General features: G+C 42.8%; 2 protein-coding genes and 2 non-coding genes across 12 annotated transcripts; all 4 read left to right on the forward strand.

Moving 5' to 3' along the window:
- Nucleotides 1–7,805: 7,805 nt before the first annotated feature.
- Nucleotides 7,806–7,877, forward strand: TRNAC-GCA (transfer RNA cysteine (anticodon GCA)). Its single transcript has one exon. It is a non-coding gene; the product is annotated as a tRNA-Cys (tRNA).
- Nucleotides 7,878–79,462: 71,585 nt separating this feature from the next.
- Nucleotides 79,463–347,204, forward strand: TEAD1 (TEA domain transcription factor 1). 9 transcript variants are annotated; one of them, XM_065945229.1, is made up of 15 exons: nt 79,789–79,869; nt 80,479–80,625; nt 165,871–166,126; nt 268,916–268,980; nt 271,367–271,429; nt 271,519–271,581; nt 284,488–284,499; nt 285,267–285,401; nt 286,503–286,549; nt 287,367–287,428; nt 288,448–288,572; nt 304,568–304,741; nt 324,686–324,826; nt 332,937–333,089; nt 339,206–347,204. In XM_065945229.1, the coding sequence occupies exons 3-15, from the start codon at nt 165,970–165,972 to the stop codon at nt 339,317–339,319; spliced, it is 1,311 nt and encodes a 436-aa protein (XP_065801301.1). In that variant the 5' UTR covers nt 79,789–79,869; nt 80,479–80,625; nt 165,871–165,969; the 3' UTR covers nt 339,320–347,204. The 9 variants fall into 9 exon arrangements, with proteins under 9 accessions (XP_065801304.1, XP_065801301.1, XP_065801297.1 ...); XM_065945232.1 differs by lacking the exon at nt 80,479–80,625 and having other exon boundaries at nt 79,463–79,869; XM_065945225.1 differs by lacking the exons at nt 79,789–79,869; nt 80,479–80,625 and adding an exon at nt 105,375–105,525.
- TRNAG-CCC (transfer RNA glycine (anticodon CCC)) lies at nt 318,214–318,286 on the forward strand. The gene has a single exon. It is a non-coding gene; the product is annotated as a tRNA-Gly (tRNA).
- A 58,921-nt stretch (nt 347,205–406,125) lies between the features above and the next one.
- On the forward strand, nt 406,126–411,163 carry RASSF10 (Ras association domain family member 10). The gene has a single exon (XM_065944338.1). The coding sequence runs from the start codon at nt 406,340–406,342 to the stop codon at nt 407,867–407,869; it is 1,530 nt and encodes a 509-aa protein (XP_065800410.1). The 5' UTR covers nt 406,126–406,339; the 3' UTR covers nt 407,870–411,163.
- The last annotated feature ends 165,553 nt before the right edge of the window (nt 411,164–576,716 follow it).

A 576,716-nucleotide genomic window follows, 5' to 3' on the forward strand; every position in this document is an offset into this window, starting at 1 on the left:
GGAGAAGACTCCTGAGAGTCCCTTGGACTGCAAAGAGATCCAACCAGTCCATCCTAAAGGAGATCAGTCCTGGGTGTTCATTGGTAGGACCGATGTCGAAGCTGAAACTCCAATACTTTGGCCACCTGATGTGAAGAGCTGACTCATTTGAAAAGACCCTGATGCTGGAAAAGACTGAGGACAGGAGGAGAAGGGGACAAACAAGATGAGATGGTGGGATGATATCACCGACTTGAGTTTGGGTAAACTCCAGGAGTTGGTGATGGACAGGGAGGCCTGGCGTGCTGTTGTTCATGGGGTCACAAAGAGTCGGACACGACTGAGAGACTGAACTGATTGAACTAAAACACCATGATGCACAGTTTACACATATTAACTCTAACCACCACAAGTAAGTATTGTTATTCCCACTTCACAAATGAGAAAACTGAGGCTCAGCGAGACAAGATTTGCCTGCTGCCACCCACCAGTAAGTGGCAGAGCATAAATGAAATCGGTGCTGTCTGGCTCCAGAACTGGATCTCTTTTCCTTTCTTCAGTGTCCTCTGGAACATATAGCAGCTCTTGTGATGATTAGAAAAGATAATGGGTGGGAAAGTGCTTGGAAAACTCCACAGAGAACTAAGCATGTGAGAGATTATGAAGACTTGTTGAGAGCTTTGGCAAGGGCACTGTGATAATAGCCCCGGGGAGGGGAACAAATTGATCTGGCTGGAGTTTAGGGACATTTCCTATTAGGTAATTGCTCTGAAGGCAGTGTTTCTGAAGCAGTGGAGATGCAGACCCTCTTTTCTTTGTGAAACAGTCGTCATCTCCAGGAACAAAGACAGGAGAGGTTAGTTTGGTTTAAACCAGTTATTTTCTTCAAGATAAATAAAAAGGTCAAGCAGGAGTGGTGGTGTTGTCCACTTGCTATTGGGTCTTAGACATTGATTGGTTCTGGACTCTCCTTTGAGTGAGAGCAGTAACTTACAACACATGCAGAACGTTTTTCCATTAAAAATGCATTTCAAAAACACAATAGGCCCACATGTTTATTCTCTGAAGTATAGAAAACAGAACGCACAGATTATTACATACGTTCTGAATGTTTCACCAGACTTCAAAGGCAGAAAGGCATTTTCTGTTCTCTTCTTCACCCAACAAATATTTATTGAAAGACTTCTGTATGTTAGGCATTGTGCTAGGCACTAAGGAACATGACAGGACCCTGTTGTAAAAAAAAAAAAACAACACAAAAAACTAAAACTGCAGGGTGTTAAATCACTTCAGTCGTATCCGACTCATTGCAGTCCCATGGATTATAGTCCACCAGGCTACTCTGTTCATGGAATTCTCCAGGCAAGAACAATGGAGTGGGCTGTCATGCCCTCCTCCAGGGGATCTCCCCAACCCAGGGAGTGAACCCACATTACTTATATCTCCTGCCTTAGCAGGCAGATTCTTTAAAACTAGCACCACCTGGGAAGCCTCAAAACTACAGTAGGGGAGATATAAACTAATTTTTAAAATATTATGATACAACATAAGTGCTAGGCTTCCCCAGTGACTCAGAGGTAAAAGAACCTGCCTTCAATGCAGGAGACACAGGAAGCACGGGTTTGATCCCTGGGCCGGGAAGATCCCCTGGAGAAGGAAATGGCAACTCACTCCAGTATTCTTGCTTGGGAAATCCAATGGACAGAGGAGCCTGGCAGACTACAGTCCATGGGGTCCCAAAGAGTCACACACGACTGCAGTGATTGAGTACGCATACGTAAGTGCAACAAGAGTACACACATGATAAAGAAAATTGAATGAGAACGTGGTGCTCTCCACCAAGGAGACTCTTTTCAAGAATAAATGATATCTGAGCTGATTTTTTATGACAAACTGGAATTTTAAGCTGCCCAATCCCTATAATGTGCACTTTGCCCCACTTTGCATATATATCTGGTGCTTAGAAACACACCAAAATGCTATTTGTTATTTTAGTAATTATTTATTAAGCACCAGTACATGCAAAACACTGTGTTAATATTTGTGAAAAATGCAAAGAATAAAGTGCCACTCTATCTACCTACTCTAATAAACGGATCATATTAGAATAGAGAAACAAGACATGTTCCAAAATAATAAAAGGACGCACAATAATGGGGAAAATATTTGCATAACACTGTCTATGAAAGATCAAAGAGACAAAATATAAACTCTGAATCAACAGAGAGGCAGAGAATGGGGTCAATGACTTAAGCATCCACCTTAAGAAGCTAGAAGAAGAGTAAATTAAATTCAAAATATCAATTCATAGGAGGGACATAGTTTCTGGAATGATCAATAGAATTGAAAAAAACTCTAGCTAGATTTCTCAAGAATAAAAGAGACACAAAGTGCCACTTTAGAAATGAAAGAAGGTACATAACTATAGATACTGAAGACTCTAAAAGGACAATATTATGAACAACAAAGATGACAACTTTGATGAAATGGACAAATTCCTTAAAAGTATACAACTTACTAAAATTGACTCAAGAAGAAATAGAAAATATGTATAGACCCATATTTTATTAAAGAAATGGAATTTATACCTGAATACTGTTATGGCCTGAATATTTGTGTCTTCTTAAAATTCATATATTAAAGCCTAATCCCAAGATGATACTAGTGGAGATGGGGTCTTTAGAGGATGATTAGCTCGTAAGGATGAAGACTTCATGAATGGGGTGCCCTTATAAGGGGCTAAAGAGATCAGAGTTTTCTGCCATGTGAGGACAAAATGTTGGTGAGGATATAAAACAACTGAAACTCAAACACTGCTGGTGGGAGTGTAAACTGGTGCCACTTTGAAAAATATTTTCTTAAGAAGTTAAACACCTTGCACGCAATCCAGAAATTCCATTCATAGGAATTTACTCAAGAAGACTAAAAGCTTATGTCAAACAAAAAAAGTGTACACAAATTGTTCACAGCAGCACTGTTTATGATATTAATAGTTCAAAACTGGAAACCACACAAATGTCAATTAGGAAAAATAGTGAATAAGTGAACAAATTGTACATGGACCCAATGGAGAACTAGTCAGCAATAAAAAGAAATAAGCAACTGATAATGTGCAATAACATGGATAAAAGTTAAGCAAGAGAGCACAAACCCCAAAGTGCTCATATTACGTGAATCTATTTGTATGAAGTTCTAGAGAAGCCAAAACAAATCTACAGTGACAGAAAGCAGATTAGCGGTTACCTGGGTTGGGTTATTCCGTGATGGAACTGACCCCAAAGGGGCACAAGGGCATTTCTGAGCACAGTGGAAACATTTTTTCTTTTAATTGTGGTGGTAGTTAACAAGTGTATATACATTTGTCAAAATTCATCAAACTATTCAAAATGAAGGCAGTTTGTTGTAAGTTAATTATATCTAACTAAAGTTGACTTAAAAAGAAAAAACAACTGGGGACTTGCCTGGTGGCACAGTGGTTAAGACTCTGCGTTCCCAATACAGGGGGCCTGAGTTCACTCCCTGGTCAGGGAACTAGATCTCAATTGCTTCAACTGAGAGCTGGGACAGGGCAATGAAGAGCCTGAGTACTGCAACAATGACCTGCAATAGCCAAATAAATAAATAAATAAATTTTAAAAAAAGAAAAAAGACTAAAGAACAAGGAAGTGTGATGCAGGAAATAGATTTCAGACTGGTATTCAGACCAGTTGGGTTCAAATCCTAGCCATGTATCCCAGAGATGATGTGACTTTGGACAGATTGTTTTCCCTCTCAGATTTTCAGTTTCCTCATCTATATGGTGAGAGTACTGATACCTATATCAAACAGTTGTAGTAAGGAATAAAAAATATATACACAGAGGAGTAAGTATACATATATGTATATACATGTACATATATTTGTGTTCATAAACATTTATATATATAAATTCAATAGACAATACTGATGGTGTTCTAATAATAATTCTCTTGTATTTAACTTCCACCAAGGAGATAAAAGAACCGGAAAGCTGTGGTATTTCTTAGAAATGTTTAGCCAGCCCTTTGGACCCAAACAGTCCAGAAGTAATTATGGCCCCGAGTCACAGATCAGGCTGGCAGACGCTGCTTTCTACCCTGGATAATGGGACAAAACACAGGAAATTGTGGCTTGGCAATGGTTCTTAGATAAAAGGAAGGCTTGTAGGACAGACCATCCGGAGGGAGGAAGATGGGTAGGAAGCAGGGAAAGGAGATACAAGCTCTGCTGTGGAAAACAAGGCTTTTCCTCTCTGCTGAGATTCCAAGTTTTTCTTCAGTTCTATGATTGATGGTGTCTGCAGGTAACAAATAATTACCATGTCCAGTGCAGGGTAGCCTGGTGGAAAGAAAACAGCCTTTGAAGTTCTCAGCCTTGAGCTTGAGTGCCAACTTTTCCATTCCATGGGTGTGTGATCTTGGCAGGTAAGGTCGGATCTCTGAATCACAGTCTCCTCATCTCTAAGACAAGGATAATAAAAGAACCTAGCCCCAAGGGTGTCCTGGGTATTAAATAGTGCAGACTTCCACTGAAATCTATTAGAGATAGAGTTCTCAAAGACAAGCATTACTGTGAACGCAGGACAAAGGATTAGGCACTGAAGTCCAGATTGGATGAGAATGTTCCTTCAGCCAGTTGGCCAAGCAACCCAGCCCCGGGGTTAAGAGTGAGCTACTCAAGACCTTAGTGGGTCATGAAAGGGTCTGTCCTCCTTACCCTGGCCCTCACCCACATTTCTCCAGGAGGACCTCAACTCTGCTCCCTACTGCTGTTGATCCTCTTGGCCCTAGAACTTGCAGAGCAGAATGTGTGTCCTTCCCGTGGGGAAGCGTTGCATCACAACTGGGTACGTTCTGTGAAGTGTTTGCCCTGCTTGCTCTTGGTAAGTGACCCCTCTCCTCCGAGGGCCCGAGGCCTCCGGTCCCAGTTGGCATAAGCGTGTCCCAGTGCTGCCGCTAGGGGGCGCCTGGGCCGGGAACGCTGGGAAGTTGGACCACTCTATTGAGGTCTTCCTTGCAGCAGAAAATCTTGGGGTTGCCCTAGGTCTGTGCCTGCAAGGACCTCACTCTAAATACACCAGTAAAAGCAACTATACTTCAATAATAAATAAATAAATAAACAAACCAGTATTCGCAGAATATTTTAGAAAGGAAACCTGTCTAACACTGAACAAAAAATCTCCCTTCACCAGTTATGAGGCTAATCTTTTTCCTATGCATCCTTTTCAAAAGTCACTTCAGAAGCTGTGTAGTGTATCAGCAAGAACAAGTGTCAGAACTCAAGACTGAAGACTGTTTTGGACTCTCCCTGGTGATGAGAATTTGGACCTGTCTCTACTTTCCTGAACTGTTTCTTATTAATAATGTCTGAAAGTGTTAGTTGCTCAGTTGTGTCCAATTCTTTGTGACCCCAAGGACTATATCCTCTGTCCATGGGATTCTCCAGACAAGAATACTGGAGTGGGTTGCCATTCCCTTCTCCAGGGACGCTTCCCAACCCAGGGATTGAACCCAGGTCTTCTGCATTGCAGGTAGATTGTTTACCATCTGAGCCATTCGTTGGCTCTGTTCCCTGGGTCATGCTGCTAAAAATTACCTCATTCTCTCCTCACAACAATTATATGAAGGAAGTGCTTTTTATCCCCATTTTATAGACTAATAAATGGAGGCCTAAGAAATCACTTGGGGCTTCCCCTGTGGCTCGTGGTAAACAATTCACCTGTCACTGCAAAAGACACTTCCAATGCAGGAGACATAAGAGACTTAGGTTCGATCCCTGGGTCAGGAAAATCTCCTGGAGGCATGGCAACCCACTCCAGTATTCTTGCCTGGACAATTGCATGGACAGAGGAGCCTGGTGGCCTACAGTCCGTGGGTTGCAAAGAGTCGGACACGACTTAGAGACTAACAGCAACAACAAAGAAGTCACTTGCCCAGAGGTTTAGGCCAGTAAAAGTTGCTGAGATCTTTCTGACTCCGAAGTTTATGCTGAAGCACTTTTATCTCCAGTATGTTCTCTCACTTTCCAAATGCACCTTAGTAATAATAATAATGATGAGGCTGATGATATTGTCTTTATCACATATTTTGTCTTGCAAACTTTAAAATTACTCAAATGATTGTATCCAAGATTATGGCCAAGGTCACAGAAAGACCCTGGGTTTCAGGATGAGTCACCTCCACAGAGATGAGTAGGAAGAGATCTGTGCACAGGGCTGAAGCCAAGACCATGATCGTGAGCATGGCAAGCCCCTTCTCAGAGCCCACTTCAGGAGCACACTTAATGTCAGCCTGCTTCTCCCGCCTTTTCCCTTTTCCTGGCACAGGTGCTGAGGCATGTGGGACATGCATGCTTCCTGGCCACTCCTTTGCCCTTGGGTAGGGCTCTCCAGTCCTCTCATGGAGAGTCTGATGATACAGTCCCCTTTCCTTGGCACAGTTATGCAGGCTGGCTTTATTCTTCTTTTGAAATCTACAGCATCTCCCTCAAAACACAGCCCTGCCATTTATCTAAAATCTTCCTGGGACTTCTCTGGCAGTCCAGTGGCTAAGACTCCACGCTCCCAAAGCAGGGGGTCTGGGTTCTCTCCCTGGTCAGGGAACTAGATCCCACATGCCACAACTAAGAGTTCAAATGCTGCAACTAAAGATTCTGCAAGCCACCACTAAAGATCCCGCCTTCTGCAACGAAAAAGATCCAGAATGTTGCAACAAAGATAGAAGACCTTGTGTACGGAACTGGCGCAGCCAGATAGATAGATAAACTTTGGCAAAGTCTTCCTCCACTCTACTCCTCTGTTCAGCCGTCAGGGCAACATGGCTCATGATAGTTAAAACCTGGAGCAACTTAAATGTCCGTCCATAGAGAACGAATTAAATACATTATGCTACATCCTTGCGTGTGTGCGTGTCCGACTCTTTGAGATCCCATGAACTGTAACCCATCAGGCTCCTCTGTTCATGGGATTCTCCAGGCAAGAATACTGGAGTGGGTTGCCATGCCCTCCTCCAGGGGATTTTCCTGACCCAGGGATCGAACCTAATTGTCTTATATCTCCTGCATTGGCAGGCAGGTTCTTTACCACTAGTGCTACCTGGAAAGCCTGTGTGCTACATCCTTACATTGTTCGTGAGTCAGCTAAATTTTAAGTGTAGTTGAAATAACCACAACTCAAACTCCCAGAGGACAAAGTAGGGACTTGAATGGCTTGAAGATATATGGCTTCAGGTCCAGTGGGAACCAGGTATCCAAACAATGCTTTCAGGAAGCTGCTTCTTTACATCTCTCATCTCTGCTTTCTTCTTCTCTATATACTTCATGCTCAGGAAGCAAAGAGAGCCAACAGCAGCCCAGACTTCTCTGCCACAAAACTCACTGCCCCAAAGGTAAAGAGTATCTCATGCACTAGTTGGAGCTGTGGCTGACCATTTCTGGATCAATTTTGTGATTCAGACCAGGTCAAGTCTTTAATCAAGGGATAGATACTACATAAAGGGATAGATATAACATGAAATTTCTAGAAGGAAACATGATGATAGCCTTGGAATAGGCAAATATTTTCTTAAACATCAAAAAAGAACTAGTCATGAAAATGGAAAAAAAATCATAAATTGGACTTAAGCAAAGTGAAAAGCTGTTGTTTAAAAGACACCATTGGAAATGAAAAGGAAAATTCAGACTAAGAGAAAACAATAGATGCCCTCTAAGCTGTAAAATAATTTTGTCACTATAAAAAATAAGTGGCCTGAATCTATATGGAAAGATCTTTAGGGATTTCTGCTTTGCTTACCACTACATTTCTATTGGCTTCCCTGGTGGCTCAGAGGTTAAAGCATCTGCCTGCAATGCAGGAGACCCAGGTTCAATCCCTGGGTCGGGAAGATCCCCTGGAGGATTAAATGGCAACCCACTACAGTATTCTTGCCTGGAGAATCCCATGGACGGAGGAGCCTGATAGGCTACAGTCCACAGGGTCGCAAAGAGTCGGACACGACTGAGCGACTTCACTTTCACATTTCTATCACCTAAAATGGTGGACAATCAAAATTTTTGTTGAGTGACTGAATTGCCGAAATGTATTTTTAAATTTAAAATAATGCTATGTACAAATTGATCTCATTTACGTTAAAAAATATTTTTATATATGTGTAAATGCACCAAAAAAGGATTTAAAGGGGGAGGAGAGAGGTGAGCTTTTACTTTTCAATACTTATGTAGATGCTGGAATTTTTACTAAAATCAATAGGAAACATAAAAATCATAAGGCTAGTGTATTTCAGGGCCTGATCTTTGAGCCCTCAGGCCACGCCCTGCCTGGAGCGTAGTTTAGGGGATTACATCAGACTCTGTTTCCCAAGCCTACTTCAAAGTTTCACTCATGATTGATTTTTCGAGTTTTAGTCCAATTTGAGCCTCTCACTTTTGACTCAGCTCCTCTGAATTGACAAATAGACTAGCTTTTAATTTGTCTTTTCTACAAGATGCTCTCTCTCTAGTCATTCCCTCAGACCATCCATTTCAGCTCTAGTGTGAATGATGCCCCAACCTGCCTCGGACTCAGGTTCCCTGGAAACAGGAAAGTCCTCTTTAGAACAGGATGGGGAATCAAACTGACCCTCTCTCTCTGGGGTGAAAACTTTGCAAGATGCCTTCAAGTCACTGGAATTATGAAAGATACAAGAGTGTAAGGAAAAACTGCCTTATGCTTAACATGTTTACTCTTTTCACAGACTAAGAGCAGAACAGGCATTCATTGTTATTCCCATTTTAAAGAAAAAGGAAGCTCCAAGTCTGAATGACATGTGGGAGGTCACACAGCTAGAGTGGCTCTGACTCCAGTGAACGTCCCTTTACTGAAGTTTATTCTCTCTTATTCAACTACATCAAGGGAATATGAGTAGTTCACCAAGTCGCTTCATCTAAATTTGAAACTAACAGAACTCACCTAAACAATGAAAGAAGTTTCTACTCTAATTGTCTCTGCAGGTCCCATAACTGACACTGCTATGAAAGGGCCCAGGGCCATCGTGAGTAGACGGATATCCCACCATCCGAAATGTATCCCAGGCTGGTCTTATGAAAACTTTTAAGTCTGTAAAGATAAGAAGATAATTCCTCAAGAGAGCTTGATTATTTCCCACTCACCCAAACCAAAAGGAGTAGTTTCTCTGGAAACAGACTCCAGAACTTTCAAAAGTGCTCCAAGAAAGTGAGTCAAGATATGCACATGTGCCTTATAAAGAGTTGGCTCATAATGTCCTTCCATTTGATATCCTCTTGGAAAAATACCCTAGCCTCAGTACAAAAGTGGTAGCTCTATACTTTATGTGACCAGGTCCCTGATGGCCGTTGACTGGGCCAGAAATGAAACTGGTCAGACCCATGGCAGAGGCGCCCTAAACTTAGGGAACAAATCAAGGAAGTGGGGAAGCACTGGCTTGAATACTGAAGAAAGAAGTGAAAAATCATCAAAGTGATTAGTGAGGCTTCCCAGGACTTTCAAAGCTAGGAGTGTACCCCTGGGTAAGAGAAAGGACTTACATATACCAACGTTTTAATGTCCTCTCAAGGAAATGGCCAGGTTAGCCCTGATCAGTGAAGTCTGCTAACAACCTCCCCCCACCTCCTTCTTCTCTCTCTCTCTCCCTCTCTCTCTCTCTCTCTCACAGACACACATGCATCTCCAAACAACATTTAGTGTCTTCTTTTCTCAAATGTATGTTTTTAAAAAATAAGACCCCCTAGACATCTAGAGAAAGTTTATGTTTTAACATAACAGATTAACATGAAATGAAGAGACAGGAGAAAGAAAAGAAGAAAGAGAGAAAGAGAGTAGGTAGAGAAATCAGAAACAATACAAGAAATTAGTAAACTTTTAAAAAATTATACTCAGGAAAAATCAGATGTGGTTATTGAGTAATGTGAAATTAGATAACCACTCTTTTGCTGAACTTTAAAAAAATTTTTAAATCTGTTCAGAATCACTGAGGAACCCAAACAACAGTTAAAAATTGCTGGGCCAAGATGCAGGAGAAAGCAGAAGTATGGTGGTATCAGGAATTTGGAGTCCCTTTAACTAGAGACATTTACCAACTCCAGAAGTGAAGTGAAAGTCGCTTAGTAGTGTCTGACTCTTTGCGACCCCACGGACTATACAGTCCGTGGACTTCTCCGGACAAGAGTACGGGAGTGGGTATCCTTTCCCTTCCCCAGGGGCTCTTCCCAACCCAGGGATCGTACCCAGGTCTCCCCCGTTGCAGGCGATTCTTTACCAGCTGAACCACGAGGGAAGTCTACCAAAGGTTTATTTTATTTCAAGGTCTTGAGACATTTATTCTCTTATTCTTCTGGAGGCCAGAAGTTCAAAGTCAGTTTCACTGGGAGAAAATGAAGATGTCAGCAGGGCCACAATCTTCTGGAGGCTCTAGAAGAGAATCTATTCCTGCCTCTTCTGCCTTCTGGAGGCTGTTGGCATTCTGGGACGAGAGGTAACATCACTTGATCTTCAAAACCAGCATCTTCAAATCTCTTTCTGCTCCATTTTCACACGCCATTCTCCCCTGTGTCCCTCTGTCAAACCTCCCCCTGTTTCTTTTTCAAAGATGACCTGTGGTGGCATTTTGGGCTTATCCAGATAATCCAGGACAATCTCCTCACTTCAAAACCCTTAACCTAATCACATTTGCATAACCTCATTTCCAAATAAGGTCACATTTACAGGTTTCAGGGATTAGGACTCTTGGTAGGGTCCATTTTTCAGCATTCTAAAAGTAACATCAAAAACCATCAAGTTCCTATAGTAATGAGTTTCCCCAGTAGCTCAGGGGTAAAGAATCTGCCTGCAATGCAGGTTCAAGACGTTCGATCCGTGGGTCAGGAAGATCCCCTGGGGGAGGGCATGACAACCCATTCCAGTATTCTTGGCTGGAGAATCCCGTGGACAGGGCAGCCTGGTGGGAAACAATCCACAGGGTCACAAAGAGTTGGACATGACTGAAGCTATTTGGCACACATGCACCTATAGTAATAAATATAATAAAAGATATGCAAGACCTCTACACTGAAAACCACATAATGTAATTGATCAAAATAAAGATAAATCTGAATAACTGGAAGAATATACCATTTTCACAAACTGATGACGGTATTTTAAAGATACCAACTCCACAAATCGATTCTATAAATTGTGTGTACTCCTGATCAAAAAGTCAGCAATGTTTTATTGGGAGAAATTGATAAGCTGTTTCTAAAATTTATATGAAAATGCAAAAGCTGGGAAGAGCCAAAACCAACTTGAAAAAAGAGCAACACTGAAGGACTTGAACTACTAGATATCAATAAAAAGTTAAAATATAAAGAAGATACATGACAATTGAACTCTAAAGCAGCATTTTGAAAACTCTAATGTGTACAGGGCAACCACATAGGCATATCACTTAAATTATATCTTCCACTCACTGCCCCCGCTTTCCAGAGTAAGAACATTCATTGCAATGAGGGCTTTTGTTTAGAATAAGTAGGAGAAGTAGGTGCTCAGTAAATATTTGCTGAATTGACTTTCATAACCCAGTTCTCCTGGCATTTTTTAAAATAATAAATATCATGTCAACAAAAGGACTAATATCTTCCCATACATGTCCATTAGTGGTTTGGGGAAATGATAAGTGATCTTATACTAAACTTGAATATTGGATATTGGATGAGGCAGTTTCCTAGGAAGGCTTTTTCCCAATACAATGAGCTACAGACCAAGATGATGGGAACAGTTCTATACTTGGCTGATATCTAGGAAGCACAGGACTTACTCAATAATTTCCTCAGATTAGGTGTGTATTTTACATCAGTACCTTTATCTACACAAGTGGCCCTGGGATCTCAGTCTATTGTGATTCAGCAAACAATACTAGCTAGGACCTGAAATCAGTTGCCTATACCAATAATGGCTCCAATGGACTTTATCTTTCTATTGTGGCTCCTAAAATTAGTGTTTCTTTCTGTTATAATGAAAAAAAAACAATCTCTATTGATTGCAAAGAGCAATGCCTGATATTACAGCATGATTATATTCAGAATAAATTGAATCCTGTATTGTTCAGTAATAATTATCATGTTAAAGAGATTTCAGTTCACAAGATAAGAAAAAATCCTGTCATTAAGATAATAGCCAATAAGCCAAAACCCAAGCTGCATCAGTACATTAAACATAATTAGCCTTAGGTTTTTAAAAACTATTCCGAGGCAAAGTCAAGCCATTCCCTAGGAAGCTGTTATGATTGCCAAGTGCAGTTACAAGTCACTCCCCATCTGAGGCTGACAGAGGCTTAGAAGAGAGCATGATGTTCAAGAACACAGTGTGAATAATGCTTTTACTTTATTATTTTGTTTAATGCGTTGTTGTCCTTTGTTCCCACTATAATAAGCTAGTTTAGGCCCTTGTCACAGTGGTAAAGAATCTGCCAGCCAATGCAGGAGACACAGGTTTGATTCCTGATCCGGGAAGATCCCACAGGCTGCAAAGCAACTAAGTCCATGTGTCACTCCAGTATTCTTGCCTAGAGAATCCCATGGGCACAGAGGCCTAGCGGACTACAGTCCACAGGGTCACAGAGTCGGACGCGACTGAACAACAGCACATACACACACTTAACACACTTGTCCTAGTTCATTCAGGATACTACAACAAAATACCACAGACTGAATGGCTTATAAAGAACAGAATCCATTTCTCACAGTTCTGGAGGCTGGATATTTAGATCAAGGTGTCCACTTGGTATGTAATCACTAAAAAAAGAAAAAAACTACAAAATGAACATGGTTACATTCCAATACAACTTTATTTCCAAAAACTTTTGATGTTTAGCTTTTGCAAAGATGGTTAGCTCTCTACAAAAAATTCAAAAATTCCTTTCTAAGATTCACTGGGAAATAACTGCCTAGCTCTCCTTACAACCAGACATAGCTAGTGGAATGCAAGCAAGAATCATGAGTATCATGATTATTACTATTATTTATAAAACACTTATAAAGTGCATGGGCTTCCCTGGTGGCTCAGATGGTAAAGAATCAGCTTGTAATGTAACGAGACCTGGGTTCAGTCCCTGGGTTGGGAAGATCCCCTGGAAAAGGGAATGGCTACCCACTCTAGTATTCTTGCCTGGAGAAATCCATGGACAGAGGAGCCTGGCAGGCTACAGTCCGTGGGGTCGCAAAGAGTCAGACACAATTGAGTGACTAACACTTTCCCTTTATAAAGTGCATAATATGTGTCAGATATAGATAAATGTTAGACAAACATTAACTCATTTAATGCACATAACAATCCTATAAGGTAAGTTCTATTATTGTCTCCATTTCACAGACAAAGAAACTGAGGGTCACAGTAGTTGAATAATTACTGAATTTTTACTGAATAATTAGTTGAACACAGCTAATAAGTCTCAGATATGAAATTCCAGCCTAAGACATCTAACTCCGGAGTCCATACTCTTAACCATAGCATTATGCTTTTTCTTGGGCCAGGGACTTTAGAAAGCAAAGTTAGAAAGCTAGTTCCCTAGCTACTCTGTGGCCTCAGGGGATGGCAGTCACACAATTGCAGGGTCCTGGTTGTCTGATTAGCAACAGGGAAGCAAGGTGCCTGCTAACCATGAACTCCCATACTAGACTACCGCATGAATTAAAAATAAACTTCTGTTGAGTCAAGGCACTGAAATTTTGACTTTGATTGCTAGAGCACTTAGTGTTTCCCCTAACTGACACACATGACAACCAAGACCCAACACAATTTGTCAGGGGCCAGAGTCAGAGACCTGGATTCTAGCCCTAGCACAGGCCCTGGCTTAATGTGTAACCTTAGAGAAGCACTTTCCTCAAGGCTACATTTGAAAGGTCAGAGGTTGGATTGGATCAACATTAAAATCCATATTTAATTTTCTATCTTGAATATGTTGCTTGCGTCTTCTTCTAAACAGGACATGATGGCCAAATAAAGTAGGAAATTTTTGGATACTATACTGCCCCATTAGAGATACGTAAGTCTTCACTGATTGAAGGCTTTGAGACAACTTTCTGTAAGGACTTTAACAATAATCATTACATGGAGTTGACCACGGAACCTCTTAATATTTTTTCCATTGGGAGAAATTCGTTAATAGTTAGAGGATGTTGGGCTTCCCTCATAGCTCAGTTGGTAAAGAATCTGCCTGCAATGCAGGAGACCCAGGTTCAATTCCTGGGTTGGGAAGATCCCCTGGAGAAGAAAATGGCAACCCACTCCAGTTCTTGCCTGGAGAATCCCATGGACAGAGGAGCCTGGCAGGCTATAGTCCATGGGGTCGCAAAGAGTCGGACACGACTTAGCGACTAAACCACCACCACCACCACCATAGTTAATGATACTGTATTGTATATTTGAAAGTTGCTAAGAGAGTAGATCTTAAAAGTTCTCATCACAAGAAAATAATTTTGTAACTATGTGTGGTGATAGATATTAACAACTTATTGTGGTGATCATTATTCAAATTATACAAATACTAAATCTCTACATTGTATGCTTGAAGCTAATGTAATGTTATATGTCAATTATATCTCAGTTAAAACAATACTTAAAAGGGATACTAGTGTACTAAGAAGTGTATATTGGAGAATGGTGGAAATAGAATTCTAATGCTATTCGGAGTTCTAAAAATGCTCTCAATGGTTCGCTACCTTACCAAGTTTTCCCATACACAGATCCAATCAGGTTACCTCTTTATTGCTACACATCTAGGTAGCAATATCACCACTGAGAGCTGGGAACATCTCACAATGTTTTCTGAAGCTGGAATGACCCTTCTCATCTCTACGTCACTCCAAGTCTTTCCTATACTTCAAGTCTCAGCTCAACTCTGTGCCTGGTTCATGAAGACCTCACAAGGTGATCTAGCCCACACAATACTTCTCTCTTTACTCAATACACATTAAACTGTGTGATCCTTCCATTAACATTTTAGGCTTGGACTTTCCTGAAAAGTTTCTTGAGAGAGGATGTTTGTAGGGAAAGAGATAACTAGAAGATGAGTTCCTTGAGCTATTTTGATATGCATTGCTTGGACAAAGACAAAATTAGACTGGAAACAGTCACAAACAAGAAATATATGTATTTGTTCCTTGGGGAGAAATGGGAAAACAAACTTTGCAGTCCTTTGTCAAGAGAATCCATGAGGATCAAATGAGAAGAGAGATGCAGCTCTAGTTGGAAATTTCAAAGTTAGTCTACAAATAAGAAGAGGTTGCATATTGAGATTCGCTTATAACATAGGTTTTTACGTTTAACCAGGCTGAACATGTATTGACTACATACTTGGCTATGTATTCAGCTTGTCTACTCATGATGGTATCGTCTTTGGCACTTTGGGATATATGATCTACCAGCATAAGCACCTGGGTGCCAATTACATTTCATGCATTGCCCTCCCCACCCCCGCCACATAGCCCAGAATAAAGTTGTTTTTAATGAAGTAGGATGTCCAAAATACTAACAAATTTGAAGAAAAATTAAATAATTCAAACATAATACAAGAGAAAAGAATACTTCCTAACTCACACTTTGAGGCCAGAATTACCTTGATACCAAATCCCCAAAGAATTCACAAGAAAGAAACTATAGAAAACTATATTCCTATGACCATAGATGTAAAAATCCTGAGCAAAATGCTGGCAAAACAAATCTAAAAGCATCTTAAAAGGATTATACATCATGACAGAGTGAAATTTACCCCAGGAACTCAAAGGTGATTCAACGTATGATAACTCATTACAATTAATCAATGTAATATATCATATTGGTAAAATAAAGGATAAAACCACATTATCATCTCAAAAGATGCAGCAAAAGTATGGACAAAACCCAGCACTCTCTCATAATAAAAATATTTAACAAAGTATAAATAGATGGGAATTTCTTCAACTGATTAAAAGCATCTATGAAAAACTCACAGTTAACATCATAACTGAGGGGGAAAGACTGATGCTTTGTCTCTACAGTCAGGACCGAGATTGGAATACTTGTCCCACCACTTCTAATCAGCATTGTACTGAAGGAGCTAATCAGGGCACAAGGCAAGAAAAAGAAATAAAAGTCATCAGGTTGTTGAAGCAAAATAGAGAGCTCAGAAATAAACCCACACTTAAATAGCCAATTAATTTATGACAACAATATACAACAGAGAAAGGATAATCTCGTCAATAAATGGTGCTGGGAAAACAGAACAGCCACAAGCTGTAGAATGAAACTGGACCACAATCTTACACAATGGACAAAAATAAACTCACAGTGGATTGAAGAATTGAATGCAAGACCTAAAACCATAAAGCTCCTAGAAGAAAACATAGGCAGAAAGTTCCGTGACATAGGTCTTGGCAAAGATTTTTTGAGTCTGATACCAAAAGCAAAGGCCACGGAAGCAAATATAAACAAATGAGACTAGATCAAACCAAAGAGCTTCTGTACAGCACAGGAAACCAGCAACAAAATGAGAAGGCAACCTACAGAGTGGGAAAATATATTTGCAAAACATATGCATGATAAGGGATTACTATCTAAAATATAGAAGAAACTCACAAAACTCAATAGCAAAACCACAACCAATTCAGTTGAAAATGAGCAGAAGATCTGAACAGATATTTTCCCAAAGAAGACATATAGCTAACAGGTACAAGAAAAGATGACCACCATCACTAATCATCAGGGAAATGCAAATCTAAACCACATGTGTCAGAATGGCTACTATCAAAAAGACAAGAAATATGGACTTCCTTAGTGGCCCAGTGGTTAGGAATCCACCTGCCAATTGTGAAGGATCCCTAAGCCTGGCATGCTGCAGTCCTTGGGGTCACAAAGAGTCAGACATGACTTACGACTGAACAACATGCCAATGCAGGGGACATGGGTTTGATCCCTGGTCTAGGAAGATCCCACATGCCGTGACACAGCTAAGCCCATGTCCCACAACTTCAGAGCCCACGTGCTGCAGCCACTGAGCCTGTGCAACCAGAGCCCATGCTCTTGCAGCAAGAGAAGCCCCCACAGGGAGAAGCCCGTGCACTGCAATGAAGTGTAGCCCCTGCTCGCTGCAACTAGAGAAAGCCTGCACGTGGCAACAAAGACCCAGTGTAGCCAAAAGGAAAGAAAGATAAGACAAGAAATAATAATAAGAGTTGGCAGGGATGTGGAGAAAAGGGAATATTTGTGCACTGTTGGTGAGAATGTAAATTGGTACAGTCACTATGGAAAATAATATAATGGTGCTTCAAAAGATTAAAAATAGAACTACTATATGATCCAAAACATTCACTGCTGAGCATTTATCTGAAGAAAAGGAAAACACAGGCAAGGAGAAGGGATTATATGTATGCTTATATCTGATTCGCTTGTACAGCAGAAACTGAAACAATAGTGTAAAGCAATTATACTCCGATTGAAAAATAGATGTTAAAAAAGAAAAGGAAAACACTAACTTGAAAAGGTAATGTACTCCATGTTCATTGAAGCACTATTTACAATAGTCAACATGAAAACAATCCAAGTATCCATTGATGGATGAATGGATAAAGAAAATGTGATACACACACACACACACACACACACACACACACACACACTGGAATATTATACTACCATAAAAAAGAATGAAATCTTGCCGCTTGGTACAACATGGATAGACCTTAAGGGCATTATGCTAAGTGAGATAAATCAGACAAAGACAAATACTGTATGATCATACTTATAGGTGGAATCTAAAACAACAACAAGAAAAAAAGCTCAAAGATACAGAAATCAGACTGGTGGTTGCCAAAGGTGAGGGGTAGGAAATGAGATAAATGGATGAAGGGAGGCAAAAGGTACAACCTTCCAGTTAAGAAATAAATGAATTATGGGGATACAATGTGCATTGGAATGATTATAGTTAATAATACTATATTACAAATTTGAAATTTGCTTAGAGAGTAAATCTTAAAATCTTTCATGACAAGAAAAAATTTATTTCTAACTATTATGAGGATGGATATTAACTAGACCTTGTGGTGATCATTTTACAATGCATACAAATATTGAATCATGTTCTATACATGAAACTAATATGTCAATTATACTCCAACTATAACAAAAATAAGTAAAAAAAAAAGTTTATTTAATAGTATTAAATGACAATGAAAAGAAAGTGAAAATTAGTTATTCAGTCATGTCCAATTCTACAGCTCCATGGAATGTAGCCCACCAGGCTACTCTGTCCATGGAATGCTCCAGGCAAAAATACTGGAGCGGGTAGCCATTTCCATCTCTAGGAGATCTTCCCAAGCCAGGGATCGAATCCATCTCTCCTGCATTGCAGGCAGATTCTTTACCATCTGAGCCACCAAGAAAGCCATGGTGGCAATACCTCCCTAAATTGATCTACATATTCAGTATAATCTCTTCCAAAATTCCAGTTGATATAGTTTCAGAAGCTTATCCTAAAATGCTTATGAAAATGCAAAGAACCTTTAAAAAGTAGAATACAGTAAGAAAAATATTACTTCTTTCAAAATTCACTAAAACGTTACAATAATCAAAGCAGTGTGGTACTGACACCAGAATAGACATTCAGACCAATAGAATAGAATTTAAAGCCCAGGAATACATCTATGATCAATTGATTTCTGACAAGGATGCCAAAACCATTTAATGGGGAATGAATAATTTCTTCAACAAATAGTGCAGGACAATTTAACATGCAAAGCAATGAAGTTAGGTCCTTATTAACTCAAAATGGATTAAAGATCAAATATCAGGGCTAAAACTGTGACACTCTTTGAAGAAAACATAAGGATAAAGCTTCATTATCTTTAACTTAATCAGTGGAAGTTTAGATATGACACCAAAAACACAAGTAACAAAAGAAAACTCGATATATTCTACTTTATTAAAATTAAAAGCTTTTAAGCATAAGAGAACACTATCAAGAAAGTGAAAAGACAAACCACAGAATGAGAGAAAATATTTGTGAATCATATATCTGATAAGTATTTAGTGTTTATAATATATAAAGAACTCTTATATCTCACAAAAACACACATAAAAAAAATTAAAAAATAAAACAAAAACCAAAAAACCACACATAATCCAATTAAAAAGCAGCTGAAGACACTTGCCAAAAACACATATATACACAGAAGACCCAGAATTGCAAAGCAATCCTGAGGAAAATAATGAAGCTGGAGATACAACCCTTTCCTCCAGACTTCAGATAATACTACAGAACTACAATAGTCAAAAACAGCAAGGTACTGGTGCAAAAAACAGACATATAGAGCAATAAAACAGGGAGCCCAGAAATAAACCCACAGACCTATGGTCAATTAATACAATAAATGAGGCAAAAATATACAACGAAGCAAAGGCAATCTCCTTAGTAAGTGTGTTTGGAAAGCAGGATGAAAGTGAAAGTCGCTCAGTCATGTCCGACTCTTTGCAACCCCAGGGACTATAGCCTGCCAGGCTCCTCTGTCCATGGAATTCTCCAGGCCAGAATACTGGAGTGGGTAGCCATTCCCTTGTCCAGGGGATCTTCCCAACCCAGGGATCGAACCCAGGTCTCCCGCATTGCAGGCAGTCTTTACCAGCTGAGCCACCAGGGAAGCCTGGGAAAGCTGGATAGCTACATGTAAATCAGTGAAATCAGAACATTCTCTAATACAATATACAAAAATAAAATGAAAGTGGTTTAGAGACCTAGATAAAATACATGACACCATAAAACTCCTAAAAGAGAACATAGGTAAAATATTCTTGGATATAAATTATAGCACTATTTTCTTAGGTCAGTCTCCTAAAAGAAATAAAAGCAAAAAATAAACAAATGGGACTTAATCAAACTTGAAATCTTTCACACAGTGAAGAAAACCACAAATAAAAAAAAATTTATGAAACAGGAAAAAATACTTGCAAATGATACAACTGATAGGAGATTAGTATTCAAAATTTACAAACAACTCATATAACTCAATATCAAAAACCAAAACAACCCAATCACAAAACCAAACAACCCAATCAAAAAATGGGCAGAAGAACTCAATAGACATTTCTCTAAGAAAAACATACAGATGACCAAAAGGCACACGAAGAGATGTTCAACACTGCTAATTATTAGAGAAATGCAAATCAAAACTACAATAGGTGTCACCTCAAACCAGTCAGAATAGTTACCATCAAAAAGTCTGCAAATATCAATAATAAATGCTGGGTAGGATGTGGATAAAAGGGAATCTTTCAAAACTATTGGTGGGAATGTAAGCTGGTGCAGCCACAATGGAAAACTGAAAGAGTTTCCTTATAAAACTAAAAATAGGCTATCATATGATCCAACAATTCCACTCCTGACATTTATCTGGAAAAGATGAAACTCTAATATGAAAAGATACATGCACTCCAATGTTCATAGCAGTACTATTTACAATAGCCAAGATACAGAAGCAACCCAAATGCTCATCAACAGATTGGTTTAATAAGATGTGATATACACATAAAGAGAGAGAGATAGAGATATAAATACAGAAAATGGAACATAACTTGGCCATGAAAATGAATAAAAGATTGCCATTTGAAGCAATATGGATGGACCTAGAGAATATCAAAATAAGTGAAGTCAGATAGAGAAAGACAAATATCATATGATATCACTTATTGTGGAATCAAAAAGTAATACAAATGAATCTATATACAAAACAAAAACAGATTCACAGACATAGGAAACAAGTTTATGGTTTCCAAAGGGAGAAGGATAAATAAGAAGTATGGGTCTAACAGATACAAACTAATATACACAAAATATGTAAGAAATAAGAATTTACTGTATAGCACAAAGAACTGTATTCAACATCTTGTAATAAACTATAACAGAAAACAATCTGAAATCTAAATATGTATATGCATATATGTGAATAACTGAATCACTTAACTGCACACTTGAAACTGACATAATGTACTAATGGTAAATCAACAATAGTTCAATATAAAAAACATGAAAAGTTAGAAAATAATTTGAACTCTATAAAAATAAAAACCTAACATCAAAATTTGGGGGATGTAGCTAAAGCAGGGATTAAAGGGATAGTTTTAAGTACCTATATCAGGAAAAAATTAAGGTCTTAAAGCCATTTGAGTTGTAAACTTAAAATTGGTGGATTTCATGGTATGCAAATTCTACCTTAATAGAGCTTTAAAATGTGACTATATATATGCATATATATATGTGTTTATATATATCTCAATAATCACATGAACAAATGTTTGACATCATTTGTCCTTGGGAAAATGCAAATCAAATCCACAGTGAGATATCGCTTCACATCCACTAGGATGACTACAATCCAAAGACAAATAATAACAAGTGTTGACAAGTATGTAGAGAAAATGGAGTTCTCATACATTGCTGTTGGGGATGTAAAATGATGCAACCACTTTGGAAAAACAGTTTGACAATTCCTCAAAAAGTTAACCGTAAATTTATCACATGACTCAGCAATTTTATTCCTAGGTATATATACCCAAGAGAATTGAAAGCATATATCTACATATATCTACAAAAATTCGTACATAGATGTTCACCACAATTTTACTCAAAAAGTGAAAACCATCAAAACTTCCATCAACCAATGAATGAATAAACAAAATGTCACCTATCCATACAATGGGGTATTACTCAGTCAAACAAAGAAATGAAATACTGATTTATGCTACAACATGAATGAACTTTGACACATTATGCTACATGAAAGAAGCCAGACACAGAGGTCACATCCTGTTTGATTTTACTTATATAAAATGTTCAGAAAAGGCAAATCCATAGAAATATAAAGCAAAACACTGGTAGCCAGGGCCCAAGGGAGGGAGGAATGGGGAGTGACTGTTAATGAGTACAGAGATTCTCTTTAGGGCAATGAAAATACTCTGGGATTAGACAGTTATATAGTTGCCCTTTTTTTGTGAATAGTAAGAACCACTATCTAGAGGTGAATTTCGCAGTATGAACATTCTTTTTAAAAAAAAAAAAAAGCATAGAAGACGTTCACTCCTTGAAGAGAGCTCCAGCAACAAGGCTTGGGGCAAGGTGCTTAGTCTTCCAGGACATCATTTCTTCATTTGCCAACTAGATAAAGACCATCATCTTCACACATTTGTGGCTAATGCAGTGTGATTGTATATCTACCCCATGACCTTCCTTGGGGGATCAGTGGTAAAGAATGTGCCTGCCAATGCAGGAGACATATATACAATCCCTGGGTGGGGAAGATCCCCTGGAGAAGGAAATGGCAGCCCATTCCAGTACTCTTTCCTGAGAAATCCCACGGACCGAGGAGCCTGGTGGGCTACAGTTCATAGGATCTCAAAAGAGTCGGACACAACTTAGCAACTGAACAACAGCAGAAGTCAGTATACGTGCAGTTCTGAGCCCAGTGCTCCTCAACCTGTTAGTACTCTTGGTTGGATCTGAATCCTATTTTGATAGTATTGCCTTCTGTCCAACCTAGCCTCATCTAACCCACTAGATGTTTTTCGGTTTCTTTGGTTTGGTTTGGTTTTTTTAATGCCCTCTCGCTTCCTGAAAGTTCTGGAAGTCCTCTCCTTAGAGAAAGTAACAATCACTGAGGACCTACTGTGTGCCAGACTCTGGTGTTCAGTTCAGTCAGGTCCGACTCTTTGCGACCCCATGGACTGCAGCATGCCAGGCTTCACTGTCCATCACCGACTTCCGGAGCTTACTCAAACTCACATCCATCGAGTTAGTGATACCATCCGACCATCTCATCCTCTGTCATCCCCTTCTCCTCTCACCTTCAATCTTTCCCAGCATCAGGGTCTTTCCCGATAAGTCAGTTCTTCACATCAGTTGGCCAAAATATTGGAATATCAACTTCAACATCAGTCCTTCCAATGAATATTTGGGACTGATTTCCTTTAGGGTTGACTGGTTGTATCTCCTTGCAATCCAAAGGACTCTCAAAAGTCATCTCCAACACCACAGTTCAAAATCATCAGTTCTGTAGCATTCAGCTTTTTTATAGTCCAACTCTAATATCCATATGTAACTACTGGAAAAACCATAGCTTTGACTAGATAGACCATTGTTAGCAAAGTAATGTCTCTGCTTTTTAATATGCTGTCTAGTTTGCTGGTAGCTCTTCTGCCAAGGAGCAAGCACCTTTTAATTTCATGGCTGCAGTCACCATCTGCAGTGATTTTGGAGCCCAGAAAAATAAAGTCAGCCACTGTTTCCACTGATTCCCCATCTATTTGCCATGAAGTGATGGGACCAGATGCCGTGATCTTAGTTTTCTGAATGTTGAGCTTTAAGCCAACTTTTTCACTCTCCTCTTTCAATTTCATCAAATGGCTTTTTAATTCTTCTTTGCTTTCTACCATAAGGGTGGTGTCATCTGCATATCTGAGGTTATTGATATTTCTCCCAGCAATCTTGATTCCAGCTTATGTTTCATCCCACCTGACATTTCTCATGATATATTCTGCATATAAGTTAAATAAGCAGGGTGACAACATATAGCCTTGACATACTCCTTTCCCAATTTGGAACCAGTCTGTTGTTCTATGTCCAGTTCTAACTGTTGCTTCTTGACCTGCATACAGATTACTCAGGAGGCAGATAAGGTCATCTGGCATTCCATCTCTTTCAGAATTTTCCACAGTTTGTTGTGATCCACACAGTCAAAGGCTTTGGTGTAGTCGATAAAGCAAATATAGATATTTTTCTGGAACTCTCTTACTTTTTTGATGATCCAACAGATGTTGGCAATTTGATCTCTGGTTCCTCTGCCTTTTCTAAATCCAGCTTGAACATCTGGAACTGCACGGTTCATGTACTGTTGAAGCCTGGCTTGGAAAATTTTGAGCTTTACTTTGCTAGCGTGTGAGACGAGTGCAATTGTGTGGTAGTTTGAGCATTCTTTGGAATTGCCTTTCTTTGGGTTTTGGAATGAAAACTGATCTTTTCCAGTCCTGTGGCCACTGCTGAGTTTTCCTAATTTGCTGGCATATTGAGTGCAGCACTTTCACAGCATCATCTTTTAGGATTTGAAATAACTCAACTCGAATTTCATCACCTCTACTAGCTTTGTTTGTAGTGATGCTTCCTAAGGTCCACTTGACTTTGCAGTCCAGGACGTCTGGCTCTAGGTGAGTGATCACACCATTGTGATTATCTGGGTCATGAAGATCTTTTTTGTATAGTTCTTCTGTGTATTCTTGCCACTTTCTTCTTAATATCTTCTCTTTCTATTAGGTCCATACCATTTCTCTCCTTTATTGTGCCTATCTTTGTATGAAATGCTCCCTTGGTATCTCTAATTTTCTTGAAGAGATCTCTAGTCTTTCCCATTCTATTGTTTTCCTCTATTTCTTTGCATTGATCACTGATCAATACCATAAATACAATAAATACCATTTACTTATAAACATATTTATAAATAAAAAAACAACAAAATACCATAATTCAGGCCTCCACACAATGACCTAGGTCAGCTTTATTTACATCTACTTTAAAGAACAGAAGCTCAAGCCTCGATTTCAAAATCCTCTTTAAGTCACACCATTAAGAAGAGTAGCATGTTGGATTTAGACAAGCTTCAGTTCAAATGTGCCTCTCAACAAATCTTATGCCTCCCATAAACATTCTAAGCCTCCTGATCTTCAGTTTCCTCATCTATAAAACAAGGACGATGGAAGAACCTTTGTTGTGGACTGGCTTTGAAAATTAAATGTCGCAGAAGTAGCACACAGCACAGATCCTGAAATACAAGTTAGCTATTATTCTCTTACACGGACCTGTCTGGTGGTTAAATTTGGAATAGAAGCTCTATGTGTGGCATTCCAAAGCTTTCTCTCCCACTTCCCCATATTGCCTCTTCTCTTCTCTGTACGTTCCAAGCTACTCACCCGATTAGTTGACAAGCAGAGTGGGTGTTGAAATGTGAGTCAGCAGGGAGAAAGACTAAGAACAAATTATCAATAGGCATACACATCCAGTTTCCCACAAACTTGTCATTTGTCAGTCACAGTGCTTCTTTCATAGGTGCTCTAATGCTTGCCCTCTCTCCCTCTCCCTCTCCTTCCCTCTTTCTCTCTTTCTCACACACAGTGTTTTCTTACTTTTTCTGAGTAGCCAACCTTAATAGCTTCCTGGAAAAATGAATGTAACTTGAATCAGAGTTTCACTGTAATATCTCCAGAAAGTCTCACTTCTTTAGCCTTTGACAAAAATTCTAAGACACAACCTAAAAGCTTGCACAAGCCTCTCCACTTACCATGTGTCTTCTAGTAAACTGGCTTCTGGCCTCCCACAGCTACATCTGGTCTCTGTGGAATGTGCTTATCAATTTTACTCCAGGCGAATGAGGCCAACAGCCTGGTGCCCTGGTGGCTGAGGAGGCTTGAACAAGTTTATGACATGTCACCAACAAGTGAGTTGGCACGGATTTCAATTTTTTACCTTCTGGTAACTTCCATATAACTCAGAATTCCTCCCCGCATTCATCACCCTTTCAGGTTTATTCTCTTGTACTGTCTCAATCCCATTTGCTTTCCCAATCAGCCTATTAGTATCAATTGAGCATTAGCTCTCACTATGATCATTATTAAGTGTTATTATTGTATTTTACAGTAATCACTGGTCCAGTTGGACTTCAACTGGAGTCCCTGGTAGCTCAACAAAAAGACTTGCCATTCCCTGAAAGACACCATGGAGTGACAGAGGGATTTGTTTAGGGTTGGACAGGTCTGACATTGAATCCAGCTTTCAATTCTAAGAGAATTTGAATATGGTCCTTCTCTTGAACCTGTATCCTCATTTGTAAAATGCAGCTGTTAGTCCCCACCTAGCCAGATTTTTGGTAGGAAGTAAATGAAGTGATATAATAGGCACCATGGTGGTTATAGACATTATCATTCCTGTCACTGTTGTCGCTCTCAGGATTCCAAGAATCATTTGATAGGAACACTTCAAAGCATGCTCTCAGTGCAAACTGTTACCCTGCTGTTAAAAAAATTAACTAGGAGATGTCTAAACCTCAAGATTATAAAACCCATTATATACAGATACCCAGCTTCTAGAACTTGAGTCTAAAGAAATGATCATGGATTCAGGGCAAAGATTTAGCTGTGAGAATGATCATCACATTTCTTTTTTCGGTCATGCCTCATGGCATGTGGGATCTTAAGTTTCCTGACCAGGGATGGAAACTGCACTCCCTGAAGTGGAAGCATGGAGTCCCAACCACTGGACTGCCTGGGAAGTCCTGATCATCACATATTATAGTTTATGATGCTAAAAAATTAGAAACAACCTAAACATGAAAAAATGACTTCTTGCATAGAATATGGAACTCCAATTCAGTGAATAACTAGCAACTTTTTAAATGTGGTAAAAGCATTCTAATGACATGGAAAGGGGTTGACTGTATATATTCTGGAAGTTGCAAAATGCAGTTACAAAACAGAATCGAGAACATGGTCCTGATTTTATCTGAAGGAAGGACTGAAAAGGACATATGAGTGTAAAGAGAAAAGGCCAAAAGAATAATGAGTAAAATTCCTAAAGTGGGTATTCCCTTGCAATATTTTTGAATTTTCTAGGTTTTTTACAATGAAAATATTGAGGAAAAAAATTCACTTTAGTGGTAAGTTTTACAAAACACAGACATCGAAAAGCTCCCAAATTCTAGTACAGCTTGATGAATGTTGATAAAGTAACATGTCTTTATAATTAGCACCAGTTAGGAAATACAACTTTTGCCAGCACCCCAGTCAGTACTCATCCCACGTGGATAACCACTATTTTGATTTCTAACAGTCTAGACTGATTTAGTTTGATTTTAAGCACTTTACAAATGGGAATCATCCCATATGCTTTGTAAAGTCTGTCTTCTTTCATTGACATTGTCGGTGAGTGTCCATGTTGTTGTATGTAACAGTCATTCATTCATCCTCAAGCCTGTATTCTATTATATGAACATATAAACCCAATTTATCTACCTACTCTTCTCTAAGGGTACATTTATACTATTACTTTCTTTTGGTACCATAAATATGCTGCTGGGAACATTCTTGTCCCATCTTTTGGTGAATTCATGTTTGTATGAAATTGCTGATCTGAGGAAATGTGTATGTACAGTTCAGTAGATACTGTCAAACAGTTTTCCCAGACAATTGTTCCAAAACACACTTCCACTAGCAGAGTGTGAAAGTTCTAGGCACTTGATTCCAGTTACATGTCAACACCTGATACTGTCTGGTGTTTTCATTTTGACCATTTCTAGTGGCACCACCTTGAGACTTTAACTGACATTTCCCAAATAACTAGTGGAATTTAATATATTTTCAGATGTTTATTACCATTTAGATACTCTCTTTTGTGAAGTATTGTTCAAGTCCTTTGCCCATTTTTCTATTAGGTTACCTGTTTTTTTTCTTACTGAGTTGTAAGAATTCATATAATCTGTACACAAGTTATAACAGACACATATACTGCAAACATCTTTTCCCATTGTGAAGGATTGACTTTTTTCAATCTCTAATTGTGTCTCCTAATGAAAGAGAGTTTTAGTATTAATGCCCTGTAGTTCAATAGGATTTTTGCTTTGTGCCCTGGCAAATATGAGCTTCTGATCATCACTCAGAGGCACAAAAGGCAAACCCATACTCAGAATGGGTATCTACCCCTGTGAGGATGAAATACAAACCCTCCTAGAATGAAAAAAAGTGAAAGTGTTAGTCACTCAGTCATGTCCCATCCTTTGCAACCCCATGGACTGTAGTCCCCCAGACTCCTCTGTCCATGGAATTCTCCAGGCAAGAATACTGGAGAAGGTTGCCATTCCCTTCTCCAGGGGACCTTCCTGACCCAGGGATCAAACCTCAGTCTCCTGCACTGCAGGCAGATTCATTACTGTCTGAGCCACCAAAGAAGCCCCCTGGAATGGAAAGAAGCCAATAATAATATTACCCCACCCTCAGTACTACTTTTCTTATCCAAGTCCTTGAAAAAGACATGCCATGATGAAATTAAGTGTGCAAAGATTTTCATTTAAGAAAATGGAGATGGAGCTGCAAAAACCTCAGAGAACCATTAGACCACAAATACAGGAGACCCAAGTGTTGGAGTAAGAAAAGAAAGTTAGGGTACAAGCATCCTAGACTTTCATGGATGATTTTTTAAGGTTGTTGGGGAATCCTTGAGCTGACGTCCACTGTTAGACTTCAGAGTTATCCCATGCGGATCTGCCTCAGCACCTCTTCCATACTTAATCACTACTGGCAGCAGCCCATGGGAAACATGGTCTCCGCACAAACACAGTGATGGATTTCAGAGCATAAGGGGCCCATGGTCAGTTACACTCCCTGCAGTTCAAGTTCTGGTGGGTGCCTTCTCAGAGCCTCTGCATCAAGGTAGGGAATACAGGAGAAGAAGTAGTAGTAAGTACGGAAAGTGACTAATATGCTCATTTTTAAAATACTGAGTTTGATATATCTTTTTTTCTTAGCTGTCTGGGAACCAGCAAAATATACAGAATTTACCAAGTGGGTCTAGATTGCTCAGATAGGACATCAGGGAGTGGCCCCTGGAAAAGCTTTGCAAGAAAAGGACTCTCAGGTAACTCCTTACAGGAGACATAATAGTACAAAGGGATCCCTGGGATTTCAGTGACTTCCTGCTTTTTCTACCCAAAGCTCCTTCTACGCAGTTGAGGAGGTGAAGAGCAGACAGGAAAGAACAAGAGAGAGGCCTTGTGTAGTAGACCACAGGGCCATGCCTAGACTCAGGGCTCCTCATTACCAAAACACCTCCCCAAACATGACAGCCCAAAACTGCTGACATGTTTCTGCTCTATTTGTTTCAGTAGAGTAAATTGGTTTTTCTCATCTTAAAATTGAATGTGGCCCAGAATGATTTGTATCACTTTCAACAAGAATTTTGAAGGGAAGCCAGTGTGCATTCATTATACATATGAGTGAACTTACATGCATGCTTACACACACACACACACATGCAAGGTACAGTGTGAGCACTCAAATGTGGTCAATCACAGAATCTATGCTCTGCAATCTGGGAGACAGCGTGTGGGTCCAGGAGTTAGGATTAAACACCATAGCGACCAAGTCACTGAAGCTTGCCGAGTCAGACAGCAATTTCTGCTTAATAGAGCCCTTAGGTCTCAATAATTGCTTTGAAATCTACACATCAACATGCAATTCTCATACTGGGGAAGCCAGAAATCCAAGTGGGAGGGCAGAACAATCTCTCCTATGCACATTCAGGATGCTGAAAAGGCCCACAGTTCTGACTCCTTCTCGCATCTGTAAATGAGCTTCTGAGACTATCCTTTTAGTACTGTCCAGTCACTCACACTCACCTTTGGGAGTTTCATGGCAGATTGGACTGGTTTGTGAACAAGAGCAAGAAGTGGCTCCTAAATTAAAATTTGGCATTTGCCAGCAGATCTGGCACTGATCCATGCAACCAACAAGGGCACCTTTTTCTCAAGACACTTTTCTTCTTACGTCTGAAAATTGTCATAATGTACTTTGTTAAACAATTTACAGTCACCTTTCAGGAAAAAAAAATTGTTGTAATAAACATGAAAATTAATAATATCTACTTTTAGAATGGAAAATGTGGGAGTATTCAATGCAGACAACAGTACATGGCAGCCGTCTCATCTCAGCACCCAGGAATTGTCCTTCTTCCGCTCTTTGTTTCACACTATTGAATTTAACATACTACGTTTATATGACTGCTATTAGTTAGGAAAACAGCTATTCCAGCAGGCTGGGTTCTGTGCCAGGAATTTCATGGCTGTAGATACTCATGGTTTATTTGGAACGACAAGCAGAGCCTGGGGAAATGGAGGAGGCAAAGACTTCCAGTTTAAGAGATACTCCAGAAACCTCAACAAACCTGGAGAACAAGGGAGCCTAGGACTCTGTTCCCCAGCTGTTTGCAGCCTAGAAGCTTTCTGTATCTGGCTTTATTCTTTGGCTTCTGACTTTCTGGCTCTTTCCGACTCTCCTCATTCCCCTTTTCCTCACTCCCAGGGTCCCTCTACAGCACCAGTTGTGGCTGCTTGAACAGAGAAATGGGAATTCCCTGGTGGTCCAGTGGCTAAGACCCCACCCTCCCAATGCAGGGGGCCTGGGTTCAATCCCTGGAACTAGATCCTATGCTGCAACTAAGAGTTGTCATATCACAACTAAAGATTTCACATGCCAAAGATCCTGCATGCTGCAAGGAAGATTGAAGATCTTATATGCCACAGTTAAGACCCAGCATAGCCAAATATATAAAATAAATAAAAATAAATATTTTAAAAAAACAAAACAGAGAGGTCATTGGTTGGGAAGCACTGAGAAAGGGAGTGCTCTCTCGCCCCCTCTCTCCTGGACAAGCAGTGGTCACTGAGGGTGGAGCCTAGCCTGGTCAGAGAGTGTCCTGGAACAGAAGCCTCACTCTGTATGGCACTGTTCAGGAGCCCCAAGCACAATTATGGAAATTCGGATCGAGAATTCAGATTAGAGCTTTAAAATCTTTTTATTCCCCCATATTTGAAATAATACAAAACAGGGGAGTTCCCTGGTGGCCAAGTGGTTAGGATTCTGAGCTTTCACTGCCATGGCCCAGGTTCAATCCCTGGTCAGGGAACTGAGATCCTACAAGCCATGTGGCATGGCCAAACAAACAAAAAACTATTTTGGAAAAATAACAAAAAGAATAAAGAAGAAGGTAAGCTTCCCTTACTCTCATTAACCAGAAATAAGTTGTCTATTTTTATTCTAATCACAGAAATAAAACATATAGTCAATATAGAAAAATCTGGAAAATAAATGTTAAGGAAAAAACTTTATTTGTGTATCATTCAGTGCCATTTTAATCTGTTCTTTGTCTTAAAGAACAATGTGCACTTTAAAGTGCACATCACTTTAAAAACAAATGAGATTATACCACATATATAGTTTACTGTGGGTTTTTTCCATTTATATTCACTCTATGAGCATTTTTTTCCTAGTAATTTTTAAATTTGCTTCTATTTCTTTTATTCTTAAATTTTACTCTTATTTTTTTATGAACTGATTTTGGAATGGGTTATATATATCTACATTGTACAAAATTTGAAAAATAAGAAAGAACATAGAGTAAATGGTATGTTTTCCCTTCATCTTACTCCCCAAAGGAGCCATTAACGGCTTTTTATATCCTTCTTGAGATAGTCTATAAATTTACACACACACACTGATACATACATTAGTGGTATATTAGCTTTTGTGCCACACTGCTTTCATTTCATACGGAGTTTTATTTAATATATAGTCTACAGAAGTCATCAGCTAAACAAAAGATCTCACTCTTTTTTTCTTCTAACTTTTGTTTTGTATAGGAGTATAGCCAATTTAGAAAAGGCAGAGGAACCAGAGATCAAATTGGCAACATCCATTGGATCATAGAAAAAGCAAGGTAATTCCAGAAAATATATACTTCTGCTTCATTGACTATGCTAAAGCCTTTGACTGTGTGGTTTACAATAAACTGTGGAAAACTCTTCAAGAGTTGGGAATACCTGACTACCTTACCTGCCTCCTGAGAAACCTGTATGCAGGTCAAGAAGCAAGAGTTAGAACCAGACATGGAATGATGGACTGGTTCAAAATTCAGAAAGGAGTACATCAAGGCTATATATTGTCATCATGCTTATTTAACTTCTATGCAGAGTATATCATGTGAAATGCCAGGTTGGATGAATCACAAGCTGGAATCAAGATTGCCAGTAGAAATACCAACAAGTTCCAATATGCAGATGATACCACTCTAAAGACAGAAAATAAAGAGGAACTAAAGAGCCTCTTGATGAAAGTGAAAAAAGGTGGCTTAAAACTCAACATTCAAAAAACTAAGGTCATGGCACCTGGTCCCATCACTTCATGGCAAATTAGATGGAGAAAAAATGGAAACAGTGGTAGATTATATTTTCCTGGGCTCCAAAACTGCAGATGGTGACTGCAGACATGAAATTAAAAGATGCTTTCTCCTTAGAAAGAAAGCTATGACAAACCTAGACAGCATATTAAAAAGCAGAGACATCACTTTGCCAACAAAGGTCTATACAGTCAAAGCTATGATTTTTCCAGTAGTCATGTACAGATGTGAGAACTGGACCACAAAGACAGCCGAGTGCCAAGGAATTGATGCTTTTGAATTGTGGTGCTAGAGAAGGCTCTTGAGAGCCCCTTGGACAGCAAGGAGACCAAGCAGTCAATCCTAAAGAAAATTAACTCTGAATATTCATTAGTAGGACTGATGCTATACGCTTTGGCCACCTGATGTGATGTGCTCACTCATTGTAAAAGACCCTGATGCTGGGAAAGATTGAAGGCAGGAGAAGTGGGGGGTGACAGAGGATGAGATAGTTGGATGGACATAAATTTGGGCAAACTTCAGGAGATAGTGAAGGACAGAGAAGCCTGGTATGCTGCGGTCCATGGGGTGACAAAGAGTCAGACACAACTTAGCGACTGAACAACATAGCTGATTAACAATGTTGTGATAGTTTCAGGTGGACAACAAAGGGACTCACCCATACATACACATATGTTATTCTCCCCCAAACTCCTCTTCCATCCAGGCTGCCACATAACATTGAGTAGGATGTCCTGTGCTATACAGCAGGTCTTTGTTGGTTATCCATCTTGAATACAGCAGTGTGTACATGTCCATCCCAAACTCCCTAGCTATCCCTTCCCCCTGGCAACCATAAGTTCCTTCTCTAAGTCTGTGAGTCTCTGTTTTGTAAGTAATGAACTACCTGACAACAAACTGGAAGATTCTTAAAACAGATGGGACTACCAGACCACCTTACCTGCCTCCTGAGAAATCTGTATGCAGGTCAAGAAGCAATAGTTAGAACTAGACATGAACAACAAGGAAAGGAGTACATCAAGTTGGGAAAGAAGTACGTCAAGGCTGTATATTGTTACCCTGCTTATTTAACTTCTATGCAGAGCACATCACGCAAAATGCCAAGCTGGATGAAGCACAAGCTGGAATCAAGGTTGCTGGGAGAAATATCAATAACCTCAGATATGCAGATGACACCACCTTTAAGACAGAAAGCGAAGAACTAAAGAGCCTCTTGATGAAAGTGAAAGAGGAGAACGAAAAAGCTGGCTTAAAACTCAACATTCAAAAACTAAAATCATGGCATCTGGTCCCATCACTTCATGGCAAATAGATGGGGAAACAATGGAAAGGGTGAGACTTTATTTGGGGGGGTCTTCATAATCACTGCAGATGGTGATTGAAGCCATGAAATTAAAAAATGCTTGCTCCTTGGAAGAAGAGCTATGTCAAACCTAGACAGTATATTTAAAAAGCAGAGACATTACTTTGCCAACAAAGTCAGACATGACTTTGCCGTCTAGTCAGAGCTATGGTTTTTCCAGTACTCATGTATGGATGGGAGATTTGGACCATTAAAGAAAGCTGAGTGCCAAAGAACTATGCTTTTGAACTATGGTGTTGGAGAAGACTCTTGAGAGCCCCTTGGACTGCAAGGAGATCCAACCAGTCCATCCTAAACAAAATCAGTCCTGAAGGACTGATTCATTGGAAGGACTGATGCTAAAGCTGAAACTCCAATACTTTGGCCACCTGATGTGAAGAACTGACTCATTGGAAAATACCCTGATGCTGGGAAAGATTGAAGGCAGGAGGAGAAGGGGATGATAGAGGATGAGATAGTTGGATGGCATCACTGACTCTATGGACATGAGTTGGAACAAGCTCCGGGAGTTGGTGATGGACAGGGAAGCCTGGCATGCTGCAGTCCATGGGGTCACAAAGAGTTGGACAGGACTGAGCAATTGAACTGAACTACCTCATTCTTTTTAACAGCTAATAGTATGCTACTTTTGCGGGGTTTTTTGGCCATGCCATGGGGCATTGGGATCTTACTTCCCCAAATGAACTCATGCTCCCTGCATTGGAAGCATGGAGCCTTAACCATTGGACAACCAGGGAGCTCTCTAGTGTTCTACTTTTAAAGTTGTGCCATCTTACATTTACCCAATGCTGTATTGGTAGACAGTCGTTTTCAGCTTTTGCCACTAAAACAATACTGTAATAACTCTCCTTGTATATATATCATGAGACATAAATGCAAATAAATCTGTAGGATAAATTCTAAAAGTAGAAGTCCTAAGTCCAAAAGTTTATGCATTTTAAAATTTGATATAAATTGTTGTTCATTGCAGCACTATTTACAATAGTCAAGACATGGAAGCAAACTAAATGTCCATCAACAGATGAATGGAGAAAGAATATGTGTTATGTGCTATATACATACAATGAAATATTACTCAGTCATAAAAAACAATGAAATAATGCCATTTACAGCAAAGTGGATGAACCGAGAGACAGAGAAAGACAAATACCATATATCGCTTATATGTAGAATCTAAAAAAACAAAAGATACAAATGAACTTATTTACAAAACAGAAATAGACCCACAGCACAGAAAACAAATTTATAGTTACTAAAGGGGAAAGGGCAGTGCAGAGGGAAAAATTAGGAGTCTGTGATTAGCATATACACACTGCTATATATCAAACAGATTACTGGGACTTCCTCAGTGGTCCAGTGGCTAGGTCTCTGTGTTCCCAGTGCAGGGGCCCAGGTCCAACCCCTAGTCAGGAAACTAGGCATCACATGCTGCAACTAAGACCCGGTGCAGCCAAATAAATAAATAAATAAAGAGAACCAACAAGGACTTACTTTATGGCACAGGGAACTACACTCAATATTTTATAATAACCTATAAGGGAAAAGAATTTGAAAAAGAATATATATATATATAACTGAATACACATATATAGCATGTATATATATACACACACACACACATAATATATATACTATATTATAGTGTGCATGTAGGTATATATGTATTATATATATTATATATTTATAACTGGATCACTGTGCTGTATTCCTGAGATTAACACAACATTGTAAATCAGTTGTATTTCAATTAAAAAAAGAAATTGCCAATAATCTTTCAATATGGAATTTATGTTCCCACTTGCAGAGTATATGAGCCTCCTAGATGGCCCTTATAATCCTTATCTGGTATTTATGTTCTTAAGGGTTCTCCTCCCACATTAAATCATAGATTTTCCTGTATTTAAGAGAATTTATATCTCCTTTCCTGTGAGTTATGTATTTTCTATAAATACAGCAGACCGTCTATATCCACAGAGGATTGGTTGCTGCATCACCACAGATACCAAAATCTGCAGATGCTCCAGTCTTTTATATAAAATGGTACAGTACTTTCATATAACCTACACACATCCTCCTGTATACTTTAAATCATCTCTAAATAATTTATAATACCTAATACAACATAGGGGTTCCCAGGTGATTCAGAGGGAAAGAATCCACCTGCCAATGCAGGTAGAATTAAGAGATGCGGGTTCAATCCCTGGGTCAGGAAGATTCCCTGGAGGACGGCATGGCAACCCACTCCCAGGTATTCTTACCTGGGAAATCCCCATGGACAGAGGAGCCTGGAGGGCTACAGTCCATAGGGTTGCACAGAGTTGGACATGACTGAAGTGACTTAGCACACACTCAATACAAAGTAAATGCTATGTAAATAGTTATAAATACAACATAAATGCTATATAAATAGTTATTGGTTCAGAGCAAAGTCAAGTTTCATTTTTTAGAATTTCCTGGAATTATTTTTTCAAATATTTTCCATCTGTGGTTGGTTCTTTATACAGGTACAGAAATCTACAACATGGAGGACTGACTGTGTAATATTTTTGTGGTGACATAATATTCCACTCTATAAGTTTAATGTGTCTAATTTAATCATTCATTTATTATTAGACACTGAAGTAAATTTCCATTATTTTGGTATTAACAATACTGGAATAAACATCACAAATCTGTGTTTGTATAGCTGATTATTTCCTGAAAGGAGGTTGTTATAAAGCAATTAGTGCAGTATGAGACAGATATGCATATAAAGAGCTGTCTCAAAATCAGTCTAATTTGTTAAGGGTCCTTATACAAACCGGCAAACTCCTTTTCATAAATTTTGTTAATGTATACTCCTACCCATCTCACCCACATCTTTCACTATAGCTAGTATTATCATTTAAAAAAACATGTTGTTAATCTAAATGACAAAAATGACCTGTGCTACCAACACTGCTTTTGAAAAGCATCCTCATCAAGGACTTCAACTGAAACTGGGGTTGCATCAAGATATGATTACTCAGGTAGGGGTGTCTCAGGGCCTCTGGCATCATCCCAGATTCCCATTGTGACCCGAATGTCACCTGCTATGACCCTACATTGGACAATACAATAGCATAAGCAAAGGCAGCTGTTAGGGTTTTCAGGACCACAGAAGCTGGGATCCTACTGCTCAAAGCTTTGGTCACAGCAGATATGCCAGATTTCTGGGGGCACCTCTGATTACACATATTCTGGTCATAACCCCACAAGCACACACATGCTTGTCAGACTTTGTGTGCTCAGATGGGGTGTGGAAAATGTGGACACAAATCTCATTACACATGCATCTTCTTGGCTCCCACTCCCCAGGCATTTGAACAGCAGGACAAGCCATTTAGGACAATCAGAACACCCCCATGAATGGAGGGTGTTTAGAGTCCAGGGCCTCATAAGCTAGGTAAGGGGCAAAAAGTTCCTGAAAGGAGATCCCCAGGCCCCCAGGGCAGTGAATTTCCTCTTTATGGAGGTTTAGAATCCTCCAGGGCAGAGGAGGCTCTTTGAGGAAGCCTCACACCAAGAGAGTCCAGGTGGTATTACTTAGGCTGCAGGCGTCCCTTCCTGGCCAATGCCAGTCTGTCCCACTGAGTACTCTGGATCCTGCTTTCTTCTCTGACGTGTCCTCCCAATCCTGCCCTGAACATTCTCCCAGGCTTACCGCCAGCCCCTGGCTTGCTGGCCCTGCTTCCAGCCTGTGACAGCATCCAGTTTCCCCGCCTGCTTTTCTCATTTGGAACCAGTGGATTGCAGGCCTTCCCCAGGACCTTGTGATATTAACAGAAGTAGGAAACTATCTGCCTGCTTCCCATACCTCAGGTTAATTTGGACACTTTGGGCCAAGGCACACCAGAGCAAACCTTAGCAAAGGCTCTGCTTTCCTGAAAAAATGGCTGTACGTCAGTCCCTTTTAATTCCCATACATGTAGTGACTTCATGGTCCAAACAAACCCAATCAAGACATCTAACGAAGCAGAGCTATCTTTCATTGTACTACTTCAGAAATTCTCTTAAAGGTAGGAAATTATTAAACAAGTGATTTTTACATAGGGGAAGATCACTTACAAATATGATATCCGGTAGAAATTCTCAAAATATTCATCTCCATCTTTTTTACTTTCTGGGAACTTCCTGACCTCTTTCATCATAAGTAAAATCATCTATGTGGCCCTAAGAAGCAAACATTTTGAGGGGATGGGTTTGTGTTGTTGTTCAGTCACTTAGTGTTCAATTCTTTGTGACCCCATGGACTGTAGCATACCAGGCTTCTCTGTCCTTCACTGTCTCCCAGAGTTTGCTCAAACTTATGTCCATTGAATCAATGATACCATTCAACAATCTCATCCTCTTTCACACCCCTCTCCTCCTGTCTCCAGTCTTTCCCAGCATCAGGGTCTTTTCCAGTGAGTCGGCTCTTCGCATAAGGTGGACAAAGCTTCAGCATCAGTCCTTCCAGTGAATATTCAGGACTGATTTCCTTTAGGATGGACTGGTTGGATCTCTTTGCAGTCCAAGGGACTCTCAAGAGTCTTCTCCAACACCACAGTTTGAAAGCATCAGTTCCTTTAGCACTCAGCTCTCTTTGTGGTCCAACTGTCACATCTGTTTCCCAGCACATATAAAAGTTAGGCTTACACTATTACTGTAATCTATTGTGTGCAACATTATGTCTAAAAAACAATGTACACATCTTAATTGAAAAACACTTTTTTGTTAGAAAATGTTAACCATTGTCTGACAACACAGGGTTGCCACAAACTTTCAATTTGTTTTAAAAAAAATGCAATATTTGCAAAGTGCAATAAAACAGAGGTCTGCCTATACTCATATGACCAAACACTAAGTGAACAATAAGCTACTCTGTCCCAGAGACAATGCCTAAGAAGCCAATCTTAAAAAATGAAATCATACTCATCACTGGCAATCTGGAAGACTGCGTGACGCACAAGATTGCACCACCTCAGGAGTGATTAGAGAAGGAACCTCCAAGTTACCAGTCGCTGGCTGAATGTGGTGCAAAAATGTAAATATCTTGAGTTGTGATAGCATGTGGCAAAATACAACAGTAAAAGGTAAAAGATCTAACTGGCTAAGGGAGCTTAAGCACAACCTTTGACCAATAAGTGACTTATGCTGACCATGGAGTGACTCTTAGGTATCCAGGTTGAAGGACAAAAACAAAGGGAGGAAACCTGAACAGGTAAATTAGAGACTCCATACCACAGGAGAAATAGACTTTGGACAATTAGTTCATCCAAGTTGCTAAAGGGATAAGCAAACAATCAAGCAAAGAAAAAAAACAACAAAAACTTCGGGGGACCGAGGTAAGAAGTATTCAAGTTGCCACAATATAATGTCTAAAATGTCAAATTTTCAGCAACAACAACAAAAACTATTTCGGAATTCTCAAACCTGACTGGATACTTATAATAACCAGAAGAGTGCTTGTTTCAGTAGATATTTCCTTTAAAACATAAGAGAAAAAAAAAAATTAAAAAAAATAAAATAAAATAAAACATAAGAGAGTATAATAAAATTCATGATAATAAAATTTAAGTGAAATTTTAAAATATAGCAAACTATATTCCCAAGATTAACTCCAAAAGAAATAGAAAATCTAAATAGGCTGAAGGTTATTTAAGAAATTGAATTAATAGTCAAATATCTCTTTCAAAGCACCATGTGTTATGAGTGAAGTTAAACAAACTTTTAAAAAGGAAGATAATCTTCTTTTATATAAACTTTCAAAAGAAGAGAAAAAGATGATGAGACATTCAATTTGTTTTATTATTCTAATAAGGCACTGAAATTAGACAAGGATAATATAGGAAAAGAAAATTATGGACATATCTCAAGAAATCTAGAATCGAGAGTCCTAAAAATCATTGGCAAATTGAATATAGATGTTTATAAAAAAATAAGTTTCTTAATTTGGATTTATTCAAGAATGCATGATTTCACATTAAAATCCCAATCAATTAAATTACAGCATTAATAGATTTTATAAGTCATGCTATTAGCTTCCAGTTTAACGTGTGCTAAAAACCTCTACTAAGAAAATCTCAACTTCGTTGCAACAAATGTATTAAACAATACTTTTTTAATATTTATAAATTTTTATTATTTTAATTATACACTCAACATAAAATTTACCATCTTAACCACTTTTAAAGTGTACAGTCCTATAGTGTAAAACACATTTATATTCTTGTGCAATCTATTTCCAGAATCCATTTCATCTCACAAAACTGAAAATCGGGCCTCCCCTGGAGGCTCAGTGGTAAAGGAATCTGCCTTTATCTGCCAACTCAGGAGACATGGTTTAAGCCCTGGTCCAGGAAGATCCCATATACTGCAGACAATTAAGCCCGTGCTCTAGAGCTGGTGAGCAGAAATTACTAGCCCATATGCTGCAACTACTGAATCCACATGACCTAGAATTTTTGCTCCACAACAAGGAGACAACAGCAATGAGAAACCTTTGCACCACAACTAGAAAGTAACCACCACTCTCCACAACTAGAGAAAAAGCCCACGCAGCAACCAAGACCCAGCACAGCCATAAATAAATTAACCATATATTTTTTTAAAAAACAGAAAATCTATATCCATTAAACAACATCTCCACTCCACACTTCTCCTTCCCCCAGCCCCTGCAACCACCATTCTACCTTCTGACTCTATGAATTTGACTACTCTAAGGACTTCATACAAGTGAAATCATAAGAATTTGTCTTTTTGTGGTTGGTTTATTTCACTTAGCATAATAACATCATTGAGGCTTATCTATGTTGTACACATGCCAGAATTTCCTTCCTTTTTAATGCTGAGTAATATTCCTTTTTTTACTTTTTATTTTTTTGCATTTCTGTTTCTTGGGGATGGTCTTGATTCCTGTCTCCTGTACAATGTCATGAACCTCCATCCATAGTTCATCAGGCACTCTGTCTATTAGATCTAGTCCATTACATCTATTTCTCACTTCCACTGTATAGTCATAAGGGATTTAATTTAGGTCATACCTGAATGCTCTAGTGGTTTTCTCCACTTTCTTAAATTTCAGTCGGAATTTGGCAATAAGGAGTTCATGATCAGAGCCACGGTCAGCTTCCTGTCTGAAAAGAAGGGAAGCAAAAAGTAAAGGAGAAAAGGAAAGATATACTCATTTGAGTGCAGAGTTCCAAAGAATAGCAAGGAGAGATAAGAAAGCCTTCCTCCGTGATCAGTGCAAAGAAATAGAGGAAAACAATAGAATGGGAAAGACTAGAGATCTCTTCAAGAAAATTAGAGATATCAGGGGAACATTTTATGCAAAGATGGGCTCAATAAAGGACAGAAATGGTAGGGACCTAACAGAAGCAGAAGATATTAAGAAGAGGTGTCAAGAATACACAGAACTGTACAAAAAAGATCTTCATGACCCAGATAATCATGATGGTGTGATCACTCACCTAGAGCCAGACATCCTGGAATGTGAAGTCAAATGGGCCTTAGGAAGCATCACTATGAACAAAGCTAATGGAGGTGATGGAATTCCAGTTGAGCTATTTCAAATCCTGAAAGATGACGCTGTGAAAGTGCTGCACTCCACATGCCAGCAAATTTGGAAAACTCAGCGGTAGCCACAGGACTGGAAAAGGTCAGTTTTCATTCCAATCCCAAAGAAAGGCAATGCCAAAGAATGCTCAAACTACCGCACAATTGCACTCATCTCACATGCTAGTAAAGTAATGCTCAAAATTCTCCAAGCCAGGCTTCAGCAATATATGAACCATGAACTTCCAGATGTTCAAGCTGGTTTTAGAAAAGGCATAGGAACCAGAGATTAAATTGCCAACATTCACTGGATCATCAAAAAAGCAAGAGAGTTCCAGAAAAACATCTATTTCTGTTTTATTGACTACACCAAAGCCTTTGACTGTGTGGATCACAAAAAACTGTGGAAAATTCTGAAAGAGATGGGAATACCAGACCACCTGACCTGCCTCTTGAGAAACCTGTATGCAGGTCAGGAAGCAACAGTTAGAACTGGACATGGAACAACAGACTGGTTCCAAATAGGAAAAGGAGTACATCAAGGCTGTATATTGTCACCCTGCTTATTTAACTTATATGCAGAGTACATCATGAGAAACGCTGGGCTGGAAGAAGCACAAGCTGGAATTAAGACTGCCGGGAGAAATATCAATAACCTCAGATAACACAGATGATACCACCCTTATGGCAGAAAGTGAAGAAGAACTAAAGAGCCTCTTGATGAAAGTAAAAGAGGAGAGTAAAAAAGATCGCTTAAGCTCAACATTCAGAAAACTAAGATCACGGCATCTGGTCCCATCACTTCATGGCAAATAGATGGGGAGACAGTGGAAACAGTGGCTGACTTTATTTTTCCTGGGCTCCAAAAATTACTGCAGATGGTGAATGCAGGCATGAAATTAAAAGATGCTTGCTCCTTGGAAGGAAAGTTATGACCAACCTAGACAGCATATTAAAAAGCAGAGATATTACTTTGTCCACAAAGGTCTGTCTAGTCAAGGCTATGGTTTTCCCAGTACTCATGTATGGATGTGAAAGTTGGGCTATAAAGAAAGCTGACAGCCGAAGAATTGATGCTTTTGAATTGCAGTGTTGGAGAAGACTCTTGAGAGTCCCTTGGACTGCAAGGAGATCCAACCAGTCCATCCTAAAGGAGATCAGTCCTGGGTGTTCATTGAAAGAACTGATGCTGAGGCTGAAACTCCAATACTTTGGCCACCTGATGCGAGGAGTTGACTCATTTGAAAAGACCCTGATGCTGAGAAAGATTGAGGGCAGGATGAGAAGGGGACGACAGAGGATGAGATGGTTGGATGGCATCACTGACTCAATGGACTGGGGTTTGGGTGGACTCCAGTAGTTAGTGATGGACAGGGAGGCCTGGTATGCTGTGGTTCATGGTGTCACAAAGAGTTGGACATGACTGAGTGACTAAACTGAACTGAACAGAATGTGTAAAATAATAAAACATTTCAACAGATAATCTAACTATTTTTAAAAAGAGCCCCTAGAGCCCGTTCTCCACACCAAGAGAAGCCACCACAGTGAGAAGCCCAGACTGCAGAAAAGAGTAGCCCCTGCTCACCGAAACTAGAGAAAAACTGCACAGCAGCAGAGAACCAGATAAATAAGTAAATCTTAAAAAAAAAAGAAAGTCAAATGGAACTTCTAGAAATGAAAAATAAATTGTAACCAAAATTAAAATTCAAGAGACAGCCTTAGGGGCAGTTTACAACCCTAAGAGCAAAAAAGGGGATTAATAAACTGGAGGTGAAAAATACAGGTTGAAAATCAAAGTGGTAAAAAATAAAACAGTGTAAGAGAAATATAGGATACCGTGTGAAAATTTAACACATATAGAATCAGAATTCCAGAAGGAAATGAGACGAAATATCAACAGACGAATATTTGATGATACACTAAACTCCAAATTTCCAAACTTAAAGAAACATATCAAACCACAAATTCAAGGGAATTTCCCAATTCATTTTATGAATCAGAATAATTATAGCAAAACCTGAATAGAACATTACAAGGTAGGAACATTAAAGATCATTGTCTTTCATGAAACTAAACAATAATTCTATGTAAAATAATAGCAAACTGAATATGTGCATGAATGCTAAGTCGTTTCAGTCATGTCTGACTCTTTGCAAACCCATGGACTATAACTCCCCAGGCTCCTCTGTCCATGGAATTCTCTAGGCAAGAATACTGGAGTGGGTTGAATACAGGGATACTTAAAAAGGATAATGTGGCCAACTGGGCTTGTTTCAGGAATGCAAGTGTATTAGTTATCTATTGCTGTGTAATTACCTCAGTATTTAAGGGCTGAGACAAAAAAATACCTACTGTCTCAAGTTAGTATGGATCAGGAGTTTGAGAGTTGCTGAACTGGCTCTCAGGATCTCTCATGAAATTGAAGTCAAGATATTAGCAGAAGTTATAGTCATCTAAGAGTTTGATGGAGACCAGATAATCTTCTCTGAAGATGGCTTACTTTCATGGTTGTTGGCAGGAGGCCTCTGTTCCTTGCCATGTGGGAAAGGACACAAAAAGCAGCATATCTTATGATTTCACTTATATAGAATTTCTAGAAATAACAAAATTACCCAGACAGAAAGCATTTCAGAGGTTGCTCAGTCTGGAATAAGAACTCAAATGAACTGCAAGGGGAGAAGGAAACATTGTGGGCAATAGTTTGTTACAGTGGTGGCACAAGAGTGTATATTTCCTAAAACTCATCAAACTATGCATTTAAAATTTATGATTTTAAGATATGTAAATCACACTTCAGTACATTTGTTAAAACATCAACCAATATAATTCACCACATTAATAAAACTGTTGTTAGTTGTAGTTCAGTCCCTAAGAATGTATGACTTTTTGTAACTCCATGGATTGCATCATGCCAGCCTTCCCTGACTTCACCATCTCCTGGAGTTTTCTCAACTCATGTCCATTGAGCCAGTGATGCTATCCAACCATCTCATCCTCTGTTGCCCAATTCTTCTCCTGACCTCAATCTTTCCCAGCATCAGGGTCTTTTCAAATGAGTCAGCTCTTCACATCAGGTGGCCAAAGAATTGGAGCTTCAGCTTCAGCATCAGTCCTTTCAATGAATATTCAAGGTTGACTTCATTTAGGATTAATTGGTTTGATCTCCTTGCAGTCCAAGGGAATCTCGAGTCTTCTCCAACATCACAGTTCAAAAGCATCAATTCTTTGGCAGTCTGTCTTCTTTATGGTCCATCTCTCACATCCATATATGACTACTGAAAAAACCATAGCCTTGACTATACAGACCTTTGTTGGCAAAGTGAGGCCTCTGCTTTTTAATATGCTGTTTAGGTTTGTCATAGCTTTTCTTCCAAGGAGCCAAGTGTCTTTTAATTTTGTGGCTGCAGTCACCATCACAGTGATTTTGGAACCCGGGAAAATAAAATCTGTACTGCTTCTACTTTTTCCTCCACCCATTTCCCATGATGTGATGGGAATGGATGCCATGATCTTAGTTTTTTGAATGTTGAGTTTTAAGCCAGTTTATTCACTCTCCTCTTTCACCCTCATCAAGAGGTTCTTTAGTTATTATTCACTTTCTGCCATTAGAGTGGTATCATCTGTATATTTGAGGTTGCTGGGATTTCTCCTGGTAATCTTGAGTCCAGCCTGTGAGTCATCCAGGCCAGTATTTTGCATGATATACTCTGCATATAAGTTGAATAAGCAGGGTGACAATAGACAATATTGATGTATTCTTTTCCCAATTTTGAATCAATGTGTTGTCCATGTCTGGTTCTAACTATTGCTTCCTCACCAGCATATAGGTTTTTCAGGAGACAGGTAAGGTAACCTGCGATTCCCATCTTTATGAATTTTCCACAGTTTGTTGTGATCCACACACTAGGCATGAAGCAGAAGTAGATGCTTTGGAATTCCCTTGCTTTTTCCGTTATCCAACAGATGTTGGCAATTCGATCTCTGGTTCCTCTCCCTTTTCTAAATCCAGCTCATACATCTGGAAGTTCTCAGCTCATGTACCATTGAAGCCTAGCTTGAAGGATTTTGAGCATTACCTTGCTAGCATGTGAAATGAGCGCATTTGTGCAGTAGTTTGAACATTTTTTGGCATTGCCTTTCTTTGGGATTGGAATGAAAACTGACCTTTTCAGTCCTGTGGCCACTGCTGAGTTTTCCATATTTGTTGACATATTGAGTGCAGCATTTTCACAGCATCATATTTTAGGATTTGAAATGGCTCAGCTGGAATTCTATCACCTCCACTAGCTTTGTTCATAGTAATGTTTCCTAAGGCTCACTTGACTTCACACTCCAGGATGTCTGGCTCTAGGTGAGTGACCAAACCATCATGGTTATCTGGGTCATTGAGATATAAAAGAACTATTTTAAAAGGTATAGTTTTTCTGTATAGTTGTTTGATTTCTTGCCACCTCTTCTTAATATCTTCTGCTCTGTTAGGTCCTTGCCATTTCTGTCCTTTATTGTGCTCATTTTTGCATGAAATGTTCCCTTGGTATCTCCAATTTTCTTAAAGAGACCTCCAGTCTTTCCCATTCTATTGTTCTCCTCTATTTATTTTCATTGATCACTTTAGAAGGCTTCCTTATCTCTTCTTGCTATTCTCTGGAGCTCTGCATTCAGTTAGGTATATCTTTCCCTTTCTCCTTTGCCCTTCATGTCTCGTCTTTTCTCATCAAGTTTTAAGGCCTCCTCAGACAACCACTTTGCCTTTTTGGATTTCCTTTTCTTAGGAATGCTTTTGGTCATCACCTCCTAAACAATGTTACAAACCTCTTCCATAGTTCTTCAGGCACTCTGTCTATCAGATCTAATCCCTTGAATCTATTTATCACCTCCACTGTATAATCATAAGGGATTTGATTTAGGTCATTAGTTTTCTGTACTTTCTTCAATTTAAGCCTGAATTTTGCAATAAGGAACTGATGATCTGAGCCACAGTTAGCTCCAGGTCTTGGTATTTGATGACTGTATAGAGCTTCTCCACATCTTCAGCTTCAATCTGATTTCATTGTTGACCATCTGATGATGTCCATGTGTAGTACAGTCACCTCTTTTGTTGGAAGAGGGTGTTTTCTATGACCAGTGTGTTCTCTTGGCAAAACTCTGTTAGCCTTCACCCTGTTTCATTTTGTATTCCAAGGCCAAACTTGCCTGTTACTCCAGGTATCTCTTGACTTTTTACTTTTGCATTCCAATCCCCTTGATGAAAAGGACAGTTTTTTTTTTAGTATTAGTTCTAGAAGCTCTTGTAGGTCTTCATAAAACTCTTCCATAAAACTCTTCCAACTTCAGCTTCTCCAGCAGAATTATTTAAGTTTCTCAATACATACTAAAAAAAGTATTTGATAAAATTTAATACCTATAAATAATAGAATCCCAGAGCAGGTTAGGAAAAGAAAAGAACCTCTGTAATTTGATAACAAGGGTATTACAAAAAAAAAGAAGGAGAAAGAAAAACTAAATTTAAAAAAGACTAACACCAAATGTTGTTGAGGATATAGAACATTTGGAACTCATACATTACTAGTGGTAATGGAAAACAGCACTACCAGTATCATAAATTGTTTTGAAGTTTCTTTTAAAGTTAAACATAGACTAAATTCATAACCCAACAGTTCCTGTCCTAGGTATTATCCCACCAGAAACTAAAGTTTGGGTTCACAAAGGGACTTGTATGGAAATGTTTATAGTAGCTTTATTTATAATACTCTCAAATAGAAACAGCTTAAATGTTCATCAAATAGATGAATAAATTAAAATTTATGGTATTTATCGTACAGTGAAAATATTTTGCTGAGCAAATATGCCAAACACAAAAGAATACATGCTCTATAATTCCATATAAGTGAAATTTTAGAACAGAAAAAATAAAACCATGACAGAAATCAGAACAATGGTTGCCAATATGCTGTATGTAGTGACTGAAGGAAGGCAAGACAAAATTTGGGGTATGAATATAAAAATATTTAAGGTTTGATTATGGTACTAAATATATGAGTATATTAAAATTCATCTAATTATATACATGTGCATTTTTCTCTTCGTAAATTTTACTTTGAATTAAAACACAAGAAATCTTTAAATATTTACTGCATTCTCAATCATAATAAAAGTAAATTATTTTATTTATTCTTTATTGGTCATTTCTAAAAATTGGCTTCTGCATTTATGTAGCATGTCATAATAATTCATATGGGACTAAAGGATATTTTTAAAAAATGATTCTGAAGTTCGAACATGGGAGGGAGAAAACCCTAGAAAATATCATTGAAATCCTACTGAAGGTGAAATATTAAATGTTTTCCCACTGACCTCAGAACTAAATCAAGTATGTCCATTATCACTTTTATTCAATTTTATACTGGAGAGCCTAACTACTATAATAAATCAAGTAAAACAAATAAAAGTAAACATTAAAAATCAAAAAGAAAAAGCTAAAATTGGCCTTATTCATGGAAATATGATTAAGTACATAGGAAATAAAAAAGAATCTATAGGAAAAACTATTGGAATCATTAAGCAAATTTAGAAAGTTGCTGGATATGAAATCAAAAATGCAAAAATATTTTTTACATACCAATAATAAACATTTAAAAATTAAAGAACACCAGTTTCAAACAAAAATACAAAATACAAAGAAATAAATCAAAGATATTTAAGATCTCTACATTGACAATGATAACACTGCTGAAAAGAATTTAAAACATATGTAAATTGATTCAATATTCAAAAACCTATCAATATAGCCACCATATCAACAGGCCAAAGAAGAAAAAACACATGATGATATCAACTGATGCAAACAAGCATTTGACAAAATCTATTTCCTATTTGTGATAAAAACACCAAACAAACTAGAATAAAGGGGACATTTCTCATCTCGAATAAAGAGCATCTATATAAAAAACTATCCAGTAATACATTTAATGTTGAAAGACTGAATACTTCCTCCCTAAACCGAAGAACAAGACAAGGATACTCACTCTTTGCTTTGCCCCCCAGCATGCAGGATCTTAGTTCTGTGACCAGGGATCAAATCTGTACCTCCTATGGCACAAGCAGAGTTTTAACCACTCCCAGGGATGCTCATTCCTACCACTCTTGCCCAACACAGTACTAAAAGGCCTAGCCAGCACAATATGGCAATAAAAGAAAATAAAAGGTACACAATTTGGAAAGGAGGAAATAACACGGTCCCTATCTCCAGATGACAATTACCTACATAGAAAGTCCCTAGGAATCTAAAACAAGTAACATAAAAACAACCTCCTAAACTAATAAGTGAACCCAGCATCAAGGACACAGGGAACAAGAACAATACACAGAAATCAATTGTATTTCTAGACTAGAAATGAAGAAGTAGAAAATGAAATTTAAAACACAGTATCAATTACAATCACTCAGAAGGAAAATATAATAAATTGAAGCTTAAATACTCCCTATTGAGACACAATACTGAGTAAGCAAAAATGGGCATGGGAAAGATATTTGCAGTGTACATCTCTATCAAAGGAATCCTATACAGAATATATAATATGTTTCAGCAATCCACTAAATAAAAGGTGATTTTCACAAAAAATGAGCTAAAATTTAAACAAGCACATCACAAAAGAAGATGGGCAAATCACTAATAAATGGATGAAAATCTGTACAGTATTATCAACAATCTGGGAGACACAAATTAAAACCATCATCAACACTACTACACTCTTATCCTAAAAGAGAATATCAAGTGTTGATGCTAATGTGAAGCAACTGGAATGCTCATCCTCATCCAATTTTTAGGAAGTTTAAATTGGTATAGCCACTATGTTTCAAAGTATCTCTTAAATCTGAATAAACTTATACTCTATGACCGAGAAATTCAATCCTTGAGTATGTTCCAAATGTAAATAATTGCTTATATCAATCAAAAACACATGCAAAAATACTCAAAATAAGATTATTCACAATATACCCAAACCGGAAAGCATACTAATATATACCATCAGTAAAACAGATCAATAAATTTTGTTTTTTCATAAAACAACAATGTAGATATGTAGATAGCAATGAGAAAGTGCTAAATACAATGAAATGGATAAATCTTTTACTGAGCAGAGACACAAAAGAGAAAATTCTGTATGTGATATCTATATAAGTGAAACTCAAGAACAGGCAAAAATAATGACTGGCATCAGTATAATGGTTAGATTTCAAAGGTATTGACAGTGAAGGAGCGTAAGATACTCTCTTGTTCAGTCTCGTAGTCATATCCGACTCTGTGGACCCATGGGCTGCAGCGTGCCGGGCTTCCCTGGCCAACACCAACACCTGGAGCTTGCTCAAACTCATGTCCATCGAGTCGGCGATGCCATCCAACCATCTCATCCTCTATCATCCCCTTCTCCTCCTGCTTCAGTCTTTCCCAGCATCATGGTCTTTTCCAATGAGTCAGTTTTCCCCATCAGGTGGCAAAAGTATGGGAGTTTTAGCTTCAGCATCAGTCCTTCCAATGAATATTCAGGACTGATTTCCTTTAGGATGGACTGATTGGATTTCCTTGCAGTCCAAGGACTCTCCAGAGTCTTCTCCAACACCACAGTTCAAAATTTAGACAGATTTTATACAGGTCAAACTTCACTTTAGCTGTAAAACTAAGACTTGTGTATTTTATGGTATGTAAGTTATAATTTGATTTAAAAAAACCTCTCACACACAAACCTACAGAAATTTTTAGAAATTTGTTGCTACATAAATGCACCAGTGTTCTATCATAAAGAACTCAGAAACAGAACCACATGTAAAAGAATTCACATTACAAAGTCACAGGTACATATCAGTAGGTATGTGTAATCGGGACAACAAAGTGGTCATCTATGCAAAGGATTCGAATAATTTAAAAGAAATAAGTACAATTGACTATAAAACATATCCTTTCCCTACTGTTCTATCAGGTTGTTGGGTTTATATTCTAGTTAATTTGTAGGAGCTTATTATATTTTGGGTCAATTAATCCTTTGTAACAGGAGTTGCAAATATTTAATACTTTTAAAGAATTTTAATTATAATTCCAGTTGATACTGTGTTAGATGAAAGAAGTTGCCTGAACTGAAATTAACAAAAAAAATTATCTAAGAACCTCAATGACTGAAGAAAAGTTGTTAAATCTGGTATTATGATCAACAGAAGACAAAGTACATGAAAATCTTGATTGTAACAATATTATTAGTGACTTGCTGAAATGAAGATAAGAAAAAAGGTTTTGTGGAAAATATATAATTAATCATAGATTATATATATCTTAATTTAGTAATCATCTTAATATCAAGAGCCCATCAGCAAACTCCCACACCTGCACAGTAATAATTAAAATTAAATCATATTTATTACTTACTAACTTTTAAGTCTTAAGTGAAAGTCTCTCAGTAGTGTCCGACTCTTTATGACCCTATGGGGTATACAGTCCATGGAATTCTCCAGGCCAGAATTCTGGAGTGAGTTGCCTTTCCCTTCTCCAGGGGATCTTCCCAACCCAGGGATAGAATCCATTGCTCAGATTCTTTACCAGCTGAGCCTCAAGGGAAGCCCAGTCTAAAAGTATAGCTTTATAAATTTTTTGTCATGAAAACTGCCAGTGTAAGAGGGTAAGCTATACTTTAACAGTCTGTTTTCTTGATTTGGATCTTAAGAATTTAGACATAAAAAGTGTGGGTCTCCATTTGTATTCTACCCCACACTTTAAAAGTGTAAGGAATTGTCTACAAGTAATACAACAAAAGGTTAGCAATTTTCAATTCTGAATGGTAGAAACACTAACATTAACCTATTTGTTGTACTTTACAGTATAAAATTCAAAAATTTTTTAGTTTTATGATATGGTACAAGTGATACTATTTTCCTTATTTATATTTTTCTCAATTTTCTAAATTTTATAATTGTTCTTCTTGTTCAGTCACTAAGTATAACTCTATGTGACCCCATGGACTGCAGTACCCCAGGCTTCCCTGTCCTTCACTATGACCTGGAGTTTGCTCAAACTCATGTCCATTAAGTCGGTGATGTTATCCAACCATCTCATCCTCTGTCACCCCCTTCTCCTCCTGCCCTCACTCTTACCTGGCATCAGGGTCTTTTCCAATGAGCTGACTCTTCGAATCAAATGGCCAAAGTATTGGAGCTTCAGCATCAGTCCTTCCAATGAATATTCCGGGTCCCTCTCCTTTAAGATTGACTGTTTTGATCTCTTTGCTGTCCAAGGGACTCTCAGCCCCACAGTTTGAAAGCATCAGTTCTTCAGTGCTCTCCCTTCTTTATGGTTCAACTCTCACATCTATACATGACTTCTGGAAGAACAACAGCTTTGACTATATGGACCTTTGTTGGAAAGGGATGTCTCTGCTTTTGTCTAGGTTTGTCAGAGCTTTTCTTCAAGGAGCAAGTGTCTTTCAATTTCATGGCTGCAGTTCCCATCTGCAGTGATTTTGGAGCCCAACAAAATAAAGCCTGTCACTGTTTCCACTTTTCCCCCTTCTATTTGCCATGAAGTGATGGGACTGGATGCCCATGTTAACAAAATTAACATGTCTAATTTTTGAGTTAAAAAAGGCATTGTAAAATTTAAAAGAATAGTTTCAAATGAAGACAATTTTTAGAACCAGTCTTTGCATGGACCTGTTTTAGCTTTTTAATATTTAAAGAAAAGACTGCTCCAACAGGCCTAGTCAGTCATTCAGAGGCACACACAGTAGCAACTAGGACAGGGGTCAAAATGTAAGAGTTAAAGGGAGAAAGTTAGAATGGATCAAAGGATTTAATGCAGCACAATCTAATAGGAGTGCGCAGTGGAAGCGATCAGTCACCTGTTGGAAGATCAATCAAGAATCTTAAGACACAGGAACTTATCCCCTACTTTATATGATACCGTTGTCTATTATTTTAATTATAACTTTTACTCCTCTACAAACAGGACATTAAAAAAAATTTTTATAAAATATTTGTTTAGAGTTTGTGCTCATGCTCAGTCGCTCAGTCATATCTGACTCTTTGAGACCGCATGCACCATAGCCCACCAAGCTCCTCTGTCCTTGGGATTCTCCAGGCAAGAATACTGGAATAGGTTGCCATTTCTTCCTCCAGGAGATCTTCCCTACCAAAGGATTGAACCTACATCTCCTGCATCTCTTGCATTGGCAGGCAGATTCTTTATCACTAAGACTCCTGGAAGGCCTGTTGCTTAGAGTTACTGACATGTTTATAAATATATCATCTTTCCTTCATGCTCCTCAGATTTCCATATGCATTCATTTTCTTTTTGGCTTAAGTACAGCCTTTAAAATTTCTTTCGGTAAAGATCTGTGGGTGACATAATCTCTCACATTTCTATCTGTCTGAAGTTCTTTTCATTTCTAACTCATCTTGACATACAAAATATGTATGCTATATATAGTTTGTGTACAGTTTAGAATTGTAGTTTATTATCTCTCAGAACAATGAAGATACTATTCTATGGTCTGCCAACTTCGATCAGATCTTCTGCTGTTGACAGCAATCAATACTGCTCCTCTGTAGGTAATGCGTCTTTTGTCTCTGGATGCTTTTAAAATATCCGCCCCCCCCCCCTTTGCTGTTCTTTATTTATCTGATGTCTCTAGATACATGTTTTGTTTTTATTCATCCTGCTTGGGATTCATTGGATTTCCTACATCTAAAGATGTGTGATTTTCAACTCTTCTGGAAAATTATCAGTTATTACGAATTTGAGTTAGGCAAGTGATCACATGGTCAGTTTGGTTAGTTTTCTGTGATTGTGGTTTTCATTCTATGAGCCATGTTGTCTAGGGCCACCCAAGACAGACAGGTCATAGTGGAGAGTTCTGACAAAACATGGCCCACTAGAGAAAAGAATGATGAAAAACTTCAGCATTTTTGCCTTGAGAATCCCATGAACAGTATGAAAAGGCAAAATGATATGATGCTGAAAGATGAAGCCGTAAAGTCAGTAGTTGTCCAATATGCTACTGGACAAGAGTGGAGCAATAGCTCCAAAAGGAATGAAGAGGCTGAGCCAAAGTGGAAACAATACACACTTGTGCATATGCTGGTGGTGAAAGTCCAATGCTGTAAAGAACAGTATTGCATAGGAACCTGGAATGTTAGGTCCATGAATCAAGGCAACTTGGAAGTGGTCAAACAGGAGATGGCAAGAGTGAACATCGACATCTTAGGGATCAGCAAACTAAAATGGGCTGGAATGGGTGAATTTAACAGGTGACCATTATATCTACTACTGTGGGCAAGAATCCTTTAGAAGAAATGGAGTAGCCCTCATAGTCAACAAAAGAGTCCAAAATCAGTACTTGGGTGCACTGTCAAAAATGACAGGATGATCTCTGTTCGTTTCCAAGGCAAACCATTCAATATCACAGTAATCCAAGTCTATGCTCCAACCACTAATGGCAAAGAAGCTGAAATTGAATGGTTCTATGAAGACCTACAAGACCTTCTAGAAATAACACTCCCCCCCCAAAAAAAAAGATGTTCTTTTCATCGTAGGGGACTGGAATGCAAAACTAGGAAGTCGAAAGATAACTGGAGTAACAGGCAAGTTTGGCCTTGGAGCACAAAATGAAGCAGGACAGAGGTTAACAAGCTTTGCCAAGAGAACACACTGGTCATGGCAAACACCCTCGTCCAAAAGTATAAGTGATCATTCTGCACATGGACATCAGCAGATGGCCAACACTGAAATCAGATTTATTATATTCTTTGTAGCTGAAGATGGATAAGCTCTATACAGTCAGCAAAAACAAGACCAGGAGCTGACTGTGGCTCAGATCATGACCTCCTTATTGTAAAATTCACACTTAAATTGACCAAAGTAGGGAAAACCACTAGGACACTGAGGTATGACCTAAATCAAATCCCTTACAATTATACAGTAGAAGTAACAAGTAGATTCAAGGGATTAGACCTGATAGACAGAGTGCCTGAAGAACTATGGATGGAGGTTCATCACATTGTAGAGGAGAACATGACCAAAATCATCCCTAAGAAAAAGAAATGCAAAAAGGCAAAATGGTTGTCTGAGGAGGCTGTACAAATAGCTGACAAAAGAAGAGAAGTGAAAGGCAAAGGAGAAAAGGAAAGATATACCATCAGAATGCAGAGTTCCAAAAAATAGCAAAGAGAGATAAGAAAGCCTTCCTAAGTGATCAATGCAAAGAAACAGAGGAAAACGATAGAATGGGAAAGACTAGAGGTCTCTTCAAGAAAATTAGAGATGGCAAGGGAACATTTCGTGCGAAGACAGGCACAATAAAGGACAGAAACAGTATGGGCCTAACAGCAGCAGAAGATATTAAGAAGAGGTGGCAAAAATACACAGAAGAACTGTACAAAAAAGATCTTAATGACCCAGATAACCACAATGGTGTGATCACTCACCTAGAGCCAGACATCCTGGAGTGTGAAGTCAAGTGGGCCTTAGGAAGCATCACTATAAACAAAGCTAGTGGAGGGTAAGGAATTCCAGCTGAGCTATTTTAAATACTAAAAGATGATGCTGTTAAAATGTTGCACTCAATATGCCAGCAAATATGGAGAACTCAGCAGTGGTCACAGGACCGGAAAAGGTCAGTTTTCATTCCAATCCCAAAGAAAGGCAATGCCAAAGAACATTCAAACTACCACACAATTCCACTCATTTCACACACTAGCAAATTAATAATCAAAATCCTTCAAGCTAGGCTTAAACAGTATGTGAACTGAGAACTTCCAGATGCACAAGCTAGATTTAGAAAAGGCAGAGGAACCAGAGATCAAATTGCCAACAATCATTTGGATTAGAAAAAGCAAGAGAATTCCAGAAAAACTACTTCTGCTTCATTGAATAGGCTAAAGCCTTTGACTGTGTGGATCACAACAAACTGTGGAAAATTCTTAAAGAGATGGGAATACCAGACCATCTTACCTGCCTCCTATTAAACCTGCATGAAGGTCAAAAAGCAACAGTTAGAACCAGACATGGAACAATGGACTGGTTCAAAACTGGGAAAGAAATATATCAAGGTTGTAGATTGCCATCAACTTCTGTGCAGAGTACATCATGCAAAATTCCAGGCTGGATGAAGCACAAGCTGGAATCAAGATTGCCAGGAGAAATATCAATAACCTCAGATATGCAGATGACACCACTCTAATGGCAGAAAGCAAAGAAGAACAAAAGAGCTTCTTGATGAAGATGAAAGAGAGTGAAAAAGGATGGCTTAAAATTCAACATACAAAAAATGAAAATTGTGGCATCTGGTCCATCACTTCATGACAAATAGATGGGAAAACAATGGAAACAGTGACAGACTTTATTTTCTTGAGCTCCAAAATCACTGTGGATAGCAACTGCAGTCATGAAGTTAAAAGACGCTTGCTCCTTGGAAGAAAAGCAATGACAAACTTAGACAGCATATTAAAAAACAGAGACATTACTTTGCTGACAAAGGTCCGTCTGGTCAAAATTGTGTTTTTTCCAGTAGTCATGTATGGATGTGAAGAGCTGGACAATAAAAAGGCTGAGCCCTGAAGAACTGATGCTTTCTAACTGTGGTGCTGGAGAAGACTCTTGAGAGTCCATTGGACAGCAAAGAGATCAGACCAGTCAATTCTAAAGGAAATCAACCCTGAATATTCACTGAAAGAACCGATGCTGAAGCTGAAGCTCCAATATTTTGACCACCTGATGTGAAGATCGACTCTTTGGCAAAGACTCTGATGCTGGGAAAGACTGAGGGCAGGAGAAGGGGGTAACAGAGGATGAGATAGTTGAATGGCATTACCGACTCAATGGACATGAATTTGTGCAAAATCTGGGAGAGAGTGAAAGACAGGGAATCCTGGTATGCTGCAGTCCATGGGGTCGCAAATAGTCAACATAACTGAGCAACTGAGCAACAACAAATGAATTTGAATATTGGCTCTTTCCTATTTATTACCACTTCTAAAACAGCTTGTGTTTGTTGTCTAGTCACTCAGTTGTGTCCGGCTCTTTGTGACCCTATGGACTAAAGCCCACCAGGCTCCTCCGTCCATGAGATTCTCTGGGCAAGAATACTGGAGTGGGTTGCCATTTCCTTCTCTAGAAATATCTTTATTGATATACAATTTACATACCATAAAGTTCACCTGTTAAAAGTGTACAGTTTTGTTTTTTTTTTTTGTTTGTTTTTTTTGGTATATTTAGAGTTGTGCACTATGACCATAATTTAATCTTAGAATACTTTATAACCCAAAAGAATTTACACCTGTTTAGTAATCACTGCCCATGTGTACCTCACCAGCTCCTGCCTAGGCCTGGGAAACCACTAATCTGCTTTCTTTATCTATTCGTGCTCAGTTGCTTCAGTCATGTTCAGCCCTTTGTGACCCCCATTTAATGTAGCCCACTAGGCTCATCTGTCCATGGGATTCTCCAAGGAAGAAAACTTGAGTGAGTTGCCATGCCCTCCTCCAGGGGACCTTCCCCACCCAGGGATTGAACCTGCATCTCCTGCATTGCAGGCGGATTCTTTATCCACTGAGCCACCTGGGAAGGCTTCTTTTGCTACAGATCTACCTATTTTGAAATGTAATATAAATAGAATTCTACAATATGTGACCATTTGTTAGTGGCTTGTTTCACTTTCCATAATGTTTTTGAAATGATTTCATGTTGGAGCACTTATTTGTACTTTTGACAAATGATATTGTTGTATGGATATATCACATTTGTTTATCCATTCATCATTTGGATTGTTTCTACTTTTGGCTATTTTGAATATGCTGCTATGAATATCTGTGAGTTAGTTTTTATGTGGATGTATGTTTCCATTTCTCTTGTAAAATAGTAGTGGAATTTTCAAATAATACACTGTTTATATTTAAGATTTTGAAGAATTATGAAACCATATTCTAAAGTGGCTATACCATTTTACATTTCCACCAGCAGTGTTTGAAGGTTCCAATCTTCCCATTCCATTTATCTCCTTTAGGAAATATGACTAGACATATGCCAGACCTTCTCAATAGATCCACCATATCTTGTGCCTGTCACATTTTCCTTTTTATTTATTTATGTATTTGGCTGTGCTGGGTCTTTGTTATAGCACTCGGGATATTCCATCTTCATTGTGGCATGCAGGGTCTTTAGATGCAGTATGCAGATGACTTTAGTTGCAGTATGTGGACTCTTTAGGCATGCAGGAGTTTTGGTTGAGGCAGGTGCACTCTTAATTGCAGCATGTGGGATCTACTTCCCTAACCAGGATCAAACTCAGGTCCCCCTGCATTAAGAGTGCAGAATGTTACCCACTGGATCACCAGGTAAGTCCTGTAGTGTATCATATTTTCAAACTCTTTATATTACATACAAATTCATCCAATTTTATTCAGTGGTAGAAACAAGGTTCAGTGGTGGAACCCACAGTTCAAACAGGTGTTTTATTTTCAATTATTAAAATTTTAATTTTGAGAACTGGTATGGACTTTTCTCAATTCTGTCAAGTTATTCCATGCTCTGTTTCAGCCCTGTCTTATACTTATGTAAATATATTGTATGTACTGGTGGCTCAGATGGTAAAGAAGCTGCCTGCAATGCAGGACACCTGAGTTCGATTCCTGGATCGGGAAGATCTCTGGAGAAGGGAAATGCAACCCACTTCAGTATTCTTGCCTGGAGAATCCCATGGATAGAGGAGCTTGGAGAGCTACAGTCCATGGGGTCAAAAAGAGTTGGACCTGACTGAGTGACTAACACATACATCATATTAGTCAGCTTGGGCTGCCATAACAAAATGCCATAGGATAGGTAGCTTAAACAACAGAATTTTATCTTTTCACAGGCTGGAGGCTGGACAACCAGAACCAGGATTCCAGCACAGTTGGGTTTCTGGTGAAAACTCTCTTCCTGGCCTACAGATGGAACTTTCTGGCCGCATCCTCAGATAGAGAAAGAGAGCAAGTTTTCTGATGTCATTTCTTATAAAGACACTAATCCTATGAGGGGTTCACTCTCAGGACCTCATTTGACCTTAACTATTTCCTTAGTCCAGATACTTTCACACTGGGGGTTAGGACCACTACTGTATATATTCTAAGGGGATATGATTCAGTCCATAACACATATTAAAGTTAGTTTTACTTCAAGTCCATGTCCTTTAGTCTTGTATCTGAATACATGAAGGCTCTATTCCTGCCTTCTATTTTTTTTCTTCTTGTTCTCACAGATGATGCCTTGTTTCTAAGTATGTGATTTTGTTTTACAATGCATTTCTCATTTGTATTGGAACTTCATCTGTAGGAATTCTTAGAGGCCTGGATTGAGTTTGAATTTTTCCAGGGATGATTCACATCTCTCAGTCAATGAAGGGCCTTAAAACAGGTGACCACTTTGAATACTACCATCATCTTACTCTGTAAACCCATGTGCTGGTCAGTTTTGGGTTACAGATTTTCAGATCATTCTTTTCCCCAACATTCAATACCAAGGACAAGACATGTATGCAAGTTTTCCTGTTTCCTTTTTTTCAGTAAGATTGTTTTTCTCATTCATCTTAGACTGAGGAGGGGGTCCAACTTTATGTAAGGGTCTCATATTTGATTCTCTTCCTCTGGAACCCTTTGCTTTGCCTTTTAATACCCATGCATCATGTAGCTATTAAGATAGGAGCTTAAGTTCTCCAGCGATGGCAGAAAACCTCAAGGAAAGAGAAAAATCTTGGAGTTGCTTATCTCCCAAGTTCCCTGCTTTTACTTTGTTTTGGGTTCTATGGATTTTTTTAATATTCTTTCCAGTTCAGATAAACATTTAAAATAATGGTTTGAAACAAATTTGTTAACTGACATTGTAATCATTTAACTAGGAAAGTATGTTACATTCTTATGTTACATGTTACATTCATGGCCACCAATGAATTATGTCTTTCTGTGCTTCTCTGCAGTGTATTAATAACTTGCTGCTTTAGCTCCAACCATCAGTAAGTGAGGGTCTGTTTCCCCAGCCCTTGAGTCTGGGCTGTCCTGTGACTTGGTTTGACTAATATAATGTAGTGTAAGAGATGCTATATAACTTAAAAGACCTTTCAGCTTTGGCTTTCCTGAAACACTTCCAGAATCATGTAATGAAATCTTACATGAAAGACTGCATGAGAAGAGAGGCTGAGTCATCCTAGCCATCTTAGCTGATACCTCAGAAATGTGAATGAGGACATCTGTGAAAGGACATTCTCCATCCAAACCACTACCTGAATGCAGTCACATGAGTGAGCTTAGGTGAGATAAGCAAACCACCCAGTCAACCCAGAGAATAATTAAAAATAATAAGTTATTTTGTTTCAAGTGACTCAGTTTTGGGATGGTTTGTTACACATCCATAGGAAACTGATTGGTGTTGTTCAGTTGCTAAATCACATCTAACTCTTTGCAACCTCATGAACTGTAGCATGTCAGACTCCTCTGTCCTCCACTATTTCCTGGAGTTTGCTCAAATTCATGTCCATTTAGTTGGTAATGCTATCTAACTGTCTCATTCTCTGTCGCCCTCTTCTCCTCCTGCCCTCAATCTTTCCCAGCATCAGGATCTTTTAAATGAGTCGGCTCTTAGCATCAGGTGGTCAAAGTATTGAAGCTTTAGCTTTAGCAGTAGACCTTCCAATGAATATTCAGAGTTGATTTCCTTTAGGATTGATTGGTTTGATCTCCCTGTTGTTCAAGGGACTCTCAAGAGTCTACCCCAGCACCACAATTTGAAAGCATCCATTCTTCAGTGCTCAGCTTCCTTTATTATCCAATTCTCATATCTATACATGACTACTAGATAAACCATAGCTTTGACTAGAGGGACCTTTGTTGGAAAAATAATGCCTCTGCTTTTTAATAGGCTGTCTAGGTTTGGCATAGCTTTTCTTCTAAGGAGCAAGTGTCTTTTAATTTCGTGGCTGCAGTCACAATCTGCAGTAATTTTGGAGCCCAAGAAATTAACATCTGTCATTGCTTCCAATTTTCCCCTTTCTATTTGCCATGAAGTGATGGAACCAGTTGCCATGACCTTAGTTTTTTCTAACATTGAGTTTCAAGCTAGTTTTTTCACTCTCCTCTTTCACCCTCATCAAGATGCTCTTTAGTTTCTCTTCACTTTCTGCCATTAGAGTGGTATCATCTGTATATCTGAGGTTGTTGGTATTTCTCCTGGAAAACTTGATTCCAGTTTGTGAGTTATCCAGCTCGGCATTTCACATGATGTACTCTGCATGTAAGTCAAATAAGCAGGGTGACAATATACAGCCTTGTAGTACTCTTTTACCAATTTTGAACCAGTCAGTTGTTCCTTGTAAGGTTTTATCCATTGCTTCTTGACTTGCATACAGGTCACTCAGGAAACAGTTAAGATGGTCTGGTATTCCCATCTCTTTACTAGTTTTCTACAATTTGTTGTGATCCACACAGTCAAAGGTTTTAGTATAGTCAATGAAGCAGATGTTTTTCTGGAACTCCTGTGCTTTCTCCATAATCCAGTGAATGTTGGCAATTTGATCTCTGATTCCACTGGCTTTTCTAAACCCAGCTTGTACATCTGGAATTTCTCAATTCACATAGTGCTGAAGCCTAGCTTGAAGGATTTTGATCATTACCTTGCTAGAATGTGAAATGAGAGCTATTGTGCAGTAGTTTGAACATTCTTTGGCATTGTCCTTTTTGGGACTGAAATGAAAACTGAACTTTTCTAGTATTGTGGCTACTGCTGAGTTTTCCAGATTTGAGAACTGATACAGAGAGTCATATGGGATATCTAATTCACCATATTCCTGGACTATGATAGTCCCAGTGTGAAGTGCAGGAACCTGAGGAGGGTGAAGGGAGCATCCATGTCAGGAAAAGGAAGGCAGGAAGTGGTGAAGAGAAATGGGTTATAATAGGAAATTAATAAAATCATATATTAAGAAAAATAGGAGCCAGTATTCTCACTGTTGGAGAAGGGAGTTACAAATATGAAAATGTTCTTTTTTCGGCTGATTGGTTCTTTTAACTGATCTCCATGTGGGCTTCTCCACACGACTGTTGGAGTGTCATCATGATGCAATGACTGTCTTCCCCCAGAATAAGCAATCCAAGAGGCAATTCAAGCAATCTGAGGCAAAGGTTGCAACATCTTTTACCACGTGGCCTCTAGGTACCTGCTCTCACTTCTGTAGTATTCTTCTGGTCACACAGGTCACCCCAGGTACAATGAGGGAAGGTACTCCACGAGCCATGAATACAAGGAGATAAGAATCTTTGGAGCCATTTTGAAGTCTGACTACCACAAACCCACATTAATGGACAAAACAGCTGACCTATAGTCCTCAAAACCATTGCAATCATGAAAGTTAAGAAAATGCTGGGGAAGTAACTCATGTTAAAGGAGCCTAAAGAGACATGACAATCAAACACATACGGGACATTTTCGTTTACTATAAAGCACACTGTTAGATAATTGAGAAAACTTGAATGCGACTTGAGGCTTATGTATGGGTCAGTGTTTATTTCCTAATTTTGATGGCTGTATAAGGTTATGTATAGGAATGCTCTTGCTTGGAAGAAAGATACACTGAAGATTTGGGGATGATGGGGCATCATGTTGGTAACTTTCACTCATCTTTTCTGAATATTTGAGACTGTTGAGAGAAAAACATATACACCCTTCAATGAAGAGAAATGATTCAAACTACTTAAAATACACATAAGCAAGAAATGTTATGCTGCAATTCTTTAATTCAGATACTTTTTTTGGCAGACCTTCTTTATAAGAGTCACAGTGCGTTAAACTTGAAGAACACAGAAATACCAAAAAAGAAAACAATCACCTATAATCTATTTTTTTATACCTATAATCTATAGTATTAATATTTTGGCATGTAGCTTCCTGGTCCTTTTCTCTGCAAACATACATATTTGCATATACTGTTCTTTAATCTGAAATTTTACTTTGGTTCTCTTATGCCTAACTTTTTAATGGATTAACTTTTGTTTTTTATACAATTTTAAAGTTTATACTCCATTTATAGTTATTACAAAATATTGGCTGTAGTTCCTGTGTTGTACAATATATCCTTGTAGCTTATTTTATACGTAATAATATGTACCTCTTATCCCCTTCCCCATTCTTGCTCCGCTCCTCTTCACTCTCCCCACTGGTAACCACTAGTTTGTTCTCTATACCTATCAGCTTCTTTCTTTTTTTGTTTTATTCCCTAGTTTGTTGTATTTTTTAGATTCCATCTGTAAGTGATATCATACAGTACTTGTCTTCCTCTGTCTGACATATTTCACTTAGCACAATAGAGGTATACTATTTTTAATGCACCACCTTTATCCTCAGGGCATTTACACAGCTAATAGTTGTCAGTCTCCACTTCATAATATTCTTTTCAGGAGGTTTATTTAAAATAGTACTTCGTGGTTTACCACTGGCCCCTTTTGAAGTGATGATAGAATATGTTAGTATTATGAGTCAACCAATATTTGAATATCCACTATGCACAAGGCTCTGCATCTCAAAACTCTTGGGAGTGCAAAGATGTGAATGCAAATTTCTTGCCAGAATGCACACTGAAATTCCACTAGGGAGAGAAGATAAATATATATGTGACAATACACAGTAGCACCAGGCAGTTCTGTGCTCAGTGGTGGGAGTTGCTGAGCACTTGGCCTTTTATTATCAGAAAGACTTCATTGAGAAGGAGGGACTTGGGCTCAGCTTCCGATGATGAACAGATAAACACAGAGCAAGTATTTCTGGCGAGAGATATAACTTTAATAAAGCTGGAGGACAAGAATGTTTTAGACACTTATGGATGGTGAAGAAATGAGTATGCCTAAAAGGTGACAAAGAGAAAAATGCACCAGGGATTGACTGGGGGGAACCTTGCATGTCATATCCTGAACAAATTTTATTAAATAGGAAGCAACTGAGTTTGATGAAAGCTAGGTTCTAGGTAGGAAATGAAGGTGTAGACAGCTCCCCAGAGCCAACTGGTAAGTAAAAAAAGGGGAAGATGGGACAGTGGCATAAGGGTCCATTAAGGTTAACAACACTGGGTAAGCTCCATACTTGGTGGAGAGGGAAAGATGAAGATGATGAAGAGAAAGAGAATAATTAGTAAAGCAAGTTCCCCAGTAAGGTGAAGGGCAGAGAATCCATAACACAGCTCTTGATGGGGAAATGGATGGAGGAGCTCCATCTAAGAAGAGAGAAACTACATACTCTGAGATAGAAGGAGCAGAGACTGACCTAAGTACAGAGATGGAATGGTCCGAAGCAGAAGGAAGGGTAGAGACATGTTGTTTTGGCAGAGTATCTGCCTAGGATAGGCCTAGGCTCAGTGGGTTCAGGGCAGCAGGTGAGGAGCTATCTGGTCTGGAGAGTGCTGGGGATTATCTACAGAGAGATGGTTTGGAGGATAGATGGAGAAGAGACAGAAAGCCTGGCAAGAGAGCACAGACCTGCAGAGGCAAACCCATACCCAGAGACCCATGACTTGGGACTATTTTCCTCAGGTGAGCTAGAGCTCTCCTTGGGATGGTAATTTAGTCCTTGGTTTCTTATTCTTTCATGGCCTCGGAATTCTCTGGGTAGGATTATCTGGGTTCTCTGGCAGCACCGTTCAGTAGAACTCTTTGTGATAATACAAATGTCCTATAATTTGCACTTTTCAATATGGTTGTCAATAACTATGTGTGACTTTTGAGTACTTGCAATGTGGCTATTGCAAGTGAGGAACTGAATTTAAAATTTTATTTAATTTCAATTAATTTAAAGCACCACAAATAACTGATGGCCACCTTATTAGACAGAGCAGCTAATGAGTATCTCCTTTCTCCGTTGTAAAGAAGGAGATAAGACTTTGCACAGGAATGGAGGAATGCATGGCATCAGATAGAATTTAGTATTGAGAGCCACTAGTTCTTCCAGTGACTACTCTGGGTGATGCCCAATAATAGGTCTGTAGTTTCAGAAACTCCACATTTTCTTTTTTTCATGATAAGCAAACTCAAAAGGATCAATTACTTTGGAGAATCATTTTTTAATACATGACTAGATTCTGTGCACTTTAAGGGCAGTCTGTCCTTAAATCCTTACACCTGGGAAACTGAATTAGTTATCCCAAGTCTTCTTGAAGAGAAAATGTAGACAATTCCACTCAGACCAGGGTAACTTCTGAACCTCCTTTGTGGTAAAAAGGAGAAATTCTGGAGTCCTAAAAATAACTCTGGCTTAGCATCAAAGGGATCTGGATTCAAACCTTGGTACTCAAACAAATTATCCAACCACTTTTATTCCATATCTATAAAATGGAAAGAATGATACCTACTTAAAAGGGGCTTTGCAGGTATTACATATAATCAACAACATATTCATATTTATTCCACACTAATTGCCAGGTAGTGCGCTAGGTACTAGAAATCAGAAGGAAAGCAAAGTAGATATGATTCTTGTCCCACTAGCTTATTCCATTGGTTTATTTTAGTGTGAGAAGATAGGCATTAATCTAATAGTCACAGAGTATATACACAGACTGTGGCAAGGCCAGGAAGGGATGGTGTAGGTGAAGTGATTTTTAAAATATGCCTGCAGATTTATTGACATTCCCCCACTAAACAATAGAATCTAATCCTGCCCCCCTCCCCCACTGGATGTGGGCCAATCATAGTGACCCACTTCTAACAAATAGAGCACAGTAGAAGTGATACTCTGTGACTTCCAAGGTCACTCATAAAAGAATACAGCTTTTTGTCTGCAATAGCTCTCTCTCTCTCCCCCTCTAACCCTCCCTCTCTCTCCACCTCTTTCTCAGTGCTTACATTTGAACTCAAAAGTCACCATCTTGTGAGGAAGTTCAAGAAACTTGGAGAAGTACATGTACAGAGAAAGTGAGTTCTCTTGCCATGAGCCAACACCAGCTTGGCACTTATATGAGCAAAGAGTCTTAAAATGAAAAGTCCAATCCCAGTCAAACCTTCAGATAACTGCATCCCCAGCTGACCTCTGACTATAATCTTATGACAGACTGTAAGACAGAACCACCAAGCCAAGCCATTCCCAAATACTTGACCCATAGAAACTTTGAAAGATATTATTATTGTTTTAAGACATTAACTTTTAGAAAGATTTGTTACCTAGCATCAGATAACAATACAATAGGAAACCATGTGATAAAGTCTGGAGGATCTTGAAAGACCCACTTTATGAAATAACATTTAAGCTAACAACAAGGGGAGAAGAATGAATTAGACAAAGAGAAAGGAAAAGTACTCCAAAGAGCTGTACTTACACAAAAAAGAACACTTTGGACAAGTGATAAATCTGAGGAACTACTAATAAAAGTTTTCCAGTGTGCTAAGACTAAGATTATGGCATCTGGTCCCAACATCCCATGGGAAACAGATGGGGAGACAGTGGAAACAATGTCAGACTTTATTTTTGGGGTTCCAAAATCACTGCAGATGGTGACTGCAGTCATGGAATTAAAAGACGCTTACTCCTTGGAAGGAAAGTTATGACCAACCTAGATAGCATATTAAAAAGCAGAGACATTACTTTGCCAACAAAGGTCTGTCTGGTCAAGGTTATGGTTTTTCCAGTGGTCATGTATGGATCTGAGAGCTGGACTGTGAAGAAAGCTGAGCACCGAAAAATTGATGCTTTTGAAATATGGTATTGGAGAAGACTGTTGAGAGTCCCTTGGACTGCAAGGAGATCCAACCAGTCCATCCTAAAGGAGATCAGTCCTGGGTGTTCATTGGAAGGACTGATGCTGAAGCTGAAACTCCACTACTTTGGCCACCTCATGCGAAGAGTTAATTCATTGGAAAAGATCCTGATGCTGGAGGGGATTTGGGGCAGGAGGAGAAGGAGACGACAGAGGATGAGATGGCTGGATGGCATTACTGACTCGATGGACATGTGTTTGAGTAAACTCCGGGAGTTGGTGATGGACAGGAAGGCCTGGCGTGCTGCAATTCATGGGGTCGCAAAGAGTCGGACACTACTGAGCAACTAAACTGAATTAAGGGACACACAGTTGGAAGGGAACAGTACAAGATGCCTGAAAAAGTAGGGAGATGTTGGATCACACGAGATCTTAGAGTGATTTTTCCTAAAGGTAGCAGAACACTACTGAAAAATATTTAGCAGATAGGGATGTATTAAGCCCATCATCGAGATTTCTGGTGCTTTTCTCAGAGATGAGAAACATCTGACAAAGGCCATATTCATAGTGGAAAACCATAATTTTGGACAGATTGTCTGACATACTTTTGAGATACCTGGATGATGTTGTCACTCAGAGAATTTTATAGGTATAAAATTGAATCATTGTTGTTCAGTCGGTCAGTCACGTCTGACTGTTTGTGACCCCATGGACTGTTAGCATGCCAGGCTTCCCTGTTCTTAACCATCTCCTGGAGCTTGCTCAAACTCATGTCCATTGAGTCACTGATGCTATCCAACCATCTCGTCCTCTGCCGTCGCCTTCTCCCGCTGCCTTCAATCTTTCCCATCATCAGGGTCTTTTCTAATGAGTCGGCTCTTCTCATCAGATGTCCAAATTGTTGGAGTTTCAGCATCAGTCCTTCCAGTGAATATTCAGGATTGACTTCCTTTAGGATTGACTGGTTTGATCTGTCTGCAGTACAAAGGATTCTCAAGAGTCATCTCCAACACCAGAGCTCAAAAGCATCAATTCTTTGTCGTTCAGCCTTCTTTAATGGTCCAACTCTCACATCCATACATGACTACTGGGAAAACCATAGCTTTGACTAGACAGACCTTTGTTGGCAAAGTAATGTCTCTGCTTTTTAATATGCTGTCTAGCTTTTCTTTCAAAATGCAAGCGTCTTTTAATTTCATGGCTGCAGTCACCATCTGCAGTGATTTTGGAGCCCAAGAAAATAAAACTTGTCAGTGTTTCCATTGCTTCCCCATCTATTTGCCATGAAGTGATGGGACCAGATGTCATGATCTTAGTTTTCTGAATGTTGGCTTTTAAGCCAGCTTCTTCACTCTCCTCTTTCACCTTCATCAAGAGACTCTTTAGTTCTTCTTCACTTTCTGCCGTTAGGGTGGTGTCATCTGCACATCTGAGGTTATTGATATTTCTCCTGGCAATCTTGATTCCAGCTGGTGCTTCATTCAGCCCAGCATTTCACATGACATACTCTGCATATAGGTTAAATAAGCAGAGTGACAATATACAGCATTGACATATTCCTTTCCCAGTTTTGAACCAGTCTGTTGTTCCATGTCTGGTTCTAACTGTTGCTTCTTGACCTGCATACAGGTTTTGCAGGAGGCAGGTAAGGTGGTCTGGCATTCCCATATCTTTAAAATTTTTCCACAGTTTGCTGTGATCCACAAAGTCAAAGGCTTCAGTGTAGTCAATGAAGCAGAAGTAGTTTTTCTGGAATTCTCTTGCTTTTTCTATGACCCAAGGGATGTTGGCAATTTGATCTCTGGTTTCTCTGCCTTTTCTAAATCCAGTTTGAATATCTGGAAATTCTCAGTTCAAGTACTCCTGAAGCATGGCTTGGAGAATTTTGAGCATTACTTTGCTATATGTGAAATGAGTGCAATTGTGTGGTAGTTTGAACATTCTTTGGCATTGCCCTTTGAAATTGGAATGAAAACCAACTTTTCCCAGTCCTGTGGCCACTGCTGAGTTGTCCATATTTGCTGGCATAATGAGTATGGCACTTTGACAGCATCATCTTTTAGGATTTGAAATAGCTCAGCTGGAATTCCATTACCTCCACTACTGCTGTTCATAGTGATGCTTCCTAAGGCCCACTTGACTTAGTATGCCAAGATGTCTGGCTCTAGGTAAATGGTCACACCATCCTGGTAGCTCCAGAAGGAATGAAGAGGCTGAGCCAAAGCAGAAACAACACCCAGCTGTGGATATGTCTGGTGGTGAAAGTAAAGTCCGATGCTGTAAAGAACAATATTGCACAGGAACCTGGAATGTTAGGTCCACGAATCAAAATAAATTGGAAGTGGTCACACAGGAGATGAAAAGAGTGAACATTGACATTTTAGGAATGAGTGAACTAAAATGGACTGGTATTGGTGAATTTAATTCAGATGACCATAATATCTACTACTGTATATAAAGGGCTTCCCTGGTGGCTCAGCTGGTAAAGAATCCACCTGCAATGAAGGAGACGTGGGTTTAATCCCTGGGTTGGGAAGATCCCCTGGAGAAGGGCATGGCAACCCTCTCTAGTATTCTTGCCTGAAGAATCCCCATGGACAGAGGAGCCTGGTAGGCTACAGTCCATGGGGTCACAAAGAGTTGGACATGACTGAGCAACTAAGCACACACATATATAAAACCTAAGACCCTGTTTGGGAAACTGAGAGTTACGTAGCGCGGGTCCCCTCCCTCCTGTACAGGAAAGGAGGTTGTTACACAGCCCTGCCCACTACAGAGAGTACCTCCCAGCTTCACTTGACCACAAGGGGTGGTCAAAATTCCTAGGAGATGTGTAGCTCAGCAGCACTTGAATTGAGAGGCTGGTTGACAGAGTTGACAGTTTGCAGAACACAGCCAGTGACCCTATTCAGTCAGGGAACTTGGGGTATGGATTGGCTTGAGTTAAGACAACAAACATAGAACTTCACCAGCTTTAGGGCTTCTCCCATTACCCTTGGGCAAGAAATCTAATTCATAGCCCTTCTCGTTGCAGAACACAGACTTCAACCTGTCTGACCAGGGAATCTAACCAGAGTACATGGGAAACATGTACCCTTCAACAGTACTACACAGAGTGGCACTTGAACAGAGAACAGGGAAGCCTATGGCTTCCCCCATTTGCAGCTTAAAATTGTAGCCCTACCCAACCAGAGAATTTAGTGCACATTCTGACTTGATGTGACTCCCCAAACAGCAAACTGTACAGGTTACGGTCCTGGTTCTGCTGCCCTCCTAGGGCACAGAAGCTAATTCATAGTCCCCCCGCTATTGAATATAGCACCCAGTCCTGACCACCTAGTAAACCTGAGCAGAGAATCCAGGCAACTGCAGACCCCATCCTAGAGCCTCACTTGAGTAGGAAACTATGCCAGCATTTCTATCCACCTGTTCTCAGCCAGTGGCACACGCCTTTCATCCATGTCCTCAGAGCTTGAACAGTTGCCTTGCCCCCAAATAGACCATAATAGCTGAACTCACCTGCCCCAGTATATTACCTGCAGACATACGCAGAAACCTAAGTTGACTGATGAACTGCTTCTGCCAAGTCAAATATGTAAACTCTGGAAGAGGAACCCCATTATGCAAATGCACAGATAGCAACATAAAGAATCAAGGATCATGAAAACTGGGTAAATATGATACCACCAATGGAAACTTTATTAAGCTCTAAAAATTAACCCTAAAGAAATACATATCTATGAACTGTCACACAAAAAATTCAGTATAATTCTTTAAAGGAAGTTTAGTGAACTATAAGAGAACACAAAAAGACAACTAAATGAAATCAGGAAACTAATGCATGAACAAAATAAGAAGTTCCCCCCCCAAAAAATGCAACCATCAAATAACAAAAACAAAAATTAAACCACCAAACAGAAATCCTTGCACTGAAAAATACAATAACTAAACTGAAGAATTCAAAAGAGTTTCAAAATAGATTCAGTCACATAGAAGAAAGAATCTGTGACTTACAAGATAAGACATTAGAAATCATCCAGTTAAAGGGGCAAAAAAGACAAAAAGATTGAAAAAAGAGAGAAGAAATTCTATGGGAATTATGAGGCACAAGGAGAAGAAACAGTATTTACATTGTGAGAATTCCAGAATAAAAAGGGAGAGAAAGGACATTTAAAGATATAATGACTGAAAACTTCCTGAATCCAGGGAGAGAAATGGACATCCAGATCCATGAGGCCCAAAGGACTCCAAATGGGTTGAATTCAAATAAGGCTATAATAAGACACGTTATAATTAACCTGTTAAAAGCTAAAGAAAGAATTTTAAGAGCAGAAAGAGAAGAAGGAAAAGTGATATGCAAGTAACCCCTATTAGACTGTTAGTAGAGTTCTCAAAAAACTTTTCAGGCCAAGAGAAAATGGGATGACATATTTAATATGCTGAAGAAAAACAACTGTCAAACAAGGATTTTATACTCAGTGAAGATTTCCTTCAGAAACAAAGGAGGGATACAGACTTGCCCAAACAAACAAAAGTAGAAGAAGTTCATTACCATCAGAGCTGCCTCACGAGAAATGTTATAGAGTTCTTTGAGTGGAAGTAAAAGAATACTAATTAATATCATAAAAACATAAAAAGGTAGTGTAAAATTCACTGGTAATGGTAAATATATAATCATAGGTAGATTCTGCAATTTGGCAATAGTGGTGCATAATTCAGTTACAATTCTAGTTAAAATTTTTTTTAGTAAAAATAGCTATAACTACAATAATCTGTTATTAGTTATACAATATTTAAAAACATGCAAACTATAATAGCAATAACCTAAAATGTATAAAAGTTTACAAATTCTATTGAAGCTAAGTTGTTATCAATTTAAACTAGAGTGTCAGACATTTAAGATATTTCAGGGATTTCCCTGGTGGTCCAGTGGTTAAGAATCTGCCTTACAATGCAGGGGACTTGGGTTCAGTCCCTGGTGGGGGAACTAAGATCCCACAGCCACAGGACAACTAAGACCACACACTGCCACAAATATCCCAGTGCAATGAAGACCCAATGTAGCCAAATCAATCAATCAATTTTTTTTAAAAAAAGATATTTTATATATATCTCATGGTAACCACAAGGGGAAGTCCTGGGGTAATGACACAAGAGAACACAGAAAAGAAACCAAAGAAAACTGATACATACAGACATCTACCACCACCCCCCCAACCCCCCTGAAAGCAGGATAAGAAATAAGGAATAACAGATCTACAAAACAGCCAGAAAACAATGAACAAAATGGTAATAATAAGCCTTTATCAATAATTACTTTAAATATAAACAGATTAAATTCTTCAACTAAAAGATATAGAATGGATAAATGTATAAAAAGAAATAAGATTCAGCAATATGCTGCCTGTAAGAGACTCTTTATTGCTTTAAAGATAAACATAGACCAAAAGATATTATCCTGATATCAAAACCAGAAAAGGATATTGTAAAAAAAAAGAAAAAAAGAAAACTACAGGCCAATATCCCTGGTGAACACTGATACAAAAATTTTTAATAAAATACCAGCAAACTGAATTCAGCTGCACATTAAAAGGAACGTACACCACAATCAAATGGGATTCAACCCTGGGATGCAAGAATGGTTCAACATAGGCGAATCAATCAATGTGATCCATCACGTTAATAGAACAAAAGAAGTATATGATCATCTGAACAGTTTCAGAAAAAGAATTTGACAAAGATCAACATCCATTTGCGATAAACACTCTTAACAAGGTAGGCACAGAAAAAACACATCTCAACATAACAAAGGGCATATATGACAAGCTGACAGCTAACATCACTTTCAAAGGTTAAAGACTGAAAATTTTTCCTCTAAAATCAAGAAAAAGACAAGGGTTCCCACTCTCACCACTGCTATTCCAAATACAAATAGAAGTCTTAGCTAGAACAATTAGGTAAGGAAAAAATCTGCAAGAGAATTGGAAAAGAAGAAGGAAAATTGTCTCTATTTGCAAATGACATGATTTTATATACAGAATATCATAAAGATTCAACCAAAAAGCTGTGAGATATAATCAATAAATTTAGTAAAGTTGCAGAATACAAAATTAATATATAGTAGTAAGTGTGTTATATATACTAACAGAAAATTTTCTGAAAAACAAATTGATTCCATTTATAATAGCATTAAAAATAATTAAATATTTATGAATAAATTTAACCAAAGAAGTAAAAGATCTTTACTCTGAAAACTACAAAGAAAGCAAAGACACTAGTAAATGTAATGGTATATTGTGTTGTGGTGGTGGTGGTTTGGAAGAACAAATTTTGTTAAAATGTTAATAATAATACCAAAAGCCATCTATAAATTCAGATCTTAAAATGTCAATAATACTACCAAAAGCCATCTATAATGCAATTCCTACCAATATGCCAATGTCAGTTTTGTTTTAACAGAAGTAAAATGATCACTCCTAAAATTCACATGAAACCACAGTTCAGTTCAGTTCAGTCACTCAGTTGTGTCTGACTCTTTGCGACCCCATGGACTGCAGCACACCAGGCCTCCCTGTCCATCACCAACTCCCAGAATTTACTCAAATTCATGTCCATTGAGTCAGTGATGCCATCCAAACATCTCATCCTCTGTCGTCCCCTTCTCTTCTCGCCTTCAGTCTCTCCCAGCATCAGGGTCTTTTCAAATGAGTCAGCTCTTCGCATCAGGTGGCCAAAGAATTGGAGTTTCAGCTTCAGCATCAGTCCTTCCAATGAACAGTCAGGACTGATTTCCTTTAGGATGGACTGGTTGGATCTCTTTGTAGTCCAAGGGACTCTCAAGAGTCTTCTCCAACACCACAATTCAAAAGCATCAATTCTTCGGTGCTCAGCTTTCTTTATAGTCCAACTCTCACATCCATCCATGTCTACTGGAAAAGTCATGGACTTGACTAGATGGACCTTTGTTGGCAAAGCAATGTCTCTGCTTTTTAATATGCTGTCTAGGTCGGTCATAACTTTTCTTCCAGGGAGTAGGCGTCTTTTTATTTCATGGCTGCAGTCACCATCTGCAGTGATTTTGTAGCCCCCAAAAATAAAGTTTGCCACTGTTTTCACTGTTTCTCCATCTATTTGCCATGAAGTGATGGGACTGGATGCCATGATCTTAGTTTACTGAATGTTGAGTTTTAAGCCAACCTTTTCACTCTCCTCTTTCACTTTCATCAAGAGGCTCTTTAGTTCATCTTCACTTTCTGCCATAAGGGTGGTGTCATCTGCATATCTGAGGTTATTGATATTTCTCCCGGCAATCTTGATTCCAGCTGGTGCTTCTTCCAGCCCAGGGTTTCTCAAGATGTACTCTGCATATAAGTTAAATAAGCAGGGTGACAATATACAGCCTTGACATACTCCTTTTCCTATTTGGAACCAGTCTGTTGTTCCATGTCCAGTTCTAACTGTTGCTTCCTGACCTGGATACAGGTTTCTCAAGAGGCAGGTCAGGTGGTCTGGTATTCCCATCTCTTGAAGAATTTTCCACAGTTCATTGTAATCCACACAGTCAAAGGCTTTGGCATAGTCAATAAGGCAGAAATCACAAGAGACCCCAAATAGACAAAGAAATCCTAAGAAAGAAGAACTAAGCAGGAAGGAATACATTTTCTGATTCCAAGGTATACTACCGTAAAGGCTTCAAAACAATATGGGACTGCCATAAAAACAGACACATAGACCAATGGAACAGAACCAAGAGCCCAGAAATAAACTCAAGAATAATATTTGATAAGGGTGCCAAGAATACTCAATAGAGAAAAGACAGTCTTTTCAATAATGGTGTTGGGATACTCAGATATTCACATGTAAAGTAATAAAACTGAACCCATAACTTATGCCACCCAGAAAAATTAATTAAAAATGGATTAAAATCTTAAGTGTAAGCTCTGAAGCCATGAAACTCCTAGAATAAAACATAGGAAGAGAGGTCCTTCACATAGGAAGAGAAGTCCTAATTGACTTTTTAGATGTGACACCTAAAGCACAAGGAACAAAATTAAAAACAAAAAAGTGGGAGTACATCAAATACAATTTTCTACACAACAAAAGAAACCATTGAAAAAGAAGACAACACAGGGATTGGGAAAAAATATTTGCAAATTATATATCTGATAACGGGTTAATATTTAAAATTATGAGAATTCACACAACTCAATAGCAAAAAAATAAAAAATAAAAAAGACAAACAACCCAATTAAGAAATTGGCAAAGGACCTGAACAGACATTTCTCCAAGGAAGATAAATGAAAGGCCAACAGGTAAGTCCTCAATGTCACTAGAGAAATTAGAGAAATGCAAATTAAAACCACAGTGAGATATCATTTGTGTCTACCAGAATGGGCACTATAAAAAGACAAGAGAAAACACTGACATGGACGTGGAGAATAGGGAACCTTTGTGCACTGTTGGTGGGATTGTAAACTAGTACAAACACTAGAGACAACAGTACAAAAGACCCTCAAAAAATTATAGAACTACAATATGATCCAGCAATTTCACTTCTGAGAGTATATCCCAAGGAAATGAAAACACCAGCTCAAAAATAAATGTGCACTCCCACGTTCCTAACTGCATTATTTATAATAGCCCAGACATGGAAACCACGTAAGAATTCATCAGTGGATGAACAGATAAAGAAGTTGTGATACACACACATATAGAAACACATAGGAATATTATTCAGCCATAAAAATGTGGAAATTCTATCATTTGTGACAGCATGGATGAATCTTGAAGGATGCTAAGTGAATTAAGTCAGAGAAAGAGAAATACTATGTGACTTCACTTACATGGAGAATCTTAAACAAAACAAATGAACTCAATAGCAAAAAGCCATAGAAAAAGATCAGACCTGTGGTTAGCAGAGGTAGAGAAAACTGGAGGAAGACAGTCAAATGGTACAAACTTTCAGTTATAAGAGAAATAAGTACTAGGCATGCAATATATAACAAGATGACTATAGCTAACACTACCATATGATTTAAAGGAAAGTTGTTAAGAGAGCAAATTCTGAGTTCTCATCAAAAGGAGAAAAACATTTCCTTTCTTTCTATTGTACCTATATGAGAAGATGGATGTTAGTTGAAACTGTTGTGGTAATCATTTCACAGTATATATAAATATCATGCTGTATGCTTTATACAGTGATGTATGCCAATTATTTCTTAATAAAACTTGAAGCAAATTGTGAAATACACCAGGTATGTAGAAAAGAATGCTTAAAACAAATATATAACTTAATTAATTGTTATTATAAACATCCATGTAACCTACAAAACCTCTCCCATGTTGCCCCTCTTTGCCAGAACATCCTATCATTCATGATAATCAGTAACGATGGTTATCATGATTACCAATAAATCATGAAACCAGATTTACTGGTAATTACTTCATGTTCTTCTATCTAGTTTTCCTCCCCTTCTTCCTAGTTTTGCATGTAATTATATACACTGAAACAATGCTGCTAAATTTTGCTTAGTTTTAAACTTGATATAAACACAGTAAGGATTTTAAAAATTTTATGCTTGTTTTACTCAATATGGTATTTCTAGCCTTTATCCATATTATTGTATGTAACTGTACTTTACTCATTTTCAGCCCTGTACAGTATTCCACTGTATGATTATAGCAAAATTCATTTCTTCTTTCTACTATTAGTGGACATTTGGGTTGTTTCTTGCTTGGGGTTACTACAAAAATTCCCCAACAACATTCTTGTCCATGTGTCCTGGTACACACATACCTGAGTCTTTCTTGGCTGTATTTCTAAGCGGAACTTCTGGCTCACAAAGTATGCATAGCTTCAATTCCACTAGCTAATATCAAACTTTTCCAACCTGGTTGTACCAATTTTTTTCACTCCTATAAGAAAAAGGGATCAACTTCTTAGAAATAAGATAAACTGTATCATTATTATTAATTAGACATCTTTGTCTTTCAAAGCAATATCCTTCTGAGCCAAGGGCTTCCTTATGGTAAACTGTAACCACTGGTTCTCCTTTTTACTTTCAGGTAGACTCAGTTTCTATCTCAGCATGACTTGTTACCACTAAGTGGATCAATGTTTCTCTTATATGTTACAAATTAGGTTCTTTCTTGTTAAAACCTGAAGGTACAAACTCTCTTTTATCATAGGTGTTACATATAATTGTTACATTTCAGAGTAGTTTCCCTCTTCAGATTGTCAATCTTTTGTGTTTGGTATATTACTGAGTTTGGGACCTTTGGTGGAAGGTTAAGAGCATGAAAAAGCAGAGACATTACTTTGCCAACAAAGGTCCATCTAGTCAAGGCTGTGGTTTTTCCAGTGGTCATGTATGGATGTGAGAGTTGGGCTGTGAAGAAAGCTGAGCGTCGAAAAATTGATGCTTTTGAACTGTGGTGTTAGAGAAGACTCTTGAGAGTCCCTTGAACTGCAAGGAGATCCAACCAATCCATCCTAAAGGAGCTCAGTCCTGGGTGTTCATTGGAAGGACTGATGCTGAAGCTGAAACTCCAATACTTTGGCCACCTCATGCGAAGAGTTGACTCATTGGAAAAGACCCTGATGCTGGGAGGGAATGGGGGCAGAAGGAGAAGGGGACAACAGAGGATGAGATGGCTGGATGGCATCACTGACTCAATGGGCATGAGTTTGAGTAAACTCCGGGAGTTGGTGATGGACAGGGAGGCCTGGCGTGCTGCGATTCATGGGGTCGCAAAGAGACAACTGAGTGAGTTGAACTGAACTGAAGAGCATGAAATCTGGAACTGAACTCTCTATGCTTGAATTCTCACTCTGTACTTTCTAGCAGTATGATCTTGACCAAATTGTTTCACCACTCTGATTCTCAGTTTGCTAATTGATGAAATGAGAATAAATTAAAGCATCTACCTCATAGAGTGACTGTGGGGATTAAAGGAAGTAATATATAGGAAGTACTTAGATCAGTGTCAAGAATTCTACAGCGCACTGCATATAACCATTTCAGTTTTGTGGGCAGTAGAGTGGTTATGAACATAGGCTGAAGTCAGAAGAAATTCAGGACTTGGCTCTACTCTTTTCTGACTATGGGACCATAGGCAAGTCATATTATCTCCCTAGAGTTCACTTTCTCACCTGTATAAACTGAGTTAATGTTTGGTACCTTGTACAGGTGCCATAAGGATGAACGGAAATGGTAAATGCAACATGCCACAGGCTAACTAGTAATACAGCTCCTGTCATTTCAGCAGGTGGCAGCTACTTTTCCTGTCCTCAGATGCTGGGGGTGAACAGCTCCTGGACCTTAGATTGTTAGCTCCTCTTCACTGACCAATGGGTGAGTGAGAAGAGTAAGAATGTGTGGAGGTTATGGTGAAGAGACTACAAAAGTTATTCCCATTTATGTGGAAGTCCCGTGCAGTGTACAGTTAGCTGAATGAGACTCAGTCCACTTTCTATTGGCTCAGAAATGGGGCACCCCAGTATGTAGGTAAGTAACATAATACAGATTCCCTGGTAGCTCAGCTGGAAAAGAATCTGCAATGCAGAAGACCCTGGTTTGATCCCTGAATAGGGAAGATCTCCTGAAGGGAAAGGCTACCCACTCCAATATTCTGGCCTGGAGAATTCCATGGACTATTCCATATGGTCTCAAAGAGTCAGACATGAATGAGTGACTTTCACTTTCACTTTCACCAGAAAACAAGTAGTGTGTCTGAGCAAGGAGTTTTGAGGGTGCTAGGGAGGACATATTTATGTGAGTAGTCTACTTGGAAGAAAAGGTTTATGAGAAGAATCTCAAAAAATATGCATGTAGATGGGAGAAGTTGGAGAAAATACCGGTCATGAAGAGCTGTGAATCACAGGCAAAGGATTTTTTTCCTGAATTCAGTAAGGGCTGGGAGACCTCGTAATGCCAGGTGACTGTGACAGGGCAGCTAGTGTCGGAAAGGCACCCAGGTGTACTGGGCCAACAAATAGTGATCTAGAAACCCTACAATCTGGAACTGCTGTTAGACTCTCTCTGGCATATTTAAAAGATGGTATTTGGAGACAGATATGCACTGTACAGCTGTAACGCCAAATTAATTTTACGTTTTCCTAACAAATGTCCAAAAACCAGTGTGTTATGGTGGTTAGTCATTACTGAGAGCCTGATTGTATCACTGCGTTATTGCATGCAAACTAGATAGAGTTAAAATAAATCAGTACCTGACTGTGGTGGATACCTAGCCACCACGGAAAATTGTATAGAACTAAATACAGGCACACAAAAATGAGTACAAGTAAAATGGGAAATGTGTATAAGATGCGGTGCAATGTATCAATCTCAACATCCCGACTGTGGCACACACAAATGAGCATAAGAAGGGAAATATATATAAGATGCGGTGGATTGTATCAACGTCAATATCCCCATTGTGATATTACAGTTAAGACATCACCATTGGTGAGAGAAATGGGCAAAGTGAACAAAGGTTTTCTCTGTATTGTTATTTTTTACAACTGCATTCAATTCTCTGAACAAAAATTTCAATTAAAAATACGCTAGTAGCAGCTATGCTTTGTAGAAAATGTGCTGTCTCCAATCACATTCCGCTTCTCTGTTACCCATATTTAGGGGGACTCCTGGGGGCACAAAATAGGCGGCATTATGTATCCTGGTGGTCCCAACTAAAAAGGACAGCAAAGTGCCCCAAGGAAAGAAGTCAACAGGACCGTATTGCTTTGCTACTTTGATCTAAGCGAAACTGTCGGTTACAATTACCCCCAAACTTGAGACAGTTCTGCCACAGTGGGTCAGCTTTATCCAGGTGTTTTCTGATTTACCCATGGCGTCTGCTATGTCACTTTAGCGTCAGTACTTCGAAAGGTAGGGTTAAAGTTATTCTATGTGTAAATGAAATTTACCCCTCCCCGCCCCCGCAAAAAAAAAAAAGAGTGACGGGAACCTGCCGGAGGTAGCCTTTAAAAATTTAGGGAGTTTTTACCTGACCCATCGCTTTCGAAAAGTACAACTCGCAGGGATGAGTAAACTCGATTTCTTGAGCGACTCGGAGGAGACCGTGTTAGCAGGGCAGGATTATTACGAACTCCGTAATTCTCTTTTCTTTGCTATGCTAAAGGTTTCCCTTCCCAACAGTAGGTCTGACTTCGACTTGAATGAGAGCCCTGAACTTTTGTAAAGTGGAAAAGAGGGGAAGTCATGGCAGGCTGGGAATCCGGCCCCGGGAAGGCGTTCACCGCGGTTGAGAACAACGACGAAAATTTTCAGAACAGAAACTTCTCGTCCCCGCACTTGCAGACTTCCGCGAGTCCAGGAGCGCTCCAGGCGGCCGCGCGAGCTTCTGCGCCCGGGAACAGGGAAACTGAGGCAGGCCGGCGCGGCCCGCGCAGCTCCGGCCTCGGCGCCCGCCCGGAGGAGGAAACCCAGGATTCCACAGCTCTCCGCTCGGCGCAGCCACCTCTGAAGCGCCTTCCCCGCCCTGGTCCGCCCCGCCCAGCTCGGGACAAAGCCCGGAGCCCGCGCCGGGAAGGGGCAGGGCGGCTCCCGCGCGCGCCCCGCTCCCCCGTGGGCGCAAGACTCCGCCCCGCCGCCCCTCGGGAAGGAGCCCGCCCCGCGCCCCAACGGCTAGGTTGCCCAGCCGGGCCCGCCCCGAATCCCCATGACGTCACCGGCGGCGGCAGGCCCCGCCCCCGGCCCCGGGCGGCAGGCCGCATGACGTCACCGAGGCCCCACCCCTCCGGAGCGAGTTCGGTCCTGGCGTTCATTTCATTCCTGTCCTCATTCCGAACATTCTTAGCATCGCTCGCGCCGTGCCGCGCCGCCCGAGCCGAGCCGAGCCTCTGCAGCCGCCGCCGCGGCCCCGCCGCCCGCCGCGGGCGCCCATCAAGCACTTTGCAGACTCGCTTCCACCCTGCGGGCCAGTCCGCGCGGCGGGGCCCGGGCTCGGGGCGGCCGCGTCCGGGGACAGGCCATGCAGTGAATCCCCCCCACCCCGTCCACCTTTGCCCGGAGCCGTGGGCAGCAGCCCAGTTCGTCTAGCCGGTCCCGGGGCAGGAGCGGTGCTAGGCAGGGGTGGGGTGGCCCAGCCCGGGGATCGGGAATCGGGGAGGGAGCCGGGCTCCGAGCTGAAGGCGGGGGAAGCGGCGCCGAAGTTTGCCTCGGACTCGCCAGGCGCTGCGGCGGCTCCCTTCGCCGAGGTAAGTTGGTGCGCGGGGCTGATGCTGGGTGCGGGGGGCGCGCGGGGCGCCGGGGGCGGGGGCCGGCCCCGTCCGGCCCCGGCCGCTCTTTCTCTCCGGACTCTGCTTTGTGTGCGGCGGGCGGGCAGAGGAGCGGGCACGCGGAGGGCCGGGGCCGGGCCCCCGCGCCCGCCTCCCCGCGCTCCTTCAAGGTGAGCGGCCGGGCGCCGCCGCGGGAGTTGCCGGGACGCCAAGTTGGGCCGCGCGCAGCGGAGCCCGCGCGGCAACAGGCGGCCTTGCAGGCGCCGGGCCGGCCGCGCCGCGCCCCCCGCGCCCCCCTCTTGCGCCCGTCCGCCTGCCGGCGCGCACACGCACACACCCTCGGGCAGTTTCCACGTTTTTCTGGGAGAAGTCAGAAGTTCGGAGCGAGCGCGGGCGGGGAGAGCCGCCGGCGCCGCCTGGGAGCCCGAAGCCGGCCCGATCCCCCCCGCCGCGCCTCCCCTGCCGCCCCAGGCGCCGGGGTCCCCCGAGGCCGGCCCGGGGGCTGCGCCGACTTGTGCTGCTGGCGGGGGTTTCGCTCCTTCTTCTCAAAGATGAGAGGAGGCACGGTCGTCTTTGCCGCTTCTCCAGGACTGTTGCTGCCGCCGCCGCCGCCGCTTCATTGCACATTCAAGTGGAAAATTTTCAGGAGTCAGCAGAAACATTGTGTCCAAAAAAGACTGAGTCGCAGTTACCACCAAATCCTGGAGGAGACTCTCCCTGGAAAACTTCCCTTCGGTAGGAAATACTGGGGGATTTGTTTGTTTATTGGAAGAGAAATGATCCCCAGAGGGGAGAAAATCAGTGCATTTCTTCTCTTTGTTCGTAGCAGCAACATTTGTTTTGTTCTAAAGTCCAGAGGCCCGCTTTAAAGAAAGTTCAACTTCTATGAGTTTCCTTTTTTTTTTTTTTTCTTTTAATGTGTTTGTATTTTTTTCTTTTAAACCGGAGCAACGTTTTAAATGAGTTGAAGACAATGGAGGGCTTCACACCTCCCTTCTTTTTCTCCCACGAAAATAAAGTCCAGATCCTAATTTTCTTTGCTTTTTAATTGTGTTTTTAAAGATTTATTTAAAATTGAATGCTGTCACTGTATAAAAATATTTATGAAACAATGAAATACCAGCCATTAGCATTTCTCAGGAGGCTTGTTAACTTCTCAGAAGCAAGTGGCTGCCTGTGATTTGCAGAAATGAAAATTGACCTCACTAAGCCCTGAAAAGTTAGAGACAGATGATGTTCCAGGAGCAGGTCATGTAAAAAGGCCGAGTTTTAATAACAGTGCCTTGGAGGAAGCCCAGATCTTGGGACAGAAAGGTCTGTAAGACCTATCAGCTTTCAAAAGAGTTTTAAATATATATGTATTTTAAAAATGTTACAGATAGTACAATGAGTAGAACACTGTCTAGTTCTTCAGGACAACCAACCCACATGCTTCTTCCTCCCCACCCTTTCCCTTGATTGTTTCTGGAAGTTTAGGTGGTCTCATGGCTTGTGACGTGCTGGGTGCCTGCAGGTGGTTACCTGAATAGACAGATCCCTTCAGGAAGTGATCCCACTGCCAACTCAGATCAGGGAGTGGGCTCCGTGTTCTCTGCAGCTTGCAGTGAATCTTGACTGGTGTCTTATGCACGGGGGTTTCTCTGCCAGGGTGCTGTGAGGTGGTTAGGAGCAGACGTCAGGCTTTGCCCAGTGCTTCGTCCTTTCACTGTTGGGCTTGTGCCCTTCTGTAAATAGCAAACTATGAGCACCAAGCATATCTGAATGCTTGTAAGGGCCAGACTTAGATCCAACTTTGGTAAGAATCTTTCCTTTTTAGAAGGAAATAGTAGAACTAATTACAAAGTCGCTCTGAAAAGACACATGTATTAGTTGAACCTTTGTCAACGGGTGAGGTTTTGAATTGTTGACTGTTTTTTAGGGGAAAGGCTGATTTTTTTTCCAATTTCACTATTTCCATAAATGGTCACAGATATTTTTGTTTAGTGTTTCTTTGTATGTGCAACTCTGTGTTGGACTCTCAGGTTTCAGGTTTTGGACCAAGTTTATAATTCTTTTGTTGTTGGTGTAAAATAATGAGCTGATAAGCTGTATCCATTACTGGGTCTTGCCGATGGTATAAAAGTGCCAGTGTAGACCATTTTATTTTTGCTTTAATGATTAAGTACTGTTTGGTTCACAGTTTTAGGAGAATATCAGACTACTTTTCCTTCCTTTCTCCCTTTCTTCCTCTTTACAAGTTTGAAATAAAACCAGTGTGACACATTGCTTGACACTTAAGAGTAAAAAACTATTAAAGGAAAGAATTTTTGTGTCGATTCCTCCTCTGTGTGTTCTTTTATAAAGTAACAAATAGGACTTCATTCAGGGAACATGCCTGAGAGATTATTGGAGAATTTTTTTTTTTCTTCTTTTCCCAAAACATAAACCAGGACTCACCATGGCATATACTTAATGAAATTTAATTTAAAGAAAGAGGACATGCTATCTTAATTTGAGTGACTGAACTGAATTTCTCATGGAGAGGTGCATCCTTGCTTTATGGTACAGTGTGTGCCTAGATCCCAGCAGCATACTAATACATAAGAACTGCTGGTGGTGGGGTTGAGGGGGCAGCCTGGGGAAAGTCAGCTTCCTCCTTTCTTCTCCTCTGCCCCTCCCCCTCTTTTGCTTTATATAGAAAGAATATGTTCACATACACACTTTGGGCACTGGTACCCGCAGGTTTTTGTTTTTTTTTTTTAAGAAAAGGGACAAGCAAGTCATAAGGAAAAAAAATGTTTGGGTATTTTGCTGCCTTAGTTTCAGTCATTAACAAACAATTCTGAATTGTGCTGGTTATGACAATACAGGACAGCAGGTTTAAGAGGGCATTTCTTAACGGGAAAATTTGGTGGAATATACTTGTAGTCTATCATGGCGATCTAGATCATATTTGTTGTCACATTTTCAGTGGGAAAATGTGTAATGGGGACAGTTAGAGAATGTAGATCCCAGATGTTAGATAGGCCTTTGAAGGAATGAGCTGTGCCATTAGCAATATTTTAAGTTTCTTGCTTCTGAAATGGATCGATCTGTTATACTTGGTGGTGGGACAGGAGTTTGTGCGTCTTTGGGATTACTCTTCTCTCCAGTCTCTTGTGTTATGTGTTAATCATGAGCATAATTAAACTGCCTGCAAATGATAATTGTGATATCTTATCATTCAAAAGGTTGATGCAAATAACTGTCTATATGATCCCATGTATGGAAAATGATTGTGCTCACATACAAACAATGTGTAGATAACACTTTTAAGCTTGTATTTTAGGCATTTTATCTTGTTTCCAATAAAGAGATTGCGAAAGGAGAGGAAAAATACTGCGGAGTGAAAGTTGTGCTTAGAAGTTGGATCTGTTCAGTGATAAAAACTTTTGGTTTTTTTTCCCCCAAAGACTGAAGAATACTGGCCAGAGGGAATGTCCAGCTTTCTTCGTAAAATTGCAACGAAATCAGAGCCCACCTTTCTCTTGATAAATGCGGGCATCGCAGCTTCCTCTTTCGAGTTCAGTGACTGGAACTGCAGAGTGCGAATGTCCTACTTCTGAACTCGGCAAGAAAAGTGTATTGTAAGCTTGCTGCCCTTTGACAGACTCCGGCTGTGCTGCTGGTCTATTGGAGACTGACCGGTGACTGCTGTAATCTCTTACAGCTGCGTGGCGCTTTTTCTTATTTTATCTGTAAAAGCAACAGATTACCCTGTGGTGTTTAACTTAGATCCCAAGTCATGTTTGAACAGTATCTGTGATGTATTTTAGTTTCTTGTTCACAAAGGTGATAAAATCAAGTAATTCAGATCCATAGTAAGCACCTTAATGTTTCAAAGTGACAGATACCAATGCCAATTTTGACCTCGTATTGCAATTATTGAATATTTCTGAAACCAAGGATGTTTGGGGGCTTCCCTATTCTGGGATAGTTTGTGGAATGCTAGAATATTTGGATCTGAATATCTGGAGTGTTTTTGTGTAGGTTTTTACATAGTTTTGTTTCAGAGCTGTGGATAGTTGAGAGTTTTCAGTCTGTAAGATTGTCATCATAAGCTTCCCGTGTTTGAACTCCGTGGAAATCCAACCATTTCTTAAGATACATTAGGGCTTTGTAGTGGCGCAGCTTAAGAGAATTTTGAAGTGTGTATTTTTATTTTAGTCAAAGCAAATGGGATGCCCTGAAGAGTGGGCTTTCAGGACAGTGTTTCTTACTGGGTGGGTCGCTTTCAGCTCTTAAGTTCTCCTTTTGTCCACTGGCTTTTTGCATGGTTGGGAGGATTCACAGAAAATACTTTCCATAGTCTGGGAGTCCTGCCTGGCTAACTGTGAAACCACTAGTCTCTCTTCTGATTGGATAAGGGGTGGGGGGAGTTCCTAAGAGGCCTCGTTTCTAGTTTTGTGGCAGGCCCGGAGAGGAAGGCTCTGTCCTGGCGGTATTTCTGGCCCCCACTCCCCAAGTATTTACCATCGTGATGCAATGCTTCCTGCCCTTTTCACATTAGTTTTGAAGGCTCTGTCATTGGATTTCACTAGTAGTTTTAGTTTGAGGAGCTGGGCCCAGAATTGGGAAAGGGGTTTAAAAAGAAAAAGTCGGTATTGAACAAGTTAAGCACCACCATTGTCTCCATTGGGAAATACTGGTTGCTTTGCGGCATCTGACAGGTTTAGATGTATATGTAAAGTGACTGAAACACTGTTGGTGGGGCAGATACAACAATGGCGGGTGCTGTTGTTTTTACTGATATATAAACTGAAAAACTGCTGCTAATGGTGGGAAATGTTAATTATGTGAGAACATATTGAACTTATATTCTCTGGCATGAACTTTTTAAAAAAATGCATGAACTGTGCTGCTTTTTTATAGGCACAGCTTTCTAATTATCATAATTCAGTTCAGCTCCGCACTTGGATGGAGTTCAAGTGCAATCTCAATTTAACTTGAAAGGAGATTTTTTTTTTTTTAAACTGAGAATGTTTAAGAAATTTTGAAAAGTTCATCCAAGAATGTTGTCTGCTTAGGTGTGGTTAATTGGGGGGATGAAATGAGTGGCTTTTATAATAGTTAATTAGATCTGCATATTAGGAAAGAGACCTTTTTTTTTTGGCTTTGTACTGTATCCAAACCTGCATCTTGGGCATTTTTGCATAACCAGATGCTATATGCTGTTGAGTTGTCTTTGGAAACCAATGTCTTTTTCTGATAGAAAATTAGCTAAATAGATATTTTATTACATCAATGATATGATCTCTGCAAAGACAAACTTTCTTTTGAGAAAATAGAAAGGCAGAAATCTTAAAATTCATTTGACAAAAATCACTGTTAATCTTTTATACCAGCCAAACCTTGAGAAGGTCCTTATGTGGTCATACTTGATGACATTTTGTAAAAGGGGTCATCTTTGACAATATTCATTCCAGTGTCCAATGTCCTTTATATTTTCCATGACCTTAGTGTCTTAAAAAAAAAAGTTAATGAAGCCCAGGTGCCAAATCCTCTGTGGAATCAATTTTAATTGGAAGTAAGAACAACTTCAGCTGGACCTTCCGACTTGCATCCAGTCTGATTTCTGCTGCTAAAATGCAAAGGGAGCCCACGGAAACCAAATGACTTCATTTGCTCTGGCACTTAAGAGCCGGATTCACTTCCCTGGTGGTGAAATAAAAGGAGCCAAGTGTTTTAAATAGCCACTCCCTGAGGCCTGCCCGCCCGAGTGTTTGGAGAAAAGCGCATTGTCTGCTTGCCGCTCTAGCTGGGAGCTGGCCTGGCTCGCCCTCCCCCATCAGGCAGCTCCGTTTCTGAAGTTGACATCTGGTTTTCTCTCTCTGCTCACCTGATATATACCCACACACGCGCACACATGCAGTGTGCACACATGTGTCCTGCAGGTAACTCGGATCTCTGACATTGAATGTGTGTGTGTGTTTCAGGTCACTCCTGGGATAGGGAGAGGCACATAGCTAATAGCACAAAATAAAATGTAAACACAGTAGCTGCCCCACATGCCGCTGCTGCTGGGTTTCTGTCCAACGGTGCTTTCTGGGTAGCTGTGCCTATTGTTATGGCAGCAACAGGCGGCAGAAGTTGGGGCACCATATGGCGGATGTGGGCCTCAGATAAGCTGTCTGGTAATTTAGCTCATCAATAGCATTTTGATATGCTTCATTTTCAGATCACCCATCACCATGGCTGGGGGTGTCTTGGGGGCTAACTGATTCCAAAACCATTGAAACGTCTGTGAGCCGATGCTTCCTTTGGTGGAATTTCTTTCAACCCTTTCTCCTTCACTGCCTTTTCATTTCAAAGCCTTTGGGAGACAATAGTGGTTAAGAGTGTAGAAAGGGCTCCATCATCTGAGGGAATCCTCAACCCCATCTTGAAATCTGGAATACTTAGAAGACCTCAGCAGGTATGTTCATAAAGGAAAACAGAAAACAAACTATTTAATAGCGTTTCATACTGGCAGAGTCAAGAAATTCGCGTAATTCAAAATTTGCTTTGGTTGTAAATAGTCGGGAAGATAAAACCAGCATGGTTCTTATTTTGACAAAATGTTTCTAGTTTTTTTGTTCACTAAAAATACCTCCTTAATTTTCTTCCACCTTTGCATTTTACCTTATCATCAAGTGCATGGGAAGGAAATCTATAGAAGAGGAGATATATGTATATGTGCAGCTGATTCACTTTACTGTACAGCAGAGACTATCACAACATTATAAAGCAACTATATGCCAATAAAAAAAATCAAGAGCAAAAGTGATTTCAGAGGAAGAGTTATCTGTGATTTGGAGGCAAAAAGCAGCTTCCTTTATGACTAAGAATTCTTAAAGAGGGAGATGCTTCTAGAACATCTCTACTCAGATGTCCATTGAATCTGAGCCAAAAGCAGAATCTCTGCCGCTGGTGAATCCACAGGGGGACTCCTGCCTTGAGTTGCTGGGGCCATTTCAGCAATTGTGCACACAGTAGGTATATTAGTGGAAATTACATAATGTGCATGACTATGTGTTTATCAACCGTGTGAATCTCATTCAGCAATTATTTATATCCCTGATGTGTGCCAGGCACTGACTGTGTGCCAGGGTAAGACTGACTGTCTTTTTCCCTACCCAGCCTTCCTGAACACTCTCCTTCTCCCTTCCAAGCCTCCCACCTTTTGACTTTGGGGTTTCTAGTTCTCAGTACACAGATCTGTTTACCTGGCTAATTCAGGATGGTTCTGAATTAAACCCAGGGCAGCCTCTTTCCATTCCTGTCCCTTGGAGCCTCTGCCTCACCAGCAGCTCCCCCCTGAACACGTGCATCACAGCCTACGTGGAGCTTTCCACAGACTGGGTTATCAGCCCTGGGGCCTCAGGAGGGCTGGGAGAGGTACAGTGTTTTTGTATTTCTAAGAGACCTCAGATATTGAGAATTATTGGGAATTATCTGATTGGGAATTATTACTCTAGGTATTCTAACTTTTACCTTCAGATGGAATCAGGCTAAATTTGGCCATGCCTCCTAACTGTAAATGGGCTTTTTCCTGTATTTGTGAGGTGATGTACCTAGGAGCGTATATTAACTCTTCATGGAATTCACTTAAGATCTTGTTAGTTTTAAAGATATTACTACACAGAAATGTGCAGGAGAGGTGATGAGCAGAACTACCTTTTTTGTGCTCAACACGCATATGTTACCCCCTGGGAAGGTAGCAGTTGTTTCCAGATGTGATTATAGAGGTGAGCGTCAGGCTCCTAGGCAAGGGGTTTAAGGACTAATTCTTGCCTGACTGTTTGCAGAGGTAGTTTTCATGTTTGAGTAGTGGGGATGTTCATAGAGGGTCTCACATGGTCCCCCTTGATACTGCAGAATAAGGGCATAGGAAGGCTGATGGTGACAACATCCCGGAGATGAGTATGGGTTTGCTGCTGGTGAACCACCCTCAGCTTTTTATTCTTCTTTCTTCTCTCCACTTTAGGCACTTAGAAATCCAGATGTTCCCAGCTTTACATAGAACTGTTACATTGAAACCTTTGCAGGTACTACTGTGTGCCTGGGATTTGGTGATCCAGCCAAGGGTCGTCAATGAATGACCATCAGTAAAACACCCCTGCAGAACTTCCAGTTTAGCAACAAAAACAGGCATGTGAAGAGATTAAAGAGGTCACAGTCCAGTGGGGAAGCTGTGTATTTCATATTTCATGAATCCCAAGGTGCAATTTTTTCCCCCTTATTTGAATGTTGCCAAAATTGGGATGTGTCCTACAATTGTGGCTGGCCAAGTGGTGGTCATGACCCATGACGTGGTTGCGTACACTCATCACAGCCTGCAGAACAAGTGCAGTGGAGAGGAAGAAAATTCCCAAATCAGTAGCCAAGCATTCCTAAGAATGCTCTTGAGGTCGCCAGTTCTCTTGTTGGCACAGAGGGCAACAGTGTGTGGAAAGGCATGGGTGTTGATCTCTCTGAGAAGTTTAGTATATCTGTCCCACTTTTGTTTGCTTATAGTTTCCTTTTTATGCCTGCATAAGATTGACATATAAAAAAAAGTATAAAATACAATTTCTAAGTCATAAGGTGGTGCTCTGCCTTTAACAGTTACTGGTATCTTTGAGTTGATGAAATTTTCATGAAACATGTTTGCATCTCTATCCAATATATTATTGATGGGTTGGTTTAAGGGCATAGATTGGGATGGGAAGATGCTTTCATTTGTACACATTTGTAGTTTTTAGGAACATGTGTTTATGTAACATCAAAATAAAGGGAAAAAATATCCAATGGGGAAACTTGATTGTAATCAAGTTTTAGATCTGTACCAGCTCATGACTGGCAGTGAACCTCCTGTATTAGTGTTTGAAGGTTGTGTTCATTACTCATGATATAGCCAGAAAGCTGTGTTGCTCAGTGGTGGGGAATGAGGAAACCTTTGCAGAGGAAGTGATGTTGGAACTAGGCCTTGAAGGGAAGGTTTTTTAAAATTAAATTGTTTTTTTTTTTTTTTTTGCCAGATACCATTTTGGGATTAGAGTGGGACCCAGTTGTTAAATAAACACCACCCCCCCCCCCCCCCCCCCCGGCCAAATACCCTCCAGAGTAATGAACATGACTCTCGAATAGTAATACAGACAGTTCATTGCCAGTTGTGAGCTGGTATAGGATCTGAAACTTCATTATGTTCAATTAATGAAAGAAGCGAAAGGGAGGGAGGGGACTGTTATGGGGAGCTGGAAGCTTCCTGATTCTGGTTTGGAAAAAGGCAAGATAATAACGTACGTTTGAAAACACAGGTTTGGAGTTGGACACACCTCAGTTGGAGTCTTGGCTCAGCCACACTTGTCCTATGTCCTTGGACAAATTACTTCCTCTCTGAGCCTTGGTGTTGCCATAGGTAAAATTTTAATAGAATGCCTCCTGTGTGCCTGACACTTAATAAATGCTCAGTAAACAGCAGCTTCACATGCTATCTTGTATACCAGGTCCTGCCAGGTCAGCCTGGGCACTGACTCTTGAAGAACACCCGAGGCTGAAGCAGTTGCTACGAAGAGCCAGGCTGACGGTCTCAGGCGAATGATTGAGATCCAGGAGAGGTTGAGGCATCCCGTCAAGTCTGAGACTATTAATCTCTTTGAACCACACTTCCCCTATTCATAAAAGTAGAGGAAATCCATCAGTAAGTACGTAGTATTTGAGGCTATCCCTTGCCAAGTGATAGCACAAACTTCTAAAGGTGGGTGGCAGGGTACACCTTCATGCACTCAAAAGGAAATGTCTTCCTTAGGTTCTGGCATGGAGGCCACACTCCTGACTTTGGGACTGGGTTCTCAAAGTTCTTCACCAAGATGGTTTTATGGAACTTGTCTTTTGGTAGAGTAGCTATTTTCAGGGCCCTGGACCTGCTGGTGGAGCCTTTGAGGAATCCCTGCTGGAGTTCTGAAGGCCTTGGCTCTGGGCATGAGATGAGAGAACGAGAGGCAGGCAGGTGCCTCCCCTGCCTTTGTTTCCCTCTTTGCCCTCAGTTTCCTCATCTGGAAAGTGGGCTGGTGTTACTTATTTTGAAGGGCTGTGATAGGTGTACATAAGAGTTATCTCCGTAGGCTGGAGCTGCATGTGTTTTTGTTGTTAAGTCACTAAATTATGTTCAACTCTTTGCAACCCATGGACTGTAGCATGCCAGGCTTCCCTGTCCTTCACTATCTCCTGGAACTTGTTCAAACTCATGTCCATTGAGTCGGTGATGCCATCCAACCATCTCATCTTCTGTTGCCCCGTTATCCTCCTGCCCTCAATCTTTCCCAGCATCAGGGTCTTTCCCAGTGAGTCAGCTCTTCACATCAGGTGGCCAAAGTATTGGAGCTTCAACTTTAGCAGTCCTTCTAATGAGTATTCAGGGTTGATTTCCATTAGGAAAGCAGAAACAGGTATCACTCCTATCAAATGTATCTTGTTCCTGAAAGTATTCCAGACTCTGGAGTTAAATCTTTGCCCCTCTCATCAGATTCCTTTGTCTAGGCCTTAAATATAATTCAGATAATAATTGACACTCGTGTGTGAATGGCAAACTGACCCTTTGCCAGTATATTTGCATATTTAAGAGAAAGTTTATTAATCCAAGATGACTGTCTACTTGAGTTAGTACCCAGGTACTTCCTTGTACATGAACTGAATCCTTTCTGAAAACTGGTGGATTTGAAAACTCAAAACCTGTGTTTTCAAAGCCAGAGGCCCTAAGCTGGTCTTGCTCCACTTGACAGCCAACTGTATTTCAGGGTGTGTCTCTGTCCCCATGTTTTCAGATTGGGGCCACTCTCAGTGACAGGTTTGAGCTATTAAGACTGCCTTGTGTGAACCTGGGCTGAAGACCATCTGCAGTTTTGTCTTCTTCTGTTGTCAACCAGGGTACATAGAACTGTGTTAATCTGGTTTCCTACTTTAAATTAAAAATTAAAATTAAAAATTGTTAGGAGAGATAAGTAGACTAGTTGGGAATAAAGTCTTTTAGAGGCAGGGGAGAAAGATTTAAAACCAATGGTTTACAACCTGTGAATCTATTAAAGGTCACTGAATTAAACTTTTAAAAGGATGTGTGAATTATATGTCATAGAAGAAGGTAAAGCACAGTGCTACCAGAATTTCTCATGTGGCGAGTCCATTTGTTTTACTGGTCAAGTGATTAAGATTGATATTCAGAGCAATGAGGTAATAAGAGTTTATATCTCTTTTACTTTACTGGTGTTAGTGTGGAGCCTAAAGGTATCCGTTAAAAGTATCTACAGTGGAAAATTTTTTTACTTATGAAAATATAACTTCAGTGTTGAGGGATGACTCGCTCCTTAATGATAAACGTTGACCATTTTAACCACCCATATGGCTTACAGTTTAAACAGCCTGCAAACTAAATGCTAGAGGATAAATAAACTAGGAAATCACAAGGGAAAGAGACCTGAAGGCATGTGAGGCCACAAGTCAAGTCTGAATCTGATTTGCTAGTTGATTTAAGATAGGGAAAAATTGAACCCATCATAGATTAATTTATACTTCAAGTTTCAGGCTGTGCCCTGCCCCCCCTTTTTTTTTTTTTAAAATAATTTTACCTTGGACTTTTTTGTTGTTGTGTCCTCTGACCAGATGCACAGTGTCTTCCTTATATTAACTGTTTGTGGTGGTTTCATTCATTTGTATTGCTAAAGGATTGTTCTCTACTGTTCTTCATGGCTGTGTAACTTCTTGTGTGGTATGGTCCTGGTTTGTGCTGCTTGTCATGGCACAATCTTTAATAGTACCCTCGTTTACTCTCAAGATGTTCCAGTTTGGAGGATAAATCATATGATCATGCTACTAACAGAAGCTGATGAGGAAACTGGCTGACTCCCTTTAATTAAGCAGAATAGAGAGAAAAATCTCAAGCAGGAGACTTCTGTGGTACCCTGTATTGAGCTTATAACAGTGTTATTCTTGGAGTGTTCCAGGCTGTTTCTGAGCTTCAACAGAGGGGAATTTCAGAGAACAACTTTGCTTATAAACCTGTGCTAGTTTCAACAAATTGTTTCAAACCCTCTGCTATTCTGTGGATCAATTCATGATGAATTAAAAAAAAAAAAAAAAGCATCTCATCATTCATAAGAATGATTCAGCTCTGTTTCATTTCCTTTTGGAATTGTAGAGTTCAGAAGTTTTTCCCAGTGGAATTCTGACAGGTTTGTACTGTGTGAAATTTGGGGATTTCAGATTACAGATTTTCGAACCTGTAGTCTTGGAGCTCTTGACACTCTTCGGTTTCAGACTTGCTCATCTTTGTTCCTTGGGAGACTGTGTAATGACATCCTGGGATGTGCCCAAACACACTGGAGCCGGGATCCACAGGGAACTGGTTCCAGGACCTCTGCAGATACCAAAACCCTGTGGGGAAGTGGCAGAGTTTTTGCACATAACCTACACACATCTTCCAGTATACTTTAAATCGTTTCTTTAGATTGCTAGAGACTTTCTAGGTGGCACAGTGGTAAAGAGACCACCTGCTAATGTAGGAGGCACAGAGGCTTGGGTTTGATCCCTGGGTCGGGAAGATCCCCTGGAGGAGGAAATGGCAACCCCCTCCAGTATTCTTGCCTGAGAAATTCCATGGACAAAGAAGCCTGGTGTGCCCACCAGGTCTCAAAGAGTCAGACAGGACTGAGCACACACAGCACAGCGTAATACCTGATACAATGTAAATACTACCTAAGTAGCTGTCAATATGGTGTAAATGTTATACTGAATGTAAATAGTTACCACCTTGTGGCAAATTCAAGTGTTTTTTTGGTAAACTTTCTGGAATTTTTTTTCAAATTTTTTCGATTTGAGGTTAGTTGAATCTTCGGATTTGGAACCTGTGGATACAGAGGGAAGACAGAGTGGAATCTTAGAAATTTAAGAAATTTTAGAACTTTGCCCAAAACCAAAAATAATTGTAAGGACACTGCTCAATTCCAGATGGTTCTTTTGACAACATTGTTCGCTTAGTTATTTTATCATGTGCTTTAGGCAGTAACTTGGGCAGGTGTTGAGTTTGAAAGAATGGCTTCTGGCCTTCACCGTTGAGAATTGGGAGAACTGTTTCCTCGTTGGAGCAGTTCACTGGGAGAAGGCATTTGAGGGTCCCTCCAGGGCTAGGAGATTTCTTGGTGGCTCAGATGGTAAAGCGTCTGCCTGCAATGCGGGAGACCCGGGTTCAATCCCTGGGTCGAGAAGATCCCCTGGAGAAGGAAATGGCAACCCATTCCAGTACTCATGCCTGGAAAATTCCATGGATGGAGAAGCCTGGTAGGCTACAGCCCATGGAGTCGCAAAGAGTTGGACACGACTGAGCGACTTAACTTTCACTTTCTTTCCAGGGCTAGGATCTTGGTCCCTCCACTTCCAGTTATAAGGGTTGGATAGCCCCTCACTTGGCTCTTCCTGTGACCTTGGAGAAATCGCTTGAAAATCTTTGCTTTCCCTTTCTGGGAAGATACTGCAGCCTACTTTTGAGCTGAGCTGTAGATTAAAGAGATAAAGTGTTAGAGCCTTAGGCCAAAAGGTCCTGGAGTGGTTGTTATCTGAGTCATCCCTTCCACTACCCCAAACTCCCCACCTTTTGTGGAGGAGGAGCACTACCACTGAGTTCACTCCATAACTTTCAGTTGTGCTCATTCCCAGGCCACCCTGGGTGAATTTGGATAAGAAAGGAAGCCTGACAGGCCAGCTTCTGTCTTGAGCCCATTCAGCATTACCTTATTTAAACCTGAGAGCTTTATTTGTGGTTGAAAAAAGTGAATCTCAGAGAGAGTTAGTCACTTGCCCAAGGTCACACAGCCAGGTTAACAGGGCCAAAGTTTGATGTCAGTTCCTAGATCCCACCAACTCCACAGCTTTCAGGCTGACAAGACTGCATATTAAGTCACTTGTGGCATTCGTTAAGATAGACCGTGACACTGAAACAAAAGTAGACTTGCACTCTTTTGGTGTATTTGTGCAGAGTACTTAATGCTTTATTTTGTTTTGTGTTCTTGGTGGCCCATTTAACCCATGGTTTTCAAAATAAACATGTTGGGTGTGGCCCACTCCAACCTTTACTAGGGGGTCTGTTCCTCATATTGAGAGCAGGCAAGATTCTCTTCTTCCCTTCAGTGTCAGTCTTCAAAGACTGGGGATGGGATAAGGGGAGAAGGGCAGAACATCTCACCTGGCTCCTTGGGCTTTGTTGTTGTTCAGTCTGTCAGTCGTGTCCGACTCTTTGTGGTCCCACGGACTGCAGCAAACCAGGCTGTCCTTCACCATCTCCCTGAGCTTGCTCAAACTCTCATCCATTGAGTCGGTGATGCCACCCAACCATTTCATCCTCTGTCGACCCCTTCTCCTCCTGCCTTCGATCTTTTCCAACATCAGGGTCTTTTCCAATGAGTTGGCTCTTCCCTTCAGGTGGCCAAAGTATTGGCCCTTCAGCTTCAGTATCAGGCCTTCCAGTGAATATTCTGGGTTGATTTCCTTGTCAGGGATGTGGGGGGAGAAGCAGATCTGGTTTGGAGCTCTGGACCTGGACCTGCCAGTTTATCTGGTTTTTCTTTGGAATGTGCTCTGCAGTTGAGCTGCAGAAGCTGGCCTGCAGGCAGAGATAGTTAGCCCCCTCTACACCCTGGAAGCCTGGATGTGGAAATACCCTCATGCCGGGGGTAGAGTTGTTAGGTAGATGGTCTTGACTTGACTCCTTGATAGTGGGATTGCTTGGGAACATGGGAGATACAGATGAATCTCTCCCCTCCCCACCCTGGTGACCAGCTGGAAACTATGTCTTAGCCTGTGGAATGTGATGGACAGGGGCAGGGGCAGAAGGGAAAAGGGAGTTAACTGCTCTGTTCAGTTGTTGTTGTTGTTGAGTTGCTAAGTCGGGCCTGGCTCATTGCAACCCCATGGACTGCAGCACGCCAGGCTTCCCTGTCCTTCACTGCTTCCCAGAGTTTGCTCAAACTCATGTCTGTTGAGTCAATGACGCCATCCAGCTGTCTCATTGTCTGTTGTCCCCTTCTCCTCTTGCCTTCAATCTTTCCCAGCATCAGGGTCTTTTTCTAATGAGTCGGCTCTTCGTATCAGGTGGCCATAGTATTGGAGCTTCAGTTTTAGCATCAGTCCTTGCAGTTAATATTCTGGGTCGATTTCCTTTAGGATTGACTAGTTTGGATCTCCTTGCAGTCCACGGAGTCCAAGCATTCCAAGCCCTTAATAAATCAGGTCTCTGAAATAGATAATATGGACTTTGAAATGGAATTACTAGTGGGGTTGCTACCCATCTTTGATATCTTGGTTGGCTTTTAGTCCAAGGTTATGGGATGGTTATGGGATGGCTGATAATGTCTTACTTTTGTTCACCTGATTCTGGTAACTCTGAATTAGACTGAATTCTGGGCTAAAAGGGGTCGGGGCCACTGATGGCCAGTACTTGTGCTCCTGTCTTCCCCCCCCTTCCCTGTACTGGTTTGCCCACTTCTTAGAGCCGTCATATACCCAGTGTCTTTTGGGTACTTCTGCTGTTGGCTATTTTGGTGTTTTCCTGACTTGGTGTAGATCTCACTAGCACTTTATATATTTTGCAACATAGCCTAAAAGCATGGCTTTGAAGTCAGACCCAGTCCTAGTTATGCTTATTGGCCATAAGCTCTTGGGGAAGATGATTTAATCTCTCTGGGCCCCTGTCTCTTTATCTGAAAAATGAAAATATTAAGATAAAGTGAAATATGACAGAGTATGACGAACGGCCCACAGTGGGCTTCTCCATGGGTTGCCCCAACCCATACTGGCATTTCCTGCTTCCTCTGCCCTCCAGTTCCTGGTCCAAGATCTGAGGGTTTTGTCCCATCCAGAACACCAGTCTGACAGGCGCTCATTTATTTGCTTTTCCATCTTCCTCCTCTGGGTTTAGTTTTAAGCTTTTTTCCAGCTTCTCTTCTTGCTGGATTTCCTGCTCTGTTTTTCTCTCTTCAGACAGTTTCTCTTTTGCTTTCATATTTTCACACACGCACACAGAGACACAAAACATGCTGTCCAATTTTTTCACCCTTTCTCTTCTGCTGTTATCATTTTGAAATCTTAAAGAGATTGCCCCTTCAGTTTCCTTGGTTTCACCAAAAATGGTCAGCAGCAGAGCACCACTTCTTGATTTTGCTGTCTTTCACACTGGAGAGCGTTGGATCTCTTGGCTCAGAGAGTTACTGGCCCTCTTAAGAGTTACTATTTTGAAAAGGCTTAACTCATTCTGATTCTCATTACTTTATGAATGTGTGGAATTACACACATTTCTTCCACTTACCTGTTTGCTCTTGGGCAACCTCTTTATTCTTTTTGAACCCCAGTTTCTCGCTTGTAAAATGGACATGCTAGTGCCTTTCTCGTGGGTTATAGTGAGAGTTAGCTGAGGGTTTGCATGTTGCTTGGCAGAATGTACCATTAAAGTTATCTGCTGATTATAGTTATGGCTGTGATTACCGTCACCTGGTGGCTAAGAATTAAGAGTGCCAAGTATCTCTTCCTTTGGCACCTTTCTATTATTTTGAAGGAGAAAGACAGGAACCGTATCTTAGTATTTTTATTATTTTAGATTTTCAAAATTTTTATTGTGAAAACCTGAGTATAGTAGAGGGCAGTGAACCACCCTGGACCATCATCACTTAGCAATAGTTACCAACCCATGGCCATTCTTGTTTCTTTCAAATCCCAGCATCCTCTCCCACATATTATTTTGAAACAGTCTCAAAATGTCATACCATGTTATTTGTGAAGTTTTCAGTATATATTTTAAAAATTATGACTTTTTAAGAAAGACCAACTGTTGGTGTTTAAGGAACACTACCTCCCTGGTGGTCCAGTAGCGATATTCCACAGTCCCGGTGCAGTGGGCCTGGGTTCGATCCCTGTTCAGGGAACTTGATCCCACATGCCACAGTGAAGACCCAGGGTGGTCAAATAAAAAAAAACAAAAAAACAAAAAAAACAAAAAAAACTTGTAATATCATCACACTAACATTTTAATCATGATTACTTAATATAAAATATCTAGTGAGGCTTTAGATTTCCTTGTTCATCTCATTAGTGTTTTCCCACAGTTGGTTTGTTTAAATCAGGATCCAGACAAAATTGAAGGTTATCGTTGGTTGTTGTGTTTCTTAAAACTCTTTAAAGTTTGTGTCCCTCTTTTTTCACCCTTTACAGGTGATTTGTTAGAAAAGCCTTGTTTCTCTTATAGAGTTTCTCTCATTCTGGATATGCAGTTGCATTCTCTTGGTGGTGTTTATCCTGTTCCCCTGTCCTCATTCTCTCCTATAAATGGGAATTTAGACCTAGAAGCTTGATCTGTTTCAGGTTCAAGGTTTTGGGGATGTTTTGTTTTTTTTATGACAGGAATATTTCATAACTAGTAATCCACCAGGAGGCACATGATGTCCAGTTGTCTCTTTCTTTGCAATGTTAGACATTGATTTATGACCTGTGTCTGTATCTGTTGTTTCACACGGGCTTTATAAACTGATCATATTCCAGTCCTCTTGTTCCTACTTCGTTTATTAGCCAAAATTCTCTCATGGAAACGTTCTGTCATCAGTTGTTTGGTTAATCTGGCATATGGTTGTACAGAAAAAGCAGGTGTGTGGTTTTCTTTATTTTTGTTTCTTTTAGTATCATTATGCGGTTGTAGATTTAAAATTATTGGATGCTTTTGACTCCGTTGTAGTTTCCTCTTGCATGCGTGATGATATTGTTGGGGTCAATTTATAGCCCCCTTGGACTATAGCCCACCAGGCTCCTCTGTCCATGAGATTCTCCAGGCAAGAGTACTGGGGTGGGTTGCCGTGCCCTGCAGGGAATCTTCCTGATGCAGGGATTGAACGCATGTCTCCTGCATTGCAGACAGATTCTTTTGCTGAGCTGCTGGGGAAGCCCATTTTCCTCTTCTGATGCTTGCCTTATACAGTCTTTGGGCCAGGGGAGTATCTTTAGTTGGCTCCTTTGTCCTTTTGATGTGACCCTTACAGTTTTTGAAAGCAGCTTCCTTGCTGTCCTGTGTCTTCCTGTGTTGGATTTAGAGTGAACCAAATTCTGCAGAACTTTGATTCCTTTTAGTAGGAAATGCTATTTCAGAGCTACAACTTGGGTAGGGTCTCTATTACCCTCTATCCCCCTTCAGAAATGGATCCCACCTACTGTGTCAACTTTTTGATCCATGATAAAAACTTCCTTTGCTCATTAATCTCATGCTTGGCTCCTTTGGCTCTCATTCTGCATTTCCGTGCTTGGGCTTGTCATCTTGTCCTGTTGTCCCTTAAGAAAAAGACCAAACTGAAAAATGCTCCCAGGACAGTTCATGGTTTGACTCTCATGCTGAAGGCCAGAGCTCACATTAATTTAGGCTTCACAGAAGACTTTAATCATTGCCTTCAGTCCTGTCTCCCTGATGGTTTGTTCTGCACCTTGTTTAAATAACCAGAAGGTGAGAGATTCCTTGTCTCATTACCACTCTGAGCCATTCAGACTGCAAGCTATATTTTGAGGATATTGTTGGGGTCAATTTTGCATGCCTGTGTTTGAATAAATACTTGTTGAGTTGAGTCTTGTACTTTTCTTTTCTGAAATGATTAAAATAGAATATATTTACTCTCTCTTTAAAGAATTTATCACTAATACATTATTTTTATGAGCTAAAAAATTTTAAAGCCCTGTAGTTTTAGGCAGATTTGTTTGTTGGAGTCCTAGATGGAACACAGCTATTGTTGGAATTAGCTGCCATTGTTGGAATACAGAAGTAAGCCTTTAAGTCTAAAATGAGTGTTTTTTTGTTTCATGAGTCTCCTATAGACTTATTTTTAGTAATTTCTATCTTTCTATCTGGCATTTCTATCTTTTAGTAGTTCTATCTGTAATTCTATTACTAATTTAGGCATTTTGGAAATTGTTTGATGTCCAAGGTTGGTGCAGCACAGAACATGCACTTTGGCTGGAAAAAAAGAAATCTCATTTAAAAATACATCTACAGGGCTCTCTTCAGAGGTTCCATTTAGGCCTGGAGTTTCAGCTTCAGTAATATTTCTTTTGTTGGTGGTGAAACAAAGCTGTATGCGTTCACAGTCCAGCCAACACAACCTCACAGCAAAGTGACTAGCACTGAAATTATCGTCATTCATGACATCCTAGGAAATTAACCAGCATCCTGTCCTGTGAAATTTTGGATACTCATTTAACATCTCACCCCACCACAACCCCTTCCCGCCTTCCCCCTCCTTCACCCCCCACCCAATCCCTGCCCCCCCACACCTTTTTTTTTTTTTTTAAAGCACCGAGCTTCATTTAATGGTTCGTCTGTATTAAGTACAGTAAAGGAGGGGCTTATTCCCTTCCTCCTCCTCCAGGGGAACACAGAGAGGGCAAGGGGTCCTGTAATTCACAGGCAGGCCTCCGTGCCCTGAGGTTAAACTGGTTTCACAAAGGGAATTTTCTTTATGGTCCTGTGGCTTCCTAACACAGTGGAGGCTTCAGGAGGCAAGTGGTAAAAGCTACCAAAGAAAAAGCTGGACTGGAGCCACTGACGTCATGTCAGTAAATCTGCTGGAGGAGCCCGGCTGGGCAGTGCCTGCCAGGCAGCCTTTGCACTTTGGCCTCGCCTGGTCAACTGGTCTTACTGCTCCCTCCATCCCCGCGCCCTCGCCTTCCCCCACAGCACTCCATCCCCTCACCCCCTCATCCCTTTCTCCCACTTTTGTTTTTTTTCCCCCTCTTCCCTCTGTGTGACTGGGCAGCTGCACTTGTGTTGAAACCTGTAAATGGTTTGAAAGCCACCCCTGAAACTCGTCCTGATCTTAATGCCCTTAGGGGAAGGACCGGGGCAGGGAAAACCCAAGGGCTGATGGGCCAGGGAGGCTTGAAAGCTTTTCCTTAAGTGGGACTTTTTTTTTTCCCCCAGTTATTTATTTGACTGCACCAGATCTTAGTTGCAGCCTGTGGAATCTTTCGTTGCATCATGTGGGATCTAGTTTCCTGACCAGGGCTCAAACCCGGGCCCCCTGCTTTAAGAGTGTGGAATCTTAGCTACTGGACCACCAGGGAAGTCTCTGTAGGGGAACTTCTTGATGATGAATGAATCTATAGGGACTTCATGGGGAGCACTCGGAGGTACCAGCTCCCAGCTCCCAGCTCCCGACAACTTTGAGATTGGTTTGCTTTTCAGGACGTGTGTGTGTGTGTGTGTGTGTGTGTGTGTGTTTGTGTGTGTCTAGTGGGGAAAAGAGAAGACTGGTCAGAGGATAGGTGGAAATACTGAGTTGCAGTCTTCCTGTAATGGATGATTTAAGAGAATGAGTTCCACCATGAGCCCTTTATTACCTATTACTCATTGGTCAGCTAACCCTGAACTCTCCCTGGCTTGCAATTGTAACAGTTAAATCTAGAACTACACGCTGCTTTCCGACTTTGGTTTTTTTCGAGTCACCACTCCAGATGCGCCTAAATTAAAATATTGCTGTGCTAAATCTATTTTTACATCTAGGAGAATGACATCTAAAAATAAACCTTATCCCACCTGTTTTTCACTTTTGGGAAGTTTGGCTTCCCAAGACTTGTGCTACCAAGTCACAGCCCACAGATCAGGCTTTTGATCCAATGTGAAGTCCGCATTCTGCTTTTCCTGCTGTGGGTGTGATATTTTCATGGTTTCATTAGCCATTGTCCTCCTGTTTATTTTGTTGTGAATATTCATTTGCAAATAAGAGTGAAGCATGGGTTCAGAGTGGTTTTGAAGTTCCTGAGTGTTAGGGTCAGAAACATATTAAAAGTAGTATCTTATCCATGAATCATTAGATGAGTCAGTTCCTGAAACCACTACAAGCCTCATAGTTCTTGGCTACAAGCAAAAGCAGGAAATCCAGGCTTCAATAACTTCCTTTCCCAGTCCTGGCTGTAGTTGCGTTGGTGGTTAGGTTCTGCTGCCTGCCTTTGTAAAGCGGTAGGAAGATGTATGTCTGAGGAACAAAGACGCGCGAGTCAATTTACTGAAAGTGTTTATTATTTGTGGTCTTGCTGTGAATGTCAGGCTGCATTGGCATACCCTGTCCTGCACCGCTCAGGCCAGGCAAGGCGGCTGGCTGGTCCAACAAGATGCCCCCACAAATGCACGGGGAACGTTTCAGGGAGCTTTAGCTCGGGTCCAGTGAGTCCTCAGACTCGAGGGCATGCAAGCAGACACTAGGGGCAGAAAGCTCTGGAGCCCATATGTGTAGCTGAAGTATCCACTTCTTTTGTTTTGTTTGCCTTGTTGGGAGACAGAAGAGAGAGGAAGGGAGGAAGGGAGGGGAGAACACACGAGTGCCAGCCCGCCCAGCTCTAGCCCGGCTCTTGATCTTGCTTGCAGTTTACTTCCTTATGTACAGGGTCTTTTTTTTTTTTTTTTTTAAATTCCTTTTACAGTGTTTCAGGCCAGTCTTACTGACTTCAAAATCAATTTGATAACTCTCTTATTAAGTATTGTATAAAGTAAGGGAGAAATGTGAAATGCTGCCTCCCAAAGTCATGGGTCTCCATGCTCTATGTTCTGTATTTATTTATTCTCTTATGAGCAGCTTCCCCTCCTCTCCCTTGTCAAGTGGGGACAGACTCTGGTGTCTCTCTGGTGTTTTTATGCTTTGCTTGTGAGTTTATGGACTTTTCCCGTCTTAAAAAAAAAATCAAAGTGAGTGTGATGCATTTTCATTTATCAACGCTAATGTTCTTCCCCGATGTTAATTGGTGTTGCCTAGCTGGAGGGATTTGAGAAAGTGGGACTGAAACGACTTTTTTCCACCAGGTTTACATGGAATCATTGGAAGCTCTGCTAGGAGTCTAAAAATAGAGCGGGTAGACAAATCTTGTGAAAAAGATGAGGAAAGAGAAAAAATGAAACAGTGAGCAGTCACCTGTTGGTGCCATCTTTTAACTTGAGCTTGTTTCCAATTCATAGCTGGCAGTAGCTCAGAAAGGTCAAATTCTATTTCAGCCTTTATAAAGGATAAAGTAAAAGGAAATGCAAAAGTTTGCCTGCCTTCTTAATGAAGCCTGGCTGATTCAGAGCACAGCCAGCCTGGTAGGTGCCACTTTGTTCTTACTTGTCATTTGTATTTTGTGTTTGGGTAATTCTCTCTTCCACTTCGGTCTGAGTTAAGAGGTTCTGATGAGCTTTTGAGCAAGTTGGACTTGTTTTGATTTCAGAGGTTAGACTGAAAGTCATAACATCTGACTTTGGTTTTCCAAATTTCAGGCTTGTCCAAAAACCCCCCTTAGTCCTAGGTGAGTTTGTTAGGGAACTACTGGAAATATATTCCTCTTATTAATGTGTGAAGAGTAACTGTCTAAACTTGGAAGAGATTTTTCCTTACGTTGTGAGAAATACAAATCCAATTATTTTTATTTGTCCTACATTGATCTGAGAGTTAACTTCTTTTTAATGTAGCTTTCAGGCTGGGAGTGCAGACTGAAGCTTGAATTGCTTACCGTCTCTGGACCAGGTTGTTCAGGGCCAGGGATTGATTCATTAATTAAAATCAATGTAAATGGATTTGTAAGCCTCCTGTAACAGATTATCTTATTAGCAACCACACAGAGCAGCCCATGATCTGGGAGGAATGTGTTTGTTGCCCTAGGTGCAATAGACCCCCCACTGATGGACTCTTTGGGTCTACTTTATGAGAAACCCAGAGGCTTTTGTAAGGAAGGAGCCTTGCTTAACCTTTACACTGAACAAATTCTTCCTGTGAAAAATGATTTTTAGGATGCCTACCCCAGAAGGCTTTAGTTCCATGTGTGTTTCTCTACCATGACTGCTGCTCTCCCCCACCTTTACAGTCATGATTCAAGGACACGTCCGTGTATTGGCCATGTTTGGCCCATTTCCAGGCAAGATTCCCGCCAAAAACCCTCCTCTAAAGGGAAAAGGAGAAACCAGAAATAAATTCCTTTTTGACAACAACAAAGTGCTTTTTTCCCTCCGACTCAAGCAACCAACAGGCAAACTACAAAGAAGACATTTATCTGTTATTTGAGGATCTGGCTGTACAGCTGTGCTTCCTTGGAGTGATGACAAGACAAGATGGTACCTTTGGAAAACCTTGTGGTTGTAACAGAAGTCAAAGTTCATGAAGCCGTTGTCATTTCTATTGTCATTTTTTGTAATTGCGCTGGACAGGTAGATATCCTCTATCGTTAGACCAACTCTCCCACCTTTTTTCTGCTGTCTGGATCAAAGGGGGATGTCTTATCCAAACTGAGTTGAATTCTCTCTCCTGAATATTTTGGGATTGAGACAGCAATCCTTGTTGGTCTTTGACGTGCACCCTACAATTCTGGGATAACTTAACTGGGGAGTTGCTGTGTGACCCTTGGGTATACAGAAACATAGGATGAAAACTGCTCTGCAGAGAGGAAAGGACAAAGTGGTTGTGCAGAGGAGGAGAGGAGAGATCTTGGGAATAGTCTCATTTCCGCATGGTTTTCCATTTCCTGGTTTCCATTTCCCATGAGGGCTGGCTGCAGTTCCTGATTCAGGGTCATTTGATAGACCCCTTGTCCTTATAATGAACCCACGTTCCCCTACTCTTATGTTTTGATTTTTTTTTTCCTTAGGTTAGTGGGAGTGGGTTTCTGTTAATTGAAACCAAATGGTCTCTGGCTGACTAGTTTGCTGGGAAATCAGCCCTGTGTGATGTTCTGGAGAGGCCTCCTTAAGAGTGATAGCACGTGGCTTCTGCTTGGTCTGCAAGGCAGGGCTGCTGCCCTGGACCCAGTTTTCCAGTTTGGATTCTGTTTTGAGGGAACTAACTAGGTCAAAACAAGAAGGATTACCCTCCGAACCTGTGTTTTAGACTGGAACATTTCAAGACCTTATGTAGGCCTTTCTGCTGGCTGGTTTGCCATGTGGATTTAGGTAGTGCAGCAGCTTGATTGAAATGTGGCAGGTAAGGAATTTTCCCAGTCATGCCCCGGGGCGCTGAGGAGTTCTGGTTGGTTGAGCACCTGGAAAGAGGCAGGCCAGGTGTGTCATTAGGCCTGGGTGCTCTGCCTGGTGGTGCCAGCCCTGCCTTCCTCCCCTCCCATCGCTGATCAATGTGGAAAGCACGCGCTCGGTGGCCTTTGGCAGATCTTGGCGATGATACATCCAGCGTGTATGTCGTGCACGTGTGTCCAGCTCCCTCTGTCAGAGAACCTTCCAGGTTCAACGGATTTTATTAGCAAATGGATCAAATAGCAAATTCCTCTCTTGAGGAGACCAATAAGATGCGTGTGTGCCCCTGGGGATGGTGTCAGAAACAAAAGGCCTGCTTCATCCGTTCTTCCCCAGGTTGGGGGGCCGTGGGGGGTGGCAGTGTAAATGGACAGGAAGAAGACTTAGGTGAAACTTCACTTTTAGAAATAACAAAGGAGAAGTTGTTGAAGGGGAGAGGATTTGTTTTGGGAAACCCTTACCAGGTGTATTAGGAGATGTGTAGTATTGGCATCTTTTACAAATTTGAAGCCATTATTTCGTTCAGGCTTGATATGACATGTTCTACCTGTGGGTCTTTTTTTTTTTCCTTTTTTTTTAACTGAGAAAGTTTGGAGGCTTGTTTTTTTTTTTTGATTGAAGTATAGTTGATGTATAATATATAAGTTACAGGTATATAAGAGTGATTCACAATTTTTAAAGGTTATGCTTCATTTATAGTTATGATAAAATATTGGCTATATTCTCTGTGTTGTACTATATATCCTTGTAGCTTACTTTATACATAATATTGATAGTTTGTTCCTCTTAATCCACTGCTCCTATATTGCCCCACCCCTTGCCTCTTTCTGTGCGTAACCACTAATTTGTTCTCTGTATCAGTGAGTCTGTTTCTTTTCTGTTATATTTACTAGCTTGCTGTATTTTTTAGATTCCACATATAAATGAGATCATACAGTATTTGTCTCTGTCTGACTTACTTCACTCCAAGTCCATTCATGTTGTTGCAAATGGCAAAGTTTTATTCTTTTTATGGTTGTGTAGTATTCCATTGTGGGCTTCCCTGGTAGCTCAGCGGTAAAGAACCCACTTGCCAATGCAGGAGAAGCAGGTTTGATCCCTGGGTCAGGAAGATCCCCTGGAAAAGGAATTGGCTACCCACTCCAGTATTCTTGCCTGGGAAATCCCATGGACAGAGGGGTGTGACGGGCTACAGTCCATGGAGTTGCAGAGTTGGACATGACTTAGCGAGCGAGTAAATAACAACTACCATAGCAGAATTCCATCGTATGTGTACACACACACACACACACACACACACCATCTTCTTTAACCATTCATCTTTTGGACACTTAGGTTGCTTCCATATCTTGCCAATTATAAATAATGCTGCTATGAACATTGGGGTAAATGTGTCTTTTTCAATTAGTTTTTTTCAGATGTATGCCCAGGAGTGGAATTGCTGGGGCGACAGAGGATGAGATGGTTGGATGGCATTACTAATTCAGTAGACATGAGTTTGAGCAAACTCTGGGAGACAGTGAAGAACAGGGAAGCCTGGCGTGCTGCAGTTCATGGGGGTCGCAAAGAGTCAGACACAACTTAGCGACTGAACAACAACAATGGTAGTTCTGTTGTTCTGTTTTTAGTTTTTATGTTCTACAAGTCTTGTTCATAGTGTTTAGTTTGTATATTTAGAAAGTTGAAACCTGGAGAATGTTTTTTCTTTTTCCTATAAATTGAGAAGAGATTGGAAAGGGGGACAACTTAGACATTTATTGGGACATGGACATGAGGGGTTCAGACTGAGCCATGTATGTTCCCTATGTCACATACCTAATAAAAAGCATCTAAAATTTACATGACATTTTACAGTTTACACAATTCTTTCAATAACTTACTTAAACCCTCATAACCACTTGGTTTGTGTAAGTGAGGAAATACAGCCTGAGAGATCAAGAGGCTAACCTAGAATCGCACAGCCAGTAAGTGGTTAAACGGCGACTGGGGAAGCCGCCACCAGGATGCCGCTTAAATGCTTGTGGGTCTCCTTGCTGTGTTCCCACCTTTGTCAGCCTCTGTTCTAGCAGGAGAATATGTGAGGGCAAGGCTGCAGCGAGGCGACGTGGGCATGGGGGCGGCGGGTTGAGAGTGGGAAGCAGTGGTTTTAAACTACAAGTTCAGACAGGTCTCTGCAGTGTTCAGAGCTCAGAAAAAGCAGGCAAGGAAAGGACTCAGACAGTCTTGTCCACTGGATTTCAAACTAGGCTGAATACCTTTGTTACCTCAGGAGCTAGAAAAATAAATGACTCCTTTTTTTTTTTTTAATGTGTAAGACTTTTCCCAGTAATTCCAGAGTAAGACAGCCTTTTGCATGCAAATGGAAAACCTAGAAACCATAAAGGAAAAGTTGATAAATCTAATGTAAAATTAATTTCTGCATGGAAAGTTATATAACAGGGAAAATCCAAAGGGAAATGACAAACTGGGAACGGAGGCTGATGCCTTATCCATTAGGCTACTGGGTCAAACTGGGAACGAATATATGCAATTCCCCCCATATAATGTTCTGGTCACATTCCACCACTTTGCGTATAGCAGTGTCTCCCTTTTAGATCATTTTGGTTAGTTTTTTTTTTTTTTTTTTTTTTTAAACAAGGGAAAATAAAATATTGTTGCTGAGAACTTTGGAGTTATATTCTGAAGTCCCTTACTGAAATTCACATCACCTGTTTATTAAACCCTTTCATTTTGGATACAAATACCCAACTTGTGGGCTTACCAATGATAAAGAATCCACCTGCCAAAGCAGGAGACACAAGAGACATGGGTTTTCTCGCTGGGCCAGGAAGATCTCCTGGAGCAGGCAATGGCAACCCACTTCAGTATTCTTGCCTGGAAAATTCCATGGACAGAGAAGCCTGGAGGGCTACGACTGAGTGAGCGCGCATGAACACAACCTGTGAGCACCTTATGGACAAGAACAGAATCCTCCTTTGTTTTTGTAACTCTTAACCTCTAGTTGCTTGACAAAACTTAAGTAGTGAGTGAAAAACCAAACCCTACCACGTATTTTAAAATTGTTAGAAAGGTGACATTTTATGTGTAGAGTGCAGTGGAAATCAGTGTTGCATATGTTTTAGTTTCTACTGGCTTTCTTAAAAGCCACACTGATCTTAAAAAACTTTCCCTTCTGTGATGGAAGAATTTCTAGAAATTGTATTTCTTGACTCACATTTATTTCCCCCTCACTCTGAAATGAGAAGTGTGGGATATTTGGATGGCGTTGGTCAGTCATTTTAAACACTGCTGCTTTGGCTCTCTAGTTTGTGATTTCAGGTCTATATTTGGAATAAATTGAAACTCCAGTGCTGTTGGAGGCCTTTAACACATTTGCTGCCAAGGGGCTTGGTTTTGTAGATTTTATTTAGTTCAGTTGATTGTTTTCAAAATAATTTTTCTTGAAGAAATAATCACAGTACCTTCACTGGTTGATTCTGTGGTCCTCTCCTTGAGTTCCATTAGAGATGACTTGAGAAAAAGCAAGTCTGTCTTTTAACGCATCTTTGCTTTATAGTCCAGCTTTTGAGCAAAAAACCATGGCGCTTCCCCATGATGACCCTGTTGTCTACCCCTTTTGAATTTGTGTTTGCTTCTTCATGTGGACAGTGTACACTGTTCGAGGAGTGTGGGTAAGCCCGTTGTGTTTTCTTTAATAAAACTGCGTTTACCCTTGTGTAGACAGATTGTGTTTTCTGAGTCTAAATTCTTAGAGAACACTGGGAGCTGTTTACTTAGATCTTTTTTCTTTCTTTAAATAAAGCGCTTCCTCTAGTTTATCAACTTTAAAACTGTTAAAAGTCAGCCGGACAAGTTGGTTGTAGGGAAAAGGCACTATTCTGGAGTGGTTTGAATTCAGTAACTATATTTTGGAGGGAAGGGCTTTTATGTCCCCATAAGCTATATCAAACAAAACAAAACTATAAAATAAAACACAAGCTAAGGTCACAAACCTAAATTAGGCCTTCTTTTTTTTTTTGACCTGGTAAGTCAGGTTTTGGGGAAAGAGGGAGGCTTGAATGCATGTGGTGTTGCTCTGATAAAAGACTTCACTGAGTTAGGGGCACAGTTGAGTAATTGGAGCAGATTGTAGGTTCTCATTGTCTTTGGGCTTCAAAAAATGGGGAGAAATTTCAATTCACTTTATGCCAGGGTCTGTGTTGGGTGGTGGGTATCCAGAGAAGGATGAGGACCATAGGCTAGTTCAGAGAACTTGGAGGAACTCCAGAGAAGTGGGAGGGAGAGAGTTGTGTTAAGGGGGACTATTCCAGTCTTCTATGATGAATGGTGTGATGGGGAGGCGTGGGGTCTGCTGGAGAAGAAACATGGGGCTGGGGCTCCTGAGTTCCTCCCAAAGCTACAATAAAGAGAACTTACATAGGGAATGTGAGCTGCTGATCTTTATGGCTTCCTGGACTATGTGGACTACCCTCAACATGAAAAAGATGAGTTTCTGTAAGAAATCCTATCCAACAAGTGACAAGATAATGCAGGAAATGTAACCAAACACTTGGCTATAATGGAAGACAAACTTGCTGGAGGGCTGCCTGCTGCAACCTTGGGGGCTGGTCTTCTTGTTCCCCTCTCTGGCTGACTCCAGAGCCCTTCTTTTGATCTGCTTACAGGCTTTATAGTCAGAGACCTGGAGGAGATAGAGACACCTGGTTTTTGCACGGGCTTCTTTTATCCCCAGGGCACCCTGGAATGGTGAATTCTGCTGTCAGCGCTGGGGCCTGTCCCATGAACCAAATCCTGGGCGGGGTGTCTGGGAGGCAGGCAGTCCCAGATGTCACTGGTACCAGCTTGCAGCTGTACAGGGCGAGGATGTTGGAACTGACCCTCAGTCTTACTCTCTGGTAACGTCATGGACGAGGTTTAGCAGAGTATCTCTTTTTCTTTGGGCTCCTTCCCTAGGCTGGTCCCTCGTCACAACTCCCATCTGTACAGTGTGGTGGCCAAGTCCCCTGTCGTTTTTACTCCTCATAATGATGCTGAGCATAGAAAGGGTGAGGAATGTTGACTCCGTCTTAGAGATGGAAGATTTGAGGCTCAGAGAAGTGCTCGGGTGTGTAAGGATCAGAGTCCAGCACAGTGTCGTCCTCTGAGTCTTTGCCAAGTGCTTTTATGGCTGAGCAGCCCCGCCAGCAGCACGGCTTTTCTCCCAGGCTGTAAGCCTTCTCTCCCCCTCCGCGTTCTCTGCTGTCTCAGATCGATTACTTCCTTTCCATCCCCCTTGAAGCTGCTCCCATCCTCTTGTCTGGATTACTCTAGTCGTCTCTGAGATAATTTCCCAGCTTCAGGGTGTCTCATCTGGTCACCGTCATTATCCAGTGATACTTCTGTGGCAGTTTGTATGGGGGACATTATTCTTACTGCTTTGTAAATTCATTTAGGGTCACAATTCTCTGAATGAGATAGTATTGTCATCCCCATCTAATAGATGAGGAAGTAAGTAGAGGCACAGAAATTAAAAACCTTGTCCAGAGTTATATACCTAGCAGGTGTCAGGGCTGGCTGGCCCCAGTGGCTCTTAGCCGCTATACCTGATCCTGGATTCTTGTTGCTCAGAGGCTTCCTCTTCCCTATGTCAGTCATCACTCAGTCCACAAGCTCGTTCTCCTAGACCTGGTAGTTGAGGCCCCCGCTGTGTGATTTCAGTGTATCTTTCTAGCCCGTATCCTACAGTGTGTCCTTCCAACAAATTGGATTTTCCTCATATCCAGTAGGGGCTTCCCTGGTGACTCAGGCGGTGGAGAATCTGCCTGCAATGCAGGAGGCCCAGGTTTGAGCCCTGGGTCAGGAAGATCCTTCCAACAAATTGGATTTTCCTCATATCCAATATGGGCTGTCTGGTGACTCAGGCGGTGGAGAATCTGCCTGCAATGCGGGAGGCCCAGGTTCGAGCCCTGGGTCAGGAAGATGCCCTGGAGAAGGGAGTGGCAGCTCACTCCAGTCTTCTTGCCTAGAGAATTCCATGGTCAGAGGAGCCTGGCGGGCTACAGTTCATGGGTTTGCAAAGGGATGGACATGACTGAGCAACTAACACTTTCGCTTTCATATCCCATACAGGCTTTACTCATGCCGTCCCTTTACCGGAAAAGCTTCCCTTGGCAGAGAAGCCTCTGCCACCCATGCTGTTTGTGATGATGTTTGTGACATTGTGCTCACTGGGATTTCCATGCCCAGTCCAGGGGCATCACCTGGCACCCTGGTTTGTAGGGCTCAAAGAAAGAGGAGCACCTTCTCCATCTGTCTTGTCTGAAAACCTCCATTTCTCTGCAGATACCCCCTTCAGGAAGTCTCTTCCTTCTTTCCCAGAAGGAACCTTTACTTCCTTTGGCCCATCAATGCTTTAATAGCATGTTCACCATCCAGCATGTCTTACTGGCTTTTATAGGTGTCCTTCCTCATAATCTGTATGCTCTTTCAGGGTTCAGGATGTGGCTTGCACAGCTTTATGACCTCCATGGTACTTTGCATATAATAGTCATTCAGAATGTATCTGTGGAGTGATTGAATTTGGGGCCCCTGGGATTCAGTTACTGCATCCCTTGGAGAGCTGGGTGAGCAGTGCCCAGTGTGGGTTCACCTGCTAGAGTAGCTATCTATTGCATGGGCTCTGGGTTCTGCTCTTTGTTAAATTTCTTCCCTCTTACATCCAAGACCCTTCCCCTTTATTTCAAACCCATTATAACACAAATTTGTACAGCCATCTTTTAAGCAAATTGGCTAAAACCCCAGGTGTCCTGGAAGTCCAGTGGCCTTGGACGTGCTTTTTAAAAACTGCATGGGTTTTAGTGCATGGAAAGAGTTATGTTAGAGGAACTCGACTTCTGCCAAGTCAGAGACATGTATTATATTTATCTTCTATTCTGGCTGAGTCGGCATTGTGGTTGGTTGGTTTGGGGAGCTCCCCTCCATGTACCTAGACCAGAGGACGATGATGAATGTGTTGGCCAAGCCTCCTGCTAAGCACAGGGAGGGTGTGTTGTGACCACTTAGTTTGGTATGCGGAATTTGCTGGAGGAGCCGCTCTTGGCACTTCACAGATGATTGAGGTGTCTGAGACCAGACGACCCAAATCGTACTAATCCTGCTGATGAGAAAGTCTTGCTGCTCCCTCCCATTCTCCTGGCCAGCCACTCCCACCCAGTGTTCCTCTATTTCAGCCACACTCAACTGTCTCTTCTGCCTGCATGCCTTCACTTCCTCCTGCGTCTATTGGGATATGTTCTTGCTGTTGTTCAGCTGGTGCTTCTCTCTAAAGATAAGGATATGCAGTGTTTCACAGAAGCCTTCTCGACTCCTGCAGGTTCATACAACTAAGGCTTCTTTCCCTTCTGCTAGTTACCCATCACCTCCCCCAGTTTGCCTTAGCATTGATTGCATTGCCCTCTATATCTTGGACCTACTCCATCCTCTCCCTCTGAGTCCCTTGAGGGCAGGAACTGGATCTTATCTGTGTATCCTGCCTGGTACACAGACGCTCAGAGCGTGCTTGCACAAATCAAAAGTATTTGGATGTGATAGTAATAGCATTTGCCAACTGCTGTACCTGTTTGGTTAACAGAGGTGAGTTCTGGTGGTTGATAGTCACTTATTTTGGGTGTCTTCAGGTTACTTTTAAGGGTATGGAGGAATGCTCCAAAGTAAAATATAACTAAGTGTATGTTAATGAAAACATACCCGCGCATATGGCTTGTGAAGTAGACCTCCAGTGGATGTCTGTGCGATGACCGAGTTAACCCACAAGTGAGTGGATGAATGGAATGAGCCTCCATCCTCTGGGAACGGGGGAGGCAGGGGGGAAGGGGCTGCACGTCTTCACTGCTCTCGAAGCTGCACAAGTTGCTCAGCTCGAAGGCTGAGGCAAGAGCTGAGCTGACAGAAGCTCCCCGAGAATCCACATTTCTTCTTTCTCGTCGTTTCTGTTTCTCTTTCTGAGATCCAGCAGGTCTTGAGTATCACCTCACCTGTTCCTAGATCCCAGGGTGTTACTCTGTTCTTCGGGGTCCTAGAGTTCTACCACCAGATTTCAGCCTGACGTGGAGCTTGCTCTGCAGCTTGGTCTGCATCTCACCGTCCTCTGTGACTGTGATTGATATCACTGTGGAGTGATGCGTGTGGACAACCAAGTGCTCCCCCTGGTTAGGGAAATACCGGGGCTGGGTGACTCATGCTCTTATGATGCACCCCAGTGGAAGTGTGGATGGTGCAGTTGGGAACATTTTGCATGCATCTGTATTTATTTATCTAGGCAAACATGAGAAAGACCAGTTTTTTTTCCACACTTCTGACGCACACACCAGTGAAGACAATTTCATCTTCTATTGTGAGAACAATGGTAGCAAAAATTGTCAAAATGTTGGTTTGTATACAGCTGTTACCAAAATTTTGTGTTGTTAATATATGCAGAATTCTACTTATTCAATAGATAACATTTTAGAATGATGCTGTACATCTAATATACAGTGTGGACCTTATTCTATGACATTGTATTTTTATTTTTATTAGTTATTTGTAATGACATGGGTAATAATTCTTAGAAGTTTACTTTCTCATGCTGCAATTTGTTGACCGCTCAGGGAAAGGTTGAGCTTCAGATAATTCAGATGAGGCAATAAATCACTTTTTTACATTTGTTGACGAAATCCATTACCTAAATCTCTCAAATATAATTTGGTACCCTTGCTTGTATCTTGCTGAAACCTTTACAATAAATTGAATGAGCTCCATTAAGCAATATGGGTTTGTGTTCTCACTGTGCGTATTTACAAAGGCTGGTAGAGTGTCAGTGATGAAATCGAAACTTAGTTTGAACTTAGTGTGTGAAATGAAATAAATTTGACTCTTGAAATTTTGCATAAATATCTGTCAGAGCCTGGTACCAAGCATCTGGGGATTTTCAGAGCTGACCTCAGAGAACATTGAATTATGTTCCAAGATGCATTTTAACAGTGCTTTCCTCCACAAATAAAAGCCTAAATTAGTCAGTGAAACCACTCTTCAATTCCCTCCAAACTGAACATTTCCCAATAAGACATGTAATCCAATTTGAAATAAAAATTTCCTATTGTCCTAAGTTTAGGTTTCTGGTTTGTTTAATTGTATGGATTCCTGACGCTGTAAGGAAAAGGTTAAATAGATGTCATTTGAATTATTTTTGAATCAGGATTTTTTATTCCTGATTTATATTCCTTTATATTTTCTATATTCTAGGAAAAATAAAAGGGACATATATTAGATGCTTTATTTGGAATTAAACTTACATTCATGAGAGCAGCCTCACTGTATTTGTAATAAATAATTACTATAAGAAATTCATATACCACTTTTTACCTGTGTTATATTTTGGGGGAGTATGTAAGCTTTCCTTTGACAGAGGGTGATTCTGCTGTTAAAAACAATTACCATGATGGACTTCCCTGGTGGTACAGTGGATAAGCATCTGCCTGCCAGTGCAGGGAACACGGGTTCGATCCCTGGCCCAGAAAGGTTCCAGCTTGCTACACAGCAACTAAGCCTGTGCACTACAACTGCTGAGTTTGTGCTCTAGAGCCTAGGCTCCACAACAAGAGAAGCTCCTGTACTGCCACAAAGAGTAGCCCCTGCTTGCTGCAACTAAAGAAAGCCTGCACGCAGCAACAGTGACCCAGTGCGGCCAAAAATAAGTAAATTAAAAAAAAAATTAAACCAAACACAACGTCGCCATGATCTTTTTCAAGCTGACAGTGGGGATTCAGCGCGGTAGCCTGCTGTGCTGAATTAGAAGCTAGTCACTGAACCCCTTTCCTCCTGGCTCCATCTAGGATCCTCAAGATCCTCTGGGCTGGCTGGACCAGATGTGACACTCCCCGTGCACGCGGCCCTGCAGTTCCTGAATGCTCCAGGCTCGAGTGGGAGGGGCAGCCTGCTGACCCCAGTGGAATCATGGTGGTCACAGCCGTGTCTCCTGACACTCCCCATGTCAGTCCTCTTTTCTCAGAGAAGAGCAGGTTTCAGCCCCATTTTATGCTGATGGGAAAGCTACGCTGAGAAAGGGCCTATGAGATTGGCCCAAGGTTGTCCCTTGACCTTGACCCCAACCCTCTTTTCACCAGGTGATTCCACACTTGCAGATCTCTCTAGCTGTGCCTAGGAGGAGAGTTTTCGTTTATAAAACCTGTTAGCTCCGAATTGTTGGCTAGTTGGAGGTTTTCCAGAAAGCTTAAGAAAGAGAAAGCAATAACAACATTTGCAACACTTTTTTTTTCTTTTTAGCAGTAGCATGCCAGCAGACTTGTTTACTTGCGGCGCTGTCCTTGTGTGCCTGGATGCGCCTCTGGTTTTCTGTGGAGGAGACCAGTTGATGTGTTCTTTCGAAAACACTGGACCCGAGACCTTAGGATCACCCTTCCACTCCTCCTCACACGTTTTCCTTTGGCGGCCAACCAGCTGCCTGCCTCTGTGTGTCAAAGCCGAAATCCCTCCCCTCAAGGATGTGCTGGAGCTGTCTGCAAGCCATTTTAAGGCACATATTCAGTGTATGATGACTCTTGAATGAATATTCTGTGCCCCAGAATATTTCTATGATTCTTTGCTGTCAGCTTAAACAGAAGTCACTAGACAGAAGCATGTTTCTTAAGGATCACAGGCGTATCATGAACACCCACAGGAGTGGTGACCGCTTGACACAACAGGGCGATGAAGGCTGAAGAACTCCGTTTTAATAGACTTTTAGGGTGTGCCTCCTGTTGTGTTTGTCTCTTCCCATCAGCTGTCAGCTTCTCTGCCTCTGGCAGGTGCCCCTTCTCTACTTTAGAGCCGTAAGTGGTCCCCTCCGGCTATGTATGCTGTGGGAAGCAGACATTAAGCAGGTTAGAATTGTGAATACATTAAGAACAAATTTCCCTGGTGACTCAGACAGTAAAGAATCTGCCTCTAATGCAGGAGACACGAGTTTGATCCCTGCGGTTGGGTAGATCCGCTGGAGAAGGGAATGGCTACCCACTCCAGTATTCTGGCCTGGAGAATTCCATGGACTCTCCTGGAGAGAAGCCCGGTGGGCTGCAGTCCATGAGGTTGCAAAGAGTCGGGATGCAACTAAACAATTAACACTTTCTAAGAACAAACAGAGCAGAGAAATCACCTTAGTGATGTAGCTGATCTTGGGGAGGTAGCCTGTGAGTGAAGCATAACTGCTGTGGCAGTTCCCAGAGTCCCTTAGAGAATAAGAATAATTGGAGGGGATATCCATTCAGTACATAAAAGATTACATCTGCTAACCCCAACCTTCCACATCATCCCTCCCCCAACCCCCTCCTTCTTGGCAACCACAGGTCTATTCTCTGTGTTTGTGACTGTGTTTCTATTTCATAGGTAGGTTCATTTGTGTCGTATTTTAGGTTCCACATGTGTGAATGTGAGGAATTCGTGAGAAATTCTGCACGTGCATGTGTGCTCAGTTGTGTCCGACTCTTTGCAGCCCTGTGAGCTGTAGCCTGCCAGGCTCCTCTGTCCTTGGGATTCTCTAGTAGGCAAGAATACTGGTGTGGGTTGCCATTTCCTACTTGAAGGGATCTTCCTGACCCAGGGATCAAACCCAGGTCTCTTGTGTCTCCTGCGTTAGCAGGCAGATTCTTTACTACTGGCACCACCTGATTCCAGGTGTAAGTGGTGTCATAAGGTATTTGTCTTTCTCTTCCAACTGCTTCACTTTATGATCACCTGTAGTTGCATCCATGTTGCTGCAACTGGCATTGTTTCATTCTTTTATGACTGAGTAATATTTCATTGTATATGTATACCACATCATTATCCATTCATCTGTCGGTGGACATTTAAATTATTTCCATGTCTTGGCTACTGTGAATAGTGCTGTGTGAACACAGGGGTGAATGTATCTTTTTGAATTAGAGTTTTGTCTGAATGTATGCCCAGAAGTGGAATTGCTGGTTGGTTGTTCAGATGCTAAGTCATGTCCGACTCTTTGTGACCCCATGGACTGCAGCACACCAGGCTTCCCTGTCCTTCACTGTCTTCCAGAGTTTGCTCAAGTTCATGTCCATTCAGTCAGTGATGTTATCTAGTCATCTCATCTTCTGCCGCCCCCTTCTCCTTTTGCCTTCAATCTTTCCCAGTATCCAGTTCTTTTCCAGTGAGTCGGCTCTTTGCATCAGGTGGCTTAAGTATTGAGGCTTGATTGCTGGATCACATGGTAATTCTGTTTCTACTCAAACTAGGACTTTAAAACATTCATTAATAAAGGAATAGTTGAATAAACTCCAGAAAAACCATGTAGTGAATATTATAAAGTTTTTGAAAATGATGAGGTCATCTTGTACTAATATATTGTTGTGGAAAGATGGCAAAGCACTTATATGAGAAAGTTAGATTATAGATCAATATGTGTAGTATGATCCTATTTTTAGTATACATATGTGTGTGTATAAAATGAGTGCATACATGCTAAGTCGTTTCATACATGTCCAACTCTTTGTAACCCCATGGACTGCAGCCCACCAGGCTCCTCTGTCCATGGGATTCTCCAGACAAGAATACTGGAGTGTGTTGCTACACCTTCTTCCAGGGGATCTTCCTGACCCAGGGACTGAACCCATGTCACTTATATCTCCTGCATTGGCAGGTGGGTTCTTTACCACTAGCACCAGCTGGGAAACCTCCCCTCTTTCTTGTCCATAAAGACTACAAACAGGCCGTTCACCCTCCTAGGTTTTACTGAGAATCATTAAAACTGATGAAGCAAAGGTATCAGAGTAACAAAGGTAAAGTGGCAAAGATGAAAGAAGCAAGGTGATAAATGAACAATAGTAACAGCGAGGCAGCCTTGAGGTCCCTCAGAGGCTCTGCTGCTACAGGACTGTTGTCTCTGAGCCTCGGTCCCTAACTCCTGGTCAGATTCCTGGACTCACCTGTCACTCCCCATGGTTGAACGTGCCAACCTTCCTCTCTTCTTAGCTCCCCTCTCCATGTCCTCCCAATACCTTTTTCCATCAGGTCCCTCAGCCCAGCGTTAGGCACCTGTGTGTAATTAAGGTGCCCTCGGCTAAATGTGGAATGTCGGTGTTCAGGTCCCCTGGGGGGTTTACATCTTTTGAGGGATACTCTCTGTAAAAGCCCTATCCAGGGGCAGTCGTCTTAAATTGTTTCTTCAGGGATTCACTCTTGGCCTCAAAAATCTTCCACCTGCCCATCCATTTGCCCTTTCATCCTTTCTTCTTGCTCCCTTGATCCAATAATTAAAGCTCCTCCTTGGAGCAGATCACTGGTCTAGCCCTCAGATATGAAACCATCAAGGGCCTCTCAGGTCTTTCCAGCCATCCCTGGCCCTGCCCCCTTCTGCGAACCCTGTTTACATTTCTACACTCATCCAACTTCGGTTGATGCTTATGTGTGCCTCCTACCCCAGTTATCTACTGAATGCCAGAGTGTGCCAGCCACTCTCCTAGGCACCAGGGCTATAGCTGTGAGTGAAACAGACAAAGATCCCTGCCTGTGTGGTGCTTGCCTTGGGATGGAGAATTGGGTGGTCCTCAAGTCACCGATTCTGGCTTCTGTTTGGGACCACCTAGCTGAGTTTGGTTTCAGCACCATCCTCTCCCACAGACTCCTTATTGCTGTAATTCCATGCCCTGGAGTCATTCCTTCTCCAGAGACACAGGTGTGATGATACCTTGCGACCTAGTGTAACCCGCAGAACAAGTGTGAGAGAGATGATGTCGTTTCTGTAATAGCTCAGAGGGGCTTCTTGAGGGATTGGAGAATGGAATCTAGCCTGGAGACTGAGGCTGGGGGAGATGGCAGGTGTTGGGTTCAGCTGGTGGTTGAAAAGGGGGAGGCAGGGGTAACTGCATCTGCTTCAACTGGTTGCTGGTCACAGGTGTTCTGCTCCTGGCGAAGCTTGTTTCTGGAAGTAGCGGCAGACCAGCCCCCATCCTGGGGAGCAAGTGGGGCTCCTGGACGGTCTTCACCAGCAGGGGCTGGAGTCAAGGGGTCACCTCCTCTGCATGACTTGGGTTCTGTGTTGGGTTGCCAGATACAACACAGGATGTCCAGTTACGTCTGAATATCAGAAACAATCAGTACTTCTTTAGTAATAAGTCTGTCTCATGATTTGAATTTCAGAGAAGCAATATTTGGGTCAGAGTTATAATACAAAATTATTCATGTTCATCTGAAATTCAAATTTAACTGGGCATCCTGTATTTTATTTCCAAATCAGGCAACCCAGGCTCTAGGGGTACCTGGCTCAACAGAGGTGGCAAGGAACATGAGGAAAAGGAGGACAATGATAACCCTAAATCTGCTGTGTTGTTTTTTTCTTTTTAAATAAAAGCTTGACACAGGAATACTGTGCTCACTTCCTAGTTTACCTCAAACTGAGACTGTAATTTGCCTCCTTTCTACTGAGAAACATCACAAAGAGGTTGTAACTTAGTGACTTGGGCTGGATCTCAGCTCTGGTGAGAACTCCAGCTGGTTCTCTCGGCCCTGCCCTCATTTCTGTTGCATTGAAGCAGCAGGACAAGCAGAATCACTCAGCCTCTGTCCAGCCTCACTTACTCTCTGAGATAAAGGGGGTGTCTGAGGGGGGGCAGTGAGGAGTGTGGCTAGAAATGCCCCAGGTTTTCCTGCTGTCCTTGGGCCACTCATTTCCTGCTGATGTCTCTTCCCCTTTCACTGGGGACCAGAGGTCCTTGATCCTGAATCCTTGAACTTAAACCATTGATCAAGTGGTCCATTTGTGTCTTTCTCCTGGACTCCCTTAAGTTTTGTCTTTTTTCTAGCAATGCTTTTATTTAAGTCAGGGGTCAGCAAGCTTTTTCTGTAAAAGGCTAGATAGTAAATATTTTTGGCTTCGCAAGCCATGTGATCTCTGTGCTACTCAGCAATGCACTTGGAGTCGGAAAGCAGCCAGAGATGATATGCAAACCAGTGGGCGTGGCTGTGTCCCAATAAAATTTTGTTTATGGATGCAGAAATGTGAATGCTATGCAATTTATTATTCTCTTGATTTTTTCCAACTATTTAAAAATGCAAACGCCATTCTTAACTCGTGGGCCATACAAAAACAGATGGCAGGCCAGATTTGCCAACCCTGTTCTAAGTCAACAGCAGAGACCATTACAGATCCGAAGCCTGGCTCTAGTCCCCCACTTATGGGCTGAATGGCTTCTTGCCCTGAGGTTACAGCTGCTGCTGCCGCCACCAGGTGACTGAGTGGGCTGGGATCTTAGGCAATGGGTTTGCATTTCAGCTTCCTATGATGTAAGTACAGACCCACATCCCAAAATTTGCTATACAGAAGAGATTCCCATGTGGGTTTGCAAACCTTCTTTATTTGTTATTTTTTTTTAAACTTTTAAATTTTATATTGGAGTATAGCTGATTAGAGCTTCCCTGGTAGCTCAGGTGGTGAAGAGTCCAACTGCAATGCAAGAAGCTGCAATGTAGGAAACCCCGGTTTGATTCCTGGGTTGGGAGGATCCCCTGGAGAACGGGATTGGGTACCCACTCCAGTATTCTTGGCCTTCCCTGGTGGCTCACGTGGTGAAGAATCTGCCTGCAATGCGGGAGACCTGGGTTCGATGCCTGGGTTGGGAAGATCCCCTGGAGGAGGAAATGGCAACCCACTCCAATATTCTTGCCTGGAGAATCCCCATGGACAGAGGAGCCTGGCGGACTACAGTCAGCGGAGTTGCAGAGAGTCAGACACGACTGAGTGGCTGAGCGCAGCATAGCTGATTAACAGTGTTGTGATAGTTTCAGGTGGACAGCAGAGGACTCAACCATACATGTATCCATGTGCAAGTATCCATTCTCCCCCAGATTTCCCTACCATCCAGGCTGCCACATAACATTGGCAGAGTTCCCTGTGCTATGCAATAGGACCTTGTTTGTTATCCATTTTAAATATAGCAGTGTGTACCTGTCGATCCCAAACTCCCTCATTCTCCCTTCCTCCCATCCGTTCCCCCTGGCACCATAAGCTTGTTTTCTAAGCCTTGTAAATCTTATTTTGAAAATGAGCCATTAATGGTCAAGTCTGTCTACAGAGTCAGTAGTACAGTGGGCGTTCAGGCATTCCTCATTTTATGGTGCTTTGATTCACTGTCCTTTGCAGGAACTGCATGTTTTACAAACTGAAAGTTTGCGGCAACCCTGCTTTTATAGGTGCCATCTTTCCACCAACATTTGTTCACTGTGTCTGTCACATTTTGATAATTCTCACAATATTTGAAACGTTTTCATTGTCTGCTCTATTTGTTATTTTCATTATATTTGCTGGGGTGATCTGTGGTCTTTTCTGTTACTATTCTAGTTGTTTTTGGACACTATGAACTGTACCCATTTAAAACAGTGAACTTAATCCATAAATGTGTGAGTCTGACCGTTCCACCAAGTGGCTGTTTCCTGATCTCTCTCCCTTTCCTCAGGCCTCCCTGTTTCCTGAGACACAGAAGTATTGGAATTGAGCCAGTTAATAACCCTACAGTGGCCTTTGCTCAAGTTAAAAGAAGAGTCATACTTCTCTCACTTTAAAATCAAAAGCTAGAAATGATGAAGTAGGAAGTGAGGAAAGCATGTTGAAAGCTGAGACAGGCCCAAAACTAAGCTTCTTGCATCAGTTAGCCAAGTTGTGGAGGCAAAGGAAAAGTTCTTGAAGGAAATTAAAAGTGCTACTCCAGTGAGCACATAATGATAATAAGAAAATGAAACAGCTTTGTTGCTGATTCATGGAGAAAGCATCAGTGGTCTGGATAGAAGACCATACTAGCTAGCCACAACCTTTCCTTAAATTAAGGTCTAATCCATACCATGGCCCTACCTCTGTTCAATTCTATGAAAGCCACTATTGGTGAGGATGCTGCAGAAGGGAAGTTTGAAACTAGCAGAGTTTGCTTCCTGAGGTTGAAGGAAAGAAACCATCTCTACAACATAAAAGTGCAAGGTGAGGCTGCAAACAAGTGCCGATGTAGAAGCCATAGTAAGTTATCCAGAAGATCTAGCTAAGATCATTACTGAAGGTGGCTACACTAAACAACAAATTATCAGTGCAGACAAAATAGCCTAATATTGGAAGAAGACCAGCTCAGTCTTTCATAGATAGAGAGGAGAAGTCAGTGAATGCCTAGCTTCAAAGACGAGGTTAATGCAGCTGGTGATTTGAAGTTGAAGCCAGTGCTCATTTACTGTTAGGGAAATCTTAGGGCCCTTAAGAATTATGGTAAATCTATCCTGCCTGTACTATGTAAAAGGAAGAATAAAACACACCTGGTGACAGAATGATTTGCTGAATATTTTAAAACCATTGTTGAGACCTACTGCTCAGAAAAAAAGATTGTTTTCAAAATATGACTTTTCATTGACAATACACTTGGTCACCCAAGAGCTCTGATGGAGATGTACAATGACATTTTCTTGCTTGTTAACACAGCATCCATTCTGCAGCCTTGTGGATCAAGGTATAATTTTGATTTTCAAGTTTTATTATATAAGAAATACATTTTGTAAGGTTATAGCTGCTGTAGGCAGTGACTCCTCTGATGGGTCTGGGGAAAAGTAAGTTGAACACCTTCTGGAAAGGATTTACCATTCTAAATGCAATTAAAGACATTCAGGTTTCAAGCAAAGAGATCAAAATATTAACATTAAGGAAAGTTTGAAAGAAGTTGATTCTGACTCTCCTCCGTGACTTTGAGGGCTTAAAGACTTCAGTGGGGGAAGTAACTGCAGATGTTGCAGAAATACCAAAAGAAAGCCTAAAGATGTGACTGAATTGCTACAATCTCATGATACAGCTTTAACAGGTGAGGAGTTGCTTCTTATGGATGAGCAAAGTAGTTTCTTGAGGTGGAATCTATTCCTAGTGAAGATGCTGTGAAGATTGTTGAAATGACAACAAAGGATTTAGACTGTTACATAAACTTAGCTGATAAAGCAGGGTTGAGAAAAAATTGACTCCAATTTTGCACTAAGTTTTATGGTGGGTAAAATGCTATCTAACAGCATTACAGCTACAGAGAAATCATTTGTGAAAGGTAGAGTCAATCCCTGTAGCAGCCTTTCTTGTCTTATTTTAAGAAATCGCCAGAACCACCCCAACCTTCAGCAGTCACCACCCTGATCACTCATCTGCCATCAACAGTGAAGCAAGACCCTCCACCAGCAAAAAGATTATGACCAGGGAAGCCTGGTGACTCAGTGGTAAAGAATCCACCTGCCAATGGAGGAGACAAGGGTTTGATTCTTGGTTTGGGAAGAACCCACATGCCACAGAGAAACTAAGCCCGTGCATCCCAACTGCTGAGCGCGTGTGCCGCCAACTACAGAAGCCCGTGCGCACGGGAGCCTGTGCTCTGCAACAAGAAAAGCCACCACAATGAGACGCCCACACACCGCAACTAGAGAGAAACCTGTGCAGCAGTGAGAACCCAGCACAGCCAAAAATAAATAAATAAATAATTGAAAAAGAAAGATTACAACTTAAAGAAAAAAAAAATTGCAACTTGAGAAGAGCTTGGATGATGGTTAGCACTTTCTAACAAAGTATTTTGAAATTAAGGTATGTGCATTGCTTTTAGGTATAATGCTATATTGCACACTTAATCAACTACAATATTGTACAAGCATTGTTCAGTCGCTCAGTTGTGTCTGACTCTTTGCCACCCCATGGACTGCAGCACACGAGGCTTCCCTGTCCTTCACCATCTCCCTGTCCTTCAACATCTTCCATGTTCTTTACCATTTGCTCAAACTCATGTCCAGTGATTTGGTGATGCCATCTAACTATTTCATCCTCTGTCATCCGCTTCTTCTCCTGCCTTCAATCTTTCCCAGAAGTAAGGTCTTCGTAGGGTCTTTTCTAATGAGTTGGCTCTTTGAATCAGGTGGCCAAACTATTGGAGCTTCAGCATCAGTCCTTCCAAGGAATACTCAGGATTGATTTCCTTTAGGACTGACTGGTTGGATTTCCAGAGTCTTCTCACAGACTCTTGCAGTCCAAGTAGTATAAGCATAGCTTTTATTAATATATGCACTGGGAAGCCAAAAAATTTGTGTACCGTGCTTTTAGTGTGATATTTGCTTTATTGTGGTAGCCTGGAACAGAACCCTCAATGTCAAGGTATAACTAGTTTATAGTGACCATAGGCAACAGTATCAGGAGTAATTTGGGGCTAATAAATAAGTAAGCAGAGGAATTGGGTATGAAACACTTATATGTCTCTGTTCAAATGCTGCCTTCTACATACAGATGTGTGCATTTGGTACTGTGTTTTTAAATGGAAAGATCAGGTTAGGTTTGACTTTCTGTCACCAGATGGAGTCTAGCTGTACCTGAAACATGGATTAGAAGGCAGGGCCTTTCATTCCTGGGTGTCCTGACTGATGGAGGTCTTGTGTTTTATGGATATAAGATGTGCTGGGTGAGGAGAACAATGGAATTACGCTTCCCACAGAAATCACTCCTGGACTGAGAATCGAGTTTGCACGTGTGCCCTGTAGCATTCATTCCTGCCGAGTGCTAGGAGATGGGTGGTTATTAGGTTATGTCAAAGTGGTGTTTGCCTTAATACACGATCCTCCTGCAGTAACTCAATAAGGGGAGGTGGAAGGGGGCAGGGAGAGAATGTGGTGACCTGCATGTTTCTGAAACACGGAGCATCTGGAAGTCAAGGAAGCTTCGTGTGGTGATATCAGTGAGTTCTTTGGGACCTGCATCCAGACCTGTGGCAGGTTTGAATTCACGAACACTGGCATCTCGTGTGAGGCAGGATAGCTTAATGGTCAAAAGAACAGCAACTGGGCCCAGACTGCCTGGCTCCTGGCTCCTGGCTCCTGGCTCCCAGCCTACCAGTTTCCAGCTTTTCGCCTCTGGGCAAATTACTTAACCTTGCTGTTTACTAAATAGTACAATAGGGGTATTAATAGGAGTTTCTACCTCATAGACCTGTTTTAAGAGTAAAAACGACTTAATGTACACGAAGTGCTTCGGATTGTGCTTGTCTCATGTGTCTTTATTGAGATAAAAGTATGAAGAAGTAAGTGGCTTTCTTTCCCTTTGACCTCATGCTGGGAAGTCCGGTAAGTACAGCTTTGGTAGGAATGGGTCAAAACAGGCTCATAACTCCACCCCCTTCTCCCACCTTCTCCTACAGAGATGCATGAACATCCCTGGGAAAGATCCTGGGTGTTCTTTGTGAGTAGTGGTCCATGGATGACGCTTGGCCCTGATATGACCCGTGGTTCACCTGCTAGACCTGTCACTTGTTGGCTGTGGGACCTTCAACAGCTTCCTCCCCTCTTGGAGCATGAGACAGAGATTCGTGGGCATCTCCACAGTCCCCACAGGACTGTCTTGGGGGCATCAAAGAAGACAGTGAAAGTGAATAGGCTTTGTAAGCTGCAAAGGTGCTCTTCAGAGGCAAGATGTCCTTGTTCCTATTCCTGACTGTCCTCTTGCATCCCCTTGGTCTCCCTCCCCCTCAGCCCTTGTGGGACAAGGGCTTCGAGATCATGTTTTTAGAATGATGTGGTTCTTCTGTAAGGATTCGCTATCTCCCACTTTTTTTTTGGTGGAATTAATTGACAAAAGTTTGAAGTTGTACGATAATAACATTTTGATTTCATGTATAGGCATTTCTGAATCCAATTCCTTCCTTTCCTTTTCTATAAATTACATTCTTGTTTTATCCCTGTAGGGTTCTCAAGCATAGGGCAAGGCTAGTCTAAAGTCAGATGTCTTTACATTTATTTTACTGTGATTCAGGGTTTTCTTTTTAAAGGAGAAATTCCATAAGTTTCAATAACCAGCATCCTAATGGTATTTAAAGTATCTTCCTCTACCCTGCTTTGGGCTGAGTAGTAAAAATTTTACTTCCATATGCTTTACAAGTATCAACGTATTCAATGAAGGGCAGTTCTTTAACTTTTTTTTTTTAATTCTTTCTTTTTTTTTTTATTAGTTGAAGGTTAATTTCCTTACCTTATAGTGGTTTTTGCCATACATTGACATGAATCAGCCATGGATTTACATGTGTTCCCCATCCCGATCCCCCCTCCCACCTCCCTCCCCTTCCGATCCCTCTGGGTCTTCCCAGTGCACCAGCCCTGAGCACTTGTCTCATGCATCCAACCTGGGCTGGTGATCTGTTTCACACTTGATAATATACTTGTTTCAATGCTATTCTCTCAGAACATCCCACCCTCACCTTCTCCCACAGAGTCCAAAAGTCTGTTCTGTACATCTGTGTCTCTTTTTCTGTTTGCATCTAGGGTTATCGTTACCATCTTTCTAAATTCCATATATATGCGTTAGTATACTGTATTGGTCTTTATCTTTCTGGTTTACTTCACTCTGTATAATGGGCTCCAGTTTCATCCATCTCATTAGAACTGATTCAAATGAATTCTTTTTAATGACTGAGTAATATTCCATGGTGTATATGTACCATAGCTTCCTTATCCATTCGTCTGCTGATGGGCATCTAGGTTGCTTCCATGTCCTGGCTATTACAAACAGTGCTGTAATGAACATTGGGGTACACGTGTCTCTTTCAGATCTAGTTTCCTCAGTGTGTATGCCCAGGAGTGGGATTGCTGGGTCATATGGCAGTTCTATTTCCAGTTTTTTAAGGAATCTCCACACTGTTCTCCATAGCGGCTGTACTAGTTTGCATTCCCACCAACAGTGTAAGAGGGTTCCCAGTTCTTTAACTTTTAAGAGTTGGAGAACTTTGCTCTGGGGCTTTCTTGGAGTGGGGGTTGTCCAGAGTCTTTTTTGAACAACCACTGCTGAATTGTGGTTACTTTCTGTGACTCTCTTATAGTGACATTTCCAGGAATCAGGAAAGGGCTCATTGCCCTGGCCTGAGTCACAAGCCCTCTCCTCAGGGTCTCCGCAGGAGCAGCAGCTCCTGTTTGCTCACCCCCAGCAGAATAGAAGAAGAGTAGTTAGTTTGAGGAAGTGATAGAAGGTACCCGGGGATGGGGGAGTGACTGCAAGGGCTTGCTGTAGCGTGCTATGGAGGATGTCATTGTCCCATGGTGAGGGAGGGAAGGAGAGGGTCCTGCACACATCACTCAGGGTAGGATACTGTTGCACAGGCTCCCTGAAACCTGAGATGCCACTGGTGAGTTAGCCTCATGTCTCGCCGGGCCCCCGCACGGTTCTGGCCACGCAGAGCATTGCTGAGTCCCTGAGATTCCGTGCCATGTGCCTGAATCCAGAGGGCTCTCGGCACACCGCTGACTCTCCCCCTCCTCCTCTTCCACTTTTTTGGTCAAAAGGCCAGGCTGATTTTGCACTGAAAAGGACAAGCTGTGCTAGGAAAAATCTTGGCAGCCTTTTCAGAATCTGATCAGGGAGAAGCCCTGGGTTTGGAGGTGCAGTGTAGGTAATGATTTAAGCAACAGATAGCTTGACCAGCTCTACCAGTCTGGAGCTTTGAGCCCTGAGACTCTGTGACTTGAAAATTCTGCTTTGGGAAATGAACACTGGGGGCATGGCCTCCCAAAGGAGGGGAAGGCAGAGTGGGAGGAACATTTGCCTGATAGCATTGTCCGTAATCAAAGTTCAAACCCTTCCACTCCGCAAGGCGGGGTGTGCTGGTGAATGGAACTGGCCATGGATTCCCTAATCAGTGTCCTCCTCAAAGCATGAATGAGTCCTTGAATCCCCAGAGCCTGTTGCTCCATAAGTAGTTACTGAAGTGATTTGAATTATAGATTTCTTTTCTTTGGGAAGGAAGCTTGAAATCTAACTCGATCATTTTTCTGGGGCCCTGGCAGGCCAGGTGACCTTTCAGATCCCAGCCAGTAATTGGTCCAGCTGGAGAGCCACCCCCAACTTCTCCTCCTAAGGGAGGGGCATTTCTCTTCATATTGTGGTGTTCTTCTAATTAAATCATGGATAATGTCTGTGGCATGCTTAATTTCTAATTAGGTGACTTTATAGATCAATTTGCATTTAATGTTAAATCTAATGTGGAAATCATTAAAAAGTTAGATCCTGGGGAAAGGAATAGGTACTTATTCTGTGCCTGTTAAAAATAACAAATATATGCCCTGTATTAGCGCATGAATTTTTTTTATGTGGAATTGGAAAAAAGTAGAGAATGCAGGACACATAGGTAGTGTGTGTGCTTGTGCAGTGGGGAAACATCTAGTTTTCAGATTTTACAGTGCTTCCAGTTGTAATAGGTACCATCCACTGGAACTTGACGTGTCATTCCTGCGGTAAGTCCTTTAAGGGCATTGTTTTACTTAACCCTCAAAACAACTCTCTGAGGTGAGCATTAGTATTATCCCCCATTACAGATGAGGAAACTGAGGCTTGGGACATGAAGGCCTTGCAGTCAGAAGATGGTGAAGGCAGGGTTTGAACCCAGGCCAGTTTGAGTTCATAATCGACCTTGACTCTTGATTATATGGGGAAGTGCACCCATGGGTGCTCAACAACTATAGCCAGTAGAACCCTGCAAGTGGCCTGGGTGTAAAGTCCACTGGCGTCTAAAGTGTTTGCAGCTGATGGGCATTTGGAGTCAGCGTGAGTGCTACCATTACTGCTTTCAGGGAGAGGGATGGGTCCTGAGGTGAGCAGCGGAGGCACTCTCACAGCATCCACAGGCTAAAGAGGCAGTTCCTGGCAAGGGCCGCTTCGTGTCCACAGCTTGGTGTGAGGTTGGCCCCAGCGCCCCCTCTGGGAAACCTCTTCAGGTTTACTCCATACCTTTGAACGTGTGTGTACAGTTTGTTCCTTTGGACAGTGGATCCTCTCTAGGACATTCTCTTAGGCTTTATTCATTCTCTAATTTGTCATGTTCGACTCTAGGACATTCTCTTAGACTTTATTCATTCTCTTATTTGTCATGTTCGACTCTCTTGTATTTATTGAAGACTGCAGGGAATGTGGTTTTGAGCCCGGAGTCTCTTCCTTACTGCCTAAGTCTTTCGGTAAACCATTTAGTCCTGGTTGCTCGTCTGCTGGATGTCATCTGGCTGTCCTGAGGACCTGTGAGCGGGGAAGCACCAGGCCCCCATGTTGGGCGTGATGTGCGCTTGGTCAACAAGTTCTCCATTCCTTTCTGCTGTAGGAACAGTGTCTGTTTATGGATGAGATGACCAGATCCAGGAGCCCTCACATTTTTTTCTGGCTCTTGCTGGTGCCTGCTGTTCATTGACTCAACCACTGTTGACAAATGCACAGCATCCCAGGCCGTGTTCTAGCGTCTGGGGACACAGCATCACTGCGCAGGACACAGGGGATGCTCTGCACACCACCCCCACATCACGGGCCTTTCTGCCAGGTGTGGGCAGACAGGCAAGCAAAATAAACATTAAGTGTAGTTGGATGCAAGATATTGCCTTACTACCAGCTTAAGCAGTCATTCACATCTCTATTTCTTCAACAGGCAGTTTGAATACCGATTATGTTCCCAGCACTATGCTAAACACGGGCATATGAAACTGGATAACATCTGGGAGCCCAGGAATTATTTCACGAGAAAAAGAAGTGTCTGAGGAACACAGATTACTTTCCTGTGTTTTTCCATCTTAAACATTAAAAACAAAGACATTTTCACTCTTTGACGATGACTCCTCATTTGAATAAGTACAGGCTTCTAAACCTAACCGCCGCTCCAATCCAGGGGACTTTCTTATGTGTGGGGAGATGGACATATGAGTTGGGTGTTTGGATCTGGCAGATGTTTGCAGGATTTTTTACTGTGCTGTGCTTATTTTGTCAGTCGTGTCTGACTCCTTGAGACCCCATGGAGACCTTGAGACCCCAGGCTCTACTGTCCATGGGGATTCTCCAGGCAAGGATACTAGAGTGGGTTGCCATGCCTTCCTCCAGGGGATCTTCCCAACCCAGGGATCAAATCCAGGTCTCCTGCATTGCAAGTGGATTCTTTACCAGCTGAGCCACCAGAGAAGCCCAAGAATACTGGAGTGGGTAGCCTATCCCTTCTCCAGGGGATCTTCCTGACCCAGGAATCGAACTGGGGTCTCCCGTATTGCAGGCAGATTCTTTACCAGCTGAACTACCAGGGAAGCCCAGGATTCTTAACTAGTGGTTCTCAAATATTCCTGTGCAGAAGAATTGACTGGGTAGCTGGTTAAATTCAGATTCAGGTGTTCTACTCCCAGATACAGATCTTCCTCGACGGGGTTACATCCTGATATTCCTTAACTTTTACATACTTTAATTGTAAAGAAAAATCAACTTCTTCTGCCATGTAAAATTGAGAAAGTTTGTATTACAGATCTTCCTCCCCTGAGGATGAGTTATGTCATAAAACTGATAAAACCCATCGTAAATTGAAAATAATGTAGGTTGAAATGCATTTGTTACACCTAAAACCTACTGAACATCACAAAGCTTAGCTTGCCTATCTTAAATGTGCTCAGAACACGTACCTTAGCCTACAGTTGGGCAAAACATAAAGCCTCTTTTATAATAAGTGTTGCATGTCTCGTGTAATTGATTCAATACTGTCCTGCAAGTGAAAAACAGTCTGGAAGGGGAAACAGTTACCCCTTGTAATTGCTGTCCAGCATCATGAGATAGTATTGTACCACTTATCGTAACCTAGGAAAAAGATCAGAATTTAAAATTTGAAGTATGGTTTCTACTGAATGTATGTCACATTTGAACCTCGAAAATTTGAAAACTCTTTCAGTTGAACCATCAATACGTCTAGTAGAATTGTCTCTAATTCACCAGGTCTGGTTTGGCACCACTTATCTGAGCTTTAACCTGCTTTACAGGTGAGTTGGATACAGGTGGTTTATGAACCATACGTGGATGGATCCACACAGTGCTGGAAGAAAGTTGAACCTCTTCATTTTATTAAGGAGGAAACTATTTCCCAGAGATGGGAGGGATCTTGAAACTAGCGGCAGCAGTTGACAGGATGGGCTGGGGCCTTGGAGCAGAATTGATGTAAAGTCTCATCCTATCTTTCATTTGTAGCTTCGTACAGATTTGGGTACCTCCTCCTGCGTCTCCGAGCATCTATTTGCTCGTCAGCCTACCTCACGGGTTGAGAGATGTGATAGGAGGGACCCAGGCAAGCTTAGGATAGAGACTAGTGCTAGATGTTGCTCCATGTCCCAAATTAGCATCTTGGTTTCCCAGATTCTTGATTCATCCTTTGAATGTGAGTTGAGCAGCTGCATATGCACCCCATGATTTTTCTTTTTTCACAAGATAAAATGCTATAACCACAATAAAAAGATTGAAAAAAAGAAAACAGTTCACCCACAAGCTCGCTATCCTACCACAACTGTTTTCATTTTTCCTTTTAACCCTTGTCTGCATGCAGACATATTTCTGTATGGCTGTAATCATATGTAGACTCAATTTTGTATTCTGCTCTTTTCAGTAAACCTTAAGCAAATGTTTTCCAAATGGTTACATAGTCTTCAAAATGATTTTTAATGGTCTTTCTTACAATCTATCATCCCACAGGCTGAATTTATTTAACCACTCATCTATTATTGGACATTTAGATTTTTTTTCCCCTACAGTTTTGTGCTGTTATAAATAATACTTGGAGATATGGCTTCATCCTTATTGTAGATTAGTTCCTTAGGGTGGATTTCCAAGAGCAGGCTTTCTGGGTTAAAGGGCACAATTTTTTTTTTTTTTTTTTTTTTTTTTTTTTTGCTCTCGATGGATATTTCTAAATTGCTTTCCAGGAGACTTGTGCCAGTTTACAATGCCACCAGCAATGCAGTAAGATTCTAGGTTCAACCACTTGGCCTCCATTAGATAAAGTCACTTTTACAAAGGTTTGGCTCAATGATACTTCATTGTTTACTTGGTATTTCTTCGATTATGATAAGGTTGAATCTGGCTTTATTATTATAATGCTTTTTTTCTTGACTGTGTTGGTTCTTCTGTGCAGCTCGCAGGCTTCTAGTTGTGGTGTGTGGGCTTAGTTACCCTGCGGCATGTTGGATCTTAGTTCCCTGAGCAGGGATTGAACCCGCACCCGCTGCGTTGGAAGGCAGATTCTTAACCACTGAACCACCAGGAAAATCCCTATTATTATCTTTTTTAGGTTTGCTGCTGCTGCTAAGTCATTTCAGTCATGTCCGACTCTGTGTGACCCCAGAGATGGCAGCCCATCAGGCTTCCCCGTCCCTGGGATTCTCCAGGCAAGAACACTGGAGTGGGTTGCTATTTCCTTCTCCAATGCATGAAAGTGAAAAGTGAAAGTGAAGTTGCTCAGTTGTCGCTCTTAGCGACCCCGTGGACCGCAGCCTACCAGGCTCCTGTGACCATGGGATTTGCCAGGCAGGAGTACCGGAGTGGGTTGCCAGTGCCTTCTCCATCTTTAGGTTTAGCTTCTTTTTTTTTCTTTTTTTTGTTATAGGCAGGACCTAGCCATATGAGGTCAGATTTTCTGCTTAGAATTTTTTAGATTCTTAGATTTTACAGTTCAAAAAAGAAACCAAACTCCCAGTACCCAAACCCAGAGGCCATCTGTATGATAAACACTTCGGACATATTCTGCAGTTGGATTGACTGTTTGGGATTAATTAATGTCCTTCCAGGTCACCGGTTAATGGGGTGATCTTTGCAAAAGAGAGGGGCCCTTCCTCTTCTCCTTAGAGTCCACTTTGTTTTTTCCTTCTAGCATTCAGCACCCCACTTCCTGTCCCCTACCTCCCCTGTAAGCACTGTTTTTGTCCCTTTGGAGATAAAACATGAAAGGATCAGCTTTTCAGTCCTGCTCCTTCAACTTTAAAATGCAGGTTGCCTAAATTATGTAGTAAGGAACCAGGATAAAGAAAATCACAACGTTGTAGCAAATTGCTTTTAACTGCACTGCAAAAGCAGTCCTCTCAGAATCGCAGGAAGGTGTATTTGAGGGTGTAATCTTAGCTTGCGGTGAAGGGGAGTCTGACTTGTTTTTCAAGTCGGTCTTGAATAACTTTGTTCTTTCTGGAATGCTCACCATCCTCAGCGTGACAGAGTTTGCTTGATGGCAGACTCTTTCACTGTGATGTACATACCAGAGCCGCAGAACTGGTTTGTTTATTTGCCTGGGGTAAGTGATTGAAACTCCTCCCTTTTGCAGTAGCGCCCAGTATGAGATGGATGACTCTGGTCCCCCAGGTGTCCTTATAGTGGCCCTTGGGATCACACCATCCCCTCTCCAAGGACCATGAAAGGGGTAAAGGACTTGTACTCCTCTGAGCAGAAGACAGAAGTTTCTTAATGTGTGGACCTTGGGTAGTGCCACCCCAAATGGGCCACCGTCTGGTGTTGACCAAATAGCCGGACGTCTGTCTGTACGTAAGAGAATGGTCATGGCTCTATTGCAGTTTAATTTGTTAATGAAACAAGACGGAGCACATTTTCCCCTCCCGCACACCTCCCGGGCTGTTTGAGATGAGGCACAATTAATTTATTTGTACTGTCTGTGGAGGCGTATGCCAGCTAATGTAGTGCAAGAGCTTTTATCTTTCTGTTTGTAATGAAGAGGGGCAGGCTGCTGGCAAATTGACAAGGATTACTGATGACTCATTCTCAGACTGCAAAGTGCTTTCTTCTGAAATAATAAAACGCGTGTGCACACACACACACACACACACACACACACACACACATACATGCAAACCTAGTTCCTGTTTGAAATGGGCAGAACTAGTTTGGGAAATTTCAGGCACCCCTGAAAACATTGCAGGAGAAAGAAAGGACAGATGAAGCTCCTTCTCCAGCTCCTTGGCTTGGCCTGACAGAGGGCAGCACCCCTTGCTCAGTGGGGGCCCTGCCCTTCTGAGATAGACACTCCCCGCCTGGCTCGGATGCCTGGCTCCTTTGTGTTGTCCTCTGCGCTCCAGTAGACACCTTCCCCTACGGCCACCTCCCATTGGGGCCTGGCAGATAGATGCCTGTTTACTTGGGGGGCCTGCCCTCTGGACTGCTTCCTACCCCAGATCGTTGGCCAGCACGTCTGGGGCTTGGCTTTGTGCAGACATGAATTCTGGGCCTGTTCGATGTTTGCCCAGGAGTGGAGTGCACTGGTGGGTTCCTTCTAGCTTTTCCCTGAGTTCCCCAGGCCTGGGCCTGGCCATTGGCAGTGTTATTTGTGGACTGCTCTGTCTTCTCACTTTGACATGTTTCGGAAGAAGTAGTTTCTGTAATAGTTTACATTCACTTGGTCCTTTACAGTGCATAAGGCATTCTGGGCATTACAGCAACTCTGTAATCTGGTTATTTTGTTGCCCCTCTTTTATGGATAAGGAAATTGATGACCAAATGGCTAGCAATGACGATGAAAACCAGGACTTTGGAGTTTGAAACCTGACCTTGTGACCTTTTAATGATATTCATTTATTAAAGGCAAAAATTAGCCATTTTCTATGTAAGAAATTAAAAGATGCTTGCTCCTTGGAAGGAAAGCTATAACAAACCTAGACAGCATATTAAAAAGCAGAGACATCACTTTGCCAACGAAGATCCATATAGTCAAAGCTATAGTTTTTCAAGTAGTCATGTAGGGGTGTGAGAGCTGGACCATAAAGAAGAATAAGTGCCAAAGAATTGATGCTTTCAAACTGTGGTGCTGGAGCAGACTCTTGAGAGTCCCTTAGACAGCAGGGAGATCAAACCAATCAATCCTAAAGGAAATCAACCCTGAATATTCATTGGAAGGACTGTTGCTGAAGCCGAAGCTTCGGTACTTTGGCCACTGATGGGAAGAGGTGACTCATTGGAAAAGACCCTGATGCTGGGAAAGATTGAGGGCAGGAGGCAAAAGGGGAGACAGAATGAAATAGTTAGGTAGCATTGCTAACCCAATGGACATGAATTTGCACAAGTTCCGGGAGATAGTGGAGGACAGAAGAACCTGACATGCTACAGTCCATGAGGTTGCAAAGAGTTGGACATGACTTAGCAAATGAAAAAGAACAACAGCATAAGAAACATAAATGATTGGCTAGGGAAGCTTTTCAAGAATTACATGAGAGGGACTTCTCTATCAGTCCAGTGGTTAAGATTCTTCGCTTCCATGGCAGGGGACCTAGGTTCTGTCCTTGGTTGGTGAACTAAGATCCTAAATGCTTCTAGTTGCAGCCAAAAAAAAAAAAAGGAAAGATGTACATGAGACAACATAGACATTTCTGTAATTCTCTGGAATAGCAGGAAGTTTATAGGATACTTTTTGAAAACCTGAAAATAATCTGTTTTGCCCCCTTTTGCACTGGTCCAGAGAAATAACCTCTCAAGTGCAGTCTGAGTGTTCCTTCCTGTGTGAGATGGCTGGTCAAGCTGGTTGTGCAATGTGGGCTCAGGGTAAGTGCCCCAGTTGGTATTGTGACCCAGGCGTGAGCAACGCAAGTTGCTCCACCGCCTTGTCGACTTTCACAGCTGGAAGGAACCATGGAGATTTTACAGAGGAGGAAACTATGGCTTAGAGAGAGAGATTTTGTGTTAGGAGGGGTTTCATTCATTTATCCAGCCATCCGTCCATGCATCTGGCAAATATTTTTTGAGGCAGTGCTAAGTTGGGAGATAAGGCTTGGGCAATGAATGAAAGAGTCTTGTTTCAAGGAACATCCAATAGTGGGTAACACAGAGGGGCAGGCACTCACAGTATGGGGTTTTGGTTTGGAGGTGTGACGTTTTGGGGGCTCTGTCGGAGGCATAGCCACAGAGGCTTCCTTAAAGGAGTGGTACCTACAATGAGACTTGAAGGTTGGAGCTGAAAGTCCCTGAAACACGGAGAACCTATGTCAGCTGAAATCTGGGGCCTCCCCAATTCATATCCAGCAGAAACTGGTGCCACTGAAAAGGCTTTATGATTGTCCTTTAGGTACTTAGAAACAACAGGTGTTAGGCTCCCTGAGACTCAAGCATGTGTAAGAAGTGCTCGCAATAGGTCCACCCCGTGCAGTCCGTAGCCACCAGCCACAGTGCGTTCAGCACCTAGAATTGAGTTGCTCCATCAGTGTCCAGTGGCGCCTGGGCTTTGAAGACTTGGTACTAAAAAAGAAGGTGAAATACCTTACTGGCAATTTTTAAAATATTGATTACAGGTTGAAATAATATTTGGGTGTGCTGGGTTAATAGAAGTTACTGAAATTAATTGCACATTTCTTTTTTCCTTTTTTAATGAGGCTAGTAGGAAATGTGTGTGGCTCATGTTGTGTTTCTGTTGGGCAGCGGTGCTGGGTGGAGAGAGACGCCCGGGAGAGGAAGTGGGTCGGTGATGAGAACACAGGATTTAGAAGGGATGTGAGTCGGGTCCAGGGGTACAGCCTGTGGCAAGCCTGTGCACCCCTGTCCTTATCTCTAATGTGGCACTAACAGCCTTACAGCTGGGACTGAAAATAAAGTCAGAATGCCTCTGAGAAGTGCACAGTGGTATGAGCTGTGATCCTCCTGACCATAAGACAGTTTAGTGGGAAGACAGGATATCCCATACAGTATATACTGATATTTTAAAAGGCAGATGAGAAATTTGGCCAGTTGCAGAGTAAGAGGCTGGAGTGTGGGAAATGCGTGCAGTACACAGTGTATTACAGAGCGGGGGTGAATCTGTGTGACATGCCGTGGATAAGAAAATTCCATTTCTGTTGCACTTGGCTTGCTCTGCTCCAGGAATTCCCTCATCTCTCACACTGGAGTTTGCATCCAGGCTTTTTATAGTCCTTGTTTCTTGTTTTGTTTAGTCTCCAAAGGTCAACAAGAGCTAATAGCCATTTCTTTATTTCTTTTTCATCTTTGGGTATTTAGTATTCTAATCCTAAAACTCAGCACTCATTAAATGCTTGATGAATGAATTGTCATCATTCTGTAAGTATTTACTGAAGACCTAGTGTCTTATCTTCTGGGCTCCAGAGATACTGAACTGAATGGAAGGCCAGCCCCCACCCCAAGATGCTCACTGTGGGGAAGGAAAGAGTTATAGTCTAAGGTAGAGAGGACCTACAGGAGAAGTGGAAAGCTTTCCTAATTGCTAAATCTTGTGACCGGAAGGATAATTTGGTTAAAGATAGTAAAGGAGAGAGCTTTGAGACAGTTGTAGCTGACTGGAGTATGCTTTCTTATAATTCCCTTTTGGACAATAAAATCCAAGAACTGAGTTTGCCTGGGATCCTACCAGCCCCCGAGGGTTTCCAGCACTGTGGCAGTATTCCATATTAGTATCATGTTTGTATATTAATTACATTTTCTGTTGTCAGTTTACAGACCCCAAAGATGTTGCAGAATTCTTAGAGCAAACTGATAGCCCTCCCCATTAGGAGTGACCTGGGCTAATTGTAAGCCTCTTGTAAGACCGTGGGGCAGAGGCAGTCTTTTAAGGGCCAAGCAGGGGCTATTTGGGGGCATGAAGTAGCTGTGACCTGGCATCGAGGTGGCAGGCAGGCAGACTGTCATTTCAGCGGGAGATAGCATCTGATACTCATCCCTTCGGGCTAGTCTTATAATAGCGGTGGATAAATAAGCTGCCTCCAGTATGTTCCCAGAATATCTCTGTCTGCAAAATGTCTTTGAGGGGATATTTGACTTGCGAGCATGTGGTTGATAAAATAAATACATTTTAAAAATGTAAACCTCTCTGTGAGAGGTTTTAGTCTCTTCTGTCTCTCGGGGAAAAATCAGGTCCTTCTTGAACCTCTTTTCTTTCCTCAGTGAAGAATTCCTGCCATGCTTTGTAAGAAGTATCTTTGGAATGTAACACCTGCAGAAATATAAAGGGGCTGTGCCCAAACCATTGAGCTGTGGCTATTGTGTGGGTGGGTTCTCCGTGGTTTGTGAAGAGTTATCAGCCCTGACACCTGCAAAGCAGTTGAGGCGCAGGGCCAGGCTTGGAGGAGCTGGAATTCACAGGCACTTAAATTGTTTTTAGCTGGATTTTGTGATCAGGCAGCTGGATGGGGCCATTCTCTCTAGTATTAGAGGATCCTTACCATTCAACTACACCTGCGCGAACAGACTTGGTGCCTAGAAAAGTGCTTGGCATGGTACAGGAACATAATATATTATTGTTGAGTGAGTGAATGACTGACTAAACGAGTCAGAGGATGAGTCAGTCCTTTTGCTGGTCTTTGGAGAGAGATCTTGTTGAATGAGCGTGCCTCTGGCCCTTGCTTCTTGAAGGTAGTCTGTACATCGGCGGCAGCAGCCTCACTTTGTTAGCATAGGAATCATCTGGGGATCTTGTGAAAATGCAGGATCTGATTTAGTGGAGCAGGGACTTGGCTCGGGAATCAGCACTGTAACATCTTTTCATATTGATGTCAAGAGTGCTGGTCCTTTAAATGTAGGGGTCCTGGGGTGTTGGAGCTGGAGTGCATGTTCGGTCATGTCTAACTCTTTGAGACCCCATGGACTGTAGCCCGCCAGGTTCTTCTGTCCGTGGGATTTTCCAGGCAAGAATACTGGAGTGGGTCGCCATTTCCTCCTCCAGGAGATCTTCCCAACTCAGGGATTGAACCCGTGTCTTTTGTGTCTCCTGAATTGGCAGGTGAATTCTTTACCGCTGAGCCACCTGAGAAGCCCTAGGGGTTCTATTAAGGTTCAGTCGAATCACCAATAGTCATTTGTGAATTACCAGCAGCACTGAGGGTTGAGGATAAAGATGGAAGCCTTGGTTGTTGTCTCAAGAAAATGTCATCATAATGAAAAATCAGCTCAGCCTTAGAAGTTTGAGAAAAAGCAATCATTGCTATACTCTGGTGTCAGAAGTCAGAAGAAAGTTGAAAGGAGTAGAGGACCTCTTGGTGGAGGTGATGCTTGAACAACAAGGTAGAATCATATGATCTCGGAATTAAAGCTTTCTGCTTCCAATGGAATAGGATCCGTGTAACTGCCCATCCAACTTCTGCTTATATGTGCTCATGACGGGAATGTATTGTCTTTTGCTTGTATAGCACTTTATTGTTTATAAAGCAGTCTCACAGGCTTTATCTTGAAAAATCAGCTTTACCTTGTGAGGTTGTATACATTTTACTGCCATTTTACAGTTGTGCAGACTGAGACTCCTAGAGATTGTGACTTGTCCAAGGCTGTGTTCTTTCCAGTGCTACTGCTGGGATCTGAACCTTTGAGTCCCAGTTGGATGTTCTTTGAGTTGGCTCTGATGTGGTGAGAGAACAGAGAACTAGATCCTAAAAGCTTGATTGAGAATGTGAACTTATATAGAGAGTGAAATAGAGGTATTATGGATTTTGCAGCATAGTTGACTTGAGCAGTATTAAAGGATTTGAAGTATATAGATTTAGGAGAAGCGAGCCCTCTACACCATGGAGACTTTCCCTACAGTACTGTATTCCCTACAGTACAGTATTTCCCCAAATAGTCTCAAAACATTCTAGAGTCACAGCCTTTTTGTTGGAGAGCTCACTATAACAGTGGAACTGTTTATTTCTCTCACAGACCATTGTCTATTGAGTCAAATAAGGTCTCCTAGAATCTTCACCCATTAATCCCAATCCCTCCTTTCCTGCTTAAGTTACAAGCTTAATTCCTTTTTTTGTATGTTAGAGCTTTCAGATAGCCCATTTTCTTTTGAAACATTTATGAGAGTTTTTCTTTCCAGATATACAGTGTTTGTCCACTATGAAACATTGAGAATATATGGAGAAGCAAAATATAGAGAAGTAAAAAAGAGAATTGAAAACTATCAATAACTTCACTGCTCATAGGTAATCAGTGTTGTGAGCTTCATACCACATTGTCTTCCATACCATTTTCAGTGCAGTGTTTGATGTATGTGTATGTTGCTGTTTTTACAAAATTAATCATACTCTTTGTATATAGTAGTTTGTAATTTTCTTTTCCTTATAGATAGAATTTTCTTACTTCCCTATCAGTAACTGTTTATGATACTGCAGTTGGTAACACTATTTTATAATGAGATAGGTAATATATTCAGTTTCATCAGATATTTTTGCCTGTTCCTTCTCATATTTTAAACCCCTGCTTTTGGGTTAATGTCAGTGCCTCTATAGGTTAGGTCAGCTATATCTCCGTTGTCTGTTTCTGAGAGTGGAATGATAAAGTTCAAGACTAGTTTGAAGATGACTCTTGTAGCCATGTACGTTGTTCTTTCTCCAGCTTCACGATCCTCATTCCTATTAGGACATGGTGTCACACTCCTGTCAACTCTCTGAATTGTGCACACTTCTGACTGTTCATCCCTCTATGATTGTTGGGACCCAGATTTGAGATTTCACTTTTCTTTCTGTGCATGCAGCATTCTACTCAGCGCAGCCTGATATTGCAGTTGCTTTTATAGGCACCTCATCACACTGAGTCATTGAGCTTTTGGGCAACCCAATCCCTTAAGACTTTCTCATGTGATCTTCTCTACCCTATACTTGTGAGTGGGTTTTTTTTTTTTTTTTTTGACCTAAGTGCATGACTTGACATTTATCCTTATTAAATTTCTACCTTGTTAAAGTCAGCCGGTTATCATATCCTTTGAGATAGTATCAGGAGCAGACTCTCTCATCCTTCAGAGTGACTGTCCCTTCCAACTCCTGGTCACTGGCAAATTCCAGTGTCAAATGATTCAGCAGATCCTAGCCGTCATTTATGTCTCCGTCTTCCTCACTGGGTTGTGAGTTTTTTGGGGCCAAGACCATATCATATTATTTTTCTTAAAAAACCTAATTCCTACTTCAGTTTTTATTTTATGTGACCTCACAGTTACCCAGAAAATGTTGACATATGGATATTTGTTTGGCTTTCTCTCCAGGTACGAAGGCTTGGTGGTAGTGTCATAGTGATGACAAATATTAGAGAAGTTAAGGCTGGGTCTCTGGGTAAGGAGCCTACAGTGGGGTTGAAGAGAATAAAACCTGAGTATCAGATGTCGTAAAGATAAGCATAGAGACCTCTGAGGTTGCTCAAGCATTGCTTGGTTGGGCTGGAGTTAATTGTTGAGAAGGATCTTCATGTCTTCCAGGAAGGCAGGCAGTGAAGGGATTCCTCCGGGCACAGTAGGTGAATGCCTGAGGCCGTGAAAACCCGAGCTGAGAGAGCAGCAATGGCAGGGGACAGGGACCATGTTGTTTGCTGAGAGAGCTGATGATGGGAAACTGCCACGCCACCTCTGAGATCTGAGCTGAATCATGATCACAGAGAGGGTTCTTATTTGACTGTCTTGGAAGATACAGAACAAAAGTTGGCTTCTCTTTTTCCTTTTATAGTCATTAAGCTTTAAGGTTCATAAAGGTAAGACCTGTTTACCATTGACTCTGCTTAGATTAGAGTTGGAGGGAGACCAGAGCCCAGGAGCTCAGATTCGGAGTCCTGGGCCAGTCATTACGATGTGAAAGTGGCCTGGGGGCTCCTCCATTTACCCAGTGTGGTCTCTGCCTTTGGCCCCTCATCAGCTTTTCTGATCCTCAAACTCCTCACCTCTGAAAGGAGAGTAGGACTCCCTCCTTCCTTTTGTGAAACACACATGAGATGATGCCATGGGAAGTGAGGTCTGAGCGCTGGGCTTGGGACATAGCTGCTGCTAAGTAAAGGCCTGCTGAGGTAGATTGCAGTGAACTTGGCAGCATTTCTTAACCTCATGAGAATGGAGGGACAGCAATGTGAAGGTTCCAGATCCCTCCATGTGGCAGTGGGCTTTTGCAGGTATGAAGGCAGTGCTGGGGCCCCTGCTCCGCGCCCTCCCACACCACCCCCCCCAACAGTTTCAGCTCTCTTGGTTGGGACAAGGGTCCTGTTTACTGAAAGGCAAGATTTCCTCCAGGAAGAGGGAAAGGTTTTTTTTTTTTTTTTAATTTTATTTGGAGGCTAATTACTTTACAATATTGTAGTGGTTTTGCCATACATTGCCATCCTGAACCCCCCTCCCACCACCATCCCCATGCCATCCCTCTGGGTTAGGAGAGGTTCTTTAGGGGCTGGATCTAGTCCCTGGAGTTTGTTCACCTCCAGCCCTGGTCTTCTTCGAAATTTCATGGTTTCTTCATTGCGTGCGAGGTGAGGTTGTAGGATTCTGGGGTAGACACTCAATTTACATTTCCTGCTGCCTCCCCGTACATGCTGGTATCTGTCACGCTTCCCTCAACTACAAGGAGGCTGGTTTATATTTGTATATAGATGTGCACCTACTTGAATAATGAGTGTGTATGTGTGCATGAAAATATAGATATAAACAAGTGAGCATTCATCACTAGATATACAAAAATACACAAGCAGCCGTTTATTTAAAAAAAGAAAATGAAAGATCTAAAATTATATTTGAGCTTGGTTTAGTCTTTTGTGTTGATTAAATGTTAATGTGCTGCAATTATTTTAATTTAGTAAAGGAAGTTCAAACAGGGAGATGGGAAGAAAATAACTCCAGCTAATTGGCGAGAGTCCGAGGCCATCCAGAAAAGCAGTTTAACCAGCAGAAGTTGAAATGTTTTAGGTATCTGGTTCAGGAGTTTTTCGTTGGTTTTTGCATTTTCCCTTTTCTAGTTTAGAACTACTGATGGCTTCCCCTCTAAAGGATGGCCATGTTTTCTTCACAGTTAGCCAGGGTTCTCTTTCCCTCTCCCTTCCTCCCACTTCCTTTTTTGGTTCATTCACTCTGAGTCAACTTTGGGGGAAGGAGGTTTAGCAGGAAGGGTTAGAAAAGAGAGAGAAAGAAGTAGGAAAAAAAAAATCTCCTGCTGCAGTGGTTCTCTGCCATTCCTGGTCCCTGCCACAGCCCAGGGGCTGCCATTGGGCAGAGATGGGGTTAACATGCTTGCCAATCCGGGCATTTCCCTGTATGTTAGCTCATCACTGCTCTGGGAGGGAGCACATGAGGACACTGAGGCGTGACCACAGTACCCACGTTGCCCTGGTACTGCAGCTAAGTGGTGGAGTGTGCATTCCAGCCCAGCCCTCCACACTCAAGTCAGGCTCCCTACCCAGCTGCAGATCCCCGGGTAGATCTTTGCCTGCCCTCCCTGACTCCTAAACCTGCTTTGTGTTTTTTGAGCACTTACTCTGTGCTATGCCCTGTTTTGGATTCTCGGGTTTCAGCTGATGTGTCTGCCTCTCACTGGGCTGTGGGATCTTTGAGGGCGGGGTGCGTGTTTATTACTCATCTTTATCTCTCCAGCGCAAAGCCTGGCCCAGGGTTGGCCACATGCCTGTTTAAGGCTAATTGAACAAATGCTTGTATGTGTTTTATGACACCGAAATAAATTGAGCAGTCCAGGTACCTAACACTTCTGTGTCCCAGCCCTACGTAAAGCAGGGGTGAGGAGGGAAGTAGGAAATGTTTCTCTGTAGGCCATGCTTTATCTGCACATCTACAGAAGGGAATAAGGCAGTCCCTCAAGCACTGTACCAGTATGTGTGAACTGGGAACACAGTCTCCTTTAAAATGTTAATATGATTATGATATTTGTTTACTCTGGCAAATTGCCTCTCAGATTTCTTTGAATCTATATGCAATATCCTGAAATTCCAAATGTATCCTTTTTTTCTTCCTCTCATGTACTATTTCTGCTCAAAACTGGAGTATGTGAATGTATTTACAGCCTATTAAGACCAAAGAGATTTTTTTTTTTCTTGACTGTGTGTGTGTTGTGTGTGAGAGCACTTGAACATGCCACTGCCCTACCTAGAACAAACTTTTCAGGAAACACAGGATTGCATAATAGCAATACATCTTAAAATAGAAATAATTCAATTTAAAGAAGGCACATGGAATTGGGAGTATTATTTGTGTATTTAGGATTTTAGATACTTTGTTGAATTCAACTAGTGGTAAAGTGGGATCGATGCGGTCATCTCTCTTCTTTATAGAAGATAACAATTGATCAGTGATTATTCTTTAAACCCCAAAAATCTCAGTGTCTAAATAATCACTGTATTCTGAGTTTTAGATGAAGGTATAATCCTCAAGCTTATTGAATGGGGCTTGAACATATTAAGTAAACAGGGAATTTTTATCAATTTTGATGGACATATGGAATGTCATGGACTCCAGCTGGAACCTGGGTTTTTGATTCCTGTTCGTTCATGGAGTAGTTTCATCGGTAAATCAGGGGTGGAAAGGGAAGCAAGAAGTATTTCTTTGAGATAGACAGCCAAATGAAGCTTTTACTTCTCTTTTAAATGAGTTGTTATACATGAGTGTATTTTCTTTTTAAAATTTACCCATAATTTTCTTAAAAGATATCAAAAGCCTTTAGAAATGGTTGGACAGAATTATAAACACTATTTTTTTTTAATTATTTTGTCACAGTCTGCTTCTTTTAGAAGCAACAGTGCTGTCAGAATGTGCGTATATGTGTGTGTATACGTGTTTGTGTGTATATATATACGTATATATATACACATACACACATATGTGTATATGAATGAATGATGTGGTCAGTAACATTTAGGAGACTTTAACAAGATTCAAATGCTAGACAATCCACCCACATTTGGGCCAGAATTCTGCTTGTTCCATAGACAGCTGAATGGAGTAGAAATAGAATCCTACTTTTGACAGCTACTTTAAAGTCCTGTTTCGGCTCCCTTGTTTATAGATGAGGAAAATTCTTTTGCTAAAGGTTATATTATTGTCCTGTCTTATCTTTCCCAGCAGAAATTAAGTCCTCAGAGTTAGTGTTGACTCATCTCTGTCCCCGTAATTAATGTGTTTTAATTGACTAAATTGACTAAAGAGTTTGACTAAAGAGGCAAGACTAAGCAAAAAAAAAAAAAAAAAGAGAGAGAGAGAGAGAGACAAAGTAATCATGATCTCCATTTAAAAATGTCCTTTGAGTGTCAGTCCTCTCTATTTCAGATCCTCAAATGTCCTTTACCTATAATTTTTTGTGAATGAGTAAGAACAAAACCTAACATTCATGTGAGGACTTTGCTTACTGATTGAGGGTTTCCAGAAACACACAGGCAGGTGTATCTCTTACCTTGACAGTCTTTACTTTCATTTCAGCCTGACCTGGTTGGAGCTGTGAGTAGCTCAAATGTGTACACGTGCCCCAAAGTCAGCTTCATGCTGGAAGTCACTTATGCTCTTCAGTTGGGTCCTGTATTCTTTGCATAGTGGAGTTCCAGAGTGCATGAGCCTTGCTCTTCATAGTTTGCCCAGTAATTAGGAGGGTGGTGGGGGAGTGTAAAGAAAACACCCTTGCTCAGTAGCAAATCTAAAAGTTTGTTCTCCTCTGGGAGGCATGCACCAGACTTGGAGGTATGTGCAGCAGAACAGTTTTAGGGGTGGTGAAGTAATTTATATTGCAGAAACACTTACAGAGGAAATTCAGTACAGGTACCAGCTGCCTTGAAGAAGGGAAAATGGTCTAGGCAAAGAACAGCAATTACCTCCTCTGCCTTTTGGACTGACCCTTCAGTATTAATAAAGATTTATCAGCCTTTAAAGAATGTTTTCTAATTTTAGCCTGAAGAATAGGTGCCTGACGAATTGACCAAACTGCCGTTTAAACTTTTGTTCCTGCAAAGAAGAAAATATTCCCTTGACCTCAAGAGAATTTGAAGAGGCGACGTGTTTAAGGCCCTGTGCTGCTCCTGGCACCTGGGTCTCAGTCTGGGTATTGGATGATGGGCACGGAGCTGTGCCTCTGGAGGGGAGGGGTAGAGATTCTGGAAATAAGCTGTTCACACACACACAAAAGTCTCCCCTTTTCTAATGGAGGAGTAGGAACCTGTCTGGCCATCTGCAGTTGAATTCCCCGCCCCATCCCACCCCTCCTGCTTCCCCCTCCCCCACCTTTTTTTCAGTTTCAAGTTAGAATATCTTTGAGTACTGTCATCCATTGGTATGTGAAGGAGCTGGTTCAATGAGCCCCCATACAAACTAGAATGTGTGGATGTATACTTGTCCTTTTGTGACCTAATTTCGCTTAACATAATGTCCTCAATGTTTATCCTTGTTTTAGTGGATTTCTTTCTTGTTTGAGGATGAATACTCTTCAAGGCCCTATTTTATTTTAACTCCAAGCATGTGTGAAATAGTCACCCAGCAACACATGCATTCATTCTCTACTGCCTTTAATGAGTAGTCATTCATGCAGTTTTCTGGCCACCCATCCATCCTTCTTCACTTTCTCCCTCCCTCTTTGATTACATGTTACCTGCCAGACACTGGGCTAGTGACCCATAAGACAAAGACTACCTCTGTCTGCTCCTCATCCCAAACTTGCCCTCTATGAGGAAGGTGGACTCGGGCAATTACTAGGCAGTGTCAGTGAAACTGTAGTTGTGTGTTTGAAGTTCCATGAGACATATGAGAGGCAACGTAGAGATGACATGAGAGCCAGGCAAGGCTTTGCTGCAGAGGTAGCACTTGAGTTGGCCTCCAAAGTATGTGTGGCAACTGTATAGGTGGCTAAGGGGAGGAAAGACATTTCAGGAAAGAGGACCAGCAGAGCAACAGCTGGGAGACTTGTCTATACTTCACACAATCTAGTTGGGTAGTTATCAGTTTAGACCCTGCAGTCAGGCTGTTCAGATCCTGGCTTTTGTCTCTTAGTTCCCCTGTTTCTAAATGGGAATAATAATAGTACTTTTCGTATAGTGTTGTTATGAGGGCTAAATGCATTGACATAAAAACTGCTTAGAATATGGTCAGGTACAGTATATATACTCTCTAAGTTTTAGCCATTATTGCTACTGAAATGTTTAGAGGAACTTTTAAGTCCTTAGGTCTACCTGAAGTCAGCTATAATCTGTGCCTTGTGTCTGCATTTGGAGGTTGTGAAGACTAGATATGGAGTTTGAGATTGGTTGGGTGGATCCTAGTGGTAAAACAGGGTGCAAGTGTTCACAGGTGCCCGACCTTCAAGCTTTCTTGTGTTTAGGTGCTTGAATATCTCTTGTATCTGAGTTTACTTAAATTTTCTTAAAGAAAGTCAATAATGTATTAAAAATTACAAAATAGAACATAAAAAGTGTAAAATAAAAACCTATAATGTCACCCTCCTAACAGTAACTGTTTTCTTTTTCACTTCTGTAGAAATGTGCGTAAAGTTGTAATTGCATATGTATACACACACATACATATATACACACAACTATGTAGATAATACATATACACACAGTTTTGTATTTTGCTTTTAAAAATTTTGTATTTTTGTATTTTGCTCTGAGTAACTTTCCTTTGTTTGTCTGTACTTTTTGATTTTTCTTGTAAATGAACACACAGTTTTCCTTTGCATTTGTGCTTGGTTTTCTTAATCATTCTGCCATTCATAGTAGTACAGACAATTCTGTAATGTAGATCTTTGTGCTCCTAATTTTTTTCTCCCATGGGATTTTCTCTTAATAAATTTCTAGTGTTAGGATTATTAGGTCAAAGAATTTCAGCCTTTTGAGACTCTTAGTAAGTATAGCCATTTGGATCTTCACATCCCCAATACCTCTAGCATAGTTCCTGGGTTATATTCACTACAGATGTTATTGCTCTTTTAAGGTTTGCTGATTATGAGGTTTAAAATAGCACTTTAAATTTGCTTGAATTTGCCATCCTTTCTCCCTCCTGGTGAAGAGGCATGTATTGTCATATGCTTATTCTCCTGTGTGACTTGTTCACTCATTTCCTTTTCTGGTTATGTTCTTGATATTTTCCAGTACAAATTTGAGTCATTAATTCACCATAAATACTAGCTTTGTGTTAGAAAAAAAATTCGGGTATAAGGGTCCGAACTGTTTCCCTTCCCTGCAGTAGCGAGGGGCTCATCTCTGCCCCTGCATTTCTGGAGAGGGAGAAAGAGGCATCATTGCTTGCTAGGCCAGCTCTGCTGGAGTCCCAGTGGCCAAGAGTCTGGACACTCTCCAGTGACCTTGCTTTTTAGCTGCTTTTTATTGTGAGCAGAAAGATAGAGCACCTGTCCCTTATCTTGACTCTAAAAGTGTGCCGACTTCATTTATTGCCTCTGTCCTACTCCTCAGGTCCCATGCCTGCTGGCCAGCCTAGAGTAGGCAATTTGTTTTCATCTGTCATAGATCAGGGGTTGGAATGGACCTTCTCTGACATTCTTCCTACTCTAGTCCCCTCCATAGTATCCCTGTTAAGACATTGTGCAGCTGCTCCTTGATTATCTCCAGTGATGAGAGGTTCACTCTATCACAAAGACAGACCTTGAACTCAAGGTGAGATAGATCTGAATCTGCATTTTCTATTTTATCTGTGGATGAAAGACTTACTGTTTCTAAACCTTATTTGCTTCATTGTCTGAATAATGGGTATGGTAATATTATATCTCTACCTAATAGAGTTGTAATGAAGATTAGAAGAAATAATAAAAGCAGAGTCTTAAACCCTGTTCCTCACACACAGTAGTGAGGAATAAATGTTAGCTCTGAATATTATTTCCATCTACTACTTCAAGGCATTTCCTTAAATTTTAGCCATTATATTTGATTTTAAGAATCAAAAATATTTTTATACCCATCAATTAGAATTATACTGATTTGGCAAAGAAGCCTTAGCCCCCGTAGTGACTTGGGGTTTGGAGTATATTCTTCTGCCATGGAGGTGTGGCTGGGCATTGTCTTTGAGCTGATTGCAGCTTGAGCCACCTTCCCAGCCGCTATATTGGACAGTGCTGTCATGTATCCAGGCTGACACCGTCTTGGTTTTGAAAGCCTGATTTTACAGACCTCTTGTTTGTCCTTCTTCCTTTTCCTGGCTGGTGTTGCTGCCCTGGCAGCCCCAATAGAGGATAGACAAAAACATTTGAAGGAAATGAAACTCTGTTCCACAGATAAGAGAACTAGTTATCTCTTCTCTCCCACAGAAAATAGTTAGCCCTGTGAAGAGAGGGCTAAGGTAGATGTCATGCTTCCGAGAGCATAGTGATATGCCCTGCCCCACATGCTGCTTTTATTGGTGTTACAGAGTAATCCAGTACCAGGGTGGTCTGGGCATAAGTTAGGCTGTACTGACTCCTTTTATCTCTAGACTTTAGCATTTCTGTATTTTTGCTTTAGCTTGCTGAGACTATAACTGAGGATCTGAGAGCTCCTCCAAGTCTCTTGTGATTTAAGCAGATAACTTTTACCCTTGGGGGAACCAGTGTCACTGGTGTTTCTATAGGTCCATGACCCTCAGGATCGTGATATTTGTCTTTGTCTGAACCAACTCACTGTGCTTTGTAGAGAATAATTTAGTGAGAACTGCCCCCTTTCCCCCCCACCAACATCTTGGTAAGTTCTTTCTATTAATTGTCCATTTCAGTTTTAAAAATAGAATATTAGAGAATGAATTTAAGAAACAGCACTGATGTGATGGTAATGAAGATTTTAAACAGTGGTATCTGAGGAACTGGTTGGAGGGGAGGATTAACAATATTTATAAAGCATATCCTGAGTTACAGATGGTATGTGAAGAAGGGTGATGTTTAAAGTATTTAACAGACAGTGTGGACATCAACGCAGTGGAAACCACTGGAGGCCCCCAGTTATGCCAGGCACTTACCCTGTACTTGTTGGATAGTGAGGAGGTTGGGGGCTCTGGAAGAGGGGCAGGAGCTAAGGGGACAGGCATTCGTCAGGCTTGGGTCCCTGACTCTTTCCAGCCTGTGTGGAAGTGTTTCCAGTATTTTAAACAGGTGCTGGCAGGGGTGGTGTCTGAATCACCTTTGACAGATGTTAAGAAGTGTTGGATCTGTGCCTTGACTGTCTTCCTTCGTCTCAGTGCTGAGGGGACCTTGGTGGTTCTCGCCTGGTGATCTCTTGGTAGGTGCTCAGAATGTTTCACATTAGAATTTAGGGGTGTCTCTTTGGAAAGTACTGAGACACATTGCTTTAATAAAAAAAAACTATAGCGTGACAGGCACCGTCCCTGTCTTTATGAGGCTCCCAATCTGTACCAGTGGCTTCAAGTTTTTCCTGCCCTTGGATTCTTGGAATCTGTTGGAAGTCACTACGAGGATATTTGCCATACAGTGAAAAGTTGGGCAAAATCTAAATGTCGAGCCATGGGAAAATAGTCAAATAATAGTATATCCACGACATGGAATTACTATGCCTCTTGAATTCATGAATACAGAGGATATTTCAGGACTCAGGAAAACGCTGAATGTGAAACCTTAGGTGGACACTAAAGGAACCCCACACAATAGGTAATAATAATAATAATGTTATAGTGCATGAAAATACATTAAAATGCCTTGTTAGCCCTGACTATTATTTGGTGGAGGGCGGTGGTAAAGTTAACGTGTGTTTCTCTTTCCATTCTTTTGGTCACCTGCAGGCATTAACTTTATAATTAGAGCCATCCTATAAATACTATATTTCTAAAATCCAGTTTAGAGTGTTAAAACATTATTTGTACGATCAGCAGCCAAGTATTTTGAATTTAATCAGGGAGAAATACTTTTGAAGGTTGTGTTTGTCGTCTGTAGAGGAAGCTGCTGACTCGGTGGAATAAAAAGTAAGAGCCTAGGTCAGCCTGCTGATGCTGGGGCCCGGCTTCCAGACTGCAGGGGCTCCGAGAGGCCCTAATGTGCTTGTTGAAAGGCCCTCCTTTGCCTCTTATTAATGTCCCTCGCTGAGCCGCGCTCTGCTCTGCCGGCTAACCTTGTCAGAAGGTTACCCGTGGCTCTCCAGGGCGCGTCTAATTTTAAACCCAGAGTGCCGGCCAGTGTGGTGGCGTGGCATTGGGCTGCGGGGACCCTGACACTCCCTGGAAGACACGGCTGGGGAAAGATGAGCCGAGTCCCTGGGTTTTTCTCATCCTCCTGTAAGTGACCAGGCCCGCTGAACAAGCAAAAGAGAGCTGGGATAATAATGAGAGCTTTTATGGTAAAAATCAGGATTATTAAAGATCTTTTAGCAGTGGCAGTGCTGGTGGATAATTGCACGGTGTGGTGTGTTCTGCATGAGTTGTGTGAATTCTGACCGCGAGAGCCCGATGGGGTCCTCTCTTCTGGGAACTCGACTCTGTTTTTTAAAGCAGAATGAAGCTGCCTCTCATTTCACTGTTGATTTGATGCTCCTGTACATTTATAGAGCTCAAATTCTGCTGATAGTAGGCTCCTTCTCTGAAGTTTTTTACTGGTTGGATTGGGAGAGAGCTATTATTTCTTCAAAGCTGAAAAATAAAAGATATAGAATCTTCTTACCTGCATGTCTATCAGCTGCTGTTGGCTGCCAGTAGGATAATCATTTTAAAGATCCCCTCATCCCCCTTTTAAGTATTTGCAGTAGAGTCCTGTTTAGAACACTACTGTACCATTTAATACTTGTAACCCTGATATTTTAACATGAAACAAACATCAGTAACTGCAAAATAATATGATGTTGGGGAACTTTTCTCCATCATAATTAACTTTAAAAAAAGCGAACAGAGAATCCTTTTTTTCTCCCCCATTTGGATTTTTTTTTTTTTTTAATCTTCCTTCTCTTTCAACACCTTCAGGCTGGTAAGGTGCCTATTAGAGTTAGCTGTCTTCTCCTGCCAGGGCATTCACAGCGACTCTCACATGTAAGAGATTACAATGGGAGGCTTCACCCACCTGGTCCACTGCCTGGTCTCTGGTTTACCTGCCCATTGGAAGAAGGGCATCCTTTCCTTGTAGCTGGGTCTCAATCCACCCTCTTATAAAACAGTTGTGAGGAGCCAATTAAAGAGGCCTAGTGTGTGGAGTAAACCAAGATGAAAGCACAATGGATGGAGATTCAATAACCTGCTAACTCCCTGTGGTGATTGAAGTCAACTTTGAAGTACCCAGTCAGGGTCAGACCACATCAAGCCAGAAGTGTTCCTACACAAGGGTAGCGTGAGAGTTATCTGTAATTTTATTTTAAGGGAAAAAAAAAAAATGCATACATGCTTTTTATTGACCTTTTAATTTTTGAAGATCTGTCCCTCCTTCTCTAGGCATAATTAGCTCTGTCATGTTTGGATGAAGTTTTGGGAAAATTAGAGCTGAGTAATATCAGGAATTGTTGAATGGGAATACTTGTTGAAATCTTTATTGACCCAAATCTGACTTTTCTAAATAGTATTAAATAAGAAAATTAAAAAACCCACCCCCCTTCTTACCTTAAAATAATGTTTTTAAAAGCACGTGTAAAGTAGTTAAGTATAGTATAAATATGAGCTACTCTGGCTTGGATGCTAAATAAATGAGTTATTGCAGGGGCTGCAGTGGTGATGTTAAAAGAGTGTACTTAAGAATATAAAGTACATTTTATAAAACCCAGTTCCTCTTCAACTCAGATGCAAATGTCTGCTTTTCTTCTCCTGGTTTTCTCTTTCTCGCCTCTTCCCTTCTGCACTTGGCCTGCACGCCTTCCTGGTGTAGGCCTGCTGTTATTTTTGTGGTAACCTGACACTTTGGCCAGTGACTGCAGCCCCCAGGCCCCTGGGGGGTGAACTGGCTGTGAGCTGAAAAGCCGGCTCCCGATCTGATGATCCAATGTCCCAGTGTCCCAGGCGGAGCAGCTGCTGCATCAGGGCTGGGGGCCAGCAGGGCTGGGGGCTGGGGGCTCCGGGTCGTGATGTCACAGACTGTGGAGGAAGGGTGTGTGTCACAGTTCAGACCTCAGGTTGTGGCTTCTTAGGTCATAGGCCCTACTTTGAGTTGGAGGTCCAGCAGAGGCTAGCTAGTCAGGGGTTCTGGAGACTGGAGGAAGGTTTTGAAACTATTGTGTTTTATTATTGCATTCTGTGGGTCTCATCTAGACTATGCCTGAGGCTGTCTTTGTGATTCCTTAGACAAGGATGAATTTCTTAATAGTCATGAAGATTGTATTAATATTTTATGTTAAACTAATTTTATCTCGCTGGGGTAGGGAATGAGGTACAGAAATGAATGGGACAGAGACCCTAAAATGTGCATTGTAGCAGAAATGACAGATATATAAGCAGTAACTATTAATTATAGTTGTGTTCATTTGTTCAACAATTAGCTGAGGACCTGCATTGTGCCAGGCACAGTTCTCAGCCGTGTGTGCACAAATACCCACTGATCTGTAAGCATACAGATGAGTACCGTATGTAATGACTGCCGAGGATTGAGACATCTGTACTTGTATGGATCATTTAATCTTGCAGCAGGTAGGTAATGTTAATTCCCATTTTGCATGCATGCACATACACACGTCACCCTGAGACATAGCTAACAAGTGGAGAGCTCACAATGAAAACCTCTGGGATTCTGAAACCGTATGTATCCTTTATACGTACATATTTTTTAACTGGCCATGTAGACACTCTCCAGATGCACAGTGTCCTCTCTAGAATGGTAGGAGTGCCCACAAGGAAAGCATTTAGCAAAAAAAAAATTTTTTTTAAGTTCCAGCAATTCATCTGGTATTGAGAGGTACTAAACATAGGAATGTCAAAGAGCTTACTGATCAGCTGGAGATAGTATCTTAAGAGAAATTTTGATGAACCATAACCATAATATCTTAAGAGAAATTTTGATGAACCAGTATGGTGTTAGAAGTTCATTTGAGGTGCTTTGAGGACATGGAAGTGACTTCTAGTGGAGAAAGTTGTCAAGGTTTCCCGGAGGAGAGGTTGGTGACTTTGGTCTTGAAAGGACCGGTAGACATTCTTTAGATGGAATTGCTGGTGAGACAAGCAGCTGAGCAGAAGGACTCAGGTGGCTGAGGGGGTGAAGCAGGCAGCCTGCTGTGTCTGGGCACCTTGGAGTTGGTCCCTAGCTATGGGGGACTGACTGCACAGATGCCTGCAAAGCAGGCTAGTGGCAGGTGGTGAGGGCTGTGGGTGTCCTGCTATGCATTGGTTTCTGGACGGGGTGGGCATCTACTGAAAGATTTAAAATGAGTGTAGGATGAAAGCCATATTTGCATTCTGGGACAACTTCTCTGGCTGTAGATTAGCAGAGGAGAAGCTGGCTAAAAATACATGAGCTGGGGATTCTGATTCAGTACTTCTGGTATCATGGCTGAGATCGATATTCTTAAGAAGCCACCTACATCATCCTAGTGTACTTCCAGGCTTGGGAACCTGGCAGGATCAACTTGTTGGTAGTGGTGTCATTGTGGGGGTGTAGGGGACAGCCCAGTTCAGAGAGGGGTGATGAGGTCCTGCCTGTGAGACAGGAGCAAAGTTAGTGGGCTGGGGAGGAGCAGAGGGGATGCAGTTGAGAGATGAAGGGCCAACCGGACATTCTTGGTGATGAGTTGCAGGGAGAGGGATGGGAGAAGCTTGAGATGATGGCTTTCCTTTGGGTGCTGATTCAGCCAGGTTCTCTGAGTAGAAGGATCGCTCAGAGTGGGGCTGAGGGATTGGGTTCCCTCTCCCCGGGCCTGGAACATCCTTTTTGGATTTTCTTGGGCGCTTTTAGAGAATATGGTTAATATACAGAAGTGATCTTTAAGGTGTCCATGTTGGTGTGCCAGGTCTGTGTGTACGTGAGGTTTGCTTTGCTTTGCCTTTGGGCCTTTTGGCCTCTGAAGTCTCCCCTGGAAGTAAAGTCATCATTAGTCATTTGGACCGAGGGGCCATCCACATTGTGAATGTCCGAGACTGGAAGAGCTTTAGTGCAAGTCATAGATATAACTGGAAATGGGTTGCATTTTGATTAGAGAGAGGAGTTCTTTCTTCCTCTATCAGGGTTAGCAGAATTTGCAGGAGGAAGAGATCCTAGAAGGAAATACATATCCATCTCCTTTATTATTATCATTATTATTTTTTTTTCCCTGAAAACTCGTCATGTGTGTATGTATGTATGAATGGGCATGTGTGCAAACGCACATGCGCAAGCTTGCAGAAGTGCTGCTGGGGAGGTGCAGAAATATTGATTGTGTCTCTGCCTGGGGGCCTTCTGTCCCCACTACATTCCCTTGATACGCTTATGGACTGCTTAGGGCTGGTGTTGTGCACCCAGTAGGGGCTCAAGTAATATTGGTTAATTTGAAAGACTGGTGTATTGTCTAAGGGGGAATAATGCTTATTCTGCCTCAGCTGGTTTCCTGCCAAGAATCTTTCTCCTGTAGAGGTTGCACTGGGTATAAAACAAGGGTTTCGATTTGGGGGGCAGGACGAGACTTTTTCTGGCCCCTGAGTTTGCATCCCTCTCAGTGTAAGACCAGGGTGGCAGCTGCTCCATCCCTGTGTCATCCATGAAATGGCAGGTTCCTCTTTGGAGGGCTGGGGACTCCGTTGTGTCAGCTACCCTGGGAACGGGTGGACGTTTGTGAACAAGCCGTGTCGTACATTTTTGGTTCATTGATATACTTGCTCACATTCCCATTAGCCAGCATTTGAACATGGGCCATTCACACATGTGTGTGTCACTGTGAGCATAGTGTCCTAGTCCTCACACTGAGATCAGGATGACTGCGCTGTCAGCGAGGGACGTGGAGTGCTCCACGACCAAGTCGCAGAGGGTTTATTGGAAGAGCTGAGACTGGGCACAGAGCGAAGTTAATCCTGTGACTCTGGACTGCTTAAGCAAGCACACCTGTATAAACTGTCACTGTCTGTTTGTGCATTAAAAGTTTTTTTTATAAATTTGGAATGCTTAAGGGGTATGTCACATGGGAACACCTGAATTTGTCTAGAGAACTCTTTTGGTTTTGAACCTCACTGAAAATGCTTTGGATTAAAAAGTTCGGATTCTAAATTTATAAAGTTACCCATTCTTCATCCTTTATTCCCCCAAACACATACCATACACTAACATACATACTCCTTTAAAAGTTGCTTATACACTCCTGATGTTGCTGGGATTTTCTTGTTGCCTTTGTATGAAACAGCTCAAACTTTTTTTTTTTTTGTAAATTTTATATTAGAGTATAGCAGATTAAAAATGTTGTGATAATTTCAGGTGCAAAGGAAAGTGATTTAGCCATGCATATGCATGTATCCATTCTCTCCCATACATATACATGTATCTATTCTCCCCTAAACTCCCCTCCCATCCAGGCTGGCACATAACATTGAGCAGAGTTCCCTGTGCTGCATAGTAGAACTTTGTTGATTATCCATTTTAAATATAGCAGACTGTGCATGTCAGTCTCAAAGTCCCTATCTGTCTCTTCCCCTGATTCATCTCCCCTGGTAGCCATAAATTCTTTTAAGTCTGTGAGTCTGTTTCTGTTTTGTAAATAAGTTCTTTATATCATTTCTTTTTAGATTCCTCATATTATTTGCATCTTTTCTTTTAAATACCTTTAGTTTTCTTATGTCAGTAATATATGATATTTCTCTTTCTCTGTCTGACTCCACTCAGTCTGACAGTTTCTAAATTCATCCATGTTGCTGTAAGTGACATTATTTCATTCTTTTAATGACTGAGTAATATTCCATTGCATATATGTACATCTTCTTTATCCATTCCTCTGTCGATGAACATTTAAGTTGCTTCCATGTCTTGTCTGCTGTAAACAGTGCTGTACTGAACATTGGGGTGCTTGTCCCCTTTCAGACCATGTTTTTCTCCACATACATGCCCAGGAGTCACCTGCAATGTGGGAGACCTGGGTTTGATCCCTGGGTTGGGAAGCTCCCCTGGAGGAGGGCATGGTAACCCACTCCAGTATTTTTGCCTGGAGAATTTCAGTGGACAGAGGAGCCTGGTGGGCTCCAGTCCCTGGGGTTGTTGCAAAGAGTCGGACACGACTGAGTGACTAAGCCCAGCACAGCACATGCCCAGGAGTAGAATTGCAGGGTCACACGGTAGCTCTGTTTTTAGTTTTTTAAGGATCCTTCACACTGTTCTCCGTAGTGGTTATACCAATTTACGTTCCTACCAGCAGTGTGGGAGGGTTGTCTTTTCTCCATGCCCTCTCCAGCATTTGTTTGTGGATTTTTTGATGATAGCCATTTTGAGTTGTGTGAGCTGTTATCTCACTGTAGTTTTGATTTGCATTTCTGTAATAATGAGTGATGTTGAGCATCTTTTTGTGTGCCTGTTGCCCATCTGTATGTCCTCTTTGGAGAAATGGAGAAAGGTTTTCTGCTTTTTTTTTTTTTTTTTGATTGGGTGAAACAGCCCAAACTTTTTGTTGCTAAGTGTCTGGTCCCTTGTGATTCGACTCAGTTTACTTTTCTATTTTGTGCTTTGTCCTTTCTTCACCATATCCTTTCCACAGATACCCTTCTCAGTGTAGGCTTCTGTGAGCTTTTTCATAATAGGCTGGGTAAATCCTACTTAGGCTTCAACACCAGCCTAAGCACCACCTCCCATGAGGCCCTTGTTGACCAGAGAGACAGAATCAGCTCCTATTTCTGTGCTCCAGAAGCCCTTGATTTATTCCTTTTTTGCCATGTTATATTCATGCACTTGTTCATTCCTTTATTCACCCATGGGCTCATTATTTTAGGCATCCATCGGGTCATTATTTTGGGGGAACATTGACTGTGTGCCATAGCTTCATTAAATGCCAAGGATATGCCAAGGAAACGCCAAGGAAAAAGACTGCAGGCATGGGCCTAAGCCTTAAAGATCTTACAAACAAGATTGATTTGCCACAAGGACAGGATCATTCCTATGCAGTGAGTGAGGGGTTCCATTTGTCCTGAGAGCAAAGGTGCTTCCCGCAGGAACATGGAGGGAGTGGGAGGGTGAAGGCCGGTCAGGCTTCCCAGCCAGGGGCTCGAAGGATAATTAACCTACTTCTCTGTCTCCCTGCTGGAAGGGTGTGTGCCGTGAGGGCAGGAGGGGAGCATGCTTATTTTATCTCTCTAGTGCCTGGCACATGAGTTGGGGAGGTGTGGGGTGGGGGGTTTCTGTAAATCTTTAATCATATTGAGTTGAAACAGATAATAAAAAGACAACGGAAATAATTTCCCCTTTGTGATGCTATCCTGTCTTGTTTCAGGATTGATCTAAGGCAGCTTGCAAGTAAAATAGCATACGTTAAAAAGTAGGGGAAAAAGGAAGAAAAAGAAGAGAATTGAGGTAGGGACCTAATGTGGGTTTGGGGATAAAACCAAACTTGCTGACCACATGACCTCTGGGCTTTCTCTGAGGAAGCTGCCAGTAGGGCGCAGTGCTCTTTCTTTGGCAGCCAGTGAGGACGCCTGGTTGGGTGAACATGAGGTGAAAAGCACGTGGTGTTTTGTTGGTTACTGAACTTTCCTTTGGGACCTTTGTAGAGAGCATTCTGTGTGATGTGATGAAGGACACACTCCTTGGAGTACATCCAGTGACTAATTCATGCAATATTTCTGAGTATGCTGATGGCGTCACATAAAAGCATAATTCAGTTAAAGTTTATCTGGAGCTTTTGGGATATACTTTTTCTAAGTTAACTGTGGAATCCCTACGGATGAAATGGAATAGCAACAGAAATGGTTAGTTCTACCTTCTGTTCTGTCTTGTCCCTCATTAATCCAGTGTTCTGGTTCCACATACCACTACCCTCGGTCCTAAAGTTCACATAAACTATTTCTGCTTTCAAGGTGTTTTATGATCAAGCGTTGGGACTCAGAAAATATTCATGTATGACATGAGATCAGTCTGTGATCAGATATATTAGAAGTGAGTATTTAAAGATGGTCCAGCCGTCACTCATACAAAAATGTAAAATTCTGATTTGTGATGGTTGAGAGGATGGAAAGGAACAAAATTTGTTATCATGCATTAGGTTTTGGTTACCCTAAGTTGGGGCTTCCCTGATGGCTCAGAAGGTAAAGAACCTACCTGCAATGCAGGAGATCCGGGTTTGATCCCTGAGTTGGGAAGATTCCCCTGAAGAAGTGAATGGCTACCCACTCCAGTATTCTTGCCTGGAAAACGCTGCGGACAGAGGAGCCTGGAGGGCCACAGTCCATGGGGTTGCAAAGAGTCAGACACGACTGAGTGACTAATCCTACTCTAAGTTGGCAGGAAAGAGCAGTTTTTTCCTTCTGGGCATATTGGAGTCTAGCTTTTGGATTCTTTGATGTGGTGCTGTTGATATTCATATGGATCGCTTGGATCTTTACAGAGCATTTGAATGCCAGTGTACCTAGTCAAAGACCCAGAGCAGGGCTTGGACCGCACAGTTCAGCGCTTTTGAATGCCATCTTGTTCCAATTTTCATTGTTGATTGGCTTATGTCCCAACCAGAAGTGACCTGTGGATTTACTTGTTCCTACTTTTCCCCCATCATGCTATAGAATAATCCAGGGTAGATGGAGGCATGGCCACAATGGGAGAAGCAATCCTAAGTCATAAAAACTGGAGAAGGCAGCCCAGGACTGTTTCTTTTTGTGGAGTGAGGAGGGCCACTTATGATGCAGCCGAACTAGGATTTCTCAGCAGCTGAAGGAGCTGCGTCTGGGCAGGTCAGCTGCTCTGTCTGGTCAGTTCAGAGCCAACATACCACTACTTTGGCTGGCAGTGAGCTGGTAACACTGAGTGAGTCTCCGCTAGGTTTTGTAAGAAATATGACTCCCCAGGCATGACCTATAGACTTGCCACCCAAGGACCAGCACCTTGATGGCATTTGTAGGCATGCCCTCTGGCAGGGGGCTGAGATGGGCCCTTTTGAAATACTTCTTAGGGTCTGACCAAATGTAGTGTATGTATTTATGTGGTGTGTTGGTAGTTTTTAAAGTATGAACTGTATACTTGTGATTTGTAATTTGTCCTCATTGTCGTTTAAGATGCTAAGGTGCATCTTACCAACTAAGAAATTAATGTTATCTGTAACTTAGTGACTTACGAGTATTATTTTCCTAGTAGTAGTTTTCTTTGTTTTTAGTAAACATCAGGATTGATGAGTCTGTTTTAAATGTGTGTTCACTCTACAGACCTATTGGAATGAAGGAGTTAGTTTGGGGGTTTTCTTTGACTGTTATTACTCTTAAGAAAGGGCTTAAAAGAGCGTCTTCCTTTTGAAATGCTACTTACGGCCAACTGTTGTGGCAGTTTTTCTTTTTCTCCTCTTAGATCATTAAAGAAGCTTCTGTTTTTGACTTTGCTATGTGTTTGCCAAGGTTAAAGAGCCCACCTTCCAGGGATACATGACTCAGGCTACAGGTCTTGTCATCCAGCTCGCGCTCCCCTTACAAGTGCACTGTCTTAATAGCAAGTCTTCACTTGGAATGCTCACGTGGCATAGACTGAGTGTACGTGCCTTGTTTTTTTAAGAAGTCTGCTGATGAAGGAGAGCCGTGGTGGTAAAGGGGAAAGGAACAGAAGAGGAATTTCTGCCCTCAATGGCTAACGGATTCCTTAAGCGGATGGGGAGGGTGATTCCTTTAAAGGCTGGTAATACAGAACTACATAGCGTGACATCAATCAGAGCCTTTCTCGAGTTGTCACCTGGGCAGGTTCTTGGGGCTGATGGAGCAGAGGATTAATCAAGGAATCTCAGGAGGGTAATACTAAGTTCTCTGATGGGGTGCTCAGCACTGGGGTCTTGGTGAAGAGGTATTGGCTTGTTGATGGATCCTGTTGGTATAGAAGTGATTTTCGAAAATGAGAGGGAGTAATTGCATGCTTCTTCCTGCTGAAATTAGAGGGAACTATTGGCAATAGGAGTATATGACACTAAGGCTCACTGGCTGCTATTGACTACACGGCAGATGTTCCATCTCTCTGGCTGCCTTCAAAATCCAGGCTGCCACTCTTCACTTGTATTTCGCAGGCCACTTGTGGGCAAGTTTGGCTAGTGTCTGAAATGGAAGGAAAAGAAAAAACATGTTCCATTTACATATGCAAACGCGATTAACCATCATTAGTGCCTGACATTCCTCCCAAGTACCCAGGGAAGTGAGTCAGTGTCATAACTATTCATTAGGAATTAATTAGACTGTGCTTGATGGTGTCAGTTGTGGACAGAGCTGAGAATTCAGCACTGCCTACATTCTCTCCCATTGGAATCCAGCCTCCAGCTCACTGTCTAATGAGGGTGGAGTTTGCGTCTGATGCTCCTATGGAACATGCATTCTGTCTGGAGCAATCACTGTTAAGTATACATGACTTTGGTCAACTTATTTAGAAGTGCTTTTTTCCTAGTTTTGTTACTGAAGGGCAGCGTTTCTCTTTTAAGGAAAATTTGGCCACTCACTAAGATCATAGCGATCTTTGAGCCATCAAATACTTGGTTGAGCTGTCTACTACAAATGTCATTCCAACTACTTTTCTTTTTTTTAAATCCTAAAATGGCTCCCACTTGTGCCTCCTTCCACATTCTCCTGAGCACTTAGGATCTTTTTTTCCCCTTTCTTCTCAGTGCCACTCCCTATATATTGCCTTTTTCATTCATCTATGCAATTAAACTTGCTTTGCTAGCATTTTTTACTTCTTTGGATTTCTTTTTGCTCACTACTTGGCTTCCTATTTTCAGATCCTCACTACTTAGCTGTCAGGTTCTGGATCTCATCTTTTCCAGTGATCAAATGAAAAGGGAAGGAGATAAGGTCAAATATTGCATCTCAGAAACTACTATTCCACTCAAAATAAGGTTTATTTGTTGTAGAAGAAGCTTACCTCCCAGAAGACCCAGACCGTATCTGTCCCTTTGACACAGAAGGCTCTTGGTTGTTTGAAATCATGATTAGTAAATAAGAAATTGAATCAGACAGCCAACTCTTGGTTATCCAGGCAATGCTTGGCATGACTCTGTCCTCTTACATCTTCCTGATTTGCTGATTTCCTTTGGTTTCTCACCAGTCATTAGAACCTTGACCAGAGTCAGGGTGAGGAATGGGAAAGGAGCTGAAACTGTGCCCCTTCTCATGGAAAGCTTGGGTGATAAATTCATTGACATTGTTACCCGAAGAGTGTTCCCATCATTTGTTTGTTGGTTCATTCTTTATTTCTTTGTATATTTATTATGCCAGGTACTGTGCTAGCACAGGGGATACTGTCGTGATTCTTGTAATCCCTGCCCTCACAGACATTGGGGTATGGATGGGAGAAGTGATAACAAGCCAACTTAAACTAAATTCTGTTATAAGTAGTCTATGGAAACACAGATGATGGATGATGAATGATGAAGTTGGTATCCTTCAGGGTTAGTGGTGGAAACTGAGGCACATGGTGGGTACTGTGTGGTCCTGGGTTACTCAGAGGGAGGCAGAGTCCCAACTTCCAGTCCAGTTCTTTTCTTGGTGCCTCATAGAGTATAAATACATTGACTAAAATAAGCTGTATGGACTATTTTTTTTTTTAGATCCTCATGTTCAGTGACATTTCTTAATCATGAGGGTTAGTTATAACTTATCCTTTTATTTAAGAGCTCTTAAATCACCCATAAGTGAGATGCTTACATTCTGAGAGACTCACAGGAATTAACATGAAAGGAGCAGCAATTCCTGTGTCATGCCGCTTATGCATACGTCCCTTGATTACAGTTGGTGTCAGAAGCACCTGCATTTGATTATCTAACTTCCTTCTTCCCCTAGATTTTTATATTAAAATATGCATTGGTTGAAAGTGCTGCATGCTAAGTCGCTTCAGTTGTGTTCCACTCATTGCAACCCTACGGACTGTAGCCTGCCAGATTCCTCTGTTCATGGGATTCTTCAGGCAAGAATGCTGGAGTGGGTTGCCCTTTCCTCCCCCAAGAAGATCTTTCCGATCCAGAGATTGAACCCAAGTCTCCATTCTGTATCTCCTGCATTGCAGGTGAATTCTCTACTGGGGAAGTCATTGGGGAAAGCCCATTGGTTAAATATATGTGGGTTGAGAATATATAATGTCATTCCAGTGTGCTCATGTTACCTGTCTTGAAGAGTCAGTGGGTAATCGTGAAAGAGTGATTCATTTAGGGAGTGTTGCTGTTGGAGCGGTGAGCAGGGTCTGGTAACATTTCTTTTTGGAGCTTATTCTAGTGTGGCTGGAAAAATTTCAGGAAAGAATGGAGCTTTTAGGAAAGCATTGATGATGGAGACTGAGGCACATGGAGGCTACGTGATACACACTATATTTTCAATAAAGAGGAGTTCCCTCCTCTCTCTCTTTTTAGACATTCATTTAGGTTTAAGATTATCCCCCTAAACCAAACCTCCCAGAAATAAATATGAAAACTATTGAATGTGTGTGTTAGAAGTCCAGGTGTTTATTAGCTATTTAAATTTTCTGTTCAGGCAACTGAAGACCTCAAGAAGAGGATCTTCCAAATTTATTTTCCAACGAGACCCTTCATTTATTTACCATCCCATTATCAGTTGGTGTTTGGGGATCACTAGGTCCATACCACTGTCTAGAGATGATAGACTTGAAAACATCTTCTGTTCATGGTTTTTCAGATGGTAGAACACCTTCACTCGTTATCTCACAAAAAATGGCAGCTCCATGGAGTAGGGTCTCATGATCTCAATGATTTCCTGCATTGGGATTGCATTTATTATTTTCATTTTATAAATTAAAACCTGAGTTTCTAGAGATTAACCTATTTAGTCTGGGCTGCATGGCTAATAGGTGAGGTAGGTTTGATATCCAGATCTGTTTGAATCTTAATAACATACCCACCCACCCCACCCCCCGATACTGTGTTCTTCATTTACTGGAGTGAGAGTTGACGCCCTTGCTCAGTGGATGTATGAGGAGGAGAGGACATCAACTCTGCAGACACAGATATTCTATTTGTCATTCACCTGATTAGATCTTGTTGATAATAAGCAGGTACTTGTTACTGTACATTCAGAAGCCAGGTAGATTGGGTGGAAGTTAACTAATTCCACACATTTTGGAGATACTCTTAATGTGAGGCTGATTCTCTCAGAGCCACTGGATACAAGGATGGTTTCCAGGATGAGGTGGATTTTGAGCCAGGCTCGAAGGGAACTGAGGGATGGAATTTGGTAACTAGTACGGGGAGTGTTTCTTAGCCAGTCCCAGTCTGGTGATCGGAAACTCTCTACCCATACAGGGCCTCATCTTACAGTTGGGTTGTAAAACCAAGGGTCTGTAAAAGTCTGTGGATTATGTATCTGGTAGCTTCTCGGGCTGTGTCTTGGCCCTTGTCCAGAGTTGTTAATTCCATCCTGCTGAGCTCTAGTTGACCAAATGAGAGAACCTGGACGTGGAATTCTTCCCTGAAGTAAATGAATAAAAACATGAGAACATTTAGAATAGCGCCTGTGCTTCCTGAGGGGATGGATCAATTGATGCTAGTTAATATTGCATTCCCCAAACAACAAAGGAGTTGCGACCCTTAGCTTTAGAGGTAACTTGAAGGGATTATCTGCAACTCTGCTGCTTTTCTTACAAGGCTGTCTACCACTTGTTGAATTAACAGGAAATTTTTCCTTATGTCAAGTGAACCATAATCTTCTTTAGGACTTCCACAAAACAGGTCCAACACCCTGCCTGTATGTAGCATCTTCAGAAGTTGTTTGGTGTTTGAGGACATTAAGCTTGGTGATTATGATTCAGAAAGATCTTACCAGTTTTGAGTCGCTAAGGCTAAAAATAATGGAATTTAATAGAATAAATACAAATTCCTTATAAATAAATATAAATAGAATAAATATAAATATAATTTATAAATATAAATTTAGCTCCTAAACCAATTGATCAAGAGTCGGAATTTAGAAACAGCACTTGGAGGATGGGGGCTTAATTTTATGGATCATAGTATTCCTCCGAGTGTCATTTACTGAAGATTGTGGACATGCTGGGCTGGGCAAGAGTGATAATGTGAACTGTATCTAGTCTGGAACACAGTCAGGAGACTGGGGGTTGTTTTTGTCATACCCAAGTGGATGTCTCAGGGTAGATTTACTTCCCGTGGCATGGATAGACCTCAAGGATTAAAGGGTAAAAGTTAGCCAGGAGATGGATTTTATCCTAACAGATGGAAGAATTTCAACATCTTAGTTCAAAGGAGCTGGTATTGGGAAGGCAGTGGATTCCTTGTCATCAGCTATGTTCAAGCGTAAATCCAACAACCAGTTGATGAGATGTGTCAGAGGTGACTTCAGCTATTGGATTAGGAGTATTGTGTTTTGGTCTGGAGACTCTGAGGATTTCAATTATATAGTAATGATCTTTTTAAAGTCAAGTAACATTCTCCTGGTCCCCTGGATTCCAACCCTCTACCATAGTAGTTGAGTGCCGGACATGTCCACAGTTTAATCTTAAAATATGGCTCTCTGGAGAGAATTCATACTTCTGTGAGCTGCCTGGAGCTGAAGAACTGGCCCATGTTTTTGTAAATGTCTGGTTTTGTTTGTTTTGTTGAATTAGGGGCTAAGGTAGAGAAGGAAAATGTTGGCAACTAGCCACTGCTCAAAAAGTTCACACATATTCTTATAATTTCTCTAATAATACCTCTTTGGAGCCAGAACAGACCATCATAGAGTTCAATTGGAATTTTGTAAGATTCTTAGACCCAAACCAGGAAAAAAGTGTAATAATTTGAGAATTCAAAAGGCCCATACTGCAGGCCTTGTAGAGTTCGTCTAGGGGTCAATCACAGAACCCTTTCTTGTGGCATAATTTATACCTTTAACATTTGGCAGTTTTTAAAGTCCTGTGTCAATGTACATGTGTTGGTAAGAAGTAGTAAATATTTTGCTGACAAGTTCTTTGAAAGATGGATCAGTGGCAGCGTTTAAAGGCAGACAACCTGAGGGTTTCTTTCATCCAGGTGCTGCCAAATCTAAAAAGCTGTCAGGGTATGGAGCCAAACGCACCCACTGGTTACACCATTTGTTGTTTAATGTTCCTGTGCCTCGGAGTTTCTGCACCTGGGATCTGTTGATATACACAGTGGGGGATGGCAGGGGAAAGGGGTTCAGCTGGGAGAGCGAAGGAGAGGAGGCAGGGTGCTTGCTCTCAGAGGTGACTGACCTTGGATACAGAGCAGAGCCTGGTACCTAGTGGGGCCGCTCACATCTGCTTCCCTCCTGGCTGCCTCTGTTGTAATGTTGCATGAGCTTGAGGTGGCAGAAGAGGATGGGATGGTGGTTGCATCCCCTGAGCTCTCTCACCCTCCTCAGGCCCTGCACCTCCCTTCTTCCCATCAATCCCCCAGAGCAATTCTTATCCCCCTTATTTGTTTTGAATGCATGATCTGATGCCTTTTCAACAAAGGAATATTGATATTTTAGTGTGCAGACAGCAGGGGGTACTGGATTAGATCATTTTCACATTGGTGCTGGTGCCAATTTGACATTTGTTTGGAAAGCTTATCCCTTTATGGCCATAGGTTACATGCATAATTTAAGGGGAATAAATCTTTGCAAAAGATTTCTTTTGGTACTGTAATCATCAGTGGTGCAGAAACATAAATGAAAGTCTCCCCCACAGTTTTCATGTGATCAGGAATTCCAAGGAGGCTCCCAGATGAAGTAGTCCATGTGGGTATAAAGTGTTTTTGCAAAAGTACTGGCCTCTTGTGGTAGTTGTTTTGGGGAGGGCAAGAATCGGGAACAGCTTGGTTCCTGCTTCAAGGTTACAATCCAGAAGCCGAGAGTGGCAAAGTGACCTGACTGTACAGGGTAAAAGAAAACCCTGTGGATAAATGTTATAGGATAGCAGGTCCAGGTCTGCTAGCATTGCTATCTGTAGAATGAGTATTTGTGATAAAATAATCTCCCTCCTTCTACCTGCCATTCTGCTGCCATCTTGCATCTTGGTGATCCCAGTGACAAATTCTGGGTTGGTTTGACATTTCAGAGTTATCATACCAATTGCCACAGTGAGACAGACATCTTTTGTCTTACATTATTTTCTTTTAAACAACGTGTTCTAAAGATTTGATTATTATCTAGCAAAGTGCTTCTAGTAGATAGTAGGTACTTAGCAAATGGTTTTGCATGATTCATTGTGAACTTGCAATTCAGAGAGTACTATTTTCAGATGAAAATTTCCTGTTATCTGTGAAGATTATCCAGCTTCTGCCTGCCGTTGCATTTCTGTATGAGTGCCTAACATGATACATAAAGAACAAAAGCCACTTAGATCTCAGAATTCCATCTTCTCTCTTAGGAGTTATTCTCCAAGCAAAGCTGGTGAATGGAGAGAGTGCAGTAGAACCAGCAGGAGCAGTGTATTGATGGTTACCGTGTCCTTATCCTACTATCTTTTGGTTTCTCTCTTAGGTTTATTTTCTTGAAAAGGCTCCAGGCTTCGGCTTGGAAAATCCAACCGCCAAAATTGAGCCCAGCAGCTGGAGCGGCAGTGAGAGCCCTGCCGAAAACATGGAAAGGATGAGTGACTCTGCAGATAAGCCCATTGACAATGATGCGGAAGGGGTCTGGAGCCCCGACATTGAGCAGAGCTTTCAGGAAGCCTTGGCTATCTATCCACCATGCGGGAGGAGGAAAATCATCTTATCAGACGAAGGCAAGATGTATGGTAAGTGATTGAAATGCTCCTGGGAAATGCTGCAACCCACTTTTGTGATTAAAAGATTACCATAACTAGCCTTCTACTAGTTGAGACACGTTCGTTGTTTGGGGTTGAATGATCTTTGTAGAATTCTACTTGGCCATTTAAGGGACTGAATCTCATCTGAAGAGGAGACTCAGTAAAGGACCATTGGGAAATCATTCCCTGGGGCTGCTTTTTTTTTTACATCAAAAGCTCTTAAGGACTCCTTAGGAAGTTAGGTAGTTGCAGTGGCACATGCAGACACCAGACGCGGAGACTAATTCTTCTGAATACATGCCCCATCTGAAGGAAGTGCTGCCACTTAGCTCCAGATAACTGACTGGAGCTGCATAGCAGTGGAGCCACATGCTGCCAGATCTAGCAAGCTAGATGTTTACATGTGAAGTCTACTCATTTTTGAAACCCAGCATTTTTCTTTTTTTTAACTACATAGGCCAGATAAAACTGCTCAGGGACTTGATCAGACCTTTGAACTACCAGTTTACTGCCTTGTTATCAATCTTCAGTTGAATGGCCAGACAAGGCACTGACCCCCAGGCTACTCTCTCCAGTGTCCCTTTCTACATGAGGACCCCTCACAGTGCTTTAGAAACTCCCAAGTGTGCCCAAGAGGATGAAATCGGTTGACCAGATGGCCGGGGATGCCGAAGATGGCAGTAGGCACCTATTCACTAGTCTGGGGCTTACAGGCTGGGTTTGAACCTTCCCTGCACCTTCAACTTGTACTTTTCAGCTGCTTACCTTTTGGGAAGCAGATGGCAGGTGGTTACGTATACCTTCTGCTTGTCTAATTGGGCACGTTGAGTTGACAGAGTTTGTGCTGTGGCTGAGTCTAAAGAGATGCAAACAAATAACTTAAAGAGAATCGGCTCAGCAACCTACCGGAGGTTGTTAACTTATCACGGGAGTGATTTATTTCTAAACAGTTTGAAAGCTTTTCCATAATAGGGTGTTGTACCTTTAATACTGCAGCTCCTCTATCAGGAGCCGTAGGAGGCTGCAGACCAGGCTAGCACACACTGCTAAGGAGAAAGCAGATGGTGGTGCAGCTGCCACCAGCTGTGCCCCCACCCTGCCCTCCCCCTCTCCAATGTGGATGATGTAATGGAAACAAGGAAAATTTCGCTTTCTGCAGCATTAGAGTGTCTCTTCCTTGGCCAGTCTGTGTCACACGCGTACACACACACACAGGAGAGAGAGAGAGAGAACCCAAACCTTCCGTGTTTGTTTTATGTTCTCATGGGATCCTTTGTAGCCAGGGAAGCTTCTTCATGTCTGGTGAAATGGACTCAGAGTGAAACATCTCAGCTGCTGTGGGTAGAAAGTTTCAGGGCCTCTGGTTTTCTGTGTGATTATATCTTTCCTGGGCTACCCTTTCTCAGTCTGGTTGTTTGCTTTCAAGGTCTCCTTTTCATACCTAAAAATGCAACTTCCCCATTTTAAAGGCAGAGAAGAGCACTTTAATCTTTGAGCCTTCTTTGAAGCAGGTTTTATTAGGAGTAGTGAAGGTGACTTCGGGCCACTGTACCTTGTACAACACCCATTTGTTTACCCAGAAATTATTTTAATCTGAAAAAAACTGGCCTAGTGTTGGACATGCCAGTTGGGAAGACATACTCCTGCCTTTCATTTCTCACTGGGAATACTGGAAACGGCACTATCCCTTTAGGAACCAGGTTTCTGGACTAGGGATAGGAACACAGTTCAAAGCAAATGTTATTTTTTTCAACTCCAGTTTTTCTCCTCCCTTGCTTTTACTTTTTAGGTAGCAGCCATGGTAGATTGAACCAATTTGCCTGTAACTCCATCATAAAAAACGTTTTTCTGTGAAAATAATTTGCGAAAGGACTCTTGATGTTAGTTTGGGCTCAAAAGCAGCAGGCTAGCTAAGAGAACTGTGAGAAGCTCTGGATTTGAGGCATCTACCCACTGTGAACTTGAATGATCCTGCCCTTGGCCTGTGAGTTTTCTCCCTTGTACAGAAAGAGGGTAAAGTAGATGATATCTGTGATCCTTGGGGCTTGTATGTTTTATGATTCTGGATTCGTGACTTGTCCCTCAGTAAGAGTGATCAGTCTGTTGACAAACATGCGCTGGTTGTGGAGCATGTTGTTAATACTGAGAGTAATCAGATTCCGAGTGTTTCCTGAGAGTACATGTTCTTGATGTATGTGTTCTTCTTTTCCCTGAAAGCCACGTTACATTTTCTGACAGTGTTGGTGACCGACCTGATTTAAAATTGGGCAGTCATTTTGAGTGAGCAGCATTACCAATTATAAGTGCAAGGTTGTGTGTCCTGATTAGGGGTGCAAGAGACACATTTGCTGCGGTAGCCCTGCGGTGGCCTCCTTGTCCAGGCAGCTGGCCAGCGTGGAGGAGCTTTGCTTCTCCTGATGCTCTGAAAGGGAAACATGGTGGTTATCAGGTTTATGGGAGGTAGAGACTGAACCCCTGAAGAGAAACTGCCTTGGATGCCTGGGAGCTGCCTGTAACCTACCTGTAACTGAGGATGAGAGAAGATGGGTTTGGGAGCCTGCAAAGTGAGGCTCCAGCCACTTTGGATAGAGTCATATGAGTGATGTTGGGGCCGAGCTGCTGTTCCTTGGCTACAGGCCTGTTCCCCATCTTACCATATGTGAATCAGGACACAAACCAGACTGGGAGCTGGGGTTTCTGAAGGTCCTAAGAGCATGCTTTTTCTCTTAAGCATTTTGAAAATGAAAACATTGAAAGCATTTAGGATTCCATGGAGTGAGATCAAAATAATTTAATGCCTTTTAGTGAAATACCAAGTGTTTTTGACTTGAGGGGGTTATTTCGATATTTTCTGAGCATCTGTACAGTATTGTGATGTCACTAATCCTGAGCCTTTGGAGAGGCAAGGTCAAGTGCAGCACTGATTTATTTGGTAATGAAATCTCCTCTGTGGTTGGCAGTAAGGCAAATGCAGTCTTATAGAGGGGAAAAACGGAAAGCTCTCTTTTTGATGAGGTTTGGGCCATTAGAAAAGATGGCTTAATTTTTCCCCATGCTACCTGGGTCTGTGGAGAGGCCAAGCCTTTGTGTGGTTCGTCTCCATGTGGACAGATTATTTCTGCCTGCAGCACCCTATGAGTCGGCAGTTGTTCTTAGGGATTATTAGAAGGAGGGCGAAACTTCTTTGACTGTTCGCAAGAGCTTGCAAGCTCATTCCCTCTCTTTCTCTGTGTTTTCTTTTTCTTTTCTTTTTCTTATTTTTACACAGGTGTTTCTCTGTGTATCCTTGTAGATAGTTGTGGAGGAGATAGCATGGGGACAAGATGGCGAGACATTCTTGATCAGCAAAGCTGTCTGGAATTGAATTTTGTAGGAACAGTCCACAGTTTTTAACACAAGACAGAACAAAACAGTGAATCAGGGGATTTGTCTAGATGTGTTTTCTGTTGTACCTGAAAACCCTAGTCAGGCAGTGTGATCAGGTATCTCCCATAATCAAGCTAGGGACCAGAGCTAACATTCACTGGCTGCTTGCCTCAGAGACATGCAAGGGTAGCACCTTAAGTCTTGGGCTTTGGAATTGTTATGAAGCCTGGCTCTGCCCCTTCTAGACATTAGACACTGGGTAAGTTGCAACTTCCATCTCATGCTCACAACATTTTGAGGTTGATTTTGTGAGTCTCACTTTGCAGATGAGGGAGCTAAAAGGGATAAAGTGGCTTGTGCGTGACCAGTATAAATGGTACAGCTGGATGCTTTCAAAACCGACTCTATCTGACTCCCAAACACGGGCTCTTTCCTTCCTTGCTGGAGGTCATTGTAAATAAATTCAACAAGTCAGTATTAAGTACCGCCTGTATTCCAGCCCCCATACTAGCTGTTTTCAGGGATACAGCAGTAAGCCAGACAGACATGATCCCTGCCCTTATGGAGCCATCATAAGTTTATTTGCAGGAAACACTGACCTGAGGTCAGGACTGTGTGCCAGAGCTTTCTGGGAAGTCTGAGAGCCTTTGAAGATGGTCACCTTCCACTTAGCCTTTTGAAGCCTGTTCTTGGCCACCAGTGTCCAGGGCACCTGGCCCAATGCTGGCAGGAAGAAAGCTTCTCAAATATCGCAGTGGGGAGGATCCTAGATCACAAGGCTGGCCTTGGTGGTAGCCAGAAAGATGTCTGGAAGATTCTGGTGCCCTGGGATCCCACAGGCAGCTTGGGCAGAGCAGTTGCTGAACAATGACTTTCTCCTTTTGTGAGCAGATATCTTCAGGGTTCTTGCTCAAGAGAGCTCCAGGGGTGCCCCTTTCTTGCTGGGATGCCAGGCCTACTGATCAACCCTAGAGAGCTCAGTTGTGAGGCATAGAGAAGATGAAGAGGAAGGCATCTCTGGGCTAGGCCTCTCTAACAGGTCTTCCCCTGTTGCTGACCTGAACCTTCCCAGCCAGGAGAGCACAGGAGTTGGACTTGCCTCTTTGCTTACTTCATAGAAGTACAAGATAGAAGAGAGAAGGGACAGGTTCAGTGAGGTGGGGCAGAGCTGACAAGGGGACCTCAGAAGGCATGCACACAGGCAGGCACAAATGTTACCAGTTAATCAGTGCAGGCAAAGAGGCTGAGATCCGAGGACCCCCGGCCCCTTCCGATCAGAACTGTTCAAGGGAATGTAATCAGAACTGGTCACAGGAATGTAGGGGCATCGCTGTGTAAGACAGTGAGCTCTCCCATAGTTTCTATGAGAACCAGGAAGGTGGTCCACATCTATGGAGGCCCCAGAAGCCCTGGTGCAGAAGTGGCTGCAGTCTCTGGGCCCTAGAGGATTGCCAGGCTTTGGGAGAGTGATCCTTGTGGCCTGAACTGAACTTGTTCATTCCAGTTCTTCATCTGAACATCATGTGGCATCTTTTATTTCTTCTTTCTGTCTGACCTGTGATGTGGGATATTATTTCCAGTGAATCGGCAAAAAATGTAAAGTACCAAGCAATGTGCCCTTAGAACAGGCTAGAAGCCCCACAAGGTACGGGCTGTCTTGCTGGACAGAGAAGATGTCAGTGATATTTGTTGAGTATATGCATGTGGGAGTTATTGCTTAAGACAAAGAAAGATTAGTAAGTAAGCCTCTGAGCCGCAAGAGGAGCTGGCTGGAAAGGAAGGGAGAAAACAGAGAAAAAGAGAGAGAAAGATGTTTGTATATTTAAGGGTCTTCCTAGCCTGAGAAGGAAGAAACTCTGGTGTTTGCTCTGTGTGCTGCCAGATGTTAGTTCAAGTGGTTGGAAGGATTTCTACTCATCGGCTCCATGGTAGAGCAAGGGTTAATTCTGGGATCCTCAGAACAGATGAGTAATGGGGGATTTTGAAATAGTTTTGTTTCTGGGAGAATAGCAGAGTCAACGTCATCAGTGTTTGTGTTGGGAAAGTTTAGCGTAGTGGGGGTCCGGCCTACAAAGGTTTGTGCACAAGGTGTGAGTCCTTGTGCAATTCAGATAAAAAATAGCTAATTAGGATGGCTTGAGAATTGGTCATGAGGGAGGGGAAAAAAAAGTAAGAGACAGAGAATCTTAAATTATTACCAAGTTGAAAAGTTAAGCTTTTCAACAACTTTCTGTGGCAGCGGGTTAGCACTGGCATTGAGAAGACATGGATTTGTAAATCATTCAGTGAGGACCTGTGCTGTGCTTTGCCTGTGGATGGGGACTACAGATGTAGGATAATTAAGAGAACTGACCTGTGTGACCACTTACTGTGTACCAGGCACTTTCTCATTGCTTCAGAATGTGTTGTCTTGTTTATGCCTCAGAACAAACCGGTGGTGTAGGTTACCCTGTGCTTGTATGCTTAGCCGCTCAGTCGTGTCTGACTTAGACACCCCATGGACCCTAGCCGTCAGGCTCCTCTGTCCATGGGAATTCTCCAGGCAAGAATACTGGAATGGGTTGCCACGCCCTCCTCCAGGGGATCTTCCCAACCCAGGGGTTGAACCCAGATCTCCCGCATTGCGGGCAGGTTCTGTACTGTCTGAGCCACCAGAGAACCCTGGTGATCCCCATTTTACATCCAAGAAAGCTGAGGCCCTCCAAAATCAAGTTACGTGCTCAAGGCCACAGTAAATAAATGGTGGAGTTGACATTTGAAAGTCAGCTTAATACAACAAGCCAGTTAAGACAATTAACTACAATATTGATATGGAAGGAAGTACACTGTATACTAGAGACTTTGACAGTTCAGTGGTAAGGCAGCAGAACGTGTGATTATTTATATTGGGGAATGCACATATCTATATTTGAAAATGCAAAAGAGTGAAAGAATCAGAGTCTGAGAGGCAGATTCAGGTGAGCCAACTTTCAGTGGGAAAAGGCCACTTAGTGTTTTTTGCTTTTTTAAATTTTTATTTTTATTTTTTTGATTTTGGAAACTGATTATTAGCACATAGGAGTACAGATATTTTCTCATTACTCAGAGATCTCTCTTGTCATTTTTCATTTTTCAAATTTTTAAAATGTTTTTTATTTTTAAACTTCTTTTGGATGGCAGACCCGCCGCCCACCCCCCTCCCCTTTCTGAGAATCTATAGAGAGTTGTGGATGGATCTCTTCTTCATAAAATATTCAGGCTTGTGCACAAGAGTTGTTGCATAGAACATGATGGGATTTCTGAAGCCTAGGTTTATATTGCCTGCTGTGGGGAGAGAGAGAAGGGGAAGGGCATTCAGGCCTAAGGGAACAGCGTGATAGAGGCACAGAGTCCTGAAAGGAGCCACGCTGGTGCTCTTAGAAACGAGGATGTGTCCTGGAGGGGGATGGTAGTTGAGCCTGGAAATGTGGGCTGGCACTGTGTCATGGAGGCCTGGAGTGCCACGCCGTGGCGTCTGGCGCTTATCCGGGGGACAGAGGAAGCCATTGCATGTTTTCAAGAGAGATGGTTGTGACTCAGCCTGTGTTTGACAAAGCCAGCTCTGAAGGCGTGAAGACAAGTTAGGTTACTATTGCAGAGGATGAGCTTAAACTGCAGTCCTGGTAGAGAAGCTTCATGGGTAGAACCAATAGGACTGGCTGATAGGATGCGACTTGTGAAAGAGAAGGAGGGGTTGAAGATGATTCCAGGGTTCTTTCTGCTTGTGGGCGATGGGGAGAAGATGTGGGACGATTAAATGGATGGGGAATGAAGACAAGAGATGCAGTTTGTAGCGTGGAGAAATGGAGAGTTGGATTTTGTCCTGTGTTGGAGGTGTACTCGGGGGGCCATCCACATGAGGATGATCTGTGGGGTTTGGAAATTCCTGCTTGGAGCTCAGGCAGCCTGGAGTTGCAGGGGTAGTTTGGGGGCTCATCAGCAGAGAAGAGATAAGAATGGGCGATACGTTTAGGCTCCCATGTATTGTGGTTAGACCAGCATGGATTTTAAATGGGGTGTCTGTATTTGTGGGAGAGTAAAGAGGTTGCCTTTTTAAGAAAAAGGGAAATCCATCATCAGTGGTTCACAAGCCTGATCATCATCGGCAGAAACACTTGAGAAGCTTAAAAAAAAGAGACATAACTGACTCAAACTGGTTGAATCAGAATCTCTGAGTGTGGTCTGAGAATCTTAGGTTTTTAAAAGCTCTCTGGGTAATTTGGGTGATCAGGCAGGTTTGAGAGTCACTGGGCTAAACTATAACCTGGGCCCAAAAGGAGAGAGCTACATTTCTAGAGCTGGTAAAAGAAACTAATGAACAAAGAATGAGACTGACATTTGAAACAGTCCTTACAAAGTTTGGGTATAGGAAATGAACTGCATAATTCAGTTTAATGCTCTTCTCTGTATAGAGAAGAAAGATTACCGTGGCCCAGGTTTGCCATGTACAGAAAGAGCCTTGACATGATATCTTGAAGGGCATAGAAAGTTAAAGGAAGGCTTATTTTAGAACAGGGGAGAGAGACTTGGCCATTTGGTTAGTAGTGAAAGTGAAAGTCACTCAGTCAAGTCTGACTCTTTGTGACCCTATGGACATTCTCCAGTCCATGGAATTCTCCAGGCCAGAATACTGGAGTGGGTAGCCTTTCCCTTCTCCAGAGGATCTTCCCAACCCAGGGATTGAATCCAGGTCTCCCGCATTGCAGGTGGATTCTTTACCAGCTGAGCCACAAGGGAAGCCCTTGGTTAGTAGAGGGGGAGATATATGTAGTTGAGGAGTTATTTGGTGGAATAGAACCAGGAAGAGACCTTAAAAGGAGAAGCCCTTCTTTTAGTCTCATGCAGCAGAAGGTTCAGGTTGAGGGTACAGGGAGGGCGTAGTGATTCCTGTCTTCAAATGAGAAGTAAGCCAATGTGGGCTGAGCTGGGTTATGAGCTTCTGAAAAGTAGAGCAAGCTTAGTAGAGATACTGTAGGGGAACTGGATATGGAGGGACAGGGGTGCGTAAAAGAATCGTGAGCAGTGGAGGAAGGGCCTGAGAGAAGCCAGAGAACATTCCTTTCTTCTTTTAATTGAAATTTTTTATTGAGATAATCGTAGATTCACATGCAATTGTAAGAAATAGTACAAAGATTCTTTGTACACTTTGTCCATTTTTCCCCCAGTGGTTACATTTTGCAAAACTGTAATATCAAAACCAGGATATTAATGTCACTATAAACCACTGATCTTATTCAGATTTCCCCAACTCTACTGGTACTCATTTGTGTATGTGTGTTTTATTGAGTTGTGTACAATGTTATCACCTGCGTGGTATGTGTGTCCACACCACGATGATGCAGAACAGTTCCAGGACCACCAGGATTCCCAGGGTTGCCCTTTGTCACCATACCCATCCCTTCTGCTTCCCCCGACCTTATCCCTGACTCCTGGCAACCATGAGTTATTCTTTATTTCTAAAATGTTGTCGTTTCAAGCATGTTATCTAGTGTAGGCATGCTCTGTGCAACGTTTTAGGGTTGGCTTTTTCCCATTCATCCTAATTCTTAGGAGATTCATCCAGGTTGGTGGTTGTATGTCAGCAGTTTGTTCCTTTGACTGCTGAGCAGTTCTCTAGCCTGTATGTACCACGGTGTGTTTAACCATTCACCTGTTCAGGGGTATCGAGTTAAGTCTAGCTTTTGGCTATTACAAATAAAGCTGCTATGAGCATTTATACACAAATTTTCTAAAAAGTTTATGCATTTATACTTGGCTGTGCCAGGTCTGTGTTGATGGCGCGGGCTTTTCTCTCGCTGCGGTAAGTGAGGGCTGCTCTCCAGCTGCAGCTCGCGGGCTTCTCGTTGTGGCGGCCTCTCTTGTGCGGCAGGGGCTCTAGGGCGTGCGGGCTTCAGTTTTGTAGCACGTGGCTCGCTAGTTGTGGTTCCCAGGCTCTAGGGCACAGGCTCTACAGTTCTGATGCACCGGCTTAGTTGTTCCAGGGCATGTGGGATCTTCCCAGATCAGGCATCGAACCTGTATCTCCTGTGTTACCAGGTGGATTATTTACCACTAAGCTACCAGAGAAGCCCTATATACAGTTTTTTTGGTAAATGCAGTTTTCATTTTTGTGGGATGAATGCATTCATTGCTGGGTCAAATGGTAGTTATATCTTCAGCTTTCTTTCTTTTTTTTTAAAATCTACTCAGCTGTTCTTCCGAGCAGCTGTACCATTTTACATTCTCACCTGCAGTCTAGGTTCTCTGCATCCTCACCAGCATTTGGTGTTGTCACTATTGTTTGTTTTAACCTTTCTGATAGATGTGTGGTGATATCCCATGTGGTTTTAAATTGCATTTCCCCAATGACTAATGATGTGAAACATCTTTTCATGTACTTATTCGCCATCTGTATATTCTCTTCAGAGAATATACAGAGATATACAGAGATGTATATACAGAATATACAGAGAAATGTCTGTTCATGTCTTTTGTCCCCCTTTTAATTGGATTATTTATATTCTTACTGCTGAGTTTTGGGAGTTCTTTATTTTAGATATGAGTCCTTTGATATGTAGTTTGCAGCTGTGTTCTTCTTGTCTGTAGCCTATCTTCTCATCTTCTTCACGTGGATAAGTGTTACATTTTGATGAGATCCAATTTATTAATTTTCCCTTTTATGGTGCCCAGGCTTAGTTGCTTCACAGTTTGTACTTTTGATGTCAAGCCTAAGAACTCATTGCCTAGCCCTGGGTACTGAAGATTTTCTTCTGTGTTCTAAAAGGCTTCTGGTTTTGTGTTTTACATCTCAATCCGTGACCTTTTTTTGAATTAATTTTTGTATGAGGCAAGAGTATTACTTTTGGGAAAAGCCACTGGCATTATTATGGGATACATATATATATTTTTTTCTTCTAGGGAATTATTGATGTCTCTAAATTGTGACAGTGTCAGGGCTTGGGACCAGAGACGCTAAAATGCTAGTGAGTGCGTGTTTGCACCAGTCTAGGCGGGGACAGGTGAAGCTGGAGCTGCTGACGAGTCATGACATGTGCTCTTAGAGGCTCTGTACACACAGGAGAGGTGGCCAGACAGGAGGCTGTGGTCATGCACGGGAGAGGAAGCAACTGAGATTAGAGGTGGAGAGATTTCAAGTGATGAGTTTCGAGGTGTGGCTGCAAATATGGTCAATTGATATGAATGTGGGCGATGGCCACTGGAGACGAGGAAGTAAGACATAGGGAGACTCGTCAGCATTGGGTTGGTTAATCACGTTGATGTTGAAGTCCACTGTAGTACACTGTGAATTTGTCAATAAGCCTACCAAAGAAACCAGGTGTTAGGGGGATTTCCTGGAGGAGGACATGACCCCATGGGTGTTAATGGAGAGAATTTAATATTGATGTGAATGGCATGGGCCTGGAGAAAAGCAGGTGGCAGAACAACCAGGCAGAGAGAACACTGGGGTTACAAGAAAACCCTAACATTTTCCACCTCTCTCTTCCCAAAGTCTTTGGCTGCTCTGAAACTTTACCTGTTTCAGTGTATCTGTGCCTTGTTGCTATCATCTGAAGAATGGGGTGAGGAAATCAATTTCTCCGTATCTCTCAGTGATGTTGAGAGAAACTGCGATTATACATGAGAAAATGCAATTATGTGTGAAAAAATGTTTTGAACTAAATCTTACAAATAATGCTTTTCTGGGGTTAACCCTGTTCCCAGCATGTTAGAAAGGTAAGAATGGATATTTTGGAGCAGCCACTCAGGTAAGCCTGCCTAGCCTATGTAGAGGGTTGTTTGGTTAAGGGAGCATTTGAATGATATCCCCCCTTTCAGCGTTTCTGCCAAAGAAGATGTTGGAGAGGGGATGTCAGGGTCTGGGTCAGAGTCACAGATGATAGAAGGGGTCAGTGGGAGCGGGCAGGCGCTGGAGGAGCAACTTCCACTGCATGGAAGGTGATGGGGGCGTGGACGGGCTCGAGAACCTGCTGGTTCTTAGCTGCGTGGCTCTGGGTTCCAACACGTGTATTTGTTCTGTTCCCACTGACTTCCACATCTAGAGCTTCAGTTCCTCTCTCCTCTAGAGCACTTCACTTGAGATTGTGCCTTAATTTCTTACTACTGTTGTTATTTATATATATCCCATTTCTTTGATAATGAATGTTTAAACTGGTCATTTTCCAAATTAGCATTGTTATGATGTTGTTCTGCTGATCTCTGTAGTAAAGAGCCCATCTTAGAGAATGCTCAACACAGTAAATGAAAGTATATAAATATGTTGTGCTTAAGGTCATAGAAAAAATTTGAAGGAATTTACAACATGTAAATAGCAGTTGCTTCAGGGGATGGATTCATGGGGAACTCCGTGTCTATTACATATTTCTGTATTAATGGAGTTTTTTTTTTTTTTTTTCCGCCTAATAGTGAACATATGTTACTTTTGGAATTGGAGGGAAAATAACTATATCATTTATTTTTGTCCTCTGATTCTGAGCAAGAAAGACTCATTAAAGAAAAATGTGGCCAATAACAAGAATGAAAGGCAAATCATATCATCCGGGTTGACACTGGAGTGGTGTTCACTTGGGGTTTGGTTGTGGGAGGGGCACTGCGAGGTTCTGGTGGGCAGGAGAGGGGTGCTGGGGGAGGAGCTGTTGCCAGCAAGCTCTCCCTTCTGTGGGTGCGTGGCCGAGGCCCCGACCTGCAGAGACAGATGGTCAGAGAGTGGGGTGCTGTGGCCAGGAAGCAGGACAGGCTGTTCTTACTATACGATTCAGGACATTGATCCGGGAGTTCAACAGGTGCTGGGTCAGTTGGATCTGTCAGTCAGCTGTCCAGACTAACAGTGGCATTATTCTGGCGTTCATGTTTTATGGTAATATGGTGGTGGAAGAAAGACTGGAACACATTCAGATCCATTCTTCCAGTGTCCACGTGCTCACAGCAAGCTACTACAGAAGAATGGACAGGCCCCGCATCTCTGCCAAACCAGTATTTATCGTTTCACTTGTTCTCTAGGGCGGACAAGCTTTATTCTTGGAGTGCTGCGGGCCCATCTTTTAAGAATGTCGGTAGTCTTTTTAATGGTCCTGTTATTCTTTGTAACAGATTCCTGGCAGGTATCCTTGTACTTGTATTGCCTTTAGGCAGAGGTGGGTGGCTTTTAGAGTATGAAAACACTCTGGAGACTGTACAGAGTGCTATAAATTCTCCTTTGATTATAATCATTTGATTTAATCATGGGTATATTTCATTTACCTGATGTTTACCTGCTATGCCTTCACTGCAGATTATTGCATCTACCCACCTTCCCTTCTTAAAATGCTTCAATTCCAGGTATATCGTAAAATCAAATTGTTCTTCAAAGTCCATATGAATATTATTTCTTTAAAGCCTCTTGCTGTATCAGAATACACCCCTCTCTTTTTTTCCTTTTAGAATGCAGTCTGAAAGGTGTGACAGTGAAATTTCCTGCCCAGAACATTTAATTTATTAAAAAAAAAATTTATATAGTGTTGTGGCTTTTTTGACACCCTGCTCCCCAGCAGTGAAATTAGTCATTAGCTGAATGTTTCTGTAGACATTGTTCTTTTTGGAATGGCTTCAGGAACTTTTTAAGTTACCTTCAAAGTGAGTGCTCTTGGGGAAGTGTAATTGGTCACCCCTCAGAGCTTTGCAGCATCAGGGTAATATTGAAGATATGTTAATAAGCTGAGTCATCCCCCACCCCCACCCCGGCCATTTGCAAAGGTCCCAATTACTCATCTGTGCCCACCCTCTTCCTTGGGTCTGCCTCTGTGCTCCACGACTTGCTTGCTATTGTGCTGAGATGGGCTTTGGCAACTGGCTCTTAGATGAATGGTTCCATTACAAACACAGTAGCTTCTGTGACTGCTTAGAAAGATTGTTTATGACTGCTTTTTATTGAGAGGTGCTTGGTGCACGTTATTGTCCTGATAAAGACATTTGTACCTATAAAGTAGCCACCGCCTTACACGTATTTGATTGTGAATAAGGTGCTGGGGCTGATGACACGCCAGATGTGAGGTATTGGATTGCATGTTTATTCAACTGTCACTGCAGTCTCTGTACTTGGATGCGCCTTTGTGTTTGCTGTCTCACGGCAACACACCGAATGCAGTGGCGATACGATCCTGACTATGGAAGATGCTATTTGGGTTACTCGGATCGTAAGCCATGAGTATTAGGAAGCATTCTCTCAGTTCCCATGTGTCCCGAGACAGCAGTCACGAACAGTTGTTAGGTGAAGGGAATTGCCAGGTGGGATGACCGCATGCATTGGGATAGGGGCCTTTTGAGATGGACAAATCTTAGGCCTGGACTGACCAGGGCAGGCATTGTGACAGGTATTAATAATAATAAATAATTTATCCAGTGCTTGCAATGTGCCAGAAACTTCTAAATGCTTAATATCACCTCATTTAAGCCTCATTACAAATCAGCAGCCACCATTATTATTACCACATTAGGATGAGGAAACCAAGGCCTAGAAAGGTTCAGTAAATTGCCCGGGATCATGTAGCTTAGAACTCCAGAAGTCAGGACTTAAACCCCATTCAGCTTGGCTCCGTTACCTGAGCTCTTAACCACCTTCTGCTGCTGCCTCTGAGAACAGGAACCTGAGGGTCTGGACCGTGTCCTGTGTTGCTGCCGTGTGTGTGGAAGAGAGTTTTGGTTCCAGGTAAGCAGTGTAAAAGGGAGAATGGGCTTTGCTGGTGTCCAGGGTAGTCTTCATTCTGTTTTCTGGTAAACTCCTACTGGCCCTTCAAGGCCCTGGTAAAAGGGCCCCCTCACCCCCAGAGTCTTCTTTAGTCTCCACAGGCAGAGCTGCTTGCTCCCTCCTTTGTGTTGCCACAGTATTTTATTGTTTTAAGATTTATCTATTGATTTGGCTGTGCCGGGTCTTAGTTGTGGCATGCGGGATATAGTTCCCCAACAAGGGATCAAACCCGGGTCCCCTGCATTGGGAGCACAGGGCCTCAGCCACAGGACCACCAGGGAGGTCCCTCCACGTTCTCTGACCACCGTCAGGGCTCTTTCAGACTCACTGTTAGCGTGTGTATCTGTGTCTCCTGCCCCTAGCATAGTGCCTGGCACACATCAGGCCTTCAGAATGTGTTTGCATTAGTGAAAGTTGCTGGTGATAAGAATTTCATCTTTTTTCTCTATAAGATGTCTTTTCCACATCCTTGTCATCACACTTACAGCATTCTAATGAAATAATGAGGGCAAGGATTATAAGTTCATAGTTAAGGAGCTGAGGCCCATGGCCCACGATGTTTTCCATTAGAACTTCTTATCTTGAGGAACCCCTTGGTGAAGAAGAAGTGAGTATACACCTCACTCCCATGTTTATACTTTTCTTTTCTAAACATATTGACCCTGTGCCTGAGGTGTTACAAATGAAAGCAGTTTATTTTAGTTTACATCTATGGCAATATCACAATGGTTTTGTCCAGGACATTCAGGGCTATAAAGGAATATTGAGCTTGATTTGGTTATTTTGGTGACAGAATCTACCTATTTCTCATCGCAGTTTGATTTTTGTAAGTCAGAAAGTTCATCCCTAGAAAGGTAGTCTTTGACAGTTTTCCCCCCAGTATATACCTGACACAATATGTTTGTAAACTTATCCAGGATGTCTCTAACTGAGAGATGTGTGTGCCCATTACTTTTTTCAGGTTGACTCTGGGTTTAGTTTTAGGTGTCTGAACATTACTTCAACTGCTGATTATTTTAAGGTGACATTGTCATTCCCAATGACTCACTTCAGTGAAACAATGAACCTAGTAAACTATCTCTGTGGAGTTCAGAACATGTTAAGTTAGGGTGGGTTATAAGATCTTTGTGACAAAATCTGGTTAGTGTAGATTTAACTTGCCTCTAATCTAGTTAGTGTCTGATTTGCATGAGGGCTTCTCAGTTAGCTGAAAGGAGTAAGTTCTTTGTGGTGATTAAGACCATAGGGTCAGGAGTGAGGTCTGTCTGGGTTTAGATCCTGGCTCTGCTACTTCAGTGGATCTGTAATAATGGGCAAGTTAGTATTCTTGGACCTCTGTTTCCTCATCTGATAAATGAGGCAAGTTCAAGTGCCCATCTTACAAGTTTGATGGGATGGTTATGTAAGATAATGCATGAAAACGTTTTGCATGCCCAACTTCTTCTTTGAGAGTAATGTTAACCTTGATAGCAAAACTGAAGACTTTATAAGAAAACTATAGACCAAAACCTTTTATGAATATCAATGCAGATGTCCTCAACAAAATACTTGCAAACTAAATCCTGCAGCGTACAGAAAGAATTCCACACTGTGTCTAAGTGGGATCTACTCCAGGAATGCAAGGTTAGTTTAAAATTTGAAATGAGTTAATATAATGCATCTCATCAATAAAGAACAAAAATCACATTATCATTGCAGTAGATGCAGGAAAAGCATTTGACAAAATCCAGCACCTCTTCGTGACATTTACACTCAGCAAACTAGAAATAGAAGAGAACTTCCTTACTGATAAAGGGCATTTATGAAAAATCCACTGTTAACATCATACTTAGAAGACATTCCGTGTTTATGGATTGGAAGACTTAATATAAGTAAGATGGCAGTCATCATCAAATTGATCTATAGATTCACTGTAAAATCTATCAAAACCCCAGTTAACTTCTTTGTAGAAACTGATAAGCTAATCCTAAAGTTCACATGGAAATTCAGGAGACCCAGAAGAGACAAAACAATCTTGAAAAAGAAGAAGAAAATTGGAGAATTCATACTTTTTGATTTCTTAACTTATTATAGAGCTACAATCTTAAGATAATATGGTACTAGTATCAAGTTAGGGATGCACCTCAGTGGAATGGAATCAAGAGTCCAGAAATAAACCCTCACACTTACGGTCAGTTTATTTTCAGCAAATGTGTCAAGATGATGTTAAGTGGAAAACAGTAGTCTTTTCAACAAATGGTGCTGGGACTATTGAATATACACATACAAAGAATGAAGTGTGGCTCCCTTTCTCATACACTATAATCAACTCAAAATCAATCATAGATATCAATGTAAGAGCTAAAACTATAAAACTCCAGGAAAAAAAACAACAAAACATGAGACTAAGTCTTTCTGACTTAGGATTAGCCATCTTGGATTTGACACCAAAAGCATAAGTAATAAAAGTAAAAATAGATAAACTGATACTTCATCAAAATTATAAACTTTTGTCCTTTAATAAAAAGACAACTCAGAGAATAATACAAAAACTTTTCAGGTTATAAATCTGATAAGGGGCTTGTATCTAGAATGGATAAAGAATTCTTACAACTCTTAATGAAAAGACCAAAAAGAATAGGCAGATGATCTAGATAGACATTTCTTCAATGGAAATAAACAAATAGTCAATAAGCACATGCAAAACTGCTCAACATCATTAGACATCAGAGAATTGCAGATTAAAACCACAGTGAGATACTACATCTTATCCACTAGCATGGCAGTAGCCAAAAACATTGGCAGTAAGTGTTGGCATGGGTGTAAAAATATGATGACCCTTATACATACAAATATACTGAAAGAAAAGAAAGTGAAATTGTTGGTTGCTCAGTCGTGTCTGACTCTTTGTGACCCCATGGACTGTAGCCCGCCAGGCTTTTCTGTCCGTGGGATTCTCCAGGCAAGAGTACTGGAGTGGGTTGCCATTGCCACATCCAGGGGATCTTCCTGACCCAGAGACTGAACCCGGGTCTCCCACGTTGCAGGCAGATTCTTTACTGTCTGAGCCACCAAGGAAGCCCCCTCTACATTACTGGTGGAAATATAAAATGATGCCACCATGCTGGAAAGCTGTCTGGCAGTTCTTCAGAAGGTTCATCATAGAATTGTCATGTGACCTGGCAATTGTGCTCCTAGGTATTATATGCAAGAGAAGTGAGAACAGGTGTCCCTACAAAAATTCGTTTACCAGTATTTGTGGCAACATTATTCATAATAGCCAAAAAGTACAAACATCCCAAATGTCCATCAGCTGATGGATGTGTAAATAAAATGTGGTATATCCATACAGTGGATAATTATTTGACAATAACAAGTACTAATATATACAATATAAACAACTCTTGAAATATGCTAAGTGAAAGAAGATAGTCACAAAACTACATACTGTGTGATTCCATTTGTGTGAAATGTCCAGAATAGGCCTGTCTACAGACAGGAAGTAGATGAATGGTTTTTTAGAGCTGGACGATTTGAGAAATGTTGTGGAGTAACGACTAATGGGTTTGGGATTTCTTTCTGAAATAATCAATATGTTCTAAATTGGTTGTGATGAGGCATACACAACTCCGTGAGTATACTAAAAATCAATGCATTGTGCGCTTTAAATGGGTGAATTGTATGTGAATTATAACTCAATAAAGCCGGTTTGTTTGTATATGTGTATTCTTAGTATCATACGTGGCCCTTTTTGAAAGTGGTCAGTAAATATTACTTACTATTGTAATAAAACTCTTTCACTTTTCTAGTAGTAAAGATGAAATGAGAGGAGAATGCTGACAAAGCAGGTGGACATACCAGTTAATTGAGATACTGAGTGAAAGAGAAGGTGGCTGAATCTGTGGGCAGCAGGAGGCCAGGAGCTGAACACTGAGTTTGAAAAACTAATGAAAAAGTCAAGACACGTGGAGGTGCAAGTGCCTGCCTGGTACATAGTAGGCATTCCAGACTGTTACATACATTGAACTTGGCTACCCTTAAAATGTCAGTGAACCTCGGATCCAGATGTCACCTGACCAGATGTTCTTCACAAAAGAATAATCACCATTAGTGTGATACAGGCCAGGGGTTTTGTCCAGGAGTCACTAAACCAGATGTGTGTGTTTTCTTTTTAAGTTACAATAAGTCTGACAAAGACCAGGGTTTTAGTTCTGGTGTTCTGTGTTTCCAGGCTGTGTCTGTTCCCCAGGCAGTGTCTGGGGAAACTCAGTTTCCCGCGGTCGGTCCAAGGTGAACAGCTTTGCTGTTTGCAGACTGCCTTTGGGCCTGTGTGTTCAAACCTCTCTAGAAGAGCTGAGCAGAAAGCCCAGCTCTCACACTCTGCAAGTTAGTCCTGCAGAAGCTTTGCGTCAGCGCTCCAGATGCCCTGTGCTGGTCACCGGTGCTTTTAGAGCTTGGAAAACACGTGCCAACGAGCCAGGAAGGTTCTCTGCTAAGTTGTGTGTATTGCTAGCACAGTTCACAGTATTTTTTCCCCAGGGATCTACCTGTGGAGGGAATCTCCCATATTTCAGTGTTGGTGAAAAGCAAGTGAGCTGCTTTTCTGATGTTTAGGCCACACAGTGGCACCTGAGGTTCCATGGTATGGAGTGGTGGAGCGGGCACTCAGAAATCTCCCAGGTCTGCATGACTGCCAGGATAGTTTGTTCTTAGTCTTAACCTGCGAGACTCGACTGCCTTTTTGGAATGGACCAAGTAAGAACAGGAAGAGGATTGAAGGAAGAGAGCTGTGAAAACACACTGTTCTCAGGAACAGTAGGGTTCCGGCAGAGCTGGAGTGTGAGATGCTGAGAAGGATGAATGAAGTAGAGTGGCTTATAAGCTGGGCAGGGCAGGATGAGAGACTGCGGAATAATGGGCCAGGCAATTGCTTTGGGGCACCAGAGTTCAGCTTCTCTGCACAAGTATCACATTCCTGGAGCTGAGGTGCAGGCCGGGTATAGAAACTATTGTTTTGGGATATACAAATAGTATTGAAGGAGAGTTAAATTCTGCTTGCAATGCAGGAGACCTGGGTTCAATCCCTGGGTTGGGAAGATCCCCTGGAGAAAGAAATGGCTACCCACTCCAGTATTCTTGCCTGAAGAATCCCATGGACAGAGGGGCCTGGCAGGCTACAACCCATGGGGTTGCAAAGAGTTGGACACAGCTGAGCGACTAACACTCATATGGCCCATAAGGAGGCCCCTGCAGTACTCCTGGCAGAAGGGCTGGAACTAGGTCGGAGGCTATGGGAGTGACAAGGAGGGGGCAGGGAGGGAAAGGTATTTCAGATATTTGTGATAAGGTGTTAGGTTAGAGATCAGAAGACATGGTAGGGTTTAGTGCAAGGAAAGAGATGACGGTGCTTCATCTGTGTGAGCAACCGCATTGATAGAGACAAGGAGGGTATATAGCATGGAGGGACAGGTTTTAAGGGGCAGAATAGGGGTCATGAGCTTGAGTTGTATGGAAAGTGTAAGGTTCTGGGGGCTCTTCATGGAGCGGGGACCAACAGGCACTTGGAAATTCAGCATTCTGGGTTGAGAACAATTTTTGGAAAACTGTTCCAGGGTTTGGAACATCTCAGAGTTTGGAACAGAAACCTTGGAGGTTGTCTAGGAGACAGAGAAAAGGCAAAGAGGGAAGGAAGGCTAAGGGAGAGAACCCGTTTGAAGCACTGAGTCAATATCTCAAGTCCCAACTCAACACTCCTGTGAATATCTTTGGAAGCATGTTGTGTGTCACATGAAACCTTACAAATGCTGGACCAAGGGAGCCTGAGTTCCTGCATTTGTACTGTTCTAAGTATATTGAAGTGTTTAGCTTTGTCCCTCGGTGGTATGCTGATGGAAGCACCTATGAGATTAATGGGGTGCCTAATGTGTTGACATGTTCTAATCTGTGGCTCCCTAGTGTGTTAATGGGTTGGACCCCAATCCAGTGTGGCTCCTTCCTTTTTTCTTAAAAGCCAACTCTGGTCCAAGCCCGAAGTGTGATTTCCTTCCTCCCAGTCTCCCTGAGCGTGTTGCTGAATTTCCTTTGGTAGTTGGTGAGACATCAGCCACCTGTTAACTGTAGCTGCTGCAACTCAGAAGCGCACGCTACAAGTCTGCAGTGAGTAACAGTGACAGTCTTCCCGGAACCCCTCGCAGACACGTCATAGTCTGGGGAGCATGGGGAATCAGCACCCTATCTGCTTCAGCGTGGTCTCTTGGGGCCAGCCTGAAGGCCAGGAAGACTGGAGAAAACCCAGAGGCAGTAGGTGTGACCTGTGAGAAGAAGCAGGGCCTGGCCTCTGTGTCACATCAAAGACTGACTTTTCAGCCACTCAGCCCTAATGTGAGGATGCTTCAGAGCCAGGGCTGGGCTCCTGGCGGCCTGTGCCTGGGAACTGAGGGCGACGTGTGGGCCTGCATGTACTCCGTGTAGACCCATTGGGAGGGGAGCACAAGCACCTCTCCCAGCTGCTCTCAAGCATTCAGAGCTGGAAAGATCAGACAGATTAGCCCTCTCTCCTCTGTTTTCATATTGGAAGCTGCTGCCCACAGACGCCCTTTCCCCAGTTCCGGTCCTGGGGGTGTTGGCCTGGCTTAAGCCCAGCTGCTTCTGCATGACTGTTCCCTCCTGTCACGTAGACCTGGGCTCCAGAATGCCAAGGTCATTCTCAGTTTGACCATATAGCTTAGTGTCCAAATTAAGACACTTTGGAGAATAAATGGAGCAGTATTAAAGGTAACACCTGCAAACAGAAATAAGCTGGGACCTTCGCATGCATACCAGGATATATGATCTTCTCTGTACCTGTACCAACCCTAACCTTCTTTGCCCCAGATCCCATGACCCACCTGATTTTGGGTACCAGGGACTTAGAGATTTTTGGTCCTTGAGATTTGGGCTACAGAATGAAAACTTTAGGGGTCTCCCATGTTGGAAGACTCAGGAGATGAAAAACTTGGTAATAACCATGGGGAGTGTATATCTGAAAAATCCGTTACTATTCAGAACTTTGATATGGATAGTGTGGCTGTGTCCTAGTTACTTATTTCTATTCTAAGCTCTAAACTGTTGTTTTCATGTATATTCAGTCTTGTCGCACATGTCACAGAAGGTGGCCTGATGACAACAAACAGATAAGGAGAGAAACATCCTCTTCCAGGAGCTTACAGCCCCGAATAGAGTCCGAAACACAGCTACATGGTCCGACCCAGAGGTGGAGCAGGAGCCCAGGCTCTGGGCCCTGACGGGAGTGTGCGGGGAGCCAGGAGTTAGAGACTTGTTTATCTTCTGTCTGTGTGGTTTTTGCAGTCACGGTGGAGGGTGGGAGGGAACCTGAGCATCTGGGCCTCTCTGGGACCAGGCCAAATGGGGATTTAGGAAAAGAACGTGTTCCTTTTGGAGAGCGGAGGGGCGGAGTTGAGTACTCTGCATGGTGGCTTGCTTAGCCTGCATGGACCCATTTTTCTACCCAAAGCTGGCAGAACCTGGATCACCAGGGGCCTCAATGAAGAGGGTGTGAGGAGAGGAAATGAGCTCTCCCTTGGCTGGCAATTATGTCTTCAGATCTCTGCCTCAGCCAGTGACCTGGATGACCTGGGTTTGACAGTCTGGAGTGAGGACTGAAGCTGTCAGATTTAGGGGGAAAAGAAACGTTGGGTTACAAATAAACAAAAAATTATTTTTCATGTACATATACCCCATGCCATAGTTATGTTCTACATGGCAACCCTGGGTTAGTAGGGCCAGGCCACATTGTGGCTTTCCAGTCGAGCATGGTGTAACCAACAGTTCACAGTGCTGCCTTCATTCAGAGGATGCTTAGTGAGTGCCAGCTATGTGCTGCTCCGGGTGCCGGGCTGCAGCAGTGAGCAAAATCCAGCAGGAGCTCCTGACTTCATGGAGCTTACATCTGGTGGTGGTGATAGATAATGAGGAAGGTAAGTTCCTCAGTCAGATGGTACAAGAGGTAAAGAGGAAATTAAGGCAGGAAGGGGGTTGGGAGGGTTCACACCTGAAGGAGGTGAGGGTTGAGGGTACAGGCCAAGCAGACATTTGCACGCACAGACACACTGACACATACACACACATACCGTGGCAGAGCCCCAGCATGCCTCGAGTGTTTAAGGAGCCTGAGGGTCAGTGTGACTGGAGTGGTCACCAAGGGGGAAATGGGAAGATAAGCCAGTGAGGTCACAGGCCCAGAGTTTGAAGAGAGCCCTGGAGGTCTCTGTAAGGATTTTGGCTTTCTTTATGGGTTGGGGTGCCTGGGGGCATTAGACGGTATTGAGCAGGGTGGGGGTGTGATCTGATTAGATTTGAAGGGAGTCACTGCTGGTGGAGAATAGACCAAGAACCAGCTGGGGTGGGGTCCCTGACCCCCAGCCCCTCCTCAGGTGGGGTGTGGGACTTGAGATACATGCTTGTCATTTGGAATAAAGGGATGTTGCTCCCTGGACATAGATCTTAAGACTTCTGTTTTGCTAACTTTGGTTGATTTTCTTCCTTGTTTGAATGGAATGTTCCTTGTGCATAAGGCGAGAGATATGTAGTCATTACCTGTCTCTCTTGGCCAAGCACTGTGTGATGTACCTGGTTTGAGAGACCAGACCTTCATGTCGCCTATTAAACTTGAGAGAAAAGGTTAGTGACTTGCTGGATATCCCTTATATATCTGGAGTTTTCAGACCCAAAATGATAACTCAGTAAAAGTATATCGTTTTTTGTTGGTATGGGAGGAAGTTGTTTTCCTTTGTATTAATTAATTAATTTTTGTTTGAGAGCTGAGGGGCTTGAAAGCATGTCTTTTGTTTCCAGTCTTTGAAGAGTCACACAGTCTGACTTAGAATTTTTGAACTTCACAAGAATGTGAAAGTGATATGCCTTCAGTAGAAACCATACATAAAATTGTGTATTTTGATTTTTTTTCCCGGCTGGCAGTGGGCAGTATGATATGCTGTTATGATGCCGGGCAGCGTTAGCAGCCACAGCTCCAAATCGGCCATCGTGAGGGTGAACAACAGATACACTTAGAACCATTCTGTACCCATACAACCAGTGCGTTTTTCACTTTCAATATAGCATTCAATCCATTACATGAGATGTGCAACACTGTTGTGAGGGAGCCTTTGTATTAGATGATTTTGCCCAACTGTAGGCTAATGTAAGTGTTCTGAGCATGTTTAAGGTAGGCTAGGCTAAGCTGTGATGTTCAGTAGATTAGGTGTGTCAAATTAATCTTCGACAATGATATCTTCAATTTATGATGGGCTTATTAGGAGGTAACTCAATTGTAAGTCAAGAAAGATATGTGTTATAGAACTTCTCTGCTTTACCTCACTGAAGCAGTCTAATTTTTTTTTTAAACTAACATATTTCACACTTCCACCTAAAGAATGTAAAAACTAAGGAATAAATGCATTTTCTTTTATAAAGTAATTCTTTGAAGAAAAATACTGAGGCTATGAAAGCATGGCTTTTTGGTCAGTAGGATTATTTAAATGTCAGCCAGAATTCATGGTAAGAGTTATAATTTTTTTTTTTTTGAGAGTTATAATTTTAAAAGGAGTGGCACGTATTTTCCAAATATCCTTGACAGGCCTGTTGTCTTAGAGATGGCACACTGGTAAATTAGCTTTGGTAAATAATGTTATTAATAAATATTTACAGTTTCACATATTTCTGTAAAATTTGAGAAAATGTAAAAATGAAACAATTAAAAAATGTATAGTGCAGACATTCTAAATGTGAAAATGGTCTGTTTTGCCAGAGTTGTGAAAAATATATTAAGACTGAATCAGTATTTAAACAAAATTTTTCAAGGGACTGACCTGTGCTGGTTTATATGCTGGGCATTAAGAATGCAGAATTGCTGCGGTGACCACTAAAACAATACAAAATCATGGAATGAAGTGTCATATGTTTTAAACAGGTATATACATTGTGAAATTAGAGAAGTGTTTTTGGGGTTTTTTTGCTATGTTGTGTGTCTTGCAGGATCTTAGCTCTCTAGCAAGACATTGAATTAAACCTGGGGTCCCAGCAGTGAAAGTGTTGAGTCCTAACCACTGTACCTCCAAGGAATTCTCGAGAAGTGAAACATTTTAGATTAAGCCTTTTCTAGTAACTTTAGCTGTTTTCTTAAGCAGGAACTGAATTTCACTGTAAACCACTTTAATGTAGTTGAGACCCCAACCAGGATAAATTGAGATTTTTCCCACCTCACTTTAGAATTACAAGGTAGAAGTGCATTCATTTTAGAGTTAAAAAGATATAGCATCACCACTTCTTAGCTGGTTGACTTTGATTTCACTGAGTTTAGTTTCCTTTCTGTAAAATGGGATTAATGAAACCTACCTTGTGAAGTCGTTGTGCCGATTAAATGAGGCGACTCCCATGAGTTCCTTGGACAGTATTGGCACATAGTAAGCTTTCATGCGTGGTGGCCCATGTCATCCTTATTGGCATTGCTTTTACTGTTTCCTAATGAAGACTGTACACTTGATATTATTTAATGATTTCCAAGGCCACCCAGCTTCAAGTTTGGGGTGGGCAGCTAGAGTCTCCTGAATGCCTTGAGAGAAGAGAGCATAGACAGGAGGGATTTTGGCTCAGGAATAAGTGGGAGGTGGAAACCCAGGGTCCTGGTGAATGTGCCATTACACTTGACATCACCCTCCAGATGGCTGTTCAGCCAGGTTGATAATTAGCTTCAACAGATGCAAGCCGGGAGGCTCCTGGCTGCTTCTCTACAATGGGGATATGTGGCAAGAGGAGGATGTGGCGGCAGGAGGCCTGAGCATGGCTGGGGTGTGTAGCCGGGCTCAGCTGGGCCGGGAGAGGCATGACCATGAGTTGGCCCCGCCTGGGTCTCAGCTGGGGCACAGACACTGCCCCTGTGGGCGGCTGCGGCCCCCAGCTGCTTTGCTGTCTCCTGCGGGCCGGGGCTGTGCAAGCCTCTGCTCTGCTATTTCAATCCATCATTGCTGGTGACTGCCTGCAGCCTAAGCAGAGGCAGTGCGCGCTACAGGTCTCAGCGCACTGCCTCTGCGGGGGTCCTGTCGGGTGGCTGGGTGCAGAGGCTAGCACTGCAGCCCCCTGTGTCAGTCTTGACCCTCCCGAGGTAGCTGGTGAGTCTGGACCCAGTGTGGGGGCCCTGCTGCCCTGACGGTGCTACTGCCTGCTGTGCTCCCCCCACCAGCCCCCACCAGGCCTTCAGTGGACTTTCCTGGGCTTTTGTTTCCTGCCAGCCTGGTGGGGTACTGTGACACTTGGAACTGTGCATCAGGAAGATGTGGACTCAGTCAGTCAGGTGAAGTGACCTTGGGAAGGCCAGTGTAGTCCCTCTGTTCATGGGCAGTGTACTTCGAGGGCTGTGCACGTAGCTTCGTCTCCGTGTCCCTTGGTGGTAGCAAGTGCTAAGCAAACAGTAACTTAACTTTAAAGAATGGAGATGACGTTGCCTGCATCCCTCAGTGGTGCTGAGGAGAGACAGGGTCTGCAGTTCTGTTAATCTGTGGCAACAGAGAATTTCCCCAGATTCTGCTCCTCCCTTATCCCTAGTGTCAAAGAATCTCAAACAGTCAGGATGTAAAAGGACCTGTTTGCATGTTTTCATTGATTGATTCAACTTTTATTGACTTTATCAATGGATCATAACACATCTCTTCAGAGAAAGTACAGAAATAACTAGAAAAGCACATGAAAAGATGCTCGACATAGTTAGCCATTGGCGAGAAGTGAAGTGAAAGTCATTCAGTCATGTCCGACTCTTTACGACCCCATGGACTGTACCCCACCAGGCTCCTCCGTCTGTGGAATTCTCCAGGCAAGAATACTGGAGTGGGTTGCCATTCCCTTCTCCAAAGGATCTTCCCAACCCAGGGATCGAACCTAGGTCTCCTGCATTGCAGGCGGCTCCTTTACCATCTGAGCCAGCAGGGAAGCCCAGTTACCCATTAGGGAAATACAAACTGAAACCACAACGAGCTACCCCTTCACACCTGCCAAGGTGACTGCAGTTGAAATGACTAACAAGTATTGTTGAGGATGGGGTACCATCCTCAGACACTGCTGATGGGGTTGTAAAATGGTTCAGTCTCTGGAAAACAGGTGGACAATTCCACAAAGGATAAACATAGAGTAATCCACTTTTAGGGAAAACATATATTCACCCAAAGACTTGTATGCCAGTATTCAAAGCAGCATTCTTCTCATAGGCTATGTACGAAAACCTGGTTTCTGTTATAGTCTGGGTGTCGGGACCTCCTGTGGAAAAGACCTTCAAGGGTTGGCTGCTCTCCTCCTGGGTCTGTCATGTGTGACTCATGCCTAGGAAATAGCTAGCTTTGCCTATGATCGTTTTTTGACTTTCAGAGAACTGCCCAAGTTTGGTCTGTGTTTAAGAACACAAATTCAGGGTATCTTTTTGGGCTTCTGTAGAAACCCTTATCAGCTGAAGCTATCTAGTCTATCAGACTTTGGTCTCCCACATTGCTTGTCATCGGCATGGGATGACCCCTTTTTGTTATGACGTAAGTTGCTGTCAACACTTTGAAGATGAATTCCTGGTCTGATAGAAGGTCCTGGCGGTAATGGGCTATCTCTGAAAGGCACTGATAAGGCCCTTGTCAGTTTCAAGAGTGGGCAGGTCCTCCTTGTAGAGGTTTCTAGTGACGGAGATACCCGATCGGCAGGCTTTTTCCTGGCTGCAGTCAATGATGGGTGGGTGTGGGAGTGCAACATGTTAGATGCATCTATGGAGATGGGGAGTCAGTGAGTGTCAGCCTCTAGGAGAGGGCTTTCGCAGTGAGACTTGGGGCCAATTTAAGCTGCTTTTCTATGCAATTATTTTCTTGCCTTTGAGATGTGTTCTTTTTTGAATAAAATTACAATGGAATATGGGGGAAATGCTTTCTTAATAGTAGGCAGAATAAAGCTAGATGACCGTAGGGAGACCGTAAAAAGCACAAGGCAGGCAGCCTTATTTATTTGGACAACATAGGTGAAATGTTTATTGTATACAAAGCAAGTTAGACTGAAACTTGTACATGAACCATAATGTATAATTACAGAAATCTAAAGATAGAGGAATAGCAAAGTGATAACATTGTGCCGCCAAAGGAGCGGAACACTAGGAGCCTTCAGTGGGAGATTGGACTTCAGGAAGATGGGCGCCGGGCAAGTGCTCAGGACACTCCTCTATGTTCTTGGGGACACTTTGAGATCACTTCACTGATTAGAAAGTTGTTTGGTGAGTCCAGAAATAGGACAGAAGTGAGTGAGTGTTTTTGAAGTTTTCCACCGAGCTTTGGGTGATGGATAAATAGCGCCTCTCTGCTCTGGGGCATTTTCTCTCTAGGCAGCTATCTGACCTCTCAAATGTTTTTTTGGGGGGTATTTCTAAGGATATTATAGGAGTAATCAGAAAAGGAAAGTAGGGGGAAAAGTATTTGCTTACCGTATAGCACCATGAAGGAAGTTTTGGCCTAGACGTCAAAATAGAAGTAAATCTGAAAACTTGTTGCTTTCTTCTTTAGTTTGTTTTCTTTGATGGAAGCCTGTTTATATGCATATCCTTGTGATAGTTACTGAAATGGAAATATGGACTTGTTCTTAAGACCTCCGCTGTATCACTTTGTTAGAATAATGTCCTGGTTTTAGAATGGGCCTGGGTATGTACAGCTTCGCTTATGCTTGAGCAACTCTGGGCAAGTTCCCCAGCTTCTCTTTATCTTTAAAGAGGGGCGTTTATATGTAATACATATGATTACTATGAGGATTAAATGAGACATTCGTGAATCTAGTGTAATGCCAGGAACAGGGTAAATGCTAAAATGTTCCATTATATATAATTAATTATAATGAAAGTTATAATTGGGAATAATATCTAGTACATACTCATTTATTGTTTTCCCTCTGATTGTAATATTAGAAATGATTGAAAAAATATGAGTAAATAACTTGCCATTATTTGGAAGTTAATTTAATATTTTGTTGTGTATTTATTTTATTTTAGTTTTCTTCCTATGCCTAGAAAGTTTTGTTTTACATAACTGAACACTAGATTCACAGTTTAGATTTTTTGTGATATCATGGAAAACCTATTAAGTTACTTTAAAAAATTATCTATTAATAGAATTGTAATTGTGGAACCAGTTGCCCTTTTTTTGAGCAATTAAAGTAGTTTTACCCTGCCACAAGTAGTAAATGCTCTTGAGTTAATATGCCCGATTATTTCTCTAGGACAGTTCCAAGAAGTGAAATACATGGTAAGGGGAAGATTGTTTTCTTTAAGAGCTATGGTAAAATTGCCAATTAACTGTATCCGCCTTACTAAAAAAGTGATGTGAATGCCCATTTTTCCAGTCTGTGGTCAGTACTGGGTGTTTAATTTTTAAAATGTCTTTGCTATTTTGATAGATAGAAAATATCTCATTATTAATTCAGTTTGTATTTTCTGTGGTTACAGGTGAGCTTAAGTGATAGTGTTTATTATGTATTTGTATTTCTTTCATGTATTATTTATTTAGTATTTTCCTCTATTTTTCCCTTAGAATATTTTCTTCCATATTATTTGTAGGATGTTGACCCTTTTCACATATGTTACAGATATATTGAATTTAGCATTTCACTCCTTTTTCCTTTTTTAGGGCATTTTTAGATACCCAGTGACATGGTGACCTAAGACTTCGTTAGGAAAAGGACAGGCAGGGTGTGGAATGTGAGCCCGGAAGACCTATCCCCATGACTTGCTTACTGTTAAGCCTTGGGATTGTCTGTGATGCAGCAGGCTGGGGGGAATCTGCTGAGGGCCTAACACCTGGAGCTCAGGTACTCATTGTGACCTCACTGCAGCTCTTCAGATGCCGCTCCTCACTGGCGAAGTCGGGACGCAGGGAATCCCTTGGGTGTGTCCCGCGCAGGGAATCCCTTGGGTGTGTCCCATGTGTATCTGCAATGCTTTTGTTTAAAGAATGGGTTTTGGATCACTATTGGGGATGATGGAACCAGACATTTCATTCTGTAGCTCTGGAATAAAATGGCCTTGACCTTTGGTCCTCCCTAACCAACCTTACATTTTGTTCATTTGGCTAATCTCTTGAGAAACGCTGTGGGAAGTGCCTGGAACCAGTAGTTGACGTGTGTGACCCGCATAGGTGATATCATGTCACTTAGTTTCCTGCGTTTGCTGTGTTGGTTAAGTGACTAACATATGTGGTTCATTTGGCAAGGACTAAGCACCCAGTAAATGCTTGTCAATTATTTTTCCTCTTCCCCTCCAAGCCATGAGCTTTTCCAGGCTTGACGTCTGCCATATCCATCTCTGTATCCTCATGCATGTCACCGTCACTGTGTGATTACGTGATGGCTGAACGAACAAGGCCAAGGGCAGCAGGTTATGTGGGAGCAAGTGTGTTCCAAAGAGTGAGAATTGACTGTAACACAGTCTCTGTATGTCACTCGTGTGTGTGTGTGTATGTGTGTGTGAGCTCAGTCATGCCTGACTCTTTGCTACGCCATGGACTGTAGCCTGCCAGGCTGCTTTGCCCATGGAATTTCCAGGCAAGAGTACTGGAGCAGGCTGCCATTTCCTCCTCCAGGGATGTTCCCCACGCTGGAATCAAACCCGTGTCTCTCATGTCTCCTGCATTGGCAGGCAGGTTCCTTACCCCTAGTGCCCCCTGGGAAGCCCCAGGTTTCTATGCCAAGTGGCACATATGTCACTCTTATACACATATGAAAATATTAAAAACATGCCTCATGGTGTGGGTGACTTTGAGGTAATCGGGGTGCACTGATTTGGGAGGGTCCTGTGTCAACTGGCACTTGGAATCCTCCCTTTGGGACTCATGGCAGTTCTTCTTGGGGTCAGGGGAGGAGCTGATAGGAGGCACTGATTGTTTCTGTCTGGGAGGGTCCTGGGACCTTGGGTTTCTTCCCCTGTGTGGCCTGTGGGCTCCCTGACAGAACTTTGGGGCCACAGTGGGCTGCCAGGACTCAGCGGGGCCCGTGATTGTTTGCACTCGTGACAGCAGAGGTGCTCCTAGGACGCACCGGGAGTGCCCGAGGGGGTTTGCAGACACATAATGGGCCCTACTGTCCTGGCTGCCGCCTCCAATACCCTCTGAGAGGCCGAATGCTGCAACACTTCTCTGAGCAGTTACTTTTTCCCCCAAAAGGGGATGCTCAGCCCCTGGTGTTTTCCCTTAATGCATCTAACAAGGAAAAGAAACTCATGCACTGAACAGCGGGGCCCACCCTGTCCCTATAGCAGATTCAGGCTTGCAGCAGTCCTGCCAAAGAAAGTATCAGTTTGCTAGGGTTGCCATAGTAAAGAACTAGAGACTGGGTGGCTTAAAGTCACAGAAATAAATATATCGTCTCCCAGATCGGAAGCGGGAAGTGTGAAATCAAGGTGTTGGCATGGCCACGCTCTCTCTGTCGAGGCTGTAGGGGAAGGACTGGCCCACTCCTTCCTCTAAGCTTCTGGTGTGGCCAGCAGCCGTTGGCTTTCCTTGCTGCATCTCTCCAGTCTTTGCCTCAGTTGTCACATAATGTTTGGTCCATGTGTGTCTTTGCACAACCTTCTTAAAAGCACACCCATCACATTGCCTCCAAGACTGACCCTAACTGACCCTACTCTAGTATGTCACCAAATAACTACTAGTAACTACTAATAGCATCACATAACTAATCGTTACATCTGTGATGATTCTGTTTTCAAATAAGGTCAGCTTCTGAGGTACCGAGGGTTAGAACTTGAGCATATCTCTTTGGGAGTGGAACAGAATCCAGTCCATGACACTCATGTGGTATACAAGGGGCGCAGGATTATAGAGGATTAGTAATTCGGCCACATCCTCAATTACGAAGTCCTAGGGCTAGGATTGTAACCCAGGTCAGTCTGACCCCAAAGCAAGTTAATTCTCTTTCCAGTAACCGTTGTTGTGTCAGAATCACTTGGAGAATTAATTAAAAAAACATGGGAGGCCTAGGCTCTACGGAGTCGCTCCATCAACTGTGCCCCGTGGACCGGGGGCACCCCATCGCCTGGGAGCTGGTTGGAAGTGCAGGTTGGCGAAGCTCCTGCCTGGTGTGCTGCTTCTCCATACTGTGTATTGAAATCATGTGAGAAACTTTGAAGCAAAGAAAAACAGTGACAGCAGCCTCACCCCAAGCCTGCTGAATCAGATCTCTGAGGAGATGGCCAGCGTTGTTTTTCTCAAAAGCTCACCCGCCATTCTGATTCACTGTCAGAGTCTAGAACCACTGGGGGCCTGGAGGGGCTCGTTGCTGGAAGAGTATGTAGACTTTTCAGTACTAAGGATGAGAATTCTGTCCGCACAGGGTCGCCTTTTTATTTCCACAAAGTACAGAAACTGGGAGGGGGGGAAATGTATTTCAGGGAGGACAGACTGTTTGAGCAAGGACTATCACGTGACACTGCTTTTCTGGCTTTATCTTTTGCAAAGTACTCACGGTAGAGTGGAAACCTGTTTATCAAGACTGGGGGCTTGGGGGAGCATAAACAGTGCAATGGAGATAGCATACAGCAGGCCCTGTAGGGGGCACCCAGCGTGGTTTATCTCACGGAGTTTGTCATTTATAGAGAAACCTTTGTGTTACCTTGGAGTATAAGGAAATGTTACTGGCAGTTTTGTCTTCTCCAGGGTCTGGCATTGTGTATCTTGTCTTCACTTGCCTACTGCAAGGCACTAGCCTGCACATAGAAGGAAGTCAGTGCCTTCAGGTCAGATAAATGCACAAAGAGAATTGAAATCTGTGATGAGTGTATTTATTTAAGTGTGTAAACCGAGAATGCCTTACAATATGTATGCCAAAAGTATAATGTTCTCATCTGTATTTACTCATTTAAACACACCTTGTATTTACAAGTTTGGCACCAGATCAGCACTGGTTTCTCTTTCTTTGGTAAAAATATTATAAAATCTTGAATGCCCTGTTTCTGTGGAAGGAACATGAATATCTGTGGAGGTGGTGAATAATGTCAGCTGTCTCAAGGCGGTGCTGTCCCATTGAGGAGGCAAACCCCAGCACTGGTGATCTAGGTTTAGTCTGTGAATTCGTTCGCTTGTTCTCTCCTCCTCCCCTGACCTCCCCACTCAATAAAAAAGAAAAGTCTGGCATTGTGCTTGCTGGTACCATATTAAAATGGAAAGATCAGAGTGTTTCATATCTGTCCACCCACTCAGATGAAGTTGGAGGTGTCATACTAGGCAACTGAGCATGCACGCACTAGACCTCCTTCATCTGTGAGTGAGAAAGTCATTCAGTCGTGTTTGACTCTTTGCAGCCCCATGGACTGTAGCCTGCCAGGCTCCTCTGTCTGTGGAATTCTCCAGGCAAGAATACTGGAGTGGGTAGCCATTCCCTTTTCCAGGGGATCTTCCTGACCCAGGGTTTGAACTTGAGTCTCCTGCATTGCAGGCACATTACTTTACCATCTGAGCCACCAGGGAAGCCCCTCTTCATTTGCAGGAGAGTTAAAATCTGAACAAATAAGTATCATGGAAAAGAGGAATAAACATTTATCTTCTGTTTGCTTGTTTATTTACCTACCTGCCTTCTTAGCTATCAAATTAGAAATGTGCCAAGCATTAATCTAAGTGTTTTGCAAATATGAATTAATTTAAATGTCATAACAACCCGGTGACATGGATGCTCCCATTACCCTTATTTCATAGATAAGGAATCTGGGCCCAGAGTGACTTAACTGGCCCATTAACATTCACACACCTAGTTCAGGGCTATTATTTTTTAGCAAGACTCTTAGCAATGACTATATTTCATACTTCTTGACCTCCAACAATTATTCAGGTGACTAAATGTCTTTTATTACCAATCAGATGTCTAGTTCTATGACTTTTATCTCCCTAAGTCATTCTAGTTCCTTTTTATGGTCATAGCTGTACTTGTTTTTCTAAGATTGGTCACAGCGGTGTGTGTGTGTGTGTGTGTGTGTGTGTGTGGTGTGTGTATCTGCATTTTAACACCTACCGAGAAAATCTCCTCCAGTGCTCTACAGTTATAAGTGCTTTTTCAGATGTTATCTCCCTTAGTCCAGCAACTCTGGTAAGAAGAGTTATTAATTTCCATTTATTAAATCAAGTAAGTGGCTTAGAGTGGTTAAGAGACTGGCCTGTGGCCTTAACATGATTAGTATGTTGGAATTTGAACCCCAGTCCTCTTAATCCTTTGCTCTTCCCGTGCTAATATGCTGTTTGTAACTTGGAAAGTTCTAGAGTCTCTTACTTGTTTTTCTTACTTGTTCTCTTGCTTTGCTTTTTTAACCTGGATCAACAATAGTATTTTTTAAATCCATATCCCAGGTCTATAGGGTTGAAGGTGAAAGTAGGTGGATTGAGGATGCTGTCTTTCTGAAAGAGGGGAGATTATCAGATGCCACAAGGAATTCTTTTTTTTTTTTTTTTTTTTCATAGCTAATGATTGAAAGTTTTGCAGGATTTTCCTTGATATTTTTGGACTCGGGCACCCCAGGGGAGTATGTGCCTAATACTGATAATTAAATACAGTTTCCACTATGGGAATGTTCTCACTTCTAGCTGAGCAGTCTATAGAGTTGGGTGAGAGAGGCTTTTAAGGAGAGGTTTGAGGCTGGAGAACCCATTTGTTACATAAATACTTGGGCCTGAAGATGATTACTTCTTGTTTGTCCAGTGCGAAATAGTACCCCTAGGAAAGATCCTGCAGTCACCCTCGGGCAGAATGGGTGAGTCAGAGCTCTGGGTTCCAATCCAGTTCCGCCACTTAGCTCTGTGATCTTGCCTAATTCACCCACACGCTACAGACCTCAGTCCAGTTGAGTGTGGCAAACTTTTATGGAGCAGCTCTGTGCCAGGTGCCGTGGTAGGTGCTGCAGATAGAAATGTAAGTTAGATAAGCTCTCTGCTCTTGGAGAGCTAGCAGACTATCAGGGGAGACTGCCAGGAAACGTGGTGATGGTCCTATTGTTCTTGAGATAGAACGACAGATAGAGCTAGGCCCCAGGGGCTTGGCGAGGGGGTTGGGGGTGGCGCATAATCCACACGGCAGATCTGGATGCCAATCAGGGACTGTTCCCTGGTGTGCTGGTTAGATATCAGCCTGCCTCCTCTCCCCTCCCCCATCTCCACCTTCATTTCCCTAGGAGTAGCCCCCCTTGACTCCAGGACTCTGCTTAATTTGGGGACATTAGTCGTATGATGACAGTGAACATGGCGCAAGAAGAAAGAGCCTCAGGAGCCATGGTCTGCTTCTCTGGGGATACTGTGGTCAGGCATCTGATGTTCCCTTACCTTTATCTGTGCCCCAGAACCACATGCATCTCCTTGCACAGGGCTAATCTGTGCTAATCCTGTATGTATGGGCTAATCTGTGCTAATCCTCTATATATGTCCCTGTCCCACACTGGCCTTAAGAATGCCTCTCAATTGAATCAGTTACCTCTTTGTGTTCTAAACAACAACACAATGCCTGGCATGAAGATGGTGGCTGGTAAATTGTGTTGAATATGTTGGATGAATGGATGAATGGATGGTGGATGGGGATTGCTAGATGCCCAGTCTGGAAGGAACAGTGGAAGGAGAGACCAAAATGAGAAGAGGTGCAATGCCATTGGGCAGTGACTGATAAAATTTAGCACAAGCAGGAAGGAGATGGGGTGAAAGCCTTATGAACAGCTGCCATCAGCAAAGCAAGAATGTAACTCTTTAGTTTCATAAGAAAGGACTGAGTTTATCCCAAATATGGGCTGGCTTTGACAACTAGGCCCAGTACCTGCAGTTCTTATTGCAGTAAAAACTTCTCTGATTCTGGCTGGTGAGTGATGTGGATGGCATGCTGTGGAGAAAAGAGGTCTCTTAGTGGGTGGAAAGGGTCCCAGCTTGGCCTACAAATCCTCTCCTCTTTTTGATGAATTTGGCTGTGGAGGTAGAAACTAGGGCCTTCCATTTTGTCCCATTTTTAAGAAAAGTAGTAAAGCTAGGAGGCTTTAATTAATATCCACAGTATCTTGAGTACCTGCCATAGGCAACGGACTGGATTAAAAACCTTTCACTGAATTCTTGCAGGAACTTTCTGAGCTAGTTACTAGTGTCCTTATTTTGAAGACATTCAATCAGATGCCCCTAGATGTTCGTGTTAAACAGCCTTGCTTCCAGTGCTTGAGCTTGTCAGTGGATTTTAGTGCTACCTGATTTCCGGACTTTCCTGAAGGTGTTTCTGTGCATTTTTGCTGCAGAGTCCAGCTGAGAATCTCATTGTTATCTTTCATCCAGAATCATAGGATTCTTTAATCCAGATTCTGTCTTAAATCATGAAGGTGGGTGGCTCACAGGCTGTATTGATCAGTGTGTCTTATGAGCTGAAAAGTTGATTTTGCTCTGGGGATGCAGAATGGATCACACCATAACTTGGTTGAGTTTGGCATTTACTTGATGTGGATATATTTTGTGTAAGCCGAAATTAGGCAGAGAGCTGAAGCAGGCCTTCTCAGGTTGCCGTGGCATAAACAGAGGTGGTTATTCCAGCTCTCTTCCCATTTCACACTTGAGTTTAACTATTTGTGAAGGGAACATAGATCTTTGATCTTAACTGGCTACTGCTCAAAGGTCAGCCCTTTAGATGGATCGTTTCCATCTCAGGGCACCAATCTTAACCTCCAAAGATGAGACCACGTTCCAGGCAGCCAGGTCAGTTGGGATGGTATCAGAGAAGAAAATCCATCAGTGATAAGTCAGATTGCAATTAAGAGTTTTGCGGTTATTATTTATCGGGCGCCCACAACGTGTGGAGTTTACAAATATGGAATGACTACAAATTTCGTTCTTTGTTTTTGAGAAATAGCCAGTCACTTTTTTCCCATGAGGAAGATAATCCCAAAGGGGAGATGTTATCTATTCCTCTTTGAATTTATGTTTTACTTTTGTTTTCTTTACTAAAGCATGTCGAGTAAAATATATCATTTAAAGCAGTTAAAATGTTTCTCCACCCGGCCCTGCTACCCTTCATTTGAATAGTTTAGTTCCCTCTCCGATGGAGAGAGAGATCATTTTTATGGAGGTGCCTGGCACATGTCGATGCTGGTGCATCTTCATTCCCCCACGCAGCTCGCTTCCCCCAGTGGTACTGGTGGCCAGGTGCCGTGCGCACCCAGGGTGAGATGAAGAAAATGCACCCTTGTCATTTCCTCAGGCATGTGGCAGACCAGCCGGGTCTCAGGTATTCCAGATATGAGCCGTGTGCTGATGGCGCAGGCCTGGGAGCATTGCTCATGCGGAGATACAGAGGCCTGCCTGCCCCGAGCCCTTTGTTCTCCTGGTTGAAAGCAGTTAATTAGCAACTGTCTCCATAGCAACTACCTCATAGTCCAAAAACATTGTCTAGTTTTTCAGTTTAGCTTATCACACTGTTTACCTGAAGGGCTTTTCACTGCTCTCAGTCTCATTTGAGTTGGCGGTGTGCCTGTCGGGGAAGTGAATTGTCAAGATAGAAAAAACACCATGGTAGCGAGAAGCCGGGAGCCTTCTCCCTAACAGGGCCAACCTGGGCTCCGGGTTCTGCGAAAACAAAAGTTTCGAGGGCCTCACATTTTCACCTGTATTTTTTTGTTGTTGGCTAGAAAACTGCCATTCTCTCTACCAGTCTCCGAATTGTGAGGATTTTTTCCCCCTTTCCCCGAGAGGCTTTCTAAGCTCTTTAATATTCCCTGTTTATAGTACATTTCCATTATTAGTCATCTTGAAACCCAGGTGTTCTCTGCCACTGTACATTCGAGGAAATTTCGCTTCCCTGAGGGTCTTGGCATTTCTGAAGGCCGCTGGATGAGGGATTATGAGTGTGCATGAGAATTAGTCAGTCCAGCTTTGTTTTTAGTTATAATGAGGAAGGCTTCTGCCTTTTACTCGTGGCTTGGATGGTTAAGTCGATCTTGTGTGAAAGACATCTTTAGGTGTCGTGTTGGTAAATAGGAAGGGGAACTATGGCTTTTCATAAGCCATGCAGCAAAGATAATAATTTTCATGGCTTTCGCTGATTGACTGTCTACTGTGTATGCCTTTGTGCCAGGAGTTTTGGCTTTAGGGAAAAGGGAGATGGGAGGTGAAGAGGAGAGAAGCTTGTGTTGCCCGAGTGCCTGCCATGTCCCAGTCACTGAGCTGGGCCTTTCACAGAGTGGGATCTCCCAAACCCTTCCCAGCAGCCCTGCAAGCTAGCCTCAATCATCCATATTTTAACAGCAGGATGTCAGTGTTCTAAGAAATCTGCCCAGGACTGCAGAATGCAGACCAGGTCTGTTGATGTATGAGGCATAATCCCATCAGGCATCATGATGAATGTGGGACCTCCTGTCAGGATTTGGTGGTGGGGTTTTGCTCATCCATGGTGAAGGGGGGCTACATGAGGAGGTGTGGAGCAGTGCTCCAGAAACTTTGGCCCAAGGGACCTGGTTAAACTTTGGTGGCATACATGTGTCATTAGATCCCTGCGTTATGTCCAGGAAAATCACAAAGCCCAGCTGTTATGGGTTTCCAAGGTGGCGCTAGTGGTAAAGAACCCACCTGCCAATGCAGGAGACATAAGAGACGCGGGTTCGATCCCTGGGTTGGGAGGATCCCTGGATGAGGGCATGGCAACCCATCATTATTCTTGCCTAAAGAATCCCATGAACAGAAGCTTGGCAGGCTACGGTCCATAGGGTCGCAAACAGTCAGACATGATGAAAGCAACTTCGTATGCACATATGTACACACCAAAGTTTAAATCAGTATTGTTCTTTTCAAAGTATTAACCTGGAAAGACTGTGCCTTATGTGTGTCCATTCTTCAGACCTTTAAGGGACCTCTGTGGGGAAAAGTGCCTCCCAAACTTGAGACACATGGCCTTTTGAGTTCAGTTCAGCAGACCACCATCCTTGGGTATTTAACTCCTGTAACTATGGACTGAAAAGTGTGGCCATGCCCTTGTGGTGACCATTCAGACTAGTGTGGATCCATGAGGTGAGCTTCTGTTTTTTTCTTTGAAAAGTTTCTTAGACAGCAGAAAACAGTAGTCAACATAAAGGATAAGCAGGGCCATTTGATACGATTTTTAGTAATACTTATTTTGCCCAAAATGGAGATATATTCAGTGTTTTGAATGAAAGGACTACGGTTCTGAACTGCAGCTGGTTGAATGCCTGAGGATGAGCAGGTGGTAAAATGGAGATGGTTTCCTGGTGGGTGTCGTGTTATCTTGTGCCCAGGCCAACATTTGTGTGGTGTTCTCATTGAAATAACATGAAATCTGAAGAAGAAGAGCGTGCTCACCGTGAGCCAGAACTCTGCCCCTGCTGGAGGGGAGTCCACCTAAGGAGGAGGAGATTTTAAAGCGATAGAGGTACCCAGGAGTCTCAGAGTAGATGGTGAGCATGTGAGTTGGCAGTGCTATGTGAATTTTGTTGACCGTGAGATTATAGCAAGTTTATAATTGAGGCTTCTGCAGAAATGTGTCATCTCAGGCTGTGTTGATGACCATATTAGGTCATGCTTGTCGTAAGGGCGTCCTGTTTTCTTCCTGTTTTCCTTCCTCCCCTTTCTCCCTCCTGTGTACTCTGCTGGGTACCTTTCTGTGTGTTGAGGGTCCAAGTGTGGACAGAAGAAAGCCCCCTTTAAAGAGAACATAGACTTTGTGGAGCTTGTTCAGAGGAGACCAAGCTAGAGAACAAAAAGCCACGTGCTACACAAAATCACTAAAGGCACTCGGGGATGCTTGGCCCAGCTTGGAAAAGGTTCCACAAAGACATGTTGCTGTTGTTCAGTCGCTAAGTTGTGTCTGACTCTTTGTGACATGAGAGTTATCTTAAAATAAGTGGAAGATGCTCATCGGTTAAGAGGAAGCATATTGGTCCTGTAGGACCTAAATTATGATGGGAGCAGTCAAATTTTGGCTCAATTATAGAAAGATTATTTTCTAATAGTCCTATGGAGGTGGACTAGGCCTCTGTTTTGGGATATGTGAGTGAGAAGTGTTTAAGCCTGGGTCATAGAGCAAGCTTGTCATCTGCCTAGGAGACAAATTCTAGTAGTGAAGGAAGATATGTATCACAATTAACGTGACTCCTTTAAATTATTTATTTATCTCTTTGGGGAGATAACTGAATATGATCATTTCAAAATGTTAGGACATTTGTAACTGTAGTTTATGAAAGGAGCAGTTTTTACTGCAGCAATCCTTTCCTTTAGAATCGCAGCACAGATTCAATTCACTGTAGTTGTTTTGGCATAATTATATTTTGTGGGTGTCTAATTCCCTTTTGAGTCTAAAAGTAAAGATCATGTAGTAATGTATATCCTGGCCATTATAAAAATGTTACAATTATTATGAACTCTGTGGTGCAGAACCACTAGAGTTTAACACTACCAAAGAAATTTATCCTCTTTATTTTCAAAATGCTTGCTCCTAAAGATGGCATAAATTTTGTATTCTTTTTGATACTTATGTATCCTATGTATCCTTTTGTTTTAAAACAACCCTTGGAGTTTTAGGAATTGAGACTGTCTCTCCAAACTCAGGTGTTGAGTAATTAGAGAAAGATAAGTAGCCACAGAAACTTGTTGAAGCATTGATTGATATACCTTGTACATTCTGAAGAATTGATCTATTTAAATCAAGTTAGTTTACAGCTCTATTTGTTGTGTCTCTGGTTGATTAGATAGTTTTATGGAGTTTCTGTTTATTTTTTCCTAGGAATTTTGTGGAGTGATTTTTTTTAATGCCTGGATTGACTGGCTGGTTATAAATTTTGAAGGACTCTGTGCACTTCTCCTCTGTCTGTTTAAATGGCAGCACTTTTGTGTTTGAATATGGCTAGACCTGCCCTTAATATTTATGGTGCCTAAAGCACGAGTGTAAGTGAAAGCTCAAATACTATTTGTCTCAATACTTAAAAATCATAAGTAAAGGTAATATTATATATCAAGGTAATGCATGGTTAACTAACATTTTCTAACCTCTTACTTTGACAAAACATGCCTTCATAATAATCTGGAACCACCTTCAAATTTAGGGGCCTGGCCCCATCTCTTCCTACCCCTGGTTGCCTCTCCTAACATGTTTGAATAGATACCCAAGTTGGGAGAAGCACATCTTCCTCCACTGCCTGCATCCCCAAAGCTGCCCCTTGGCCACCTCTTGCACCTAAGGGTGCACACACCAGGGACAAAAGTGGCATTTTGAGACAGACTCAGGGAAATAGCCTGAACAGGCCAAGAAGTTGGAATGGAGTTCTTGAACTGGGAGTTCTGAAACCTCAGGACCTTGGCTCATGGTCTGAAAGGGTCCAAAATGGGCTGTCCCCATGACCTTCAAAGATTCCTCACCAGCAGAGGAGAAGTATGTCTGAAACAGGACCAAGGTAGGGCCTTCTGAAGCCTAGGGTTCAAGTTGGGCCTTCTGGCCTGGGCCTAAGGACAGGACTGAATATGACATTTAAAAAAAAAAAAAATCAACTTCCAACTGGCTTTCAAGTTTTTGATCTTTTTATTGAATAGTAAACTGAGTAGTTGGGTTAACTTAAGTAACTTTTGTCATTTAACCTTGTGCATTATCTAAACATCGTGGTCTGAGAATTGAGTAAAAAAAGGGGTGATGATCAGAACAGGTTTGAATTCTCTCCTATTTTTTAGTTTGTAGATGTGCAGACATGCACTATGATATCCCTGCAGCTATGAAATTGCCTATAAGAATTGTAGGTTGTGCTGAACAATCAAATGAATTGGTAGGTTGGCTCCCATAGGCAAAATCCTGAGATTGTTTGGAAAAGAATTACAAAATATAACTACTAATAAGTGACTTGCAATAAGAATCAAATATAATACACTTTTCTGGGGAAGCAAATTGCATTGCAGGTTGTTGAAGAATGATGTGAAAATTCTGAGCATAATAGCACAGGTAGAAATGTTATGCTGGTTTTCACAATAAAATTCTCAAATTTGAAAGCTCTCCTTTTTTGCAAAGGTATTTGGAAGCAATAATGTTTGCATGCACAGTTCAGTTGATGACAGTAAGATAATTTTTTGTCCTATGGATTTTCTCTTTTAAGGAAAGTGCAGTTGGTCAACTTTTAGTGTTTTGTCTGTCACAAGGCAGAGTTCTGTTTCTGTCAGTTCCACACACAGTCTTTATGAAGAGTAATTCCCCATAGGATACTTTAAAACGTCTTTGTGTATAGCACATGGTTGAAGAGAGTATAGCGTAATGGTTTAATGTGTTGAGGTGAGTTCTGAAATCACAGTCCTAGGTCATCATGCTCTTGGCCCTGCCACTTCTGGCTACCTGTGTGACCTTGAGCAAATTACTTAATCTGTCTCTAGGTTTCAGTTTTTTCTTCTGTAAAGTGGATTGAATAATAGCACTTGTATTGTCTAATGGCAATAAGAATTTTAAAGAAATACAACTATATAGCATAGCACATAATAAACTAGTGATAACAGTTAATCATCATTAGCTCGCCTGTGCAAGGAAGGTCTGAGGGTTTATATAACGGCAACATTTTATTGTGAAAGGGCCTTTCCATGAGAATTTATGAAAACTCCAAAGGGCTGTAAGGAAGATTCCATTGTGGATGACTGGCCTTCTAGAATTTACCTGTTAAGGTGAAGCAGGTCATGCTCTGAAGTACTGGCAGTGATCAGACCTGGATGGATGTTGAGAGCTCAGTGGTTCCCCTGGTTCCTGTGTCCCTTCCTGGATGGTAGATTGTAGTACTCACCCATCTACAAGGAATCCTTAGTAGCCAGAGCCCATGATGTATGTGATTTATTGCTTATCCACAAAGTGGTTTTGAAGAATATGGTTCCTCCTCTTTGAATATAAAATGAAAGAGGATGAAAGAAACACTAGAAGTTATTTATTTTTTCCTAAGCGAATACAGTACATAGCCTCAGAAAAATATAGGAAAAGATGAGGAAGAAAATTATTTCTGTTTCTAAATGGACTATTCATCTCACTTCCCAAGTAACTTGTGGCTATCATTATTTTTAGTGATTTGTGCTTAAATAGTCTCCCTTGGGAATAATCAAATACTGGCCTTAAACATCGACAGGGAAATTACAGGTCATAGCAGGCTCGTAAAGTAGTGCCTCGAGTGAACTTGAGATTGGCCATGGAATGGGGCAGCTCACTCCTGCCATTCCTGTGTCCTCAGCTAGCTGTGCCCCGGAGCCCGCTCCAGTGAAAGCCACATGGCTCACGTGGTACAAGAGTCCCGGCTCCTTCCTACAGTATTGGGTTTCTAGAATCCTCCGTGAATGCTCCTCCCCTGCTCCTTCCTGTTTTGTAATCCTCAGTTTTCTACTTGTAAAGGAGACAGGTGCCCAACTTGCTAAGGTGCTCCGAGACTGGGCGGGTGGGGTGTGGGGCGGGAAGCACTTAGCATGGGACTACCCAGAGCATGCAGGCAAGCTAACTCCTTCTCTTTTGTTTGTGGGAAGGTAGATATGGTTGCACTGCTCACCAAGCCTCTCTGCTTTGAGACACTAAGGCGAAAGCCACAGGTGTGATTCACAGAATTTCCTAAACAGGCCCAATTTCAAAATTACTGCTGTTACTCCTCCCCATACACATTCTTTAAGGTTGTCAGCAATGTTTTCTTTCTCATTGTTGCTGCTCGAAAAAGTCACCTAAGTTTGCATTTTTTCCTCTGTCAAGTGGGGAGAAGAATGGTCTCCTCTCACTAAGTGGCTATGAGGATGGAATGATACGGGTGCAAGGCTATATGACGCCAATAAATGCAGTCAGAGTAGCTAGAAGAGGAGGAAGAGAGCTGTGAGATCTTTTTTGAACTGGAGTTTTGAATTCTGAGCCCTTGTTACTGCACCTCCACTCCAGTATTCTTGCCTGGAGAATCTCATGGACAGAACAGTGTGACAGGCTATAGTCCATGGGGTTGCAAAAGTGCTGGACGTGACTTACTAATTAAACAACATGTTAAGAAAAGGAATGAGACCCATCCCAAAGTAGAAATCAGAAGAGTCGTATTGAATATGGCATAAACACTGGTTTTCTTTCTGAATGAGTGTCGTAGTGATTATCATTACATCCTTCCTGAGCTAGCAGGAGTGAATGAACCTACGGACCCTCAGAATCTGAGAGGGGACAGGCTTAGAAGGCAGAGCGGTGTTCTGTCAGTGATGAACCCTCTCACCGTCCGATCCTGACCCCACTAGTCTCATAGGTCTCTGTAACCTTAGGATATTTGTCTTCAGTTTCCTGTTCTTCATAGTTAATGCCTTTCCATTCCCCTAGCTCAGTGGAAGAGCCTTTAATTCCTCTCTGCATGGAGGCACATAGAAACTGGAAGATTCAAACCCACTGCACTGCCCACTGGTAGGCAGTGTTACAGGGAGGCATGGTTCTACTCCTCCCAGCCCCATTTCTGAGCCCAGTATATTACCTAGCAGACATTCCAGAGGCCCCACTAGAGGAATGGCCCCAATGGGGTTCATGTCCTGGGTGCATGTCCCCAGCTCTTCAGAGACCTCGGTTCCTGATCTGGTCACGAGACCCTCTTCCTCTGCAGTCTTAGACACAGCTAGGAGGCTGGGCATGGCCTTTCCTCACCTCTGTGGGTACCGTGCATCTTTGCAGCAGGCATAAGCTGATATTGCTGCCACTTTGGCCTAAAGCAGGGCTGCCAAAATCCAGCTTCCGGTGCTTTGCCCCTGGGGGCCCCAATGGGCAACTGCCAAGCTCTGTGGAGACTTCTGTACCAGGAGAGGTGAAGAGAAACTTTCTGCTCCAGCTGCAGCTGCAGGAACCAGGCTTTACCTCGTGTGCTCTGAGCCCTGTCCCGACAAGTCAGCCGTGTTCTTAGGGAGATACCCCCAAGGCAGGAAGACTTCTTCAGAGCAACAGAAAGGGAAGGATAAAGAAGAGAAACAACACTTGTTAATCCTAAGTAACTAGTAACAGGTGAAGGCTTTTTAGGCGTGAAGGAGCTTGGGAATTTCGACACAAACATACGGAAGCTGGAGCATTCTCTCCGTGAGGGTTTCAGCCCGGGAAGATGGCCAGAGTGAACTCGGAGACATTTCCCCATTTTCTCCAGCGCGGGGTGTGCTGGGAGAACACTGGGCTCCCTGCCCGCAGGAGCGCTGAGGAGGCTTTTGTCTTGACCTTTCTGGCTGAGGCACATTTTCTTCCCTCTCCGTGTCCCTGTCCGTCTGCTGAGTGTCTGTGAACTCGGGATTCGGGTCTGTGCTTTCTGGTGTGACTGGGAGCCAGTGTGGCTGCATCCTGGGGCTGGCGGGTCAGCAGCAGTGGGTGGGTGTCCAGCACTTCCTCCTTCACGCTGGTGTCACCCCTGGGGGTTCCCTTGTGGTGATGCTCTTACTGTCCCTTTTGGCCATAGAGGTCTCTGGCGGTTCTGCGCCTCTTGTGACGCTACCGCCTTGTCCCCAGTCCTGAGACGCGTTTCTTGGGGCTACTGGTACCTCCTCACCTGCAGTAATACTTCCCTGCCTGTGAGACTGGGAGTCTTTGGTACTTTAACATTCCAAAGCTGTAGAGGACATTTTGGAAACCTCAGCACCCATTCTCTTTGCCTTAAGAAAAGCACATAGGCTAGCCTTCACCCCGTTCTCTGGGTGGGGTCTCCCTCACTGGCCACTGCAGAGGTGGGCGTGTTTGAGGGAAGCCAAGCAACTTACGCCCACAGTGGTTGCTTGCTTACCCACTCAGAGCCAGTGCAGTTGATTTTTTTCTTCCCCCCTGGGGCTTCTGAAAAATACTTTTTCTGCAGAAGCTTTCAGAAAGAGAACCTCACAGCCTGTGGATGGTGTGGTGTAGGACATAAGGTCTGCAACTGTGGTGGCAGTTTTGTTTTATGAAGAACCTACACATGCACAGGACTAGTCACTGGCGGGAACTAGTCACTCATCTAGTGGGAGAGGCAGATTTGTGATTACGTCCTCTGAGCTGCTGGATTAAGGCTTACTTTAATGAGCCACTGCACATCCTTACTTAAATGAGCCAGTGAGCATCATTCCCCCATCCTTTGCTTAAAAGCCAGTTTTATTGTTTCTTGGAAAGTAGTAACCTGACATGAAGTCTCTTTCCAATCAGAATTTGTTGAAGAATTTGCAACAAAGTCTCCTCTGAGTGCTTATCTTGGCTGAGTTGACCAAGATAGGGCCAACTGGACCCATAGGGCCCAGTGCCTTCCTGCCTGACAGCTGTGATCAGTGGGTTGAGAGGCATAGCTCCCATCTCCTGCCCAGTGGAGCCAGGATAATGATGTATCAATGTAGGTTTATCAGTTGTAGTGAATGTGCCATTCTACTGGGGGATATTGATAATGGAGGAGGCTCTGCATGTGTGGGGGCAGGGAACTCTCTGTGCCTTTCCTGGTGGCTCAGAAGGTAAAGAAATCGCCTGCAATGCAGGAGACCTGGGTTTGATCCTGGGTTGAAAAGATTCCCTGGAGAAGGGAATGGCAGCCCATTCCAGTATTCTTGCCTGGAGAATTCCATGGACAGAGGAGCCTGGTGGGCTGTAGTCCATGGGGTCTCAAGAGTCAGACATGACTGAACAACTGACACTTTATACCTTCTGCATAATATTGCTGTAAACTTAAAACTGCTCTGAAACCTAGTCTGTAAAAAAACAAAAGTTCCCTGCATGGAGATATAGGTCCTCAGTTATTGTAGGCTGTGGGGATGGGATAGGGGTGCGGGTGGCATGGAAGTCCAAATTCTGTCATACTTAGGGAATCTGGGGGTATTATTGATATAAGTTCTCCCCCAAGTAGTCTCTGCTTATTTTGCTTGTTTTATAAAGTTCTTGCCTCTGTCCTGAAAAGAGCCCTTCAAAGCCACTCTCTGGTTGGATAGATCATCATGTCCACGGCTGCTATATGCCAGCCAGAGCTAACCACAGGACCACGGCCATGCGCAGAAATACTGTCTTTATGATGCACATGGGCTTTTGAGCTTGTGGCTTTGGGCTTGTGGTTGTGGACTGAGCAAATTGCTTCCTGGGTTTACAGGGAAGGTAGGGGAAATGACCCTCTTGCCACCACTTATTCAGCGATGACTTCCTGGATTGAGCACTTGGGGATGGATATGAGTGAAAGACAAGACTTAAGGGGGTTGCAGAGAGGTGTTTGCAGTATATCCTAGTACACAGGGCTAATCCCTCTCTCTTGTTTCCTCGTTAGAATTCTGTAAAGGCGCCAGTTAAGATACTTACCTGCCAATCCCTGGGAGATGGAAATCATAAAGATATTAGTCTCTATCTGAAGGAGCTCTCAGCCTTACATGGACAACAGATCTGTAATAAGTGGGATAAGTGACAATAGATGAAATTCACACTGGTGCATATTTAAAAAAAATTTTTAAAAACAGTTGTGCTGATAGCCAGTCTTCTTTCAAATGTATTAATAGTACCTAATATGAGACTTACAAAATTGATCAGGAGAAAACTTAACATCTTGGAAATGCTGCAGGCCCACCATTTTTCTCCAATTCCACTCGGTAAGCGTGAACCCTCTACATTCAGGACCAGAAGCAATCAGCCGTGTGAATCACTCCCTTTGGAGAGGGTGGTACCTGAACCATCTTCTAGTTCAGGACCCTGATCTGGAGAATTGCCCCTAATGAGCTTCAGAGAGGTCATCTCTATACCTAGTGATGAGACAGTTAAGTAGAATGATACCTCTTTGAATTCAGACGCTTGGCCAGGCTGAGAAGAAAGGGCAGGTGCTTGGAATGAAGGAAAGGGTTAATGACCATGATTTTCAGGACCGAGAGTCAGGCACAGGGTCTGTGGGAGTGGGCTGAGTGTCGGTGGGCAGAGTCACTGGTGTTCGAGTGCTCCTGCTGGAGCTCTGTCAGTGGGTTCTGCTGGGCAGACGTGAGTCAGGAGCAGCAAGTAAGCCAGACAGCTAAGAGGGCCCGGAGCTGGAAGGGAGGAGCTTCGTCCTGGTGTGGACACTCAGGGCCGAGGGTGTCGGAGCTGGAAGGGCAGGGAGGGTGAGCCGGGGGGCTCTCTGGGAGTCCTGGCCGCAGCTTCTACCACTTAGGATGCTTGAGAGGTGAGAGGAGGCTGTTGGGGATTTCTTTTCCCTTATGAAATTAGAGAAATGCCATTTTTCAATCAACTGTTGAGAAAGCCCCCTTGAAGAGAGCTTCAAGTGAGCCAAATTAGAAAATAGGGAGGGAAGAGCTGCTGAGGTGAAAGGATCACTGTGGGTCACATTCTGCCCTTTTGGCAGCCCATACAGACATTGCCTCTCAGGTTTGGGCCTGGGAAAATAACGCGCGCGCGTGTGTGTGTGTGTGTGTGTGTGTGTGTGTGTGGTTTTATTCTTTACAGTGGTGCTCTTGATAGGCAGTGAGATAGTAAAGCCAAAACTGTGCTTTTCATTTCTGGAAATGAAACAGAAGGAGCCCAGAGGCCTCCCTCTAAGATAAGAGCAGTGTGACTTTGTGTGAACTTCTTTGAACCTCAGTCTGCCCTTCCTATGCAAGCGTGTGGAAGAACTCGATGCAGTGATACCTCATCCTTCCCTCCTTTAGGGAGGGTAATGGTGCCGGAAGAAGGCACCCTGAGCTGCGGGTTCGCTTGGGACCTTTGCATTTCGTCTGGACTCAGCTGGGGCGCTGGTGTCCCCACCTCCTGCAGCCAGTGTCTTGAGTCACTGCCCACGCGGAGGAGAGAGGGTGGGGCCCGGCCTGGGTCCGGCTCTCTTGGACACAGCTGGGACGTGCTGACCACAAGTCTGCGGCCCCAAGGAAGTGCTACAAGGAGGGTGTTTCTTTCCTCACTGGCACCGCATCCAGGTTCTCAACAGCTGGACACAAACAAACTGTTTTGCTGGCTGTTTCTCCTTCCCCTTTGCCTCCTGCTTGCTGCCCGCCACCCTCCCTGGTCACCGGGGCTGACGTGTTGAGAGGACACTGCATGCCATTGTTTGGTGTCTGCGCAAGGAGGCCGGCCGGCCGAGGCTGGAGACCACACTCTGGCTGTCGAGGCCGAGGCCGCAGGGGCGCCTGGGCGCCCTGGGAGTGCATGTCAGCTTCTGTCTTCAGAGGGTGGTGTCCAGGGCCACTGGTCCTGTGTTTGAGTGCCGGTTCTACTCTTGAAAAGAGAGCCTGTTCCCTTTTGAAACAGATTCGTGTGTAGCCACTGGGCACCTCTGAAGATGGTAGAAACCGACGTAAGAATGTGTGAGACAGGTTCTGGCCAGCCCCGAAGAAGTGGGGTTGAGATCCCTGACCGCTCCTTGAGCCCCGACTGGCCTGGCTAGGGACCTTGGGGGGAAGAGGGGGACCGTGGGGTGGGAGGGTACTTCTGGCTTCAGGGAGTCTGAGGGGCTTGTCCTTGTCAAGAGTGCTGGGGTCTGTCAAGAGGGGAAAGTCCAGATCAGGAGGGATTCACAAGTCAAATGAGGGAGTCAAATAGCAGCACTTGAGAATCTTGCCTGTGTTGTCGCTTGTCATCTCCCAACAGCAGGAAGGGCCTAGAGATTTAGAAAGGTTACGACATTTGTCACATAGAGAGCTGAGAATCCCCATCTCAAGTCTGGCCATCCTCTGACTGTCCCAAAGCGGGTGTGTGTGTGTGTGTGTGTGTGTGTGTGTGTGTGTGTGTATGTCTCTGTCTGGCCATCCTCTGACTGTCCCAAAGTGTGTGTGTGTGTGTGTGTGTGTGTGTGTGTGTGTGTGTGTGTGTATGTCTATGTCTGGCCATCCTCTGACTGTCCCAAAGTGTGTGTGTGTGTGTGTGTGTGTGTGTGTGTGTATGTCTATGTCTGGCCATCCTCTGACTGTCCCAGAGCGGGGTGTGTGTGTGTGTGTGTGTGTGTGTGTGTGTCTATGTCTGGCCATCCTCTGACTGTCCCAGAGTGGGGTGTGTGTGTGTGTGTGTGTGTGTGTCTGGCCATCCTCTGACTGTCCCAGAGCGGGGTGTGTGTGTGTGTGTATGTCTGGCCATCCTCTGACTGTCCCAGAGCGGGGTGTGTGTGTGTGTGTGTGTGTGTGTCTGGCCATCTTCTGACTGTCCCAGAGCGGGGTGTGTGTGTGTGTGTGTCTATGTCTGGCCATCCTCTGACTGTCCCAGAGCGGGGTGTGTGTGTGTGTGTGTCTATGTCTGGCCATCCTCTGACTGTCCCAGAGCGGGGTGTGTGTGTGTGTGTGTGTGTGTGTCTGGCCATCCTCTGACTGTCCCAGAGCGGGGTGTGTGTGTGTGTGTGTGTGTGTGTGTGTGTGTGTGTGTGTGTGTGTGTGTGTGTGTCTGGCCATCCTCTGACTGTCCCAGAGCGGGGGGTGTGTGTGTGTGTGTGTGTGTGTGTGTGTGTGTGTGTGTGTCTGGCCATCCTCTGACTGTCCCAGAGCGGGGTGTGTGTGTGTGTGTGTGTGTGTGTGTGTGTGTGTGTGTGTGTATGTCTCTGTCTGGCCATCCTCTGACTGTCCCAAAGTGTGTGTGTGTGTGTGTGTGTGTGTGTGTGTGTGTGTGTGTGTATGTCTATGTCTGGCCATCCTCTGACTGTCCCAAAGTGTGTGTGTGTGTGTGTGTGTGTGTGTGTGTGTATGTCTATGTCTGGCCATCCTCTGACTGTCCCAGAGCGGGGGGTGTGTGTGTGTGTGTGTGTGTGTGTGTCTATGTCTGGCCATCCTCTGACTGTCCCAGAGTGGGGTGTGTGTGTGTGTGTGTGTGTGTGTCTGGCCATCCTCTGACTGTCCCAGAGCGGGGTGTGTGTGTGTGTGTATGTCTGGCCATCCTCTGACTGTCCCAGAGCGGGGTGTGTGTGTGTGTGTGTGTGTGTGTCTGGCCATCTTCTGACTGTCCCAGAGCGGGGGGTGTGTGTGTGTGTGTCTATGTCTGGCCATCCTCTGACTGTCCCAGAGCGGGGTGTGTGTGTGTGTGTGTCTATGTCTGGCCATCCTCTGACTGTCCCAGAGCGGGGTGTGTGTGTGTGTGTGTGTGTGTGTCTGGCCATCCTCTGACTGTCCCAGAGCGGGGTGTGTGTGTGTGTGTGTGTGTGTGTGTGTGTGTGTGTGTGTGTCTGGCCATCCTCTGACTGTCCCAGAGCGGGGTGTGTGTGTGTGTGTGTGTGTGTGTGTGTGTGTGTGTGTGTGTGTGTCTGGCCATCCTCTGACTGTCCCAGAGCGGGGTGTGTGTGTGTGTGTGTGTGTGTGTGTGTGTGTCTGGCCATCCTCTGACTGTCCCAGAGCGGGGGTGTGTGTGTGTGTGTGTGTGTGTGTGTGTGTGTGTGTGTGTGTCTGGCCATCCTCTGACTGTCCCAGAGCGGGGGTGTGTGTGTGTGTGTGTGTGTGTGTGTGTGTGTGTGTGTGTGTGTCTGGCCATCCTCTGACTGTCCCAGAGCGGGTGTGTGTGTGTGTGTGTGTGTGTGTGTGTGTGTGTGTCTGGCCATCCTCTGACTGTCCCAGAGCGGGGGTGTGTGTGTGTGTGTGTGTGTGTGTGTGTGTGTGTGTGTGTGTGTGTGTGTGTGTGTGTGTGTGTGTGTGTGTGTCTGGCCATCCTCTGACTGTCCCAGAGCGGGGGTGTGTGTGTGTGTGTGTGTGTGTGTGTGTGTGTGTGTGTGTGTGTGTGTGTGTGTGTGTGTGTGTGTGTGTGTCTGGCCATCCTCTGACTGTCCCAGAGCGGGGGTGTGTGTGTGTGTGGCCATCCTCTGACTGTCCCAGAGCGGGTGTGTGTGTGTGTGTGTGTATGCGTGTATGCCACCCACCCAGCAGTGGATGCTCCCTCCCCGTGGGCCAGGCGCATGCTTTTTTCCTTTTATTATTCTCAGGAACAGGCACCCAGTGCAGAAGTGGGCCCCGTAATGGCTGCTGACTAAGTGCTTAATGGAGATGTTGCTGCTGATAAACCACAGTTGAAAAGGGAAAAAGGCAAGCAAGCTGGCTAACATCAAAGCCCGTTTTTGTTTACAGATAAGAGTAGGTTTCATTCTGTGGGCTCCAGAGCCCCTGTCCTCAATCCTCAGAGAGGGTGAGGTTAAAATGGAAGCTGTGTGGCTTTCTCGCGGCGGCTGGAAGACAGGCCTGCCGGGGCCAGGAAGCCTCCCTCCCTTCCTTCCCAGACAAGCCAGGCCACTGCCCTCCTCTGCCATGGAGGCCCCTGGGGAAGAGAGAGGCCTCCCAGCTGCCTCTGGAATAAGCAGTGCTGACCCCACCCCAACGCTTTGCATTTGGTTTTTGTTCTTCAGAACATGTCTTCTTAAACACAACGTTTTAAATAATTCAGAAAATATGGATAGTAAATAGAGGAATCTGGGGCAGCAAAGAGGTCCCAGAAATATAGTGGACCCAAGCTGCAAACATGTGGAACACACTGTGTGGGTGTATGTGCAGTGACTGTCCTCTTTAATTAAAACCCAGCATGGACGTGAGGTCATGTCTCTGGTGACAGGTGTTCCCGGTGAAAGATTTAGCTAAAGGTAACCGAGTAATAACTAATTTCAATGGATTGGGTGATGGTTGGACTAAATTGTAATCTAGGCTGAAGCACAGGGATTCGACAGTGTTCATGAGTGTTTTTGCATTAGGGGATATGTGTGTGCTTGTGTGCTGTACATACGTTGTTCAGAACACGTGTGCTGTGCCCTGCTCAGTCGCTCAGTCTTTTATGACTTTTTGTGACCCCATGGACTGTAGCCCACCAGGCTCCTCTGTCCATGAGGATTCTCCAGGCAAGAATAGTGGAGTGGGTTGCCATGCCCTCCTCCAGTGGATCTTCCCAACCCGGGCATCGAATCCAGGTCTCCTGCATTGCAGGTGGATTCTTTACCGTCTGAGCCTTAAGAACCTAGGTGGAGCCAAAGGAGAAATGTGTGTTTTCAGCACTGGGATGCATAAGAGAGCTGGTGCTGGCCACACCAAAACAGGTCAGTTGCTACCTGCCTTAAAGGGTGATGAATTCTCTCTGTCATTTTACCGGTTCTGGAGAAAAAAAGAAGGCAGCAAGTCAGGATCATAAATACAACTTAAACCTAGTCCTTTTAGATTATTTTTTATAGCACTTTAGTTTTGATTTGGGCCTCACTGAAATCCTTTTCTCTTTTCAGAGGATGGAGGCATCTGAGGACCCCAAGCCAGACCTCTGTGGAGGCTGAGCAAGCTGGGGACTGACGTGTCTTCCCCTAGTTGGGAACCACCATCGGGCTGGTGCCAGGTGTGCCATCCTCCTGGGTACCAGGCCTGCACCTGGGAGGTTTTCTATCACCCCGATACCAGTGCTCACATGGTCCCCACCTGGGGCTGAACGGGGGTCAGACTGCCTATCTCGCTGTCACCCTCATTCTAGTGCCCATGGGACCACATGCCCACTAGGCCCTCTAGAAAGCCCCATAGAGTTTTGGAGAAGCCTTCTTGCGGTGGTCCAGGTTTCAGGACCTTTGAACCAGGCTGCTTGTCAGTTGTTAGCTCCTGGGTGCCTCTTTTGTCTGCATATTTATTTTCCGGGGGATTTCAGGGTTGGTTCAGCAGTTTAACTTGTTCCACCCTTTGCTGACGTTCCTAGTGGCTTACAAAACCCTAAAGTAATGGAAAGTGTTTGTTGGTTTACTGGGGGCATTTTCACATGGGCCCCCTAATCTCGGAGATCAGGAGGATGGCCCTTTGGGTGACCTTTTGCTCTGCTGGTGCTGCTGTGGATCAGTGCAAGGAAGAGGATAAGTTTAGTTTGTACACGTGGGCCAGATGCAGGATTTCCAGAGTGGGAGGGAATTTACACCCTGTGGCTATTCTCTGACCACATCTTTTGTGCAAATCTCTGTTGCTAGGGAGAGGGATACTAAGATGAGTAAGACCTGGCTCTTCCTCTCCAGATGCTCATGGTTCAGTGGCAGAGACAGTTGGACACTGGTCACCACAGTGTTAATAGTGTGAAAGTAGGGGGCTGAGAACAGCACGCCCCCCCCCCCCCCCTTATTCCCTGTTGAAGCTGTTCTCTCTGGGAAGCGTGGCTGGAGGCCTGCTGGCCTAAAATATTGTTTTCCCGTAGCCACTGAAGGGTTCTTGTCTTTGGTGGGGCAGCCTACGTGAAGTTTATGCACCCTGCACCACTACAGAGAAGATACCAGCTACCAGCTGAGCAGAGCCTCACAGCAGACTCTCCATGGGCACACACAAGCCAGGAGACTCTTGTTCTTTTAGGCCAACTGTTAATGTTCTTAGAATAAAGGGTACTTCAGAGTGGAGATAGGTTGAAGTAATTCTTCTATTGTGTAAAAGTTAGCAAATTTTATTTTTTGAAGGAAGCAGGAATAAACACGGTGGTCAACAAGAAGCGGGGTGTAAATTGCCAGCATTTGAGGCTTTTCTGTTCTTGTTTATAGAGAGAGACTGCACTGGACTTAATTCTCAACTTGTCGGTATGTTGGACCCTGTTTTAATCATTTTGCCAGATTGAAACATTTTTCTTACTTTGCGAACAGTGTCTCTACTCCATCGCTTACAGTTATTGTATTCTGTGTGTGAGTGCTGGCCTCTTCAAAACTGTTGACTTCATCATCCATGTCCCTTCTGGAAATGAGATCTTGATGCCCCCCAAATGAATTATGAAAAGCTTTTCATAGTAGTATAATTGATCCACTGTTGGCCACACTTAAAAAAAAAAATCAATGTAACATGTTAATATTTCATGAGTGCCCACGTTGCCAGCTCCTTGCGATGGGACCAAACTATAAAGAATGAGAATTGTTTCACAATAGCCCAGCACACGGATGCAGTGCCAGGAAAGAGAGTTTGGGGTTGACTCGAAAGTTTGAAGTGCAACAGGGCCATTGAAAGACAATCCTCTGACTCATGTCAGATTGTTATAATTATTTAATGCCCACAATACAGCCTTGTCCCCACGGATTTATACTGGAGAGGTTTCTTACCCACACATTGTGGTTATTAGCTATAAAGAAAGCGGCGTTTGTTTATAGTGATACGGGATATATCTGCATGGCAAAGAAAACACTGCAGATTCTGTCTCCTTATGAAGGAAGGAGGCAGGAATTTGGCAGACAACCTGTAGGAAATTGGGAGACGTGTTCTCATTACTTTTCATGTATGTGGGCGGTTGCAGCTCATAACCATTAAACACCTTTTATTTTTAACCTTTGTCTTAAACTATTGAGAGAATGAAAGTGCGTGCATACTTTTGATCATATATTTTACAGCTGATGTGCTCCAAACTGTAACTAGAATCCATCAAATGTGGAGTCACCAGCATTATCTGTGGAACCACGGTTAACATTTGTATGAAGTGTGGATGTGTTCTGAATAGTTCTCTCATGGCCAGACCTCATTAAGCTCTTTCAAAGGACATGACAGTGTGTGTTTTTTTTTGTTTGGTTTTTTTTTTGGAGTTGAGAAGTAAAAGTTGAGGAAGTAGTGCTCTGGGGCCTCTCTGGGGACATGTTGGTTTGGAGATCAGTGCTGGTGCTAATGACCTAGAGTCAGGGCGTCCAGCTCCTTGGGGGATGAAAGCCTTTTGAGTCCAGGAGGGTCAGTCAAGTCCAGCTCCTTAGAACTGCCCCTCTGTCTGTGCCTGACTTGGCCCTCCCCTCTCGCCTCACACAGAACTCTCATAATTGCCTTTGCTGTCAAAGGAAATTCAATATCAATGGGTTTCTCAAGCTTAGAGGGCGACCGGGAGACACTGAAGCAGAGTAGTGTGAAATTGTCCTGAGGCACTCGCAAGCTGGGGTGTGCAGATGCAATTCATAATTGCACTGGAAATACTTGTAACCTTTATTATGCGTGGGGATGAGAAAACCTCTGTGATTTAGCTTAGGACTGACCTGAGACCCCTATGACACAACTGAGTCTTCTTAGGTTTTTTTGAGAGAACTACAAACAGAAAGCAGACACAGAAAACAGGCTAGAGGAACAGTAAATAAAATTTGAATCCCAGATTAGGGCTCATGGTGTGTTCAAGGTTTTTTATGATGCTTCTGGTTCATCAGAGAGTCCTGGAGATCTGTAGGAATTTGAGGTACTTTTGGTGGTTTATAGAGACCAGAGAACCTAAATTTTGAAATTTGGATTGTTCTGGGAAATTTGGAATGTATACTGACTAAAATACAAATAAAAGGGCATTAAGAGTGATGCGAATGATGAGCCATTCAAGAAAAAGATTTGCAATTCAGCATCTCCCACTCCTACTGGTGACGAAGACTTCGTGACTGCATTATCACTGCCTGTTCAGAGGGGATTGTTTAATTAAAATATATTGAATAACTTATGCACTTTTATGTGTGTATGTTGTATTTCACCATAGAAAAAAAACTGTTTAAGAGATGAACTTATTTTGTAACATATTGGCCCAGTTTTACATCATTTGGAATGATGGCTTAAAAATGTGTTGTTACTGTTTCTCATAACAACTTAATGGTTTACTGATTTTCATGTGATAAACGTGCACTCAATATCTTTATTTTCTTAGCCAGATTGTGAGCTCTTTGAGTGTAGGGTCATACATATTTCTTGGGGTTAGATGTGGAGGAACTGAGTAAGCAAAGGGCCCAGTGGGCAGGGACGTGGGTTGGGGCTCAGGGCTTGTGTGGGGAGGGGAGGAGGTGGAGAGACCAGTGGCAGGTCTCCGAGGGCACCGTGTGCCATGCCATGGAGTGTAAACTTGTCCATTTGTGGAGGTGGCAAACTTCTCCAGGTGGCAGAGGTGCTAAACGGGAGAGTATGTTCAGAGAGTAGTGACATGATTCAGTTTGAATGAAATATGTTCAGGCTCTTGCCCTACAGAAATTTTCTGCAGCCCATAGGACACTGCTGTTCTGGGGACTGGAGAGCGGCTTCACCCTTAAGGCAGCACCACGTGCTGTGTTGCCTGGGAGCCATAGGCGTCCCCTGCCCCCACCCACCCACCCACAGGGGCATTTCAAGCCTTCATCTCTAATAGCACTTTGTCTCCTGAGAAGAAAGGCACAGTTGTTTTTCCTTTCTTCCTCTCCCTCCCACCCCCAAAGCATATTCTCCTGCTCACCCAAACCATGATCTCAGACCTTAGGACTTACAAGTCAGACATGTCACAGAGCTTCTGAGATCAGTTGTCTACATTGGCGATGGAATTGAAGCGCCCTGAAAGAAGCCTTTGGAGTAGGAACGTGCCAGGGTCATTAGACATGCTTTGGTTGTGAGTGGAAATGTGATTACATGAAAAAAGTGGAATACAAAGTAGTTCCTATTCCATGATTGTGGTTACAGTTTCAGGGGACAAGGATCAGAAGGGAACCCAGAAGATGAAAACTGTTGCCTTGTAAGGGCTGTGGGATTGTGAGGGCTGGTTTCCTCATTTAAGTTCATTATCATAATGATTTTGTTGGACATTGATGTACGTTAAATTAAAGAAATCAAAGGGAACAGTTATAAAATGGCAAGAGTAAATCTGAAAATCAAGCTGGGAACCAAGGAAGGTATACTGAATGTTAGTCTACCTAAGGCTGATGGTGGAGCGGGCTTGGAGGTCAGGGAAGTGTTGCAGCCACTGGGGAGCTTTGCACCTCTCTGCATGCTTGGTTCTGCTCTTTGCCTTGCCCTCCCCGCTAGCCCATCTGACCTTCACTTGAGGAAGTGGACTCTTGCTGCCACACGGGGCTTCTGGTAGCAGAGCTCGTCTTCTCCAGTTTGTTGTTATCACAGGCAGGATCTTTGTGAGATGACTTTCTTCAAGGCCCTGGAGCGAGGAGCCTAAGGCTCAGTGCTTTTGTAGCAGGCGGCGCTTTCAGACCAGTGATTTGCCGTTCCTCACGTGAAAACCTGGAGTAGAGATTTGTGAGTTCTGGCCTCAGTTCCAAGCCTTGTGACCCTGGTCTCGTCCCAAAAGTCTGAGCCTTCATCTTTAAAGAAACTTAATTGGACCACAGGAAATGATCCTTGTGAAAATATTTAGAAGTTGTTAAAGCTGTATGCATTCATGAGAGGCTATCTTTATTCATAGCTGCCTCATAGCGTAATGTGGACACGGAGGAAAGTTGATGTCTGTCGCAGCTTAGTTTCTTGAGTAAAACGGGAACGTAACTGAGGCCTTCATTGGGAGTTCCCCTCAGCATGCAAATGGAAATTTAGAACCTCCACCGCACAGCTCGGGGGCAGCTAGAATCTCTTTGGGATAGAGGTAGGCTGTCGTGTGGGGCATCTCAGGTATACAGGTGGTGCTGGGTTTAGAAGGCATTTGTGTCCTACAGTAGGGTGGCCTCTGAATGGGTGGGTAGGCTGCATCTCATTTCATTCATGACTTATCTCTTTGGCTTCCATTTGGCCATGTGGGTTGGGATTGTAGTTATGACTGAATTGTTTTTCTGTGGTGTGTCAGAATTGTGTAAGGAAGACAGGATGTTAGTAAACAGTGAGGGAATCCCAGCAGAAGAGCTCAGGAGCATTGATACTATACCTCTCTAGTCAAGGCCGAGTTGTAACAGGAAATCTTTGTTTCATGTGAATGAGGAGGTGGTACAGTTGCAATGCTAGGGGGCATCGATCCGACCTGCAACACAGTGGTGCTGTGATGTCCACCCGGTCAGCTCACCTCTTTGGGCTCAGGTTTTTCATCCAGGAAGTGTAATTACAAAATGTGTGCATGCTTAGTCACTCAGTCATGTCTGACTCTTTGTGATCCCATAGACTGTATGTAGCCTGCCAGGCTCCTCTGTCCGTGGAAAATTTCCAGTCAAAGTAGTGTAGTGGGTTGCCATTTCCTCCTCCAGGGCATCTTCCCCACTCAGGGATCGAACCCTCGTCTCTTGCATCTCTGACATTGCCAGGCAGATTCTGTACCACTGTGCCGCCTAGGAAGCCCAGTTACAAATAAGAGGATCAAGAGACAAGACAAAATGTTAGCAGTTACTTCTGTGACAGGGAAAATTATGTCCAAAATGACTTTTGGACATAAGAACCTTAATGTTTTCAAATGTGTGTCATCTTAGTTTGTTTGGGCTACTATAAGAAAACTCCATAGTCTGGGAATTTATAACAGAAAGTGACTTTTCACAGTTCTGGAGGCTAGAAATCCAAAATCAAGGCTCTGGCACATTTGGTGTCCAATGGGGAGGGCCAGCTTCCTAGTTCATAGATGCTTGTCTTCTGTGTTCTCACATGGCAGAAGGGCTGCATTCTGATCTCTTTAGGCCCCTTTAAGGTCACTAATCTCATTCATGAAGGCTCTACCCTCATGACCTCTTCACTTCCCACCTCCAAATACTATCATTGGGGGTCAGGATTCAACATAGGAATTGGAGGGGAGAGAAAGCCTTTAGTTGTAGCATGTACCTTGAGGAAACGTTATACATAAATCTAGCATGATAACACTATTTTTATAACTTATTTTATATAGGTGACTTGTTTTAATCCTCATAACTACCTTATAAAATAGGTTTTGTTATGTTGCTATTTAATAGGATGGTGGATTTCAAGTCCAAAGCTAGTAAGTGGAAAAGTTGGGATTTGAACCTAGGCAGTCTGGCTCCAGAGTACCTCCTGTCAACCACTATTCGGTCTGTTTCAAGTTAATAGGCCCCAAATATTCTGGGTTTGATATTCTCCACTTGGGAGAGTCACATTCATTTGGTGACATGCAAAATTTGTATGCCATAGCGAGAGAAACTGGAGCCCCAGGTTAAAGACTTCCATGTTCAGTGGGATCTCTTGGTGTGTGGTGATGGTGATGGCTCTGTGAGCAATGCCCAAGTGACATGTCCAGCTTCATGCAGCCGGCTGTTTAGGTAAAGCTTTGTGAACCTCATATTCTCTGGGGCTTGAGGAACTTGGCTTCGTGTACCAGGGGTATCACAGACCACAGTTCACTCTGGTTTGTCTTGACCTATTTGCAGACTGTCTCCTTTTCTAGGCAACATATAGGTTCTGTCCCCTAGCTTTTCCAGTACATACACACCCACATACACGCACAAACACTTGCGTGCACACACTCATAACGCACATGCACACAGACGCACACACCTTTTTCTCTGATTATAGCAAATGACCTGGAACCCTGAACCCCTAGCCCTTGTGGAGAGTCATGGCTTCTAGGCTTTGACTTCACAGTGCTAAGGGCATCATAGATGGTCACCTGGAAGCTTCTCAAGGAAATGAAAAATGATTTTACAGAAAATGCCCAGGTTTGTTTTTCTGTATTTTTAGACTGTTGATCAGCCTGGGTGGAGCTTGTAGCCAGCCTGGTGGGCTGGGCATTGGTAAAGTGTTGCAGTGTGTGCCCCTGGCCCCTGCCCGTCACACCCTCTCCTGCTTCTGTCCTCTTCCTTCCTTCTTTGCTTTTCCTCCTCCTCTTTCTCCTTCCCTTCTCCGTGACTGCTTTGCCTTCTTCCCTTCAGGGAAACGAGAGGTCCCATTTCTCACATATCGTCTCTCTGTCGATGAAAATCTGGAGCACCTCTCTCACACATGTGGAACAATTACTGAAATAATTATTCCGAAGGAACCAATGCATCAGGGTGCACACACCCATTGCAGATGAAGGCTTGAGGGGCGATAGATCCACCCTGTCACATTCTCCCAGGGTGAGAGCTCAGATAATTTACCCCAAGCTTCGTATCCTCAGCTTCCCCACAGGAGTCCAGTGGAAAACGGAGTGATGGAGGCCGTGAGTGTGAAGCGTCTCTGACAGAAGGAAGATGAAGAAAGCCTGTAGCTGGAGAAGGCCCATGCTTCCTTCAGGGACCAGGGCTGAGGAGTATCATTGTGCTCTGCCACTCTGCTGCTTCCAACCCAGCAGAGACCCGGGAACACTCCTCAGCCTTGCCACCTTGTAGAATGGGGTGCAGTGGAACTTTTCTGAAGGGACTTCTGTTTCAGGAGCGCCCTCCTTCTGTTATCGGTGTGGTTGCACAGATAAAATTAACATTGGTATTAGTAACACCCAACCCCAAGAACCATGCAATTATCTGATGATTTTATTTAATGACCGTGCTCGTTTCAAAGCTTATTGGGGGTAATCTTCAGAGCATGTCCTGATTACATGTTGTACAGACTGCATAACAAGTGAACTGAAGAGGCAATTTAGACCTAGCTGTAGTTTAATTTGTAGTTTTTATGTTTGAAGACAGCATTCTTAGTAGGTAATTGTCCAGCATTTGTGTGTATATATTGTGGCAGAGGAGAGGGGGCATATGTGAAATTTTACTTGTTTAACAGTTTACATCCCCCTGCACATCCCCTCTTTGGTCGTGACAGTGAGGAAGAGAGAACTGTTGTCCTGGTTCTCCTTCACCTGGCTCATTAGGTTGTTTCTCTGAGGGCTTTAGAAAATGTTTAATGACTAATGAGATCTTGCAGGACATGTGTATGGAACCTTGGGGGTCTTTTCTAAATGGAAAGCTGATTTGCTGCTGTGTGATTTTGGGTTCATGACTTGGCTTCTGAGCACTGATAACCTTTGCCTGTAAAATGTTCCCACTTTATAGTTGAGGCCTGCTTTGCAAGGTTCTGGAGAAAGAAATGGCAACCCATTCCAGTATTCTTGCCTGGAAAATCCCATGGACGGTGGAACCTGGTAGGCTACAGTCTATGGGATCGCAAATAGTCAGACACGACTGAGCGACTTCACTTTGCAAGGTTATGTCGAGGCTTAAAGGAGATAGTTCTGGGCCAAGCCCCTGCCTTGACCATGGAAGGCCTTTGAAAGTCATTTCCCAGGGGTAGGGCAGGGGCCAAGGCTGCTCAGACTCGTGCCCCGGTGGGGGTGGTGGGGACCTTCCATGAGACCCTGGCCACTTCACCTTTCCAGTCAGAGGGCAGGGAAAGTGAGTACTTCCTTGACATGGGTAGTTTCTTCTTCCTCCACACCACTCTGATGGAGACCAAGCTATGTGTGGGAAAGCTTCAAGGCGGGGACTTGCCGCATCATGTAATGCCCTAGTGCTGGGTGACAGAACTCTAGCTACAATGGGATATTTCCAGTATCATGTTTCTTGTTCAGAAGACCATTGCCAGAGGAAAGGAGAAGGAAATATTTGTGTGGCACCTCTTAGCCACAAGACACAGGGTCGGCACAGGCAAGAGGGGCAGTTGTTGGGGGCTGGGGAGGACAGAGGATGAGAGCTGGGGGTGAGAACTAGAGCTAATGTGCAGGACATGGTGTGAGTGTATAAATGGAAGTACGCGAAGGGTGCATGTGTGTTGCCGCTTTCCCTTCAGCAGATGGGGGTGTCCACCTGCCCCACCCCAAACAAAGTCTTGTCCTTAAAGAAACTGATCATGGCTTTTCACCTCTCTGAGATACTGGAAGATGAGGCTTACTGTAAAAATAGAGAAATGAGCTCTAGTTCTGCCCGGAGAGGTTTTCTCTATCTCTGGCTAGATTTTGAATCCTTGTAAGTGGTTTTTTATTTTTAAATTTATGTTCTGTGAAATTCCTGCTTTCTGTGAAATCCCTGATGTCTAGTCTGTTTACCATGTCTGTTCGTCCTTCCCTAGCAGGTGGATTTCAATGTGTGACAGAATATGTACCTTACAGGGAACTCAATGTACACCGTGGGCACGGCGCCTTCCGTAGGTGTTCAGCCATTGTCTGCGGGCGTGTCTGAGAGTGTAAACAGCAGTTGCTCGAGGCAGGTGTGGTGACACAGGCTGGAAGCTGTGTACAGGATGGAGTGTGAATGTGTCACACCCTCCAGTTCCATGGAGCAGTTGCATCTGGAACGCCCATCTGTGGCTTTTGCTGGGGCATCTAAACGTTCACCTTTCAGGGCAAGCAAGGTCTTTGGAACCAGTGTGTTCTTTCAAACGGTGCTACATGGCGCCTGATAGTTTCCATTCTGGAACCAAGTTTCTTTCTTCTTCTTCTTCTTTTTTAAGAAGTCTGGCTTTTCTTCTTTCTTTAAAAAAGAAACTGTTGTGTGAAAATTGCTGAGTGAGAACTCCCACTGGAGACTTGCTCTCTTCCAGACCCTGGCACAGTTCACTGCCCTCTGGCTCACGTGCCAATGGGGGAGAGGGTCTGGGCCAGATTGCTGGAGCCCCCTCCCTCTGGACCCTTCCAGAATTAGACTGCGGGGAGAGCAGGGGGTGGAGAGAGTTGGTGGGGCTGGGCTCCTGGCCCACGAGCCTTCCTGACCTGGAGGGTGTTCAGCAGCTGGCAGTGATGTCACCTTCCCCAGACTGGCCTGCCCCTGTTTGCCCTCCTGCATGTCACCTTCTCTCCAGTTGACACAGCCATCAAATAGGACAGTGCTGCTTTTTCATATTTTAATATTTAGCTTTTAGTAACTTTATAGCTTTTTTTTTTTCATCTATTAGGTGACATTTTTGGTCCTCTGTTCTTAATTTAAAACAGTTTGTAAGTATGTTTTTCATTTGTGTGTGATCATGGGTCATCAGTATAAGAAAATATTTATCCAGCTCTGTTTCATAAAGTCTCCAGGAAAGGTAATAACTTGTGTAGGCTGCTTTGTGCAAGTTTTGAATATGGCTTCCTCCTAAGATTGGGAGCAAGGCAGAGATGTTCATTCTTATTTCTATTAAAAAGTATACTGCAAGTTAAGACATTAAAGATATGCAGATTGTAAAGTAAGAAGCACAGCTGTCTTAATTTGCAAGTGGATTGAGCGTTTATATAGAAAATCTTGAGTACATACACATACATACCCACAGAAACCTCTAAGTTCATTAAGTTTATAGGAAGTTCAGTTCAGTCAGTCAGTCACGTCCGACTCTTTGTGACCCATGGACCACAGCACACCAGGCCTACCTGTCCATCGGCAACTCCCGGAGTTTACTCAAACTCATGTCCATTGAGTCAGTGATGCCATCCAACCATCTTATCCTCTGTCGTCCCCTTCTCCTGCCTTTGATCTTTCCCAGCATCAGGGTCTTTTCAAATGAGCCAGCTCTTCTCATCAGGTGGCCAAAGAATTGGAGTTTCAGCTTCAACATCAGTCCTTCTAATGAATATTCAGGATTGATTTCCTTTAGGATGGACTGGTTGGATATCCTTGCAGTCCAAGAGACCCTCAAGAGTCTTCTCCAACACCACAGTTCAAAAGCATTAATTCTTCGGTGCTCAGCTTCCTTTATAGTCCAACTCTTATATCCATACACGACTACTGGAAAAACTATAGCTTTGACTAGATGGACCTTTGTCCGCAAGTTTATGGGAAAGAGGATCAATATACAAAAATCAATTGTATATATTAACAAAACACAATCTGAAAATGAAATTAAGAAAATAGTTTTGTTTAAAATAGCACCCAAAAATTGACGTCTTAGGAATAAACTTTGCAGAAGTACAGGATCTGCACACGGGAAGCCGTAAAACACTGGGGAGAAAAAGAAGACTTAAACAAGTGGGGCAGTATTCTGTGTTCATGGGCTGGCAGATTCAGTGTCTGTTTATTCTTTCCAAACTGATTTATAGATTTAATGCCATCCCTATAAAAATCCCAGAATGAGGTTTTTTTCTGGTAGAAATTGGCAAGCTGTTCTTTATACAGAAAGGCCAAGGATTCAGAATAAAGAAAAAAACCTTTTTATAAAAAATAAATAAATAAATAAAGGAAGAAAATAGAGGATTGCACTTTTGGTCTCAAAACTTATTAAAAAGCTACAATAATCAAGACAGTGTGTTATTGGTATAAGGGTAGAGCAGTGGTACTAGATTGAGAGTCTAGAGGTAAATCATTATGTTTATTGTCAATTGATTTTTCTACAAAGGTGCCAAAGCAATTTAATAGTGAAAAAATAGTCTTTTTAACAAATGGTGCTAGGACAGTGGAGAAGGCAATGGCACCCTACTCCAGTATTCTTGCCTGGAAAATCCCATGGACGGAGGAGCCTGGTGGGCTGCAGTCCATGGGGTCGCTAAGAGTCGGACACGACTGAATGACTTCACTTTCACTTTTCACTTTCATGCATTGAAGGAGGAAATGGCAACCCACTCCAGTGTTCTTGCCTGGAGAATCCCAGGGACGGGGGATCCTGGTGGGCTGCTGTCTATGGGGTCGCACAGAGTCGGACACGACTGAAGCGACTTAGCAGCAGCAAAAGCTAATACTAAAACTTCTAGAATATAACATAGTAAAAAGTCTTCATGACTTTAGGTTAGGCAAAGAGTTCTTAGATATGAAACTAGAAACACAGCATGCCAGACTACTTTGTAGAAGGTTTGCTAGCTTTGAAAAATTGGCTTTCAAAAAATCTTTAATCATTTAGTGGATGAAAAGTGAACACATTATTTTACTATATTCTCTTGTTCCTAGTAAGGTTGAATTGAAAAAACTGATTAACTCCTCGGGCTTCCCTGCTAGTTCAGTTGGTAAAGAATCTGCCTGCAATGCCGGAAACCTGGGTTTGATCCCTGGGTTGGGATGATCCTTTGGAGAAGGGAAAGGCTACCCACTCCAGTATTCTGGTCTGGAAAATTCCATGGACTGTATAGCCCATGGGGTTGCAAAGTGTCGGACACGACTGAGCGTCTTTCACTTTCACTTACTAACCCCTCAAAATTATTAAAACTTTCTGTACTTTCTAGCTCTCTGTCCTGTCTTTTTCTAATCTACTAGACCTTTCAGGAGGAAATATTTCCTTGGAAAAGAATATAAGTTTGTGGGGCTTTGTACTTTGGGTTACACTTTGCTTATCAACACTGGTTCGAATGGTAGATTCATAGTGTCTTTTGCCCTTCTGCAAGGAAAATAGTATGAGTAACTAGTTTTCAAGAAACTGAACAGCATAGCAGAAAGTGGACCTGCAGTAATCGAGTGTGATGAGAAATAGTGTAGAATTTGAAATCAACATACTTGTGTTGAAATCATAGTTCTTACCAGCTATGCAAACCCTGGGCCAGTTGTTTAACTGTATCAAGTCCTTAACTTCACCTGTAAAATAGAGATCTGATAATTACTTCTCTCAGGGTGCTTTAGGCATCAAATGCAATAATGTATAAAGGTTTATTAGCACTCTATCTGGTAGATAGGAGCCCTTTCAGTTTTTTTGTTTGTTTGTCTTGCTTAGTTTTATTTTGCCAAGCTGCATGGCTTGTGAGGTCTTAGTTCCCTGACCAGGGACCAAACCTGGGCCTCCTGCAGTGGAAGGGCAGAGCCCTAACCAGTGGACCACAAGGTAATTTCCAGGAACCCACTCTTAATGGATATTATTGGAGTTTAGATTTCCCATCCTTGGGCTTTAGAGCTTCCTGAAGGAGGTCCTTCCAGGTGCTCCATGTAGTCTTCTCTTCTTTTAAAAGTACAAGTCACTGGAAAGGTTGGGAGTGGATCTTTCTGTCCCTAAAGACAGTATGTCCTTTGGGGCCACTGTGTTCCCTGTGGTTTCAATTCATAGAGTGACTAAAGGGCAAGAGGGAATTCCTCTCGTCTCTGAGAATACCTCTGGGTGCTGCCGAGATACCACTCATCAATTCTGTTGTTATTGTTTTTAGGGCTGTAAGCCTTCTGGATGGAACCCAGTGGATTTTCTTGAGTGCAAAAGAATTAAGTCAGATGAGGGGAAAGCATTTAGACTTTATTACCTCCAGCGAACCATGCCTAATCCTGCTTTAGCCTTAAGCGAATATATCCTGCCTCTAACTAGCCTGCGAGTTCTTCATAGGCAGGAAGACAGCACCTTTTCATTCTCTGCATCTCTGAGGCACCTGCCTCAGTGCTGAGCAAACATGGAGCATTCACGAGGTGCTAGGTTCATGCCTGGCATTTTCTGAGTTTCCAAATAGACCAAATTAAGGAATTATATTCATGTCAAATGATTTGTCTGCATAATCTCATTTCATTCAGTCAACAACCCTTCAGGGGAGGTTGTGGGAATGAGAACACTTATTATCTGTATTTTACAGGTAAAGAAATTAAGGTCCAGATAAGTTAATGAGTTGCCAAACAGGATTCGGCTCTTAAGAGAGAGAAAACAGATTTGAACTCAGATCTATTGGCTCTAGGTCATAAGGTCATTCTGTTGCTTTATGTTGCTTATGTTGCAAACTGTCATGTGCATCAGACACCACCCTGCTCCATGGATTTTGTCCTAGTGACAGACCATGCATCCCACTTGCTTGTTTTCAGATTTGCAGGAGAAAAGAAAACCGCCCCACCCCCCACTCCTGCCCCGCTCTCTGCATTCAGTAGGTTGGATAATGAGAAAAATCCTAGGACCTGAGGTATTTACTCCTGGTCCCCCTCCCCACTTTCTGGACAAACATTTACGGATTTGATATCATGTTTTGCCCTCTTTATGCCAGGACAGCTCAAATGGATGCTTTTGTCACCACCTCTCCCCTTTTGGCAGGAGTTAAATTGTATCCCCTAGCCAATGAAAAAAATGAGTGAGAGAAAATGACATTTCCTGGTAATGGAAAGTAACAGTTGGTGAAACTTAAGTGTGTGTGTGTGTGTGTTTCAGTGAGTAAGAAATGGCCACAGTGGAGTAAGTTGTTAGTTTATGGGGCTGAAGAATGTATTTGCTTGCATCACAATTGTCAATAAATATCTTAAAAAACCCCAGCTTGATTCTTGAGGGCCCAGGGTGCTGCCTGCTGGTGCTCCGGGCTGGAGCTCTCTTCCTGGCGGACACTTGATTCACAAGTACGCTAATTATTCCCTCCTCATCTTGCAGCCTGCCGGAACAATTGCCCCGCTTGTTTGGTGCCCAGTGTGGCGCTGGACAGCAGGCCTTTTTATGGAACTGATGGTCTTGTATGTTCATATTGTTCTTGATGTACTTATTTTATAGCTTATGCAGCAGACATCCGAGTCAATTAGCTTCTTGTCTTGCAAACTGGGCGCTGCTGTTCTAGAACCAAGTCAGAAGGGTGTGTCAGAGGGCAACCCGGCTGACCTCCCTCCTCTCTTTTTGTGCCGGGTAGGTTGGTTTCAAGTTACAGCATTTTTATTGGCTCTTCTGTGCTGGACCTTGGTTTCAAAAGCTGGCGTTTGTGAGTTGAATTTCTTAAAGGCATAGCTTTCCTTTTTGCAAAGTTAAAGTTAAGCAATACACAGCCCACCCCAGGGAGGGTGATTTTTTTAAAAAAAATTCTCTGTAAAATATGTATTTTATAGTATTTATACTATATATTAACCAAAAATACAAGCAAATGGTTCTCTACTCACAGTTCTTCCACTGGTATCAGGAGTGTCAATGCAGGCTTTGCTATCTAGTCTTTATGTCTTCTCGCCTTTCATTTCTTTGGTATAATCTTACTCCTGCCTCATTTTCCCCTCTTTTTGTCCTCATGGTTTTCTTCACTCTGTATTTTTAGGAACCTGCCTCAAACCCTTTTGAGAACAAGTGAGTATCCATTAGTTAGATTCTGTTCTGTATATTCCCACAAACTATTTCAGCAGATGATAATGTTTATGGAGCAGAAATTAAATCACTGCTTGAAGCTTGTGAGGATTGTTAAACATTGGATAGAAAAATTACCCTCCAAAAGCAGAAGGAAGGAGAAGGAGATTTGCCTGCTACCTCCACCTCTTTCTCCATGGTTTTGGCCCCTCCACCTGATTAATGTGTACAGCAAGGGTACATAGAGGCACCATGTCTCGAGAGCGCCCCCTAGACCTGAGTACAGTAGGCAGAATTTATATCCGGTGCACTTTGCCCCAAAGGACCATATGGTTCTGTGTGGCAGAGTTTGTGTTTACCCTTGACTCTTCAGAGCCTTCTATGTTGCCTCACCCAAGACAGAAAATAAAAGAATGAACTTGCAAGTGATCTCACCCACCCAGCTTCTCCCTCATTCTGTGGGAGCATCCTCTAAGCCTCATCCGAACCAGAGAAACATCACCAGGCCCATTGGGCTGTGCCAAGTAGCTGTGGGGACCACTCAGGACTCAGAGCCCTGGCTCTGATCTGCCACACACTGGTGTTGTGATGTCCACCCAGTCGGCTCACCTCGCTTGTCCTGCAGAGATTATAGAAGCTTCTGGGGCGGGGGCATCCTGTTAATATTATAATTAATTCCCGAATCCCTTAATGAAATCAACACTGCTTATCTTGTTATTTCTCTACATATTTTGTGTCTGTCTTGGCAGGAAGTGGACAACCTCCTCATGGTTGCCCCACCTTGTTCACTGGGCTGCCTGGGCAGTTGGCTGCTGCCCTCCAGAGCTGGCGCCATGGCCCCTGAGTCTGTGGCCCTAAGGAGAGCTCAGCTCAAACCCAGCCACCCATTTGAGCAGCCTGGGGATTGGCCTCCCCTCATTGCAGACCCAGTTACCTCCAGGTCTGGAGATCCTCATGCTCAGCTGGGCAGGAGTGATGGCCCAGCTCTCAGGGTCTCACGTCATCTAGGGGAAATGCCGCCTCCCAAGCAGCACATCCCCACCCCATTTGTTCTTAGGAGTCTGCTGCTTGTGTGCATTTGATAAATGAGGCCGTTACATGTTCCTTCTTAAAAAAAAAAAAAAAAAAGAAAATCTGTTAGCACAGGTATAATATGCATAAATTCATATATACCTTTGCTTTGCACATTAATTATAAATGAATTAATGTGTTGCTTATAATTATATTACGTATACAAAGACACACATTGTGATGTATCTATACTTCAGAGGTCATCTCAAGTATCACTTCCACGGATTTTTTTCCTGCAGAACCTGCCCTTCCACAGGCCCCTCTGCCACCTAAATAAAGGCTTTCTCCTTTCTCTGAATTCCCCCAGTGCCCTGATCTTAAGATCCGCTTTGTTTACCATTAATTAGGTGAGTATTCCCCTCAAACTCCGCAAGGGCGGATGCCGGGCCTCATTATCTTTGTGTCTGAAAAATCTGGTTTTTATATAGTCAAGAAATACTTGTTTGCATAATTTTTTTTTTTAAGATTCTGGAGGCGATCTTTTTTTAAGCAAAAGGAAAATATTATAAGTCTGAATTTGTCTGTAACTACATATATTGGCTTTATTTAAGTTCTGCATTGTACTTATTCTTTACTTATTTCTTATTGAAATTATGCCACTTTGCTTTAAATAGGAAGGAAACACTGACATTTCTAATTGATATGCCAGGCAGGAGATTTACTTCGTCCAATAAACAGGAGAGTCAAGAAACCCCGCCCTACATCCCTCCTAGAACACATGGACTAACTGATCCTAGAGCAGTGTCCTGAGGCTCATAACAAGGGAGTCATAGATTCTAGATTCACACTCATGCCTGACTTTTTCCAGTGAACCACACTGCTCCCCGTAATGATTAAGCTGGTTACTACGTACACACAAAATGCATTAGTTTGCAAGTTTTGTTTACACTTCCAAGCTGTGTTTATGTGTGTTGGATCTTCATAACTTAGGGGCATTTGAAGGATAGTCTATCCCTAAATTAAAAGCAAGAAGCTTAATAAAAAACCAAGATGGAACCTTGTCGGAGATAGTAATTCAGTTAATCTAGATACTGAGCAATGGTTATAAATACAATATAGATGACTGGGGAAAAATAATCATAATTTTTGATAAAGTGTCCTCAAAGCCAGACTGTTTCTTTAGTAAAACAAGAGAAAAGTAGTCATGTTCCCACGGCTGTGTTTAATCTATAAATTCTTGGTAAGACCTTATTTTCCCCTCTTTTTCCATTGAGTTTGTTTCCTTCTGGTTCTTGGCACTAATCATTAATAACTATACTGTTGTCACAGCTCAAAACTTTCCTATTGACACTTCAATCATTTTTAAAGATCTTGAATGTTCAACCTTTATAAAGCTAACCTTTTGCACTCTATTAAAATTTAAGAACCGCTTGATTCTCAGTGAATGCCCTGGCTACTGGATCATGAAAGTATTACCTTGTACCCAGGGCATGAGGCAGTACACTCATTCCTTTTTAACAAATAATAAGAAGTTTGACTTTTCATTTACACATCCTGCCAATTGCTAACAAGTTTCCATCTCGTTCAAACCCCAGATTGATCCTAAGAAATTGAAAATATTGATTTAACCCTCTGTCTGATTCGTACTGCAGGCACCTGCTAGCGCAGTCTTAGCACATTGCAATTGCTTGGCTGTAATTCCTCAGGGGACCACTAATAACTACCACATCTGTCTTTTCATCTTCCGAAATTATGCTAGCAGTTGTCCAAGTCAATTGTGATTCATTTGATACTGCTCTCCTTCAAGACATATTGCAACCAAATAGACTTGCTCACCAGTAATATATCTGATGACATAGTTAGTTCTCGTTAATTGACAGAATGATTCAGGCTTTTATGGATGGCATTAATTGGTCCCTTGTGTCCATGCTATAATTGACCAGACAGAAGAAGCAGCATTAGCTTTCACCCAGTCCGGAGAGTTTTGAGATGAGGTAAATGTAGTAAGGATGACAAAATGTCTGCGTTTTTAATCAAGATTTTATCAATGAATTGAGGAAAGGAAGATTTGGGGGGAATTCAGATCATCTTAATTATGAACAACATTGCATTCCAGCCTGCAGAGAGGTGCTAAAAGGCTGCTGATACACCCTTCTCCTGGCCTTGTGCTGAAATGTTTTGATACAGGGTTCAAGTTGAATCTAATATGTACAGGGCAGAAGAGTACTGTGCATGAATTAAGACAGTGAAAAAAAGAAGGAATATAAACAGCTTTTTGATATCATTAGTAACCCAACAAACTAAGCACATAAAGCCTACCAATGTGGAATTCGTCTTGCCTCTTACTTAGAAAGTAAGTCACCCCTCCCACCCCCAATGTTTTCTCTTCCTAAAACTTAAATTTATTCCTGTTCCTACACTGCTGAGAAAAGCTTTGGATCCCTTTTCCCTGCAGGATAAAGTTTTTCATGTATAAAAATTTTCACAACCTACCACCACTGTTTATTCCACCCTTTTCTTTTAGGCACACCAAATTACTTATTATGTCCAAGGTCTAATACTATTTAGCCATTTTAGTGATTCCCACTTATTCCTCAAGAACCCTTTTCAGGTACCCCCTCTGAATTTTTCAAACTGAATTAGCTGCCACCTCTTTGGATCTTACACACTTGGTTCCTTGTTTCGCCAACCAGACTTTAAGCTAACCTTGGGCAAGGGCTATATCTGTACACTTGACACATGTAATTATGTAAGGACTTAATAAATGCTTGTTGAATTGAGTTGCAGTAGTCATATCTTAAGGGATGAGAATTCTGAGTTTGAATGCAAGAAAGATGACTTGGATAAAATTGGATATCAAGCAATATGTATTATAGCCAGAGTCAACAAGTGGTTGGCAACCTGTGTCAGGGGAATAATTACAGTTTGGTGTAAAACAAGCCATTTGAGGTGTGAAAGATAAATTACTCAGCTCACATTTGGAGGGGGGAGGGTGGTGTGTGAATCACACAGAATAGATTTTCTAGCGTTTGATTTACTTGGACTAGTCATCCTTTTTAGGTCATCTGTAACTTAGGCTGGACAGTGGCTGGAACAGATATCTATGGAAGTTTTGGACTTGTGAACATCTGATGCAACCTCCTCTTAAGGGCAGTGCACTCTGACAGACCTGGGCTCAAGTCCCAGCACTGCTGTCCATTAATTTTGCCCTTTGAGTGAGCTCGTTAACTGGTCTAAGGTTTAGCTTCTTCATCTGGAAACTGGGAATAATAGTAGTACCTGTCTAATAGAACTTTTGTGATAATGGAGAAGAGAGGTATTTGGGAAATGTGTTGCTCAGTGACTGGTACACAGTAGGCACTTAATAAGTGATACCTGTTACTGATTAAAGATAATGTTTTGATGCTTCCTTCTCAGAGTTCAGAAAGGTGGAGTATAAATACAACTGTGTATGTAGAGGAAATGCTTTATATAGTTTGGGATTTTTACCCTGCCTCCGTCTCATTTTCTAGTTGCATGCAATTGCCATTATCTCTCTGAGATTATATTATCACTTCCACGGGACTCAGAGCATCATGTGCTCAGAATGTAGAAGAAAGAGGGCACAAGCTAATGTGCCAACACACCAGTGGCAAATACATGTATGTGTATTTATATATACACATATATGCATGGGTTTTGTTTGTTTGCTTGTTTTTTTCCTAGAAAGCAACAGACCTACCATTGCGATAGTGTTTTATTTTCACTGATTTGAGGTAGATTTCTGGTAATGACAATAATTTGTTATCCAATCTAGGTCTAACATTTTACAGTTACAGAATGCTTTCATGTTTGCAGGGGAATAAATTTGTTTAGCAACGAGCTTTTAAATGGTGAAATTTATACCATTAATTGTTGCCTAGATGAATGAATGAATGCCTTAATGTTGCTCTTTGGAGCTTTATTTGAGAATCATAATAATCTTTTAAATTGTTGCCCTTCCTGTGATCACGAATATAGGGTACTGAGTGTGCTGTACACAAGGTCAATCAGATTGATTCCTCGTAACCCATAAGTGGGATCATTATGCTGAGGGAATGGGAATTTAACTTTGAACAGGGAAAAGGCTTAGTAATTTTGGAGTCTAGTAGACTTTAGGGATAGAGTGGTACCTGAGATCTGAAAAAGAAAATGGGATTTGGGGGAAAGGAGGATGATAGAAAGCAATTGTTACTTCTTACTAGATTAGAGAGAAAGTGGATGGCTACTTCCACTTCTGTTTAGCGCCACAGAAAAAATACAAGTCATCACTGTTAGTAAGTAGTCTTACTCTTATGGGTTGGACCAAAAGACTGGTCTTGGGTTTATGAGCTTGCCAAGATTCTGTGGATGAGCTGGGGCCTGAACACTGCGTATTGTCTTTCAGGGGCAATTTATACCACTTTTCAGTTTCTGACTTCAAGCCTTGGAAGACAACCCATTCTCAGGCCGGGTACTCTGCCTGCTAGTTTGTGTACATTAGGTGTTATGTTGATGAACCTTCACCGTATAAGGGACAGAGTGGAGTAAAGGTGGAGAAAAGTCCCATTTGTCATAAGAAGAAAAAGTAGATCTATTTTTTCCTTTGGCAAAAGTCACCTCTGAAAAGTGTTGTATTATGAAATGTAGTTTCCTTAAATACAGCTAACTCGGCCTTAATATGTGCTTTTTTTTGTTCAGCAACTAAGCCCAAGTTAATTAATGTGGCACATCCCACAGTGACTCTTTCTCAAGCCAGGTACACTTGCATATACCCTAGTGCATAAAGGCAAACAACTTAATTAACTTACTCTACATCCATAATTCTCTTGAAATTAACTATTTATAATGTCTAGGAGTTTACACCACAAGCATACTCTAGAAACTGTTCAGAATAAAAGGGGCTGCCATGGTTGGTTACCCTGTCATTCCTCTCTTTACCTTGCTGTTGTTCGGTCTCTAAGTTGTGTCCGACTCTGTGAACCCATAGGCTGCAGCATGCCAGATTTCCCTGTCCTTCACCATCTCCCAGAGTTTGCTGAGTCTCATGTCCATTGAGCTGGTGATCAACCATCTCATCCTCTGTTGCCCCCTTTTCCTCCTGCCTTCAATCTTTCCCAGCATCGGGGTCTTTTTCAATGAGTTGGCTCTTTGCATCAGGTGGCCAAAGTATTGGAGAATCTCTTTACCTACTTAGCTGTTAATATGACAAGTAGCCACTGCTGGCATACTCTTAAGCTGTATGCTTGAAATTACTATTAATTTCTGCACACAGGCACGGCTTCTCCTTGCTCCTTTTTTCAAGATGTGTTCATTTTTCACTGAACTCTTACTCTGAGCCTGGCCCTGGGCCCTCAGTAGTGGACAGGGCAGATATGACTGTGACTTGAATCTCTTTGAAAGCTACAAACACATTGTGTTGGTTTGATAAGGTTGCTGTAACTAAAACCAGAGATGGGGAGGCTTAAACTGCAGAAACTTCATGGTTCTGGAGGCTGGAAGTCCAAGATCAAGGTGCCAGCAGGTGTGGTTTCTCCGGAGGCCTCTCTTCTTGCAGACGCCCACCTTCTCCCTGTGTCCTCCCGTGCTCTCCTCTCTGTGCATAGGCATCCCGGTGGTTATCTCTTCCTTTTCTTGAACACCAGTCGTGTTGGATCAGGGCCACATCCTTATGACCTCATTTAGCCATAATTACTTGTTTAAAGGCTCCATCTCCAAAGACAGTCACATTGAGGATTATGGCTCCCACATACGAATTTTGATGGGACACAATTTAGTCTATAACACGTTAATATTAGCAATTACCCAGATGGGGAGGTGGTAGTCCCTTTGTGTGACCCTGGCCTTGGTTGGGGTAGACTTAGTGGAGGCAGGGACTGTATAAGATGAGATTGACATAGAAGTAGGAGTTGGTCAGGAAGGTGGCAGGGGAGAAAAATAACTTAGGTTACATGCTTGAAGGTCCAGAGAACGTGGAAGAGGATGTGGTGCATAGTTCAGTATGACTGGGATTAGAAATAGCTTCCTTTTTTTTTTTAGTTTGAATTTGAATGCCATGTCCACATGAATTGTAGTCTTGAATTGTGTCAGCTCTATGGAATCAGTGTTTTTTGTCTTTGGATTTATAAGCAGTGCTCGATGTGAAGATGGGATGAAGTGCAGTCACCTTTTATTTGTGGCGAGTCAGGGTTAGGAAATTGATGGACTGGGTAGCCTCTCCCCCATGTACCTCTTCTGCTCTTTTTGGGTTTGTCCTCCAGCCTCATCCGCCACCTCCAGGTGCTGCTTCTGTGCAGGTGATGTGTTCCACAGGTGGGTGCAGAAGTGAGGTGAATTGTCCAAACAAAAAGTAGGGGAGAAAAGAAGGGGAAAAGACCCACCTATAGTTCCTATCACCTAGACCCAGGGATATTTTGATGTATTTCCTTCATATGACTCTATTTTACAAAGTTGTGCTCATCCTATATGTATATTTTTGTCTTGCTTTCTTAACATACAGCATTAAACCTTTCTTGTTAAATATTATTTTTTAATCCCTGCTTATGCTCTACTCAGAAGGAACAATGCAATGTAAAGCAACAATAAAATACCCATTTTTCCCTGTACTAATTTTCTGATGTTCCTAGGAGCAAATATTGCTTTTGGAAGTATTTATTATTAGTATATTGATTCAACCCTTTGGAATAGCAATTTGACTACCTGTATCAAAAGACTGAAAAATAACCTTGGTTCTTAATGTAATTTAGGGATAATTTGGGGGCAGGGAAGGAAGTTGCTAAGAGATGTCCACAATAGTTTTCCTAGTGGGGGAAAAGAGAGACATAAACTAAGCCAATATAAACTAAACCAACTAAATATAAAGAATTGTTAAACATTACACTATCCTGATTAGATGCAAGGATGGACCTTTCCTCATTTTATCAAAGTGTTTCCATTTCTTCTTTTGTGACTCAGCTGTCAGTGTTTTTGGAACCATTCTTTCACAGGTGTAGTGACACTTTGAAGGAAGCAAAAAGTTGCAGGGGTCTGATCATTCTCTTTCTCCTCACTTAACTGCCAGCGATGAATGCTGGAGGAGTGTGGGGGCCTACTTCTGCTGGACTGAGGGAGTAATTGTATTCAGATCACATTTATAGTAATGTGGATGAGAAATTGTAATAGTGATGAGAAATGAATTCATTTATAGCTAATTTGGGATTCAGCTAATCTGTCCAGGGTGTTTGACATGTGCCAGAGACCATGCCAAGTGATTTCATAGAAACATTTTTTCTCGATCCTTGTGACACTTTAGAAAGGGAGTTTTAGATCCTTTTTACATTTAAGAAAACTGAGGTTCAGACAAATTCACACAGGTCTCCAGACATACCAGCCAAGGGCCCTTCCTTCTAAACCATCAAATCTGCCTTGTATGTAAGATCTGGTATCAGTATTTTTATACAAGTATCTAGTCTAGTTTTGTGTTGGCCTCTGGAATACCATGTCCAGTGTTAGGCTGCTCCTTCAGGAGGGTATTGAGAGATGAGGATACTTACTGGCCATGAAAATGATCCTGGGGGTTGCCTTTGGGTGGACTGATGACATTAGGCTCCTTCTGTCTGAAAGAAGAAAGGTGAAGGGAGTCTTCAAGGAAGTTTAAAATCACAAAAGGTATATGTGGATTTATCCAGTGTTTTTCTAAGTGCTGCAGTGTAGATGTGTTTAGAATTACAAAGATGGACTTGTAGAACAGAGACTTGCATAATACATTTCAAATTTTATTGCTCTGTGTATCTTAACAGCTGAGATTTAATTGGCACAGACATTCTGTGGTTGAAGGAATGATCCATAGAGAATGGTTCAGAGAATGAACGGTTCAGCGAAGCTGTGTAGTTGGAGAGAGGCTTCTAAGTATTTAAGGTTGAAGTTATGGATGGAGAACCACCAGCCTTTCTCCTTCAGCAGAAGATCATAGCTGCCCACCTGGGCAGGGCCGGGCTGGGGGCAGAGCAGGAGAGATGAGCCCTCACTGACCCAGTTGGCCACTCTTTATGGGGGTAAAAGCAAGGATTCAGGTGACAGCTCAAGTTGTCTTTCATGTTTGTGGATTTGCTCAAGTTTAGTCTTTTTGCCTCCTGTTATCTCTTATCTACCCAGTTAAAAAAGAAGATATTTTATTCTTTCTCTTCAAAGCTCATGGGATTTTGAAAAATCTACTGTCACTTCGTGATATACAACATGCCTTATGAATTCCAGTAAGAGAAGTTTTGGATTCGTGTGAATATGGGACCTCCTTTCGTGAAACTTTGAATACGTTCAGGAGGAACGTGTGACAGACAGGGTTGCACTGTTGAGGGGCATTGGGAACCCTGTATTGTCCTCAGATAACATTGAATGTGGACAGTGCTCTGAACGGGCTACCCAGGTGGCGCATAAAGAATCCGCCTGCCAGTGCAGGGGACACAGAGATGCCGGTTCAATCCCTGGGTCGGGAAGATCCCCTGGAATAGGAAATGGGGAAATACTCAGTATTCTTGCCTGGAAAATTCCATGGACAGAGAAGTCCACTGTTTTGGGGCTTCTCTTTGCTTCAATTTTCTCAGCTGTAAAGAAAGTTGAAATTGTTGAAGTTATCCCTAAAGTGTCTTCTGAAGCCAAACGCTTCTGACTATCTTTCATATTAGAATAACTAAGAGAGTTCCTTTAAGTCTAATGGTTGCATATGTTTTCATTGTTTTCTGGTTGGTCTTCACGATAATATTTTGTCATATGAGGCCTGAGAAGATGAGAAACCACACACATGGTATGAAAGGATTTCTCAGCAGAAAATCTGTGTGGAAAACAGGCTTATAAATTTCTCCTGAAAAACATGTCACCACACAAGCAACTCATGAAAGACCTCTGAGCATTGCTTTTAATAGCAATAGGAAAATTCCCCAATAATATTTTTTTTCAAAACAATATTTTTCTTCCAACTAATTAATTTTGTTTTTAATATTGCAAGCTTCAGAAAGAAGTTCTGTCCATCTTCTCTGTGCATTTCTGGTCCATTCATTCAGTCAGCACTTATTGATCATCTGCTATATGCTAGGTGGTATCCTGGGGGGCTGGGGATTAGAGGAGTTACAGAAGAAAGCTCCTGCTGTCTGGTATCTGAACTTCCCAGTCAGTAAAGAATCTGCCTGCAATGCAGGAGACCCAGGTTCAGTCTCTGGGTTGGAAAGATCTCCTGGAGAAAGAAATGGCAATTCACTCCAGTATTCTTGCCTGGTAATTCCCATGGACAGAGGAGTCTGGTGGGCTACTCTTGCAATCCCAGTCCATGGGATTGCAAGAGTCAGACATGACTTAGCGACTAAACCACCACCATCTAATACCTAGGACCTGGACTAGTAGGGAATGTGGTTGTGGAAACAAATGATGGTAGAATGTGTTTTTGAAAGCAGGGAAGTATAAGGAGCCTGATCAGGGAATCACTAATTGTAGGTCATGGAAGGCTTTATTGAAAAACAAATAGAAGTTTGCAGGTAGCAGTAAGAATAGGTGTTCTTGGTGTAGGGGGCTGCATGATAGAATGCCCAGAGATAGGAAGGTGACATTGAAAGTAACATGATAAGGCTTATTACTTCAAGTAAGATCGCTCTGGTTGTAGCCTTAAAGAAGGTGGTCCTGTATGACAAAACCCACTGAAAAATTAAAATAAAAAAAAAAAAAGAAAAAATTCTGGAAAGGATTACAAAGAAGGTGGTCCTTGATGGTGGTTGGGTGGGAGTGGGGGACAGGGATAGGGCAGAGTGGATTGATGATAAGTAAACTAGGAAGCTACTTCAAAAGATAGAAAAGAAAAGGCAGGGAAGGTTGGAGGTATGGGCAGGTCTGAGAGATGGATATTTATGCAATGGAGTGATTGCATAAGGATTGCATAAGGATGGGGAGCCAGAATGGGAAGCCAGATGTGATTGTGGGGTTTCTAACTTGTGGGAGTTGGTTGGAGCACCCTTGAGAAATTCATTGGCAAAGGAGTAATCTTTGGATCCTCCTGTGTGTCATCTCTTGTTGAGTTAGGAACCTGCTGCCCCTTTGGTGGTGACTTTAGAAGCAGTGAGTGGAATTAAGACGTGGTAACCAGTGGTGTATTGGTAAATACTTTAAACAAACCAACCACACACACACACACACACACACACACACACAGTGTTGATTAAGGTTTTTACTAACATAAGGCATGTATAGCACACAATTAATTTTAAATTACTAATAAAATATACATGCTTCTTATTGGTGGCCACACATAACTAATTTTCCTCATAGAATATTTTCACTGATGATCTCTTCTATCCAAGCCAAACTGTGATCGCTGTTGACCCAGGAGTGTCATCACCCTACACCCCCAGTCTTTGCACAGGCCTGGGAAAGTCCTCACCTCCCTTACTTTCCACCAGAGGTCTGCTCGATGTAGACCCCGCTTTGTCTACAGTTTGTTCCAGACCACACACCTTTCAGTAGCTGCTTTTGGATACCTTTCCATTCATTCTCCTACTTCCTGGGTTGGTGACCAAAGTCTCGGCATATGAGACCATATGAGTCATGTAAAATCTTGAAAGGCCCCTTGATCCTTAAAACCCCACTTGAGAACCAGACTGAACTGACCAGACCTATACGTGGGCCACAACTACTTTTGCACGTGAGGATATTTATTATAGCATCGAAGAGATGTAATTTAATCCCATGTAATTTAATCCCATGTAATTTAATCCCATATATCATGTCCCATGATATATCCTCATAGTTCTCACCCCACTTGACCTTTCTCTAGTATTTTGCGTGGTTGACTTTTTTTAGCACTCTTTTTTCAGCTTTATCTATCCTTGCTTTCCATGATATTACTGGACCAAGTGCATTTCTCTCTCTATTTCTCTGCCTCCTCTGCTGATTCCCTTTCCTCTGTTCTAGCAAGAGTTCTCCCCAGTGCCCTTTTCCTTTTACACTCCTTGCCTAGATGCGATCCATTCCTCTTGGTTCGGTTACCAGCAACAGGTTGGACCTGTGTCTCCTGCTCAGCCTGCATCTCTTAATCTCCAGCCTTGCACAATCGCCTACTTGCTGAATGGTTCCACATGGACATCCTTTCATGTCCTCAAATGAAAATATCCTAAATGAAATGAAAATACCGCAAATGAAACCTATTGCCTGCCTTGCTCCGGTCTCCTGATTTTCCCTTTTTTTTCTGTTTCTAAGATGTTACTACCATCTTGGAGCTAAGAATTTCAGCTGCCATGGAAATCCTTTCTTTCCATCCACACCAGATTATATATTAAGAAGTCCTGGCAGTTCTTTGTTTTGATTCTGTCTCCTCTCCTGCTCTCTTTAGGTTTCCTCCCCACCTTCAGGCCCTCATCACTTCTCAATGCAGCTATAGCTCTAGAATAGAGCTTGCCTATCTCCCTGCCTCCAATTAGTCCCCTCAATCTAGTTTTCATCCCATGGCTAGATTTCAGGTCTTCATTCCACTGCTAGATTTAGCTATTGAAAGTTCAGCTAGGTTGTTGAAGCATCCTCTTTCCTTGAGCACATCTGATGGCTCTTTGCATTGTCTGCAGGATACAATCTAAACTCGGTATGGCTGGCTTGCCAGCAAGCTTAACTCATATTCCCCCATTCCTCTAGCTGCTCACTTCATAAACCAAGCTAAATAAATACTCCCAATTGCTCATTCACGCTGAAAGATATGTAATTAAATTGTAGAGAAAGGTCAGTCAAAATTTATATGATGAACCTGATTCTTTCTGAGTAAGTGTCTTTCTCTACTTTTCTTGTTATTCATATTCATGACATAAATGACCATCTGTTGGCCCTTGATGCCTGGGTCTTAGGGTTCAGCTCATGTCATAGTGTCTCTCTGTGCTCTTCACGTAACTCGGGAGTGTTGGGTCTATTAATAGGTACGTCAGCTCTTTGCGTGTCTCCTCTCGAGGAGAGAAGGGCCCATTCACACCAGAAACCTCATTTCCTCAGGAATAGAAAAGTGAGACACAGGCTTCATATTAAGGGAGTTTATACATGCATGACGGCTCCCTGTATGTGACTTCATGACTGGAATGGAATTAGATACGCAGTGGCTTTCAGAGTTCTGGTAGACATTTGATTGTTCCCCCTGGATGGTAACTTTATGGTTTTTACAGGGAGAGTCGTACTGGAAATTTACCCTCTTTGTCCTTCAGCTGGTTTGTCCCCAAGCCAGACCTGTCTGAAAATTGAAATGGAGTACCTTTTCTCTTCTCAAGTTATCAGTCAGAGCTGTCAGGAATTTGTTACTGTCTGCTAAAGCCTTTAAGCATGATAACATGCTATAGGCAGTACTCCTGTGGGAAGTTACCGTATTATGTGGATGCTGAAAGGAACTCCAAACCAGATTATTCCTATGTTGGGTGAGGGAGGGAGGGAGGGAACAGAATTGGGACTTCCTTGGAGGTTCAGTGGTTAGGGCTCTGTGCTTCCACTGCAGGAGTCACAGGTTCGATCCCTGGTTGGGGAACTAAGATCTTATATGCTGTGTGGCACATTCAAATTTTTAAAAAAGACAAGAATTAAAAAGGAAAACCCTTAAAATCATGTAACCACTGTGGATCTGCCTTTTTTTCCTATCTGCATCTCTTCTATGCCACAGGGCAGACAGAGTGTAAGCTCTGTGGGTGCAGAGGTGCTGCCTTTTGTCCTCTGATACTCTTAGCAGTCTGCCCCCGAGTCATTTCCTTAAGGTATGGTGCTCAGAAGCCTTTGGCGTTAGATAATGTCTCTGTATTCTGAGCACAGCTCTAGAGATGGCAGGAATGGATGCCGTTTAGGAAGTGTGTTCCCTCCCTACCTGCCACAAACTGTACTTACTCTCCTTGATCATGTTCTCCAAGGGGAACTCTGTGGTGAGTGTTGGTTTTGCCTTGTTCCTGGAGGGTTTTGTTTAGAATCCTCTTGGGCTTTTCCAAGAATCCCTCCATCCCTCTCCTTCCCCTGCCACTGCCCTCACAGGAGTCCTTCTTTAGCTGCTTGGATTTCCTGGGAAGGATGCTGTCGATCTTTGGTTTGGACCTTGGAGACTCAGCTCTTTCAGTATTCAGAGGGAGCTGGAAGGTGGAGGATCAAAGGACACCAGTGCCTTCCTGGTGTTCCCTGACTGCTTGTGTTTGGTAGGAAAGCAGTGAGATCTCGTCATCATGATTTTGGGAAAACTGAGGCTCAAAAAGGTTAGTAAGTGTCCCCTGAAATCAGTGGCTCAGACGGTAAGGAGTCTGCTTGCAGTGTGGGAGAACCGGGTTCAATTCCAGGATCGGGATGATCCCCTGGAGAAGGCAATGGCAGCTTACTCCAGTATTCTTGCTTGGAGAATCCCATGGACAGAGGAGCCTGGTGTCTGGCTGTTTGTGACTCCATGAACCACAGCACGCCAGGCCTCCCTGTCCATCACCAACTCCCGGAGTCTACCCAAACTCATGTCCACTGAGTCGATGATACCATCCAACCATCTCATCCTCTGTCAGCCTCTTCTCCTCCTGCCCTCAATCTTTCCCAGCATCAGGGTCTTTTCAAATGAGTCAGCTCTTCACATCAGGTGGCCAAAGTATTGGAGTTTCAGTTTCAACATCAGTCCTTCCAGTGAACACCCAAGACTGATCTCCTTTAGGATGGACTGGTTGGATCTCCTTGCAGTCCAAGGGGCTCTCAAGAGTCTTCTCCAACACCACAGTTCAAAAGCATCAATTCTTCGGTGCTCAGCCTTCTTTATAGTCCGACTCGCACGTCTACATGACTACTACATGACTACATAGCCTTGACTAGATGGACCTTTGTGGACAAAGTAACGTCTCTGCTTTTTAATATGCTGTCTCAGTTCAGGAGTAAGCATCTTTTAATTTTATGGCTGCAATCACCATCTGCAGTGATTTTGGAGCCCCCCAAAATGAAGTCAGCCACTGTTTACCCATCTATGTGCCATGAAGTGATGGGACTGGATGCCATGATCTTAGTTTTCTGAATGTTGAGTTTAAGCCAACTTTTTCACTCTCCTCTTTCACTTTCATCAAGAGGCTCTTTAGTTCTTCACTTTCTGCCATAAGGGTGGTATCATCTGCATATCTGAGGTTATTGATATTTCTCCTAGCAATCTTGATTCCAGCTTGTGCTTCTTCCAGCCCAGCATTTCTCATGATGTACTCTGCATATAAGTTAAATAAGCAGGGTGACAATATACAGCCTTGATGTACTCCTTTTCCTGTTTGGAACCAGTCTGTCGTTCCATGTCCAGTTCTAACTGTTGCTTCCTGAGCTGCATACAGGTTTCTCAAGAGGCAGGTCAGGTGGACTGGTATTCCCATCTCTTTCTAAAATCAGTGGCTAGTTGATAGCAGAGTTCTAGAGTCTGCATCGCACTTCCTTGCTCAGATGGAACATTTTGGAAAGGTCTCCTTTGAAAATGTATCATGACATTATGAAGTATAAGCTTCCAGGTTACGTATGTTTAAGAAATGCAGTCAGTGTTCTTCAGGTGCTGAATACTGGTGAGCAAGCTGATCCTAACCTCTGAAATGATTTCTACAGAGCAAAGAAAAATCCGTCAGACTAATGTTAATCATGGGATATATAATCAGGTGATATATAACTTGTCATAACACGTTATAATATTACAGCAAATGTATTTAACTCACAGAACATTCTCAGGGGGCTCTTAACTCCCTTTAAAGTCATGCTCCAGGCCTCTGTTACAGCAAGATGGAGCTGACGAGTTCTGTCTGATGCTGCCACACCACTTTGGCCAAGCCAGCGTTAGAAGAATCCCTTTCAAAAAGCCTTGCACTGTTTCCCCGGGCTTAAAAGTGTGTTTGGTTTTGTCAGCACCTGGAAACGGGAAGTTGAGATTCAAGGAGAAACCTTTGGCACTAAGCTTGCTGTGGAGTTGTAGTCTCTGTTGCCACGGAAACCGCACTGCTGCCTCGTTTATTAATGGAGGCTAGGTGAACTTCCAGAGGTAGTCCTGCCTTGTCCTGAAAATTCATTCTAGAGAAATGCAGGTTGACTTTTCAGATGTGTCTCTGTCATTTCTCAGGCATTCCCTCCTGGGTCCTCGTGAGCTCCAGAAAATTGCCTATGTGCTATTGCAGAACCACCAATTTTTATCTGGCAAGTGCATGTAAAGGCCGTTTCCTCTCTTTCATGCTTAAATCATGTTTACGCTTGCCTGCCTTGTTCAATAAGTGAATTTTTTTTATTATGCCGCCTTTAAGACTTATGAATTTAAAATAAAGGGATGGAAAAATTAAGTAATCAAATGCCTTGAAAACCTTGATCCTAGCTTTAAGGGAGTTATACGTTTCTAACTTTTAAATTTCCAAACTTGTTTTTTTTATCTAAAATGAATGGTTTGTTTCTTCCCATTCCAAAAAGACACTTTCAGAAAATGGCTCAGACAAATGTTTTAAAAGTAAGTCTTCATTTTACTAAACTAACTCTCCTCTGCCAGGTATCTTGACAGTATTGGAAGCTGCCTCCAGAAAAAAAATTTTTTTCATCTAATTGTTTATCTGGGAGGATGCAAATAGTAGTTTTAAGCCTTTAAGTCATCCATCATGTCTGGCAGCCTCTATTGTCTCATTGTTGAGTTGGAGCCAAGTGAGAGTCTTTCTTGGTCTTGGGAGGGAGGTCCATAGATCTGACTTTGCCAGAGCTGTGGTCTCAGGGAGTCCGAGCCCTGCTCTAAGGAAAGGCAATGTAGGCAGACCCAGAGGGCCCTAGGATTGAAAAAGATCATGGGTCCCTGTTTTCTGATATTACATTAATGAAGAAACTAACACTCTGTTCAAAGTAGAAGTGATGGGACTTGTTCTCTAGGTTCTTTTAGTGTCTCTGAATTACTGTTAGTTTTTAAACACATTTTTTGTGGATGTAATAAAATACTGTTTATAGTCAGCTACAAAGTAAGTAATTACGATGTGGCAAATGAAATTCAATATAGCTTTGTCGTGGTTTTTAAAATTTTAATCAAACCGGTCTTAGGGTAAGTTATAAAATGCCATTGCTTTTGTTGTGATAAGTGACATTGACAAAATATTAATCTAATGGATTGTTATTCACAGAAGCTAAATGTCTTCTCTAGTCTTCCAACTTTGAATGTTTGCTTTTTAATTTTCAGTATATGCTTTTAAAATATCCAGAGTAAAGAATAAAGTTTTAAAACCACATGAAAAAAAAAAGGAAAAAAAACCCACATGAAGTAAAAACTCTATGTATGGAATATTCCATTGTTGATATCTTGCCAGCCACAATTGCGCATGTCTCATTTATGGCACTAAAAACATTTTTTTTTTTAAAACCAGATGTCTCTGTGGTCACTTTTTGGGTATCGTTAAAACTGGAGCTGGAATAAATAACCAACTGTTGACTAGAAAGTCTAATATTAAGGGAATAATCAACCTGTGTTCCTAGTAGATCATTTCCCCTTTATTCTACTTTGTAAATTATCTTGTGTTGGTGCTTAAAAATGGCATTTTGTTGGTTGTGTATCCCCTTTGTAGGTAAGTTATCCAAGTTATTTTCTTTCGAGAGTCTTTTAACTTGAATTTATATAATAATCTATTGAGAATATATATTTTTTGAGTATATTAAAAACTGAGAAGCTAATTTTTCTGTCAGCTTATTTGCTTCCCTCCACCATGGCTCAACACTTGTGTTTTAACATTTTGTTGTTTAAAATGAATGTAAAGAATTTAACTCTTAAGTCTTCACATTATTCATGCAAGAGTTTTTAGTAACATGAATTTCAATCTAAGGATAAAATCTTTGCATGTCATTTGTCTCCTTTTACTCATCAAAGCTGACCCAGAATTGAACGGTTGGAGTGAATTTACTCTTACCCCATAGCTTTTCCTTCAATGTGTTAGAGAAATCCTCTTTTTGAAAAGGAGAGCTAGTTACTCTGGTGTGTGGAGGTTGGAGGGGGGAGGGAGGCTGTGGTAAAAATCACATTATTTAGTCAGTTTCCAAGTATGGTTGTATTTTTTTTTTTAATTTGGGGATTAAATTGTTGCCGCCACTACCGCCATCAGCTCGTGGGGGGCAAGGGTGGAGAAGGTGCGAGACAGTTGGTTGTAGACACCCAAATATGACAGCAGAATAATCTCTGCAACAATATGGCCGTGGCGCATTTGCTGACTTCAGAGAGCCAGATCAACCCCAATATTTTTTCAGGGATGCTAAACCTCTTGTAACTGCTAAATTGGATTTGTCACTGAATGAAGTATCAGCTGCTGTTGGACAAGGCCATAAAAGCCAGCCGGCTGGCCCTTTGTAGGCAGGGCTTACCCAACGATTGATATGTTTTAGCACTTTTGGGATTATTGTGATTAAGAGGAAACCATTCTGAATGAGAGGGAAAAAGGGGTAAGGACGCCCAGCTCACAGCTGGCGAGCAGCATGTGTTTGCTGCTGAGGAAGTCACCATGACAGCTTTCTCTGAGCTCCTACCCTGATTGATGGGTATGAAATCTTTATATGAGGAAGCGGTGTCCTTATTTCCTCTAGTTGCAACTCTCCCTGCAGGGCGGGAGGCGTGTGGAATGTTGTGGACTTGAGAATTCTGAATGCTTGTCAAGCGCTCAGGCGTGCATGCGTGTACACACACACACACACCCCCACCCACCCACCCCTAAACGCGTTCATCTATACACACGAGTTAATTGAGTTAACATGTGGGGGGTTCAGTAATAACAGAAGAGCATCCTCTTTCATTTCCCGGACTCAAACCTCTGTGACATGCATTAAATAGATACCTCTGTGTAGTTTGTGTCTGAGTCACCTGTGTGCGTGATGGCTAAGTGGAAACTCCACAGCTGGTGGGTTTGGAAACGCGAGCACCTGGTTGAGCCTTTATTAAGTACGGGAACATCTTTTTAGAACAGGTTTATTTTCAAGAACCACCTGCTTGTGAAAGTGGGCGAGGTTTTGCACGTACCTTGCACCAGCCCAAGGCAAGCCTCTTCTGAGAGGCAGCTTGTTGAGTGGACTGGAGTTTGAAGCTGCCCAGTATTTGCAGATACACATGGATTTGGTCGCCTCTCTGGCTATCCCAGGAGGCTGTGCTTGGTTCATGCTCAGAGTTTGCTCAGCGTACCGCACAGGAAAGAGGCTGGCTTGCCAGGTTGTCCAGAGCGTCTTTCCAAGCCTGTGAAAAGCACGAATCATCCAGCAGCCGAGTGTGCTTACAGCTGCCCTCTGCTAGCTTTGATCTGCGAATCAGGCCGCACCATGAATGCCCTTATTGTCATGTTATGTATACACAGTGTGTGAATTATTGAAAATAGGGAGGCCTGAGCCTCATCTGGTAGAGATTACAGTGCAGGCATGCTGGGCGAAGGTCTGTAATTGAAAATCCCCAGATGCTGTTTATTTGGCCTTTGTCACATGACCTGCTGCAGGAAGATTGTCTGAACAAAATGTTGCCAGCCTGGAGAGTGGAGCCCGCCCTCCCCCACTTCCAGAGCTTCCCTCGGCTCAGTCTGTACACAGCTTAAACACCTGCCCAAAGGATTTTTAAAGGCTTAAAATAGATTCTCTCATAGCATTTAAATAGAGGGCATCTTGCTTGTTGGTTTAAACTGCTTAAGCGGTTGTTGACTTGTGGAACCTTCTATCCACCAAGGGTTTGCTGGATAATTTTGCTCCGAGATATGTTTGCAAAGGAGCCTTCAGGACTGGAGTCATGAAAAGTAGTTTGGACTTTGTCTTTTTTTTTTTTTTTTAAATCAAAGTTGTATGTGGTGAATGAACTTACAGATGAAGCCTAATCAACTGTGTATATTCTTGTCTTTAAAAAATATTTTGGCTACCTAGAATACAGCCTTGAGTGAGCTGGTTTGTCTGCATTTTATCAAGTTTATTCTTCTTATTCTAGATGTTTTCTTAGAAAGTGTATTTTTCTGAGTTAAATACTGAGTGTTGTCCTCTGTGAGGGTGGTGAGTTGAGGCAGATGCTAAATCTGAAATTGTCAAAGATCACAAGAATTAAAAACAGAGTGGTTTGAGCTAATTTTGAAGAGGGAAAAGCTTTAAGTTGTCCAGGTTCTGTCCACTAGGGCATGAAGCAGCCTTTTACCATCCTTTATTGCCCCCCGAACCTAGTTATGATAGTGGGTGCCTCATACATTTCTTGGAATTTGCGAGGAGGAGAGGTGCATGGGTACCATGAGCCAAGCCTTCCGCTGCATTGTGAGTTCCTCGAACTCTGGCTGTGTCCCTTTATATCCCAGTCCCGCAGCACAGTGCTTTTTCTGTCCTTCCTGTTCCTTCTCCCTCCCTGTCTTCCTGCCTCTTCAAAGAAAACATTGTCACCACCTCCTGTGTGCCATGATGTCACCTCTTCAAATATTTTTTTCTTTCAAGAGGGGGCTGAAATCAGCAGCAGTGCTATCATTAAGTGGCAGGCTCTCAGGACAATGCCAGGAGTTAGAGGCCGAGGGAGACTGTCAGAGCAGGATGTGGGCCTTGCTTTGAAGAAGCTCCTAATTTGTCCAAAAAAAAAAAAAAAAAAGGAAAGGAAAGCGGAGCAAAAACACACAGGAAGAGCCTATGACAAGGGCTGTGCTAGGGTTTGCATGGAGGCTGCTGAGCTGAAGAGGCAGAACGAAGTAACGCCAGGGAGCTGGAGGAGTGCCTTTGGAAGCAAGTCTTAACTCAGAAGGAAGTGTTCAGCAGATTTGGGCGGGGCAGAAAGGCGAAGGCAGGTTATCTACACAAAGGGAGTAGCCCCAAACAGACAGGACATCTCTGCAGAGGAAGGCAGGGGAAAGGGCAAAAAGTGGATTTGTACCTGTAGCAATTTCTTTACAGGGAAAATATATTGCATATTACCTGAGTAATTAGAAGTTTAAACGGGGAATAAAAGTGGGTTAATTCTCTTGAATCTGAAGCTCAACCAAAAGAACTAATCTGTTTGGTTTGCTTGATGATCAGCTAAAATGAAAGCCCACTTCATAGGCCACTGCTTTCTCGTTAATGGCATTGTTGCCTTTGACCACTCCTGGTTTTGAGAGCAGTCAACCGCTGGGTAAATGACAGAGCGTGGCAACCACTGGAGGAAGCATCTCTGAACTTTTCTCAAACTATTCTTCAGTATGTTCCCTCTCCTTCTAGATATTCTGCCTTTTATTACAGTTGTGTGGCTTCTTGCCTAAGTTCTTCTAAAATATAAATTCCCTGGGGGCAGAGAATATGTTTTGTTCTAGCATGTGTCTCCTTCAGCACCTAGTGCAGTGCCTTTTGGATAGAAAATGTTTAACAGATATTACTGAACAGGGAAGGGGGACTGCATTGGGACCCAGATGATGAAGGCCTTGAAGGTGGTGTGCTTTTTATCTTGTATTGTAGGTAATGAATGGACTTTTAAAATGGTATATATACAACTTAGTCCACTTCATGGCTGGCTTGGTTCCCTTCTAAGATTTTGTCTTCGTTAAGCACTTAGTGACAATCTTGTGAGAAGTTTAACTTATTATAGAAGCTATTTTCAGAGCAGTAGGTCTGATATTAAGCATAATGAACTTGGAAGACAAAATTGGCTTCAGATCTCAAGTCTACCACTTAGTTTGGGAACTTGGACAAGTTTCTTCTTTGAACCTCAGGTTAAAATAAAAAAACCTCAGCATTTATAAAGTGTTAGTAGGTGGGAATGAAGGTTGAATATATACATATATGATTATGGTTTCCATATTATTTTTTTAAAGAATTAATAAATGCCTCGACATTTAGAATTCTTTTTCTTATGTTTCCTAAGCAGCAGGTAATCCCATGTGAGTGTCATTTTGACTTAATGCTTGCATAACTTACCTTTGTATAGCTACTGCTGTGTAACTTCAGAAGTTGATGCTTAATTTTTCTAGTGATGATCGTGTTTTTACACTGAGAACTAAATTCTGGAAATCCAGTGGGAGATGCGCTGTTTATTATTTTTTTTCCTTTAAAATAATTTTTATTAAATTATAAATGTACAATAGCTTCCTAAATCTACATACCCACTAAAATTTTTTCAAGAAATAACATTATGTCTGTTCCACCAGTATTCTGGCTAATAGCCTCCATAACCAGGGCTGCCTTGAAAATAGCCACCTCTAGATCCTCCTCCATACCCATGGTAGCTATCCCTAAATCCAGGACCACTTTTCATATCCATCAGCTCCTAAAGTCCCTTCCTGGTCTTGCACCAAAGTTTCCACCACCACCACTATGAGAATACACAGAACTAAACTGACCTCCTTTCATGCATTGGAGAAGGAAATGGCAACCCACTCCAGTGTTCTTGCCTGGAGAATCCCAAGGATGGCAGAGGCTGGTAGGCTGGGCCATCTATGGGGTCACACAGAGTCGGACTTAAAGCGACTTAGCAGCTGCAGCAAGCTGACTGCCTAGGTGGCGACAAGACCTTTCTTACTTCTGCATGATGACCGTAGATGTTTGGGACATGCTCTTTAATGCAGTGCCTGAAGCGGATTGATAGAGATAATTTTACAATTTGCCATAAATTATAAGGGTTTTGGCCACATACAGCTCTTGAAGTGAAAGTGAAAGTCACTCAGTCGTGTCCAACTCTTTGCAACCCCATGCCCTATACAGTCCATGGAATTCTCCAGGCCAGACTACTGGAGTGGGTAGCCTTTCTCTTTTCCAGGGGATCATCCCAACCCAGGGATCAAACTCAGGTCTCCCGCATTGCAGGCGGATTCTCTACCAGCTGAGCCACAAGGGAAGCCCAAGAATCCTAGAGTGGGTAGCCTATCCCTTCCCTCATTTAGCCCTCAGTGAGAACCTAATTCCTACTGTTTTATTCATGGGAGAATCTATTTTAAATTAAAAGTTCATTGCAGCAATTAAGTATAATAATTTACATGATGTCCTCTTAATATTCAGCTTTCACCATTAAGGGCTTTTTTTACTTGCCTGGAGAATTCCATGAACAGCGGAGCCTGATGGGCTACAGCCCATGGGGTCACAAAGAGTTGGACACGACTGAGCGACTAACACTTTTACTTGGAAACAAGTTTTATGGCCATATCATTGGACAATTTAGGGTAATGCAAAACTTTTGAGAAACTTTTCACTGTAGCATGGAAAAGATGTTAATTTCTTTTTAAAAAATTTAATTTATTTATTTTAATTGGAGGGTAATGTGGTGGTTTTTGCCATACATCAATATGTATCAACCACGGGTGCACATGTGTCCCCCCATCCTGAACCCCCCTCTCACCTCCCTCCTCACCCCATCCCCCTGGGTTGTCCCAGAGCATTGGCTTTGAGTGCCCTGCTTTGAACTTGCACCCGTCGTCTATTTTGCATATGGTAATATACGTGTTTCAGTGCTATTCTCTCAAATCATCCCACCCTCGCCTTCTCCAGCATAGTCCAAAAGTCTGTTCTTTACAAAAGATGCTAATTTCAATAACATTGAAAGTAGACACACTGTAGGTTTATACTAGACATCATATAGTAATGTGTCTTGGACAGAGACTATCTATATCAGTTCAAATAATGAGAAAGAGGTCCAGAGAAGTGAAGCAAGTTTTCCTTGTTCATGCAGCTAGTAAGTACAGGTTCAAAGTTCCCAGAAAAGATCTAGGCAATCATACATCTGAGTCCAAAAAAAAGAAAAAAAAATTCTACAGGATGGCTGCAATGAAAGATTCTCCATTAAAGACCTACAGTTTTTTAGCACTTCAGATGTGTGGATTTCACACATCTTTGAGGCCAAATAATTAATAAATAAACAGAGTGTTCTTACCAAGGTTTTTCATTAACATGACTCTCCTGGGTTAATGTTGAGATTACCTCTTTTAAAATTTTTGGGCCAGATCCATAATACTGTGGCACGTGGAGGTCATCAGGGGAGAGAGGAGTGAGGAGGAAAAGAGCATGTGTTGCTCACACTCGTGCCAAGGCAAAAGAGACTCTGGAGAGCTGTGCTGTGTCTCACAAAAAGGTTACAGCTGCTAAAGGGCCTACAGATTTCAGCCGATACTGGCAGTGCTGCTATCGAAGTTAGGCACCCTTTCTTCTAGATCAGTTTCTTCCTATCTTCATATGGAAGAGAAGAGCTCATTCATCCTTTTTTTTTTTTTTAATTGAACACCTTCATTGATCACCTACTTATGTGCTTGCTAAGTCACTTCAGTCATGTCTGACTCTTTGCGACCCTATAGACGGTAACCCACCAGGTTCCTCTGTCCATGTATCCCAGGCAAGAATACTGCGGTGGGTTGCCATTTCCTTCTCCAGGAGACCTTCCGAACTCAGGGATTGAACCCACATCTCTTAAGTCTCCTGCATTGGTGGGCAGATTCTTTACCACTAGCACCACCTGGGAAGCCCATTCATTTTCTTTTTTAACTGAAAAGATTTATTGATCACGTACTTAATAGGTGTTAGATCTGGAGTCAGACAGAAGGGTTCTGTGCATGGAGCAGTCGCTGTCCTAAGAGGGAACTGGATCAGCCTTTAGGTAAGGAAGGGCATGCAGCAGTAGCAGCAGGGCTATGTGCTCAGAACGTGAGTGTACTCACTCACTTTGGAAAGCTCCCAGAAGACTTCAAGGAGGAAGTGCTTCAGTTAGGGTTTGCAGGGATGAATAGGAGTTTTACAGGCAAAGAAGAAAAAGAACATATCAAGACAGATGTTTGCCCAAAAGCATGGTGATGGCAGAGCTCTGTGAAGCTACTATAACAGTAAGGAGTGGGCTGTTAGCCTTAGGTAACAAGCTAAGGAGTGTGTCAGTTTCTTTTAGTGAATGGGGACGTACCTTTCAGGAGCTTATGATCTTTTACTCACGAAACTCTTAGTAGAGCCAGGATACGGACAGGGCCCTGACCCGTGCAGAAGTCAGGCACGTTGGACCCAGGGCAGTGTGGGGAATCTGTGCTACTCCCCAGTCAGAGTCAAGCCATTGCCCTCCTCACGTATACTGGACAGTGTGTTTTCAACTCACAGTCTGCTTGCAGTGTGCTTTATAATACTGTGATCTTTCACAACCACTGGTCTGTGAGTTGAGCTCCAGGTGTCTGGCTCCCTGGCTCACTCCTCTTTACATACTCCAAGCATAGTGCATATTTTAGGCCTTACATGGACTTCCGTGGAGAAGACACTCTTTTGAGCTGGACCTGGAAGGCTTTTGATTGATGCTCTTAAGGTATCTTGTACCTGTGAGCAAAACCTCAGGATGGCAGGGTGGTTCAGGAAACTGAAAGCTAGGTGTCCTTTTTGATGACGATAAAATGGATTAAGGTGATGATTGTGTGTCGTGATAAAAAAGTTAGGGCCAGATGATGGAACCACACTGAATAGTTTGACCTTTAGACTGTAGTCAGAAGTCTTGAGGCAGTAGAGGGGCTAAACCAGAGCCGAGTTTCAAGTAGCCATGTATAGGATCCGTTAGAAAGAACAACCAGAGGCATAAAGTATGAAGGCTACGTAAATTATTCCTTAGAGGATTAAAAAGGTGACTGTATAGTATCTCTTTTTTGCTTCGTAAAGAATGAGCCTTTAGAAAAACTGTATTCATCTATATATTTATTTTTTCCTTCTAGAAATAAATAAGTATAACAAAAAGAATTTCCCTCCTACATTAGGGATTGTTAATCTTCAGTCTATAACATTAGTCAATTTTACTTGCTATCTCTCTTTGACCCTTGTTGTCTAATGCAGAGGTGTGGTTTGTTAGCACTCCTGCTCAGATGAAGGAGAGCGCAGTGTTTTATGGGGCCATCACTTGATAATGTTATCAGCTGCCGTTGACTGATATGAACTCAGGGAAGATGGGACCTGAGATACTGACAGACATTTTGAAGAGATTCAGGGAATAAGTTCTGATCCATCAGGGTTAACACAGCCTTCGTCTGTGTATTCTTCCTTCTAAAGCTGTCCTTTGTAAGCCTCTGGGTGAGTGCAGACAAGGGGTATTTTATTTTAGGAACTTGCCGCTGTTCACCTCCTGAAGGCCATCAGTTCATTTTGTAAACCTTTAGATCAGGAACATGCAGTACCAGCCCCTAACAGCCCAGAACATGCAGTCCCAGCCCCCAACAATCATTCTGGTGATTTTCCATGTTGGTTGGTACTGATTTCTGGTCAGAGATTTACACTAGGGATTAACTGAGACACTGGTGTCTAAACTTCCCCTGGGACAATTTTGAATGCTCTTTTTCCTGAGCCTTCCTTCACCCCCAGTCTCAGCCTTGTACCCCTCTCCCACTCCGGTTCTCCATCCCTCTCATTTAATTATTCATTCCATCACCGTATGCTTTCTGAGGACCCATTGATTTTTGGTGCTAGGAGTACAGTGGTGAATGAAAACACAGGGTCTGTGCTCCTCTGGAAATTCGTGTCTTTAATGGGGGAGACAGGTGATCATCATACAGTCTCAGATAAATGGAACTTGGCAGCTGTGATGCATGCCATGAGTGAGAGGCATGGAGAGGCGTAGATGATTGTCCTCACGGGTGAGCGTCCTTCACAGATGTAAGCTCCCTAAAGGCAGAGGCGACGGCATCTCTTTACACCCAGAACCCTAATATGTTGCTCGCGCCCTGTAGGTGCGTGGGTGTCTGACTAGTAGGTGACTGGCCAGCTTTGGTAGACCTCCTTTCTTTCCCAATGTTGCTGGGACGATGCAGCAGCGTGGGAGAAATGTTAATTATTAACTCTTCACAGGTTAGTGAATAAAAACGGTCTACTGCCTCCTCTGGCAGTATCCATAGATACAGACTCCTGGGTTTTAGCGGGATAGGGTCACTAAACATGTTCTGTAGACCTCTCCCTCACTGCTGACACTTGCTTCCTGCAGCGTACGCTACATTTGTGTTTTTTGGTTGTTGGCTTTTATATGCTAAGATTCTTTTTCCTTTAATATGAGCCTCAGGTCACACAGAGGGGTCCATGGCTGGAAAGTATTTTAACACTGTCTCGTGGAATCTTGCCTAAGAATTGATTGATTGTTTAGTCGCTCAGTCATGTCTAACTCTTTGCAACCCCATGAATGGCAGCACGCCAGGTTTCCCTGTCCTTCACCATTTCCCGGAGCTTGCTCAAACTCAGATCCATTGAGCCAGTGATGCCATTCAACCATCTCATCCTCTGTCATCCCTTTCTCGTCCTGCCCTCAATCTTTCCCAGCATCGGGGTCTTTTCAGATGAGTCAAACTTCACATCAGGTGGCTGAAGTATTGGAGCTTCAGCTTCAGCATCAGTCCTTCCAGTGAATATTCAAGATTGATTTCCTTTAGGATGGACTGGTTTGATCTCCTTGTAGTCTAAGGGACTCTCAAGAGTCTTCTCCAACACCACAGTTCAAAAGCATCAATTCTTCGGCATTTAGTCTTTTTTATGGTCCAACTCTCACATCCATACATAACTACGGGAAAAACCGTAGCTTTGACTATACGGATCTTTGTCAGCAAAGTAATGTCTCTGCTTTTTAATACACTGTCTAGGTTTGTCATAGTTTTTCTTCCAAGGAGCAAGTGTCTTTTAATTTCGTGACTGCAGTCACCATCTGCAGTGCTTTTGGAGCCCAAAATAAATAGTTTCTCACTGTTTCCATTATTTCCCCATCTATTTGCCTTGAAGTGATGGGACCGGATGCCATGATCTTAGTTATTTGAATGTTGAGTTTCTACACTTGATCTTAGCCAAAAGGCTGAGAAGCAGTGAATGTTGAGTTTCAAGTGAGTTTTTTCACTCTCCTCTTTCACCTTCCTCAAGAGGCTCTTTAGTTCCTCCTCGCTTTCAGCCATAAGGGTGGTATTCTCTGCATATCTGAGGTTGTTAGATATTGCTAACAATATTGCTAGAGGTTGCTATTTCTCCCAGCAATCTTGGTTCCAACTGGTGCTTCATGAAAGTGAAAGTTGCCCATTCATGTCCAACTGTTTGCCACCCCATGGACTATACAGTCCATGGAATTCTCCAGGCCATGCAGTCCGGCATTTTGCATAATGCACTCTTCATATAAGTTAAGTAAGCAGGGTGACAATTTACAGTCTTGATGTACTCCTTTCCCAATTTGGAACCAATCTTGTTCCGTGTCCAGTTCTAAGTGTTTCCTGACCTGCATACAGGTTTCTCATGAGGCAGGTCAGGTGGTCTGGTATTCCCATCTCTTTAAGAATTTTCCACAGTTTGTTGTGATCCACACAGTCAAAGGCTTTAGCATAGTCAATGAAGCGGAAGTAGATGTTTTTCTGGAATTCTGTTGCTTTTTCTGTGATCCAGTGGATGTTGTCAGTTTGATCTCTGGTTCCTCTGCCTTTCTAAATCCAGCTTGAACATCTGGAAGTTCTCAGTTCACATACTATTGAAGCCTGGCTTGGAGAATCTTGAGCATTACTTTGCTGACATGTGAAATGAGTACAGTTGTGCAGTATTTTGAACATTCTTTGACATTGCCCTTGTTTGGGACTAGAATGAAAACTGACGTTTTCCAGTCCTTTGGCCATTGCTGAATTTTCCATATTTGCTGGCATACTGAGTGCAGCACTTTCACCGCATCATCTTTCAGTATTTGAAATAGCTTAGCTGGAATTTCATCACCTCCACTAGTTTTGTTCTCAGCGATGCTTCCTAAGGCCCACTTGACTTCGCACTCCAAAGTATCTGGCTCTAGTTGAGTGACCACACCATCATGGTTATCTGAGTCTTTAAGATCTTTTTTGTATAGTTCTTCGGTGTATTCTTGCCACCTCTTCTTAATATATTTTGCTTCTATTAGGTCCATACTGCTTCTGTCCTTCACTGTGCCCATCTTTGCATGAAATGTCCCCTTGGTATCCCCACTTTTCTTGACGAGATCTCGTCTTTCCCATTCAATTGTTTTCCTCTGTTTCTTTGCAGTGTTCAGTTAGGAAGCCTGTCTTATCTCTCCTTGCCCAAGATAGTCCTTTGTCAATCGCTGCCTCATTGGGCGTTGCGGCCTTGTGTCATCACTTTGTAGAAGGCATCTTTCTTTGCTTCTTCCCACTAGGTCATCTTTTTCTACTTTCTGCTGATTCAGTGTCAAACTGGATTATAGGGACATAGGAGCCTTTTATGCTTCTAGTGACAGTTCATTCCATAAATATTGAGCTGCCTGGGATGGGGAGGCAGAAGAAAAGATGGATGCCGTTGGGTTGGTTTGTTTGGTTTTGGTGCTTTTGGCTTATGGGATCTTAGTTCCCTGAGCAGGTGCCAAACCTGGGCCCTTGGCCATGAGGGTGGGGAGTCCTAACCACTGTGCCACTGGGGAATTCCCTCCCTGGTTCTTGTTCTCAGTGACTTTATGATCTGGTTGGAGCCATGGCATGTGCCAAAATGATCGAATAGAGGGCAGGGGGAAAAAAATGAACCAGCAGCAAAGAGGCCAGGGTCGAGGGCAGTGGATGTTTAGGGAGAGGGGCAGCCACTTCCAGCTAGAAGGCTGATGAAGGACAAGGCATTTGAGATGTAGGCAGAATCCCCACATGTTGTAATGGACAAGGAGATGCAGGCTGTGAAAGAAATTGTGTAGTCAGGTACAGAGCTCAGACATCTCGGGGTGTTAACAAGAAGCAGTCTTACAGTGTCCTTTGGCCAAGTTAGGGTTTGTGATGGGGTGTGGAAGATGTGATGGCTACAACCATAGCACCGGTGCCTGTGTGATACAGCTTTGGTGTAGCAATCAGAAGCTTGAGTGTTCTTTCTGATTCTCATTCTTTCAACACAGGAAAAACGTGTGGGGTTTCCTCCCTTGCCCTCCCAGCAAAAAGTGGGCCAAATGGTACCTTAGTGCAAGCCTCTTCCCCAGACCAGGATATGTGTTTGCCTTCAGACTGGCCGCAGCCAGGAAAGAGGAGGTTCCATTTATTGCTTCTTTCTTTGTGGCTCCCTGACTCCATTCAATTACAAAGTGGCTCTTACACTGTTAAAGCCGAGTGTCTCTGGGCTACAATTTCTAGCCACAGACCCTGCATTTGCTGTGCCTCAAACATGACCTTGAGGCCACATCCCATTACACACAAGCCCACAACAACGTTAACCAGCTTTCTCTCTGGGTAAGACAGCACAAACTCCATGCCTTTCTGCTGGCACCTCTGTCTCTATTGCTCCTTTAGCAGAAAATTTCACGGCAATCTAGGAGGCTGGAGAAGCCAATGATGGCCTCACTTTCAGCTGTGTTATTTAGGAGAAAGGAAAGAGGAAATAAAAACTTGATTGCAGCGCCTGGTGAGTATCACAGTATAAAGCGACAGGTCAGGCTGTATTTGTTTTTGCTGCTGCCTCTTGCCTGTGGGAAAAACAAGGGTGACTGCAGCTGCAGCATCTCAGATTTAAAGCTGTGATACAGCTTTAAATCTTTAAAGCATTGAAATCTTTAAAGCGTTTCTAAGACACTGTGTGCGACAGAGGAGCTGTAGTACAGTGACACCTAGTGGTGAAGTGTGACATTGCCACTCAGCTCTATAAGCTATTACAGGCATTTACAGAGAAGGGCTTCCCTGGCGGATCACTGGAAAAGAATCTGCCTGCATTGCAGGAGAGCCGGGAAGATCCCCTGAAGGAGGGCAGGGCAACTTACTCTAGTACTCTTGCCTAGAGAATCCAGAGGAGCCTGGCAGGCTGCTGTCCGTAGGGTAGCTCAGGGTTGGACGTGACTGAAACGAGTAAGCATCCGCAGCATCAAGAAGAAGGAAAGAAATGAGTTGTGGATACCATGAATGTAGAATCTGGAGATTTCTGGGCTCAGAAAGACAGAGTGCGCAGTGGTCAAGGGGGGCTTGAGGATCAGCATGCCTGGTTTTTAAGCCACAGTTTCCTCTGTATATTTTTTAAATGCTGCTTCCTCTGTCTAAAAAGATCTTCGGCCTCCCCCCTCCACTCTGCCTGTCAAAATCAGGCTTATCACTCTAGTTAATGATAATGCACACTGAAGGATGTAGGGAGGTTATCACGCCTGCCATTTATTTTGAAACGCAGCAACAACAGAAAACAGTAAGTTGGCTCAGCGGATGGACAGAGGAATGGACAGATGGAGTGACATGTTATAAAGCAAATGGAGAAAAAGTGAATGGTAGGGTCTGAGTCGTGGGTGTATATAGTGTTCACTGTGAAACTGTCCCTGGAAGACTTCTGTATGTTGGAAATTTTTCATAATAAAATGTTGGAGGAAAGGGCTTCCCTGGTGGCTGAGACAGTAAGGAATCTGCCTGCAGTGCAGGAGATTGGAGACTGATCCCTGGGTCGGGAAGATCTCCTGGAGAAGGGAATGGCTTACCCATTTCAGTATTATTGCTGGGATAATTCCATGGACAGAGGCGCCTGGGGGTTATACAGTCAGTGGGGTGCTGGAGAAAGTATAATCTGTCTTTAAAAGCTAGCTTCTATTCCAGTTCTTTGGGAAAGACTTTCTAGATTGGTGGAATTATTTATGACTGATGACCCATGTGTGTTGCTAGAGGCATTGTCAGTGGCTGTCTGGCTGGTAGAGCTGATCTCCTCGATCTTAGCCTGTGTTTTGGGCAGTGAACTCCTTGTGAAGAGCAGACTATGCTGTCTTTAAATATTGGATACATCAGACAGGCATCATGTAAGGCACAAAGGAGAGATGGTTCCGAGTTTTCTGTCCTTGGTTGGAGAATTCTGTACCTCAGTTGTTGTCGTGTGTGTGTACTGAGCGTCTCACTCTTTGTGACCCCATCGTGGACTACAGTCCAAGGAATTTACCAAGCAAGAATACTGGAGCAGGTTGCAGTTTCCTACTCCTGGGGATCTTCCCAACTGAGGTAGATCGAGGGTTTGAACCTGTTTCTCTTGGATCTCCTGCATTGCATGCACATTTTCACCACTGCACCACCTGGGAATGCCTCTGTTCCTTAGTACCATGAGTCAAATCTAGGGCTTTGAATGGTATGGATCCACACCATTTGGAGGGTCATGCTCTAGAAATATAAATAGGGCTCAGAATGTCCTATGAAGGTTGCTAACAAGAATTAATTCAGAACCAGGCACCCAGAAAGAGACTCCAAAATCATTTGGAATGACATACTTGTTTCCTTAAAGAGTAAACATATTATAATTCTGGGAAGATTTAGAATATAAAATTTTTAATATAATCAATACCATAGTGTGTATATTTTTATTTTAAGGATTTGTGCATATGAGTTCTTCAGTATGCATGTTTAAAATAATTTGGCTCACATAACAGGTTAGTCTATATTTCCAAATTAAAATGTGCAATGAAGTAATTGACTTAGACTTGAGTTTGGGAAGGGTTGAAGTCTTAACTAGATTTGTAAGCAATGTTGGCACACTCAAGAGAATTTATTAGGTTTCTAAGAGTTGTTTAAGGGAAGGTTTTGTAAGTTAAACAGTTCTAATATTTAAAAAATTAAATTAATTATAGATTAAGTACATAGTTTAAATGTTTGAAGGAGTTTAACTAGGTTTGTAAAATGGACCAAACATTAATCCAGTGGCCCTTTGAAAGTGGTTATAAAAATTATAGGATATGTAAGTCGACTTGAAAACGTAAAGATAAACTAGGACATTTTTAAAAAATAACTAAACAGATGAAATAAACATATTTAAAGCCAAGTAAACCTGACTAATGTTTCTCTGCACAAAACCACCCTTACCATCATTTAAAAAAAAAAAGCTCACATAAAATAAAGTGACTGACGCTGTGCTTTGAGTTCACGGTAGATGCTTGGTATTAGTGGAATTTGAATTTATAATTTGAATCAGCAATATTCCTTTTGGTGAGGAAAGAAGAAACACATAGCAAGTTAATTACTCTTCTTGGCTTGAAACATGGTTTGAAAGAACATAGAATTTTGAAAGGGGATCTTGCTCAAGTAAAGAAGGGGACATGAGAGTCATGACAGACTTTCCATGATACAGCGTAGCGTCATGCTCAGCACATAGTAGATGCTCAGTGAGGGCCTCTTGGAGTAGTGATTTTTAGAAGCACTTTAATCAAAGTATGAGTTGACATTGTTTATGCCACTGTGTAAACCAAAGGGTGTACAGTCAAACGTGGCTATCTTGGGTACTGATCTCATCCATTCAACCAAATGCCATAAGAAATTAAAAACTGGAGATATAAGTTACAGGCCACTTGGATCAAGCTATTCTGTCTGCTTTCAGAGAAAATAAGCAAGTTTGGGGCCAGGAGGCATTTTTGCCATCTGGACAAGGTTCAGATGAAATTGCATGTAATTCAGAGCCCTAGATTTATTTCATCCCAGCCACTCAGCCCTGAACAGGGGGCACAGTGAGGTCCGAGCTGGAGGATGCTTGGCCCCTCTGCAGACATTGTCATTTAGGTCTGACTTCTGGTAATTAGGCACTCCTAGCTGGGCTCTGCTGTCAGCCAGCCTTTGAGACAAATTGCAAAATCTGTACAACCATCTGAGAGATGGAGAAGTAGACCCAATGACACTACAGGGGATATTGGTAGTTCTCAAAAGTTGAAAGAGAATGCTTTGAGAAGCAATCCTCAGAACTGAATTTAGAGGTCCTTTTCCTGTGGTTAAAGAGTAAGTTCAGTCAGTCACAGAATCAGGATTGACGACTCAAAGGTGGAAATGATAGACTTCATCTAACAAAAATGAACTGCAGTAGAAATAAATGTAATGTTTTGTATTTGGATCTGAAAATCCCAACTATGCATGAAGAGATTGGGAACAGAGCTAGGATCTGAGAAGTAGCTCATATGAAAAAGACCTTGGAGTTAATTGACTTCAGTTGACAGTTAATTGTAATGTCCCCAAATCTAGTGCGGTGCTGGGCTGCATCAACAAAGATGGAATACTTAGGACGAGGCAGATGCCTATAGTTCTGGGCTCCAGGCTGTGAAAGGAAACGACAAGGATGGTCACAGGATGGAGGTGGGAGTGTTCCAAAGTTTGCCACAGATAACAAAGGAACAGGAAAGGTTTAGCTTGGATAAAGCACTGCTGGAGGACCTTAGAGCTGTCAGAATTTTCTGTGCGTTAGGAACTAACCTTCTTCTTGTTAAGAGAAACAGAAGAATCCCAGGGCGGGGGTGGGGGGGTGGGGGGGTGGTGGTGGTGAAAGTTACAGGAAACCTCAAATAAGACTTTATCGTTCAATATATTTTAAGGTAGAACGGGCTTTTTCCTTCATTCTAGAAGTGCTGGCTTCTGTAAGGAGTCAGACTTTTAGGGGTGGGAAAGGGTGGCTCAGAAGTACTTCGCAGCCCCAAGATTCCACGATTCCTTTGCCTTCCAGCAGTGACTATGTTCTGCACGCTCCTAACACAGGCAGGTGGAGAACAGAGCCATAATTATAGGAATGTTCTAGGCAGCAATGGGAGAGGTTTTTTTGAATTATTAGGCAAGATTCCCATCAAGACACTCTCACCAGAGCATTCAGTTCTTTTCTCTGCTGGGGAGGTCTGAGGCATGCAGTTCTTCCCTTTCACCAGGGGCTGTGTTAGTGTCTCATTTTTGCTTTCTGTGCGCCCAGCAGTGCGCCATGTGCTGGGAAGACAAAATCTCTTGCTGTCTTCAGCTATGCAGGATGTGGAGAGTGAGACAGTACACGCATTAGACCACTAGCTACACTGTTAGGCTTAAAGTGACAGTTTGGACCCATGTGTCCTGTATGAGTGCATTTTTATTTCATGTAGTATTTGTAATACATTTCCCCACTTGGCTTTGGGGATTTATTTTCCCATTTATATTATAGTTCAGGTCATCTGTTTGAGATTTCTCAGTGTCTTGGTGCAGTAGGGACAGGAGGCATTTGTTTATACTTTAAGGCACTTTCCCCCGAAAGTTATGAAGGATGGAAAAGATTGAATCATTTTTTTCCCTCCCCACTGACAGTTTTGTGTATGGTTTATTACTGATTCAGTGACTACCTTTGGGGGCTTTCTGCCTTCATACTGTAACTTCTTTTCCTGGTGTTTCTGTGGTCACAGCAGTTCATCCTCTCATGGCTATAATGACACTAACTGGAGTTAACTATGAGTAGAAACCTGGGTGAGAAGGAATGGATATGAAAAATAAAACCAGAACGGAAGCTGGTCTGTGTGCTTCCACACTAATCCTTGTATTTGTTTACACAAGTGACCATCCCTTTAGGGACAAGCATGCAAAAAACAAAAGGCACATTTTAACTGCTGATTGTAGTTCATGACTAAATTCCTTCTTCCTAATTTCCCTTAGTAAATATTTTCTGCAAAAATTATACTTTTAATTTTTCTAGCATTAATAAACTTACAGATACAACTTAAAAATTCTTGATTCCGAATTCTAGTCTTAGCATTCAGAGGCTTTTTACACCTCACCCCGGCCCCACTCACACACCAAAGTAACCTACTTTATTGTAAATTCTTCTTTCTTTCAGGTAGGAATGAATTGATAGCCAGATACATCAAACTCAGGACAGGGAAGACGAGGACCAGAAAACAGGTAAAATAACCGACCTGGAAATTGTGCATGTCAGCGAATGGCCCACGGAGGCATTTTGGCTGCAGTGGCTGTCTGTGCTTTGGCTCCTAGGAGCCCCCAACTGGAGTTCCCTGTAAGGACGTCAGTGGTGTAGGTGTTTGAAATTGGCTCCATTTTTGCTATTCCTCATTTCAGTGACCTTTTATTCCATGGTCTCTGGAGTTCCTTCTATACACATATGGAAAAGTTTCACTGCTAAGGACAGTGTATGAACTGCTCCTGTATGCTAAATCTTCAATTTTCTTTCCCAAACTGTGCATCTGCAAACATTGTAAAAGCTGCAGGTGCAGATACACTTTGCAAGTCATGAAATTTTGAGATTTTGCGCATTGTAAAATCCTGGAACAATTACATATTAGTCATCATTTCACTGCAAAAGTAACACTAGCAGCCGTGAGCATTGGCCAGAACATGAGGCTGAATGATGTGCGTCCAGGGAACTGTTGCTCCTTAAGCTATGGCTTTTTGTCAGTAGCTGCTGTGACTGAAATGAAGTTACAACTTAAATACCTTTGTGCAGCGCTGGGTCAGGAATTTTCCTCTGCCCTCCCATCAGGGCTGTGGCGCTCTTCACTCCTTGTGATGTAAAGCAGCCCAAACCTCTGACCCAGTTCAGAACTGGAATGGATGAGAAATTAGCGTTTAATGAAAAGCAGAAAAAGAAAGAAATGGAAAAGGGGGAGGGAAATCAAACCAAGCTCATGGGTGAGTTCTTAACAAGAAAAAAATAAAGAAATATTTATAATATGTGTTTCGGTGTTGACTATGCTACCTGATTCGGCATGAATTTTAAAAACTTATAATCAGACCAAAAGGCGAGCTCAGTTGTGCGCTTGTGAAACCCTGAGCAGCAGATTCCAGTCCTCTGCTTGGGTGATGAGTTGTTTTTCTGAGCGTTTATGACGGGGAGAGCTTTCCCCAGGAATGCCCCGGTGCCCCCGCCGGGAGCCCACTGCTGAGTCAGCGCAGAGGCAGGTGGCCTCCCGCCAGTGCTCTGAGGCAGGGCATTGTCTGTTCTGTGAATGTCTCCCCCTCTGTGGCCCACAGCAAGCCAGTGGATCACATCAAAACAAAATTCGGTGAAAGCAGGAGCCGGATGGAGAGGTGAAGAGGATGGGGGAGTTCCTGCTTCTCCGTACTTAAAAGAAAAAAAAAATGCAAAAGCAAATAGAAAGAAAAAATTGATAATTGACACTGGAAAACAAAGTTAGAGATAAGCGGATCAATTATTATCATAAAGCCTGTTTTTAAGGTCATTAGAGTGTTTGAAATCAAGTAATGGCCTCACAGTCCGAGTCTCTGAACTTCTAAATGGACGCTTCTAAATTTCTGAAACAGACAAATCTAATTCCCAACATACTGAAAGTCCTGGACCTGGGCTGTCTGCTGATCTGTGAGCTCTGGTCATGTGCCCAACCCCTTCAGTGAGGGGAGGCTTCTAAATTTAACCAAGTCCTGCTGAAAGAGATGCAAATTTGTTTACCCAGTGGAATCATTGTGTTTCAGAAGCCCGGCTTGGCTCGGTTTCCACACCCCGGCATCCTGGGGATGTTTTTAGGCAGCAGTTGGTGATACCTCTCCAATGTGAATTTGTTGTTCAGCAAATCCGTGTGGTTTTTCAACCCAGATTTTTAACAGGATGGCTGGCTGGCTGTATTCACACTTTTCGCTTTGTAATAATATGCAAATCCACTTGGCGCCCAGTCAATACCCAAAAGAGTGGAAGGATTAAAGATATTTATAAGGGCAAAAAAAAAAAAAAAAAAAAGCTCTGCTAACTGGGTCTTTCCATTTCTCTTTGAGATCTAATTTACATGTCAGTATTATTTTAACATTTGCTACAGAATCCAGAGCTCTTAATGAGATCAGAATACAACTGACAGCTTCAGCTTTTTGATTCTGCAGAATGTGCTAATTTATGGATAGTCTCTTCTAAATTGAGAAAAAGGGATTTTCCCTCCTGATACTGAGAAGCTATAAATATTTTCATTTACCTCTACCCCCACCTTTTAAATTTTATAAAGAAAACAACCCTACTCTCCCCCTCTCATCCCGTGGCCCACAATTTCTCCTGGGTGAGAAAACTAATATTTGCTTCAACTTTCATCCTGAATCCAGTCACTGCAGTGATGACCCAGTCTGAAAAGCTTAGAGCAGCGCTGGGGGCTTGGTGTCTGGCTGGGACTGTGTATTCCTAACTGCAGAGCTTTGTTGAGATGCAAATAACCTCCCCCCCCCCACCCCCCACCCCGAAACCCTCCCAAGGAGTAGCTATTTTATATTTGATTTCCTTTTTTTGTTTTGTTTTGTTTTGTTTTGTTTCCCCTCATAAACCCGAACAATGTAGGTGTCTAGTCATATACAGGTCTTAGCAAGAAAGAAAGTTCGAGAAATTCAAGCCGCCATTAAGGTACGTCTGGCTTGCCCAGTTGTAGGGGGCTTTTCATCTCCATGGTTACAGGCTTTTCCTTTGTTTTCCTCCCTTCCCCTACCCTGCAGGTGTCTAGTCACATTCAGGTTCTTGCCAGAAGGAAATCTCGTGATTTTCATTCCAAGCTAAAGGTATGCGCTTTCCTGCTTTTTGGCTTGTGGTTGCTATGCATCTCACTTCCTGTTTTCCATGGTGACTGGTGAATGCCTGGTGCTGGGATTCTGGTAACCTAGTTTCCTCGCATGTGAGAGCTGTTTACATTTCTTTGTGTCTAATCTCTCTGTTTCTGTACTAGCCTCACATTAAGCTCAGAGTGTGTGGTGTGTGTGTGTGCGTGTGTGTGTGCGTGTGTGTGTGTCCCCCTAATAACACTGCAAATGCAGCAGAGAGCTAGTCTTGATAACTTTTCAGCACAGAAACATTGCTTTTTTTCAGTCATCAAATACCTACCAAGAAGCACTGAGCTAAGAGGGAAAAAAAAAGTTCAAGAGATGTAAAGTTGGTATAGAAATTATAAATGAATCATTTCCAAGAGATCATCATGAAATTACTTTTTGAAATATTTAGAAATTATTTTAAATTTGTGTTTTTGATGTATTTTCAATACTTATGAAAAATACATCTTCTTCATGGAATTTTTTATGTGTTCTTCCAACAGAGAATATTTTCTGCTAGATTTCTTTCACATTTCTTAATAATATTTTTTAAGTGTGTGGCTTTGTTAATTAAAATAGAAATTTGAGGTGAGGCCTTAAAAAACAAAAGATAGATCTTAGAGATGAGAAAGCTTTTGATCAAATCCATGTTTGTAATTCTGTTTATACTTGAATTTAATTTTTTTTTTTACATGTGCCTCATTTCCTAGTCTTTTAAAATATATTTCATAGCAAAAACAGAGGCATGGACAATTTTAAAATGCAAGTTCTCCTTGTTTTCTCTCTTTCCAAAGTTTGCAGTAAAGTACACATGACTCTTTTTTCCCCCCTAATGTCCTGTTTTAGAAATGCAAAGGGATTACAGTTTGCATGGAGGAGCTTTATAATAAAAATGAATCCATAACCCATATTGTTGTCTTTCTACCATGCCTGTTTTTGGTTCTCTTTTGATTTTTTCCCCCCATATATTAACTGTATTTGTACATTTGTTCTAAGCTAAAGAACAAAGTGTAATTTCACAGCCCTAAGTGGTGAATGCCAGGACTCTTCCCAAGGTCCTCCAACTTTTTAAATGCAAACAAGGCTGGCTGTGGAATAGGACTAGTGACCAGGAAGGTGCATTTGGTGTGCCCTCTGCAGTGGGCAGCATGCTGGCTCGCTCGCACGTGTGGCTGATGGTGGCTGGCTTTTAGCTGCACTGGCTGAGCAGTTGGAAGACTAAAATAACTTTATAGCTCCTGCTTTTTAACCAAAGGTGCAGTCCTTTCTATGTGGATGTAACTACCCCAGTGTTTGCTCAAGTTCTCACTCTGTTTCTAGTTTCCCTAACGGATTAATGATGTACAAAGAAGTTTATAGACATCAACTTTATGTTTCCATCTGCGATGTTTTAAATTGCTCTGTTTCTGCACTGTGTGGTTCCTGTATGCTCATCAGGGCACACAGCCCTAGACCAAAAGCCCTGTAAATGGTGGATAAAGCTATCCCGGTCAGAGGGGATCCCTATGGGATTCCACAAGCACTCTTTTTCTCTCTTGGGGACTTTACAAATCTTCCTCAGTGGAAACAGTTTTGCCGTTACCTTCTGCGTATACATACATACCAACACACAGTTGTATTTGTGTTTGTTCTTTAAAAAAAATAAAATGACCTCTCCCCACGTTTGGCCAGCACCGGACCATTTCCTCTGGAGCAGGCACGAGGGTGAGGCAGAAACAGAGGCAGTGGGGTAGCAAGGCTCTCAGCATTTCAGCTCCAAGAACCACCTCCATCTTCTTACAGTTCCTCTCCTTCCTGCCTACCTCATTATTCTGGGAAAAATGGAGGCCTTTGTTCTTCCCATCAGCTAATACCAGTTGAGTGTTCCAGGCATGGCGCTCATCATGGTGGGCAGCTAACAACCAACCCTCTATTCATAGAGCTGGCCGTGGAAATGGGAATGTGAAATACAGGGCACTGTAGGGTAAGTGTTAGCAGAGAGAGCCAAAGTGAAACGTGCAGGGAATCCTAGGGCCCAGTTGCATGGACCGTGTCTGCTGAGTCTGGGGATGAAAGGAGGAGTTAGTGCAGTGCAAAGCCTCCTGTATTCTCTCACATTAGCTCACTACAAAGCTAGTTCCGTTCTTCAGATTTTGAGCAATACTATTGAGGAAACCAGGTCTCCAAAGGTTCAGTTAACTCACCAAAAGCCACCCAGTGTAGGAATAGGTCAAGTCACGATTTGAACTCAGATCTTTCTGGATTCTGAGCCGCTGTTCTTTCAGACGGGGTTTCATCTGGCAGAGGCTAAAGTGGTTTTTAAGCAACAAGCTTCATGTCAGTGTATGGGGTAGACAACCTGTTAACCACCCCTCATGCCCCTTGGAGCTGGGCAGACAGCCCCTGCTTCCCATAATCCCTCAGACGTAAGATGATTTTTAAACTTTGAGCTGTTGGTGAAAACAGTGTGGGCTTAATTTGGGATTGATGCTGTGCTGATAATCAGTAAGACAGGGGCGAGATGCCTTCTTTGCTGCAGAGCCACTGCGTCCCCACTCGGAGGGAGTCAGGACAGCCAAGGAGAATAAGGCTGCCTGTCACCTGCCTGCCTTGATGCTGCTGCCTTGATCTCCCATGGGCATTTCATGCTAAAGATGCTCTCCTTCATCTTCCTAACCAGCCCTTCCAGGGAAGTGGGCTCAGCCCCATGAGCCTGGTAGGAGAGGTACATCTCCCCACTAGATCTGCACTTCCTTGTTCAGCTCTGGAGTCTAATAGCCACAGGAGGCAGGGATGAGCATCCTCACCAAGTTCCTGGTGGGGTCAGGCTGATAGCCTCTGTCTTCTTGGCCTCCCAGATAAACTCACTGCTGAAAGTTGAAGTCATCCCAATAGACAAAAAGGAGAGCTTCTGAGCAGGGGTGGGGATGGCAGGAAATATCCAGACCCACAAGAGGGGCCTGCTTTGTCTGAGGTGATGTGACCAGGCTTCCTGGAGGAGGTGGCTGTTGACTGACCATCTCAGGACCTGTCCTTGCTGCACCTGCCCAGCCAGGCCCCTCCCCATTTCTCCACATGCTCAGCAGTCAAAGGATTTCTGTTTTCTGGAATGGACAGGCCTGTGGCCCTCCTGTGAAGACTGTAGTTGAGTTTCATTTCTGTCCTGCCTTGGAGTTTGAAAAAGCAGTTTACTCATAGCCAGGGCCAGAGCCAGGTATGGCTTCTAGGGTGCCTTCCTGCCTGTGAGTCTGTTTTGACTTTGCTCAGAAGGGTGCGGGAGAATTCTTTAGGCTAATGGTTTTCTAGCCTTTTTAAAGTAGCAAAATTCACATTTCAAATTGAAATCTTACTTGAAAATTTCAATATATGAAAATGTAAAACCTGTTTTAGCTAGAACTCTCACTGTGCTCTCATCCTTAGCAGCGGCCTCTTTGGCTGGTTCTGTTGAATAAGGTTTGAAAACCCACTGCTTTAGACAGAAGGTAAAGGAAAGGGCCATCCCTTTCAGCCATTCCTCTGACTGTCTTTATATAGGACAGCTTCTGAAAGCCCACATTTTTTGAGTCCCATAGCCTATTCTGCCATATTCTTCTGAAGGAAACAGGCTGAAGAGAGAGTGGTTATTCTCATGTCAGTCACAAGTGAGTCATTCTAGCTACAGAAATCACACTCCTGAAAACCTGTTAGGATGAGTTTCAGAGATTGCCTTTAGGCTTTTGCTAAGTGCCGTGTTTCTCAAAGTGCTTGTTTGTGAGCCAGATCACCCCCAAAATGTGTGGACTTTAATTTTTGCTTTAAAAAAAAATGATTTTAGTAAAAGTTTAAGATTTCCATGTAGATTTGAACTTTAAAAGCACAGAAATCATTACTCCGTGCAGTTCAGTAACTGTTCCATTGAGAACCTATGTGTTCTAGACCCTTTAGTAGATGTTGGGCCTGAAAAGTTGAATAAGCAGAGTTTCTGTTCCCGAAGAACATTCGTCTTTTCTGTTATTTTTGGCCACATTTGGGGAAACTACAAGATTCCCAGTGGATTGTCTCCAGCTAGCGGACTCTGCAGTAGATATTTAACAGAGTGGTGCAAAGTTCGAGCAGTGAAAGAATGATTAATTCTGAGTGTGGGAGAATTAGAGAAAGCCCCATGGAGGAGGTGCCCTTAGAACTGTGCTTGGAGGAAAGCAGAGACTTCCCACAGAGAAAGGGGGGCTGGGGAACCATGAAGAACAGCATCTAGCTGGAGGCGAGGAATGAGACAGGAGGAGTGAAGTTCCTGTGAGGAGCCTGGGGAGCATGCAGGGGTCATTCACAGGCAGGCCGTGGAAAGGATCCCCTCCAGCCATTTTCGGAGGACAGCTAGGAAGCAGGCAAAGCTGACTGCACAGAGGCTAATTCAGTTGCTGCTGGAAGAGGGCGGGAGGTGTGGGCCTGGACCAGGAGCTGACCACACACCCCAGGGACCCCACTCTTAGCACTAACCCATCCTTATTGTCATCACTGGCTGCTGTATCCTCTTTCTCACTCATTGTTTCTAAACAGCAAATTATGTTTAAAAGTTCCGTTCCAGTCCCGTATGGAAAGTGTACATGGAAACTTTTCAATAGCAGCATTTAAAACTTAGGTTATTAAAGGCTGGGTTCTCTTAAAGGAATGGCCATTAACTGAGAGTGTCCATCAAAATCGACTATGACATTTTTGTTGCTGAGCAGCAAATAGTTAATAAGTACAGAGAATGACATATTAAACATTCATGTTTGCACAATCCAGAAATGATTATTTTCATTACATTTCCTTTTAAGTTTTATTTTTTTTTAGCTGAAGGAAATCAAGGGCAAAACATTATTCTTACTTTTCCTGATTTCCTCTGCCCACTCTCCTTCCTTAATTAGTTTCAGTCTACCCCCATCGCCCATCAGTCTCTTTTCTTGCCACTTAACTGTTTCCCTGAGAAAATCATATCCAGTGAAAACTGTATCTTCTTCTTTTGACTTTATCCTAAAACTGATCTAGATTTTTTCTTTTTTTTCCCGTTGTCTACTGTGAACTTGTCCTAAAGCCATTGGCACCAATGTGAAACTGTTAATCTACAGTTTCTCCTGGCCTGAGCCAGGACAGACTTGACCAACAATTCAGGATGGCCTTGGACGCAGACGGCCACCATGAGAGAGAGAGATGCAAGAGGCAAGGAAAACTAGGGGATAGTGGAAGAGTTCAAGGAGTGATGTGAGGAGGGCAAGAACCAGGAAAGACTGGGGCAGTAGGGGGAAGGGGTGAAGGGGTCGGCAGAGTGCTGAAGAGATTCAGAAGCCCTGAGACAGACGGGAAATGCAGGGCATTTGTAGCCAGAGTGTCAGGATATGGGACATGAAATATGTATTTACAGTTTGGGGTTTTGTTTTGTTTTTAATTTTCTTGACCAAAATGTCTAAACTACAAGTCAGATAACTACTGACTACTGTGATAACTACTGCTTTAGAAGACACTCAGTTCTCTTAGTGATGAGAGGACCACACGTTTGACCCCTATCCAGACACAATCCTTTTGACCCATCAGTCTTCTGATGCTTGGTTCTAGTTATAAAGCAGAAGATACAAAAAGTACAGTGAAGTTGCTCAGCTGTGTCCGACTCTTTGTGATTCCATGGACTGTAGCCTACTGGGCTCCTCCGTCCATGGAATTTTCCAGGCAAGAGTACTGGAGTGGGTTCCCATTCCCTTCTCCAGGGGATCTTCCCAACCCAGGGATTGAACCTGGGTCTCCTGCATAGCAGGCAGACGCTTTTATTGTCTGCGCTACCAGGGAAGCCTCAAAGTACAAGATGGACCCATGCAATTCCAGCGTGCAGATGGCTTGTAGTTTTGGAGCACGTATCAAGCAATTCCAAGGACACCGACTGAGAGGTCGCTCTTGGACCTTGTGTCACCAGCTGCGTCTACAGCAGTGTCACCCTCGCTGGCTTCATGTATTGTCTGCCATCTCCTCCCCTTCCCCCTGGTTTATCCCCTCATTGGAATCTGTATTTGAGCAGTGAGAGGCAGCAGCCTGTCTGGAAAACAGTGTGGTGTTTTCTGAGGACCAGCCTGCAGTTGTAGAAAGGATTCTCTACTTTGAATTATTTCACTCACCATTATTTCATCAAAAAGTCTTTAACTGTTGTTTTTTTTTTTAAGCTCCAGGGATTTATCATCCCAGCATGTAGAAAGACTGAAGGAAAGAAAAAAAGGAGAAAGAAAGATTGTAGAAATACTCTCCGTGCACTAAGCAGTCTTTTCTTTCCTACTCAGAGTTCCTATTAGAGTTTCCTGCTCTGAGTCTCTGTATGTTTGTTTGTCCTGAGAGCTTGTGCAGTCCCTGCCCAGAGGCCTCTTTCCATGATAGCAGCAAAGAGGCAGCCCTTGATTTGCTGGTGTCAGAGGCTTGTGTGAGCAGCATTCCGGCTCGCAGGCCACCACCACGCTGTGGACCGTCTCTGTCTTACCCTGAAGGTGGACCAAGCTGCTTCTGTCTGGGTGTGTTTTGGTGAATGCACGACTCTGGACAGTCCTCAGAGGAAGGGAAGTCTCCGTTCTGTCCTGACCTCAGCAGGAATACATCTTAGGCAGGAGACGTGTTCGTGTCAAGCTCTGGATTGTGTTGAAGAAAAGCCTGCACTTGCTGACATTGCATCATCCCAGTAGAGCAGAAAAAAGGCCTGAGCTCCTCTGATTGTGTCCGGTCGCTGGTGACTAATTTATGAGCTCCATGTGCTCCCCGGGGCCATTTTCTTCATTCTCACCCTGGTGGCCTTTGTCATTTGATTTCTGAGCTGGCCGTTCTTTCCAATCTGCCGTTCCTTCCAATAAGCAGAGAGCTTAAAGTTCAAATTGTTGATTTAATCCTCTTGATAAGTTCAAGAACTTTGCTAGGGCTCTGCTGCAGCTGCATGGCTGAATCCTGGCCGAGTCACCACTGATACCGTCCAGGAATGGTCCTGCCCGCAGGGAAGACACACTTTCCTCCATCCCGTGGTGTTACCTGTGGCTCTCTGAGCCACTTTGCTCCTTTGAGCGTTGGCTGTCAGCAGAACACAGCAAAAGAAGCCTGAAACTACTGTATCCTTAGTCTAAGCGCCAGCACCAAGACACCTGGTCTTGTCGCGGGATTTGGGAAATGATACACCGTCTTTCCTGGCATCTCCCAGTCTTCAAGGAGTTCTGCACTCATGACATGAACCCTCTCTCCTCAACATGATTTTCATTACCTTGTTTTTCATTTGCCTGGGTTAAAACCAAGATTGGAGACAGTTAATTTCTTGTGCTTAGAGGCAATGGAGTTAGAACCTCTCATCAACCATGTGATGATGCAGAACTTACAGTGTAAACTGAGGGAGTGAGTACATTTACCTCTTTATTCTATGTCAGCCGAGCCAGGTCAACTTTTCTCTTTAAGGGCAGCAGAAACAGCCTCGTTCTACATTTTTTCCCCTTCCTAGAGAAATTCCATTGTTAACTGGCCTCTGAAATAGACAGTGCCCTAGAATCAGATTGAGCCCAGAGATGATGTACCCTGGACCTGGGCTTCTAAGCATTTCAGGTCTGGAGCAGACATGAGCCTGGCTGGTGGGCCACATGGGCCCTAAAGATGTCAAGTCCACAGAGGGGCAAGTGCACGCCCAGAGTGGCACTGTGTGCTGAGTGCTTGATGCAGTTCTCAGGGAGCTCCTGAAGGTGGCTGTTGTTGTCTGCACTTTGCATACAAGGATGCAGAGGCTTGGCATGGTGGCTGAGGGACTCACCCAAGGTCACAAGTCTGCATTTGACTCCAGGGCTGTCTGTTGCCACAGACCAAGCTCTTCGCATGATGCCATGTTGCCTCCTTACGGAGTCCTTGCTGGTCAAGGATGAGGGCTCGTTGCCCTGGCTTGAGTTGCTTTGCGTTGTCTCCCTCAACCGAGCCCTATTTTCATTGTGTCTGTGTATTTGAATTAAATAAAGAAGATGAGTGATGGGAGCTGGTACATTCTGGTTTTTCAAGGGAGATTTGCCTCCCACTTCTTACTGTTACCACCCAGGGAAATGGGCTAAAGGTCAGAAAGGTGCCTTCTCCCCAAAACATGGACCTGGCATTAGCTGACATAAATCCCAGGCTTCCTGGTAGAGAGGCCCGAGGCACACCTACAAATCACCTGGACCCTCATCTGCAGTCCTTTATGATGCTAAGCCACACATCACAATGAAAAGCAACACTATTGACAATTACAGAATACTAAATATAGCCCAGTATATTTAAAAACGGACAATGGTAAAAGCCTTGAAAAATTTTTTTCTTTGATGTGAATGGAGTCTTTGGCATTTGGAAATACAATAAGATGAATTAATTGCTACTCATTACATGGCAAGTCAGGAGAAGTGTGAATGTGCCTTGTCTCCTCAGCGTTAGCTGTTGCCCGACCAGAATAGGCCCTTTTGTAGTTACTCCTGCTTTCTCTAATAATAAGCAAATTAGAGATCATGGCTAGAAAAATTCAAGTGCCCTCCATCCTTTCTCCAAAACCATCATAGACTTGTGATGTTTATCTGCTCAGGAGCAACTGCTGATAATTGCAGAGGTCATGTGAATCCACATAGTGTAAGATTAGAAACAACATCTGCAAAATTACTTCTTAGTAAAGTATTCTATTTTGTCTTCTTCTGAAAAAGTGGTTTTCTTTCTTTTTTTTTTTTTTTGAAAAAGTGATTTTCAAGCAAATTGCTATCTTTCTTCTCATGTACTGTATTTTTATACTGCTGAGAGAAGTATATTTGGAGGAAAACATTTAATAGCTCTCAGAAGTTTTTGAATCCAAGGTCTTTTTTCTTTTTGATTGTACGTGTTTTTTCCTGATATATTGGTGGACTTTCATATGAATACATTAGATTGGAGTCCTTAATTCTGAAATGGTGGCTACTGGATAAGCAGGAGTGTGTTCATTCAGACTTCATATACAGTCACTATAATATTGTACATGCAAGCAGGTGCCATTTTATGTTATATCTTTAAAATTAGTTTATAGCTAATGCCTAAAAATTATGAGATAATTGATTCCCCAGAAAAATCCAAAGCTGAGAAAACAGAGGGGAGACAGGGGTCCCCAACTTTCCAGAGACTGGTTCATAAAATATCCTTGAGTTTGCAGAGCACACCAGTTCAGCCATGTGCATCTGTGGTAGGTTGCCTTCCCATCATGGTTATTACATGAAGACATTTTCCAAACATTGTGTACATTTCAACCGTAGGAAGGAGGCAGTCAGCTGAACCCAGAGTTGTAGTAGTGACAGCCTTGCTCTGCTTCATGAAATATGAAAATCTGTTTACTTAGTAACAATAACAGTTTGAAAGGCTTCAGGCTGAGGAGTTTATGGCGGCCACTGCCTGCTGGATCCCCTGTGGTGGAGGTAGGGAGGCTGCTGACAGCGCGGAGTGCCAGGAGTCGGGCAGGAAGAGAGTCAAGTGGGAACCGAGACGAGCACCGCGCCTGGGAGTCATTCCTGTGCCTTCGCTCTCGGGTCACGTAGGCCCTTTGTTCTTAGCACTCCATCAACAGACTGAGACCCATGTCTCCTGTTCCATAAATGATTCCCACTTTTCAGGTTGTGGGCTCGAGTTAGGGTTTGCTTGGATAAGCGAGATCTGCCTTTTCTTTCCCCACTTCTGCTTTTTGTGGCCTCATTCTTTACAGTCTTAGGAACAGAGGGGCTTAAAATCAGCAAAAAGGAGTCATTGTGAAGTTGTCCAAGCTTTTTCCTAGGGCATATTTTTTTTCATGCATGCTTATATGTACACATGCATGCACTCCGTATTTCCTGTAATCTAAGACATCATAGATTATAACTCAGTATTGACTTAATCATGGTTTTTCAAGATAAAACAATGTGTTCATCCCTTGTATATCCCATCACATCTCAGAACCGTTAGTGTGAAAACATCTTAGAATAAAATTAATGCGGTATACAAATGTCACATATATCTTTGACTTTACTTAAGCTACTGTTGTTTGGTTAGATTAGCAACCCCACCCTCTTTATTCTGGGGGTAAGTGGTGATGATAGAGTGCAGTGTTTAAAAGTCCGAGATATTAGACCAGAATGACACAGGGAAGTCATTTACTCAGGTCTGACACCGAGAGTTATAATTTCTCCAAAGCCAGGCATGTATCTCTAGGCTGAAAATGACAGTTCAGAGATCCTTCTATTGAAACCTCCCAGCTCAGTGTCCTCTGCTCCCATTTCAGGATCAGTAGATCTACAGCCAGGCTCTCCGTTCTGATTTCCAGATATCCCTGGTGTTTATTATCTGCACGTTTGCTTTAGATTTTAAACAAAAAATTCTAATCTTAATTTCCAATGTATATCAAAGATAGAGGGAAGATGTTGTAAAATGAAATGAGTACTCAGAATGTCAGCACTACAAAAAGTAGGAAATCACTGGTATAGACATTTTAGTCCATTTGTGGAAAATTGCCTATTCTCAAAGAGGTAGGTCAAGTGGAGAAAGAACCTCTACTTGAGATAAAATTTCCTCTCTGCACTTGGCTTTCTCTCTATTAGGACAGGCAGCTGAGAGCTGCCTAAATTTTAACATCCTGCTGTCTTTTCACTAGTGGTTTTCTGGGTATATGTATTAGGACATATTTGCTTATAATAGAAGTCAAACTCATAGCTAGAAATACTTCTAGAACCAGAAGACCTTTAGAAAATAAAGTGCAACTCTTTCCTTCATAGATGAAGAAAATTAGAGTGTTAAGTGATTTGCACAAGGTAATACAACCCATTAATGTCAGGTGGAGGGCAGGTTTGAGACCAGGTCTCCAGACTCCCCAGCAGGTATGCCTTTTCCTGACAGAGAGTAGGTTGGTGTGCTCAAAGCAATAGATTTGCTCTCCTGCTTTTGAAATTCTGTTTTCATTTGGGTACCTGATGGAATGCTGGGTAATGAGAGAGTCAAACCTGACTTTATTTAACAAGACTGTATCCTGAAACGTTCTGAAGCTTTGTGACCTAAACAGTAAAGGTGGTGACTTTTCCCATTTCCTCATTGACTGATTTCCCTATTAAAAAAGTATCAAACTTTTATGAACATTTTGAAGAACTTTTCCATCAGCCTAGCACAGGGAAACATCTCAGGCAACTCTAACAGTGTAAGAGTAGGTTATGAAGATGTAGAGACTTATCCACATTTGGACCTGGACTTGATGCTTCCTGGTCACTCCACCCAAGTGTGCACAAACACACTCTGTTTGGGTGAGCAGAACTGCCCCTGTCATCAGCATTTCATAAATAGAACTCTCAGGTTTGAATGCCTCCCCCCTCGCCCCCCCAATGACATAGTTTTGGAATAGAGCCAAGCCCACAGATCTTTATAGTTATTCCACAGAATTGGCATCAGCCAGGCAGACAAGAAACCTGGGCTGCCGTTTTCTCGGCTACCCCCACCTGGGCCCTGGAGAGATTGTAAAGCTTGTGGCTTATTGGAAAAGGCGCCTGGGGTTATACCTGGGCCATTCCTTCAGTTTTAGAAATCACCTTGAGAGTATTGATAACCCCTTATTGGGGGTTAAATGACTTGGGGGCTGGAGTCCAAAGTAACCGTCCAAAGAGAAACCCACAAGCTTGTATTGATGTCAAGGTGCTCTTCACAGAGAAGGAAGTAAGTGTGACTGAGCCAGGTCTCCTGTTTATTATGCCTGGCCAGGCGGGTGGAACTGCAGGACCAGCTGTGGGTAGGCTGATGAGCCCTGAGGTCTCCTGTGTCGAGCTAGTTTGGCTGTAGGGCATTTACATACACATAGTCAGTTTATCATAGAATTCCACTGACTTCAAAATTTGTCTCTTTTCCCCCTGGCATCTCATTGTCTGAAATGTTTCGGGCCTTAAAAAAAAAGTTGCCAGAGGAATCTAGCTTTAGGTTAGAAACTTCAGCAGATGAGCAAATGGAGCTTCAGTTTGAAGAAATGCCATCTGACCAGAGGCAGCAAGGGCATCACTTCAGTCCCTGGGGCCCAGTAGTCCTGCAGGCACCAGGACCCTCGTGGTGTCGTTCAGCTGCTGCAGTGCCCTGACCACGGGTATTCCCGAATAGCCGTTAGATAAGACTCATTTTTCAGTTGAGCACCAGAGAAATGTATAAAGTATAAAACTTTATGCAAGTGTTAGGCCTTTTTTCTAAGGATTAATATTCTCCTTTGAACATTCACATGGCGTTCCTGGTAAGTTATGGGGCAAAGTGGTGTCTATGCCTTGGGACCACCTGATTGATCTTCCTGGAACCCTCTGGTTCTTGTCCTTGTAGGCTTTGATTTTTCTCCCTCCTCCTCTTGGCCTTTCTTTGGCACCTCAGCATGTTTACTCATCACCTTTGGGTAAATCTGTAAACACTGAAGCCACCTCTCAGCTGGTACCCAGTTAGCCTGAAGCTCCCCTTGACCTTCACTCTCTGTCTGAACTCTGAATGGCAGCTGTGGCGAGTGCTCTTTCTCCTTTGATGTGACCATTTTGCTCCTGCTTTGAGGGGGTCTGGGCCCAGTGTGTAGGGTGTATAGACCTCCTGCAAGCATCCAGGAACCTCAACAGGTTCACTGAGTGTGAAGCCCTGCCCCCACCGTCAGGGCCTGTCACACACCGGGGGCCTGACCATTTTTCCATCTGTCCTGGGGAAGCCTCAGAATCAACTCAGAGGAGCTGGGAGTTGGGGCTGTTGGTAATTGTCCTTCTAGGTAGTTCCCCGGGTCACGCATTTCTCCTAAAATGTTGGGGGGAGGGGAAAACCCCGCACTCCTACACATTTTATTGTACCGTGCGTTTGCATACGTGTATATTTTTTAACTAAGAAGAAAAATAACCCTGCCTTTGTCCGCAATCCTTTTAACAAATTGTTTATTGTTGTATCCAGGTAACAAGCATGGTAAGTATTTTCACCAAATTGAGTATTCTGTACTTGAGCTGTGCTTGGCAGACTTTTTGGCGAGCTGTGTGTTACCAGCCTTGGCTTTCCTAGAAAAGACCCTTTTAGGAAAAGGAGAAGCCACGCCCTGATAGAACCCCCCTGCGTCCTTGGCTACAGAAAGAGCCCGCCTCGCCTTGGACTCCGGCGGGGATACCTGAGAAAGCATGCCCCCCGCCAGCATGCTGCTTGGCCCCATCCCGGCCGCCGCCCCGCTGCTTCGAACCCCCACCAGGTGTCCGGCAGGGCTCCCGGCCGCACAGTCGGGCCTCCCGGCCCTGTGGATGCTCCCACCCCAGGTCCACAGCCATGCCTCTTCTCTCGCCCTCCTCCCATCTGCTTCAAAGCAGGGCCGTTTGTTTTCTCTGTTTTTTTCCTTGTTTCTTTGAGTCTGTTAAGTAATTGGAGACATCTCCTTTTGGAAGCTGGAAAAATAAATACATTGTCCACTCTCCTCAGAGGCTTCCCGTTCTGTTGGAAAATGAATTAAAAAAAAATTTTTTTTTTTTAAAAATCTTGCTACTGGGTGTTCTCAGTAAACGTTGAGAGTTGCAGTAGGTTGAGGCCGTTTTAGCCTTCTGGCTGTGTTTATTTATCCATGCATGTTTGCTTTTCCAGCCTCTTTTGTGGCTCTGTATTTTAGTCCCCGTGCTCGTGGCTGTGCCTGTTTAAGCCGCCCGGTAGCCAGGCGCTGTGTATTAAGTCCGTGTGTCACTGTCCCCTTCAAGGATCAGACCGCAAAGGATAAGGCCCTGCAGCACATGGCCGCCATGTCGTCAGCCCAGATCGTCTCGGCCACTGCCATCCACAACAAGCTGGGGCTGCCTGGGATCCCACGCCCCACCTTCCCAGGGGCGCCGGGGGTAAGTCGCGAGCTGGATCCGGTCGTGAGGGCCCCTGAGCACACGGAGCCGACCTGGCCAAGCGTGACGCCGTGCACTCGGCACTTCCTGTGTTTGACACACAGGTGTGACATTACACCTGCTTCGGTGTAAGAGACGGGAGGGGCCGCCTTGTGGCGCCCTGATGCTGGGGGCAAGACGGTGAAAACAGCGGCGAGCTGGGGAGAGGGGAGAGGGAGGGAGGGTCTGGGGGCTCTTAGTCCCTGAAGACACGGAGTTAGGTTTCACTTTACAGCACCATTCCGGGTTGTGGTCTGCCTCTCCATTTCTGTCATTTTATTCCTGGCCCCTAGTCTCTGCTGCTATGTCCTCGGGGTCACTTTATGGCAACTAGCCTCTAAAGAGACAAAAGTATTCTATACTACTGTTTTCATTTTGCACCTGCCAAAGGCTGAGAAGCTTACTGCTGTGGTCCCATTTAATCCTCACAGTAATCTTAAATGCCTCTTACTGTTACTGCCTTTTTACAGATGAGAAAACTGAAGTTAATTAGTAACAAAACAAGAGTTTGGGTAACTTGATCATAATCACACGGAGAGCCATGTCGGGACTCAAACCCAAGGCTGTCCGAATCCGTCTATGTCTACTGCCTCTCCGGGAGGCTGGCGGCAGGCACCAGGGCCTAGGAAAGCCACAGCAAAGGAGGTGTCTGCACTGCTGCTCAGAGCTCCTGGTTCTGAGCTGTGTCCTCTCCCCAGGCTGTGAGCTGTGGAGGCAGAATGTCACGTAGGAAGTGTTGCAGAATGGAGGGAGGAAAGGAAGGGTGGGCGGGCACATAGATAAAGCAGTCAGACGAAATATTTGTGATATTCTCTCTGTAATGCACCCAGATTCCTATTGGGTGTCAAATGAACTCTTGGAAGAGCTGGTCCCTACCCTCAGGGAGGTTAACATCTTTTGCAGGACAGCAACCTGTGGTATCTGCATTTAGGGTATGTCACTTTGCAGCTGGCAGATGATCTGCACCCCCTGTGTTTAGCAGGGATTGGAGTGCATAGATATCCTGAACAGTGCTTTGAGGTGAACTCCTAATCCTGAAGCTCTTTGCATTTTGCCTTCCAGTTCTGGCCAGGAATGATACAAACAGGGCAGCCTGGATCTTCACAAGAGTAAGTCTGAGGAGGGGCCAGCACTGACAACCCCAGGGGCCTTGGAGGGGGGAAGGGAGGTTTAACCTGAGATCACCGACATCACCCCCCACTGTTATCTCCTGAGGCCAGTAGCAGGAAAGAGCTGCTCAGATTTGGGAGACATGTAAAGACCTCACTCCCACCTTCAGTATTAGTGGTCCTGCAGCTGGCAACAGGAGGAGGGTCTCCATCCTCTCATGGCTTTGAGGGGGCAGAGCCTGGGGTCCTCCTGAGAGAGGACAGTGGAGGTGATCCTATAGTCCATTTTCTTCCAGCTTTCCCTGTAGTGGGGGAAGCTAATAGAAAATCTGACAGATGCTTTGAGAGCATGGGAGGTGAGTTCAGTAAGCCGGAAGGCGAGGACAGATTGGGGATAAAAGCAGAAAGAAACCTCCTCCTGTATATTCTCAAAGGAAATGGAGCTATTTGGTCTAGAGAGAGAGAGCCTGAAACGTGTCCCAAACCTTGCCTGCCCATGATGACTGCTGACCTCGGCCTCTGCAGGGACCAGAAGCAAGGTTCAGAGGTAGATGCCACGGTGCATGCAAGGCAGGCTGACATCTGCCCAAGCCGTGCTGTGGAACTGGCCTGAGGCTTGGTGGCTTGGTCATCAGCACCCAGCCAGCCCCTCTCATTTGCGCAGCACAGCTGGGGCTCCATCTTGGTAGAGCCCTGCCTGGCTGTAGATAGGGAAGCTCACAGTGAGGAGGACCCAGGTGGGTCCCTGGCCCTGGGAGGCCACGGCCAGACCTAGGAAGTAGCTAGGTTTCTGACTCTCTCTGTCCTCTGTCTCCAGCGTCAAGCCCTTCGTGCAGCAGGCCTACCCCATCCAGCCAGCAGTCACGGCCCCCATTCCAGGTAAGTCTTTGGGGGGCCCTCTCACTTTGTTCTCTAGCCACACCCCCTCCCTCCCTTGCAGGGCCATGGACACCCCTTTTGCCACCACCCTCCTTAAGGCAGGGTCAGCCCAGAGCTCAGGAGGGTCACTGGGGTGTCCCCTCCCAGGTCCTGCTTTGCCTCAGTCATCTCTAGAGAGCTCTTCTGATGGGCTTTAAAAAAAAAAAAACAGGAAGCATGATCACTTTCACTCAGGGCCCTGGGTCATCCTTGAAAGGAGAAGTTGTTCTGATTCCTTCCTCCTCATAAACAGGCCACATTGGGCAATCTCAGTCTTGCGGGCAGACGGTTTTATTCGCTGTTTCTTAGAGAAGTGTATTTCAATTCTGAGTATCCTTTCTTTAAAGGAGTGCTTACATGGAAGCCCAGCTAGAAAACATGCATCCGGCCAGCTTGCCTGCCTCCCAACACACACACACACACACACGCACACACACACATGCATGCACGCGTGCGTGCACACACACTCACTCTTCATTATAAGCTCCCAGACTGAAATGCATTCACACATTGCCCTCTGCTCCAGCACCATGGAGCATCCCAGGAGAACATTCCACGGTGCTGGTGACTACAGTCTTACTTAGGAAAGGAGATGGAAGAGCCCAGGGAGTGCCCACGTCCCTGCCTCACAGGAGCACTTTGACAGCATCCACTTCCACCCTTCATCTTTCTTGCCGTGGTCCCCAGCGAGGCCCCTTTGCCCTGGATTAGGTGTCCTTACCCCCAGCTCTTAACCTGGGCTGGCACCAGCTTTAGGAAGAACCACCTGCATTGTGCTTCTCCAACTGGCCATGCCTCTGGGCTCCTCTGCTAGAACCCACCACCACTGACTTAGCTCCATCCCTGGACTCTGGGGAACGGACATGTTAGCTTTACTCTTGGGTGGTCCATTTTGTAGGCCCCTGCCGCGGGGGTGGCCTCAGGCCTGATGATGGGAGGCGAGGAGCTGGGTTTAAGGAAACGATCGATCGGTATTTCAGGGTTTGAACCTGCGTCAGCCCCAGCTCCCTCGGTCCCGGCCTGGCAGGGCCGCTCCATTGGCACAACCAAACTTCGCCTGGTGGAATTCTCAGCTTTCCTTGAACAGCAGCGAGACCCAGACTCGGTGAGTGTGCTCAGAGTTGGGTGCCTTGACCTGGGCTTTGCTCCTTTTTCCCTGCCTTTGGGTCTGACAGATCAGATACCCTGCATGAAAGCAGACCCGGGTAAGGAGGGCCGAGCAGCCCTCCAATGAAGTAAAAAGGTATTTCTGTTGACAAATATGTAAAACTTTAGAGCTAAATGGTTATGGATGCTCTGGACTGCAAACTTCAGGAATTACTAGAGCAGAAGAATAAGACCTTAACAGACTCTTGCATTTAAAGACCCTGACACTGGGAAAGAATGAGGACAGGAGGAGAAGGGGATGAGATAGTTGGATGGCATCACCAATTCAATAGGCATGAGTTTGAGCAAACTCAGGGAGATAGTGAAGGACAGAGAAGCCTGGCGTGCCACAGTCCACGGGGTCACAAAGAGTCGGATACAACTGAGTGACTGAACAACAACAACATTTTTTGAGCCCTGACCTGTGGCTGGTATTGTCCAAGGTGATTAATAGATATGATCACATTTTACTCTTAAACAACCCCATAAGGATAGGTGCTGTCTAATACATGAGGAAACAGAAAGGTTAAGTAATTTCTCCGTAGTCACACAGTTAGTATCTGATGGATTAGAGATTCAAATTCGTGTCTGTAAAACTCAAGCCTATTTAGCCATTATTCATACTTCTTTTCAAAGCTGTGTTTTCTCAAGATAGCAAATTCTTAGCTTCTGAAGGAGAAGTAACAGGGTAGTACTTTAGCAGTCTGACATAGAATGCGATGCATCTTAATACCATAAATATCCATTAAGTCAGCATCTGGACCCTATTTGTCATTTTTCTTCCTTCCCATCTCCCCACCCCATCTAGTGCCCGTCCTCCTACTGTCCTCAGCTGGGCCCACCATTTCCCCTACATATGTGAGCCTCCCTTCTTTCCACCCGGCAAGCCCAAGACCCTTTCTTCACTCCCACTCCTTGGCTGTGAGTACGAGCATTGCATCTGTGTGTGGGTGAGCCCAAGGCAAAAATGGAAGGAATCATGAGTTTGTCTTTGGGATCTTTACCAACTCCTTTCCATATTCTCTACGTCACCCCACCCGGCTGATCTTGGCCACTACCAAAAGTACACAGGGGCCACGCTGTCTGTCTGTCTGCTGCCTTGCTGCCATTCTGTTACCAGGAGAAAGCATCACGAGTGAGTTCATCATCTGCTGTAAATAACTTGGATGTGAACAACAGGAGGTGACCTCTCCCCGAAGCGTTTGTGCTTTGGCTCAGTGGAAAGCCTCTGAGGGTAGGACAGGAAGACGCCACGAGTTAGAGGGGTTTCCACCAGCCATCACCAGAGTGGACACTCAGGAACCCACATGTGGTCCCCTGACATTTCTGCCTATGAATTGTGAATGCTGGTAGAAAAATAAAGTCTGCTCCAGAATTAGGATAAAATGAAGAAGGAGAGGCAGTCATTGGACCCGTCGAGGCAGGCAAAAGAACAGGAGAGTATTGAGAAGACCAGCCTGCTGGGTCACTCTTCAGAGTGTCTGAGTGGCTTTCCCGGAAGGTGATGGTGAGAGCCTAAATCCTGCTCTGTGGGAGCATTGAAATAAACACCCAAGAAGATGACCTTTGCGACTCTGCTTCCTCCTCTTTCAGGGAAGTGTAGATGTTTCTTTGGCTGAAGGCTGGGCTTCGGCTCAGTTCATGCTTCTGCTCTGAGTAGCTCATATTTGTATGACACCTCATCGCTCACAGAGTGCATTGTCATCGGTTATGTCATTTTGTCCTCCAAGTGCTAGTGGAGTAGGTTTTGTTTTACCCATTTTACAGATGGAGAAACAGAGGCCAAGACCCATTAAAAGATGTAGAATATTTAGCCAATGAGCAGGAGGACCCGGAGCCCAGATCTTCTGTTTCAGTATACTCTTTCACTACTGTGAACCACCACCAGTGGTGAAGGTCTTGAACTGTGCGTTCGGTCTGTACTCTTGGGTGAGCAAACCTGTTTACTTGTAAACATTTCTTTTTTAGAACTAGAACTCCAAGACACTAGGAAGCACAAGTCCCAAGATGTTAGTTGTTATCCTTGTTAAAAGACTAAATATGATGTTTTATCAGAAAAAAATTTTTTAATTTTAATTTAAGAAGCTTATGGAGCACCCTCATGGTAACTGTCCTCCTCAGTTATAGACCTCCTGGGGCCCAGAATGCCTATTTCCTCTTCTTCTGGTTGTTAGTGGTAATTGGGCTCCACCCTGTGCATCGCTGAGAGGTTCCTTTTGTCCATCCTATAAACAGGTATGAGCACCTGCGTGTTCAGGGTGCTGTGCCAAGAAGGGGCCTTCTGGTGCTGCCCAGCCCACCAGCAACTCTGCCCTGGTGGAGACTGACGTCTAGTGGGTGAGGCAGTCATCCCCCATAGGGTCACTGGGAAGTGTGACGGCTAGGGGTGCTGTGAGTGGACAGGAAACTGGGCAGGCTTTGTGGAGGAAGCAGCCCTTATGCAAAGTGGTAGAGGATCCATATGGCCTAGGAAGAGTAAGGGAGAAGAGCATTCCAGAGGCGATGACTCTGGTGTAGATAAAGCAGGAGGTGAAAGCTAGTGAATAGTTTAGAAAGGCAGGAGCCACCAAGCACTTGGAGTAGTGTCCAGATATGTGTGTTTCATGTACATTCAGAATTAAGAGTCTGGCTGGTTCAACTAAAGTAGACCTTTTACTGATGAATGAAAGGCTTAACTCTTTAGAACTCCAACACATGACTTCAGTGGTGACAATGATGATAAATGTGGTTAACTAGAGAGTGCATTTCCAGAGTAGCTGGGACCAAGGGTGTCACCCTGGACCAGCAATCTCGGTTCTCCTCCTCCTGGCTTTGTTGCTCCTCAGGTGTGCATTCCTGCCTTGTGTCCTCCTGGGGGACCATATGGGCAGAGAAGGTTCAGACCTGGCCGCAGCCATTGACAGCGACCTCTCCAAGCCTCTTCTATAGAAAGAACTAGAATTCCCTACCTCTTAGGGCTGTGATATGAATGGAAAAAAATCACACTGTACCACGCTCATTAATTTATTTGTTTGGTCTTTGCCAGCACTACCCATAGCCCTTTGATGCCAGTGAGCCTGAGCTATTACAGAGATGTAAGGGGAAATGTGTGTACATGTCTGTGTGCAGACAGAGATTTGCAGGATCCAAAGTCAAATTTGTTTAGGACCCATAATTATTGATCCCTTTGTTGGCTTCCTTATCAAATTAACTTGCTTAATGTTTGATGTTAAATTTTAAGGATGGCATACTCGTATTTTTTTTTTTAAATAAATGTACCAGCTGAATTTATTTTAGATGGCTCTGAAAGTTTGAGAGCCAGTGAAACCATTCCCATACTACACATTTTTTTTCAGTGTGACCTTTGACCTCAAGGGCCTTTACATGTTCATTGTAACAGCACCTTATGTTTGCAAAATAAAGCACATATTATATTATTTGAGAAGCTGGTGCTTAGAAGACATGTCAGAATGCTTTAAAAAGTCTTGTGAATTCTCTTCCATTTCAATTAGCTGTCTCTCTTAGTCCCAGGTATTCTGGAAATTCACTCTTCTGTTTACCGCATGTAGCACCACTGCCAACACTAAAGATTCTTCACAGCTCTCCCTCCCCTATCAGTAGTCATACTGGTGATAGCCTGCACGATGCATTGTCTTACCCAGCCCTGTGACATAGACTGCCCAGTGTTCGACTGACAGCTGACATTAGAAATGGGATTCAGAGCTGGGCGTGTTGATTCCGGTAACCAAAACTTGCTGGGTTCATTTGCATCTGATGAGTACCTGTAGCCAGCCAGAATCTACAAGAAGCCAAGGGAAGACTAATCCAGGGGATGAGCGCCCCCTGCTGGCTCTGCGTCATCCGTAAACCAGACATTGCCCCTGTCGGTGGTTGTTTATATTGGTGGAGGACCAGCAAGTCAGTCCCTCTGTTACCTTTGGCTCCACTAGAACCTAAGAGAAAAACAGCAAAGGGTGAAGAAAGGAAGATCTAAAAAACAAAGGCTGTTTTGGAAGTGGTTAGTAATGCTTAAAGGCACACTTTCTACACGATTTCAGTGTTGCGTGTCAAAGGACTTTCAGGGTTAAGTGTGAGATCTTCCACCTAGGGTGGGCTCTTTTAAAAGGGCCTCCTCATCTGTCATCAGGGCCCAGTTCCTGGAGACCGACTTCCAACAGCTGCTGCTTCAGAGAGGTGGAAACCTGACCTTCGTGGGCTGTAAGCCGAATCCCGAGTGTGCGTGAGGACTGGTTTCCCTGCTAAAGCCTGGTTTTGAAAGCTTGAAGTTTTAGTCACTCAGTCATGTCTGACTCTTTGCGAGCCCATGGACTGTAACCCAGCAGGCTCCTCTGTCCATGGAATTCTCCAAGCAAGAATACTGGATTAGGTTGCCATTTCCTTCTCCAGGGGATCTTCCTGACCTCGGCATTGAACCTGGGTCTTCTTCCTTGCTGGAGGATTCTTTACCACCTGAGCCACTAGGGAAAACATAATGGGCTCCCCTACCCGCTCCCTGGGGTAGAGCAGGTTCCTCCAGCTGCCCGGCAGCTCAGCTACAGCTCCCAGGCAAAGGCAGTGTGTTTTATGTCAACCGTGATCTTGGGGGAGAGTGTGTGAGGAGTTCAGTTAGGTAGGCGTTACACAGTCAGAGAAGGGCAAGGTTTGGGATGGAGAGGGTGGGGTCGGAGATTGCTCTCTTTAGGTTTTGAAGAAGCTCTGCCTTGGGGAAGAAGCAAAGTTCTGTGATGTGGTCACAGGAACAGACTTGAGCAGAGAGCGCACACCTCAGCTCCCTTAGGGAAAACCTCCCCGAGTTACAGTCATCAGGGTAACCTCCAGCTCTTGCTGACCTGTGTCGTGAGCACCGCGTTCCGAGCATTTGACCCAGATGCTCTTCTCACGTCCAGTCTCTCAGTAACAAAACGGAAGCTCGGGAACATTAAGGAATGTGATCAAGTTCCACCACCAGCAGGAGGCTGAGCCAGACTCTACTTTGTATTCTTAATGTCACTGTATTTTTGAAGAAATTAAAAATTACTCAAATGCAAAAACAGCTGCCCTTCAAAGTCTTGAGCTCCTCAAGCCCAGGCTGGATGCAGCAGGGCGCTTCACCCTAGCGCAGCCAGTGAAAGAAGGTGATCAGGACTTTTGGAGAAAGAAAAGTAAGGACACTTGACTTGGGATCACAGGAGGAGAGAATCCCTGAATAGTGGACGATGGCATGTCCTCAACTGGAAGGTGAGGAGTTTTGCGATCTGGAGTGACCTGTTTCCTAATCTTTAATGCTAAATGAATGGAGTGGCAGAAAAGTCTGGGACCTCCTGAACATGGGGAGTGAGTCAGCAGTCTTCACAGCCTGGGGGGATGGGGGGGCCCAAGTTCTGTCCTCTGGGGAGCCTTGCACTCAAGTTCTGCAAATACATTCTACCGATAACCTGATTCTTTTCCATATTGGGCAGCTGGTTAAATGTGGGCCTAAGAATGATTTCATGTTTTTTTGCTTCTTTCAAAGGCCTCAGTTCACAGATCAACTCAATTTCTTTGTCAGATCTCACAGATGCTGCCTTTGGTTTGGAAAAGGTGACCAGGGCAACTCAGAAGATAGGACGTTGGTGAGACCAGTGGCAGAAAGAAGAGTTGGGTGGCTTGTGTGGGGATTTGACCAGAGAGGTGAGATCAGAAGCAGGGTCTATTAGGCTCTAGATGATGGGCCGGGAGGATCCTCTCCTTTCTCTGGGGGAGCTTCCAAGCCCCGCAGTGCTTGCTAAGGCAGTCGCTGCCTCTCAGAGGAGGGTCGAGTCTTCACGGGAAACAGCTCTTTGGGCAGATTTGGTTTCTGGTCCTTCAGAAAGGAGGCTCTTTCTCTCCCCCAGTTCATGGTTTGTGTGTGACTCTCACTAATGATTAACCTGCATACTAGCATCTGTGAGCTCCTAAGGCTCACAAAGAACTGTCTTATTTACTGTTTCATTTGACCTTCCCATTGGCCCATGAGATAAGCAGGCCAGGTGTCATCTCTGTGTGCAGATGAGGCTACCCTGGCCCAGATAGGTTAGGCAACTTGCCTCAGGCCACACACAGCCCAGAAATAGCAGAGCCTGGATTCCAACCCAGGTTCTTAATGTATGCACCACGTGCTTAGAATAAATGGTCTGAGAGCACATCTGTCCTTCCCGGTCGAGAGAGGAAGACTGCAGCGGGTCTGATGGTTGGCTGTGCCCTGTTTATGCCTCTCCCCACTTTTTCTCCTACGTTTTACCAAGCGTTGCCTTCCAGTAGGACATAGGAGATGGAGGGTTCTCTGGTGCTGGAGGTGACGGGTCGCTGTGGTCGCCCTGGCCTGCATGACGTGCGAGCTGTCCCATCAGCTTGTCCATGCCAGTCGCACCCTCTCGTAGCAAAGGTGGGTGGTTTGCCGTCCATGCTTCTCTGGACGCTCATCTCTTTATTCATGACCATCTGGGGATGAGGCAATTGAAAGCATCTGGAGAGCTGGGTTTTATGGGCGTTTCACAGAGGCCCAGCCAGGCTCCACTTGCTTTCCTTGGCAGGTCAGCACCCCACCCGCGTGCCTTCCTGGTCGCGGTCCCTGCAGTCAGCCAGTGGGTTCTCACAGCTACACTTGTGTGCGGAAGACTCCCTTCTAAGAGCGCAGTGGCCGCTCTATGGAGGTGGTGCTGGAATGGGGAGGTGGGGGTGAGCTGGTGATCCTGGGGAGAGGTCCAGGAAGGAAGGACTGATTTGTTCCTTGTTTCCAGTGATGTTTCTTTCTGGGAACAGCACAGGGAAAAGAGCGACCAGCACCTCGGGGCCAGGTGGCCAGAGCAGGGCTGGTGCCTCTGAGCAGTAGCTGAGGAGAGAGCCTGCTGGATCCTGAGCAAGCCCCCCAGCCCTCCTACCCTGACAGGTGCCAAAGACGCAGGTCACTTCCCTTGGCTGGTCTTGCAGCCACTGCCTGCCCCTGTAGGGCCCCGGGGTCATCGCAGCTTGCCCAGGCTGCTCTGGGGGGCGTCTGAGCAGACTGTCCAGGCAGGAACTTAACAGGAAGCAAATGTAGGTGATTTGTCCTTGTCCTGTTTCAACTTGTACATTAGCATCCCTTGACATGAGTTATTTGTCTTGGTTTCTTTAAATTCCTAAGTGGATTATAATTTTTCTCCTGGTATTATTTGACAGCAGTCATTTTTTAAGGTTTTACAGCGTTCTTCAAATACTTGGAATTTTTGGAACAAGTTTAGGGAAACACCGCCATCTTCAGTTCAGACTGTGTAGTGCAGCGCTGGGGCGTGTCCTTGGGAGCCTCTGAGATGCCAAGTGCCAGCAGATTCTCAGGGCTTTTCCTTTCCTTTTGCAGAAAAAAGTGAACTGCCTCATCAGAGGGCTCTGGATTAGAATGAATTAGCAGCTCTTTGGGGAAAAAAAAAGAGAGAAAAGAAAATTAAACCCTAGTGGCCTTTCTGGGAGTTGTTTGTTCTGATTTGTCTCATCTGCCCCAGCCCCACTTGCCAGGACAGACTTTGCATTCTTCGCTGGGAGAAATTCAGGGGCCAGATCCCTCAAGGCCTTGAGTGCATGTCACCTGCACCCCAGCCGCCTTACAGTATAGGACCTAATACAGTCAGAGGAACAGCCATAATTTCAGGTAATCTCACCCGGAGTACAGACACATCATGACTATTGGGGGAAATAATAATAGCAACAACAATAATAATGAAGAATTGCATGCTTGGTCCAGCGTTGCGGATCTTCCATGTGTGATCTCCTTTAAGCCTCGTGACACTCCTTCGAGGTAGATACTATTATTATCCCTGGATTACGGATGTGAAGAGGGCTGGAAGCACCCTCCCAGATGACTCAGCTAGGAAGCAAGGCCGGCGCCAGGATTCAGACCCAGACCCCGTCTGACTCTGGTGCTTGAGTCCAGTGTTTGGCCCTCCGCCCCCCTGCCCCCGGCAACTTCCCTAAGCAGCAGAGAGAAGGAGAGGCAGAGACCAGGAAGGAAAGTGACCTCTTAGAACCACCTTAGAGGAGGGGGGGACATCCTTTGTTAATCCCCCAGGGTAGCTAAATAACCCTTTGCAAGTCACTCTGTGGAGATTTTAGGATTACATTTACCTTTGTCACTGTTTACAACTGCTGTGAAGAATAACTGGAGGGATTATGCAATCAAAGAAGAAAATGAACGTTTCCCCAAGTTGAAATGGGAATCTGTCTATTAGATTTGTGGCAGGGGCAGCTGAGTGGGGGTCGTCTCTGTCCAGTAGGATTTGCCCCGGTGCGGTGTCAGGCTTTCTGGTGAACCCTGCAGGCAGACAGGGGTCCGAGCTCCTGCTCAGTCATCCTGAGTGTCTTGAGCCGGAGGAAGGCTCTGACCTCACCCTCGTTTTGGGTCCAGGGAACTTGCGGCCAACTAGAATAAACATCCTGGAGCACGACTGTGTGTGTTTTTGTTTCCCTTTATAGTTCTTTCCTCACGAAACTCCATGATGGTTCGGGATAGCTTTGGATTGGCTGCTTATTTAATTTAATAAAGTAATAGATGTGCTTCATGTGTAAGCCCAATCAAACCCCAGGCATGGCCTTTAAAGAAAAGCAGCTGTACCCTGCCCGCCCTGCTCCATCTCCCACTCCCCCACTCCTCCCAGTCCTCCTTAGGACAGCTGCCTGCAACCTTTCAGCCCTTGATTTGTATATTCACTCCATATTTCTAAGCAACGCACTTACACTATCTATCTCGGTCCATGATTTGAGACCTTATCTGTTGACTTCTTACTGTGGAAGACCAGGACTTAACTCTCTGAATTTAGCTCATGACCCCTCTAACCTCTATCACCACCCCTGCAATATGGTTATTTCACAATTTTTGGTTTAGCACTTAGTATTTTTATTATGAAAGTCATTTTGTTGATCCTAAAACTTGTTTTTCCTAAGGTTTGTCATTGCCTTTGTTCAGTTTGTATATACCTACACAGACTCATCCCCCATGTGTCTAATGGAATTCTCAAACTCTTCTCCCGATGGTCAGCTAGGTCAGGGACTCCGTCTCTAGCCCCTTTAGGAGCCCTCCAGCTTCTAGGTCCTTGTCCACCCTGGACTGGCTGTCGTCCAGGTCAGAAGCCCAGCTGTGGTCCAGCGTGTTACCGCTTCTGTGCTACCGCTTCATCTCCCGTCTTTTTTGTTTTACTCTCTCATTTTATAAGAACATACCCTCCTGTTGCTATCTGAGAATAGTTGTGAGGAAGGACAATTTTCTGAAACCTGACAAATCTGGGAGTGTGTTCTGTTCACACATGTGATGGATAACTTGGTTTTCATCTTAAGTTTATGAACCTTTGTCCACATTTTCAAGGTAAATTCCACATATGTTCTCCTTGTTAATGAATAACACTATGTGTTTAGTGCTGGAGAATACGGGCATCCATATAAAAAGAGCAGGTAAGTGCTGACAAAATCATTTGATATACAGGAAAGGGAATGTTCACTGTCCTTATCCCAATCTTCTCTATAGAAATCTTTGAGAACATATATTTAATGGATGGCCAATGGTTCTGACTGCAGAGGCAAAAAACTGGCTCCATACAGGTTCTTCGAGGAGACACGCTGTTTGTACTATTAGTTCATGGATTCCCTGTGCCTGACACAGTGCCTGGTACATAATGGACCTTAGGTGTGTGAAAGGTCACACGCCTTTTAGGTATGAAATCCAGAAAGAAATATGCAGAGTGAGTACCTTTTCTGTTGCTGTATTGATATGTTGATAATCAGCATGTCTACTGAGCGCATGGGAGACTTTCTTGTAATTGAACAAGCCAGTGTTAACCTCTACTTTGGATGCGAAGGAAATTTAGTCTCAGACTTTGATAGATGTAACTCATTGACACTCGCCCTGTTTCTGCTTGTACATTCCCACACACACTTGGGATTGTTTTTTGTTGCTATTGTTGTTGTTTGTGTAAGTATTTGTTTTCTGCCACATAGGATAGAACGGCTCTTTTTTGGTTTTGTGTTCATCATTAGTTTTGGGACAACCATCACTGCTGGAAAGAAAACAGGATTTATTTGGGAAGAAGGGAGAGAAGTGAGGTTCCACCCTAACCTTTTTCCCTTAGACGGAGATCTGGCAGGATGGGAGGTAAGGCCTCACCAGAGAGTTTTTAGGGTTTTAATTTTGTTAAAATTTGAACCCAAACGTATCAGATAGATGTCTTCTTTTCATCCTTCTAGATGTGGGGACAGAGGGATTCCTGAACCTGTCCAGGTTGAGTTAAGGAGAGAGGGGTGTCTGTTTGTTCCACTGCTGCGGCCTCCAGGACGCCTTCTTTAGCCCTTTGTATTCTTAGAAACAAAGTCACCTCTTGGCAGGAATAAAGCTACTCGAATGCCAGCAGTCAGGGTTTGGTTTCAAGTCACCAGCCTTGGAGAGGCAGTGCCTGATTGCCTTTGGCAAAGACAGCCTGCCCGTTCTCAGTTCATTTCAGCGACTTGGGCACAAAGGTAACTTCCTCAGGACAGAAGCCTTTGAAGACTCTATCTGATGAATCTGAGTCATTACGTGTGTCCCAAATTGTAATTTCACTTCTCAGAATTTGGGAAACACTATTCAGCTTCTTTTCTTTTTTTTTCTCAAATCAACTTTCAGAAAAAGTAGATCTGAGTTAGAAGGATCTAGGCATTTACATATTCTCCTGGAGACCGTGCGGTTGATGTGTGCAGCAAATGCATGGGCTGTGACGTGGATGGATCCAAGTTTTCTTCTTAACTTCGGGACTATTCCTGGATGTGTGACCTCAGGCAAATCTGTTCATCCCTGAGCTTCTATTTCCTCATCTGTGAAAGTGACTTTAATAAAACCCGCCTACAGTACCATTGTGAGGCAAGGATTATCCGAGGTCACATGTATCGAAAGCACATTGTACAAACACTGAACAGACACGGCTTCCTTTCTTCCTGTAGACGCAGGGAAGAGGCCCGCACTCCAGCCGCTAGTAAGGAGTGGGCCATCATCAAGGATCTGAACAGTCATGCGGCTCCACAACTTGCTCCCAGCTCTTGGCTTATTTGTGTTTATTTTTTTCTTTGCTAGGCAGGAGGGATAGCTAAGGCAGGAAAGTTCTTTTGCTTCTACCCCAGTATCTAGTTAATCTCACATAATAAACCGCCACAACAGTAGTCTTAGCAGCTACGATTTATTGAACACTTCTTGTATGCCCAGGCTCTAGGCCAGAACCCCCTCTGTGTATCATTTCCTTTAATCTTCCAACCTGTTCAATATGACGGTCATAGATCCCCACTGTACACAGGAGAAAACTGAGATTTCAGGTTCTTGTCTAGTTCTAGAGTGCTTGTGCACTCAGCATGTTGATTTTCAGATAAACCTCCTTGATATACTGAGCGACAGACTCAGTCGCTCAATCGTGGCCGACTCTTTGTGACCTCATGGACTATAGCCTGCCATGAAATTTTCCAGGCAAGAATACTGGAGTGGGCCCACTGAAGAATGGTAAATTTTACCTTCCATTCACTTTCCTGATCTCTGACCCCTGGAGGTCCAGGCTGTGGTCCCTGTGTTCAAAGAGTCGTAACTTCACCCCAACTCTGCCCTGGCCCATAGGGGCTGGGGAGGTGGAAGAGCAGGGAGTGAGGTGTGCTTAGCAGATTCAGATTCTATTCATAGATGTCCCCAAAGCTCTGTTTGTATTCCATTCTTTCCCATAAACTCAGTGCCAATAGACACCACAGTAAGTGACCGAAGCGGTACCTCTCAGAGTCTGGCAGGGCTCGGAACTTGCTGCAGTCAGAGGTGAGTAATAAGGGCTGGGTGATAGACATACACACAGCCAGTTTGGATAGTGGAGGAACAACGCCTTTGCCTCTTGCTCCTGTACTGGCAGGGACTAGGTGACCAGCAGAGGGGCAGACACAAGACATCCAGTCCTCATTTCTGGGGACCTTGCACCAATGTCTGTGTTCCCCGCCTCTCCTGTGTTGTTTTCTCTGCTTTTACCCTCTAAATGAGACTGGAAGGGCCTCAGCATCGGTGCCCCAGGTGTTTCTGTGGGCTTTGGTTTGCTTACAATTGAAAAGATGATGTGATAACATTTGAGAAAAATTTTAAAAGATCAGAGAGAGGCACTTCACCTCTCCCCATAACCTTACCTCCCTATCATGATGGTGGCTCCTGCTTTGCTTCAGAAGTTCCCCTCGAGCACAGCATATTCTGTTCTTGCATGTCTGTGTCCAGGACTCAGTCCATCCTGAAATCCAGCTGGGATAGAGGCGGGGTCCTTGTCAGTGCTCGAAGTTCTTTTTCACGTCACCTGACACCTTTGAGGGTTTGGGAAGCCTTGGTAAAGGTGACTCTGGTGTTGATCAGAAGGTACTAGGTCTTGGCCACACTCCTTGTACGTGCAGTGGTTGGGGACAGCTGGCATCAGCTGGGGTGTTGGCCCTCCTGCTCTTCGGTACTGTGGCCAGGGATCCACAGTGTGGGTGGCAGGTCATGGGTGTAAATCAGCACTTCTGCAAGATACATTTATAGGGTTTTGTGACCAAACAAGTTTGGAAAACTTCAGGCTATAGAAAGTTGAACACTGTTTCATAGTGTTTTTAACTTGTTATATTCACTGTGAACCTCAAAGCAGAGAGGTTTTATGAGAAATAATAGTAGCTAACATTTACTGAGTGTCTACTCTATGTTGAATGGAGGTGATCCAGTAAGCCTTAATATGCAGTACTTCATTGGGAATCCCTGCAGCACCCTTGAGAGGTGGACACCACCACTGTCCCCGTGTAGAGGCTGGGGAGACTTAACCCAGTGCCATGGCTGATTGGAAATAACACAGTGTTTTGGGCTGGAGCAGACTGAGCCCAGACTCGTCTCTTAGCCAGAACACAAACTGCTTGTACAGTGTGTATACTTCTTTTGTACAAAAGAAGCTTGGAGCAGCCTTCTTTTATTTGGGACTTCTCATTCCCTATGAGAATATAAGGATATTCCCTATGGGAATAAGGAAGCCTTCTTCAGTGATCAGTGCAGAGAAATAGAGGAAAACAATAGAATGGGGAAGGCTAGCGATCTCTTCAATATAATTAGAGATACCAAGGGAACATTTCATGCAAAGATAGGTATAATAAAGGATAGAAATGGTATAGACCTAACAAAGCAGAAGATATTAAAAAGAGGTGGAAAGAATACACAGAAGAACCATGCAAAAGAGATCTTCATGACCCAGATAACCACAATGGTGTGATCACTCACCTAGAGCCAGACATCATGGAATGAAAGTCAGGTGGGCCTTAGGAAGCAGCACTATGAACAAAGCTAGTAGAGGTGATGGAATTCCAGCTGAGCTATTTCAGTCCTAAAAGATGATGCTGTGAAAGTGCTGCACTCTATGCCAGCAAATTTGGAAAACTCAATTGTGGCCACAGGACTGGAAAAGGTTGGTTTTCATTCCAATCCCAAAGAAGGGCAATGCCAAAGAATGTTCAAACTACCACATGATTGTACTCATCTCACACACTAACAAAGTAATGCTAAAAATTCTCCAAGCCAGGCTTCAACAGTACATAAACTGTGAACTTCCAGATGTTCAAGCTGGATTTAGAAAAGGCAGAGGAACCAGAGATCAAATTGCCAGCATCCGTTGGATCATCAAAAAAGCAAGAGAATTCCAGAAGAACATTTACTTCTGCTTTATTTATTATACCAAAGCCTTTGACTGTGTAGATCACAACAAACTGTGGAAAATTCTTAAAGAGATGGAAATACCAGACCACCTGACCTGCCTCCTGAGAAATCTGTATGCAGGTCAAGAAGCAATAGTTAGAACTGGACATGGAATAACAAACTGGTTCCAAATCGTGAAAGGAGTATGTCAAGGCTGTATATTGTCACCCTGCTTATTTAATTTTTATGCAGAGCACATCATGCAAAATGCCGGGCTGGATGAAGCACAAGCTGGAATCAAGATTGCCAGGAGAGATATCAATAACTTCAGATACGCAGATGATACCACCCTTACGGCAGAAAGTGAAAAGGGACTAAAGAGCCTCTTTATGAAAGTGAAAGAGGAGAGTGAAAAAGTTGGCTTAAAGCTCAACATTCAAAAAACTAAGATCATGGCATCCAGTCCCATCACTTCATGGCAAATAGATGGAGAAACAGTGACAGACTTTATTTTCTTGGGCTCCAAAATCACTGTAGGTGGTGACTGCAGCCATGAAATTAAAGGACACTTGCTCCTTGGAAGAAAAGCTATGACCAACCTAGACAGCATATTAAAAAGCAGAGACATTACTTTACCAACAAAGGTCCGTATAGTCAAAGCTATGGTTTTTCCAGTAGTCATGTATGGATGTGAGAGTTGGACTATAAAGAAAACTGAGCACCAAAGAATTGATGCTTTTGAAGTGTGGTGTTGGAGAAGACTCTTGAGAGTCCCTTGGAATGCAAGGAGATCCAACCAGTCAATCCCAAAGGAAATTAGTCCTGAATATTCATTGGAAGGACTGATGCTGAAGCTCCAATACTTTGACCACTTGATTTGAAGAACTGACTCTTTAGAAAAGACCCTGATGCTGGGAAAGATTGAAGGCAAAAGGAGAAGGGAATGACAGAGGATGAGATGGTTGGATGGCATCACTGACTCGATGAAGTTGAGTCTGAGCAAGCTCCCGGAGATGGTGATTTATGGGGAAGTCTGGCATGCTGCAGACCATGGGGTTGCAAAGAGTTGGACACAACTGAGCGACTGAACTGTACTGAACTGATGAGGTTAGTACTCAGAAGGACTCTAGTTGGAGAAATGCCAATGTAAACTCGAAAAGTGAATGCAGACTGTTGGGAGAATGGTGACATGGGTTTCTCTTATGAATCCCATTATGTTCTGAGCTCCCAGGAACCTCTGCACGCCAGATGTTTTGGTGTCAGATTAGGCCGGTTTTACTGCCTATTCAGTAGAAGAGGTGGGCATGGGGGGTTTGTTGTATAAGGTCTAGGCCAGTAGTTCTCCACCTTGGCTGTGTATTGGAATTCATCAAGGGAGTATTAAGAATAACTGTTGCCTGGCCTCATTCTCAGAGATGCCAGTTTAGCCTGGGTGGGACCCTGGCTTTGATGATTTTTAAATGTTCCTTGGTGATTCTGCTGCAGCCTGGTTGAGAGCCTGTTGTTTGCCACACTCCTTTGTGGTCCAGTTTACCCTGTCTTATACCAAAGCAAGGAGAAGAAAAGGTTTTCACTTATTAGTTAAATGACCTGAGAGGGTTTTGAGTTGTTTCATTCACTTTTTGTGGATGAGCAACTTGTGTTCTTTTTTTATTGATCCTCTATAGCCTTGTACCGTGAGTCCTCTCCATGATCTATACCCATGACTGTAGCTTTGCACTGACATTCACATACTGACCAGCCCTCATGCAGAAATACTAGATTGGTCACTAAGGGGACATATGAGAAAGACACTCAGCTCTCTTATTCCTGCTGGAAGAAGTAAGTGGGTACTGTTGCTCAGAGTATTGCATTCTTGCTATTGCTAAGGGAACTGGAGCAACAAGTGCTTTCTGGGTCATGGCATCAGCTGAACCACCCATACTTCTTATTGGGCTTTCACTGTAAATGAAATGCTCCAGAAACAGTCACTGTCATTTTCCATTGATCAGGGGAAACTGGGTGATGGAATTGTTTCTAGGTTTGGTAATTGGGTCACAAGTCATTTCCTACTGTATCTACAAAAAGACGTTTTTAGGCATTTGTGAAGAATATATGCCCTTGTCAATAATAGACAATGATTGTTTTAACCCTGAGCTATAATGACTTTTCTTAATATCGTCATCTTTTCAAAGGCACAGACCTGAGACTGTTCAAGAAGGAACTCCAGGATTTCGAAACCACCACTCTTTAGGCAGCTCAAGATGGCTGTGTCCTGGATTGACCAAAGGGTTTGTAATGGGAATGTTTCTGTTGGTTTCTTGCAGTACAACAAACACCTCTTCGTGCACATCGGGCACGCCAACCATTCTTACAGTGACCCATTGCTCGAATCAGTGGACATTCGTCAGATTTATGACAAATTTCCTGAAAAGAAAGGTGGCTTAAAGGAACTGTTTGGAAAGGGCCCTCAAAATGCCTTCTTCCTCGTAAAATTCTGGGTGAGTAAGACCTTGCTGTTATTTCAGTCGTTTTTGTCTGAATGGTCGTGTCCTACACCCGAGGGCAGAGCTGCAGTGGTTGTGGGTTCCCATTGACTGATCTGCCCGATCGCCAGGGGGTCACACACTAGCGCCGTGGGCGTCCTCACGCGGGCCACGTGGCACAGTCACGTGAGGACCCAGGCGACATTGCCGTCCCTGCAGAGAAAGACAGGTGGCCCCTTGGGCTTAAGAACTCAGTTGTGCAATGACAAGAAACCTCGCAGATGACTGGAGTCACAATGGCAGACTCAGGGCACTAGACTCTCTATTGGTTCTCAGTCCAGTAAGCAAAGTGAAGTCACTCAGTTGTGTCCAACTCTTTGTCACCCCATGAACTGTAGTCTGCCAGGCTCCTCTGTCCATGAGATTTCCCAGGCAAGAATACTGGAGTGGTTGCCATTTCCTTCTCCAGGGGAATCTTCCCAACTCGGGGATCAAACCTGGGTTTCCTGCATTTCAGGCAGACTCTTTATCGTCTGAGCCATCAGAAAAGCCCAGTAAGCAAAGCGACCTATAAATTCCATGGGAGCCTAGGACCCGAGGCAGAGAAGGGACTTGGGTGAAGATAAAGACATGCTGCAAGACTTTAAGGGTCAGAGAGAATATGAAATGGCTCTGTCTATCGCGTGCCTTATTTGTGCTTTCAGACACCAAGGGCACGTTCCTCCAGCTGCTGGGACTGTCCCCAGCCTCCGAGGAGATTTCTGCTGTCCCTTCTCCACTGGTCAGGCTTGAGCCAGAGGACTGCTGTGGGGTCAGGGGTGTGTCCTGGGGGCTTAGACCAGAGGACTTGCTGGCCTTGAGCGTTTATAACTCCTCGGTCTTAACGAGAATAAAAAGAAAATGGCTTCAAATGTTTGCGCTTCTCAGCATGGCCTTAAAGGCCCTGAAGGAGCTGGTTCCAGGTGTTTTGCTTCCTGTCCATCCTACAGCCGGCCTTCGTGTGTGTCTGGATGGACTTTGTACAGTTTTCCTCCTTGCCCTCCTTTTGAGATGGTGGCTTCTTTATTATCACCCCTTCCTTACATAAACAATGTACTAATTTTTCTCTTAGTCTCATCGCATTGTGTAGTGCCTCAGTTCCCAGGCTGGGTCACAATTAACTGGGATGTGTGTCCCGTTTCTTTCTGAACTCCAGGCTCCTTACTCATTGTGTGGCTACACTGGTTGAATGCCTGCGGTGGGCTGTGCGCTGGGCTCAGGCATCACGTGCTTTTCCTCCAGTCCTCCCAGGGTTAAGTGGAATTTGCTTCGTATCCAACTAAGAAAATAGAGATGCAGAGATTACAAAGGACAGGTGGGGACCTGGAGCTTGAAATCAGATCCGTTTGAAAAGTGGCTCTGCTCTGTTTTCTGGTTTCTTTGTGCCCCCAGGACCCTGCTCACAGGGTCTGTCTGTCATTCTTCATGTCTCCAGAGATACGCAAGTGCCTGGCGTGCACACACACACACAAACTCCACAAATGGCAGAACAAACAGACTAAGGAAAAATTCATGTTTGAAATTCCTTGGGAGAAAATTTACATATTCAATTTAATTTGTTTTGTTTTTTTAATCCTTGCATGGTAACTGGATTTCATTTGTCTTGCTTCCGTATTGAATTTGGATTGTGGAAGTAGCCTTCTACTTAAATTAATGTTCTCAGGATTGGTAATACATGTGGACACCCTGAAAAAGCAGTAACAGTCACTTCCTTTTCCTAAATTAGTGACTGCCACCAATGACTTGAATGGTGGTTGGGGGCCAGTTATATGGTAACACTACAGTTTTCAATGTGTGGCCTGCAGACCCGTAGTGGGGTTCTTCAGTAGACTATCAATGGGCTGACAAGATCAAAACTACGTTAATTATGACACTGAGATGTTATTTTCTTTTTGAATTCTGCTGATATGCATACTGATGGTTCCAGTGTTATAGGGTAAAACTGCTGAAGCCTTGGATCAATCAGACTGGGTTGCATGCACAGTTTAAATTAAAAAAAGAATTAGTCAAACCAAGAGTGTCATTTGTGAAAGTTTATTACATCTTAGACCGAGAGCACACACTGAAAATGGATGCGACGAACCTGCCTGCTCCTTCAAGGAGAACAACTGATGTTTGTTTTCAAAGATAAAATTTGAACTTTCAAATAAAAATAAGAATTTTGGAAAATTTGTATCCACACTGGTGAACTTGACGGCTTCCCAACATTTATGACTTTTCTGATGGGATCCATAGTCATATTAAAAAATGTGATTTTTTTTAATACTGTGCAAGATAAACCAATGGGTTTTAATATAACAGTATGAAAAGTTCATTGAGGGTTTCAGACTCCACACTGCAGCTAACCTTTAGAAACCACTGCTTGTCAAGTTTTGATTTAGTGTCAAAGAAAAATGGCCAGTTATCTGAAGAGCCTATTAAAATATTCTTACCTTTCCCAGTCATGTGTTTATGTGAGGCTGGATTTTCTTCAGGTATTTCAACCAAAAGTTGAAGGACAAATCATGACAAATTGAATTTAGAAGCAGAAGAAGAATAAGAATTTAGAAGAAGAAGAAGAATCTAGGTATTTTCCATTAAGCCACACATTAAGTATTGCAAAATGCACATCAGTGCTGCCTTTCTCACTGATTTTTGTTTTTTAAAATATAGGTATGGCCAATTTAAAAAAGATGTGTGTTAATATAAAATAACCTTAATATTATTTTTAAAGCAGGTACTAAATATTTTAAAGCTTTCTCAGTTTATAATTCTGATATAGAAAATATTGATAGCTATAACCTACAGAAACAAAAGCTCTTTGAGACCCTCAATAAATCTTAAGAGTGGAAAAGGGGTCCCCAAGATGAAAAAGTTTGAGAACCACTATGGTGAAAGATATAAAAGAGGCTGTTCTACCCAAATAAATTAAAATTAATCAGAAAATAATAGGACAAGATAAAAATAAACCATTTTCGGTGCTTTCAAATTAAAGTGTTGGTTTTTAATGTTAATAAGACTTCTTATAACTTGCTTGTTGTTTGACTGTAAAGTAGAATGGAAACTATTGATATTAGAAAGGTTTTGTTTTTGCTTGTAAAATTTTCCATTTTACACAGAGGATGATTTTAATAAATGCTTTCTGTGACTGGGCCCTTCAGTCACTAATTCCCAAATAACGAGGTCTAGGTTTGCAAATGTTTAGAGTGTAGTGGCAGGTATGAGATGTGCAGATTTAGAAACAATTACTACGAGATTAGATATCAGTTTATTAAATTAAGATTTGCAGAATTAGAATTACAACTGAACTCTCCTATGAGTATGATGAAAGACATCACTGCTTCAGTATAATTGTTAGCAGTACTTAACCTTTATGAAAAAATTCAGTCCTATGTTACAGTAAGTGAGAAAAGGCAGTTTGAATTAGGTTTACACTTTGCTGCAGTTTGAAATCTCATTGGCTTCCTCTAAAGACTTAGAAAGTGTGAATTAGACTTTGACTCCCTGTGCTTGAATGTTTCCAGTGGGTGTTTCCAGTGGGTGTTTCTTAAGTAGGCTTAACCTTCCCTTTAAAATGTCTTTCATATTAGAATTTGCTTCACAGATTTTCATTTTCATGTAAATTCAGTACATCTCAACAGAGGTCCTACCCACACATCTCCTTTCTTTTCCTCCCTATCTCCTCTTTCTCAAAGTACCTGCAGTCTCCAGGTTATCACCAGCAAGATGACTTAGTTTATTCATATGTTTAATTGCTCCATGTCCAACCTGGGCTTAGTCAGGCTGGAGCAGCTCAGGAGTCTGCTGTGGGTGAAACTCTGAGTCCACCTGAAGTATCTGCACTTAATGCCCAAGCTGTGGCCCAGCTCTTTGCCATGTAGTGGTCATTCCACTGGCTTCAGAGCAGAAAACTGACTGGCCTCCCCAGGACTCAGACGCCGAAACACACGTGAATGACAGAGCCACAGTAGAGTCCGACCTGAACTTCTTGGAAACAGTAGACTGCTGTTGGTGCCCGGGTAAATGGACACCCGAGTGCCCCATAATGGCAGATCTTCACAAAGAAGTGACGCTGCTTCACTTCAGGAAGTGCCCTTGGCTTCCATCACAGACACAGTGGAAAGCACAGATTCCAGAGTCCAGCAGATCCGGCATTGATTAGCTGTGTCATGATGCAGAAGTCACTCTGCCTATCCATGACTCAGTTTCTTTATGTGTAAAGTGGGAATTATCACAGGTACCTCCCAGGGATTAAATAATACCAAAAAAAAGTGTGTGCTTATGCCTGGTGTATTCACTAACTGCTTGACTACTTTCAAAAAGCAACTTGGTTTCTTACACACCAACTCACGTATACCTACACACACTCACATTAAAAGCCTTATTATCAATGTCTAATAAAAAGGTTAAATTATGATACACCCAGTAAAGAGGGTATGTTGTCATTAAAAATCTGTGAGAAAGCATCTCACCACCTCCTTATCACCTTAGTTGAGTTACTTGCACTAGTCGTATATACTACTATACTGAGATCCCCTGGAGAAGGAAATGGAAACCCACTCCCGTATTCTTGCCTGGGAAATCCTGTGGACAGATGAGTCTGGCAGGCTACAGTCCATGGGATCGAAAAGAGTTGGACACGACTGAGCAACTAACACTAAACTAGTAGCTTAAATTTGAATCCCCAATTAAAGTGTCTCAGAAAAAATATAGTTTGATGCAGCATTGAAATTGTTATTACGATTGAGGAGGAGTATGGAACCAGATTTGTGGTTAGTGAGGCCAGTATTTTGCACTGGCAGAAAACCATACTTCTTATTTCCTTTTAAAATAATGATCAGATGCTCTGTGGGCTCTAAGAAAGGAAGGTGTCCACCCACAAGTGGACAGAGCTGTGCTTTGCTTCAGAACTGAGATCCATGCAGATGGGTTGCCAGTGATATGGCAGACAATGCAGCTAATTTAAGATAAAATGTCAGCTGCTTTGGAATTGATCAGAGAGTCCCCAAAGCTGGAAGAGGTGGGTGTGATTCAGTCATGCGTCCTAAAAGACAGAAACCCAAGTATAACTCTCAGCTCACTTTCAAAAGAAGCTTGTGTCCAGCCCCATATAGCAGTTTTGTGGCTGTTGTTGTTAAGTTGCTCAGTTGTGTCCAACTTTTGTGACCCCATGGACTGCAGCACTCCAGGCCTCCCTGCCCTTCACTGTCTCCCAGAGTTTGCTCAAACTTATGTCCGTTGAGTCAGTGACACCATTCAACCATCTCACCCTCTGTCGTGTCCTGCTCCCCTTGCCTGCAGTCTTTCCCAGCATCAGGGTCTTTTCCAGTGAGTCGGCTTTTTGCATCAGGTGGTCAAACTATTGGAGCTTCAGCTTTAGCATCCATCCTCCCAATGAATATTCAGGATTGATTTCCTTTAGGATTGACTGGTTTAATCTCCTTGCAGTCCAAGGGATGCTCAAGAGTCTTCTCCAACACCTCAGTTCAAAAACATCAATTCTTCAATGCTCAGCCTTCTTAACTTAAGTAGAATAGTTTACTTAAGTAGTAGTAGTTTACTTAAGGGAATAAAAAATGCAGTGAAAGTAATATTTTTAAAGGGGCCTCAAAATTCTCCTCAGTCTTAACAGTGCTCAGAAGTGTCAGACTTGGCACCACTGGTTAAAGAAAGCCACACATTCCTAACATGTTACTTATAAACCTTACAGTAAAAACTGTTCAGCGAATCATTAGGATAATGAAGGCTTACTCTCAAACTTTATTTGGAATAATAAAGAAGAAAATAATATGAAAAATGAGATTGTATGGATCTGTATCGTTATTAAAAGAGACAAATTCTTAATATACATTTAATTACAATGCTTCTTTTTTTCTCTCAAATCAATTAATGGCATGTTAGAAATCAGGATAGACTCCAAGTTACCCAATGGCTATTTATGTTTTGCTTTTTAAAATTCTTGGAATTAATGATCATCCGGTGTAAACAATTAACAGTATATTTATAGTCATTCAACTTTCTTAACCTACTTTTTTGGAGGAAGATAAAGCAAGACTAGTTTTACTAGCCAGAGTAGATGTGAGAAGATATTATAAAACAGAAATGGAAAAGAGTTATCTGGAAAGAAGGCAGCCTTTAGAAGATGCTTTTATCTTGGTAGGAACAAAATCACATTTGTTGGACAAAATGACAGGCACTATAAATAAAACAACTGGGCTTTATTTAGGGCTAAGAAATCGGGTGCACATGTAAACTGGCCAAATAGACCCCCTTTGGAGTTTCAGCCTGTTTCTAATTGGATTGTGCGTGATTTAGGCTAGAATTGTAGACTCGAGTCTATCATTTGCGACCAAATGTCTCTGTTGCTATTCATGGAAAAGGATGTTAGCAAAATGGAATAATATGCTTCCCACATGTTTTAAACTGTTATCAGTAAGAAAAGGGCCTTTCAGTTCAAGATTTTCATTTCACTCTACTTCTGTCTCATCTCACAATGGTGTTAAACTCTGAAAATACACGAACAATAGGAAATAATGGAATGATGCAGTGGAAGGAAGATTAACAAGAACCACCACCATATTCAGAGGTACTTCTGGGACTAATATGTAATAGATTATCTTTGGTAGACTGTGACTCTCTTATTGTCTTCACCAGGTCTGGTTTTTTTGTTGTTTTTTTTTTTTTTTAAATCATCTCTGGCTAGCAGGTTCTGATATTTCATGTCGAGGGATGAAGGGGAATGGTAGTTAGTAGCCTTGCACATCCAACCCATTTTGGTTTGATTTCATGAGAATGGTATCTGGAGCTTGTTAGCACTTGCTGCAATGACTGCAGTCTTTTATTGCTTCCTTCCTGTTTTCCCAGCCCCATGACCTAAACTTCTTTGTAAGCCTTCCCCAGGGAGCAAGGATCCTATCCAGTAACACTTGTTTATGTAGTGCAATGTATATAGCAGATTCTCAACAGTTTATTTTCTTTAATTTGTTAGATGAAGAGTGATTTCATTCTGTACACCTAGAGGAATTGCTGTACATGGGGTCCTATAACTACCCCTGGGCCAGCTCCGATTGTATAGGCAGATAGCCTAGGCATCTGACAGTTTGTTGACTAATCTTTTTCAAGGAATTTAGTGAAAGCCAGTGGAGGGGAGACCTCAAGGGATTCACACAAAAGCTTTCCAGGCTCTCTCTGGAATTTGGGTTCTTACAGAAATAGTTTAATCATTTGCTTTAGCATTGAATATACACATCACCAGTGAGTCATTCAGCAAATACTCGTTGATCTCTACTTTGCTACTAGAAAGCTGAGGGAGCAGACATGAGTAAGAGGCAGACTTTAGGGTCTGGAGTGGGATGGCAGACACAGCAGATAAATGACAGCACTGTAGGGTAGAGGCTATAGTGGAAATGTGAAAACATAGGTAGAGGAGGAACTCTTTCTGCTTTTCTGGAAGGCTTCATGAAGATGTGGCATTTGAACTGATTCTTGAAAATTTAATCAATGGAAGGAGAGTGGGAAGGAGTTTGCAGGGGAAGGGTTGTGCGGAGACCAGGAATCCTAGTGAGAGTTGCTTGAGGGTCCCAGTGGCCACCAGGCCTTACAGAATCAGGAGAATGGTGCAAGTTGAGAGTGGAAATGATACTCTGCCTGACAGTCACATTATTTAAAAGAGTCTGAATCCCCTGAGAACAGAAGGCAGAACAGGACAGCCTGGAAAAATGGGAGCAGCAGCTGACGGTGCTTTTCCCGCAGGCCCTTCACCTCAGTCCCACCACAGACACTTTTTTTTTTTTTTAACCTGGGACTCTTCAGGACATCTAGGTGGAATCTAAATTGGGAATTCCCTTAACCTCATGGAAGAATCCATCTGACAGCTCTTCCTCTCCCATCCTGGACCATTTGGCTCAGTGGTTGCTAACAAAGCCAAGGTCAGGGGTCCATCCATTCTTTGCTGCATGGGACTGTTTAACTCTGCTCCCTGCCGCAGTTACAGACTGAGATACAAAGCCACGGAGCCCCCCAGAGCTGCTGCTAGCCTGAAGCCTGGGGGGAAGCAGATGCATGTGGTCCGCCCGCACTGCCCAGCATTCACCCCATTCATGGAGGCACAGCTGACTTCACTCTGTAACCGTCCCCGGGAAAAGCCTGAGAAGAAAAGAACTGAAGTGGCACCATCGGGGTGTGTGTCTGCTTATTTCCAGGCCCAGTTTTCCAGGGAATGAGTTAATCAACTTATTAATCTGGTTATAGTCATAAACCCTTAAGGATCTTAGGCTTTTGGATCTTGATAGACCCTTGACGATATGCAAAACTTCCTCTTCCTGTGAGGGTAGAGATTCAGGGTACACCTTACCCTCTCATCATCCGCATTCTAATTTACTGTCTACGTGACAAAAGCAAGAGAAGCTTGTTAAATTTTCCAAGCAGTTCCAAAGACTTTAGAAGGAAGAGTGAGATCTTCCCACAAACCCTGTGTCTTTCTCGACTTCTAATGTGCATGCACAAACATTGTACATACTCCACTTGTTTTTTACTAAAAAAAAGTGCTATGCTCCATGTGTTATTCAGAAGCTTCATTTTTTTCCCACTCAAAAAATATTTTGGACATGTCTCCTTACAGCAATGAAAATTTGAGCAAAGTCCCAATTTTTCTTATTCTCTTTAGTAAAGGTGAATTGTCGGAAGAGTTACCAGATTTAGCAAGTTAAAATACCAGCCACCCAGTTTGGTTTGAATTTCCGGTGAACAGTGTATACTTTTTCAGTGTCTGCCCCATGTCATCTTTGGGACATAGTGATATGTCCCTATCCCTATGAAAAAGTATGTTGTTTATCTAAAAATCAGAGTTAACTAGGCAGCCTATATTTTATTTGGCAGTTTTACACTTGTTAATTAGTTGATTGATTTGCTGTCATTGTTCTGTGTAAGACTTTTCATGCACAAGAACGCCAGACCAGAAGAAGGCCCTGTTTCCTGGTCTGGAAAGGGTGGTCTCTGGTCAGTGTTCACACAGTTGGTGAATGTGCTGGGTGGAGGGCCAGCTCAGCTGGGCGCCCGGGACTCATTAACTGCCTCCACTGGAGACAACTGGCCTGTGCCACCGCTTTGTCCTAGGGGTTGAGACCTTGGCTCTTTCATCCCAGCTACTGTGTGAAGTCACCAGTGGCAGTTACCTGAAGTTGTATGGGTGATATTAATTGAATTTTTTTTTTAATGAATGCCAGTATTTGTAGGAATTTGCAATGCAAACAGCCAGTCTTTCAGATGGTGCCTATTGTAATTAGAGCAAGCTTTTAAGATTCTTTGAAGTACTAAATGTTGATGAAATTCGAATAGGGGTGCCAATCTGCACTATGAAGGGGCTCTTGGCAGTTGTCTTTTAAAATCGTCTATTTTGTAGATGTAAATATATGCCATAATCAGTGGGAAGTAACTTGGAGAGCAGGGGCTGAGTTTATGCCTATTATTCTTATTTAAAACAGCTGTGGCCGGAGGAGAGCTACAGCTGCTGTCCTGTGTCGGGCCGGGGCACCAGGCAAAATGAACACTCTCAAAGACGCCCTTCCCTTCGGGCAGCTTTCTCACTCTCCTCAAACTCAAGTCCAGTCTTGCTGGGGGGTCGTCCCTCGTTTATCCAAGCTTCCCGCACCCCAAGCTCCGAAGCCACTTGGGGTGGCTTCAGGGGTCGTGGCCAGGGAGCAGATGCTTACAAATGAGTCAGGCGAGAGGGTTGGGGAGCAGTCATCAACCTCAAGACCCCCTGCCCAAGCTGCTTCGGGAGTCCTCCTGCCTGATGGCTCGTGGCGGAGGGCAGAGCGATTGTCCTTTGGCGCCTGGGGGAGCAGCTGCAAGGCCCGCGTGGTGCCCGGCGCGGCCGAGCCTCACCATGTGGCAGGCCTGGATGGACGCCCACGACAGGGCCCGGCTCCCAGCGCCTCCTGCCAAGGAGCCAGATGCTGCCATTGGAAAAAATTGCTTCACAATTTGAAATCTTGGTCCTTTGATCATTGCTCGAAGAGGATGAAGAGGAGAGGTTCAAAGTGGTGGTTTGAAAATGCCAGCGTCTCCTTGCATCCATCAGTGCCTATTATACTGTCTCTTGTCAGGGACAATCCTCTTGATGTTTTCATTTTTTTGCAACCAAGTAATTCTGCCCAGCCCTTCCAGCCCCTCCCAGGAGGAAGGGAGAGATGGGTGGGAAGGGAGCCATCTGCGGCCTGCTCCTTTCCTGACCCACTACCCCAACCTGCGCCCCTGCCTTTGGGCTGATCTGTTTCCTCTTTTTTCCTGTAGGCCGTTTGTTTCAGAGGCTGGTGACAAAGGAGTTGTCCTCAGCTGAATGCTGCGCCCTTCCATTCTGCACTTGCAACCCTAACGCTCACTTCCTGTCCTTCAGGTACCTGAAACTAGCTTTCCAGGGGCCTGCGGTTTTGCAGAGTTGATCCCCTGGTCCAGCCCTCCCTGCTGTATGGATCCAACATAACTGGGTTAGATCTCATTTTTCTCACCCATGAAATGGGAAGAATCATTCTTTGAAGAATATTGCTTTTTTTTTTTTCCAATTTCAAAAACATGAAACAGTGGAACACAGATGTGAACAAGTGCACTTGCTGAATGAGAGGTAATGGAGGAGAAAACAAGCCGCAGTCTTGTCTGATAACTTAACGTGTTTCAGCTGCAGAAGTAACGAGTGTGAGAGAGGATTATTTAGGGAAGGATTTGGGGAAATGTGATGTTTCACTTTTTCATTTCCTTGCTGTCTAGTGCAGTCTGCTTTCTGTGGTTGGCATTGCTGTTTTTCAGGACTTGTCCACAAATAGATCCCCAAGTCTTTAACTCATTCCCCAGATGTTTATTAATTATTGCCTTTTTTTTTTTTTGCTTCCAGACAGAATTTTATGACATCTCTAATCATATCTTTGTGGGAAAGATAGTAATTTTGTACCCATTTAAGCAGTTATGCCTAAAACCTAAGGCTTGTTTTAAACTCACAAATCGGAAAAACTACTTATTTTTCTGTTTGAAAAAAGTCATTTCTGTGTTTGTGCTGCTCACTTGATAAGTGTGGATAGGGACTCAGACTGACTCTGAGGGGAAAGCTTTTACCTTGCTTGTTGATTATGAGCCACTGTCTACTTCGGGTCCCACTCTGGAGATCTGACGTGAGGCTCTGCTTCATCTCTGTGCTGGTCAGTGTTGAAGTCCACGATTGATAGGCATGGCCATTTATGTGGCATGTTTCAGAACACAGATGAGTCTCGTGTGCGTTCTCTCTTCTTATCACCATGGTGGCCTCTGTAAGCAGGTCTTCTCTGAGTTGAGAGATGAGAACAATGAGATGCAAAGGAATGATGACCGCTGTCCGTCAGGTGTCTGCAATAAGGTGGTGACAGATGCAGAATAAGAATTCTCAAGTTTCTGGATGAGGTGGAAGGGAGATCAGTATGGAGTTTACTAAAAATAAGCCTGGAACTTGGATCCTAGGAAGCTGATAGAACCTGAACAACTTTATGGGTGAGAAGTTGGTGTGGAAAGGTAAGATTAGGGGGGAAATAAAAGAGAATTGCCGGGTTGTCTTTCAGCACTGTTCTTAGGCCTGCATGCTTCTGGAAAGCAGAGCTCTAGGTGGAAGCTGCTGAGAAGCCGATGGCAACTTAATGGGCATGGTAGGCAGCGGTGTGTTCAAGTTCTTTTCATGGGGCTAGGGGACGTATTCCAATACATGGAAAGCTAGGTGGGCGTTGCTAAGAGTAGGCAGGGAAGTATCTTGGGTTATGTGAGTGGGCCCAATGAAATCACAAGTTTCCGTAAGAGTAGCAGAGGGAGGCGAAAGACGAGGTCTAGAGAGCCAACAGCTGGCCATGTGAGGACTCAGCCTGGTGTTGCTGGCCTCTGAAATGGCAGGGAAGGGACTAAGAGACAGGACTGTGGAAACTGAAGGAGACAGAGACTCCCCTCTCCCCAGAGTAGATCCACCAGAAACGGACACAGCTCCAAACCGTGATCTCAGACGGGTGAGATACATATCGGATATCCCACCTACAGAAGTAGAGAATCATAAAGTGGTTTTGTTTTTAAGTCACTAAATTTGGGGTTGTTTGTTAAAGCAGCAATAGAAGACTAATACAACTCTCTAACGCTTAAGTCTGCCCAGAACATGGTAAGTATTTTATTGTCTAATGATTTTCCCATACCTGAAGGTATTTAGCCAGAAGACAGTGTAAGTCAAGATACTGCAGAAGGATTCCGGCATTGGGTGGTAGGAGAAAGAGCTGGACTCTGAACCCAATTCATATGGAGGGTTTTTGTTCTAGAGCAAAATGGGTGAAGATTCCTTAGAAGGGCCCGTTTGCATGGACTTGCCCCCTCCAGCCACATTTGCAAGGTTTACTTTGTTTTTTTTTTAGAACATGGTCCGTGACCAGTTATGCAGAAGGAAACTTCCCCTGCTACCCTTCTTATGACTGGACTGAAAGTAATATCCACACAAGACAAATTAACAGGAAAAGAGAAACGAATTTTTAATTCATGGTGTTGAGGTTCACATAGAAACTGGACCTAAGAAGTGGCCAAAGCAGGCATCTGTCATGCTTTTTAGATAAATGATAAATTTATGAGGAATTGACAGGACAAAGAAACATTGGTTTGGAGAAAATCTAAACAGAGTTTGGGCTTGGGGAAGTAAATTTTAAAAGTAACAAGATGTGTATACAGACTTCTCCACGCTAAATTATCCATCTCTGGTGGTAAGGGTCTTCTTCCAACTGCAGATGCAAGGAGGGCACCTTTCACTGAGAGACTTATTTCCTGCTTTTGGGGAGACAGAGGGGAGGGTCCAATGTCTCTCTTCATTGGTTGTTTCTTAAGTAACTTTAATCCAAAATAATCAAAATGCCTCTGGGGCACATTTTGGGACAGCCTGCCCTGTGCCCCAACAGCTGTCTCATCTCCTGACGACAGGATATGGTTTGAATTTGGAATTTGTTGGGCAGGTAAGTTTGCTGGTTTTAGTTGTTTCTTGGACTTTTGTATTTATTTGCTTTTAGAAAATATCCTGATTTCAGATAAGAGCTGATTTGACAATAATAGTTTGTATGTCTGCAAACGGCACTTTTTTTTTTCTCCCTCTCATTTTCTTGCCTTCAAAACTATGTGGAATAGGTTTGTCTTGAGTTTTCAGTTGAGAAAAAGGAGTGGAGAGGGTGGATAATGAACTCAGCACGAATCCTAGACTCATTAGAGTTCACCTCCCCAGTTGTTGATTTAATGCTAGCATTCTTTCTTTGATATTACCTTTGCTCTGCGGGAGTTCAGTGACCACATTTCTTTCTGGGATAATTGTAATATTATCAGCTAACAGATAATTATCTTTCCCATCAATACCTCCTAGAAAATTCCCAAAGAACAGCTGTGATATGGTTGGATGACTGTGTAATTATTTTCCATGTTCAAAAGTAATAGAAGGGACTTCCCTGGTGGTCCAGTGGCTAAGACTCTGCACTCCCAACGCAGGGGACCCAGGTTCAATCCCTGGTCAAGGAGCTAGATACCACACGCCACAACTAAAGATCCCATGTACCACAACTAAGACGGGCTGCAACCAAATAAATAAAAATAAATATTTTAAAAAAAAAAAAAAAAAAAAAAAAAAAAAAAAAAAAAAAAAAAAAAAAGTAATAGAGAAGCAGTGGTAATAACAGATTGCTTATTTACTGTTAGTTGAGAAGTCTTTTAAAATGCAACCTGTTAAATATATGCTAATAATTATAAAGTTTTCTCAAGCTGCTTTTTTAAAAAAACAAGATAATTCAAAAACCATCTGTTCCGAGGAGGAGCTAAGATGGCGGAGGAATAGGATGGGGAGACCACTTTCTCCCCTACAAATTCATCGAAAGAACATTTGAACGCTGAGCAAACTGCACAAAACATCTTCTGATCGCTAGCAGAGGACATCAGGCGCCCAGAAAAACCATCTATTCCTCTTACCTAAGTGAAAGCTGAAAATGCACGTATATCTCATAACCAGCAATTCTGCCCCTAGGAACACCTAACAGGAGTGCATGCATGTGTTCATGAAAAGCGTATCCCAAGTATTCAGAGTAGCGCTCTTCATAATAGGTTCAGTTTGGAAGCATTGTAAACATCCATCCGTAGAAGGGATAGATGGTGGTATTTTCCATTTAGCAGAGTACTCTAGTGACAAAAAGGATGAACCACACACCACAGCATAGATGACTGTCGCCCTGCAATGCTGCACAAATGAAGCTAAACACAGAGGAATCAACAGTATGTGACTCCATTCATGTAATACTCAAAAAACCAGACGATACTAAAGGAACGTTACTCTTGTGACACGGGGGGTTTGAGGTACACTGGAAGGGAGCAGTGTTTGATGTTCACTGGAATGCAGGGGGATGAGGGGATTTCCTTTCTATTTCCTTACCTGGGCGCTTGGTTCCATGGGTGTGTTCACTTTATAAAAATTAATCAATCTTTAAGCTTGTGATTTGTACACTTCTGAATGTATGTTCTACTCTAACTTCAAGTAAAAAAGTTAACCCTGACAACTTTAAAATCGTAGTTTGTTGAGGTTGCTTCTGATGACAGAGGTTCATAATGTGAATTCTTGAATACTTTCATTTTTGACACTTTCATTATACCTGCAGGTCATCCATTCCCAGTTAAAACTAATTAAATTAAATTTGAGAATTCTAAGGTACAGTGGTGAACCAAAGGTGAGAGGGTGGGAATTATCTGCCCCAGATGTAGGCATTAAGGAGTTTCATTGTAGAGAAGTTTATATGGCAGAACCGTCTGAAAACAGCTGTCATTTTTATTATCACCCTATGCGTATGGTTCTAAACAATGCTATCAATGAAGTGTTCCTAATAAAAAAGTTCTTTGTTAGCCTAAGTCTTAAACAATTGGTAAAATTAGTCTTGTTTTTATTTCATATATGTATATATACACACACACACATATATATGTTTATGCTTCAAACTAACACTTATGTTGCTTATCCATTTTATTACTTTAATAGCACATGTTATTAAAGACTCACTCTTACATTCATTTCTAGAGTAAGTTCTAAAAGTTTGGAATCTTTGGAGCTGCAGTCCACACAGCACTGCTTCCATGATTTGGAAATGAGCACAGTAATTATGAAGGTGAAAAAGTAGAACTAGAGTTACTTCAATTCTGTCATTCTCTGTTACCACAGAGTTTTTGTGTTTAAAGTTAAAAACTGTGAAACAGTGCTGATTATTACTAAAATAATTTTTATAATGTTGTTAAATAAAGGAAACAGATCTTAAAAATGATCCACTCTTAGTTGTCAAATATGCTAGGTGTCTTGTGGCTACAGCACCAGCATTACTGAAGCGTGGGAACTTGTAGAGATGGAAACAAAAAAGCTGAAAATTTTCAGCAGTTTTGCTAGTATCAATTTACAGCGAATGCCATTCTAAGCTTGGGTAACATTTTGAAATCGTATGTATGGTTGAATTATTTTGTGTGTGTATTTCTATGCTTGCTTTAGATTTTAAGAGTCCTAGTTTGTTTACATTGTAAATCTTTCACTTGTCGAAAGTAAAGGCCACTGCAGTATACCAAATGAAATAAGTCAGACAGAAAAAGATAAATACTGTATGATATCAATTATATGTGAAATCTAAAAAATAGAACAAACTAGTGAGTATAACAAAAAGGAAGCAAACTCATAGAACAAACTAGTGGTAACCAGTTGAGGGGAGGGGCAGTATAGAGGAAGAGGAATGGGAGGTACCCACTACTGGGTGTAAGTTAGGCTCAAGGATGTACTGTCCAACACAGGGAATACAGCCAAGGTTTTGTAATACCTGTGAATGGAAAGTAACCCTTAGCAATTGTATAAAAAGATAATGCCACTAAAGTGAATAAAGTGAAAAATGGAACACTGGAAAAAAAAAAAAAAGAAAACAGTGTACGTAGGGAGTTGAGGTGCAATTCTTAGGAAACCTCCCTCCTGGTTAAATCACGGATGCAAGTTGAGGTTGATAGTTTCTCATGCTCTCCTGTTGACTCCCCTGCCCATTGCTAATTTCCCCAGCTCCTTCCCACACTCCGCCCATTACACCACAAACACCAGACTGCTTTTGATTATTAATCAGTCCGTCACAACAACTTGATTACATCAAAATAATGAATTTAAATTGCAGTATTAGTTCACAGTGTATTTATGGTCAATTAATTCTCATTTTCAAAGCTGGGAATTTTTTTAAATTGAATGAAAACAAAAGTCAAAGTAGGGCTTCCCTGGTGACTCAGTGGTAAAGAATCTGCCTGCCGATGCAGGAGACACGGGTTTGATCCCTGGTCCGGGAAGACCCCACATGCTGGAGAGCAGCTGAGCCTGTGGTCTAGAGCTTGGGAGCTGCAGCTTCTGAGGCCCAAGCACCCTAGAGCCTGTGCTCTGAAACAAGAGAAGCCACCACAATGAGACGCCCACAAACTGCAGTTAGGGAGTAGCCTCTGCTTGCCGAAACTAGAGAAAAGCCCATGCAGCAACAAAGACCCAGCACAGCCAAAAATAAGTAAGAAGTGGAAAAAAGATTAAATTAAAAAAAGGCAAAATGATTTCTAATGTACCTTTCCTGCTCCGCCTGTGACTGCTTGGTTGTTGGGAAGCATCCGGAATGTCCATCAATAGAGGATATGTTAAATTATGGTGCATCTGAATAATGGAGTAGTATGCAGCCCCCAAAAGTGTGGCTGATCAATTTCTCAAAGGGCTTTTCTTTTAAAAAACTGATACTCTCTATCAGTGTGTCTATGTGTGTGCTCACTCGTGCTTTGGGGCCCCAGGGACTGTATAGCCTGCCAGGCTCCTCTGTCCAGGGAATTTTCCAGGCAAGAATACTGAACTGGGTTGCCATTTCCTACTTCAGGGGATCTTCCCAACCCAGGGATCAAACCCATGTCTCCTGCATTGCAGGTGGATTCTACCAAGGAAGCCCTATATCACTACTATATGAGTTCTAAAAAGTAGTTATTGATTGATTGATTTAAAGCCAGGCTTAGAAGAATGCTACGGTTTGTGCAGAAAAGAGGGAATGTGTATGCTTAAATATGTAAATGCTAAATATCTCTAAGAGGATACTTGAAAAACTGATAACACTGGTCACCTAGGGAGAGTAGTAAGCACAGCATAGAAATAAAATGTACCTCCTTTTTACAGTTTGACTTTTTAAAATTTACTTATCACATATATATTTTTACCTTTGTTGTTGTTGCTGTGTGTGCTTTTTTTTTTTAAGCTAAAACTTGTTCGTACAAGCTACATCATAATAGTAAGAGCATCAGTCCCACAAAGAACATTGCTGGTCATCCCACTGCCACAAAGCACCTGAGCTGTTTCTCCGAGCTGTGTGTGTTCTCAGCTGATGGCAGGACCAGCTCGAAGTTCTCGAAGACTCGCTGCTGGTTCACGGCAGGTGGCACCTGACTGGGAAGGCTGGATGACAGCCCAGGGTCAGAGCGCCTGTGTGCCTGGGATATGCTGGTGCCTTTCTCCCCTGAAGGCTGAAGCCCTGATAATCCCAGGGCGCTCTCTAGCTTTGAGAAGCTCAGATACAGTTCTCAGGATGAGACCGCTGGTTTCCCACTGGACTGCTGTTCCACTGAGCCAAATGCTCCATTTCTCACCTTTGCATGTGAGAAAAAGGCACACCTAGGCATTTTTAATTATTTGCACTTTCTGCCCCATAAAATTTCCAAAAACAAAATGTGAGGGCACATAAATTTATGGATAACATAAAACTGGACAAGTATCAGTGCAAGTAAAAGCAGAAATCCAGTCATAGGAGTTGGACACTGGTTGTTAGTAGCTGTTAGAAGTACCCAGGATAAGGTAATTACTATAGCAGAGCACTTAATGTAGCTTTGAATTTGTTGGCATGTAAGAAAAGGGAATATAAAGTGTATGGTCCTTTTTATCTGAAGCCAGAATATCCCAAGTTTTGCCTGAGGAAATGGACATTTTCCTGATACTCAATTTAAGAAGGAAGTTGAAATGCAGATCCTTATTAAAAATACATGTAGGATGACTCAGGTCTTTATGGTGGTTAGTGCCTACCAAGGTATTAACAATCAGTGAGTCGAAATGTGCCGGACCTCACGAAAGATAGTCTCATTTTATGTCAGATTCACTGCTCTTTCTCTCTGCAGCCCAGGTTCTTCATTTGACCCTGCTTCCTGCTGCATCTCTGCATTCACTCTCTTCTAGGGTCTCCAAGTTGTGATCAGGGGTGCCTTTCTGGGCTGCAGATCTGATCCTAAGCTATCGCTGCCCCTGTCCTGTGTAAGACCCCTGCCCCCTCCCGCCCCTGCCTCTCCAGGCCCGCGCTATCCTTGCTGTCTGTGTTCCAGCCGTGTTTCTGGCCATTCGCCTTTGTGCACACTCTTATAGCATGCTCCGCCTGCCCATGCCAGCTCTTCTCTCTTCGGATCTGAGCTGCATCATCATCTGAAGCTTCCCTGACTGCAAGGGCTCCCTCCCCACTCTTTAGTCTCATGTCTCCGTGTCCATCCCAGGAGCGCTTATTTCTGTTGCAGTGTCCTCCCTCCTAAATTGTCAGCTTCATGACCGCAGGGACTGTCTTGCTCACTCGTTGATCCCCAGCTCCACACCCACGTCCATAGTGCAGGAAAGGGTCAGTGGATGCTCGAGGGAAGGGGGCCTGCCCTCAGTGATGGAGCCGCTGCAGCAGCCTCCCAGCTTCCCTCTGCAGTGGACTTTACACCACGCTGAGACATCTCTTCTTGAAGCACATCTCTAATGACCTCATTGCCTGGTGGCGACACTTTCAAGGGGTCCTCAGTTCCTACAGCATACAATTCACACCCCTCATTAAGCCCTCCCCGACCCAGGACCTTGCTGAATTTCCAAACTCCTTCCTCCCCATCTCCTTCATCCTTGCAATGTAGCTAAAATGAAGCACTCCAGGCTGCTCCATGCACAATACTCCCTCAGCCCTTCTCTGCCTCTTCAAATCTTAACCATCCTGAAAGTAAATACCTTTAATTGAAAATAATGCTTCCATGGTCTGAACTCTGAGTGCCTTTGACATGGTAGTTACCTTCTATTTAAATTAGAGCTATTTTCTGTACATTTCTCTCATCTTGGCTAGTAGTCTTGTATCTAGCATGAATCTCACATGGCAGATAGCCATAAGAATGTGTTAAATGAGTGGGGCCTTGTATTAACTATTTTGCATCTTTCTAAGTCAGTCTTTAATAGGAACCATTTCCCCTTTGGGTACATAATTAGTAATGAAGTTTCTGTTTTTACATATATAACAAATGGCCAGTCAGCTACAGAGTCTCCTGTTCTTTTAAATATATCTACAGATTAGTGAATATGAATCCAGTTCACATTCTACTTTCTGTACATATTTCAGAGACCTCATGAGTCTTTTATTACAAGGATATTTAGTATTCTGTACTAAATGCAGGACTTCCCTGGTGGTCCAGTGGTTAGGAATCAACCTGCCAATGCAGGAGAAATGGTTCCTTCTTGGCCCATGAAGATTCCACATGCCACGGGGCAGCTAAGCCCATGAGCCACGCAACAAGAGAAGTCACTGCAACGAAGACCCAGTGAAGACAAAAATGAACCAGTAAATAGATTAAATGCTGAATGCAAGAAAGTAAAAATGAAATAGATACATGCAGCTTGTCAGTATTTCAAGGGAGGACTACCCAAGCTAGCATTCTCTTCAGAACACAATCAATGAGCCATAGCACTTGTTTTTAGCTGAGCATGAACTCACCACCTCCCTGAGCCACCCCGGCCCTCCACAGCCCTCTATCCAGCAAGGTGAAGTCTTCGCCTGATAGTTACTGCTTGTTGCCTTGACTCCTGTGATAAGAGAGTAACCCTCACCTCTATTTCATTTCCTATAGGCTGATTTAAACTGCAATATTCAAGACGATGCCGGGGCTTTTTACGGCGTAACCAGTCAGTATGAGAGTTCTGAAAATATGACAGTCACCTGTTCCACCAAAGTTTGCTCCTTTGGGAAGCAAGTAGTAGAAAAAGTAGAGGTAAGTTGGCCTCTGTACGCTGGAACCTTCATTCCGGGTGGCCCCTCGCCTTCCTTTAAATCTTAACTGGGGCAGAGAGGTTTTTTTTTTAAAGTGTCTTCTCCTTTTCCTCTGCCTTCTCCCACTCTCCACCCTCCATTACTTAAGAAGGCAAAATGATTTGAAAGCGACTGAAAGGAAGAAGGCCAGGAGTAATCATGCCACCCTCCCTGGCCATCCGAAGTCAGCCCTGCTCTTGCCAATGTCAGTCCAGTAGGAGGCCTTGAGGAGGGAGGGGGGCTGAGTGAAATCTGTTAGAGATAGATCCTGCTACCCAGGAGATGGTGCCCCCCCCCCCCCCCCCCACCGCCAAGTTCAAGTGCACTTCCAGGCCTCTTGATAATAACCAAGGTGGTTTTCAACTAATTGGCAACTGCCTTCTAAAACCCAGGTGGCTTCCGTGGTGGCTCAGACAGTAAAGCTTTTGCCTGCAATGCAGGAGACCTGGATTCAATCCCTGGGTTGGGAACATCCCTTGGAGAAGAAAATGGCAACCCACTCCAGTACTCTTGCCTGGAAAATCCCCTGGGTGGAGGAGCCTGGTAGGCTACAGTCCATGGGGTCACAAAGAGTCCGACACGACTGAGCCACTTCACATTCACTTCTAAATCCCTGCCACCTTGAGTTTGGTCTTTGCTTTTGCCATTTCCACTCCCTTCATCATAATTGTTTTAAATCTATTTCAGTACTTACTGGGACCAAAAAACCTCTTTATGGCTTTTATAGTTCACACTTCCCTTCCTTTCTAAACATGGGTGATCATTTTACTGGGGTGGGTTGCTGTTTGTGAATAATGTTTGCAGGTGATATTTCATTCAGAGTTGTGTTAACCAATGTCTTCTACCCACCACCCAATTCATCCATGCTCACAGTGACTTTTATTCATAGGTGTCTAGGACTGCTCAGGTCCAGGAGCCCACCCTGACTTTTGTGCCACAGAAATAAATCCTTTCTCTCATGAGACATGAGAGAAAGGATGTATTGGGTGGAGAGAGGGAACAAGGAGATGTTTTTCAAGACTTTGGGCAGAACAGGAGGATTTGGGATGCTGCAGGCCCTCATAGCTTCCTGAGCACAGGACGGGCATCCTGAGAATGGTGTTAAGGAGGGTTATGCTGGTAGTCATGTACAGATGTGAGAGTTGGACCATAAAGAAGGCTGAGCACCAAAGAACTGATGCTTTCAAACTATGTTGCTAGAAAAGACTCTTGAGAGTCCCTTAGATATCAAGGAGATCAAACCAGTCAATCCTAAAGGAAATCAACTCTGAATATTCATTGGAAGGACTGATGCTGAAGTGTAAGCTCCAGTACTTTGGCTACCTGATGCAAATGGCTGACTCATTGGAAAAGACCCTGATGCTGGGACAGACTGAAGGCAAAAGAAGAAGAGGGTGACAGAGGATGAGATGGTTAGATAGCATCACGGACTCAATGGACATGAATCTGAGCAAACTCTGGGAGATAGTGAAGGACAGGGAAGCCTAACTATGGGGTCACAAAGAGTTGGACACGACGTAGGGACTGAACAAGAACCATGCTGGTAGAGGAAGATGAGAGTGAGTGGACTTGATGGTTGCCATGAGCTTAAGTGTTATGAATGTTACTAAAAGAGTGGCAGAGGGGATCCAAGAAGACCTTTGGAATGGAACTTCGAAACTGACTGGATATTAAAGATCAAAGAGGAGGAAGAGCTGAAGATCACACGTTTTATGCTTAGAAGGACAGTGCAGTCTCCAGCAGAGATAAGTACATAAGATGTTCAACTGGAAATAGTCAGGGATGATTATAGATGCCAGACTAGGATTTTGGAGACAGGTAAAGACTGAAAATATCATTTGGGAATCCTAAGCATTAAAGATAATCAGAGCTATGGGAATGGAGAGCTAGTTGCAGAGAGGGAATAGAAGAGCACAGAATAAAGAATGAGCAGCAGCCAGCCTTGGGGTAAGTGGAAGGGAGACGCAGACAGAGAAACCGAGGAAAAAGATGGGAAGCTCCTCACCCTAAGGAGAGGGTAGGTAAGAAGGTGGCTGTGTAATGAGACATGACTGAGAGACCTGGAGGTACATGACCTCTATCTCCCCCGAGAAGGGAGAAGCAATCCTATCGGTGGTTGGGAACACGGAAGGTTAGTTTAGGCTTTGCTACCAAATGGCCAGGTTGTCAGGGATTACCTGTAGCTGGTTGCCTTTGAATGATGAAATTCCAGGAATTTTCATGGAGAAAGCATATACTTGGGGGGCTGTTACTGGAGTCTGTTCTTTTCCACCCTCTATTTATCTCTACATGTCCCAGTATTGTGTTGATTTGATTACGGCAGCTTCATAGCATGTTCTGACAAAGTGTTGTCCACTGGAGAAGGGAATGGCAAGCAACTTCAGTATTCTTGCCTCGGGAATTCCATGAACAGTATGAAAAGGCAAAATGATATGACACTGAGAGATGAGCCCCCCAGGTTAGTAAGTGTCCAGTATACTACTGGGGAAGAGCAGAGAAATAGCTTCAGAAAAAATGAAGAGGCTGGGCCAAAGTGGAAATGGTGCTCAGTTGTGGATGTGTCTGGTGATGAAAGTAAAATCAGATATTGTAAAGAACAATATTCCATATTGTTAGGTCCATTAAGAATGTTAGGTCCATGAAGCAAAGTAAATAGGATGTGGTTAAGCAGAAGATGGCAAGAGTGAGCATCGACATTTTAGGAATCAGTGAACTAAAATGGATGGGAATGGGTGACTTTAATTTAGATGGTCATTATATCTACTACTGTGGACAAGAATCCCTTAGAAGAAATGAAATAGCGCTCATAGTCAACAAGAGAGTCCAAAATGCAGTACTTAGGTGCAATCTCAAAAACGACAGAATGATCTTGGTTTGTTTCCAAGGCAGACCATTCAGCATCACAGTAATCCCAAATACTAATGCCAAAGAAGCTGAAGTTGACCAGTTCTATGAAGACCTACAAGACCTTCTAGAACTAACACCCAAAAAAGATGTCCTTTTGATAATAGGGGATTGGAATGCAAAAGCGGAAAGTCAAAAGATACCTAGAGTAACAGGTAAATTGGGCCTTGGAATATAAAATGAAGCAGGGTAAAGGCTAATAGTGTATTGCCGAGAGAACGCACTGGTCACAGTAAACACCCTCTTCCAACAACACAAGAGATGACTCTATATGGGCGTTACCAGATGGTGAATACTGCAAACAGATTGATTATATTCTTTGCAACTGAAGGTGGAAAAGCTCTGTACATTCACCAAAAACAAGACCTGGAGCTGACTGTGGCTCAGATCATTAGCTTCTTATTGCAAAATTCAGGCTTAAATTGAAAATAGGGGGAACCACTAGACCATTCAGGTATGACCTACATCAGAGCTCTTATGATTATACAATGTGACTAACAGATTCAAGGGATTAGATCTGGTAGACAGAGTGCCTGAAGAACTATGGAGGGAGGTTCATAACATTACACAGAAAGAGATGACCAAAACCATCCTCAAGAGAAAGAAGTGCAGGAAGGCAAAGTGGTTATCTAAGGAGGCCTTACAAATAGCTGAGAAAAGAAGAGAAGCAAAAGTCAAAGGAGAAAGTGAAAGATATACCCAACTGAATGCAGAGTTCCAGAGTATTCTCTGGAGAGAGCAGAGAGAGGTTAAGGAAGCCTTCTTAAGTGAACAGTGCAAAAAAATAGAGGAAAACAATATAATGGGAAAGACTAGAGATCTCCAAGAAAGCTGGAGATACCAATGGAACATTTCATGCAAAGATGGGCACAATAAAGGACAGAAATGGTGTGGACCTAACAGAATCAGAAGAGATTAAGAAGGGGTGGTGAGAATACACAGAAGAGCTATACAAAAAAATTCTTAATGTCCCGGACAACCATGATGGTGTGGTCACTCACCTAGAGCCAGACATCCTGGAATGTGAAGTCAAGTGGGCCTTAGGAAGCATTACTACAAACAAAACAGTGGAAGTGATGGTATTCCAGCTGAACTATTTCAAATCCTAAAAGATGCTGCTTTTAAATTGTTGCACTCAATATGCCAGCAAATTTGAGTGCAAATATGCACTCAAAATTCCAGCAGTGGCCATAGGACTGGAAAAGGTCAGTTTTCGTTCCAATCCCAAAGAAAGGCAAGGCCAAAGAATGTTCAAACTAATGTACAATTGCACTAATTTCACATGCTATCAAGGTAATTCTCAAAATCCTTTAAGCTCAGCTTCAACAGTATGTGAACTGAGAATTTCCAGATGCACAGCTGGATTTAGAAAAGGCAGAGGAAACAGAGATCAAATTGACAACATTCACTGAATCACAGAAAAAGCAAGGTAATTCCAAAAAAAAATCTACCTCTGCTTCATTGACCACGCTAAAGCCTTAGACTGTGTGGATCATAACAAACTATGGAAAATTCTTAAAGAGATGGTGATAGCAGACCACCATACCTGTCTCTTGACAAACCTGTATACAGGACAAGAAGCAACAATTAGAACCAGACATGAAACAAAGGACTGATTCAAAGTTGGGAAGGAGTATGTCAAAGCTGTTTATTGTCACCCTGCTTATTTAACTTATATATGGAGTACATCATGAGAAATGCTGGGCAGGATAACTCACAAGCTTGAATCAAGATTGCCAGGAGAAATAACAACCTCAGATATGTAGATGGTACCACTCTAATGGCAGAAAGTGAAGAGGTACTAAGGAGCCTCTTGATAAGAGTAAAAGAGGAGAATGAAAAGCTGGCTTAAAATTCAACGTTCACAAAACTAAGATCATGGGATCCAGTCCCCATCACTTCATGGCAAATAGAAGGGGGAAAAGTGGAAACAGTGACAGATTTTATTTTCTTGGGCTCCAAAATCACTTGTGAAAGGTAACTGCAACTGTGAAATTAAAAGACACCTGCTTCTTGGAACGAAAGCTATGAGAAACCTAGAGAGCATGTTAAAAAGCAGAAACATCAGTTTGCTGAGAAAAGTCTGTCTAGTCAAAGCTGTGGTTTTTCCAGTAGTCATGTATGGATATGAGAATTGGATCATGAGGAAGTCTGAGTTCCAAAGAATCAATGCTTCCAAACTGTGGTGCTGGAGAAGACTCTTGAGAATCTCTTGGATTCCAAGGAAATCAAACCAGTCAATCCTAAAGGAAATCAGTCCTGAATGTACATCGGAAGGACTGATAATAAAGCTGAAGCTCCAACACTTTGGCTACCTGTTGCAAAGACTCAAATCATTTTAAAAGACCCTGATACCAGGGAAGATGGAGGGCAGGAAGAGAAGGGGGCAACAAAGGATGTGATGGTTGGATGGTATCACCAACTCAATGGACATGAGTTTGAACAAATTCCAGGAGATAGTGAAGGACAGGGAAGCCTGGCATGCTGCAGTCCGTGGGGTCTCAAATAGTCAGACACAGCTTAGTGACTGAACAACAGTAGCATTTTCTGATATCTGCTAGGGCGAATCAGTCTCCCTACTCTTTCTTTTCACATATTTTCTAGGCAGGTTACCAGCATTTATTCTTCAAAGTTATGAGATCATTTTAAAAATGTAAAGAAAAACAGAAGTCTTATTTGAGCAACCTAGTTGTAATTGCCAGCTTCCCTGGTGGCCCAGACTATAATCTGCCTGCAATGCAGGAAACCCGGGTTCGATCCCTGGGTCTGGAAGATCCCCTGGAGAAGGGAATGGCAACCCACTCTAGTATTCTTGTCTGGAGAGTCCCATGGACAGAGGAGCCTGGAGGGCTACAGTCCATGGGATCGCAAAGAGTCGGGCATGACTGAGCGACTAACACAACAATAACAACAGCAACAATTGTAATTGCATTAGATTCAGATATTATTTAGGGGCAGTTTGATATTAAATCTTTCTAATCAAGAATCTATTTGCATTTTCATCTCATTTTATTTATTTTAGTAAGATTTTACACTTTTCATGTGTAGATTCATCTCTTTCTTGTTAAATATATCTCTAAATATTATATAAATTTGTTAATACAGTTTTCAACTTCTAGACTTTAATTACTAGAAGAAAGCTCCACTTTTTGCATATCTGTATTCTATTTGGCCATCTTGCCATATTCTGTCATTTATTTCTAGTGGTTTTTTCCCTCTAGATTCTTGGGTTTCCTGTGATATATTATCTTAGCAGCAAAAAAGGAAGACTATTTTATCTCTTCTTTTCCAGTGTTCTTGCCACTTTTATTATTATTTTCTCACCTTCTTTTCATTTGCTAAAACTTCTGACACAGTTGTAAAAAGAAATAAAACAAATAGTGATGGTGAGTATCCTTATATGGTTACTGATATCAGTAGAAACAGTTTTGATGTTTTAACATTGGATTTATTATTGGTTTTTATAGATAGTCTTTATTTTATGTTAAAGTCTTTCTCTTCCTATTTTACTTAATTTTTTATTAGTAATAGCTGCAATATTTTATCAAATGCCTTTTCAGTAACTCTTACTCTGTGTTTTTCCTCCAGTTTTTTGACATCACGAGTTAACAAACATCCTGTGTATGAATCACCACAGCATTCCCAAAGAACGCTTTATTTTGGATACCTTAATGCATTGTTTGCTGTTTTACATAAAGTGTTTGCATTGCATTAGTGATAGTAGCCTGTACTTTTCTTTTTTATAATCTCTTCATCATATTTCAGTATTGAATATACTTCAGTTTTACAAAAATAATTGGAATACCGACCTTTTTCTATGGTATAGAATAGTGTGAATAACATTGAAAATGTCACAAGATGAAATTTCTTTAAAGGTTACATAAAACTTAGCTGTAAAACCATTCGGTCTTTGGACTGTTTTCAGTGGTAGATTTCTACATAGTTTTTAGTTATTTCTACAGTAATTGACCAGCTGGAGTTTTCTACTTTTTGGTTCAGTGTTAGTGATTTGTGTTTTGCTGGGACATCATCCTACTCACTGGATTATCTTTGCTTTTATTAATTGATTGGTTGTTTGCTATAGAGTTACATGAAGTAATCTTTTCTTAACCTTCAGATTGATAATGTGACTGCTGTTTTGTCTCCTTTCTTTTCCATCTTAGGCTTATGAAGGGTTTATTTTGTCTTTTTAAAAAGTTAGATTTTTACATCCTGTCTACACTTTAAATTTCTTTTGCATTCATTTGAGTTTTTATCTTTATTAATTTTTGGTTCCTGATTTTCACTGATTTTGGTTTATTTTGTAGGGTTTATTAATTTTTTAAGATGTGTACTAAGTTCTGTAACTTTTCATCTTTAATAATGAAGACATGAAGCTGCTTTCCTCCAAGTACAGCTTCACTGAATCCCCAAAATTTGATGTAAATATTTTCTTTTTCATTATTCTAGATAGCTTGTATTTCTTTTTAAATTCCTCTTTGATCCAAAGTATCTAAGAGTGTCTTTCTTCTCTCTGAATGTTTCAGTGGGATCTTCAAATATGTATTTAAGTGTTTTGTTAGTCACCCAGTCCTGTCTGACTCTTTGCAACCACATGGACTGTAGCCCGCCAGGCTCCTCTGTCCATGGAATTTTCCAGGCAAGAATACTGAAGGGGGTTGCCATTTCCTTCTCATATATATATGTATAAAACATTTTTAAAAATTAAAGACATAACACAGCCAGGGGCTCATGATCAGTGTGAAGCAATTTTTCCTAAAGTAGAGATATTAGCTGCATTGGTTTTTGGCCTCTGAGGCCTTATCACAGTAAAGAAAGATTTTCTGTGGACTCTGAAGAATTGTGACTAGCTGGACTTGCTCTCACAAATTTCTAGGTAGGGAATCACTCAGCAGGCAATTATTTTTTTTTGCTGACCTTTGCTGAAAAAACATCTATGCAACTTTTCATTAAAGTATTTTTACAATTTAAAAAAAATTCCAGAAAAATAATGGATTCTCAGTATGGTGTTAAAATTGGAGTTAGGATTTTCTTTAATTAAGTAAAGTATATAAGTAGTACAACATATAACAGCTGATTCATGTTGAAAAAGTGAAATGTTTTTATAGATAATCATATCTTTTTCATGTATTTTGAAGTCAAAAGTATAAACCCTTTTTCCCTCACAGACGGAATACGCAAGGTTTGAGAATGGCCGATTTGTCTACCGAATAAACCGCTCCCCAATGTGTGAATATATGATCAACTTCATCCACAAGCTCAAACACTTACCAGAGAAATATATGATGAACAGTGTTTTGGAAAACTTCACAATTTTATTGGTAACTGTTTTGTCTCTTTCCTGTTTTGTCAGACTCAGCCATGAAGCTGCCAGGGAAGAGGGACCTGGGTGGGTCTGGGTCCCAGGGGGTCAGCCAGCAGCTGGATTCATGCATCCATAAGGCAAACTTGGTGTGGCTTAGGTTTGTGAAAGAGAAGGGCTCTCATCTGACTGGGCTTTCTAAGCTTGGCAGAACTGGAATTTGGGGAAGGAGGATAGAGGTAATAACACTAGATTCTCAATTCCGGTTGCACGTTAGAGAAACCTGAAGAATGTCTTTAAAATCCTGATGGCAGGACTGCATCCTAGATCAGTAAAATTAGGATCTCTGAGGATAGGACCCAGGCACGTAGTTTTCTAAAGTTCCCCGGGTTATCCCAGCAGTAGCTAAGTTGAAGTCTCAGCAGCCCAGTAGTATACAAACCATAAATGAGGCAAAAGCTGAGTCAGCAGGTTTGACCTTAAGGCATACCTACACTCATTTCAGGAAGGGTTTACAAGGCCTTATTATAAGTAGCATATATTAATATAGCAAAATGTAAACTCTCAGTACCCGGAGAAATATTAACTAGAATATAATGGCATAACCAGCAGCAGGAGAGCGGGAGAATGTTTATGGGCTGAAAAGTATGGTCAAAACTTAACAGGCAGCTAAAGAGCAAGGAAAAAACAGTAGTGCTCAAGGTCCATGATGGGAAAATTTCCCGGTTCCCTTGGGCAATGCTCTGTGTGGGTTTTTTTTTCCCCCAAATATTTAACTTTAAAACAATTTATTGTGGAGACTTCATTTGGTGACTTAGGAAGGTTAATAAGTACAATGTTCTCCTCAAAATACACCCATAAAATATGTAGTAATGAATTTCATAAGGCTCGTTTTTCAAAAAATAACATTCCTTGGTTAAACCAAAGGCAAAATGCCAAAACAAAATTCAGTGGAAGCAATTTTTGCTAAAAGGGGCAGCAGGACAATATTGTGGTCAAATATTCAGCCCTCTGAAGGCCTGCATTGTTATTCTTTGTTACCAGAATTTAGAATTAGAATACTTGAAGAGCAGGAATTCTGTACCTGGACACTTTGGATCCAATGGGACACTGTTTTTCAATCAGTGTGTATAAGTGTTAGTCACTCAGTTGTGTCTAACTCTTTATGATTCCATCGACCACAGCCTGTCAGACTCCTCTGTCCATGAAATTCTCCAGGCAAGAACACTGAAGTGGGTAGCCATTCCCTTCTCCAGGGCATTTTCCCAATCCAGGGATCAAATCCAGGTCTCATGCATTGCATACAGATTCTTTACCATCTGAGCCACCAGGAAAGCCCTGTAATGTACTGGTAAAAAAGAAAGAAAATAAAAGGCTGTCCCCTAGTTTCTCCCAAAACCCTGGCCTGTAGTTTTTGCCCATTTTTTATGATGTAAATATACCTTCCATGGGCACTTTGAAGCTACAGTGGCCATCTAGCTCATGAAATTCCTTAATATATAACAATAACATTCAAAGCTAGTAGGAACCAGTTCCTGTATACCACTGTAAAAATAAATAAATAAAAATTAAGAAATTTAAAACCTTCTGCCTATTGGATTTATCCAGGACACTTTAAAAAATTCGGGGGATTACCCTGGTGGTCCAATGTCTAAGGCTCCAGGCTCCCAATGCAGGGGGCCGAGGTTTGATCCCTGGTCAGGGAACTAGAACCCACATGCTGCAGCTAAGACCCCAGTGCAGCCAAATAAGTAAATATTTTTTAAAAAATTCTGAAGGAGGGAGCCGAGCATCGTGGTTTTTGTTTATTTTTACTGCTCCCCAGGTAGTTCTGGTGTGCAGCCAGGTTGAGACCCATTGCTATAAGGGATTGGTGAGTGAGCCACAGGGGGCCTCAGTTCACAGACACGTGATTATCGGCATACAGTAGGCAGACAGATGGTTTTGTATACTGTTTTCATTTATTCCAAGGAGAGAATCTCAGTGGATTCTCCTGTGTGTCCATGTTCCTCTGAAACTTGGAAGCTAGTAGTCTGGGAGAAAGTTTAAAAAACACATTCTTCACTAACTCTTCATTGTTATCCTTTTCCTTAATGATCTTCGGTGGAAATTGAGCAGTTCAAGGTTTAGGATGCTGGCAGGTACTTGGCTGTAGGTGCTTTTTCTTGTTACTTAAGGACATATGAATCACTTTAGTGCTCAGATGGGCAGAAAGTGAGTGTGGCATCCTTATGTGGATGTTAAATAACCTCAGAAGTTAACCAAAACTCCCTGAATGGATGGCCACCCTCCCTCTCCTGGAAGAGGTCTTAGCTGTTTCTTACAAACCGGTGAGACTATTTCAGCACATTAAGGAATATATGTCCTCAGTCCCTAAAACCCGACCTCAGACACAACCAGGGAATATATGACCTGGGAAAGTTGTGAGTATCTGTTACCCACAGAACCCATTAACTGTTATATTGGTAATGCCTCTTTGAAAACACGGCTTCCATCCAAAGAACTTACCAGGCAAAATTAATTTTAAAGCATATCAACTACATAAATCCCTTTGTTATAAAGAATTAGTAGCTCTTAATAAATATGTGCTAGGAATAATATTTTTCTGTAGAAAAATGAAATTAAGCCAGCACTCCTGGGTAATGAGGTCATCTCACTGATAAACAGCAGAGATCATACTTTCCAGTGCTTCCTTGGAGGAGGTGGGGTTAAGGACATAGCCAGGATGACAGCTGTTGGACATAGTTGCAGGTGTTTTACTAGGTCATTGAATACAAAACCGGAGAAGGCAATGGCAACTCACCCCAGTACTCTTGTCTGGAAAATCCCATGGACAGAGGAGCCTGGTGGGCTGCAGTCCATGGGGTCGCTAAGACTTGGACACGACTGAGCGACTTCATTTTCACTTTTAAGTTTCATGCATTGGAGAAGGAAATGGCCCCCCACTCCAGTGTTCTTGCCTGGAGAATCCCAGGGACGGGGGAGCCTGGTGGGCTGCCGTCTATGGGGTCGCACAGGGTTGGACACGACTGAAGTGACGCAGCAGCAGCAGAATACAAAACCTGTATGTCACCAAGACCAGTTCCAGGCCTTACTGACTTGTGGGCTAGTCTCTGGTTTCATCAGGATGACTGGAATTGAGGTGACCCTGTAGGTTCAGGGCCCTAATAATGGGGGGCAGGCCAAGGAAGACAGCACCTGAATTGTGGGCCAAGGATTCCAGTCATCTTTCGAGGTCATACTTTGACATACAGCTTGCTAGAAACATTTTTTTCTTTCCTCCTTCATCTCAAGCATGAAGTGTAAATAGGATATAGGATATATTCTTTCATAGAAAGTTTGCAAGAAGGTAAGCTAGATCACAGAAGTTCCAGGCACAATGCTGAATCTTTTGTAAATATATTATGAAATTCTCACTGCAGAACTGTGAGGTCATTTGTATTCTCATTTTATGGATAGAGGAATGTTAGGCCTCCCTGAGGTCCCAGAGCCAATGATAGACATAAATTAAGATTTGAATTGATAGAAAAGACACTTTGCAGTGTATGTCGTGGTCATGGAATGAGAAGACTTGCGTTTAGGACACAGCTCTACCTATCACCTTGGTTAAGTCAATTAAAATCTCCAGACTTCATTTTTCCTCCATTTACAAAGTGCTCAAGTCTTCCTCCTCCACTTTGTTGGTTATTGAGAGTGTTTTCATTTGTTCAGCTAAACATTGGAGAGGTTTACCAGCTGCTGGAATACAGTGCAAATAAAACACAGGAAACGTGGGCCCGGTGAGGGGAACGAGGCAGGTAAATAGTCAATGACCCTGCAAGGCCGTCATGGCCGCGGTACACTTGTGAAAGAGGAGTTGAATTGCCTGAGCAGGCACCTGTAGTTGAGTGAGGTAGGGAATTCTCAGCGATGTTAAAAGATGATGTTTAAGTTGACTTGATGGATAAGCAGATGTATTTTTCAGATTTACCAAGAAAAGGGTCATTTGATGGGTGCATGCTGACGTGTCAGGTACAGAGCTGTGGTGAACTGGGCAATCGGGGCAGGCACCCTGGAGTCTGGTCAAGCACAGGGGAGTCACCAGATGCATAACTCAGCTGTGGCGGATGGCTGGTAAAGGTCAGCGCATGGTGCCAAGAGGCGTGTAATGAGAGGTCAGGGAAGGCTTCTCTGAGCAACAAACAGCTGAGAGGTGTCTGCCGGATGGCTCGATAGGCAGAGAAGGTAGGAGAGAATACTGCGTGTAGGAGGAAATGCGGCTCTGGGAGGACTGGAAACGGAGCTGTGTGACTGGCCTAGGGAGAAAGAGGCGGGTGCTGGCCAGGTAGGACCAGCCAGACTGGGCCCTGTCTCTTCTCATGCTCATCCTTGTAGGATGAGAACAGGCTTTCTCTTCATCCTGAAGTTCAAAAGAGTCCATTCAGTTTTTAAGCAGGAGGGTGGTGGTGTCAGATTTATCTCCCTTTCAAGGTTATGGTGACTGCTGTGTGCAGATGGAACTGGTGCCCAGCAAGGCTAACTCCTGGTAGGGGAGTCCAGATCAGGTTTGCTGGTACCTTGGGTTGTGGCAGTGGAAAAGGGAGATGGATTCAAGAACTCTTGAGGAGGTAAAAGCAGCAGAACATGACATTGGTTTGGATGTGGGGATGAGGAAGAGAGCAATTTCAGTCATGAAAGACTTGCATACTTGGAGTATTTGATCTGTAAGGGAAGTGGCAGGGAGTGAGACAAGAAAAGCAGGTGGATGTTAGTATTGAAAAAACTTCATTACCCAGAAAAAGTAGAAGATTCATCACTGTATCCATTCATTTATTTAGAGCAGCATGGCATAACAGGTAAGAAAAAGGTCTTCAGAGTAGAAGATCTGGGTTTTTTGTTGACATTGAAAGAGATAGTGAAGGTCGCTTAATGGTGTCATCCCACTCTTTGCGACCCCATGGACTATGCAGTCCAGGGAATTCTCCAGGCCAGAATCCTGGAGTGGGTAGCCTTTCCCTTCTCCAGGGGATCTTCCCGACCCAGAGTTCAAACCCAGGTCTCCCACATTGCAGGTGGATTCTTTACCGGCTGAGCCACAAGGGAAGCTCAAGAATACTGGAGTGGGTAGCCTCTCCCTTCTCCAGCGGATCTTCCCGACCCAGGAATAGAACTGGAGTCTCCTGTATTGCAGGCAGATTCTTTACCAACTGAGCTAGGAAGGAAGCCCGTTGTTGACATTAGTACAACCTTAAACAAATTAACCCCAAGCATCTTCCCTTGTCAAACAGAGGTGAAATGACATCTGCTGTTGGAGTTGGAATATTACATGAGATTCTTCCTGCAAAGTGTTTAATACCGAGGAGATGCAGAGTAAACAGTCAACAGATAGTGGCTATTATTCTGTGAATTTCCATCCATTCAGCAAATACAGTAGATCCTTGAACTGCATGGGTTTGAACGGCATGACTGTTCTTTTGCTCAGCGCTTTCTTCACTGAATCCAGGCACTACATGTTAATGTAGTGGTGAGTTAAGTCACTCACAGAGCTGTCTCCCATTGACTATTGTGGAACAAAATTTAGTAAAGATTTAGGGATAAGATAGGAAACAGTTCGTAGAATAAATGACTGTCCTATGGGACAGAATTAAAGAAAATTCTCTATGTTGTTAAAAAAAAAAAAAGTCACACACCTCCCCCCTCAAAAAATCTCACACTAATTCTTGTGGTATCTTCTTAGGCTCAGATTACGAGTGAGACCCCATCTGTAAGGTCTTTCTTACATATGGTAACTAAACTTAGATAGAATTTAAGTTGGACCCTTAGTATCCTGACTTTGTGCAGGAGGGGGCAGAGTGAGGCTGAATAGATCTCTAATAATCCACTTTTTGAACTTTAGACTCTGTATTCGTCTCTGAGTAAGCCATCTCATCATGGCACAGGCGGAATATTTTTATTCATGTGGTGTTTGATATAGATATTTTTGTGTGTGTATGTATATATGTATATTACTTTAAAAAAATTTTATTGAAGTGTAGTTGATTTATAATGTGTTAATTTCCGCTATACAGCAAAGTGGTTCAGTTATACATACATATATGTACATATATGTATACTTTTTCACAATCTTTTCCATTTACACTTTTATTTTTTTAACAGGTGGTAACAAACAGGGATACGCAAGAAACGCTCCTGTGCATGGCCTGTGTATTTGAAGTTTCAAATAGTGAACATGGAGCACAGCATCATATTTACAGGCTTGTAAAGGACTAACCGTGGTTATTTATATATATAGATATCTGTATATACACACACATATGTGCGCACACACACACACTCTCTCCATGATTGAGCGACTGACTGTAAACCTCACCATGCAGGGGTGCTGCCCTGGCCTTGAGGTCACCCCGATTTTTCTAAATCCTGTTTGAAGTCATTTTTTCATGTGTTCATGCTCATTGTAGCTGTGAAGTTCTGGTACAGTTGTAAAAAGAGAAGTCGAGTTGTTTCTGTGTTACTCAGATCCACAGCCCACAATTCCTCGGAAAGGTGAACCTTAAGAACCCAAGTCTCTGTCTGCAGAGACCTATTTCTCATTGTGGTAGAAGAAAAATTGAGACAGAGCGTTTGCCATTGGACATTTACAGCCTTTATACAAATGTATTTAGTGTGTTTTTTTTTCCAACATAAAATTCTTGTTTTAAGATACAAGTAAAATTAATCTTTAAATATAAATGTAAATTAGTACACAAAACTAAGAATCTTTAGACTTATCTTTGTAACTAATTAGGGTGGAAGTTATGAAAGAATGTAATTCACTAAATTATTTTTTAAATGAAACTTTTCTTTCTTTTTGAAACCAAATGTTAAAATATAGCCTTAAGAAATACTTGGTAGAAATATCCTAATGAGACAAATTTGTACTTTTTTCCTCAAGGTTAAAACTAATCTCCTAATCCATTAAACTCTTGAAACAGGTATTACAGAGGAAGAAAACTTCACCCCTTATCCTTAACATATATAGTATATTTAAAAAATATAAAATTGTATTGTACTAATGTGATGATTATTTAATGAAAAAAAAAAAGATGGCTCTTTTTGCAATAAGTAGATAAATACTGAAAATCTAAGCTTACAATGTTTATAGTCTTGTGTGTGCAGTTATATTTTATATGGACAACCAAATTTTTTTATTAAGATGAGTAAATATTTGAACCACTGAAATTTAATAACAAAAATTCAAAATTGGCATGAATACTGCACTGTGAGCTGCAAATTATAGAAAACCCTGTGGCTGGGAGAAATTTCATCAAACCAAACTTGTAAAAGGCTCATCAGTTTTAGGATTTCTGCTCCCCAGAAAATCACAAGCATACTCACCAGCCTGTGGATAAATTATTTCTGGTGATCCAGCATGCATATTAACCTGTTGTAACTATGTGTGTATGTGTGTGTGTGTACATACAGACATATACATATGTAGTTATTCAACGCTTATTTATTGAACATCTGTTCAGTGTCACTCAGTCTGCCAGGTGCTGATACACGTATTTCTCAATCTGTGTCCGTAGATTTTGGTGTATCCTCTAAGGACACCCATTTTCTTGGCATCTCTCAATAAGTCACAATACTTACTTGACTGAGGCTGAAGAGGCTCGGCTATCTATCTCTGACCTTTCCAAAAAGGTTCATTTGGGACATTTTCTTCCCAAGAGAGATTCAGCTTTCCAACCCATATATTCCAAAGCATTGTCCAGGCAGAGTTGGTTTGGTGTGGTCACATGTCTTGTTACTTCCATACATTGGGAAGGGGACAGGGCATACTCCCTACCTTCCTGGAGGAAATTGACTTATTGACAATTGTCGGGAATGTTAACACTACAGAACATGAAATGTCTTGCAAGTTGTAAAGCATGTCAAGACTTTTACATCAAGCCACAAAAGTATAAAAAGCTTTGTACTGTCACATTCAAGTAACCTACACACCCTCTTCCCTATTCCCCGCAACCAACTGTGACCCTGCTTATATATTGGCTAGTATCTGAGGTCAGGAGCATAAGGGTGTGGCTGGTTTGTGGAAACAGAATGCTGAACCAAGCCTAACCGCACCCAAACCCATGACCCTGGTCCCTGGGAAGACCAGAGGAAAAAGTGCAGAATTTTCCCCTTTTGGAATGCACATCCCTTACGTCAGCCAGCAGGATGGTGTGCATCTTCCCTCCATAAACAGACTACAGTTTGTTCCCTGATTCCAAGTGGGCCTTTGAAGAGTGGACCCAGCGGCCCACCCTTCCGTCTGGTTTTCAGCCCACGTGTTAAGCTTCTCCCTTGGTCATCATACTTATGATTTCTGTTGGTCACCCCTCTTACAGGTGCTTCTTTTGCTCCCATCTCCTGCATCTTACTGAAGATTACCCCAGTCTTCTCAGGACCTAGGGGTGCAAGTGATCTTAGGTGGCCATCCCAGAACTTCAGGGGAAGAGGTATTTGGTTCACATTCTCTCCTGGGGATGGGACTCTTCCATGCTGCCAGGAGGGCTCTTAGGATTTACTTTTTTCAAAGCACAAATAGACCAAGACCCAAAAACACCAGCCAGAGATTAGTTCTGTTTACTGAACAGTAGATCATACCCTGGCTTCCCAAGGTCAGGTTGGGCCCTCTGATGCTTGTCCTCTTCCTCCAGATGCCTTTGTAGTTGCATTTGGGGTCTCCATGGATGACCTTGAGGGTTACTTTTTGCTCTTAAAAAAAGTTTGCTTCTTGTTTTGTTCTAAAGATTTCTCCAGGGCAGGTAGTTTCCCTGTCTTAACCACTGGTCCATTTCTCTGTTTCTTCTAAATTAGACCCTGGGATTAGATTGTGTGACAACATCTAATCCAAGTCTGATTTTTGGTCTTTGACCATTCATGGTAGAGTCTTATTCATTTGTCAAGCTTTCTGAACCATAAAGAAGCCTTTCCAAAACTCTGTCCTCGTGGCTCTCTTCTGGGTGCTCCATCTCCTGGTTGACCCTCCACTCCCAGGACTGATTCAGGGACATCTTGTGCTTTCACTGGAGAGTTTGGAGGCCACTTTCAACAGCCTGAATAGGAAGAAACTAAAGAACTGAGCTTTGGTCTCTTGGCATTCATTTCCCATCTTAGCAAGAGACCTAAGTAAAGTCAAGGCTTTTTCAAAACATGTCCTAGAATCCCAGAATGTCTAAGCTACCCTAGACCAGGGTTTCTCAACGCTTTCTAGACACTGCTGACATTTGGACCAGATAATTCTTTGTGGTGCAGGGCCGTCCTGTGCCTTGTAGGAGGTTTAGCAGCATCCCTGGCCTCTGCCCACTAGACACACCCTTTCCCCATTTGTCACAACCCCAAGTATCTCCAGACATTGCCAAATGTCCCATGGGCCACAGAATTGCCCCTGCTTGAAAAGCACTGCCCTACATCCACAGGTCACAAATGCCATACTTGACATCTTCCTTTTCCTTCCATTTTATCCTGAGAAAGCTTCTCTCCTGGGAGCCTTGTTTCAGGCCATCAAGAGACAGGTAGGAATATTACTCAAATGACATTGTGTCCATGTTTCTTCCTGTTTCAGAGCTTCTACTTCACAATGGAGTCGCTCAGCTACAAGTATTCTTTCCTTCCTCCCTGGGGAAATCGGGGACAACTAGTTACCAACATCCCTGTGATCAACTCACACTGCTTAAAGAGCATTTCTAATTTGCTCTTGATTCCTTTTTTCGTCTGGTTAAAAAATGCCACCCATTTTCATTATTTCTCATAAGGTTATTGTTCTCATTATCAGACCTTTGATCATTTCAGTAAATTTCTTCTGGCCTTCTACTTTTAGCATTAGACTTAATGTTTTTTGTAGAATTTATAGAAACTTCTGGAACACTTCATCTTTAAGGATGGAGGAGAGAAGGACTCGTTTTGTAAGGGGACTGCTGGAGTTATTCTTTAGTAAGCTATAGGAGAGCACAGTCTACAGGCATACCTCGGAGGTAGCACAGGCTTGATTCCATAGAACCACAAAAAAGCAAACGTCACAGTAAAATGAGTCACACAGTGCATGTGAAAGTTATGTTTACGCTATATTGTAGTCTATTAAATGTGCAATAGTATTATGGCTAAAAAAAAATCAATGCATATACCTTAGTTAAGATATTGCTGGAAAATGCCATAACAATGACAATAGTAACTTAAAGATCATAGATCACCATTAAAAATATGAAAACAATGAAAAAGTTGGAATATTGTGAAAATTATCAAAACATGACACCGACACAAAGTGAGCAAATGCTGTTGGAAAAATGATGCTAGCAAACTCATTTAATACAAACCTTCAATTTGTAAAAACCGCAGTATTTATGAAACGTGAGAAAACGAGGTATGCCCATGACCTCCTCCAGTCTGTAGATGAGAGAGCTGAGACCCGGAGGAGACATGACTTGTCCAAAGTCACGTGCTGGTCAGTGACAGCTGGCTAGGAAGGCTCTAGGACTCTTGCCACTTGATCCTTGGCCTTTTGGTGGGGGTTGTTCCTCTTTGGTGCTCAATGAGGAAGAGAGGGAGAGGAAGACCCTTCTCCTGCCAGAGCAAGAGCATCCCCTGGGGTTGATGCTGCTTCTTCCTTGAGGATCTTGTTGGGGAGGCATCCACCAGCAGATAGGAAAGCTGATGAGCCTTTTCCTTATCCCGAGGACAGTTCACCTGCCACAGGCTTTGAATCAAATCTTTCTTCACAAAACATCCCAACAGCAAAGTCCCACTCTCAGACCAGCCAAAAAAAAAAAACCAGCCCCCACGCCCAGAACTTGGTGTTACAGACCCAAGTCTTCTCTTTAGGTCTCAACACTCTAGCGGCTGTTGCAGTTTGTTTTTGTACAAACGTAAATTATTTAAATCACACAAGATGACAGTCAACTTTTCAAACCAGGTACCGATCACTTGTATGATTTTTGTCTATGCTCTGGTACACTACTCCTGTTCTAACGAAGGGTAGAACCCATTTTGTGTGTTGGTGTTCACACCTGTGACATTAAGAGGATACGTCTGCATTGCTTCTTCCTTCTGTTGATGTTTCTGTGGCGAAACCCTGCACATGTCATTTCTGAAAAGCCTTAAATCTTCGCGATGTTGCATGTAGGGTTTGCAGTGCAGAAGGCTGCCTCAGAACTGTGAGCCCTTTTGTAAGCTGGAAGCATTTCTCTTACTATTGTTACTTTTGTAGGAAGTTTTCAATTCAGAGCTGCCAAAGCGTTCAGTAAGCAGTGCCTTAGTGATACTTAGTCGTGCCGCCAGCCTTTTCTCACGCCAGTTCTCTCTGTCCCTTTGCTAACCGGCCCAGTATTTAAAACAGAATAAGCAATTGTTGTTTTCAATTTTGTTTTTCGTAAGCCCATTTTTCTCCATATCTATAGGAAACTGACTTCTTGGTCTGAAATCCAAAATGAACAGAAGTCAGTTCATTGACCACACCGTCCAATGTCTATACCAAAACGGAAGGTCTTGCAACGTCATAGTTTACTATGAAAAGCAAATTGTACACTTTCAATGTTGCCTTTTAAATCCACGACCAAAAACTTAGCTATTTGTGAACCTTCTGCACTCTAGCATGAAAGTGCCTTTGGTTTGAGATTCCAGCTTAGAAAAGTGCTGCCATAATCATGATAATTTGTAGAGACCAAAAATATTCTGAGATCACCGTAATGCCTTTGGTTTACCGGGATGAATAACCAACGACAGGCCTCTGTTCACAAGAGCACGACGCAGACCCCGCCTGCTGTGCATCGTACGCTGTAGGGGAGCACCCCCACCACTCCCAGCCCTGGAGCCCACGGCAGCAGGAGGCTCCCCAGAAACTGGTGTGTTTGTGTGCCAGGACCCAGTGCGCCATCCCTGCCCGTCGCCCAGCCCTGCGTCCGCCCAAGGGGACTTGCACACAAGCCGCAGGCCGTCAGCCAGTGGACAGGTGTGACCTTCTCCATACGCTTGTGCTCAGCCTGTAGAGCCTGCCCTTCCACTCAGATGCCAGCGCGCACTTCTCCGGTTTACGCAGTGATACCGTTTTGAAAGTTGGAAGCCTCAAACTGAGATGACAGTGCAGAACAAAAAATGGTTTAGGGTCATCACAATTGACGTGTTCTTCTTAGGGCGAAAATGTTGACTCTGAGTGTTGTCTGAATGTGCTATGAGAAACTCCCAAAGAGTACCACTCACAATTCGGAATTTTCAAAGAATGTTCCAGCCCTCTAAAGGGCAACTCTTTTAGAGTTCGTGTTGGCTTTTATCAAAACTTTGTGTAAATTGGGAAAACTGATAGAGGGGAGGAAGAGGAGTGAAAAGGACAAGAAGGCAAAAACACCAGCCAAATAAAAGCCAGGACAAAAAAAAAGATTGTTCTTTACCAATATAGACTTTACAATGACATTAGAATCGTTGAAAGTTAGCCTCTGAATGCGTATGATCCGTCTGTTTCTACCTGGTGTCTTTAAGAATACCCTCTTTGGGCTCTCTGAAACTTCAGGAGTGATTTCTATCCACACCAAGTTGTGAGTACTCATAGAAGTTTATACAATGAAAAAAAAAAATGTCAAATGAAAAGGAAAATTGCTCAACACAAGTTATAGTTAGCTGCTTGAATTCAGCCCCTCCCTGCTATGTCAAGACTACACCACAACTTGGAAGAAATTAATCAAATATTTGTTTTCCTGTTTCCCTCTTCAACTGTTACTGTGCTTTCTTTGGCAATAGTTTTTTCTCATTAACTCATTGCTTATATTGTTAAGAGTGAAGGTTTGTGTTTAAAATGTATTGCATTGCAAAGGATAGTTTCACTGAAGTCATGCACCATTAAATAAGATGAAATATTTGTATTTATTGTCCTACTTCCTAAGCTGTTAACTTGTTTTATTCTGTGAATTTGCATTGAGTCTGTCATATGCCCCACTCCATCATTTTAATATTTGAAATGGCATTTATTTTCCCTCTGTTCATCATTAAGTAGGGTCAGATTCCAAAAGATTCCACCTCTCTCAGGCTGGCTGTCTTTTGTCTGACTTCCATTGTGAAATTTTCTTGTTCCCCTTTTTCTTAAGAGAGGCTGACAGAATCTAGGTATATATCAGTTGGAAACCAGTCTCTGGTTTTCTCTGTCCCTCCCTTCCTTTCTTCTTTCTCTTTTCCTTTTTGCCTCAGTCCTTTTCTGTTTCACTGTGTAAATTAGATATGAACTGCACTTCTTAAAAAAAAAAAATCTCCCTGTTACCTCCTTGAAAGAGTCACTTCCGTAGGCCTTTTTCAGTAGGCTCATGACTGCAGATAAGGAAGAAAAAAAAAGTAAAAACAAAAACTACGTGCCTAAAAATGACAAAAAAAAAAAAAGTTTTGTAACATTTAAAAAAGAAACCTGAATAGCCTTTAATTCTTATTAATATGCTTAAATTTTATGTAAATTGGTTTTTGCCACGTGTGTTTGTTCACATTCTCAATGATGTAATGGGATTCTCACAGTCTGTGTCTTTGTGTCACGTGTATAAAATGGGCTTGTGATGTAAGCGTTTCATCTGCTCAGTGGTTCCTTTAATATTGTACTGCTGCTGGGAGTGGGCCGAGGAGTCTGCCTTTGGGCAGTAAGCTTCCTCTTGGATAGATTGGAGAGATGGGGGGTGGGGGGTGCAAATTCTCACATATGTTTTCTTAACCTATTTGCAGAAGCTTTCAAAAGGCATTTGGTTAAACCTCTTGGCAGTACAGTATTCTTGTATTTGTTAATGTCTGTGTTTAGGTACTGGTACCTTTTTGTTTAAAAATGTTCTAAGTGTTGGCTTTAAAGTGAATTTATCTTTAGTATGATAGTTATATGAAAATTATAGGGTTTGTGTGCAGAGAATTTTTTTATAAAGTGCTTTGTAAAAAAAAAAAATGTATTCTAGCTTTCGCGGTACATATGTGTGATAACTGTAATATCCATGACAGTTAAGTGCAATTATTTCATCACTCTAAAAATGCTATTTTTGTGTCAGTTCCTGCAGGTGTTTTCATGTCTTTGCAAAGTGACACATTTTGATGCCTTCTTGATAAAGTGGTAGACATTTTGTAGCTTTATAGAAACTTTGTATTCATACGGTATCAATGAAAAATAAAGAAAATGAAAGTGTGGGTCACCTTTTTTATCTGCAGAAATGTATGTTGTTGAAAATGAAAAGGTGTTTTATGTGTTATGGGTGAATGTATGAAGGACAGAGTAAAGGAGGTTAAAATAGTGATCTTTTCATGGTGTCCGCTAAACTCAGCGTAGTAATTGGAGCATGAGTGTTAATGTCTATCAGGATTTCTTTCTGTGTTTCTTTTTTTAAATTGATGTGTAGTTGATTTACATTGTTGTTTTAGTTTCAAGTGTGAGCAAAGTGATTCAGTTATACATGCACACATATCATTTTTTCATATTCTTTTCCCCTTTAGGTTATTACAAAATACTGAGTATAGTTCCCGTTAACAAGGTTTCTTAAAAATATCCATGGGTCAGTTAATCTGTCTGCCTGCTTGCTTACCTCTCTTTAGTAGTGTGTTATTAAAATTGTTAACGCGCCTTGCTCAATGCATGCCTGGAGCCAGGTGTAGAACAGTGGATGTGAGAAAGAGGTAAATAAAGGGTGGTGGGTGCCTGCATGGGGCGAGCTGAGCTGTAACCCTTGCCTGGTCCTCCGGTGTGTGCAGCACACAGACATGCAACAAAGCCTTGGGTTCACTAAGTTTACTGCATGCTGGGCGCTGTGCAGTGTGTGATTCTCACAACAGTCCTGATGACAGTGATGTTATCTCACACATACGCACACACATGCATGCGCGCGCACACACACACACACAGCCGATGCTCAGGAAGGGTCGTGACTGGTGAGTGGTGAAGCCTTCAATAGATCACCCTGGCTTTGACTCTTGGCCCTTGCCTTTTGGCTCTCTGAGGCTCCATGGAAGCCACTCAAGGCTCAGGAGCAGAAATCTGGGGCTCGGGGGGCTTCCTTAAACAACAGTAGCCTTGGGTTTCTGATAGCAGGACCCAATATACCCTGGGATCCTTCAGTTTGACCAAGACCTCAGGTGGTCTTGCTTCTCCCCGTTTCTTTGAAATCTGAGATGCAGCCTGCCTCAAATCCGAAGGCAGTGTGCAAGTGGAAACAGAGAAAAATATTGGGTTCCATTTTCTTTGAAAGAGGCATGTGTTTAGCAAGCTACCATTCGAGAGAAGGCTGTTGTCCAGCGAGCTATCCAGGGCAGGCAAATCCCAGGGTGTTTTGCTGAAGCCCTGTTATATGCCAGTTCCCTTCACACTCACGACATCCTTTAACCCACATCCTCTTGAGTAAAAGAATCATTTCCAATTTTCCAATAAGGAAATGGGAGCCCAGAGAAGCTAATCCTTGTTAAAATCATAAAAGCTAGCAAGTGGCAAGAATTTAGAAGTGGAAAACCCTCCTCCCTTGCAGTCCTGGCTCTGGTGCAGGCTGTGTGGCACTTTGGCCCTGCACTTCCTCTAAAATAAGATGCTTTAGCACATCAACAACATCCCTGTTAGTGCCTGCAGTTCCAGTTAACTTGAGTTCAGAGAAAATAGTGGCATGCTAGGGAAACTAACATCAGTGAGGAGAGACTGAAGACACACAAGGGAGAGTAAATAAGGCTTCTTGTAAGATCGAGAATCAAGAGATGTCCCTGGGAACCCCGATCATTTCTTCCTGCCTTACAACTGACGGAGGGCTCTCATTAGCATGGCTACTGCCTATTGACGGCTAAATTACCTGCTGTGGAGAAGTCATCAGTGAGCAACTGAAATAATTCCAACTCAAAAAGCACAAGTGTTGTGTAAGCTTGTGAAGCCTTAGAGTTTTTTTAGTTGCCTTTGAAGATACTTCTGTTTAATGCCGCATATGTCAATTTTATCTAGGTGGTTGTAACTAGCAAAGAGTCAGGCTGCTAGAAGCAATTACTGGAAGTGATGAGATGAGATGGGGAGGCAAACACTTCATCTTGGGAAGCATCTGTTTCAAATGAGGCCTTAACGTGGTCTCCAGGCAGAGGGATTGGACTGCTAGGCTAGAAGGTTTCGAGAAATCTGAGGTTCAGAGCTCTCAGTGTTTCCACCCAGATGTTCCCACTCCACGTTTCAGTGCCCCACTCCTTATCTATTTGGGCCTGACAGGAAACTTGTGAGAGCTGCAAATTCAGCTTTGTTTGTAATTTCTGGCTCGATTGTTAGCACAGTCTGTCCTTCAACTGCCTGAGCTAAAGATCTCTCTAAATGCTGCCAGGGAGATCTTTTATGCCATGCCCTGAGTTGAGCCTGGCATTTTCTTCCTCTTTGCACCAATTGCAGTTAGCAACAACCAACACATTAATACCACCAACCAACCATAATTAATGCCACCCATCACTCTAGCATGCTAGAGATTGTGTAAGGTGGGGCATCCCCTTCCTTGTGGAAGCAATGCCAGTTTATGATAGATGCCTAGTCGTTCAGTCGTGTCTGACTCTTTGTGACCCCATGGACTGTAGCTTGCCAGGCTCCTCTGTTCATGGAATTCTCCAGGCAATCTCGAGATTACTGGAGTGGGTTGCCATGCCCTTCTCCAGGGGATCTTCCCAACCCAGGGATTGAACCCAAGTCTCCCGAAATGCTCAGTCAGTATGAGGGGGCTTCCCTTAAACTCAGTTGGTAAAGAATGCCTGCAATGCAGGAAACTCGGGTTCGATTCCTGGGTCAGGAAAATCCCCTGCAGAAGGAAATGGCAATCCGCTCCAGTATTCTTGCCTGGAGAATCCCGTAGACAGAGGAGTTTAGTAAGCTACAGTCCATGGGGTCGCAAGAGTTGGACACGACTTAGCAATGAAAACACCACTCCCACAAAGCAGGTGGATTTGTTACCAACTGAGCCACCAGGGAAGCCTGTGACAGCTGACAGTCTTAGTAACTCTGCTGCTGCATCATCCCAGCTGGCCAACTGTCTTAGTTTAGGTTCCCCCGGAAGCAGAACCTGAAAAAAAGACTGGAGGGCAAACAGTTTATTTGGGAATCTTAATAAAGATGTTACTTCATGTGATGAAAGGTTAATTCACCAGGAAGATGAAATACTTGTAAATTGGTATGCTGTTAATAGGGCTTGCCTTCTGGGTCAGTGGTAAAAGATTCTGCCTGCCAATGTAGAAGACATAGGAGACATCAGTTCGATCCCTGGGTTGGGAAGATCCCCTGGAGGAGGAAATGGCAATCCACTCCAGTCTTCTTGTCAGGAGAATCTAATGGACAGAGGAGCCTAGCAGACTACAGTCCATAGGGTGATGAAGAGTCAGATATGACTGAGCAACTGAACGCACACACACACGCTCTTAATAAAACTTCCTTAACTCTCAAGGAGTGGAGAACTGCAAGGAAAAATACAAAAGTATGCATCTCTTTAAGTAGGGTGGAACAAGCAGGTAAATTCCAGGAAATATGTAGGGAAAAATCAAAGTATTGATTATATGTGTACTCTGTCTCCCCAAATTGTCATTTGTATTTTTTCAGCCACATAGAATGGTATGAAAACCATGTATTTGCCAATTTAGCAAGTCTCAGTATATTCCAAAGTATTGTTATAATAACACACAATATTCTCTGACCTCAAAGTAGTTAAGGTAGAATCAATTTAAAAAGAATTTTTAGAAAAGCTCTCATATATTTGGGAATTAGTAAGCATTTCTAATTAACCCATGAGAAAGATCACAGAAATTAAATATTGAAAACTGTATGTTAAAGAAATACAACTTACTAAAATATGTGGAATGCAGCCAAAGCAGTGTTTACTAGACTAACGTGGAGAATAGTCCATATTAGATAAAAAGAAAGACCAAAAATTAACAAACTATTCGATTCATCAAGTTAAAAGAAGATCAAAATAAGCATACACACACACACAAATAGAATGAAAAAATTATTAACGGGCAAGGTAATGAGATATTAATAGAAAGTGAACACAATAGAGGAGATCAACAAAGTCAAAAATTGCTTTTTCAAAAATACAGATAAAATCTATAAGCCCTAGCAAGACTGACAAGAGAGGGAGAGAGAACCAAACCAACCAACTACACAAAGAGTAACAGGAATGAAAATAGGGTTATTAACAGATCTTACAGATATTAGAAGAAATATAATAAAATATACAGTTATAAACTTTCATGATAGAAAGGATGAATTCTTAGAAAACTATAACTCACAAGGAAGTAGAAAACCTAAATAGAGTAGCCTTACAACTATTGACAACCGGGTAGAATTTGGGGGTCTCCCCTCTGGGCTTTCCCTTCCAGGAACCCTTCTCCCCTTCAGCAGCTGTATCGCCCTGCACTCGATCTTGTTCACGGGCCAGAGAGACGGCAGCTTTTCCATCAGCACCGCCACTGGCCTGCACAGCACTCCCTGGCCCCAAAACAGCAGATACAGGGAGCTCACTTCCCATCACTTCTCTCTTTATACATGGACTTCCCACCCAAATCCACCTGCTTCTAGTTATTCTCCCATGCTTCCATTTTATGTATGTCCATCCAGTAAAATCTTTCATTTTTTTTTGGTTGTGCCCTGGGGCATGTGGGATCTTAGCTCCCCAACAAAGTATTGAACCCACACCCCCTGCATTGGAAGCACAGAGTTTTAACCACTGGATCACCAGGGAAGTCCCCATCCAGTAAAATCTTAATCATTACTGTAAGCAGAAGTCTGGCTGTGATATTTTAGAGGCAAGTAAAGTATGAAGATGCTTCTTTCTTTGCAGGTTTGAGCTCCTGCAAAGGCTTCCCAACTCTGCTGTGAAATCAATATGACATCTAGTGGCTCAGTAAAGAAAGTTTGGGCTGATTTTAATCAGTTAAAATCTTAAGTCTGGGGCTTCCTTGGTATGGAGATCGGGGGGGGGGGGGTGTGTGGTCAGTGGTTACAATATCTTTTAATAATTGATTTTTAAGAAACAATTGTTAGAAAACAATAACTAATCTACATAAAGACCTGGACTTCAGTCTGCTCATTAATAAACAGGAAAGAAAGATGGAGAGAGGGATCTAGATGGGAAAAGAAAGGAAGGAAATAGGAAAGAAGGGAAAGAAAAAGGAGGAGCATGGGGTGGAGAGAAGGATGCAGGTCGAGGAGAAATGAAAAGCGAGAAGGGAATGGTATGGGCAAAGCATGCTATGGGAAGAGGAAGCAAGACTGAGAGCCTAGAATAAGGAAGTAGGTGCCCGACCAGGACAAGGGAGAAGCAGGAAATGTGGTTCAGAAGTGGTCTAGCTTGGCAAAGACCTTTCTTGTCATGGTGCTGAATTTACATTGTATCCAATAGGTGGCACCAATCTGAGTCTATAACTGTTAAAGGAGCCTCTGCACCTAATTCATTCCTTGCCTTTTACCTCCTTGGAAATGCAAACCATTAAAGGAGCCTCTCTGCGCCTAATCCATTCCTTGCCTTTCACCTCCTTTGAAATGCAGCCCTGTTGGTTGTCTTCTCCAGGCTCCTCTGCCAGCTGCTTTCCTGGAGTGTGGCCATGGAAGGTCCAGGTAGAAGGGGAAGGAGGGAGAAGCGGTGCACTGCTCTCCCTCTTTCCATCTCAGGTGGCACCAGCAGCAGGAGCATTTTCTTCACGGCTCCAACTCCTACTCGAGGACCCCCAAGTGTTCCAGCTTCCACTGGTGGTCTGGGGATTTGGACCACCATCGTATCTCTAGTGCTTTCATCCTTAAAGTGAGACTGACTTTCTGTTCCTGCTCATCTTGGAGTTTAGCTTTTCAGCACTCCCACCACCAGTTTCCTACATCAGATTCCCTTTGTTGTAAATACCTGGTTTCTATATGAATCCAGGTGGGGGAACGCATTCTCCCCACTGCTCTGGTTTCCACGGAGAGGGATTTTCTTCTAATCACTTTTGGCATCTCTCCCTACCCCTGACCTCTGCCCATGGAAGTGCATACACTGAATCACCTGATTAGTGGATGACAGCAATTGGTCCACATTCCCATTTGGGGGCATCTCTGGTGGAGTTGAAGTGTGAATTTTAGCACACTCTAGTTGTTGGTAAGCCCTATCCTCCCATATAGGTGCTCAGTCGTGTCTGACTTTTTGTGACCCCATGGACTGAAGTCCTCCAAGCTCCTCTGTCCATGAGATTTCCCAGACAAGAATACTGGAGTGGGTTGCCATTTCCTTCTCCAAGGGACCTTCCTGACCCAGGGATTGAACCCATGTCTCCTGCATTGCAGGCATATTTTTTTTTTTTCCACTGAGCCACTATATGGGAGCCACCTCCCATATAGCCTGTTCTGTAAATTTGATGTTTGAATCTTCATCAGTCTAATCCTGAGTCTGAATTGGTTTCCAAGGCCAGGACAATTGTGGTGTGTGTGTGTGTGTGTGTGTGTGTGTATGGAAAGTGAAAGTGATAGTCACTCAGTCATGTCCAACTCTTTCCAACCCCACTGACTGCAGCCTGCCAGGCTCCTCTGTCCATGGAATTTTTCAGGCAAGAATTTTGGAGTGGGTTGCCCTTTTCTTCTCCAGGGGGTCTTCCAGACCCAGGGATCGAACCCAGATCTCCTGCATGGCAGGCAGATTCTTTACCAGGCCAAAAAAGTTCATTTGACCCTTTCCATAACATCTTATGGGAAAATTCAAACCAATTTTTTTGACCAACCCAACATGTGCTCCCTCAAACTACAGGAGTAAGCAGGAGATTAGATTTGTGCGACAGATACATTGTAGCCAAAAGAAACTTACCACCACCCCCCCTCCACCCTGAGTCTGGCCCCGTAACATTGTTCTACTAAATTTCAGCTCCTTGGGGACCCGTGAAGACTATGACATAGATCCAGAAGTTCAGTATCAAGAGCAGGTAATCATGAGGCGTGCCAACACACGTGGAGTTCACAGGGCCCCTCCTCCAAAGCGCCCATTGCCTGGTTTCATACTCTGTTGTCCCCGTCTTGAAATTCATCTTCTAACAGAGTGGCTTGCATTTTACCCTGGACCCCTCAGACTTTGTAGCCTGCCCTGATACTACTTGCCCTCCCTCTTGGGGTGCACTTTTCGGAAGGGTTGGTAAGCCCTGGCCATCCAAGCTCCTTGGGGTTCCGAGTCCAGCCGCACAGCCAGACGCCTGCTGGAGTTTTCCAGGTGGACAGCAGAGGGCAGCAAAGTACCGCTTAACAGTTTCTCTCCCAGGAGGACGAGGGTTTGAAGCCAGCTTTCCGGAATGTTTATGGGCTGCCAGGCTGCGGGGGCTGTCGGTTGTCTGTCTGCTTGTTTTTATCTTTGAAAATCAGAAACTCTTGAGCCCCACCTTAGGCGAGGTGGCGCCTGGCATTTCGCTCCTCCAGTAAAGCCTGTCTGTACTGAGAGCAGTTCCTTTTACCTTCAAAGTATAAGCCCAGCAGCCGGATGAGCAGTGCCCTCTGTCTTGCTCAGACCTGCTGCGATGAGCCTGCCCTGGGGTGACCTCTAACCCTTAGAGCACGCTGTCCAGAGCTCTATTTTCATGTGCATTTATGTGTTTATTGTTGGAGTTTAATTGCTTTATAATGTTAGTTTCTGCTGTACATTGAAGTGAAGCAGCTATTTGTATACATATATCCCCTCCCTCTTGCACCTTCCTCCCACCCACCCCACCTTTATCCCAAGCTGAGTCATTTACATTTTCTCCTAGGAAACTAGCCTCAAAAGGTAACTTGATGTAATTTCTCCACAGGTTACACAGCTACGAAGTAAGAAAGTTTGGATTTGAACCCTGTTCTACTTGGATTCTAAAAGGCACCCTCTTTTCACAGGTTTATTATGCCCCTACAAAAGTGAAAAAGGAAAATACCATTTTTTTCCTTGCCTCTGCTTTGTCAGATGGAAACAAGTTCCCCCAGGCTGCGTCCCAGCCCTCTCCTAGGCACAGGCAAGGCTGCAAACAGGAAACTGCTCACCCACAAGGTCTGTCACCTGGATTGCATCTCTCATCAAGCCAAGAAAGAACTTTTTAAATTTTTTTCTTTTTTTTTTGGAGCAATAATCCAACAGCTCTCTCTGCTCTCTCCTGTTGTTCTCAGAAGCTCAGCATTGATTCAGCCCAGTGAAAACTAGCTTTAGGGAGCACTCCTCATTCCCAGTCAGCTTCTGATTTATGTAGATTGCCGGGCTTCCCAGGTGGCGCTAGTGGTAAAGAACCCCCCTGACAATGCAGGAGACGTAAGAGATGTGCGTTTGATCCCTGGGTTGGGAAGAACCCCTGGGGGAGGGCATGGCTACCCACTCCAGTATTCTTGCCTGAAGGATCCCATGGACAGAGGAGCCTGGCGGGCTATGGTCCACGGGGTCACAAAGAGTCAGACACAACTGAAGCGACTTAGTAGCAGCAGTACGTAGAGGACTTTGCAGCCTCATAAGGCAAGTCCCCAAACACACAGGTGTCAAAATAAGACAGAGCTAAAATTTGTCATCGTCAGTGGACATGTCCTGATCCGGGGATTGTGCAAAAATACACAGCAGGAGCAGACAGCCATCCTGAATGAGAAGAGCATGACAGATGTGAGAGGCGGAGCATGCTGTATTGATGGGCAGTCACAATAAAACAACAAGACAAAAAACCATCGCTGCGCTGCCTTGCCCTTCTGAGGAATGAGGTTCATTAGCTGGTGTGCAGCTTAGCTTTGCCTTGGTAGCTGGAGAATGCAGGACTGAATGGAAACAGCGGTCATAGTATAAGAGAAGAGTACTCTGCAGCGGCCAGGCTGAAGGCTCTAGAATCGGGTTTCCAACTCTGATTTATCAGACTGATGGTGGATCTTTTGAAAATTTATCTGAATGTAAGTATTCTGCTCTGGCAAAAGAGGCTGCTGCATTTGCTGTTCAGATAACTTCTGTGTCATGCTTTCCCTAAGCCCACTCAGATGCTTTTGGAAGAGAGGGAATATAGTTAAAATGTATAAACAACAAAAAAATGAGGAAAAATGCCCTCCTTTTGGTCTCTTTAAGGCGGGGAGAGAGCGGATCTGGCCCTGAGTCACTGGCATCAAGAGAAGGTTGTGTTTCTTAGCCCAGGGGAAAGATGCCCAGGGACTTCCTTGAGGTTCCCAGAGAGGCAAGTCTTGTTGCTAGCTTCTACCCCAATAGCAACCTCTGTAAATGTGGGAAGGGGCTTCTGCTAGGTTTTCACAGTGTGGGAGCCCCCCAGGGTGGGACCCCATACAGCAAGCCTGCCCAGGAAAACGCTGAGCCTCCCTTGCTGAGCGTGGTGGCAGCCAAGAGGCCTTTTAGCAAAGGATTACAGATCCAGCCTGGATGGATGGACTTTCTTCCAGACAGGGCATCAGTGTGGTTGGGAAAGTCCTGAGCTGGTGAGATCCAGGGCACTGCAGGGACTTCTGGAAGAGAAGAGAATCCCTCCTCCTCCAGTGCCCCATGGGTTGGACAAAATACCTCTCTCCAGCACAAACTTTGTCCCTCTTTTTCCTCTGCATGATGCTGGAGAAGACTCCTGAGAGTCCCTTGGACTGCAAGGAAAGGAGATCAAACCAGTTAATCCTAAAAGGAAATCCACCCTGAATTGGAAGGACTGATGCTGAAGCTGAAGCCCCAATACTTTGGCCACTGATGCGAAGAACTGACTCATTTGAAAAGACCCTGATACTGAGAAAGATTGAGGGAAAAATGAGAAGGGGGTGACAGAGGATGAGATGGTTGGATGGCATCACCGACTCAAAGAACGTGAGTTTGAGCAAACTCCAGGAGGTAGTGAAGGACAGGGAAGCCTGGTGTGCTGCAGTCTATGGGGTCGCAAAGAGTTGGACATGACTGAGCGATTGAATAACAACAAAAAAAAGCAAATCAAGGAGGTCCTATTCCTGGGTGTCCCAAACCCTGAATCCAAACTCCTGCACAAGAATCAGCCTCATGCTGGGGGGCGGGAGGTGGGCATACTTTTGAGAAAGCCCAGGATTTCAACAGCTCTGACAGCAGATTGAGGTCACCCACAGTACCAATTCTCTGTGTCCAGGTTGCCCAATATTGTCTGCAACTTCTTGGGATACTAAGTAGATGCACATATTTTAAAACTTGGAGCCAGATTTCAAAGGTACATTGCATGTTGTTCTACAATTAAACTAGAAAACTCATCTCTATTTTGTAGCTGTGCATATAGCTGTGAAGTGGGGTGAAAGCCAGATTTATCAAAGGAGTTATCACATGGAAACTTTAGAAGCTGCCTCCAATCCTTTTTGCCTGGATGTGAAGATCCATAGATACATGCAAATGTAATTAAAATGTTATCACAAAAATGTAGATCAGTGTCAATTAGATCCAAGTTAAGAACTCTGAAAAGTGATTTATGCAGAGGAAGGCGAGTGGTAAGATCATTGGGAGCTAAGGCTTGCATTTCTAGATTCCGAGGTGAGATATCTAAAGTACTGGGTTGGGTCCTGAATTCATCCACTCTCAAGCTATAATCTAAGAGTCCCAGTCTGTCGGTGGGTGGCCTGGGGCAGACTGGGGAGTTAGATGAGGCCAAATCCCTGATGAGAAGGGGGATTTGAAGGCAAACTGAATTTCCCCTGCGGAGAGACAGCTATTCTCACCATAGAAAAGGAGAACTTGAGAACTTGACCCTTGACTCTTCCCTTCCTGCTCTTTCTCCTTCAGCCTCTTCCCCCTCCCCACCCTCTTTGAAGCTCCCACGGGGCTTGAGTAGCTTTTGTACCCGCCTTGGCCTCTCAGCCCTGTGCCTACGCACCCAGGAGCCACCTCAAGTGGGAACTCAGTCTTGCCTTGGTCATGACACCCCCCTCACGCGCCTCTGATTTAATCATTGTTTCTTCCTTTGAGAAATATTTCTATTTATTTATTTCTATTCTTTTTCAAATTCTTTTCACATTTAGATTATTCTAGACTATTGAGCCGAGTTCCCTGGGCTATACAGTAAGTCCTTGTTGCCGTGTCCTTCGTCCTCATTCGTGTCTGACTCTTTGTGACCCCATGGACTGTAGCCCGCCAGGCTCCTCTGCCCATGGGAATTCTCCAGGCTAGAATGCTGGAGTGGGTAGTCATTCCCTTCTCCAGGGGATCTTCCCCACCCAGGGATCGAACTCAGCTTTCCCACACTGCAGGCAGATTCCTTACTGTCTGAGCCACCAAGGAAACCCAGAGAAATTGTGTTGTGACTTATTAGCTCAGTCATATCCAACTCTTTAAGTTCTTGTTGGTTATCTATTTTAAATATAGCAATGTGTACATCGGGAGCTTCCCTTGTGGCTCAGCTGGTAAAGTGCCATGTGGGAGACCTGGGTTTGATCCCTGAGTAGGGAAGATCCCCTGGAGAAGGGAAAGGCTACCCACTCCAGTATTCTGGCCTGGAGAATTCCATGGACTAAGTCCATGGGGTCGCAAAGAGTCTGATAAGACTGAGCAACTTTCACTTTCACTTCAGTTTCAATGTGTATAAGAGATATTTTCTGAATTTCTGTAGTACCACGAATACTCTTTTAAACTTGAACCTGTACATAGACTAGCCAAACCTGGGAATTCTCGGTGATCGACCGACTCAGATGAAGTCCCTTAAGGTAGATTCTTGACCCCCTTACCGTTCTTGCTGACTTATTACTGACCTCAATTTAGGCCTCACACTTTACCTCTTAATACGACCCTGTGGGCCTGAAGGTTTTCTTAAACCCCAGGAGAGAATTGGCACTCTCCAGGTACTTGACTCGAGGAACCAGACTGCAGTCTCCCTGGAGGCATTGTCCCCACAGCAGGGTGTCTCGTAGGGAAAGACTCAGTGTCACATTCTAGAACCTCGTGCAGGACTTCAGGACATATTTATTAAAAGAAAAAGCAATCTTTACAACAGAGGTGGGAGGGGCTGCAGTGCCCCAGCTTTTGGCCCCTGGCTGCTTTGGAGGTGGCGGTGATGAGGAGGAGGCTCTGCTAGCTGGCTGGGAGGCTGGGGCATGTCTCACTGCACTGTCAGTCTTTCCTGGATGGATTTCTTCCAAGAAATCCTCCACCTGAAGCCTGGGCTGCAGCCCCTCCACACTCCGCCTGCCTGTGATCCTGTCCAACCTGGAAGGATGATCCAGAGAGTAGTTTACAAGCCGGCTCCCCTGACGTGGGCTCTGGCAAGTCCTGGCGGGTGTCTGCTGGCTTGGGGTGGGGGAGTAGCCCTGGCGGGTGCAGCCGCTAAACACCTGCAGGTACCAAAGCTGTCCCCAGCCCTCCCTCTCCTGCAATCTCCTGCTGGATCTCACGCTCCAGCTCAGATGCAGGGGAGAGAGATCAGACAGAAAACTCCAGGGGCTGAAAATTCCTCCCACGAGGACCTTCCCGCCCCCCACCCTTGTCAATGAAGCAGAAATTTTAACTCTTCAGGGCAAATTTTCAAAGCTGAGTAACTACCTATTACACCCTTAAATCCTGTTATTTGTTAACAGCATTTGAATGAGTAACTTACTCCTATCGCTTTGAAAGTGTATCTTTTAATAGGTTAGCAGGGGTGATTAGAGATGGAAAGTACCTATGGGGTGCCTACTGCGATGCCAGAGGCTGTTTGGAACTGGCATTCCAAGGCTCTTGAAAATGACTTTTTTTTTTTTTTAGTTGTTTTTTTTTTAATGTGGACCATTTTTAAGGTCTTTATTGAATTTGTTACAATTCTGCTTCAGTTTACATTTCTTTGGTTGGTTTTTGGCTGCAAGGCAGGTGGGATCTCAGCTCCCCCACCAGAGTTTGAACCTGCCCCCCCTGAACTGGAAGGCAAAGTCTTAAACACTGGACCACTAGGGAAGTCCTGAAAATGACTTAAAAAAAAAAAAAGAATATAGAAGGTGGGTGTCTTCAAGGGGAGAGGAGACAAGGAGGCTATCCATGTGGTAGAAAGATTTAGGGACCACCTGCTGACCACTCTGTGCTTCCTCCAAGACTTGTGATCGCCAGTCTCAGACACGGGCGAGTGTTATGTGCTGCCCCTGGATTTTCTGGGCTGTTAAAGGCTTTCAGGGTAGAACAGGGGAGTGAATTGAAAGAAAAGCTTCTGAAAGCACCCTCGGGGCTCTCCCCCTTGATCGCTCTTGCAGAAGGCAGCCTTCTCCCAGTAATGACCTCAAACCCCCATCCACCCTGCTAATGCTCAGCTTGGCTGCAGAAACTCTGGAACTAACGGACGTCTTTGGTGATGCCCAAGGTCCTCCCACACAGAAGGCAATGGCAACCCACTCCACTACTCTTGCCTGGAAAATCCCATGGATGGAGGAGCCTGGTGGACTGCCGTCTATGGGGTTGCAGAGTTGGACACGACTGAAGCGACTTAGCAGCAGTAGCAGAAGGCCCTCCAAGATGGACGCTTCCAAGCATCCTGAAGTCCTGCTTCCCAGATGAGGATTTGCAAAGCCTTCCATGGAGAAGAGGTGCTCGCTGCAGCCAAAGAAGGAGGCCAGAGAGCTCACTGAATACCTGAGACCTCACCGAGCTCTGCGCTCAGCTCAGAGCAAGAGGCAACTCGGTGTACATCAGTGGGTTCTCCAAATTGGTTGCACGGGAGAATCAATGTAGGGTTTTTTTTTTTTTTTAAATCCTAATGCTCGTGCCACCCTTCCCTCTCAACACACACACAGATGCACAATACCCAATGCATCAAAATCTCTGAAGGTAGGACCCAAACACCAGTCACTTTTCAAGTTTTTCAGGCAATTCTACCAAGCAGCCAAGTTTGAGAAGTAGTGATATCAAGTGGTTGAGAGGATTCTGAGACTCTGGGACCCAGTGGGAAGGGAAAAGAAAGCTGATTAGCTTCTGTTTGGAAAAGAAGGTAAGTGCTCAAGCAGAGGAGGAGACAAGGAGGATATCCATGTGGCAGAAAGATTTAAGGAGCATCTGCTGACCACTCTGTGCTTTCTAGGACTGGTGATCACCAGTCTCAGATGCAGGCAAGTGTTATGTGCTGCCTTCCTCAGAATCCCTTCCTTTCCTATGAAAGTTATGATACCCTTTGGGGGTAGAAATAGTTCCACTTCTTCCTTTGAAAGTTTAACTAGCTTAAACTTCTTTTCAAAGTAAACGACTTGGGATGTCAAATGTTTTATAAAATGTTTTTTGAAACAAATGTTAACCTCCCACCCCCATTCCTGCTCTGTTCTCTAGGAGGTCACTCCTCATGCATTTATCCCCCTCCTCCACATCTGAATGGGCTTTGGCAGTTTCACAGCAGTCTTAGCCCACTTATAGTTTATGGAAGATTGAGAACCCAAATTTCTAACTTCTCTCTTTAATTCCTGTCTGCAAATCAGTCAATAGTTCTGGAACTTTTCTCACTCTCTCTTTGTTAATTGCTTTTTAAAGAACTGAAGTATAGTTGACTTAAATGTTGTACCAATCTCTGCTGTACCACAAAGCGACTCAGTTTACACATATTACATTCTTCTTTAAATATTCTTTTCTATTGTAGTTTATCCTAGGAGACTGGATATAGCCCTCTGTCCTCTACAGTAGGACCTTTTTGTTTATCCATTTTAAATGGAAGAGTTTGCATCTACCAATCTCAAATTTCCAGTCCATCTGTCTCCCTAACCTCCCCATTGCAAACGCAAATTTGATCTCAATGTCTGTGAGTCTAGTTGTAGATAGGTTCATTTGTGCCATATTTTAGATTCCACATATAAGTGATATCATTTGGTATTTGTCTTTTTCTGACTTCGCGTAGTTTGATAACCTCTGGTTATATCCATGTTGCTGCAAATGGCATTATTTTGTTCTTTTTATGGCTGAGCAGTGTTCCATTGTGTGTGTGTGTGTGTACCACACACATTTATCCATTCATCTGTTGATGGACATTTAGGCTGTTTCCATGTCTTGGCTATTGTGAATAGTGCTGATATGAACATAGGGGGCATGTATCTGTTTGCATTATAGTTTTGTCTGGGTATATGCCCAGGAGTGGAATTGCTGAATTATATGGTAATTCTATTTTTAGTTTCTGAGGAAACTCCATACTGTTTTTCATAGTGGCTGCACCAACTTACATTTCCATCAATAGCGTGGGCGGGTTCCCTTTTCCTGGAACTCATCTCTTTATTGAAGTGTCTTGTCAAAGGCAGCCAATGGCAAGTTTTATTGGAGCATAACTATGCTTCATTCATTTACATATTATCTATGGTGGTGGTTTTCGTGCTACAACGGTAGACTTGGGTAGTTGCAAAAGAAACTATATGGTCCATAAAATGGAAAAGATTATCATCTAGCTCTTTACAGAAAAGTTTGTGGATTCATGCCTTTGACTTACAAATTCAGTCAGCTCACAGTCTGCATTCCAAGTTATTCCTGGCCTAGCTTTACTCAACTTTTTGCCACTGCATATCATGGATTGCCATCCCTTCAGCTTGGCTACTAATGCCACACACCTTAAATGTCTTTGTTATGGTGATATTCTACTCCAGGTGCTGGTCAGGATAACTGAGAACAACTGATTGAAATCTCAGTGGTTTAACCTGACAAAAGTTTGCCTCTTGCTCACATAAAGTCTGAAGTCGGTGGGCAGCCATCCTCGGCCTTATAGGGTACCACCTGGAAGGCATGGCCTCCAAAGTCACTCAGCAGTTTGAGAGGTGGAAGAAGAATTCCATTCTCAATTGTCTTTCCTTCCATTGGTCTGACCAGTTACAAAACCCCAATCTCAACACAAGGGGGCTTGGGATATTTAGAGGACCATTTGCATGTCTGATGATTCTAAACAGTCTTTGTAAGTTTGATCCTTTATCTCCAAGCAAGATTGGCTCTATACCCATCCCTATAAAAGCCTCACGGAGAGTCCCATGGAGTGGAAAGTCACAGCCTATTCCAGAGAACCTGACGTCTTTCTTCATATCTAGCTAAAGCAAAGCAATTCTTTTATCTTGAGATTGCCTGATGCATCGGAAGATATGACTCAATAAAAGGAAAGGGGTGTGTGTGAAGGTAGGTGGCAGGTGGAGGAAAGACTTGTGAGAAAGAAAAGGATACCTAAAGTCAAAAAGACGGGGCAACCGAAATGACGGACAGTCTTCAGAAGCCTGTGAACTGCAGGGCTTTTCAAATGGTGCAATGTGAACAGGCACCATTTAAACCCAAGCTATCATTATGACTACAAAGCTGTTTACTTATTTTAATATTACTATTTAATATAGTGAATCAAACATTTTATGACTTGAAGTCACTTCAAAAATAAACTTTAGTTTCCTTAAGCTATTGAAGGAGGGTCTAGAGTTCATTTCTGCTTAATAGATCAAGGTAGCCAATTGCATTTTCTATCAAAAGGAAAAGGTTTAGAGAGTGCTGGGGGAGGGCTGGGTCCTTAGCCTGAAGACAGGAATGTGGGCCGTGTGCCCAACTCTTTCTGAACCTGCTCATGACCCCAAGAAGTCATAGAACCTCCTTAAAACCTCAGTTTCTCCTCTGAAACAATCATCGTTTGCCTCCTTGAGCAAGTTGGATGATTAATAATGACACAGTGTTAGCAAAGTTACTTTGAGGTCTTTGGATGAAAGACAGCCTATAAACTCTGCTAAAGATTTACTGTCTTATTAAAGAAATGGCAGCATATAGTACTGTACCAATAAATGTTGACAAAGGTAAACGTTCTCCATTCATCCTGACAAGGACAGGCTATTCATCTATTGAAAGTATGAGGAGAGAGGGTGTGGTCCAAAGTTACAAAACTTTATATTAATATACCCAGAAAGATATTTTGCTTTTGTTTATTTTTTGGAGGGAAATCTATATCTATATTATCACCTGGAGCATTAACTAATAGAATCAGCCACCTAGACTTATAGGAGGAATCTTTACCACTGAGCCATCTGGGAAGCCTATTATAGACACAAAACAAGTATACAGCATAGTTTTGTTCCTTGGCTTGGGTGTGAAAAGAATAACGAGGATTGGTACCCCAAAATTTGAAATTCTGGTAGAATATGAAAATGCTATGAGGGACGTATGGAGCATTGTATGAAGATTGCCTTTGCTGAGCATCCCAAGAAATTAGCCAAGAAGGCCAATGTTGGTCACATCGGGAGGCTATAGGGAGATTTCAGAGCTGCTATTAATTCCTTATATCCAGGTTGCTCATCAATTCAGCCAATCTACAGTCAAGGCTTGAACACACCTATGACCACTTTACCTGAGTATTGTAGGTGATTTCTTTGGTTATGTGGAAAGAGCTAAGGAATGTGAATCCAAGAGGCTATTGGCTCTGCCACTAACTGCAAACTTGAGCAAACTATTGGGTTGGTCAAAACATTCATTTGGGTTTTTCCGTAGCACTTTATGAAAAACCTGAACAAACTTTTTGGCCATCCCAGCACTTTCTGGATCTCAGATGCTTTATCTGTAAAATGAAGGCATTGAACTAATAATAAAACTACTGCTCACTGAATACATACTAAGTAAAGCAGAAGAGTAGGAGATTTCCCCTGACATTCTCAGGACATTTCTCCTGAGTAGGAGAAATGTCTATCTATCATTTCCATTTCCTTTTCATTGCTCCCACCTTAACCCAGGCTCACGAGTTTCTCCCCTTTGCTTCATTTTCTCCCCACCCATCTCACATATAACTTTCATTTACATATTCTCGAATCAATGTCCTGGCTACATCTTTCCTAGCTAAAAGCCTTCAAAGGCTCTTTATTACCTACTCAATATAGTCCTCATCCATTGGCGGCCAAGTTCCTCCATACTTGCCTCAAATTTCTCCCATTTTATCTCCCAGTCATACTTCTATATAACCATGTCCCGTCTACTCATGGAGATCCCAGCGGGCGTGTGCTTTCTCACTGTCATGCCTCTTAGGCTCTCACCTTTGTCAGGAATGTGCCTCTCTCCTTTTCCACTGAGGCAGTATCATCAAGGCCCAAGTCACGTCTCTCCTTCTCCCAGTTCACTATGGCCCCAAAGTTCACTAAAACCATAGCCCCCTGGTTTATTCACCAGCAACTACTCATGTCCTTGCAGCCTAGCAATATCTCTTGCAGTGTAGTTTTTATCATTTTATTTTTCTGCTTTTGTATTGTATTGAGCCTTTTGCTGGTTATGTCTTCTCTCTGGCTCTGTGATAACCCTCAGCATGGCAGAGTGAGAGCACAGATTTTGGAGTCAGACAGACATGAGTGTAATGCCCGTCCTCTTATTGACTAGAGATGTGATTTTGAGCAAGCCACTTCATCTGGAGCCATAGCTTCCTCATATGTAAAATGGGAACCATAATGATCTCACAAGATTGTTATGAGACGTGAATAAGACAACATACATGAAATTGCCTGAACGTCAACGGTTCACAGTATTTCTCCCTCTTTGTGTCCTACATGGAGACTTATAATAGCACATTTTGAGAAATCTATTGATTGGTTTTTGAAACATGTCTGTTGTGAATTATGAACCATTAGAGAACAGTCGTAGGATCAATATAGACACCTATTTCTGCAATACACTTTTGCAAAAGGAAAAGATAAAGGAAGGAAATGCTCAGAGTTCAGAAATGGAGTGGAAGCTGAAAAACGGAGTTTCAAGTAATATCTGGTGCTCTGGCTGTCCTTGGAGGCGGAGTTGTCCAATTTGAGTTTTACTGCCCATTTGGGGACAAGAACAAGGCCTTAAACTGAGACCCTTGTGTAAAGCAAATAACTTTTAAAGGCACCTTCTGGAAAAGTCTGCTCACCAATAAAAGGCTCTGGGTAAGAAAAAAAAATTGCCTTCTGAGAAGCCAACTATAACTAAAAGGTTTTACCCACAGGGGTTATTCAAATTTCACAAGTTCAAATTTACACTACCTGAGGGGCGAAGGAGTCCCTAACAGGAAAAACATCCTGAGCTGGTAACAAGGCTGGCAGAAGCAAATGCAAAAACTGCTTTGTAGACAGTTGCAACCCACACTGCACAGAAATCCCACTGGTAAACACCCTCAAATATTAGCCTAAAATTCAAGATTATAAAACGTACAAGGAAACAATCTCACAAAAAAACCGTAGAAATAAGCAAACAACAAAGCAACAGTCAAAGCAGCAGAATTAAGCCCAGGTGAGCAATATTTACTCTAATGGTTAGACCCAGGCCTATCTTCAAGGAGCATACCGGCAGCCTGGGAAGAATTCATGAATGGTGTAAGGCAATGCAGACGAATCTCAATTTAAAAACGGTTTGGGGACATCCCCCCTGGGCTGGGAGGTTCCCACATGCTGCAAAGTAACTAAACCTATGGGCCACAACTACTGAGCGACATGCTGCAACCACTGAAGCCTATGACCCTGGAGCCCCTGCTTTGCAACAAGAGAAGTCACCACAACCAGAAGCCCCCAAGGAAGAGTAGCTCACACTTGCCAAAACTAGAGAAAGCCTGCACACAGCAACGAAGACCCAGTACAACCAAAATGTTAAAAAAGAAATACAAATTTAAAAATAAATAATTAAAATGACATATTCCACACAGTAATTTGAATATGATACTCAGCTATCAGAACATTATTTCCTTAGAAAACATTGTTTTACCCAATAGATCACAAAAGTTTCTGGAGTCTACAGGTCAGAAACTCCTGAGGACACAATGGCATGATTTCTAGCTCAAATGTGTGCTCAATAAACCCTGGTTAAATGAATGTATAAGTGAATGGATAAAGCAGCTAGATCTAACTCAAGTTCTAGGACTGCTGAGCCTGGGGTAGTTTCTTTGTTTATTTCTGCTGTTTCCTGTGAGGTTGTTTCCTCCTGTGTCTCAGAATCTCTTGGAGAAGACGGAGAAAAAAATTTTATTTTCTTTCGGAGGTACAAGCCCAACTATCTGGAAACTTTGTAATACAGCAATCCAGACACTCTTCCTCCTCCCTTTCTGACTTCTGGAGCTTTCCTCACCATCCTAAACATAGGGCTGCATGGACTCATCAAGGCTGTGCTACTCCCAGATTCCCTCCTGGCCTTCAGACCCATCTTTTCAGTGCCAGGGATCTTAGCTGCCTATCCTTGGGAGAGCATCCACAGTGGGCACAGGGGAAGATAAGAACTGCCATTAACCAGCCCTCTCCCTGCTACCCCCCAGAGATGGCTGCGCCTCTGAGTGACACCTGTTTCTCCAAGTGAGTCTCTGGGATGACAAGTGACATGAACACATTCCAGCCATGTGGTCAGGCTGGGGCTGAAAACCATCACAAGCCCACCTTCCTGAGAGTCCACCTTTGGGGACATCTTCATTTATTATTTAGCAAGTATTTATTTAAAGCCTACTTCTTTCTGTTCAAGGGCCTGAAGATGCAATGATAAAGAGACTGAAAATAGCCAGGCTCCCATGGAGTTTTCGAGTTAGGAGAGGAGACAGATGATAGTAAATTCAAATATGCGGACAAGATAAAAGCAGAGAGTGATAAATGCTACTTAAAAAGCAAAAGGGGAAGAAGTAAAAGAAAGCACCCCTGCCTCCCTCCCATATTGTACCTCGGCACTATCACCTCTGTTGAACACAAAGATTTTTTTTTTTTTTTTTTTTAAGCTTCAATTTCTTTTGAGCTGCCTGTCTTGGTAGTCTGTCTCATGGGTCCAGGGGAGGGGAGGGTGTATAGCGAGCTGTCAAATATTATAGACGTGTCTTGACCGCAGGATGATAATTGCTATCACTTTATCTGATTCCTCTATGGTTCATTCACACACGCTGGAGCAGAGTTCTTTCTCCATGTGAGTTTTGAGGTTCTGCTCATCAGTGGTCTCTCTCTGCCTTGCTGTTAATTTCAACCTAGAAAGGGAAGTTTTCCCACATATTACTATTCCAAACAGAGGCAGTGCAGAAGTGGTGATGAAGGCAATGATTAAGCGGTCACAAGTAGAGTGTGAGCTTGCATTCATTTCTGCCCCAGCAGCCAGGGCTTCTTCCTGGAGCTGTTGACAAAGGAACTTGAGAAGGCAGAAAAGCCTTCAAATAACAGGAGGAGGCTCTCAAGTGCGGGAACAAAGTTCTGCAGGTGATGGACAGGGGATCACTCTCCTCGGAGTCCTGCCCATAGACCTCAGACACCGGACCTGCTCAAAGAGCCCTGAGGGGAGCCTCCTGCTACCCCTGCTTTGGAGGATGGTTTCTGTAGAGAGGCTACCTCGCATTTAGAGCTTTCCTGAAAGTCCTTATCCTCCTGGGAGCCTCAGCCCTGGGGGAGCAGAAGCCTCAATTAAACCAGGAACTTAAAAAAAAAAAACAACCAGGAGCTTTCTGTACTGGGCCCACAGAACTCGATACCCTGGAAGAAAAAGCCTTAAGCTTGAAAACTCAGTGAGGAGAGCTTAAACTTTCCTCTGTGCAGAAAAGAGGGTGGGAAAAATCCCATTTTTTCCTTTAAGTTTTTTCTTTTGGATTTTTTTGTATGTGTTGATTCCAGGTCTTGTCTGGTATCTTTCTTAAGGATAAAAGAACCAAAAAATCAGTGTCCCTTGTCCCAGGACCATCTGTCTCTTCCGTCTGTCTCTCTGCTTCTCTCTGTCTCTATCTGTCTATCTCTCTCTCTTATACACACATCCTCTGCTGAACCCACAGGGCTTTTTTTTTTTTTTTTTTTTGCCAATTCTATTTTATGTATTGTCCACAGCCACATTTTTTTCCAGTTCTGCTCTCACTGTCTCCCGCCAGGACTAGCCCAGTAAGACTCATGTTCAGCTCTGTGAACACGAGTGGTGTTCACATCACATCACATCACATTGATGTGGTCTCACATCAATATTTTTTTTCAAATTGGAGGAGAAATGTGGACTAAGCATCAAATTTCAAGTGTTTCTACTTTTTCTTAAATGTAGCATCATGAAAGGGGTTTGTGGTATGTGATAAAGAAAGTTTACTATTTGAGAGTTGCCAAAATTCAAAAACCATGGAAGATGCATAAACTGTTGGATACGATTCGATTAAAAAAAAAAAATCCTTTGTATTCATGATTGTTGACCTACAGTGATAAATGGATGCTGTCAGAAACCATTCCAATTCAAACTTACATGGGCATATACAGAAAACCCCATATTGATTATATAGATGTATACTGGAATGATAGGATCTTCCCTAGTGGTTCAGATGGTAAGGAATCCACTTGCAGTGCACTTTAATTCCTGGATCAAGAAGATCCCCTGGAGAAGGGAACGGCTACCCACTCTGTTAGGGGAAGCACACTGATTGAAACCGCCCACCCTGGCCAGGCACCATAGTAACCATTTGCATGAGTTGTTTTATGACAGGAGGTCCTGATAAGGAACATGGAACTAATAAGCCCCCACCAACCGGAAGAGTTGGGGAAAGGTGGAAAGGAGACACCGCATGTCCGTCCACTTCCCAAAATCCCCCTTGCTAGCATCCATCTTGACTGAGTGATGCGTGCTGCCACCAGGAAAGATGGTGAATTAGAATGATTGGCCACAGACCACCCGGAAACAAATCCTATCACCATAAAACCCGAGACTGTGAGCCACGGGACAGAGCTGTTCTGGGTTCACTTACCCTCCTGCTCTCCACCCGGGTGCCCTTCCCAATAAAATCTCTTGCTTTGTCAGCACATGTGTCTGCTCGGACAGTTTATTTCCGAGTGTTAGACAAGAGCCCAGCTTCGGGCCCTGGAAGGGGTCTCCCTTCCTACAACAACTCCAGTATTCTTGCATGGAGAATCCCATGGACAGAGGAGCCTGGCAGGCTACAGTCCATGGGGTTACAAAGAGTCAGACATGAGCACATTTGCTTGCCATACCATACCTATATTCTCTTTAGTAAAGTATCTTCAAATCTTTCGCTATTTTGAAAATTGGGCCATTTGTTTTCCTTCAGTTCAGTTCAGTTCAGTTGCTCAGCTGTTCCTACTCTACAGCCCCATGGACTGTAGCACGCCAGGCTTCCCTGTCCATCACCAACTCATGGAGCTTGCTCAAACTCATGTCCATCGAATCAGTGACGCCATTGAACCATCTCATCCTCTGTTGTCCCCTTCTCCTCCTGCCCTCAATCTTTCCCAGCATCAGGGTCTTTTCAAATGAGTCAGTTCTTCGCATCAGGTAGCCAAAGGATTGGAGCTTCAGCCTCAGCATCAGTCCTGCCGGTGAATATTCAGTATTTGTTTTCCTTACATTATTTTAAAAACCTCTCCTCCTCACTGCCTTGGTCCATTATTGTTACAGGAGTTCCTTATTACCTACAGGATGGAATGCAAGCATCTTACAATGATATAAACAATAGCCTCATAATCTACCCCTGACAGGCTACCCACCACTTCTTTCTGTCCCTAAACATATTCTTTTCATAACTAAACCATACTATGTAAAAGTTCTCAAGTGCTGCATTGTACTGTCTGATTTTTGCACATGCTATGTTTTTTGCCCTGCTTTCCAAGTGAGATCTTACTCATTTATCAAGGCTCAAATGAGAAATGTTGGAAATTTGAGAAAGACATTAGGATTCCTTGCTTGTGTTATTGCTGTAATATTATATTACTTATATATTTCTGCAAAACAAATTACCTGAAAACATTGTGGCTTAAAACATTTATTAGTTCACAGTTTCTGCGGGTCAGAATTTGGGAGTGGTTTTGCTGGATAGCTTTTTTTGTTTGTTTGTTTTTATTTTTATCAGGCTCTAGGGGATGGGATGGGGAATACCTCTGTAAGTTATGTCCCACTAGGAAGATGTCCATTCTAACTTTCCTTGGATAGCTTTCGGAGCTTTTTCTTTTTCTTGGAGCCACTGCTCTTGCTGGCAGCAGCCTCTTCAGGTCCACTGCTGAGTGGCTCCTCCTTGGACAATTTTCGCTTTTTCTTGGGGACCCTCTTGTTTTCTGACTCATCAGGGTCAGTAACTGTTTCCTCTTTGGGAAAAGATTTCTTCCTCTTGGGAAGACTTCCAGTACCAGCTGTCTCTCAAGATCACTACTAACTAGCTCTTCTTTGGAAAAAGATTTCTTTTTTGGGGGGTTGGAAAAAGAGACAGATGGGTCTTCCATTCCATTCTCCTGAAGAGCCTCCTGGGGCTTTTGCTTTTTCTTCTTTTAAACAAAGGTCGCATCTCCCGATACCTGGCAAACAAATGCAGTATTGCCTCATGAATCGATTGCTTCTCTGAGGTGCCCACCAGTGTTTTTGGGGAGAAGCTTCGAGAACAAGTTGAGGAGTGTCTGTCCTTCTATGAGACTGGAGAGATTCCCCGAAAGAATCTGGATGTCATGAAGGAGGCAATGGTTCAGGCAGAGGAAGCAGCTGCTGAGATTACTAGGAAGCTCGAGAAACAGGAGAAGAAATGCTTGAAGAAGGAAAAGAAAAGTCTGGTTGCAATTGCCCTGGCTTCTTCAGAAAATAGCAGTGCCCCGGAGGAGTGTGAGGAGACAAGTGGATAGTTTTGACTACACTATCTCATGAGGTTGCAAGCAGAATGTCAGTAGGGACTGCAGTCATCTGAAGGCTTGACTGGGCTGAAAGATCCACATTCAAGCTTATTCATGTGGCTTAGCAGGAGGCCTTAGATCCTTGCTGGCTGTTGGCTGGAAGCCTCAGTTCCTCACCAACCGGGCCTGCCTTTTCTCACCACATGGCGGCAACCTCCCCAGAGTAAATGATCCAAGAGACAGAATAGGAAACTACAATGTCTTTCATAACCTAGATTTGGAGGTGCCACAGCACCACTTCTGCTGTATTCTACTGATCACGCCAACAGTGGGGAAGTGGCCCACACAGGGTTTGAGTACCAACAGACCAGGATCAATGAAGGGTCATCTTGGAAGCTGGCTACCACAAGAAGTAACTAAGGGCATAAATTCAAATTCATAAGACTCAGGTTCAGATCTTGTCTCTACCGTGTTAGCTGTGTTACCATACATAAGTTACTTAACCTCTCTGAGCCCTGATTGGCGACTCTGCAAAATACATATGATAGTATTAACTTTATGAGATTGATGTTGGGCCCCCCCAAAAGATGATTAACAAAAAGTACCTGGCTTGCAGTAAGCATTTAATAAATGTTAATTATTATTAAAGTGACCTCAGTTCACAGCCTCCTCAAGACAATGGCCCCAAGAGTGCTCCCACACAGCCTTCTCATGCTCTTGCCTGGCTTACTCACCTGGGTAGTCACTCACAGAGACAGGCATATTTAGATTTCTCTGTCCATCCCCTTCCTCCGCTGTTTTGCTTTGAACAGTCTCAGTCTTATGTAACAATATTAAGCTCTAATTATATTCCCCCCATACCCCGAATATGTGAGTGAGATAATGTGTGCATCCTTAGGTTAAAACTTCAAGTTTGGGGACCTCCCTGGTGGTGGTCCAGTGGTTAAGAATCTGTTTCCAATGCAGGGCACGTGGGTTCGATCCCTGGTTGGTGAATTCATGTTCCACATGCTGCAGGGCAGCTAAGCACATGAGCCGCAACTACTGAGCCCACAAGCCTTAGATCCCACACACCATGGAGCCCGTGAAGCAAAATGAAGATCCTGCATACTGCAACGAAGATCTGACACAGCCAAAAATTAATTAATTAAAAAAAAAAAAAAAAAAACAACTTCAAGTTTGGCTGGCTTGTTAACTCCATCCTGTGTGTGGCCACCTGCTCCAGACCTCTGGGCCTCGTCTTCATTAGAATTGTTTCTATGTCACTTTTATTCATGTATCAGCCTTGAGTGATTGCTCATTGCCAGGCCCAGGCTTGGCGCCCAGATTCCAAGATAAAGATGACAGAGAGAACCTGGCCTTTAGAACCTCAGTGTTATTTCATGTCATCACTATTCTACTTTCTTTGGATAAATTTTCTCCCTCTTCCTTCCTTGTAGTTTTATTATTAATAACCATCAATTTTTAAGTGCTATCTTTGTGCCAGACTCTACATTCATGTCACCCTCTGACAATCTACTACCACCCAAAGGAGCAAAGAGCATGAGAATTGGGATCCTAAACCTTTCAGTTTCCCACCTAGGACTTCAAGGTTACGAGAGATTCCTTCCAGGTTTCTTCTGCCTGAATTATTCTTTCTGTGTATTGATTACTCCCTCCCTACCACCCCTCCTCACTGCAAGCCCACTCCGGGCTGGGGGAGCCTAACCTCTACGGGAAGCATCACGGCAGCCCTTTTGCTTTCTGCTCCCCCACTTTTCCTCTTTTTGCCCACACTGGATCTTCACTACTGTGTGGGCTTCTCTAGTTGCGGTGAGTGGGGACTGCTCTCTAGTTGTGGTGTGGAGCTACTCATTGTGGTGCCTTCTCTTGTGGTGGGACAAGGGCTCTAGGGCGAGCGAGCTCAGTAGTTGCTGCGATGCATGGGCTGAGTTGCATGTGGTATCTTCTCAGACCAAGGATCAAACCCATGTCCCCTGCATTGGCAGGCAGATTATTAACCACTGGACCACCAGGGAAGTCTCTGGTTCCCTTTGGATTCAAAGAAAGACATAGGCAGTTCAGACAAAGGGAGGCATTGGCTAGAGATCAAAGGGAAGCAGGAGGTAAGCCTGGAGCACTTCTTTGCAGATTCCTCTCTGCTTCAGCGCCACGCCTCCGGCGATATAGTTGTGTCCCTCTGTGGCCGCAGCTTCTTCTGGCTGGATGGGAGGGAAGTTCCTCCTCCAAATCTCTAGCTCTCACTGGGCTAAGAGGTACAATTTCTGCCCTATTCCCTTTCAGGTCCAGGGATGGCAATGCCTTGAAGCTGTTGCACAGTTTGGCTGATACTAAATCATTGTCTTGATTCCATGAACTGGTAAAATACATTATGCACCATCATCATTCCCCCACAACATTTCTTCTCATCAAGGAACACATTTTACCACAAAAGAAGTGAGACAAGAGGTCCTTGTCCATGGGATCTGTCTATACCATTCCTACCTGGTAAACAGCAGACCAGGTAGACAGTATAGTGGAATAGCCTACTGCAGACCTATCTGTGGCACCCGGCAGGAGATAACACCATGAAAGTTTAGGGTTTTTTCTTTTTTTAACAGAATGCAGGATATACTTTGAGTCAGCAACCAATACATATTTCTGTTTTCACACATAGGTAAAATATCAGGTCCAGGTGTCAAGGGTTGGAAGTACTTACTCAAAGAACTTTGTTTGGATGTTTTGGGGGCTCTCAGTACCAAGTGGGAAGAGTGCTTCCACAAGAGGACACAGCAGGTTCCATTGAAGTGAACCATCATGAGCTCGGTGGGTCACAAAACCAAAAGGCAAAAAGAGAATTACTCTCCACGTTGAAATTAAAAGACGCTTGCTCCTTGGAAGGAAAGTTATGACCAACCTAGATAGCATATTAAAAAGCAGAGACATTACTTTGCCAACAAAGTTCCATCTAGTCAGAGCTATGGTTTTTCCAGTAGTCATGTATGGATGTGAGAATTGGACTCTAAAGAAAGCTGAGTACCAAAGAATTTATCCTTCTGAACTATGGTGTTGGAGAAGACTCTTGAAAGTCCTTTGGACAGCAAGGAGATCCAACCAGTCCATCCTAAAGGAATATTCATTCCTTTATAATAATAATCCTGAATATTCATAATATCCTGAATATAATAATAATCCTAATATTCATTGGAAGGACTGATGTGGAAGCTGAAACTCTAATACTTTGACCACCTGATGCAAAGAACTGACTCATTTGAAAAGACTCTGATGCTGGGAATGATTGAAGGCAGGAGGAGAAGGAGATAACAGAGAATGAGATAGATGGATGGCATCACCGACTCAATGCCATGAGTTTGAGTAGGCTCCGGGCATTGGTGATGGACAGGGAAACCTGGTGTGCTGCGGTCCATGGGGTCACAAAGAGTCGGACACAACTGAGCGACTGACCTAACTAACTGACTCTGTTGGGGAGGCAGGATCCGATTACCAAAGAGAAGCTGGATCTGCCACACAATGTGGACACAGAGGACCGTGTCTGGAGCCTCGGGGATGCTTGGGGCACCTCTTAGTACTTCCATGTCCGATAGTAATACTTAATGAGAAGACGGGCAGAACCACTGAAGGTTCAGACCCTGCAGAAATGAAAGCTGAAGTCATTATAGCAAGTAAGGAAAACACACTTGCTGATGTGCTGGCTGAGAGCGAAGGAAGGAAGCTTAGAATGAGTAACAGGGGAAGGAAGTTATAAATTTCAACCCTGCCCGGTGATCAGCTACAGAAACAAGGACTGTCACCACTCTGCATGCGCTTTTTTTTTCTTTACATGTTTGCAAAGGTTTACTTTTTAAAAGTTAAAGTATACATTTACATTGTTGGGTTAATTTCTGCCACATAGCAAAGTGACTACAGTTATACACATGTATGCATTTTTTAAATATACTTTTCCATTATGGTTTATCACAGGATGTTGAATATAGTTCCCTGTGCTACACATTAGGACCTTGCTGTTTATCCATTCTATATAAATTGGTTTTGCATCTGCTAACCCCAGCCTCCCATTATGTCCCCCTTAGCAACCACAAACCTGTTTTGTATGTCTCTGAGTCTGTTCCTTCTTCATAGATAGGTTCATTTGTGTCAAATTTTAGATTCCACATATAAGTGACTTTGAATACATGTATACTTAATAAATGGGCTTCCCAGGTGGCTCAGTGGTAAAGAATCCACCTGCAATTCAGGAAACTCAGGAGACAGGTTCGATCCCTGAGTCAGGAAGATCCTCTAGAGAAGGGCATGGTAACCCACTCTAGTATTCTTGCATGGAGAGTCTCATGGACAGAGGAGCCTGGTGAGCTACAGTCTATAGGGTCACAAAGAATTAGACACGACTGAACACACATATAAACACTTATGTCTTCTCTTCCTTTCTTTCCCTTATAATTTATACAAGTACTAGTGATGGTGGCAAATTTTAAAATTAATCTTCAAAACATTTAGTTAGGATTGCTGCGACCCCATGGACTGTAGCCTACCAGGCTCCTCAGTCCATGGAATTTTCCAGGCAAGAGTACTGGAGTGGGTTGCCATTTCCTTCTCCAGGGGATCTTCCCGACTCAGGGATCGAACCCAGGTCTCCTGCATTGCAGGCAGATGCTTTCTGCCTTCTGAACCACCAGGGAAGATCCTGAAATGGACACATTTAATCTTGAGATTTTGTGCCTTTCTTCTCTGGGAGAAGTAAGGGTGCTTCATTTGTACAAAGGATAGTTGCATTTTGTTAGGCAGAAGCATGCAACTCTATTGTTGTATAGCAGTTTAAGTATGTGTAGAAGAGTGTGCATGGACGATGAGCTGCCAGTGGTAGGCTGTGCTTGTTATCCAGCTCTGATTTCTCTGCTCCAAACCCATCCTTCTAGTCTCCGCATTTTCATCCTGGGGCTAGGACCCTGTCATTTCTTTACTCCTTTCCCAGCGGCTCACCTTTAGGGTCAGTCAACAGGGGCCCCGAATGGAGCTGGAATGCAGTAAGGGGAAGAAAGGTCTCACGTCTTTCAGTGTTGGTTTCCTGCTCCTGTCAGAACGCTCTGAGCGATGGTTTATCAACCGGCAGTGGCCCTTGGTTCCAGGTTCCAGGTTTGTGTCCACATTCCCACAGTCAGCATCATTGTGCCCTCCCGCCTACCTAGTACCTGCGAAGGCACCTCTTCTCACAGATGTGGGCATTAGCTCTGTGGTGTCCATGCTCAGCCCTGGAGCTCTCAGGGCCAGAAGAACAGGGCCAGCAGGTAGGTAGCATCTACCTCACAGATGTGGGCCCAGTTCTATGGAGTTTTTCCTAATGAATAATCCCAGTCTCCTCCTTGTGTTTCCCTAGCTCTAAGCACAGCACTGTTACCGACCCTCTCTCAAATCAGTCCCCAGCAAGGGATCTTCTGCCCTCTGTTGCTCACTCCAGTAGAACCAGACCAAGTTCAGTTCAGAAGCAAAGGAAGCGGTTTTTTGATTAAAAAAAAAAAAAAAAAAGGAGGAGGCTGGGGTCCCCAACCTCCGAGCCATGGACCCGTACCTCCTGCCAGATCTGTGGTGGCATTAGATTGAAATAAAGTGCACAATAAATGTAATGAACCTGAATCTTCCTGAAACCACCCTCTCCCCCATCTCAATCTACGGAAAAATTGTCTTCCACCTGTGTCTGTGCCAAAAAGGTTGGAAACTTTTCACTGGAGAGTACCCATTCATCCAGGCAGGCCATGAGTGGGGCTGCTTTATAGGGTTCAAGTCAGCCGGGAGTTGGAGGAAGAAAGTGGAGCTCAAGGAGACAGACTCAGCCTGTGCTGCTCAAGCTCGATTGCGCATCCAGGCCCCGTGTCTCTGCGCACGCCCCCGCCCCCAACCCCGCCGCCTTGAACTGAGCGTCTCTGCACTCGGTCTCAAGCTGAGATGTCCGCTCAGCCCACATCTGAAGTGCCCAGTGCAAGGCCTCTGCACGCAGCCCCCTACCAGCAAGTGAAACTAGATGAAGTACCAAGGAGGAAAGGTTAGACTTTATTTTATTACCAATATTCTATGTTAATTTCCCGGGAATTGCTAATGGGCTTTTCCCTTGACAAATCCCTCCTTGGTTTTTCACCCGCTCCTCACTCTTAAGGGGCTCTGGGGGTGCAGGTCCGTCTTCTATAACTGCTTCGCTGGTTTGGGGGCGTCGACATAACCCTGAGTGGAGGAGCAGAGCTTCTGCTGCCTTTACCTCTACTTGGTTGTCACAGGACTGCATCCTGACTGCATTCCTGAGCGACCACCATTTGGAGTTTTAGAAACTCTAGCTTCTTGGAGACGGAGGACTCCGGACAGTTTAGGATGCATGGCTCACATGTTAGCAGGAGAATGATGGTGACGCATTCCTTTTTTCCTACAAATGAAGGTACCTTGGTCTTTGCCTGTAGGCATAATTGTGCCCTGATTTCAAGGTTCACTGCCATGGCTAAATATCCCTGGCCACACTTTTTGTGGTTTTTAAAAGACACACTTTGGGTCAGAGGGAGGTTCACTTGAGGAGTCAGGGAGTCTATTGCCCAGATTGTGTCTCCAGAGGTTGGGGCTCAGGGGCATCCTTGAGTGTGATGCCCCCACGGAGTGATCCCGCAGTTTCCGGGCAGGATGGCTGGTTAGGATCACCAAGTGGAGACTGGTCCTCTTAGGAGTGAGCTGACCTTGTGGGTTGCCAGTTTTCCAGGTGTTTAGGTTCATCTGATTTCCTAGCTAGAACTGGGGGAGGGCCAGGACCATGGTCCAGGCAGCACCTGGTCACCACATACATGAGGACTCATGGTTTCTCCTAGCTGGAGGGTATACTTGAGTTGTTCTGTTTCGAGGGGCTAAGGTATCCCTACTTTCAGGCTGGGGAATGAGTCTACCATGTATGCATGCTAAGTCGCTTTACTTGTGTTTGACTCTTGATGACCCCATGGACTGTAGCCTGCCAGACTCCTCTGTCCATGGGATTCTCCATGCAAGAATACTGGAGTGGGTTGCCATGCCTTTCTCCAGGGGATCTTCACAACCCAGGGATTGAACCTGTGTCTCTTACCTCTACTGCAATGGCAGGTGGATTCTTTACTACCATACATGGGTTCAAATGCACTTTGAATTATCCCTTGTGGCTAACCACATGTGGAGCAGGGCAATTGGGAGTAACTTAATCCAGTGTTTTTTGAGTCTCCTAGTGTGTATAAGTTTGCTAAGGTTGTTTTAAGTTCTAAATAGATCTCTCTCCTTTCCCCAAACAATTGGGGTGTCCAGGCTTAGTGCAAGTTTCATTTTATGCAGAGGGTACTTGTTATCCCTTTTGTCACTTGAGACACAAATGCTGGGCCATTATCACATTATAGGGGCCCTGGGAGCCCAAACCTGGGGATTATCTCTTAGTAACACTTTAGCCACTGTGGCTGCCATTTCAGTTCTAGTGGGGAATGCTCTACTCACCCTGAAAATGTATCCTCTAATACCAAGAGACAGCTGAGGCTATTTAATGCTCTTGGCGTGACAGTGAAAGCAATCAGCTAATCTTCAGGATATGTCCTGGATGGGGCTTATCTGGGGGCCTCTCAGGAGCCTGACGTTGAGGTTGTTCATTGTGCACACGGGGCAGGTCTCAGCTATCTGACTGATTGTATTTTCATGCCAGAGGTTACCATGACCTCAACCAACCAACTATACGGAGCTTCCCTTCTGTAGTGAGTTCCCTGATGAGCCTGCCTGATGGCTTGACAAGCTGCAGTTTGGAGAAAGAAGTATTGCCCGTGTTCATTAACTAGCAACACATGGCCTCCAAGATCTTTGTTGAAGCCCCATGTTCAGGCTTTGTCTAATGCTTCCTTTGTGTGGAGTGGGAAATAATCAGGTGGGTTTTGCCTCTTAGGGATGAGGGGTAGTTGCCAAGTTACTGGTTCTAGGCCCGGCCTTTCGGCAGTTGTGTCTATTGTGTTGTTCCTCTCTATTACCTCTGCATCCCTCTGTTGGTGACCCTAACAATGAATCATTGCCACTTTTTTTTGGCAGCTGCTCTGCTTCTAGAAGTCTCAGTAGGTTTAAGCCATACTTCACCTGTTAGTATACCTCTTTTCTTCCAAGTAGCCCCATGTGTGTGTAGGGTGGCATACATTTTTAAGCTCTTCCTAGTCCTGAGCTCTAAGTATCAGGTGAATCTATCAGCTTGGCCTATTGGACTCAAGTCCCTGCGGATAGGTTTTGTGCATCTTTAACTTGGGTCTGGGAGGTCCCTGCATACTCTGCTGACCTTTCCCCCTCTCTCATAAAACTGTTGCTGTCTATGAACCATTTTTCTCTGGCATTTGAAAGAGACTCACTTCCTAGATCAGGGAAACTGGAATAGATCCTGTCTGTGGTTTCTATAAGATCATGCTCCAGCAGCCCTATTTCTGTGGGTACCAGGGTGGCCAGATTTAGTGTGTGACAGGTTTAGCGTTTGTTTATATTGGGGTATATTTGATATATGCTATTATATAACTTTCAGGTGTACAACATAGTGATTCATAATTTTAAAGGCTGTATTCCATTTACAGTTGTTGTAAAATATTTGTCATATTCCCCATGTTGTACAGTATATCCTTACAGCTTATTTTATACATAATAGTTTGCACCTCTTAATCCCCACCCCTACCTTCCCCTCCTCCTTCCCTCTCCCCACTAGTAACCAGAAGTTTTTTCTCTATGACTCTGTTTCTTTTATATGTTCACTAGTTTGTTGTATTTTTTAGATTCTACATATAAATAATATCGTACAGGGTTTCTCTTTCTCTGTCTGACTTATTTCACTTAACATAATGCCTTCCGAGTCTATCCATGTTGTTGCAGATGGCAAAATTTTATTCTTTTTAATGGCTGAGTAGTATTCCATTGTATGTATATACTACTTCCTCTTTATCCATTCATCTGTTGATGAATACTTAGGTTGCTTCCATACCTTGAAAATTGTAAATAATGCTGCTAAGAACATTGGGGTGCATGGGTCCTTTCAAACTAGTGGTTTTGTTTTTTCAGATAAATGGCCCAGGAATGAAATTGCTGGGACAAATGGTAGTATAACATGTGCTGGGTTTTGTGGTACCCACTGAGCTGTCTAAAAGCATAGCCTGAACTTAAATTGACCTTCCCTGACTGCTTACTAAAGCCTGAACCTGGAGTGGAGTCCATATAGTGACTCACTGACCAGCTGTTAACTTTTCAGCCTCTTATTGCAGGATTGTGGTAGCTGCTACTGCCCAGAGGCACAGAGGCCTTGCCTTAGTGGTTTGATCTAATTGTTTAGAAATGTTCTCTTTTGCCCTTTTAGTCTTCCAATGACCGGTTAATCAATCCATTGTACTGAATTCTTCCTGTTCACACTCTCATGGTTTTCGCTTCTGTTTTTCTACTGGACTTGATACACTCATCTTTTAGTGCTTAACCATCCCTCTTTTGTTCCCTTAACCCTGCATTGTAAATAGTTCCTTGGTCAAGGACTCTAAAATCTGAGCAAATTGGAATGAATTATTTTAGCTGTTGGACCCAGACTTATGAAAGAATGGATAACCTGAAGGGAGTTTGGTGGATCTTGGTGGTGTGATCAGAAGACCAAAGCTGAAGTTTAGATTTGTTAACTACTAGTTCTATGACCTTGGCAACTCACTTAACCAGTCTCAACCCTAGGGTCTTCAACTACAAAGTGGGAAAATAAAGCCTCCTTTTTAGGACTGTCGTGGAGATTAAGTGCAAATTTATGTGTCTGGCAGAGTATCTAGCACATAGTAAGCTCTAAGAAATGGTTCCTATTACGATTAGAAAAACATATCCTGATTTTGAACAACCAAATTTAAAAATGTCTACTTCACAGAATTGCAAGGATTCAATTATATGATGGAGGCAAAGTGCCTAGCCCTGTGCTTGACAGTTAACAAGTGTCCAATAACCATTAGCTCTAAATTTCTTTAAAAAACTTTTCAATAGAATTTGTCTGTTGGTTATTTTAAAGATAATCCTATTAAAAAGGATTTAACTTTTACCAAAATTAGGCAAAATATATTTCATTTACGAACTAGATTTTAATACTTAAAAAAATAGAGAATCAAATAATCAACTCTTGCTCTTTTTCACTGTGTGTGTTTCATAACCAACAAAGATTTAGCCCATGAATGCTCACTTTAAAAATTTATGGAAAAAAAAAGAATAGAGTTTGATGTATTAAACTTTCCTTTTCTCAGAAAAAAATGTAGTTACATAGATAAGCTATCTAAGATATAGGCTCTAAGTGTATGGCTGAAATTGGTGGTAGATTAATTTATGGACACACTAGTGAAAAAAAAAAATGAGAATCTATTTCATCTTCCAAGAACTTATAAAATTTGTTGTTATTGTTGTTGTTGTTAAATATTAGTCCTGGGCTACAATTAACCACAAATTTCCTCATTAACATGTCAGGACTCTTGGGTTAAAATAAATAAACACACTTTTGGGGTATCAATAAAAATTTAAGAGGATAAGATGGTTGAAAAGAGAAAGTGGTTTTTTCAAGGGAGGGACTAAGAGGGGAGTCAAGGTATCAACCTTAGCTGCCATTCCAAGAATATATTTAACATTGGGCTTTGTAACATATGAGCCTTCTTTATTGGGGCTGCTGATTTATCTTCCTAATTATGGTTATAGACTGACAGCAAAAATATTTAGTATTCCCTAAGGAAATACCTAACTCAGGTAAGACTCGGGGCAGATGTGGGCAGGAGACGGAAGTTTGGAGTGGTGAAGCCCATAAGAGCACTGTAAGAACCAGCGATGCTATCTGAGGATGGTCAGGAGGTTGGTGCAACCCTGGGTTCAATCCTAGGATCAATGGGCCCTGTCAGGGACTGTGTAATGGGAGGAGGGCCGTAGGACCTCAGGAGGCCAGCACAGCACTGGCATGTTCTGGGGAGGCAATGGGAACAAATCCCTGGTCTTGCTAAGCCCCCAAATAACAATAGTTCACATTCTTTCAGGTCTATCTGGATTGTGCTTTTCAAAATTTCAAAACTTTGTGACATATCTTACTTTATTTGAGCCTTCTCCAGGCAAGAATATTGGAGTGGGTTGTCATGTTCTCCTCCAGGGGATCTTCCTGACTCAGGGAGCAAACCTGCATCTATTGCATCTCCTGCATTGGCAGGCACCACCTGGGAAGCCTGATGTAGATGTGAAAGTGAAAGTGTTAGTTGCTTAGTCATGTCCGACTCTTTGTGACCTCATGGATTGTAGCCTGCCAGGCTCCTCTGTCCATGGGATTTTTCCACGCAAGAATACTGGAGTGGGCTGCCATTTCCTTCTCCAAGGGATCTTCCTGACCTAGGGATTGAACCCAGGTCTCCTGCATTGCAGGAAGACTCTTTACTGTCTGAGCCACCGGGGAAGCCCAATGTAGACCTACCTAGTGGGGTAGAAAAGAGCTGGTTCAACTCTGCTCTAGGGGAAGAAAGTGAGGATCAGATGAAACAAAATAATTAAGTGGCAGAGTTGGGACCAAGACCCAGAATTTCTGTCTCCCAGGCTAGGATTCTCTCTAGAAGGAAAAGACAAAATGACTGCTTGTTACTGGAATGTAAATGGAAGGAGAAGTCAAACAAAAGTAAGGATTCAGTGATGATGGAGGAAAGACATACTTCTCAGGAAAGTAAGGAGGGCCGCACTGCTCCAGTTTTGCTCATGATCACAGTTAGGAGACCACCAGGTTGAACACAGGGGTGTTGATGCAGGTGTGCCAGGTCATCTTCTAAGCTGCTCACTATCCAGATGCTGGTGCTGAACCTCCATCCCTCTCCATCCCTCTTACTTCCACTAACAACCATGTAAATAACAAACCCATTTACATTCCCAGTCAATGCCAACTCATACAGGAGGGAGGGCACCAAAAAGCTTTTTTTTTTTTTTTTTTTTTTTTACTGTAAAGTAAGGCATAGTTGTAATTATTAACATGTGAAAGCACTTTATAAACTGTCAAGTGCTACAGAATGTCCAATTATCACTATTATCATCATCATCATCACGTTAGGTTTTTCTCCAACCAGAGAAGTACACATTCAGTCTCACCTTTTCTCCTTCAATTTAAATGAATTCTGTATCTCAGTTCAGTTCAGTCGCTCAGTTGTGTCCGACTCTTTGCAACCCCATGAACAGTAGTATACCAGGCTTCCCTGTTCATCACAAACTCCCGGAGTTTACTCAAACTCATGTCTATTGAGTCGGTGATGCCATCCAACCATCTCATCCTCTATCATCCCCTTCTCCTCCTGTCTTCAATCATTCCCAGCATCAGGGTCTTTTCAAATTAGTCAGTTCTTCTCATCAGGTGGCCAAAGTATTGGAGTTTCAGCTTCAGCATCGGTCCTTCCAATGAATATTCAGGACTGATTTCCTTTAGGATTGACTAGTTTGATCTCCTTGAAGTCCAAGGGACTCTCAAGAGTCTTCTCCAACACCACAGTTCAAAAGCATCAATTCTTTGGCACTCAGCTTTCTTTATAGTCCAACCCACACATCCGTACGTGACTACTGGAAAAACCATAGCTTTGACTAGATGGACCTTTGTCGGCAAAGTAATGTCTCTGCTTTGTAATATGCTGTCTAGGTTGGTCATAACTTTTCTTCCAAGGAGCAAGCTTCTTATAATTTCATAGCTGCAGTCACCATGTGCAGTGATTTTGGAGCCCAAAAAAATAAAGTCTCACTGTTTCCACTGTTTCCCCATCTATTTGCCATGAAGTGATAGGACCAGATGCCATGATCTTAGTTTTCTGAATGTTGAGTTTAAGCCAACTTTTTCACTCTCCTCTTTCACTTTCATCAAGAGGCTCTTTAGTTCTTCACTTTCTGCCATAAGTATGGTGTCATCTGCATATCTGAGGTTACTGTTATTTCTCCCGACAATCTTTGAGTCCAGCTTATGATTCTTCCAGCCTAGCATTTCTCATGATGTACTCTGCATAGAAGTTAAATAAGCAGGGTGACAATATATAGCCTTGATGTACTCCTTTCCCAATTTTGAACCAGTCTGTTGTTCCATGTCTAATTCTAACTGTTGCATCTTGATCTGCATACAGATTTCTCAGGAGGCAGGTCAGGTGGTCTGGTATTCCCATCTCTTGAAGAATTTTCCAGTTTGTTGTAATTCATACAGGCAAAGACTTTGGCATAATCAATAAAGCAGAAATAGATGTTTTTCTGGAACTCTCTCACTTTTTCTATGATCCAGTGAATGTAGGCAATTTGATCTCTGGTTCCTCTGCCTTTTTAAATCCAGCTTGAGTATCTGGAAGTTCACAGTTCATGTACTGTTGAAACCTGGCTTGGAGAATTTTGAGCTAGTGTGTGAGATGAGTGCAATTGTATGGTAGTTTGAACATTCTTTGCGATTGCCTTTCTTTGGGGTTGGAATGAAAACTGATCTTTTCCAGTCTTGTGGCCACTGCTGAGTTTTCCAAATGTGCTGGCATATTGAGTGCAGCACTTTCACAGCATCATCTTTCAGGATTTGAAATAGCTCAACTGGAATTCCATCACTTCCACTAGCCTTGTTCATAGAGATGCTTCCTAAGACACACTTGACCTTGAATTCCAGGATGTCTGACTCTAGGTGACCCATCATGTTTATCTGGGTCATGAAGATCTTTTTTGTATAGTTCTTCTGTGTATTCTTGCCACCTCTTCTTAATATCTTCTGCTTCTGTTAGGTCCATACCATTTCTGTCCTTTATCAAACCCATCTTTGCATGAAATGTTCCCTTGGTATCTCTAATTTTCTTGAAGAGATTTCTAGTCTTTCCCATTCTATTGTTTTCCTCTATTTCTTTGCATTGATCACTGAGGAAGGCTTTCTTATCTCTCCTTGCTATTATTTGGAACTCTGCATTCGAATGGTTGTATCTTTCCTTTTCTCCTTTGCCTTTCACCTCTCTTCTTTTCACAGCTATTTGTAAGGCCTCCTCAGACAACCGTTTTGCCTTTTTGCATTTCTTCTCCATGGGAATGGTCTTGATCCCTGTCTCCTGTACAATGTCATGAACCTCCGAGCATAGTTCTTCAGGCACTCTGTCTATCAGATCTAATCCCTTGAATTTATTTGTCATTTCCACTGTATAATGGTAAGGGATTTTATTTAGGTCATACCTGAATGGTATAGTGGTTTTCCCTACTTTCTTCAGTTTAAGTCTGAATTTGGCAATAAGGAGCTCATGATCTGAGCCACAGTCAGCTCCTGGTCTTGTTTTCACTGACTGTATAGAGCTTCTCCATCTTTGGCTGCAAAGAATATAATCAATCTGATTTCGGTATTGATCATCTAGTGATGTCCATGTGTAGAGTCTTCTCTTGTGTTGTTGAAAGAGGGTGTTTGCTATGACCAGTGCATTCTCTTGGCAAAACTCTTATTAGCCTTTGCCCTGCTTCATTCCTTACTCCAAGGCCAAATTTGCCTGTTACTCCAGGTATTTCTTGACTTCCTACTTTTGCATTCCAGTCCCCTATAATGTAAAGGACATCTCTTTTGGGTGTTAGTTCTAGAAGGTCTTGTAGATCTTCATAGACCCATTCAACTTCAGCTTCTTCAGCATTACTGGTTGGGGCATAGATTTGGATTACTGTGATATTGAATGGTTTGCCTTGGAAACAAACAGAGATCATTCTGTCATTTTTGAGATTGCATCCAAGTACTGCATTTTGGACTCTTTTGTTGACTATGATGGCTACTCCATTTCTTCTAAGGGATTCTTGCCCACAATATTAGATATAATGATCATCTGAGTTAAATTCACCCATTCCAGTCCATTTTAGTTTGCTGATTCCTAAAATGTCGATGTTCACTCTTGCTATCTCCTGTTTCACCACTTCCAATTTGCCTTGATTCATGGACCTAACATTCCAGGTTCCTATGCAATATTGCTCTTTACAGCATCGGACTTTACATTAGAACCAGTTTCCCCCTCAGTCAATCTTTCCCATCAGGAAGTTTCCATACACCTCTTATCCTTCTCCATCAGAGGGCAGACAGAATGAAAACCAAAAATCACAGAAAACTAACCAATCTGATCACATGGACCACAGTCTTGTCTAACTCAATGAAACTATGAGCCATGCTGTGTAGGGCCACCCAAGATGGAAGGGTGATGGTGGAGAATTCTGACAAAACATGGTCCACTGGAGAAGGGAATGGCAAACTACTTCAGTATTCTTGCCTTGAGAACCCCATGAACAGTATGAAAAGGCAAAAAGATAGGACACTGAAAGATGAACTCCGCAGGTCGGTAGGTGCCAATGTGCTACTGGAGATCAGTGAAGAAATAACTCCAGAAAGAATGAAGGGATGGAGCCAAAGCAAAAACAACACCCATTTGTGGATGTGACTGGTGATGAATTCCATATCTAGAACCAAATAAATTTTAGAATGTCTTTTGGTATAGAACCATGTCAGTGTCTCTTAAAAACTCAAGTAACCTCTGTCCACCTTTTCTACTTTTTTTCATATTACACTTTCTCCTCCCATTACCCTTTGCTCCCCAGAAACTCAAGTGGCCTAGAGACCTCAAATTGGTCTGGCCTCGGAAACAACATTAGGGTCAGAGATCCACAGACAGGAAAGGAAACTTCAAGACTGAAGTTGACAGGAAACAGAGCTTAGACCCAGAGCGGTGAAGTGACTTGCCCAGGATTAGGGATGGCGGAGTTGCAGAGTCAAGAGTGAAAGACAAGACTTCTGATTCCTGGCCTACTACTTGTTCCGCTGTGCTGCACCCTCCAGTGTGGTTTCTTCCTGTTACAGTGTCAGGCCACCCAAGTTCTGAGATTTTACTTTACCACACCATACCTTTACTTACCATACCTTACAGGATGGTTCCATGTGTGTATCTCCCGTTGGCCCCTGTAGGGACTGTCTCATGGATCAAGGCCACCCTGGCATCTGCCAGATTTTGAGACTAGGGACTAGTAAGAAACCAAGCATGTATACTGACTGTGTATATATATATATATATATATATATATACATACATGTATGATATACATGTATAATCCCAAAATGTCTCTTTTGAGTTCATTCAAAATTTCATAGTTCAGGCATGGACTCCTGAAAATTTACCTACTTTGAGTTATATCTAGAGCACAGATTCTTAACCTTAGTGGCACCTAAGTGCCACCTGGAAATCTTTTTTAAAATATTGATTCCTGGGAATTCCCTGGTGGTCCAGAGTTTAGGACTTCTCATTTTCACTACTGAGGCTGTAGCTTTGTCAGGGAACTAAGATCCCACAAACTGTGTTGTGCAGTATATGTATATATTCCTCAGAACAGAGAGCCCAGAAATAAACCCACACACCTATGGACAATTAATCTTTGATGATGGAGGCAAGAATATACAAGCGAGAAAAGACTGTCTTTTCAGCAAGTGGTGCTGGGAAAGTTGGACAGTCACATATCAATCAATGAACTTAGAACACACCCTCACATCATACACAAAAAATAAACTCAAAATGGCTTGAAAGCTTAAATATAAGATGTGACATCATAAAACTCCCAGAAGTGAACATAGGCAAAATATTCTCTGACAAAAATTGTATACATTTCTTAGGTCAGTCACCCAAGGCAATAGAAGTAAAGACAAAAACAAACAAATGCGACCTAATCAAACTTAAAAGCTTTTGTACAGCAAAGGAAACCATAAATAGAATGAAAAGATAACCTAGGGACTTGGAGAAAATATTTGCAATGGCTTAATATTTACAAGGGCTTAATTTCCAAAATATACAGACAGCTCATACAACTCAATAACAAAGAAACAACCCAACTGAAAAATGGGCAGAAGACATAAATAGACATTTCTCCAAAGAAGATATACAGATGGCCAATAGGAACATGGAAAGATGCTTATCATAGCTAATTATTAGAGAAATGCAAATCAAAACTAAAATGAGGCACCACCTCACACTAGTCAGAATGGGTATCATTAAAAACTCTACAGATAATAAATGCTGGAGAGGGTGTGGAGAAAAGGGAACCCTCCTACATCGTTAGTGGGAGTATAAGTTGATGCAGCCACTGTGGGAAGACAGCAAGGACATTCGTCAGAAAACTAAAAACAGAATTACCATATGATCCAGCAATTCCATTTCTGGGCATATACTCAGGCAAAACTATAATTTGAAAAGATATATGCACCCCTATGTTCATAGTAGCACTATTTACAATAGTGAAAATATGAAAACAACCTAAATGTCCATCGATGGATAAGTACATAAAGAAGATATGGTGCATATATACAATGGAATAATACTGAGCCATTAAAAAGAATGAAATAATTTGCAGCAACATGGATAGACCTAGAGATTTTCATACTAAGTTAGAAAGAGACAAATACCATGTGATATCACTTTATGAAGAGTGTAAAATATCAAACTGACATAAATGAACATATCTATGAAGCAGAAACAGACTCCCAGACTAGAGAACAGACTTGTGGTTGCCAAGGGGGAGGAGGTGAAGGGAGGGAAGTATTGGAATTTGGAGTTAGCCTCCTACTATATATAGGATGGATAAACAACAAGGTCCTATTATATAGCACAGGGAACTGTATTCAATATCCTGTAATAAACCAGAATGGAAAAAAACAACAACATGTATGTATAACTGAGTTACTTTGCTATTCAGCAGAAATTAACACAATACTGTAAATCAACTATACTTCAATAAATTTTTTAAAAAGTAACTGATTCATGGCCTCATTTCAGATCCGTTGAATCTGAATCTCTGGGAGAAGGGTCCATGCACTGATAAGTTTGAAAAGCTCCCAGGTAATTCTGGGTTTAGCCAGAATTGAGAAGCAGAGCCCTGGAATCTAGACATCATAGTAAACTCACCACAAAGATCTGGTGTCTTTAATTTGTCTACTTCAAAGTCTGTCTTTAAATCCACTGTTATTCATTCTGGAGAATGGCCTCCTTTGCAGTTAACCCACAGTTAACCTCCTGCTCAGATAAACCCACAATCTATCCCAGTGGAATAATGTAACCTGCTCAGTCTCCCAGGTCACTTTCAGTGTCCATCCTTTGGACAGAATGCACTTTATCTCCTGGCCCATCATTCTGACATGGCCTTCTTTCAGCCCCAAATACCCCCACCTCTTACTGAACTCAGAATCTCCTTGCCTTCTGCAATCAAAGATCCCTCCCCAGACAACTGAAATCATAGAGATTCTTCAGATGAGGAAATAAGATGAATATGGCTCAGGTCATCTGAATCCATGATTTGCATTAGTTTCCATTACATTGCCCATTCATTCATTACTCTTTATGGAATATCTTCTGGGACCAGATCCAGCCTCTGTGTATCTTGAATAACCCCACAAGAAGTCCATCATCTATGCAACCATTGGGCATGTCCCTTGCAGCATCATCCACCACCCAGCTAAGGGATAGGCATGATGAACATGTCTTCAAAGCAGCAGCTAGAAGGTGGCTTCCCTGACTGCTAGCTTACTATCCTCTTCTCCTTCCTGTTGTCCCTATTTCTTCAGGGAAAGAAAACTGGCCATTTCTCACTCGGGGTTCATGTGCCACACTGTATGCCTTGATTGAAAGACCCTGTGAGTCAGTCCGTGTGGTGGCAGGTGAACTGGTTCCTCTTAAGTGAGTCACTCCAGAGGGTAACATTCATGTACTTGTGTGTCAATATGAGTCTGAAAAAAGAGTCTGGTGTGCTGCCCCGGTGCATCCCATGCAAAAGTGCATTGGTCTTTTCAGGGCCTGAACTTCTCACCTGCGTTTTGGTTCATGACTCACCTCCAGTAGACAGCAATTAACCCTCTGACTTCTAGTTTTCTCACAAGCACACTACAAATGCATCCTCATCTTTACACAAAACCATCCCTGCTAATGCATTTGAGTTTACAAACCTTATATCTAGACACTTCAATGCATCTGACCGTCTTCCTGGGAAACTCTGGAACTGGCTGGGTCATCAGGATGCAGAGAAGTGAAATATGTGGCATGTGGGCAGCCACTCTCCCCTATGGCAGGCTTGACAGACATCTCCACTATCTTTCCCTCTAGGCCTGAATGAGGCCTCAGTCTTCCCAACCCTGGATCCAGGTGGTCACTATTATTTGGAACTGGCAAAAAAGTCTACTGCCCAGCATGGCAGTGGAAGGAAATGTCTTTGGAACTGTACCCACCCAGATCTGAGTGTCAACCCTATAATTCACCCAATCCGGTTTCTTTATTTTTTTAGACTAGGACACTTCTACCTACTTCCCGTCAGGTGACTGTGAGAATATCTGTAAGACATTGACTATCCCTCCTAGCACATAAAATGTGGATTCCATTCTCTTTTCTCCGCACTTTAGGACATTTCTTTGAAGACTCAATGGCTAATAAGTAATTTTAGGGTTGAGGTAGATAACAAAGTCCTTCCCCCAACATGAAACCAGCGTTGGGTGAGGGAGATGGTATGTGTAGATAAAAATGATAGGATTTTTAGAGTTTATAGGAAGAGCCTTTGAAAGTGAAAGTCGCTCAGTCATGTCTGATTCTTTGTGACCCCATGAACTATACAGTCCATGGAATTCTCCAGGCCAGAATACTGGAGTGGGTAGCTGTTCCCTTCTCTAGGGTATCTTCCCAATCCAGGGATCGAACCCAGGTCTCCCACATAGCAGGCAGATTCTTTACTAGCCGAGCCACCAGAGAAGCCCATATAGAAGAGCCTATAGAATCTGGAAATTCTAGCTGAAGAAGAAGCCTCAAAAGGTAAGAAGACAGGACAGTGGGGCTGTGCTTTTGAAAGATAAGAACTGGTAATAAGGGATGATTATCTTTTATATTTTGTCCTACCTCCTTTTGAAGACAATCGGCTGCTTTTCTGGGCGCCTGATGACCTCAGCTAGCGATCAGAAGTTGTTTTGTGAAGTTTGCTCTGCGTTCAATTGTTCTTTCGATGAATTTGTAGGGGAGAAAGTGGTCTCCCCGTCCTGTTCCTCCGCCATCTTGGCTCCTCCCCCTGGGATGATTAAGAAATGAAAGTGAATGACAAATTTAGAAGAAAATGACAAAGTAGCACCCTAAGTTGCCAGTAAACTAGCTACAAATTAAATTCTTCTGTGAGATCCCCACACCTTCTTCCAACTATTTAATCCTTCTTTCTAATGAGTCATCAGGATGCATAATACACAGAGTGGCCATAAAGCAATGTGATTGATTGCCAGAAGTCAAACGTGAGGAAAATCAGTCTTAGTCCTTTAGAGCACATCCAATGAATGCTTAGTCATAAAGAGAATTAACATTTTATTCATTGTTGTGGAACACACCACAAACATGCTCTAAATGATTAGGACACTAAAAAGAAAATGACCTGGAACTGGAATGCTGTGCCTCTTAACTATCCACATAGTATCCATAGGTCCTAGTTTCCTTATCTGTAAAATTAAGGGATTGTTTGACATGGATCAATGGTGTAGCAGTTCAGATATTTTTGTTTCTAAGTAACAGAAAAACTGGCTCATATTGACTTAATTTAAAGGGAATTTACTGGTTCATGTAATTGAAAAGCCCAAAAAGATTTGAAAAGCTTGAAGGTTAGCTCAAACAACTTAACCAGGGACCAAGTTCCCCCTCACCATTTCTTGTTACTGCTTCCTTGGTGTGGCTTCATCTTAGGCAGACCATTTGGTTGCAAACCGGCTTCTAGCTGTTTCCTGTTTCCATATGCCCCCATTCATGAAGAGCACAAAGAGAACATCTTTGTGCCAGTGTTACCAGCAGAAGTTCTAAGATTTACTCTAACCACACCCTCCGAGGTCATGTGCCTGTCCCTGAACCAATCACTGACAGGGGATGAAATGTGATGATTGGTGGGGCTGAGGTCATGTGGTGCTGGGTCCATTCCCACTGCTGAGATTAGAGTCAGCCTCCCTTTAGCTGCATTGATTCCCACATGGAATTGGGACAATTGGGAAGTGAAAAGGAGAGAAGGAAAGATGCAGAGTCAGGCAACACATTTTCATGGCCAGTGGATTTCAAACTTTTGGGGGGAATGGAGCCCCAATGTATAAAATATACACAAATGGAGCTTCACCAGCTGATATAGGAATGGGGTGCTTAGAGCCCTGTCTTCTGTTGCTCCTAGGAGACCTGCTTATAAACCTGTAGCTCCAGGAAACAGGCACAAAAACAATATCTTTGGGTCCCTTTAACTCTATTCTTTGCCATTGCTTAATAAGCAAATATCTACTAGGACAGCATGTGTTCGTATCAACTGTCTCTGGGTAGAAATTATGCTGTTTATTCTGTGCATGGCTCAGTGAACTACAGAGAACATTAATTTTATTAAGAATATACTTTGTAGTCATAGTTTTCTCAACATAAAAGACTTGTACCCAGCTATCATTTTTCAAGCTTATCAAAGCTTGCAACTGTTTACCTAAGTTTCTCGTAAAGACTGGAGCAATAAATCCACAAATCAGCATAGATCCCTGACAAAGCTGACAAATACATGGAGCCAGGGAGAAAGGATATAAAAGCAGAAAGAAGACATAAGTTTTTTCTTCAAAGGAACAGTGATCAGAAATTTATTAGTTTCCTGAAAGGTGCAGAGCATTAACAAGATATTATATTTACTTTGAAAGTCATGTGAAAAGTGTTTTCCAGCTTGAAAAAGTTGAAGCTTCCTTTGACAAGAGTTTTGGCATAAAAATTCTAAAATATATTTTTTAAAGTATTACTATTTTAAATGGTGGTGAAATGTACATAACATAAAATTTACAACGATTTTTAAGTACACAGTTCAGTGACATTAAGTTCATTCACACTGCTGTTCTATTGTTATCACCTCCATATCCAGAACTCTTCTTGAAAAACAGAAACTTCATATCCATAAAACAGTAACTCTCAAAAACAAAACAAAACAAAACAGTAACTCTCCATTCCCCGCTACCCCAGGCCCTGGTAAGTACCATTTTACTTTCTGTATTTATGAATTTGACTATTCTAGGTACCTTATAAGTGGAATCACACAGTATTTTTTTTTTTTTTTTACGACTGGCTTATTTCACTTAGCATAATGTCCTCAACACTAACTGTGTTGTAGCATGTGTCAGAATTTTCTTCCTTTTTAAGTCTGAATTGTATGTATTGATACCACATTTTATATATCCAACTATCCACCAATAGACATTTGGGTTTCTTCCACCTTTGGCTGGCTGTTTTAAAAATGCTTCTATGAACGTGGGTGTGCAAATACCTATTCGTGACTCCACTTTCAATTATTTTGGGTATATACACATGGAGAAATGGGATGGCTGACTCACATGAATGAAATACTTTTTATGACACAATTTTGTTTTGTAAAATTGTTCAATGTGTACTCTCAAGTAGTGAATACAGACTGGTAACTTAGTGATTTCTTTTTCTAGTTTAACAGTGGATACAAAAGAGAAAGCAACCAGATCAAGTAGCTTCTTTCTTATTCATGGAGATTTTAGCTCTTAAGAGCTCAATTATATTCTAGGTTTGCATTTGTGTAGGTCTTCCAATCACAAAATCAAGTGTAAGGGATCCATAGTTTAACTCAGGTTTAATTCAGAGCCGCAGTCCAAGAAAACAACGCAGTCCTTCAAGAGTGAAACAAAGGGGAACTTCTTCAGCTAGCAGGGAGACACTGCTGGCTTCCCAGATGTAACCTATTTTTGCTTATCTAGTCCACAGCCTTCCTTTATAATCAGATGGACAGGACGCACTGACAATGGAAACATGTCTCCATTTCTTCCTCAGTGGGGGGAAAAAGAACATCTCCTTGTGAAGACATTTCATTGTCTTGAAGTTATTTGTATCAAAGATTCCATTTAATCAAATTTAACATCTTCTAAATATTGCTTAAAGGGAGTTGCCAAGTTCCATGCAGTTCACAACCAGCTATTAAACAATCATGCTTTCAGACCAAGAAATGTGGTATTGAAACTTCTCCCAAATCAATCCTTTTTCCTGAGAAAAGAAAGCTAGCATTTTGCTCACATAAAATAGCAGTAACTCAAGTACAGGCCTCATATTGTGTCCTGGGTGGGGAGCAGCTGACACACAATAATTTGGTGTCGGGCAGTTGGAGAGAAAGGGTTTGTATCTCTCTATAATGAGGAAAGGCCACACTTTGGGTCAGGTCTGTTCTACCCTGAAAAAGCTGGGAGATGTTTCAGATGTGGCAACGAAGACACTGTCTCGTTCACACACTCATTAATAGTATCACCTTTCATTAACTGGGTAACAACAGATAATGAAAATTAATCACACAAAACCCTCTTTGACTTAGTCTTCAATGGTGATGTCATAGACCATTGAGTAGATGATGCCTTTTTGCTGGAGAGATTTCTCTTTGACTGTCAGTGCTATACATTTCCAGGATGATTTGTGAATCAGGAACTAGATTGGTTTTGTTGGAACAAAGACCAGGAATGCTAAATATCTTCCAGGATGTCTTTCAGGTGACTGAACTCATTGCTACCTTAGACTCCCTTACCTAACATTTCTATGTTATCATCTTGTAACCGAGGCTCCCTCCAAAGAGTAAAGATTCCAGAGGGTAAAAGCTGAGCAGCTCCTACCCTATTCTGTCCTCTCTCTACCCTCTCCTTCTTCTCAGGGGAATCTCTTTCTCCCCTGTCATTTGTTGTCAGCACCCTATTGTGTATATTTGTCATTTATATACGGTTACCATCTACGGGACCAAGATGACTGAAGAGCATTCTTGCTAAGAGCATTCTTGTCTCTGGTTTTTTTCTTCTAGAAAAGTTGGGGTCAACCTTTAGTGTGAGTAAGAATCAGAAGAGGCTGCTTTACATGCAAATTTGAGGGCTTACCTCCAGAGATTTTGGTTCACTACGTCTAGAGTGGGGCCAGGAATCTGCATTTTAATAAATACCACAGGCAGTTCTGGGTAGGTGGACCCTTGACCCAGTTTAACAAGCAACATCCCGGAGGATGTCCCTAGCCAGGTGCTTGGTTTGACCAGGAATGGGTCCCTTGGATGAGCGTGGCAGTTCCCAGATTCCCTCTAGTGCGTTTGAGAGCAACCAAATGTTTTTGTAAACATAATTTGTGGATTATTTTCTAGTTAATCATTAAGTGGAACTGATGTGGGCAGTAAGTCCAGTCACACTTCTGCAAGCCTCAGTATAATTAAGGGTGGAAGTTCCTATTTGGGGTGTTCCACAGCTGCCATGAACCGTGACTGACAGATTACACAGGTAGCAACTCCAGATAAAAGGCCAGTTCCCACAGAGTTATGTGAACTGGGAAAGTGGTCAGTCCCTTCCCAGTGGCCTCAGTTTCCTCAAGGGTGAGGAACTATGTCTTTCCTCTCCTAGGTGTTAGAAAGATAAGTGACTAAAAAACCACAGTGTCAAATGGCACACCATCCTTGAGATCCAGCATAAAGACATTTTAGCAAACGGCTCTGCCGGCACTAGAAGAGAAAGCAAAGCTCCGTTGTGAAGCACATTCTTTAAACCAGGTACTCAACTAGATTCCCCCTTAGCCAACAGCACCCTTAATCTTCACAACCCTTTACATTTTTTTGTGTGTGGTTGTATTTATTGATCTTTTCTTTTATGAATTTTGCTTTTTTATGTCCTGTTTATGAATGCCTTCCCTGCATCCAGTTCATAAATATAATTTTGTTTATTTTCTCCTATTGTGAAACCTGTGTGTTTTCTGGCTCAGGACACTGCCTGAATCTCCATCAAGTGTCTGGACTGGTAGATAAGCAAGAATGCTGAAGTCCTGTCTGGGAAGTAACCACTTTGACTTTCAGGTGGATCCAGCTGTAGGACTGGACTCAGAATGTGCTTCTTAGACAGCCTAATGGAGGTAGCATAGGTTGTAATAAGAAACTTTTCTAAGGGACATCATAAAACAAAAAGAAACATTCAAACTACAAATCCAGAAAAGGTATGCAATGGCTTTCTCTGGCTGTAACCCAGGCAAACATGCGATTGTTTAGGATATTCAGGATAACTCCACACTTGGAGAGATTCAAAGAATTTGCTTTAATTTTCGGGCCTTTCCCCAGGCAGCACAGTCTAATGGATATTATATACTATGATCTGTATGGACATTTTAAAATTGCTGGTAGCCACATTACAAAAGAATTAAAAAGAGACAGGTAAATGTGGTAGACCTTAGCCCCATTCATGTAAGAACAGACCACAGTTACAGAAAATAATAATTAATGAAATTCAGTTATTTTTTGTTTGAATTTGGAAGCATGTCTATTTTAATGTATCTAAATTTTGTTTTCCTATACTTTTTTTTGGTAACTAAACATCACTTACATATCATTCTTATGTTGCCTGAAAAACAAAATCCAGCAAAATAAATGTGTTGTTTCATCCATGAAAAAGAAAGAAGTAGGTAAAATAAATTCAAGTATTTCCAAAATAGTATCATCTCAACATGTAATCAATGTAATATATTACTGAGTTATTAAATTTTTTGTATGCTGAGTCTTTGACATCTAGTGTACATTTTATACTCATAGCACACCTCAGTTCAGCTAACCATATTTCAAGTGCTCAGTAGGCACATATGTCTAGTGGCACGTGTATTAGACAGTGCAGCCCTGAGGATTAAGGCTGAAAATGGCCATGATGTACTGGCAGGCATTTTCTCGGTTTATGTTGAAGTGACAGCAGTCTGAATTTTTAAGTACCTCCCCTTCACACTTCTTAACAAAAGTCTGTCATAACTTCAATTGATCCTGCATACTGAAAAAGATTAGTCTTCCTAAAGCACAGTCCTGTTTAGATTTTTTCCTGGAGCAGATGTTGTTGTGAGTGAAGACTTTTAGGAAGAGGTGACAGTTAAGTTGAAACTTGGAGGGTAGGTAGGAATTAGCCAGGGGGTCAGAAGGAAGAGTGTGAAGAAGGGGATGGCTGGAGTGTGCAGGCTGAGAGTGAAGCAGATATCAGATCCTGAGGGTATACAGGTTCTGCTCAGGGGGCTGGATTGGATCCTGAAGGTAATGAGGAGCCATCAAACATTTGTCAGCAGGGAGTATGGGAGAAAGGCAAGACCAGAGACAGGGAAACTAGAGTGGGGGAAAGTGCGGGATCCAGGTAAGAAATAATGAGGGCTTAAAGCAATTCATTCATTCATTCATGCATTCATTCCATATCACTAAATGCCTGCTGTGTGCTTGACACTGGAGAGAAAGCAGAAAGCAAAACAGTTCTGTTCTCAGATAACTCATTATACTGTGTGAAACAAGGTAGGTGGTGATGATGCAGGGTGGTCCTCAGATTTCATCTCATCTGGTAAACGGTGGGGTGTGTGTGTGCTCAGTCACTCTGTTGTGTCCGACTCTTTGCAACCCCATGGACGATAGATGACTAGGCTCCTCTTGGCCATGGAATTTTTCAGGCAAGAATAGTGGAGTGGGTTGCCACTTTTGTATTCCAGGGGATCTTCCCAAGACAGGGACTGAACTGCATCTCTTGTGTCTCCTGCTTTGGCAGACAGATTCTTTACCACTAGCACCACCTGGGAAGTCCCAAAATGGTGGGGCCGTTCTCTGACACAGAGGTTCAGGGGGCAGAATGGGTTTGAGAAGAAAGATGATAAGTTCAATTTATCTTTTTGACAAATGTCTAGGGTGTTTGGAGGCCATCTAAGAGGAGGTATCTGGCAAGCAGTTGCCCATGAATATTTGGAGACAAGGAGATCTGAAAGAGAGGCCTAGATTTGGGAGCCATGGAATACTGCTAGTATTAACTCCCTGGTGGTTAGTGAGATAATCCTAGGAGGAGGTGCAGAAACAGGAGTCACAAATCAAATGGCTATGGTGGGCAGGCAAGTTGTGGAGGTAGGTGAATTGGGTCCTATAAGAGACACAGAGGGTGTTGGGGTCATGGTCACTTGGAAAGGGTTTGCTCCATCTAAGATGACCAGAATTGGCCTGTAGACTTCCTGTTGCAACAGACAGACTTTCAAACTTATCCTTCTGCATCATCTCCAATTTCTTATAAAGAATCTTCTGGCAGGTAGTTCAGTTCAGTTCAGTCGCTCAGTTGTGTCCGACTCTTTGCGACCCCATGAATTGCAGCACGCCAGACCTCCCTGTCCATCATCAACTCCTGGAGTTTACTCAGACTCATGCCCATTGAGTCGGTGATGCCATCCAGCCATCTCATCCTCTGTCGTCCCCTCCTCCTCCTGCCCCCAATCCCTCCCAGCATCAGGGTCTTTTCCAATGAGTCAACTCTTCGCATGAGGTGGCCAAAGTACTGGAGTTTCAGCTTTAGCATCAGTCCTTCCAATGAACACCCAGGACTGATCTCCTTTAGGATGGACTGGTTGAATCTCCTTGCAGTCCAAGGGACTCTCAAGAGTCTTCTCCAAAATCACAGTTCAAAAGCATCAATTTTTCAGCGCTCAGCTTTCTTCACAGCCCAACTCTCACATCCTTACATGACCACTGGAAAAACCATAACCTTGACTAGATGGACCTTTGTTGACAAAGTAATGTCTCTGCTTTTTAATATACTATCTAGGTTGGTCATAACTTTCCTTCCAAGGAGTAAGCGTCTTTTAATTTCATGGCTGCAATCATCATCTGCAGTGATTTTGGAGCCAAAAAAAAATAAAGTCTGACATGATTTCCACTGGTTCCCCATCTATTTCCCATGAGGTGGTGGGACCAGATGCCATGATCTTAGTTTTCTGAATATTAAGCTTTAAGCCAACTTTTTTACTCTCCTCTTTCACTTTCATCAAGATGCTTTTTAGTTCCTCTTCACTCTCTGCCATAAGGGTGGTGTCATCTGCATATCTGAGGTTATTGATATTTCTCCTGGAAATCTTGATTCCAGCCTGTGCTTCTTCCAGCCCAGTGTTTCTCATGATTTACTCTGCATGTAAGTTAAATAAGCAGGGTGACAATATACAGCCTTGACGTACTCCTTTTCCTGTTTGGAACCAGTCTGCTGTTCCATGTCCAGTTCTAACTGTTGCTTCCTGACCTGCATATAGGTTTCTCAAGAGGCAGGTCAGGTGGTCTGGCATTCCCATCTCTTTCAGAATTTTCCACAGTTTATTGTGGTCCACACAGTCGAAGGCTTTGGCATAGTCAATGAACCAGAAATAGATGTTTTTCTGGAACTCTCTTGCTTTTTCGATGATCCAGTGGATATTGGCAATTTGATCTCTGGTTCCTCTGCCTTTTCTAAAACCAGCTTGAACATCTGGAAGTTCTTGGTTCACGTATTGCTGAAGCCTGGCTTGGAGAATTTTGAGCATTACTTTACTAGCGTGTGAGATGAGTGCAATTGTGCGGTAGTTTGAGCATTCTTTGGGATTGCCTTTCTTAGGGATTGGAATGAAAACTGACCTTTTCCAGTCCTGTGGCCACTGCTGAGTTCTCCAAATTTGCTGGCATATTGAGTGCAGCACTTTCACAGCATCATCTTTCAGGATTTGAAATAGTTCAACTGGAATTCCATCACATCCACTAGCTTTGCTCGTAGTGATACTTTCTAAGGCCACTTGACTTCACATTCCAGGATGTCTGGCTCTAGGTCAGTGATCACACCATTGTGATTGTCTGGGTCGTGAAGATCTTTTTTGTACAGTTCTTCTGTGTATTCTTGCCACCTCTTCTTAATATCTTCTGCTTCTGTTAGGTCCATACCATTTCTGTCCTTTATCGAACCCATCTTTGCCTGAAATGTTCCCTTAATATCTCTAATTTTCTTGAAGAGATCTCTACTCTTTCTCATTCTGTTGTTTTCCTCTATTTCTTTGCATAGATCGCTGAGGAAGGCTTTCTTGTCTCTCCTGGTTATTCTTTGGAACTTGCATTCAAATGGGAATATCTTTCCTTTTCTCCTGTGCTTTTCACTTCTCTTCTTCTCACAGCTATTTGTAAGGCCGTCTCAGACAACCATTTTGCCTTTTTGCATTTCTTTTCCATGGGGATGGTCTTGATCCCTCTCTCCTGTACAATGTCACGAACCTCCGTCCATAGTTTATCAGGCTCTGTCTATCAGATCTAGTCCCTTAAATCTATTTCTCACTTCCACTGTATAGTCATAAGGGATTTTATTTAGGTCATACCTGAATGGTCTAGTGGTTTTCCCTACTTTCTTCAGTTTAAGTCTGAATTTGGCAATAAGGAGCTCATGATCTGAGCCACAGTCAGCTCCTGGTCTTGTTTTTGCTGACTGTATAGAGCTTCTCCATCTTTGGCTGCAAAGAATATAATCAATCTGATTTCGGTGTTGACCATCTGGTGATGTCCATGTGTAGATTCTTCTCTTGTGTTGTTGAAAGAGGGTGTTTGCTATGACCAGTGCGTTCTCTTGGCAAAACTCTATTAGACTTTGCCCTGCTTCATTCCGTACTCCAAGGCCAAATTTGCCTGTTACTCCAGGTGTTTCTTGACTTCCTACTTTTGCATTCCAGTCCTCTATAATGAAAAGGACATCTGTTTTGGGTGTTAGTTCTAAAAGGTCTTGTAGGTCTTCATAGAACTGTTCAACTTCAGCTTCTTCAGCAGGTAGTTAGCTATTCATAAAAACCCACTTCCTCTTCTTTTGAGACACTCACTACATTCCCAGCCTCCCTTGCCATTGCAAGTAGCCATGTGACTGGGTTCTGGTCAGTGGGATGTGAGGGGAAGTTGTGTGCTTCATTTCTTGGCCAAGACCTTGAAAGAAAGGTTATGCCCCTTCCTCCTCTACTTTTCCTCTGGCTGGATATAGATGATGAAGCCTAAGGGACTTTGGAGTCAAGAGATGGAAGGAACCAGGATCCCTGTATCATTGTTTGGAATAAAGCGACCTACCAACCAGAATATCTGCTTTTGACTATTGTGTCAGAGAAAAATAAACCTTCATTCCATTTGAGCCATTATACATGTTTGACTATATTATTACTACAGCCTCACCTAATCTAACAAATATATTTCTAATCAAACAAATACTAAACTAGTCTTGACTGTGATCTCTGTAAGGGCAGGGACCATACCTGCCTAATTCATGGCTGTAGCCTTAACACATAGCCCAGGACACAGGTTGGATTGGTACTCAAAATGTGTGGATAAAGCTAGCTATGTTTTATTGAGCATTTATTGTATGCCAGATACCATACTAAATTTTTTATGTGTTGTACATAATTTCATGTTCATGACAATTCTATAAGGAGGTTCTATTATTCCTTTTGTCCCAGATGAGGAAATTAAAGCTTATAAAGCTTATAGCTACTATTCATATCTAGGCATGGCAACCCCAGAACCTGTACTCTAAAACACTGACACACATAGCCACCTTAACATTTTAATTCATGTAACTTCTCCCATCAACTCCTTCTCTTCACTTATTAAAGCCCTGCTTCTTCAATCTTCCCAGGACCCCTTGATCACTCTACCCTTTAATTGCTCCAGCAGGAATGTCATATATAACATTCCTATAACAGGGATTTCATGTAATTATCTGTTACTAAAAAGAAATTATAATAACCTTGAAGACAGCACATTAAAAAAACTAAGATCATGGCATCAGTCCCATCACTTCATGGCAAATAGATGGGGAAACAATGGAAATAGTGAGATACTTTATTTTGGGGGGGCTCCAAAATCACTTCAGATGGTAACTGCAGCCATGAAGTTAAAAGATGCTTTCTCCTTGGAAGAAAAGCTATGTCCAACCTGCACAGCATATTAAAGAGCATAGACATTACTCTGCCAACACAGGTCCATCTGGTCAAAGCTATGGTTTTTCTAGTAGTCATATATGGAGGTGAGAGTTGGACTATAAAGAAAGCTGGGAGCTGGAGAATTGATGCTTTTGAACTGTGGTGTTGGAGAAGACTCTTGAGAGTCCTTTGGACTGCAAGGAGATCCAACCAGTCCATCCTAAAGGAAATCAGTCCTGAGTGTTCATTGAACGACTGATGCTGAAGCTGAAACTCCAATTCTTTGGTCACCTAAGGAGAAGAATTGACTCATTGGAAAAGACCTGATGCTGGGAAAGATTGAAGGCAGGAGGAGAAGGTGATGACAGAGGATGAGATAGTTGGATGGCATCACTGACTCAATGGACATGAGTTTGAGTAAACTCCGGGAGTTGGTGATGGACAGGGAGGCCTGGCATGCTGCAGTTCATGGGGTCACAGAGTCAGACAGGACTGAGTGACTGAACTGAACTGACTGAGGACAGCACAATATCTTAGATATTATTTATCTTAGTGTTCCTTACAGTATTAAGTAAGATTAAGGGCCTACTATGTACCAGGCAACAAGCACTAAGGACCAAAATATAAATAAGATAGTCAATTCACCCTTTCAAAGAGCTCTTAAGTCTTGAGGGACAAACAGACATGAGAAAAAAAAAATACATCACATTGCAAAGTAACCTGTGCACCAAGAGAAGCAAAAGAGAAACAAGGAGCCAGTTCAACTTGGAGGAGGAAGGAAAGAATTCCTACACCTCATGATGTTTGGGCTGAACTTCTGAAGGATGAGTAGGACTGTTTCAGTTGTTTAAGAGTGGTCCTAATTAACAGAGAAAGCATGTACAAAAGCATGAATACATCAGGATGCAGATGCTGCTCTGAATGAATGAACTGTTGACTTGCAAGAATGTAGGATTCATTCATTCATCCATTTTTAATTTTTATTTTATTTATTTATTTTACTTTACAATATTGTATTGGTTTTGCCATACATTGACATGAATCTGCCATGGGTGTACATGTGTTCCCCATCCTGAACCTCCCTCCCACCTCCCTCCCCATCCCATCCCTCTGGGTCATCCCAGTGCATTCAATAGATACCTAGTAAACCTAGAATGTGCTAAATGCAGAGGATTCAAAAGTGAGCAAGGAAGATATGATCCCTCACTTTGTGGAGCTTAAAATCTAGGAAGGATTGCAGCTGATAACAAAGGGACTGCAGCTGATAATAAAGCTCTAGCAATCAGGTGAGAGAGGGGAAGGAGGCAGGGATAGCCAAGCATGTGAGGGAGGAGCTAGGGAGTGGGCTGGACCAGATTATAAGAGACCCCCAATACCATGCTAGGGAGATGAAAATGCCCCTTGAATCCATTACCATCTCCAGCCTCCCTTGACAGCTCTCAATTTTGTCCAGTCCTCTCATTGCCACTATTCTCGGTGCAGGCCACCATCTCCTCCTTGAATGAAAGTGACAGTCTTCTAAAGGGCCACCTGGCATCTCACCCCGACCCCCCACCCATCATCCCCAATGCAAAGAGAGTGATTTTTCAAAATGAGAATCGTCACATTAGGGTCTCTCATAGGCAGAAATCTAAGATGGCCCCATGATCTCCATCCCCTCATGTTACTCTGGTGATTATCTTACACAGCAAAAGGGATTTTGCTGTTAGTTAAAGCTACTTATCAGCCTTTAAGACAGAGAAATAATCCAGGTGACTCTGCCTAATGAAACGAGCCCTTTAAAAGCAGAGTTTTCTCCAGCATGTAGCAGAAGGGGAAGTCACAGAGACTTCAAGCCAAGGAGGAATCAAAGGATTTGACATCCTGTTGATGGCTTGTAGATGAAGGGGGGTGTGATATGGAAAAGACTTTTGAGGGAGGATTCCAGGAGTTTCGAGTAACCCCAGCCAACATAGCAAGCAAGGAACCAAGGACCTCATTTCTACAACTGCAAGGAATCGAATTCTTCCAACAACCTGAGTGAGCTTGGAAATGGATTCTTTCCCAGAGCCTCCAGATGAGCACTAACCCAGCCAAAACCTTGCCTTTAAGCCTTGGGAGACCATGAGCCAGAAGACCCTGACATGCCATGCTGGTCTTCTGACCTGCAGGACTAATAAAATGGGTGTTATTTTAAGCCACTAAATTTGTGGTAATTTGTTAACAACAATAGAAGACTAATACACCATGTGACGTCTAATCCTCCAATAAAATTTCTATTGTAGACTTAACAGGTCCAAGCATCTAATCCTCATAGCAGTCCTATTAGGGTTATTAGGTAGGTTTTTTAAACATTTAATTGAAGTATAGTTGATTTACAATGTTGTGTTAATTTCTGCTGTATACCAAAGTGATTCAGTTATATATATATATATATATATACAGTTATATATATATACACATTCTTTTCCATTATGGTTTATGACAAGATATTAAATACAGTTCCCTGTGCTATACAGTAGGACCTTGTTGTTTATCCATCCTATATAAAATAGTTTGTATCAGGCAGGTATTTGTATTATCGCCATTTCACAGGTGAAGCTCAGAGAGATGAAATACTTTTTCTAAGGTCGCCGAGGTAGTAAGTGACAGGCTGAGATTTTTCCTCAAGACAGTCTGACCTCAGAATCCACACTCCATGACTTCTCATTGCCCTTAGGATCAGTCCAAATACCGACAAATGGAATTGTCCCATCTATTTATTTTTCCTTTGGATGACTCAAATGGTGCGTTCAGTCTTGCCAAGATGACACTTCCCCAGAAATCCTTCCTCAACTCTTGCAGATTGAGTAGGATGCTATTCTAGTATTCCTCTGGCATGCTCACTCTTATCAGAGCACAGAAGGTCCTGTGTTGGACACGTTTAGCACCTGTGTTGGATACTAGAGCACAGTGGGTACTCGAATATTTATAGAGTGCATGAATGAATGAATAAAATATTTTATTCAAGAGGCAGTGAGGAGCCATTCAAGGTCTTGAAGCAAAGGAGTGATCTTATCAAGCCTGTGCTCCAAGGACAAACTGGGAGCAAGACTTGCACACAATTAACCGTCCTCATCAGCATCTGAGGATAAAAAAACGCTTATTTGCATTTTGGTCTTGGATTTCTTGAGCTGTGCAAGTTGGCTCTTATCTCCACTTGACCACATCTGGGTACTGGGTAATGCCAGAAACTGTCGCGGTAACGACTAGGTTTCTCTGTATGAAGGTGGGATCTGGAAAAAGAGCTGTGGTTTGCAAAAGAGCTTGGGCCTGGAACTCTCTCTAGAATCAGGGGTCCCCCTACGAAGAAGGCTTTGCGACGCCGAGGCTACCTGAGGAGTCAGACATGACGGTGCCAGGAAGTACCCCGCAAGTCCAGACTTCACTAACCTAATCTACACTTGCTCCCGGAGCTCACTGCCCCGCGAGTTCTCCTTCCATATGCAAACACTGCGTCCAGACTAAGACGACTGAAGGCCTTCCGCGTTGTAGGCTGCAGTTACAGATCAGTTACAGCTGGAGGTCAGGTTAATCTTCGTTAGAGATGCCGAGCGTCTCGGCTTCTCTGCGCCCGGGCACTTGTCAGACGGCGCTGCTCCGAAAGTCCAGGAAACGCCCCTGGGGCGCCGAGAAAGATGCGAAAGTCAGTCCAGCTAGCTCCAGACCCAAGGAGAGGAGCCAGTGGACCCAGAGAGACGCAGAGCTAATCCACGCCTAGGCACAGGCTCCAGGCCCTGCGGAGGAGGGGTCCCGGAGTCCCCCTCTTACACAGACGCACTGCAGAGTCCCCAAACCCGCAGCGCGGGAGAGGGACGGGCCTGGGCTCCGCGCCTCCAGCGTTCGGGCAGCAGCTCCGGGCGCTGGGGGCGGGAGGGGGAGGAGCCACGTGGGGAGGAGCAAAACCCAGAGGCCCCGGGAACCTTGGGCAGAGGCGGAGCCGCGGGAGCCCGAGCCCGGGCGCGCGGCTCTTGGAGCGCACCGTCCCGGCGGAGCACCGCCTCAGCTTGCCTTCCGTGCGGAGCGGGGAGAAGGGCCGGTGCTGAAGAGAGCGAGGGTCCCGAGCTCCAATCCTTCCTCCGGAGCTGCTGGGCTGCCTGCTACCCCTGCCGCCCCAGTGGGACTCGGCTTCCCCCGCGCCACCTGCGTCCCGGTTGCGCTATGGATCCTTCGGAGAAGAAGATATCCGTGTGGATCTGCCAGGAGGAGAAACTGGTGTCCGGCCTCTCCCGCCGCACCACTTGTTCGGACGTAGTGCGGGTGCTCTTGGAGGATGGCTGCCGGCGGCGACGGCGCCAGCGGAGGAGCCGGCGGCGGGGGGCGGCCGGCGACCCGCCGGGCCCAGGGGAGCTGCCGGAACCCCTGGACGAGGACGACGAGGACGACGACGAGGAGGCGCTGCCCCAGGGCATGCTGTGCGGGCCCCCGCAGTGCTATTGCATTGTGGAGAAGTGGCGGGGCTTTGAGCGCATCTTGCCCAACAAGACGCGCATCTTGCGCCTCTGGGCCGCCTGGGGCGAGGAGCAAGAGAACGTACGCTTCGTGCTGGTGCGCAGCGAGGCGTCGCTGCCCAACGCAGGTCCCCGCAGTGCCGAGGCGCGCGTCGTGCTGAGTCGCGAGCGCCCCTGCTCCGCGCGGGGGGCCCCAGCGCGGCCCAGCCTAGCCATGACCCAGGAGAAGCAGCGACGAGTGGTGCGCAAGGCCTTCCGCAAGCTGGCCAAGCTCAACCGGCGGCGCCAGCAGCAGCCGTCGTCGCCCTGTTCATCCACTTCGTCGTCCGCCGCCTCGTCCTGCTCGTCGTCGTCGCCGCGGGCCACCGAGAGCGCCTCGGTGGAGCGTATGGAGACGCTAGTGCACCTGGTGCTCTCCCAGGACCACACCATCCGTCAGCAGGTGCAGCGGCTTCGGGAGCTGGACCGCGAGATCGACCGCTACGAGGCCAAGGTGCATCTGGACCGCATGCGGCGACATGGAGCGAACTACGTGCAGGACACCTACTTGGTGGGTGCCGGGATCGAACTCGACGGTACCGGCCCGGGAGAGGAGCCGGAGCCGGAGCCCGAGCCGGCGGCAGCGACGACAACGACGCCGCCCCTGGACGGCGAGGCGAAGGCGGTCGCGCTGGAGGAGCTGGCCCGGCGCTGCGACGACCTGCTGCAGTTGCAGGAGCAGCGGGCCCAGCAGGAGGAGTTGCTCGAGCGCCTCTCGGCCGAAATCCAGGAGGAGCTGAACCAGAGGTGGATGCGGCGGCGCCAGGAGGAGCTCGCTGCGCGGGAAGAGCCTCCGGAGGCCGAGGGAGGCCTCGACGGTGAGCTGCTGCTGGAGCGCGAACGGGTCCGGACGCAGCTCAGCACCAGCCTCTACATCGGGCTCCGGCTCAACACGGACCTGGAGGCCGTCAAGTCGGACTTGGATTACAGCCAGCAGCAGTGGGACAGCAAGGAGCGCGAGCTACAGGGCCTTCTCCAGACTTTGCACACGTTGGAGCTGACGGTAGCGCCCGATGGGACTCCGGCGTCCAGTGGGCCCTCGCGGGACCCCGGGCCGCAGGCCTGCGCCGAGGTGTGGGTGGACCAGGCCCGCGGACTGGCCAAGAGCTGTCCTGGGAACGACGAGGACTCGGACACCGGGCTGAGCTCCATGCACAGCCAGGATTCAGACTCGGTGCCCGTGTGCGAATCCCTTGTGTAGGAGGAGCAGGGTGGGAGGGGGAGACGGCCGCCGCTCCCTTCCTTGAAGAACTCCGGCGTGGCCGGCTCAGGGACTTGAAACCCGGTGGGGAGTGGGCCCGGAGCTTTTGCCGGCCAGCAGCCCTCTGACTGGGCAGGGGGAGGATGGGGGACGCCGGCCCTGCAGCGGCGCTGCTCAGGCGGCGGAGTGAAAGTGGAGGGTATTGCTGGACGAGGAAGCTGGGTCTCCATTACAAGCTCTCTCAGGGGAAGGAAGGAGGGAGGAGGTGAGAACCCCCTTATATTGGAAAACAAACGCCCCAGGAAATTGACGTGGTCCGAGCCCATTTTCAAAAAAAGGTATTATGGCGATTTCATCAATTTTTTTTTTTGTATGGGAAGGACTGATGGCAGCTAGAACTTTAGTTTGTGGTATAAAGTACTTTTTAAAGAAACACTTGGGTGAAAAGGAAATTCCTTGAATGTTAATTGTGACTGTGAACATGTTAAAACTAGCCAAAGAGGACGCACTGGTGTTGGCCTCAGCCTTACATCTTTGATAAAAACCCATAGGCACCCACATCCTGGCTGTTTACATTTTTGCATATTTGGGAATTACCCATCTGCTAAACTCTTTGTCTTTTTTTTTTTTTTTTTCAAAGACTAACTCTGTCTCCTCCTAGCAAATACAGCATATGTTAAAATAGAGTCCTTTTTTTTCAAACTCACCTTTTATTATTCTCAAAGCCAAACCTAACCCTTTGAGATATAGAATCAGGGTGGACATAACCCCTGGTTAAAATTTAATCTAGGCCCTTTATGATTTGCTCCTGCAAAGGTGATGTGTGTTTTCCTTTTATTCTTATTGCCACTTAATCCTGCAGACACTGTTATTCCAGAAAAAATAAAAGGGAAGTTGCAGAATTCAAGTACAACTACACTTGCTATTTAATGAGCACTCTGATTGAAAGGTAAGCCTTGAAAGCAAAGATCTTTGTTAGTGTTCAACATTTTAACTAAGCTGCATGATTAAAACCAGCCATGACCTCAACAGATTTTACCAAACAAACCCAAGTCTATCTTTGGTCAGAGATTAATTAGTTACTTGTCCAAACCTAAATCGAGATAGTGTAAATATCAAGTTTACTAGATAAGACCTGGAAAGAAAACAGAAGGTAAAACAATCCAGTAGTACATCTTGGGTGAAGAATTTGGTTCACAACGGCACGTAGCCATAGATAAAAGCATGTAAAATGGAGCTAAAGACTTGAATTACTCTTGTCTGGCTCACACCTTTGCAGACACCACAGCATGCAAGTGCAATGCTTCTCTCTTAATAGCTAGTGACAGAGCCCTGTGGGGTCTCAGTGTAATTGTTCCAGTTATTTCAATGAAAACTTATCAGCTGTAGCTAGTTGTTGCCTGGGTGGAAGGAGCCTGCTGGTGGTGTTCCCTCCGGAGCTCAGAACTTCTGAGGAATGCAGGATCTAATCTCTCCTGAGGAGGTATTAACAATGGGGTGTGTGTGCGGTGCCAGCCTGGTATCAGCCTCACTGTGTAGGGGCTGGCTCCAGTTTCAATACTACATGGGAAGATAACTTAAGAGGTCTTGCTTTGTAGAGAACTTTCTTTCCTTGGAGAAATTCTCTACTTGTTGCCAAAAGCGACCTGCTCACCTGACCTCCTCAAGCCATTTGAGCTGTCTCCTTTTTAAGAGACAGGCTTCCCCCCACCCTCCACCACCACCATGATATTACAACATGTGTAGATATTTTCAGATTTTCAAGCAAAATGGGAATTAAAAGGCCGTTTTCTTAATTGATGTTTTCCAAAGACATTAGCTGGCATAATTACGGTTTTTTCATTTTGTCTGATGCAGAAAACACCTATGGATTTGGTCTTGAGCATGATTAAAATGAGGAAGGGACCAAAAGAAACCCACTGTCCCTAGACAATCATCTGATCCCATAAACACAAAGCCTAATGATAGCTTTCTTTTGGAGGCAGAGGTAAAATCCTCATTAGAGTGTGACAAACGCTACTTGTCTGAATGGTTTATGCTGGCAATAGCCTGACCTGGTGGTTTTAAAATTATTGTGCTTTTTTCCCCGCCCCCAGGGTGGCAGAGGGAGGTGGTTCTTGGACGTTTATTAACTCAAAAGAGAACACAGAAGTTGGCAGAACAGGACTGCCTGGCAGAAAGGGGCTGTTTTCCTTTTCACTATTATTATTTTAAACTTTGACGGGCTGCTGATGTCAGCAAATATGCCTGAAGCCCATAAAGCAAATAAGCCACATCACAGGGAGAAGGCCTGCAGGGTTTTCTGGTGTCCTCTTTCTAGAACCTTCCCATGCTGGCCACCCGAAGATGCTTCTCCAGCTACCTCTTCAGGCAGTGAAGGAAGTTTTGTTCATAACAAAGGGTGACCCAGTCTGTCCATTTTTTTCTTTCATCCAAATCAATTATTATATCCCCCAAAGGCACTTTCTGTGTGGGTAGGAGAAAGGAGAACAGGGTGGAAAAGGAAACAATGGTTCCTTTTACTGAGAACTCTTGCAAGCCTGAGGAAGGTGAAATATGGGGATAAAAAGTACGGAAACAGTTCAGCGTGCTTAGAAAGTGCCTAGCAAATGCTAGATAGTCTTAAAATTTCATTCTCTTTTAAAACAATCACCATGCCACTAAGAAATGAGAATGAATGCATAACAGTGAATGCATCAGCACCAGGATTTAAGTGTACTGGGAAAACCACCTCCTCTCCTGTGCTCCAAGTCTAGCAGAATTCCTGGGGAGGAGTCAGCAAGCTTGTGGAGGAGAGGATGAAATGGAGCCGACTCCTTACCAACCAACGCCATCTTTTTCTGAAATTGATAGAAGTTGATAGAATTTATTGTATCTTTGATCTTAGTGATCCCATTCTCAGCCATCTCCCAAACCAGAAAGATTTTATCTGGCATCTCTGTCTCTTTACTTTCTCATAAAACACAATAATGGCGATGATGATTTGCTAATGAGAAAAGTTACATTCTGTAGTCTTTATGGTGGTCCTAAAAATAATGTAAATAAGAAGGAAGTCACTCAAAATCACATCACCTAAAGTTATCATTATCAAAATTTGGTATATTTCCTTCCAGACCATTTTGAATTGTGACGAGTTCATATTTTGCCTCTTTTTAAAAATATATATCTATGTAATTTTAATGAGATTGTCTGAATGCTTTTAGGCTCAGATTTTGACAGACTCTTGTATACAGCTCCACCCATGCATTGGATGCACCCCACTGCATATAATTGTTCTCATGTTATTAAGTTGTTCCCCAATTTTTTTTCTATTATAAAACAACACTGTGATAAGCTTCTTTGTGTACATATTTGTTTTCCTAATTAGATACTGCTCTCCACCAATAAGATAAGTTCGCAAAAAGAGAATTCTCAGGTCAAAGAGTACAAACACTTAAAGGTTTGACACTTAATTGCCAAATTGCCTTTCAAAAGATTTGGTCTAATTACAATCTGCCTTGCATAACAGTACATATTTCACCACACCTTGACTCTCATTAGGTATTATATTTTGTTAAGAAAGTATTTTAACCAAAATTAATTAGTTGATTCATTGCCGCCCCTGAAACCCAGGACTGGCAACCACTGACTTAAAATATCCATACAGCCTGAAGGGCAGGTCATCTGACCAGAAGTGTTAAGAGGACATGGTGCTTTCTATTCTTCCCACTTCCTTAATTTCCCTGAATTCTTGCTTATTAGTAACAATCTTGTCTCTTAGGGGGCCCATCTGAACAGGAGGGCCAAAAACTCTATAAGAGCAACTTAAGGGTATTAATGAATAGAATCAGATTTATAGAAAGAAAATATTCACTGTCTTTTTCTATCTCGAGTCTAGTAGAAAAGATTATCCTCAGAAGGTAATATCATAGAACATACTTGATTTCATGCCTCTCCCTATCCATCCTATCAAAAATTAAACCAAAATAAAGTAAATACATAAGCCTACTTATTTATTAACAGCCTCTACTTAACAGTTTAGATTTTTCTAGGCATTTCTTTCTACATTTGATACTATACTTGAATTCACCCTTAAATTCTTGAAAAGGGAAGATTTGATCATGACAATTTGTGAGGCTTTCGGTGTGAAAGTGTTTGTGAAATTCATTCTCCTAAAAAGAAATGAAGGGGAATGAGGAGGGACTGTCTATTCTTGAGTGCTTTCCAAATGCTAGCTCCTCATGCTGAGTTTCCGGGCATTTTTTCCTGCATTCAGCTTTTGTGATAGACCTTTTTAACCTCCAGTTTTCATAGATAAAGAAGCTAAGGCCACCCATGTGGTGAGTACTAGGTGCCAGTGTCTAACCTAAGCCTGACTAAAGTCTATACCTATTTTGCTACATCACTCCAGGTACATTTACCCAAGAAAAGCTCTGCTCACAGCCCTCAGAGTGTTGGCACCGGAGAAAGTGGTACTCAGAGACTATCGAGTCTTGTCCAGGTATTTCCACCAGGGATTTTTCCCAGGGAATGATTCTTTCCAAAACCATAGGGCCAGTAAGTATGTACCAGGTGAGGATTTAGGAGAAGACAAAGGAGGAGAAATTCCTATGTAAATATCTGGACATCTCTCTGAGAGTTGAAGACTTCGCCAGTGTTCTCACATAAAATCGGTACCCTCTGTATCACTACGGACGCTTTGACTGAGTGTCCCAAGGACAAGGTGCATAGTCAGCAACCTGGAATCCTTGGCCATCAGAGCAGACAGCTATGCCCTGTTCACGGTCACATCTGGAAGGCGATACCAACCATAACTGTGCTGGAGCTGTCCCCAGCTTTTACCTAGGTCTTGTTCCTGCGTGAGCGTCTGGTACATGAGGATCGGAGAAGGGTGGAAGGAGGCCGAGTCGGGTCTTCCAAAGATCCCTGTGCCCATGGTGTTGGGCAGGCACGCCTGGTTTAGGGCATTTCTGTGTTCATGCTGACTCTAAGGCACATGTGGGCATGTAGAGTGGACTGCTGTGAAGGACCACTGCCCCAATCTCTGCCCCTCTCATCCAGCCCCAGGCAAAGTTTTCCTGTTTCAAACATCTCCAGGATTCCCTATTGCTTTCAGGATAAAATCCACTTTTCTTAGCATGATTTATAAGGTTGTTGGTTAGCCAGCTAAAGACTTGTCTTCAGAGTCATCCTTTCCCACCTTATGACCACAGAGTTGAGTGGATCGTATTTCTTCATTAAGGTCACACTGCCAACCTCAGTTTGTACAAGGTCCCTCTTCTAATTTTTACTTCATGTTTCCTCCCCAATCCTACTTCCATTTCCTTCCTCCCCACCATAGACACCTAGTTTAGTGTATTTAGTCTATAATCTTCCAAAGCCATTTTAACACATTCAGGGCTGTCATGTTGCACACCTCCAGGGGGCGCCATTCATGCTGTATTCTGGAATCGTGCAGCAGAGGGCACCATTCACATAGGAAACTATGTGAATAGCAACCATGAAGTTGAGCAATGTACTGGCACAATCCATTTGCTTCCCTGCGTTTATGTATCCTTGGAAAGTAGAAAGAAACAGTCTGTGGGCTTATGTTTAATATACATGACCTTTGTTGAGCTACAAAGCTCATTATATATCTCTCTTTTTTACATGATATTGTGTTTGTGTGAGCACTCCACACTACAGTTTGTAAATCTAGATCATTATTTCTGACCCATATAGTATACTGTTACTTTAATTTATACATTTCCTTAGTGGGCTTCCCTGGTGTCTCAGAAGGTAAAGAATCTGCCTGCAATGCAGGAGACCTGGGTTTGATCGCTGGGTGGGGAAGATCCCCTGGAGAAAGAAATGGCAACCCACTCCAGTATTCTGGCTTGGAGAATTCCATGGACAGAGGAGCCTGGTGGGCTACAGTCCCCGGTCCCTGGGGTCACCAAGAGTAGGACAGAACTGAGCAACCAACATTAGTGAGAGACATCTAGATTGTAACCAAGTCCTCAAACAATGTTGCAGTAATGTCTGCAATGTTGCAGACAGAGATCAATGGCCATATGTGATAATTTGAGGTTTAAAACCCAGATGTTTTAGCCCTGAATGGCTTGATTGCTCTTCCAAAAGGCTCTACCAGGTCAGGCTTTCATCAGCAGTGAAGATTCCCATTTTCCACATAACCTTACCAGCACTTGATATTATCCAACTTTCTACTGTTTACAAGTTTGCTTTACTTGACATTTCTTTTTGAATTCTAGGTGAAATTGACCTTCCTATGCTCATTATCCTTTGGGTTCTTCTGTTCATTGCCTGTTGTTATCAACCATTTTTCCTTTGGGTCTCCTCTTTCTGGCAGATTTGCAAGAGTTCCTTACTTCTTCTGAGTGTTACTTTCTTATTAACCTTAGAACAAGTGTAAATATCTTACTCTAATTTGTCCTTCATCTTTAGCTATATCTCTGGTATTTGTTGTTGAAAAAATGATTTGATTTTAATATAGTCAAATCTAGCACCCCCATCTTTCCCTTATGGTTTGTGGTTTAGAGTTCTTGGTTAAGAAATTGCATAAAAGCATAACACTATATTTTCTCCTATTAATATTAGCCTCACATTCTCCACCCACCCCCCTTCATTCTCTCTGTCTTTTCCTTTACCTCACTTTTTTTAATCCTCTCCCTCCCTGGTTCCTTTCTCACTCATTAACCGGAATACTTCTAAAGAAAGATTCTCCCTTTTGTCAAATGTCACTCTGAAGAACAGTTTAAATGTTGATCATCCTGAAATATAGTATAAAAGCAACATTTCTACATTTTATTTTTATTTATGGTGCTCAAAATAACGTGATTTTCCCCTAGCATTCTCCAAAGGTAGCTAGTGAGTTTTTTATTCTTTGTTCATCCTTTTGGGAATCATTATTAAAATTTCAACTTAAAATATTTAGTGTGTTTCGGTCTACTGTATTTTTGGTACTATTATTGGCTGAGTGGGAGCTTCTTTGGTTAGTTCTGAATCCTTTTCACACATTTTTCATAATCTTTGATAGCTTCCTTTGCTCTTCATTGTGTCAAGATGTTCCAAGCTCAGACTGTACGTTTTCTGACTCAGACCTGAAATCAACCATCACTATAAGAGTCTCTGATTCCTTTTAATGGGAAATGCTATATCTCTTTAATTAAAAATTTTTAAACTTTATATTGAAGTATAGTTGATTAACAATGTGTTAATTTCAAAGTGATTCAATTATTGTTGTTGTTCAGTCGCTAAGTGTCCGACTTTGTGACCCCATGGACTGCAGTGCACCAGGCTTCCTTGTCCTTCACTGCCTCTCACAGTTTGCTCACACTCTTGTCCATTGAGTCAGTGATGCTATCCAACCATCTCATCCTCTGTCATCCCCTTCTCTGCCTGTCCTCAATCTTTCCCATCATCAGGGTCTTTTCAAATGAGTCAGCTCCTCGCATCAGGTGGCCAAAGTATTGGAGTTTCAGCTTCAACATCAGTCCTTCCAATGAGAACCCAGGACTGATCCCCTTTAGGATGGACTGGTTGGATTTCCTTGCAGTCCAAGGGACTCTCAAGAGTCTTCTCCAACACCACAGTTCAAAAGCATCAATTCTTCGGCACACAGTTTTCTTTAGAGTCCAACTCTCACATCCATACATGACTACTGTAAAAACCATAGCCTTGACTAGATGGACCTTTGTTGGCAAAGTAATGTCTCTGCTTTTTAATATGCTGTCAAGGGACTCTCAAGAGTCCTCTCCTGCACCACAGTTTGAAAGCATCAATTATTTGGTGCTCAGCCTTCTTTATGGTCCAACTCTCATATCCATACATGACTACTGGAAAAACCATAACTTTGACTATACAGATCTTTGTTGGCAAAGTGATGTCTGCTTTTTAATATGCTAAGTTTGTCATGGGTTTCCTTACAAGGAGCAAGCATCTTTTAATTTCATGGCTGTAGTCACAGTTCACAGTGATTTTGGAGCCCAAGAAAATAAAATCTGTCACTGTTTCTATTGTTTCCCCATCTATTTGCCATGAAGTGATGGGACCAGATGCCATAATCTTAGTCTTTTGAATGTTATTTTAAGCCAGCTTTTAAACTCTCTTCTTTCACCCTCAGCAAGAGGCTCTTTAGTTCCTCTTTGCTTTCTGCCGTTAGGGTGATGTCCTCTGCATATCTGAGCTTGATGATATTTCTCCTGACAATCTTGATTTCAGCTTGTGATTCATCCAGCCAGCATTTCTCATGATGTACTCTGCATATAAGTTAAACAAGCAGGGTGACAACATACAGCCGTAAGTGTATCCCTTTCCCAATTGTGAACCAGTCCGTTGTTCCATGTCAATTTCTAACTGTTGCTTCTTGACCTGCATGCAGGTTTCTCAGGAGGCAGGTAAGGTGGTCTGGTGTTCCCATCTCTTTAAGAATTTTCCACAGTTTGTTGTGACCCACACAGTCAAAGGCTTTAGTGTAGTCAGTGAAGCAGAAGTAGATGTTTCCCTGGAATTTCTTTGCTTTTTCTATGATCCAACGAATGTTGGCAATTTAATCTCTGGTTCCTCTGCCTTGTACATTTGGAAGTTTTCAGTTATACATATACATGTATCTATTATTTTTCAAATTCTTTTTATCATTTAGGTTATTAAGCAGGGTTCTGTGTTCTATATAGTAGGTCCTTGTTGGTTATCTATTTTAAATATAGCAGTGTGTACATGTCAATGTCAAACCCCAAAAGAGGAGGAAATCTCCTCTTTCCCCCTGATAATGATAAGTTTGCTCTCTAAGTCTGTGAGTCTATTTCTGTTTTGTAAATAAATTAATTTGTAACATTTCTAAAGAGTCCACATATAAGCAATGTCTTGTGATATTTGTCTTTGGCTTCTCCTCTTAGTCTGATATCTCTAGGTCTATCCATGTTGCTGCAAATGGCATTATTTCATCTTTTTTAATGGCTGAGTAATATTCTATTGTATATATATACCACATCCTCTTTCCTCTCCTCAACCCTTGATAACCTCTATTAGCTTCTTTGGAGAAGTGTCTTTTCAAGTCCTTTGTCCACTTTGAATTAGATTGTTTTTGTTGTTGTTACTCTTATTGTTGAGTTGTAGGAGTTCTTCATATATTCTGAATAGCAATCCCTTATCAGATGTATGATTTATAAATATTTTCTCCCATTTCATTTATTGCCTTTGTTGGTGTGTACTTGATGCATAAGTTTTATTTATTTATTTATTTATTTGTGGAATCCAACTTACTTATTTTTTCCTTTGTTATATTCTTTTGGTGTTATATCCAAGAAATCCTTACAAATCCTATGTCCGGAAGCTTTTCCTCTATTTTCTTCTAAGAGTTTTATAGTTTTAGCTCTTACACTTAGGTTTTTGATGATTTTTTTTTTTTACATTTTTCTTGTAACTTTTATTGACAGGTGGCTTTTGGAGGTTCTTTCTGTGCCATTCCCACTTGAGTCACTTACAAGATTTTTCTCTCTCTCTCTTTTTATTTCTTTCATTGGATGGATAGGTTTTTCTTTGACTGATTTCAAAGTTATACATTTAATTTTGCTCTTCTATTTTCCAAACATACTTCTGCTTATTTTTTCTGACCTCTGTATAAACTTTTAAGTGCTTTGTTTGCCCCCAAGCAAGATAAGAATCTTAACACTAGTGTCACTTCTCTGGTCTCTCGCCCTCTTCATTTTGATATCATCTACAATTTCAGTTATAGAAAATCTTATGTAGCTAATAATCTTTCTCAGTATATTAATTTGGGATCACAGTAAATATATATATTTTCTTGAGCAGAATTGATATCTTTATTATGTTGTCATTTTGTCCAATAATATGATAATAATAAAGATAACAAATTACTCCCAAACTCAATGTGACTTAAAATAATATTCATTTGTCCTCACTTATGCACCTGTGAGTCATTTGGGGGTTGGTTGATCCTGGCAAGGCTTTGCTGAACTTGGCTTTAATCTGTGGGTTGGGCTTAGGTGTGGGATGGGCTTAATCTGTGAGATGGGTCTGTCATCCTCTTTGGACCAGTGACATAGAGCTTTCCCCAAGGTCCTTTGGAGTCGTTACAGAGGCTTTAGCCTGGACTTTTTCTTTTTCACACCTTCTTCTGTGAACCTTGGCTTGCTCAATCCAAGTCAACACACAAATATTGAGTTTATGCTGTATACCAGGCCTAGGGGTTAAGTCTGCAAAAATAAGAATCAGTAAAATAGGGAGCATTAAATCATTAAAAATGCCCTCTAAGACACTGGTATTGGGATTTTAAATTTATTAAGGCTTTTGAACTAATATTTTTCCTAAAGAGAATACTGGTTATATAAACCATGTTATGGTCATATTATTATATTGATATTACACAGCTACTAAAATAATTAGATCTGCATTGCTGACATGAAAAGAATCATGTATATTATATTGTCAAATAAAAAAGCAAGGAAATGGCAATAGTGTAAACTTGGTACTTTTTTCATAGCTCTAAAAATTAGACATTTCTTAGCTTTGTCTACAGAAAGGGTTTGGAATCAGTTTCTGCCCAAGAGTATCACTAACACTTATATTTGATATCTAGATACTATTTTTTTCTATTAAAAAGACTTCTTGAAGTAATGGTTGATTTCAAATTCATGATGAGAAAATAGATAAGATAGGCTTGCTATATCCTGTGTTCCAGGAAGGAAGGAAACTGTAGAGGATTTTATACTATATATAAACTCAGGGGCAACCTGGGGGGGCTTCAAAGTTAAAGACAGGAAAAAATAAATTTCAGTGAGAACAACAGCCACAGTAAATTGAAACATACCATGAACTGAAACAAAAATATGAAAGACTAGGAGTTCACAATGATATTACAAAAAAATAAACCTATTAATCAACTTTGATTAATATGAGGTGGCTAGGATACCAAGTTGTTACTCTGGAAGTTAGTGATAAAGAGAACATTTTTTCTGTCTTTCTTGTACATACTGTGTTTCTAAGTCATCAGTTGAAGAGGGAAGGTTTTTCTTTTACAAAAGAATTTCATCTAGCAAATGCAGAAGAAATGGTAGAATTAGAAAATTACCCATATGCAACCCATAACAAATTAATGCATCTAGATAGTGATCATTGATGACATTAAAATGAGCAGGTATCAAGTTAATGGGAAACTTTATAGTGGATGGATCAGCTGACAACACTGACATCCATGGGACGTCCAGTCATGATGTATCTCCTACTATGATAAAATAGAAAGCACTTAGCCCCATGTATTAAATATTCCACCCCAAATAATTGAGTCTGAATCTAATCGAGAGTCTAGTTCTATTGTGGAGCTTATAGGAAACAGGAAGAAGAGAAGAACATGTGGAATGATATTCTGAGTTATGTAATAGCCAAATCTAGACTGGGCAAAAATCCATGTATAAATAACCTAGAAGATGGAATGGAAATAAACCATTATAACTGAAAGAGACTAAGAGACATTCCAACAAGTTATGGACTTTATTTGGGATAGTAACCTAAACAAACCAAGGGTTAGAAAAATTTTAGGGACAATCAGGAAAAATAGAAACAGACTATTTATTAAAGGATAATTACTATTTTTAGATATAATAGTGGCAAAATGATTGTTTTTAAAAGGTTTTACCTGTTGGCAAAACAAAATAAATACTATGGTGAAATAAGATAATGTCTGAGATTTGCTGGAATGTTTCATGGAAAAATTGGATGGTCAGGAGGGATAAATAAAATTGGCAAGTTGTTGATATTTGTTGAAGATAGGTGATAGGTATATCGGGATACATTATACTGTTCTCTGGGTTTATGTATTGGTTTGAGGATTGTAATAGTAGAAAGTGAAAAAAATTGCAGAAGAGAAATATAGAAAACATGTATGAATTTTTTTTCTTTTTAATAAAACAGAATAATAAACTTTGCTATGCTATTTTCTCTGGTTATCTTTGGGAAATAGGATCAGGGAGTGATATGAGAAACTGCTATTTTTTATTTTATAAATTTGTGTATCATTTGACTTTTTAAGCAAGTATACATAACTTAAATAACTAAAAAAAAGAATGAAGTGTCATAATTAAGGTATGAGCAAAGTACTGTGGGAGACCATTTTCTTATATCTTGGGTAAACACAGCTGTTGAAAATAAGATCTAAAACCGTGAGAGTTAAGGTTGCACTGAATCATTGGAGTAGGTTCAGCCTGACCCTGAACCAACCAATCTGCAGACCTTGAGGGATAACAAAGTGACCTCTGTCTCTGGGACAGATGATCTTCTCATCATGTCACTGTCAGCAAAGCAGGCTTTCAAGTAGAGTGAGTCTTTGATCAATTGCTTAAAGGAAAGTATTTAATCTGATCATTCTGTGTTCAAGTTTTGAACTAATCTCTTAATGCCTGAATTAATTATTTAGTTATGAAGGTGTTAACCAGTTACTCATTTTCCAGCCATGTCTGTCTTCTACATGAGTGCATTTTATGAGTCAGTCCAGATCCAGGAGGAAAGGATAGCTGAGAGGCATAAAGGGCTACTGTGGTATAAGTGAGTCTAAACCCCTGGCTGCTTGGGGCCCTATGGAGTTTTTACAGGGGATCCACATAACCCATACCCACAGCAGGCAGTAAGAGGGCATAATAAACCATCTTTCACATTCATGTACTGCTAATTTGTGAATCTTTGTAAATGGCATTATGATGAAGACATAAAATCCTTTCTGAAGTTAGAGGAGTCTTAAGATTTTCTGTGTCAACTACTATTACTCAGATATATCTATACTTTTTGATATTAGAACATGTCCTCATTTGGAGAGAGAACAGGAACCATTGGCCTAGAGTTATTAATTATTCTTAAGTTTATCTTCAGGATTGTAAGTTGGGGTGCTCTTTCCATTTGCTGTTTTTCTAAAAGTTAAATCCCAGGCATATTTCTGCCATATTGTTCACTGAGACATCTGAAGCTGCCATGGCTCCCTTCTCCTGGCTCCCAGGGTGCCTTACACACAGCTCCATCATCACTGATTTACACTGGCTGTTCTACTGGTGTCTCCCCCACTATAGCGGCAAGGGAAGGGGAGTTGGGAGAGGTGAGGATAAGGATTCATTGACTTAAACCCATGAGCATTCACGGGCTCAGAAACTAGAGATGAAGAGATGAACAGGATACACTCCTGAGTCTCACAGAGCTCCCCGAGTAAGACGTGTGGGGGTAAAGCAGAGACAAACAAGGAGACAATCACAATATGCTATATGGCTCCCATGGGAAAATTAAGGAGGCATCTAACCTAGATTGTGGAAGTCAGAGACCCTGGGAGCAGATGATGCCCAGGCTGAGATTTGAAGGACTGGTTGGAGTTGACCAAGTTGAAGTGGGAGAGGGAGGGACCAGTTAATGCAAAGTGCAGAAGAAGACAGCACAAAGTCAGAACTGAGAGGTGGAATGTGGGGAGAGAGGAGGCTGGTGAGGTGGGTAGGGCTTGACCGTGATAGGTCCTGTGTGCCATGGTGAAGACGGTAGACTTAATCTGGAGACAAAAGAGAAGACATTAGAGGTTCAAAGGCAGAAACCTGCCGTGAGCAGGTGTGTCTGCTTGAATCATAACCTTGGCTACAGTGTGGATGACAGTTCGTGTGTGCAAAACCAGAAAATGGAGAGATGTGACAGGAGGCTGATTCCTAATGCAGCAAAGATTCGGGTGGAGGCCTGAATGTAGGCAGTAGTCTTTGGAATGAAGAGAGAGTAGACCCCGGGGCCACTGAGGAGGTGGAACAGGCGGGCTGGGTGCTGAGTTGGATGTGCAGAAGGAAGACTGAGGGATGGTAACCAGGCTTCTGGTCTGGGAAATGGGTAGCTAGTCACAGAGGTAGGGAATATGGGAGGAGGAGATGGTTTGAGAGAAGACGGCACAGGAAATCAAACTATGTTTGGGTGAAGTTCTTTCTGTGTCAGCTTTTCTAGGAAATGATTGGCTGACAAAATCACCAAGGAAGTGAAAGTTTCAAGCCACAGAGTAGCATACAATTCTTCCTATTTTTTTGGTATCCAGGGCCATTTTTTGAACACACACATCAGGACTGCAATGTCTACTTGAGGTTGCGTGTGATCACACATTCTTTGGAGCAGCAACAATGAAGGCAAACCTTTGTGCTTTAAGGAAATGAATACATTTCATTTTCTGAGGGCAAAAATAAGTTGTTTAGAAACAATGCTGCCAAGTGAAATAATTTGGCTAATCCCAGATGGTAGATAGGACCTGAAAATAACACAGCTGCTAGGGATTCCCTGGTTGTCCAGTGGTTAGGACTCTGTGCTCTCACAGCCAAGGCCCCAGGTTCAATCCCTGGTGGGGGAACTAAATCCCACAGGCCACACAGGATGGCCATAATTAAATAAATAGTAATGCAACTGCTGAGAAAAACTCTAAGACATGGTGAAAAATTTAAGATTTGGAATCATAGGTTAAAATCCAGACTTTTCTACTTGCTGATTCTCTTACTAATTCTATGTTTTAGGTTAAATTATTAACCTAGTAAAGTTAATAATAATAATAAGTACCTAACAAAGTTGTTGTGCAAGTGACGTGAATTTTAATTTTGTAGACTTATTGTTTTGAACTAGGCAATGCCAAGTGCCTCGCCCCATTTGTTCCTTCTTTTAGCCGTGTATTCATGTGTTCATTTGTATAGTCACCAACACCTACTATAAGTACATACTGTATGTAGCCACTGTGGCAGCCCCAGAGGATACAAAATTGTATAAGACATGATCCAATGAGGACAAGGGGCTTCCCTGACAGCTCAGTTGGTAAAGAATCCACCTGCAACTCAAGAGACCCTGGTTCGATTCCTGGGTTGGGAAGATCCATTGGAGAAGGGATAGGCTACCCACTCCAGTATTCTTGGGCTTCCCTGGTGGCTCAGATAGTAAAGAATCCACCTGCAATGCGGGGGGCCTGGGTTTGATCCCTGGGTTGGGAAGATCCCCTGGAGAAGAGAAAGGCAACCCATTCCAGTATTCTGGCCTGGAGAATTTCATAGACTATAGTCCATGAGGTCATAAAGAGTCAGACATGACTAAGCAACTTTCACTTCACTTTACGTCACAATGAGGACAAGAGATAAAAAAAAAAAAGACAGGGACACAGTAATCAGGTGGTCCCAAAGTTTGACAGAGAGATGAGGAGGGCCTGAACTAGGAGATGGGCTTAAGCAGGGATGAAAACTTTTAGAAGCTTGCCTCACTCACTGTGCTGTGCTTAATCGCTCAGTCGTGTCTGACTCTTTGTGATCCATGGACTGCAGCCCACTAGGCTCCTCTGTTCATGGGATTCTTCAGACAAGAATACTGGAGTGGGTTGTCATGCCGACACAGGGGTAGAACCCTGGTCTCCCTTATTAAGGTGGATTCTTTACCATCTGAGCCACCAGGGAAGTCCTGCTTCACTCACATGTGGAGGTTAATCACTGGTGGAGGATGAGGGAGAATGAGCAACCTGGAAGGATTCCCAGGCTTTCAGTTTGGGCAAATGGGAAGATATGGGTGAGTGCTTTTCTTGAATGGTGTGGACTGGGTCTTGGCATGAAGTGGGCATGGGAGATGGTGAGCTCAGCTTGGAATCTGTTGTGTTGAGGTGCCTGTGGGTGCATCTGATGGGGGAGGGAAGCCGTGCACAGGGAATCAGATGCTCAAAGAGTGTAGAGTGGGAATATGAGGTACTGAAGTTAGAGCTCTGGATAACATGGAGGTTTAAGTAGTAAATAGAGAAAGAAAAATTCACAAAGTCTAAGAAAAAAACAGAAGTAGGCGAAGGAAAAAGCAACATTGTGGGAATCATGTTTAGGGAGAGTGAGTTTCAAAACAAGGGGGGCTATCAGTACTCATTCTATTTGGCAGTTTATAATCATAGCCTTGGAGAAGGGAATGTCAGAAGATTGGAGGTGCTGAAGCCACATTTAGTGGCTTGAGAAGTGAGTGGGAAGTGGAAAGATGGAGACAGCAAGTAATGAGAATTCGTTTGAGAAGTCTGGTGTCAGGAGAATGAGGATATGACTGTAGCGGTTAAAGGATGAAGAGCCAAGGCAGAATGGAAGGTGAGGGGGAGAGTGACCCACGATGATACTGGAGAAGCTGGCTAGGACCAGAACATATAGGGTCCAGAAGGCCACAGGCAGTAGTTTGGAGTTTTATTTGTAACGCCCTGAGAATCACTGAAAAACTTCAAGCAGGGGAATGACATGATTGATTCTTCTGCCCGCTCAATGGATGACAGAGGAAGAGAGCAACTGGGCTTTGAGATCCTCATGATGGAGAAGGTCTGCGATGTGACTCTGGGCGTGGATGGCTAAAGAAAATGGCTGAAGCTGAAGGTCATCAAAGCTGAGAGGCCACGGGTGTTGGGAGACACATCCAGGTGGATGTTGAAGGTCTCTATGATGATATCAAGATTTGGGATGGAGAGAGGAAGGGTTCTGAGGGTGAAGGAACAGGAGAGATAAATCAGTGGAAGCAGCACTGACTACAGGGGAAGCTCATGTTGGAATAGTGACTAGGAAAGAGAGGGGTGAATGAGGCCAGGACTCTGATTATGTCGTTCATGTGCTCTACATTCATCAAAAGCTTCCTGTTATCCATTGAATAAAGTCTAAACATCTTAGCACAAAACATCTTAATAGCCTCATCCCCCACTTCCACCCTCCCCTAGCCTCACTGAACAACTTGAGGTTACCTGTTCTTCCCTCTCTCCTTTTGCACACACTGTCCATCCTGTATCAAGTGCCTGTCCTTCCTCCCACACTTGCAAGAACCTCTATGACTTAATTCAAATGTCATACTTCCATAAATTCTTTCTCAAATGCCTCAGCCATTTGGGGAGTCAATATATTTTGAACTCTACTGTGCAGGAGGCTCTAAGCATGTCACACTGTCTTTTGGCCCCTCCTCTGAGCCACCCCATCCAAGCTTTCCTGGTCTGCCAGCAAAGTGGAGCCTGGCTCAGTGTCAGATCTCCCAGACTTGGCTCAATAATCACCAAACCTGAGAACCAGACTCCACTGGAATTTCATCAACAGGAAAGGCTGGGCAGTTTTCTTGCCCTTACTCCCAACCTCAGCAGCTTCTATTGCTATAAACAACAAAGGATACTTAGTATGTGAGATGTATTGGCCTGCCTGTGAAGCAGTGCTCCTGATTCATTTGGAAGTTGTGGTCATATTTTATTGCAATACATGTTTTATATTTTGATTTCTTGGCATCTGTGAGCACAGTCCTGTCTGCATCTAGATACAACAAAGTTTTTCACCAAGAGTCATTTGCAGTAAGCAGAATGGAAATAACCGAGAGTTTCTTTGAGGGGTGATATTCTCTCAGTAGTGACCACAGGATTGAGAAAGGTCACTTTTCATTGCAATCCCAAAGATGGGCAATGCCAAAGAATGTTCAAACTATCCTGCAATTGCCCTCATTTCACATGCTAGCAAAGTAATGTTCAAAATACTTCAAGCTAGGCTTCAGAAGTATGTGAACTGAGAACTTCCAGATGTATAAGCTGGATTTAGAAAAGCCAGAGGAACCAGAGATCAAATTGCCAACATCTGCTGGATCATAGCAAAGGCAAGGGAATTCCAAAAAATCATCTACTTCTGCTTCATTGACTATGCTAAAGCCTTTGACTGTGTGGATCACAACAAACTGTGAAAAATTCTTAAAGACATAGGAATATCAGACCACCTTACCTGTCTTCTGAGAAACCTGTATGCAAGTAAAGAAGCAACGGTTAGCACTAGACATGAAACAATAGACTGGTTGAAAATTGGGAAAGGAGTACAACAAGGCTGTATATTGTCACCCTGCTTATTTAACTTATACGCAGAGTATATCATGTGAAATGCCGACCTGGATGAATCACAAGATGGAATTAAGATTGCTGAGAGAAATATCAGCAACCTCAGATATGCAGATGATGCCACTCTAATGGCAGAAATTGAAGAGGAACTAAATAGCCTCTTGATGAGGGTGAAAGAGGAGAGAGAAAAGGCTGATTTAAAACTCAACATTCAAAAAAGTATCATGACATCCAGTCCTATAACTTCATTGCAAATAGATGGGGAAAAAGTGGCAGCAGTGACAAATTTATTTTCTTGGGCTCCAAAATCACTGTGGACTGTGACTACAGCCATGAAATTAAAAGACATTCACTCCTTGGAAGGAAAGCTATGACAAATCTGAACAGCATACTAAAAAGCAGAGACATCACCTTGCCAACAAACTCCATATAGTCAACACTATGGTTTTTCCAGTAGTCATGTATGGATGTGAGAGTTGGACTCTAAAGAAAGCTGAGCGCCAAAGAATTGATGCTTTTGAACTGTGGTATTGGAAAAGACTCTTGAGAGTCGCTTGGACAGCAAGGAGATCCAACCAATCCATCCTAAAGGAAATCAGTCCTGAACGTTCATTGGAAGGACTGATGCTGAAACTGAAACTCTGATACTTTGGCCATCTGATGCGAAGAGCTGACTCATTTAGAAAACCCTGATGCTGGGAAAGATCGAAGGCAGGAGGAGAAGGGAACGACAGCAGAGAGTGAGATGACTGGATGGCATCACTGACTCAGTGGACATGAGTTTGAGTAAACTCCAGGAGTTGGTGATGGACAGGGAGGCCTGGTGTGCTGCAGTCCATAGGGTAGCAAAGAGTCGGACACGACTGAGCAACTGAACTGAACTGAACTGATATGTGGAACCTGAAAAACAAATTAAAAAAAAAACAAACAGAAATAGACTTGTAGATCCAGAGAACTAGTGAATCAACAAAGTCAAGAGGAAGTGGGAGGGTGGCATAATAGTTGAAGTTGAAACCGACAAACTTTCAGTCTAGACAGACACACAAATCTCACAGTGAGAAACAAAACAGGTAGTGTTCAAGAGCATGGACTGTGGCGCAGACTATCTCCAGTTGAGTCGGCAATTCCATTTGCTAGCTGGGTGACCTTGGACAAGTGAGTTAACTTTGGTCTTAGTCTCATGAGAATAAAATGAAGATAAGGATAATAACTGGGCTTCCCCAGTGGCTCAGCAGTGAAGAATCCACCTGCAAAGCAGGAGTTGCAAAAGATGTGGGTCAGTTGCAAAAGATGTCGATCCCTGGGTCAGGAAGATGCCCTGGAGAAGGGCATGGCAACCCACTCCAGTATTCCTTGCTGGAGAATACCAGGGACAGAGGAGCCTGGCGGGCTATGGTCCATAGGGTTGCAAAGAGTTGGACACAACTGAAGTGACTTAGCACGCACGTAAAGATTACAATTACTCTTTGGGTTATTGCAGGTATTAAATGAGTGTCAGAAAAGTGCTCATCACAAAATATATATTATAGGGTGCTATTAGTAAAAATTGCTTTTGACAGATGTAATGTTTAATTTTTTTGTCAACTTGACTGGATCACAAGGTGCCCATATATTTGGCACCTTGTGATTATTTCTGCATGTGTCTGTGAAAGTGTTTCTGGATGAAATTAACCAGTAAAGCAGTTTGCCCTCCCCAGTGTGCATCATCCAACCTGTTGAAGGCCGTAATAGAACAAAACATTGGAGGAAAGAAGAATCCATCTCTTCTTGCTGAGCTGGGACATCAGTCTTGTCCCAACCTCAGTGCTCCTGGCTCTCAGGCTTTTAGATTCAGACCGAATCAACCATTGGCTTTGCTGAGTCTCTAAGGTACAGAGAGCAGATTGGGAGACTTCTTAGCATCCATAATAACATGAGCCAATTCCTTTTAATAAATCACTTCCTACATATGTATCCTACTGGTTCTATTTTTCTGGAGAACCCTGGCTAATGGAAGAGGGCATTTACAAATGGCTATAGAGCCACAGAGAAGGATGTTATTCCACCTGCAGGGGATTTGGAAAAGCAGAGAAAATGGGACCCAAAAGATGTATGCGAATGTGTTGGGTGACTAAGAAAAGGAAAGGTATTCCAGACAAAGGGAACAGAGTGTGTGAAGGCATGAAGAAATGAAGACCATTGCATGTAGGGGGAGGTGAACAGTTTAAAGATAGGATAGGCATGGAAGACAGTGGTGAGGACAAGGCGTTAGCACATGACGGGGCATATGATGTTAGCATGATGGACTGGGGCCAGTTCTGAAGACCCTAGAGTTGGAGTATGTAATGTCATCAGATTTGTCATTTCAAAAGATATCCGTGGTAGCCACATGTAAAAGGAAGAAACTCCCCAGAAAGACCAGTGAGGAAGTTGCTTGAGATCAGAACTGGGCAGACACCAAGAGTAGTAAACAGATGTAAGGCATTTCTGATTGGGAACAGAAAAAGCTTAATGCCTGGATGTGGGTGGTGAAGAAATGAGGATTGAGGAGTAAGAAATGACAGATACCATTCATTTAGAGAAAGAATTGGGAGGGATGTTTAAGAGTTGGGGATAAGATGAGAAACTGAGTTTTGCACATGCTGGATATGAGACGCTTTTCGCACATCCAGGTGGAGGTACACAGAGGCAGTTCTGCACAAATGAGTTTGGGGACTTCCCTGGTGGTGGTCCAGTGGTTGAAACTCTGCCTTCCAATGCAGGAGGTACTGGTTGGATGGATCCCTCCTGGTTTGGAAACTAAGTTTCTACCACGTGGTGTGTCCAAAAAAAAAAAAGAGTTTGGAGTTTGGAAAGCAAAGTGGGAGGGCAATGCTGATTGGGAAATCAATCAGTAAATAGCAGCTGAAGCTATGGAATCAGAAGATCAAGTGTTAAAGAATCCGCCTATAATGCAGGAGACACAAGAGATGCAGGTTTGATCCCTGGGTTGGGAAGATCCCCTGGAAGAGGAAATGGCAACCCACTCCAGTTTTCTTGCCTGGAAATTCTGTCTTGCATGGACAGAGGAGCCTGGTGGGCTACAGGCCTTGGGGTCACAGAGTCAGATATGACTGACCATATGTGTACACCAAGGAAATATATATGATGAAGAGAGGGTACCAAACCTCTCACAACAGGTCATAATTTCTCAGTTTGACTCACTCACCACAATCCACATCCAGGATGGCAATATGGAACTCAGCCAATATTTTCACAACTCAACGGATAAAAAGGAAAGGACCTGGGGATTAAATAGGTTTGAGTTTTGACTAAAGAGGTTCAGGAATCAAAGTGTCTAGTTCCAAATATCAAAGGGTATGAATAGCAGTAGGTGATCTTAATGATAACACCTGGCATTTAGAGAACACCTTTCTCCAAAGGCCTGAAGTCTCTGCCCAACCACCATGAGTCTTCACAGAAAGTTAGGGAGATCTTTAAGAGGTAGGGATGATTATATTAACTTCTGGCACGCAAGAAAAATAGAATTTGAGATCAGAAAGTTCTCTTTGAGTGCAGAGCCAGAGGGTGTTATGGTCAGGGGACCTGGCTCCCAGCTACCCACTGGTGGCCAGCAGTCTGACCTGTCTCCTTTTCTAGCCCTGGCAACACAATCATGTGTACCCTGCCATTGCCGTTCTCCAGCTCAAATGCCGTCTCAAGTCAGTCCAGGTACAGGGGATGCATGTGTTTCAGAAGAGAACTTGATCGCAACATGGCATTCCCTTGTGGAGAAAGTAGAGAATTTAGAGTCAGATCAGTCTGAGTCCAAGGGCCTCTGCTGCTGCTTACTAGCTCTGTGATGCCAGGCTTTTTATTTTAAATCTCTGAGCCTCAGTTTCCCCAGCCTAAAAATGATGGTAAGACTAGTTCCCTCAGGATTCTGTGAAGATGCATTCATTCAACAAATATTTATTGAGCACCTACTATGTGCCAGGCATTGTTCTAGTCTGTTGGTATATGTCAGGAAACAAAACAAAGATCCCTGACTTTGGGCTGTTACTTTCCTAGAAGTGAAGGGTTGGATGGAAGGAAAAAGATGATTAACAATGACATAAAGAAGAAGCAAATTATCTTGTATGTTAGATGGTGATAAGCTCTGGGAAAGAGAGATATATGATATATCTGACTGCACACTGACTGGCTAGCACATAGTAGGCACTCTGGGGATTCGTGCTACTATGATCATAATTAAGAAAAGATGAAGAACTTGAGGCAAAATAACAGGCTATAAAATTTTATGAAAATGTGTCTATCTCTTAAACTTCAATCAGGAGTAAGCAGAAAAATTGCCTGGGAAGGATAAAGGTAGAAGATTACAAAGTGAAAAAAAAAAATTTGACCTGAAATGCTTTTAAGTGGTGTGTAATCAGCTGCATCTCTTCTAACGACCAGTAATTAAACTGTCTCTTGCAGGCTCCCAGAGAAAATCGCTTGCCCAAACAGGCAGACTGCACATTATAAGACCTTCAGCATTTAAATTGAGTTTGATTTTTACCTAACTCGGGAAGTAGTTTAAAACAATTAGGCTATTTTTTCCTAACAGGTATTCTTCACAAGTGACCTTTTAAAACACCCATATATTTTTATGAGCAAAAAAATAGTGACATTTCTTCTTATACTCACTCACAGGGCCTTCTTCAGCTGACATGAAGGGGTTATCATCAGAGGTTTAGATCCATGCATTTATTAATTTGACTAACAAACATTTGTGCAATTAGTAATAAAAGTGAGAGTTTAAAACAATCCTTCAGTATGGACCAGTTATGAGGTCAAATACTTAATTAATTTTCTCAACAATACCTAATTTAATACCCAATTTAATTTTCTAATTTTATTTTTCCAACAACTCTTAAAGGAAAATATCTTTTAGATAAGGAAACAGGTTTATGGAGATGAACTAACTTCTCATGGTTAAATAACTGGTAAGAGGTAAAGTCAGGATTTGAACCCAGGTCTGACTGATTATTTAATGCCCATATTTGATCACTATGATATTTGACAGACCCCATACTAAATAGAATAAGCTGTGCTTCTGGCCCTGTAGAACCTAGTTATTCAGTTGTGTTGTTGTTTAGCTGTTATGTCTTGGCTGACTCTTTTGCAACCCCATGGACCATAGTCTGCCAGGCTCCTCTGTCTGTGGGATTTCCCAGGCAAGAATATTGGAGTGCATTGCCATTTCCTCCTCCAAGGGATCTTCCTGACCCAGGAATCATGCCAAAGTCTCCTGCATCTCAGGCAGATTCTTTACTGCTGAGTCATCAGGGAAGCCCAGTTATTCAATGAAAGAGACATAAATTTTACAAATAATTTTAAGATAACATGACAAGTGCTCAACTAAACATATTAAACATGATCTGGGAATCCAGGAAAAAAGGCATATCTATTTACATTGATTGCACCAGGGAAAATTTTCCAGAAGGTATTATTTAAGGTGGGTGTTGATGGATGAGTAGGAGTTTGTCTGGAAACAAAGGGCAGGTCACGAAGGAAAGAGCATGTTGAGCAAGATTTCTCTGACTCTGAAGCCCTTGCTTTAAACACTATGCTAAACTAACTACCTCCACTCATCTCCACAATTAGTCAGATGTTCTCTGAGTATTTTTGTATACACTCAGGTCTTTTCAATTCAATTCAGTTGCTCAGTCATGTCCGACTCTTTGCTACCCTATGGAATGCAGCACACCAGGCCTCCGTGTCCATCACCAACTCCCGTAGTCTACTCAAACTCATGTCCATTGAGTCGGTGATGCCATCCAACCATCTCATATTCTGTTGTCCCCTTCTCCTCCCATCTTCAATCTTTCCCAGCATCAGGGTTTTTTCAAATGAACCAACTCTTCGCATCAGGTGGCCAAAGTATTGGAGTTTCAGTTTCAGCATCAGTCCTTCCAATGAACGTTCAGGACTGATCCCCTTTAGGATGGACTGGTTGGATTTCCTTGCAGTCCAAGGGACTCTCAAGAGTCTTCTGCAGCACCACAGTTCAAAAGCATCAATTCTTTGGCGCTCAGCTTTCTTTAGAGTCCAACTCTCACATCCATACTTGACCACTGGAAAAACCATAGCCTTGACTAGACGGACCTTTGTTGGCAAAGTAATGTCTAAGTCTTTTAGGGAGATAAAAAGGAAAAACAGAAACTGGGTTGAATTAATATCGATAATCAACCTAGATAATTCTGGTTTTATGAACATGTTTTCCTCACAGGCTTTTGCCTGGAGGCTTTTGAAATGAGATCTGAACTGTGTCCAAGGAGATGAGAAAACTGATGGGCAGGGCACACAGTGTACAGGGTGCTTGTCTGTATGTCCCAGGAACTGCTCACCCTGGGCTCCAACTCTGAAATTCCTCAGTGAAAGTGTTTGTAACACAGTCGTGTCTGACTCTTTGCAACCCCATGGACTGTAGCCTGCCAGGCTCCACTGTCCATGAGATTCTCCAAGCAAGAATACTGGAGTAGGTAGCCATTCCCTTCTCCAGGGGATCTTCTTGACCCAGGGATTGAACCCAGGTATCATGCATTGCAGGCAAATTCTCTACCAAAGTTGGTTTTGAGCCACCAACATTAGGAACAGTGGACAGGCTGGAAGCAGAAATCTCAGAACAAGTGGTCAATGGGAACACAGTGAAAATTACTTGTTTTCTGGACCTGTAATTGTCTATAAGTAAGAAAAAAATGATTGTAGTGATGGCTGTTTAGCCTTGTCTCCTGAAGGTGATGGTTTATTACAGTAAAAGTTTTTCGGTCTTATGAGAAATGAAAATGTGTTTGCATTTCCACTGAGTCTCAGCCATCACATAGCAGAGCTGGGCTTAGCCTTGAATGTTCATGTACACAGGACTGAAATCAAAATGAAACCTTTAATGTAAACCTTAAAGCAACTGGGCTTGAGATGTGGAAGCCAAACAAGGGAACTGTAACATCTAGAACTGATCTGGGGACACAGTTGGCATTCAGTAGATATTTGCTGGATTAAATAAATAAGCTACTCAAGAAATTGTTGTTCAGTCATGTCTGACTCTTTGCGACCCCATGGAACACAGCCTGCCAGGCTTTCCTGTCCTTCACTGTCTCCCAGATTTTGCTGAAATTCATGTCCATTGAGTCGGTTATGCCATCCAACCTCTGTTGGTTATGCCAACCATCATCTGTTGCCCCCTTTTCATTTTGCTTCAATCTTTTCCAGCATCAGGGTCTTTTCCAATCAGTCAGCTCTTCACATCAAATGGCCAAAGTATTGGAACTTCAGCTTCAGCAACAGCCCTTTCAGTGAATATTCAGAATTGATTTCCTTTAGGAAAATTGGCTGGTTTGATCTCTCTGCAGTCCAAGGGATTCTGAAGAGTCTTCTCCAATTTCAGAGTCTTCTTCAATTGTTTTAGACAATTCAAAAACATCAATTCTTTGGCACTCAGCCTTCTTCATGGCCCAACTCTCACATCCATACATTACTGGAAAAACCATAGCTTAGACTGTGTGGACCTTTGTTTGCAAAGTAGTGTTTTGCTTTTAAATATGCTGTCTAGCTTTGTCATAGTTTTCTTTCCAAGGAGCAAGCTTCTTTTAATTTCATGGCTGCAGTCACTGTCTGAAGTGATTTTAGAGCCCAGGAACATAAGATCTGTCACTACTTCCACTTTTCTCCCTTCTATTTGCAATGAAGTGATGGGACTGGATGCCATGAACTTAGTTTTTTGAATGTTGAGTTTTAAGCCAACTTTTTCACTCTCTTTCACCTTCATCAAGAACTCTTTAGTTCCTCTTCACTTTCTGCCATAAGAGGGATATTATTTGCTTATCTGAGGTTGTTAGTATTTCTTCCATCAATCTTGATTCCAGCTTGTGATTCATCCACCCCAGCATTTCTCATGATGTACTCTGCATGGAAGTTATAAGCAGGGTGACAATATACAGCCTTGTTGTACTCCTTTCCCAATTTTGAACCAGGCCATTGTTTCATGTCTAGTGCTAACTGTTGCTTCTTTACTTGCATACAGGTTTCTCAGAAGACAGGTAAGGGGATCTGGTATTCCTATGTCTTTAAGAATTTTCCAGTTTGTTGTGATCCACACAGTCAAAGGCTTTAGCATAGTCAATGAAGCAGAAGTAGATGATTTTTTGGAATTCCCTTGCCTTTGCTATGATGCAGTGGACGTTGGCAATTTGATCTCTGGATCCTCTGCCTCTTTGAAACCCTTCTCATATGACTGGAGGTTCTCGGCTCAGGTACTGCTGAAGCCTAGCTTAAAGAATTTTGAGCATAATCTTGCTATCAAGTAAAATGAGTGCAACTGTATGGCAGTTTGAACATTCTTTGGCATTGCCCTTCTTTGGGATTGAAATGAAAACTGACCTTGTGCAGTCTAGTGGCCACTGTTGAGTTAACAAATAAATACATTTATTCAATTTTCCCTCAGTGTGGGCATTTTAACTAAATATGGGTTACATCTGAGTACACAGGGAAAGAGGATCGAGCATTTGAAGCAAGAGGAGCAGCCTGTGCACTGACCCTAGAGGGAGAATGATGATGATCCCCGGGAAATGAAAGTCCTCTAGGGTGCTCGGAGTGCAGGGGAGGGAGGGGGACATGGTACCTAAAGAGGCAGGGGAAAGTGGCAGATCCAGACCCACGATCAAGGAGTTGAGAACAGCGGGAGTATTAATGGGTTTTAGTTAAGGGATGACTTAGGTCTTTACAGGCTTTCCTGATAGCTCAGTTGGTAAAGAATCTGCCTGCAATGCAAGAGACCCCAGTTCAATTCCTGGGTTGGGAAGATCCACTGGAGAAGGGATAGGCTACCCACTCCAGTATTCTTGGGCTTCCCTTGTGACTCAGCTGGTAAAGAATCTGCCTGCATTGTGGGAGACCTGGGTTGGGAAGATCCCCTGGAGAAGGGAAAGGCTACCTACGCCAGTCTTCTGGCCTGGAGAATTCCATGGACTGTATAGTCCATGGGGTTGCAAAGAGTCAGACACAACTGAGTGACTTTTACTTTCACTAGGTCTTTACTGGACCACTCTGGCTATGTGGAGAATATAGGGATCAACAGTTGCTGTCAGGTGAGCTGGTTGGGAATCCCTTGCAGGCCTCCAATGATTGATAATGGACTTGGCAGCAGGAGTGAGGTGGGAGGATGACAGGGAAAGTGAGAAGATGGGACAGATTAGAGAGCAGATAGGTAGGACCAGCAGGCCTTGAGGGAAAGGGAGGACTTGTCCTTGACTCCTGGGATTTTCACCAGAGTGGATGATGGTTTCACGTGCTGAGATGGGGAATAATAGAAGATGAGAATGTCTGGAGGGAAAGATGAAGATCCAGTAAGTTTTGGACCCAGTAGGTTTTTTGTGGTTGCTTGAGTGACATCCAATGGAGATTTCAGGCATTGATTATGAGTATAGAGCCCAGCAGAAAGCTTTAGATGTGTGTGTGTTTGTGTATACACATGTATATTTTATTATGCAAAAATAGATTATAGTTTCATACTACACAGCAGCCTACTTTGTCTTGGTTTTGTATTTGTTCTTGCTTTTGTGATGATGCCTCCTCTTTCTGGCTGGAAATTACTTCCTTGGAAATGTGTGGGGAGGTTTGGCACATTGGTGAGTAGGTTTCAAGTCTATGGGGTTAGGAGCTGAAATTCAGGAGACTGAGTTTGGGGTGGGAGAGTCCTAGTCAGGAATGCCCAAGGGAAAATATGGGAAATCAAGTAGGGATGATGGGGGCCTCCACAGGGCACCCTGACCGGCCTTGCACCTGTACCCCAGCTACACACCCCTAGTCACAAGCAGCTTGACCCCTGTGTAGAAGCTGGCCCAGGAAGTCAGGGACATGGTGGCAGTCCCCCACCTCAATTGGCTGGCATATGTGACCCAGAGGATAGGGAGAGATGAGGGGAAAGATGTGGTCCAGAGGCCCTCCCCCTTCTGTCTGTACCACCCCCATTCCACCTGGATCTAGCTTCTACTCCAGCCTGGGCAATGTTAAGCAGCCTGTTTTTTTGATCTAAAATATTCTTGCATATATTTGTCTGATAACCTATACACTTGGCTTATTCTTTTTAATGCTGCATGGTATTCCATCATATATATGCGCTCAGTTGCTCAGTTGTGTCCGACTCTTTGTGACCCCATGGACTGTAGCCCACCAGGCTCCTCTGTCCATGGGATTTTCCAGGCAACAGTACTGGAGTGGGTTGCCATTTCCTTCTCCAGGGGATCTTCCCCACCCAGGGATCAAACATGGGTCTCTATTTCATGGTATAGATATACTATTATTTTCTAATAAAAATTTAAATTATGAAATATTTGAAAACATAAAAGTAGAGAACATATGACAAATATCCACACACCTGTCACCTTAGGCTTAATAAATGCTAACATTTTGACTTGTTAGTCTCAGATCTCTTTATTTTGGATTTAAAGAGGAAAGAAAACTTCAAATACAGGTAGGCCTTATTCCTCTTTCTCTTCTCCCTTCCTTCATCTCTTTATCCTTCTGCAGAGCTGACCGACTATGCTAAAGTTGGTATTTGGGGTTTCTGGCCATGCTTTTGTACTTTGTGAATGCTTCTGTAAATAATACAGTCGTCCCTAGATATCCATGGAGAACTGATTCTAGGACAGTCTTGGGTACCGAAATCTATAAATGCTTAAGTCATTTATATAAAATGGTGTGGTTTGTGTGTATAATTTACTCATATCCTCACATATACTTTAAATCATCTCTAGATTGCTTATAATACCTAATACAAAATAAATGCTATGTAAATAGTCATAAATACAATGTAAACACTGTAAACACAATGTAAATGTTATGTAAATAGTTGCCAGAGAGTGGGCAAATTCGATTTTTGCTTTTGGGGATTTTCTGGAAGCTTTTTTCTGAATGTTTTCTACTCACAGTTGCTTGAACCCAACGATGCAGAACCTGTGGATATAGAGGGCTGTTCAGCTTTATCTTGAAAGTCACATAAAATGCTTCATACGGCTACATACCTTTTGCAACCATTCTTTTCACTTATCATTAAATGTATGATATTTATCCACATTTTAAAAAGTTCTCCTTTAGTGGGCACTTTCATTGTATTTTTAATCTGCTTTATTCCAACATGAATACCGGGTGGTTTACACGGATACAGCCTTGGGGACATAGGCCTGAAAGGCTCTTTGACCAGGTGCCATCTGTGAACACTGGCAAGAAAACCACCACACATTTATTTCCTGAGCCTAACACCGGAATGCCAGTCTCGGATATTAACCCACGGCACCTGCAGCAGGCCATGCAGAACAGCAGTTATGTAATGTTACATCCTGGTAAGAATGCCCCCAAAGCTGCTTTGTCATCACCTCAGTTCCGAACAGGAACCAGCTGTTGAATGCGAGGGGCAGAGCAGGGCTGTTTCTTCTGGGCGGGGCGATGATGGAGCTGCTTGCTCGCCTTGCCTGACTCTTCATCTTGGCCCTCTTAAACCTTTCTTAATTGCTCCACTCTGGAGCTGACCAGCCAGTTCTTACAGCAAACACTCTTCCTACACCTACAGGATTTCTCTTCTCTTCCTCCTTTTTTTTTTTTCTTTTAAATATACACCCAGTACCTCCTAGCATTTTTTTTTTTAAAAGAAGTTCTGAATGCTTTCAGTCTCAAACAAAGCTTTATAGATTTGTTGGCAGGAAATCCAGAATGGAATTTGCCATTAAGTTGTAGTAAAGCAACTCTTCAAACAAGAGGTGCTGAACAATCAAACACTTCTAATGTCAAACCCCAACAAAAGCGTGCATTGTTGCTAGAGAACCCCTAGTGGCACTAAGCTTCTTAGAGTGGGAAGAGTTTACAAAACTGTAACCCATTTCATTTCACAAGTTGTGTGCTGTATAGAACTTTCCACAATCCATCAAAAGTAAGGTCTCTTGATAATACATTTCAACTCAAGTAGCTCCTTAATGGGCAAGTTTTGCTCTTAGAAAAAAGTGACAGCATTTTTTTTTTTTTTTCAACTGAGAAAGTTCTTTATAATGACAAAGTTAAGTAGAACAAAGTTAAGTAGAAAGTAATTTTGCTCCAACTTTCACACTTCTCAGCTCCTGGAATGAAGATAATGTTTATTTAGTACCTTTCTGTGTGGCAGGAAGTCCGATAACAACCCGGTGAGATAGGTATTGCCACTGTCCCCACTTCCCAGATAAGGGGACTGGGGCACAGCAAAGTTAGTGAAAATGATCAAGGTCATAGGGCTTTAAGACAGGGAAGCGGGATTTAAGCTCAGGGAGTTGGACTTCAAAGCTCATGTTCCAAAGTGGTTGTATGGATTTAATGAATTCTGAAAAATCTACCATATTTTCAACATGATAAGAAAGAGGACTAACCAGTAATAAGTACCACTAGGAGCCAATATTGTACACACACTTGAAAAAAAAAAAAGTCTCTCAACACCTTGATGAGTGCTGTTTCTTTCCTAATTTATGCATGAAGAGATGGTCTTCAAGGATTCACCTGCAGAGGACAGATAAGTGATCATACAGATCGGCTTAAGATCTGAATTCAGGTGCATGAGAAAGAGCTAGAATGTCCTGCTTTTCTAGCAAAGGACTGAGAATATAGAAGGTCTTCCATAATGTTTTAAATTTTATAGGTCTCCACCTTCTTTTATTCCCTCTTTCTAATGGAAAGGACACTCATGATTCAGTGGGAGAAGAATGTCTGACTCTTAGAGCTTGTAAATTTGTTTAAATAAAGTATTAATTTATAACCCAGATGTAAGCATCTGCAAATAAATCAAAATGTCTTCCTATAAAAGATACTAAACACGAGGCCAACTGGTAGGGAAGGCCTTCTATGACTCTGCAACTGTCTGTTGCTTCAAGATCACTGCAAGTATATATGGCATATCTGTGTGTGACAGGCTTCACATAGACAAGTATATGCCCAGCCAGCCCTCTCTCCCCTTAACCCTGTGCTATGTGCTCACTCGTGTCCAACTCTTTATGACCCTGTGGACTGTAACCTGTCAGGCACCTTAACCCTACCCCCTGGCAGGGGTCTGTATTCTTCAAAATTTTCTCATAAGTCCCCAAATACACATTCAGTAGTCTCTTAGGGAATTATTTGGCATGTGAGTCCAAGTTATGTAAAATTAGCAACAAATCAGAAGAAAGAAAGAAGACTGTGTGAAAAGAGATGACTGGGGGTGATGCAACTGGTGTCAGAGCGACTGGTCCTTGGAGGCTGATTGGGCGCCAGTGTGGGTGAGGAGGGCGGCAATTCCCCACCCTTGTTCTCTTCAGACTCGGGCTGTTGCCGAGGCAACTCGGTCACGGGAACTCTGATCAATCCAACCTGGATGGAAGGTTCTGACCCCTGGTGAGGACAGGGTGAACTCTCTGTGGAGGAGGTTCCTGAGGCGTTGGGTGGAGGCTACAGCCTCCTCTGTCAACAGGCAGCGTGGATGTGTCACTTGTAGTTTCAGTCTCCAGGCTTGGCCCAGCACTCAGGAAGGAGAGAGGGGAAAGGAGGGGCAGGTGGAGGAAAGAGTTTGTTCTACCTCCAGAGCCAGCTAGGAAATATTGCTAGAAATGCAAACAGAGGGGATTTTTGCAATAGACTGTGTTCATTGTTTGTTTTTTTTTTTTTTTCCCATTTATTTTTATTAGTTGGAGGCTAATTACTTTACAATATTGTAGTGGTTTTTGCCATACATTGACATGAATCAGCCATGGATTTACATATATCGCTCATTGCTTTTTAAAGGAGTAGTGTAAGTGTTAGCTGCTTAGTCGTGTCTAACTCTTTGGACCCCATGGACTGTTGTCTGCCAGGCTCCTCTGTCCGTGGGATTCTCCAGGCAAGAATACTGGAATGGGTAGCCATTCTCTTCTCCAGGAGATCTCCCTGACCCAGGGATCGAACCCTGGTCTCCTGCATTGCAGGCAGATTCTTTACTGTCTGAGCAACCAGGGAAGCCCTTTAAAGGTGTATGATCCATAATAAAAACACTCAGAGGAAGAAGTGGCCCGGAGTGGAGTGTCCTCAGCTTCTTCACCTCCAAGATGGGTACCTGGCACCAGATGAGTTGGTAGAGCCTCTTTTAAAGAATACAGAACCTCAGAACACACTTGACATCCTCTGAGGTATAATGAGCAATATTCCTTGTTTGTCCCTTAGCACAAAAGACTGGAATACAAAATAGAATTCCAGCAGAGAAGTCTTGTGCAGGGTTTTGAAGGGCGAGGCATTTGGACAGCACATAAAAGCTGAGTTGACACAATTCTAAAACTCTAATTTTGCCAAGTACAGACTTCAGTCTCCCCATTCACAAGCAGCCACATGGTACTTAAGACATAAATATTTCAAAGCGTCTCTCAAGACCCCTTCATTTCTCTGGAGGTGAGAGTTTCTACTTTTTAAAATTTGGCACAAAGAGCAAAAAGAATTCATGGAATTATGAAGTCAAACTTTTCAGGATTCAAGGAAGACTCAGCCTGGGCATCTTGCAGTTATTAGAGAAAATACCCTTATTCCCTTAGTTTCCCACAGGAAAGCTCATGATGGCCAGGAGTCCAGGAAGGCTGCAGGTGATGTCTTAGGAGAAAATGGTACTCCTTGGCCCCTGGGCTGTGTCTTGTGTTTATAGAACTCTGTGAACCTGGAGAGGAGGCAGCCAGTCATGACATAAGGCCAGGGTAGTTCACAGTGTCTCCTTTATCGCAGTGTGTTCTCTCAAGGCCAGGAAAAGTATTCTTTTATTTATTTCTTCATCTCCTTAAGGGAGTGGCTGGCACATGATAGGAACTCAGGTAACGACCCCTGAATGAATTAAAGGTCACTCTCAGTTTGACTTTTGAGAGCTCATTTCATGGTTGTTATACCCCAGAAAAGGACAGGACAACCACGTGAACCCACTGACCAGCTTCAGCATCTCCAGGAGCAGGACAGAGAGTGCTGTCGCCTCCTGCTGTGGTCCAATGTGAAGCACACAGCATCGCCTCAGCGAATCAGTGCCAAAATGCCTGAAGCCAACCAAACGGTTAAAGCCAACTTCTACTGTACAGAAATTATGAGGGAGAGAGCAAGTTAAATTTTATCAGAAGGAAATAAACTAATCTAGAATTTGTTTATTTTCTCAAATTTGTTTATTGTTCTGAGAACAATTGAGATCAATTGTTGAGATCAACAATTGAGAACAACTGAGAACAATGGATCTATCTCCTCCCAATGTGTTAGCATCAAAAGGAAGGACAGGACTTAGGAAGGAGAAACTATCTCTCTTAAAAAGTTTTAAGAGACAGAACAGCCAAATGCAGTGAGTGGGTCTGCATTGTGATTCAAATGCACTAAATGAAGGAAAGAAAGAAGGAAGGAGAGAGGAAGGAAAGAAGGAGAGAAAGAAAAAAGTTAAATAATCAGAAAAATTTGAATACAGACTTGGTATCAGGTGATACTAGATTGTTGTCAAGCTTGGTAGGTATAAAAATAATCCTGTGATTTTTTTTCTTTTTTTTTTTTTTAAGCCCATTTAAAAAATGCATCTTGAAGTAGGGAGTGAAATGTGAAATGACAGGAAGTCAGAAATTAAGTTTAAAAAAGAGAGAGAGATGAAGCCAATGCAGCAAAATCTTGCTAATTGCTGGGTACATGGGTTCATTATATTAATTTCTCTACTAGGTGATTATACAATTATAGGACTATAATTGTATGTTCAAAATTTTTCATTAAAATTTTAAGAAATTTTTAAAAAGACAGAACCTATCATGGAAAAGATTCAGTTTTCCCTCATTCCTTTTCCACCTGCAATAACTTCAGGCATTTCAGCATTCCAAAGCCTTTCTATTATACCAGAGCTACAAGGTAAAGTTTTCACTTGCTCGGCAATAATTTACTAGTTGTTAAGATTACCCTTTATTTTCTTCTTTATATACCGGCTCTGGAAATAACTAAAATGAAGCCTTTAAACCTTCGAATTGTGGTTCCAGTCATCTTCATCAGGTCAGGGAGGGGCAGGAGGAAGAAGGGAGGGCAATTCTGGTGGGGTGGGGGCGGTTAGGATGGGTGAGCAGAATGCCTAACTTCTGGCCCTTGTGAGGCTTGCACAGGTTCTTCTAGGCAATGTCTTGGAGACATGCCTATCAGCCAGCTTAAGAGAGGAGAAACAACAAAACAAAACAAAGCAAAAGACGAAAACAAAGTCAGGTACCTGGGAGACAGTGAAAAGATTCTGACGTTGGAATACAGAGCTGGCTGGGAGTTCCACCTTTGTCTGGTTGACTTAACCTCTCCCAGGCTCAGATCCTTTGCTGGTAAAGGCAAGATGACAGCACCCCATTTCCAGTGTAGCTGGGAGGAGTTGATGAGGTGACATGGGCGAAAATTCCTAACATGGGGCTGGACACTTGACATCTACTCAGAGAGGAGGAATTGAATCTGAATTTAGGAAGCAAATATTGATTTTTTTTAAATTTAATTTTTTTTTCCAGTGGATTTTGTCATACATTGACATGAATCAGCCATAGAGTTACACGTATTCCCCATCCCGATCCCCCCTCCCACCTCCCTCTCCACCCGATTCCTCTGGGTCTTCCCAGCCCACCAGGCCCGAGCACTTGTCTCATGCATCCCACCTGGGTTGGTGATCTCTTTCACCATAGATAATATACATGCTATTCTTTCGAAACATCTATTATGTGCCAAGATTGTTACAGGTTATGGGAGTATGATTAATAAAATAAGGTTATTATTAACTCTCTCAGTTGTGTCCGACTCTTTGCAACCCCATGGACTATACAGTCCATGGAATTCTCCAGGCCAGAATAGTGGAGTGGATAGACTTTCCCATCTCCAGGGGATCTTCCTAACTCAGGGATCAAACCCAGGTCTCCCGCTTTGCAGGCAGATTCTTTACCAGCTGAGCCACAAGGGAAGCCGTTTTATTTGGCTGCACATGAGCTTTCTCTAGTTGCAGCAAGTAAGGGCTACTCTCTAGTTGCAGTGCATGGGCTTCTCATTGTGGTGGCTTCTCTTGTGGAGCACAGGCTCTAGGGTGTGTTGTGGCACATGGTCTCAGGAGTTGTGGGTCCCAGGCTCTAGAGCACAGCCTCAGTAGTTGTGGTGCATGGGCTTAGTTGCCCCACAGCATGTGGGCTCTTCCCAGACCAGGGATAGAACCTGTGTCACTTGCGTTGACAGGCAGATTCTTAACCACTGGACCTCCAGGGAAGTCCCAGGTTGTTACCTTTAAGAAGCTCTTATTTTTGCATGTATTTGAGGGTGATAACAGATTGAGCAAGTTTATAGAAATGAACTAAAAATGTGTTAGAGAGCCTAACATTTGTTGTATGATAGTCATTCTGCTCTGCATTTTACCTGTGTTTTCTCATTTTATTCTCACAAGCACATTGCAAAGTGTAATCCACTTTGAAAGTAAGTGAAAAAAAAAAGACAGTAAGTTAAAGTGTTAGTCACTCAGTCATGTCCGACTCTTTGTGACCCCATGGATTGTAGCCTGCCAGGCTTCTCTGTCCATGGGATTCTCCAGGCAAGAATACTGGAGTGGGTTGTCATTCCCTTCTCCATGGGATCTTCCCAGCCCAGGGACTGAACCTGGGTCTGTAGGAAACCAGCTCGGAGAAGCTCACAGTTGCCAAGATCTCACAGCTTGTAGGTGTTCAACTTGGGATGTGAAATTTCAAACCTCCAATCTTTTTCCTTTTCCACAGGGAAGTCAACTGTCAGGAACTTTTTTATTTTACTGAAGCTAAATTCCAGCCCTGTCTATACCAGCCCCTCACCTGTTCTTTTCCCTCCTGTTTGATGGAGAAAGTAGGCTTCTGGGTATCATGTGGATTCTGGATCCCATGACTTCTCTTGGACTTTGCTTCTCTCCACTCCTTCATCTCCTTTCCCACTGGAATGCATTCAACACTGCAGCTCTCCTACATGAGTAGAGCCTCCTCCAGCCCTCACATGCCTCTCTATCTCTACCCCCATCTCTACTGACCTTTACATGGAGGCTCCTTGAAAGATCTGTCTGCAATATAAACGTGCTTTGTCTGCTTCCCCACCTTCCTTTCCTCTGACCCAGTCCAGTCAGCTTCCTGTCTTTACCTCTTCACTAAAGCTGCTCCTGCCCAGTGCCTGGGTCACTGACGTCCTCCAGGCTTCCCAAGCCATCCTTGTATGTGCGTGTTTTATTTCTTTATTTTTCAAAATTGCTCTCTATAGAGATAGATCATATGCTAAATATTGTTACTACCCAGGTATTTTAAAGAACATTAGACTTTTAAAACCACCTTTATTGAAATAGAATTCACATACCATAAAATTCACCCATTTTAAAGCATGCGGTTCAGTGGTTTTCAGCCTGTTCACAGAATTGTGTAACTATCATCATAACCAAAGTTTAGACATTCTTGTTACCCCCAACAAAGCCTTCACCCATTAGCATTCCCTGCCCTCCTTCTTCACTAGATCTAGGCAATCACTCATCTGCTTTCTGCCTACAGAGATCTTCCTGTTCTGGACATGTCATATAAATGGAATGAAACAACATGTGGTCCTTTGTGTCTGGCCTCTTTCACTCAGCATGTTCGCAAGATTCATCCATGTTGCAGCATTTATCAGCACTTTATTCTTTTCCATTGCTGAATAATAAATAACCCATTGTATGAATACATCACATTTACTTTATCTATTCATCAGTTCATGCTCAATTGCCTATGTTTTTTTTTTTTTTTTTGGCTATCATGAGTAATGCTGCTATGAATATTCATATACAAGTTTTTTTCTGTGGATATATGTTCTCATTTCTTTTGGGCATCTATGGGGGAATGGAATTGCTGAGTAAGTCACATGGTAACTCAATGTTTAAAATTTGAGGAACTTCCAGACTGTTTTCCAAAGCAGACACACCGGTTTATGTCTCACTAACTGTGTGTGAGGGTTCCAATTTCTGCACATCCTCCCTGACACTTGCTACTGTCTGTCTTTAGTCTCTGGTCTTCTTTATTCATGGCAGTTCTTTGTCTTTCATGGCACTGACATTTTTTAAGAATTCAACCTCTCTCCTCTTTGGATTATAGGATGGTCTTCATTTTAGGTTTATCTAATGTTTCTTCATGATTAAATTTAGGTCATGGCTTCTTGGTCAGAACATTGTAGTGTCATGATATTGTGTCCTCAGGGTGTCACATCTGGAGGCTCATGATGTCTATCTGTCCCTCTTGGTGATGTTAATTTTGATCACCCAATCAAGGTGTTTGATTTCTCCACTCTTTAGTTATTCTTTTTCACTTCCTAATAAACAGTCTGTGGGAGAGACACCTGAAAGATGGTTCAAAAAATTTACTCTTTAGTCAAAATATCCTCCTAGGTTTTATTTTCATTTATGGTTCTTACTTCATCCTATGTTTGTCATGACGGTTGCAAAATGAGCATTTTCCAACCATAGGACTACCTCCATATTCACCAGGTGGCTTTCTACCTTTTACTGTAAGCAAGAGTTCTCCATTCATTCATTCATCTATCTATCTATCTTACTCATTATTGGTAAGGACAAACATATTCTTGCTTTTCCCCATGCTTTATGATGCATGAGTGGGCTTAATTGATTTGGCCAGTGGTAGTCCCTCTAATCTGGCTCCTGCGCTCTCGTGGCATGCCCCAATTTCTCTCTCTCTTTCTCCCTCACTAGCATTCTTGGCATAATAGGATATTCTAAGCTCATTTTGTCCCTACCTCACCTCAACCCTGAAATCGGTCATTTCTCTGAGAAGCCTGTTTCTTCCTAGTGAGGGATGGTATTAGAGAACAAGACTGGGGCAAATAGATGTGCTCCTTGCTATGGGGGGAAAGGAGGGTTTGCTTCTTGACCCTTTTGGCAGGCAAGCTTAGAGAATATATACATGTATGTAAATATAAATATATATTCACACATGCTGCTGTTGCTAAGTCACTTCAGTCGTGTCCGACTCTGTGTGACCCCATAGACGGCAGCCCACCAGGCTCCCCTGTCCCTGGGATTCTCCAGGCAAGAACACTGGAGTGGGTTGCCATTTCCTTCTCCAATACAGGAAAGTGAAAAGTGAAAGTGAAGTCGCTCAGTATTGTCTGACTTTTAGCAACCCCATGGGCTGCAGCCTACCAGACTTCTCCGTCCATGGGATTTTCCAGGCAAGAGTACTGGAGTGGGGTGATATTCATACATATGTGCACACAAAATGTGTATCCACACACATATACTTGTTTTAGAAATCATGAGTCTACACTTACACCTCCATTTCCATCCTCATGGAATAGTTTCTTGCCTTCTCCCAATCCATATATTTTTCTTTCATTTTTATTGAGGTATAATTGACAAATAAAATTGTAAGATGTCTAACATGCACATTATGGTGATTTGAAAGGATTCCCACCGTCTAGTTAATTAACATACATGATTATCAATTCATATTTGTTTGTCCCTTCTTCCATAGTGGACACCCTGGATCTCAACATTAGTATATTCATTCACTTCTCAATCCTGTAAAATATATATAACAGCTTCAGAATTGCTTCACCTGTGTGCCCTTACAATAAACAAACCTACTATAATGAGTTTAGGATGTGTTCATAATTCTTAAGATTCATAAAAGTTTTAGTAATAATAATAAGTTAGGGTAATAATAAGAAAACTGAAACATATCTTAGGCACTCAGAAACCCTTGATAAAAATCTGTTACAAGCCTGAAATACAAGTTCAGTTCTCAGTTTGGAGTTGGACTTTTGGAAATTTTCTTTCTAGGGTGGGAAGGCAGCTGCAGTTTCCTGAGAGCAGACTTTAATTGAAAACATGTTTGCAAATCCACTGCGTGATCCCAGACTTCACTCAGATAGACATTTATGCTCATTGTGTCTAGAGTTAGGCCTTGTTGGAGCATGCCGACAGACAGAAGAACCACCGGCTACATTTTCCTAAGACAGACTGTGCCAAACTGATAACGGCAGCAGACCTACCTGACAGCCCAAGGAAACAACTTCCTGTTCTTTCTGGTGAGACTGAAATCTGCCTGCCCTCTTCTCTCTTCAAAAAAAGTCACAGAAGCATCAACAATGGTCTTAAATTATGCCCAGGCCAGTCCAGAGATAAACTCAACCCTCCAGCCTCCCCAGTCTTGACTGACTTCTTTTATTATAAGCCCTCGTACATTTGCTGACATTCTTCCTGGAGAATCCCAGGGACGGCGGAGCCTGGTGGGCTGCCATCTATGGGGTCGCACAGAGTCGGACACAACTGAAGCGACTTAGCAACAGCAACAGCAGCCTCGATGGAAGGGGCTTCCCAGGAGGCTCAGTGGTAAAAGAATCCACTCCCCAATGCAGGAGTTGCAGGAAACGCTGGTTTGATCCCTGGGTTGGGAAGATCCCCTGGAGGAGGAAGTGGCAACCCACTCCAGTATTCTTGCCTGGAGAATCCCATAGACAGAGGAGCCTGGTGGGCTGCAGTTCGTGGGATTGCAGAGAGTCGGACATGACTGAGCAACTGAGCACACACGCACACAGCCTTGAAGGCAGGGATGCTTAGTAATGAAGAAAGGACTCCAAGCTGTGGAATAGAAGAGGATAGCACAGGTTTCTAAATAAAATACTTATTTATTTGGCTGTGCCGTGTCTTAGCATGTGGGGTCTTCAATCTTCACTGTGACATGTGGGGTCTTCAGTTGCATCATGTGCACTCTTAGTTGCAGCATGTGGGAATCTGGTTCCCTGACCAGGAATCGAACCCAGGTCCCCTGCATTAGGAGCATGGAGTCTTAGCCATTGGACCACCAGGGAAGTCCTGAGGAAGACACAGATTTTAATGCAGTTGAGAATTCAAGGGCCTGGTAAAATCCTTTCTTTTTTTCTATTCATGTAATATACCAGTTGAGAGATAGGAGTCAAGCAGTTGGAAATCAACATCTCTTTTAACCGATAACATCTAGGCTGGAGTATATTGTGGATGCTACGTTGCACTGCTCAAATTTACTTTCAGGAATGAAAGACTCATTCCCCAGCTGTAGGGAGGGTTTCCAGATCCCCATCTGCTGACAGCCCTTTCTGGGGATTGTCTGAAGTGAAGAAAGCGGCCTCACCCAAGGTCATACCTTCCAGAGGCAACTTGCATCCAGCAACTGGTGCAACTTGGGAGTATGAAGGCCTGACCCACTCATTGCTACCTGACAGGTCTGTGGGGTGGCAGAGGTCCCCTGTTGGAATTGCCCTGCTGCTTATCATCTCCCTCCATCTAGTCTTCTTTCTTTTCCTCCATTCCACAGGATTTCCTACATGCTAATCTCAGAATTTGCTTCCCAAGGAATCCAGCATGGGATGCATCCATTCAGGGAAAACATCTCCGAAGGAGGTTCCATTTGGCTGAGTTTGGGAGACTAAAAGAGAGACAGGCAAACAGAGAGTATATGTGATTCATTTCAAGGATCCACCTAAGTGAAGGTTTCCCTGGTGGCTCAGACGGTGAATAATCTGCTTGCAATGCAGGAGACCCGGGTTCAACCCTTGGGTCAGGAAAATCCCCTGGAGAAGGAAATGGCAGCCCACTCCAGTAATCTTGCCTGGGAAATCCCATGGGCAGGAGCTTGGCGGACTACAGTCCATGGGGTCACAGAGTCAGACATGACTGAATGACAACTCACAGAGAACGTAAAGACCTTTCCTGTCCTGCCCAGGACCTGGCGTGGCACCTGATACAGTCTTGGTTGAATGAATGAATAATGATAAGTGAACTTTTTCTATTTATTTCAGGTTGTGAACTATGTTCATTTGTTTTCACAACAAAAGCACAGGAACAAACCATACCTTACAGGAAAAATAATCCTTATCATTTATTGAGCTCTAATTATGTGCCAAACATTTTGTGTATTTCCTTTTATTTTGTTTGCATCATGATTTTATGAGGTGGATACTATTGTTATTCTCACTTCATAGATGAGAAAACTGAGGCTTAGCAAAGTCAGGAAAGTTTCCTGTAGTCTATTCTGTGAGACTCTTGGTACACATATTACAGACTTCCTCAGACAAAGAACCAGGAGGCTGCCTAGATGAGAGTCTCCGGAGTGCACAGGAGGTTGTGACCTCTCTCAGATGACCACTGAGGCCTGGCCTCATGGTGGGGCCTGCCTCAGGCAGTTGGAGGATGGGAGACCCCAGCTCCAACCGTGGCATGGCTTTTGCCTCTCCTCTGCCTCAGGGGAGACGTGTTAAGCTGAAAGGGCTCAGGTGCTCCTGAGAGAACCACGGTTCTGAAGCTGGCAACAGTTGTTTCTGCTCAGTCTAAGGGAAACTTGATAGACGAGTTTTTCTTGCCTTTGGAAAAAGAGGGTGCCAGCATAAGGGCAATGCTTAGAGATCACTCAGAGATGTTTTTCCAGGAAACGGTGTGTGTTGAAGAAGGGAGTGGGGCTGGCAGGGTCTAAGGGGAGGCCTGTGTCTGCATTTCGCTTGCAGACGGGATTCTGGGCACACAAGATGCAGCACTTTGGGCACCTTTGCTCATCTGTCCAGTCATTTGTTCAACAGTGTCTACTGGGTGCTACTATGTACCAGGCACAGTTCAAGACACTGAGGACAGCAGGAAATAAGACATTTGAAATCCCAGCTCTCATGGAGCTCTTACACCAATGGGGAGAGGATAGACCTACTGGGTCCCAGCTATTTCTAGCTCTGGCAACTCCTGCTAAGCCTGGATGGATAACATAGATGGCCCCATTGCTTGCTCAAGGGATGGTACCTGGGGCTCTGCAAGACCATGGTCAAGGACAGACAGGATGTGGAAGTGTTGATTGTCACCCCCATCACAACCTCCTTGTGTTGGAAGAACTGGGTTCCCATATTGCCCTCTTTTTTGGTATTTAAATTTCTTTTAAAAAGTATTTACTTTTGGCTGTGCTGGGTCTTTGTGGCTGTGCAGGCTCTAGTTGTGGTGAGCAAAGTCTAGTCTCTAGCTCTGGTGTGAGAGCTTCTCACTGCAGTGGGTTCTCTTGTTGTGGAGCACAGGCTTTAGGGAGCACCGGCTTTAATAGTTGTGGCTCCTGGGCTCTTGGGCAGAGCATCATGGGCTTAGTTGCTCCATGGCATATGGAATCTTCCTGTCCTAGGGACTGAACCCATGTCTCCCACGTTAACAAGTAGATTCTTTATCATCAAGTCACCAGGGAAGCCCCCATATTGCCCTCTCAATGGAAAGAGCTAATGCTGAAGCCACTAGCCTGGGCCTTGTGAGTAAAAGGACCCAGCCAAGACAGCCTTCTCCCCTGTATCCCACTCCTGGCAGGAGCAGTGAGATGGGCCCACACTGCCCTTCTACATGCATCAGAGGCTATTTTGTGACCAGTTTGCTAACACAGTCAGAGACCTGGGAACCTGCTGGACTGGTGCCTGTCACAGGAGGGGACTCCAGGCCCTGCTCTATGAAGCTGGGTGCCCCCACTCCACACCAAGGACTTTGTCCTGATGGGGCAAACCTGCTGACCTCAGACAGACTTTCTTCTTCAGGGCCAGGACTACCACCAGAGAAGCAGCTGCAGTGTAGAAAAGAGCACTGCATGTACTGCTAAGCAGGAGGAGTGCATATTCTAGCTCCAGGATCAGTGATTGGGCAGGTCAACTGACTTTTCTGCGTCAGTGTTTCCTCTTCCATAAAGTTGAGACCATCCTATAGTCCATAATCACAAAGTTGTTGTGAAGACTAAATAAGAGAGTGTAAGAAGGACTCAGGTCTATTGTAAACACTTAGTAAACACTGGTTAGATATCAAATATTAATTGGATGTGAAGTGATTTGAAATCAAAATAGTAACTTTTTTTGCCTGTCCCATACAGTTGGTCTTCCTTCTCCATGTGTATGGAATCTTCATATACGGAGGACCACTGTACTAAGCCATTTTATATAACCAACTTCAGCATCCTTGGATTTTGGCATCTTCAGATGCCAAACTGTGGGACCAGTCCCCCACAGTTACAGGTGGACACCTGCATAAGTCAACATCCCTGGGCTTAAGGAATTTTCCATAGAATTGGATTGTACTCTTATAGAGTTTTCTAATGACAGTATTGAGTGCTCAGAATTGCTAACAATTGTGGACGAGTGTGCAGGGTGTAAGAATGGATTCCATCTACCTTTGCAGAGACACAGAACTAAGCAGAAAAAAAGCACATGGATGATTTTGAGTCCCCAGGCTGCAGCCAGCAGGACACTCAGTAGTGGGGCATAGACGTCTTCAGAATAAAAACTTATGAATAATGGGATGTGGGAGCAGAGGCACCTGGCCTGGGAGTTGTCCTTTCCCATCAGGAGCTAAAAAGAGAGCTGTGCTCAGCAATGCTGACAAGCGGCCCGTCACTGACCTTTGGCGATAGCTGCTTTACTAGGTGGGCCTTCACTGGGGGAGAACCATGGTTTACACATGAGTTTGCTATGCAAATAGAAACAAAAACAGGACTAACTAGAGTTATGTACAGATGTGAGATTTGGACCATAAAAAAAGGCTGCGAACTAAAGAATTGATGCTTTGGAATTGTGGTGCTGGAGAAGACTTCTGAGAGTTCCTTGGTCTGCAAGGAGATCAAACCAATCAATCCTAAAGGAAATCAACCCTGAATATTCATTGGAAGGACTGATGCTGAAGCTTAACCTCTGATACTTTGGTTACCTGATGCGAAGAGCTGACTCATTGGAAAAGACCCTGATGCTGGGAAAGATTGAGGGCAGGAGGAGAAGGGGAAAACAGAGGAGTTGGTTGGATGGCATCACCAACTCAATGGACATGAGTCTGAGCAAACCCCAGGAGATACTGAAGGACAGGGAAGCGTGGCATGTTGCAGTCCACGGGGTCACAAAGAGTCAGATATGATCTAGCGACTGAACAACAAAAATGGAAGATGAATACTTTGCAGGTAGAATGCCCCAGTTCAGTTCAGTTCAGTTCAGTCGCTCAGTCATGTCCGACTCTTTGAGACCCCATGACCTGCAGCATGCCAGGCCTCCCTGTCCATGACAAGCTCCCGGAGTTTACTCAAACTCATGCCCATCGTGTCAGTGATGCAATCCAGCCATCTCATCCTCTGTCGTCCCCTTCTCCTCCTGCTCCCAATCTCTCCCAGCATCAGGGTCTTTTTCAATGAGTTAACTCTTCGCATGAGGTGGCCAAAGTATTGGAGTTTCAGCTTCAGCATTAGTCCTTCCAATGAACACCTAGGACTTATCTCCTCCTTAAGGATGAACTGGTTGGATCTCCTTGCAGTCCAAGGGACTCTCAAGAGTCTTCTCCAACACCATGGTTCAAAAGCAACAATTTTTCAGTGCTCAGCTTTCTTCACAGTCCAACTCTCACATCCATACATGACCACTGGAAAAACCATAGCCTTGATCAGATGGACCTTTGTTGGCAAAGTAATGTCTCTGCTTTTTAATACACTATCTAGGTTGGTCATAACTTTCCTCCAAGGAGTAAACGTCTTTTAATTTCATGGCTGCAATCACCATCTGCAGTGATTTTGGAACCCAAAAAAATAAAGTCTGACACTGTTTCCACTGTTTCCCCATCTATTTCCCATGAGGTGATGGGACCAGATGCCATGATCTTAGTTTTCTGAATGTTGAGCTTTAAGTCAACTTTTTCACTCTTCTCTTTCACTTTCATCAAAAGGCTTTTTAGTTCCTCTTCACTTTCTGCCATAAGGGTGGTGTCATCTGCATATCTGAGGTTATTGATATTTCTCCTGGCACTCTTAATTCCAGCTTGTGCTTCCTCCAGCTCAGCGTTTATCATGATGTACTCTGCATATAAGTTAAATAAGCAGGGTGACAATATACAGCCTTTGATGTACTCCTTTTCCTATCTGGAACCAGTCTGTTGTTCCATGTCCAGTTGTAGCTGTTGCTTCCTGACCTGCATACAGGTTTCTCAAGAGGCAGGTCAGGTGGTCTGGTATTCCCATCTCCTTCAGAATTTTCCACAGTTTATTGTGATCCACACAGTCAAAGACTTTGGCGTAGTCAATAAAGCAGAAATAGATGTTTTTCTGGAACTCTCTTGCTTTTTCGATGATCCAGCGGATATTGGCAATTTGATCTCTGGTTCCTCTGCCTTTTCTAAAACCAGCTTGAACATCTGGAAGTTCTCGGTTCACGTGTTGCTGAAGCCTGGCTTGGAGAATGCCCCAGAGCTCACCAATTATTATTATTTTAGCCCTGAAAGGATGGGTTGGGATTGAGGTGGAATGTGGCCTGGCACAGCATATACAAGGAGAGCTGTGAAAGAATCACAAGGATAACTAAAGAAAGAAAGCTAGAAAAAAATAAGAAAGAGACAGCCACAGTCCCTGTGGCTGGTCCTAGTGGGGAAGACCAGGTAGCGAATATATGTTTTAATCATGTTCTTTTTTTCCTACTGTCAATGAAAAATTGATCAGTTGATCTAAGAAAGAAATGGAAAATTTTATTCCAGCCAAGTTGAGTATTATAACTTCAGAAACAGTGTCTCAGAAAGCTCTGAGGAGCATTTTGCCCATTAGAGGTCAAAACAGTTTTGTGTTTGAGACAGAGGGCTGTATATTAAATGATACATTATTGACAGTTTACACAATCCATATCTACACTTACAGAGTGGATCATGGGTCATCATGGCCCCTTACAAGATTAAGAGGGAATGTCATCTTTTAAGTTGTCTTGATGCCTCTTACGGCTGAGAGGGTATTTCAGCCAATAGTTTGGTCAAGGACAGTGCAGATACACGATGCACTCCAGAGGGGTGAGAGGAGGCCAAAAGTCAGAGAAAAAAAATTTATGTTTAAATTTTTCTTGACTTGCCTTAGAGTAGGAATTTTTATTTCATCACTACTTAACTATATTTATGCATATGTCAGCAGTTTTATATGGTATGTGTTGTTCATCCCATATTGTGGGCTTGGTCATTTTAAACTGTTTTGCTGACATAACCCCTACAGGTATTGCCAAGGAAGGGAAGTGAAAGGGCAGGTTTCATATTCTCAGAAGTCACCTGCCTCCCACCATGGGCAGACTAGCCTTTCCTTAGAGCGCTGGTATGACTGAGGGTTGAGTGTGGGCCTGTGCGTGTGCTCAGTTCTTTCAGTTGTGTCTGACTCTTTGCAACCTTCTGGACTGTAGCCCGCCAGGCTCCTCTGTCCTTGGGATTCTCCAGGCAAGAACACTGGAGTGAGGTGCCATGCCCTCCTCCAGGGGGTCTTCCCAATCCTGGCAGGCAGGTTCTTTACCACTAGCGCCACCTGGGAAGCCCTGAGTCTTGGCACTTCTCGATAAAGTCGAGAACAGAATAACTGCGGGAGGAGTCCACCATCCTGGTTCACCGCTTGAACTTTCTCTTGTCTTTTCTACAGTTGTCAAAGTTGCAGTCAGCCTTGTTTGTGGGGGCTTCAGGAATGCGGCCCATCCAACCCTTCAGCAACTGAATGCTTGGTTTTGTAAACATTGTGGAGATTTTTGACAAGTGATTTCATGGTTCCTTTTTTCTTATGTGTCAGAAGCAGAATATTAACTTCATACTGTAGCTTGGATGCACAGAGAAAAATATACTTTGTTTTTCCAATATCTAATGCAGAACTTCCTCCCAAGCCCACAGTCAACTGGTTAGCAAGGAAAATGTAAGTGTTCAAATTAAAGCCTAACTTGGTATTCAACCCACTAATAAAGTTTTAAATTAACCTCTCTTGGATGAAAAAAAAAATTGCTCAGTCTCACAGATAAAATTCTTCCTTGGTCTCTTTTGAGTTCCCAAGAATGTGTCCAGACCTGTGTATGAGGGGTGGTGGTGGCTTATGCAACCTCATGACTGTGGCTATGGGGAGGATTCAGGGTCTTTTTGCCAATGCTCCTGGCTTCCTCTGGTCTCTGCAGAAGGGTGACTTGTGATCTGGCATCGCTCAGCTTGTTCAGGGCCTTCTAGCTCCCACTGGCTGACTCACCCTGACCTTGGTGCTCTTGGGCATCAGAATCTGGCTTTGACTTGCGTCTCCCTTGGTAGTCCTGGGTACTTAGATCCCTCAGCCTAACCTTGGGGATCCTTCTGGCAAATTCTTCTGGACTCTTGGGTATTTCTGAAGCCTGTCTCTACCACTGGAACTGAAGATGACCCAGGGAATTTAAACCATGGGCCTGCCTCTGCCTGACTGTGCTGAGCACCAGGGTGAGGAGGTGGTTCCCAGTTCAGTGTGGACGGCCTGAGAATCAGCTTTCTCCCAGTCTTCATTGAGTTACAGAACAGAAACTCCAGGCTTCTTGGCTCCCCTAGACTTAACTAACACACCCTCTCCTGGGTCTGCTGGGAGGTAGCCAGCAAGACCCACAGCTTTGTTCTCTGACCTCCAGGTGCTCCTTCTGTCTTCTGCTACTTCCTGGGCTAGAAAGTGGAGAGCTCATCTTTTGCTCCATATCTACTCACCTGGAATGCACCTGGCTCTCATGAGGGCTAGGGTATCTTCCACACCACAGAAGCACTGTCTGAGCCAGGTCTTCCAGGCTTAGACCTTGATACCGAAAGAGGAGACTAAAGAATTTAGATAACCACCTCTCAAGATAGTAGCCTTGGGTGCAAACTACTACCCTGCTACCTGAAGTGTGATTGCCATAGCTAATTAATACCTTGCCAATTCTTATTACACTCTTTCTGTCACAGAATCTAATCTTCTTGAGTCCTTCTATGATAAAGTTTATGTACTTGGGAAGGTTAAAAAAAAAGAAAAAGAACAGAATCCAAAATATTAACTACTCTTTTTAGACTTGCTTCTCTGGAAAGGTCCTTCCTCTCTGGCCTACCACAGCACTGTGCAATGAGAATATTTCCAACTGAGACACACTTTGTCCCCACCAGCCTTATAAATCCTGGCCCAACCGAGGATGGGATGACAATGGCTGTAGCTGATGACAGAGGTACATAAGAGCCCCTGAGTGAAAAAAAAAAAATAGGAGGGAAATGTGCCTCACCCAAAAGGCATCTTGAAGGGAAAAAAGGAAGTTGCAGGAAGAGCAGCACATGGAGAGCTGAAATGAAATTTCATCAGATAAGAACTACTCACTTCTCTCAACTCAGGAAATAACCAGCTAACCAGTAGTCAGCCTTCATTTAATAGATGTATTTCAATAATATCTTTTTTTAGGGGAAGGGGTCTTTGTTGCCGTGCGGGGAGCTTCTCTTGTTGCTGTGAGTGGGTTTAGTTGCCCTGAGGCGTGTGGGATCTTAGTTCCCAGCAGGGATCAAACCCACGTCCCCTGCACTGGAAGCAGATTCTTAACCACTGGACCACCAGGGAAGTCCTCTTCAATCATATCTTAACTAGAACTTTCCTCTCCACCTCCCCCAACCGCAACTTTCTCCAAATAGTTATTTTTATGTATTTGGACTGTATCCGCTGCTCTGCTTTCTAGAATATCACCTGAATGAATGAGGCATCCTCTTTTTTTTCAGGTAGAATATTTAAGAAATTGCATCTTGCCTCTTGCTATTTATCAAGCCTTCTGGCATAATCCCATAAACCCGATGAGGAGCCTGAGTTTCTAGAAGGTCCTGATTTCAGGAAAGCTCACAATTCAGGAGAATAATAGAGGTCTCTTATTGGGTAGTGATTTGCTGCTGGCCCCTGAAAGAGGGCTCTCTGCTCTCTTTCACAGGAGTAGTTGGGGGTCAACTTCAAGCACCTTTATCTGGGACTGACTCTCCTTCTCTTCCCCACTTCTTCAGCAAGCTGTTGTCTTGACTGGGCTAGTGTAATACATATCTTCTGGAAACAGGGACACCTAAGACTTCAAAACTCTGAGGAAAGTTAAAACCTAAGAGCTCCATAGAAGTGTTCTGAAATCACTGATTTAACATCTATGTATTGTGTACCTGTTGGGGACTTTCCCGGTGACTTAGTGGTAAAGAATCTGCCCTGCAATGCAGGAGACAGAGGGTTCGATCCCTGGGTTGGGAAAATACCCTGGAGAAGGGCAAGGCAACCCACTCCAGTATTCTTACTGGAGAATCCCACAAATGGAGGAACCTGGCGGGCTACAGTTCATGAGGTCGCAAAGAGTCGGACACGACTGAAGCGCCTTGGCAGGCAGGCAGGTTCTTGTTAATGTGCCAGACACCATGCTCAGCACAGAGATATACACAGTATGCAAGACACACAATCTGCTCCCACGGAGCTTCTGGGCTAGTGGAGGAGACAGTCATTGTTAAAATATTTGCTCAAACAAATATACAATTACAAGTGGCGGTACGTACTGTGAAAGAAAACACAAGGTCTGTGAGTGAAAAAGAGCTGATCTGTTTATAGCTCAGGGGAAGGGTGAGATTAAAAAAAAAAAGTCTGCCTCAGGAGAATGAATTTTGAACTGAGATTGAGAAGATGAATGGCTTGGATAGGAAAGTGGGAAGCTGTGAAAAGTATATACAAAAGACCTGAAGCACAATTAGTGTGGCTTGTTTCAGGGATTGAACACATACCAGTGTATGGGTTGACTTGTGTCCTGCTCACAAAAGATATGTTGGGAGAAAAAATGAAAAGATATATTGTAGTTCTAATCCCTAGTACCCTAGAATATTACTTTATTTAGAAATAGGTTTGTTGAAGGTACAGTTGTTATGAGGTCAAACTGGGTACAATAGGCCTGTGATCCAACATGACTGGTGTCCTTATAAGAAGACAGTCATGTGAAGACAGAGAACACAGTGACAATACCACATGATGATGGAGGGTTGGAGGGATACATCTACAAATTGAAGAATGCCAAAGATTGCCAGCAAACCACTAAAAGCTAGGAAGAAAGAAGGAAGGATTCCCTCACAGCTTTTGGAGGAAGCATGGCTATATGACATCTTGTTTGTGGACTTCTAACCTCCAGAGCTGTGTGTGAGAAAATGCATTTCTATTGTTTAAGCCACCCCGTCTGCAGTACTTTGTTAGAGCAGCCCCAGGTGACTATTAATAATAGAGCCTGTGTGGCCAAGGGAGGACAAGGGAGGAGTGTGAGACCAGTAGGGAAGGGTGGAAGGATCAGACAGCAGGGTTCAGGATTAGAGCTTTGGCCTTCAATCAGTGGGGCAGTATGGAGGAGTGTAATGTTTGAGTGGTACTCAACCTACACTCTAAGAAGTTAACCGTGACTGCAGAGAGCAGAAACAGTGGAGAGGAGACTATGCAAGTGGAGTCCTCTAGAAGGACTCATAGAGAGAGACAGTGACAAAGGTTCAGTCGACCTGCTAGGAAGCTCCAGAGTACTGTTCATCAAAGTTGTTCCACATAAAACTGAAATGACCAAGGGTATGTACTTCCCTGTCACCTGTCTGGGATGCCCTGGGAAGGGCATGACCCCAGGTGAGGTGGCTGCAGCAGACTCTGCAAGAGCTAATCGAGGCCATCTGCTGTCTACATGCCCCATAGCTGGGCAGTAAGTCTTCCTTTGAAGGGGGATCTGTGCTGCATACGCCCTTTTCTACCACAAGAGGTTAACTAGTTGCCAGGGGAAAGACGATAGTGCTTCAAACAGTGTGGTGGCAGTAGAGACCAAGTGGCCTGGCTCAGGGATGCTATAGTCATTGAAATGCTACAGGACTTGAAGGATTGTACGCGGACGGGGTGGACATGCTGAGGTTAAAGGAAGAACTGAGGATAGTTTCTGGGTTTCTGCTGTTGCCCAACTGGATAAATGGCTGGTACCATTCACCAGGTTAAAGAACTTTGGAAAAGACCGACTAAGAGAAAGTAGAAGATCCTGAGTTGGTTTTGTAATTTATTTCTTTAATTCATTTTTGGTTGTTGTGGGTCTTCATGGCCGTGCACGGGCTTGGTCGAGTTGCAGGAAGCGGGGGCTATTCTTTGTTGCGGTGCACATGCTTCCCATTGCGGTGCCTTCTCTTGTTGTGGAGTACAGCCTTTCCTAGTTGCAGCACGAGGCTTGGTAGTTGTGGCTTAAGTGCTCTAGTGCACAGGCTCAGTAGTTCTGGGGCGTGGACTTAGCTGCTCTGTTGCGTGTGGAATTTTCCTGTACCAGGGATGGAACACATGTCCTCTGCACCCTAGGTGGATTCTTATCCACTGTACCATCAGGGAAGTCCATGAGTCTGCTTTTGGACATGAAATGTTGAATGATCTGGATACACTGGGGAGTAAAAACCCTGAGAAAAAAATATACATATGTGTTTGCACATGTGTGCGTGTGTGTGCGTACACATACACAGTTTGGTTCTAGGAAGAGTCCTGAGTGTTCATATCTCATTCTTAGAAATGCCATCTCTAGTAGTACTGTGGATTTTACCTTCTTTTGCTGTAAGTTAAATCAGTATTTATAACTCACATGATAAATACATTGAAAAACTTCAGTGCAGAAAGATAAAAAAAGCAGCTCAGGGTTTCTGAGGAGTGAGGATGGATCCACACACTGCACAGGAAATGATTATCCAATACCCCAGCCACCTGTACCACCCTCAGATTATATCATTCACTAATTAGAGAACTGAAGTAACTCCAGAGGTGATTCTGATAGATTTGGGAAATGAAAGAGAATGGTGGGATGGAAGACTGAAGATGAATTTAAAATAAGCAGAGAGTTTTCACCAGAAAACAACTTAGCTAAACAGAATCAGCCCGCAAGCCCAAGCAGATTCTTTAATCCAATCTAAATTCATCAGCTGAATTTGGGCTCTTATAATTATTCTCCCATCTTGGGACTTCCCGGGTGGTCCAGTAGCTAAGACTCCATGCTCCCAGTGCAGGGAACCCGGGCTTTCTCCCTGGTCAGGGGACTAGATTGCACATGCTGTAAATAAAGATCCTGCATGCTGCAACCAAGACCCAGCCCAGCCAAATAAGTAAATATTAACAAAAGTAATAATTATGCTCCATTTTGCACTAGCTGGCACTGTATCCTGGAACTATCACCCCTTGAAGATGATGACTTTTCCATGGATATTTTCTCTGACTCAGTGAATCCAAACTTTGAAAACATCCAACAAAAGGAAGAATCTCTAGGTATAATGATGTTCATCAGCACATTTTCTATGATATTGATATATTAGAAAACTCCTTTCATGCCAAGAATATACCTCCACTTTGTGGAAAGTATTAACTCTGATCATTGTGAAAGCTATTTTGCAGCAGAAAAGTGTTCTACTCTTTGTTGAGTGCCACCATGAAGCTTTATAACACAGCTAAACACAAAACTATACTATGACATAGAAAATAAACCACAGATATGATAAGTAACTTTTATAAGGTCATATAGTAAGAGAGAGAGCTGAGATTTGAATCCAGGTCTGTCTTTCTATAAAGTCCAATCATCTGTCTATTCAGTCATTTGACCAATAAATCTGGGTTGGATCTCTATCATGTGCCAAGAATTGTGGAAGCCTATGCTATTTTGCTGATGTCACCCTTCCTGGAAACAAAAGTGAAAAAGCAGCTTTCTATATTCAGATACAACTTTCTTATCAGAGAATTGCAATGAGACAAGCAAGACTTAGATGACTTAGAGGTGTCATAGTTTTTAGAAATTCATGATCTTCTCTGTCCTCTATTCATACCCTATCACCTTCCAAGACTTCTCTCAAACTCCCCCATTTCCTCTAAGTACAATTGGTCTGTCCTTTCACTAGCTCACTTTGTCACACAATTCATATCTTATTCAGTTCAGTTCAGTTTAGTTCAGTCACTCAGTCGTGTCTGACTCTTTGCGACCCCATGAATTGCAGCATGTCAGGCCTCCCTGTCAATCACCAACTCCTGGAGTTTACTCAAACTCATGTCCATTAAGTCGGTGACGCCATCCAGCCATCTCATCCTTTGTTGTCCGCTTCTCCTCCTGCCCCCAATCCCTCCCAGCATTAGGGTCTTTTCCAATGAGTCAACTCTTCACATGAGGTGGCCAAAGTATTGGAGTTTCAGCCTCAGCGTCAGTCCTTCCAATGAACACCCAGGACTGATCTCCTTCAGGATGGACTGGTTCGATCTCCTTGCAGCCCAAGGGACTCTCAAGAGTCTTCTCCAACACCACAGTTCAAAAGCATCAATTCTTTGGTGCTCAGCTTTCTTCACAGTCCAACTCTCACATCCATACATGACCATTGGAGAAACCATAGCCTTGACTAGATGGACCTATGTTGGCAAAGTAATGTCTCTGCTTTTTAATATGCTATCTAGATTGGTCATCACTTTCCTTCCAAGGAGTAAGCATCTTTTAATTTCATGACTGCAATCACCATCTGCAGTGATTTTGGAGCCCCCCAAAATAAATTCTGACACTGTTTCCACTGTTTCCCCATCTATTTCCCATGAAGTGATGGGACCAGATGCCATGATCTTAGTTTTCTGAATGTTGAGCTTTAAGCCAACTTTTTCACTCTCCTCTTTCACTTTCATCAAGAGACTTTTTAGTTCCTCTTCACTCTCTGCCATAAGGGTGGTGTCATCTGCATATCTGAGGTTATTGATATTTCTCCTGGCAATCTTGATTCCAGCTTGTGCTTCTTCCTAAATACTGGTTGCCAAATATTCACTCTTTGCTGTATATTGCATTGCTATTTAATTGACACATGATGGAATGTGGTGTGTGTTTTCCTTCCAACAAGGCTGTAAACACCTTCTTTCATCGACAGTTGTTGAGGCTGGTAGTTCTCTTATTGATAGACTTTGCAGTGATATAGCCTCACCAAAATGATTCTCATGTTCAAGTTAAATATTGGGTTGGCCAAAAAGTTCATTTGGGTTTTTCCATAAGATGTTATGAAAAAACCTGGACAAACTTTTTGACCAACCCAAGAATTTGACACTTCTTACATCTTTTACTCACTCAGCAACATCAGACCCACAAAGACTTAAAAACTTGACACAGACATTTAAAAAACCTCTCAATTATTTCAACAACCTATCAGTTTGACACAACCTATCAACTTGTATCAGTAACAGTGACCTTATTTATACTGTAATAACAAGCTCCAAGTCTTAGTTTCTTTAAACAAGAAAAGTTTATTTCTTTAGGTCTGTGGGGACTCTGTGGCACTTCATACCTACTCAGAGACCCAGGTGGTGAAGATTTCACCTCTGGAATGTTCCTAGTGTTTAAGGTAAGAGGAAGAAACAGTGGCAAATCTTACACTAGCTTACACACTTCCATGTGTCTGGATAAAGTCAGTTATATGACCATGCCCAAAATCAAGAAAGAAGTGAAGTATAGTCCTTATCAAACATCTAAAGGAGAAACACCAGAAACATTCAATGAAGAACAGTAATGATGACTACACTATTATTTTTCTCCCTTGTTACTTTTTAAATATAACTAAAGCTCAGATGGATTTAATAATTTACCCCAGGTCACATATTTTAACCATAGAAGAGCTGGTATTTGAAATTAAGCCCCTTAGTGGGGTCTACTCTTCTTTCTACCAAACTGCTTTTTTCAGAGAGGTTTCCAGAAAAAATGTCCCACATAGTATTTGGGTTCTGACTGGTTTCACTTAAATTATTATTCCCAATAAGGCACTTAACTTGCTAGTCTTCAACCTTGGGTCCATTTCAGGTGTATCTTTCTCAGATATCACACACTTTTGTCTTTCGTTGGTCCATTTATTGATTATTCTAGAAAGGTCCTGCTATGTTGTCTTTGATATTGCAGGTGTTGATAATACCAAAGTGAATAATATGTAAAATTTTAGCTTTTAAGGGTTTCATCTTCTTGTGCGGCAGTCAGTAGAAATAGCAAATAATTCCCAAAGTAATGTAATAAGCCATATAGTGAAGATCTGTCCAGTCAGTCTTTGGAAAGAGGATATCACCCAAAATGAAATTAGGAAGATAGAAATGGTGCAAATGAGAGTAACCATCACTAGAACTAACCCAATCCAAATCAGTAAATACAAGATTTCGAAGATTTGGGAACACACAAATTCAGATAAGACGGCTGAGCTTTTGCCTTCTCTTGCGAATAATAAAGCTGGAAGCTAGTGTCAAAGAGGATTACTAACAGAAGGTAGAGGATTTGAATTGGATTTCAAAAAAGGGACATTTGAGAGAACTGATGTTACTCTATTACATGTGATGTAGTGATTTCCATAGTACAGAAAAATATACCCTGGGGGAACAGAGCTCAGCGAGAACTGCTGATTTGCCCCAGCTCACGGAGTAGAGTAAATGGCAGTACTAGGATTTCACCCCAAGGCTGTCTTCCCTAAAAGCCTAACACCCACTCATGTTCCATGTTACCACCTGCAGCTCAGAGAACCACCTGAACCACTAGCCCTGCAGCTGCCTGTAGGCAAGAAGAACATTGATGGCTCTGTCAGGAGCCCCAGGAAGACTTTAATCTCAGATTCACAAATGCAGCTGCTGCCTTAAACTGTTTGAAACTAAGATTACATCTGTATTAGCGTCTTTTAAGCCACTGCTCTAAATCTCTGAAGATAAACATCATAAATTTATGACTCTCCATTTATCAGTCTGTCTTTTGAAATCTCCAGTTTACAGATGAATTCACTGGGTTGTGTGCCCCTTTCAGGCCCCACCCTACCCTGCTCTCAGCCCGCAGGCTGTTGAGAGGTGCTACATCAATTTTTTCAACAGTTAGGATGACAGAGTTGTTAGTCTTGCTAGAGTTATTTATTAATATAACCATGGCTCCATTACACTCTGAATTTCTGAAGGTCAGTGGCCAAGTGGTGAACACTTTAAAAATGTCTTACGCTTCCAGAAGAGTCAAGAGGTGTTTCTTGTGCTCAGGGCTGGTGCACTGGGAAAACTCAGAGGGATGGGATGGAGAGGGAGGCAGGAGGGGGGATTGGGATGGGGAACACATGTAAATCCATGACTGATTCATGTCAATGTATGGCAAAAACCACTACAATATTGTAAAGTAATTAGCCTCCAACTTATAAAAATAAATGGGAAAAAAAGAGGTGTTTCTTAGTTAATTATTTATTTTTTAAAAATTGTCATGTTTATTAAAGTGGTCTGGGTCTATGGAGAGTAACCTGATACCTCTGACAATTTATGGATAATTTCTCAGGAATCTTCCTACACAAATCTCATTTTAGAGGAAGAAAGAAAAATCAAAGTTGACTCCACCTTTGATCAAAATGAAATAATAGGGATTGGATATACCCTCCTGCCTGAAACAACTAAGAACAGGCAAAATATATAAAAGTTTCAGGATACTGATAGCAGGCAATGAAAGACAGTGATCCCTATGATATGAGAAACAAACTTGGTGAGCCCTGTAACTGCTCAAGCTTGCTACCTTGAGACGGTTTCCATAGCTCAGGTAGAGGTGTGTATATGTGTATGCTAAGTCCTGTCTGACTCTTTGCAACCCAAGGGCTGTAGCCCACCAGGCTCCTCTGTCCATAGAATTATCCAGGCAAAAATATTGGAGCAGGTTGGCATGCCCTCCTCCAGGGGATCTTCCAGACTCAGAGGAAGATCCCTCATCTCTTGTGTTTCCTGCATTGCAGGAGGGTTCTTTACCACCAGTGCCACCCAGGAAGCCCAGCACTTGAATTGAGAAGATGAAGCTAAGAGAGCAGGGAGACTGAGGCAGCTACAATATGTAGCACAGGGAAAAGTTCCAAAGAGGAGAGAGCCGCACGGAGAGAGGTCTGCGTAGTCTCTCTCAAGTTTTTTATCAGCGTATGATCAGCACATATGTGTGAGAAAGCTGTGAGCCAACAAGTGACACAAAATGTTGGAACTAGCAGAGAAGGAATTGAGTTATTATAATTGCATTCCATATGTGTTAAAAAAAAAAAGTAGAAAATGGCATAAAAAAGACTCAAATCAAAATTTTAAAGATGAAAACTACAGAGTGAGATGAAAAATACACTACCTGAGATTAATAGCAGATTAGAAATCTCAGGAGAAAAGTTTAGTTAACTGTGAAGACACAGCAGTTGAAACTATCCAAAATGAAAAACGGGAAAAAAAGAAAGTAAGAAAGAGCATCAGTGACTTGTAGAACAACCTCAAAAGTCCTTTGATATGATTCTTATCCTTGAAGGAGAAGAGAAAAAGGAAGAGAGTTGAAATTTTTCCAATTTTGATAAAAACTCTACATACACAGATATAAGAAGCGTAATGAGCTCTAAATACAAGAAACTCAAGGAAAACTATACCAAGACTCTTCATAATCAAGTTGCTCAAAATTAGTGATAAAGAGAATTTTAAAGCTATTGGGGGAGCAGGAAAAGATACATTGCATACAAGAAAACCAAGAGAAGAATGATAGCAGAATGTATCATCAGAAATAATGCAAGGTAAGAGTCAGTGACATAACATCTTTAAAGTATTGAAAGAATTTTGTCAATATAGAATCCCATACTAAGTGAAAACACCTCTCAAAAAACCGGAAGAAATAAAGATATTTTCAGACATAAAAAGTTGAGAGAACTTATTGCCAACAGACCCACAATCCAAGAAATATTAAAGAAAGTCCTTCAGATGGAAGAAAAATGATACTTCGTGAAGTATGGGTCTACACAGGAATGTAGAGTACAGGAAATGGCAACATGGATAAATACATCATTTTAAAATTTTTTTAAATCTAAAAGGTAATTGATTATGTATAGAAAAATATTAGCAATATATAATGGGGTTTATAACATTGCGAATTGTATGACAACAATAGCATAAAAGCCCAGAGGGACGATTACTACTGTCAAGTTCTTATACTATGTGTTAAGTTGTGTAATATCACTTGAAGGTGCATGCATGTGTGCTCAGTCGCTTTACTTTACAACCTGTAAACTGTAGCCCACCAGGCTCTTCCATCCATAGGATTCTCCAGGCAAGATTACTGGAGTGGGATGCTGTGCCCTCCTCCAGTGGATCTTCCCAACCCAAAGATCGAACCCACATCTCCTTTCATCTCCTGCATTGCAGGCCGATTCTTTACTGCTGATCCACCAGAAGCCCATCACCTGAAGGTAGACTATCACAAATTGAAAATGAAAAGTGAAAGTGAAAGTTGCTCAGTCGTGTCCAACTCTTTGCAATCCCGTGGACTATACAGTCTATGGAATTCCCCAGGCCAGGATACTGGATTGGGTAGTCTTTCCCTTCTCCAGGAGATCTTCCCAACCCAGGGATTGAACCCAGGTCTCCTGCATTTTGCAGGTGGATTCTTTACCAACTAAGCCACATTGATGCTATATTATTAACCTTATAGAAGCTGCTAAAATAACAAAACAAAGTTATAGTTAGTGAGATAACAAAGGAAACATAGTGGAATTATAAAACAAAGTAATACAAAAGAAGCCAGAAAAAGAGGGAAAAAAGTACAAAAAATAGGTGGGACCTCAAAAACAAGTAGCTGGATGATAGACTTAAATCTACCTATCTCAATAATCACATTAGATGTAAACAGTCTAGACAACACCAATTTTAACAGGGAAATTGTTCAGCTGTAGAAAAAAGAAAAGCTTAGATACATTTTAGGTATGAGAAACACATTTCAATATAAAGACACAAACATACTAAAAGTAAAAGAATAGAAAAATATATATCACGCTGTGCTGCTGCTGCTAAGTTGCTTCAGGAGTGTCCAACTCTGTGACCCCATAGATGGCAGCCCACCAGGTTCCCCCATCCCTGGGATTCTCCAGGCAAGAACACTGGAGTGGGTTGCCATTTCCTTCTCCAATGCATGAAAGTGAAAAATGAAAGGGAAGTCGCTCAGTCGTGTCTGACTCTTAGCAACCCCATGAACTGCAGCCCACCAGGCTCCTCCATCCATGGGATTCTCCAGGCAAGAGTACTGGAGAGGGTTGCCATCACCTTCTCCGATATACCATGCTAACTGTAACCAAAAAAGAGTTGGAACAGCTATCAGACTAAGTAGATTTCAAAGCAAAGAATGTTACTAGGGATTTTTTAAAAAGTCATTTTATAATTATAAAGGATCAACAGAAAAAAAGGAAATATTGACACTGAAAATGTTTATTTACCTGATAACAGCTTTAAAATATATGAGGCAAAACTGACAGAAATGGCAAAGAGAAATATATATATATCCATGATAGAGTTGGAAATTTCATTACCTCTGTCTCAATAATTGGTAGAAAAACTAGAGAGAAAATCAGAGTGACAGATAAAAGATCAATATTCAAAAATAAGTTGTATTTTACCTACTGCAACAAACAATATGAAATTGAAATTTAAAATGAAGACAATTTGAACAATGCTGATTTGACTCGGTCAACATTTGTAGAACACTCCACCCAACTACAGTGGCATATATATTCTTTTAAAGTGCAAATATAACATTCACTAAGATATAGCATATTTGGGGCGATAGAACAAGTCTCAATATACTTAAAAGTATTCATCACAAAAAATCATGTCTCTCTTCACAACAAATTTAAATTAAAAATCAGTAACAAAAAAGATAACTGAAAACTTACCCAAATATTTGAAAGCTTAGTAACACTTCTAAATAACCCATGGGATAAGAAATCAGAAGTGAAATTAAAAACTATTTTGAGTTAAACAAAAATAAAATCACAACATATCAAAATTCATAAGATTCCATCAAAGCAATATGTAAGGGGAAACGTTGCCAACAAAGGTCCATCCAGTCAAAGTTATGGTTTTTCCGGTGGTCATGTATGGATGTGAGAGTTGGACTCTAAAGAAAGTTGAGCACCGAAGAATTGATGCGTTTGAACTGTGGTGTTGGAGAAGACTCTTGAGAGTCCCTTGGACTGCAAGGAGATCCAACCAGTCCATCCTAAAGGAAATCAATTTTGAATATTCATTGGAAGGACTGATGCTGAAGCTGAAACTCCAGTACTTTGGCCACCTCATGTGAACAGCTGACTCATTGGAAAAGAACCTGATGCTGGCAATGATTGAAGGTGAGAGGAGAAGGGGACAACAGAGGATGAGATGGTTGGATGGCATCACTGACTCAATGGACATGAGTTTGGGTGGACTCCAGGAGTTGGTGATGGACAGGGAGGCCTGGTGTGCTGCATTCCATGGGGTCACAAAGAATCGGAAACGACTGACTGACTGACTGAACTGGACTGCTAATACTGGAAAAGATAAAAGGTCTCAATTCAGTGACTTAAGTTTCCACCTAAAGAAATCAGGAAAAGAAGAGCAAATTAAACTCAAATATAAGTCAAAGAAAAGAAATAATAAAGATTAAAGTGAAAAACAAAAAAGGAAAAAATCTTGAGAAAATCAATAAAATCAAAAGTTGGTTACGGAGAACAATAATATTGATAAAACTCTAGCTAGACTGATCAGGAAAAAGAATATCCATATAAATTCCAGAAATATTAATAGGTTAGTAAAGGAATGTTTTGAAGATCTTTTGTTCATAAATTTGAAATTTTAGATGAAATGGACAAGCTCCTTAAAACACACAGGCTAAAGCAGCTCATCCAGCAATAAATAGGTAACATAATAGACTGGTTCAAAATCGGGAAAGGGGTACATCAAAGCTGTATATTGTCACACTTCTTATTTAACTTATATGTAGAGTACATCATGTGAAATACCAGACTGGATGAATCACAAGCTGGAATCAAGATTGCCAGGAGAAATATCAACAACCTCAGATGTGCAGATGACACTACCCTAATGGCAGAAAGCAAAGAAGAACTAAAGAGCTTCTTGACGAAGGTGAAAAAGGAGACTGAAAAAGCTGGCTTAAAACTCAACATTCAAAAAACTAAAATGATGGCATCCAATCCATCACTTCATGGTAAACAGATGGGGAAACAATAGAAACAATGACAGACTTTATTTTCTTGGGCTCCAAAATCACTGCTGATGGTGACCACAGCCATGAAATTAAAGGAAACTTGCTCCTTGGTTGAAGAGCTATGACAAACCTAGACAACATATTAAAAGGCAGAGACCTACATTGCTGACAAAGGTCTGTATGATCAAAGCTATGGTTTTTCCATTAGTCATGCATGGATGTGAGAATCAGACCATAAAGAAGGCTGAATGCCAAAGAATTTAGGCTTTCAAACTGGTGCTGGAGAAGACTCTTGAGAGTCCCTTGAACTGCAAGGAGGTCAAACTAGTCAATCCTGTAGTTGTTACCAGAACTAATAAGTGAGTCTATCAAGATTATCTATTAGGATGGCTATTCAAAAACTCAGCATTCTGTATACTTGCAACAAACAGTTCAAAGTTGAAATTAAAAAATAGTGCCATTTACATTTGCATCAAAAATATGAAGTACTTAAAGGTACATCTGAGGAAAGATGAATTGCAGATCTAAATATATGATGTAAAATTGCAAAACTTTTAGAAGAAGAAAACATAGGAGAAAACTATAGAGTATGAATATTCCAATGAATATTCAGGGTTTATTTCCTTTAGGATTGGCTGGTTTAATCTGTTTGCAGTCCAAAGGACTTCCATGTTTCTTCTTCTAAAAGTTTCACAACTTTACAGAAAAAGTGGGAGAAAATATTTGCAAACACATTATATATACATACACACACACACACACACACACACACATACACATTATGATTATGATTTCACAAGTATATATTTGTGTCAAAAGTTGCTCACTTTAAATATGTGCAGTTTGTGAAGCGTGAAAGTCACTCAGTTGTGTCCAACTATTTGCGATCCCATGGACTATACAGTCTATGGAATTCTCCAGGCCAAAATACTGGAGTGGGTAACCGTTCCTTCCTCCAGGGGGTCTTCCTGACCCAGGAACTGAACTGGTGTCTCCCACATTGCAGGCGATTCTTCACCAGCTGAGCAACCAGGGAAGCACACTTTAAATATGTGCATTTTATTGTATGTCAGTTATACCTCATAAAGCTGTTACAACACAATGGAAGAGAAATAAATCCTAGTAATGATTTCTGTTGCTCTTCCCCACAGGATTTGCAGCCTAACTGTCCATGCCACTATTAGGTGGTTGGTGGGAACAAATAAAGAATACATCTATTTCGTCCAAATGCTTACAATCAGTTGACCAGAGGTACAATGGATAGGTGAGGACGTACATACACAAAACAGTGTAATTATCTGAAGTAATGTACTAATGACATGTAAAGTGTCATGACAATAATTTATTTTTATATTTTGGATTTAAATTTGCTTTCTTATGGAATTGAAAAATGACTGCTCTTGTATGACAGCCAACAATGGCTTGCCCTAGCTTGTCTTTGAAAGGAGGCATCATTCTCAGCTAAGTGGCTGTGGGACTTTGGCTTAAATTCATTCATTTAGCCTATTTCTTTTTTTTTTTTTTTTTATGATCAAATCTTTTATTTTATTTTTTTAAATATTATTTTATTAGTTGGAGGCTAATCACTTCACAACATTTCAGTGGGTTTTGTCATACATTGACATGAATCAGCCATAGAGTTACACGTATTCCCCATCCCGATCCCCCCTCCCACCTCTCTCTCCACCCGACTCCTCAGGGTCCTCCCAGTGCACCAGGCCCGAGCACTTGACTCATGCATCCCACCTGGGCTGGTGGTCTGCTTCACCATAGATAATATACATGCTGTTCTTTCAAAACATCCCACCCTCACGTTCTCCCCCAGAGTTCAAAAGTCTGTTCTGTACTTCTGTGTCTCTTTTTCTGTTTTGCATATAGGGTTATCGCTACCATCTATCTAAATTCCATATATATGTGTTAGTATACTGTAATGTTCTTTATCTTTCTGGCTTACTTCACTCTGTATAATGGGCTCCAGTTTCATCCATCTCATTAGAACTGATTCAAATGAATTCTTTTTAACAGCTGAGTAATATTCCATGGTGTATATGTACCACAGCTTCCTTATCCATTCATCTGCTGATGGGCATCTAGGTTGCTTCCATGTCCTGGCTATTATAAACAGTGCTGCAATGAACATTGGGGTGCACGTGTCTCTTTCAGATCTGGATTCCTCAGTGTGTATGCCCAGAAGTGGTATTGCTGGGTCATATGGCAGTTCTATTTCCAGTTTTTTAAGAAATCTCCACACTGTTTTCCATAGTGGCTGTACTAGTTTGCATTCCCACCAACAACAGTATCTGTCATGTGCCAGACAGAGTGCTTGACATCAGGAACATGATGGTGAGTAGAATGAATCAGGTTCTTCTTCTCCTTGGATTTTGCAGAGTCAAAACTCTAAGTTTATTGTGAGATCAGCAAATCACAACTTACCTGGGGTCCTATAGTATCCCATAGATGGAGGAGCCTGGTAGGCTACAGTCCATGGGGTCACAAAGGGTAGGACATGACTGAGAGACTTCACTTTCACTTTTCTTTCACTTTATAAAATGCCTGGGTTGAAGGTATGGTACAAGGAAATGTTTAGGCAACACGTCAGTGAGTTGTGAAATCATTTTAGTGGATTGAGGGCAGCTCTCAAAGAAATAAATAAATGGAATAGAGTATATTGGAGTACATAATATACAGCAAGGATAAATGAGACTTGTTTCTATTAGGGGTGTGTGTGTATGTGTGTACTGAAAACTGTGATGTGAAATACAGTTCTTACGGCAAGTCCTGGTCAAAAAGTGTAAGCAATTCTGGCTAAATGAATTCTTAGGTCCCCCACCTCTATAATTTAAAGCTTTATAATAATGACTGACTCATTCCAACTATCTGAGAATTATATTTGGAAACATTATTTCATTCACTGATCTGGTCCCAAATTTCCCTAACTTGGTTGGATTCAATTTTGTTCTTTTAATGTATATTTTCTGCTCTAATTTATGAATGTAAACTTCTTAAGGGTAATTCTTGTTTCTTTGCCTTTTGAAAATCTCTATTACACTAACTTGGGACTTTGAATACCATAGATTGTGAATAAATAGTAGATTTTATTTTTTTGGAAAATAACTTTTTGGTTCAATTTTCGATGTATACCAAGTGCCAGCTACAAGGATAAGTACCTTCTATCATGCTCCGAGAGTACTATGAATATAAATAACTTGGATAATCTTTATTTATATCTCTTCAATTATACTTTGCAAATAGGTAGAGGTTTCATTCAGACTGTAGGAGTCCATGCAGCCTCTTAAGCTACAGCACAGCTGACATAGCAATGCCACCTACTTATGGTATAGTGTACAGTAGCCTACACTATGAAACTGCATGACTGGCCAATGTTTATAGTCTGGGAAGAGGGCTCCTGCCCCCCCACAAGCTCCCCATCATCTTTGGCGTGGTGGAAAAGTAACACTGCCTGTTTCCCTGAGGACCTTGACCATCTTGACCCTGACCTTAGGGTGCTTTCCTGGATTCCCAGCCTGAGTTCTCTCCACAGTCCTCTGCAAAGTAAGAATGCCTTCCCCTGACCTCACAGGCCACCATCAGCAGAAATCAGAGGAGTGGCCTACAGCAATCCTTGTTCCCTGTGAGATACCCTCCTCTAACCCCTCTACCTCCATCATCAGGAGTCCAGACAACAGTCATAAGCCCTGGGTGCTCCTAACTCACTCTCCTTCCTATTCCTGTGTGATAGCTAATTTTATATGTCAAGTGGACTGGATCATGAGATGCCCAAATAGCTGGTTAAACATTATTTCTGGCTGCGGTTGTGAGGGTGTTTCTGGAAGGGTTGCAATCTGTATACTGAGTAAAGTAGATGGCCCTCCCCGATGTGAGTGGGCATCATTCCGTATGCTGAGGGTCTGAAAAGAAAAAAAAAGGTAGAAGACAGTTGACTTTGCTCTCTGCTTGAATGCATGAGCTGGAACGGAGATCTTTCTACTTTTCAGGCCTTCATACTTGGATTGGAATCCACTCCACTGGGTCTCTGTCCTTCAGGCCTTCAAAGTACAGTACCAGCTTTCCTGGGTCTCCTGCTTGCAGACAGCAGATCCTGGGATCTCTTAGCCTTCATAATTGCATGAGCCAATATCTTATAGTAAACCTCTTTGTGGGTGTAAATGTACATAATATGTATTTCCTATTGGTTCTGTTTCTCTTGAGAACTCTAGTTAACAGACCTTGTTTACCCTTGACATTCCAGCTTTACCACCATTCTCTGCCTTGAGACCACCAGAACTTATCTCATTAGTCCTCTTTATATCAGTCACCACAAGAGGCCCAAGGCTCCCTGGTTATTCCTCATTTCCCAGACTCATCCCCATGTGCTCAGATGTCACCTAACCAGAGAGGCCTTTCTCACCAAGATAATTAAAATTGCAAAGCCACCTCTCTACAACCCTCAACATTTTCCTCTACTTTTCTCCATAGTACTTGCAACTATTGAACATACTGTATGCTATTTGTGGTCTTGCCCACTAAAATATAAGCTCCATAAGGGCCCCAGGATGGATGCTGTATGCCCAGTATTTAGAACAGTGTTGGGCACATAGAAAGCAGTCAGAGATTAATTGTGGAATGAGGAATGCACACTGTGTCAGCATTTAACTGCTGAAAGTTGTGTCTACAATTTCCTCCTTCAAAGAAGGTGGGAGGGGCTTCCCTGGTGGTCCAGTGGCTAAGAACCCACCTGCCAATGCAGTTCGATCCCTAGTCCAGGAAGATCCCACATGCCTCAGAACAACTAAGGCCATGCACTGCAACTGCTGAGCCAGTGCTCTGGAGCCTATGAGCTGAAACTAATGAGGCCACTTGCTGCAGCTACCGAAGCCTGCAAGACTAGGCCCCTGTTCCGCAATTAGAGACAGCCCTGCAATGAGAAGCCTGCTCACCACAACCAGAGGAAAGACCACACACAGCAATGAAGACCCAGCACAGCCAAAAATAGATAAAGGAATCTTTTTTAAAAAGGTGAGAGGCCTAGTTCTGGAACAAAATCTGGCACTTGGGTCTGTGGGGTTGCCTCTGAATTAATTGCTCATGAGGTGCTATTGGGAAAACGTCCTACAGCATCGCAGGGATCGTGTGTTAGATGTCTTTGTCACCTCTGCCCCACCATCTCTCATCTCCCCCATGAAAGTCTTCTATAAGACCAAGAAAATAGAATGTCCCTGGGGCCAAGGACGCTCTCCCACAGCTGCCTCTCCTTCAGTTCTCGCAGATCAGTAAACGGCAACCCTCTTTAGCCAGTTGCCCAGTCTGCACACTAGACATTATCTGTGATCCCTCTCTCTGATCACTCACATTGAATGTATCTCCAAGCCCTGCCTCCTCTTCCTTCCCAATACATTCTAAAACTGGATGCTTTGCACCGCTCCCACCCACACTGGTCTAGCTGCCCTGAAGCAGCCTCAGACCTACTCCTGTCGCTTCCCCTCTCACCCTACAGCCCATCTCTACAGAGCAGAGATTTGTCTACTTGCTTACTACCTATGTTTTCAAGAATATTCTAGTCACTTAGGAAATTGATGAAAAGAAATACTATCCAGATATGGAAATATGTACACAGAAAAAAGCCTAGAAGGAAACACATGGGTATTTTAAGCATAATTATCTCTGAGTGATGGTATTATGATTTCGATTTCCTACTTTATACTATTTAGTATTTTACAAATAGTCTACAAGGAGTATGTATAGCCATTAAAAAAATAGTAAGAAAGATGCTGAGTGGTCAATGAAGCAGCACTGGCGATGGTCAAATAGATTTAGAACTTTTGATTTAGGAATGTAATTAAAATCAGACTTCAGTTGTTGTTACAGGTCTCTTCTTACACCCCAGTCACTGTGCTCGGTGCTTTTTTCCACACTTTATTTCTGAGAAAGGATTTATTTTGGTTTTACAGATGAGAGGATGAATTCAGGGAGGTTGCATGGTTTGTCCAAAGTCACTCAGCTGATGATGAGACATAGCAGGTATTAAAGCCAGGTCTCTAGACCAGGATCTTTTCCCTAACCCCTCTTCCCCATTCTGTTTTCTCACTTAAAGACTGGGATCCAGGCAGGCATCTCTGGAGGACTGTTGAGAGGCTGAACAAAAACGACAAAAGTGAAGTTATTAGCGTAATTAAGGGAGGATATGGTTTGGTGGAAACATTGACAGTCAATATAAATCAAGTAATTAGAACAACATTTCACAGACATATTTGAAACAGAAACTTACTGGCAACATGGATTTAACTGTCACCTGTAAAAGCAGCATAAAGTTAAACCTTTAATGGTTCTGCCTCCTTGCCCTATAAAAACAAAGCCCACATTCTCAGAGTTGATGAGTCTGGGAAGATGAAAAGAGGGACAAGGGCTTCTGGCATGTCCACATAGATCCTGACCATGTGAGGACAGAAGGGAGGCAAGGTGAGAAATGAGAGGGGCAGCTGCTTCCTGTGGTGCTCCTGAAAGACTAATCTTTTAAAAACAAAACCCACCTCCCACTATACTTGGAATAATATCCGCATGCCATGAGCCTAGGATCCTTGTGCCCAAGATCTCTGCTCGGGGTACACCCTGCATATTCAGCCTACCTCCTCCTTCCCTTTCTCCCTCCCTGTCACAGGGCTCCATTCATTCCAATCTCTCCTGCTTCTGGAGGTCCCAAGTCATTCCCAGTGGGGCCTTCACCCTCCCTGTCCTACCTTGGGGACCACTCTTCCCTCAGACTTTGCACTGCGTGCTCCCTCTCATCCTTCTGTTGTTCAGTAGCTCAGCCATGTCTGACTCTTTGTGACCCCGTGGACTACAGCACACCAGACTTCCCTGTCCTTCACTGTCTCCCTGAGTTTGCTCAAACTCATATCCATTGAGTCAGTGATACCAGCCAATCATCTCACTCTCTGTTGTCCCCTTCTCCTGCCCTCAGTATTTCCCAGCATCAGGGTCTTTTCTGAAGAGCCAGCTGTTTGCACCATGTGGCCAAAGTATTGGAGATTCAGCTTCAGCATCAGTCCTTCCAATGAATATACAGGGTTGATTTCCTTTAGGATTGACTGGTTTGATCTCCTTTCAGTCCAAGAGACTCTTGAGAATCTTCTCCAGCATCACAGTTCCAAAGTATCAATTCTTCAGTGCTCAGCCTTTTTTATGGTTCAACTCTCACATCTCTACATGACTACTGGAAAAACCATGGCTTTGACTTTGTCAGCAAAGTGATGTCTTTGCTTTTAATACATTGTGCAGGTTTGTCATAGCTTCATCTGGGGAGAAATCCTGTCTGATGACTTTACCTGAGACACCCCCCACTCCCCGTCCCAATCTCTCTCCATCCCCTTACCCTAATCCTTTCATAAGCACAACATTTTTATTCATAATACTGAATTTGAAGAATATACAAAGAAAATATGAAAAGAATAAATAAACTATGAAGCTTGATAATGTAATAAATACTTATGAACCCGCCAACCAATTTAAGATCTAGAATATCAATTACACTCGATTTTTTTGCATAACATTTATTAGCTATCTGAAATTATATAACATATTGATGTACTTTTTGTCATACCTACTGGAAGATAAACTCTGATGCCTATCTTTTTTATCGCTGTGTCCCAGAGCTTAGAGCATACCTAGAGGATACCCAGAGGATAGGTATTCATGAGTAAATGAACGACTGAGAGTGAGACAGAAAGATCAGTGGAGTCTGAGGGGTGGGGTGGAAATGGTTGTAACTGGTGGTGGTCGTGGGTGGCCTGCACTGTCTCCAAGCAGAGATCCAGAGCCCACAAGACATAACTGCTCACTCCCATATGTCTCTAAAATCCAGTTAATGTGTAGTTGTGAGGGATGAGACATTACATGTCTAGCTAGCTGTGTAGACAAAAGCACACAGGGCAAGTTATTTGTCACTTTGAGATTCAGTTTCTGTCTCGATTAAACAGACAGTAATAGCTACTTGCGCAATGACTGGGTCAGAGACATAGCCTGCTCACATCCTCTGCCCTGATCACACCTGAGAGGGGTGGACCCACTGGGGAAAGGGCTGTCCCTGGTGGCACGCTGCCTCAGAGCTGGGGAGAGACAGATGGGTCTGAGGGAGCAGAACTGTGGCACCCAGCCCACCCTGGCCGCGGTGGAGAGCAGTTCCCGCCCCCGCAGGCCCACTGCATGTGCTTGAAGCCTCACAGTGACATCCCAGGCCAGGAGCAGGCCCCTGGAGCAGGGGGATGGCTGGGCCTGGGCACTGCCTGCTGGCCGAGGAGGGGGTCCTTGAGAACATGCAGGGTCTTGACTCATGAGTGCAGGATGCACGCTCGTGAAAAGAAAAATGAAACGTATTTGCTCTCCAGTGAATCTGGGAAAAACTTAAGTAGAGCCTGTTTTTGTTTTCTTTTTCTCTCCGGTGCAAGTACCCTAAGTCAGTTTATTCTAAAATTATATCCAGAGGAACCAGGCTTGGGAACTTTCTTCAAAGCCTCCCTTTGCCTGGCAGGTTAATTCGTTACTCAGTTTAACCAACATTCACTAAGCAACAGGGCGAGGATGAGGAGGGGCGAGTGAACAGGTGCAGAGCAGAGCTCTCGGTGCTACACCGCATGGGGGGCGGGAGCAGAGGGCCATGCTGCTCCATGCAGCGGGAGATTTGCACTGTGCTTGGAGGAAGACGGAGGGGCCGGTCAAGTCAAGCCATGGGCAGTGGGAAGCAGGAAGCGTGAGGGCGTGGGGGCAGCGACGGGGACTCACTGCGGAGATGGGGCCTGGGGCCACATCTTGAAGGCCTTGCTCACCATATCCTGAAGGCAGTTGAGCAGTGTGATCAGATTTATGTTTCAGACAATCACTGCAGTGAACAGCTATTCCTTTTCCCCCTTCAACCCTCACTTGCCCTTCAGCTGGTCATAATATCTCTGTTTTGCTTGGAGGAAACACCCCTCCACCACTGCCAGTTCATATGGTTCCTTGCGATTTCCGAGTGGACCTAGGATTCAGGCCTGGCTGATGAGTGTAAATTAGTCCCTCAGCACCAAGGGGCATTGGTCCCTCCACCCTGAGGATACCAAAATCCACAGATGTTCAAGTCCTTTATTTAAAATGGCAAAGTGTTTGCATATCACCTGCATCTTCCAGTATACTTTAAATCATCTCTAGATTATTTGTCACACCTAATACAATGTAAATGCTATGTAAATAGTTGTAAATACAATATAAAGTGAAAGTGTTAGTCGCTCAGTCATGCCGACTCTTTCTGACCGCATGAACTGTAGCCTGCCAGGCTCCTCTGTCCACAGGGTTCTTCAGGCCTGTATACTGGAGTGGGTAGCCATTCCCATCTCCAGAGGATCTTCCTAACCCAGGGATTGAACCCAGGTCTCCTGTATTGCAGGCAGATTCTTTACCATCTGAGCCACCAGGGAAGCCCCAAATACAATGTAAATGCTATTTTAAATAGTTGCTGGTGTGTGGCAAATTCAAATTTTCCTTTCTGGAACTTTCTGTAATTTTTTTTTTTTCAAATATTTCTGATCCATGGTTGAGTCTGCAAACGTTGAGCCTGCAGATATGGAGGGCTGGCTGTATTTCATTATTTGATTCTAAGAGATTGATTCAGAAATGAACATACACTGTCAGACTGTTATTGACACTGTTGGGAGAAAATCCTCTTTTTTGAAGCAGGAAGCCTACTGACCTGTGGCTGTGGGGCCTACAGAGGGAGATGGCTAGGCTGAGAGTGAAACTAACGCAAAGGGAAACAGAATCAAGACAGAGAGATCAAGTCCACTGCTAGCATCTCTGAACCCACTTCTTCCTGATGTGAGATGTGCTGGATGGAGGATGTGTTAGAGGCTTCAGGCAGGGAGACCAGTTAGAAGACTGCAGAGTAGAACTGGGGGAGTTTGTGAGGGGCTGGCTTGGAGCAAAGCCAATAGGGCAGGAGAGAAGAATTCAAGACATGCTCAGGAGATGGAATCAGCAGGTCCTGGAGACCCCTGTCAGATATGGGTAGTGCACAAATGGTGAATTCATTCTCAAGAGCATTTTATCTGTAGTTTAGGATGTTTCCAGCTTGAGTATTGCTCCAACCATTTCAACACAACTCGGTTCTTCTACCTGAAGCATCTCTGTTTCTTGATCTCATTGTGTCCCCTTGATTATTCTGATTCCTACTTTAAGGCTCACCTCTTCCAGGAGGCCTCCCCAGCCCACTCCTCTGACAAAACGAATCACTTTCTTTTCAATTCCATCTTTAAGACTCCATCAAGGCGCTCACGTCTGCATCATAATTATTTGTTGACAATTTGTCTCACCATTAGATTGTGAGCTACTTGAAAAGAGGGACCACAGCATGTTTACCCAGGTGTTCTCGTATCCAACACCACAGCTGACTCATAGTGCCTGCTCAGAAGTTGTTTGTGGAGGTAAATGGAATGTTTGAGCTAAAAAAGCACTCACATTTTCTCAAATAAGATGTAACTAAATAGACCGATAAAGGCAAATGTTGCAGTCTGAGGAGGCGTGCTGGTCAGGACTGGACTTGGGCTGATTTGGCTGAGGATTTCCAGAAAGTAAAGTTCTTTTCTCAGACGAGTGTACTTGCCGGTGACCTGCTCCCCTGTGACGTGTGAAGCATTGTGGGTGCTGACAGCCCGTAGCCAGCACCTCCTCCACCTGCAAGTTCGACTTCCCCAGGAGCAAGCACTGAGCTGCCAGGCTCTCTCTGCCCGCTGCTCCTGAAATGCTGATCTCAGGAGCTGCTGTACTTCCCAAGCTGCTTCCACGTGCTCCCTGCACAGCCCGAGGAGCCTGTCGGTTCCCACCGCAGAGGAAGTCCTATACTACTGAAGCCATCTTATAGACCGAAAGGGTGATTTTTCCTGCTCTGTCTACTGGGGAGTAATCTTTTTATATTACGCTGCCTCCATGAGGACCCCCAAAAGAAAACCCTCTGAAAACAAATGGGTCATTCTAGAGGGATTTCCAGTTCCTGGGATCATTCAATCATTCCACAAATATTTATTGAAACACCTACTTTACGTCAAGCTCTGTGATAAGCCTGCAATTGTGAGCAAAACAAACACAAACTGCGCTCATGGAGTTTGCAGCCTATTGAAAAAGATTATGAAATAGTTAAATATATAATCAGAAATTGTGAAAAACATCATGAAGGGAAAGGATAGTACCTATGAAAAGTTATTCAGAGGTAACCGATCTTCTTGGAAATGTTGGTGTGTGGAGGTCAGGGAAGATTTTTCCTAGAAAGTAACAAGTGAAATATGAATTAAAATAGGTTTGGGAGTCGACTGGGGGATGGACTGGGGGTGGAGGACATTCCAGACAGAGGAAATGGCATGCTCAAAGACCTTCAGATCTCCTGAAGAGCTCCATCATCCGCACAGGCTCTCTCAGTTGGTAACTGGGGAGGGAAGGGTGATAAAGGTGGCCTTGAAATCCAGCCTTGGCCTTGCTTGACCCTCGGATGCAGATGCAGGACATGTAATAGGCTGCTTTCTCCCTTAACATCTCAGTCCCAGTACATTTTTTTCATACTTTTCTCTCTTATGGCAAGCCCCACCCAACCCTACAAGTGTTTTTGCATTGATGATGGTGAGGGCACCCAGATGTCATCCTACCAGTTTGAAAACTCCATCCTTTCCCCACTTCTTCTATAACAAGAGGGTTTCAGTCAGGTTTATTCAATTACTGTCAGTTGTTCAAGATCATAGTGATGATCTATTGCTTTTTCCTCATTTAGAATTAGTGCTGGATATGTAATATCAAAGTTTTATTTAACTAATAGACACATGTTTTAAAAGGCAGAATCCACTTAAAAAGTAGACCTTCTATGACACCAAACGCATAAGAGACAAAAGAAGAATAAATTGACTTCATCAAAATGTAAAACTTTTGTGCTGCAAACAATATCATCAAGAGAGTGAAAAGGCAACTCACAGAATGGGGGAAATTATTGGTAAATTGTTTAAGTGGCCTGTATGCAAAATATGTAAAGAACTCTCCCAATTCATAATAAAAATACAGATGATACAAATTTAAAATGAGCAAAGAATTTGAACAGACAGGCCTCCAAATAAGACCTGCAAATGGGGCTTCCCTGGTGGCTCAGTGGTAAAGATTCCACCTGCCAATGTAGGCAACATGCATTCGGTTCCTGGTCCAGGAAGATCCTACCTGCCATGGAGCAACAAACCCCCAAGCACAACAATTACTGCCTGTGCTCTGGAGCCTGGGAGTTGCAAGTGCTGGGCCCACGTGCCGCAACTCCTGAGGCCCACGCGCACTGGAGCCCGAGCTCTGCAGCGAGAGAAGCCGCTGGTACAGTAAGCCTGGGCGCGACAACTAGATAGAAACGTGTGCAGCAACAAGGACCCAGCATGGCCAAAGTGAATAAATAAAACTAGCTTTGAAGAGATATACAGAGGGCCAATAACCACACAAAAGATGTACAATGTCATTGTTCATTGCTGTTTAGTTGCTAAGTCACATCTGACTCTTTGAGACCCCATGGACTGTAACCCACCAGGCTCCCCTGTCCCTGGGACTTTTCAGGCAAGAATACTGGAGTGGGATGCCATTTCCTTCTCCAGGGGACCTTCCCAACCCAGGGATTGAACCCACATCTCCTGCATTACAGGCAGATTTTTTACTATCTGAGCCACCAGGGAAGCCGTTAGTCATTAGAAAAGTGCAAATCAAAACCACAAAGAGATATCACTTCACATCTACTAGGATGACTGTAATCAAGAAGACATAATAACAAGTGTTGGTGAGAGTGTGGAGAAATTGGAACACTAGCATGCTATTGGTGGGGATGTAAAGATTCTTTGAACAACAGTCTGGCCATTCCTCAAAATGTTAAACTTAGAGCTACCATACAACCAGCAATTCAACTCTAAAGTATATACACAAGAGAAATTAAAACAAATGTCTATATGGAAACTTATACATGAATATTCATAGCATTTCTCATAATAGCCCCAAAGGGGAAATAACCCATTGTCTCTTACTAATGATAGGATAAATAAAACGTGTTTTACCTATAAAATAGAATGTTATTCAGCAATTTAAAAAAATGAAATACTGATACATATTACAACATGGATGAACCCTGGAAGCATTGCACTAAAAGGAAGGACCACACATTGTACAGTTCCATTTATGTGTAATATCCAGAATAGGCCCATCTATAGGGACAAAAAGACTGCTGGTTCCCTCCTTAGGAGGGAATGAGAGTGACTGCTAAGGGGCATAAAGTTTCTTTTAGGGGCAAGGAAAATGTTGATTTAATGATGGTCCTACAACCCTGTTAAAATAGTAAAAAGAGAAAATAAAACAAAACATTGAATTGTGTACTTTAAATGGGTGGATTGTGGAGAATGTGAATTTATCTCTCAAAAATAGTAAGCTAATGATACAGAGTCAATCAATATTGTCCGAGCCTGCTGTGCAAAGAAAATTTTACTCAGAGTCTGGCACTGTGCTCAGGTCAGGCAGAGAAAACTTCCTGAATGGAAAAGTGTAGCAATAATAATAGTTACTATTAACCGTAATAGCTAAAGTCGATATGATCTTTATAGTTAGCACACACTCACATTTATTTGAGTAAATCCTTCCACTCATTAAACCGTATGAGGGTGGCATCATTGTACACACCTGACACCTGAGGGAACTGAGTTCAGAGAGTTTAAGAATGGATGAGATCATCCGGACAGTAAATGCTAAGGCTGGGAACAGAGACCCGGTTGACCTACCCCAAATCTTAAGTCATTCCACTAAGTCTGAGAGGGCAGGAGCCTTGATCTGTCTTGTTACAGCGGGACCCCTAGTGCCTAGCAGGGTGAATGAATGAATGAATAAGTAGCAAACTGCTTCTCTTCGGGCTCTGCCAACAGGTAATGCAAAGTGTGGCTCTAGTTTCTGGAGGCCAAGGAGGACAAGTCAGAAGTCCACTTGAAATATAATGATGCAGAGTGCTGACCAGCAGCCTGGTCGCCAGAAGTCACACTGACTCAATCCCTTTATAGCAAACAGGCAGGAATATCTCAGAACTGCAGGTTTACACATTTCTGTGGGCTTTGTGTGTGCGCCTCAGCCAGCCAGGGCCCTATTGGAACCTTCCTCAGTAGCACACGGGTCAGCTCAGCCCCACTCTCCAGACTCCCAGCCTCTGGAATTCCTGGTCAGCATCTGCACCCCCAAGAGAGGCTGTATTCCTGAAGGCTGAAGTCTTCCCGTAGTCAGTCTGTACTGTCCAGAAGATGGGATGGAATCCCACAAAGGAGGTACAATCCCCCTCCTTCTGTGTGTCTTTTCTTCATGGAACTTGAGTGGGTTGGAAAGCTTTACCCTTCTGCCTATGGCTGATGGTTGAGTTTGGTTGGTTGGTATTTCAGATGGCAGTAGGAGAAGCAGCTAAGATACTCTGCTGAGGTTTTCCTTTCTCTGTGGGCCAGATGTCTTTTTGGAAAGAGCCTTGGATTTGGAATCATACAGACCTGACTACAAAACCTTTTTCTGTTGTTATCTCTGGTGTCCTCTCTGAGTCCGAGTTTCTGATCTACCCACTGAAAGTCTCACAAGGCTGTAGTGAGGGAGGTAACTTACCCAAAACCCACAGTCAGTAAATGAAAGAGCTTGGATTTGATCCCAGGATTCGACTCCACCTTCACATGTGGTGGAATGAGATCACGGATAGGAAAGAGATATATAAAGTGCACGCTCAAGTGCTGGCTGTGATTACTGCTGACACTTCCTCCCGGGGCTGGACCTAGAAGGGATGGAAGGGATGAGATTTGTGTTTCCCATTCGTCAAGGTGGAGCAGGTGCTCTGTGCCCTTACGAGGGTTTATGACTTGGAATTCTCCTCCTTGGCAGCCTGGTCAAGGTAAAGCCTGGGCTAGGGCTCCGGGTGTAGTGAAGATGTTGCCCAGGTAAGCATCTGCCTGCACACATCCTCAGCCTGGCTCCTTTCGTAACCTTTCCATTTCATAACCTTCTCTGTGTCCAGGCCACTCCAGGAAGGGATGGGATGCTCACAAAGTGACCCTGTTTCCCACACACAGCCAGTCTGGGCTATTTAGGTCGAAAACACCTTTGTTCCTTTGGCAGTTCCATCTGGAAGGTCACACACAAAAGTGAATGACTTACTTTCCTTCTGAGGGTGATTCACCAAAAGGATGGCTGCTTCTCCCCAACCAGGGATGGGAAGTTTTATGTGATTGTAGAGTTAGAGGGGCCCAGATTTTGGAATCAGACAGCCCCCCCTGTTTAATCTTGGCCTCCCTGGTTATTTCTATGTGATCGTCAATCATGCCACTTGACCTGTCTCTATTTCGTTTTACATTTTTTTCTAAAGTGAGGGCAGTGATACCTCCTTTTATGGCCTCGAGGACTCTGCCAAGCAGTGTAATTATGTGGCTGGTGCTGAGCAGGCCTCAGTAACCAGAAGGTCCTTTTTTTTTCTGATTCTGACTCAACTAAGTTCTCTGAGGTATATCAGGGAAGATTTAACTGCCTCAGACAAGTCTTTGAGGGAGAAGAAGGACTGGGAAGTGTTGGAAATATTAAAAGCAAAAAAAGAAAAGAGCCAGATGGGGGTGTGTAAGATAGTAAGCTTAAATAATAAGTAATAATAGTAATAGTCATTGCTTGTTTGTTGTTTAGTCGCTCAGTTGTGTCCAACTCTTTGTGACCCCATGGACTGCAGCATGCCAGGTTTCCCTGTCTTTCACCATCTCCTGGAGCTTGCTCAAACTCATGTCCATTGAGTTGGTGATGCCATCCAACCATCTCATCCTCTGTCATCCTAGTCTCCTCCCTCCTTCAATCTTTCCCAGCATCAGGGTCTTTTCTAATGAGTCAGTTCTTCACATCAGGTGGCCAAAGGTATTGGAGCTTCAGCTTCAGCATCAGTCCTTTCAATGAATATTCAGGGTTGATTTCCTTTAGGAATGACTAGTTTGATCTTGTAGTCCAGGGGACTCTCAAGAGTCTTGTCTAACACCGCAGTTCAAAAGCATCAATTCTTTGGTGTTCAGTTTTCTTTATGGTCCAACTCTCACATCCATACATGACTACTGGAAAAACTGCAGTTTAAGACTTCATGCCACCCCAGAGCACTGGGGAAGCATGTGGGTGATAGAGAGGGTGGTATCTTGGGCTGGCCTGGCCTGGAAGTTCTCTCTCCTGTCCACCTGCTCAGGAGGCAAGCTCAGCTTTCCCCTGGTTATTGAGCAAACATGGTTGAGGCAAGAAGTACAAGGCCTCCTTTGCCAGAAGCCCTGCCTCCCCAGCTCAGATGTGGGCGCTCTCTCTCAGCAGGCAGCCACTCTGTGCATTTAAAGGAAGCGGCAGGTACTCCAACTCTGCCCTTTTCCTTGTGGAGTCTCCCCAGAGTGAAACATCCTTGAAAGGTATAGAACTTGGCGCTGTTGACAAACTGCCTTCACTTCTATTCTTCTGGACATCTCATGCCACCTGAGAAGCCCTGTTCCTCCCCATAGCTGGCACTTATCAGTCACCAAGTCCAACCAATCCCTCCTTTAAAGCTGAGCTTGTGTGGTCCCTCTGCTCCTTCCCCACTGCCACCACCCAGATTCGGGGTTCTGTACCTGCTCACCTCACTTCCCAGCTCACTTCCCTGTTCTCCTCACTTCCCAGCTCAGCCCTGTTTCCCACCCAGAGCCACAGAGAACTTTCTGAAATAAAACTCTGCTCACGTGTCTCCTCACAGCCCTTAGGACCAGGTCAGCCCCTCCACAGGGCGTGAGCCACCCACAGTCCCATCCTTGTCTCCTCAGACCTACTTCTCCTTATCTTGCCAGGCCCCGGCTCCACCTGACTGGCCACAGGGCCAGGAGTGACCCATGATGCCACACACCTGAGTCACCACGGTAGGCGAAATGGCCCTGGAGGCATTTTTCCTCCCTCCCTCCCTCCTGCCGTCATCCGCTTGCCTGTACAAACACGTCCGCCTCACCGGATGGCGTCATAGGTCTGGGTATACACACGCAGTAGTTTGTACCAAGGCCCCACGGCAGAGGATGAGGCGGGGAGTGAACGCCCACCTGGTTTCACTTCAGAGACAGAGGACTGTGGTCTGCAGGAAGATGAAGCAAGGCTCAGCAGGAGGCATAGGGGGGTTGTCCTCAAGTCCCTTAGTTTCTAGCTGCCACGGGGCCTCCAAAGCCTCCCAAGTAAGAAACAAACATGTCAGTTCAGTTCAGTTCAGTCGCTCAGTTGTGTCTGACTCTTTGCGACCCCATGAACTGCAGCACGCCAGGCCTCCCTGTCCATCACCAACACCCGGAATTTAACCACACTCATGTCCACTGAGTCGGTGATGCCATCCAACCATCTCATCCTCTGTTGTCCCCTTCTCCTCCTGCCCCCAATCCCTCCCAGCATTAGGCTCTTTTCAAATGAGTCAGCTCTTCACATCAGGTGGCCAAAGTATTGGAGTTTCAGCTTCAACATCAGTCCTTCCAATGAACACCCAGGACTGATCTCCTCTAGGATGGACTGGTTGGATCTCCTTGCAGTCCAAGGGACTCTCAAGAGTCTCCTCCAACACCACAGATCAAAAGTATCAATTCTTCTGCACTCAGCTTTCCAACTCTCACATCCCTACATGACCACTGGAAAAACCATAGCCTTGACTAGATGGACCTTTGTTGACAAAGTAATGTCTTTGCTTTTTAATATGCTGTCTAGGTCGGTCATAACTTTCCTTCCAAGGAGTAAGCGTCTTTTGATTTCATGGCTGCAATCACCATCTGCAGTGATTTTGGAGCCCCCAAAAATAAAGTCAACCACTGTTTCCCCATCTATTTGCCATGAAGTGATGGGACCGGATGTCATGATCTTAGTTTACTGAATGTTGAACTTTAAGTCAACTTTTTCACTCTCCTCTTTCACTTTCATCAAGAGGCTCTTTATTTCTTCACTTTCTGCCAGGTTAGGAACTGAAAGAAACAAAAGACAAGCCTTGGGGAATGTCTGCTTAAAGGGGATAAAGGGGATAAGACACAGAAGAGCAAGCAGGGAGGAGAGATGAAAGTAACAGCAGGAGAAAAAAAACAAAGTACGCTTACTTGCGTTATAGATCACAGCGAGTCTTTATGTTCCTTATCTCTTATCATATATAAACACACATGTGCACAACCTACAGACATATCCAAAAAAACACTGCAGAATCCAGTGGTGGAAGTGAGCCAAGTACTGTTATTACTGCCAGTTCACAGATGTGAAGAGGGTCAAGGATGTGCACCATGTGTAACAGCTAATAAACAGCAGAACTGAGGGGGAGGGGAGACTCCCTTGGTGATCCAGTGGTAAGACTCGGTGCTCCCAGTTCAGGAGGCCCGGGTTCGATCCCGGGTCAGGGAATTAGATTCCACATGATGCAACTAAGTGTTCGCAAGCTACAACTAAAAGCTCCTGCGTGCCACAACTAAGACCCGGTGCAGCCAAAAATGTAAACAAATATTTAAAAAACTAAAATAAACAGCAGAACTGGTATGGGAATCTTTGTATGTGATAGACCTAGCCTCCTTAATCTTGGAAGCCATAGAAGTACATCAGTCAGGGAGGGGTCTGCAGTGTCAATCTGGCATTGACTTAAGGAGAGTACTGTTAATCCGGCCTGTGGAAGCCGTGTAGGAGCAGGGTGAGTGGGAGTGGGCACCCAAATTGAGGCCTGAGGGGGTTTGCAATTGAGGGTGAGTGATGAGGAAGTGGGAGGGTCTGGACTAGACCCTTGTTGGAGAAGTTTGTGAGGAGGGAAAGGGGAACCAGGAAGCCTTGGGAGCAGTCGTGCCTTCTGCCCATCTCTGCCTTTCTGCGCTTTCTCTATCTGGTGTCTTTCTCTCCTGTCCCCCAACATACCATCTGTCCCTGCTCTTTGCCTGTCCACTGCCTCTCCCTCTTTGTTCCCCTCAGTTCATCTCTCTGTCTCCATCTCTCTCCCCAGTTTCCCATGGATCCTTTTCTGTTGCCAGGGCCCATCTTGTGTCCTCCTGGCTCCATTCCTTTCTTCTCTTTTTCCTCTACCCTTTGCTCAACTACCTACAACTGGAAATCTAAGACACTTTTAGTACTAGGTTTACTTATTGAATCAGGTTTATGCTGCTTGTTGCTGCTTTAAAAAAGCAGGAGAGCTGAAATGTTTTTTCCTTTCTTTCTAAACAAGAAAAACTCTCCAAAAGGGAGGTACTCTAAAAATATCATCCTTGATGAAACTTTTATGGGCAAACCAGTGCTCTCAAGATGAGAAAGGCAGGCTCCTCATCTCTGTGGGAAGATGCCAGGGTCAGAAGAGGACTTCTGGATGGCACAGGAGAGAGAGGGTATTTTCCCACTTTTGCTCTGAGTGAGACAGGCACTCGTGGGCTCAGCTCTGTGATGAGATCGCCCAGCATGCCTAGCAAGGTGCTAAAAAAATAATTGCCATCAGTGAAGACATGCAAATAAATCAATCGGCCTGGCAGAAAAAATTTGAGTATGTCTGCAAAACATGCAGGTAAAGCATCCCTCCAGCTCCTGTGCTGTGGGGACAATGATGCTTGACCCACCCCGTGTGTAATAGATGGGGCCAGAGCCCTTCTGTGCATACACTGGGGGTGGGCACCAGACACCATCTGCTCCATGGGGACTTGTTCAGGGCCATGCTGTTGTGGGTATACTGTCAGTAACAGTGGCTTTCAGTAGCCCCTTCAGGCTACTTACACCCCTGTCAGAGGGCATCTTGGAACTCTTATATGCTTTCACATGGACTCAAGCATCTGATCAAAGAGCAGCTCCAAGGGATTCCAAACCCTTGGAGGAAGAAATGAGCACCACCCTTTCCTGGCCAATCACTGCTATAGAGTGACTATTTTAAAATTTTATTTATTTTTAATTGGGGGATAATTACTTTACAATATAGTGTTGGTTTCTGCATACATTGACGTGACTCAGCCATAGATGCCTATGGAGAGGACATAAGTCCTCTCCCTCTGAACCTCCCTCCCACCTCCCACATGTAGTGCATCTTTTTACTGCCTTCTGTCTGAAGTCCTGAAATCACCTTTACTGATACCAAATAAAGTTAGTCGCTTTCGTGACACAGCTGAAAGAGCGATAAGACGTTTCCCATCATCTAATAGGGAAAAAGAAAATGCCTCGGTTTGACTTTCAATTTATTTCCTAAGACCAGATTCTTTCATCAGTGAATCATTTTGCTGACTTCCTTCCAAAAGACCTGAGACAATGGTTGGCACTTTGGGGCGTGCTCATGGAAGGTAGCAGGCTGGCTGCTCCCCAAGCCACTCACAGGACAGAGAAGGGAGACTGGGACCCATACGCAGGTCAACTTGAGGCTGGGTGCTCTGAAAGAAGGAAGGAAGGGCTGAATTACAGAGCCTGGGGTCTTACTCTAAAGGTGGGAGGCTGTGAAGAAAGGAGAGAAGGAGGTGAAAGAAGAAGGAAGGAAGAGGAGCAGAGGGAAGAATAAAATCCTCATCGTTTCCTGGATGTCTGCTTCTAGGTATGCTGTCCGAAGGATGTCCTGTCTCTTTACAGACTTACCTTGAAAGATGCAACACAGATGAGGCATGTACCTGGGAAGACCTGCTTAGTCCTGGGTCTGAGTCCACTGGTCCTGCCAATCTGTTCGGCTGAATTTTCGCTTCTGTCTCAGGATCATTCTGAGTTGGGCTTTCCTTAGAAGCATACCCTGAGATAGCATACCGAAGCTAGGAAAGTTGAACAAGAAAGGGAAGGCAGCCAATAAAAGTGTGGCAACTGGAGCTCCCTCCCTTCAGGGGAAGCGACCCTGGGAGCCAGTGTAGAACATGCACTTAGCAGTCGTCCTGCCAAAGGAGCAAGGAAGTAAATTCTTTAGTCACTGGCCCCTTTCAGCCATTGGTTGGGTGCTGCTCCCGGGGGAGAGGGAGGGGAGGGTATTCATTCCCAGCACCTGACCTGCTCCAGGTGGGCTCAGCAGCTGGAGAAAGCCTCCAGGCACAGGGCCAGGTGTCGCAGTTGGAAGTCAGCTGGCATGCACAGAGAAAGAAATGTAGAGGCATATAGGTGGGACATCCACAGCTTTTGCCAATGTTACCACAGCATATAAATGGCCCAAAGCTGACCGTAGGGTCCCCACCCCAGTTAGGACTGAGACTAGAGCGTTTTGCACTGCATCCACTGATGCAACTATTTTGAGCTTTTAGTCAGGGTTCAGAAGCATCTTTGATCTTGAGTGTCTGCAGAATAAATGAGGAAAAACAAAAAAAAACATTTAAAAAGAGACTAGAAGAAGAGAATAGGGAGGACAGAGAAAAGCAAAAAGTGTGTAACCCACAAAAAAGTAAGCATGAAATACATACCAGCAGAACTCCCAAGAGACCTGGAGTAGGCCACACAGGAGATGCAGCTGATAAACATTTGGGAAGGTGACCCAAGAAACAAATGCGAACAGAGAGTTTTCTGAGTAGATCATGAAAGGATTCTAGGCAGCATTCAGCTCAGGACATTTATCTTTCTTTTTCTGACTAAATCCAAGAAGATCTATAAAGGTATATTTTAAAGAGAGATACACCTCCAATATGGGTCTTCCCTGGTGGCTCAGTGGTAAAGAATCCACCTACAATGCAGGAAATGCAGGTTCAATCCCTAGGTTGGGAAAATCCCATGGAGAAGGAAATGGCTACCCACTCCAGTATTCTTGCCTGGAAAATCCCATGAGCAGAGGAGCCTGGCGGGCTACAATCTATAGGGTCACAAAGAGTCAGACACAACTTAGCGACATAGTAGACACATGTACCTCCAATATATCCATAGTGAGACAATAAGCAATTTAGACATTGTTACAGCGATGGAAGCACAACACCCCTTGGGGTTGAGCAGTCTGGGCAGCAGCATTTCAACTCAGAGTGCCCAGTGTGACTCAGACTAGCAGTGGCTTCCAGGGACTCAGATCACTGTGGGTCCTTGATGTATCAACAGCATATCATCACAAAGAGGGGTCTGGGTGTGTCAGCATCATTACTACCACCAGTCTTTCCTTATCTGAGGATTCTGGGAATTGGATTTGATAATATAAAATGATATGAAATGGAACTCTCCCTATCGATTCAAAATTTTGGCACAGTACAAAGTACTCAATGCTCTAGAGAGGTGCTAAACATATCCATTCAGGACTTCTCAAGGGTTAACAAAAGTAGGTTTAGAAACCATTAACCCAAATGGGATTATATGGAAAACGAGAGTTTGGTAAGCGGCTCTCTAGGAGAGTCACTGAAGTAAGTTGTCAGTTAGGCTGGGAGAGCTGTGATATTTCTCTTCCCTTTCCCATCACTCCCAAACTAAGTGAAGAGAAACTGATGGAATTGAGATTGCAGGAAAGAGGGCTGGTATCTAACAGTCCTGGTGAGCTGCAGAAACTGTGGGTCTATCTTGAGAGTCATTGGGAGAAAGTGATGTTTGTTCCCTTGGAATTTGGAGGTGTGTTTAGACATAGAGAATAGCACCCTTCCCCGCTTTACCTGCCTCTAAATTTGGAAGGCAAAGGTGTGGCTGAAGTCACCTACTCAGGCAGGATAACAAGAGTGAGCAGAAAAAAAAAAAACAACTTTAGTGTGAAAAGAAAGCATGATTTTCTTTTGGGCTAGGGAAGATAATTAAGCTTGAGATCAACTGGAACTGTCAGGGAGGATGACCTACCAGTTAAGAGGTGACAGAAGCCTGCAGAGTGGGTTGTTGGGGGAAGTTGCTAAGAGTATTGCAACATATTGACCAGAGAGTGCATCTCCCTAGTTGGAGAACCTGTAGTGGAGCTAGTCTTTCAACACTTACGGTTGCCAGAAGGTGTCAGTCCTCAAGAAAAAGGCATCTGCAGGACAGGTAAGACTATTGACACTTTTTACCCCTGCCCAACCCCGGAGGAATCTACACCAGGAAGTGGGGAGGAAGTGAAGAAAGAGGGAAGGAATACAGCATTCCTCTCCTTACCACTGATGATCCCCAAGCCACAGGACCAACCTGAGCTTAGAGGAAGGAAAGTAGGCGTGAGACACCTGCAACTGGGTGTGTTTCAAGCTTTTTTGGTTTGTTTTTGTTTTTTAAAATTTCACCAATTAATCATTTGGGGCTTTATTTATTTTGTTTTTTTTTCCTTGAAATTCTTTTTTTATCCATTGTATTTGTTTCCCAGTCTTCACTTCCTCTTTATTCTGAACAAGACTTCACCACTCAATTCCTGCTATTTTCTGGAAGAATCTTATTCACCCTAACTTTTTTATTTATAAAAATTGAGATATAGTTGGCATACAATAATATATGTTTCAAATATATAACATATTGATTCACAGTTTTTAAAGGTTGTATTTCATTTATAGTTATTATGAAAAATAACCTATATTCCCTGTGTTGTGTATCTTTGTAGCTTATTCATTTTTTACATAGCAGTTTGTACCTCTTAACCTCCTACCTCTATCTTGCTCCTCCCCACACCCTCTCCCCACTGGTAATCACTAACTTGTTCTCTATACCTGTGAGTCTGTTTCTTTTCTCTGATGTTTACTAGTTTATTTTTTATGTTCCACACGTAAGTGATATCACACAGTATTTGTCTGACTTATTTCACTGAGCATAATACCCTCCAAGTCCATCTATTTTGTTGCAAATTTCAAATTTTCACTCTTTTTTATGACTGAGTAGTATTTCTCTCTCTCTCTCACACACACACACACACACACACAACAACCCATCTTCTGTATCCATTCATTTTGTTGATAGGCACTTAGGCTGCTTCCATACCTTGGCAACTGTAAATAATGCTGCTATGGACATTGGATAAGTCCTCTCAAGTAATTGTTTTGTTTTAAAATACCCAGGAGTGGAATTTCTGGGCCATATGATACTTCTAGGTTTTTTTGAGAAGCCACCACACTGCTTTCCTAGTGGCTACACCAATTTATGTTCCCAACAACAATGCACAAGGGTTTCCTTTTCTCTACATCCTTGCCAACATTTGTTATTTGTGGTCTTTTTGATAATAGACTCCCTGATAGTTCAGTTGGTAAAGAATCCCCCTACATTGCAGGAGACCCGGTTCAATTCCTGGGTTGGGAAGATCCACTGGAAAAGGCATAGACTGCCCAATACAGTATTCTTGGGCTTCCCTTGTGGCTAAGCTGGTAAAGAGTCCACTTGCCATGCGGGAGACCTGGGTTCTGTCCTTGGGTTGGGATGATCCCCTGGAGAAGGGAAAGGCTACCCACTCCAGTAGTCTGGCCTGGAGAATTCCATGGACTGTATAGTCCAGGGGTCGCAAAGAGTCGGACATGACTGAGTGACTTTCAGTTTTCATTCTGATGATAAGTGGGAAGATACTTGAGGTGTGAAGTGTGAGGTGATATCTCATCATGGTTTTAATTTGCATCTCTCTGATGATATGATTTTGAGCATCCTTTCATCTGCCTGTTGATCATCTGTATGTATTCTTTGGAAAAATACATATTCAAGTTTTCTGCTCATTTTTTAAATTGAGTTGTTTGTGTTCTTGGTGCTGAGTTGTATGAGCTGTTTATATATTTTGGATATTAACTCCTTGTCAGTTATAACCTTTGAATGCTATCAGTTTTAAATTAGACTGAACTCTTTAAATAGGCAAAAGTGACCAGAAAGGCATGAAAGGAAGGCAGTACAATTAAAGGATAAGAGAAAAACTAACCTGTTTTTTGTTTGTACAACTACTGAATTCACCCCATTCAATAAACTGGTTTACAGAAGTTAGCACCAGATCTATACCAATGATAAAGTTACACTTTATGATTGGTGTGTGCACACACATATATGCATGTGTGGTGTGTGTGTGTGTGTGTGTGTTTATAAACACTGTGCATAGCTCATCCCATAGTGTGGGTTTATTTGTTAGCACCAAATAGTTTTGCTATCTTTAATTTCTGGTCCTTGGTAAAAAAAAAAAAAATCCTTCTAGGTATCATTAAGGAGGAGGACCTCAGCCAGGTAAGCCCAGTCAATGTTACAATCCCTGTTTGGGGGCTTCAAGTGGGCAGAGTAGGTTCAGAGCAGTCCTGAATGAGCTGCTGGGTAGATGTGGGGGCAAACTGTGTTTCTTTGATGTCTATGGGAGGAAAGGGCAAGGGAGCCTTCGGCAGCAGCTTTGGTTGACTTAGGTTCCTCCTGGGGAAGAAGAAGCCCATATCTTTATTCTGATTCCTTGATTAATCAAATTCAAAGAATTTGTCTCTGCAGGAATCCAGGTGAACTTGATCCCCCTGAATCCTGACCTTGTCTGGTCTCCCTACCCCTTTTCCATTTTATCCTTGGACAACTATCCTTTCTTCTATCTAGAGAAGTGGTTCTCACATGAGAAATCCTTCACTTTTCATTGATATTTAAAAGATATACCAATGCCAAGGTCTTATTCCCAAGTAAGTCTAGAGGTGGAGTCTGGGCACTAGTGTTAATCCAGAAGCTCCTCTGATGATTCTTGGGTTTAGTTAAGGTCTAGAAAATTGAGAAGGATATTCAGCAGAGGTTGAGTGTGCTCAGTTATTGTAGACAGCGGAGGCAAAGTTCTGTGGAGATCTTGGCTTGGCTCCAGGCTGACGCTGGTGGGCTTGGCCATGTGAAGTTAATTCATTCATTCGTTATCAGATATTAGTTGGCCATTTACTATGTACCCTGTGCTGTGGATACAACAGTGAACACAACAGACCAAATCTGCTTTCCTTGTGGAGCTTACATTCTACTAGAGAGGGCTTTCCTGATTGGGAAATGGGTGAGACCCAGGGAAGTCCCTGTCTGGCTCTCAGATGAGTGAGATTGGGAAGCAGCATCAGAGCACTAACAGCCCACCTGGTTTCATACAGCCCATTCACAGCTGGCTGTACCCTCACACAGCTGATCACATCACATTGACATCATGTTGTGTCCAGGCTGAGGTGGTTCCAAAGGCTCTGAGTGGTGGGAGAGTCTGTGACTTGATATTCAGACTCCACATATTCTCTTCCCGCTTCGGTCCACTGACCCAGAGCAGCATAGGGAAGACTTGTGTGGAGCAGGTACTAACAGCCACGTGCGATGGCATAATCCTATAGTTGTGGGATATCCTTGCTGATGGTAATGTTGAACATCTCCATTTTTAGTTTAATTTAGTATCATATGAGGAGTTTGAGGCTGAGCCAACCTTTGAACTTGAATCTGCCAATCCCTGATCTAGGCAGGGTTCTCTCCTCTCTCTCACTCAGGCAATAGTCAAGTTGACCTTCTTGAGAACAGAGGAAAGAAATTCTAGGAACCTGCCTTCTTTGCCAGGCTTAATGACTTGACAAATCCCTTCTACTTTTCTCTCTCAGGATGAGGGGCCATGCTGTGCTTTGAGAGACTGGGATCAGAGGCAACTTTGACCCACAGGCCGAGCCTAATTGCTCTTATGACCACCTGATCTGCGAAATGTGTTTCTGACAGGAAGCATAATTAGAGCCTGTGAGCCTTGGAGGGCTGATAAAGTGGAGGCTAAGTGCTGAGCAGACGGAACCAATGTGGAGCAGTGTCTTCACAGCCCAGCGTTGCCCACGAGTCTTGAAAGTGTGGAACAGATAAGAAGGAAGAGCAGCCTGTCTTTAGGGTGATGTCATGGCCAGGTGGTCCTAGCACAGAAGAGCCTCTAGGTTTGCTTCTGCCCTACTTGCAAGGAGGCCCACTGCTGAGTGATCCCATTCTCATTTCCCGAGTCCTCATTACCTAGCTATTCGCCCCAACCCCTGCCCCTTCTCTTTCTCCTCTTCCCTGGGTTGTACTCATGTCCAGAGCTTTGAGGCTGGAGTCCTGGCAGCATCTGCACCTTTGGTGACCAAGAGGTGGCTGAACCCCCAGACCACTCTGCCTAGCACCTGGGAGCACAGATTCTAACCACCTCAGACTCCTTCAGATGCTCCGTTGGGTCCTGAATACTCATTGGGGGCAGGAAGAACTGTGTGAAGAAGGGAGCATCAATGAGAAATCAGTCAGTTCAGTCACTCAGTCATGTCTCACTCTTTGCTACCCCATGGACTGCAGCATGCCAGGCTTCCTTGTCCATCACCAACTCCCGAAGTTTACTCAAACTCATGTCCATTGAGTCAGTGATGCCATTCAACTGTCTCATCTTCTGTTGTCCCCTTCTCCTCTCGCCTTCAATCTTTTTCCTAGCACCAGGGTCTTTTCAAATGAGCCAGTTCTTCACATCAGGTGGCTAAAGTATTGGGGTCTCAGCTTCAATGAGAAATATGTGAACCTAAAACTTTACTCTGATCCAAGCAACTGTCTTTTTATCCCATTGCTTAAGCTTTCAGGGATGGTTGTCTTTTATTGATGTGTCAGGTATTGTGCTAGAGGCTCCATATGTATTATCTCATTGAACCCTCATAATGAGCCTATGAGAGAGGTCTTATTTTCCCATTTTACACTTGAGGAAACTGGGGCATAGAAATTTCAACTTTCCCAAGATCATATCACTGGCAGGTGCTGGATTCTCCAAAGCCCATGTGTCTGCGCTGAGTGGTCTGGGTGTTGGATAAACTGTCCTGATGGAAAGACTCAGGAATTCAAGCCCAGGTGATGTCATCAGCCCCAAGGATAACAGAAGGAATATGGTGGCAAACAGATGGTTTCCAAACTGCTCCCTGAGCAGTGAGCTGGGTAGCATCTAACCATATGAGCCAGAGGGATGCAAATGGGGCGGGAGGGAGGGAGATGGGAAAGAGATTTCAGCCTGGAGGAGGAGCATTCAGAATCTAGGTCAGGAATTGGGGTCTTGGCCACAGGCTGAGATGCAGAGCAGGGCCCCTGGCCCAGGGAGGAGGTGTGACCCTACATGGGAATTAAGGAGAAGAAATGCAGGCAGAGGCTCGGGCTTGGGAGTATGCCCACATAGAGGAAGAGGCGTGGAGGGTGTGCTGTGTTAGGGTATGGAGGATACACACATGCCCAGAATGCTCTGTAGTCTAGAGGCTCCTGACACAAAAGGAAGCCTGGAACAGGGGGCATGAGAGTTGCCACTACTCGGCAGACCCAGATCCAAAGCTGACTTAGCAGGTGTCTCTGAAGATCTGTAAGTTGGAGGCCCTGATGCCACTGATAAATGTCCTGCTTCACTCTGGACAAACTCAGGACCTGGGGTAGCATGGGGCTGCCCAGCTTGAGAAGCTGAGGAGGGTGGGCCTGAGACAACGAGCAGGCTTTTGCCCTCTAAGATCCCCAAAGAAGGTTCTCTGAAATTCTACCTCATTCCTACCTAAATGATAAAGCTCCTCTGCTCCTGGCAGATTAAAAAGTAAGATGGTAAACAACCTAAACACAGCCCAGGCTATCTTAGTTGACACAGTGAAGACAAAATTTTTATTTATATTGTTTTATTGCCTGAGAATGACAGAAATTTCTTTATTTTATGGTGGGAAGTGACTGGTAACCCAAGTGGGATTAGCATAAAATAAAATCATAACTGATCAATATCAAGTAATTGCTATATATCAAGCATAATAAAACTCCATGAATTAGATACTATCATTTTTCCTTTTTACTCATGAGGAAACTGAGGTTCAGAAAGTTAACAATGAGGTCAAAATGATACAGCTCATGAATATAAATTCGAGAACTTGAACCCAGGCATAAATCTACACTCATAACCACGGTGTAATGCTATTATTCTCCTCAAGCTGCAAGCCCCAGAGTAGGGTCTCATACATAGTAAGTCACAGGTATTATATACTGAATGAATGAATAGATGGATGAATATACTCTCAAAATATACTATTCAGACCCTGAGGCCCAAATAGTTCCAGAAGGAGATAGAGTTGAAATAAAATCTAGGAGTGAGGCCCCCATCACATCCGAATTCACTGGGAAGATGTCCTGAGATGAGGCCAGAGTTCACATGTCTATTAGCTCCTAGTGAAATGAGGCCCCTGGCCACTCTATGTCCTTTATGTTTCTTGGGTATAATTCTCTAAGAGAACAGAGGCTTCATCATTATCAGAAACTGCAATGTTATCTACATGATATTTCAAATCTTGTTTTCAAAGGCCCATATTGTCAAATATTAGTGCAAAAACTGAGACCCCATCTGAGTTTTAGAAGCACATATTTGGTTCTAGAATGGGCAAAGCAGAGGAACCAAGGCCTGGATAAACTTGAGCCTGAAGGATCCATTCTCTTCCTAGAGGTGAGAGTCTGTGCTCAGACACAGCATTGCAGGAATGGGTCAGCACCCAGGACATGGAAGATAAAGAACAGTGGGGATCCAGGTAGTGACTGAGCCCTAAGACAAGATATCAGGACCCAGTCCTTAAAAGGGGTGGGTGAGTACATGCAGGGTCTGGGATTTAGAATGGTGGTGACGTATTAATACCAAGCAGACTTCCCAGGTGGCTCAGGGGTAAAGAATCTGCCTGCCAATGCAGGAGACACAGGATACATGGGATTTGATCTCTCGGTTGGGAAGATCCCCTGGAGAAGGCAAATGTAGCTCACTTCAGTAATTGCCTGAAGAGTCACGTGGACAGAGGAGCATGGCAGGCCACAGTTTTGTTGTTACTGCTCAGTTTCCACCCCATGGATGCAGCACGCCAAGCTTCCCTGTCCTTCACTATCTCCCAGTTTGCTCAAACTCATGTGCATTGACTTCCCTCATAGCTCAGTCGGTAGAGGATCTGCCTGCAAGGCAGGAGACCCGGGTTCAATCCCTGGGTCAAGAAGATCCTCTGGAGAAGGAAATGGCAACCCACTCCAGTATTCTTGCCTGGAGAATCGTATGGACGGAGGAGTCTGGCAGGCTACAGTCCATGGGGTTGCGAGAGTCAGACACAACTTAGCGACTAAACCACCACTATCATGTGTGTTGAATCAATGATGCCATCCAACAATCTCATCCTCCATCACCCCCTTCTCCTGCCTTCAATCTTTCCCAGCATCAGGGTCTTTTCCAGCTAGTTGGCTCTTTGCATCAGGTGGCCAAAGTATTGGAGCTGCAGCATCAGTCTTTTCAATGAATATTCAGAGTTGATTTCCTTTAGGATTGATTGGTTTGATATCCTTATTGTCCAAAGGACTCTCAAGAGTCTTCTCCAATACCAGAGTTTGAAAGCATCAGTTCTTCAGCTCTCCACGAGCTTTAGGTCCAACCCTCACACCCACACATGACTACTAGAAAAACCATGGTTTGACTCTACAGATCTTTGTTGTCAAGGTGATGTCTCTGCTTTTTAATACACTAGGTTTGTCATAGCTTTTCTTCCAAAGAGCAAGAGTCTTTTAATCTCATGGCTGCAGTCACTATCTATAGTGATGTTGGAACCCAAGATTGTGGGCCACAGTTTATGGGGTCGCAAAGAGTCAGATAAGACTGAGATACTGGGCATGCACACAAAGAGTGTCAGGCAGGGTAGCTGATCCAGGGCTTTGGGAGGGAACCAGGTGAAGCTAAGGCTTGCGGACAGCTACAGAATGGTGGTCAAAGGAGAGAGAAGCACTTTGAGGCAGTGTGGTATCACGATTAAGTACATTTGTTTTTTGCCTCATGTTGGGTTCCCTGGTAGCTCAGCTGGAATTAGCCTGCAACACAGAAGACCCTGGTGTGATTCCTGGGTTGTGAAGATCCCCTGGAGAAGGGAATGGCTACCTACTCCAGAATTCTTGCCTGGAGAACTCCATGGACAGAGGAGTCTGGCAATCTACAGCCATGGAGTCGCAAAGAATCAGACACAACTGACTAACGCTATACAGAACACAATCCCTAACCCTTCCTCCGATGGCTCCAGACAAACTTCAATGCCCAGAGCTGTCAGCCGAGCTTCTAACTTTTAAAATTACTTTCCATACAGCACCGTGTGGGGCACACTTGCCTTGCCCACCTGCTTTCCTCCAGGCTGCTTCAGAGGGAAGGTCACTTTTTTGGTCTTCCTCTTTACCTTACATTCTCTACTCACTCTGGGTCTACTCCCTTCCCCTCCTCACCCACACCCATCATTGTCAAGGACTGAGACTGCTTCAAGTTCAGTGCAGAATGGCAAGTATCAGGGAAAATCACAAGTCCCTCCAAGTGTCTCAGAGGCAGATTTATCTTTTGAGATCCTCTTTCTTTCCCTTCTTTCACTATGCTAAATGCAGAATCTTGGTTTCCTTGCAACTTATGCAGCACTGGATTATTTGTTCGGAAACATAACATCTTGTCACATCTATTCTTCCCACCCTTTCTTCTTCTTCCTCTTGGTGTCCAGATTACCCACATAAGGCTCCTGTCTAGGTTTGTTGATGTTTTTCAGCCACTAAGTCAGGTCCCACTCTTTGCAACTCCATGAACTGCAGAACACAAGGCTTCCCTGTCCTTTACCATCTCCCAGAATTTGCTCAAACTCATGTCCATTGAGTCAGTGATGCCATCCAACCATCTCATCCTCTGTTGCTCCCTTCTCCTCCTGCCCTCAGTCTTTCCCAGTATCAGGGTCTTTTCCAGTGAGTCGGCTCTCTGCATCAGGTGGCCAAAGTATTGGAGTTTCAGCTTCAGCATCAGTCCTTCCAATGAATATTCAGAGCTGATTTCCTTTAGGATTGACTGGTTTGATATTCTTGCTTTCCTGTCTAGGTTGGGCAAGGTAAAACGAAGGCCAGCCAACTGTGGGAGTGAAAATTACAACAAGGAGCTAAAGAATTTGCAAGCCCAGGATTTTTTTGTTCTGTTTTGTTTTACAACTAATCACCCTGACTTGATTAGCTGATTTGCTAATGCCAGTACAGTCAGCATGGTTAATTATAGACAGTGCTATTCAGGTCAGAACACATGCAGGTAAGCAAGGTATTGGGGCAGTGGCTCTACTTGAGATCTGTTCTTGATACCAAATCCTAGGGTTAGTTTCTTAGGATTTTTATTGAGCACTGATTTTAGCATAGGTTTTTGGAGGGGGGTGTTGGGGGTTATCCCTTCTTTCTGAGAGTCACTTTCTAACCTCAGAGATGTCCAGTGGAATTTATGGGATCCAAAGTACTTAGAAGAAGGCATAAGACATTCTATGAATCTAGTCAATTAGTGAATTTGTGACTAGTGAATTAACTCCATTCACTTCAAAATTCAATAAGGCCTAATCTCAACAAAAAGGCCTCTATTGTGGGAGAGTGGGGATCTTGTAAATCCTTCCTATTCTGGGTTGGACTTTTCATCAAGTGTGTACATGCATGCTCAGTCCTGTCTGACTCTTTGGGACTCCATGGACTATAGACCACCAGGCTCCTCTGTCCGTGGGATTATCTCAGCAAGAATCCTGGAGTGGGTTGCAGTTCCTTCTCCAAGGGATCTTTCTGACCCAGGGATCAAACCCACGTCTCCTGAGGCTCCCACATTGGCCTCAGGATTCTTTACCACTGAGCCACCGCCAGGAGAGCCCTTTCATCAGGTAGATGTGGTTAAAGAACATATGCAGTTTGGGTCACAATGTCCAGATCCAGGCCTTGCAATGGTGCCCTCAGGGACCTGGGTAAGACAGATGCCTGACTTGTATCAGCACAAAGAGATTCATGGCTGCCTGCTATTCAGCCTGGTTCTGGCTTGACCCACTTTTAAAGACTCTCTGGCTCCTGTGTATCTCTCTCCCTTTCACACAAATATACATATAAATACACACACCTCAGGCTACCAACTCCCATCACCAGAACCATATTCCTCACATTGCCTTCCTTCACAACCTGTAAAGAAGATTGAGAAAAGAATTTCTAAATATTTTTTTCTTCTCACATGTCCTCCTCACCCCACTGTCCCTGCCACCCTCCAACTTTCTCTCTCTCCCTGCCTAGTTCTAAAGCAATGGCAGAGAGATGCAGCTGTATCGTGTGCCTGGAAGGAGAGCAGATGTTTGCGGACAGCTCATGCTCCCCTAGAATCCCTCCCACTTCTACAGCTGTGCAATCCCCCCTACCCCTGCCATCAAGAGCCCCGGGGAGTCCTTGCACACAGCAACCCCCCTCTCCAATTCCCTTCCTCCCCAGACTGCTACGATAGCACTTTGCATGTCTACCTATGGAAAAACAGATCACTTTAGGTTACAGTTATTTACAAGAGTTGTGAGAGCTCTTCAAAGGAGCGCAATTGAATTTGTAGGTCAGAGTGGAAATGTGGATGACAGATTGGGAGAGGGTGGGGACGGAATTAGAGCAAGGGAGGCTTGTCAGAGTGGAATGACTGAACAGTTGGGGTGAGGGAGTGTGCTTCTGGCCTCGGGGCTCAACCCCACTCCCTCTTGGGAAGGATGGGTGGAGAGAGTTCCCGCTGCCTCAGGGATTCCCAGGGCCTGCTGGATTTGCACACCAAGTTCTGAGACCCAGGAAAGGCCACCCCTGATTTGGGCTTTCTTACATGCCCCCTGCAACCCCCAGGCATCCCTGCCCTGGGGGCCATCTCCTCTGCCACTAGCTCTCTGTCAGGACCACCGTCCCCTTACCAAGGCTGACGGCTCAGGACCAAAGTACTTTCTCTTTGTCTAGCAGATGCCAAGCCTAGAGCCAAGGTAAGGTCTTACCCCTTCTGGGTACATGCCTGCCTTGTGAAGCTCTGTGGAGACATAATGCCCTAACTCAAAGGCTTAGCTCAGTTGGAAAATCCCATATTTGTAATCCACAGGCATTTACAGTATACCTACCCTAATCCGAGCCCTGGACTGAGAACTTCCCCACCCATTATTCCATTTGACGTGGCAATCCTAGGTAAGTCTAACTGTCCCCATTTTTAGAGGAAGAAGCCAAAATTCAAACATAAATTAAATGAATTACCCAGGGATACAGAGCTAGCAAGCGGAAGAGACAGGATTAAAGCTTGTGTCTGTCAGACCTCAAGTCAGAAGTTCAGATTTCTTCCCCTGCCCACATAGCAGCCTTGTCTCTCCCCCAGCCTGCGTGTGGGCAGGGTACCCACAAGGGACATTCACCCCATCAGCATGGACCTCTCTTAGGACCATGGACCCAGGCGACAGTCACACACAAGGCTGGAAGTGTGCTCTGCATCATATGGCAGGGAATCCCAAGCTCTGGCTACTTAGAGAATGCTCTAGAATGGGACTGATGGACCCTGGAAAGGTACATTCCTTTGGCCCTGCAGTCTTCTTCTCCTGTTGGGAGGGGCACAGCCAGAGAAGTACTAGGATTTGACCCTCTAAAATGCAAGACCCAGAGGGATCAGGTGGAGAGGAAGGTGGGAGTGGAGCTCGGGATGCGGAGTACACGTAAATCCATGGCTGATTCATGTCAATGTATGGCAAAAACCACTACAATATTGTAAAGTAATTAACCTCCAACTAATAAAAATAAATGGAAAAATAAATAAATAAATAAAATGCAAGATTCCGGGCAGGGGCCCCTCTCGCTTGGGTCTAAAAGTGTGCTACTGTTTAAGGATGAAAGGTTGTTTTTTTTTTTTTTTTTTTGGCACTTTCTACACTACTGCCTCTCATATGCTTTTTTTTTTTTTTTTTTTTGAAGTGTGAAGATATTAGTTGCTCAGTCATGTCTAACTCTTTGTGACTCCATAGACTATAGCCCACCAGGCTCCTCTGTCCATTGAATTCTCCAGGCAATAATTCTTGAGTGGATAGCCATTCCCTTCTCCAGGAGATCTTCCTGACCCAGGGATCAAACCCGGGTCCCTTGCATTGCAGGCAGATTTTTTACCAGCTGAGCCACCAGGGAAGCTCCCCCCAAATTTTTTAAATTTATACTTAAAAAAATTTTAATAGTCCACTCTCAAAATATTTTTAAATATGAAAAAGATGCAAAAATGGTTTAATTTGGGGGGAATTCCTTTTGGCTTTTTCTCTGTAGTCATACATAGATATAGACCTATAATTACTTTGGCTAAACCATTTGAGAATAAATTGCAGATATTGTGATCCTTTACCTCTAAGCTTTCCACTGTGTATTTTCTATAAACAAGGACATGCTCTTGCTCAACCACAGCACAATGATCAAACTCAGGAAATATAACATGAAAATAATATAATTTTACAGTCCCTATTCAGATTTTACCAAATGTCTGTCTGTTACCGAATTTATTGTCTAAAGGACAATAAATGTCCTTTAGAACATTTTTTAAAAGGTGGCATTTGGTTGTTAACTTTCTTTGATATAGGATCACTTCTCAGCCTTTCTTTGTCTTCTATGATGTTGATATACTCAGAGAGCACAGGCTAGAGTGTCCCTCAGTTTGAGTTTGTCTGATGTTTCCTCCTGATTAGATTTAGGCCATATATTTTAGGCAGGAATACTTCCTGAATGATGCTGTGTTCTTTTTGATATATCTCATCAGGAGGCCCATGATGTCAGTTTGCTCCATGACAAGTTTGCAAGCTGGTTTGCACATAATATTAAAACATAAAAACATCCTGCCTAACAATATTGTTTGAAACCTAGCTTACTCCATCTTGTAATTTTTATCAAAAACGGTGTTGTCCAATAAATACCCACTAAGCCACATATTAATTTTAAATATTCTAATACCTACATTAAAAAGGAAAGAAAAATCAGGTTAAATTAATTTTAATAACATGCTTTAACCCAACATGTCCAAAATATTATCATCTCAATGTGTATCAATACAAAAAATTACCAAGGGAATATTTAAGTTTTTCTTTTAATTCCAAGTCTTCAAAACTCCAATTTTTTTCATGTCTATAGCACATCTCAATTCAGATTAGCCACATATCAAGTGTTCAACAGCTACATGTGGCTACCAGCTACCATACTTAATGACACAGATCTAGTGCTTTCAATGTATGATAGATGTACCATCATTTATTTAACCATCCCCCACATAGATAGAAGTTAGTTATTTTTTAAAAGCTGCCATGATAAATAATGATGCAGTGAAAATTCTTGTACATAAATCTCTCTGTGTATCTGATTGTTTTCTTAGGATATTTTCCTTGGGATGGAATTGATATATCAAAATTATCAAAGTTGTGACAGTTTTGAAGCTCTTAATGTTGCTAAATTTGCCTTCCAAAAAAGACTTCCATTTGTACCAGCAGTGTATGAGATTCTCATACTCTTATCAATACTGGGCTTCATCAAAAGCACAACTGTCAATTTCATAGTTAAAAATGATATCTTGTTATTGTAATTTGTAACTTTTAATAATTGATACTTATATGCCTATTGGCCTTTGTGGTTCTACCTTATGCAGTTTACTATAATTTTCCGTTAACTTTTCCCCTTTGGCATTTGTGAAAGGAAACCCAGTGTCTTGGAATAGCACTGTAGTAGGCTTTGGGGTATGAACTGCAGCAGTTAAAACTGACCTCCTAATTTCAATATGGGTCAAGGAGCCCAGGATATTAGAAGCCATGCTGCTGCTGCTAAGTCGCTTCAGCCATGTCCGACTCTGTGCAACCCCATAGACAGCAGCCCACCAGGCTCCCCCGTCCCTGGGATTCTCCAGGCAAGAACACTGGAGTGGGTTGCCATTTCCTTCTCCAATGCATGAAAGTGAAAAGTGAAAGTGAAGTCGTTCAGTCGTGTCCGACTCTTCATGACCCTATGGACTGCAGCCCACCAGGCTCCTCTGTCCATGGGATTTTCCAGGCAAGAGTACTGGAATGGGTTGCCATTGCCTTCTCTGAGAAGCCATGTAGTAGCACTAAGTTAAATGCATCTTCAAACACAAACCCTTTCATGGCTTTCATTTAATGAACACATCTTTGCCAATGGCAGAGGCTTGTACAGGATCCCTGTTTCAATTGTCTGTTATCTGTTCAGCCTATCAGAGTGTTTTAGGGGTGCAGGTTGGTTTGGGTTTTGTTTTTTTTTCCCCCATTTTGTAACTGCCTTATCAAAAAGCAAGTGCCCTTCCATTCCAGGCCTCCTCATTGTACATGTTTCCTATTAAATGGGGGGATCATTTGTATTTTAATTTTGTAATCTATGGCTCTGTACTGTTGAAAGGCTCTCAATTCTGTGGGGTCTCCTTAGTATGTATATGACTTTTCATGTTGCAATATCACACAGATGGGATGGCCCAACTTTTGCTCTTAATAAATGACCTAAATGCGAAAAAAAAAAAAAAAAAAAGAAGTCGCAGGATTTCCATAATAGGCATCTGAGTTAGAATTCCAGTCAGAAGAGGCTTAACCAAGGAAAATGTTAAGGCATAAAAAATAATCAGAAAAGAGGTAGATAATTAGACAGATAAGAGGAACTGCCCTATGGATGTTCTTCAACCTCTTCCCCAGTCATCCCTTGCCTTCTCAGTGTGTTGATAAGCAGAGTCGCCATGGTTGCAGAACCAGAAGCTTTGTCAGACTCAGCAAAGTGGATTTGACTCTCACCAAGGCTAACTAGCTGCTGCTGAGTGTTCAACTGGCCAAGAGCAGTGACCAACCCTGAATTCCTAATACGGTACTCCACCCTGCAGGCAATTGGTTGTACTTGATTCCTTCTGTCATGGAGGAAAGAATGATTTGTCTTAAGAGCAATAGATGCTTTTTTAAGGTTTGGATTTGCTTTCCTCTTCACCACATGAAAACGATAGAGAAGTGAACTTGGTGAACTTGAACCACAACCCATTCTAAAAGTTCAGGAAAGTTAATTTTGCATTAAAATGAGCAACTGAAAATTGCTGAGATCAAATGTAATACAAAATTATTATAAGGAAAAAGAGAATAACATCATATCATCAATGAAATGATTAAGAGAGTAACACTGAAATATATACACTGCCGTGTGTAAAATAGATAGCTAGTGGGAAGGTGCTGGATAGCACAGGAAGCTCAGCCTGGTGCTCTGTGATGACCGAGAGGGGTGGGATGGGAGGAGTGGGAGAGAGGGGATATGGGTACATTTATGGCTGGTTCACGTGGTTGCATGGCAGAAACCAACACGACATTGTTAAGCGACTTTCCTCCAATTAAATATAACAAAAAAAAAAAAGATAAAAGAATGCTAGAGTGATAAACCCACAGGAAAAATCAAAACCATAAATTTCTATCTCAAAATTAGCTAAAAGACAAGAAGAAAACTATAAAGGACATGTTAAAAAACCATCATAAACTGAAAGTCAGAAACCTCAGAAATGAGGTGATGACACTCAGAGGAAAAAATCATAAATAGAAGGAAAAAAACAGTCTTAGAAATGAAGAACAAACTAGAAGGAACACAAGAGTAAATAACCAAAAGAGACAGTTTTAAGAAATCAAATTAAAATTAAGAGAAGGATAAAAGAATTATATATATTTGAAGTTAGACAAAGAAGATTTAATACACAGGTAGTGAAGTCATCCATTTAAGATATTGAAGGAAAGAAAATGTGAGTCATGTATCTAGGAAGAACTTGGGCAGTTAAGGAGGATATCTGCACCCCATAGTAACATCCTCCACATTCTGCAGTTTTGGAGTTCCTAAATTTAATGACAAGTTCCCTTCCCTAAGGAAACATTGTTCAAAAGTCCCACCCATGTACCCCAGGACCCCCATTCTTCTATTATTTGGACTTCCCTTGTGAACAGCTAACTGGGGGTCATCACTGTGCTAGATACCTCTGCCTGTCCCTCCAGGTCCACTCTCTGCCGCTCTCCCTGCTGTGTGCCCAGGAGGCTGGCATGTGCGGACTGCATCGGTGAGCTTCCTTGCCCTCCAGCTTCCTTTTTGCTAATGTCAGTGGGAATTACTGGTGGGAGACGGGGAAAAGGAGAAGAGTGACGTCGGGCTATTTATTTCCGTGGATAGTTGCTGTGGGTTGACCTTTCCCTCTAAAAGACCACAGCTCCTCCTACACAGCTCTCCCTATACAGCTACCTTCTAAGCCTCCTCTTGCCCTTTCTGGCCTGGGGAGGTGATGGCTCCCAGCAGTTCTAGCCCCAGGATTCTGCCTTATCTCTCATTGGTTTTCCTCCACCTTTCTCACACCTTTATGAATAATCTATTAAACTTTCCTCAAGTTTTCAATTTGAGTTCGTCATCAGTTTCCTATGAGAACCCTGAATGATAGAGCCAGACATCAGAGAACCTGGCATGATTAAAATAAGGCCAAGATTTACCAAAATATATACTTTAGAAAAACAGGGAATATATACTTTAGAATATATACTTTAGGGAATATATACTTTAGAAAATATATACTTTAGAAAAACAGGGAATATATACTTTAGAAAAACAGAAAGAAATTTGTTTTGGAAAGAAAGCATAATAAATATCTTCAGAAAATAGTGTGAGACAATATTGCAACCATAAAATAATTATTTTAAGAAAATTACTGTGAAGAAAGCACAACCAGCAGAAAAAATGTTTTGGAAATGTAAAAAATTGATTGCCAGAACAAAAATAAAAAAAAAGTTTGGATGATAAAGTTTAGAAACTCTTTTAAAATATAAGAAATATAAACATACAGCAAATATGAAGGAAAACAGAAGATTCATAGAGACTCAATCCAGATGATCCAGTGCAGATGGAATTAATGTTAATGGATAGAAATAGTACAAGAATGTTTTCCATTGTAGAAGGAAGGCATGAGACTTAGAATTGAAAGGTTCTATGAGCTCTGAACATGACAAAACTAAAAAACCCACACCTAAGACACTAAAGGGCTTCCCTAGTGGCTCAGATGGTAAAGAATCTGCCTGCAATGCAGGAGACACAGGTTCGATCCCTGGGTCAGGAAGATCCCCTGGAGAAGGAAATGGCAACCCAGTCCAGTATTCTTGCCTGGAGAGTTCCATGGACAGAGGATCCTGGTGGCTACACTCCATGGGGTCACAAAGTGTTAGACACAACTGAGCTGCTAACACTTTTACTTTCAAGACATAAAAAACAAACAAAAACAAAAATGCTTCTGAACAAGTAAAATCATCAATAGACAAAGGAATAAAAATCAAACCAGCATAAGAATTCCCATCAGCAACAATAGATGCTAGAAGATAATGGGTTTAGCTTTTGGTAAAAGCTGCTCATTATTTTGGTCTTCCCTTGTGGCTCAGCTGGTAAAGAATCTGCCTGCAATGCAGGAGACCTATTTGATCCCTGGGTTGGGAAGATCCCCCAGAGAAGGGAAAGGCTACCCACTCCAGTATTCTGGCCTGGAGAACTCCACAGACTGTATAGTCCATGGGATCACAAAGAGTTGGACATTTTACAGGTGATAATTTTGTGTTCACCAGAAAGTTCATTAGCATTTTTCTATAAGGTGTTATGGTAAAACCCGAATGAACTTTGGGGCCAACCCAATATAATCCCTACTCAACAATTCCCAATTCCAACTGCTTGAGAAGGTTGATGACAAAAACACAACTTAAATTAACTTGTCATCTTTCTCCATATAACTGCTCCTCTTCCAGAGGCTCTATCTTGGTGAAAGGCATCGTTTCTACCTAGTTACCCAACTCAGAGCCTCCCCTCAACTCTACTATCCAAAGAGACACCATTGCTTACAACTTCAAGCTTCTAAAAATCTCTCCATCATTTGCTCCTCTCCACTCTCCACTCTTCTCCTCTGGATTGTTGCAATAAAAATGGTTCCTGACTATCCTCCACAAGAAGGAGGGGACCTAGATATACTAAATGCTGATTCATGTTGATGCATGGCAAAAAGGCCATCACAATATTGTAAAGTAATTAACCTCTAATTTTAAAAAAATGGTTTCAACTTTCCCTTTACCAAGCCATCATCTACTCTCCAACCAGAATGACCTCTCTTAAATTCAGATATCACTCTTTGCTCCCCTGCTTACAAACTTTCAATGGTTCTCTTCAGCTTTAAGATGAGCCTTGGTGTCTTTGGTTTAGCTCACAAGACTCTTCATTATTTGGCCAACACCAATTTCTCCACCCTTTGCTCCTTCTTGACAGAGCTGCTTGCAGTTTCCTGGACATGTGACACTATTTCATGCCTTGCTGCATTTGCAAACATTGTTTTCTCTTCCCGTTAAGCTCATTCTCCTATTTCACTTAGCTAATCACTCCTTGCCCTTCAAAACTCAGCTCATATAGACTCTCTTCTATGAAGATTTCCTTAGTTTGATCCTTGCTCTCTGCAAAACCCACAGTCTCCAACTGTGAAGGAAATTTGGGCAAAACAGCAAAACCTTATTCAGTGCCTCCTATGTGCCAAGGGTTGTGCTAGATACAGAGTTTACATTGCTTCTCTTAAAAACTGTACAATGTGGTTGGTGAACCAGAAGGCAAAACAGATCATTTCATCAACATGGGATTGTTGATATATATATTTGGTGCTTTTGGAATACAGAGGTGGAAGTCTGACTAAATCAGAAAAAGAGTGACAGGGAAGTTTAGGGTTGAACTGACCTTGAAGGGGTCTGGTAAATTTGGATCAGGAGGAGCCTGGAGAGGTTGGCAGGAGCCATATGACAGGGAAGTTAAGGCTACACTATAAGCAATCACAGTAAATATTAATACCTATATTTGTGACACCACTTCTCCCTTCCACATTCATGTAGATGCCTCAAATCAGTGACACTCAACTCACAGACTCAGGACTCTTTTGCATACAAGTGCTCCAGACATCAGCAATTGACTATCACAGTTCATTAACTAGCTGAAACTCACCAACTTCCTGCATCAGATTTGCATGTGAGAATAGATCCCTCTGGCAACCATGAGGAGGGTGGATTCCTTATAAACAAAGGGGTCATCGTTGACCTCAGTCTTGAAACACTGCCTTAGGTATCTGGATTGCAGATTGTGAGGCGCTGCCTTGATAATCATTACAGGCAGATGGTCCCTGTAGGAAGAATCTGAGCCAGGGTGTCCTGGAAGTGAATTGCCCCACTCTCATCTTATGCCTCATCACTGAATCAAGGTCAACCAGAGATTGTCATGAGAATTTGGGGTCCTCTTCGGATGGATTTATTCTTCTAACTTAGAGTCAAGAAAGATCAGCGCTCTTCATATGCTGGGTTACTTGCGCTGATCTTTCACAGTCAAGGCAACTCAAAGGTGTAAAGTGATCTATTTGTGCAGTGAAGTTGTTATAAGGAACCTGAGCTGAGATACCAGTGGTCACTGCGGCTTGTACAATAGCTCAGAGGGGGCATTCCCCAGGATCCTATGGTCTCTTTTTCAGCTACCACCACACTTTTTTTTCCAGATACAAGGAGAACTATTTCCTTTCGGTGTAATTTACAAAGCAGTGTTTCATTTCCCTTTCATTACAGGATGAGGACAGAGAGCAGAGATTACTTCACACAGCCAGCTCACCTTACTGCTTTCCTTTTAAAGAGCCTAGGAAGGGACTCAGGAAACCTGAAGAGATTTCTCCTCTGTCCTAATGAGCAGAAAATGATGAGAAAATAATAGGGTTAGAGGATTAAACTATTGCCCTTCAGACATCAAGGCTGATGCCCAGCAGTGTCTGGAAACTGTATAAATTGTATAGAAATGTATTTGTTCCAGTGAGTTCCTTTCTAACTTTTTAAACATCTGTCCTTTTCTTTGTGGAATGTGTACATTCAGACAAATTGCTTTCCTGATGATGATAGTCATTTCTCAGATATTACTGGCTGCCTAAATAATGATGGACCTTTTTTTTTTTTCTTACTTACTAATTGCCTCTCAATAGCTATCCTTTTCCCCTCCTCCCTTAGATTAGGAGCCCACAAACTTCTTATGTAAGGGATCAGATGATAAACACTTTTAGCTTTGTGGCTGTATGGTCTATTGCACCTACTCAATTCTACTCTTGTAGCAAAAGCAGCCTTCAATAATGTGTAAATTAATAAGTGTGACTGTGTTCTAATAAAACTTTATTTACAGAAACAAGCATCAGGCCTTCAGGCCATCCTTTGCCAACTCTTAGAATGTCCCATGCAACAATGTACCCTTTTAGAAATTGTCACCTTCTCAGACTCCGTTGCTCTAAGGGGCATCTGTGGCCAATAAGACAGCAGGCTATTATGATGGAGTTCTGGAAAAGCTTCTGTTTTCCTAGTAAAGGTGTTATCACTTACTGCTTCCTTTCCTTCTTTCTTCCTTCTTTTAACGTGAGCAGCAATAGCCATCTTGTGATCTTTTAACACAAGTACAAACCCTAGAGAAGAAGCAGCCTTTGTGATATGAGGTTACGATCATGAGGATGAAGGCCCACATCTAAGGCTGAATGTGTGTCTTTGACAGCAGCATGGCACTGGTTCAGCCCTGGGCTCTCTACCTCATGACTTCTTAGTTTTGAGACAAATAAATCCCTATTTGTTTAAACTACTGTTAGTCAAATTTTCTATTTTGTTAGCTGAACACATTTCTAATAGATGTATAGACAAAAGCAATATGTGCACTATAGGAAATTTAGAAAATACAGAAAAGCTGAAAGGAGAGGAATAATCATAGACAGTTTCACCACCCATCAACATAGCATGTCACAGAATTAGGACATCTCACTTTATTCTCAAACTCACATTGCTTGGACCGTTAAGAGGTACCTGTGATTATACTTCCAAGTACAAAGCACAGAACAGTTGAGTTTGACTTGTTCCCATCAATTCCTTGCAAGAAATCTAGATGTTGCAAACCAAGGTTTTTACGGCATTGGTGTGACAGAATTCCTGAAATTCCTGCGGTTTGTGGGGTATGCCTATTGTTTTACTCCCTGGTTCTTGGCATGTATGACCCATATCGTAGATCTTCTTGAAAGGGGGTAGCTTTCTGATACCCAAGAAAACCTTTCAGACCTGACATTCTACCCCAGGATCAAACCCCATCCAAAATTTCTATCAGATACACACACCACACACACGTAGTGTGTGCATGCATACACAACCCTCCACATTATGGGGCAAGTTGTTTCTAGAAGCAGAGCAATAGACTGGAAGAACAGACTAGAAAACTTGGAAACTAAAACACAAATGACAGGAAATCTAGTATAATACAGCAGAGGAGATATAATAACCAAATACAGAAAGGAAGAATTGTCAATAAATGGTTTGGGCAAAATAGGATTTTTAAGTGGGAAAAAAAAATGAAATGAGATTCCTACTTCACACTCTATCCAAAGTCATTCCTAGGAGGATTAAAGACACAAATGTAAAACACAGACCTTTAAATCTATTAATGAGAAGTATATATCATGTCCTTATATTATGTCTTTATGTCCTTGGGGGAGTGAAGAATTTTTTGACAAGATCCACCATGAGGAAAAGAGTTATGAACATGACTATTATATTAAAATGAAAAGCTTTGGTACATCAAAAGACACAGTTTTAAAATATGAAAAGATAAGCCACAGAATGGAAGAATGGTTTATACATGTCACAAAGTATTTGTATCCCAAATATGTAAAGAAAGCCTACAAATTAAAAAGTAAAAGACAGGAACCCAGTAGAGAGATGGGAACAGGTATAAACAAGTAAGACACAGGAAGAGAAAAATTGAATGGAGAGTAACATGAGAGATACTCACGCTCACTATTCAGTCAAGGTAATGCAGATATAAATAGGTTATAAGTTTTCATTCATTTGTGTGGCAAAGATTTTAGAAATGATAGCAAATCATTTCTATCCCTGGCAAGGGAAATCCCTGGTATTGTTAAGACTCTGCACTTTCACTGCTGAGGGCCACTATTCAATCCCTGATTGTGGAACTATTATAAGATCCCACAAGCCACGTGCCAAAAAGAAAAGAAAAGAAAAGAAAAAAAACGAGAAACAGGAAAATGCAATCCCTTTTGTTCCCTCTGGATTTGCTATGAACTCTGCCTCTGAAATCTGTACCTGCTGTAGCCATCTTGCTGGCAGCCTGAAATAAAGCCAGTATCAATGGCGGAATGAAAAGAAGTCAAGTTCAGGAAAACCTCACTGGCTCACTGACCATACCAGTCTAAATCTACCTTATTCTGAATATTTTACATAAAATAATATATTTCTTTTTTTTAGATATTTAAAAAAGAATTATTTTGACTGCGGTTGGTATTCGTTGCTGAACATGGGCTTTCTCTAGCTGCAGTGAGCAGGGGCTACTTTTTGTTGCAGTGCATGGGGTTCTCACTGTGGGAGTTTCTCTCCTGTTGTGGAGCACAGGCTCTAGGCACCTGGGCTTCAGTAGTTGCAGAGCATGGACTCAGCACTTCTGGCTCAAGGGCTCTAGAGTGAAGGCTCAGTTGCTCTGCAGCATGTGGGATCTTCCCAGACCAGGGATTGAACCAGTGTCCCTTGCATTGCCAGGCAGATTCTTAACCACTCTCCCACCAAGGAAGTCCAAGAAGTGTTTTTTAATCAGGACATGAAACCTAAAATCTATAAAGGAAAAGGTTGACATAATTGATAATGTCAACTATGACTTATCATATGACTGATTTCATCATAATAAAGTAAAACCAGCAGCACAAGCTTAATAGCTCGGTTGGTAAAAATCCACCTGCAATACAAGAGACACTAGCTTGATTCCTGGGTTGGGAAGATACACTGGAGAAGGGATAAGCTACCCACTCCAGTATTCTTGGGCATCCCTTGTGGCTCAGCTGGTAAAGAATCCCTCCACAATGTGGGAGACCTGGGTTCAGTCCCTGGGTTGAGAAGATCTCCTGGAGAAGGGAATGGCTACCCACTCCAGTATTCTGGCCTGGAGAATCGCATGGACTGTATAGCCCACAGGGTTGCAAAGAGTTGGACACAACTGAGTGACTTTCACTTCACTAAGTCCTAAGCAGCACAAGGGGAGAGAATATTTGCAAGGCACATAATGTATCAACAGACTGGACACATTATTACCCTTAACCCTAAGGAAATCTACAATCAAGAGGAAACTAAAAGACACTCCAATGAGCATAAGATATAAAAAGGCAAGAAGAAATATGATGGACAAGAAACATAATAAGTCAATCAGCGTTTCTGGTAATCAAGAAAGTAGAGATGACTTACCAAATAAGCAAAAATGTGCATAATAATAACAATATCCATTTTGAGGAAGCAAGTATTGATGGGGTGGTAAACTGATATGGCCTTGGTGGAGGACTATCTGCCAGCTCTACCAGAGTTTGGAAGGTACTTGAGAGAGTTAGTTGTCTATTCTAGAAAAACGGGCACACAAATGCTCCATAAGAATGTATAAAGTGATCATTGCAGCATTGTTTGTCACTGCAAAAAAAAAAAAAAGAAAAGAATCTAAATATTGTTTGACATTTATAAAAAGGAATAAATGATGATACATGCAAGTTATGAAATGCCATATAGCATTTCTATTGAGGTAGATAATTATAGCCTGAAACAGAACAATCTTCCAAGTCATATCATTAGGAAAAGAAAGAAAATGACAGAAGATAGTATGATAGACAAACAAGAAAAATCTTATACAAATCAATTCTTATAAAAAATAGATTAGAAATAAATCCATTGTAAGATTCAAGTATTTTTTAATATTTAAAATTGGGATGCAGCTCACAATTTCCAACATGTCATAATTTAACTTGTAGGGTTTTCCTTTCTTAGATGTACAGGAAATAAGGGTACTTTAAAAAACAGATACATCTTAGAGTCACTATAACATAGAAGATAGATAGACAGATAGATAATATATAGATGATAAAGGACTAAAAGGATAAGCATCAAAATGTTAGCAGTGTTTACCACTACTTTTATTTGAGTCTATATTGTTTGGACTTTTTTTACAATGAGTTGTGTAAACACTTAAAAATGTCAAATTATCCTGTTTAATCTTCATAACTGTAAATTCTTTCTTGTCTTCTTTTTTAAATTTTTATTTATTTATTTTATGTTTGGCTGTTTGGTGTTTGTTGCTGCGCTCAGGCTTCCGCTAGTTGCAGTGAGCCGGGGCTACTCTCTAGTTGAGGTGCATGGCTTCTCACTGCTGTGGCTTCTCACTGCTGTGGCTTCTCTTGTTGCAGCGCACGGATCTAGGGCATGTAGACTCAATAGTTGTGGCCCATGGGTTCTAGAGTGCAGGCTCAGCAGTTGTAGTGCACAGGTTTAGTTGCCCCAAGGCATGTGGAATCTTCCCAGACCAGGGATCGAACTGGTATCCCCTGAATTGGCAGGCAGATTCTTAACCACTGGGCTGCCAGGGAAGTACTTTCTTGTTTCCTTTTTGCTTGCATTTGCATGCCATGTCCATACCGCATTGCTTTACTTTCAATGATACTGAAGTGTCATTTTAAGTCATCTTTGGTGGAGCAGTCATTGAATTGCTTTATTGTTTTGTTCCAACCTGAATCTTTGCCTACTTTTAAAGGAGTTTAAAAATGTTAACATTTGTGGACATAACTGTTATGACTGGTGTTACTTCTGTCATCTTGCTGTCATGTCTTGCTTCATGTCATTCCTTACATCTTCTGTTTATGGAGAGTATTTTGTTTGCCTTTATCTTCTGCACTGATTTGGAAACTAGACTTCCTGCCTTAAATTTTTTGAGTGGTGACTGAATTATGAAGTAATTCTTACAGTCGAATGTATTACCAGGCTTCAGTCAGGAAAACGACTGTCTAGGTATTCCAGGAATGAAAAGTTTAATACAGGAACTAGGGCTGTCCAAATTCCCATGGACACAAGAGCCGGGCAGGCTACAGTCCATAGGGTCACAAAGAATCAGGCATGACTGAGGCACCTTGGCATAGCACGGGAGCTGTCACAGCAAAGAGCAGGGCTGGCAAGATCAGTGAATCCACGCCAGGACCTGAGCCTGAAGCTCTGAAGCAGGTGGTCCTTGGGACTCGCTGGGAAGCCACTGTAAAGTTACAGAACTGCCCACTTTTGTGGTCACAATGACCCCTCCTTCCAGATTTCTCAAAAGCATTTCTCCTGGGCAAGATCTGACCCAGAACCACACAGGGAAGGTGGTTCTAGGAAAGGTAGTTCCTGGCTTCTCTGAAGCCATGCAGAATGATAGTAAGTAGGTAATAGACAACCAGAAGTGTTTATTTATTATTTAATTAAAAAGTAAGCATTTAACTTTTTTGCTCCTCTTTACATGGAGTGAGGAACCAGGTTTCTTGCTTTTTCATCTACTTTTCTCCATTTCCAGTAATTTTAGCTGAACAATTTAAAGTATAATTTATTCATTCAGCTTTTTTCTATATTCAAGTCCCTATAAGCCCATGGATAATAATTGTATGTGTGAAAAACAAAACAAAACACTAATCCTTTCCTTTGGGAGTTCCCTGGTGGTCTAGTGGTTAGGATTCCAGGGTCCAATCCCTGGCCTGGGAACAGATCCTGCAAGCCAAGAGTGTAGCCAAAAACCCCCAAAACCCATAATTGTGTGTGTTTATGTGAGTGTGTGTGTGTATGTGTGTGTGTGTAACTGATTTCAGTACTTATTCCCAGTTCTTTCTTCCTACTTATCCTAAGATCTTACTCTGGACTTGTTTCATGATTTTCTGGTGAACAGTCTCAGGAAACTTCAGGAGGAGTGATGAGAGGCACATGTTCATAGTTCTTGCATTTCTGGAAACATCTTTCTATTGTCTCAGATAACAGTTTTCCTGAATTTATAGGTAATAACCTTCTCTCTACTTGTCTCTGTAGACCCTTCATCATCTTGAGGCATTCATTGTGATGAGAAGGCCTAAAAGGGTCAATCTTTTGTTTTCTTCTGTTAACAGCCTCTTTCTTTTTTTTAAGAAGAGGCAAGATTAATAAGATTAATTTCTTATGCTGTAAATTTTTTAAATTGCCAGTAAATTGTGTCTTTTGATTATTTTGGATAAAAAGCTCTAAATATATACTCAATTAGGTTGTGTTTATTAGATTTTGTTTGTAAAGTCAAGAATATTTTCACATATTATTGCTTCAGCTTTCCTTCTCAATAGTATTAATAAGATAGATCCTGGGATCTGTTTTCTTTACTTGCTCTTCTTTATCTCTCATTTATATATTATTTCTTCTGTTTTCTATTAATGGTTTCTTCAGTTTATATTTTCATTAATATACTTTCCTACAGTGTCACATTTACTTTTTTTTACATCCAACATAGATGCTGATAGGTACTGTACTTTGAATTCCACAAAGTCACTTCTAATTTTACTGATTATATTTTCAGTAAGCCCTATTTGTTTGCTGAAAACACAAGGCAAAGAGTTTCTTAAAATATTTTGACATAGCGTAAAAATCTACATCAGAGGGAGAAAAATCTACATTTGATTCCAGAATATTGGGCTGTTTTTCTCCTTCTCTTGTATAAAATAATAGATTTTCACAGGCCTGTGTTAATTTTTGTCTCTTTGGTCATCTCTTTAGAGTGAGACCTATTCAGACAAAGTCTGGAGACTTACATCTAACACATCCAGTTCCAGGCTGAAAAGAGAGAGAAGAGTAAGCTTTCTGCTCAGTGAATAAGCAGGAACCAAATAGCAACCAAATTTCTACATTTTGTCTACTCTGAAGACCTCTTAGGTACTGTTACAGGTAGATGCTTAGGGGAAAGGAAATGGATTATGAAACACATAATCCATTAGTGAAAGTGAAAGTTTCTCGGTTGTATCCGACTCTTTGCAACCCCATGGACTATATAGTCCATGGTATTCTCCAGGCCAGAATACTGGAGTGGGTAGCCTTTACCTTCTCCAGGGGATCTTCCCAACCCAGGGATCGAACCCAGGTCTCCCGCATGGCAGGTGGATTATTTACCAGCTGAGCCACAAGGGAAGCATAATCCATTAAATGCTCCCAAATCAAATGGTTTCTGTCCTAGAGTAGAAATGAAAATATCTGGAAATCTGTGATACATGGCAGGCAGTGAGGCATTGCGAAAGAACTCGGTATTGACTGCTGCAAGAGGCTGAATGTCAACCCTGACCTATTGTTAAGGAGATTGCTTCATTTTCTCCAGAATCTGGAGAATGCATATCTCTTGCTTTTGTGCAGCAAAGACAGGCTGAGGTACTAAGTGTCTAAATTTTTTAGGGTCAGATATGAAAAAGATGTGATTACCCTGGAATAAATGGATTGGCCATTTATTGGTGTTCCTAGAGATATGAAAGACAAATAGGACTAAAAACAAAGTGGAATCATTTCCAGGCAGAGACTGAGCCAAGAAAGGGGCCCAGGTCCTCCCTTTTACCCAGGGCACCCTTCAGCCCTGGCATCCTGTCCCTTGAATTGGAGTCATTGTCTGACTCTAATGCAAACACTGGCTCCATTGTGATTCTGCAGAGAGGCTGCCCCGCTTGCACTGCTTCCACCCGCCTGGGGCTTCTTTGGGCTTATCCCATTGAGCTGTGACTCCGGCTGCCAGCCAGCAGGGCCTCTATCCAGGGTGGTGCTTGAGATTTGTGCTGATTTATTGCACAAGAACTACCAGGTAAATCCCTTTGGCATCCCATGAGAAATGTCAAGTCAGGGGCAAAGTTTGGGTTCTCCCTGTTTGAATCCAGGTCTTCGGGTCAGAATGGATGGTGGCCAGGACCTTTGAGGATGCTTAGATGGACCTTAGACTCACTGGAAAGTTCTAGGAAAAAAACGTAAACTCTGCATGTCAGGTCTTCAAACGGATTTTCATGAAGTCTAATGGAATGGAACAGTCTGAGATAGATGAGGTTCTTAGGGTAGTTTACCCTGTTGCTGGCAAAAGGAAAAGAAAGCAGCAAAAGATAAGATAGTTAGATAGCATCACCAACTCAATGGACATGAATCTGAACAAACTCCAGGAGATAGTGAAGGACAGGTAAGCCTGGCATGCTGCAGTCCATGGGGCTGCAAAGAGTCAAACAGGACTTAGTGACTGAACAAACATCAGAGGGTAACTTAGTGCAATGGTTCTCAAACTCACAGTGCATTAGACTTATCTATGGAGCTTGTAAACATGCAGACTGTCGACCACCTTCCCTGGGCTTCTCACCCATAGGTCTGCAGTTGGGACTAGGAATTTGCATTTTTCATGAGCACTCCCCGCTGATTCTAATGCAACAGGATCACACAACAAATTCCACTTAGGAAAACACTGATTTACAGGGGCTGTCAGCAAAGGAAACCCTTAGATCAATCTGTTGTGATGAGCACTGTAGGTCTTTATCAAGAACTGCAGAAGGAAGTCTATATGCATCCCCTCCCACTAGTTGAGCACTGCCTTAGACCTGAGCAGCTTTCTTCAGCAAGCAGGCTTCCTATAGTCTCCAATTATATGCATTGTTGCTGGGAGAGGCTATTTCCAAGTAAAGAGAAGACACTTTCCTTCTGTCAGGGTCACACTGATGAGCTCAGCTGGGAAATCCCAGTGACAGAAACAGTGGATTGTGATATCATTTGGGGCCAGTCTATCCACATCTCTCCACCCACAGCCCCTGATTCCCATGTGGTCATGTGTGTGTGTTAGTCAGTCATGTCTGACTATGCGATCTCATGGACTATAGCCCACCAGGTTCTTCTATCCGTGAATTCTCCAAGCAAGAATACTGGAGGCAGTAGCCATTACCTTCTCCAGGGAATCTTCCCGAGCCAGGGATCGAACCCAGGTCTCCCGCATTGCAGACAGATTCTGTACCATCTGAGCCCACAGGGAAGCCCCTCCAGGTGGCCATATGGAGTACCATATCCTGCCCACAGCTGACTAGCCCAAGCACGGGCACCTGAACCCAAGGCAGGTGTTTCTCAGGTGAGTTAGGACATGAACTGGCATGTAGAAAGATGAACCAGGTAATCAGATTACCTCCCTTGGGAATTTGTTGGGACACATGGAAAACCCAAACCAGTTATCAGTTGGTGACAGTTTATCAAAGTGTCATGTAGTAGCAAGAAAGGCTGGGGAAGATATGATGAACTGTGAGTAGACAAAGGAAGCTGCTCACTGGGGAGAGGAAAGCAGAGCAGATATTCAGAAAGAAAAGGAATTTCAAGAAAATTTGAGAAATGAGAAAAATAGGATGCGGACCAGGTAAAAGCAGATTGTAAATGCTCTCCAACTCAAGGAACATGGAGCCTTAACTTGAACAAGATTGAGAGGGTCTCGATTTCTGGCAACAAAATACCCATAAACAATGAAAAGGGACCAAACTTAGACTGAATGTTTATGTCCCCTAAAACTCATATGTTAAAACCTGATCTCCAGTGTAATGGTATTAGGAGGTAGGGCCCATGGGAGGCAATTAGGTCAGAGGGTTGAGGGGAGGGGGTCTCATGAATGGGATTAATACCCACATGGAAGAGGCCCCAGAGAGCAGCCTCACCCCCTTCCACAGTATGAGGACACAGTAAAAAGACAGCCATCTGGGAACCAGAAAATAAGCCCTCACCAGACATTGAATCTGCCAGTGCAGATCTCGGACTTACCAGCTTCCAACTGGGTGAAATAAGTTGCTTTTTATAAGCCATCCAGTTTATGGTACTCTTTTTTATAAGGGCCCAAAATTCTCAGACAAACATTTAATGAATTATTCTTGTATGCAAGATACTTGCTGAGTGTTCTTTCTCATTTTGCATTCACAATAGCACTAAAATACACATTGTAGTGATTACCTGTTTTATTTTATCACCCTTCTTTTATTTTTTAATTTAATCTTTTGCCTTTTTTTTTTTTAACCATACTGTGAAGCATGTGGGATCTCAGTTTCCTGACCAGGAATTGAATCCATGCCCCCTGAAGTGGAAACACAGACTCCCAACCACTGGACAGCCAGGGAAGTCCCTATCACCCTTATTTTAAATGTAAAGAAAATTAATAAATTGATTTGCTTTGCGCTGTCCAATATGGTAGCCCCCGTATATGACTCTTAGGTGCTAAAACTTTGGCTAGTCCAAACTGAGATGTGCTATAAGTATAAAATTCACATCAAAATTTTGAAATTTAGTAAAAAAATTTAAAAAGGATGTAAATTTTCTCTATTTATTTTTGATTGAGAACATGTTGAAATGATATTTTTAGATATATTAGGTTAAATAAAATATAATATTAAAAATAATTTCACCCCCCTTTTTTTTTTACTTTTTAAATGGAGTTACTAGAAAATTAAAAATTATATACCTGACTTGCATTACTGAGTCACATTGTATTTCTTTTGGATAGCACTGTTGTAGTCTGTTGGCTTATGAGACAAAAAATAATGATGCATGAAAAGGAGAAAAGTGTAATGGGGTCACACTCACCAGTCCTCACACTGGAAAGTAAATTCAACAAAACTGACCAAGTACCTTGTGGGAATTTCCAGGTAGCCACCAGAGTTCTTCCTCTCCCTAAATAAGCACGCTTTCCCACATCAAGAAGCAAAGTCTAACTCTCCTCCCTTGAATCTGGGCTGGCCTTACAACCTTCTTTGACCAGCAGAACATGGTATCAGTTTTGAGAGTAGCTATTAAGAGGCCTGGCAGCTTCCACTTCCACTTTTATTCTTGGAAGTCACCATCATGCTATAAAGAATTGTAATTACCAAATGGATGGATAGAGGCCAGGTGGAGGAGCACGTAAGAGCCAGACAGGCGAGCAAGGCTTTCTAGGACCTTTCTGCACAGGCAAAGTGACCGGCAGAATACAGTCCAAGCAGTGTCCCAGCTAATGCCACGCAGCGCAAACTACCCAGTCAAACACAGCCCAAAGGACCAACCATGAGAAACAGTAAGTTACTGTTGTTCCAAGCTGCTAAGTGTTGGGGTGGTTTGTTACATAGCGATAGATAAAGTATAGCTTCTGCTGGCAACACCCTATGATAGACAGACCCTTGCAGTGACAGCATAACTAAGGATGTTTCCCACCTTCGATGAGCTTATGGTCTAAGAGAGAATTCATACACATGTATACAAAAGTAAGTTTAGTATGGGATACAGAAACCAAAGTGAAAGCCGTTCAGTTGTGTACAACTCTTTGCGACCCCGTGGACTGTGGTCCACCAGACTCCTCGGTCCATGAGGATTCCCCAGGCCAGAATACTCGAGTGGGTAGCCATTGCCTTCTCCAAAGCATCTTCCCAACCCAGGGATTGAACAGGCGGATTCTTTACAATCTGAACTACCAGGAAAGCCTATAGGAACCAAGGGGATAGGCATGTTAAGTTGAATATGGTTGTTGAAGCTCCTCACACAGAACATCACACTGCTAGGAACTAGGGCCTTCTCAGCCCATGCCTGCTAGTTAAATTCTCTCTGCTGGTTTACAGCAGGTCCCAGGGTTTCAGGCTTGGTCTTCTAGTAGCTGCCTCCATGTATTGAATCTCTTACAGCCCTTTTCATCCCCACTCAAGCGCGATGAGGAGGGAGGTAGCCACTCCAGTTAGTTTTCCTGGCTCGCCTTAAAAACAAGTCCGCACATTGCACCTCTGCTGTTCCTAACAGCACCAGAGAGAAAGTAAGCTGCAAATAACACAGGGAAAACCACACAGATAGTGGACTTTTTGTTTGTTTTTTCAGTTGCCAAGTCATGTCTGACTCTTTGCGACCCCATGGACTGCAGCACACCAGGCCTCCCTGTCTGTCACCATCTCCCAGAGTTTGCCCAAGTTCATGCCCATTGAATCGGTGATGCCATCCAACCATCTCATCCTCTGTCGCCCTCTTTTCCTTCTGCCTTCAATCTTTCCCAGCATGAGGATCTTTTCCAATGAGTTGGCTGTTTGCATCAGGTGGCCAAAGTATTGGAGCTTCAGCTTTGTAAGTGAATTCTTACAAAGTTTTCATTCTTCACTGGGCTAGGTTTCTGACAGCTCCTGAAATGCAGTCAACAAGATCACATAGGGGGCTTACAATCTCCACTTTCATTTCCAACGATGGTGCTCACCTCTCTTCTGCTATCAAGGGTCCTCTGGGCCATTTTCCCCACTGAAGTCTCTCTGCCTGAAGGTGACATCCGGGCACAAATAGGTGTTCTTTGTCTCAAGTTGGCCATTTGCATCTCTGTAGCCTTCAAGCCTGGGTGACACCCACTTGATTAAGCATTTGCCCCTTGTGGGCTCAGAGTCCCTCATTTACATTTCCTCACAATAGTGAATGGCTTACAAGCTATTGAAATACAGTTGCTAAACTGCTAGTAATTCAGCCAGAAAACAGCCCTTTAAGGTTTGGAGCTGGAGCATTTCTGAGAGCTCTACACTCCTAGATATCCATGCTGTGCACCACCAGCGAGGGGTGAGAAAACCAAGAGCATCTCCGCCTCGCCCAGGACAGACACTTTGCTGGCCCCTCCCCACCCAGCCCCAGGGCTTCCTCAATAAACCCCTGGAGAAAGGATTTAGTAGTTAAAATCAAACTGACAAGGCAGAGTCACTGTTAAAATTCTATATTGAGTCAGGGCATGAGACAAAAATCACGTATGATCATAATTATCCTTCAGTATCCTTTAATGCTTGTGAATAGAGCAGACATTGTTTTGTGTTTGCAACCCTTGACAGTAAATCTTATAACCACTGGATGTTCAAGACCATTGAGATACAAATGAAAGGGGAGAACAAAAGTAAAGTTTGCATGTAGATGTCTATTTTCAAAGCACTTTACCTAGAAGATACCTGCAGTTTTCATTCACCATTGTTCTTCTTCACACATTCCTAGTAGGGAATGGGGAATTGGTAGAGAATAATAAAAAACAATCAATGCTTGTGACTGTCAGATACTGTTCTGTCTTATATGGATTGGTTCATGCGGTTTTTACTGTATAAGGAAGAACTATCCCTATTTTACAGAAGAAGAAACCGAGGCATACAGAGGTTGTAGAAATTATCTGAGATTTCTTACTAGAACATGACACGTTTCTCAGGAGTAGGTGGTATAAGGAAGGAAAAGTAGGATTTCAAGAAACGGAACTGAAGAATAGACCATAAGGGTATTTGGAGTGGAAGGCACTATGTGAACAAAGGAGGTTCAAAATACAGGGCAGGTCCAGGGAATGTTCTTTCGTGCCTGGAGCAAAAGATGAGCAAGATCTGGAATGGGAATCTAAAGCTGGATAACCAGGTGTAATGGCTTATTTTATCTGTCAGCTTGGTAGGGACATGGGTACCCAGATATTTGGCCCACTATTATTCTGGGTCTTGCTGTGAGGATATTTAGATGAGATTAACGTTTAAATCAGTGGACCTTGATGAAGGCAGATTGCCCTCCCTAACATGGGTGAGCCTTATTCAATCAGTTGAAGGCCTGAGTAGACTAAAAGAACTGGCTTCCCCCACCCTTGCCAGAGAATTCTCCAGCCTTCTGCCTTTGGACTTCATCTGTAACCTCAGCTCCTCCTTTGTCTACAGCAGACAGCCTTCAAACAAATTGCAGCATCAACTCCCCTGGATCTCCTACCTGCCGACCCACCCTGCCCCTATTGAACTAGCCAGCCTCCACAAGCACCGATTCCTTGTAACACAGCTGTTTCCATAGATACACATTGGTTCTGTTTCTTAGAGGAAATTGTGGGAGAGTCATAGAACTCGAGATCTGGAAGGAACCCTTAACCCCCTCTCTCATTAGAACAACAGAAGAGAGAGAATACCACATCTTAGGGAGTTCCGATGGCCAGTGCACCCCATGCAGCAGAGATGTGGAGCAGGAAGCTCTTGGCTCAGAGCTCCTTGCCTATCCCTTTTTTGCTGCAGTGCGCCTTCTCCTTTGAGTCACACACAGGATGCAGGTGGGGTTCGTGAGGGTTCAGAGCTCTCCTGTGAGCTCCCTGCTACATCCCCTGCTTGCTTTCTCCAAACATGATGTAATATTGGTGTTGGCTCCGAACGTGCCATGCCACAGGCCCATCTGTCGCCATCCTTGCTGTCTAGCACCTTACAGATGGGCTGTTCCCACGAGTGGACCAGAAGCCAAGTGGGGCAAGCAGGCCCCTCTTCCCAGCCTGACCAGAACCGACTGCTTCCTCTCTTGGCAACACTTTGGGATTTCCCATTCCCCTCCCCACTGCATTTCCTGCTTAGAGTAACTTTTTCCCTAAGTCAGCTCAGCTGTTCTCTGATTCAGGCAAAACTAGAAAGGCAGGGAAAAATGAAAACTGATCAGAACTATTTTGCTCTATTGTTCACACTACAGAAATACTAAATGATGACCTAATTCTCTCCCTTACCCACTCTGCCCCTAATCTTGCAGTTCTGAGTATTGAGGGTTTGTTTGCATTGTTCAAAGATTTCCTTAATCAATTTCAAATTGACACGTCCGTGATGGACTAGACAGGTGCAGGCAGCATTGTGGCCCTCATCCATTGGCCACTCTGGGCACCGAGGATGAGTATTTTGAGTATGAGACATCTCGGCATTGCCCACAGCTTGCCTTGCCCACACTTTCAATCTACATGTCCACCCCACTGAAAATCCTTTCCTCCAGTCAAACTGGCCTTTTGATTGTTCCCTGAACTTGTCTTCTGTTTTTCCACCTTGAAACCTTTGCCCCCACCACCTGTCCCCATGGAATGTCCTCCCCACTTCTCTCCACCTAGCCAAATCAGATTCATTTCACTCTTATTCAACACCAAAGGCAGGTGGGCATTGGGCCAACACTTTCCCATGTGTTATCTCATCCTGCAAGGCCCAGCATAAAATTCTTCTTATCTGTGAAGCTCTTTGGGGCTCTCCCAACTGGAAGTGACCACTTCCTCCTTTCTCTTACACTCATTGTCTATACTATTCATTTGGCACTTAATACATCCTAGTACTTTATAATTAATCATTCACTCACTCATTCATTTATTTAAACAACTATTTACTGAGTAACTATTTTTTTCTGGGTCCTATGCCCCTCCTAGCTAAGCTGAGCTGAAGAGGACATCTTGGTTGTCCCCAAGAAATTCAGGTCTAGCAATGAAAACCAGAACATAAGAAGAGGATTGTATACAAGTTCAGGTTCAGACTGCCTGTGTGATCTCTACCCAGGTTGAGCCTTGATGAATCAGTAGAAGTCATCCCAGTGAAGATGGGGAGATAGCATATTTTCAAAAAAAGACAGAAGAACAGGGGCCCAGAGCTGAGGAGTGGACAAGTGTGTAGGAATCTGCAAGCAGCCACTTGTTGCTGAGACAGAGAATATTGCTAAAGTACAGAATGATAGAATGTGCAAGATATAGTGGGAGGGCCTGGAATACCAGGCTTAGATCTTCTGATTCATCCTGAAGGTCATGGTGTGCCACTGAGGATCTTAGGCAAGGGATAGACTCAAGATTTATGGTCCAAGATCTCTGTGACTACAATGTGAAGAATGGATCAAACCAGGGAGATATCTGAAGCCAAGAGCTGTGAGGAAGTTGTGGTAAGAACCCAAGTCAAGAGATAGGAAGACAATGACATCTGCACCAGGAATGAGGAGATTAAACTGGAGAAACACATGAAATGTGAAATCATGCCACACAACTCTGGAAGGTCTCACAGCTGATAATGTAGAAAATAAGTACAATGCAATGTAGGGAAACTACCATGGAGATTGCAAAAGGGCTATCAGGGGCGATAAAGGCTGACACAGTCTAAAAGATAGGCAACGGGCCATCGATTTGTCAATCATATAACCTGAATATGAATGTGTCATCTCTCTTCTCCTAGACTGCAGGTTGATCAAGGGCAGGGACTGTGAAGATACTAAAGCATATCAGCTCTTATGACAAACCAAAGTCTGTTCTCTCCTGTTAGAAGGTAGATTATGTCCTGGAAATGCTGTCCTGCAGCAGGCAAGCCAAGAGTTTCTGTAGCAGAAGCAGGACAGAGAAGAAGCATCTAGGCATGTTCCCCACAGGCCATGAGGGTAATGCCCAGAGCATGGAGGTGGAGCCAGGCAAACCAGAACCTAGGAGAACTGGGAGAAGGAGAGAGGACCTGTGAGTGGCAATGATAAAACATTTGAAGGAAGCTTTGAAAAATGGGTGGAATGGAACCAGCTGAGGTGCATGAGACTGAAGGAGTGGGCGGAGGGCAGGGCTCTCCAGGTGGATGCACAGCCTGGTTGGAGAAACCAGGTGATGTCTGAGACCTGATGAGTAACCAGGATGTCTGGAATAGAGGGCTTTGGAAGGGGAGGAGGACTGGAAAGCATATGGCAAGAGCGGCTTTGGGACCCATCCTTCAATCTCCAGGAGAAGCTTGTGGGTGCCTATGTTGCATCCTCTGCACAAGGGGGGCTCCCTCTCTTTCTGGAATGCAGGTGCCTGGGATATTTCACAAAAATGTGTCAACCCTGCATGAGCTCTCACTCAGGGATTGGGGGCAAGAGGGCCTACTTAACACCTTTCAGCCCCACCTCATCTTCCCACCCCACCTCAGCTCCAGCCACCTGGCTTGGTGGTAGGCTTCAGCGAACTGCTGTTGGCAGTGGAAACTGTATATTGCTTATTCTGAGATACTAACTGTTTAATCGAATTCCACATTAGGAAAACTTGGAACTTTGGACAATTTATAGGGGAAAAAAATTGGGACCAAACTCAGGCAATTCTTCCATAGGCATTTGACTTATATTTGAGTCATATCCACATGTAGATCCTCCCCACACACCATGAAAAAAATTCAGCTACACAAGACTTTCTGAGCTTGTGACCCACCCTTGAAAACACATGCACAGCTCCTCCATTCCATAGACGATCATTTTCAAGGGACATTTAGTGCATTACCATCTACCTTGATAGGTGCTTTCCTTGAGTTACGTCATTTATCCTCACACTCAACCCGTCAGGGAAGCACTAAGATTTCTCTTGTAGATAAGGAAACCAAGCTCAGAGGGATGAAGTAACATGCCCAAGGTCGCACAGCTGGTGGGCGGAAAACCTGCACAGGCCCTGAGACCTGTCTGGCCTAAATCCTATGCTTTCAGCTATTAGGCTCTATACCTTTTTCAAAGACAAGGTGCATTGACTAGTCTTTGGGGAGCCATCACAAGTACTTTGGGGAAAAAAAAAACTTGTTTACTTTAAAATAATTACAGGTTCACAGAAATTTGCAAAAAAAAAAAAAAAAAAAAAATAGCCTTGCCTAACTAGTATCGTATCAAACCCAGGGAATTAATACTAGTATAGTCCACTCAGTTGTGTCTGACTCTCTGCAACCCTATGGACTGTAGCCTGCCAGGCTCCTCGGTCCATGGAATTCTCCAGGCAAGAATACTGAAGTGGGTTGCCATTTCCTTCTCCAGGGATCTTCTCAATCCAGGGATCGAAACTACGTCTCCTGAGTCTCCTGCATCTCAGGCAAATTCTTTACTGCTTAGTCACCGGGGAAACCCAGAGTTTATTCAAATTTCACTAATTTCACCACTTGGGTTATTTCTATATTAAACCAAAATATTCAGGGAAAACAAACAAGCAAAACCAAAACCAATAACTTTCTAAAAGGCCCTTCAGATCCCTTTCTTCCCTGGTCTCTTGAGTGCTCAGTCATGTCAGGGGCTTCCTGAGATAGCAGATCAGAGAGGGGACAAATCAACATACACAGAGAGGTCTGTTTCTGCCATCATGGGCCTCAGGGAGATGCTATGTTGCCAAGGGAACTCACTGAATCCCCGCTGCTTTAATGAGAAAGGACTTCTGGCCTGGGACCTAGACTAAGCTGGTAAGACTGCCGAGTCTGGTTGTTTGAAGGCCTCTAAAACCCTTGGGGCTACCTAAGACCCAGCCCAGCCAACGTGCCTCTTTGCCCCTATTGTCTGTCTCCTGGCAGCTGATGATAAGTGATAAGCATGAAAGATAAAACAGGTTTGGGGCTGTGAGCCTGTCTGAATCACTGGCAGACAACCAGGCCATTTTTTATCTGGAAAAACTCCCCCCAGGACAGCCCAAACGAGTGTTTGGAAACCCGACTGAGGGAACAATGGCGGGAAATGGAGGCCCAGCTTGGGCGTTAGGGCCCTACCACCCACACTCCCTTGCACTGTTATTCCTGGCGAAGGCAGACATTTGCTTTCGTTCATAGACTGTGGGAAGAGGTGCAAATGAGGCTTGGAAATGAAAAGGAAGTTGTATGATGACAAAGGAAGTGATAGGAGATTGTTTTCCAGGCTTTAGCGATTTCGTTATAAATAATTCTGAGAACTGCCTCCCTGGATATATAATACAACTGCCATGCTGTGTGTGTGTGTGGGGTGTGTGTGTGTGTGTGTGTGTGTGTGTGTGTGTGTGTGCGCGCGCGCGCGCTAAGTTGCTTCAGTCGTGTCTGACTCTTTGCAACCCTATGAACTCTAGCCCACTAGGCTCCTCTGTCCATGGGACTTCTCAGGGAGGAATACTCTAGTGGGTTGTCATTTCCTTTGCCAGGGGATCTTCCCAACCCAGGGATTGAACCCTTGTCTCCTGCATTGCAGGTGGAAAAGCCCATGCCCTATGACATCGGGAAATGGTTAGACTGACATGGCTTGTTCTTAGTGGACTTACTTTAGTTTCTAAAGTTGACTGATTATTTTACCAAATGCTCAAAAGCTCACTGTTCATGGTTGTACTTCCCCCAAATTCATATGTTGAAGTCCTAACCCACAGTGTCTTAGAATGTGACCTTATTTGGAAATAGGATCATTGCAGAAGTAATTACTTAAGATGAGGTCATACTAGAGTAGGTTTCTAATCCAATATGACTGGGGTCCCTATAAAGAAGAGAAATCTGGACATAGGAGAACATCATGTGATGATCAAGGCAGAGCCAGGAGTGATACTTCTCAAGGAACACTGCAGATTGCTAGCAAACCACCAGCAGCCAGGAGATGGAGCACATTCTCCCTGAGAAGGACCACCCCGGCCCATACCTTGGCCTCAAACTTCCAGCCCCCAGACCTAGGAGACAATACCCTTCTGTTGTGGTACTGTCTGTCCATCATATTTTGTTATAGCAAGAATTTTATTTCAGAATATTTCTCAGAATGGATTTCAAGGTCACTAGGCCATGCTGTTTGAAGTCTACCTTCCTTCCTTTTTTAGTATTGGAATGGATCTTACCACATTCCAACACTTCCTCCATTTTCAATAATGCCAAAAAAATAAAATAAAATAAAATGTTTGAAAGTGATTGTGCTTAAATTAGGGTGGTCTCCTCTTTCTGACTAAAATCCCTCTGTGGCCATTTCAGGGGCTATATCTTACTGATTCTTAGTCCAAATGATTGTGGGAATTTGTGGTGGCAAAGGGACTACTGCATTCTTAGCTGGCACATTACACTTGCATTGGGCATAAAGGGCTCCTTTTCCTTGGATCTCAGATGCCCATAAAAGGGAGAGTCATACCACACACCCCAAAGAGCAACTGTTGCTGGCAGAAAGATGATCTAGGAAAACAAAAGAAGCTGCACAATATGATCCCCAGCCCTGTTGAACCAGGGTGAGGAGTGAAGGGTCCTTTTACTGCATCCAAACAAGTGATGCCCTTCAGACAGAGACAACCAGACATCTTAGCTCCAGCAGGCCCAACAGAAATCCCTGTGACCCACAGGTCACCAAGTCCAAGGTGCACATGTCTTCCTGGCAGTGGCATCATGGCACTTTTGCTCCAGTTCCAAACCCTACTTGCTCCAGAGTCCTGGCTTCTGTAGGTGTAGGACAGTTAATCTTGAGGACACAGCTTGGAACCCTTAGTACTTCTTCTCCTTCTTGAGATGTTCTTAGGGCCTCCTCTTAGACTATAGGTCAGACTTGGGCAGTTGGCTGCAAGGGTCAGCTGAAGGCATGGAAGACCATTCCCTTCCTCCCATTTCCCAGGGTTTCCTCAAGCCTGACACACAGCCTTGCTTGGTCTTTGCAAGATCTTCTGCTTTTCCTGCCTCAAGGCAAGTGGTTTTGTTACAGGTGGAAGGAGAGAGAGGCACCAGGGTGTGCAGAGTGGGGGTAGGAGCTTTGCGAAGAGGCTGGGCCTGAACATGCCTCCAGGTGGTCCTGGGTTTGGAAGATCACGACTGGGCCCTTTGAGGAACCAGCCAGAACTCTCTTTCTCTTAACTGGACAAACTGTAGTCTTACTACAGCTGTTCTCATTCAGCTTGTCTCCAGCCCAACCCTCAGCTGACCCATTCTCTAAAGGGTTTCCGGGGTAGATGAGGAGGAGGAAGGAGATGGAAAGGGCCTGGGGATCTGCCTGAGAAGCCTGGAAGCCAGGTGCTCAACCAAGTGGAGAACTGACCTCCGTAAATGGGACCCATCCCTTTGTTACATGTATTCACTCATTGATTCAATAGTTTCCACCTTGGAGGCATCCAGAGTCCTTTCTCTGACTAGCTGCCTGCCTGTTTCTCCTCCCCTATAGTCACCTCAGTCTCTCTTCTCCTGCCTGGCTCCAGCTCCATCCCAGGATGGCAGAGGTCTCATCCACAGATTCCTGAGCATTGCAGGAAGAGGTTCAGATATTTCAGGTTCTTCAGAAAAGCTCATTGACAAAACAAGCCTTTCTGTTAACATCGACTGCCCCTCCTAGCTAAGCTCAGATGACTTGTTAAGCCAACAAAGTCTGTTTGTTTAAACTATCTTACTAGATAACCCAGGAAGAGGTGAGAAGGGAAGAAAATTGTGTCCTTCCACAGAACCAGAGCAGAAAAGAAAGCCCCCCAGCCCAGCTGCACACTCTAAGGCAGAGAGCAGAGTGTAGAGCTGGGCTGAGCACACGGTGTCCTGATGGAAAAAACTGGGCCTTCCACCCAGGGACATAAAGAGTTAAGGAACTGCATTTGGACAAGCAGGGTAGCCTGAAACTCAAGCTCCCAAGGTCTCTTTCAGAGTCCAGGGCCAGGGAAGTGTCTATTGTCAACATATGCCAGCCCTGAACCAATAGCAAGCCCGAGTGTGGTTCTGAGATAGGGGCCTCTGCATGTCACCAGGCAACAGGCACAAAGAAGGCTGGATCAACCGCCCAGCGGACCATTACACCACCCACACTCCCGCCCCCTGCAGCTCCCACTCCAGCACAGCCAGACCTGAGAGTCCCTCTGCCCCAGATTCCCCCAAGATCACATTACCATCAGTCTTGGGATTTGGAGGAAAAGGAGGTGGTGTCGGAAAGTATTTGGAAACTTCAGAGCAATTTAGCTTATTGGAAAGCTGTTCTGATGGCAAAGGCAAAGATTTTCAAGGAAAAAGATGTTGCTGCAAACTACAGCAAGACTCGTGTATTTTTCCTGTTTCATGTTCCTACAAGTCAAGAGATGGGCACATCCATGGGACCCCTCACCTCTGACCTCGTGGCTTTCCCTGGGAAATGTAGGTGGAGGGAGCATTTGACAAATTTACTAAATGAGAGCCAAGGAGAGTATAATTTAATTTCATTCCTTCTTGTTAGTCTTTTCAGACATAAAGAATAATTTGTCTATATTCTTTGTATTAAATCATTGCCCATTCTTGAAGTCAACAATTAAACCATCCATTTACCGTCTCTTCTCTAAAGAGAATAAATCTGATTCCTTAACTATCTTCTTACCAAATCTCTTAGGAGAATCTAAACATATTTGTTCCTCATTCCTACGAAGTACACTCCCTCCACATCACAGAGTCAGAGGAGGGCAAACTGTCATCCTCGCAAAGCCTTCTTGTCTTGAACTAATGGAGAGCTGAAGAAACATTTTCATTTCATTCATAAGTGAATGCTCACTTATTCATTAAACATTTAGAGCAATGACAGGAGCAGAGCTAAGGGCTGAGCTAAATGCTGGAGTTTCAGAGATGAACTGGTTATTTTTCACAGGTGGTCTGACCTTTCCCAAAGATTCACCATCTTCTCTACACTATATGCTGAAGACTCTCAGATTCCCAGCCTAGCCCATACCTCCCCCTCCTAAGCACCAACTGACTATATCAAAGAGTTTTCTAGACATTTCCTCATGAGTTTCCCACAGGGCCACTGAATGCAACATCCTCCAAGTTCAAGACTTTATCTCTCTGTCTCCAAACCTATTTTATTACCTGAGTTATTGGTCTTAGTGAATGACACTACCCCATGTCCTACAACATGGGTTGAATTTTGTCCCCTCCAAATTTATGCAAGGAAGTTATCTTCCCCTATACTCATACTGGGGCCTTATTTAGAAATAGAGTAGCTACAGATATAATTGGACTTCTTTGGTGGCTCAGATGGTAAAGAATCTGCCTGCAATGTGGGAGACCTGGGTTCAGTCCCTGGGTTGGGACGATCCCCTGGAAGAGAGCAAGGCAACCTATTCCAATATTCTTGCCTGGAGAATCCCCATGGACAGAGGAGCCTGGCAGGGTACAGTCCATGGGAGGGCAGAGTCAGACACCACTGAGCAACTAAGCCCAGATGTAATTAGGGCTTCCCACATGGTCCAGTTGTAAAGAACCCGCCTGCCCGTGCAGGACACACAAGAGACACGGGTTCAGTCCCTGGGTCAGGAAGATTCCCCTAGAGGAGTACGTGGCTACTCACTCCAGTGTTATTGCCTGGAGAAGCCCATGGACAGAGGAATCTGGTGAGCTACAGCATCGCAAAGAGTTGGACACGACTGAAACAACTTAGCATGCATGCACGCAGATACAATTAATCAAGATAAGGTCCTAGAGGAATAGAGTGGGCCTACTCTGATACAACTGATGTCCTTATAAAAAGGGGGACTTTGGACAAAAATACGAATACTGTAAGAATACCATGTGAAAGGACATGGAGTAGATGGCCATCTACAAGCCAGGGAACACCTGAGGCTATCGGAAGCTACGAGAGAAGCCTGGAACAGGTTCATCCCTATAGCCTTCAGAAGGTACGCAGCACTGCCAATATTTGATTGCAGACTTCTGACCTCCAGAAATCTAAAATGATAAATATCCACTGTTTTAAGCCACACAGTTTGTAGCACTTTGTAAAGGCAATCCTAGGAAGCTAGTATATCCCCATTAAACATTGTCAAAGAAAAAAGATAGAAGCCTCCATTGAGTCTTCCTTCCCCTCATCTGCAGCTTTATACAGTAAGCCACAAGCTCTGTTCATTCCACCTGCGAGACACCTTTGCCAACCACCCCTTATCTTTATTTCTCCTGCTACCATCTTGGGTCAGGTCACCATGATATCACCAAAGTTGGTCGTAACTAGCCTTCCTGCCTTCATAACAAGACCTACCAATCTATTCCTCAAATTTCAGCCAGAATCATCTTTCAAAGGGCAAACCTGAGATGTCATTTTCCTGCGTAAAACCCTTCAGATTTTTTTTTTTTTTTGGCTGTGCCTTGTGGCCTGCAAGGTCTTAGTTCCCCAATCAGGGATCGAACCTGTGTCTCCTGCATTGGGAGCACAGAGTCTTAACCACTGGACCACCAGGGAAGTCCCCAGATGTTCTTCCTTGCTCTGAGAATAAAGTTGAATCTTCCTAAAGGGCTCAAAAGTCACATGGTAACATGGCCCTATCTCTCCTCTCTGTCTCATCTCTTGCCACTATTATTCTCCAGCTATACCAAGCTTCTTTCTCTTTCTTAAATGTGCCAGGTTCTATCCGGCCACCACCACTTACACATAATCTCTTCACAGACAGCAGCTAAACTCTTTATACATGAGCTGAGGCTGAACACCTGGATAAAAAAACAAGTGGGACCAAACCTGCACTCTTCCCACATCCTCCAACTTCCCCCTCAACACACCCTGCAAAAAAAAAAAAAAAAAGAAAAGAAAAGAAACCCTTAAAATTCTCAGGAGATCATAAGTTGAGTGAATGGTTGTCTGATTTCCTCCAAATGTCCCCTGGGGTGGGGAGAATTTTTCTGATTACCCTTTGTCATTCTGAAATCTCTCCTGCTCTAATTTAATTTCATCCCCTCTTGTTAGTCTTTTCAGACATAAAGAATAATTTGTTTTTATTCTTTGCGTTAAATCACTGCCCATTCTTGAAGTCAACAATTAAACCATCCATTTACTGTCTCTTCTCCAAAGAGAACATATTTGATTCCTTAACTATTTTCTTACTAAATCCATTCTCTCTCCCCCAATCTTAATTCCTTCAGGTCATTTTAATCTCTTTCTCTCTCTTTCCCTGAGCCCTCTAGTTCAAATGGATGGACTAGAACTGAAAGTGAATCATGAAACCAAGAAAGTCTTTCCTCTGTCCATGGCAGAGCAAGAAAAACAGTCTCTTCTGCATAGGAATGTCTGCATGGTCCAATACAGTTCATGACCAACCCAGGGGTGCATAAGTCACCATGTTGACTGGAGAGGATATGATCAATCAGAAGGTCCATTGACCTTGCAGAGTTACAGTTGGTCTCAAAAGCCCCAGAGGAGATAAGCATGGCCATCTGGGAAGACTGTTGATTCAACTGGTATGAAGTTTGAGGAGGGGTGTGCAGGGTGGGTCATCATCACACTATCTTTGAGTCAGTAGCCTCAAGCCAGTATCATGGTCAGAACACGGATGAGTGACCCTAAGTGCATGCGTGCACACGCGCGCACACACACACACACGCACACACACAGCTCAACCCTGAGGGCCAACAGTGGACATTATTAGCTCAGGGTCAGGAGCTCATTCTTAGTGGTACATTTGTGAGAATATCACACTCAGCATGTCAGTACTATTTGGGTAGCTACATCTCATGCAGAAGAAATGCCATGCCAACCCAGCAGAAGTAATTGGACTGCCAGACTGCTCTCCTGGAAAGGAAAAAGGGGACATCTGGTCACCTCCAGGCATGGGTGGAAGGTCAGAGAGACCTTCCAAGGGGAGAAACAAGGCTATGGAAGTCCCATCTGAGGTCAAGGCATCCACCAGGACAGAACAGCCAGCTCTGCCTGGTCCTAAGCACCAGAGATCACTTAGAAAGTTTTTAAAAAGTCACTGTGAAATGTTTGTGTATATGTGTGTATGGGAAGGATAGGTTCTTCTGCAGGTGTGGGTCCTGACAGGGGTCCCTTTTACCTGGGTGTAAGAGAAATACTAGCTTGAATTCAGGTTTTCTTGACATCATATCCCTACTCCTCACCTCTATACAATGTTGGAAATCACACAGAACTCCTTATTTATCTTTTTTTTGGTTGAACTGGGCCTTCATTGCTGTGCGTGGGCTTCCTCTAGTTGCGGTGCACAGGTGTCTCGTTGTGGTGGCTTCTCTTGTCGAGGAGCACGGGCTCTAGGGTGTGCAGTCTTCAGGAGTTGTGGCACGCAGCCTCCATAGTGCAGGTTCAATAGTTGTGGAGCACAGGCTTAGTTGCCTCACAACATGTGAGATCTTCTTGGACTAAGGATTGAACCAATGTCCACTGCATTGGCAGGCGGATTATTAATCACTGGACCACCAGGGAACTCCCCAAACTCTGTTTTTATTGACCAAGTTAAAATTTGAAGTTTTAGATAATAAAGATACAAGTGTGAACAGACCTACTGCTTTGCCCCCTTTCTCTTTTGCCCTGTCAAATGTTATTCCTGTCCTGCAACTGTGACTGGTCTTGATAACCTTTCCTTCTCCCTAGGTCCTGCCTCCTGTATCCTCCAATATTCCTGTTTATTCACCCTGCTGTTTGTGAGACCATCTCATAACTTGGGAGCTGGACACAGGCACTAATGCTTCCTGGCAGTGTGGGGCTGGAATGGGGAGCTTACAGGGCTGGATTTGTTGAGCTAAGCCAGAGTTAGGCAGACACTAATTGGGGCAGGGCAGGGCCTGGAAGAACAAATTGAAGATTAGGGTTCTTTATGTGTCCATTTCCAAGCAATGAATTAACTCTGAGGGAGGGACCATGCTTTTTATATTCTCTTATCCCTTCATTCCTTGAACAATACCTATCACCATTCATGAGCTAATAAATGAAAGGACAAAAAGATGAAAGCTTGAAAAGCCCTGCCTTTGCCTGTTGAGATTGACTCAGAATTTGGGACAGGCTTGACCTGGAGTTAAAACCACCTGCAGATCCACCTGCAAGGAGTAGTGAAAGCAGTAAGAGGAGGCGGATCTGAGATTAAGTGTTCCCTTCTCCCATACCTCAGAAGAATTTCCTTAATTCAATATTTTAAGAGTTCAACTTGTGACTCAGTGTTGCCCTCATGACACCACCCTTACTCCTCAATGACAACAGTGTTCCCAGGGAGAACTCTGCCCCTATCAGGGACCCAAAATCCCTTGTGTTCCCTTTGAACCTCACTGCTGTCCCTGTGAGCACTTTTGAATTGTGAAACAACTAAGCGTGTCACTCTTACTTTTTAAATACTTCCCAAGTGAGTTCCCCCCAGCAACTATAAAATCATGTCCCGTCTGAGCTACTCAGGGGATTTATTCATTGCTCTTTGCAGTCACCCAAGCATCCTTGTTTCAAATAATTAACAGCTCCCTCAGAATGCTTACCTTTGCAAAATACTGCACGCTCATTTGAGCATAAAGAGGCTCCTGATAGGAATATCAAAATCACCTTTGAATACTGGATAATTTATGGGTATGTTCGTACCCTTCACTAAGCCCTAGGTGACAGCTTGGCATGCAATTAGCAAAACAAAACAAAACCTGACCTCCGATGTGTGGAAAAAAGCATATTGAATGGGCCTATCTCACAGATGGTGAGTCCTGGTACCTTTCAGCTGAGAGTGGTATGTGGAAGGGAGTGTCATTAGAGAGGAAGCCCAGGAATTATGATGACAGCTGCTGCCAGCTGTGTTGGAAAACAGGATTTAAAACCCAGTGCGGGGTTTGGGCTAGAGGAAGATCAGACACCAGAGCTGGGGCAGAAACCAGCCTTGCATTCTTGGGATAACTGTCATGGTATATAGACCTTTGTATGTGCTGCTGGATTTGGTTTACTATTATTTCATTGACTATTGATTCTTTTGGTCTTGTTATTACTTCTTTTGTCTAGCCTGTGTATTCTTGCTTGTATGATGTGTCCTTATCATCAGAATGGTAGGAATCCAAGGACTGAGATCATAGCTGGATTAAGAAGCCATCTAAATTAGCAGTTGTCTGGAGCGCCACCTATAGGACGTAGTGGAGTACAAAATTCAATAGCAATTAGCTCATGCTTCTATAGGTTACTCCTTCTATCATTTGTTCTCAAATTTTAATATATGAAAAATCACCTACAGTGCTTATTAAAACACAGAGTCTTGGGTCCAACTTAGTTCCTGATTTAGGATGTCTGGGATGAGACTCAAGATCTGCAGTTCTAACAAACACCCATATGATGCCGATATTGATGGTTCATGAATCACACTTCTAGCAGAACTCTTTCACATAACTGGCTAATAGTAAATTTTTCAGTCTCCCTCTGAAATACACAGAACCTTGCAAGAAAAAAAAAAGTACCTCTCATGCCTCAAAACAGTAACACCACTAACAATGAGGCACATTCATTATTCAGATATTTATTTCTAAATACTATTCTCTGACTCATTGAAGCAGGGATCCTTGAGGAAACAGTTAACTCTAGAGGTGGGATAGAGAAACTACAAGATGAGCGTGGAGTATTTTGTAGTGTGCAGAAAGTAAGGAAGTGCAACCAAAAAGGATGGAAACATATCAAAACCCCACAAATATACATGAGTTTATAATGATATAATTAAGTGAATGAGTAAATAAATAAGAGGGATGAGGGATAACTTCCTTACAGAAAAATCTAAATAATAAATGTGGCTATTTGCCCCTCCAGGAGATAGAACTTAATTACCCTCTCTCTCCTTGAGTTGGAGAAGGCAAAGGCAACCCATTCCAGTACTCCTGCCTGGAAAATCCCATGGATGGAGGAGCCTGGTGGGCTGCAGTCCATGGGGTCGCTAAGAGTCGGACACGACTGAGCAACTTCACTTTCACTTTGACTTTTATGTATTGGAGAAGGAAATGGCAACCCACTCCAGTGTTCTTGCCTGGAGAATCCCAGGGACAGGGAAGCCTGGTGGGCTGCTGTCTATGGGGTCGCACAGAGTTGGACGCAACTGAAGCGACGCAGCAGCAGCAGTAGCAGCTCTCCTTGAGTATGGGATACTTTGGGAGACTTATCAACTCCCAAAGAATATAGAAACTTTGTAATGGAGAAACCTGGCTGGTACCACCATAAACAATTGATCCATATCAACGTCACCAGTGATGTCATGCACCCCAGTATGGTGCCATGAGAAGAGCACCTCACCTCTGTGATATTTCTCCCCAAATCCCCGTAGCCCCAGTTTGATCATGAGAAAAGATCAGACAAACCCACACTGAAGGCCCAGACTGGGAGAAAACACTCACAAATTGTATAATTGCTGGAGAAAATTTTTCCCCAGAATATGTAAGAGTTCTCAAAACTCAGTAAGAAGACAACCTGGGTCCTTATAGAAAGCATATTAGTGGCTTCCTGGGAGCAGGAGGATGAAGAAAATGGAGAGGGGCAGGAAGGAGCAGTTACCAAGAGGGACAAGAAAACAACTTTGGGATGACAGATATTTACTATCTTGATTGTAGTGAGAACTTCACAGGAGTATATGGTACACTTTCAATATGCACAGCTGAAATCGGTCCTGATGACCCTTCCCTAACTGCTCCTAATTTTCCAGAAGACAGAAGGGGTGAGGGATGTTGTCACACTGGTTATACCCAATTGCCCACCACACCTCGTCTACATACCACGTGACTGGGAAAGCAAGGCAACCAGCACTGATTGAGTAGTCATTACGTTCCTGAAACTTCCACACAATAAATTCTATTTATCCTCACAGCAACTCTGAGAAGAAGGTAATAATACTGCTACCTTCCATATCAGAAAAATGTTCCTGTATGACTTGCTTTATCTTACAGATAGTCCATAATAAAGAAGGGATTCAAAGCAGTTTGTTTAAAACTCAGGGGTAGGGACTTCCCTGGTAGTCCAGTGGTTAAGAATCTGCCTGTCAGTGCAGGGAACATGGGTTCTATCCCTGATCCAGGAAGATTCCACATGCCAAAGGGCAACTAAGCCCACACACCACAATTACTGGAGCCTGCGTGCCCTAGCATCTGCATTCCAGCAAGAGAAGTCACCACAGTGAGAAGCCTGTGCTCTGCAACTAGAGAGTAGCCCCCATTCACTGCAACTAGGGAAAGCCCAGGTGCAGCAATGAAGACCCAGTGCAGCCAAAAATAAAATAAATAAGTCAAAAATTAAAACCCAAGGATAGGAAGTAGATGGTTATAAAAACTTGTATAACTGTGTTTTTGTAAATTTCTTTAATCTCTGGTGAATAACCTAATACTATCTAGTTATAAGAGAAAAATCAATGAAACACAAAAATTAAAATAAAAATTTTAAATAAAAATTAATATATTGTTTACTTAATATATCAGTACTTTGTTTTGAAAATAAAGACCTCTTTTTCATAGCATTTGTATTACATTTTTATTGAAACTGGATATTCTCTTTCCAATTCTGTTAGATGAATATAGAAAAATATTAAAGCAAATTAGACCTGACTGGCACAGATAAGATGGTTGGATGGCATCACCAACTTGAGTTTGAGCAAGCTCTGGGAGTTGCTGATGGACAGGGAAGCCTGGCATGCTGCAGTCCATGGGGTCACAGAGAGTCAGACACAACTGAGCAACTGAACTGAACTGGGGCAGCTACACGACTCTGTCTGGCCCCAATTCTGATTTGAGTGTTGGTTTAGAAGAAAAGGGGGGGAAGTGGGAGGTTTTTGTTGTATCTGATGGCCCTGCTCTTGCTGAGGCCTCCACCTGCCTGGATTTCTGAAATCTCCTTTCTGGATCCTCCAGTCGGGTGTCCTGTCTGTTGGGACAATCATACCTCCAGAATCACTGATGCCTACCATTCCCCTAAGCCTTACCTGGGGATTGCTGCACCCAGAAATACTGTGCTTAACCATTAGATTGGCTAAATCTCTCTTCTCTCTTAACTGGGTCAATCATCAGGCCATCTTTCCTGGATTTCTCTGAGTGACCACGCGTGCTCCCGACAAGTACTGAGATTCACAACTCCCGCATCACAGACGTGTTTCATGTTTTCTATCTTCCCTACCTCGCTGTCTATGTGCCGTTCTCTATCGCGTCCAACTCTTTTGCGACCACATGGACTGTAGCCCACCAGGCTTCTCTGTCCATGGGATTTCCCAGGCAGGAATACTGGAGTGGGTTGCCATTTCCTCCTCCAAATCTCCCCTGGTTTTCACAATCTTAACTGGCCTCCCAGCCTCCATTCAGAGTGATCTTTCCAAAATGCAAATCCTGTCATGCCATTTCCCACTCCTAGCCCTTCACTGAAGCTTCCTTACCCCAGGCTAGTGCCTAAGCTCTTTGCCATCTCCCTCAGACTGTCATCCTATCTTTACTTCCTGTCAGTCTCCGCACCCCAAATAGCCTCTGGTCTAGCCTCAGCAGCCACCCACCATTCTAGGAACAAGCCTCATCCTGTCAGGCCCCTTTCTTCTTCCTCTGCCAAGAAAGCCCTTTTTACTCCCTCCTTCTACTCAACTTTCAACACGTAACTCAGAGGTCATCTTCTCCACAGTGACCTTCCTGACTCTTCAGGTGTCTTCTGTGCTCACCTGACATAACCCAAAGCAAAGCTGTTTCTGTATCTTACTCCTTCTGTAGACTGCAAACTCCCCAAGATAGAAACTGTTGGGTCCATCTTTGGGTAACCAGGGCTCTGGCTGTCTCCTTTTCTTACAGTTCTGTGATCCACATGTGTCATCTGTGTTCACTCCAAGCCCCCCTGGGTGCCCCATTCAATAGCTTCTAAGACCTCTGATCCATCCGGGAGCAATGCAGGCTGTGTGGGAGTGGTGGAGGGTGACTCACAGGCACACCTCACCACGGACAACTGAAAACTGCTCATCAGAAGTCTTGCCATGAAATTCCTTTCTTGACCATGCTACAACCAGGGGCTTTTCTCTCTTGTTTAGTCACTAAGTCATGTCTGACTCTGTGACCCCATGGACTGTAGCCACCAGGCTCCTCTGTCCATGGGATTTTCTGGATAAGAATACTGGAGTGGGTTGCCATTTCCTTCTCTAGGGGATTGTCCCCCTTCTTCAAAGAGTATCTGTTGTGTTGGCTCTTTTCTCCTGTGTTTTTATGTATGCATATATGAATGCTGCTGTTGATAAGAATTGATTTTAAGAATGTAAGCAGAACATAAAAGTACAAAATTAAAGTACTGTATCTCTTTTACACCTAGAAATGACTGCTTTTAACTATTTCTATTTTGAGTTTTTCTAGTGTTTAACCACCATGACTTTAACTTCTGATACTTAGATCTTTATTTCATGATTTATCCATCTAAGACAGTATCTGTTGACTCCGCAACATGAAATATGGTGAAATCAGCACACTTATTCCATATCCCACTTCCTTTTCCCATTCCCTCTCTCTTTTCTTGGTTTTTATGAGTCCTAATTTGAGTTCTTCTGATGATCATCATTAAACAATATACCTAGACCTATATCTTGATCCATCAAATTTGTACATATTTATACACTTGCTTTTCATTAGAAGCACCTACCCTATCATCTACTTCTCCCTTATTATCCACTCCCTTTTGGTCAAGGAAACATATTTTAGATATTCACAACATTTGAATATTATAGTGTAGTTTTAATTGAGTTTGCTTGGTCTGTGAGTTGATTTTTCTGTTGCTGTTAAAATAGAAAACCAATAAGTAGAATTCAAATGTTATGGCTATGTAACAATTACTCACTGTGGCTGAGTTATAAGAAAGGGAAATGGAATAAACAATGGCTTTGTTACTAACCTGGAAAGCCATCTGCTCCTAGGAACTCTTCTAATTGTACATCTTTAATCACCTTTCAAAATAATGGCAATTGGTCTGTTCAAGTGTCCCTCATCCTCTTAGCTCAGTGTTAGTAATATGTACTGTGCCAGGAAGTCAGCTTTTCTCTCTAAATTCTTAAATCTGTTGCCACAGGGTTGAATCTCTCTTTTTTGTTTTCTCTCTCTCTCTTTTTCTTTTTAACTTATTCAAGTTTCTTTCTTTTTTTTTCAATTAATTTTTTTGGAGTGTAGTTGCTTAACAAAGTTGTGTTAGCTTCTGCTGTTCAGCAAAATGAATCTGTTTTATATTTATATATAAATATATACATATCTCCCCTCTTTTTTAGATTCCCTTCCCAGTTAGGCCACCACAGAGCACCGAGTCGAGTTCCCTGTGCTACGTGGTAGGTTCTCATTAGTTATCTGTTTTATACACAGTAGTGTATATATGTCAATCCCAATCTCCCAACTCATCTCACCCTCCTTTCCCTCCTCAGTATCCATAAGTTTGTTCTCTATATCTGTATCTCTATTCCTGCTTTGAAAATAAGCTCAACACTGTACCATTTTTCTAGATTCCACATATAAGCAGTATTATACAACATTTGTTTTTCTCCTTCAGACTTACTTCACTCTATATGATGGTCTCTACGCTGATCTGCCTTATTCAGGTTTCTTAAAGGTTTAGCTGTTTTAAGGAGCCAGCTTCTAGGTTTATATAAACTTTTAAATGAATGTCATTAAATTAAATTTTAACAAATCAAGACATTAAAAATTAACTCATATTTAACAAAATTTTACCTTTATTTGTATAAATCTCCTGTTTCTAGTTTCCTTCAGTTTTACTGCTATTTCACTAGTTCTTTAAGAGAAATCCTTTGTTCTCTTAGTCTTATTTCTCCAATTATAAGAGAATTGTAATAGGTCATAAACATTTTTCTCAGGACAGCCTTTGCTAGGTCATTGGTTTTAGTTTTACATTTCTCCTCTTTATTGCTTTTAAGCAATAAAAATTTCCCTTTGATTTGTCTCATTAAGCCAAAGATTTTCTAGGTACATGCTTCTTAATTCTTAGGTAAAATTTTTCTTCACCTTTTAATAATTTATTTTTAAAGTTATTGTATAATAATCAGAAAATCTGCCTGGTTATATGTCAATTATATCTCTATTTAAAACATAGAAAAGAAATTTTGACTATAAAGTTGCTACTTAAGAAATTCTGTTTAGGGAGGGACGCTCAAGAAGGAGGGGATATATACAGAGTTATGACTGATTCACACTGTTTTACAGAAGAAATCAACACAACATTATAAAGCAATTATCCTCCAATTAAAGAAAAACTTTAAGAAAACTGTTCAATATTTTCTTTTTTGGCTTACAAGTGACTGTAGTCTGTTTGCTAGAAGTAAATATAACCTTCAGTGAATACAGTTTAAAGACAGCTTTCATTGTTCCCAGTATAGGGTTTAATAACTAGTAAGCTATGGGGATTTCCCTGGTGTTCCAATGGTTAAGACTCTATGCAGGGCACATGGGTTCAATCCCTGGTCAGGAAACTAAGATTCCATATGCCACACAGCAAAAAAAAAAAAAAAAAAAAAAACCAAAAAACCCTAGCAAGTGACCATTTTAAGGTTCATTTAGGCAAGCAAGGTGGATAGAACCAATTCTCTATTCAGCAAGCCTGATGGTGGATCTGTCCACATTGGTTCTCAGCCAAGGAATCTTGGCCTTATCCTTGACTCCTCTCTGCTTACATTCCAATTAGGCAATCCTGTTAGCTCTACCTTTAAAATACATCCAGAATCCGGCGACCTGCAGCGCCACCACGCTGGTCCAAGCCCCTCATCTCTCCGCTTTGCATCAACAGGCTCTTACAGGTGTCCCTTCTGGCAGTCTCCCCCTTCAGTGTGTTTCTAGGACAGCAGCATCGTGAACCTGTTAGAGATAAGAAAAGAATGCGCTTCTCTGCTCAGGACCCTCCAGTAGTTTCCTGGCCAGTCCGTGGAGGAGCCCTCGTGGAAGGTAGGGTCATTGGTATCTACTTGTCAGGCTGGAACAGCAGGGAAGCTTTCAGATGAGTGGGCAGCCAACCAGGAGAGGAGGGTGAAGGCCCTACCCCGAGGTGTCTGCAGAGGCTAGAATGGGAGCTTTCTGAAATAAATAACCAAGGGACACTGATCGGAGCTGTTCATTGACAATCCAGTTGCTGGGATTAATGCCATCATCATTTGGGTACTAAAAGAAAGTGTAACTCTCTTGGTTAAAGGATTTTAACTCAGGAATCATTTACAGTAAGTTTTTCATTTTGCTGGAAGCATCTGTGACTGTGCTTACGATAACACTGTCTGATTAATGCAAATGTGCGGGTCTGTCTTAGCTGTGCATTCTGTAAGCTAACCAGTGAGGAAGCCTTTGTTCCAGCTGACCACATGAAGGGGCAGGAGGCTTCTCTGTCCCTCTGCTGGGTTGGAGGATGGCCACTCTATTTTCCTTGGAAGAGAAGTCACCTGATACTGCACACACCGGGATGAACACAAGAGGCCTTTATCTTAGTTACCAGATCACAGTCCAATGCAACTTTCATTACTTGATTGACTGCAAGAGACAGGAAGGGTTTTCCAAGGAAGCCTCAGATATAACAGCACTCTTGGGAATCCAACAGCCTTTGTAGCTGGGGCACTGGCCCTCCATATGGAGACAGAGACCAATGTCATTTTTTACCTAAGAAACCTCACCCTGGTGTGTGTGTGAGAGAGAGAGAGAGAGAGAGAGACTCCTGGGATTTATATAGTTTATCCTCTCTTTTTACACCTTAAAAATATTTTGGAAAGGAACTTCTCCACAATGTGTCTTGGGCTGTTTCCTGTCCCCATTTCCCTGCACAAACACAGGGTTGCTTCTGTGAATAAAACCCAAATTGTCCCAGAAAGCAGAGCCCAACAAGCCCAGGAACCTTGGCCAAGGTGTCAGCTGTCTGGTTCACTCAGGAGGGAAGGAAACCACACATCTATTGAGCATTGACTGTGAACTAGACACTGCATATTTACTTACCCAAAGCTTTAAACCTTATTGTCTCTTTCATAGGAAGACACACAGAGATTCAGGGGGTTATAGGAAGTCCCACGGCCCCCTCCTTAGTCTGAGCTCCCCCCACACCGCCCCATCTCTGGCCTGGATTCTTACAACTGCTTTCTGATTTCTTGGCTTCAAAATCTTATCACCCTGCAGCTAGAAAAAAGTTTTCAAAATCCATATCTGATCAAGAGACACATACATACTCTTTACCTCCACTCTCCCTGCTAAAAACCTCTCTTGTCATCTCATGCTCTTGGCAAACAGACCAGTTCCCCTAGGGTATCTGACACAGCCCTGCACTGTCTGTACCTTCCTCTCTCAGCCTCATCTTCTCCTGCTTTTTCCTTCACCCCCTGGGTTCTAAACCAGCTCTGTAACGTGCCCTGGGGACACAGGGCTGAACAGGGCCCATGCCCTTTCCTCAGTGCAAGGTGGAGACAGCACCCAGACAGAGGTGTGGAGCACACTGCACCAGCTTAAGGGGTGATTGCTCTTTGGACACAGAGTGGGAATTAATGATGCTGTCGAATAGCATGGTGAAGGTGGGATGTGCATGCGTGCCTGCTCAGTCGTGTCCAGCTCTTTGCAACCTCATGGACTGTAGCCCCCCAGGCTCCTCTGTCCATGGGATTTTCCAGGCAAGAATACTGGAGTAGGTTGCCATTTCCTCCTTCAAGGTATCTTGCTTACCCAAGGATTGAATCCATGTATCTTGGATTTCCTGTCTTGGCAGGAGGATTCTTCTACCACCACATTACCTGGTAAGTCAGAAACAGAGAGAAGATATGGTTGCAGCTAGTTTTTAGGATAAAGAGAATTTCATCAGACAAGCATGGCAGGGAGGGGTAACCCAGATGGAGCGAAGAGTATGAACAAGGTGTGGAAGCTGGGACTAGCAGGTGTTTTTGAAGAGCAGTGGTATTTTGCACAAGCTGAAGCATGGGGTATGTGTTCCGAGTAGCATGACTGCATAAGTTACGAGGGTCCAGTGGCACTCTATTAACAATGATGGATGAATAACAGGCATAAGCCAGGTGAATTAGACTCTTTGGTACCTGGTTAAGAGGGAGGGAAAGCAGTGGTCAGATCCTAGACTGGAATGCAGGTGGGACAGAAATGGAAGAGCTTAAACTGCTTGGGAGCTAGAATTTGATCCTCACCGAACTGAGTTGTGAGGAACGCTGAAGGATTTTAAGCAGGGTAGTGAGGTGGTGGTCCTTGTGTTACAGGAAAATCACCAGGCCAGTCATATGGAGGAGAGATTTCAGGTGTGCAGAAAAGGAGCTAGATGGTCAGCTTCACAAGGGTGTATCCCATCCTTTTATTTGGAATATGTGCCTGATGGATGCATAGTGGCCATCACAATGTCTGGCATAGAGAAAGAACTTAATAAAAATTTTGACTGCAAAGACCTTCCCTGACCTCTGCTTTAACTTTGCAACCTCTCCCCTCCCATTATGCTAATATTCCCTTTCCCGCTTCTCTCCGTGGCTTTTCCCTCTCTGACTTGCTATACGTGTGTCTGTGAACTTTCTCTAGAATTTAAGTGCTCACAGCCAAGATTTTGATGTTTTGTTCATGGCTGTTTCTTCCGTATCGGGTGCATGAAAGACAAAATATGTTCATTGAAGGAAGGGGGAGAAGAAGGCCAGGAGACTGGGGGTCTCAGACAACAGGGGACAGGACAGAGGTGTGCAGGTGTGACAGGTGAGGGTCTGGGCTGGGCAGGGCGGTGGAGGTCAAGGTAGAGGAAACTTGAGACTAGTCTTGTTTGCTCCTCCTGTGATCGTCTTTCATGGAGCCTTTTCATTCCTGCTGTTCTTTCTGTGGCTCTTTGTGCCATGAGTCTGTGTTGAAGAAGTCTCCGGGCCTCTGGCTGTAAATCATTAACGTCTCCTCCACCCTCTCTTTGACTGCCCAGCCGAGGTCACCATCATTTCCTGCCCAGCCTGATTCCCAAGTACTCATAGCTTGCCTGAGAATGTTTGATGGCAGGATGGCATTTGCCACATTAGTGAAAGGAAAGGAACATAACTTCACAAAGTTCATTTTCAAGCACTTTTTTTTTTCCATCCACGAGATTTAGGCATCTTTCTCTGTAGCTTTATAGCCTTTTCCAATGGCTCTCTCCCTCTGCACCTGCTTCCAGAGTCCTCTCCCGAGCTCGTGGGCCACCTCTTCCAGCAGGGGCCTCTTTCTTTCGAGCTCTTTTGTCTCTCTTGCATAACTTATTTTTCCTGTGTCTCATCCTGTCTCCAAATAAATTGGACAAGTGGGCCTTGGTATCCTCCCTCAGGATAAATTCAGCCCATGACCAACTATGCTCCGGAACCCAAATAGCACATAAGAGCCCTCCAATCTGCTGTCTCCACTTGGGCCCAGTGACAGTTTCAAGCCTTCATCACAGTTTCTTCTGGGAAAGCTATGGGCTGTCCTTCATGTCAACAAAACTCCTGGCGACCTGCCCAGGCCTGCCTGGACGTGCCTGAGATTATGGGGTGGGGATAGAATGGGCTTCTCTGTCACAACCACATTCCATACTGTGCTGGCGCCTGCTGAGGATGGAGGAGGGGCTGGGGGTGTTGTGATGGGAGTCCAATGCCCCAGGTCCTGCCCTCTGGAAAGGACAGCTGATGGGGACCAGTTGGAGATTTGGGGGCACCTGGGAACAGCAGTGAGCAGATCTGATACAGCAGATGCAGGATTCAGGGTGGAATTCTGAAGCAGGTCAGCATCCATCAGTGAGTGAGAAGTTAAGAGATAGAGGTAGACACTCTGGTGGACTCCGAGAGTCTGGATGCAGAAGTTGCAGAGGAATTAGAAACTAAGAAGACAGATATAAATGCATAGGTCCATTTTTAAGAGTAGGGCCTATTGGAAAATGGGATCAACAGGAAAAGACCAGGAATGTGCAGGTGAAGACATGCAAAAAGAGCATTAGAAACAGGGAGTGATTCTGGTCCTAGGCCCAGTGGGTAGGGTCCCCTAACACTCTCACTCTGTATATATCTCAGTCAGTAAAGAATCCACCTGCAATGCAGAAGACCTAGGTTCGACCCCTGGGTTGGGAAGATCCCTTGGAGAAGGAAGTGGCAACCCACTCCAGTATTCTTGCCTGGAGAATCCCATGGACAAAGGAGCCTGATGGTCTACAGTCCATGGGGTTGCAAGAGTCAGACACAACTTAGCCACGAAATTTTCAAGAAAGCATACAGTTCAGATATGTTTCTGGGTTCAGCCTTCCCTTGGGATTGATTCTGATAGCTGGAGTCCATGGTTTTTTCATTGACTCACAAGCTCCCATCGAGTCTTTTGGCAGGTCCCAAGTTTGTCTTGAAATACGGCCCTGGACAAAGCTCAGTCCTTGCATTCAGAAAGCTCTCAGTCCAATGGTGGGGCTAAGTAGCAAACAGAAAACTACAGATCACTGTGATCAGTGATATTATAAAGGCATGTCCCTAGAGTTGCAGGAGCACATAGGAGTGCCGTCTTAGGCTGGGTTTCCTAGAGGTTGGTGCATCTGATAAACTCCTGATTTTTAGGCAGTGTTTTCAGGAGAAACCAGTAAGAGAGTAGGGGAAGGAGGACGGGGGAAGAGACCCAAAAAGGTGAGATTTAAAGTACAAGTCTCATTGCGAGTAGCTTCCACCTGACCCCACAGGGAAACTCTGGAGTACAGTAAGTCCCCTACATGCGGATGAGTTCTGTTCCGAGAGTACCTTCGTAAGCTCAGTTTTTTCATAAGTGCAATAAGTTAGCCTTGGTATCCAACTAACACAATTGGCTAAATAGTACTGTACTGCAATAGATTTATAATACTTTTCACATAAATAGTACATACATAAAAAACAAACACACAAAAAATAAGGCATCTATTTTGTAGGTTTAAACTTACTATTTTGTATTGGAGTATAGCCGATTGACAGTGTTGTGGTAGTTTCAGGCGAACAGCAAAGGGACTCAGCCATGTGTATGAAAGAAAGTGAAAGAGAAAGTCATCCGGTCCAGTCTGACTCTTTGCAACCCCACGGACTGGGGTCCAGGCAAGAATACTGGAGTGGGTACCCGTTCCCTTCTCCAGGGGATCTTCCTAAGCCAGGCATCAAACCGGGGTCTCCTGCATTGCAGGGGGATTTTTTACCAGTTGAGCTACCAGGGAAACCCGTACGTACACATGTATCCATATTCCCCCAAACCCTCCTCCCATCCCGGCTGGCACATAACATTGAGCAGAGTGCCATGTGCTATACAATAGGTCTTTGTTGGTTATCCATATAGAAATGTGTACATGACCTTCCCAGAGTCCCTAATTATCCCTTCCCTCCAGCAACCGTGAGTACGTAAAGAAAACATTTTTAATCTTATCATATAGTGCCTTGAAAAGCACAATAGTACAATACAACAACTGGCATACAGGGGTGTTCACATCGTTAAGAGTTCACAACTTGAAGGTTCGTATGTAGGTAACTGGCTGTGTAAGCCAGGTCTCGGAGTTTGTCCCAACAAGAGAGGATGAGCGTTCAGACTCCCGCCCTGCCAGTCATTGGCTAGGGTCTGCTGCAAGGGCAGAAACACACATGCTCTGAGACTCCACACATGCTAGCCCCAGTGGGCCCAGGGAAGTTGTCCTGGCAAGCTGCAGGGAGCAAAACCTTCCAAAGGGGAAAACAGAAGGAAGCCAGGGAGGAGTACAGAGAAATAGTAAAGGGACCTGAGGAGATCTGGATGGAGCATCAACATCTGATATAAGCACTCAACCCAACAGACTTCCTGAGCAGGATGCATCACACCCTGGGAGACGGATGGGAGTCACCCAGCCAAGGATATGTGAGAGGCTTGAGGTGGGGAGATGGCAGAGGAGGTTGAGCATGCCATGGGGCAAACGCCCTGTGATAATCATGTTCAGGGGACCCCTCCCCTCCCTTGGTGCTTTTCCCAAGTATAAGCAATTTGTAGTTACCAAGAGAACAGCATCAGGATATCCAACACCCTTTCATAAAAAACGTAAATGCAAATTCCTGCCCAGCGTCCTTTGCAATTCAATATCGCCTTGTTGACAACAATGTCTGCTCTGGACCTCAGTGGGGAGCTGTCAGTAGCACGAGTTCCTTTAAAACCTGTATCTAAAGCCATGCCGGTTGGCTGCTTCTGAGTCCTCACTCGGGAGCGCCTGCTCTCACTGTCGCCTCTGCCAAAGCCAGCTGCCCCAGGGACCCAAGACGGCTTACCCTGTAGAGGAAGATATGGTCTTCTATTTGCCTTTCAAACTAAGTTCTGTTCAGGGTAGTCAGGAGAGTCACGTAGCTGGGGAGGAGATGAAACTCCTCAAATTTTCTGTTGGAAATATTTTCAAGTGAAGGCAAATTAGCCTTTTCTCTTGCTTCCTCCAATTTCCCTTTTAATTTTAATAGAAATCTGCCCTTTGTATGGCCTTTGATTCTAGCATATCTATACATCAGTGACTGCAGCACAGAATGATTCTACCTCCGGACATAAATATAATATTTCTGTCTCTGCCTCATACAGGGACATGTCATTTTTTAACCAGTGGGGTGTCCAAATGCATTGGCTGGCAGGTTCTTTACCACCAGTGCCACCTGGGAAGCCCAATATGTTCATTACCAAGTGTAAAATAGATAGCTAGTGGGAAGTTGCGGTATAGCAAAGGGAGCTCTGACCACCTAGGGGGTGGGATGGGTGAAGGGAGGTTCAAGAGGGAGGGGATATATGTACACTTATGACTGATTCATGTTGTTGTATGGCAGAAATCACCACAACTTTATAGAACAATTATCTTCTTATTAAAAATAAATTTTTAAAAATCTATATCCCTGGCAAAAAAATAAATTTTAGTGGATAAGCCAAAGGATATTCCAAGAATGCTTACTTTAAGTTAACAGTTGGGGAGAAACTGAGAGGTGCAGGGAGGATGGGGGTGGCAGGCAGGGGGGCTAATAAACTGTCTTTCTCCAAAGGGCAAAGGTATTTCATTGAGAAATAAAGGAAATTACTTTCTTTTTTAAAAAAGTATTATGATAAAGCAGAAAAATTATTGAGCCTTGGAGGCAGAGTCCAGAGTTCTGTTCCTAGGATGTCTTGTATGACACGGTCAAGCCTCTTCCCTTCTCTGGACCTCAGTGTCACCACCTGAAAAATGGGAGTGTTGGACCAAAAGACACCTGAGGAACTGTCCAGCCTGACTCCCAAAGCTCACCTCAACTGTGTCCGTGTTTGCTCCTCTTCCTCAGACAATCTGGACGCCCCCCTTGTTTCACTGTTTCTTTGTCGTCCTTGTGATGGCAGGTTCCATAATCTCCATCCTTTCTGAGCCCCGTGGTCTACAGGCTGACAACTGAAATCTGGAATCGAGAACCAGATGTTTGAGCAGAGGAGATGTGAGTAGCCACATTTTCACCAGCTCAGAATGGGCCACCATCCTGTCAAAGAGGCAGGAACCAGGGGGCCCAGAGAAATCCATTTGGACTTATTTGGACTTCTGACCCCAAAACCCATACTTCATTTTTGCCTAGGAAGTGATGGACATCATTTAAAATCCTATTTGATAAGTAATGGGGTGAGACCCAACGAAGCTGTCGCTGGGAAACTGTGGCCATCTCTTAACAATGTTGCCTAGTACTTGTCCCCTAAGTGGAAATATTCTCTTTGCCCCTCTGCCATTCATGAAGTTTCTGCTGAAAAATCTTAGGTATGGTTTATGACCAAATGAGGCTTCTAGTTGTTGTGGCAAGCAGCTCCTTCGCAGGTGTTTTCTGTGCCCTATTGGGTCACGTGGCTGGCTTCTCCTCCATCCTCTCCTTACAAATGTGTGCTTGAGGCAGGGTGATCACTCACTCTTGAGTGTGAGGGTACATATGAGAGTTCTGCTTCCCCTCTGGTTTATACAGGTACTTTTTTTTGTCCCTTCTGTGTTACTGTGTTAGTCTGCATACTCTAGACAAACAGAACCAATAGGATAAATACATATGTCGTCTCTACATACATCTAAGGAATTGGCTCATGTGATTATTTGTTGTTCAGTCATTCAGTTTTGTCTGACTCTTTGCAACCCCATGGCCTGGCTTCCCTGTCCTTCACTATCTCCCAGAGTTTGCTCAGACTCATGTCCATTGAATCATTGATGCCATCCAGCTATCTCATCCTCTGTCGCCCCCTTTTCTTCCTTTCCTCAATCCTTCCCAGCATCAGATCTTTTCCAGTGGATTGGCTTGTCACATCAGGTGGCCAAAGTATTGGAGCTTCAGCTTCAGCACCAGTCCTTCCAATGAATATTCAGTATTGATTTCCTTTAGGATTGACTGGTTTGATTTCCTTGCTGTCCAAGGGATTCTCAGGAATCTTCTCTAGCACCACAGTTCAAAAGTATCAGTTCTTTGGTGCTCAGCCTAGCAGCTAAGAAGTCCCAATAGCTGTAGAGTGAGTTATGAAGCTAGAGACCCAGGCAAGCTGATGCTGCAGCTCCAGTTCAAAGACTGGCAAGCCCAAGACCCAGGAAGAGCTTATATTTCAGTTTAAAAGCAGGGAAAGAAACCAAAGCTCCATCTTGAGGCTAATCAGGCAGCAAGAATTCCCTCTTAGTTGAGGGAGGTTCAGACTTTTAAGACTTTCGCTGACTGAATGAGGTACACCCATGTTAGGGAGGGCAATCTGCTTTATTCAGTCTACCAGTGTAGATGATACTCTTATATAAAAACACCCTCAGGGAAACACCTTGAATAATAACCAAACGTCTAGGCACACCATGGCTCAGTCAAGGTACATAAAATTAACCATTACACTTTCCTAAAGAATTTCAAAGCAATTTGTTAGCCAAGGGAATGAAATTTCTTTGGATGTGTGGGTCTTTCTCAAAGCTGCCAAAATTATGCTACAAAGAAATTAGTAAAAAAAAAGTCCTTTTTCTTATCCTAATGGTTGGACAGCCCATTCCCTGAGATGTTTTGCTAATTAAAGCTTATAGCATGATTATTCTCATTTTCCTTATTTTACTGTGTTTGAACTTTTAAAGAGTATCCAGTTGCTCTGAAAGATGAATTATAGACACAAGTTTTATCTGATATTAATCCAAGAATAAACCTTCCTTGAGTTTTTCAAACAGTCATTTACAATTCCTTTAATCAAGAAAACCACACCAAATGATTAATATTTCTCTATGATTCCAAGTCACCTCACCCCAAAATGAAAAGAAGTTCAGTTGTGAGAATATGGAATCAAGCTGTGATTATGCTAAGGAAAATGATCATGTAAGAATCATTTCAAGAAATAAGTGAGATATATTCCTTCATTTGGCTCCTATGTAAATGAAGGGGTAAAATTTCTAACATCAATATCAGTTTAAGAAAAGCTCCAGATTATTTTAATTCAGTAGTGGGATCATGATTAAGCTAGTCCTTCCTCCATATAACTGTCTGAGTGAGACTGGGTAGTAATCATAATCCTTTTGGCGAATAGTACCATGAAGTGAGCAGGTATGGATTGAACGTCATATCATTAAATGAGGGCCCAGAAGCCCAGATGAGTGTCCTCAAACTCTGTTTACACTACCATCAAGAAGAAGAGAATCAAAGCATGAAGAGAGAGAAGTGAAACCAACCCATCTTGCTCCCCTGAATCTTAACTATGATCTGTGATGCCCCCGGGATATATACTGACATAATCTAATGGTCAATGTTCATGTACACAAAAAGGTTCATGTACTTAAACCTTGCTGTAAGGCTACCAACAGAGTTTTGCCAAGAGAAGGCACTGGTCATAACAAATACCCTCTTCCAACAACACAAGAGAAGACTCTACACATGGACATCACCAGATGGTCAACACTGAAATCAGACTGATTATATTCTTTGCAGCTAAAGATGGAGAAGCTCTATACAGTCAGCAAAAACAAAACCAGGAGCTGACTGTGGCTCAGATCATGAACTCTTTATTGCCAAATTCAGACTTAAATGGAAGAAAGTAGGGAAAACCAATAGACCATTCAGGTATGACCTAAATAAAAACCCTTACGATTATATAGTGAAAGTGACAAATAGATTCAAGGGATTAGGTCTGATAAAATGCCTGAAGAACTATGGATGGAGGTTCATGATATTGTACAGGAGGCAGTGATCAAGATCATCCCCAAGAAAGAGGAATGCAAAAAGGCAAAATGGTTGTCTAAGGAGGCCTTACAAATAGCTGAGAAAAGAAGAGAAGCGAAAGGCAAAGGAGAAAAGGAAAGATATACCCTTTTGAATGCAGAGTTCTAAAGAATAGCCAGGAGAGATAAGAAAGACTTCCTCAGTGATCAATGCAAAGAAATAGAGGAAAACAATAGAATGGGAAAGACTAGAGATCTCTTCAAGAAAATTAGAAATACCAAGGGAACATTTCATGCAAAGATGGGCACAATAAAGGACAGAAATGGTATGGACCTAACTGAGGCAGAAGATATTAAGAAGAGGTGGCAGGAATACACAGGACAACTATACAAAAAAAAAGATCTTCATGACCCAGATAACCATGATGGTGTGATCACTCATCTAGAGCCAGACATTCTGGAGTCTGAAGTTAAGTGGGCTTTAGGAAGCATCACTATAAACAAAGCTAGTGGAGGTGATGGAATTCCAGTTGAGCTGTTCTGAGTCCTAAAAGATGATGTTGTTAAGTGCTGCACTCAATATGCTAGCAAATTTGGAAAACTCAGCAGTGGCCACAGGACTGGAAAAGGTCAGTTTTCATTCCAATCCCAAAGAAAGGCAATGCCAAAGAGTGTTCAAACTATCGCACAATTGCACTCATCTCACACGCTAGCAAAGTAATGCTTAAAATTCTCCAAGTGAGGCTTCAACAGTATATGAACCAAGAACTTTCCAGATGTTCAAGTTGGATTTAGAGACAGCAGAGGAACCAGAGATCTAATTGCCAACATCTGTTGGATCATAGAAAAAGCAAGAAAGTTCCCGAAAAACATCTACTTCTGCTTTATCGACTAAACCAAAGCCTTTGACTATGTGGATCACAACAAACTGTGGAAAATTCTTAAAGAAATGGGAATACCAGATCACCTGACCTGCCTCCTGAGAAGGTCAAGAAGCAAAGTTAGAACTGGACATGGAACAACAGACTGGTTCCAAATTGGGAAAGGAGTACGTCAAGGCTGTATATTGTCACCCTGCTTATTTAACTTATATGCAGAATACATCATGAGAAATGCTGGACTGGATGAAGCACAAGCTGGAATCAAGATTGCCAGGAGAAATATCAATAACCTCAGATATGCAGATGACATTATCCTTATGACAGAAAGTGAATAGGAACTGAAGAGCCTTTTGATGAAAGTGAAAGAGCAGAGTGAAAAAGCTGGCTTAAATATCAACATTCAAGAAAACTAAAATCATGGCATTCAGAGTCCCATCACTTCATGGCAAATAGATGGGGAAACAATGGAAACAGTGAAAGACTTTATTCTCTTGGGCTCCAAAATCACTGCAGGTGGTGACTGCAGCCATGAAATTAAAAGACACTTGCTTCTTGGAAGAAAATCTATGACCGACCTAGACAGCATATTAAAAAGCAGAGACATTACTTTGACAACAAAGGTCCTTCTAATCAAGGCTATGGTTTTTCCAGTCGTCACGTATGGATGTGAGAGCTGGACTATAAAGAAGGATAAGTGCCAGAGAATTGATGCTTTTGAACTCTGGTGCAGGAGAAGACTCTTGAGAGTCCCTTGGACTGCAAGGCGATCAAACCAGTTGATCCTAAAGGAAATCAGTCCTGAATATTCATTTGAGGGACTGACACGGAAGCTGAAGCTCCAATACCTTTGGCCACCTGATGCAAAGAACTGACTCATGGGAAAAGACCCCGATACTGGGAAAGATTGAAGGCAGGAGGAGAAGAGGAAGACAGAGGATGAGATGGTTGGATGGCATCACTAACTAGACGAACATGAGTTTGAGCAAGCTCTGGGAGATGGTGATTGACAGGGAGGCCTGGCATGCTGCAGTCCATGGGGTCACAGAGTTGGACACGACTGAGTGACTGAGCTGAACTGAAGGCTATCAAATCCACAAAATCAATGGCAGAACTGAAGAAACAGACTCCAGGCTGAGCTTCCAGGAGTGATGTCCAAAAGCCACACTGTAGATGGAGGTCTCGAGGGGCCTGTTGCTCTTGCCACGACCAGGAAGTCATTTCTGCTACAGCAGCTACTGCCTCTGCTGCCTCCAGAACTGCCACGACCTACACGGCAAAATGGATACTCTGCGTCCATCTCTCACCCTGTGGAATTAATCCCATTCCCTGGCCATGGTAACCCAGCCTCACTCACAGGAGGCCTGAATCGCACCCAGAACCCCAGCTATAAGAAGTGTAATAGGTGTTGTGGTTAGCTTTCAGCCTCTGCAGGGCAGAATGGCATTCTAAGGGGTAAATCTATTTCACAGTGCAGGTTCCCATATTGTCGGGGGGAGCTCAGGTTTGAAGGCGTGGACTTCACTTCTTTGTCAGTTTCCTAATCTGTAAAAATGACGATAAGGCTTCCCTTAGAGAGTTAAATAAAAGCACATATTCAAAGCTTCCATAATAATAAGAATGTCTTATAAATGAGTCTAGTTTCCCTTTAAACTTGAAGGACAGGAAATCTAGGGCATGACTAACACACATCAATCAAATTTATTTCTTTTAGGTAAGCGTGTTGAATAGTTATTTCAAGCATATATACTCAATGCAGCCAGCATTCGGTGAGTTCGGACAGTGTATAAGGCAATGCAGAAAATTCCACTAGGTTACATAGATGGCTGAGGCGTGTTCTGTCTCTGTATCCCAGGGACTCCCACTTATGGGAGGATGGGGGGTCATAAAATGCTTAAAAAGAGGGATGATGGAGGTGAGCTTTAAATGAGGTAACTGTATGGTTTATCAGCCGTATCAAGCCCGTATACTGCTGAAAGGGGCCATTTGCAATAATTACTCTAGGACAATAGACATCAACCACGGCTGTCCTGAGCAAACCGGGATACATTCTAGCCCAAAAAGATGTAGCCATCAAGTCTATCAGTTTTGCAGCAATTTCACAGATCTCACTGAAATCAAAACTGCTCATTTCAGGGTCGTGTACTGTTTTAAGCTGAGAATAAGCAATAGGGGAGAAAAAAAAAGAAGAAGAAGATGGATTATATTGTACCAGACTTGGCTGCAAGTGATAGAAACACAACTGAGACTAGCTTGGTCAATGAGAGGACATTTTTGAGGTCACTTAACCCTGGGGTGACCTGAGCTTTGGAACTGGAGAACCAGGACAGGGACTCGATCAGCATTCCATCACTCATGTGCTCTTTCTCTCTCTCTGATCTCTGCTTCTCTCTCCATGGCAATCTCATCTTTTCATACTGATTCTCTCCAAAGATGGGCCAATTCCCCAAAAGTTGCAGACTCATATCTTCCCTACATCATCATCTGAGAAAATTCCTACTGTGTTCCAATTTGGAAGAAAAAAAAAAAAAAAAAAACCCAGGTAACTATTCTGATTGGTCTGATTTGGATCATGTGCCAGATCACTGGACCAACTTCTGTGGCCAAGTGGGAAGATGTTCATCTCCCCTAAAACCATGTTGGAGTGAGGGGGTCAGAGTTCCCCAAATGAACAAGGGTTATTCTCCAAACAAAAAAGAGAGGGGTGCTGGGTGAACAGAATAATACACACTCACAAGAGAGGGCTTTGTAAAGATCAGTGTTTCACAAGTACAAACCATCTATCTGGATATCCTCAATTCAGGCTCTGAAGTAAAAAAGTCTTATTGTTTAGCTGGAATGGTTGGATGGCATCATTTACTCAATGGACATGCATTTGAGCAAACTCTGGGAGATAGTGAAGGGCAGGGAAGCCTGGTGTGCTGCAGTCCATGGGGTCACAAAGAGTCAGACACAACTGAGTAACTGAACAATACCAAGAACCCAAAATCTTACACAGAGACTTTGTGCTTTGGCCTGAGTAGGAAACTATTAAAAACAGCAAGTCTCAGTCACTCACAAATCCAGAACAAGAAATAAAGTCCTCAGTTAGCAGAAAGGCAGTTATAGAGACCAAATAACTGACCAGCCAAACAGAGAAAAATCCCAAGATAATTTCAAGATTTTCACAGAGAGGTAGGCACAGGCAAAGAATAATCCACGTAGACTCGGGATCACAGAAAACGAGATTATTTATAGGTTGTGAGATTTTGGTCTCTGACCTTTAATAGTTCCATCTCTTAAATAAAAAATGATTAATACCTTCCTCACTGGTACTGAGAAAGTTAAACAAGGTAGCACAGATAAAAGGACTAAAACAATTTGCTTCCTCCTCCCCTGCCCCAAGCCAGGTGAGGCACTTGTATGAATAATCAAGGAAAGTTTCTGGAATATATAGGTCTAGAAATGTGCTTTGAAAAAAGTAATGCTCTATTTCCCAATAAGCTGGCATTAAGGGACAAAACATGAGGATGATTGATATTTTTTCATTTATTACAGAGCTGGTTTGGCACCTCAGCCTTTTCTGTTTACACCCCTATGGCAATTATCATTTGCACCACTCCCCTGGCACAGACCACAGAGGGCATTGTTCAATTAGCTATTGTTTGATGTGTGTGAATTCCGCCCTAACCAGTGACCTAGGGCACTTAATTTAACCTCACTGAGAGCCTCATTCTCAAAATTTGAAAAATGAGGTTAATAATATTTTCTTCTTAGAGTGGCTGTGCGGGTTAAAGATAATGTATAAAAAGCACCTAGTAGTGGGCCTGGCTCAGAAGAGTCCTAACAAAAATGTCCCTGTCTATTTTCTTCTCCCTGTATCCAGCTCTAATCAGAGCGTAGTCTAGTAAGAAAATCTGCTCCACTTATGTGAAAAGTTTGAAGCTCGTTTTTTCTGACAAGTCCAGTGTGAATGCCCCTGTTGAGAACTAGGCACATGCCTATCCCTGAAATCACAAGATTCCCCTTGTTGTTGTTTAGTCACTAAGTTGTGTTCAACTCTTTTGTGACCCCATGAACTATAGCCCACCAAGCTCCTCTGTCTACGGGATTTCCCAGGCAAAGGTTTTGGAGTGGGTTGCCATTTCTTCTCTCCAAAGGATCTGCCTGACCCAGGGATCGAACCTGGGTCTCTTGTGTCTCCTGCATTGGCAGGCAGATTCTTTACCACTGAGCTACCAGGGAAGCCTACAAGATTCCCCTAGCTCCTGCTTTCATGTCTAGCCAGAATGGACAGGTCTTTTGCCTGCAGCCATCCCCTAGCTGGGGTCCTGATCTAAACTCAATGAACCTCGATGCAATGAATGGCAATGAACTCTTTTTGCAATGAACTGCAATGAACTCTGTTTCCTTGGGTGATAAACAGTGTACTTTGTGTCTCTCACTTGTGACTTAGACTGTTGATTATCTCCTCTTCCAGGTCACTCTCTGAATTTGCTATTTTCTTAGGCCATGTTCTTCCAGCCTTGCTTAGTGACTCAGCTCCTTCAGGTTTTAATAGTGAACCCTGACTTCAGACAGTCAGGATTGTGCATCATCTAGGTTTTCAAGAGACAGCTATGGTAGATTTGCTAAATCAGTCTATTTCCACACTATTTGGGCTAAATTATCATCTGTCAGAATTGATCATATCAGTTCATTCCTTACCAAATTGTCTTAGGTCAGTTTCTTTAGAAACAGAGCCTGAGAGAATATATGTCCCACTGATATATTAGGGAACCACTCTGAGAGGAGGAAAAAACCCCAGTAATAGAGGTAATAGAATGGGACAAGAGAGCAGTAAAGGGAAGGGAAAGAGGGCAACCCAAGATGAGACTTGGACCAAGTTAACAGCCTCAGAGTGATGCCACAGAGGAGCCCTGGAAGAGAAATTACATCTCGGAGTTTACCAGAATGCAAGGGGAGGGAGCTGGGCTTCCAGTGACGGCTTCACTGGTCCTTAAAATCAAAAGAACACAGAAGCTGGGCGTGAGGAACAAGAAATGGCAAACGGGGTCCCAGGAAATCTGGGCGGAGCCTTTCTGTGGCCGCTCCTTCAAGTTCCCTATTAGAAGATCATATTTTCTGCTTTCACACCTTCAAGCAAAGAGAAACTTGCTGCTTTGTGATATATCCCTTTCCAGTGTTCAACTGGGCTAGTACTGAGAACACGCCTTTTTACAGGGTCTAAAATGTGTATCTTGGCAGCTTCTACTCATTGTGCACGCTCAGCGTGCAGCCTGCCCAGTTGCTTCTGTCATGTCCAAATCTTTGCAACCCTATGGGCTGTAGTCTACCAGGTTCCTCTGTCCATGGGGATTCTCCAGGCAAGAATACTGGAGTGGGTTGCCATGTCCTCCTCCAGGGGATCATCCTGACCCAGGGATCAAACCTGCATCTCCTGCATCACAGGCAGATTCTTTACCCACTGAGTCACCAGGGAAGCCCATTTGTGTGTGTGTGTGTGTGTGTGTGCACGTGTGTATAACTGAATCACTTTGCTGTACACCAGGAACTAAGGCAACATTGTTAATCAATTATATACCAGTAAATTTTTTAAAATTTCTTTAACAGAATCAGGTACTATAACAGCCAATCCTGACCCTTCTCTGATTCCCCCATGCTCTAAGCTGCGTTATTAAGGGCACTGTTTAATACCCACGCCTCTCCATGTTCTTCCCTGGATTAAATCTGATGGCTGTCTGTACCTTAAAACATCACCTTTTACTGTATAAGTGTTAGTAAGAATTAGTCGCTCAGTCGTGACCAACTTTTTGCGACCCCATGGACTGCAGTCCACCAGGCTCTTCTGTCCATGAGATTTTCCAGGCAAGGATGCTGGAGAGGGTTGCCATTTCCTTTTCCAGGGGATCTTCCCAACCCAGGGATCAAACCCAGGTCTCCTGCACTGCAGGCAGATTCTTTACCGACTGAGCTACAAGGGAAGCTGATGACTGTCTGCACCTTAAAACATCACCTTTTACTATAAGTGTATGCTATAAAACCTTAGTTTTGTGAATCTGTCCAATTTAGCATCTCAGTTCACATGTACTGAGGCCCTGGGAAGACAGCTGTGATCGAGTCACTGAAGAATAAGATAATACAAAAAATAAAAGAAAGTAGGAGCAAGTTGCCATTTCCTCCTCCAGGGGATCTTCCCAACCCAGCGAGCAAGCCCACATTTCTGCATCTCCTGCATTGTAGACAGATTCTTTACTGCCAAACCACTGGGAAAGCCTTCTATTCATTGGTTCTAAGCAATTTAACCAGTAGTCCATCAGATTTCATCAGGTATTTGTTGAGCATCTACTATATATTGGAAAATATACCAAGTTCTGGTTTCAACCTGTAGAGAAGCCTGGAATAGATCTAATTCTTCAGCACATTAGGTATGTGTATTAAAATTACCTAAAATAAGTTATAGATATTCAAAAGAAAACAATATCAATATAGCTAAGAAGAGGTCACATCAAAATATTCTCCAGTTGTAAACAACCCATATGGCAATCAACAGTAGACTGAATAAATAAACTGTAGTGTATTTATACAACAGATTAGTATACAGCAATGAAAAATCATGAGCTACCACTTCCCTGAATAATATAAATGAAGTTTGCCCCAAAATGTGGATGACACAAGCCTAGACAGGAGTACATCCAATGTGATTCCGTTGTAGATAAACCTCATCTTTAGTAATAGAGGTCAGGATAGTGGTTACTTACGGGGCACAAGCGAACCTGTTCTGATCTGTTTTGATCTGGGTGGGGGGTCACACAGATAAATACATTATAAAAATCCATCAAGTTTTATACAAACAGGTACGTACTTCACTGCAGGTATGTTATATCTCAATAAAAATTTTTTAATGAAAAAGGAGATACCAAAAAAAGACAAATTAAGACAATAAAAAGTAGATCCAGGGTGATAATATGGGTCATCATGGTCTACATACTTGTATCATAACTGGCTCTAACCATTCCAGAAGCCATTTGAACATAACTTTCATGTCCTCTCTCCAACTGTTTTCTTCTCCAGACTGAACAGTATCAGGTCCTTCGGAAGTGTTCAATGTTCACTAATGTTCTCTAATACTTCCAACTTTTGCCTTTTTTATATTAGGATATGTGTCAATATTCCTTTGGAAATGCAGCAGCCTAACACCTCCAGGTATCATAGATCTGCGCTTAAAATGTATGACTATATTTCTTCTGCTCATCCATCAGTATAGCCCAAGGATACTTATGGGAGCCATATGATAAAGTGTATTGCCTGGAGCCCTTTAACTACCTACCTTCTTAACTAACTAAAATGAACTGTGGCCCAGGTTAGGACTAATTTAAATGCCTATATCTATGATTGGGGCTTCCCTGTTAAGAATCAGCCTACAATGCAGGAGCCACTGTAAATATGGGTTAGGTCCCTAGGTCGGGAAGATCTTCTGGAGGAGGGCACAGCAAGCCACTCCAGTATTCTTGCCTGGAGAATCCCATGGACAGAGGAGTCCGGCAAGCTACAATCCATAGGGTCTCAAAGAGTCAGACACGACTGAAGAGACTTAGCTTGCATGGCATGGCATCTATTACAAGAGCTATAGACAAACCACTTTGTTTTTTATGATATTGCTTTTATTGAATCCATGTAGAGGACTTATGTTAATAGTTGTTAAGTTTTAACTTAGTTTGTCTAATGTTCATTTTAAACCTTTATTCTATCATACGACATACATAGATGTACATCGTTTTTAAATTTGATATGCAGGTCATCAACTTTTGATAAAGGCACTAATAAGACTGTTGCATAGAATAGGATCAAGGATGGAGCCTTGTCATATATTACTGGATCAGTATTTTCTTGGGTATAATTTTCAACCATCTTTTGTACTTCTGTGTGTCCAGTTCCCTTTCCCCCACCTGGCTCAAAATATTTTTGTGGGAATCAAGATGTACTACATTTAAGGCATTTTTCTAGTTTTTCTTATTGTCTAATAATCCTGCCCCCAAAGCACTTTGGTTCTTAGCTAACCCATGCTGCCTCCTAATGCCCACTGAACTTGCTGGCTGTTTCTAGAATGTAACCAAGTGCTCGGTGCTAGGAATCTTTGCTCCCAATATTGTCCATAAGGAAGCAAAAAAGTCAGAAATAGCAAACTTAACAGAAATCTCACCCTCTACCAGAAAAATTCTTCTACTATGCTCCAGGCTGAGAAGAAAGGATTTGTAATTCCTCCTTGTATATCTGCTTTCCAAAACTCTAAATCCAGCAAGCCCATCCAGTGTGGTGAGAGGGTGGTCCAGATGATCATGGATAAAAGCAACAGTGCAACACTAAGATGTTTTCATTCATTGAATGGATGATGCTTCCAATCATATGAGCCAGGTCCTGTGCTGAGTAACCTAACAGTTACTGCCTCTCCTCCTTACACCAATGACCTTAGGCCTCTTTTTCTCTCAACATCTACATCTGGGGGAGATATCGATATCACTCTTATAGACTTGTTATGAGGAGTAAATAAGTTAAACACCCACCACAGGACTCTCCACATAGTAAGAGTTTGCTTTTTCCATTTTTTTCTTTTTTAAAATTCTTAGCCTACAGCTGATGCTTCCTAGAGAAATACTTGTTACATAAGAAAAATCAAACGATCAGTTCAATTTATGCCTAAAGGGCTTTCAATAAAGTCTAACATCCTGTTCTTAATAATAAGAGATAAAAACCAAAGAATAGAAACGAGCAGATACTGGATGGGAAACGCAGTAAAGCACTAGGATCTTCTACATGCAAGGCACTTAAAAGTTTGCAGGTCTGTCATTTGATTTGAACCTCACAATAACTCCATAAGGTTGGCAAAAAAGCAACTATTATTTTCTCTGCTTTACAAATGGTGAACCAAAGGCTCAGGGCTTTTAAGAGACTTACCAGAGGTTATGGTGGAACTGTGAACAAGTACAGCACTTGAATAGATTCAGGTTACATCTTGTGGGTAATTGATATAATTGTCAGCATCCCCTGGGGATCCCTGCTGGAACAAGTGTTTCTTAGACATGTCCTACAAGACCTAGCACCATGAATGTTGAATCTCTACATCTTCAAATAAAACCAAGATTAAATTTTAGCCTATGAGTTGCAAATTCAATGGGTACAATTTGCAAGTTGGTTTCCTAGTCCTGTATAACAGGACTATCATAATGAAGCTAATTGTTTTCATGGAAAACAATTCCACTTAAAATACAGTAGTAGACCGAAGTCTATTTGGTTGGACAAAACATTTTGATTTTGACTTGAGGGTCAGGACTTCCGGGTTCCAGGGCTGTCTCTGTCAGTTACTATGTATGAAAATTTGGGAAGGTTACTTAACCTTAGTTTCGGTTTCCTCAATCATGAAATGATGAGTAATGCAGGGTAATGGTGGTATTAAACAAGAAAATGTATATAAAGCCTCCTGCCAAGTATCTAACACATAATAAGTATTCAATAATTCTTTGTTGGTCACTTTCTCTGTTCTTCATTTTTCTTTGCCTTTGTGAGATTCAGTATCATTATCTATAAAGTCAGACTAGGTCAGTGATTCTCAAAGTATGTGTCCTAGATGAGTGGCATCACATCCCCAGGGAACTTGTTGGCAAATTCTTGGGCCCCACTCCAAACCTACTGAATCAGAAACTCTAGGGATGGGACCTAGAAACCTGTGTTTCAACAAGTTGTATTATCCAGACTCCAAGATGGTCCCCAGTGATTCTCACTTCCTGGAATTCACACCTTTGTATAACCCTGTCCAACCTTGAACCAGAATTAGTTTCTCTGATGACTAAAATATTTCAGAAGTGATGATATGTCTCCTACAAGATTATATTTCAAAACACACTATGGCTTTCTCTTGGCTAGTTTCTTGATCTTTCTTGAATCACTGGCTTTAAGAAAGGCAGATGCCAGGTTTTTAGGACATTTATGCAGCTTTACAGAGAGGTCCACCTGGTGAAGAAGAGACCTCATCTCCAGATATATAAATTGTTTTAGAAGCAGATCATCCAGCCCCAGCCTTCAGATGACTGCAGCCTCAACAAACACCTTGACTGCAGTCTCATCAGAGACCTTGAGCCAGGACCACTCTGCTAAGCCACTCCTGGATTCCTGACATAATAAAAGTTTTGTTATTTCAAGCTGCTAAGTTTGGAGTGATTTGTTATGCAGCAATAGATAACTAATACACAAGCCGTGCTAGTGATTCTGATGCACCCTGAAGTTTGAGCATCAGTGGAAAAGATGACTCCTAAGTTTCTTTACAGCTCAAAATTTTGGAGTTTTGTGGTCAATATTGGGATTCAAGAACCAAGCAAGAAATGGCTGTCTTGTACCAAACAAAAGGACTTTGACCTCTGGAACACTGGTTTCAGGCCTGGCCATTAAAATTCGAGAAAAACTTAGCAAAACTAGAAAATCCCAAAGAAGGGCAACTGAGAGAAGTTTAGCCTAGAGCCACTACCTTCCCATTGATTCTAAGACAAAGAAGGCTCTATTGTTGAAAAGCTCAGAGATGCCGAAGTCTACAAAATCACAAGGCAACATGGTCAGAACTGTGGACTAATCACTCAAGCTCAGGGAAAGCAGAGTTGCAACAGCAAATGCAGTCGAAAGGACCTAGACTCAACAGTCAGACAGACTGAGTTCTACTCCATAGAAGCCACTCACTTGGAGACAATTCAGTCATTTCTTTTTTGAGTCTCAGTTCTTCGTCTGGAGAACAGGAAATAAGACTATTCGCTTGATAACCCAAAGATGAGAATTCACACTAATCTGCTTAAAGAACCTGCCACAAAGCAGATTTTGAAGGAGCAATAGCTATCATTGAAAAAGAATGAAGAAAGGTGGCCTTTTTGCAAGTACCAATTCATACAAGTCATCTGAGCTTTCATATTATCAGAGGTAGCCTAAGCTGGACTTCCAACTAGAAATGTTGTGAGTTTAAATGAATTGGTGAGTTAGTTGATAATTGACAATTGACAGATGTTTGAATAATGCCATATGCTTTAGAGGATGATAGAGAGACTATCATCCCAGCATCAGGTGCACCATCCACTGGTACCCTCCTACCACTTACTCCTGGGCTTCTCAGGTGACTCAGTGGTAAAGAACCGGCCTATCAATGCAGGAGATGCTGAAGATTCGGGTTCAATTCCTGGGTTGGGAAGATCTCCTGGAGGAGGAAATGGCAATCTGCTCCACTATTCTTGCCTGAAAAATCCCATGGACAGGGGATCCTGGTGGATTACAGTCCATGGGATTACAGAGTCAGACACAATTGAGTGACTGAGCACGCACGGACCTCTCACTCCCATCATGGAGCAGAATCCTGCAGGAATAGAGCACCAAAAGGATGAAGCAATGGGATTTCTGATGACCCATGGGGTGGGTGGGAGGGAATGAGGATGACGGGTCATGGTACATCGAAAACAAAGGATGAATTTGCTGCTTCAGGCTGGTGTGGGTACAGCAGCATTTCTAAACAGTGGTTTTCCCCTTCTCCAAGCCTGAGTTGGAACTGAGGCATAGCTTCTAACAATCTACACCCACTTCACTGGCAGTCATTTTCCCTGAGTACAGACTCCCTCTTGGACATCACAAACATACTAAAAATAATTGGTATGTAGTTGAATACAACCCCCTTCCCTTCAGGAACTATTAAAGATTTAAATAAGTAATCACCCCAGAACATAGATAATTCATCCCACCTTCCATTGTGCTACCTGCCTCACAGCTGTCCCCCTGACATGCCTTGGCTGTTTTCTACCACATGTTATTGTTGGGGAAAATATTCTCATCTGGTTATGCGACTGTTGAAACTTGCCTGTGAAGTGATGAGCCATTTGCAGCAGTGCCACAGCCGAGGGAATTAGTCGCTATTAAAATCATGTTCAAGCCAGGGCGTTGCCAAGGCGCCGACTCCTGGGGAAGCTGCCTGCGGTGCTTTGGCTCCCTAACAAAGACCTAGAGATGGCAGGATCTCAGTGGGTTTCTAAATCACAGACAGACAGACGATTTGAAGCGAGAAGTCTCATGGAGACCACTCCAATTCCTTTAGTGAGTTAAAACCTCCTGGCTTTTCAAAACCTTTTCATTTCCAAAAGCCAGATGTGGCCTGAAGTGTGCAGGTCAAGTAGGGAGACTTCAAGAGGGGACTTAAGATGAGAAGAAAGGTGAAGAAAAGCATGTCAATGACCCACTTTTCACATTCTCCATTATGTGCAACTGTTCATAAACCCTGAACATTTATCCAAATAGCAATTACTACCCAAACTTGCATGTTCCTGCTTGTAACAATAAGTTGTAAATGGCTGTAAAGTCAGCCGTGTGTAAATGGTGAAGTGACATGTGTGTGACGCATCCCAGCAAGACATGCCCACACTTTTAATTTTTGTCAAGTCTGGATTAGCCTGACAGAGGGGATCGTAGGCATAAATAGTGCAACCAGCCAAGGACCTGAAGTCTCTCCTGTTTTAGTTCGGGAAGTATTTGAACATGAGCCTTCAGCAGTAGGCTGATACTTCCAGTGGTATTTCTTTCCAGCTAATGCTGAGTTAGTTTAAGTTTCTCTGACTTCACTCAGGCTCAGTCATGCAGCTGGTGAGAGAGGAGCAGATGAGGAGGAAGGAGAAGAGAGCTGCCTTTATCTAGAAGCTCCCCAAATTTGTCTCTTGATAAGTGGCCTTCACACTTCTCTTTCTTTTTTAAAAGTTTTATTGGAGTGTAATTGACTTACAATGTTGTGTTAGTTTCAGGTGTACAACAAAGTGATTCAGTTATGCATATACATGTATTCATTCTTTTTCAAATTTTTTTCTCATATAGCTTATCACAGAATATTGAGTATAGTTCCCAGCGCTCTACAGTTGGTCCTCGTTGGTTATCTACCCTGTGTTTAGTAGTGTCTGCTCATTCATCGAGCTCCTGATCTATCCCTCCCCCTTACATTTCCCCTTTGGTGACCATAGTTTGTTTCTGATATCTGTAAGTCTGTTTCTGTTTTGCAAATGTATCCATTTTTTCATTTTTTAAAAATTAGATTCCACACGTGAGTGATATCATATGATATTTGTCTTTGACTTCCTTCACTCTTTCATTGGCATTCCTTCTAAAAGAATTTTGAAAAACTATGCGCCTATTTGCATGCACAGTTTAAAGTTGACAGCTGTAATATTTCATCATTAAATAGCTGTAAGTGATATAGTTTATGGTACATTGTAAATATTAATCTTGAGAATTCAGCTGACATAATTATTTTAAATGCATCCAGTGGCATGTAACTATCATAAACTTTTGTTCCCATCATAATCCATTTAAGAAATTCTTATGCAAATCTTCTTTGGTTGTCTAATATCTAACATTGTGGTTTTCTCAAATTCTGATTTCCATTCCATTTTACGTACTGTATTTTAGCCTACTATATGGTTTTAGTCTTTTTTTTTTTTTTACTGATTATTCAATACTTTTTCTGCAACAAAGTTAAGTGCAAAATTTTGAGATTTTATTTTTATTTCCTGTGACCGTGTCTGTAAATGTTAAATTTATTATTCAGCATTCATTTTGTAAAAGCAAAATGAAAAAGGCTAAATAAGTGTACAGAAAAATTTAAAACCTTCTTTCCTCTCACAGGCTATTTTTAGTTTTAAAAAAAGTATTATTGGGTTTTTGGAAGACAAACATGAAACTGACTGCCTTCTTTTCTTCGAAATGCAAAATATGCAAATGAGACACCAATGAATGAGCATTCTCACCAAGCTCTTTTCCCTTAATGAAAATGCAAAAACTGCAGAGAGGGCACACCTCATAGGAGGTTAGTATTTCCCGGTATGTGGTTCATGAATGCTGAGTATCCTAATCCTGTACGTGAGCCCAACAGAGAAAACATAGAGCTTTGCCCAGAGTGAACTGGGAAGAAAGGCAATCAGAAGTCCCTGCTTTCACTACTTGTCACCTGCACTCGGCTATACTCCAAGGGGCTGTACTGTCAGAAGTAAGATATTCCTTGACAATATTTGGGGATGACAGAGAAGTGATTAGATGGAAAGTGTCACCCCTATACGACACTCTATGTCCAAATTTTATATCATTCCAATGTGCACCAAAATCTACTTTTTACAGTCACATTTTTCTCTTAATGGAAATATATATTAATATTAGCAGGGGAAGAGCCCAAAAAGACAGCAATGGTGCCTTGATTAAAGGGGGTGTCCTAAATATAATTTGAAATAAATATTTCAAATTGTCCTGTTATTTGGAATCCAAGAGGACTTTTCACTCCAGGGCAAAGCCCTATAGTAAGATTTGGGAGGGGAGGTGGGTGACAGGTACCCCTTTCTTTTGTATAAGAGGAAAGGAGTTGTGAACTCTGTTCAAATGGCAAAGAAAACCCCCAATCCCACATGCCTGAATGAGAGTGTTTGCCAGCAGAACTACAAGTGGCCCAACAAGCTACTTCCGCTTGGAACAGTGGCTTCCATCTCGTCGTGTTTCTCCTCCATCTGTTGAATCTTGTGTGGATGCTTCTGACTGTGCTATGTGGGCTTAGCCGCTCAGCTGTGCCCAACTCTTTGTGACCCCATGAACTGTAGTCCTCCAGGCTCTTCTGTCCATGGGATGTTCCAGGCAAGAACATTGGAGTGGTTTTGAGATTTCTTTCTCCAGGAGACCTTTCTGACCAGGGACCAAACCCACGTCTCCTGCATCTCCTGCAGTGGCAGGTGGATTCTTTACCACTGTGCCATCTGGAACCTAAATCTCATGCAGAACCCTAGCTATATGGCAAATATAGGCTTCTTTTTCTGTGCAGCCTCTGCATTGTCAGAAAGCATCTGGAGGAAAACTGGAATGGATACTGAACAGTCTGATCCATCATATGCACACAACTGGAAAAGCCTGTAAAGTGACGCCTGGACCTTGAAAATTAGAAACTTAGACAAAAGGCTCAAACTCAACAAGAGACTAATTGAACCTACTATCTTCACTCTTGCTTTCCAAATGCCTTAATCATGCACCAGTCCTCTTTCCTCTCCTGGGTTCCATATCTCAGTGAACATATCAGCATTCACCAAGAAATTGGCGTATCTGGTTTTGGTCCTGCCTCCTCGACCCCACCCACCAATTCTCCCTCCCTGTTCTTTCAAACCTGTTCCTTTCCTCCTTCCCTATGGACAATGTCTTGTTTAAGACCTTCATCTTCTCTTTCCTGGACATTTGTACTTGAACTGTAATGTGCCTCACTGTCATTAGTCTCTGGCCTCCAAAATGATGCCAAAGTAATATTATGAAACATTAATTGATTGGATTATTTAAAGACTTTCTCTCCCCTTGAGCAATGGTTCTCAACCCTGGCTGCACATTAGAGTCACCTGGAGAGTTTTTTGTTGTCCCACTAGCCAAGCCACTCATTGAATCAATTAAATCAGAGTCCTGGGTGGGACCCAGACATCAGTATTTAAAACTCCCCAAGCAATGCTGAGCCAAGATTGAGAGGTGCTATTGCATGCAAGAGGTCATTCTCGGTCTAGCTCCAGATTCATAGGCTGCTACTCCCCATATCCAAACTTCAGCCACATCAAATATCTCTTGGTCTCCCAAACATGCCCTGCCTTTCACCTCTCTGGCTTTGCATGACATGCTCCTGTCATCATCTCAAATCCCCTTCCTACTCACTTGCCCTGGAACCTCCTACAGTTTCATGAATATATTACCCCATAAAGGGTGTGTGCTCTATCCTTTGGACATTCCCATCATTATGGCACTTCTTGCTCTGTGTTATCATTGGTTTATTTGCATGGCTGCCTTCCTCATTAGATTCTGGACTCACTGAAAATGGAGAACGGATTCATCTCTATGTCTCTAGTGCCTCCCACTTTTTGGTTGATTTTTGGCACACACAGGCTAAATGATTGAGTGAATGAATGAAAGAATGAATGAGGCTGGATGAAGCTGTTAACTTTGCGTGTTTCATCCACTGATCCAATTCACATTGCTCTACTAAATATGTTAAGAATGGATAAGGCCCACACTCAATTTTTTCTCTATCAAATATTTGCATTTGCATCTCTGGAGCCAGAGGGGAACACTAAAAGAAGTCATGAAAACCCATCAGCACTGATGTGATGTTAATATTAAATTCTTCCTGTTTAGGGGGAGGGAAATATCTTCATTTTTGGTTGTACTTGATTGTTCAAACGTTCATCTCTTTTTAAAAGCATATATTATTATTTGTATTTCTAATCTGGGTTCTTTACATCAGAATGCATATCTCTAGATACCAGGACTTTTGTAATAATTACAGAAACATCTTTTTCTTGTCATTTAAATTATTCAAACATTTTCTACTTGTAATTCAATACGGATTATTATGTTGCAATTCTCCTATTGACATCTGTCTGCAATGCTAGAAATAATATTTTCTCCTCAAAAATCTGTTGCCTTCAGGTCCTTTCTCTTTCTTGTGCATTCTCCTTCTTACTCTTGCCCTTCACCCCATCTTCCTCACCCCAGCTTTCCCCTGAGGCCTCCTTCCTTGCCCTCTCTCTTTCTGCGGTCAGAGGCCAGAGGTTAGGTGGGGTGAGCATCACTTGCAAAATTCTCCCCAACATGCAGAAATCATTTACTCTGATTAGATTACTGCCTTTATTGCATGCTCAGAAACTCGCTAGAGGCCCTGAGGCTTTTCTGATGAACCATTTCGTGTTACCAGCTAAGGGCTACACTTAGAAGCCTAGGTAAAGACCATCTCCTGAACATATCTCAGGAAGTGCAATCTCACATTTGAGAAGCCTAATGACAGCTTAAACCTGTTGGGAAGCACTCTGGCAAACATTTTTAGATAAAGATTTTTGCAATTTTTTCTTGACTATTAAAAATAATATATCAGCATTCCTTAAAACTGAAAAATATAGGAAAGTATACAGAAGAAAATAGAAATTCCCAAATATCCCATTAATAAGACAAAAATTACTGCTAACTGTTAAACTGGGTGCATTTTCTTCTATGGTTTTCCTTAAATACATATACACTGAGTAAGTAGGATTTTATATACTTTCATTTTCTGTTATTCACTGACATAAACATTTCCTGATGCCATTCTGGCATTATTGAAGATTTATGTTTCCATGATGATCATACAGTGCTTTGTACATTATTCTTTTTTTCTTGCCTACTATGGTTTATTGTAGCTCCAACAGAAAAGAATCGGCCTGCAAGGAGGGAGACCTGGGTTTGATCCCTGAGTTGGGAAGATCCCCTGGAGGAGGGTATGGCAACCCATTCCAGTATTCCTGCCTGGAGAATCCCCAAGGACAGAGGAGCCTGGAGGGCTACTGTCCATGGGGTCGCAAAGGGTCAGACAAGACTGAGTGACTAAGCACAGCACAGCACATGGTTTATTACAGGATATTGAGTATATTTCCCTATGCTACACAATGGGTGCTTGTTGTTTATCCATACTGTATATAATAGGTTGCATCTGCCAGTCCCAGACTCTCAGTCCATCCCTTCCCAACCCCCTACCCCCTTGGCAACCACAAATCTATTCTCTGTCTGTTGTAGGTCTGTTTCTATTTCATAAATAGGTTCATTTGTGTCATATTTAAATTCCACATATAAGTGATACAGGTATTTGTCTTTTTGTTTCTTACTTCACTTAGTATGATAATCTCTAGGTCATCCATGTTGCTACAAATGGCATTATTTCATTCTTTTTATGACTGAGTAGTGTTCCATTGCACATATATATATACCACATCAACTTTATCCATTCATCTATCAATGGACATATAGGTTTTTCCATGTCTTGATTATTGTAAATAGTGTTGCTATGAACATAGAAGTGCACGTATCTTTTCAAATTATAATTTTGTCTGAATACATGCCCAGGAGTTGAATATTGCTAGATCATATGAGAATTCTACTTTTAGTTTGCTGAGAAAACTCCATATTGTTTTCCATAGTGACTGCACCAGCTTACATTCTCATCGACAGTGTAAAAGGGTTCCCTTTTCTCCACACCCTCTCAGCGTCTGTTATTTGTAGACTTTTAATGATGCCCATCCTGACTGGTTTGAAGTTGTATCTCATCATGATTTTGATTTGCATTTCTCTAGTAATTAGTGATGTTGTCCATCTGTATGTACATGATTCTTTAGACACATGTCTCATAGTCTCCTTAGGCTAGATTCCTAGAAATAGAACTATTTGATCAAAAGGTATGAATATTTTAGAATTTGCCAAATTGCCTCCAAATCCTGACAGCAATTTACTATGTAAGCCATGAGTGAAACTGTTCATCCCACCAAACTCTCAGCCTGGCTTAACTTTGCTTTATCACCAACAAAATGAACATTATATGAACAAATAAGTGGTAGAGATTTTTAGAATGGGTGGTAGATAATCCTCTCTAAACCCTAAAGTAATAGAATTTTTAGCCCTTTCTGGGCACTAATTTATTAAGTTATTTTCTTTCTTTCTTTTTCCTTTTTTTTTTTTTTTTCTTTTTTATTAGTTGGAGGCTAATTACTTCACAACATTTCAGTAGGTTTTGTCATACATTGATATGAATCAGCCATAGAGTTACACGTATTCCCCATCCTGATCCCCCCTCCCACCTCCCTCTCCACCCGATTCCTCTGGGTCTTCCCAGTGCATCAGGTCCAAGGATTTGTCTCATGCATCCCACCTGGGCTGGTGATCTGTTTCACCATAGATAATATACATGCTGTTCTTTCGAAACATCCCACCCTCACCTTCTCCCACAGAGTTCAAAATCTGTTTTGTACTTCTGTGTATCTTTTTCTGTTTTGCATATAGGGTTATCATTACCATCTTTCTAAATTCCATATATATGTGTTAGTATGCTGTAATGTTCTTTTATCTTTCTGGCTTACTTCACTCTGTATAATGGGCTCCAGTTTCATCCATCTCATTAGAACTGATTCAAATGAATTCTTTTTAACAGCTGAGTAATATTCCATGGTGTATATGTACCACAGCTTCCTTATCCATTCATCTGCTGATGGGCATCTAGGTTGCTTCCATGTCCTGGCTATTATAAACAGTGCTGCAATGAACATTGGGGTGCACGTGTCTCTTTCAGATCTGGTTTCCTCAGTGTGTATACCCAGAAGTGGGATTGCTGGGTCATATGGCAGTTCTATTTCCAGTTTTTAAAGAAATCTCCACACTGTTTTCCATAGCGGCTGTACTAGTTTGCATTCCCACCAACAGTGTAAGAGGGTTCCCTTTTCTCCACACCCTCTCCAGCATTTATTGTTTGTAGACTTTTGGATAGCAGCCATCCTGACTAGCGTGTAATGGTACCTCATTGTGGCTTAGATTTGCATTTCTCCAATAATGAGTGATGTTGAGCATCTTTTCATGTGTTTGTTAGCCATCTGTATGTCTTCTTTGGAGAAATGTCTGTTTAGTTCTTTGGCCCATTTTTTGATTGGGTCATTTATTTTTCTGGAATTGAGCTTCAGGAGTTGCTTGTATATTTTTGAGATTAATCCTTTATCTGTTTCTTCATTTGCTATTATTTTCTCCCAATCTGAGGGCTGTCTTTTCACCTTACTTATAGTTTCCTTTGTAGTGCAGAAGCTTTTAAGTTTCATTAGATCCAATTTCTTTAGTTTTGCTTTTATTTCCAATATTCTGGGAGGTGGGTCATAGAGGATCTTGCTGTGATTTATGTCGGAGAGTGTTTTGCCTATGTTCTCCTCTAGGAGTTTTATAGTTTCTGGTCTTACATTTAGATCTTTAATCCATTTAGAGTTTATTTTTGTGTATGGTGTTAGAAAGTGTTCGAGTTTCATTCTTTTACAAGTGGTTGACCAGTTTTCCCAGCACCACTTGTTAAAGAGGTTGTCTTTTTTCCATTGTATATCCTTGCCTCCTTTGTCAAAGATAAGGTGTCCATAGGTCGTGGATTTATCTCTGGGCTTTCTATTCTGTTCCATTGATCTATATTTCTGTCTTTGTGCCAGTACCATACTGTCTTGATGACTGTGGCTTTGTAGTAGAGTCTGAAGTCAGGCAGGTTGATTCCTCCAGTTCCATTCTTCTTTCTCAAGATTACTTTGGCTATTCGAGGTTTTTTTGTATTTCCATACAAACTGTGAAATTATTTGTTCTAGTTCTGTGAAAAATACCGTTGATAGCTTGATAGGGATTGCATTGAATCTATAGATTGTTTTGGGTAGAATAGCCATTTTGACAATATTGATTCTTCCAACCCATGAACACGGTATGTTTCTCCATCTGTTTGTGTCCTCTTTGATTTCTTTCATCAGTGTTTTATAGTTTTCTATGTATAGGTCTTTTGTTTCTTTAGGTAGATGTACTCCTAAGTATTTTGTTCTTTTTGTTGCAATGATGAATGGTATTGTTTCTTTAATTTCTCTTTCTGTTTTTTCATTGTTAGTGTATAGGAATGCAAGGGATTTCTGTGTGTTAATTTTATATCCTGCAACTTTACTATATTCATTGATTAGCTCTAGTAATTTTCTGGAAGAGTCTTTAGGGTTTTCTATGTAGAGGATCATGTCATCTGCAAACAGCGAGAGTTTCACTTCTTCTTTTCCTATCTGGATTCCTTTTACTTCTTTTTCTGTTCTGATTGCTGTGGCCAAAACTTCCAGCACTATGTTGAATAGTAGTGG

Source organism: Muntiacus reevesi, chromosome 9, assembly GCF_963930625.1.
Source record: "Muntiacus reevesi chromosome 9, mMunRee1.1, whole genome shotgun sequence".
NCBI lineage: Eukaryota > Metazoa > Chordata > Mammalia > Artiodactyla > Cervidae > Muntiacus > Muntiacus reevesi.

Excerpts from the sequence above, each read along its gene's own strand:
- TEAD1 (XM_065945223.1), top strand. Across the intron at positions 285,402-286,502 it reads CCTTCCCAGGGGCGCCGGGG|TTCTGGCCAGGAATGATACA; the intron begins GTAAGTCGCGAG and ends TTTGCCTTCCAG. Across the intron at positions 286,550-287,366 it reads CAGCCTGGATCTTCACAAGA|CGTCAAGCCCTTCGTGCAGC; the intron begins GTAAGTCTGAGG and ends CTCTGTCTCCAG.
- RASSF10 (XM_065944338.1), top strand. The coding sequence starts at position 406,340 with ATGGATCCTTCGGAGAAGAAGATATCCGTGTGGATCTGCCAGGAGGAG.